The 535,295-nt window shown below is 41.0% G+C and overlaps 15 protein-coding genes across 45 annotated transcripts; 8 read left to right on the plus strand and 7 right to left on the minus strand.

Annotated features, from left to right (window-relative positions):
* Window positions 1-9,202: 9,202 nt before the first annotated feature.
* Window positions 9,203-204,644, minus strand: sorcs2 (sortilin-related VPS10 domain containing receptor 2). Of its 9 annotated transcripts, none has more exons than XM_063900622.1 (28): window positions 204,204-204,644; window positions 146,860-146,927; window positions 113,614-113,713; window positions 51,515-51,679; window positions 48,806-48,879; window positions 42,845-42,909; window positions 39,257-39,375; window positions 35,756-35,845; window positions 28,991-29,170; window positions 27,792-27,938; window positions 25,944-26,046; window positions 22,784-22,860; window positions 22,454-22,545; window positions 20,637-20,744; window positions 17,809-17,929; window positions 17,592-17,725; window positions 17,202-17,321; window positions 16,863-17,034; window positions 16,594-16,780; window positions 16,193-16,326; window positions 15,852-15,975; window positions 15,507-15,619; window positions 14,855-14,977; window positions 13,889-13,988; window positions 13,736-13,777; window positions 13,250-13,352; window positions 11,748-11,896; window positions 9,203-11,117 (listed from the first exon to the last, which is right to left on the minus strand). In XM_063900622.1, the coding sequence occupies exons 1-28, from the start codon at window positions 204,555-204,557 to the stop codon at window positions 11,053-11,055; spliced, it is 3,429 nt and encodes a 1,142-aa protein (XP_063756692.1). In that variant the 5' UTR covers window positions 204,558-204,644; the 3' UTR covers window positions 9,203-11,052. The 9 variants fall into 9 exon arrangements, with proteins under 9 accessions (XP_063756692.1, XP_063756689.1, XP_063756691.1 ...); XM_063900619.1 differs by having other exon boundaries at window positions 11,736-11,896; XM_063900621.1 differs by having other exon boundaries at window positions 11,644-11,896.
* A 6,185-nt stretch (window positions 204,645-210,829) lies between these two features.
* Window positions 210,830-218,424, minus strand: LOC134875894 (mucin-12-like). Of its 2 annotated transcripts, none has more exons than XM_063900625.1 (10): window positions 217,903-218,424; window positions 216,271-216,638; window positions 214,510-214,569; window positions 213,756-214,420; window positions 213,585-213,649; window positions 213,265-213,446; window positions 212,776-212,957; window positions 212,058-212,119; window positions 211,780-211,928; window positions 210,830-211,696 (listed from the first exon to the last, which is right to left on the minus strand). In XM_063900625.1, the coding sequence occupies exons 3-10, from the start codon at window positions 214,550-214,552 to the stop codon at window positions 211,608-211,610; spliced, it is 1,437 nt and encodes a 478-aa protein (XP_063756695.1). In that variant the 5' UTR covers window positions 214,553-214,569; window positions 216,271-216,638; window positions 217,903-218,424; the 3' UTR covers window positions 210,830-211,607. The 2 variants fall into 2 exon arrangements, with proteins under 2 accessions (XP_063756695.1, XP_063756694.1); XM_063900624.1 differs by having other exon boundaries at window positions 216,271-216,674.
* A 2,307-nt stretch (window positions 218,425-220,731) lies between these two features.
* LOC134875895 (mucin-2-like) lies at window positions 220,732-223,551 on the minus strand. The gene has a single exon (XM_063900627.1). It carries the CDS (start codon window positions 223,424-223,426, stop codon window positions 222,272-222,274), a length of 1,155 nt encoding a protein of 384 aa, XP_063756697.1. The 5' UTR covers window positions 223,427-223,551; the 3' UTR covers window positions 220,732-222,271.
* LOC134875891 (mucin-2-like) lies at window positions 223,490-232,859 on the minus strand. 5 transcript variants are annotated; one of them, XM_063900612.1, is made up of 4 exons: window positions 232,784-232,828; window positions 229,073-229,149; window positions 227,913-227,971; window positions 223,490-227,177 (listed from the first exon to the last, which is right to left on the minus strand). In XM_063900612.1, exons 3-4 carry the CDS (start codon window positions 227,944-227,946, stop codon window positions 223,555-223,557), a joined length of 3,657 nt encoding a protein of 1,218 aa, XP_063756682.1. In that variant the 5' UTR covers window positions 227,947-227,971; window positions 229,073-229,149; window positions 232,784-232,828; the 3' UTR covers window positions 223,490-223,554. The 5 variants fall into 5 exon arrangements, 4 of the variants coding, with proteins under 4 accessions (XP_063756682.1, XP_063756680.1, XP_063756683.1 ...); XM_063900610.1 differs by lacking the exon at window positions 232,784-232,828 and adding an exon at window positions 230,135-230,157; XM_063900613.1 differs by lacking the exon at window positions 229,073-229,149 and having other exon boundaries at window positions 232,784-232,859.
* A 3,273-nt stretch (window positions 232,860-236,132) lies between these two features.
* On the plus strand, window positions 236,133-240,317 carry LOC134875721 (uncharacterized). 2 transcript variants are annotated; one of them, XM_063900329.1, is made up of 8 exons: window positions 236,133-236,326; window positions 236,980-237,045; window positions 237,176-237,271; window positions 237,802-237,867; window positions 237,997-238,092; window positions 238,384-238,607; window positions 238,703-238,862; window positions 240,163-240,317. In XM_063900329.1, exons 2-8 carry the CDS (start codon window positions 237,036-237,038, stop codon window positions 240,291-240,293), a joined length of 783 nt encoding a protein of 260 aa, XP_063756399.1. In that variant the 5' UTR covers window positions 236,133-236,326; window positions 236,980-237,035; the 3' UTR covers window positions 240,294-240,317. The 2 variants fall into 2 exon arrangements, with proteins under 2 accessions (XP_063756399.1, XP_063756398.1); XM_063900328.1 differs by lacking the exons at window positions 236,133-236,326; window positions 236,980-237,045 and having other exon boundaries at window positions 237,112-237,271.
* A 4,354-nt stretch (window positions 240,318-244,671) lies between these two features.
* On the plus strand, window positions 244,672-250,461 carry LOC134875953 (uncharacterized). The gene is made up of 8 exons (XM_063900735.1): window positions 244,672-244,816; window positions 245,570-245,679; window positions 245,762-245,846; window positions 245,935-246,130; window positions 246,282-247,279; window positions 247,359-248,146; window positions 248,540-248,737; window positions 249,003-250,461. The coding sequence occupies exons 1-8, from the start codon at window positions 244,728-244,730 to the stop codon at window positions 249,239-249,241; spliced, it is 2,703 nt and encodes a 900-aa protein (XP_063756805.1). The 5' UTR covers window positions 244,672-244,727; the 3' UTR covers window positions 249,242-250,461.
* Window positions 250,462-250,503: 42 nt separating this feature from the next.
* Window positions 250,504-256,461, minus strand: LOC134875954 (butyrophilin subfamily 2 member A2-like). The gene is made up of 9 exons (XM_063900737.1): window positions 256,212-256,461; window positions 254,055-254,117; window positions 252,833-253,189; window positions 252,488-252,763; window positions 252,217-252,306; window positions 252,111-252,137; window positions 251,956-251,979; window positions 251,825-251,869; window positions 250,504-251,663 (listed from the first exon to the last, which is right to left on the minus strand). The coding sequence occupies exons 1-9, from the start codon at window positions 256,213-256,215 to the stop codon at window positions 251,122-251,124; spliced, it is 1,428 nt and encodes a 475-aa protein (XP_063756807.1). The 5' UTR covers window positions 256,216-256,461; the 3' UTR covers window positions 250,504-251,121.
* A 1,024-nt stretch (window positions 256,462-257,485) lies between these two features.
* Window positions 257,486-261,317, plus strand: mfsd8 (major facilitator superfamily domain containing 8). Its single transcript, XM_063901276.1, has 12 exons — window positions 257,486-257,877; window positions 258,112-258,197; window positions 258,333-258,376; window positions 258,488-258,728; window positions 258,803-258,916; window positions 259,163-259,307; window positions 259,397-259,455; window positions 259,543-259,651; window positions 259,730-259,864; window positions 259,991-260,094; window positions 260,388-260,602; window positions 260,795-261,317. Exons 1-12 carry the CDS (start codon window positions 257,819-257,821, stop codon window positions 260,999-261,001), a joined length of 1,518 nt encoding a protein of 505 aa, XP_063757346.1. The 5' UTR covers window positions 257,486-257,818; the 3' UTR covers window positions 261,002-261,317.
* Window positions 261,318-265,984: 4,667 nt separating this feature from the next.
* LOC134876112 (tetratricopeptide repeat protein 31-like) lies at window positions 265,985-272,474 on the plus strand. The gene is made up of 18 exons (XM_063900968.1): window positions 265,985-266,178; window positions 266,409-266,431; window positions 266,741-266,807; window positions 266,889-267,085; window positions 267,177-267,257; window positions 267,334-267,402; window positions 267,490-267,651; window positions 267,743-267,907; window positions 267,988-268,042; window positions 268,132-268,222; window positions 269,281-269,422; window positions 269,533-269,637; window positions 269,729-269,828; window positions 270,315-270,549; window positions 270,775-270,849; window positions 270,964-271,066; window positions 271,231-271,350; window positions 271,721-272,474. The coding sequence occupies exons 1-18, from the start codon at window positions 266,154-266,156 to the stop codon at window positions 271,793-271,795; spliced, it is 1,890 nt and encodes a 629-aa protein (XP_063757038.1). The 5' UTR covers window positions 265,985-266,153; the 3' UTR covers window positions 271,796-272,474.
* Window positions 272,475-272,968: 494 nt separating this feature from the next.
* Window positions 272,969-275,366, plus strand: LOC134875982 (dynactin subunit 6-like). Its single transcript, XM_063900775.1, has 7 exons — window positions 272,969-273,037; window positions 273,350-273,414; window positions 273,538-273,643; window positions 273,722-273,810; window positions 274,076-274,123; window positions 274,618-274,760; window positions 274,863-275,366. The coding sequence occupies exons 1-7, from the start codon at window positions 273,003-273,005 to the stop codon at window positions 274,962-274,964; spliced, it is 588 nt and encodes a 195-aa protein (XP_063756845.1). The 5' UTR covers window positions 272,969-273,002; the 3' UTR covers window positions 274,965-275,366.
* A 5,685-nt stretch (window positions 275,367-281,051) lies between these two features.
* On the plus strand, window positions 281,052-303,730 carry LOC134876027 (RNA-binding protein with multiple splicing-like). 7 transcript variants are annotated; one of them, XM_063900851.1, is made up of 9 exons: window positions 281,055-281,433; window positions 288,575-288,652; window positions 289,824-289,862; window positions 291,411-291,473; window positions 293,789-293,939; window positions 295,062-295,189; window positions 296,389-296,458; window positions 301,382-301,483; window positions 301,945-303,730. In XM_063900851.1, exons 1-7 carry the CDS (start codon window positions 281,371-281,373, stop codon window positions 296,449-296,451), a joined length of 585 nt encoding a protein of 194 aa, XP_063756921.1. In that variant the 5' UTR covers window positions 281,055-281,370; the 3' UTR covers window positions 296,452-296,458; window positions 301,382-301,483; window positions 301,945-303,730. The 7 variants fall into 7 exon arrangements, with proteins under 7 accessions (XP_063756924.1, XP_063756923.1, XP_063756927.1 ...); XM_063900850.1 differs by having other exon boundaries at window positions 301,948-303,730; XM_063900852.1 differs by having other exon boundaries at window positions 296,389-296,452; window positions 301,948-303,730.
* A 13,731-nt stretch (window positions 303,731-317,461) lies between these two features.
* Window positions 317,462-320,006, plus strand: LOC134875985 (doublesex- and mab-3-related transcription factor A1-like). 3 transcript variants are annotated; one of them, XM_063900784.1, is made up of 4 exons: window positions 317,462-317,774; window positions 318,033-318,091; window positions 318,211-318,797; window positions 319,145-320,006. In XM_063900784.1, exons 3-4 carry the CDS (start codon window positions 318,338-318,340, stop codon window positions 319,882-319,884), a joined length of 1,200 nt encoding a protein of 399 aa, XP_063756854.1. In that variant the 5' UTR covers window positions 317,462-317,774; window positions 318,033-318,091; window positions 318,211-318,337; the 3' UTR covers window positions 319,885-320,006. The 3 variants fall into 3 exon arrangements, with proteins under 3 accessions (XP_063756854.1, XP_063756853.1, XP_063756852.1); XM_063900783.1 differs by having other exon boundaries at window positions 317,462-318,091; XM_063900782.1 differs by having other exon boundaries at window positions 317,462-318,797.
* Window positions 320,007-320,277: 271 nt separating this feature from the next.
* LOC134875984 (glucosidase 2 subunit beta-like) lies at window positions 320,278-367,296 on the plus strand. Of its 3 annotated transcripts, XM_063900779.1 has the most exons (15): window positions 320,278-320,465; window positions 321,033-321,149; window positions 321,340-321,435; window positions 322,183-322,240; window positions 322,660-322,777; window positions 322,904-323,021; window positions 324,934-324,997; window positions 326,950-327,028; window positions 333,542-333,628; window positions 337,610-337,661; window positions 349,421-349,490; window positions 350,270-350,359; window positions 354,440-354,511; window positions 362,853-362,952; window positions 365,986-367,296. In XM_063900779.1, the coding sequence occupies exons 1-15, from the start codon at window positions 320,366-320,368 to the stop codon at window positions 366,121-366,123; spliced, it is 1,359 nt and encodes a 452-aa protein (XP_063756849.1). In that variant the 5' UTR covers window positions 320,278-320,365; the 3' UTR covers window positions 366,124-367,296. The 3 variants fall into 3 exon arrangements, with proteins under 3 accessions (XP_063756849.1, XP_063756850.1, XP_063756851.1); XM_063900780.1 differs by lacking the exons at window positions 362,853-362,952; window positions 365,986-367,296 and adding an exon at window positions 356,880-358,138; XM_063900781.1 differs by lacking the exons at window positions 362,853-362,952; window positions 365,986-367,296 and adding an exon at window positions 356,476-356,524.
* Window positions 367,297-397,877: 30,581 nt separating this feature from the next.
* elavl2 (ELAV like neuron-specific RNA binding protein 2) lies at window positions 397,878-424,557 on the minus strand. Of its 6 annotated transcripts, none has more exons than XM_063900192.1 (9): window positions 424,514-424,557; window positions 423,734-423,807; window positions 412,129-412,219; window positions 411,360-411,600; window positions 407,302-407,405; window positions 404,057-404,210; window positions 402,777-403,002; window positions 402,147-402,185; window positions 397,878-399,834 (listed from the first exon to the last, which is right to left on the minus strand). In XM_063900192.1, the coding sequence occupies exons 2-9, from the start codon at window positions 423,778-423,780 to the stop codon at window positions 399,504-399,506; spliced, it is 1,233 nt and encodes a 410-aa protein (XP_063756262.1). In that variant the 5' UTR covers window positions 423,781-423,807; window positions 424,514-424,557; the 3' UTR covers window positions 397,878-399,503. The 6 variants fall into 6 exon arrangements, with proteins under 6 accessions (XP_063756262.1, XP_063756261.1, XP_063756265.1 ...); XM_063900191.1 differs by having other exon boundaries at window positions 411,360-411,603; XM_063900195.1 differs by lacking the exons at window positions 423,734-423,807; window positions 424,514-424,557 and adding an exon at window positions 421,396-421,684.
* A 93,622-nt stretch (window positions 424,558-518,179) lies between these two features.
* Window positions 518,180-523,617, minus strand: LOC134876141 (caspase activity and apoptosis inhibitor 1). 2 transcript variants are annotated; one of them, XM_063901012.1, is made up of 6 exons: window positions 523,367-523,617; window positions 522,043-522,234; window positions 521,262-521,346; window positions 521,115-521,160; window positions 520,969-521,036; window positions 518,180-520,882 (listed from the first exon to the last, which is right to left on the minus strand). In XM_063901012.1, exons 1-6 carry the CDS (start codon window positions 523,460-523,462, stop codon window positions 520,404-520,406), a joined length of 966 nt encoding a protein of 321 aa, XP_063757082.1. In that variant the 5' UTR covers window positions 523,463-523,617; the 3' UTR covers window positions 518,180-520,403. The 2 variants fall into 2 exon arrangements, with proteins under 2 accessions (XP_063757082.1, XP_063757080.1); XM_063901010.1 differs by having other exon boundaries at window positions 522,043-522,237.
* Between the last annotated feature and the right edge of the window lie 11,678 nt (window positions 523,618-535,295).

A 535,295-nucleotide genomic window follows, 5' to 3' on the forward strand; every position in this document is an offset into this window, starting at 1 on the left:
CAACACCTAATGACAAAGGTGTTGGGAAAAGTGATCTACTCTGCACACTGGCACCCTCATGTGGAGACCCTGGCCATGGTGTTTCACTTTTTGCAAGATGCTTCGCTAACATTGAACCTTGCTAAATGTGAGTTTGCTAAGGCGAACATCGCCTATCTGGGAAAGCAAGTTGGTTAGGGTCAAGTGCATCAGTTGATGCTAAGGTTACTGCTATTGTAGATTTCCCTGTGCCTATGACAAGTCGTGAGCTTCGTCGTTTTCTTGGCCTGAGGCAGGTCTGGATATTCTACAGTTAAATCCATTAATATCATGTTGTGAAAAATATTTCCAACTAATAACACATTGTGAATGAATTAAAAGTAAACATGTAAATGATCATGAACACAGTTATGCCTATCAGACAGAGAGCTGATGTGCCTCCTGTAATCAGTTATGGACTTCAAAATGACCAGTCAGAGGAGAGGATTTATCATTTCTTGTCGTAACTCTTGACCATGACGAAATGATTGGCATCTACGAGAGTGCACCCTTACGCAGGCTTTCTCCAGCCCATATCAGCAAAGCATACAGCTGCTTTAGTATGAAATGCTCCTTCAGCTCAGGAAATCTCTGCAGCATCAGAAGGAAGTAGCCTAATGTTAAATCTGCATCCTTGGAAAGTGCGGTACCAGAGCCCAGTGCCGTTTACGCACGGCCGCTCACTTCGTTAAATTCACAAAAAAATGACAGCAGGCTGTAGTATAACCACACAGACATCTACACACACCAGATGCTTGGTAATTATGTATCAATGTATTGTGAACCCCCAAAAATAAATGTAGTATTACGTTTCATTTTTACTAATTGCGGCCATGCGGTGTGCCGCTTACATATCATTTAAATAATATGTAAACTTCTCATAAGTGATAATGTTTAAGAGGAGGGTTTAGACAAGGTGTCTTTACTATAGGAATAGGCATTACACAGCTACCCACAATGATATGCAGAGATTTATTTTGTATTTTATTTCATTTTTATTAACTATAAACATCTATCAGAACAGGCCCAGCCGAAATAACATTGGAACCCAAAATTGAAATCCTGGTGCCACGGCTGCGCATGATGTAAAGTAGCCTACCTATACGATTGCACTCATAGTCTGTTGTAAGGAAAACTGTAGTTTAACACGGCAGGCGCACATAAATAACGTCCTTGTAAATACCATCGCCAATGTTGATGCAGTCAGATTCATTAGCGCAATGGTTGCTATGTGCAAAGTCCTTTCATTGGGGAAAGGTGATTAGGAAAAGACATACGTAGGAGAAAGAGCTGATTTATTTTTGACAATTCGACTGCAACTCCGATAGCAGACACACACACACACACACACACACACACACAGAGAGACAGAGACAGAGACAGAGAAAGAGCAGAGAAGAGACAGAAGCTTTGTTTTCTTGGGAAAACACTGCAGTCCCACGGACACGTTTTTACCGCAACTTGATAAATAGCACATGGAAGAAGATCTGTTGATAGCTTGTTATGTTCGCTGAGCACTGTGAGCTGAAAGCTGCCCCATCTCCGTTACAAAATCAGCACAACAGCTCGACCAATGCTTTCCCGTTTGGGAGGCGGTAACAAAACGCTCATTTATAACCCCTTACTCAAGAAAGCAGCATGTCAAAAAACTGTCGGTTTACTGTTCTTTAAAAAAATTGATTACATTCAAGTCGTTCAAAATACCGGTCTGCAAATTACATTATTCGTGATAGTTACTTAAAGTACTTTAAGTCTGTAAAACTCACATTTGTTTCCTTCTGTTGAAGTATGTTAAATGTGAACAAGTTTTGTTTACTTTATTCAAACGCAATCTTGCATGGACTGAGAAAAGACCTTACATCATTTGTAAAGCAGAAGACCACGGGTTTTGCTGAATAAATAATAAAGTAAGAATGATCACAACATATCATTTGGGTGCAATGACAACTCAATCAAAATGGCTACTGCTTGAACCCTTTTATTATGGCGCTAATTTATATGGATTATAGCTACATCCTAAACTGATTGAAATCAGGCTTTTTACCAGCAACATATAACATTATATACAATTTATGAAATCAACAACACTTGGACCTAAAAAGAACCAAAAATGTAAAACTATGAATTAATTTAAGTTTATTAACGCCTTTTTTTCTTCTTAAATTTGACCATTATGATAAAACAAGCTTTTAGCTACTGCAGCAGCATTATCAAGGATCCTGCTCCAGGTCTAATTATGCTTTCTGAAACTCCACATAAATAATTAAAATACCGAAACAGAAAATCCACTCTCACAACAATTCCAAATTAGATATAAACTTAAACATGTACTTACCCAAAACGAGGTAAAAAAAAAAAAGCCCTCTTTCTGTATGCTTTTAATGTATTAAAATATTCCACTTTCTTTTAATCAACTCAATCCCAAACATATGAAATTGGAAACCTTTCACTCCATGGGACACACCACATCTATTGATGTCTTTATACTGGTATGGAATAAGGGCTGATGACGTGATTCATAGGTCATTCTACTTGCAGAGATGTTGTCACGCCTTAAAATTGAACAAAAAGCTAATTACCTGGTACAGAATATCAACTGCTGTGTTTCTTGTCTGCCTTTGTGTCACAACATACTTCCATCTCTTGTCCTGCCAATCATTGAAGTTGTCACTGTGATTACATGCCTGGCCCATTCTTGTTACCATGATATTGCAGGATTTGACTCATGTGAATTTCTTAAAATTTGGTGCAAGGTCAACTTTGATTCAAGGAAAAACTGTTTCAAATATGCACGTCACATGTCACTGGAATCAAGGACGAAGTGATTATAATAAGCTGAAAGATCAAAGTCACTGACATAGAAAACACGTTTTTGGTCGTACCTGAAGAATTCATTAGGTATTTGACAATTCTAAACAAATATGTATAAGGATTTTGGGTGGAAATTAGTCAACTTGTCTAGTTTGCGGGGGTATACAACCAGTGTCACACCTCACAAAAACAGCAGCCAATATCATCCATCAATCTGTCAGCATCTTAACATAATATGATCTCTAGTCCCTTCTCTTGACTTGCACAAAAGCTGCTATATTCCATTTATGGAAACGGTGAATGACAAATAGTGTTACAGAAGGTTATGAAAAACAGATATGATTCATTGTTAAGAGTTACAGGAGGAGGAAGAAATGCAAGAAATTCAAATTTGAAATATTTTTCTGAAGTATCAACATATTATAAATAAATGGAATATGTATCATTATAACAATTGTAGCATATAGAAACAAGTACATTGCAAGTGCTTGAACAGGGTCCCTGCAGAATTTATCGCATTAAATTTAGCACCACAAACACATTCTTTAATGTCTGTTTTACGATTACATTGGTGAAGGAAGCGGAAGAATAATGGAAACCCAGTAAGAAGAACATGATCTAATTTTGTCATATTGTCATGGAGAGTTGAGCAGATGAACACAAATGCTTTAGCGGGAAACAACTTTAATGCAAAGTTTGGTTCGGGCATGGAAAAACAGAGCTTCATATAGCAAACACACTATGATCCAAAAAGGACTGTACAAAAATCCAGGAGGACATCCCAATTATTTTAAACTTCTTCATCTTTTTCCTCATTTGCACATTTTGGTCTAAGCTCTGCTTTTGAAGAATAAAGAATATACCCTTAATAGTCCCACTGAGGGGAAATTTACATTCTGCATTTGACCCATCCTATTGTTTGGAGCAGTGGGCTGCCATTATGTACGGCGGCAGGGGTGCAGTGCAGGAACCAGTGCCTTGCTCAGGGACACCTTAGTATCACTGGGTCTTTCGTGGACATGAACCGGTGACCTTCCGGTTCCCAAGCCAAGTCCCTATAGACTGGTCCACCACCGTACCAGATGGGAGGCAAGAAATGTGAGGATGAAATTCAAAGACAGAGGAATCCTCACAAACAAATTGGGATATCCTTCTTCACTCACTGTGTGAGGCAGTCACTGGGCTTAAAGAGGCCATATTAAGCTATTTCCTGTAGTGTGTTATTTACGCAAATGGTCTGAAAAGGCAAAAATCCCAACTTTCCCTCCAGAGGGAGTTTCTCTTCCCCTTTTACATGTTTATTGAAGTCAATGATTCCCATATTCATTTATTGAATTCAATGTTGAACATTATCTTTTATTTGCTTTAGGCTACATTTTTCATGGAAAATGTATGTGACGTAATTTATATCAAACCCGAGGATCTTGCTTACAGACCGGCAGACGCTCCTACTCTTTTCTCAATGAACTGTATGAGAGAAATTAAAAAAAGGACATCTCGCTGGAGGGGGCAAGACATGCTGAATCTATAACGATGGGGCTAACCATTTTACCTCCTGCGCTACAGCTGGCCTGGCCCTTCCCTCCTGTGTCAGCATTATGTGATACTCCCTCTTTTGTCGTGCTAAACAGGTTTCTGATGCATTCCTCCTATGTGAATTTTGAAAGAAGTCTAACCAGTGTGAGAGCAGGTTATGACAAGCAAACAAATATGGATTCATATTGACGTGTAAATTGAACGGGAAGAAATGCAAGCCAAGAAAGAAGTTATGTAAATTCAAAACTAATTATTGAAAAATACCAAATTCATGTTTTTACGTTACATCTGTTATTAAAGTACATGTTTAGATGATGCCATACAGTAGGGGTACAAAATAATAAATGTTTATATGACATTTAATTTCATTCATCTTATGCTTCTAAAGTGTCAATATGATCCAGTATGATATTTTAATAACTAAATGGTGAAAGGACTGTATTTTGTTTTGAAACACATGCCGCATTTTGTCCCATATGTGTGTATGAGGACTCTACTACTGCATTTGATGACAGTGATGTATTAAATGTACTTTAATTTCATTAGCTCACTGGCCAAAGTATTGAAGTATGATGCTGATCAGTGAGGACAAAAGGGCCTAATTTTAGTTTGTTGTTCTGTCATGTTTTGTCAGTTCTTCTAAGAAGTTCAGGAGGTGCGGCGGCGCTTGAATGTCCTGTAGTTGTTCTTGCTACAGCCGCATTTGTTGTTGTTACATCTGTTGTGGTTGTTGCTGCAGCAGCCTTCCAAGAAGAATAAAAGGTTACCAAACACAGCTGAACTCTATTAACTTATCTTGATACATGTGATACTATTGTACGGATTACAGGAAATGTGTTTAATATAACTTCATCCTAGAATCAAAGAAATTGAAATGATCTAGCTTTCCTTTTTTCTCTGTGTATTTATAGTACAATCTGCAAATGACACTATAGCGTTACTGTAGGCCTTTTTACCTCCAGGTATGCAATGTAGGAATACTCTTTTACAAGTAAAAGTGCTGTATTCAAAATGTTACTCACGTAAAAGCACAAAAGTATTAGCATCAAAATATGTACCAAAAGTAAAAGTACTCATTCTGCATATAAGCCTATTTGAGAATATTTGTTTATATTATATGTTCTGATTATAATTATTGATGTGGTCATATGATAATCACAGCTGGTAAAGGTGTAACTAGTTTTAACTACTTTATTTACTGCAGGACAGATTGTGAATTCACTCTAGGTGTAACTAAAGTCTGATTTAAGTGATTATATATTTGTTATCATTAATCCAAATCTGCAAAGTAAATTAAGGAGCAAAATAAATGTAGTGGAGTTAAAGTACACTCTTTACCTCTCGAGGTGAAGTAGAAGTGGAGTAGAAGTACAAAGCAGCATAAAATGGAAATACTCAAGTACAAGTATCTCAAACTCGTACTTTACTTTGTTACTTTATGCCCCTGCTAATTTTATTAGTGCTAGAAAACAAGGATAAAGTCTCACATGGAATCCTAAGTTCAAACTGTGCTGCAGAAGCAACGTTTCTATTTTGAATCACGCTTCAACTAACTTCCACAGATGGTAAAAGAGAAAGGAAAAACAAGGAGCTTTCTTAACAGACTTGGACTGAAGCCTGTTATTTGGCATGATGGCACTTGCCCGGGCACTAACCAACAATAATTGCACAGTGAATGTGAATTTGGCCAAGACTTGGTCTACTCTGAAATGCTAACGACTCAAAATGCCAATCACTGGAATCGATAAACTAGCTAAAGCTAGCCGACTTATAGGACCGGTGCCTATAACTTTGTGTACTGTTTTGGAGTAAATTCACTTTGTTGTAAGTTATAAGTGTTGGCTGTCCCCTGACAGAGTACACACAGGTACCCTGTTATATTGCGGTTTCTTGAGTATTTGTTTCACAAGTTTGCAGAGTAACAAATGTTGAACATCACAAGGTTGTGTGTGTCATATACATTCACTTAAATATACAACATATGCAGTCAGCTATAACCCTGAGTTAAGTTTTTTTAAATCACGGCTAAACATCTTTCTACCATACTACTGTAGCTATGTCTTTATGAATTGTTTTCCATTTTTTGTATTTTGACCTTCAAATTGAAGGTTGAACTCAACCTCCAGAGCCACGCCTCTCCATTCTCCTGGCTCAGTATTATGGGTTACTCCCTTCTTTTGACCAGTGAGACAGTCAGCTTTGACATGCAAATAAATACAGATCCACTGTGACGTGCGAAGGGAGCAGTGAGAACTACAAGAAAAGAACGATCCCAAGCTCATTGTTGCAATATTTTAACGCCTTCAGATACATTCTGTTCACAACAGTACACTGAGTTTCAAGTACAAGGTATTTTAAGCCTTTTCGCATTCCCATTATCATAACCCTATCAGGGCGGCAGTAGCTCATTCTTTTGGGACTTGTCTTGGGAGCGGAAGGGTCGGTTCAAGTCCTTATCGGACCAAAATTCAGAGCACGGACTGGTAGTTGGAGAGGGGCCAGTTTGCCTCCTGAGCAGGTGTCCTTGAGCAGGGCACTGAACGCCTAACTGCTCCCAGGGCACTGAAACGCTGCCCCCTCTCCATTAGTGCATTTCTATAGGTCCTGTTTATCCATGTGTGTGTGCTTGTGTGTGTATTGCGGGATACTAAAATCTTGATCTTAATCAACTTCATCCATTCTATTTATTGTTTTGACTCTCTTTAAGTTTGGTTGATCTTAATAGTTTATTACTATCGTATTTTTGCTGCCCCCGTTAAAGCCATGATGGAAAAGAATAAAAAGAGATCACTGCAAGAACAAACACTGTCCACACCTATTTTTGTGGTTCCTTGAAATGTAAGTAAAACTAACTACCTGAGTCATGGCTGATAGAAAAGCAGTTACACCTTCGCAAGGAACAAAACGGTATCAAAGGTTTCATAATTTTAGCTGGTATTCTGTCAGTTGCTCGCTTCAGTATACTGGCATACTCCCTTCTTTTGTCTTGTAAAACCGGTTCCTGTTGCATTCCTCCATTGTGAATATTGAAAGAAGTTTGATCATTGTGAAAGTTAGTTTCGAACAACACTAAAAATAGATTTCTATTGACCTGTTGATTGAGCGGTAACAATTGCAAAAAAGAAAATGCTCTATTTGTACATATTTGTAGTCACCGAGTAAATATGTAAATTAATCTCTCTAACACCTCAGAACAATATTGTGTATAGCTTTTCACTGAATGCTATGAGTAACTGTCAATTTGTGTTGCATAACAGCTGATCACAAAAGCATTTTGTCACTCCCTGCTATGAATTCTCAGGCCTCTTGTGGTTTCTTACTGTTTGTCTTTGAGTATAACAACATATTTATTTGGAGACAAGTGCTAGCAGGTGTCTGGGCACAATCCAAAGTAAAGAGGATATGTCCTGAATGATAAAAAGTATAAAAAGTTACTTTTGGGATGTCAATAGAAAGTAATTGTGATCATACTTTATTTAAAAGTCATGACAAGTACTTTGTATGAAACTGGACCAAATCGAGGAATGATATGCTCTCTACTTTATAGAAAATGACCAAAGTAATAGAAGACACCATACATCCAAATTATGCCGTTATCAGAAACTGCATACATTGCCAAAATACACTTTACAATGCCATATCGAATCCATATGATGCTACAGTGAGATGTTATTTTCTCCTAGAACCAACTTGTACTATAATTATTTATAATCGAACTTGGGAACTGAACGGTCCGCTGTTCAAGTCTCGATTGGACCAACAGATAAGAAGTCTGGACTGGTAGCTGAAGAGGTGCCAGTTAACCTCCTGGGCATTGCCAGAGTTTCTGTGAGCAAGGAATCGAACCCTCGCTGGCACATCTCTGTGAAAACATGCATGTGGATTATCAAAGGGTCACCTCATTTAGCTCAGGTGCTAACTTGCTTTTGATTTCTTTTGTCGCAAAGTCTAGCTGGTTGTTTGGAGCCTCTGCTTGCACTACCAGGAATATGCGGTGGGACTTGTTGCTGCTTCTGCTGTTAAGATTTGGAGAGAAATACACGTTTATTCACACACTGCAAAACTATCTATCTGTGGCCGATCCTAAGCCTATTTTATAAGACAGCAGTGACAAACACCACCCTCAGGAGAGAGGGTGCAAATGCAACAACCAAAGCATGATGAGGTACTTTGGTGCCTGCATGCATTAGGTGCCAATGTTGAGTAACCCAGCGTGCAACACAAAGTCCCTTGTGTTTCTGTACTGCTTTAAACTGTTGCTATCTTCTTGCTATGTCCCAGCATTTCCAGTTCCTCTTTGTTTCATATCGTTACTGATTGTATTAACTTTTTATTTCAACTTGAGATTTGTTGCCAAAGTGTTAAGAGTGCATGACTGTGCTACTTCCCTGACGTAAAAATGTGCCAGGCCAGACCTGATACTATCAAAAACACAGTTAAAAGAAATAGGATGTGTGCAGAAGTTGACCGTATGTGGTAACTTGTTTGATTTAAAGCAGTGAAATTATTTGTTTATTTGAGTACTGACATTAGTTACAGGAGAAATGTTGAAGCGTGTCGTTACCCGATTTACTGAAATCATTCTGTTCAACTTTGAACAGTTTGACAGGAAATGCTTTTAATTTTAAGCGCAACGCAGTTTCCAACTCTGCGTTTTCCAGTTTGTTGATATTGAAAATGAATGCTTCTGTTTCCACTACAACTACCGCTCTTGTTGTAAACTGCTGCATTAATATAAAGTAAAATGTTCAGTTCGAATAGACCCACTTTGTTCATTATTCGAAGATTCCGCTACACAACACTGATGTATACCAATATGATACAGCAAACAGACATGTAAGTTATGGGAGTGATTTATTCCAGGATGCAGGTTCAGTGCATTAGGCTTCCTGATTAGGACACACAGTTGTTTTAATAGCAAAATTAATGGATCAAACAAGCCCATCAGAAAGAGAAAAATAACAAAAGAAAACCAGTGTGGTCAAAATTACATCGTCGTGCCATCAGGTGTGAAACTTTCACTATTATATTGGAATATCATAATTCCTAATTACCCCTTTGTTAAGGTTAAGGGCACCGATACATGACGACACATCACTAGAAAACTAAGAACAAGTTGAACATGAGCAGAATATGTACAAAAGATGAATTAAGGTCTAAATGAGAACAAGTGAATGTTAACTGCTGTTTGTATCGAATACAAGGCGAACCAATGGGTGGTCTTGGTGATAATGGTAGCACTGTAAGCCTGTTGAGGCCTTTTCATTTGAGTCAGTAATCAGATGCGGTGCGGTACATGTCGACAGCGCTCCTTACATCATTAGTGCTATCAAATAAACAAAAAAGCATTCAACAAAAGGCAACCGAAAAAATAACAAGTGTTCACACATATTGAGAAAAACTTAGTGTATCAAAAATATCCATATAGATCGTTGTCACTGTGTAGTCATGAGTATTTTTATAAGACGAGGACATTTTCTCCAGTTATCGATGAAGACCATCAAATTATCCTGCTCATGAGATTATACTGAAAGAGTTGAAAATGGATACATGTGAAGCAGGCAATGGCTAGAGGAAACTGGATACAGTGAGAATTTTTTTGAGGATTTGCTGCAAAAAAGTGTGTATTTTGGTAGAAGTGTAAAACACTCGCACACATGTCAAGGGAATATATACAAAGTGGAGATCATATTTACATATTTACATTTACAACAAACCAAACCTTTAAAGGAGACATGATTGAACATCGGGCTACGCCTAATATAGGCTGATACAGTAAAATACATCAACTACACCTTCCTTCCATGGTGGCGTTTGTCTTCAGGCTGACGCCCGCTTTAATACCCAGGAATTGTGTGAGGGGAAAATAAATAAAACTTGACAATGGGTAATGTCACTGAGCAGATAAATATCTGCCATTTTAGGCACCATGGGACAGACGTTGAGCTCCTAAAAAGGTAGTGCTGATTTTAAACACCACACAACTTAATGTCTGGGTTATGTATTTGGATGAAGTGGGATCAGGAAAAACTGTTAATGCTCTGTGGACATACTCCCCTGTGAGTAGGAATTTTAAAAAGTGCAACACTGCCTTCTTGCGTTTGCATACTTACACTCTTCATATGCAAACTTACAAGGGCTTATCCTATCCTACATTCCGTTGGGAGACCATTATTGCCTGTGAAGAGAGAGAGTGTCTATTATGTGTGGTAAACAAAGAGAGAGAACAACGAGGTGGGAAGAGTATTTTTTTTTTTTGATAGACTTTGCCATCCTAATGCTTGGAAAATCCTTTTAGAAAATCTGTCTCCAGCCACTTTTCCTATACCTGGCTCTTGGTAATGGAACACCAGTGCAGTGAGTCATGCTGCTTGATTAGAGTGTCTATTAAGTGAGAGACAACATACACACAGATTTTTCATTCAAAACACAACTGAGCAAGTGTCCTTTACGATGACCACCACCATCCCCCCCACCACCACTCCCAAACTAAAATAAAACACAAGGAACCCAACAGAATTACATCCAAAGCAGGAGTTGTGCGGCTGAAGAGGCCATGGTGTGGAGGTGCAGTGTCCCAAGAAGAGGCGAAGGGAAAGGAGGAAAAGGAGGAAGGCTGAGTGGAGTCCCTGTGTTCGTTCGCCAGCTAAGCTCTGCTAGCTCGTTAGCATTTTACCATGGCAGCTATCAGCTGGTCAGGTAACTATGCAGTTCTCTGGAGTTGATGCTCAGGACCACACCGGAATGGTTACCTAGCAACACAAGAGGAAGGAAACAGGACACCGAAAAATTAATGAGCAAGGCTGGAGAATGCAAACTGTTTTCACAATGACCAAGTGTGGACTTTTTACAGCAACAGCAAAGAGTTGCTTTCACATGGATCCATCAGTAAAATACCATATAAATAAATACTGAATGTCAATTAAAAAATGTATATACTGGTAAGCATATACCTACTGTATACTTGCAATAAGCTTGTTATGAAATACATTTCAATTTGACAAAGCTGCAGAGCTTTCTGAATGAAAGGAATGACACATATATTTAACCCAAATAAGTGGCAGGTTCTCCTGTTTTGGTTAGTCCACATCGATATGGAACGATCACAGATATCACAGGTTATTACGATATGTATGAATGTGCTTTTTAAAATGCAGATGACCATACAGTGCCTTGTGAGCAACATTGGCAAAACCTAACGAAAAAAATAATTCAATATGAGTTTAAAACCCAAAAGGCATTTAGCTGTACTGATAAAAGGATGAAAAAGTCCTGTACCTTGTTGTGTGTTAGCTGCTGGTGTGAGTGGCTTGGGTTTTAGTAGCAGTGGTTAGTGGTAGTCCTTATAAGCGAACGGAAGGCGGGGCTACCTCCTGCGTTACCTAGAGTCTGCGAGTCCAGGTCGTCGTCGATGAACTCCTCCCCCTGGATGATGTGCTGGGTGTCCTCGCTGTGATTGACGGGACTGGTCATCTCCTGCTCCTTCTCGTTGTGCATCTGCGCGTAGATATTGCGGTTGCCCAGGGGATTCCTGAAAAACAGTGGGGGATAAGCATCCTCAGTCCTAAGCCAAGGACTTTGGAAAATTGTTGATTTCGTAAGATGGGGCTGTAGTTTCGCACTGCATGTTCTAATTCAAGTGACTTTTTGGTGGACGTTTGTGTTTGGGAGGTGATGAGGTGCTGCATCAGCTCAAAAGATGCTCCACAGAGAAAGGTGCACAACTCTGTGAAGATCAGAAAGAGAGAAGAGGCCATGCGGAGCTAGCTTTCAGTGTTATGTGAAAATGTGAGTGGAAATGCAATGATGATCCGCTGGTCTTCTTAGGCATATTACTCCGTCATCCACAATAATCTCCATGATCTCAATCACATTTAGACTGAACTTAATTTAATTCCTACTGTTTTGGAGAAGTATAATCGGATCAGGGAGAAACAAGCCTGCGGTGGAACGACGACACTGATTCTCTCTCTGCCTGTACCTCAGTACGTCCTTCAGTCTATCAGAAGACATCCTCCTTCTCTTATCCCCCCCTTACATCCATGTATCAGTCTTCAACACCAAGTACCTCCAAAAACTCCATTAAACGAGATATTGTTTTGCCGTGGTCGTTCTAGTAAAAGGGGTTTAATGGGTAGATGGTTTTGACACAATGCCACGTTTGTTTGACAGCACTGCTTCACTATCCATCCTTTACAAGTAATTAAACTCACATATCCTACATTTCCAAGAAACATAGTTCAGAGAGTGTGCACAGTGTGACACAGTGGATCTCAAACGCTCCTTCTCAAAGTGTCTCCTTTGTTATGACCTCAAAATGCATGCTCATGCTATGTGTGGTACAGAGGGGGCTGGGGAAAGAAAGACACACACACACAGACACACAAAGTCACGCAGCCATGCACAATCACATGCTTTACTGTTGTTTCCTTCATTTACATGTTTAGTTTGACTCATATTATTTGTTCACCTTTAATAAGTCTTAAATAAATAAATGCCCAACTGCTTAATGTTCTGGTTAGGGTGTCCACCATGCAATGAACTCCAAATCCTTCAACACTTAGCCTGTATGAAGTACCATATTATATATATACCATATTTCAATATCAATAACTTTAATTGGTAATAAGATTCCCTGATTTCGCGGTAGTATCCTTAAGTAATTATACTATATTTTTTTATCAATAACATACTGGTACTTACTAAATAGATTTGATACCCTTATGAATGCTTTTTTAGGATACTGCAACTACCTAATTTTGATTCCCCGTCATTATGGATACCTATTAATGATTGTACCGATATAGATATGTATTAATGATATATATTCATAGCTTATAACCAGAACTGCTCCTTCCAGTTCCCAACACGAAACATGGCTCACCTTTTGAACTTGTAGAGGATGAAGGAGCCGGTGGCGATCAGGCTGATTAGGAAGATGGCTGCTAGAGCCCAAACACCCGGACCTCCAGCAGCTCCACCGTAGCCTGGTGTGATGAATACACAGATACATAGTTAAATAATGCACCATGTTTGCAGTAAGAAATTAATGCTGGTTAATTTTTGCTATGGAAATCCCAGAAGATATGGAAGAAGCTCTTTAGGCAATAACGGCAGGAGCCAAGGGACAGAATTGGTAGGAAGAACACATCAGAATGAAATAGCGTTTTTTATATTTCTTTCGTAGATCCCACGCTAGACCATTCCCAACTCAGTTCAAAGGATGATCAGGTGATTCAAAAAGTACAGGACAGGACAGACAGACTCAAACTGGATATGATTTGGATTTCTTAGGAAACCAGGAAAGGAAAAGGCACAGGAATCAGAGAGCTTTGAGGTAAAGCCGCAGGTGTATAGTTCATGAACGCACCAGTCTTTGCTTCTGTAGATGTTGATTCAATAGCATTTAGACCTTGGACAAAATCAATAACATATAATTACCATTAAAAAAAAATCATAAACAGTAGTGTTATAGAGCAGACTACATAGTGGGTGATGCAAATAGCATTTCAATATACAATACCTGCGTTTGGGTCAGCTAGCATCACCAGCACTTGTAGCCCTCCTCGCACCACGAAGCTGACGTTGTTGCTGTTAAGGGCTTGTATGATGGCGGGAATACGCTAAAGAAAAGATAGGGAAAACATTGTCAAAAGTAGTTTTGATCCGACACATCGCATTTAAAATGAACTACACCCTCAAATTTTCCCAGAGTTTTCAAACGTGCAACAAAGTTACATAGTGTGTGGCCACGGAAGTAACTAACTGTCCAACACTCCTGACATGGACATGGACGCGACACCCACTATAGGCACCTACCATCGGAATCTGTGTCTCTGCTGGTCACTAGCAGCACATTTAAGATGCTAGAGTGTCTGTTTCTGTGAGCGTACCTGTAGAGAAGCTGAGCTATGAGATAGAGGCTTCCTAGTGTCAGTGTGAGTTGAGGTATGGTCAGTGAATGCAGTAGATGGGGTCCTGCTGTTTATCGGTATTCACACTATTAATGGTCATTGGCTGTTCAAATCTTTATGAGGGTAAAGCACATTAAAAAGTGCCCGATGTAATGCGCTTACTGCCAGTGTAAAGAAAGAGATGTTCATGTAGAACATCATTTTTGTTGTGTTTTCATTTCCGCTAATCTAGTTTGTTATTGACAAAGCTACCAGCAGCTACAGTACATGCATCAGAGGCACAAACACAGGCTACGTTTTGGCATTTGTAGCTGTTTGGCTAAAGAGGGACCCCAGAATTGGACTGAACTGAACATCCAAATCCAAGCAGATGAATACAAGTCGAGCTAAAAATACAAAATAACTGTAAGGATTGCACCTATATTCACATCATATCGACTTGAATCTTTGTGATTATTATGAGTGACAAACTAATAATATAGTATGTAAACAAACAATACAATTAGTAAATTAAAAAAGTATTTCCATCTAAAAAAAAAAGCCCGTACGCTGACTTTTCTATGCATGTGAATTACCTTATCTACAAACACGCTCCTCTTGGCAGGTTTGCTGTCCAGTGGGAGGACGTACAGGTCAGCAGTGGTGGGGAGGCCTGGATTCACCACAGTAACCAGGGAGTCCAGAGGGACACCTGTGTTCTGAGGGTCAGATGGTTAAAGGCTGAAATAATCAACATTTTGTTTATATTTACAGTGAATCAAATGATGTGTAATGTTGAAAGGGTTCATTAGTATTGATCAGAACACATAACTCTGTAAATCCTTGGCTCTACAGAGTTCTACAGCTTATTTAAGCTCATCGTTTTGGTTTTGTGGCCACAAAACTGCTTTCATAAACTCATTCTCAAGTGGAAACGCTTTTGATATACACACTGTACACTACCTGCCCAGAACTAAAAAGCAGGTAATGTTAGATAATGCTAACTGGCTAAATTAGGAAAGTATTAAGCAGCTTAAAATCCTGATTGTCAGGAGATTAAGACCAATGCAGAGCCTGAGGATCATGTATTAGAGAATGTGGTCTGACTGGCACTACAGTGACTCACTTTAATTATTATTGCCTAAAGAGGAACAAGCTATATAACAAAACAAGACCTACCAGGTTAGTCAGTTAGCATGCTAATTTCTAAGGAATAACGAAAGCATCAATGTCAATTTATTGTCCTACCTTTGTGATTATTTTGGTGACAACCTGGCCAATGTCCTCTCTCCACTCTGGGATGTTTGGGTTGAAGCGGTCCAGGTTGGTGCTGAATCTCAGAGGGATGACCTGGAAATTATCTGGGAACAGACAGAACAGCAAGGGTAGTTATCAATCACCAGTAATCATTCAAAACTAATCAGGAGCTTACGATGAGCTCATACTGACTGAGGATTAAATAGCAAATACAACAGAAACTACAGATGTGGACATACAGAAAAACAAGTTACGTAAAATCAGTCTGTTCCTATAAACAGTTGATACTTGCTCCTGCATTAACCAAACTGAGGTGATTTAAAATATCATTTTTACCGTAGACTCGAACTGTTCTGGTATCCTGCACCATCGAGCGGCCGTTAGAAGCCTGGACAGTGACTGAAAACTCTCCAGATTCTGGGAAGCGAGTCAGGAGGCTGTTCTGCAGTGTCAGCGTGGACTACAGGAGAAAGACACAACAGCTTGGAGGTCAGTTTGGACAACTGTGTAAACACGGAGAGAAATAATGGCTTCTTTGATGACATGATGGAAGTGACCCAAAAACAACGTACTGTAGGAATGTAGATTTAAAGAAACTAATTTCTAAGAAGAAAATAGTAGTAATTAAATATATTTAGGTGGTAATGAATGTTATACGTTTGTAGTGTGTCTTTTACCTGCAGGTTTTCTCCAATCCACCAGTTGAAGACGGACAGGTTGGCCTCAGTGGGAAGAACTATGGCTGTCAGATTGACCTCATGGTTTCTCCCAGTGATGGGAACCATTTCCAGGTGCACTTTCTGCAGGGGGGCTGTAACAGAAGTAAACATCACTTATCAGAATACAAAGATAAACATATAATGCAAGCACTGAAAAGGGAAGCTTTTTTTCAATTCTCTTACAGAAGCCACAACATCGTTTGAGACTGGATCTGGTCTTGCCTTCTAACCACTTTAGACTTGACTAGGACTTCACCTTAAGACCTGCTTAGACTTGCCCTTTAAGGACTACCTTCTAAAAATAGAAAATCTGCAGAGTTGTCTATTAATATCATTCAGTGAATGTCTGGAAGGCTGACCTGCGACCTGGATGTACATGGTGGCCTCATCGTGCCCTGCCATATTCTCGGCCTTCACTGTGACCTTGTAAACGCCTGGATTTTCATAGCGGTGCTGGATGGGCTCATCTGTCACCGTCAGGTTTTGGTAGATGGCACGGACCCCATCACCGAGGTCCACCTGGTACTTGGTACTGCTGGTGTCTCCCTAGTTGGATCAAACAAGGAAATTCAGTGAACTCAAATGTAAAGACAGAAAAATTACCTAAAGAAAACCACTGTCATCCTACCTGTTCCTGGTGGACAATGAATGTGATGTCATCACCAGGTGCCACGGCCAACATCTGCCCTTTGATACCGACCTGGAGTCCTTTAGGGGGCAGCAGAGGGCAATTGTGCTGTTTGGCGCTCTGCTGCTTGTTTAGCCCCCCTTCACAAATGTTGGAAATGACCTTCCTGTAGCTGAAACACAGCAGGGAAAAGAGCAAATGTAAGAGAAAGGAGTCAATGCCTTTTTCTGTATTGATTTGACATATAACATCATGCATGTGTGTGTGTGTGTGTGTGTGTGTGTGTGTTGTGTGTGTGTCTTTGTGTGTTAGTGAATGTGTTTGTGCAGTTGTACACACCCAGTGCTGGACTCGTAGGTTTGTCCTAAATGGCAGTCCTCTGGTGGTGAATCTGGATTGTGCCAGAAGTCAGCGAAGCAGCGACTGCCTTCCGTTTGGGAGCGTTCAAATCCGTAGTCACTACAAACACACACCAAAGTGACACGGATATGAACAATAATAAAAGTGTATGAGTAAACGCATTGTCCTGCAATATTACCACAGTAGCACTCTTTGCATGTTTGTAATATTTTTGGAAACGTAATTGAGCATAGCACAGATTTGGCATTTGCGACGTACAGTATATGCGGACATGTAATTATTATAACATTTCTTAACAAATAAATGTAAACACATAATACACAAGGAAATTGGTAATGCAAAGTGGTTTGTCCACCCTGAAGTACTCACCAGCTGAAGTCTTTCTCGGTGCATTGACAGGGTTTAGTGTTGAGGGCTGATGTGTAGCTTTTTCCTTTGATACAGAATGCTGTGTCCTTCCTTTTCCTGAAACTCTGCTCCTGGCCCATAATGCACTTCTCTCCCTGATAGGGAAATAAAAATGTGGTTACAAAGAAACCCATTGAAAATTTTGTATGTGGGTCCTGTATTTGTGAGTGTGCATTACCTGCATGTCTGTGAGCTGCCAGGACTCGTAGTCAGACTCAGTGCACTGAAGGGGGAAAGACTGCCTGAAGTCCACTTTTACCAACTCCCAGTCTGACCTGTAGCTGATGTGGCCGAACACACTGCAAACACACACCAGAGAAAAACAACTAAACCCTGAGCACAATAACTTTGGGGTGACAAACACTGAAGTACACAGCGATAAGGGCCAAATTACAGCTTCAGTTCTTAATAGCCACAATGGGTACACAGCCGGTTACCAACAGTCCTTCTGACACACAATAGTAAGAAGATAAGTCCATCTGTTTTAGAGCAGGGCAATCCACAACGAGCATAAATGGCTGCTTCAACAAATCCTTTCTACATCTATTTTTGTTTTTAGTATCTAATTTGTGTTTAGGGTTTTAGCAGTCTCTTTTTGTAGCCTGAATGATGTTTACTTAACAGCTAACTTTCAGCCATTCCAACTACTTATTTCTTCCTTGAACAGGACCAGAAAGACCCCGAAAAACATTCCCGTGCGCACTTATCCGACTAAGCCTCAACTGACTAGCTGACAAACACACACGCCTTCTACGTGGAATCTGAACCAAAGTGAGTAATGAACTATTCAGAAGACTTTGCAAGTCATCGTCCATTTATATGCCGACTTACAAACAGCTGGTTTATATGATGTAGTCAAAAAAAGCCTTAACCTTTAACCTAAACTGGCTGGCTTTATTATATGTGGATTATAAAAACACTTATGAATAGAACTTTCTTACACTAAAGTCCTACAGAAGCAAACAGCTACTCAGCCTCTCCACTAGATGGAAGTGTTTTATAGTATAAAGCAGGTAATGTTGATGTGTCAGTGAAGCATACTGACATAACACAACTCAGTGACATATGACGTATGCAACTGTGCTGCTACTTTGCTACTCACCATTGTCGTTACTTGACTAAGGACTCTCTAAGGCTTGTCACTGTGATCCCTTGACTTATTGTTGTTTCTTCTGATCATCAGGCTATCAGTTTGCCCCTGATCACTAAACATAACCCACTATACAACACCACATCTGGACCACTTTCTAGTTCATCATTTGCAGAGGTCTCCTTGAATGAGTACTGACACTGCTAAATTGGTTATGTTTTGGCTGCTGATTGTATGGACAACGTTTAAAGTTCTTCCTTTCACTCTTCAGGTCAACTTTTGGTGAATGAGACTTTACAACAACAGAGGGAAACGAGGAGCCTTGCACAAATGTTTTGTGAATAACAATGTCAATTCATCTGGTTAAAATGAGCAATCCCTCTGTTAGTTTCAGCGTAAGGTAAAATGTTGAAATCATCTCTCTTGCTGAGTGTGTTAGCACTTTTTTCCAGTTTTGAGTAGCCACTACAGAGACAAATTAGCTCTATTATTGAACAAATACTACTTCAATCAGAGAAGTGTTTCCTTTGTTCCTCTCATTAAAACGCAGAGCTAAGTGTGAGAAAACACAACCAGCTCTTGTCTATTAGAGTAAATGCAGGGATCTCTTTGAGGAAATAATGTCTGTAGCAGTATGTTGAGGGACTTAAGTGAATATTATTTGTCAGTATCAGAATAAGGTTGGCATAATGCTTCCTATAACGGCATGTAAGTATCAGCCCACTGAGAGAGTCTGTTCGTCTTTCATATTTGACCAGGTGTCATTAGTATGAGTGGTGGACATTCTCTGCTTTCCCACCTGTCCTTGGTGCTAAGTCACTGTTCAAAGACATTATTATGGGATGGCAGGCGGTGCAGTCAAAAATCGAAACTCAGTGGCAAGGAAATAGACCCTGGCTAATCTGTCAGACATGACCTGCCCTCAACATCCCTCTTTGGCCGCCGAACCTATCTCGACGGAGCCAGGTGTAGGTGTAGGTGTGTGTGTGTGTGTGTGGCCATCTCTTTGCCCTTCTCAGCAGATTACAGTTGGAAGCCTCCCTTATCTCTCCGCCAAGGTCTGGAGCCTGAGATGATGTGACAAGTCTCACTCCAGCTACCTTACTGATGGAGAGATTGGCGGAAAAAAATGGGAGTGAAATAGAGGGGGGAACAAAATTTTCTACGAGATAGATCTCTTGAAGCCAATACACAAACACTTTCAGAAGCTGCTGATAGTGAATTTTGACTTGTTATATGGCAGGGTGGAGGTTTGTGCTTCACGAGAGCTATGAAAAAAGAATCAGGAAAATCTCTCAATTCAAATGTGACAGCCTCGTAAGGAGGCATGTTTGGTTCACAACAGACATGAAATATACTTCAGCTGTCATTAGATCAGACCCCAATTTCAAAGAGTTAATCTCAAAGGTGATCAACGTGTTTGGCAGGCTTGACTAAGCGCCTCCAAAAAGTTTAGTTGAGTAGGCACCTTTCATACTTTTTTTCTGAGGGATAGAAGGAAGAAATGAGACAGGGAGAGAAGGCAGAGGACATACAGGCCATGCTCTTCCATCAACATCTGCTGTAACAGCAATCAACCCTCCTGGAGGAGAAAGAAAACTGCTTTACAGGAAATGTACGAGTGAGGCCAGCTTATGCTTGCCCTATCTGACCCTCTATACAACTCATTAGAAGCAAACAAAGAGCAGGAGGTGCTGACAGGAGGATGAAAGGGCTTTTGTAATGTGAGGTATTTGGGATAACAGACAATTCTCCATTTATATTTTTTGTTCATATTGAAATGGAAGCTCAGATTTGTGTGTTTCTGTAGGGATTTGAAGCTTTAAGACTATTACGATTAATCAACTAAACCTATTAATTATATAACCCCCAGCAGAAGTCCAGAAATACAGAGTTTTGAGGGTTTTGAGACTCACGTCATAACCAGGGTTTCATCTCCAGGCTCGCTCAGAAGTCCATCAACAAACACAGAGGTGCTGGTGAAGTTATGAACACTCCACGTCTGTCCTTCATCGATGCTGAATCTGTGGAGAAACCAGCAATGTTCACGATCACCACATTGATAAAAGTCTCTGCAGATAAAGACATGATCGTTTCTAAAAGCCTTGAGATTAATAATGACTATAAAAACGATACACGCCTAGTCATGCTGGTTGTCAATAGTTTTTGGAACATGGTGTCTTTATCACACAAATAAAAGGAATGAACTGAACAATGTGATTATCTGTTGTACTATAAGCTGCAACGTTAGCATGTCATAGCAAACAAGCTTCTAACGTAGCGTTAAGAATATAAAGCTAACATTAGCAAATTTAGCCATCTAGCTACGGTGGGTGTAATCTATTAGCAATAGTAGCTGGCAAAAACATGCATTAGTAATGTAGATTGTTCATTACAAATGATCTAAATGACACACTTTTAAATACAGTGCACCACGTGATACTAGTAAAAAAAACGTTGCTACTGTATGTGGAATTTGATCTTTCACAAAAACAAACTCAAAATGATGAGTCTGAGACACATGAAGTCATCTGCACTGCTTTATTCACTGACTCCTGCATCAACAGTGGCAGTAGTGCTGAGTAAATGCTACTGCATGATGGGAATCAATGAGGGATCAATTTGAAATTGAGCAGTGTGTGGCTCGCACTGAAGGCTGTGTGGTGATGATGTGCTAAGGACAATGTGATTATCAGCCGGTTAACATGCAGTCAGAAAGAAGGATTACAAACAAAGCTGCTGAAGATTTTGTTGCCATGGTGAACGCTTCGCAGATCGTATTTGTTATACTGCTGTCAAAGTATTTGTGCATACATTTCAGATTTGTCAACTGCAAGTAAGCTGTTGCGTAAATGAACATATACATATTTCTTTTTTTCTCAACAAAGAAAAGTTGCCAGCTCTGTCAAAATGGGGTATGACAGCAATATGGTTAAAAATCTTAAGAGGTCTGTTGGAGTCCAGGTGGAATAGCACGAGTGACATATCCCTTTAAACAAAAGTATGTGGTCTAACGGCAAACCAGTAAACAATAGAGCTGCAGTTACAATGGGGGAGGGTAAGACAGCTAATTAAATCAGCCGTCTAACTGACTCATGTTCTAAAAATAGAGTTATTCATTGTGCAAATTTCAGGAACAACATTGCTGGTTCCTATTTTTTTGCTTGAAAAGTTTTTTTTCAGGCCAGAGGATAGAAATCTCCCGATGTAGTGACAACTTTACAGTCATTTTGTGAAGTTAAGTGGTAGAAACTGTGCTCAATTCACTTTTAAAGCTTTTTTTACAGAACATTTTCTCAGACTTCGCCAGCTCTTTGCATTATTTCTTTTCCACCACATTGCTAGAGGCTTTGGGCTTATTGATTTAGCCGAGGCAGGAGAGAGAAACACATTTGAAGGACAACACTCTGCGGTCTTTCGTCCATAGACAGGTGAAGGCCAATCTAAAAGGTCATTTGATGTAGGGCTGTGATAAATGTTTTTTTCCCCTTGGTACTCTCTTATCTATGGATTCTCATTATTTCATCCTTATTTATTAAGGTCGATGAGATAGCATCTTGCTGAGCATGACATTGTCTCCATGAGCTGTGGAAGGGATTTGAAATATTTTGAAGGGTAAAGTACTGGACTAGGGAAGTAACTGGTCCTTCCCTGTTCTGCAAAAATGTGGAGTTTGTATCCTACCAATGCTTCATGGACTTTTGATGGGTCATTAAGAGGTACTGTAACTTACTTGAGTATTTTGAGGGGAATGGAGGTGTCCTTGATGGCAACAATGACGCCACCGTGGTCCAGGTACAGGATGTGATGCTCCTCTTCGAAAACCTTAAGAGTAGTAACATAAACAGGTTGGAACCACCTTTTTCTTATCTGATGATGACATTTTATCATACTTTGGTGTATGGTTGAGAAAAAGGGTATTTTTATCCTTTCATTTTGAGTCACTCTTATTATAGCAGAGGGAACATGCAGAGGGGGTCTTTAACAAGTAAAAGGTTAGGAGGGAAGCAGCAAAAGGGAGTGTACAGAGAAAGAAGAAGAGGCAGGAAAAGGAAGAATGTACCTGTCTCCACGTCTTTCCGCAGTCTGAGGTGATGTACATCTCTTCCTTATACTCCACTAGCTTGGAGCCAAGGTTACCTGAAAGAAAGATGAGGAATGGAAATTTACATCCGGAGGTGAATCTCGTTTGAGACAGGACAAAACTCAACAGATACAAATTAGGGAACAAAGAGCTTGAAACCTTTCTTAATTTTAGGAGAATTGCTTATTAATCTGTTTCTGAAATGACGTCACCTTTTTTTAATGAAAAACAATACTTGAAATATGTCCTTATTTGGTGTTTTCACAGTGCTCTATGGTGGACGGTTTGCAGAGCAGACGGAAAGATACGAGGCGTGACCTGAAACACTTATTTCCCCTATGTCATAAACGCACACACAGGCAGCTTTTTTTATCCTTATTCAATTTTCACAACCTGCTATTTTTCGCCTTCTGTCAGGACTGCCTGCAAACAAACACAACAAGGTATTAAATAAGTAAAATTGCTTTTGGTTCAGTGAAACCCTCTTGAGTGCTCAGGCATGACGCAATGTGGTTTAATAGCCCGCCACTGCACAGACAGAAGGGAATACTTGTGTCACAGCTTCTCCCGGGGTAAATGCAGCTTTTTCTGGAGAAGTGGCACTTTCTATAGCTCAGCACAGTGACTGCATGCTTATAATGGAGTGTTGCTGAAGAGGCTGCAGACAAAAACAAACCAGGCAGCCCAACAACACGCACACAGGTATAAAAATACACTGCACTATACATGAGACATTTTTAAACATATTTACATTAAACTTGTATTAACACCTAATCTGTTTGTTTTTTAACCAACTACATGTATTATTAGCATATAAATAATTGACATTGTTTATTATTGATTGTTTCATTTCTCTATAGAGACTCATTTATGGGAGAGTATACATTAGATCACTCAATGGCTTTACTTTAAAGGTCACGTATTATACTGTATTTCAACAATATATCATAGGTATCAGATATATACAAAACATGTCTCTGAAGTTTTTTGGCCAAAACACCAAACAGATCAAGAATGATTGCATGTCATAAACCCCTCTGTTTCAGCCTTTCCCAATTGTGTTGATTATGTGTCTGTAGCTTTAAATGCAAATGAGCTGCTGCTGGCCACGCCCCTTTGCAGACGTGTTTCTGGCTCTTATCCGCAAAACCAGTAACGATGAACACTGCGGAGGAGAAGCGTTTCACAATGTCCACTGGCAGAAACTCTGCGGTGCCGGATTTGTTTTTGGCAGCCTAAAACGGCAGAGCATCTATTCTTCTGAGACATCCTGCTAAAACCATTGGCCAAAAACACAGAGGTGCTGCGGGAAGGGATTCAGGTAAGAGGCTGGGCGGGGGTACAACCCACAAATGACGTCAAAGATGAACTTTTACATCACCCATTTTTGAGCGGCTTTACTTGGATCAGGAGGGAAAGAGAGACAACCCTTTCTGCTGAAACTTTTTGAGTCTCTTAACACACATGCGAGACATATATATGTATTAAAGACATTAAAAAGTGCATTTTCCATAATAGGGGACCTTTAATGCACAGGGTTAGAAAGGTTTTTTATTGCTGCATGATATTATAGAACTCTTCACAGTGTGAGAAGCGTCATACATGGTCTTAGCTGTGGTTTTAGTAACACGTAGCATTATAAATAACTATATTTCAGGGATAAAACGGAATCTAAGATACATCAAAGAGTTTTCAGGTTTAGAGTACCACTGCTTTTGTGAAAGAAATTATACTTTGTTTCTCCAAAGGGAGCTGTTTGAAGTCGGATAATTCCCTCAAGTGATTTGAGTCGGCGTCAGAAAAGAGAGAACAAACAATAAATGTAAAAGCTAAAGAATCTGGGGGTGTGGAGTTTGAAAGAAGTCAGCTTATCAAACATGTACAGCTCCCAATCTCTGCTGCAGGCCAACAGGGTAGGGTGGTGACAAAGAGCCATATACAGTACAGCTCTGGAAAAAATCAAGAGTCCACTTCAGCATTATCAGTTTATCTGGTTTTTACTATGTATAGGTATGTCTTTGAGTTAAATGATTTGTATTGTATTCTATAAACTACCCACAACATTTCTCTGTGTTGGAATTCAACAGACACAGGAATGGCTGCCATACATGTAGAGATAACGATTTAAGAAACCTTTGGAGTGGTCTCTTAATTTTGTATGTGTTCTCCTTTGAATTATGTGTTTGCAGTAAAGTGGTTCACTAGACACAAGGGTGAGTTTGTGAAATGTGCTTCAGTTTGCAATATGCATATGTGGATTTAGTTGGCTAATGCATGTTCTGTATTTTCATGTGTCTGTGTTTATTGGTTTTGCTGACCATTGAAGTTAAACAATGCATGATAATACTGTTGAAACTCCACATTCAGCCCTTTTGTAAAGTGACGTGCTAGCAGTGTCTTTTACATTATTTTTGGCATGTTGCTTTAAGCAGGGTATCAGACATTAACAGTATCTGTGAGGTAATAGTAATTGATCCTGGTAGTAGTTGTAGAAGTATAGTCTGTATTTCCCTGATGACGAAGATAAAGTAAACAGCCATATCTCTCTAACCCTCTGTTTATTGTGTCTCACAATCACAGCTCTTTGCATCTCTCTTTTGTAGTTCCTCCTCCTGATCCATTATTTTATCACAAAGGCTGTTCTGTGCTTGACCATTGGCTGTCCCTCGATCCCTGTCTCGTCTTGCGTTCAGTGCTTCATTCTAGATGTTTTGGATCTGTATCTTGGTCCTCCAGGAGGTTCATCCTCTCGTCTTGTCTTCCCTTGTGTGCATGATGTTCTCTCTCTCTACCTCCAGGTTTTTTTTTTTAAAGTGCTTTTAGTGACACGTAAAGTTGCTTGTGTCATCCTGGATCTGTTGTTAAAAATACACATGTAACCAATCTAACTATAATTGAGTCATAGTGTAATTTTATTTTGTTGGTTACTTTGTGAACAGGACATTTGCATGTATGCCATTTTGTCAAACATATGTTTAAAGACATATGGTGTCAAATGCTGCACAGATTGGTAATCCCCTTGAGGCAAGGGATTGTTTTTGCTCAGTGGATTTCAGTTACACGAGTAAAATTGACAGGAAACAAATTTATAAATGCAAGGTTGAAAGAATATCCCCGTAGAAATGCTCTGGAGACTCACCAGCTCCCATGATGAGACCTGGAGCAGAGTCTTTGGTGTGGACAGTCCCCGACACATACGGGTTGTCCGCCCAGCGTAGGTGGAGGTGGAGGTGACAGTCCGGCTGCGAGAGAGGGAGAATGTGAAGACAATTTAATGTTAGGACAAAAGTATGATTCAACAACAAAAACACCATTCGACCATCTAATTGATTGTTTCAAAGTGTATTTGTACCAATGAATCCTAAAGAAAATAGTATCACTTCAGCAAAATTGTGGGAGAACCTCTCTCGCTGAGTCGTGTTTAAAGAGCCTTACCTGATAATCGCACTGCAAATACAGCTCAGTATCGTGTTCATTGCTCTAAATACTATTTCACTTGGGAAACTGAATGGAACCATATCATTTTAAAAGACTGAAAAAGATTAGACTTTCAGCAATGCAAATATTTGCCAGATCTACTCTAAATCTCGTTGCGTAAGTCATCAGGCATTCCCTTCTGAGAAAGCTAGTTCGATATGTTCTATCACATATTACTGAAATGTGCAATGTCTATTTATAAGTATTGTAAGTGTTATCAGGTCGCCAGGGTTACAATGAAACGTGTTACGATAGGACGGTCACTAACAATGTTAGGACTGCATTTTTTAACCTGACCAACTGTTTGCACCAACAAAATTATAAGCATATTTTGGATTTTCAGATGCACCCAGCCCTAAAATCCCTCCCCCTGCAGTGGGCCAGCCAGCTGCCAGACAACTAACAACTGAACGCCTCATGAATGCCAGACTTGGGTAGTCTGCCTCCTCCTCCTGTTTTGTTACAGGGCGTTTGGAGGGTTTCACCAAGAGAGGGCCCATCTTTACAAATACACATAAACCAGCTAAGGTGTACCGATGAAGCTTTAGGCTTTGTTAGGCCATTTGAATACAAATACAGTAACTTCAATAGTATTTACAGTGCCTCAGTTGTAGGGATATTTGTAGATGAATAATCTGTAAGCCTTGATTTTCAGTGGAGAGATGTGAGAATATTCCTTCCCTATGTCGCTTTGATACAGACCCACATGACACATCTTGTCAAGGGAACCTCCTAAACTATATAAGTTCTGTTTTGATCTCAAATGTGGTATAACCTCCTTATTGAAGTTTGTTGTGGTTTTACAATGTGTGTAGTACTGAGAGAGTGACAGGATAGTTTAGCCAATCCCAGGCTGTGGTGTTTTTTGATTTCCTATGCTGAGACTGCAGCCTAAGCCATTTATAAATGTCACCTTGGCTTTTCTCTTAGACATTTTAAAGGAAAAGAAAGATATAGAAAAACAATTTGTTACACTTGAAAGGTCAAGACCAGCATTTTGAAAAATAGTTGTATTTGCTTATTTTGCAGAGAGATGAGAAGATAAATACCACTTGTGTTTTTTAGTAAGCCCCCATGCCAGCAGCTGTGAAAATCAATATGAAAAATGTATACGAAAACAGATCAATGCTATGTAGACTAGACAAACAAGACGATTAATGGGTGATGCAAACCTCGCTCCTTCACACAACTCAACACAACACAGAATCCAGGAGTTCCTTTAGGGAACAGTTTCACATATTCTGTTTTGGATCTGTACAGGTTATAGGGGTTGTTGTGCTGTGTCTTTTCCTCAGTTTGTTTTCCCTCTGCTTTTTCGGAAGCTGACTTGCTACTGGGATGCGGTCACACAGTAATTGCAAACACATTCACTTTAAAGCTGTAAAGTATGGCGATCGTGTATCACTCTGTGGGTCCATTGAAGATAGTATATTCTGTAATAATTCAACTCTGGTAAGAGACAAAATCAATAAAGAAAGTGAAAGGGACCTTTAGCTGACTCAGCACTTACTGCTTTGCAGGTTATCGGCTTGCCATTCATGTCAGTCATAGGTGGGGCCAAGAGATCCCAACTCTGTCCTTTGTTATAGGTGATGAGGGTTGTCACTTTTCCATCGATCTTCTGATTGGCTAGGAAGACTCCTTTGATCCCACGCACCTTTACAATAGATAGGTGTAATGTTACAAAACAACTGTTTTCATATTAGCCTTTGAGCACTTTCTTATGGTAAATGTTGAAACACGTAGGCATGAGAGAGAGATAAGGTCAAACTGACCAACTTGTGCGAGTAAAACAGAAATATGTACCTTTTGACTTGAACGTTTGACATTAGCACACATTAGCCACCATACCAGAAGTATTCAGCAGCTTGAGTAGTCACACCCCTGTATCTATAAAAGTGATATACTTTCACTTTATTATAAAAACTGGACCCTCAAATTGTAATTTCCTAAAATAAACACATAATATAGGGTGAGGGGAGCAAGTGGTAAACTATGTAGAATTCCTAAAAAGGGTCCAGACATAAAGCAGCAGCAACTGGATTATAACTTTACTTTGAAAGATAGAACTGCATTGAGAATATTAACCAGAACATAAGATAAGGCTCTCTTTAACTTCCAGCAGGCGTTTGAAAATGTTAAGCAACAATGCATGAACACATGAACTGCAGGCCCGTAACAGTTACACTTTCTGTAATTGATACATAGATGTCTTTCTGCAGCTGCTCGGTTGCTAACTCCAGGCTTTGAAGTTAAAACATTACACAGTGAACCGATAAAGGCCATTTGAACAGAGCCGTGTGTCAGACATGTCTCAATTTGCCGAATCCCCCAGCTTCTGTCTCTATCTATAATTCAGAAGTGCTGCATATAAAGCAAAATGTTTGAGTGAAAGTACATGAGCCTGCTTTCATTGCCTTTGGAGTTTAATAGTAATAGAGAACAGAATGATTTTTTCCGTTTAGCATGATGAATTAGTTCTTTTTCATGAGGTGGTTACATCCACTTGAAAGCACTTTCACACCAATTGGCTCTACACTCTCTGAGAGAACACTTGAGATGAAGCTCAGAAGAAAGTTCCCCAGAAGGGACAGAACTTACATAAACAGCCGTGTTTTCTGGGCTACCTTTTATAAAATGTTATGGTATTCTGAAACTGAAGTATTCTATGGCCATCAATAATGTACCCAGTCCTCTACCACATCTTACCTCAAGTATGTCAACAAGGACATTCTCCTCTGGCTGCTTGGTGCTGCGAACATTTTCTAGCACAATGGAGTAATAGATGCCCTGGGGGTCAGACTGGTACAAGTTATATGTGTCTGTCTGGTACCACTCCTGGAGGGCGAGGAAGACCTGGTTCTCATCAGTACTCACTATCTGAACATCCTGGGGGAAAAGATTGAGAGAAAAAGGAGAAACGTGAGTAAAGATGGGAGAATATTTTCTGAATCACTGGTTGGGAACTAAAGACAAATACTGTCCACAGAGCAGCGAATTAATTAAATTGAAGACACAAAAATGAAATTAACTGCGAAAAACAGGTAAGACTATAACAAGCGGTTACAGCTGGGGGGAAATAATGGAAAAGGTAAATTAGAGAAGAAAGGGAAAAGAAGATGAAGAATATTCCCTTAAAAGGAGAGGAAAGGAGAGAATGGATAAAGCAGTAAAAGCAGTACATTTGGACTCACAGAAAAATTGACTAACTCACTTTGAGCCAGAGAACAGAATCTGATTAATGCAGAGCCACAGTTACACAAACAACTGGAGGAGGTAGCGATTTACCCACTGAAAATCTGTCTTTGGCAGCTTAGAAAACTTGTTAGGTGTTCTTGTCAAAACTTGTGAGCTTCCAATGCAAATGGCTCCATCACTCATGGAAGACTGTAACGGCGGCGGAGGGAGCGAGTCAGCACTTTCGCTGAGTTAGTGATTACATTAACATAGCATTTTAAAGCCATAAATAAAATAAAGCCATCAGAGCGCAGAGGGAAAGCGCCCAAGAAAGAGTGTCTATGATCATTGACACTGCCGTCTTGCCCAGAAACAAGAGCTTAAATATCTTTAGATTTATGGTTCTGTCTAAGAGTATTAAGAGTATTGGAAGTTGTGAGATGATCTTCACATACAGTGGGGCAAAAAAGTATTTAGTCAGCCACCAATTGTGCAAGTTCTCCCATTTAAAAAGATGAGAGAGGCCTGTAATTTTTATCATATGTATACCTCAACTATGAGAGACAGAATGAGAAAAGAAAATCCAGGAAATCACATTGTAGGATTTTTAATGAATTAATTGGTAAATTCCTCGGTAAAATAAGTATTTGGTCACCTACAAACAAGCAAGATTTCTGGCTCTCACAGACCTGTAACTTCTTCTTTAAGAGGCTCTCTGTCCTCCACTCGTTACCTGTATTAATGGCACCTTTTTGAACTCGTTATCAGTATAAAAGACACCTGTCCACAACCTCAAACAGTCATACTCTCAACTCCCCTATGGCCAAGACCAAAGAGCTGTCAAAGGAGACCAGAGACAAAATTGTAGACCTGCACCAGGCTGGGAAAACTGAATCTGCAATAGGTAAGCAGCTTAGTGTGAAGAAATCAACTGTGGGAGCAATTATTAGAAAATGGAAGACATACAAGACCACTGCTAATCTCCCTCGATCTGGGGCTCCACGCAAGATCTCACCCCGTGGGGTCAAAATGATCACAAGAACGGTGAGCAAAAATCCCAGAACCACACGGTGGGACCTAGTCAATGACCTGCAGAGAGCTGGGACCAAAGTAACAGAGGCTACCATCAGTAACACACTACGCCGCCAGGGACTTAAATCCTGCAGTTCCAGACGTGTCCCCCTGCTTAAGCCAGTACATGTCCAGGCCCGTCTGAAGTTTGCTAGAGGGCATTTGATGATCCAGAAGAGGATTGGGAGAATGTCATATGGTCAGATGAAACCAAAATATAACTTTTTGGTAAAAACTCAACTCGTCGTGTTTGGAGGAGAAAGAACACCAGGGCAACGAAGGAGTGGCTTCGTAAGAAGCATTTCAAGGTCCTGGAGTGGCCTAGCCAGTCTCCAGATCTCAACTCCATAGAACATCTTTGGAGGGAGTTGAAAGTCTGCGTTGCCCAGCGACAGCCCCAAAACATCACTGCTTTAGAGGAGATTTGCATGGAGGAATGGGCCGAAATACCAGCAACAGTGTGTGAAAACCTTGTGAAGACTTACAGAAAACGTTTGACCTCTGTCATATAACAAAGTATTGAGATGAACTTTTGTTATTGACCAAATACTTATTTTCCACAATAATTTGAAATAAATTCTTTAAAAATCCTACAATGTGATTTTCTGGATTTGTTTCTCATTTTGTCTCTCATAGTTGAGGTATACCTATGATGAAAATGACAGGCCTCTCTCATCTTTTTAAATGGGAGAACTTGCACAATTGGTGGCTGACTAAATACTTTTTGCCCCACTGTATGTACTAACCCTAACCCTCTAATTTGCTCAGGAAGCTGTGTGTTTATTACCACATGACAATTCTGCAACAACTCAATGAAAAGGAAAGTAGCTTTTCTGTTTACTGCTGAAGACCTACAGAACGCGAACAAGCCAAGTATTAGAGGTAAAAGATTCCCTATTGTGTAAAAGATTCCCTATAAATGTAGTTTGAACTCTTGGATACCAGTATTCTCTGGTCCATTTCTGGAGTCAGTGGCATTTATCCAGGGCTTTTACGTTACACAATCGCTAAAGGAGCTACACTTTGTATGATAAGGGCAAGAGAAAGACAAATGGTCATGGGAAATCTCTGCATTTGGCATGCGAAGCTATGTGTTCTGAAGAGGCCACCCAACCGAAAATGCCACCTGTCCTTTACCCTCCAGCTGAAATCATGACTGGAAATCTCTACCAGCATTCCTCTTATCGGTTCTGCATCAATGAATGCCCTCTAAAACAAACATCTTCCATCCATCTCTGTCAGGACCAGCAGGGCCACAGACACCCCAGAGACAGCTGCTGCTGGGAGTGAAATATCAGAGGTCTTGAGATCTACAGGCTGCACAAGCCTAGGAAACTGCCGAAAAACTTCCCTTGACCTAAACTCAGCATGGTGTTCACAACTCTACATTACAAAGGCAGAGAGAGATAAATAATGAGAGGGTAAAACTTTAATTTACATTTGAAAGGGAAACTGTCTCAGTGCAGAGACTCTTAGGGCACATCCTAAAAACTGTCACTAACTTATAAAAAGGCATACATGAAACACAATAATGAATTAAAACAACCAATGTGATTAGTCAGCTGTAAGGTATACACACAGTAGCATGTCTAGTAGGTGTACCATCGAGAATGAAATGAGACACAGGAACTGCTACAGCAGAGCAGATCGTGAAGGTCAATCAAAGAAAGCATGAAGTGAAAGGTTGGAACAGATGTTGCAGCAATCTACTGTGGGCTTAAAACATCTTGTGTTTCTTTTTTCACAAATTGTGTTTATAGATGAAATATGTAAATGTGCTGAAATGTTTTGTCTGACATATGAACACTGTATGTATATCAGTTTTCGTTGTTCATTTGGATTTATTGTGTCTTGTCATTTGCCTTTTTGTTAGACCTACCACCCCCACGAAATTACTTGTTCACATCTACTTACGATTTCCCAAAACTCAGATTTTTTTTAAACTATTCAACATGTAATAGCAGTTATTGCAATTTCATTAAGTCAGCATGATATTCAATTCTTTACTGGTAATGTATGGACAACATCGTAGAGCACTGTTTACAGTGATAGTTCCCAATGGTTGGCATATACCACAACCAGTAACAAAAAAAGTCATCACACATGATTATGTGTTATGACAGACTAACTATTTACCCACAAAATGTACCTAACACTGTATCGAGTGTTTTAGTTTCCTAACTTCAACCACATTGCATTAATCACCCAAAACTATGATTTTTTTTCTGAATATAAACATTTCACATCCACAAATTGGCATATTCCGATTGGAAGGTTAGTGGGGACAACCAAGATGGGAGCTAAGCTAACCCAAATAAACACTAAGGACACTACCACTTCCTGTCTGCTACTGGTCACTCTATTTTTGAAGGAAAACAAGGTTCGGGCTAACCCAGCGACACGACTGTGTGGAACAAACGTGAGGAGTTTCTTGCTCATTTCCTTAGAAAAAGTCCAGATTACCACAGGCAGTGAGCTGTGACATAATAGCCTCTTCAATGTGCTCAAACTCTCTCAGCAGCATCGACTTCATTTCCTTTCACAGCCTAACACATCCCATTAATCATGAAAATCCTCATCATGCCCGTTGGACATTACTCACACAGAATTGTATATATACAGCATAATATAGAGTCGGTTCAAACGTGTTAACTTTCGCTGGCTTCTTGGCTCCGACAAGGTTTGTTTGAAGGAAAGATCAATCACACCAGTTAGTATTGATAAGCATATTTTAAATGTGTCTTCTTGTTAACGCAGACAAATAATATGAAGTTGTTGGTACCAACTGAATTTGACAATGATCAGAAATAGTGCTGAGAACAGAAATCAAACTAATCTTTTTATCGGTTATTTATGGAGGTTGATACATAACGGTTCTCCACTGGCACTTCTCTTACTTGTCCAGAGCACAGCCTTGCTTACATTTTGAAACTGCTAGCCATATGAGATTTCATCTTCTATCTCTACTCCGCTTGGCAATGCAAATCCAGCAAAAGCAATGGGTTTAATACTACAGTATACTCTGTTCTGTGGATGCCATGCCTGTTTTTGTCTAGACTCTCTACAACAGTTTGGGTAACTTAATATTTCATCAGCACCGTCTCATCGCATTCCCCACCTCCCTGAGTGCAGAGGGCAGGGCCAGACTGTTTGCTGAAATCCTAAATAAATAAATGACCTTGCCAAATTAAGCTTCCATGTTCAAATCCTATCCCAGTGGAGATATTACTGACACCCGTAATGCATAGCTGTGAAGTTGCACTGGCACTCTTAAGACTTTGTGATCGGAAGAATAAGGAAGGAAAGAGTGCTCACCACCTCACCCATAAACACATTAAGTGACGCGAGTTAAATTCCTTTTCTTGCTCTCATAAAGGAGGGATAGGAGGATTATCCTTGTGAGAACATCTCCAAGTTTATTTGCGATAGTAAGTTAAAATGTGCTCCGGCAGGCGTACACAAGCTTTTTAAAATTTGAATATTTCTTGGATGCATGTACATTTCTTATATTGTATCCATCCCGGGTGATAGACAGAAGATGATGGCAATAGAGCAAAAAAGGGAAAATACTGGCTGTGATTTCGCAGCTATGCCAACTGTATGCATGTGTCCCTGCATGTGTGTGTGGTTAATCCATAGCTCAGGTCAGGTCTCACAGGACAGAGGCAAACGGCTTTCTCTGATGGCCTCTGCATTTTTCATCCTCAAGCCTTTCAATTATTCACAGTGGAAAAACACGGGTCCCGAAACACACACACACACACACACACACACACACACACACACACACACACACACACACACACACACACACACACACACACACACACACACACACACACACACACACACACACACACACACACACACACACACACACACACACACACACACACACACACACACACACACACACACACACACACACACACACACACACTTCCTCTCCTCTATGCGTCTCTCACTCCATCCCTCTTTTCCTTCTCCATTTCTTTTCCCTGTCGCCCGTCTGTGTTGCTCAACCTAAAAGCTTTGCAACGTGTGACCTATCTGCTCACCCAAGTAAGAGGACACATGTAAGGAGAGGGAGACAAGACACACACATTCACAAGTTCATGCAGAAGCAGATTTTTGTTCACCGGCAACCTGCCAGATCTAATGAAATTGATCGGTATTGTCTCCAGTTGTTGGACAAGAAAATAAAGTGTGGGTGTAATTCAATCCTACTCACCTTCCTCAAGGATCACTGTAGCTGAAGTAGTCAAACAATTGAGGCATAAGATCTCTCGAAGTGGTTGGATTGAGCTAAAGTAATTCTATACATTTCCTGGAGAGTGTGTGGAAAACACCAACCACACAGTCCTCTCTGACAGGGTGTCAATGACAATGATTGTGCTTTTGTAGTTTAACGCTGAAAAATACATTCAATGAGCGCAGCTCAATAGCACTCAGGCAGGTGCCACGCTAAAACGGCCCCCTGAGCCTCGAAGGTTCCTTGAACTGTATCGAAGTGGAGCTCATTTATTGTCTTTGTCTATGTCAGGGAGACGGACTGGACTGGATCGATGCTAGTGGTGAATATTTTATGCGAGCTATCGGGTATCAGGCTAGTACCAGGAATCACTTGGGTACTTACATCTGACACCGACAGCGGAGTGGAACATAATTGATCAAAGAGTTGCTGGTTTCAGTGACAGAAAAATGATTTCACCTTCAACTGCATGTACTGGCAGATTGGGGAACATGTAAAAGTTAGGTGAAGATGTTAAGGTCACACTGAAAACTCTTAATGGGCAAATAGTCAAGCTTTCGAGAGGGTAACTGTTTTGAGAGAGAATATTTTTTGACTCTGCAAGTCAAGATATTTCTCGGTCCACCCCCATTAGACAGTGAAAAGTCAGACGGGAAACAGGAGCTAGAGGGAGGGTTATGACATGCAACAAAGGTCCATGACTTTACTCGAAGCAGGGACAGTGCCATTATGTGGGATGCACTGCGAGATGCTAGTTACTTTTGACTTGCAAGTGAATATATTACTATATGTTGTTTTCGTTCAGTGAAGAGAGTGTCAGTCGTCACAACACACATGCATTGTTAGCAACACCTGTAACTGAAAGGAATGATTGCAACTGGAATTTTTCTTTAAAAAATCTCGTAAAACTGGAAACCTTCTTTGATTTGAGGCAACATAAGCAGCAACAGACATATCATTTGGTTGTGTTTTACCTTTGGCAAGGCGTACTTGGGAAACCTCATCTGGACAAACTCGTTGCGCCGATAGGACACATAGTGCTTTGTGCGATTCCCTGTGGTGACCTGGAAAAAGACATACAGACAGATTCAACAGAGAATTAAAAAACATACAGTATTTGTGTTTAAGTAAGTGATTTTGTACTGTTACAAAAGTTCCAAAGATTTGATCCTAGGCTTTTGTACATGCATTTCAAGTAAAACAATAAGGTAATGTTTTCAGAAAAGAGAAAGAACTTGGAGTCAAGGTGCACAGTTAACCATCTGCTCTTGGTGACTCAAACCGTGCTGAAAAGTAAGACTCCCCCGCTCGGCACAGCCCTTGGCATTCACTACACAAACTGGGATCTATGGGTAAAAGGCTGAGTCACGCAATCGCTTTCCTCTCCCCCGACAGCCACCAAAAACTTCCCTTCCTGAGCCGGCTGATCGGAAAGCTCACCAGGCACCGAAAACTGAATACCCAAACAGCAGAGGCTACGTTACTTTAGCTCGGTGAAAGAGACAGTGAATTAAACAGGAGCTGAACGCATCATATCCCAAGTGATGGGCTCAGACGCATGCATGGCACTTTCTGAAACACACTTCCTGTCGCTGTTTGGCTCTTTGTAAAATGAGCGGAGAGCTACAAGTTTTACTTTCAAAATCTGATGGAGAACTTTGTATTCAGAGCTTCTATTTTCAGCTTTGTGGACTTATTTGTTGTCTCCCGCTTTCAGAATATCATTTTTTCGATCGTCTGTGTTCAGATGTGAGATGTGATAACAGCCATCATTTCTATTTGAAAGAAGCAGTCCTTATAATGCTGAACACTGATGAAAATGTGATGAAACAATGAATGCATTTTTTTTGGGTTTAACTATAAGCCCCTTAAGGAAACGCCATTGACTTGTCTTAAGTAATTATCTTCTACAGAGACCCCGGTGAAGCAGGAGGGGATGGATTGTGCGGGTATCTGTGGAGGTGAAAGAGTGCCAAGGCTGCACTCTTAGCCCTGACTGCTTTTGTTCTGTACTTCCTTAACACCTCAAGGCCCTGGCAAGTGTGTATAAATATACATATGTGCATTTGTGTCAAGGGTGCAGGTTCGGTTGCATAATTTGATGTGGAAACAAGTGTATATTTTTTATGCATAATACATCCATATTCATCATGTACTATCAAGTAATAGCAGATCATGCTGTACATGGTTATTAAAGAGGTCTTTCTAGAGGCTCAAGGCTACATTAGCTGTTATTAGCAAGACAAACACAAATTATTTGACAAGATAAAATAATCTGTCCATTAAAATGGATCATATCTGTTTTGCTGAATCGATCTCCATGCTTTTTAAAAACTCTCCATTATACAACCATGTTAAAAGAAGAGCAATTATAAATTGGTGAGGAGTTCAGAATCAATATTGCAAAACATCTCTAAAAGCAGGTCGTTTTGGGGGGAAAGTATCGCATCCAAGAGGTGATGTAATATTATCTCTGATGTATTTGCATTTTGTCCTGTGAGTTTTATAGGACTGCAATACTAAACCACTGGAGGACTAAAGATGGTTTTCTACTCTCAAACTGTGTTGTCTGGTTTTAAATACAATTTAAAATTTACTTTAAGTGTGCAGAGGTGTGTGTGTGTGTGTGTGTGTGTGTGTGTGTGTGTGTGTGTGTGTGTGTGTGTGTTTGTGTATGTGTGTGTGTGTGTGTGTGTGTGTGTTTGTGTATGTGTGTGTGTGTGTGTGTGTGTGTTAAATCCCCTAGAAGTGCCTGCAGGGCTTTCTCTCAGACAATTGGACTTGTAAAATGATAAGGTCATGCCCCCACCCCACCCTCCCATCCATAAATGTGTCCCTACATCTTATATCAGTTGGTTCGTAACACAGGAAGTACTAAAAGGATTATCCCCGGAGGATAAGAGACCAATCAATCTTCGCCTAATGAGGGTTATATTCCTCATGAATACACATTCATGCATACATACATGCACAAATGCAAAAACATGCCTCCCCAAATGTGACAATTTTTCATCGCATTACATCTTCTCATATATATTCTGCTGATGTAGAATGCAAATGGCATTCAGCTTTCAGCCTCTGGTACTGTACTGCATTTCGAGTCAATTATTGACAAGGAAAGCTTAATTCTGCGCACACTCCTAAATAACGATTATTTTCTATTTTAAACCAACAGTACAGTATGCCGACCCAAAACTGCAGCCTATGTTGTGCATGCAAACAACACACAAAGATATGCACAATTGCTAAGTTATTATAATAACAGCGGAGAAGCAGGTTTCAGGCAGACCCTTTTAAAATGTACAAAACTGTAGTATTAATGTAGTAATGGTTATATTTTGAAACATAAGTGTAACTGTCTAGCCTCCACTCTACAATATGATCTCATGCGGTGCTCGAATGCTTGAAGGCACAAAACAGTAGGCGGGCGCTGTTCCTTTAGTGCATACTTATCCTTTTTTCCATCTATGATTATGGTAAAAAGTGGAAAGTTAGTGAAGAAAAACAATAGTTGAAAATCTTGCTTACACTAATGTTACTTAAGGTTCAGTTTTACCTTAGAGGCTACTGTGGAAATACTGTGAATGTCCTCAATCAGAAGCAAAGCCAGGGAGGAGATCAGTTCTCCACAACTCTCCTATTTTACAGAATCTTTATCCCACTGTTTGGTTGTACTGTCTACATATTTGCAATGTTGTTTTTGGCTCGGTTAACTCATCAACATGTTTTCCAGAAACTGCAGCAGGCGGCTGTTTTAATGATTCACAGCATAGAGAGGCACAGTTGAATGCTAGCTGGTGAACATAAATGAATCATAAAAACATAACCAAAGACTGCAAATTAGCTAGAGCTAAAAGCCCTATATACACTTCATCATATTTTATATAACCCTAATCCTACCAAAGTGTTGACGTACAAGACTTTTTCTGTGATGGTTCGATCTGGCATATAATTTCATTCTCTCTGTCCCCCTTCGGTAGACTTTCAATTGTTCGGCATTAGAAGTTATATGATTATTGTGTATCTATGAGAAAGGTAATATTGATTCAGAAAATAATTAAATATTTAAAATTAACGAATCAAAACAGAAAACATGTTTCATTGATTGGCAAAGAATGCTAAATTGGAAAGACACAATAAATCACCTGTGACTTCAAATGAATAAACCCTCAAGTAAAGCGACAACAAAATAGAACATTTGTGCCAATTTTGTGAACCAGTCTCCGAATAAGCTGTTTCTATTCTGTATCTGCTCTGTGTTTGATTACATTTAAAGAAAGTTGAGAATTTATTATTTTAATAATGATCATGTTTTAAATATTAATTTCCTAAAACCTTTCTAGACAGCAGCTGCTCTAAACTCAAGGTAAGAAAAAACATCCTTGAATACAAATACTGCACTTTTGGAGAAACCTAGAAACATCTCTATCTTTGTGACAAAAAAAAAAGAGCTCCCCTGATGTGGAGATGCTTACCTTGACAAAGATGTAGTCGTCCTGCACCAGAAGAGAGTTGTGGTCGATTTTGCCGAGAAACTGAGCCGTCACCATTTTGTCCGAACAGTTCTGGATGAGACAGGTAACATATAGGTATCCTGCAGAAACAAACAGAAAAAAAGGCTTAGTTTCTGATGATCAATATGTGTTTACAAAAATGGACAATACTTACAAAACACAATGACATTAACAATAAAAATACACATAAATATTGCCATAATAATAGTCAAAGAGTAATATTTAAGTGAAAAAAATAATTTTAAGGTACATTTTGAACAAATACAAAACATGATTAGTTAGTGATCAATTGTGCAAATTATTTGCAATTAATAATGCGCAACTAAGAGACTATTTAACAATAAAATATACAAGGTCGGTGGTTCAATCCCCAGCCTCTTCAGCCAACATGTCGATGTTTCCTTGAGCAAGATACTTAATCCCAAATTGCTCCCGATGGCATCGCCTACAGTGTATGAATGTGTGTGAATGGGGGACTGCCAGCTTGTATGTTGAAGGGTCTCAAAGACTCAGAAGGAGCTTTGTGAATGCAGTCCATCCCTTAAAATATATACACCTAAAGTCATAAAACAATACATACAGACCGACACACCTAGAGGAAGAAAATGTAGGGGAGAAGACTACGTGAATAGAACAAGTAAGGCATCATTTTCCGACTATGACAGCTTCCCAATAGACACATCGCCGCTGTAGCAACCAAATGGCCAGGAGGGATTCTCCTCACAGACACACAGCGAGGTTAGCCCCGGCTGCAATGCTCAGCCGCTACTGAATTTCAACTAGCAGCTGCATCAGCAACACTGCCTCCTGAAATTCAGCTATTACTCTCCTCCCAGAGGTGACAAGCTGGCTATAAAATGTCTGCACAGAAACACACACATGACTTACAGTATCACAGCCCATGTTTTGAATGACATTACCTGTTTTGACCTTGAATTGATGACATACATCACCCTTACCTGCAAACTATAGGGATTCAGCCTCCTTTCCATAGCATAACTAATAAAAGCAGGATTATTGTTGAAGTGACAAAACGATTGCTGAGCAACAATCTTTAGCATTTCCTTGAGACAGCTGGTAAGCATGAAAAGATTAGGTTTGCATTCAATTGGAAAGAGTTAAAAAGGAGTACAACTATGTACAAGGTTTATGTTTAAGTACATGTCCATGTTTTGCAAGAGCTTTGTAACTAACGTGTTTTAAAATCAGTTATGTATGACACAATTAGTGGCCAACAAAATGATACCCTCGTCCCTAATTTCTGTCAGCTAATTATTAATAATTGCTGTTAAAGATGTGCTAGTTGTATTTACTATGTCTCAATAAAAGACATTATGTGTAGAAAGAAGTTAAAAAAAGCACCAAACTATTCAATATCCTCACATTTTTGTATTGATTTATCCGTTTTGGATTTGTTGAACAATATATATTTTTTTCTCATTCTTTATTGAAGCTAAAGGCACAACCACAACCATTTGTTTGTTGTCAGTTTAAGTTCCTTTAATGGAGTATCTTTAACACAGTACACAGGTTAGTATTGAGCTAGCTTTGTGGATTGGACCTTTGCTGCTGCCTAACAAAAACATTACCTTATTTATAGTCTTTGCGACACCTCTTTCTACAAAGTGGATTCTTGTTAAATAAAGTTCTTTGAGCTGCAAGAGAAAGTAACCCACCTCACTCCAGGGGGCCCTACACTCCTTCCATTGGCATCTTTATTATATCTATGTGACAACACAAGTACCAGAAAATAAAAACAGGCTTCCAAGAACTTGACTACCTTTTAGAAAGTCTATTGATCCTTTTCTGTCTTTGCTTTTTCTTTGTTAAAGAGGTGTCTGTTCCAACAAATGGATTTATAATGTATTGAACTGCCAGGACGTTTACTTAAAGAAGAAAACAGCAGAGGGCTCGTAAAAAAAAAAACATATTGGGCTAAAGTGTTCAATTCCAGATTGTGGCACATCTTCTTACTACTTGCTGTCCTCCTCACACACCTGGGAATGCATAAACTAAGCACACGCACATTTATTTACACATGCAAGTCACTGTCCGTCTTTGCAAAGCCAACAAGCTTGTGAGTACCAGCAAATGAACAAAGTACATTCACGCTTTCCTGCACATCAGTCCCCCTTAATAACACACACCCTGTCACCCTCCCTATACTCAAAGCTCATCCATCAATCGACCACTGCCCTTTCTCTTGATTCCCTTTCCTCTCATCAACCAGACCTCGCTTCCTCTTCCCTTGGCGACTCCGTGTTCTTCTTTGAAGATTGACAACGTTTGACCTTGGAGATGCCACATGTGACGGGGGGGACGGGGGGGGGGAGAGGGCACAGGGCGACTGGATTGGTTCAGCATGCCTGATCACTCTCCTCTTGAGTAGCAATGTATATTGGTATGGAAGGAAGGGATAGGGAAAAGGGAAGATAATTTGGAGGAAGAGGAAGAGGAGGAGGGGGGACCAAGTGATGCTCCATTGCCCCAGAAAGAGCACTCGTTCCTGGGCAGCTGGCCCACTCAGACAGCCGTTCACCAGACACAGACACACTGTTGTTCGGGCCGACAGCTCTCACATTGGTGGCAGCTTTCAGCGAGTTGGTGAAATCGCTTTGTCTCCTCGAAGGATTTAGGATATTTGTACATGCTTCTAGAGAAATTTAAGGATGTTTAAATATCCTTTTTTATTATTTTTTATTTCAGCACTAACCTGCCTGTCTGTCACTTAACTGATACCATAATCCAGATTTTCTTTTTTCCCCCTAAGGGCCTGTGAAACCCTTCCTTAATTTAACCCATTAGCTCCCCATTGACCCCCTGTCCACACACACCCCATCCACAGCAAGGTCAACCCTTCCCTTCTATTCGCTGAATTGACACTGCAGGCTATACTAAGATTAGTGCTACCTTGATGCAGGGAGAGAGAAAAAATGTGAAACCGCAAAGAAAAATAACCCCCAAAGAATCAAAACAGGTAGGTGGGATTGCCAAATATATTTTCATAATGGTGACACAACACCTAGCCCTTATGACAGTTGGTGTTTGTAAAATGCCAATTAATGTAGCGATGAGTCAACTCAAAATAAGAATACTGCAAGCTAATAAACACAGATGTTTGTGGAAGATATCTCATCAGCATTTTTTTTCTGAGGAAGAAATGCATCAAACTCATTCATTAGGTATATTTTATTTTGGGCTAACGAGCCAACTAGTTTTGTGGTTTTAATGGTTAACCCTAACCTCTAAAGTTTCCCCGGAAAAAGGCAGTGAAGTGAAACTTGACGACTACTTGTTTGCCTCTCATGGCTCATATGTATTTGCAATTGGTAAGTTACTGTATGATGTTCTGTGACAAAGTTTCCCACATTTATTATAGCTATGTGTAAGTTCCATACATTTACATTTCGTCTGCAAGCAAATCCATCAATTGTTGGAATTCCATAAAAAAAAAATGCCTGAAATATCACAGTGCCAGTGTGGCCGGGCCCTAAAAGGGTAGAGAATAAATATACAAATAATATATGTGCATATGCATAATCACCGTACCTCCACTCGTGTCTTGCATTTCCATGTGTACCAGATCGGGGTCCACATCAACACCTGATACTGACCTGGAATACAGAAGAGATCAACACGAGTTAAAGAAGTGTTCTGGGACAAAATCATTCTTACTGATGATTTCCTTTGTCTTTTATGCCTTTATTAAGTTGATGAAGCAGTTATACTTTAAAAAGCAGAAAGAGAGAGGACAACATGAAGCAAAGGGCTACTGTTTGGATTTGAACCTGGGTCGCTGTGCTAGGAAACAGTACATAAACTCAGACTATAATAGAACTTAAACCACAAAACACCAACTTTAGATTGCATTTAAGGCAGCACAGTAAGAAAAACAAAATGTTGTTTCCATTGGATGAGTAAAAACCTAAGGATTCATGTCTGATGCAAGCACCCACAGCCATTGCCCTTAATGTAGCAAAGTAAACAAGCTAGTGGACGGTTGGTTTGGAAGATACAGTGTATGTTATTGATTTTGTACAAAGAAATCATTTTTCGCCAGCATTGACCTAAGATAGAAAGGTCACAACCTATATTCTGAGCCTTGTCCAATGTCAACTGAAGTGTCATGTCTTAACAGATGGTAGCACTACACAGCTGTGGAACAAGATAAATGCATATCTCAGACTAATGGCAGATTTTATAATGAACCGTGTTTAAATCTTAGATCACATCATACAAGGACAGGTACACTTCCTTTGGTCCGTTTGCGTGTACTTAGCCTAATGTGCTTAAAAACCTCCAGAATTGTATACCCCTTCAACACCATAATGTATACCATAGTAGACTGTGTGGCCTTCAGTGTGCAGTAAACTAAGCAGTTCATCTGATTAGAACTGTGTGGAGCAGTCTGTGAAATTCCCCCAGCCCAGTAAAGATTGAACTGAAATTTAAAACCTCGTTACTTTGCCTATAAAGACTCTTTACGAGCAATTAGCAGGCCATCGAGGGACGAGAGAAGATGAATCACAGGAAGTGCGACAGGATGATGGTCCAGTCTTAAGCTCAGTGGTTTATTTAAATCAAAAAGTGCAAGCAATGCATGTGACTTTAGTCAGTGACCAACAGCAAATCAGGATTTCTTTAGAGCTTCGCAGGTGAAATCACCAATGAAAATGTAGCTGATGTACTCTATATTACACTTTCATTTTATAAATCTAGTTTAAATGGCACATGATCATGACCATCATGAATAAGTATAAATTATTAAGTTATTTAGTCATGAGTTAAGAAATGCCTTCCTCTACTAGAATTAACGCAGTCATACCACAAACTATAAAGGTTATAATTCCTAATAAATTATAAAATGCACATAACCAGAGTGTTTCACAGCTAGTAAACTGTCTTCGCACACCGTACTGCATGTATATGGGACAAAGCTTTTGCTGCAATGTACAGTAGCATCTCAGAGTATTGAGAATGCAACGATCAATTCAATGAATGTGAAAGTCAAGGTTGCTGTGAAAGCCTTACTTGATTCCAAGCATAGGGCCAAATCTTCAAGGATTCTAATAATTGTATTTGATAAGAGGCTTTAATTAATGTGATTTGCGAAATACGAAACTCCTTTAAGGAAAATCTTGTTGCTTAGGTTGTAGGAGTAACAAGGACAGAGAGAGTGTGTTTGTGAAGAATGAATATTAACCTGCTTATTAATGTGAAGGAGGTTAGCCCCTAAGGTTGTGACAACAACTTAAGGCTCACTTAAGACTGGCTGAACTTGAAGGTGGACCATCTTTTATCAATGATAAGCTGCTCCTCTAAAACTTTGCTGGATGTTTTTCCCAAAGAAAAATAAATGATTTGTTTGGCATGTGAACCATTAAAAACCAGAAAGCTGAAGGTGAGCTCTTCCGATGTAGTGGGATGAAGCAGCCTCAACAATTAAGAGGCTGGAACCACAGAGTATGAATATATAATATACGTGCATAATGTTTTTCCTAGCATTTATATTTTATTGCCTATACTATTCAAACTTTTACAGCCCAGAATCACAAAACCAAGGTCCACAGAAAACATTGGGTTTGCTGTAGAAACCAGCAGAGTGGTTTTTCGTTTTATGTGAGCCGGCTGACAGAATCTTGTTGTTTTTATGAGCGTTAGGTCACAGGATAGGCCACGGTTTGGGCCATCCTGTCTGCAGAATTTTGAAGCACATTTATGTACAGGCATGTCTACTTCTCTTCCTTTTTACAGATGTAGCAGGTCACAACCTTCCCGAATGTTGTGAAAGCCTGAATACATGAGTGTGCGTCTGCTGCAGGCTACTTCAACCTGAGCTGAATAAAGAGATTCAAGGATTACATGTACACTATAATGTCATCATTTGATCTTCACATTATTAGCCAGACCATATGAAAAATGTATTTAGTTAAGGCTGTAAAGTTGTGTGCCTATGACACAAAAACGAGGGAGATAACAGGGTAAAAGCCTGGTGAAAATTGAGGGAAATTCACAGTAAATCAAGACATTTGTGTAACATTCCTCCATCAGACTGCAGGGATTCTTAGTGTCATATTTGAATTTCACACTTTCTTGTGATCTGCAAATTAAACTTCACCAATATCAAATTTGAATCTCTGCAAAGTATTTTTTTATTTCATAGCTGGATTGGGAATCCTACCATTTGCTAGAATTAAACATCTTCATACCGATCAGAATGCTACAGATATTCTAATAGTTCAATATTTGACTAGTTTTGGCAAACATTCACTGGCTCCCTCATGGTCAGACTCAGCGCTTCAGATTACTCACAGAATATTAAACGGACATGCCCTTTTGCACCTGTTTGATTAACCTTGTAATCCAGTGAGGACTCTAATGTATCAGGGCAGAGAGAACATGAGTCCTGTTGGTTCCCAGTAAGAAAAATAAGTTGTCTGATTCCCTTGGAATAATGTCCCTGCAGACCTTGGACAGTGGGATTCTATTGAATCCCTTAAAAGCAAACGTTAAATCATTTACATGAACTTTAAGTTAATAACTTGTTCTTTCCTTAGCTAGCTGGGGGGTGATTCTCAGCCTTGATGTATAATTAAAGTGTAGTTGTTATAGACCTTGTTTATCCTGCCAGAGAGAATAATATTAACTTTCTGATACTTACTGAATAATAATCCTATGTTTGTTTGTCTCCCACAAGCACAGCTGTGTACCCTCCCTTCCCTCTGTTTGTTCCAATCTCCTCCATTTATTTTTGCTTCTTCTTGTGAGTTTGTGTCCGTCTCTTTCAATGGCGGGGAGGAGATTGTGTGGGTACGGATCTAGCTATCTGGTTAAACCTGCATTATATGTATAGGTTCTGGTCATTCGTTTGTCTTTACTTTAAAAAAAAAAAATGTATTCCCTCAGTTCTCTCTTTGGGGGTTTAACTTCATATTTTTCTCTTTATAGTTTTTTTTGTTAATGAGTTTTCCTTATCCTGAGTGAGGGTTTTATGATAAAAGGGAGTCATAAACTTTGCAAGCCTCTTAAGGCAAATTTCTGATATGTGATATTGGGCTATATGAATAAAATTGACTTAATTTAAGGAGTGTTTTCCCTAAAAGTTGAACTATACCAAAACAAAATCCTTTTGTTATTGTTTATCTATCTTTTGATAAATGCTAAATATGTGTAAAAAACAACCTCCTCTCATTTACCTCCCTCTGGGAAAAATAAACTCTTTACAGCTAAGTAAAGGTCTGTGTGGAGAGCATATAGGAGGCAGAATGCATTGGCCGAAATGCAAATTCAGAACACATTGGCTATCATTTAATGGTGCTTTTTTTTGTTGCCGGATATTAGTTTGGAAACAGGCTTCTTAAAAACTCAAGTTTAAAACTCCTGTCTCTAGTTGATAATCGCATTTCAAACAATGAATGTTGAGCGAAAAAAAAGGTCTTTGCCGGGGATATCCACCGTCTATAGACCCTAAAAATAGTTTTAGAAGTATTGACGCCAACATTTAGATCCCTTGTGGGATTTTAAGTATATAACTCTCAAGAATGGTGTACTTTGGACTGATGCTATTGTTTGTAGGTATAAATCAGAGGTGTCTCGGCTTGCATTTTAACTAATTTGCCTTTGGCGGGTGAAGATACAAACTAACACAAGTTTGCAATAACTTCTAACCTTCAGAAGACGAGAAAGACCGTTTGTATTTATAGCAGCAAACTCAAATGAGTCATCATGAAATAACGCAGTTTGGAAAAGGAGGAGTATGAAGAAAAAAAGGTCAGAAATGAAAAAGAACTGCACAAAAGTTGAGGAGGAATCAGGATAAAGGACAGGAGTTATAGAGCAAAACCTGAGAGAAAATGAGATGAAGGCGAGAATGAGGATGGGGAGCGCCTTAAGCATTGAAGAATGGGATGTGCAGTGAAAGAATATACAGTGTGGGTCCTTTCACTGCCAGATGAACCACAAAACTAAAAGAGATGAATCTATAAAGAGGTTCTGCTGCATAAACTCCAGCATTTACGCCTAAAATCCAATTCAAATTTCTACTCCAAGACAAATTGGAGCAGAAGTATTTGAATTATGGCAACTATAAAGCTGAGTTATTATTATCTGGGATATAACTGCTGTAGACATAATGTAGTTTTTTTAGTTTCCAGTTTTTAAATTGGAAAAAAAAGGATCAGAATATTGTCTAAAAATGAATCCAATTACTCAGCAGGGGATCAAGTATTTTGACAACGTGGTGATTCAAAGAAACGTTTCAAACACTTGAATTTGCTTCAGTGAGAGGACAGGTTTGACACCACTGTGCAGCGTAGACCAATATTTTGTTAGCCTAGCTTAGCATAAGACTGAAGAGATCGCTTAGCTTTGTCAAAAGATTAAAAGTGCCTATCAACAACAATAAAGTTGCCTTACCCACACAGCATATCTTGTTTTAAATCCCCATTCAGCACCCTACGTGTAAAACAAGACTAACAGCTCTATTTATGCTGTGTTTTCACAATGTGTTACTCAATCATCCAGAGAGCGACATGATTTCCTAAAGCAGGAACAGCTGTTCCAAGGGATTTCACCAAGTGAGAGCCGCTTGTTGCCTGATTAAAATAGAAGATGGGTGCATCGGCAGTAGGCATCAACATGCTGATATGCTTACAATGACATAGCCTCACTGACTTTGGGGTGCTTACCAAAATGAGCCAATTAGCAATAATAAAAAGGAATGGAATGTCATTAGCACTGAAGGTAATTGGTCTTCATCTAGTATTTGCGGAGAACTATGGAAAAGTGAAGGGATTACCAAGGTGATAGCATCGAAGTCATTAGGATGCAGCATTTATAACAGCTTTATCTATTTGTCTAATGCTTCTGTGCAGCAACATCTGCAGTCCTGTTTACCAAACACTCTCTTTTTTTGGTCTCAGTACAGGCACAATAGCATCCAACCCAGCAAACCTCATTATATTCTAAAAGACAGTAGACACAGTGGTCCGCTGTCATTCGCCAAGAATCTGTGAGCATGAAATTCCCCATGTAGTCACAGATTTGATTTTAACATTTAGTGAGCTTTAAAGTTACGTTTTTTTTCCACATTAGGGGGATAGTTGATTCCTCTGTTGGAGTCTAAACAATTCCAGACTCCAGTTTAACACTCATTAGATTGATATTGATCTTTTCATCATTTTTTAAATGCTGAACTATTGACATTAAGACCTCAAGGGCTGATAATTATCCAATGTCTTATCTACTTTATTAAAGATGTTATTAGGGCAGATTAACTGGACATGAGGGAGTTTAACCATACCTTTTATTCAATGTTTAAATTTATTCCTCTTGTTTCTTATTTTATTCTTACAAATCAAAGACTTGTGCCCAGTGACAGTAAGTGCTTTCTACTGAGCCACTTGTTGCTGCTTTGCACATGTATTAGTCAATGAAGAAGTCGCCAGCTGCAAATTAAGCTGACACATGAAGCCCTATTCATCAATAATGAGAGAATACACTTTCACTGACCAGAAGACTTTGTCCTTGGTCACGCGCTCCTGAAGCAAAGTCCACTTACGACCCAGGTCTGTAGAAGCAAAGAGCTGGACACAGAAAACAGAGAAAAGAAGTTAGACATAAAAAAAAACACATATTATAAAGCCTTACCACAAGCCAGCTTTTTCCAGCTGTATCCTTCAAATGGGAGGATAGATCAGGTCTGTTTGGAACAACCCAGTTCATCCAATCAAGCTACCAAATTTCATGGTTCACAAAATAAAGACAGCGCTCAATTAATTATTAATCATAGGAGATGTGTGTGTGTGTGTGTGTGTGTGTGTGTGTGTGTGTGTGTGTGTGTGTGTGTAGCTAATATCTTTTGAGCAATATGTAGGTATTGCTAGAATGTGTTGCCTGAGCTCATGCGCCATTGATCGCACCATTCGCACCCATAATGAATGTCTATTGATCTCTACACACAAGGTATCCTTCATGCTTCAAAAGCGCATTGGAGCTAGGAAAAGTATTTCGCCACACAAAATTCAACTACTATCTCAAAAACAGAAATACTTCAGGGTCAGGGTCAGGATATGCGAGTCATCAATTCCATATGAAAGCACATTTGAACCGTGAATATCTAGATTTGAAGCTGATAGAAAGAAGCCACTGTCATCAAAAACCTTCTTAATTTAAACATGCCGCTGCACGTCCTATCATTCTCGAGCTAAATTATTATTTTGTTCTGTTTGAATGGAGACCCCACTTCTATCTGCCCATATGGAACAGATTAAAACCTTATTGAATTTCTTATTTAATTATGTGTAAATTATTCAACTTGAGGAGTTGAAAAGGCTCAAATTTATGGCATTTTGGATCTCATGTCACTCTTGCCTGTAGCCCAATTTCTGATTTAAATCACAGTTTTCAATAAGGAGGTATGTGAATGTGTTTGAAAAGGCAGATGTGTCAAAGTTGTCAACTGTGGAATCACAAGGAACTTTTTTTTTAACATTTTGTGAGGGAGTGACAGCAAAGAGAGAGAGGGACAACAAAATCTCTCATGGATTTTTTGAACATAGAAATGAAGATCATGTTTCGTTTGTGTCCTTTTTTTGTAACGTGTTACTAGTAATTGTAAAGGAATACATTTTTTAAGTAATCCCCCCAACCCAGGCCAGGTCCAAACCAAATCCAGGGTCAATTTAAACCCTGGTTGTTGTGTGTTTAGCTGGGCGAGGCCTTTATCTTTTTACTCTCTCCATCTCAGCACACAACTTTTCTTTTCATTTCCCCAGGTGATTAGAATTCCTCAGGGAAGGACCAGGCACAGTGTGGCGACAAGTGTCGTGATGACATAAATGATTGGCCCGTCAAGCTGTCTACTCATTCCTATTTGCATTATTGTAGATGCTCATTGTTAACGGCAGGCCAGACCGTCCCACAGAAAAACACTGTCATGGTTAAACAAGCCACTGCGTACTTTTCAAACATCAGTATGTCAGTGTATACGCATCAGCTTGTATCTCTTCAAACTAAGATGACATTTCATCAAAGCCTTATTGCTGACCCTCCTTCTATGATGTATTTGACTTTCCTGAAGCAGAGAACCATTTTGTACGTAATCAATCCAGAGTTTGTCAGTGGCAGAAACAGTGAAACCTGTGCTTGAAACATGGATTAAGCATCACTGGGGTCATCTTGCAGCTCTTTTTCTACAGTGCTGTAAGCTTGAATGTGTCACAGACGGAATTATTTCAAAGGCTCCCCGCAACAAGACGTAAGTAATACATAGGACGGCAGTGTGGTGTTTCAATCGTCATGTTTGCTCGGGACGCACTGACATGTTAGAACTAAGCAAGCAATTAATTCCACCATGTAGCGGAGAGGGATCGGGGAAAACAGCATTGTAGGACACAGAGATCCATGTAGCAGAACTATTACATAATATACAATTGTGCATTAAGCATGGCTCATCAACCAGCAAGTGAGTTTCCACCTTCACAGTATGATTATCTGTTTTAATTAGCCTAAACATCACTATTAAGCCTACAGTTCAAGTTAAAAACACAGCGGGGAGGCATATTCCCCTTAAAAATAAACGGAATATGGCGGCTACGACAAAAAGACGTTTGACAGGAACTTCATTTTGAATTTGACAAATGTGTTTGTATATATTGACTAACATATCTTGATTCCTTTATGTCTTTTGTACAGCACTTTATTACACTATATTTAGTGCTATATGCAGAGTTTTATTGTGCATCGTGCAAACAAATCCCCAGATTAGCAAAACCGAATAAGAAAAGAAAAGTCAGTCTACAGTGAATTGTCCATGCATTTAAGTAATTGAACAAAATTGATATTGGTGATAGGATTATGTGTATTTGTTGCATCCAAATCCAGACTTTTTTTCTGAAAATATTTCAGATTTTTACTACTGAAAGTGAAGTTTGATGGCAACACGCTGTTGTTGAAATGAAATATCAAAGTGCGTGTACTTGGAGTCAAACCGTTTGCTTTCATGTGCATAAGAAGATGTGCCCTACAGCTGTATTTCTGTATGGTAAATCAAACATCAAGTTTCCTCTGATGTTCGTGTTCTGCTAGTGCATTTGAAAATGGGAATTTAATGCATTGCTGCTCTGACAGCTTTGTGTATCATCACTGCTGCTGTTGTTCATTCCTTCAGCCTCAGAAGCAGCTTTTTTATTCATGTTGCCACGGCACTTTGATACCCACCCTGCCCTCCTTGCAGTAGGCCAGGAGCTTGTCCTCTTCCTTAGGGTGGAAAACGACCGTGTCCGGGGTGAAGGAGATGGGCTGTCGCTGGAAGGAGGAACCTTCATCTGTGCTGATGAACAGCATCTGATCCCTTTCATTTATGGATGAACCCACCAGCACTACCTAAAAGATTCACAGAAAGGAAAGAAAACAAGGTCAGAGGTCAAATGGCCAAAGGGTGTTTTCCTCCAGGAGCGAAGGTACAAGAAAGTCATGAATATAAATGCATATTTTGAAACCCGTTCACTGTGCAATAACAACTTTCCATCAAGCTTACATGCTGCTTAGACCGAGGTGACACTGTATTGATTATCAATTTAGTTTTATAGCTCATAAAGTAAAGGTATTACACTGGGGGCACACTAGGACTCTCCAATCCACCCATCATAATTATGTCAAGGGCGCCCAGAAGTAAAGATACCGATAAGCGTGATCAATAGGAACTAATGAAGTAGTCAAATGTATTATGAATGGGGTGAAACTGTCCAATGGTGTCCCTGTTTATACTCCTTAGATCTTTTATTATAGAAATCATTTTGAACAATTGCTTCATTCAACAAAATAATAAAAAACATTTGTTGACAGCTGTGTTTTTTGTAAACACACGTCACCTTGTAGCCAAGGTTGATATAACTTTAAATAAGCATGCATAGAAATGATCAGTTAAGTATTTATGGACGGCTGTTTCTGGAGGTAAAGCAGGTCGGCACAATTTGAAGGGCTTTATCTGGTAAGCTTTTTTAACTGCAGTCCTTTTACCCTATATGCTTGATTATTTTCAACAAGGCATTATCTTTTTGCAACAGTGCATGAAATCAGGGTTTAAGCTTCCCTCTGAGTTATATTTCTCTGTAGAAATGGGGTTGCACGAGAAAATAAATTGATCTGAAAAATGTCAAATAGTTGTGAGTGTTTTTAACAAATTAGAGATTGGTCTGTTTTTTCAACTCTACTCTACGACTATACTCATCTTTGCTCAAGTATACACCACAGAAACTGTATTTAGAATTAATAAATGAATTTGTAGGCATTTACACACAAAAGCTTGTTAGTAAGCACACATACAAATGAACACACACATACACACACACACACACACACCCCTTTCAGTATTCTAATCATGACTGCAGTGAGGCAGCAAGCATAGCATGGCCCACATCTTGCTGGCTGCACTACTTGAAAGCTGTGTGTGTGTGTGTGTGTGTGTGTGTGTGTGTGTGTGTGTGTGTGTGTGTGTGTGTGTGTGTGTGTGTGTGTGTGTGTGTGTGTGTGTGTAAAACTCTTTCTTCTTGTGAACACACTTCCCTGAGCAACATGGTCAATTAAAGGCCTGGCGTTTGTTTGGCTGCCAGAGGGGGACATACAAGGACAAGCAGTGGGGTGGTAAAGGAAGACGAGCAGGAACTTAAGAGGCAGAGAGGAATGTATTATTTCTCTTCACATTTATTTTCATGGTTTAGTGCCTTGCTCAAGAGCACTTGGTTGTTCAGCGAAAGCAGAGCTCTTGCAGCATATTTTGACAGGTATTTAAAAAAATGTTTCCTGTAATATATTAAGAATGTAGGCTAAACTGCTGTTGGACATAACTAAGCTATAAGAAGTAGGAAACAATATGTCTATTATTGTGTGATGTTCCAAAGCCTGGAAAGTACCCTTTTACCACTTCTGGTTCATTCGAAGGCAACATTTATTTTAACGTGTGAAAAAGACTTTAGCCTCGCCGTGGTGCAGCTCAGCCATTCAACAGTTATGTTGTTTATTTATGGCCTCACGTTATCTGGAGCTTCCATTTACGCTTAAAAATAAATAAATCACAAAAGGCATAAATATCATAAATAAGTGTTTGCAATATTCTACAATAGTTTTGTTTTTGTGGAGGGAAGCCTTTCAATGCTAATGTCCGGGTCGGCCTGAAAAAATACGTCATCACTGCACCACTGTATAGAGAGGCTATTTTCTCGTTGCTCATGTCTATCTGTGGCTTCCCTTCATGTCCCTGTGGGGCGGCAGCATCAATCCGCTCAGACTGCCTCTGCCAATATGTCTCTGTTTAAAGGACATCACTCAGTTTAACCTAGTTGAGCTCTGACAGTTTGACATCCTCAGGACATACACACACACAGGCCGACCACCCACATTATATCACCACTGACACAAAATGTAAACACTGCAACCACCTGGAAGATGTCATGTTTATGTAGCATGAATATTTGTATAATGCATGAGTGAATCTTTAAAAGTTCAACCGTTAAGATATTGGGATTTATTTAAAGAAGTATAACCATGTATGTCGCTCTATGCATAATTAAATCAGACCCACTGGCCCATAAGACCCTGAAATAACTGTACTATATCCACACAGTGCACAGGACCTTTTTCCACACAGCGGATGAGACGGTCCCTCATGCGCCACAGACATTTTACAAACGTGAAGATTTATGAAACGCACAGCGGTATTTTTATAAGAAGATTACATTTGGCTACTTTTAAGCTATTAAAATAGTGTAACATAAAGGGTCCCTGAGAGTGTGGAGAAAGCATTTTGACTTCTGTGTTGTTGAAGAGTTTAATAGATACACGTGTGGTTTTCCAGTTAAAAACAAACTTAAAAGAAGCTGATTCAAACGGTTTTGAGTATTATAGGTTACATCTGGATCAGTCCTGCCTGACGCCCATGTTAGTAGATATTTGAGATCTTACTAGCATATTGTCTTTGTTGTTATTATGTTGGGTTTTTTTTCTGTACACACGAGAGTCTGTCGTTTTGGTTGATCTCCCCTAGGTTTGTTCCATTTATTTCTCATTAATATTGGTTTTCTTTGGAGAGAATTTCCTTGTGTGATGTGAGGGTCAAAGGAATGAGATAGTTGTATCCTGTTGAGACTAATGTGTAATTTTTGATATTTGGCTCTATAAATAAATCATTTTGTTTACAGGAGCAAAGCATTGAGAAGATTTAAAATAAACGATTGAAACGTATTGCTCACAAGTGTAGATCCAGCAATGTAAAAAAACACGTCAAAATGAATGACAATGTTAGTTATTCTTCTGCTGGACGGCCACAATTCATGAGATCATTACCACTGAAATAAATGAAACGTGCTGAAAGGATGAAAGCTTTAAAACGTTGCAAAAATGCTCTGTCTTGTGGTGTGCAGACGCAGTAACTTGACTTGCCAACAAGGGGCACTCTTGTCAAACTGTGAGCATGCCTATGAATATTCCTAATAGAAAATGAGCTTGATTTAACAATTTACAGATACAAGTGTGACTTTTCCAACAGGATTGGGGGAGGGTTCACCAGAAAATATAATTTCTCTCCTGGAGCGCAAGTCCTGTTCCTCAGCAATCAAAAGACTCTAAACTATTCTTCCTCTGTAACGATTTCCTCTGAGTAATAACTCAATCTTTGGGAAGCACAGTGATGCGATTGTGCGAGGCAGATAAAAGCAGCCCCTTAACTTCCTGCGTCTGCTCTGGGGACTGTGGGGGTGTGACACATTACGGGGATTTATAGAACCAAATATCAGCTCTTTTTAATCTGCAAAGGGATTAAACACCAGTGCGGCTCTGCAGAGCGCACGCCGAATCTGTGCCCATTTGATAATCTCTTCGATCACAGTCAATCTGACTGAGGGGGCAGATCATGGAAGACACAGAAATCATGCTGTGTTGACACATATCAGAAGGAATCAGCCCTATAATCTATTATAAAACAACAAAATCTATTTAGCAGCTTAACAATTGTTTATGGCGGATTGCTTGCGTGCAGTTGTAGTACGAACGGCATGAAGGTCTTACGGGCCAGAAGAGGATGAGAATGTACATTATCTCTGCATTGCATGTCACAACTTCCAGCAGAATTGATAATGACAAGGCTGACATGATACACACATATGCACAGATGTAGCAGTATATCAGATACACCTGGAGAGTATAAAATATGTACATTCACGTGCACACAGATTATCTAAGTGTGCCTTTTGGACTGATGATGCCTCCTGGTATCATACAACAGAATTTGAAAAGCTCTTAAAGGGTTTTGCTTGCATTTGATGTATTTGTTCAACACCACAAGAAAGCAGAATAGTCCAACATTCTGTGAAGCCACTAACTGATTCAAAAGATGGAAAAAAGAAAAAAAGACGAAAGTTGCAATAGTTCAGGTATAATCCTTTCATTGTCATTACCATCGGAGTCTATACACATAAACACACACACACAGGCAAATGCATACCAGTAGCTACATGCAGCGAGCAGAAGCTGCAAGCACAATCACTTTCCACTCAATTACATATGTAAATTGCTCGGGTTTTGGTTTCCACTGTGAGAGAGGGTCTTGTGTGATAGCAGCGCATCGAGCTGTGGTCTGTGGGGAATTAAAATGTGGAAGCGCAGAGCAGCATGGGAGCCCAGAGGACACCAGCAGGCAGTGTTGGAAGCCGTTTGATGTTGGAATGTCTCAACGTTTCTCTGGAACCGCAATACTTTCTGGTACCAAATAGTGTGTGGAAGAGGGTTAGAGAATAGAAACTTGGCATCTGTATTGTTTTGACCATGGTTCTCTGATTCAAGCCACAATTTTCTCTTGTCTCATGCGTCCAGAAGTTCACAATTAAACAATGATTGACAAATGATCTGACAAACTGACCGCTACAGAACACCATAGGTTCTCCAATCCAATCCGTCAAAGATGGTTTTATTCCAATAAGGATATTGATCTTCCTTGTTGGGTCCAACGTGGGAACTGCTGATGTTGGATAAAAAATGTGTGTATTCATGAGAAGAATTGCCTGTCATCCAGTGCGTCTGACATCGCCATGCTGCAATAGTTTGGACCGACCCGGATATTAGCATCGAAAACTGACACAGGATACTACAATAAAATGGATGAAAGAGAATCTTTGTGGGGAATTTGGACATTGAAACATCTGAGGCCCTTATTAAAGTTTGGCCTCTGCTTTTATCTGCAGCTTTATAACATTGACATATTGTTTTGTTGAATGATGACATGATGACATGTTTAATGAAACATACTTGTTGGAAAAGACCTTGAAATGACCTTGAGTTGAGACAGCTTTGTTAAACTTTGATATTTCACGCCTTTGGAAGGACTTCAATCGCTTCAATAACATGTAAGGTACAGATGGAATTTGAAGGGTATTTGGTCTCGACTTCCTTCATTTATTCCACTTGTGTCCTGTGCAGCCTCCAATTTATCGATATCTTAAAATCGAGTCAGTCTAAGCCTAGCATCTACACAATGTCACTGGATTAAGTTGATCCCTTAAACAAGTGGATTCACAAAAAGAACAAAAGACACGATCTTCACTCTCCTCTGAAGCCTGAACTTGTACAGAACAGTCACTTCACACTCACACCCACTGAAAGCAATGCGAGAAATGACACATTTGGTTGGAACGGAGAATCAGGGAAGGCAAACACGGGCGACACACTGTCCTGCGAGGTGTCGGGTACAGGGAGAGGAGGTCTGAGAGGGTTATTGTCCACCTTGGCTACAGTGCAAATGCATTAGTTGAAGGTGTCCTTGTGCATTATACATTAGCTCCATCCCGGGTTGCTGCACTTGTACTACAGTGGAGGTGACTGGTGAACACGCTTGGCTTTGGCAAAACTCACATCTTGGCTCAGGCTCAGAGGAAACCACTGACACACACGTACATTCACACACCCATCTAAGATTATGACTCTGGAAAAATAGGGAAACTGCACCATTGAAAGGACTATTTTGTCCAGAATTTAAGAAACAGTTGGAATTTCTTGAAGCAATTCCAACATTTTGGGTCTTATTTGATTTCTTTTACCTTTATATATTCGGTGGAGTTTCACTGAGAAGCTTAAAGTCTTCTTATAAATGTTATGTTTTGTGGGGTGTCGTTTAAAAATGTATGATTCACGTAACTGTTAATTACTTATATTTTGTGCATAGAAGTAAATCAATGCTATGAAAATAACTGTTGTGGTTGTAATTGGGTTGTTATTTCATGCCAATTTAACTCATTTGATCATTTTAATTGAATTAAAAGGAAAGAAAGATAAATAGACGAAGAGTATTTGGGGTAATATAAATTCCGACTGATGAGATTAAACCATTGTGTGAGTTATGAGTGTGCTTTTAGGTGTTTGATAGTGACGAAAATGACTTTACTCTCCTCTTTCTTTGTGTCTTAATTCTTCATCCAATGCGCTTCAGCCTTCTGGAGAGTAGTGAGGTGATTTCCCCCTAAAACATTATCTTTCTTGGGTCTTTCTACAAAAACTGAAGAACATTCCCATAGTTTACTCTCCATACTCTTGAACCAATCAGCTCCACTATATAAATTGCTCTTAGAAATAATATCCTTTGTAATTTAAACATAGTAGAACAATTGCAATATGTAAACACATCATAAGAAATGGTGTAAATAGAGCCTTGGTTGAAAGGTAAACAATAAATCCTTACAAACGTCATTTCCATAGCAAACTGTGACCTTCTGTATTTTAATCCACAGCTACTTCCTCCCTCCTTCTCGATGCACTTCCTCACATCTTTACCGTTTCCCTATCTGCTTGCCGTTCTGTTTGCCTCAGCTGTCTCCTGCCTTTCTGTCGCTCTCCATCTCATTGACGGATCTCTGTATCTTCATCGATCTTCGGATATCTCTTCCTGCTCCAAGTGTGTATCCCCCTCTAACTGTCCATGATAGACGTCGGGTCGGAGCTCTCCATTATAGGCTGGAGACAATGATCAAACCTCGCTAAAGCTCTCTCGCCGCCTTTTTTAATTACATTCCTCTGTCAAGTAAAGACGAGGAAAATAGAGTAAGGACAGGAAGAGAGGAACCTCCTAGCAATTATTCCAGACTTAATTACATAAAGTTAAAAAAAAGTGTCCCTCCTCGCCTGAAGCTGGGTGTGTGAGTTGGTGTGTGTGCGAGAGAAAGAGCCTCATTATATAAGAATACACCTGAAAGACTTTGCTGTTACTGGTGGCTGCCAGTCAAGTGTCAATCGCACACACACACAAACACACAAACACAGACATGGAGCATTCACCACCATGACAACTCTATTCAGACATAGACATACAAAATGACATCACTATACAGCACTTGCACTTCTATTGGTTAGCGCTCCAACACATTGTACCTAATAGGCTAAGATGCTGGACACACCTAAGCGGATGACCAATCACAACAGAGCCGGCCAACTAACCAATCAGAGCAGACTTGGCTCTGGTTTCAGACAGAGGTTGAAAAGAGGCGCTGCACAGGCAGTAAGAGAACAATAAAGAACCTTGAATTTCAACATTAAAGCATGGAGACATGTACCATTAGAGGCCCAAAAATGAAGCATTAGAGAGTCTCTTTAAACTGTGTCTAACTTCAGCTTTAAGGTAGTTGTTTGATAAAGGCCTTACAATAATCCGCTCAAAAACGTTTCAAAATTGCTTCCGATTTAAACTGGTGATGCTAATTGATGAGACATTACAGGACAGTGTTAGTAATGATGGATATTGTTTTACACTTTACTTCAACTGGGGGATTGCTGGACTCTTAGTGGTCCAAGTCTGCTTAGCAGGGAAATCATGAAAATGCCTGTTGTCTAAGTCAAGTATATTTATTTTAGCTGGGTTGTCTATTTGAAATGTAAATGTATTTCTCAAGACGCAAGCAGACATTGGTTTGACAATCAATGTTTTTTTAATCAATAAAGGGATGGTGCGTGTGAAAGAGACTGAGCAACATACCACATTTACTGAAGGGTTGCATCAGAAAAGAAAACACACTCGATCCAACAGCTCATAATGGATACTTCATGCAACTGCTTCTTTTCTTATTGAGCATTCGTGATGGTTTCAGCAATACTGTAGTTTAGTCTTATATTGAAAGATCATTTATGTTTTGTTCCACCGCTAAACTGAAACAGTGCTGGCCAAGACATAATACTTCAGTTCTTCAAAGAATGGAACTGCTTTTCTAACTACATGTTATAACTCATGATAGTCAGAAATACAAGCAGGGATAGCAAACCTTGTGTGAGGTCAACCATAGGCAATGAAGAGTCCACTCTCCAAGTCTGATTGGTTTAAGGGTGCTATCCTGTGCACCCTTTTTACATAAATCGACTTGCAATAGTGTGAGGCAGTATTAGAAGGACGAGGGTTGGATTGAGGCGTATTGCACTGCTGAGAAGGCTCTCATTAGGAACACAAATATAAAATGTAATAACTTGTGTATACTGAATAACTCAAAAGTTCAACATGCTTACAAAGTAAAATCTAATATGAATCAAATGCTAAATTATGCATTAAGCTGGCTGACTCTGAATCTAGGCTCTGTGGCTGGGTGGGGGGCGTAGCTTGTGAGCGATCTATTGACCGGCCAGAATGTTCGGTCTTTGCCCGGCTGCCTTTTGCTGTCATCTTTCAAGCAATTATTAAAATCTGAAGTGAAAACTTGTGTTTCTTTGGCCCAAAGTAATATCTTCTGCATGCTTCATCACACTCACAAACCAATGGCAATGAATGGCCAGCTCATTGAAGATGGTGTTCAGTCTCTTGCGAAGGCACTCATTGTTGAAACTAATGCAGCAGTTGTATTAGTTTGCAGACAAACAGTGAAGCAACAACCATTGCAGAACATTGACAACTAAAAATCCACCTCAATATAGCACATTTCGCATATGATATTACAGTCAATGCAACAGTTTGGAATCTCGGGCTGAGCTAACTCGCTGCTTAAGGTTTTTGTTCAACACCCACAGATTGTACCTAAGTCAGGTTATATAGGTGAGGGGCTATGGAAAGAATGATACTAATGTCTTTATAAAGAATCAAAGGGTACAGTGGGGCAAAAAAGTATTTAGTCAGCCACCAATTGTGCAAGTTCTCCCATTTAAAAAGATGAGAGATGCCTGTAATTTTCATCATAGGTATACCTCAACTATGAGAGACAAAATGAGAAAAAAAAATCCAGAAAATCACATTGTAGGATTTTTAAAGAATTTGTTTTCAAATTATTGTGGAAAATAAGTATTTGGTCAATAACAAAAGTTCATCTCAATACTTTGTTATATACCCTTTGTTGGCAATGACAGAGGTCAAACGTTTTCTGTAAGTCTTCACAAGGTTTTCACACACTGTTGCTGGTATTTTGCATTCCTCCATGCAGATCTCCTCTAAAGCAGTGATGTTTTGGGGCTGTCGCTGGGCAACACAGACTTTCAAACTCCCTCCAAAGATTTTCTATGGGTTGAGATCTGGAGACTGGCTAGCCACTCCAGGACCTTGAAATGCTTCTTACGAAGCCACTCCTTCATTGCCCTGGCGGTGTGTTTGGGATCATTGTCATGCTGAAAGACCCAGCCACGCTTCATCTTCAGTGCCCTTGTGATGGAAGGAGGTTTGTCACTCAAAAATCCACGATACATGGCCCATTCATATGTATCTTCAGAACGGGTTCTCTTTCTAATGAGCATTGATGGTTTCCAGAATACTTAGTAGTAGGTGTTTATTGAAATCATTATTTGTTCCACCGCAAACACTGAAACAGTTGATGGCAGACAAATATTCATGTTCTCAAAGAATGGAACTGCTTTTCTACACAATGTTATAACTCATGATAGCTAGAAATACGCAAGCAGGGAACACCCTGGTGAGGTTTCAACCATGGCATGAAGAGTCGACTACTGAAGTTGATTGCGTTAGGTCTTTCCGCACCCTTTTTGACATAAATCGCTTGATAGGTGAGGCAGTTTAGAAGGCAGGTTGGATTGAGGCTTTGCACGTGCTGAGATCTTCTTTGGAGCCCAAATTCAAAATGTGTCTGTGTATCTGATTCCAATTTCAACATTGCTTACCAGTAACAATTGATTCTCACAAAGCCAAGCTTGCTGTACTCAATTCTAGGTTTGCGTGTTCAGCTGTGAGCGATCTATTGCCCACAATATTGTTCGGTCCTTTGACAGCTCCTTTGGTCTTGCCAATGATTTTGAAATATTTTAAAGGTGAAATTCTTTTTTACTTGGCAACAGTTCAATACTTGCACATTAATACACTCAAACAAGGACAAAAATGCCTCTTAAAGATGTAGTTACGGGTTCTTGCGAAGGCCAGAAATATGGCAGTTGTATTAGTTTGACAGACAAACAGTGAAGATACAACCGATGCAAACCATTGCAACTAAAAATCCCTCAATTGCACTTTCGATTGTTTTATCAGTCTCACTCGCATGGGGTCCCTTTTGAAGCGAGGGCCTGAAATGGGAAACTGCAGGTGGTGGCAAACTATGCTGGCTGCGCTTAGATTTGATGGACAGTGGGTGAACCTGGTGGAAGCTGCATAAGAAACCAAGTCCAGGTTTGTGTCTTTGTATGTGGAAGAAATGAATTCCATGCAAAGGAACGTAATCCTTTATGAAGTGGAAATAAAGTACACTTTTAAATGCTTGCTTAACCAATCAACTGCTACAAAAAAATCTGCCTGTTAAAATGTTCGCCAACAAGTCTCTCACAGTGTCTGTCTGCTGTTTAGTGCCGATCAGGTAGTGTACAGTACATGTATTGGAAATTAGCTCAGGGAAGAGTTGATCCTTCAGTCTGGGTTGTTGATTACAAATGCCAGATTTGAACATAACACTTCATCCAATGTAAGAATATCGCTGCCTTAAAAGTTTGAATACTGCTTAGGGGATACTGTATTTGATTAATACAACAGATAAAAATACAAAGAGTGAGAATATGAGGCAGAGAGACAGCAGAGACAAAGAGTGAAATGGCAGTTTACAGTTGACAGACCTCCATGCTGCCCCTGACTGACACAATTAAAAGCATTATGCTTCCAAGACCCTCTCATGCAACACACGCTGCTCTGCCAGTCCTGCCTTGTCAGCTTCGCCTGGCAAATTCAATTACCACTTATCATCAGTGACAGGGAGCACTGCTCTGACTGGCATACATATCTCTGCTGCTGGACACACACACACACTCACACACTCACACAGGCACACACACAAGAGGAAAGCCGGCTAGATATAAGGCAGGGCCAAACACAGATGCAGTAAACCCCAACTACAGCTTTCACAATATCAGATTTTCCCCACAACATTGTGGCCAAGAAAAATTCACCTTGACAATATTATCGCAAAACATAAAGTCAATATTTTCATTTGTTTGTTTCCTTTTTTGCTAATTTATTACACTAATGTGTATGTGGTGTGTTGTGGAAGGGAGAGAAACTGTGAATATTATATGTATTTTCAAGATATCATTATATATTTTTTAATAAAGATGCTTATGTCAATTTCTGGTATATCGCAACAGTGTGTACTACTGTTGGAATTATTATTAGAACTATATTGTAACTAAAGCACACAAAAGGTCTTCCAAAACAGCTCGAACCATTCAAAAGTTGTACAATAATAAACCGTTTAAGGCTAAAAGTAAACAGTAGCATCTTAAAAGACCTTTTGAGGTGGAGACAAGCAAACCTTACAACACTATGAGGCTCTGCAATTCATTCTAAATAATGCAAACTATATCTTAAATACTTCAGGAGCTAATTGCTACCACAAGGTCAGCTCTCTATGTAATGGAGAGTTCTCAGGATGAAATGACCACAGCTCTCAGGAACTCAAGAGCATTACAAGGTTGAAAGTGCACATCATGCTCCGAGCTTCAGATTCAATCATAGTTGAACCTGAAATATAGCAAAGTGGACCTGAAATGGGCCTAAAACAAAAACATGAGGGTGGATAATAATCTGAATTGCTGCAGAGAGGTTTGATACTGTCTGCGTTGGAACAAAACCCCATTAGCTCAATCATTTCACAACAGCGTTGCAGGGCACTTCCACGGTGGAGATAATTGATTTGAACAGATATGGAGTATTTAATTGGCTGGCTGACAATGATGTGATGTGAAAATATGTCCTTGTTGCCTGCCTGTAGGCACTTAAAAAACAAGTGGAAATGTGGATACTGATGTCTAGCAAGTCATGTGTTCGATCAACATTTTCCTTCTCACAGGACATCACTCTTTTCTCTTTTTAACTACGCGTTAGATGTTTCATTTCTGACCACAAATGACTCATTTAACTGTGGCTCGGCAAAAAGAGGATGGGTTGGAAGAAATAAAAAAAAAAACCAGCAGGTGATGAGGGTGTGAGACTAAACAGGTTATGATGGCTGTAGGTTTCAGATCACAGAGGCAGAAGGGGATAAAGTGAGTCTTCAGGAGCAGGAATTTAACCAACCAAGCATTTAGGAAACCATCATTTAAATAGAACAATTATGAGACGTTTCCCACTGACAAGCTGGTGCCTGTAAAGAGATATAATGTGACCTGGGAGTGTGAAGACGTAATGAGACGATATTCCACCCTTCAATTCTCATGATGTGTCTTAAAATAGAACTCCTCCTGACTGTACGGCACAAGAGCAGGATGACTAATATGGCTTTTATTTCTGCTGCACTCTTCTCCCGTTTTCTCGATTCCAGCAGACTGTCTCTGACTCAAAAGACATGCCCTGCAGCTACCAAACTGAGCGATGATGAAATACCTGCTACATGAGCCATACAGGAACACATGTCAAACAAACCTGTTTCGATCACAATGTGAGCTGGAAGCCACAAAACATTCCCTTTCAGTCAGCACGGGATCTGTTACGTTTGGTGACTAATCTGCATTCTTAGATTGAATATTGGAATATAAGAGTCAAGTTTTCTGGGAACTCTGAAAGAAATGTACCCACTTTTGTTAGCACAATCATACTTTTGGGGCTGACTATGTTAGGTGATGATTTAACTAATGCTGTGGTGTCTGGAATGTGGCCAGTCATTACTTAACCCCCTCGGCTGGAATATTAACTGCAACACAAAGAAGCATGATGGGAGGCCTTTACAGTGTCATAGTGTTTAAGCTCCTCTCTCTAAATACGAAACAGCGGGACTATCAGCGCAAAGCCGATTACATGCTAATCATGTTAAGGCAACATAATTCCATTGTGCGTTGTGTGCAATGACAATAAAGGTATTCTATTTTATGAGGGAGGAGGAGCACATGGCAGTAGCTGAAGTGGTGTTTACTCGAATCTCTGAATGACATATATCAGTCTGTGAAGATGGGTTGCAGTTTAGACAGCATACGTCCAGTCCTAAACTCACTTTTTGTGATTATAAAATGAATTTAGCAACTAGAAAAGCAATGAACGAGTTCGAAGACGACGGATATGATACAAGTAGCCATTTTACATTAAGTTAACAGTCCATTTTTCAGCTAGTTTGCTTCAACGGATAGCATGCAAGTAAGAAAATCACGCTCCAACAGGATTGGTCAGTTTCACTGGGACTACAGATTACAACAGTAAACAAAACTTTGCTGGCCAAAAGATTCTGTATTCATAAGCAGATATTTGTTTATAGAGAATACAATTAGTCTTGCTTATTGTTTCGTGATGGCTCTGAATGAATCCTAAAGAGGAATTATTGGAACCCTGCAGCATGGTGAGGTTATTAGAAAGAAGATGGAAGGACAAGGGAAGGAGAAACTCTATAATGAGGCTGTCAGACCTAATGGGATTATCCACACTGACCTATGTTGAACCGACAGACACCGCGACCACATTTACCGCATACAAAAGCACTTAATATTGGCGACCACGATGCACAACTATATTTCTGTGTATATATCGCTTAAATAGATGTTCTGACATATATGAGCACATTTTAATGAGTCCACATTCCCACTAGAGCTAAGGCTGCATAGTGTTCAGCGGGCCTCACATGCTTGCAATGAGAAACCTAACATGCTTAGTTAGCATGCTAGATTGCTAACATCTTTTTTTTGCAGTTGTTGGCTGATATATTCACTAGAAAAAATGACTGAACCACATTTATTGGCAATCCACTTATATATATATTTATAAAAAATGTTTCCGATTTAGAGGAGGTCCAAAATCATGAGGTATCCTTTTCTGGAAACCATCAATGTTCACACTAATTATAAAGGAAATGATTTCACTACAATCAGAGAAATTGCAAAGTTGTTGATCAACTGACCAACCACTGACCTAACAGTTTCTCAACCAACTGGGTTATGTCTTTAGGTGTACGAGCGGAAAGTGCCCAATAGATTAAGGCAGGGGACTTAAAGACTCTCAAGCCATAAAAGTAAGGTGTTATAATCACTTTAAACACTATGTTCATTTGTGTTATTTCTATTGTGTTTAATTCATGTCCTATATAGCAAAGTTTGCAAGTTTTATTTTGAATTGCAGTGTGCTTCACTGAAACGTAACTAGAAAGAGTTACAACATACACGACACATCACTGTATGCTGTGAAATTTCATGTTAAGTTGCTACTACATTTCTGTTGCATTAGCAGTACAACAAGCAGTCGCCCCGGTAGCTCTGCTGTGCTGTACACTGTGTGTGTGTGTGTGTGTGTGTGTGTGTGTGTGTGTGTGTGTGTGTGTGTGTGTGTGTGTGTGTGTGTGTGTGTGTGTGTGTGTGTGTGTGTGCGTGTGTGTGTGTGTGTGTGTGTGTGCGTGCGTGTGGCCTTCTGCTGCTGTTGGCAAGAAAACGGCATTGATATTAATCTTGGAACAGTGTGTCAGGTGTGTTAGCATGTCAAAACTGATAACCTATAAAATACAGGCGATTGCTCTACTACAAAACTATACGACAACTTCTACAAACACCACACGTAGCGTGGTATAAGTTGTACCTTCTTTTTTGTGAAGTCATTTTCCCGTGCAGACAGAATGGATAATGAGTGGTTGTTGTGGGTTCACTTTGTACTGCAGATAGATGAGAGTCTACAGGGTACAAAGTCAGGCCTTGTTAAAGCTTCATGCCTGGCTAAACAAACAGCCATTATTGCAATTGTTAGCACACAAAACGAAAAATAGGATTTTATCATTTCATCAATCTGACTGCAATTGCTATGATTTGTCATGAATCTGCTTTGACAACATCAGTCAGAAGGTGAGAGTGTTTCTGAGAGGAGAGGAATGAAAAACACACACACACACACACACACACACACACACACACACACACACACACACACACACACACACACACACACACACACACACACACACACACACACACACACACACACACACACACACACACACACACAGGGGAAGATAGCGACAGGGAGGGGATGGGAGCTAAAACTGACCTTTCTGCTCTCTGAAATGGAATCTTGCATTGTTTCCCCAGAGCAGGCTTTTCAGCACCATCTGTTTTTTATTGACCCCCTCTCCTTGGGTTTTTATAAATGCTTTATTCCTCTTTTTGTCTTTCTCTATTTCTCCTCCCCTCTGACGGATGGAATAATGAGGTAGCGGCAGCAGTGTGCTGCTTCATGCAGAACCAGAACCACCAGTGTCTATCTTTTAGGTCACCGTTTATCTTGAAAAATGTTAACCAAGCACAGGGAAAATATATTTGAAAGCCAATTTTGTGGCTGATATAAGGCAATAGAAATACAGAGTCCATGGCAATTCAAGTCATACGTCCTTGGAGGAACGAGGAATGGGACCAAGTAGTCATGTTTTGACATTGGGCAACGCACACATGCAATCACCCAGTCACTAAACCAATCTTCACTTTCAAAAGCCTGCGAGCCTCACAATATAAAACCATTGTGTACAATATTTCCTGAATTGTCTGTATATCAAAAAAAAGTCCTGCTCTTCCTGACTCTCTTTGTTATAGGGGAGATAGATGGTTCTGTGTTCAGCACACGACAATGTGAAGCCTCCAGTGCTCCGCTACAGTAAACAGTTGTTAGTAGATTACTTGGAATTAATAGCGACCTGAGGGTTCGGGCAGGAGAGAACCCTGCGGCTTTGTATTCACCTGCATGCATTATCACCGCTTTGGTTCTTATGAGCAGGCCATTTGTTAAGATTTAACCAGGATGTCAGAGATGGGCGCCATTGGTGTTTCCTACAGACTGTTTGGGGCATAGAAGGTATGAAGACTTTTAAAAAGGTGTAATCACATTTTGCAATATGGAATGCATTCCCAAAGGTCAAAAACGTATTTGCAAGAAGACCATTAATTTAAAGATGCTTTACAAACTGCAGATCATTATCAGGGATCAACATTAGTTTTAAAATACAATGGAAGATTTAATTGGCATGTTGGATGTTTAAAGTGAGTCTACATCTAACAATAGTTGATCGAACAAAAGCACAACTTCTTTGGAAAGTCTTGGAGAATGGAAGAAACTTTTTGTACTTCCTGCACATCGTCATCCATCCTTTATTTCTGCACTCTCTGTACTCCAATTATTTAAAGCAGTTCATTTTTTTTTTCAATTGTTTACTTAGATAACAGGCACCTTATTGATATACTCAAAGGTAAAGGGATGTATTGAAAATGTGTTTGTACACTATAAATAGAGATCACACAGTAATGCTGCCATCATTAATGGATTACTATGCTATGTACTTGCTCAGCTATTGTTGCAAGTACGTGCTGTCCTTGTGAGACGGCATTCATGTGGCGTTTGCTGCACAGGTAAGGCATGACGTTAACAGAAAAAGACCGCAGCAGCTTGTCGTCGGAAATGTTTACGACAGGCTGCCAGCTCTCGACCTTATGGCAAGCTTTTCTTTCCTGCATCTGTTCACATGGGTCTGCATTAGTGTGTCTTGGAGAGCTTGTTTGGATGATACTGTTCCAGTTACTTCAAATCACAAAAAGCAATCCTATTTTCTTTAATTTATTTCAAAGTCAACGTGCACCTCACGGCAGGCAGCTCATAAGAGCGATTGCTCTCGACAGTGTTGGACGTGTTTTCTTCTGCGATGCAGGCTCAGATGGTGTTTGTGTCGAATCCAATAAAGACCTAAAGTAGATTGCAAAACTTTTCCTATATCACAATCCGTGTTTGTGTTTCTACTCTGGCCTCAGACAGAATATCTGTAAGATAAACACAAAGGAATAGCATGCTACTCTTCATTTTCCTCTTTAACCAGAGACTCCCAAATAATCTAACAGGAGAGAAAACTAACCTTTTCTAGGATCTGATCTAATTATCTTATATTAATTAATAAAAAAAAACATAACAGGAGCTTTGTTCATTTATGTTTCATAGCACAACTATAATTGCATCTTGTCGATTCAAATAAAAAACCATCTAATCTCATCTTCAACTCTCTTCCGTGACTCCTGACAGCACTTCCTGGGAAATCCTGTTTTATTACCCGAGTGGGAACCATAAGTTTACAGGGAATGTGTGATCAGGCTAATGATGATTAAAAGACTATAAAAACGCATCATCAAACAGTAATTATGTCAGATTGGCCTTCCTGCCCTCAGTCAAAATGGTAGCTGACAACCTGACACCGACTGTCTGGCATTGATTTAAACCAAAGGGGTGGGAAGCTTGCTCTACTCTTGATCTACAATCTTTTGATCAAAAGATTCATGAATTTTGGATGATTACAATGACACCGTCAGGCTCAGATTAGTATTTTGTACCTCTACTCTGACGTGTCTCCATGCTTTAATGTTCAAAAAGCTCTTAATTTGTCTCATTCTGCCTGTGCTGCAGCACCTCTTTTCACCCTCTGTCTGAAACCAGAGCCCAGTTTGGCTCTGATTGGTTAGCTGGTCGGCACTGTCTGAAATGTCCCGCCCCTTGGTCTATTACGTAAAATATGTCGGCACGCCTTTAGATTTAATTAAAAATGTCTGGTAAGTCCCTTTACACATGAATCATCTTAGTCATTTTAGTTGCTAGATAGGAAAATCTGACTCAATTTGAAAAAAAACACTAAATATAAAACGTTATGAAAGGGCTTTTGAAACTTGAACAGCAAATCCCAGGAGGCAAATCAAATAAATCATGTGAAAAATTGCAGTGTTGATGCACGGTCTTTATAAAGTGTGTCCAATTTGGAAACCTCTTTTCATACTATCTGAGTTGTTCAACTAAAATGAAATCTTACATTGTGAGAAATATCAAGCTAATTAAAAAAAAAAAAAAAAAGCATCTGTGCAATGAAGTACATTTTATTAGCTGAAGGAAACACCCTGTTGGATTCCAGGCAGGCAGGTAAATTGAGCATTTTATTTCAGTGTGGGCAAAGCAGGGGAAATTAATTGCAAAATTGTGCACACAGTAATAAAAATGAGGGTACGAAGAATTGAAACAACAATAAATCGTTGTGTAGGTGAATGACTGAAAGTGATTGTGTTCATGTTGGTATAATAGCATCCATTAGCTCAGTGCAGTACACTGTGACCTCATAGTGTTTCCCTCTATCCATTTATATATCTATACATCTGATTTCCATCTTAACTTTTTTTATGTGAGGTGTTCTTTTCAACACCACCCCCGCCTCTCCCTGCTCTTTTCTTTCTCTATAATAGTTCTGGCTCTCGCCATGCCCTCTACTCCTGCTGCTCTTTCTCAGTATGATTTGGACTGCAGATTAATAGACCCCCATGTTTTAATAAAGTCAGATGTGACCTCCCGTGGCCCCCCTCCTGCCAGAACTCGAAGCTTTTCAGAGAGCCGTGGTGGGAAGATGAGAGAAGGTGAGATGAGTTTTGAGATGCGGCAGGTAGGGGGGGTGGGTAGCATTGTCATGCAGAAGAAATCTCGATGGCTGCATAATCCTCGTTGCTACATTTATGAAGGAGTGGGCAGCTGAGTGGCTGGAGGGGGGTGTTTGGAAGAAGGGGGAGAGGGGGGAGAGGGTGAGCAGGCTGTGGCGTACAATATGTGGCTATGTCAGTTAATCTGTGCAAGGGTCAGTTCTCATTACGTGTGTGTGTGTGTGTGTGTGTGTGTGTGTGTGTGTGTGTGTGTGTGTGTGTGTGTGTGTGTGTGTGTGTGTGTGTGTGTGTGTGTGTGTGTGTGTGTGTGTGTGTGTGTGTGTGTGTGTGTGTGTGTGTGTGTGCGCCGGTGAATCAAATTAGAAAAACTCAAAAACAGCCACAATAATAAAATCAGATGAGAATCAAAGAAATGGTGGAAGGATTATGAGAAAGGAGTACAATGAATTATGGGTAATATAAACAATCCTTTGTGAGCGGGCTCACAGCCCACATGAACCCACAATATCAGACTTTGAAAGCCCCCATTCTTTACGGTAATTAGCAAAAAAAACAAACAATTTCCAACGAGGTGATTAGATCACACTCTTTTCATTTCCTCCTTTTTTAACTACTTCTCCCTCCACTTTGTCATAAAATAACAGAAGTCGGGTCACACTAGAAAAGTGGATCCCCACAGAGGCACCCCAAAGGATTATAGGATCATTCCAACACGTCTTCCGTACAAAACAACAGATTGTTTGTCATAATCTTTCAAAACAACACATAAGCAATACTTCAAATTCTACTGCTGACTCTACAGACAAGATTTGGTTAACGTTAGGCAAACTAAAATACACAAACTGCTCCCGTGGTACAAAAGAACATGTCTCCAGAATCATAATTTGCAACAATGAGGCACCAGAGACTCACAAGTCACAAACAATACCAGCATCCCTGTTGCAAGCTAAATATCTGCTATACAAAAACATATCTTTATATATTTTATCTTGTATTTTTAAACCTCTAAACATTTGGATGAAATAATATCAAAGCATATCCAGAAAATAGAAAGCCATGTATTCCAAAGAAAGAAAATGAACATGGAACACTTAACAGGATACTGGGATGATCCTTCTGATGTCAGGACCTTGCAGAAATGTCCTAAAAGCATTATGGTTCCCCTGCATTGCATGAACTTATTATTTTACATTATAGTTACACAATGTAAAATAATAAGATCATGCAATGCAGGGGAACATCATGTCTACGGGTCGAGTCCGTTAATTTAATATGTGTTGTTTCGTCGATGACCAAGACTTTTACCCTTACTGTAAACATGAGTTGATGGCTATTAGCAGTCTTTGAGCTGAGATGCCAGGGCAGTAGGTCAGAGGTCAAATCAACAGCAGCTTAAATATGTCTTTTTAATATCAGGATCGTAAAAAGATTTACCATCTGATTGTCTCGTGTAAATCGACTCGTAATCCTCTCGTGCATCTGAGTTTCACAGCCCTAACGTTGAGTTCTCATCAGGCAAAACTTTAATGCATAAGTGAATGTATGCTAAACGATAAAGTAGTAGATGTTAGTATAGAAAAGGGTGGAAGGGCTTTGATAATACCAGCATTACAATCATTTGTTTCTCGTTGGTCTCAGATTAGAATTTATTTCTTACTTTTTTCCTTCCAGAAAAGTGTAAAAACCTCCGGCCTGCAGAGCCATCTTTATCTGTCCTCTCATCTTTTTATCCATTGCTTCTGCCTGCTCTCCTTCACTCTCCTTCAACCCCGAGATTACAGTCTGTAAATAGGAATTTAAATACACATCTGCAATGATCCCAAAGGCAAGAGAATGCAAGCTTATCATTAAGCCAGACCCATTGCTGACATGATAGTCGCCCCGAACCCCCCACCCATACACCCACACTCGGCTCACAACCTGCTGTTACTGATGCTGCCTGGTTATAAATAAATTGCCAGCAGCAGGGGGTGGAGGGGGGGTCCATGTGGGCTCAAACAAACCCTCGCTCATGTCTGGAAGCTGAAACACAAGTAAACACCTTGACAGTTACTTCAAAACTCGGAGGACAAAAGCACATTAGCATAAACACAAACATTGACTAACACTGGCTGCCAGCGTGGAGCAAAGCTGCACATGCATTCTCGTACACACACACACACACACACACACACACACACACACACACACACACACACACACACACACACACACACACACACACACACACACACACACACACACACACACACACACACACACACACACACACACACACACACACACACACACACACACACACACACACACACACACACACACACACACACACACACACACACACACACAAAATGATAGTGATCAAAGCCTGTGTCCCGCAGAGATGTTCCCAAAATGTGCATCAAGATGGCAGAGAGCTCCTCCCTCCTCTGATTAGCATGAGCGCCCCAATAACAGCCCCTCTCTTTATCATTCCCGTCAATGTTCGGAGTCCCTGTCACCCTTCCCCCTTCTCTCATTACCCTTTTAATGGAAAAACTAACACAGTTGGAGTATTAAACATTTAAACTGAGTTCAAAAAAGCAGTAGTCCGGATGGGAGGGTGCTGGGTGAAGGGCTTGAGGGGGCATCAGTGAGGCAAATCACCCGGGTTGTATTTGAAGGGGTTTCTGCCTGAATAATGTACACGTTGTGGGGGAGATAGGGAGCAACGCATCTTCAGCTAATGAAAAATCCAAAGGGGTGCCGACGGCGGGGGCAGGCACTTGTGTGAGTACTCAGAGGAAGGCTGAGGGAGAGGAGAGATGAAAGGGCCATATTGGAGAAAGCTGTTTATTTATACCGAAAGAGGCTTCATGAATTGAGGAATATATTATGAGTTTTAGGAATAAACAAAGAGAGGGAAGTCAGGGCCTCAACATACCCTGGGAAATCTCAAGGTCCAGGGGCAGCCACTAACAGAATGATATCTTTTTATAGGGGTGAACTGTTGTCCATGAATCGGAGAGAAAAGAATATGTCTTTAGATATATTCATTGTATTTTACTTTTGGCTTTCCTGAACTTAAAAATACAAAAGCGACCAACAGAATTAGGGATAGAAAAAAAAAACGTAAAAGCATTACCGTGGAATTGTAATAAAATCTATACAGAAGACCAGTATGTCTATTTTGTTTTAAAGCATTGTAAACTGTGATCATTGGTTCATCCCAGGTTACTTTAACTTCTCCCTTCTCCTACACTTGAGCCCGAATTTGAATTTGAGATTGGATATCACTCATCTGGTTACATTTGTTCTGATTCTGTGGAAGAAATTGAAGTGCAATATCCCATGCCAAAAAGCATCTGAAAAAATGTAAATGTTATATTGGGAAACACATAATCAATTCATTTTTCTAAAAATATTAGAATGAATTCCAATAGACAATCTGAATTTTACACAATCTAAAGTATTCATTAAAGAGCTAAGCCCAGTGAGAGGTGGTAAAACTGTGCACGCACCATCAGTAAAGGACGTCATTTAAGAAGGTGGTGTTTGAGGACATCCCATTTCATAACGGACTCCGCTGTCCTCGCATCTCATCCGTGCCTTTATTTTTCAGCTCCAGCCTCATAAGACGCAAGAGGGAGACACAAGTGAGGAAAACGAGGCGGTCCAACAAGGTTTTGATATTTAACGTATATCCTAAGGGGGCTAATGAAGATCGTTTGAGCAATACAGGATCACACCGTTTCGTTTCCACCTACAAAATAGTGTTACACGGTGATGCGCTGCTGGCAATGATAAAAGAATGGTAAAAAGTTGGTGGAATTTCATTTTTGTTTTACATTTGGTATAATTATGTTGTGATATAACAAAACAGCAGCAGCAATTATATGCAAACAGAAGCAGGTGATGTAGTTCAATCTCATTTGTGCGGTTAGGATTTTCTGTGTGACTGCAGCTGGGCAGGTGTGTGTGTGTGATTTGTTGAAACGCAGCAGGCAGACTGAGCATAATTTAAATTTGCATATCGTCACACAAACCATGTCATTCACTTCACATCTGCCTTTAAAATGTATAATCATGCTCATCCCATTATGCTATGATTTCTACTTTGATCTCAGTAAATCCCTCTGAATAAAGTGATGCAGAATGGAAAAAGCTGGTGGTGTTTTTTCAAATTCCATCTTAGACTGATAGATATGCTCTGACTTCTGGATGTAGCTCCTTTAAACATCACCAGCTCCACAAAGGCACAATTAAAGGTTGTGTCAAAGAGTATTGCATGGTATTGTATATTAGTCTTTACCAACAGCACAGAATATGTGTAGGCAGTGTTGGCAGTAAATGTGAGTGAATTTGAGGTATTTTAATGTAATTATCCCCAACAGATAGGTCTTCTGATGACATTTGTTATCAGTAAATAAACACTTATTTTGCATCCTGTTGACGTGATACCTTTGCATTGATTCCATTACTCCTCCTGCCTGAGCATAATACTCATACTCATGTGAAGTTTGACTCATTATATAAACCGCTACCATTGCCAAATATATATGTGTATATATAAAGACCACACGCTGCTGGTTTCTTTTCACACTTCTGCTCGCAATGACACGCATCAATTACTCACTGTGTTGTTTTACTAGCTTTGACACACATCAACTTATCACAATAGAAACTGTTTTGCAGATTTTCACATCCAGCCCACTCTATTGTCTTTTTGTTAAAAAATAAAAGATGCAACATGGCCAATGTGTGTTGCATGTTAGCTCCTTCTCCTTCTCCTTCTCCTTCTCCTTCTCCTTCTCCTTCTCCTTCTCCTCCTCCTCCTCCTCCTTCTCCTTCTCCTTCTCCTTCTCCTTCTCATTGGGATATAACCCATTGAATGCAATGTGAGAAGCTCCGAAGATGCTATTGTTATAAAAATATCAAGATAGAAAATCTCTAATTTAATGTAAAATGTATGCGTCCCAATGTTAAAACCAACCACTCATGGAGCAGGCTTCTCATTTCCATCTGACAAAAGCCGCCACTAGCAGTTTCCGAAGCTTTGTGGTTGCTTTTTTTGGTTGTTGTCTACGGCAGATGATTATCATAAATGTCGTAATTAGTCGGTTGGCCAAAGTCTAACTGTTGCCCAGCGCTCTCTGCATATCAGTTTCTGCAGTCAACAGGAAATAAAATGATTTGTCGGAACTGTTCCAGTGGTGTGAAAAAAAAGTCTATGACAAATTGGCGGAGATCTGCCAATTATGAAGCCCTTTTTTCAAATGTTTTTAATTGGCTCAAAGGGCATCTTTTGAAAGACTCCACCTGCTATTTTTTTGTGACCGTGTTCGAGGAAGCAAGAACTGTTGAAGTACAAAAGCCAACATGCTCGGAACATATGAAGAACATTTCTAGGCTTTAACATCCTTGTGCGTGATATCTGTGGGAAAGCAGCCCACCACGGGCTGAACCAAAGCCCACCTAGTGCAAAACAGAATAGCAGTGACCACTAGCAGTGACGAGAACTTGATAGAACAACCCTTCCTTTCTCTCATCTCTTTTGGAGTGTAGCGTGAGTGCTCAAGGACGATGATGATGATTCACCTTCTTGTTCTGCTCTAGTTGGGATGTGGTAAGCACACAGAGGCGTCGGATTAAGGACAGACCAAAGACAGACAGGAGTGGTCGTGCAGGCTTTCTCCTTGACTGACCCGATCCATCTGTGTTTAAGTAAGAACACATGCTGGAGAACTAACTGGCTCCCTTGGAAGCAGAGCCAACCACTGCTACGTTTGAATGCTGCAGGGGACTCCTGCTGCAACCCCCCCTCACAGAACAACACAGAGAAAGAAGGTAAGGAGCACTGAGAGAACCTCTGGATATATGTACACGAGGAATGATGAATACATGGATAAATGCACAACATTTTTGTATAAGTCTAAAAATCAAACTGCCCTTTTGTTTTATTTAATTTATTCAGCATGAGATTTGGTTCAACTTAGCTGATATCCTGTTGGGAAGGGCTATTCTTTCGTTTTGTTTAGACATAAGTAACAGTTGCAAGTGATATATCGGTCACACCTACGCTGTTTTGGCTAGTAGCTCTAACGCTCCAACTTCTCTAAACTTTCGACGCGAGCCATGGAGCCAAAGCGAAGCAATGGAACCACAATGCAGTTCTGCAATGCTTGACGTCCCCCCCATTCAAAGTGAATGGGTCAAGCGTCAACACAACCGTGTGGACGGGCCGTAATAGTGGGTGCTAAGAGCAGATTCAATGTTGTAGAAGAGTTAAGAGTTGGTTCTCTTATTTGACTTGCCACTAACTGTACAATAACTTGCATCCAATTCAACAATTGTGACGATGCGAAAGGCTCTGCTAATTGTGATGTAGGCCTGTAGTGATGATGCACGGCTTTAAAAGGAACACCATAGCTAGTTTAGGTCTTGAAACTTTTCTGTTTTGGTTTATTCTCACTTATAGAGCTGTGTTCAGTTGCAGCAGGACGTTGTTTCTAAAGAGCCACTGAACCCTATATGCAAATCACCAAATTGCTAAACAGCCATGTAATAACCTTGGAGAGGATAGAAAGCACATGCAGAACTACAGAGAGTGAATATTGTCAAAATATAGCTTTCGTATTTATGGTGAGTCAGGTCCATGTGGTTCTGGCATGCATTAGCGATTGCTCTTAAGACCGAACATTTCTAATTACAGTTAACGCAAGAGCAATCAAAAAATAATACTTTGTCTAAGTCATGCCATTAACATGTTATCAGTCCTGAGGCTTTGCTTGCCTTTGAGCTGGTATTATGGAGACTTTTAACTCTATATCTTGGAGAAAACAATGTATTTTGCTCACATTTCCGAGCAAAAGCCATTAAAAGAATGTTTATGCATGCACACATTTGCACGAGCATTTAAAAAAATTAAAAAGATTATAATTTAACTCTGTGGTGAGCATTAATATTCTCTCAAGCACACACCAGTCAACCGACAAATCCCTCCGCACATCCTCGTCTCAGGGGGGCTGGAGTCTAAATAAACATTACAACAGTCTCCATGGGGATTAACTTAATGTGCAGCGGGGTAGCGTCAGTGATATGTCGTTTTAATTGTCCCCCTAAATTAAACACGCAGCGGTTCATTTTCAAATCTCATAAATCTCATAATCCTTTCTCACTCTCCGTTGCGTTTTATCAATCAATGTTGAAAAATCCCCCCCTTAAATAAATCTTCCTGCTCATGGAATTCCGAAAAAACAATTTTCTAATCCATGTACACGCACTTGACTCAAGCTACTTTGTGTGACAAAGTATATCTGATCACAAGTTTCCACACTTGTGCCATTTTTCATCAGGGGAGGTAATTTATTAGCCAATTAGGAATAATGAAAGCACACAGCTCTGGATCCAGTGATTACTGCCTCGTGCAATGATGAAATTTATCATTCTCACCGGGAAGCTGAGAGGATGTGTGTCCTCGCATAAGCAATAGAGAAAATGCTGGAGGCTGGTGAAGGGGAATTGAAACGACAACTATAGCCATTAATTCCTTTCCCTCTACCTTTTAGACGTTATAAATATTCAGTCTACATCACCACAAGGGCTTATAACTTCTATTGTGTCCGTGTGGCAAGACACAGGAGAAGTGATTTAATTGACAGGTTCAGAATTACATTCAGAAATTCAACTTTTTTAATTAAAGACTTCAGCTTTAATTGTATTGTAGGACTGGTAGTTATGGTTTAAATATGCCCACTGCACACTCAACAATTACATCTGAAGTGCTCAAGGTGCAAATAAAGATAATTCCTTCAGTGGACCAAAAGGCCAGACTGAACCTGCATTCCTTCTACAGAAGTCCAACATTTTAAATATATCTGTCACCAAGAAACTGCTAACAAGTTGACACTTACCTGTGATAAACAAATAATGAATATTCAACATATTATGAACACTTTATAACACTGTTTTCTATACATGTATTTTGTATACAGCTAAATTGCAACACAACATATGCTTTTTAGGAAAAACTAATACTGAGTAGATGTGCTTTCTGTTCAAAATAATGAGGAAATGTTGTTTTATTACAATAACTATATGCTAATTTCATCATATTTGTAATTTGTGCCCAAACTATGACATTTTTTCACACAGCCTCTGCTGGAGCACCTCTTTTCACCCTCTGTCTGAAACCAGAGCCAAGTCTGCTCTGATTGGTTAGCTGGCAGGCTCACTTATGATTGATCAACTGCTTAGAGATGTCCCCCTCCTTAGTCTATCACATACAATGTGTTGATGCTAGCCAATAGAAGCATGTTACATAATGTTGTCACTATGTTACGTAAGGATTGAGCAAGGAGTCCAATGCATGGCGTTTCAGAGAGTGGGATGTTAGCCTTTGCAGACCATTTACATACACAAAAACCTATATTACACACTACAGGAAAGGGAAAACCCCAAAAAGCATGATAGGACTTCTTTACCATATCAGGCAAATCACCTATGTTGATACTAAACAAAATGTTCGCTGACAGTGTATTAATAACCACTAAAATATATTTTTTTCGGACTACAGCATGATAAAAAATGTTGATGTTGAAGTTCAGATACAAGCAGCAGATGGTTAAGGTTATAATAACAAAGTAGTTTGGTTTCATACCAACAGTATCCAGCATGTTATTAGCATCAGCAGCTTACAAAATAAAGTTCTTACCTGATGAATGTTGAAGAGGGACAGAGAAAGGGCAGACATGTAAAAAAAGCAGAGATATAAGAGACAAAATGATTAGTCAAAGGTCAAATTGCGTATTAAATTACCCAAACGGTTAAACACAGCACCTGTCCTTTAGTATAATAGAAGAGCATTTAGTAGGCGGAAACACAGATGCTGAAAGGCCTCGCTTGAGCGCAATGAGCCTTGCCTCCGTCATTAACCATTACTCCGATTTGTGAGAGGTCGATGAAGCAGCTATACCTGTCCATCACACTCTACGCCACATGTCCTCCAGGAACAGCCAACTGAAGGGGCCCGTGATTTCATTGTGTATTTAGGCTAATAGCTTAACTGACAGGGAGTGCAAAGGTCCAAGGCACGAGCAAGGATTTTCTGTACATTTTTTAGATCTTTCATTTGTACTCAAGAAGCCAAACAAAGAGGAAATCTCTTCTAATCATCACTGAGAGTGCAGCACACTCATGAGATGAGATGCCAAGTCAATAAAAAACTGGAGCGTCTCTCCGAGAATCACTCACTCTCTCCCTGCAGTCGAGCTATTTGGCGCTTTAGATTCCTCCGTTTTGTCGTGACAGCTTCTTTGCCACAGAGCGATGATATGACAAGGCAGGACTGGGGGGGATAAATTCCTAAAAATGTGTTTCAAACAAAGGCAAGTGGGAGAGATATATTTGCAGACAGCAGGATGTTTCTATGTTTCTATAGAACAAAAGAAAGGAAGGGGGTGGATTTTCTGGGATCTTTAGTTTGGGCAAAATTGTAACATGACATTGTTCTCATTAAACACATACCCACAACACATTACAGAGGTAAACAAGGGAGTCCAATCAAAGCGTTTCAGTAAGGGATTATAGGATTTAAGCCTTTGCAGATCATTTACATGCACAGAAACCTATAGAACACACTACACTAATGGATAACCCCCAAAAGCATAATAGGAGCCTTTTTTATAGATGTTTAAACCTCAGAGAATGAGTTACTATGAGAAAAAAAATGACTCAAACGGATGTTAAATGTTCAAATGTTTTTTTTTAAAAACATTGAGATTTTGAAGCAAAATAATCCTTTTTTGTTAGAATGTTCAAAGATACGTTGAATTGAACACAAACTCAATTTTCAATACATTTTGGAAAGCAGACCTGTTATTTTTAATCCACAAAGTGCTTGTTGTAGATGTGATTTGTGAAAGGGATCAGCCAACTTTTCCCTACTTTAATATTCCGGACAAAGTTCAGCTAAAGTTCACTCTCTGCTTGCAGTCACCTTCCTCCCGATGGCATAGCCAATGGTGAAAGGGCCCAAAAGATAGAAGGCTCTTTAATATAAGGCAATCCATGTTGACCAAAAGTTCGCTGCGGTTAATACTTTTGTTTGGACTACAGCATGTTGTTGCAGTTGAATTCAGACCACCGAGTTGAACAAGTGTTTTTCATACCACAGTATAGCATGTTATTTGATCAGCAGCTTACAAATAAAGTTCTTACTTGATATTTACAAATTAGAGGAAAGAGACATTAAAAAGCAGACATATAATCACCCATGATTTATCAAAGCAGCATAAATTCCTGAAGACGTGTTAAACCAACACTGCCTTACGCATATACATCCACAGCTATTTGTAGTAGCTTTCCATCAGTGTACTCGTAGGATGACTCCTCCAAGGTCATAACATTGGACGAGTTAATGGAGGGTTCGTGAAGCAGCTATTTCACAACTTGAGCTGTCATCCAAAAACTCGGCATCATTCATTGTAAGGGTAATATTAAATTATCAGTTGATAGGCAGTGCACGTTTTTGTCATTTTTGTTTATTTAGCTAAGGCAAAGCTACGGAAGTTCTACTTAGAGTGGTTCACTCTGGATTATTATGCATCTTAGCTTTTGCAGAATCATTCACTCTCTACCTTGCAGTCTAGCTATTTGCTCTTTAATCCTCTCGTTTTGTCTGACCTTCTTTGCAGATGAAGGTATGAAAATGAGGGGATAAATCCTAAAATATCACTTTCTACAAAAAAGAGGATATATTTGCAACAGCAGGGTTTGTTTTAAACCACTGGATCTTTGTTCAAAGTAACTTGCTATGGCATTAACCTGCCCAACACATTGAGAGGTAAAAAGGGACCAATCACACGTTGTCGTAAGGATTATAATTAGCTGCGACTTTCATAAAAACCTATAAAATACTAATTAAACCCAAACAAAACCTTTTTATAGATTGTACTGGATATACTTCACCAAAAAAATGATAAAAGTGTAAATGCAAATGTTTTAAAAAACCTGGGTGGCACAATGTGAGTGCGTGTTAATGTTTTACTCGGCCGTGCCATCAGTGTATAAGTGTGTGAGTGAATTCTGACTTGTGTCGTGAGAGCACTTAAAGTGGCAGCAAAGAATAGAAGAGCGCAATATTAATGCAGTCCATTTGCAGGCATATACCATTTACCTTCCAATCACTCAGTTTCTCCTTGTCACATACCCTCTCTAAAACAGCCTTATTTGCTCTGAAATATTTAACAAAACACAGCCACCACTTGACCTTAATAGTTAAGAAAAGAAAAACTAAAGTTGAACACTTCTTGATACATTGTATGTCACATGGTAACGTTATTTTCTAAGAAGGGCAAAGGACAGAAATGATTATCGAGGAGCTCAAAATGTCATCTTACAAACATTGTTTTGCTGAAAAAATGTAATACAATATATCACAAATTGATCTTCCAATGGGGTGGGTTAATTCAAGACATTTTAGAGATAACTCCAACATAGGAAACACACACAGCTTTGACTTTATTTTTTACTTTCCACAAAACCGAAGGATGTTTGTAAAAGAATGTTTTTACTTTGGAAATTCTCAGTTTTGTTCAAGCGAGTGGTGGCAACTGGGTAGAGCTTCTAGAAGGCATGACATGAATTACAGCGCGCTCAAGTACAGCTTATCATTTGGTCGTAAAAATCATCTCCTGCCCTTAATTGAACTCGCTGTTTTCCGCCTTTCTGGCAGAAATACCTGGAACTCTCTCAAAGAAGACATTTTTGTTGTTTTTTTGGTGTAAATAACCTTTCTTCTTCACCCATGTTGGGTGTCTTTCTGTTATGTTCCAGCCGCTATTGAACAATCATCAACACTCCAACTCTGTTAATGCTATAGGCTTCAAGCAGCTCTATTCAAAGATGGGTTCAATAAGACATCACACAGACTTAGTGTTCCGAAGCTGGCAGGGTAATGTCTATTTGATGTAGTTAATCGGACATTTGCGTAATGTCTAGATCATTTTAGGGTTGAAGTGCATGTGTGAAAGCGTCTCTAGATATTCCTTCTGGTGTGGACACTAAAATGTGTAGCCATTATGACCTACAGTATAAAAGGCATAGCAACAGCTAAAGTATTAGCATCAAGATGAAGTTAAAATATCTCACCTGGATTTGCATTGCTTTTGATTTTTGTACTCACTAAAAAGCTGCAGCTAACAGAGGGGTACACAGGCATGTATAATAAGTGTACCCAACAGCAGCTCATTAATCTCTCGCCTGCCAGGCGTGAGGGCCAATAAATGTCCCTCATACGAGGTATACTTAAGTGTTTGCAAGGACTTTCTGCCTGTCAACGCATGAGGGGTTTGTCAATGGACATTTATCGAACACACATGAGGGTTATGTGGTGTATGTGCATCTGTGCTGTGTATTTAGGGGGGACCACAACAAGAGGGTGAAGAGAGGAGGCTTTTCTTTCACTATGATTCTTCCAGTAATGTTTAAATAGAAATATTAGGACTGTTCTGCACATAGGTAAGAAAGAAAAGGGCCTACAGTGCTCGCAGCTAGAGTGCCAGCTTGTATAAACACACTCCTCATGCACTTAACACTTGGTAATAAAATACATTTGACATATTGACAGGATAAAGATGAAACCATGATCAGAATTTATATGTTTAGCTGACTGCCAAACATGTGATTGCACTTACATGCAATTACATAATCAGCATATTGGAAACCCTCCCAGCATACTCTGGAGCAATACATTATGGAGATAAGTCTAATTTTATGTGTTCCTACATTTTTGACAGTCATAGTTGGCCATATTCCAAAACTTTTAGATGAAATTTGGGAGGGGTGGTTTGGTTTCATCTATGCTTGGGTAAAACTCAAAAGAACCATAAACAAATACTTCAAATGTATTCTTAGAGCGACATTATAAGACAACTCAGATGTTCACTTCTCTCCAGACCAGGACGATGGCTATAAGTTGAATAAATCACAGCTTTTATTCTTTCAGCCGGCCCTATGAAAATTCAGCTAATGAAGACATGTTGATTTAACGAGCCATGCCCCTGTCTCGGATAGAGCTAAGATGAATTTCTCAGATTAATGGGCACCGCGGCTAGCGCTAATGGCTAATAATTCAGCACACAGTAGTTGAGTCCTTTCTCTTATTTGTATCTAATTGCTATTGTTGCTGCATCTGGCTTTGCTTTAAATGTCAGGACATCCATCACAGCACAGCTTGTGAGTATGCAATTACAATAAGCTATCAGATCAGCAGTCAGACCAAAGTTATGTCATGGAGTTTTTTCATTATCAAAAAAGCCTTTTCTTTTGATCGTCCTCTAAGTGAGAGAATTTAATGCTAAAGATGTGGGGACAGCGGGCAAGACCATAATCATGGGGCTTCCATGAGAGCCGGTTTTACTGTTGTTCGAAACTTATTACAATATTAAGTGAAATGGGTTTCTTGGGGCATCATGTCCCCTGACACCTCACCCATGTCTGGATTTGGGGAAACATTTCAGTGATAATTAATAAAAGGGTACATTTTAATGGAATGTCCATAAAGTTCTACTCAAACATCAATCACTATGAACTCCATAACTTAATGTCCCTTCCTGCATCATAACATGTAGGACATATCACTTTCTGATTGGCTCTGAACCCAGGTGTTAGGACTAAACTGAGAGGTGCAGAATCATCTATAAAGATAATGGGCTGGAGTACTTGTTGGTTTCTGGGTGTCGGGGCTAATAACAAAGCTGTGCATTCTGCTGTGTACACTAAAAATGATGGGAACGGGAACGGGATGGGTTCTGAGGCTGGAGGTAGCGGACCCAAAACATATTGATGTTGACTTTTCCAAGCCTCTCTAAACCCATGGTTTATGTTCATAGCAAGCTGCCATTGTACTTCATCCTGCAAATGGAGCTCGCCTATCACCAAAGTAAGTAGTATGCCCTCTTTTCTCAATAACAGTGCAAAATGGTCTGCCTTGTGTTAGCACAGGTTGCATTTAGGGGAAATGTATTTCTTTCACTGCTGAAAGATAGTTACAAACAACAACAAGAATCGGCCCAGGGGGAGAGAAATGAAATCAATGAAATTGATCAAACATTGACTATTATCAACTGCCTCAACTCTGCTTTTCATCCTCCTCTTTAGCTTCGACTCGCATCCACTGAGAAGCAAGGTGCTGTGCAGGTTTACAAACAACTAACAAAAGGCAAAATTGCCATCAACAAATTGCTGATGCGTCTTCTTGATTTACATGACAATGACACAAACTCATAAAGTGTCTGTGGCCTTTGTTTGAAAAAGAGGGAAGAAAAGAAAACCAAAATGATAGAGCTGCGTTCACAATCAGGCTCAGGCTTCTTTCAAATGAAAATTGTTTGAGGACACACACTGAATGAGTGAGAGTAAGTTCAAAGAGAATTGGAAGAAAGTTAACTTCCATGACCTACCATTTCTAAGTAGTCCTATCGAATTAACAAATTTGAGTTTTAAAAGTAGTGTCCCTTCACAAGTCTTTGAGCCTGCTCATTAAGTCCTGGTCGGTTTCAAACAACTTGCATAAAAGGCTTCACGGGTTTATGTAAGGAGAAAGGTAGCGATTAAATGAGACGGGGAAACTTGAACACTTCAGCAGTTGATGATGAGATCATATTTTCTTGGCCGGTAATGAAACACATTGAAAAGAGTGTTTCATTGCATGAGTCAGAATGTGCAAATGAGGCAGAGGGTGTTATGATGACTGTGATCAGCATTACACAACAATAAAGACTGATGTGGGATGAGAGAAATGACTTTCATGTACGTTCTCCAAATGTGGTCTCAACCAAGGATAAAGGAGAAGAAATCTGTTGCTTGTTTATGGCTCAATTTATAGATAACGTCAAGCATGTTTCACTTGAAAAGGTATCAAGGGTTTTTCTACGAAGTGAATGTTCATAGAGACAATGATGCGGAATTGGAAAGCATTTTCATATCAGTTATTCATATATATCAAATGATCTCTCGAGAGCATTAAAAGAGTAGTGTATCAGTCAGTAAACCTCAAAGTGCCTTTATGTGACAAACTTTTTCTTTATGTCTGCATTGTATGTCTTCATGTCTTTTTAACGCCATACATGAAAAGATTCGTGATGAAAATAGAGCCTGCTTTGTTTCTGTATAAGCTCAGGCCAGACATCTAAAAACGACACATCCCAGAGGTACTGAAGACTTTCTAATGGGTAAGCAAAAATTAAGTACTGGTCTCTTATACTGGGGAAGCAGATTTCACATATGGCCACAATCCATTTGTGATGTCATAGCAGATGTTTTGCCTTAACCTTGTTTGGTTTGGACCCAGGTCCGTTTTGTAGGTTTGTACGGCTGTCAATCAAACCCTGGTGTCAAACAACCAAAGGATTTTATTATAACATGATTTCAAAAGCTAAACCACTAATAAATGAATCTGCTGACCGTACTTTCTGTTCAGGATATACTCTTTATTTGATCTGTAAATGGCCATGTAAATAATATGTTTTGTCGTCCATCACACCTCATCTGATTACTGTGTATTTAAGTCCAATTCTGTGTCTCAAACTGTTCTGTAGTCAGTGGGAAGTCAAAACTGCCCTGAGTAGCATGTTAAACCATTTGATTCCCTCTGATCTGGTGCATTTTGATAAGAGCATGTCACCGATAGCAACACCTCTGCCAATCATTTTAAAGCATTTAGCAAATTAGCTTGTCCAAGAGTGTCCGCCAGTCAATCAGTCTCAGCAGTGAAGGCTAACTGGGGAGCATCTGCCCGTCAATTTGCACGAGCAACTAATCAATAAATCAGTCAATTAGTTAGGGGTTCGCTCATCAACTGGGCAGTGGTATTAGAGAACTAATACTTGACTAGACTAAACCTTTATTTCACCTCAAAAGATTATTGGGGGAAAATAATCTCAAATGAAATGAAACACACAAAAAATGGTTGTAAATGACAAAGGATAGTAAATATAATTGTGCGATCCCTTCATTGGGGAGGGACTATATTCAACTGCATCTTGCTTCCCAGAGTGAATGTTTTAGAGATGATCAATTATCAGTATCCATGTGATTATTTATCTGTTAAATTTAAATCCTAATTATTGGATATATCAAAACTAAAGTGGCACAAGGAAACCTCTAGTTTGTTTCAAAAATATTCGTATTTGTGAAACCAAGCCATTTGCTCCAAAGAAAGAGGGGGCCGCACTTTGCTTCTCATAGTTCCATATATTCTTAATTTACAGTAATCACTTATTTAAAAAAGTTGTAAAATTTGGTGTTGTTTTAAGCTGCAATTTTATAGGCATTATAAGGTTTTTGATATTTGTTGTACTGGTACTTTTTACTTCAATAAAGGTTGTGAACAAGCCTTGACCATTGGGTATACCCGTATTCAATTCACAGTGGTGACATCAATACTTATTGCTTGTTGTTTTTCATAGCACAAGCTCTTGTGAGATTATTAAGAACTGCCATGAATTCTTAAGAACAAAGAGAAACATCAGCATTGACACAGTTTCCCACTGCTCAAAGGGGGAGGTGTTATATTTTGGTTCGGATGCTGTTACAAGCCTGGAGGCGGCGGGCGGCTGTGTGTCTGGAGATTGGGTTTAATTGGGAAGTGGTGACCTTTACCACCGGAGAAAACACACACAAGCTGTAAAACGCACATTAAGAGACAGAGCGGGGTTCTATCAAAGCAAGCGCAGTAACTGACTCAGTGTTGTGATTCAGAAGAGAAATTAATTGGGAAGACAGATACGGCTGTTAACACATAGAGGGCAAATCCCAACATTCTCTTATGACTTCATATCTCTGCATTAAGCCAAAACTTTCTTTATGTACGTTTCCATTATGAATCATACCCTTCATTTAGATTTTCAAATATTTTTCAAGGCTTTGAATGAAATACTGGAATTAATCAACTGTACATTTGAAACAATGTCTTTGCTTTTATCATAATATGATCGTCATGGTGTATTTGGGTCACCAGCAATTGGCATAGAAAAAAGCGTTTGGAAACAGGCAGACTTGACCATTTTTATCACACTTTACATTGAGGGCTTGAGTGTTGGATGGGACAGTGTGGTGTGTTCTGTAAAGCAATGTAATGGATCAGGCTGTAATGATCGGCATTCCAAGACCTTTCATGGGCTATAACAACGTGCAGAGCAGGGGTTCCACAAAGTAGTTGATTAGAAAAATAGTCATCTACAAACGGTGCAGTAATATAAGAGGGACATCTTTGCAAGAAAGCAGTCACATCGCTACAGTTTTAGTTCAATCTAATGGCGTTCCACTTGTAAAACAGCCTCTTGAATCCTTTTCTTGTTGTATATTTAGATATTGATATGGCAGAGGGACAGACAGCTTTGAAAACCAGCATGTAGAGACAGCACAATTTTAAAATATTGGTGATTATTGAAAAAAATCTAAAGCTGGGGGTCTGTTCTGTGGAGCTTAAATGGTTCAGCTGTTCAGCGGACCGTGAAAAGTACAGCAGGGAACAAATACATCACAGCTTTTTCACACATCTAATTTGGTGAAATAAAGTTGAAAATCAGTGTTTCTAATCCAATACACAATTGTTAAATTAAGTGAAAATGTCCTTACGGTCCGCTACCTGTCTTTGGCACCAGTTATACCCCCCTGCAGAATCACACACGGATGCAAACACATTTTTCTTTACATATGGCCAACCATAACGCTCCGACTGTAATTGACGTCTTTGAAGGAGTAATCGATGACTTCCTAAAATTCAGCAGTCGTAATGCACTAGTGCAAAGACACATACGGGACTGAAGGGAATTTATACGTCATGCTTTCAAGACACCATTTCCTATGCACAGGAACATAGATATTTTAAAAGACGTTGTTTCCCCATGCAGGGGAGCCTTAAACAAATTCCTCCCTAATAGACCAAAAAGGAGTGAGTCAATTAAAAAAATAGCTTTGAGATTGCTTTGAGAAAGTATTATGGATGCTTTACATCAAATGTAGAGCAGGAGAGATGTTTGTTACTTTTTTTCATATAAATCCTGTTTATTTATAGGAGGCACACACACACACACACACACACACACACACACACACACACACTTTCCATATTCATAATTGGAAAGCAAAGCTTTGTAATCATGCATTGTTTGCAAATGATGTTTACAGGAGAGCAGACAGTCAGACATCATTATGGTCTAAATACTGTGAATTGAATTAAGCAAATGTGGGCGCGCAACAAAATAGATTTTCCAAATGAATGCGAGAGAGCAACTGAAATATATGTATGTACGTTGGTGGAGTACTGAGCTCCTACCGGCATGTTTGGATTATTTGAAACGTACCAATCATGCACTTATATAGAAAACCATACACCATGATGGTTTAGCAACATACTAATCAGGTTTGTTGTTATTAAATCCATACTACCCAACTTCTTTCTAAACAATGGCCGGGATTCAGTAAAGAGTGAAAATGGCTTCTGATCTGACTGATAATATTTAAATACAGGAAATGTTAAAGTGTATATAGTTTTGAATGGACTATGCCATCCTTTGTTTAACTGCAGCACTGAATGGAGGAGAATAACATAAGGCACTTAGTAAAAAACCTTTCATCCCTGATATTTCTGTGCCTTGGCAGCTCATTTATTGGTCTCCTAAACCATCTATCAAACTATTCAGCTGTGCTGATTGGCCAACCATTCTGCAAAAGAGACTAAAAATCAATTTGAGGCCAGGATATTCACTCGCATTTGATTAAGTGTTCGCCTGGGAGAAAAAAGGCTTGCTGTCATTGTCATGAAACTCAACTTCTCTCATCTTCACCCGATACATCCCTTCTCCCTCTCCTTGTCCTCTTTCACCTCATTCTATTTCTTTCTTACAGCATTTTTCTCCAGCTCATCTGTGCTCACCTTCCCCAAGTTATGACATTGACTTGGTGAAATTAATTTGGTTTGACTGGCGCCTGTCAAACCAGCAGAGGATAGATACAGTTTTTTTTTTTAATGCGTCTACTCTGCCCTGATTCCCATGAGTGTGCCTCCTGGCAAAGAGAAGCATCATGACAGCCGCAGCCAGAGGTTAAAGCACCAATTAGCTTCAGTTAATGAAGCCTCATTAGCCTCGGCTAACTTTCTCCTCCTCTTTCTCTCGCTCTTTAACACTTTGCTTCCATTACTGCTCCGATATCAACCCTGGGTGACGAGTTAAAGAAAAAGACATAGAGGTGATTGACAATGTCTGACAATAGGCAGGTCAGTAATATATATATATATATATATATATATCAGTTATATATACAGAGAGCACAAATAGACGAGACCAGTTTTCCAAGCCCTCAGAAAGTAATGCAAGTTATTCAAATACTGTATGTGCTTTAGCGTAGCTAAGCAGGAGCATAACTGAAAAGACGTAACCAAGGTAATCACCCCTCACCCAACACCCAATTGTTTCTAATTCATGAATAATGGACAGCAAAGTAGTAGTTTGGCAAGACAACCCTCAAAACAACATGTTCCACAGTACCTCACACATATCAATGCCTCAGAAAACTGTAATGCTTCATCATTTTGTGTGTTTTTGTTTAGGAAATCCTCATCTGAACCACCAATCCTGCTTGCTTTTTCTGATTAAAATGTTAAATCTAGACAGTGAGACCCTTTATTGACAATTCATTCAGGCATTTTTACAAATGGCAACTTATCAAATGATTAGAGCAACCAGTGACTGGTAGTGAAACTGCATTGAAAACAGTGAATGCAGAACTTTAACACAGACAAGTGAGACTGGACACTAGATTATAATAAAGATGACCATAGGTCGAGCTCATTGGAAAGCCAGGTACGTTTTCTGCAATGTGAGCTTGTTAGTGTCAAAGTGAGGTTAACTCCAGGGCGCAGAGTTCTCCCCAACACGCTGTACAGAAGCTTTGCAGAGACACATAGAAGAGGCAGAGAATTATGGGGGTAAAAAGATGTTAGAATAAACTGTTATATCCAGGATTATTTTTCTGCAAAGCACTGACACACAAGCCCTGCACACACAAACGTCAGCATCATTAAATTGACCCCCTGCTAGTTGTTTTCAAAACCATGCAAGTCAGAGAGCAGCGAGTGGTAAAGAAGCTCACATCAATTAACATAGAGACCCGGCATGTAGGATGAACTGAGGAACACAACGGCACAACTGAAATCAAAGGGCAGTACATTCATGACCTGGGCTGTGTGTGTGATTCAAAGCATTCCGGTAGATCAAAGCAGAATCTAAAGATGAGTGCTTTGCATAGTTTAAAGTTGGCAATACAGTATATCACTGCTTATTTAGGAGGTTATACGTTATATCATATATAAGAATTAGACAAATTGAAATGCTGTGCTGCAAGATGCTTCATTTGTTAACTGGATTAAAGTTAGTAGCTAAAAAGGCTCGAGGATTATCAGGCTGAGTTGTTGTTGGATATCATTTTATCTCTAAAGACCCTTTGGACTGTGCAACAAAAGCATGTGGTTGCATGGCACACTGGGTATATTAGGTTGCAGCGGAGTGTGTTTTATGGAGTATTGTGTTGTAGGACATAGTAGCATTCTATTTAGAAGTTCCAAACAAAGCTTTTACTAGGTCTCTCTCATAACTGTCAACTCTGATCTCAGATTAAGCAGAGGGACTTTTAGTCTGACTCCAACCCAAATGTCTGCACTTTGATCTATAGCATAAAGACAGCTGCTCTCTCAAACACAGCTGATGTTTACATCAACACTGGCACTGATGTACACATGTAGACCTGTGATGAGTGTCTGCTGGGGTCCTAATTGAAAAAGGCCATCTGGGACCTGTTGTAGTCGTCCACGTGTTGTTACACTCCGATTACATGCTGCACTGTTTGGTTTCACCACTTTACTGCCTTTAGTGATCAGACAACAAAAGCAGTAATTAAGTGACTGCAAACATGAATACTGTCTGTTGTTTGCAAAGGCTTACCGACCATGAAATGAGCCCCTGTGCCTCCAGCTTGAAAAACACCCTAAGCATCATTTGGTGTTGCTGATAAAATGCTAATTGATAGCTTCTGCTTTGATGGGTATCAAGAGTCTTTCTCTGTTTCTTCGTGGAATTATGAAGGACAATGTTGTATCACGTGTACAAATCCTCTTCCAAATAAGATTGATATGGTGCCATCACAGGGAAATAAACACAATTTTAAAAACGCATAGCACTCAAGCAGGTCCATCTGCATGAGAAAATCTATGTTCCAGCAAAGCAAATCCTGGAAGGATATCAAAAGGGAACTTGGGGAACGTGGGAGTTGTTGCGGCATTGCATATGGAACCGGGCTGCAGCCCAGCAAGAAATGAAGTCTGCGCAGAGAATGCACCACTTTGTTTTCTTGGTAGCAGCACAAAACTCCCTTTATACTTCCTGTTCTCCATAAATTCTGTTTATCCTGAAGGAGACACTAGAAACCACAAAACACTAAAACTAACAAAACTAAACTAGAAAGTTTACAGAGAGATACAATGTGGTACAATCATTTAAATGTGTGTAACCTTTAATCTTTGTCTGGATCCAGATCACAAAAACATTGCAATGGAGGAATAAAAATAGAAGTCTCATTTCTGCTCAAGAGTTTCTACATTTTTCAGACTATCTATCAAACCATATGTACAAATGTAAGACTCTTTTGGGTTTTCCCTTTCCTGTAGTGTGTTCTTTAGGTTTTTGTGCATGTAAATGGTCTGCAAAGGCCAGAATCCCTGCGTTCCCTCCAGAGGAACGTACATAAAATACGTATATGAACCTGAAAAAGAACAATGAAAGACGAAAAACTGTTAAACTGAAGAGTTCTTGAACAAGCGCTAATGCCAAAGCAGTACATTTAACCTAATCAGCTCTTGACTGAACAAGTTTTCTTAGATCATTTGTCCGCCACAATTGGGGAATTGTTCAAACTATTCATCAGCTTTCTAATAGCATTTAAAATCTACAATGTGAGGCAAAAAAGATGAAATATGTGAGCGCTGATTGCTGTGAATTATTGATTTGTGTGGCTGTCAGGGAGCGGCTCCTGAGCTGTGAGGTGGAGAGGATCAGAGGGCTGTCTTGCTTTGCCCCTTTGTTAACTCTGCCAGTCATCCTCATAGCACATTCATCTCCATTCAATATGCTGTCACTGTTCTATCCTTGTTCACACAGCATATCGCTGAGCTCATTACCCTGCAAGCATACACCCATGCACACAAGGACTACAAGCCCTGATGCAGCAAAGTAAAAACATACTTTTGTTTCATTATTAATTTGCTTATTTATTCATTGCATCATTAAAACATGCCGATGGGTCCCGAGACTGACGGAGCAATACGGAATCAAATGAGGATCAACAAACTTGGTTTGAAGGGGACCAAACTTCAGACAAAGTGCCTGGTGTTTTGTTCACATCCCTTGGGTTAGAATAGCAGGAGATTATGATACGCAAAGGGAATATTTTTCACATGTTGATTCTACTTATTGGTAGCAGAGTCTTTCATGCTGTTATAATTCAGCCTTTCACAGTTTAAGCTAGACTGGTATAGTAAGTGACATGCATGACAAGGAATCCACTGAAATCAATTGGTTTAGCCAAAAAAATGAGAACTCCATGTCAGAGCCAATGAAAAGCAAGCATAATCAGTGTGAGAGATTGATTTATTTAATGGATTAAATCAGACTCTATGAACTCTTCTCTAAAGCAGGGCAGACCAAGAGAGGCCCAAGGGCCAAATTATTCCAGCATCGACCTTTGAATTGACACTTTGAACGATGATTAAAAAAAAGAGTCATGTACATTATCTCAACTTACTCTTCATAATGTTGGCTTGTCACATTTATTTTATGTGAAAGTAGGTATCCTTGTAGAGGGATTCCAAAGTAAATTGTGTCCATCGATAGGAAAATGACACATTTCCCTCCACTCCTGAAGGTATGTTTGATAAATCTCCAAGTCAGTGGAAGTTTGAGACTTTGTGCTGATTAACAGTATATGCCATTTAAACTGATGGCTAATACTACAAATGTGACATACACTGTCAGATCACAAGCATAGACTATTCAACTTCGAATTGTAGATAATTATTAAATGGTATTTCTCATGCATATGAATCGTTTAATTCATAAACAATAAAAACCAACCTATAAGTCAGCTAAGTTTGTACAGAACAGGGGCTTATGTTAGCAGACCTAATGTTATAACTGTAAAAGGGGTAAAATGCCAAGTGTTTTTCAAGTTTTAGGACTGATAACTGCACCACTGTGTGAAGCGCTTATTTAAATCCTGACAAAATGTTTCCAAAAATCGAACAAATGTGATTGTGCCTAAAGTTAACCTTGATTAACATTATACAAAACACCTTATGTTCGTCAACACAGCAGCCAGTAAGACCAGCAGTGGCATCCAGACGCTGCCTATTACGACACACATTTACAGTCACACAGTCAAACACTAAAGGGACACTAACACAGAAGAGAAACAGTATATCATCTTTATCTCCTCCTGCCAACAACCCCCTCCCCCCCCACACACACACACACACACTCCCACTTGCAAATTAACACTCTTCTGCTGTTTATCATCTGATTCAATTAAGAGGCAGAGGCGACGGGATCAGAGCCTGTGGGACGGCATTTTAAATGGCCACAAAACAAATGAGCTGAGGTTCAGCCACTGACATTTAAATGAGATTAATGAGGCTGCTTGTCATCGCCACTCTTTTGCCAGGCACGGAATAGCAGCCACTGATCTTCTTCCTTTTTTTCCCTTCTGCCTGTTGTCTCTTGAACTTTCATTTTCTATCATTTACTCTCCTCCCATCACTCTCTCTCAGAGCAATCTCCTGATGGCAAATGTTACCTTGGTGCAGGAAAAACGGCTCCATCTGCTTCACCTTCCCTCCCCAGCAATGATGTTTAATCCTCTTTCATCACATCGTTCATCATGTCTCAATTCTGGCAGAGGAAATGCAATGTGCTTGGTCTGGTTTGCAGATCTCAGGCGGAGTCTAAGGAGTTTAGCACGACTCCCTAAACACATGCATCACTGGCAGTTTATTTATTCTGCTGTTGGGAAACGCAGACTGTAACGACGGGTTATTCTGCAATACAACACAGATGGGGCCAATAAAGCTGATGGACCAAGAGCACATTTTTGTGAGCGTTGGAGCATAAAACGATGCTTCACAATTAACAACTGTATCCAAAGTTTTTCAGTGATAAAAAGAGACTTTTTTAATGCTAGTTTAACCTTTGAAAAGACAACGTAAATCTTTAACTCACTTTGGAGATTACTCCATTTAGCCCAATTGGTCAATTAACAAATTCAATCCATCGCCAGACTCTTAATTTCATCCCTATGGCTTTCCATATAAGTGTTTCTTTAAAAATGTAAAGATTCACTTTAACTTCTAACTCCTTACAGGCAGAGAATTATTCCGGAGATTCTGGATCCAATGAAAAAATATTATATTGAGCGTCTATAGATCAGCTATGTTAGCTGGGCCAAAAAAAACAAACATGAAACAATCACAACAAATCTCTACTGTAGTCTTTGTTGATTACCTTCTCTATGGGACCCTGTTTACCAAAATCAGTCCAATGTCGCAACGGCACATTCTGAGATATGCATGGGTTTATGTACAAAAACCTGCGTTGTGGTCAACTTGGGGTCATAGTTCATTTTAAACACAAAAAGGCTTGGCTTTAAGAATCTAACATTTGTTTTGCCAACTAAATAAACCTTGTGGAAATATTCTGTGAGGGTTACAACTCCGATCTGTTTCACCACAGATATTTATAATCGAGATACCAGCAGGTGCATTTTCATATCCTGACAGTAAGTGCATATTTCCATACAGCGGTTTTCTTTGGCAGAAAGAGTGGTCAGGGTGGATGGTAACATCCGCAGGGGTTTTGTTCCTATGACAACAATATATTGATCGGCCATTGATTGAAGATGCCACCATCATACAATGTCACCCTTAAAATAAAGTCAACCTTGGATTTGGAGAAGCGTTAGATTGCTATCCTGACTCGCAGGGGTAACTGTAAACGAGGGGTGATATGGAAGGCTTAAAAAAATAATACGGATGAACACAACTTAATTTTACGTTTGGGAATTCCATTGTTTTGTTCTATGTTCATGTGGTGTTTTCAATAGTCCATTTAAGGGTCCCAGTCCCCTTTGAATGATCCTTCTCCTCCTTTTCACCCCGCTCTGCTCACAGGTTATTGATAGCCAGCAAGAAGGGTTACGAGTGTTGAATGCATGCGTTTTCTTAAAACACACAATCAGTTTTCATAAGCCCAGAACTGAGCTGAGCATCATGGGATCTCATTAGTGGTGGTGGGAGGTCGAGGTTGATACTTATGTGGCCTGCATACATTCAGGTTGAAATGCATGCCCTGCAAATAATTGGTGTAACTTCAACAAAACACACAATCAGAGATGAAACTGTATCGCTATATTAGAAAGTAAACATGGTTACACAGAGGGTGAAACAATGATGACCATTGTAGCCTTTGCATTAGGAATCCTTCATCACTCCACCCGTCTCTGGTTAATTAGACTTGTGTGAAGACAGGTGTGAAGTATGTGAATCTCTGTGAGGGCTTCTGGAAGTAGCATTGCGCCTCTGCAGCAGGAGGTGGTTGAGGGATCTCCCTGATCCTCCTCCTCATGTTCCCTTTGAGCTTGTGCAATGACTTGGGAACTCATTTGGAATGTGTTAAAAAGAAAGCCTTGGATTCTCATCATCAGTTCGGTTAACCGATTTTATCAGGGAATGATTAACTCTGTCGGTGTATCAGCTAACATGCAGATTTCATGTGTCTAAATATAAAGTCGAGTCAGATTTGTCCAAAATAAACCAGAGATTAGGTAAAAAAAATGAAGCACAACCTAATACTTTTCTAATAGAGAAAAGACAGAAAGACGAGCAGCAACGAGAAGTGGGAGCTACCAGTCAACCAAGAGCGGACAGATGAAAAAGGCAATGCTGAGATCTAAAATCTGCAGCAGATCAGGAGTTCATAACATTATTCAGATCCTGGCTGGATGTCCCTCAATGCATCCATTTTAAAATCCTCCTCCTCACTCATATAAACCCTCCATTACCAGACCCCATTCTACGTCATTGACAGGCTCCACCACTACACTCCTTACTCATCTGATGCCAACTTCCTGTCTCAACCTCCCAGGACCAAGCATCGATTATTGGGCAACACCAGCTACTCCATCGCTGCCCCTCGCTCTGGCACACCTTCTCCAAACACATCTGATACTGCACAAATCCCTCCATGTTCAAATCACAACTCACCGTCTCAGAACTGCTACTCTGAGAATGTTTTTTGGATTTATTTTGTGTTGTTTGTATCGGTATGTATTTTATCCTCCACATGTAACTGCGAAAGCGCTGTATAAATAAACTGTATTGCCATTATTATTCGTATTATTATTGTGGGTTGATAGGACATTTTTAAAATGCAATAAGAGGATTTTTTGACAGGCACACATGCTACAAAAGAGCTCTGTGTCTAGACGGCGCTACGCTGAAATCAGATCAATCAAAGAGAGGAAAAGTCCAGCCCATCCTGTTCAGCATGGATCATGTATAACGAACTGGAGAACGGAGAGAGAAGTTCACAGTGAGAGAGAGAGGTGTATGGTGGGGGCAGACTAAAGGCATGCCAGTGGGAGAGGCATTGTTATAGCAGCAGAGCCCAACACTTTGGCTGGTCCCATTGATTTCAGCTCAACAACAAATTGGACCATTTTTCACAAACTCCCGCAACGACCCCACTTGCCTTTTTATGTATTTTCCCATTCAGCAGAACCACCTGCGACACGTGCCCAGTCTAAAAAAAAACAATGACACACACACATACACACACAATGTCTGCTAAATGTGAATGTATAAAACATGACAATCGAATAGCTCTCTAGAGAATGTCAGCCCTAAACACAGCGCTGGTGCTTACATTTGTGTTCATTTTTCGAGCTAAATAAGGACATAGTGGCTTCAAGTGGATGGTATCGTCAGTCATTTCCCATTCACTAAGCGTTGTACTTTTAGATACTTTTGGTATGCCTTCTGTTCTTTACCACATTGTATGCATTAACTACATTCTACTCCCACCTGTGGACCTTAATGATGGTTCATGACCAAAAGAACCAGATCAAAGATACAAGCTGCAGAAAAGTGTTTTTCTTCTGAAGGGTGGCTTGCATCCCGCTTAGGGATAAGGTGAGAGGTTCAGGAAGCGACTCGGAGCTGCTTCTTCACCCTGAAAGGAGCCAGTTGAGGTGGTTCAGGCCCCTAGTGAGGATACCACCTAGCTGCCTCCCTAGGGAGTTGTTTCAGGGTTAAGGAATGCCTTGAAATCACCCAGTAAGAGCTGGTTGATGACCAACTGATAGAGCTGGTTCCACGCAACCGGACCACGGATAAGCGATGGGATTATGCATTCATAATGACTACCGTGGAAGATGTAGCACTCAGAGCATTTCCAAAACTGCATTCTTGTTCAGACACAGTTCTTGCCTTGGGGTTTCAGGAGGGTGAGAAAATATGTTTCAGACATGCAAAAACAAGCCTACTGTATACTTCTGGCTAAGTAAGGAATATTTGGGGAACATTCTGCACAACAAATCATGACATGACATGAAGAGAGTAATAAATTCCTCCTCAGTATCATTGTGTGTGTTTCATGTAGTTGGATCAGATGTAGTCTGAACTAGTGTTGAACCCAAGTCATACTTTATTGGGCATTTATGTCTTGCTGTCTAAAATTGTCACCACTCTTTGAAAACTTGCATCATTTCAATTGATTTATGGCAAATGTCACTGATGCATAATCCTCCAAAAGGTTGCAAGTACATTATTAACACAGAGTATTGCTTCTGTTGAAAATCTGAAAGTATCTCAGTGATCTAATGGCCTTTGTTCATGCCTTGATCCTTACAAACACTGGTCTTCTCTTTATTTTAAAGTCACAGTTACTGCTCCTTTCCCAACCCTTCACATGTCTTCTATATCAATCTTCACCCAGACTGACAGGTCACCTCCTCATGACTTCAAACCTCCTCCCACCAGTTCCTCAGCTCTCTCTTGGGAGTTGGCTTCACATCATCACCTCAGCATCACCTTTTATTTTCACCACTCTACATGTCTCTGACTCCAACTCGCCACACCCTGTTGTTTCAACTTAAAAAAGGGAGTGATGTGCAGACTGAACCGAACCCTAAACTAAAGTGACAGTTTGGTGTCACTGCCGGGCGTGAAGTGCGTTTCAGAAATGTCAAACTCTTGGTTGTGAAGGTGGTTACCCGTGGGCTGGGTGTGAACATAATGGATGACTGGCTTCAGGCGCCGTCTGTGAGCTGTCGAGCTGTCCGGCTCAATGCTGCCGTGCATGTTGGACTGAAGTAGGTAGATGGTAGTTCAAGTTTCTCCTTTAATTTGAGCTACCCGCACCGAGGATGAGTCAGTGTGGAATGATTTATCTGCAGAGACATTTAAGAGCAGAGTCCAAATTGTAATAATTTTCGACATTCACTATTCCCGTTTTAAGTTTTGTGAAATGCTTGATGCTCAAAGGTTGAGGTTGTTGGATAAGGTTGATTGTCTGTCTGTTTTGTTCAGTTGTTTTACTTGTTCGTCTAGGGTTGCATGCATAACAATGTGAGCCACGACTTAATTTGGTTGTCACAGTAAATCATCTTTGAATGAATTAAACTGAAGGTGTTTCTGCTTTACTTTCCCTAAAGTTGGTATGAGACTTTTTAGTTACAGTTTATAAACCTTTTATAAAGTCTGCTTTGTTAGACAATCATACTGAAAGGGACAACACAAAGAAACTCTGACTGGCTGTGGACAGGGTGCGAAAGGACAACACTGAGTGGGTGGTTTATTTTTGATAAAAAGTAATTATTGGCCTAATGTGTTGCCAATCCATATATTGATTTGGCCTCAGCCTACCTCAGCAAAAGGTAAATGTTGCTGATGCAGTAAAAAGGACTGCTATTTAAGAGCAGAATGTGCTTTTCTTTCTTTTTGTTATCAACTTTTTACTTTATTACAGGTATATGGATATGAGGCCTGTGAGGTAGTGGCTATTGAGAAATGATGGTGAGAAGGGTTTTGACATCCATCTGAGGGCGAACTGCAAACACACAAACAGTTTATGATAAACATCGCTCAACAAAATCCCTCTGATATTAATACCTTGTTGTAGAGCAAGAAACCTAATCCAAAATGGAAACAGCTATGAAACCAATCTACACTGCCCGGCCCAAAAAAAGGTCACACACTCTAATATTCATTGGACCACCTTTAGCTTTGATTACGGCAAGCATTCACTGTGGCATCGCTTCCACAAGCTTCTGCAATGTCACAACATTTATGTCTGTCTTGCATTAATTTTTCGCCAAAATCTTGTACTGATGACGGGAGATTCGGACCACTGCACAAAGTCTTCTCCAGCACATCCCAAAGATTCTCAATCGGGTTCAGGTCTGGGCTCTGTGGGGGCCAATCCATGTGTGAAAATGATGTCTCATGCTCCCTGAAACACTCTTTCACAATTTGAGCCTGATGGATCCTGGCATTGTCATCTCGCAACATGTCCGTGCCATCAGGGAAGAAAAACTCCATTGATGGAATAACCTGGTCATTCAGTATATTCAGGTAGTCAGCTGACCTCATTCTTTGGGCACATAACGTTGCTGAACCTAGACCAGACCAACTGCAGCAGCCCCAGATCATAGCATGGCCCCACACAGGCTGGTGACCTTTTTTTGGGGCTAAATTGCTACAGTATGCTGTCGTCCCTAAAGGTTCACTGATGTTTTGACAAGAACAATAGGTCAGAAAGCTATAAGGTGAAATGGATTCCTCCATGTATTCTTGTGGTGATTCACACAGAATTATTACCTCACTCTCAGCTCTACAGCGAGTTTAAGCACCTCCAAGCTCATTGATTTAGTTGTATGGCTTGGCTTGATTTAGTCTTTAAAAACTCTCACCTGCCTCGTTTGGAGCTCTAAACTTTAGCAAGACACAGTCACCGACCAAGCTGATGGACATAGTGGAATATTTAGCAGCTAAATTCAGTAACATTTCTGGTGAGAGATTGGTGGGGAGAAAGAGAAAAGAGAACATGTACAGAACTTGACATGATGATTAATGTTTCTCTGTATCTGTTGAGTGACCTAAAGATGCATTAAACTTTGGATCTTGTATTAGTGATCTTGTACCTAGAGAAATTCTCACCTAAATACTTATTTCCTTTTATTCACTTCTTCAGGTCACATGCAGTTGATCCAGCTATGTGACAACGTGAGGAACAGAAAACAAACAAGATTCTTCTAAACTATATTGGACACTACAATCGAACCATAATGCTTTTTGTTTTTATTGCATCCTCCCCGTTCCTATGAGAGCATTTTAGCCAGAGCCACAGAGAAACAAATTGACCCAGCAGAAGTATGGCTGTGTTTCTGTGCGATGCAAAATTGGCAATTTTCAAGGATCCCATTTTAGTAACAATGTGGCACATGTGTTTCGCAGATGTCTTTTTTAAACGGGGATCAGGAGGAATGGGAGGTAACAAGCAAGTAAATCCTTTCCGACTGATGGCGAGTGGCGTGGAACATATATTCTGTTGTCTGAGATGCTATTTCAGGCTATCCTCTTTCATGAAGCCCAACCACTTGAAATGTGTCAAAATAAAATAACATCTATTTGACATTATGCAAGTTAAGAGGCAGGTCTGGAGTCAGATTGACAGGTTGGCAGTTGACTTACAGCTCATGTTTCATGCTGTCAGTTTAACATTTCTATCTAAGGCTTTAATACATGCTGCGTAACCCATCGGGACTGATGAGAGTAAAGGTTGACTTTGAACCTTCCATCCAAAATGTGATCACGCAACAATATGTGGAAATAAAAAGGTGCTAAAGAAGAACATCCTGGGAGTGCAAAACCATATTAATAATGTGGCTTTTGTGTCACTTTTATGAGATGTATTTTTGGAAACATCGTAAAAGTTTTAGGAGAGGAACTGTAAACGTGTGTACTGTGCTGATTGGAGAACATCCCAATTTTTCTACCAACCTTAATTCAATGCAAGTTTTTTTTACAGAGAAAGTTGGTAAGTCTTATTATGACCAAGCAAACAGTGTTTATAAGGTCTATATGAAACTACATTTAATCCCAGATGTTTAGCTCTGACAAAAATTGTTCTGAGTTCTGCTCGGCCTTCTCGGTGTCTAAGCCGGGGAGCCAGATCTTCTTCCCAGCGTGCCTTGGGTGTCATGGTGAGTACAGCCTGGCAAATTTATCAATTTATATTCAGTGCCACTTGCAGTCAAAAGAAGCGTCCCAAAAAAAAAAAAAAGATCAATTTTCCAGTTTTAGATCTTGGCTTTCATCACATCTCCCTCTCTCCCCCTGTTTCTCTTTCAACCCAGCGTTTTGTCCTCCTCCTTTCTTGCCATGGAATTGGAGAAAGATAAGTGAAAAATTGAGAAAAGAGAACCTGGACGATGCGGGTACAGAGAAGACTGTGAATGAGGGAATTGGCTTGAGGGGTGTGTGTGTGTGTGTGTGTGTGTGTGTGTGTGTGTGTGTGTGTGTGTGTGTGTGTGTGTGTGTGTGTGTGTGTGTGTGTAGTAAAACTGAAGGAGACATACGTTAGAAATGTGTTGTAACAGTACCAGTGTGAGGTTCAGTATTGACCAATACCATATATTTTTGTTAAAATCATTTTTGGCAACTTTTCAAATAACTTTACTTCCCCTTGCTGCTCTCGCTAATACAGGAGACAATAATCCAAAGCAAATGTATAAGACATGAGTTGTTGTCAACACAGAATACTCTTTACTAGTATAGCAAGGGATACGTTTTAAAAACAGCAATTTAGTCTAAGGATAAGTTAGAAGTAGACTCTAAAGGAGCCTTTTCAAGTCTCTAAAAATAACCAATGATGTCATGGTGACGTCATCGGGAGACAGTGAGGGTCTGGAGGTCCATGTGCTGGATGGGCGTGTAGTATATTTGGTTAAAGACACCCAGGGTCACATCTTAATTCAAGAGAGCAAGTTTATTTGTCATTATCACAATCTTTCCAATTTGTATGGCAGAATTCGGACTGTAATCTCAGCATTCTGAATTTTACAAAGAATTCTGACTTAAATCTCAGACCTAAAACAAGATTAAAAACTTGTTTTATCAGATCTTCCAATCCTATTCCCCAGTAACATGAATGGTACATTCACTTGTTTAGTAGGTACATGAATAAAGAAACAGCGTCAAAATAAGGTCAGCAGCATAACTAAAAAGTATGTCAAACTTAAGCATGTCTGAAATATTTAAATGCTATCTTTAAATGTGATTTATGTAGAAAAAGCAATAATGCACCTGCCTGGGGATTAGGGATTCATATTAGCTGCAGCTGTATGTCTGCACCTTCTATTTCCCTTTGAAGTAAATGGATTTATTCTACATATTAAACGTAGTTGGAACTAAAGCTCAGAAGATAATCCTTAAAGGCAGGCTGCGAGTCTCGCTGTAGGTAGCCACGCACACGCACACGCACACACACACACACACACTTCTAATCATGTGATGCAATCAAATGATTGGTTGAATTTGAATACCACAATTCTGCTGTGTCAGAATATGACAGCTCATATTCTACACATCTCTGTTACAAACAGACTTGTATATGGAGACACATGAACACGGTTTTGCAGCAGCACCATACATAATGTGTTGACGACGCAAGTCCATTATTGTGCTCCTCTGTTATTATTTAGTTATTTGTCACATACACATGGCATAACACAGGGTTATAATACTCGACACCTCCAGCACAATTCATCCATCTCTCCCTCCTCTTTAACATCATGTGTCTATGAACGCTCTCATTCTTCTCAAACGAGCGTGGTCATCGCTCGCAGTCAATCAATCTCCAGCGGCTGGCTCTCATTTCCAGATAGCGAAGGAGAGATGGTAAAAGATGGAGAATGAAAAGAAATATAAAAAAGGGAGAAGAAGAACAGAGGGCAATTGCATTTAAATAGCACCTATCAGAGTTAATATTTATGATGATTTCAGTGCAGGAGAGACATCACTTCATATTAGAGGAAGAGCAAGATGTAAATTAAATGGAGGAAGGGCGAAATGGCAAGAAAAAGGAATAATTAGAAAAACAGAAATGGGGGGGGAAAAGCATAAGATTGAGTAAAATACGTAAACTAGTCCTAAAACCTTTGAAGTCAAAGTTTTTTTTGAACGCGTTGGCAATTAGAAGCCTGAAATAAGGTCTGTGGTTAACACAAGACTTAGAGATTTATACATTTTGTTCTCCGACATAAAATACGCCAGTAATTAGCTCACTAGGGAATGTTCGAAGACATCACGCCGACACAAGACCGCCTTCCGCTTAGCAGCATGTAGTTCGTTTTAGCGTTGGCTTTTTACACTTCAAACATCACAAAGTGGCTTTAATAAATATCATGAATGTGTGTCCAAGACCTCCTGGTTCAACTAAAACAAATATGTAATCTCTGTACAACTCTATTGAGAAAAAACCTCTTCCTGTCAACAACAACTGCATTACATTAAATTGTCAATTTGTATCCAGTCCGGTTGCGTTTTACAAGTGAGCGATATTCAGAACTCTAAACTTCAAAGCCCGAAGCAGGGAGTTTGGTTTGAGGACAAAGGATGGAAACTAGCTAAAAGATGACAAGGAAATGACATTGAGGAGGTTAAATGGTTGGAACAAGAGAAACACAAAAAATACAGCTGGCTTACGATAGATAAATAGCAGTAGAGATATGGAAAAGAAAATAGTTACTATGAATCGATGAGGGAAGGAATAAGAGAAAACCAGAAAGTGCTGCTCCTTGAACAGATTTTGTGATAACGCAGCGATTTACAAATTTTAATCAGCTGCTGTTTTTGCCTGTGTGACAGTTCTGTGAACGTAGACCTGCTGTGTGCCCTCAAAAATATAATCTGAAGTAGCTAAACTTGGCTCACTTCAATCAGGAAGAGACATTACAAATGGATAAGCAAGCATTCTTTTTATTTTTAGACACGTTTTAACAACTAGGCCATACTACGTCAAAACGTGTCGGTGTTTTCTATGGCAGTGGTTGCCTTTGTGCGGCACACGTGCTGAATCAAATTTAATTTAATGACACGTTTAATAATACATGTCTTGACGCATTGTGTGACACACATAAAATCTGAAAGACAAGTCATTATTCACCGTCCTCCTCCTGTTTTCGCTTCCTTTCTATTCTCCACTGATGTATTCTCTGCTCTGATATTCTCGGTGTGTTTCAGCTGTATTGAAATATTAACCAAGCCCCATTAAACTCTAGACTGCAGCAAACACATACAGTTTTAAAATTCAGAGTCAAGCATTTACATCCCCGCAAACGCTGCATGGAGAATAGTTCAGAGCTTCGTGTCCCTCCAGGGTGTGCCAGCCGATAGAACTGTATTTCAAGGGGCTATGGCTTGCTGCCTATTGATCCGATCTGATGGATACTGGTCGGGTCAATCCATTTAGGCCCGACATGTGAAGGGCTGACAGCAGCGGTGCTCTGATGCACGTGGCACAAAAGGACACAGCTGGACAGGGAATAGAGGTCAATAGCTGCCATCAATGCCGGGTCAAAGATTATCACATCTAGTTTCATGCTATTATCTGAATAGACTGTGGCAATATGATTTACCACGCCCGGCAGGGATCTGCAGTAATAGCATTGTTGATGGATTATGCTAAGAGATGAAATAGCATAGCAACAGAAGAGCTTGGGGGACATAATTAGCATTCGTGCAAATGACACAAGACACGGACTAGGTCAAACCAGCTAGGGGCCCTAGGTCAAACATTTGATGTGGATCCCTGAACTGGAATACTCATGGAGCCATTCGTTAATTAAGTGCTTTTACTATCAAATACTATCCACTCAGTGTTGATATTGTTTGAATATTGATCCTGCACTAGACAATGTTCTCCTATTGCCGGATTTCTACTTGAGAGTGTCACACAGAATTATAACGCCACTTTACAGTTTTCCACAGCGTTATTGAGTTAGAGTGTCTTTTTCAGCTTAATGTTTTTGGTCTTTTTCAAGGCCTGCAACTAGCGGACACCCAGACAGAGGAATGTTATGCCAGACAAGCTTGCAGCTAAACTAACTGATGCAATAGTGACTGAACATAAGTGGGAAAGTGACGGCTTGTGTCCATCACAAAGTACATAGCATTCTGGCAACTTGCTTTCCTGATTGAACTTTTGACTCAGTTGGTTGATTTGGAGTATGGCCATAAATGATGGATTGAATGCGTCTGTTGCGAATTGTTGTAACACAAAGGCAATCCGGGGCAAGTAAGGGAATTCCACCACAGCAGAACCCCTACATTAGTCTTGCTATAGCTTTTTAATAAGTCAACAAGGGTCTGCTTTTGTTCAAAATACTAAGTCTCAATTAACTATCCATATGCAAGTGTTCTCATCAAGACTTAGCATCCGACAGCTTACAGAAACTAGCTGACAACATAATGATAAACCAAGCTGGTAAAGTGCACCACATTTTTATCAGGAGTTGTTAAGAGAGCCAGCAGGGGGTCAGGGGCAGGGGTGCAACTCACAACTTTTCCAACAACTTGATTCAAAAATAAAAATGGCAATGAAATGTTATTTCCTCTTGACTTTTAGGACTTTTATCAGGGGTGTTCTTCTCTGGTCAGTAGTAGAAAGTGAACTATTTTCCTCTGTGTTGTTTTTTGCTCACAGGAAACCAGACAAACAGTAGCATGTGTACCTTCTTACATCTGTATGCTTTTAAATAAAGTCAGAATGGAACTGTGACCTGTGATGATATCGATTATTCTTTCATTTGTTAAATCAGATGCTTCCTTCACACTGTGAGTGAGTACCATGCTTTAGTAACTCTCTCTTCCTGAAGCTTCAAATGATGCCTGTCCACACTGGAGTAGAATGCTGTTTCCATATGACTGTGTGGGCATACCAAACCTCTGTAGTGGAACCAAAAGTCAATAACCCTCCAGCAAGTATTAGTGCTAGCTCCTGTGATCTAACCTCGCTTCCGACTGTCCTTGGTTCACAGCTGCACCATTCACTCCAGCCTTCTTATCAGGCTGTGCCACAGGTCCCAGATCAGAGTCTGGGCAGAGGATAAAGGAAATACAGCTTCTCTGATGACATGGTTGCAGAGATAGGAGGAAGAGGAACCAGCATGGGGAATGACTGGTGCTCATGTGGCTATGGTGTGGCTTAACCAGCATAGCCTTCAGCCCTGGAACACATGCTTCTGCATGTTAAGCTGTACTAAAACGTCCCTTTGCATGTTTTTATTTTAGTTTATATGTTTGGTGATGCCTCACAGCTCAACTTTGCTTGTGAGCAACATTTGTAAAGGAGCCATTTCCACAAGAGACTAGCTTAACTTTCTATTTCTATGTATTAAAGTGTTTTCACGCAGCCTGTTGTTCAAAACATGGATAGACAAACACTTGGTTTAACCCCCCAGAGGCTGAGAGCAGAGTGCTCCATCAAAGTACGCCTGTAAACCTACTAAATTATTGACCATTAATCACACAGAAAGGATCCAGGATGGACACTTTGGCTGTCGTATGTAAAGTCTCAGCAAAGCCAAAAATAGGGAGCGCAGTGTGAATGAAGAAGACTTCAAAATTCAAGAACTTTCTGAGAGCCTGATTTGAAAAGATGGTAGCCTTGTGAGAATGAAGCCAAAAACATGTCATATGTATCACGTACTGGACAAAAGCTTTGGTGATTATTGCCTAGCTTTAGGAAGAACACTTTAAAGAAATATCCTGAATTTAAAATGAGCACAGTGGCTTCTTTAATGTCGAACTGCATCATTGTGCATCATTACTTTCAAAGCCCTCTGAGATGACGTTAGTGCAAAAAGGCACTAGGAGGAAAAATATCTAGTCATCATTATTCTTTTTTTTTTTCATATGAAAAGTAGGGGACAGAGTTGAGAATCAGAAAGAGATCAAAGAGAGAAGCGCAGACAGCTATTTCACTGTCAATCACACATAAGGATAGGAATGTCTGTCTGAAAGTACACAGATTGTCCCATCATAGAGATATCATCTAACCATAATGTGACCACATCTGAATACCTTGCCTTTCTCTTTGAAGCTCTTTAAAGTGCCAATCACTGAAGTGCTGTCAGTAAATCTGCAGTATCATTCAGTCCATTACTCTTTCTTCCATTGTTCATCTTTTCGAAAGCTTCCTATTATTGTCTGTGTTTACTGATTGCCTTCTCCTCACTTTCTTCTTTTAAGGCTTTGTGGTTTTTCTTGCATTCTTCTTTTAGATCTAAGTTTATGAGCTGAGGCATTTAAAAAAAAAATGCTTTCAACTTGTTTTTGGAGCAAGCCAAGGAGTTGTTACCTTGTAGCATTTTGCATTGATTCAGTGATATTCCAGAATGGTGTGTTTGTTGGAAACGAAAGCTGTATTGGAATAGTTTTGGCTGTATTAACAGAACTTTTAAAGAGCCGAAACTTAAACCCAGATGCACAGTGCTTTAAAGACACATACATGTCTTGGCTGTATATCTACGTCTATATTGCAAGTGCTTGTTTCATCCAAAGAAAACACTCGCATGATTTAACAGCATGGTCTCAACTTCTGACCCAATCACTTTTTGCATACTGATGCCATCTCCTGTGGTTAAGACATATTTGCCTACTTTGGTATATTATATTTATATTTTAAATTCTTTTGCACCTCCTGCCTCCTTAGGGCGGTGGTGGCAAAGTCCATAGGGGCTTGGCCTGGGAACTGGAAGGTCACCAGTTCAAGTCCCCGAAGGACCTATGTCCCTGAGCAAGGCACCGTTCCCGACACTGCTCCCCGGGCTCCGTACATAATGGCAGCCCACTGCTCCTAACAATAGGATGGGTCAAATGCAGAGACCCTCAATTTCCCTCGGGATAAATAAAGCTTCTTGAATCTTGAATCTTGAATCTTGAATCTTGAATCTTGAATCTTGAATCTGCCTAAGTTTTTTGTGCTCAAAATGTTGTTTACTTCTTGTTGCGTTCATGCCCTGTGTCTTCAAGACGTGTTTCTCATTTAATAAATCAAATCGATAGGTTTAAGGGATTAACTACAATCAATCATTTTAATTTTACTGTTGCTTATTGATGTGTCAGGATTATACACTGTGTATTAACAATGCTAATATTCTACACTCACCATGGATAATTGAACTGTGATGGTTAATTATTAACTCAATTACATCAAAACTACTTAAACATAGTGTTAGAGAGCTACTAGGTCGACAAAAAAAGTGTTTTCAAGCACTGGAAATGCCACTGGAGCAAAAAGCCACTTTGTGGTTTATCAAAATCAGTTCTTTAGTTCCTACATCAAGCAGGAAGCCTTTAGCAGTACTCCCTGAGGAGATGCAATACTAAGTAGTGGCAGAGGACATTTATTAGGACGCTAGATCAGAAGATGGCATGCCTTTGATGCCCTTTGAGCGTAAAGCACTCGGGGTGATGCCCTGCTGCTAACAGAACTACTGAGGTAGAGATTTTATGGAAGTCTTATAAGCTAGAGATGAGTGCTGTGGCAGTAACTATGTTCATGAGGGGCAATCAATGTGTTTTTGGAGTGCTTGACCTTAAAAAAAATACACTCTCGATGGGGATCAGATTTGGATAAGCCGTTAATGGACCAAGAATTGTCATCAAACTCAAAATACACTCGAGTCCAGTGGATTGTGTTAACTTGGTCTAATAAAGATGCCGAAGATGATTATAAAGTACATAATTACTTTTCTGTACTTGTGTGACACTCATTATTTGTTAGCGGCCTGCATTGCCAAATTGCAAACGTCGAGAAGATAAGGAATTGTGTCGTTCAGGAGGTAAAAAAAACAGAAATGTTGATTGGTAATCGCTTGCAGCTACCCATCAACACCAAAGACAAATGGTAAAAAAATGTCTTGCTGCAGTGAGCATTTTTGTTGGGACTGTGATTGATGATTGATAATCACTTCGCTTATCCTTCGAGTGTTTTTGTCTCAGCGTCACTGTGTGGTTTGCTTACACACCAACATAATTCACGCGACACGGTTGGAATTGCCATATGATTTTAAGAATTACAATTTTCTTCACAATATTTGGACAATAACCACAACCGCTACCACTTGAAGCGACAGACTTCTCGGCATTATTGAAAGGCTGTGGCCACAGAGGCAGCTGTGACTGAGCTGGAATGCTAAGCAGCCAGGTCCAGTGGACTTTAGTTCCTACTTTTTCTTTCTTTAATTGGCTTAGGTTCAGCACACGTTTTTTTCAAGCACCCCTTCAGTTTTGCAGTTACCCTAAGGTACACTTACCCCTGGTTGAGAATCACTAATGGACATGAATGAGCTGACACTGGCTTTTACTGTTAAATAGATCCTTCAAATGCAAAGTGTGTGGCTGACACTAAAATATGCCTTTTCGTAAGGTTGGGGAATAGTCATGGGCATACCTTTAATTACGCAACATTAACTAGCAAGCAGTAGTGGCTCCCATGCTATACTCACTATAGTGATTTGGAAGGACGGACTCAATAAGTCACCATCGAGGAAATCTTAAATAATAATAATAATAATACATTTTATTTGTAAGCGCTTTTCAATCCCTCAAAGACACTTTACAGATGAAAAATAAGTAATTAAAATACATTTAAAAACACAGAAACACAAGAAAACGCAGAAAAGTAGATACATTGTAAATAGAACAGCACAATACAACAGTCAGACAGAACAAAAACAGAATTAGGAAAAGTGGTGGTTAAGAATTATAGGCAGAGTGGAACAGGTGTGTTTTGAGTAGTGATTTGAAAAGTGTGAGGTCATTGCAGTCACGGATGTGGTTGGGGAGGGAATTCCAGAGGGTAGGGGCAGCAACGGAGAAGGCTCTGTCTCCCCAGGTTCTGTGCTTGGTTTTAGGGACAGTGAGGAGGTTGGCATCAGAGGAGCGGAGGTGACGGGGAGGGGTGTAGTGGTGGAGCAGGTCAGTGAGGTAGGAGGGGGCCTGGTTGTGGAGGGCTTTGTGGGTGAGAAGGAGGAGTTTGAATGAATACGCTGAGGGACGGGGAGCCAGTGGGGGTTCTGGAGGACAGGGTGATATGATCGCGTGAACGGGTGTGGGTGAGAAGACGGGCGGCGGAGTTTTGAATGTATTGGAGTTTATGGAGGAGTTTGGAGGTTGTACCATAGAAAATGCTGTTGCAGTAGTCGAGGCGGGATGTAATGAAGGCGTGGATCAGGGTTTCGGCGGCAGTGAAAGATAGTGACGGGCGGAGGCGGGAGATGTTTTGAGGTGAAAGAAGGCTGTTTTGGTGACTTGTTTGATGTGATGGTTGAAGCTGAGGTTATTGTCGAAGATGATACAAGTTGCGGCAGAGGGGGAGGGGACAGTGTGGAGTTTGACAGTGAGTGGAATCTTGAGCTGTGTGGTGAGGAATTTGGACAATGAGGATCATACAGATTTGTCGTAGTTTAGTTGTTAAAAGTTTTCTTGCATCCAGTTTTAATTTCCGAAACAAGGCTTTTGAACGGAAGGTCAGTTGTTCAAGGGTGATGTTTGTTTGAAAGGTTCAACAGTTGGTTCCGTAGCGTACATTGGACATGCTAACCATGGGGCACGGATGATTTGCCGATATGGAAAGCTTCTGAATTTTGAATCGAATGACCTGCCAGAAGCTTTTGGGTGCCTAACATGTGTTACATTTGTTGGGTTCATTGTTACATAATGAACTGTTTTTCTCATTTATAATCAGTCGATAGGTAGGATTAAACAATCAGCAGTTTGATTTTATGTTGCTTAGATGGTTCAGGTATAATGGTATAAAATGCTTATGTTCAGCATCAAGGATATTGAATGTGAGATGGTCAATCGAGATCAATTAATCACTACTTAATTGTTGAGGAGGCTTTGGTGACAAATGTTTTTGCACTGGAATCCAGAGAAAATTGGTTTTCAAAATCATATTTTAGGTGCTATTATGAGAGGAAGCTTTCCAGTACTTGTTGACAGAATTAGTAGTTGGAGACATATTGGCGCTAGTGAAATTGATGCTTGATGCAGTTTAGTAAGCACCGGGGTGATGCTGTGTAACAGCTACTGAGGTAGAGTTATATGGGAACAGTCTATAAGCTAGAGAGAGGTGTGGATAACTATGTTTGGGGGCTCAATGTTTTGGGGCTTGAACCTACAACAAAAACTCCGATGGGTGGGATCTAATGGTAGCGTAAGAAGTTTCATAATCTCAAAATACTGATAGGTCGTGTTCTTGGTTAATAAGTGGAATTTGAAAGTACTAATTACTTTGTACTTTGTACATATATTGTAGGGCTGCATTGCAATTGAAGTCGAGGATAAGGAAGTGGTGGTAGGCGTAGTGAAAAAAAACGAAATGTTGTTGGTAAGCAATGAGTACAACACAATGCATGGTTATAAAAAAGCGCGCAGTTGAGCATTTTGTTCTGATGGGTTAGAAGTTGTTAATCAGTGCTATCCTTCGGTGTTGTTTGACTCAGGCACTGTGAATGGGTTTAATGCTAAAGCTACTTATTTAGTAAGTGACATTGATGATTCAAAACAAACTTGCCATGAATCCAAACCAAACCAACAATTGTAAGTTAATAGGACTCTGCAGATAAGTACAATTAGAAAAAGAAGCTTTAAATCACTTTTAGCAAACCCCTTGAACCTTCATTTAACATACACACACACACATGCCAAGCACTCAACAAAAAGGACACTGGCTTGTGCTAACACTTGCCCAGTTGAAAGCCCTCCAGACACAAGTGTTAAAGAAAATTGCAGAGGGAGAGCGCACCGAGCCTCCAGTCTCAAAGTTTATTTATGACTCCAATACCGTTGAAATGTGTCAAGGGTCCTTGGGAGCCCTCTCCTGCAATGGGTCTTGAGCAAACCTTTAATGGAGCTCTCAAGGAAGCGATTGGAGAGAGGGAAAGGGAGGGGGACATTGTCTCCGTCACAAGACTCGTCTATGTAATTGCCTCAAGTCCTATTGATTACCCAAGGCCCCTCACACCTTTTCCGTGCGATCCCTTCACCATGTGTGTAATCCCCTCACAGAACCTAAAGACCCTGCTGTTTTCGGTTTTCTGATGTTCCTAGCAGTATTGATCAAAATGTGCTCACGTGTGTTTTTGTTTGTATCCCCGCCGGGGAAGCTAATTGCCTCAGATCAGTTGTAATTCGGATACAGAGAATAAAGTAAACACATGGCCGCTGACTGATATTTAATTCAAAGTGTATAATGATCAACTCTGAACAGACACGACACACACACACACACACACACACACACACACACACACACACACACACACACACACACACACACACACACACACACACACACACACACACACACACACACACACACACACACACACACACACACACACACACACACACACACACACACACACACACACACACACACACACACACACACACACACACACACACACACACACACACACACACACACACACACACACACACACACAGCACCAAACCTGAGCCTCCATCAGCCTCTTGCCAGGCCTGGAGGTGTGTTTAAGCTGCAGCATGATCCCCAGCTCATATAACCAGACTCATATATCCTACTGTCGCAACACAAACACACACACACACACAGAGCCTGTGACTCTCTTCACCCATCTCATTTTTTTTCAGTCCCAAAGGAAAATTACTCCATTCCCATGTAATTAAATGCCCTCATGCTGTCTGTCCCTTGCTATTAGTGTGTGTATGTGTGTGAAGAAGATGACATTGCACTCTGGCATAGACGTTTTGGAGTGGTGCCTGAAACAGAATGTGAGAATAGAGACTACATAGAATCTCCCTCTATCTTCCTATCGATTAGAAGAACCCTGGACCACCCCAACGATAACACCTGCCATAAAGAATATCTGACAGGCCACCAAGACTGCAGTCAGTTTAAGTCACATGCTGTACCTCTTGGCTTCCTAAAGCTTTTCTGATGCTGGTTTTATTTGTTTTTTAACTTGTGTGCAGAAGCTGCCTGCAGGTTGGATAACTAAAACGCTACTATGGAGGTGTGCATGTGGACTTTAGGTGTTTTGGAAGTTTATACGCATAACTATAGCAGAAGTTACGGGAAAAAAAGTTTCCCTAGGTCTGATTCGGTCATTTCCTTCAATGGCACATCTTACAATTCCTATCTATCTGCCATTCAGGCCACTAGCTCTTCTGTTTTAACTTATATTGCCAGTTCAAGAGGAGTGAATAAGCAGTTCCATCAGCGAGGTCATGGACAACACAAACATTTTTCATAAGCTAAGCATTCTCCTACCTTTCGTTTGTTTGTTGGGCAGATGTAGAAACTGGTCACCACGATTGTCGTCCCTGGCATCAGGTTGAGTTTGGTGTAGGTGGTCCCATAGTCAGTAGATCTACAAGAAGGCAGACAAAAAACATGAAAAAACAGTTAGTCAAAATTACTTTTAAGAACATTGTTGTGGTCCGCAGTTAAAGAAAATGATGTCACATTTACTGCTGCATGTACAGTACTTTACAACTTTTATTGTTTCACCAAACTGTTTTCATCCTGCACATTAAAACAACAACTACTCCATTAAAAAAACTATATCTTGGCAGAAAGCAGATTTAATCTGCAAAATGCTGGAACAGGGCAGCCTGTTTATTCTTCAAACTGCCCTCAAGGCATTATACCGGCTCTCTGTTAATATATCATATTACCACTTTGTGGTCCGTGTTCTGAGCCCAGTGACAAATGGCCAAAAGACCTGTCACTGCCACCGCGACGAGGGAAAAAAAGCCTTAGGCTTTCAATGAAGTACTAGGCAATCCTCAAATCTGGCAGCTTTAAGAGCAGGTACGAACTGCTGGGTGTGTTTGAGATTGATAGCTAGCTACTGGATTGTTTTCCTCAGTACGCCTCAGTCTAACCCACCAAGCACAATGAAGGTGATTGTTTGTGACAGCTTTTGAAAAACGGCACATGTTTCAGCTCGACCAGGCGGAGGAGAGGTGACCCCTTTTGCATATTTAATGTCTCAAATTCTGGTCAGGTATAAACAGAGAAAAGACTAATCCCGTTACCACCAAATGCAAACAAGGCAGAATAAGGGAGCAAAGACTGACTGACTGACTGACTGACTGACTGTCTGTCTGTAAAGGGGTAAAGAATTCAAATGTAATATCTACTGTATTTGCATTAGCTTGTATTGAGTGTGCAGTGTTTGAGAAGTTCTAGGATTGATTTAAGAAGCAATCCAAAGCACACAGGAAAGGAGATGCTGCAGCATTTAGCCGAGGGTTGAGGGTTCAACAGGAGGGAGCCTGGAAGAAGAGGTCTTGATGAAAGAGAATGATGAGCTAGCACGTAAGCCTGGTTAAGGATGAGAGGATTTACTCTTTCGCACAGTGTGACATCAGCCACTGACAGACACACACACAATGAGACCGATACACACCCAGAGTCCTGCCAAGCTATTCAGCAATCAGCTTTCCCAGAGTGCTTCGATACAGCTGGAGAAAAATGGAGTGGCATAGCGGGTGTGTTTCTATTTCTCTGCGGTGAGTTGGGAACTGTTTTCATCTGGTAGCCTGAGTGTGATGTATAACCTGTGATGAATTGGACAAGCCTGATGGCCATGTCATAATATTAGATTTTGCCTACACGATAACAATGGCCAAACTAATTCATGATAACGGTATGATGCTATCAGTGACTCTAATTTGTTCTCCATAATAAGTATGATTAAAGGCATGTTTTCAGTAATAACAGGCAGTAAGAAAATGCATGTATGTTTTGGACCCAAGTATTCTTTTTTTCATAGATTTAAGAGGATTTAAATATAAAATGTACAATAAACATTTGTTAAATAAACTATAAAGAAAAATTCATTAGCCTACCATTTCAACATAACTACACACGATGCATTTGATCTGTTCTTTTTTAAAACAGATTCACTATACACATTACAGGGATGCAAACTCATCAGGTAGGAACAAGGTGACAATGGGAGAATGTTAAATAATCTCTATAGTTCACCAACATGTATTGGCAAATGAACAACATAGTCTGGTCAGCTATATTGCTGCACATGACATTGTTTAAAGCAAACCGTCAAAGTGTCAAACCGTTATCACAGTGGTCCCAGAATCCTTCTTGCTCCTTATGTATTCATAGTCCTTCATTAGCAGAAGTGTAGCCAGGTAAGGGGCGTGCCCTGTGCACTGAAACAGATCTCAGCATCTGGACGCTGCCTCGTCACACTCCGTCCCCTATCTTTCTGTCCTCATTAGACTTCACTAGCTAGAGTCTGTTTCCATGGAGACTGCTTCTCTACAGCCATCTGGTGTTAAAGACCAGAGGTTTGGGGCACATTTTGTCAAACTATGAAAATGAAACATTGGCGTTTAGATGTTTCAGTGTTTATATATTTTTTTAACCACACAAACCAGATACGTGGTTTCTCTATAGAAGTAGATGTTGAAGTCACTGCATTTAACTCAAAAGCAAGGTCTAAGACACATTTTGCGATCATTTGTGTCATTGACATATAGAGGGCAATTTGAAAAAGTTGGAAAGAACCAGAGAGAAGTCAGGAAAGACATGCCAACACTAATATAGGCTAACTTGGGGGTAAGACAGGGGTCGCTGGGGAAAGTCATCAGCCCCAAAGCCTTATACGGCGTGAATAATGATGTTGAGTTAATAGGAGAGCTCATTTTGCACTGTCTGCCATCAGAACCTTTGAATTAATAGACTGGTTGGGAGCTATTGTGGATTAATAAAGAATAATTAGTTTGGAAGAGAGTGAGGAGCAGACAAAACGGGAGATGGCAGAGCACAGGGAGGATGAGAGGGAGAAATGGTTGGATGAAGGCACTCAATCAACACAAACAAACCTTTTCTATTGGTATTACCCTTCTATTGTGTAGAATATAGTACTTTTTATTAGGATGTGTCAATGCTATTCAGTTCATAATCATGACATGGGTGGAGACATTTGATTCAGATACAAAAAAGGCATAAACAAGTTGCGTAAGTCACAAGGCATTTGGTAGAGGCCAAATAAATGAAATAATAACAATGCAAGGACATAAATCCCTAAAACACTGGGGTAGAAAATAAGATTGGAATAACAGGAGACAGCAAAGGGGAGAGAAAGGTGGACATGGAAGTGTCTGCAAGAGTGGATGTGACAGAGACAGACACGGGGGGTGAAATTGTATTTTCCTTGATGCGCTTGAGAAAACAGAAATGTGGAAGCACTTTAGGGCTGCGACAGGTGCTGAAGCAGATTTAATGTCCTAATATGTCAAGGTTGCACCTGCAACAGACGTTTCGGGGGAGAAAAACCGAGCGTGTCAGGGGACGTTTCATAAGACAGGATATCAAAATATACAGAGGGGGGTATTTAAAAAGCAAATGAGAAAATAGGCTTCTAATAAATCCACGTAGATCCTCGTCATGTTAGAGGGTGAAGATGTGCTTTGTGTTGTGACAGACAGAAGTGGATCCTTCAAGAGGTGTTTCCTCACTGTGCATGCATGTCAAGAGGCATCTGCTGTCAAAATCTAAGCTATGACTCTTAGCGGTGGGATGGCATGTCAAAGTCGAGCCAGGGGACCTTCGTCATACAGTAGCTGGCTGTGTCTTGACGTGCTCATGGTCTTATTTCTGCAGGGAAATGAATGCTAAGCAGACATATGCTGTCAGTCTGAGTCAGGTCTGGACAGCCGGTTGGCAAGACTGTTAAACTTGAGGAGACTCATCAGTGGTTGGGCTATACAGATGTTCCAGCAACAATTAGAAATCGTGGGGGCAGTGTGGAAAAAAAACCAAGAGTCCCAAAAAATGACGGCGGATTGAGTTGTATCTGCCTGCAGAGAATGTGTCAGATCTTTCAGTCATCCCTGCTGCATTGCAACAGAGGATGAGGAAATCTGCAATGCATTACAACGCAGCCTCTCAACTGACAAGAGTGATGAAGAACGAGGCAATTTCGCTGCTCTGCCAGGGTGTTTGTGCCAAATTTTGGTGGTAACGATCTAAGCGTGTCAATCTTTCCCGTTGAAAGAGCAGGTGAAAAGGAGAAGATACGATTTTTTGATTAATCATATCAAAGGTACTTGCCATGACCAGTGTTAAAAAATACTGCTGAACGAGGGCCACCATCAGCAGTAAAGCTGATTAAAGTGGTTAAAAGCCAGGCTTCATAAAAAAAACACCTGATGGATCGAGTTTTCAACAAGTGTGATCCCAGTCATTGCTTTAGAATAGTTCAAAGTTTAGACATAGGTCTGTGACAAAGCTATGCAATATGAAATGCAGGAAGCCAAAAAAGAAAGGGGCTCCCATCTGTTTCCCACATGCACACATCATCAATGAATGACCTACTTTTGGCTTGCAACGTCTTTGACAAATGGCCATTCTGCCTTACTGGAGCTGTTTTTATATATTAGGAAACACCATTTATTTGTATTTTCCATACTATTTTACAGCCGTGGGAAAGTTACGGATGATTAAGCTGAGGGAGTCTCAGGTGTGTCCCGGACAAAAGCTTTATGGCCAGTTTCTCTTGCCTGATTATGTCAAATCTGGATTTATTGACTGCTGTATGGCATGTAGAATAATATATTTTGTCTTCAATTGATGTTCCACGTACATAAATATATAGGGAAGTTGTTACATGTTTTTTTCCGAGTGGCTTATGATGCTTGGCCATCCTTTGATGACATTTCCAGCCCTATGGTGGTCTGACTTTGACAGTCAGGAAATAAGACAAACCCAATTTCACACTCAATCTGTCAGTGTGAAGGCTCCTCAGCTGTTTATGCCTCCAGAAAGTGAACACTTAGCAGTGTTCACAGAAGCAAGCGTGAACCTCTGTCAATAGTGGAATCTAAAACACGACTGCTGAACTTCTCTCGGCCTTGACAGTTACAGAGGTGTCAACCACACTGCTCACAACTCATGAAAGGGCAAACAAGCGGCAGAAAAAGTCTTATTTTTTGGACTCTGACATTGCAGTGTGTTATCATCAGAACTACTTTCCACCACTGAAATATTCCAAATGAACTTGAGAGTATCCAAATTAACCTGCTGCTGCCCAGAGGTAGCCCAGACATCCTTCTTTGTAGCCACATTCTCTATATCTTGCTGGGGGTTCTGAGACATTGAGATAGGATTTTTAGACCCACAAGGCTGTTTTAGGCCTGTCCTCCAATGGGAATGTACCTTCAAAACCTCTATTGGGATGGGCTCAGGGATCAGATACATAAATGACATGAACTTGCAACACAAGAAGCAGTATTTCCGTCTGTCATCTTGTTCTACAACAATGTCTTCAAAGGATGTATGCAGATAGCAAGCGGGCGAGTAAGAGATGATGTGTTTTTGGTCATTTCTGAGAACTGATGCTTTGAATGGACATCCTCGCAACTATTGCAGTGCTTTCATTTGTCCATCTTCCACCACTCGCTTCCTGTACAACTCTGGAGAATACTATGGTTTTTGAATGCCTCTGCTCTTGGCACCACTTTATCAAAGAGCCATTTGCACTGGGAGAAGGCCTTGAAGGTATAAAAATGTACGATTCAGCAGAGAGGACGTTGAAGATAACAAAATGTAATATATGTACAGTACAGTAAAGGAGACAATACTTTTGGAGGGGAAGTTATCGGAGCTGGCGGTCATGGACACTGTTGCATTTAGGTTCATTCTGCAACAGGTTTCCCTACGCCGCAATTGCTCATACTGTGTCATGAGAGTAAATGAGCTCATTTGGATTAGAATACAAGTACCTGGCACCAGGGGGTGAAAAGATGTGGGCCACATTTGTTTCAGCAGCAATTGGCAAATTGCATCTGGAAGTGCCTCCTACACTGCAAGTAGTCTGAGCAGGCAGTTAGCCAGGATACAGTGATTCATGCGCGGTAAGGGCACTTCATGGTAGAGCATGGTCTCTTGAAGTGCAGAAAACCACTGGAGCGTAGTTATCAGGAGCGGAGAGCTGCTGCCATTTGAGAAGCACCTTATGGAAGTCCCCTGACAGTTGTTTTTTGCATCTATTTTTCCCGTCTGTGCAGAGAAATTACATCATATTACACATTAATGAATCAGCAGGAAGAGGACAGTCAGGGTGGTGTAATTCATCACCATCTGATCGTATTTAATGGGGTAGATTTCCGAAAAGGTCATTGCGGAATTCCACCACTGACCTCTTCTCTCTCAGGCTCCACATGGGGTCACTGGCCTCATCCTGTCGGCTTTGATGACAATTTTTTTGGAACGTTTTGACAAGAACCACTGTATAAAGAAATAATAAGAAAGACAGATGGAGGTTGCCATGGCCTCCATGTGTCCCTCTATGGACCGCTGTCAGCCTGCTTTTATCAACACAGGCTTTTTGTTTCACCTGGTGGAAAGGTATGCAACTCTTTAACCTTTGTCCTCAGTTTCTGCTGTGGTACATCTAGGGCTCAAAATCTTCTGGTGCAGGTGTTTCAACCTCAATTTTACTAAAGGCCAAACTGGAAAATGAGGATCACATGAAAGGCTAGACATATGTGCTAAAATGACTGCCAAAACACATTTTAAAAGGCCTCTTCATCTCAAATTCTGGGCTGGATTCCATTCCCAGTACTCCCTTGGTGATGACAAAGCTTTTTTTTCCGGATGTCTTCTTCAGATTGAGTTCAACTGGAAGCCCTTCTTTCACAAAGTTCCAAGTAGTGTAGTGTAGTTTTTTCTTATTTCTTTGCAATGCCCTTCAAGTGATAACCTCCCTTAAATCTTTGTTTCACAGAAACCCCCGACACAACCCCATTAAAGAATATACCGTAGGGTCAAAAACAATCTGGTTCCTCCTGGAGAAATGTTGCTTTGTAACCCGTTATCGCTTTTCTGATTAAGGAAAGGATTACACATTTGAATGATGTTAGGAAATCAAATAAAATCCACATTTAAGAGCAAATTCCACGTGTTTCTTGAGCGTCAAGTCCACTAAGTATTTCAACTTATCTTTCCCCCTCTTGCCCTTCGTTTCTCTGCGGCTTAAAGACTTCTTACAGGCTTCTCATTCCTGCTCCAAGGTGGTTAAGCTCTGACTCATCCACTTCTATCTGCTGAATTTGGCTCAGCTAAGGCACCATAAAACACTGCCACCTCCGCCCATATACTTCTCCACAATAGCACCCACGCTGTGCACTCCGCACACCCATGTCCCAGCTGAATAAAAGGTGGGAAGTTAATGGGGACATTTATCTATATTACATCCCCATCAGAACCCTTAGGGATGTGCACTATGAATACCACATCCTTTCACACAAAATATTACAAGGCTTGTGAACAGTTCCAGCTTTACAGTTTGACTAAGATCTGATGTGTGATGTGAGGAAGAAATGAGCAGACACCGATGAGAAAACTCTCCAACTGATCTTGGCTGGGAATTAATAAACAGATAACGTTGTTCACAGCCAAACAACAGAACCTCTCATTTAGTTTTAGAGAATCTATTCTAAAAATGACCCCATCACCCCATCTACTCATTGTTTTGTTTCCCCATAATCACACTAAGGCACTGAAGCTCAGCAGAGAAATACAAAACAAATCAGCATAACTGCTTTCATTGGAACTCTTAAAAGAAGAGTTTTCCTTTACTTTCCTCAGGCTTTTATTGTCAAATGCTAATCACTGTCACACAAAAAGCCAATTACTGACTTAATCAGGGGTAATTTCAGGAAAACAAAACTCACTTATAATAGGTGATAGCCACACATTTAGAAATGTCTACACTGAATAATGATTATGGTTCCACTGTTTTCAGCAAAAAAATAGTGTAAGTCCGTACTATAGGATGTTTTTGTCGTGTGCCTTCATACCAAAACGCAGATTTTCCCAGTAAAATGTTAAAGTTATGCCAGAAAACCATAATTCTGTTGGACAAAACTGTATAATTACTTAGAAAATATGAAAATTGTATCAAACAGAACGTCAGACGGCATAGTCGGATTTGTTTTTACGGAGCTTCGCGTCGCGTTATCGTTTACGTCTGCGGCGCCATCTTGATTAAGGGTGTCATGTTCTCGCGATAATTTTGATATCTTAGACAAGATCCGCGAACTCATACTATATTTTTATAGAAAAAACACAGAGATACCATTCATCATGATCCCTCAGGAAAGATTGTAGCGTCTGATTACAAAAATGTGACACGGTAAAACCATTAAACTAAGTGTATGGCACATATCAGTCATTCAATTGAAAATACTCTGTACTTTTACTAAGAAGATGAAATATTCAACAGCTATTGTACATTAATCAACGAAAACAACATTTCCTTTCGGTAACAAAACTAAATCCAACAAAAGAAAGCCACAAGTAAACTCATCTGAGATAGTAGACGTGATGTTAAAGTCACAGTACAGTTTATGGAGATCTGCCAACCCAACATCTGCTAACTGTTTTTTAAGAACACTGTCAGTTGGTGCTGTGATTCATGGTTGCCCATCCATCAATTCCATACGTCAAACACGAGCATAGATTAATGAGGATGCTGATTGATAGTTAAGCAACAGACTAATAGGCTGCTGTGGCGTGGAGGAGCACACCAACATTTTATTGAGTCTGCTTTGTATGCTAGTCCCGCAACCAATCCCCATTGTATAAACAGGAAGTCAACCACAACCAAGCAGTGTTTCTAATGCTATGCACAAATTAAGTATTGGGATTTGCTCTTTGGTTACCATGGATAATGTAGCTTTAGGCCTAGAGATGCTAGTTTACAGATTGAAATATCTCTGAACTATTGTATTAAATCTATTATCAAAAAATGTGGTTTGCATTCACTACCATCTGTCATGCTCTCTGTTTCTTCCCAGTCAATTCCTGCTGCATGCTGCTGTTCATCTCACTCAGCTGAGCTTTAAATACTGGGCTTCAACTCCACATAGCCGTCAGATTGTAGACTCTGCTAGTTAGTTGGTCTAGCTCCAGCCTCTTTGTTGCTCTGTTGTTGTAAACCGATGTTTGCTAACCCCTGTGTACTGTGCCTGGAGCCAAACTGCCTGACTCCTGCCTTCGTACCACACTGGATAACTCTCTGGATCAAAGAGTTGCCCCTGCACTCACCTTGCCTGGCTTGCTCTGCTCAAACCCTCTGGCTCTCAACCCAAGTACCTGTTCACTTCTGACCAGTGACTCCCTGGACTTTTTTTTTTCTATCTCTGCATTGTGTGTACCATTACCATGAATTGTAATGATTTTTGCTAATCCCCGACTTTTCAATTATAGCAACATCTGGTCATAATGGGTTTTCTTTATTTCCAAACTTTTAGAAAAACTAATGGCAGTCCCATTAGACTAATTTCTACTTTGTGTTAATATGTAGTAGTACAATTAGCATTCTAACATGCGTAACTAGGATTGTGAACACAGTAAACATCAATCATCAACATGTTAGCATTGTCACTGTAATCATGTTGGGTTGCTAAGCCTTTAGCTCTAAGTCTCACAGAGCTGCTGGCATGTCTGCTGACTATTTGATTTCTGATCATGCATTTGGTTTTTTCAAGAGAGGACTCAATAGTAGATTAATCATTGAAGTTACAAAACTGCCAAACATTTGCCGTTTCAAGTTTTGAAAAGCATTTGCTGCTTTTCTGTTATTTATATTGTTGTAAACTTGAAAGCTTTTGTTTAAGACTGCTGGTAAGACAAAACGATACGAGGATAATCTTGGCCCTGTGAAATTGTGAAATATATTTAAAAAAAACAACGATTATTTTGGCCTTACTGAAAATAACCATAAATTACAATCCTATTACCATATGTTTTGGTATATACTAAAGCACAAATGAAATGATATGTTCCAAGACACTTCAAGTATAACACTGCTATGCCTTTTCACAGAACAGAGGCATTGAAGGAAAGAATTTACACTTGGCTTGTTAAAAAGAGGAAGGAGACTGTTTACCTTAAATAACAACATTTCACTAAAACGATCTGGTGTCTATCTATCAACAGATATCCTGGCAAGACCAAGAAGTTGCTAATTGTAGCTTTGGGAGACATATTCTGCAAAACAAGGATTTCTTTTTTAATGGATTTATAGCGCAACTTTGTCATATGCCATCCCTCATATGTTTTCCCCACTTTGCAACCATTTGCACATTTCTTTTTTAATCTCAGCAGTTTGACCTGTGTGTCAGTGTCAGAGGTTAAGCCTTATGGGAGGGGTTCCCCCATCAATGCAAGGCAACCCAAAGACAAACCAATTTGTCAGAGTAACTGACTCTGACATGGCCCTCAGACTAACCATCCACAGTGATTGCTGCAAGTCGATAATTCCACAGCAATAGATGTGTGGAAAATTAGGGGAAGGTAGGGACCTGACCTGACCAATGCTGGTATTAACCCCACATTTCTAAAAAGCTTCTGATTTTAAGGAGATATAACGCATTAGGAGCATTCCCTCATTCGGCCAACCACTTATAGTTAAGGTTCTTCCATTACAAATGCAGAACATAAGTGCACTGCAAGGAGTTAATGAGTATGCTAACTGGATACATGGCGTAGTTAGCTAACAATTAGCATAAAGACTGGAAGCAAAGACAGCTAGCAACTAAAAGTGACTACTTTAAAGCTCTCTATTTCAACATGATGTGGTATGTGAAGCCTGTACAAACCAAGCTTCAACACCATAGTAAGAGGTGCTGCAAATAACTGTGCAGATGGATTAATAAAATATAGTTCCATCATCCTTCTGACAGGTTTTCATTTTTCTAAATCTGTGGCATAAACAAACCTGACAGAAATGTTGGCTTTAGCGGTGCGTAGCTGGATTTATGCACTTGCTATGCCAGGTAGTTGGCGGTTTATAAAAATACCTGTCTTTATGGTAATCTTGACTACAGCCCAGCATAATGTGACTTTGTTGCCAAAAAGGTCAAAAGAATTATGTGGGATTATTGTTTGATGCTGAAATGTGAAGAGAGGGGAAAACAAATACATATTCACAAATCACGCAATAAAAGATGTTTCTTAGGATTGAGGATTTATTTTTGTATTTAATTATGTTCTTTATATAAGTGGAGCTGGGTCATTCTTACTTTCTAGCATTCGGTTATGCATGTGCTCATTAATGAGAGTATGCCCAAGGACCTCTTGCGGTTGCCATGACACATGTTTTTCAGATAATATTTATTGACTGTTTTCTATGTTTTCATTGACTGCTGATTTATGACTCTTCCTTGACTGCTCTTTAGTGGCCGTCGTGGACAATGAGTATGATTTAAATCTAAAAGGAACTGAACACATAGCTAAGTACATTGCTTGTTTTATCGACAACATTTTGTCTTTTTATGAAGCTAATTAATCAGTTAGCCTCCAAAGAACGCAAGCTGCTCGGACGGTGTGCTCAGTGGGCAGAGAATAGGGATACGCAGCAATTATGCAATAGGTGTTGGGGATTGTTGGAACTGTGAAGACATAATTTAGAGGGTTTCAGTTAGTCTTATCTTGTTTCTGTCCAGTTTGAATGAGGTTTGTTTTGTATTTACCCAATAGGTATAAGGAAAGGCTTTTAAGTTTAAGATAAGGAAAAAGCGAGAGTCCCACACACACTGTGAGTCAGACAGTAGCCTCAGTAAGTGGGCTGATAACACAGAGGCAAGCAATCAGTTTCCCAGGGGGCCAAGCAAGCACAGTGCAGTGCTTTCACATCTTCTTTTCATTTGTCACCCATAAGACATACACCCAGTGACCCACACACAGTAAATCGGCTAGGTTTAGCTGTTTTACGGTCTGTTTGAATAACATATTGTATAGATATCTGGTATAATGTATCATATTTATCAATTAACATACCGAACTGTTCCTAGTGTTGCGATTCCATCATCCCGAGTTTGCATGAATCCAACCCCAACCAGATATGTGTAATAGGTGCTATGCTTGAGCACAGCTATCTGAGGCTGTAAAAGCTAACATTCATCACCATGAAGGACGCCCACCTCTTAATATAAAAAATGCAACTCAGATGGCTCTTAAATGTCAACATGCCACGCTGCAATGAATACACACTGTGTTTACAGGCCTGTAAAGCAATTCTAACTCAGGGGGTAATCTTTATTGTACCAGCCTACCTTCAGCAAGAGCAGATTGTGTGGTTCAGATTGTGCAATCCACTAAAGTTCCCTATAAATATCTCTACTGAGCATGACGGAAGAGGAGACACCATTAAAATGCTGCTGGAAGGATTTGACCCAAAGCTAGGAAAGGGGCTGATGGCGACAGGAGGAAGAAAACAAAGCAACTTACATGTGTGGAAAACGATGTGAAAGAAAGTCACTGTAGCTCAGGGAGATTGGTGAGGCCTGGCCTATCCACATGTCAAGGCTATGATGTGCGGAAGGCAGGAGAAATGTCTTTCATCTTTTTCTTTATGTGACAAATATGGCTCTTACGCAAGAGTTTGACATGTTTTTTTAAAGCCAAGCCTTAAAACATGTTGGAAAGAGTATCAGGTACAATGCAATTCACATTCATTTTTGGATTTCTGCTAAGGACTTTGGCTTAACCCTGGGCACATCTAATTTATCTCCATGTCTTCTGCTCCTCCATCCTCACAAAACCTGCAGATCAAATTCCATCACCTGAAGGAACTAAATAATCATTTATACCAGCACTTTCTTATCTGTTGTAATTGTGTTGTTATGATTAGGCAAATAAAACTACTTGGAAAAGGTTACAGAAAATAATTTGGTCATGGTTAAAAGACATTAATGTTGACTGCTGGTTTGAGAATGCATGCAAACTACACTCTCACATAGCCAAAAAGTCAGCCCCAAATTCCTCTCTAGAAAGGGAAAGCTGCTGTTATAATTGTAAGTGATTGCTTGTCAGGACTACATAAGAAGCAGTGTGAATTCAGCTCCAATACTGATTACAGGACTAGCAGCAAGCTTATAGGCATCGTGAAATATGACTGATAAATAAGACCTTGTTTATTGCTAAAAAGAAAATAACAGAATGGACAAAAAACAGCCACACTTCATCACCACCAGCAGTATGGTGGAGCTGTCCGTAGTGCTGTGATTTTACACTGCTGCCTCTATTCTGATTCGACCTACTCATCGACACCTTCCCGACTCCCATTGCAAAGAAAGCATTTTAAGATGGATGAGCCAGCGCTCCTTTATCACCTTTTTTTGCCCGCTGTTGTGGGAAAGTCTCACAGAAAGCACATTTGGTATCAAACATGCCTACGCCTGCTCGCCCTTGGCTAAATGCTCTGCCGCAATTCACCGGCCACAAATGTAGGTGGTCATCTCATTTGTGTAATTGCATTTAAGAGCCCACTTGCCTGCTGATTGGATGAGTGGAAATATAATGCCTGAATTTGCAGACAGCACGCTTTTGGTTGCGTTAAGTAATAAGATAAGAGAGTTGTTGGCGCAAAATCAAAAGTGACATCACCTGATAGGAGAATCCATTCTGAGAGCAATAAAAAAAAAAAAAAAGAGTCGGACAGAAACAGAAAGAGGCTTAATAGCACTGCTGCTCATCAAACTCTGCAAGAGGAAGATAAGGATCAAAAACTGCAAGGTGCGGAGATAAAAGCAGCACGGCCAAAGATAGACTTTCACAGGACATGATGGGATGCAGAGGCCAAAGAGAAGTGTGTGTGTGTGTGTGTGTGTGTGTGTGTGTGTGTGTGTGTGTGTGTGTGTGTGTGTGTGTGTGTGTGTGTGTGTGTGTGTGTGTGTGTGTGTGTGTGTGTGTGTGTGTGTCAGAGAGACCAATGTAGAAAGAGTAATGTAGAGAGGTTGAGGGGGTAAGGCTTTGCAGGAGGTTAAGTGAATTCCATCAGTGTGTTCTGTCTAGTCCAGTGAAGTATGAATGCACCATATTGTACAGCAAAAGACACACACACACACACACACACACACACACACACACACACACACACACACACACACACACACGAGACGACACAACAATATGCTGTCTAACTGCCAGATAAGATGTCTGTGTGTGCAGATAAAAAGATGGACACCAACGATTGCTTAAAAAACTAAATCATATCATTAAAACACTTCTTAAGAAACATATGAAGAAGCACAACATATATTTACACTTCGTTTCCTTCACTGAAAATCGTGGGCATGGAAGTAAAACATGCTGTATGCTTTACAGTTGTTACTAATGATATTAACAAGGGCTCTCTTCAAGTAAACGATTGCGGCGTGACGTGTGAAACTGAAACGCTAAAAGAGTTTCAGCCATCAATCATTTGCCTCTATGAATGTCAATAAGATCTCACAGCTGATTATTCAAATGATGTGACAGATTAAACACAACCATGTCAGCGATGTTCAGACCCAGCGACACGGGAAGGGCCAGCAGTGAACTAGAATAAAAAAAACTGCTCAACAATTGAACGTGCTTTTGGCCAAAGTAAAAAAAAGAATGTGTAAGACTATCCAAGTACAGGCAATTTAGTTAATGGAACGATACAATTGATGTGTCCCTGTATTCCTCTAAAAGAGACTATGACGCACTTGATTTATATTTAATTCCATTCATTATGGTTAGAGTGCCAGAGGATTTTTTTTTTTCACGGCCAGTACAAAGAAACATACAAAGAGTGACACAGAGATATATAATAATCCACAAATCAACAGATATAGACAGTGAACATAGAAATATTCAAAGACCTGTTCATATATCTAACAACGGTTTCAACTGTTCTCTCATTGGTCAGATTGCTCGAGACACCAATCATTCGCACAGCAATTTAAAACCAATGATGGCCCTGTTAACCCACTCAGTCCAACACAAACACCTGTGACTGCTCCCTGTACAGCTGTCTGGAAATAAACCAATTAATGCAGCTCCGTGTCTCCAGGGAAACGGACAGTCAGGACCACATGTGAATACATGGCCTGTGTGTGTGCTAACAGTGTCAGAAGGCAAATTCCCATTGGAACGAACAGATGTACTTGACGGTGAATTATAAGACCAGCTTATGTTTCACAGTGTGTGTGTGTGTGTGTGTGTGTGTGTGTGTGTGTGTGTGTGTGTGTGTGTGTGTGTGTGTGTGTGTGTGTGTGTGTGTGTGTGTGTGTGTGTGTGTGTGTGTGCTAGGTAAATAATGGTTCACCCTTTGCTGCCCTTCGCTGTAGGAGTCGAAGAGAAGGGGTAATTATCTTCGAATTTCTATCTGTTAGCCTGTCGTGAGTGTGTGTGTTGCTTTGCTTTCACATTCTGCGATAAAAAATTCAAGGTTTTATGTCACATGCGGCTGTTGTTGGCGAAGGTGTGCATGTAAATGTGTCTCTGTGTTTGTGCAAAAGCTTGACAGACCCTTTTTTACGTCTAGTATTTCTAGCACAGTATGAGAAAAGACCCAGTCTAAAATATAATGTATGCAACTGCATAAAGAGCCCTTTTGGCTTGCTGTTACACATAACAATCCCCAGCGTCCATCCTGAATAAAACCACAAATAAGGCGAGAAATGTGACTGCATAGGAGTAACACGAAAAACTCATTTTGCATGTAAATTGGTATTTTATCTCAGACAGAGGTGGGGTTTAGGCAGGTGGTAGTAGGTTGCTCAAGAACTCAAGTCACACTTTGTGGAGTGGACTAGTTAGCTGTTATCTGTGAGACCTGTGCGGCCATTAAGGATTTATCAAGTTGTATCAAGTTTAAAGTAGCTGGAGACCCCCATTCCTCTCGTCATTCACACGCAAATAAGTGGAAGTTTTGCTGCAGTTAGGCCGCGCAGATTTGCTGCTGTGATGCGAGAGCACATTTGTAAAGTTGCAGTGACCGCTTCCAGAGTAATCAAAAACTTGTGGGTTTACTGAACACATAATAAAATAGTTAAGAGAAGATGGTAAATTGCAATTCAACAGCTGCTTTTATAAATTGTATTTATGTAAATTAATGTCCAGCTATGTGCATCTTTGCAACATAATTACCTTCCTACAGCTTGAGTAGGAGTGAGTGCTAGAAATAGCTTGTAATTGCACTCCTCTGTGTTCACCTTTTTCTCACAACCAGACCTCAATTGTTACATTAGCTTAGACCCAGACATCTCAAAACATACAAAGTGATTTGAGTCAATGTATGATCCGAACCCAACACGGTTTTCGTGTAAGTACCCAGTGGATTTTAGCACAAGACTTCCAGCTCTCAAACAACTCTCTTCAATCTGACAAGGGCTTAACGTGTCTTTTTTCCAGCTACTATTAAACGTGTAACTGTTTACTTTAATAAATCTTCAACACAGTTTGAAAAATATTTTACAAGCTACCTGTACAGCTTGTCGACACCGCTCTTATTTTACATGTACAACAATTGATTTTCCATCACTTTTCTTACTTTCCAGACTTCTGGGTTTTATAAATGTGGTCTGTCAAATGTTAAAACACTTTAAATGTTATGATACCTTAAGGAAGATTCGGGTTGCACAACAGCAAGAAAAACACCTATTTATAAAGCGAGAATTCATGTAGGTCTTCGGTCTTTTAGGAGCCAGAACAACAGAACTGATAATACAGCATTAATGAATAATGTACAAGCAATCCAATAGCTGAGATCAATCTGTTAAGTACACACACATACACAAGAAGGCTAATTATGTCGGCAATCAAAGCTGAGAGCAAGGGATCAAAAGCTCACGTAGAGTTCCTCTGATCTGATCATCATTAACTGATTTAGTAGAGATTTCAAATCCTCTGCCTTTTATCCAGTTTGGACTTTGGGTCAGTCAATTCTAAATGTTATGCAGATTGATCGGAGCTGCTTCCCATTTAATCACTGAAACGATTTCAGTCTTTGGAAGACATTTCCATTAGGATTCATCCCATCGAGGCTTGGATAAGCAGCAACCGCCACGTCTGAAAATGTTTTAAAAATTGCAGTCTCTTTAATAAATTTGGTTGTATGTAAGTCAAAGAGAAAAGGATCCTACTTTTCACTTATTTATTACTGCAGTTCATATTTCCCTGACAAGGATATGGTCTCAATAGCTAAGTCTTATTGAATACAGCATGATGTTCGCCTTGGAAATGATAGTCCAATTCAAAGTAATATAGAAAATAAAACAGGGTATATTTTAGGGTGGGACTAGTTACCTACAGTATAACCAGTGTGTTTACACTTCATTAAAAATGTGTATATATTTTTTTTTTCCAGCCTAATAATCACACATGATCAGTTGTACTCTGCTCCACCTTCGAGTCACTTTTGCAACGGTCAAAACGCCGGATTTGATGCTACAAATGGAGTCTACAAACCATTTTTCAATGTTTTACGAAACATGATTTTCATATGAAAAGGTTTTTTGAAAAAGCTACACTGAGCTTTGTTAGAGGACGGAGAATGAACTTTGGTCTCAGGAATTAAAGATCCCCTATGCGTTTCCGTTTATAACCCGTCCTGAAGTGTGAACGGTTTGAAGGTCAAAACCTTCAAAGTACACCCTGTAGCGAGTAAAACTCTAAAGCAGAAAAGACGTGTCTATACTGCTCTCAAACGCCTCGTTGTAGATTTTTCTTTTTCCATTTTTTTCTTCCGGGGGCTATTGACATCACTAAATCTGGAGACAGGTCGGCAAGTTGGCACGCCCATAGCTATATACCGATAGGCACACCCTCTGCCAGTCGACCATTTACTGTTGGAAGGCTGAAATGTCAAGAAAGTACTGTGCCCTGAAATGTGAGGGGAAATGTCATCTGTCAGTATCACGAAAAAGCCAGTGGTTGAAACGTATTTTTAACACTGTTCCTTCAACGGTTCAAAGTACTGTACTGTGTGCCTGGCATTTCACGGACGACAGCTTCAAAAACCAAAGCACAGGTTGATGCTGATATGCAAAGCGTGCAGTACTGAAGGACGACGCTGTTCCTACTTTGTTTCAGTTCTAACATTACATCTGAAATGTGAGAGCGATACAAAATAAAAACGTTCCACTGTGAAACCGCCTGCTCCAGTCTACTTTGGGACGGTGGATCAGGTCCATCACGTTGGTGTGTGTCATTTTCAGGATCGGACTCCGGTTCAAACATATATGGCTGTACCGCTGTTATTGTAACACATAAACTGATGCTCAGCTGTAATGGGAAGGCTGGGAAAGCACACTGTTAGACAGGGGCAGAGCCTCTCTGGTTGTTGACCAATCAGAGCACACTGGGCTCATAGGGAGGGGGGTGCAGGAGCTCCGACAAGGCGTTAGGACAGAGAGTGAATAGAGATACTATACAGAGATGCGGTATGAGAAAACCAATGTGATTATGCTAGTACACCTCAACAATGGAATTATGATCAGTATTAACGGCCACAATATGGGACCTTTAAAGTCAGACAGGAGGCTCAAACATAAGCCCATGTATATCATATGGTGTCACATAATTTGAAGAAGGTCAAAAGACATTCATTGTCTTTTGACATAGCAGATGGTGAGTGGACTAGACCAGCCCAGTGCTGCTCAGGAATAAGTTCATCTAGAGTGTTGGATGGAGAAAGTAATGCACACCTTATCTAAGAAAGTGTGGGGCACTATGAAGTCACACTCCATATTTTTCAATTGCCGGCTTCTAGGAAATGTTCAAAGATAAACGTTATTAATAATACATATAAATAAATCATTAATAAACACTCGACCAACAAATATAGATTGTAGTTGTGTACCAACAAGTAGTAAATAAACCACAACTGGGACTTGTTGATGGTGTAGCAACTCTGAGAGGTCATGTGGGAAAGGTGTCCCTTCCTACTTATTTACTGTCAGTAATGACAGTCTGACTTTGTCCATGAACTCTGCTTCAGCTACCTGGTACAGCTCCCTGTGGACCAGCCGCTTGATTCAAAAGTAACTTTGAACATACCCTGACCCCAGCTCACACAGATACTCACACCTCCTGTACAAAGACACACACTAAATATCTGCACTGATTCCCACACCACAACAAGGCTCAACCCGCTGAGTTACATATGATTGTTTCAACTGAGCTTGTGTTTGGAATTGTTCAATATTTTCCTTTCCAAACCTTAAGGAGTATACAAAAACATGAGCACACGCACATAGACCGCCTCTCCCCCCGTCTGAGTGCTCTCTCCATTGCTCTGCCTCTCTTAGTTAGGGCTGAAGAGGCTTTTTTTTGTAGCCTTGAAATAAGCCTTTCACCGCACGGCTGACAGACAGCACCCACGAGGGAGACTGGATGGGTCGGCGTTGAGTGCAAGGTGAGAGGGCTGTGGGCCGACAGGCTCAGGGTGTCTGATTGGATTAGGTTCTAGTTGGAAGTGTGTTGGAACGGGGTCGCCGAGAGGTGAACACTCTGGGGCTCTGGGGATGATAAAGCGATGCAGGAGAGGCAGGATGTCAGCAGACTGGCCTGGCATGTAGCCAGACTGCTAGCCTGGGGAGGGGTTCAGAGGTGGGTAGTTAAGGTTAAAGTGTTTTAGAAATGTCATGAGTCCTGCTGCTATCAAAGCGTGTTTGGTTCCTCTTCCAATCTCACCAACTGCTGTGATTGCCATGATTGGTGTTCAGTAGCTGCCCGACTTTTTTTGCATCATCACAATATCAAAAATCTTACACAAGAAATTGCCTAATTTATAACATGAATAATATATATGCATACTTGTGTCCTTTTCATTATGGACATTCTTCTTCCACTACCCTTAAGTTTATTGTAAGTTAAAATCTTAAAGGTTTTAATTAATCGGATTTTGCTGATTTTAAAGCCTAAGTGTATTTCGTAAACATGTTTTTATAGCTTTGTTTGGTTTGCTGTTGTTATTATGAACTGTGAAGCTGTTCTTAAGATATCTGGCTTCAGTATCCTCAGACTATGTTTTTCCTAACTTCTACATCTTTAAGTTAAACTCACCTGGTAGAGTGTATTACTGTCATCATCCATTGATTGGTAAGTTTGCATAACAATTCTAGTATTGATTGTACTTAAACAAATTACTGGAACTTCAATTCAATGTGGTTGCTGAGGCTGCACACCAAACAACTATCACCCAGTATCCAGTCTCAGTGTCCTGCTTATTATATCAACAAAAATATTAAGCACCAACAGAAAATATTGAAAAGCATTGCTGAAAGCTTCATTAACACAGAAAACAGAGGTTGGAGTCACAATTATATTGCTTTTGTGTCATTTGGTCCAGAAAACGATTTCACTCGACTCTGGCGATTCAATCTTGGGATTTGTTTAAAGAACAACCAACATAAATTATGGTTTGACGATGGCTGGAGCAGAAAAAAAGAAATGAGCTAGAATTCTATTTAAAAAATAAATACATCCAGTTTGTTCTGGATGTATTTCTGGATTTCTCCTACCAATTGGTACAAACGAACCTCTGAAGGATGGCGCCCATGAGGCATCCAGATCAGATGCAATCACCACCTTAAACGGGTTCCTATCCGATGTGAAAGAGCAGTAGCTCTACTCCAACCCCTAACCTGATGCCTGAGCCCCTTCACTTAAAACTCTACCAATAACATTATTAGATAAACGATATTAGAAAAAAAAAAGATAGCAATAAAGATAAATTGACAAAGAGACCTGCAGGAAATAGCTACGCAATGGATGATTCGTCATCGGCTGTTGGGCAGGATCTGTAATCATACAGGCCAATGGAAAAAGCCCCTTTGGCCAACGATTCACCAGGAACCACTATCCATTTCACAATTGAAATATACTGGAGGGGGAGATGAGCTTGGCTCAGTCGGGGGGTCCGAATTCCTGAGCTCACATACGTCTTCCAGTCAGCAGGAGGAGAGAAAGCATCAGGCTAAGAGGATTAGCCCAAATCCTTGCTGATTTTTCTGTTTCTGCGGGTTAAAGAGGAGCCAAATCGAAGCCAAATGTCCCAGCCGACCGCCAAATGAGCATTATGCAATCTCTGCCTGATTGTCTGGGGTTTTGGGGCTTTTTGTTTCCCTGAAAGGTTTCTTGTTCAGAGATGGAAATGCAAATGATACGGGGGCCGCAATAATGTGTTTCAGATCACCTCAGCCAAGCAGTTGAGTTCTTTCTATGGAGATCCTGAGTCAAGAAAGTCAAATCTTAATAACGTACAACAATCAATCCAGATACGTTTCCCTTTACAATCCACATGGACTGTGTAGCTGCTTCTGGTAAGGAAGCTTCTTTCCACTTGGAAGTGAACAAGCTGCGTTGCTTCTTTTACTCTGCTTTGTAACCCTCACGAAGCATTAAGAATGCTGAGAGGGGAAAGGCACTGACCTTAATGTCTCTGAGTGTTTGTGCTCTATAAATGCCTTGCATAGGCCATCAAAGAGCAGGAGAAATACTCTAAACTAAAAGGACAGGCAGGGAGAAATCTCCCTTGCACTGTGACATCAGTCTCACCAGTAGACCAACATTTTTACATATAAAACTTGACCTCTCTTGTTTTACCTTATAGTGTTGTTGTCGTTCTCACACTCTCTACTGTAGCCAATACAAAACCATAACCTTTCAATAACACAGAGTGACTGTCTTGCTCGCATACATCAGTGCAGCTCAACCCTCCTGTCATGTGGAGAGTATTATCATCATTAGACAGTACATTTCCACTTTTCATTGGTGATATGTGATCGTTGATGCACTCTGTTTAACATCCATCAATGTAATTTGGTTTTTGCTCCCCTCTATTTATATATCTTTGTTACAAATTCTCATTCTGGGCCACGCTTGAATAAGGTAAAGGTAGTAGTTAAACACCTTCCTTTCCATATGTATCCCTTACACATATACAAGCAGTGTTAACACCATGCTTCGCAGACGCAAAGCACAAAAGTTGCAAATCTACATCTGCCTGAACACAACCTTCAGCAACATCAATCCACCCACATGAAGAAGCACTTTGCTATGCGGCAACACAAAAAGTATTTAGTGAGATATTTTTTCTGCAAAACAAGAGGAACCAGCAGAAAAACCAGAGGAATAAATCACAGAGTAAGTATGTAAACCGAGCCAAATGAAAACACCATTAAGAACGTTTCCCGTTGTGTGTCAATGAGACAAGTTGCTAAGAAGCTCTAACTAGATTAAGCCAGGCAAAAGCTCCCTCACATTCTCAAGTTTGAGCTTTAATTTGGCTGTGGAATGGCGGGTGTAGTGAATAAACGTGAACAGCAATAACAAGTTGCTTATGGTCTTGGCAAAGAGAATATCCTGTGGTCCAGCAGTCAAATATAATTAAATCTGCTGTCAGATATAACTTTGATTCCCCCTCTGAATTTACAGAGCTGACAGGACTGAAGTGAATGAAACATATGGGGGCCACCTGGCCTGAGCCGACTAGTGTTGTTGTTTTGATTCCTTTTTACGCACTTTGTAGTCATGGTGACAGCAGCGGACAGACTTCTTCAACTACAGAGACTGTGAAGGTGTTTACTTGAGAGGGTGCAGGTCAGGCATAGCAGCAAGGCCTCCTGGGAGAAGCCGACTGTGTGTAGTCAGAGTTTGGCTCATTTTAGCCTCTGGTCAGCCACCCTCTCTAGGCTTTCCGCCCAGACCTCACAACCAGTGTATGTGTGTGTGTGTGTGTGTGTGTGTGTGTGTGTGTGTGTGTGTGTGTGTGTGTGTGTGTGTGTGTGTGTGTGTGTGTGTGTGTGTGTGTGTGTGTGTGTGTGTGTGTGTGTGTGTGTGTGTGTGTGTGTGTGTGACTAGAGTGGGGGAATGCTGGCAAGTTATAGGCTCTGAGTGGCCATCTTGAAAAGAGGGCATGTCTTTCATCTTTTATTGAGATATCCAGTGGTGACTGAGCCTGGCCTAGTTCCTTTCACCCTCTCGCCTCGGGCAACAGCGAAATCCAACTATACAGTTGCATGTTATTGTGTGTGTGTGTGTGTCAAGGAGAGTGACAAGTGCGCCCCGAGGGGTCAGCAGGCGGTGAGTAGCTCTGATCATGCTGCTCTGCTCCTGCTGCTATCAAAGCAGTCATACAATAGGCCAGTCCCTCCTCCACGCTCTTTTTTTTTTTACTTTATCACTCAATAATTCTTTCTCTCTCCATGCAAATGTCGTGGATTTGTAACTTCAATGTCCCATCTATCCTTCCTCCTGCAGAATCTCAAGTTTCACCAGGTGTAAAGGTTGAAACAACAACTCTGAGCCGCAGACACCGCGGATACTAAGCCGATAAGACTAAACAAATTAATAAAAGACGTAATCACCCAAAATCCAGCACATAAAAAATGACAATGGTCCAAAAGTTAAAAACCACAACTTAGAAACTAAAATCTTATGACCATGTATAATCACAGGTACTGTAGCTAGCTTCAAGCAAACCCAAGACAAGATATAACACATTCTCCAAACTGCTACTTTAATGAAGCATGATGTTTCACACGCCACACAGCACCCGACTGATCATTTCAGCACTCTTACAACTCTCCCAGAGCTCTACAACAGTAGTAACACCCAACATTTGCTGTCACTGACTGCTCGCTCCTTCACTCCTCTTTGGCCAAATGTGAAATTGGCCTCCTATCAGCTCATTCTGCCGCCAGCTGGGATGCTCACTCTTTGGGGCCAGTAGCTCCGAGTGAGCATGAGCTCAGGACAACAACACTCATCTCCATCCTCCACCACTGCTCTGGCCCGTTCCCTGTATAGGACATGTCCATGTACTTCCCTTGCCAGATTCGTAGATCATCTCTCCTTCCTTGGACACGCTCCCCTTCTCTCTTTCATGTGTTGAAGCTCTCTGCATCAGAACCATCAGCAGAGTTTCAGTTTTGTTGCTCCTGTCACTATCTTGCCAAATGCCACTTGTCTGGCACAGAAGAGTGCTGGCTGGAATTATGTAATGATACTCTCCCCCTGAAACACTTTCACGGTGACATGCCCAGCATGGAGGCATGGAGAAAAGAGATGCTGGTCCAGGGACTTCAGAACAGGATATCTAAAACACTCATTTCCTGAAACTGCATGGCCATTTTAAAAACTTGTAAAAACGGGGTACCGTATTTTCCGGACTACAAGGCGCACCTGAATATTAGCCGCACAAGCTAAAATTAGGGGGAAATCCTGTTTTGTTCATACATTAGCCGCACCGGACTAAAAGCTGCAGGTGTTTTAATGTTGAATTACCATATGTAAGAGAATATGTCGTCCGCGCCCTGATGGACAGTCCTTTTCGTTTCATAAATCTGTGACACCAGGATGGTCCACCTCTGAATTTCTATCTTCATTCGGGGGCGACTGTTTTGGCTTTCAGTCGGATCTGCACAGTTGAAACACCTCGCCCGTTTGCTCTCTGTGTGTTCACCCAGTCTTCAATAAAGTCTTCAAGTTTGGGCCATCTGCTTTTATTACCCCTGAAAGCTTTTTTCGTCTTTTTGGACTGAGCCAGTTCTTCACACTGGCGTCTCCAACGTCTCACCATTGATTCGTTTACACCAAGGGTAAGTGCAGCAGCTCTATTTCCCTCGTTGAGAGCCAAATCGCCTGCCTTTAATTTAAAAGCTGCATCATATGCATTTCTTTTGTTTGCCATAATGAGGGTTTGTGGATGAAAGCTTCCTTTGCTCCTGTAATACTCGTCTTGCTCTTGCTAATCTAGTCTCTTTTTCGCGCTAATTCGTACGGCACTACTTTGCCTGGCGGACGGACATGTGACCAACATACCACTCTTTTCCCCCGTGACTGTGTGTCTGATCACATGCCCTTCCGCCAGACAAAGTAGTGCCGTACAACAGCGGAACAAACCAACTTACGGTATCACAAAAATCATGAAAAATCCATAGAAAAGCCGCACCGGACTATAAGCCGCAGGGTTCAAAGCTTGTGCAAAAAGTAGCGGCTTATAGTCCGGAAATTACGGTATAAATTTGCTACTTCTGTCTGGTATCTGCCATATCTTTAACATATATACTTGACAAGGCAAACTTGTTGGCAAACAGTTGCTCATTTAGACATCCTGCAGGCATGGATTAACAATACCAATCATTTGTAGTCATGTTTTGGTCACCTGATGAATGGTACTCCAATATAATCTCTCATTTCCAACATCAACGTAACCTTCGACGTCAGATTATATTTGAAGATATCGCAACCTAGGCCACCTTTTTGCGAAACATGAGGGTCAATTTTATTTTCCAGGTCATCAGAATCAGAGCTTTTGTTTGTTCCCTGCTTTTTTACAGCATGTGATGACCAAGTGTAGGCTTATTCTTTAGGGTCAGGCTAGCAAATTCTGTTGATGGATTTGAATCCAATGCCACATACTATTATCCCCCTAGATACACTGCCCGGCCCAAAAAAAGGTCACAAGCCTGTGGGGGGCAATGCTATGATCTGGGGTTGCTGCAGTTGGTCTGGTCTAGGTTCAGCAACGTTATGTGCCCAAAGAATGAGGTCAGCTGACTACCTGAATATAATGAATGACCAGGTTATTCCATCAATGGATTTGTTCTTCCCTGATGGAACGGGCATGTTCCAAGATGACAATGCCAGGATCCATCGGGCTCAAATTGTGAAAGAGTGTTTCAGGGAGCATGAGTCATCCTTTTCACACATGGATTGGCCCCCACAGAGTCCAGGCCTGAACCTGATTGAGAATCTTTGGGATGTGCGGGACAAGACTTTGCGCAGTGGTCCGAATCTCCCGTCATCAGTACAACATCTTGGCGAAACATTTATGCAAGACGGAAATAAATGTTGTGACATTGCAGAAGCTTGTGGAAACGATGCCACAGTGAATGCTTGCCGTAATCAAAGCTAAAGGCGGTCCAACGAATATTAGAGTGTGTGACCTTTTTTTTGGCCAGGCAGTATGTCCAACCTGGAGTTTTAACATCATTTTAACAAACCAGAACATGATTAGTACCCATCTCTAAGCATCAGTCGCATCACAAGGTGCCGGTGCAGAAACTAAAATATATACAAAATATGATACCCTATCCAGCACGAGCATGTTCAATCTGTTGCTGTCTGGGTAGTGATAAAGGAGAATCTGCTCCTACAGTACAACCAGACTACAGAGCTGCTTCAAGTTTCATCTTGTGTCCATTTCACACCAGCCTCCATTCACCTCAAATCACCCCCTTAATGAATCTTAAACTGTTAGACACGCTGATTAACCCTCCTTCCTGCGCAAACAGCTAATACAATGTTTTAAATCAAGCCAAACCAAAAACTGTTCTCCGAATGATCCGGCCCACAACTTCAGCTCGTTCCATTGCCCCAGCGTGCATATCTTAACGACGTCATTAAAGCGATAATGGCCGTTGTTTTATGGTAATCATCCGTGCCTTGTTATTGAGAGGCTCATTGTTCTGCTAGTTGAGAGTTCATAAATAAAGCAGCAATAAAACTTTTTGAAGTCTCTCTGTGAACACTAAAGTGTTACTGATGATAAATCCATGGAGATAACCAAATCTATTTAGAAAACAGAGTTGGCAGGCTGGGATGTGACTGTGGCGGCAATGACACTCGCTGCTCTGCCTTTGTTCTTTGTTCCCTATTTTCAAAAGTGTTCGGAACTAGTTTAGAATATTATAAATAGCATGGAGATGAGAAGAAACCCACCCTACTGTCTATCTAGCGTTATGAATCATTGCCATAAATTAAAGTAGTATGGAGACAACATATGCAAGTTGTCAACAGATACAAATTATTAAATGCTATTACCTTTCAGAAATATTTATTCTCATTTTTCACATCGAATTGGAGGGATTATACAAAAGAATAATACATGAATATTTCCCCTTCTTTTTTTTAACAGGGATAGGTTTGGGTACTTTTGAGAATGTCCATTTTAAAATATAACCTTGGTTTCAGAAAATAAAGAATAAATGTATCTTGTGGACCATTTTACTTCTTTATTGATAACTTCATTTCACATTTTAGCAGTCTTTTGAAAAATGATCTGAACACATCTTTACATATTTGGAGTTAACACGTGCTTTTTACTTTTATTTTTCTCAATAATAATAATAATAATACATGTTATCTGAATAGCGCTTTTACTACTCCTCCTCTTTCTCAAATGGGAGAAGATAGCTTGTCCTGCCTGGACTTTAAGTCTGTATCAGAATGGAGTAAGTTCCATTCTCAGACACATGTGTATCTGTTTATTTGTTAGCCTAGAACGCCATTTGCTTTTTTTTATTATGTTCATAGAAGAAAAAGTCAAAACACCACTATATGTGCAGCCAAATATAGTCAAGATGTAAGCTTTAGGAGATAATTGCTTTCTTAGAAAAATAGTGCTTTGTCTCGTAATGGCACTTTACTTCTTATAACCGCCACGGGAAAACTAACGTGTGCATGTTTAAACTTGGAAATACACACTAACTTCTCATGCAGTCGTTAACTGTCCAAAACAGGCTTTTTCACATTTGATGCCAGGAAAGTTTGGCTTCACTGACACGGCATGGGCTTTTCTTTAACCACAATACCCAGATTTCCTATTTAATTAAAGGAAACAGTTGTTGCTTGTATTATTTAAGTGGGGGGGGATGAAACAAAGTACAGGAAGAGTAAAAGGTCTTTCATTCTATCAAACTGTGTCATAGGCCATACTTTTGTGTTCTAGTGAATTGGTAACGTTTAACATAAATGTCAGTGAGCTCATGGCTCACACGCCACAAATAATACTAGGTCAACTCATTGAGGATCTGCAGATCACAATAAAACCGTACCAAACAGTATTCAGTTCAACCTGCCGCACTAATTCTGAGCCTTGTTCTAGAGTTCATGTTCCGGGAATCAAATCGCCCTTTTGAAATCATCCAGCAAGGCAATGCATGAAATTGGGATAAAGATTAAAAAGCGGAAACTGGAAAATTGTGTGTCTGTGTGTGTGCGCGAGAGACACTTAGGGAGATAGTGGGACATCCTATAGTGGACGGAACTCTGCCAAGAATCATTTCCTGTGGGTTCATTTTCACAGTTTAGTCAGAAGCAAATCCAGAGAAGCCCTTTATTCCTCTTGGTGTCTTCCAGCTGTGTGCAGTTGTGTACCTGTGTTCCTCTTTGCAGAGAAAATGTCGGAGGAAATTGCAAACATCTTCCATATGTCTGGGCACATGGTTCGGTTCAGCTGCGGTGTGAAAATGATCTGACTCCAATTCACAGAGACTATTCAAAAAATCGCATGTGCACAACATGCAGTAGGTGTATACTGCAGTCTGTGCATTGTACCCACATGCTCTTATGTTCCATTTAATTTCAGGCCCAATCTGATAATAAGCTTAGCTCTCTATCCTCTTCCATCACCTAGGAGATTAATATTGGCAATTTAATTGTATGTGTTTGGCGTATAACATGTTTATCCCTATCCTGCCTTCAAAAACAACCAAGCTATGTTTGAAAATCCTTGTCTTGGTCCAGTGTGTAGGAGTTACCATGACTTTAGTAGCATGGTACATAAAAGAAAACATCCACGGACCATCTTCTGCTCACCCCATCAAGCTTAGCACAAAAAAGAACCTTTGGTAACGTAGAAAGGCAACGTAAAAACAGGTTCCACAAATACAGTCTGGACTAAATGACTCACTGTAAAATAAGTGAGAAATCAGTTTTAATTAAGAGGGGAAAGTAATCATAACCATTCTTTAGAGAAGCCGTCACTTAGAAAGCTAGCTTATTTTTCATATTCATATAACTTTAAAAAAGAAAAGTGAGGGAGACGGGACCAGACTTCTAGCTCTACCCAAAAATTATACATTTTGAATCTTTAAAGCAGCTAATTCATTTCTTTATTCTACCTGTGTTTTGGAAAACTGAAAAATACTGAATTCAACTTTCCTAAGCGTCACTTTACTTAGGATTGAGGTTTCAACATGTAAATATAATCTTTCGAAAAGTTTGATACAGCCTTTAAAATACTTTCTGTAATGTAGGGTCTTGGGTGACTGTTTTCTGTTTATCAAACCACTCTCTCTTTAGGTTGTAAAAAATGCATGGAGGAGGGAAGTAATGAGGTGGTGGAGGTGGGAGGGTGTGGGGATGTTGGGATGTTCTCAGCTCGATTAAGTATTTACACCCCGGACCATCTGGACCACGAGAGATCCACTGAGAGATTGAAGAGATAGAGACAAAGAAGGACAGAAACAACGTGGGAGAGAGAGAAATGAGGAGGGGATGAGGGGAAATGAGACATGCTGTCTTCATTAAGTGTATGATTCTACTGAGTGGTTCTGCTTTAGTTTTGGGAAACGTGAACCGAACCCCAGGGAGGGCTAATCGTGTGTGTGTGTCAAGTCAGGAACAAACTGAAAACTGAAAAAATCAAAGTGAGAAGTCAGATGTAGATGTTTTGCTAACCTCCTGCCAATATGCCTCAAAGTAACAGCTTTAAAACAGTGACAAACTAATATTAACCCTTTGACTACATCTTTCTCGTACTTTTCTGTACTGATTTTAATTCTACAACCATTGTGGGATTCCAAACGCTACTTAAAATTCTAGTTATTGATATTATAATAAAGTGGGCCCCATTACTCCTATTCAACTTAGAGACTACACTACCCTTTTTTGAACTAGCCTTTCAATGTGTATTCATTTTGTTATTTGGAACATACATGACAACTAATTATTATTCAAATGCTTGAAAATAAAGTATAGAAGAGAGGATTGAATTGACTTATATGGAGAATAGAGATATATGGGGATGTAGAAGGGCTGATGTGTCCATCTGAAGTGGGATGCCCCCTACTGTTCAGGCTAAAAAAGCCTTGGAGACAGTTTCGATAAACTCTCCTCCCTCCTTACCTGTCCAGTTCTTCTTTTTTCCTCTTTCATTCAAGTACAACCAGTCCAGAGTAAAGACTTATACAAGGACACTTAGAAAGAAGCACTCGCAGATGCAAATACACCTATTCATGTACATAACATGCACACAAAACTGCACACAGACGTCCATAAATGACAGAAAAAACTCAAATTCCAAAACAAATTGTCAACCATTGCAAGTTTGTTGTGGTTGAGTGCTACCTTACGTAGAAGTGCTGAGCTGTCAGACGATCTTTTCATCCATAATGGAGCAGTAAACCCCCCCCCCTCCCCCCCTCGCATCTTCAAAAGATGTGTGAAGAAAGCATAAATTATAAATACCATTGGAATCTCACAGCAACACCCTGTAAATGTTGGTGTTTGGTTACTGCGGTAGTAGATGGATCACATGGGTTCTTAGGGTTGCATTTTTATAAGCAAAAGTAGGGATATTAATAGTCAAATTTGACCAATATTGGTTTTTAAACGTCCACTTTGTAGGCCCAACCAATAACTATCATTTTTGGGGGAAAGGCTTTTATATTAAAACCAATATCCACTAATATAATTTGTTGCTCCAATACATTATTTTTTTTCACGGAATCAATTTTAGTAATACATTATCTGGTTTAAGAAGACAAAAAAAACGGATCCAGCTCTTTTGGAGACACTAAAACTGAACCATGGATCAGGATATTATCTGCTGATCTGATCTAAATATAACATTAATATCATTCAATCCATCAAATGAAATGGACAGCAGTGACTTCCTGATATTAAAGTTCCTACTTTCATCTGGAAAAAAAGGATTCAAAGCTGGAAAATAAAAGTACAATCTGCTTCTCTCAGTTTGAGGATCAAAGAGGTTTACTGAGTATTTCATAGGTCTACTTAGAGCAACAAAGTCTTAAGAAGAGTTTCTGTCAGCCTGCAGTCATCATGCTGTTTTTGCAAAGCTGTGGCAAATCCTCGCGACTTTGCCTAATCCAAAAGCACCTTTCTGTCTGTTTAGCCTGATGCAGTATAAACATTTGATCTGTATTTAAGACAGGAGTCTGGACTAGAAGAGAAAGAGACCATTTAAGATCTTATTTGAGTGTCCGCTATCAAGAGTCAGTCCCAATTCATTGTGGGTTTAGTGCTTAGCCCTTCACTTTCTCCACCATCTGCCATTGCCAGAAACTCTAAAAGCTTTGAGGTCCAGCATTGAAATAACTCCAGTGCCCATTCAAAACATGCCTGAACCGAACTGGCTGAAACTGCGACCTTTGGTATTTCTGTTTGGTGATTTGTTTAGGAGTACTAATAACTTCACACAATTACCTTACTACTTACTTGATGCAGAGGAAATCTACTACTTTACCTGACAGAGAAATGTTTCTGGTTACATCCCATGTTCAGGTTGAACTCACAATATATAATAAGTTTGAGGTACTTCTACCACTGTCAAAACCAACACGCTATAGAACGGTCAAAAGGAAGGAAAGGCGGTGTTTGCCTGGGGCCCCCAAATCACCAAGCCTGCTCCTGGGGTTTTCATTTCCAAGTCGATTGCTTTAAAAATGTCCATCGCGGTTATGGGGTTTTATGTTTGCCACAGATATTTTGCGGGCGGCAATGTTATTCCTGATATAAGTTAGTATCAAGTCCTACACAGAGGGAAAATGTTACTCAACAGGGAAGAACCACTACGGCCTAAGCTTATTTAGTCTTGGTCGGAACAAGGTGAAATTCACAGATGAACAAATATTTAGTTTGAACTGCTTTGTTGACTCCAGGGAAGTGGATACGTCTCTAAAGCCCTGTTACTGCAGAGCATTGTTTAGCCTTTTTTATACAAAGGTTATTAATATTGAACATGTGTGGGTCCACAGAATCACGCCTGCCAAAACAGGCCAACAGAGAGACAGATGCTTTGCTTTATTGTTAGTTCCTGCTGTTGTCTGCCATAGCACAAAGTCCTTTTGGAAATATTCTATGATACAACTTATCAATGCTCTCATAGATGCTGTAAACACTTCATATTCAAGGTGAATTCATAACACTATGAAGGACGGACATAGGGAGTAACAGGCAGCAATGATAAAAATGATGGGCGCTGAATCTTAACTGAATAAAAGCCTTGAAACACAAATCTCTCAAAAGCACAGTGAAAAAACATCCTGACTTTGACTTTCATTACCAATGCATGTTTTTTAACAAGCTGATAATTTGTCCATATATCAGGAAGACTTTTTATCATTACCTTTAAAGATATTTACATCACCACATTAACTCCTTTCTTTCGTTGTATACCGCAATGACAACGTCACGCTGTTTTCGCATTTGCTGTTTAGAAAACAGTGAAGAAAATGTCTGAAGAAACATTCTGGAGCCTTTAAACTACATCCCACGACTCTCAGTAGCAAAGAGATTTATGAAGTCGTCATCACGTGATTGACTTCTTGGTGTTCTATGGCTGTCCACTAAGATGTTGTGCAGAAACAAATAGAGTCTATGGAGCACTGCTGATCTAAAAGGTCTTTAGTTCATTAACTCTGCTGCCCTGAAAAACTTTCCCCCTTTCTGTGCTGTTAAGTTTCCCCTGTGTGAAACCTGGCTACGCCATCTGACAGGGCAAGAGAGTAAACCTCTTCATCTTCCCCCCTCTTCCTTGTTTGATCCTACAGCCCTGAGACTTCAAAGCCTATAGGCCGGTGGATTGTGGCTGTCTACACACCATGCCAAGCAGACAACTACATGTAACTAAAATACACCCCACACATAATACCCACCAAAACATGGTCGGAGGTCCTCATTGAAACATGCTAATTTCATGCTAATTTAGTTTTTTGGGACAATGATGCCAACCGACAGCCAGAGAGCTTTTTTTGTCTCTGCCAATTTAGGTTCAACTCTGATTAAATTCAACCATTTGCTGTGTTGTTTTTTTCCCCCCATTCTCAAGCTCTAGCATTATTCATACACTGCAACAATTAAAACATCAACAGGCGAAGGAGAAAAATATGTACATTATTCATATCTGTCCTACAGGGAGACAGGCAGTCAGAGCTAATGAGAGGCTGAAGCTTTGAAGTCATGGAGCCCTCAGTGAGGTGAACGGCATGAATTAAGTCCCACCACCAGATGCATTTTGCTATGTGCGAATGCCCGCTAGATGGCTAATTTTGGACAATTTCATGAGCGCTGTGTTGTCTATATGCTACGTTTTTATTAGGATATTTGACTATAATTGAGTCTCCTCAAAACACGTGTTCACGAGGTCAAGCTCAGTTACAAAGCAAGTATCCCAGGAGCTGGTAGGGATTGAATGTAGAACAAAGAGGAAATTAATATTCCATAAGAATATGAGCACAAGATACACTTGTTGTGAAGTGGAGCGGAATGAATGCTTTGCTTTTTCCGCCGCTCAAAGCGGGGGAAGTGTGAAGTGTTTTGCTGAAAGGCAGCTTTGCTAAACAGACGAGGCTCTGCCAGCCAGACATGACCCCTTTTGATGGCACTGCCGGTGCCCGCCATCCTGCCCTGTGCCATGCTGATACGCTATCTGCCCGAACAGATGCCTGCACTGGCCTCACAGCATCACTCTCCGGTCCCCCACTTAACTCCTAGCTGCCTGCTGATGTTTTGTCCGCCATAGTGCTCTATATCAATCTTGTCTCCTTGAGGAAGCGCACCAGAGAGATAACCGAGACCTACACTGACCTCGCTGTTAAAAGGGAAGCCGCTTGCTGATGAAAGGTATGAGGTTAGACATGACATAAAGACATCCGGCAACAGCAAACATGGTGTAAGTGTTTGGCGTACCTCCAGAGTGAGCTCTCCAGCACCTTGGTGGAGTCAGCGTGGTAGTACTTGGTCAGGATCAGGATGACCTGCAAGACAAGGTGGAGATAAGAACATTAGGCTGATGCTGAAGAAAAATAGCAGTTATTGGGGTGGTTTACAGTGCAAGGGAGGGTGTAGAGCCAACGGTGATTGGAATTAAAGTGAACACTGTTTGTGTAGTAATAAACACAGAACGCAAACATTACTCAATGAGCTGTAAGGCTTTGCTTACCTAAATCTACGTCATTGATCTTCTCTTATTTTCCAAGGAGTCCCAAATATGTTTAAAGATGAACACTAAATAAGTTTACAGTCAGGACAAGAGCTGGGCCTGGGGAGCCTGACAGATTTATTTTGGGTGTTTACACTTTAAGCCTCACAGAAACGGCTGTGATCATTTATATTTTACTTTCGGAATCCTTGGAAAGGATGCTAGTCCGTGCAGAAAATCTGAGCAGTCTAGGTGGTCAGGTCCATGAGCAGCACCCAAAGAAAACCTCCAATATACCAAATGCAAGTGATTTGATCTCTAAACGAATATTTTTAGCAAAGTCAACCATGAGGGAACTCCATACACTGCCTTGAGTTATATGCCAATATGGTTTGAGGGTGCTTTGAGAAAATCTTATCCTGAATAAATAATGGCCTTGTTTGCCACTTTGATTCTGGAGATAGCTCACACAGAGCTTTTCCTGCTGTTCTCCATAGCTTCCTGTGTGCTTCCTTTGTGCAAGCTTATATTTTCTTGGGGCGATTTGATTATGAAATCTTTCTTTTACAGTTTATTTTTGTGTGATGAGATAGACAATACCATTACAAAATTTCACAAAGTTAAATAAATAAGATGTAGGCATATATCATTCATATGACCAAAACATCTTGGTCCAGAGCACAAAAACCCCGTGTGAACACTGGATCATAAACCGTTGTATTTCATATTTCTGGGAACCTTTGTTCTTGACAGCTAGGTCTGCTGGGATTTGCGTTGCCATGGCAAGAGTGCCAGTGGGTCAGGCAGCACAGTGGGGCCTAGAGAGGTGATTGACAGGGTGGCTTGCCGTCCTAGGTAGTGGAACAAGAGAAAAACCTAGGCCTGCCTTCAGGAAGAGGGGAGTTCATTGGCCTGAGGGATCCTGCCCAGAGGCAACTGCCAGCAGTAGGCCATGTTGAAGGTTCTGCTCCCAGGGAGTAAAGATGCAAACGCTGTGCAATCGGGACACTTAGGATACATCCTTAAGTAGAAAGCAAGCACATGATTATGTTAGGCTTCACGTTTCCTTACAATTTTAATATGGTTGAAATGTTAAGATTTTGGATGGCAGCTCAAATATTTGCTGGATTGCCTTATCAAATGGGATGGAAATGAGGCTGTCTTGATCAGACTCAAAAACACATGAGGCTGTAGGACCGAATATTATTCTGTTCTATCATCACTGTTCTAGAACAGTTAATGTTATAAAACTTAGTATGAGTTTGTGCCCAAGGCTTTCAGACTACCCTCTAATGTCATGGTGAGGCCGCTGTAGCATCAGATGCAAGTTGTATTCAAAAAGATACCTAAAGCATTTTTTTAAGGCCCTCTGCTGGTTTTTTCTGCTCAAAACTTGGTTAAAGTGTGGCAGCGCAGTTAGGGACTTACAGAATCAGCTTTGAGAGCGCTAGACCAATTTCCACAACACAGACTGCCATCAAAGTGGAGTCTCCAGGCACTTTTCTCAAAGCTGCCCAAAGTAAGGAGTTTCAACCCTAGTCCAGGAAACCAGGAAATAGGATATTTCCCCGAACAGCAGCATGCTTCTCAGGGCTGCTAGCAACACCGTTAACAGCTCTAACAGATGAAGCAACAGCATAAACCTGCTTTTCTCTGCATCCATACAACGTAAAAACTATTTAGTGATGAGGAATTACACTGTATTCAAATCTGAATTTGAAAAAGCTACCGATGAACCATGTAGCAAGTGTTCCCCATTGGTCTCTGGCCTACTATGAGTGATTTCTCTGGTAAAAGGCTATCCACCTCTGCACAGCTGGCCTTGTTCTAATGAGATACCGGTGCAAAGCTTGACATTCATTCCATGCAGCATTGTTCTCCTAATCTTAAGGATTAGATTTACCATGCTGCCGTATGCATTGACTGATTCAATCATAAAAAGCTATTAATTTCTATACCAAGGAACAAATTGCCTATTTATTGATGCAATGGGTACAAAGAAACATCAGCAGTACTAAAGATTTCTTCTCCATTATAAATATCCATTTGTAGTATATCAAAAAAAGCATTGATCAGTGAAGTTTTTAAAACAAAGTGTTTAGACCTTTAGCTAACAATATTTCTTATTATCCATTCATCTCAGAGGTGGGAAGTACCAAAGTACATTAACTCAATTGTTGTACTTAAGAACAATTATGAGGTACTAACTTGAGTACTTCCATTTTATATTACTTTGTACTTCTGCTCCACGACAATTCAGAGGTTAATATTACACTTTAACTCCACTCCATTTATCAATAAATCAAAACATAATATAATCACAGACTGAATATACAATGTAAAAGGGTTCTTTCAATGAGTATAAGAGGAAATAAAAATAGAGGGAACACAATTTCCAGTTAGCATAGCTGGCATTTATTTAACACAACACTTCAAACAAACCCCTTTAACCCACCCCAGTGAAACACAATGTCTTTCAACACAAGTTGAAAATAATATATCCAAAGCATTATACTGGGCTATGTCACAGAGTTTGGTTACAAAAAAGCTGCAACACATACAAAATAAAATTCTCTCTGCAGCCGAGAACAGCTAGCATCCTCTTTTGACACAAAATACATTTGGAACTTCTGGTTAAAAGTAAGCCCTGTCTACCATATAAATCTATGATTATAGCGTCCTAAATGTGTTACACATCAGCTGGCATCCTCTTTCTTCAAAATGAAAGGGAGAAGGGGAAAGAAGATTAAGATTGAAATATGCATCATTCATCCAAATGCCGATGCCAATAAAATATTCTGCCTCTCTATCTCGCAAGGGTGTCTCCCTTCAAGGCCCAAATTTCTGCTCTATTGGAAAATTATTTTTCTCTTGGGATGAAGTGGACAGGGCAAGTAAGCATTCTGCCATAAATCACCATTGGCAGGAGGCAGAGATAGCGTTTATTTGGCAGCATCAAAACTACTCACATTGACAAAACTGCTGAACGCCACAGAAGCCAGATTCCTCTAATGCCTCGTGTACAGAGCAGTGTGTTAAGACTACAACTTGGCAGCTTCCACCTACAGCACAGTGGACTAAAGGGCAAAATTGGCAAAGGCTGAAGATCCAAGCAGAACGTATTTTGTAAAGTGCTACGCCAGTCAGATGTAATTCTGTACAAATAGAACCATACTTAATGTCAACAAGTATCAGAAAATATGTCAAGCTAAAGTTAACAAACCTAATATTATTCCCATGATCAATGGGGAAAAAAAACGCATAAATGTATTGATTTCTATACTAAATTGCAAAGATGTTTTTGTGATGAGCTTGCCCAGCTAATCAAACTATTGTAGATGAAGAATAGTTTTATTGAAGCTTCTTTAAAATACCACAACCAAATAATCAGCCACTGTGGGTTTCTTGTTTGTAAGCTAGCGGACAATTGGCCTAATGGCTTTTATTGAGGAAAACTCAACAGGGTGGTCAGGATCCACGGATGACTTCATACAAGAGCTACAAGAGACCCCATTGAGAGTCAAGCTCTAAGCCAAGCTCCTCATGAACTTCAGCTCGACAACCCCTGTTTGTCCCTGAGACATTCCCATCAACTGGGAGTCAATGGAGTGCTATCAATCAGCTACTGAAGACACAGGGAGGGAGAGCGTAAAAGAAAGAAGGGGCTGGGGGGAAACAGACAGACAGACACCAATGCTCTCGAGAAAGAATGCACTCATTCATTTTTAAAGCGAAAATAACAAAATACAAGGATTTCAGCGAAGTGTGTGACGGCCCCTCCTCATCCCTCTGGGGCACTTCGCTTTCTTCAGAAACAGACCACACACATAAAGTATTCATCACAGTCCGTAAGAAAGGGTAGGAACTCATTTTTGTCTGTTTTCCAAAAAAGCAATTTATATTCTTGGGCCGCAAAGTTAAATTCCATGCAGGCTAAATCTGGTGAATGACACTTGGACGCCATGTGTCTCTGTGAACACGCATGAAGAAAACGGACACACCAAGAGATGGAGACCGAGACATTGCAGTGCATGAAGCATCGTTCTTCTAACCTCTTCACCTTTGTAATGAGTACATAGAGGATGACACAGAAAATCTGACTTCGGAAAGAAAAGCAACAACAAAAAATTAACCTACCCTGTTTCAATCCCACGTGTTGCAGACACATTGTCTCTAATTATTTATTTAGATTTATACACTTGTACCCGTGCTTCATTTATTTTCTTTTTAAATGATGTGTGCACTAAAATAAACTTCCAGTCATCTTCATCATTGCAAGCAGAGGAACCAACATACATTTTAAATGTCTAAACGCAACCTAAAATCAACACATCTTTTGTGAGAGGATTTAAATGAATTATTTTGTAATTCGGGTAAAGTAACTCAATACAGAATTGATGATTATGCAATACAATATGTTCATATTCAAGCTCTCAAAACCCAACTGGTTATCCAAAGGACCTTTTGGGGCCTGTACCTCCCTGTTCTTGGTTGCTCAGGCACACACACACCCGTTGCTGTAAAATAAAGTGCTTCATTCATCCAAATAGTTCCCCATTACCCCATCCTTCCTGTTCAATGGCCGCGCTAATGGTTCAGGACACCATCCGCCACTGAGTAGTCACATCTGGTTAAAGTCATTTTTGTGTTGGACCTTGACCACGCTCTTTATCAAAAGGGCCAGCCAGTGACCTGCACACTCGTTACCATTTTAACAGTAGCTTGAGATTGCCACCATTCATTAAACTGCTCAGGCAGAGCAGAGAGGAGGGCAATTACATGGACCTTTGCTTCTGTTTGACTTTTGTTCTGTCTACACTGAAGGCTTGTGCTGACCTCACTCCCAAATATCGTCCATCTACTCAGGTGGAATGAAAGCACATCCACATACCAGATGAACTGTGGTAGTTTTTTTAAGGAAATTATTTAAACTTCGTTATTCCTATGTGTTAGGGAATATTTGCTTAAGTGTTAAACCTTTGGTCTAGTTCCTCATTTTCTCTTTCCTCTGTCTGTATTGCCATGGCATAGTTCTTCAGCCTTGGAGATGCTGTTATCTTCAAAAAGGAGGGGCAACCTGGGCTTCCTGAGCCTTGTTGTTCCCATGCTGGGTACGAGCTCATGCTGACATAAGATTGGTTTTTATTGTTTTGGGACAGCTGGGCGCCAGTTTATCTGGCACCAGGTGCTCTTGTACGCATACTTTATTGACCTAGATGACAGTTTTAGTTAGACGTAGGGTTCATATTTGTTTAGTCTGGCGACTGAAGAATGTTGATTGTCATTTCTAACTTGATGATAAGTTTCCCGGTTAATTCTAGATATACGTTTTTCCAGCTGCTTCCAGCAAAACACGCTTCTTTTGTATAGAAGTTTGTACTCCGTCAGATTAAAGTAATATAAAAAAAAGGTAGGAGCAACACAGATAAGAGCTTGAATAGCCTACCCTGTTTTAGACTCCAATTTCCCTCAGCAAGTTGACTTGATATTAGATCCGGTGTGCTATATTTACTACTTTTTTTGGTGTTCTTAGACAGACTCAGGGGTGTGCTTTGGTTGTATCAATATTTTGTAGAAATGCTCAAACTGTTTGCCTCTATCAATATTCTTCTTGCCAGATTCCACCAAAAAGCATAATATAAGAGCTCTAATTACCAGGTTGAAAAAGAAAAAAAGATTTCAAAATATTTTTGAACATCTAAAAAATCATTTACACCTTCCCAACCGACTTGTACATTATATATATTCAGCCCATATTTTGTCATTTTCTTTCCCTCTTTCATGTTGAACAGGTCTTATGTTGTTCCGTCTTCTCGTTTTGATCTCCACGCTTCTTTAAGTCCCTGCGGTTTTTCCTTCTCTTTTCTAGCTTCCTCTGTTCTCCCGTGAATTTCTGAGCAATTGCTGTAATTGGGCTTTGATCAAATTGGCGGCCTGTGTTCAAAGGAAGAGAATGAAACAGACAGGACTGGCAATGTTCACACAGATGCATGTGCATCCCCCCGATTATCTTAAATGATGGGGTGTATCCACAACAATAGGCTATCTTTGGTAACACACAACACTGTAATTCCACAGCAATCTAAAAACAGTATGATCAACACCTATTTAATCATAACTGTGGTTAAATGGTGTTGATGACATATATTGAAAACAGATATTCCTGGGAATGGAATTGTGAGGATGATTTTCCCCCTGGAGATTGCCTTAGATTGACAACTAATTGGGCCGACAGGACTGAGAGAGCTGAGTTCCTAAAATGTGTGATAATCCACTCCTGGGAGCCCTAGGCCTTTGGGACTGAGAGAGAGAGAGAGAGAGAGAGAGAGAGAGAGAGAGAGAGAGAGAGAGAGAGAGAGTAGGGCAGAAGCAATCAAGAGAGATATGCGATATAGTGGGAGACAGGGAGATAAAAAGAAGATGGTGAGAGACAAAGACACAAAGAAAAGAGCTGAGAGGAGAAAAGAGTTGCAAATGGATAGTTTGGGTGGAAAGCATTGCTTGAAACAAAGGCAGAAAAAGAATAATTACAGCTGGAGGATGACAGAGAAAGATGAAGAAAAAAAAGGAAGAACTTAAGATTGATAGAGGAGGGAACAAAAGAGTGAGGCATTAGAAATAAAACAGGATGATTGGGGGGTGTGAAAGCTGTAACAGGGAGGGTTAATCGATGAAGGCCAGGGATTAGTCGAGCCTTCTGGCCCCTCAAATGTGTCCATTGATCGGAGCAGCTTACTGGGAACGAGGTGATGAGGTTTGACAGGGCCGCGATCTCAACCCAACCTGGCTCTGAGTAATCAGTGCTGGTCTTCAAGGAGGAACCTAAAGACGTGCATGAGCTTATTGATACGAGCACTGTAATTCTCCGAGGCAAAACTGGAGCCCACACGTGTTAGTCTTTACTCAGGTGGATAAAGACCCTAATATGAAATGTAGGCATTTTTATAATCCCAAATAGAGACCAGTGAATCATTAGTATCTGATCTTTGACCCAAAAATAGCTGAGTATAGCTCTTCAAACAAAACATGAGATAAACATATATATCTCTAAACTACCGGATACTTAAACAAACTCAGGAGCATCTGTAAGTAGAGTCCTTAAAATACAGAAAAAGAGCAATGATGTGTGATGTTTCTATCTCCTTCCTTCAGGCTGTTGCATCATGAAACACTGATGTCTCTTCTGACTAACGGAAACTGGCAGTGTCCCATGTGAAAGTTGGCATCACAAGCAGAAAGATGGACTGAGGAGATGGATAAGAGGCAAAACACGCCTCTCTTCCATCGCTTTAGGTAAAAGGATCTTCCATTGCGTTCATACAGCCCAAATAAAATGTTTCCTGATTCCTCGTGTGTGTGTGTGTGTGTGTGTGTGTGTGTGTGTGTGTGTGTGTGTGTGTGTGTGTGTGTGTGTGTGTGTGTGTGTGTGTGTGTGTGTGTGTGTGTTGTAATCCGAGCTTCTTGGTTCTTGGTTTTGGTAGCAGGGCTGGCATGCAGGTCCCTGTGTGTGTGCGTGTGCGTGTGCGTGTGCGTGTGCGTTTCCTGCAGCTCTCATACGGAGGTAACCCGCTGATAATGAGCGCTTAGCAACATTAGCTGTTAGCCACCGGCCCAGCTGTTGTCATGTTGAGGACCGTATGGAGGCAGTCTCTCAATCGTAGATATGGTCTGAATTAAGTTTTTAAGAATGGTTTTGAGACTCATCACCTGTATACTTTTAAAAGGCATTTGGATGCAGCCCTGCTTTCTTTGTGTGTATCTCCTGGCTACCTTTACTCTAATTATGGCATGGGGCTCCGGTCCTGGTTCAGCTTCATCTCTTTTGGTGGATACAGCTGCTTACCACTGCTGAACAGCTGTCGCCTCGGCATTATCATAATCCCCATCCCTCTCCCTCGGCCCCCTCGCCTCCCTTCTCCTGACATTCCTGTTGCTGTTTCACCATTTCTTTGTTTTCGCTTCGGGCCTAATTTTGGGCTGCTCTAATTACAATTACATCATATTACCAGGACGTGTATTTATCAACCAACATTGTTTTCCTGTTACCAACAACTGAGGTTTAAGGACAGTTTATCCTACGTATTTGACTAAACACTAATGAGTAAATATCATTCTGCTGACTCTCAAGGAGACTGCAGGCAACATTTTTTCCCCCTTGTCATTAGACACCATAAATGTTATTTCATAGAGCAGTGTGTTGCCCCCTGGAAATGAAAAAGGTCATTGCAATATCACCATCAAAGCTAGAGGGAAATATTATGGAAATGACTAAACTGAATAAAAATAGCGTATCAGCGTAAACAGTTGGCTGGATGGGAAAAATAAATCACAATTAACCCTATATTCCTCAACTAAGCCCTCCAACATAGGTTTTCACTGATCATTTGATATGAAGCTAGTTTAATTGATCACATTGATTACCAGTTGTAGATAAGAAGCCCCTAACACAAAGTGCTTCTATTTAGACATTCGTATCTTCTATGTGTTCTACTGTTTGCATTTTTCATGTGATTATGTGTTTAGTTGCTCACAAGATAAACAGAAAAATCAGTCAACTTAATCCATGTCTGAATTAAGGAAATTAAGAAACCCATCTGTAAAGGAAGTTTCAATTTAGTTCGAAAATAAGACTTTAAAATAAAATTATACACATTTGGGAAATAAAATAAAAGCCATATGGTCTGGTTTTACTATTGTTGATTGCCAGGTATATGTTATCCAAAATGGAAAATCCTGAATAAACATGCCAATGGTAGGAGGTCCAGGATGACGTAAAGGTGACCGGGAGTCTCTATGATATAAAGGTTGCTTTTCTTTCTTTATTTGCATACAATTTAAGAAGGTCTCCATTTGGACCCAAACTACACCAATTCAAGTTGTTTCCAATCTACCATCAAAGTGTTCAAAGCAAAGGGCTTGCCAGTTTTTTCACTTTTAACAAACTTTGTGGAATCAATGGAGCATCAACATGGCTAATTGAGTTTAGTGTTTTATGTCCGCGATGATTCATTACTAGTCAGGTGAACCTAGAAACAATGGCCCATGTTGAGCCCATCTCCCCACATGAGTTCCTCTTAATCTGTCTCACCGACGGCGCCTCTATTAACTGGGGTCAGTGAGGTTGTAACAATAACATAATAACTGTGTGTTTGTGCTGTCCTTTATTTTATTTTTAGCTCACGTAAGGTGACCAGCTTGTGTTCATTTAAACTGCTGGTCTTGTTTTATTTTCAAGCTTTAACATAACCTGCTTTTTGATAGAGCAATGGACTGAGGATCTTTCTAAAGTTTGGGTAATTAAATATCACTCCTCAACTGACAGTTAACAAAACCAATAAAAGTAAATTGGGTGTAAGTTGGGCGGCGGCTGTTCTCCTAACGGAAGCACACCTGCTGTGTTGTGGAAGTTTTACATTATGATTACTTTGCCCTAGTGTTGTAAGTCAATAAGGGAACACATGTGCTTTTCCTTAGCAGCCCAAAATGCAGTTGAGGCAAAAAAAAAGAGGTTCATTTTTGTTTTCAGTACCAAGAAAATGCTTTCCTATTTCTGCCCTCTGCTTGGTTTGTTTGTATCCAAGAAGTGTAAGTATAAGAAACCGTCTATCCCCCACAGAAAAGTGTTTTTTGGACTATATCAAAAATAAAGAACTGTAAGGTTTTTCAAAGAACCAAACAGGGTACTGACTAGTCCTGTCCAGTTGCACGCAGAATCAAATCTAGCCAATGTTATTTATGATCCCCAAAATAACTATTTCCCCTTGAAATCTTTTACAATAACTACATTTGAAGACAACCACTTTCCGTAGAGATAAGACTGTTGTTTTTATCATTCAAGTCCCCTGGTGTCTGGGATTTTCTCCAATCCCATTACATGCAGCAGTGTCTTGAAAGAGGTTGTGTTGGGCCATAGACCCACACCCCTGCCACTGACACAAACCATCTTGCTATTAATCTAACTCTGCACACACACAGACATACACAGTTTCCATTCAACCCCTAGCCCTCTTTGTCTCCATCTGCCTCACAGAGAGACCCAGAGCTCTGTTCCTACTTTAATGCCCTGTCACACTTCATTTAGCCTCTAAGGAGGAAGAGGAATGGAGTGTGTTGTGGGTGCAGGCTTTAGCAAATGCATTGCAGCAGGAAGCAAACATACCTGTGCACCTTCAAACGAACACACACACACACACACACACACACACACACACACACACACACTAATTAAGCCAGAAGCTCCTCGGCTACTGTAAACACTCTTAGAAACTCTCAACGTTTTAGCGGTTGGTTTGGTTTTCTTCCCTCTTACTGGCTGTCCCATCTCTTTGTGTCGTCCTTTTTTTAGGCCAAGGACACCGAGCTATAGAATGAGGTCACAGCGAGTGTAAAGTCCAAACAAGTAGAAACATCCTGGCGACGGTGCCCATTGAGAGACGCAAATGTACTGTGACACACGGCCAAGTTGCGGTGTCCATCAAACCCGAATGAAAAAACAAAGCCCTCAGCAGTGACTGAAAGGGCTTTCAAACATTTCAACCTTTGTTCCCTGGGCCAAGTCGGTGAAGTAAGGTGCTGCATCATTAAGCACATCTTATGAAATGTGTTGAAAACCAAGAAGAGTCATAATTAAACCGAGAAGACATGGTTCTCTTGATTTGAATGGGATGCAAACAAGTAATCTGGAACATAATTTTTCGAATAGAAAGTTACAACTTTAAAAAATGAACATATCTTAAATGGGCTTTTCTAGTCTACTGACCACAAAAAGAGCTTTACAACATTCACACACACATTATACACTAACTGAACTGAAGCACCACCTAAGGATCAATAGTTAAATAAAGATACGGTTTGCAAACTGAGAGCTGAGTCCTACCCTCTCATGTACGTAGGATATATTATCAGGAAACCTTATGATTTAATTCAATATTTGGTGGTGTTTCAAGACATAAGAGGCAGGGAAAGGAAAATGGATGTAGGGAACTGTATGTTCAGTAAACTCATCACTAAATATGCATGCGTTCTGGTCTGATCAACAGTTTTTAAAGTTAATTTATGTAGGAAAAGAGGGCTGTAAAGTTTATAGCCTTTGTTCTAATGTGTCGGGCTAATTTTCAAATGTACATATAGGATTTGCACTCACATCCAATGAGCACCAAGAGATGGAACATGGGATTTGTCACATAATGCATCAAAAATAATCAGGTCAGCCTTTGCTATATAGAGGTAAGGTAATAAAAAAAAAAGCTGAGGTACAACTTATCAAGACTGCTGAAAAGAGAAACCGAAGTTCAGCATACACACACACACACACACACACTAACAAGACACTCCAACTGCATTCCACATATCGTGTGGCTCACACTGACAATACGACAACTTCAAATCCTGCAATGAGCAGAGAGGTGAACACCAGATGCTTGCACTCTTTCGCTGGTGTGAGAAATGTCATTGGTGCAGATGGCGGAGGCTTTCTTTTTTTTTTATTACGTGGGGTTCGGTTGCGACCTGTCCCTGTGGTAAGACATCTCATCCATAAACATGGCGGTGGGCGGTGGATGTCGTGGCTTGGCAGTCAAGCTACTGTACAGGCCTTTCATTATTCATGGGTGGGCCGCCCTTTGTTTAGAAGCAACACGGATATGGTACATAGGAAGACAAACAGTAAGTGAATCCATCTGATTATTTAGTGGCAGCTCTTTTAACTGCTCTTCATTGCATGAAATTACCTGTTTTATGAGCATGTCTTGTTACCTAATCAAAAATATTCAAGGACGAATCTGCACACATATACTTTTCATTCACTACTATTTGGTCTCACATACTTAAAGGGAGGTCGACTACCTAGTGCGCATGCATGTACAAGAATACATATAAGCATTGATACAGTACAGCTTCCGTCAGCATGCTATCACTGTCATATCTGGTAATAGGGTTGGATCGCAGGGCATATCCTTCCAGCACATCAAAGCAACAATATGCATGGAAAAACAAAGACTGAACTCTGAACATAAAGATCAACCTAAGTCAGACTGCATTATCCCGTATTTGGTATGGCTGAACATTAAATTCATTTTTGCATGGAATTTTTTTTACTAATGACTAATTCAGACTACTGTCACTTTAAGAATATATCTAGGATTAAAGGACTGATATCACAGCAGGATTTGGATAAACTTGCCTTTATCTATAGTAGACTGGAGTTCTGTAATGGTGTCTGTACATTTCTCACTCAAAAATCTATTGGACGGCTGAGGCTTATTCAGAATGCTGCCGCTCGAGAACTCACTCACCCTACGAAAGTGGATCACACCACTCCGGTTCTGAGGTCTTAGCACTGGCTTCCTGTCCAAAGAACAGATTTCAAAATACTGCAGCTGGTTTATAAAGCATTGAATGGTTTACGGCCAAAATACATTTCTGATCTCCTGCTAAATTATGAACCATCCAGAACTCTCAGGTCCTCTGGGACGGGTCTGCTTTCTGTCCCGAGAGTCAGAACTAAACAAGGAGAAGCAGCATTCAGTTATTATGCTCCAAATATCTGGAACAAACTCCCAGAAACCTGCAGGTCCCCTTCAACTCTTACTACGTTTACATCCAGGTTGAAGACTTTTCTTTTTGCCGCTGCTTTGAATTGAACGGTTCATATCTTACACTGCACTGTAACTATCATTTGTGTATTTTATATATGAGCTCGTTTAGTTTATTCTCTTTGCTTTTTAATGACTGTTTTTAAATGCCATTTCATAATGTGTTTCCGCTGCACTATTTCTAATGTTTTTCATTTTTGCAAAACACTTTGAATTGCTTTGTGAAAGGTGCTATACAAATAAACTTGCCTTGCCTTTTCAGGATACCCCAAGGTACCATAACTTTTGTATTAACAATATGTATCACAATATTTCAACTGATACCAAGCACTTCAGTCCGATAGCACCACAAGCTGCATACATAAAAACATAATGTCGAATCACCACATCTCTGACAGCAAAAACTGATTATTTTTCTGGGTAGATTTTCAGAGATCAGTTGCAATGGCTCATAGCCTTTATCACCATAAGGCTATAAATAATACCTAATTGTCATTCCCTAAAGTTATTCACCAGCAGAAGGTGGGAAACTTCTGTGACAAGGTGTTTATCTATACAGTAAACACCTTTTGTGTGTGAGATCAAATCAAGGACAGTGCAGATTACATATTCATTGTGAATATGATGTTGTCCCTTAAAACCATGTACCTGACAAGAACTCAAGGATGATGCCAACAGGAGAACACAATCACTGCAGGATAGCAAAGAATACATACGCATATGGCCATTTTTGATGAGAGAGACAAAGAAGTTGATGTAAATAAGAAGAAAGAAAGAACGCAGATACAACTTCGCAATGCGGGAAGGGAGAATGTGTGAAAAAAACAAGTTGTTATTGCTGAATGGATTTATGAAATCAATTTGCACCTTTGTTGTTTCTACACAAAAGCTGACTCAAATCCTGTGTGCAAAGCATGATGGTCAAATAAATGTCTCAGAAGCGATTCCACATCAAGCTTTTAATGTAATGCCTTACTAAAAAATGTTCTTTACTTTCATGCCGATAAGGTACAGCAGACGAAGGTGAAATTGAAATGACAGAAGCAGAAACTGTGGTGCATGAAGCAAGTAAATTGGGGAGCAGCCAGAAGAGCAAAGAAAAAGTGACTGTGAAAGTCAGCCAGCGACTAACAAGACTTGACATGAGAGACAGTAGCCAAATTCACCAACTAACAAGTTTAAAACAGGCTTTGATTTTTAATGTAGCCTATCATATGTGTCAATCTGCAGCAGTAAAAGCAACAAGGAGATGTTCTGATTTAACACCCGGACTCCGCCTGAGAGCATCTGGTTCTTAACTCTGTGTCTCGACACCGGCCAGACACTAGCCTGCTGGTTATCTCCTACGACATGCTCTGGTCCTGCTCCAAGTCCGGGTGATGCACTCTGCCTGTTGAGTGCTGCAGCAGCTGCTTAGTTCTCCGGGAGCGTATCTATGTTCCCAGGGTTCTTTGCTCCCAGAGTCCTATGTTCCCCTGCTTAAAACCTTCTTACTATGCCACCTTAAGGAGAACTTTCAAACAGTTGAATCATGTTTTTCCCAGGTCGAATAACCAATGTTTGTTGCCTTTGTCTTTGACGATTTCTTTTTTGGGTTTACCTGTAAAGATTATTTGACTATTATTATTATTTTTTTGTACAAAGAGATGAATTTTATTTGTATTTTTTTTAAACGAGGCGAAAATCACGACCGCTGACTACCAAGAACTGAACTCTGTATGACTTTCGAGGGTGTAGGACTAGAAAAGTTTTTATGCTTCCTTCTTATTGCCCCTTTTGAACATGAAGTTTATTATTTATACTTTGAAAAAAAAAAAGAAAAATCTTTGTTAAAATGTTCAATAAATTGACTTAAAACAAATAAAACTAAATAAAATATGAGTGCCTCAGAAATCCTTGGCTAGCTAAGTGCTGTTCAAGTTCAGGATCAAGTTATAATTTACGATCACAAGTCACAATACTTACTAATAAACTAACCGACACTTACTAAGTATAGGCGGACTGCACTGGCTACATTTTTATTTTTTGATCAAAATGATTGATTGAAGTCAGTAGTTATTGGTAGGGTTAGGAACATTTTTCCTACCTTCCAAATCCGCACCTTTGTGCTGGTTATATCTTAATAGGGCGTAACATTATCCCTCAGCACAGGACTTTTCTGATCTTTACTCATTCTAAATGATTCTCCCATAATCTGGTGTGTTCCTATCTGCAGTTATATGGTCTCTCTGCTTACTCACTGTAACACTTTGTTCTGTGGAAGAATGTAAAACCGATTCAAGGCTCCTGCATCTGAGATTAAATGGTTAATTCAGATTAGCCTGGGCCTGCTTGCAATTACTAATAATTGGCCACAGGAAGATGCAAGAGCTTATTATGGTCTGTCCAACGGTTCCGGCGTCGCAATGACTGCAGCTCATCCAAACCTCGAGCATTCTTTCTCTCCTTTTCCTTTTGGTCTGCAGCCATTCAGCCGTTCATGCTTTGTGCTTTTTTATTTGTGAGGAAGAGCGAGTGGGAGGGTTAGAAGCTGAGAGAAGGGAAAGGGAGGGGAGGTGAAGGAGTAGCAACGCACAGCAGGCGATGAGGAGGAGGAAGACGGAAATATGATGATATATTGAGAAACGGCAACGATGAAGATTAGAAGGATTTGAGATAAACAAATCTCAAAAGAAGAGGGGAAAAAAGAACTCGGAGGCAGTCAGAGACAAAAAAGAGGATGACAGAGAGGTTTAAAGAGGAACGGGGAGGAGGGGTATTCCGGAAGAGAACAGTGCACTCCTGGGACCCTCCAAGACCCCCCCCCTTTCAGCTTCTGTGTTTCTGCTAGTGGAGGCCATCTCCCCTCTAATCCGCTAATCTGACACTTCCAGATACCAGGCACACACACATTAGGCACTATATTGACGTCTCCCCTAAGTGTGAGCTCACACACACACACACACACACACACACACACACACACACACACACGACTGAATGCCAACATTAAATCACATAGACTGAGGGCGCACACGTAATTAGCCGTATAAACAAACACTCACAGAACTACCAAATCAACATCTTCAACGAAACCCACACACACCCACAAAATGCAAATGGTTTCTTCACTGCTGAGTTGTGTGTGTGTGTGTGTGTGTGTGTTTATGTGCGGTTTGCATCGCTGTCTACCTATACTCTGTGGGTTGAATAAGACGAGCTGGTCTGGAGTGTGTAATTTGCCACAAATGGTTCACTACTGAAATTGCAGGTGCCTGTGGAATTGAACGTAAGTGTGAATGGGCTAATTAAGGCAAAAAATGTGACTAATTCAATATGCAGATCTCATTTTTAGACACATTTGTGGAATTCGGTAGGGTTTAGATGAAGCGGAGTTCAGCTCCAAATGAATGTTAACAAAATAGTAGTAGTGAAGTGTGAGGGTACGATGCATGGACCAGGATATTTATCTGCACAAACTGGATGTAGTCATTTTGGTGTTTATTTTATTCTGAATGATAAATATTTTTTTGTATAAAGCATTCTTACTAAGGGGGTGAGTGCTCAGGCTGAGGAGTCACCGAAAGATTATTGATCCTTGTATTAGCACAAAGCTGGTCACTGGGGTCAATGATTAGCTACGACTCATACAGGAGGATAAGATTTAATAAGCACTTGAATGCAAATTAATTGAGTTTTTATCGATTAAGTGAAAGGAAATTGGCATTTTTGTGCGCAATGGAATACATGTTCCAAAATCAGTCAGGTATACATCTGTCCCCAAACAGATGAACTCTCATTGATTGGGATTGGTCAGGTATGTGTAAACCAGGCCCTTCTTTATGATATATGAACCTGTGCATTCACAAGGAGGTATAGGTGTCTCATCCAGTATAGTGGGTGTGTTTGTTTATATTCATATGGGCTGCGTGTGTTTATGTTCGGGTGAATATCTCATATGCATCCATGCATGTCTAAAAAGGTCATCTCTAACCAAGCTGCGGCTGCGACGGCCAGACAGAGCCTGAGAATAGCTGGCTACACATCCTCCCTGCATTAGCATAACAATAAAGAAACCCACACACTCATCTCCTGCTCCCGCTATAATAATCACTTCTTTACCTCCCTCCTCAGGGCTGTTTGGTGACCTTGAACACAGCCAGTGTGTGTGTAAGTGTGCGCAAATTAAAGGCAAAGAGTGTGTTTCTTGAGTGTGTACCAGCCTGTTTTAACACAAAAGCTGCTGTCCTGTCTTTTACAGTCACTGCCAACACACACACACACACACACACACACACAAAAAACAAGTAAAAGCAACAACAAAAAAAACATGCCAGAAATGAGGCAGCCAGCACGTCGAGTCTGTTCCGATTGGCTGGGCAGCAGTTGAAGGTTATCCAGACTAACAAACATATCAGGCCAACCATGGAAACACACACGTATACAAAAAAAGAAGCACACAAACCAATACAGCCTTTTGTGGTCGGACAATAGTCTGTAACCTTCAATTCTGTGGCAGTGAAATACAAGGTGCCACCGACGAAGAGAGTCCCTTACATGGACCGCCTTGCCAAGGTAGCTGTGGGTCTGGAAGAGGTGTAACAACGGTAACAAACACCCAGATAGATTAAAAGAAAATGTACTAAAGCATAAAACGTGATGAGAACACACATTTTAGAGGCAGAAGTGAAAACTACAATACCCACTGTTACAGATCAATTTTGAGGACGTCATTACAGCAAAGACTTTACATGTTTTCAAAGGCTTTATTGCGTTCAGTCTTTTAACCATATCTGGCCTGTGCCATTACCCACCGTATGGGTCATGGCCCTTTGAGTTGAGGTTTATGTCAGGGTGGGATTAACCAGAGCAACCGTAGTTCATGATGAGTCTTATGGCCATGCCAACGTCATCCATGTAATACGAGATAAACTTCAAGTTAAACAGCCCTTTTTTTTTTACGGACCACTGTTGCCAAGAATTGTCAAATAAAACAGGAAAGAATTAATGAGGAAATATGCATTACTTTCCATCCACAGCCACACGGGTGGTCCGGACTACCATTCAAGCACTTGGCAAATGCCGCTGAACCATAGCGGCATACAGTCAGCCATGTCGCTCTGGAAAAAGAGTAAAACATTTGAGATGTGGTTCTTGCAATTAAATCTGATTTTGCAACTAAAAGAGTAACGTGAGCCCAGCTCTGACGCAGTCCGCCATTTTTGTCGGGAGAAAAAGTTCCCGTTGGCATGGATGGGAAAAGCATAAGCGGTGACGTCATGACGTGGCTCCTCTGGGGCTCTGGTCAGTGGAAAAGCAACCAACTGCAAAACTAGCCCCGGCAGGAAACTGGAACTCATTTCGGTGAAAAAAGGGGTATTAAAGCCACAGCCCACACTCCCTCCACACAAAAGGAAAAGTTGGAGACAAATGCATTGATGACAAACAGCTCCACTCTTAAAATCACTTAAATGCTCTTAATTTGAACAATAACTTCCTCAGGATCATTATTTCTGATCCCATCCAAGCACGCCAAAGGAGACGGCCACAAAAGACAATTAAATGTGCTGCCAGTGCCAAACAATAATGCTCTTTTCAGGGAAGGTACAGACCTATAATGGATGAATGAATATGAAAAGACTGCCTCGAGAATAAACACACACTTAAATAGACTGCATCAGTTATTTATCAACTGAACTGATGTGTACACGCATACGAAAACACGCGTCTTGGCTCTCTGATCGATGAGGTTTGTTGGTAGTCAATCTTAAAGTAAGACATTTCTGCATGTGTTTCAGGAGACTGCACATGTAAAATAAAATGGTATGATGCATTTTTGTGTAACTGTGTGTGTAATCAGATGAATTCAAGGCTACACATTACATAACACACCTGTGTCCAAGACCAAACCATCGCTGTTCAATTGGCAATTGGCATTCAATTAGCTTATTTTAAAAAGCAGCTTTCAACAACTAGGCAATTAAAACATTTATTATAATACATAAAAGGCGTTAAGCTGTATATCTTCATACAACAAGAAGGATTGCGTGGAATGACCAATACTTGAGCACCCATTTACAACGTATTTGTTTTAAAAGAAGATGTAAATAATGTGCTCTGGTTAAAAAAAAAATACATATAGAATATTGAAATCATTATGGGATGGACAATAATCTGTTAAATCATAATTGAGTATTTGCTATTGTATGTACGGTTAATGCGGTCAATTGCATTCACACCGTTTTATACTTCAGAAACCACATTCATTAAAAGAATTCTTCCACTTTTACATTTGAGTCTTCCTGTTATCTCCCCTCTCTTTGTCTCTCTGTCTGGTCCCCTCTCTTTCTCTCTTCCTCGTTCTCTCTTCTCTCATCACTGATGTCAAGCTGAGCTATTTCATGTCACACTTGACTGAAGCCGGCAGTCACAGTGAATTAGGGAAAGATGGGCAGGTTTTGGTGTTAGCTGAGGGCAACGTCGGGGCAGCGTCGACCTGTCGGGATTTAACCCGATCTACCGTCCCGGCAACAATGCAGCCATGAATGATTTAGAGCGTTTGAGAGAGAGAGTACAAAGCTTTTGTTTCCCGCTCCCACAGGACTCATCCTCCATTTCACCCTTCTAAAAACAAACGCTGAGGGTAACTGACTGTAAAAAAGGGTGTGGCTCAGTAGATGCATCAGCACATTTTGATCTTTTTCCAAGGAAACAAACAAACAAAGCATCAGCAATGCAAAAAAATGGGACCGCCACGAGGTGATTAATTGAAATGGCTATGATTTGTGATCAATATGTGTTTTTGCCTCAGTAGCACACAACTCAAAGAGGTTGGGAACAAATTGCAAACAACAATAATTCACTCGAGTGTGCGAAGCAAAATTAATTATCTAAGCAATTAGTCAATTAAAGTTGAGAGCAAACATAATGGTTTTACGCCACCCTGCCACCAATCATTGGATTTTAATCATTAGAGGGCATTCTGGGAAAAGCACCAGATTTTGCCTTGTTTGTAGCTTGAAAAGCAGGCTAATTCTTGTTCACACAGATTCTAAAAGAGAGCTCAGTTTGCAAGTCCTGAAAAATACATCCGTCATGATGTCTTTGTTCGATCTGTATCCTGTTTTATTTTTGAAATGATGCACACCTTCTGTCATGTATGCTTTTCACTTCCTGCTGTTTTCTTTTACCGCTTGCTTTGATTGGCTGCCCTGGCCCTAGTGGTTTCACCTGTGCCCCATTAGCCCTGCAGGAACAAGTCCTTTTTACTGTTTAGTCCGTGTTTGATCCCTGCTAGTGTTGAATATCAATTTTCTAATAACACAAAGTCCCATTTTGTCTTGACTGCACAAAACCAGATGACGATGTTGAAGTTCAATCCTTTAGGTCCACCCGCCCCACTCTCCGTGACCACCTCAGCTTCAAAACAGATGTTTAATGAATTATTATTTATTTGGAATTCAAGTAAAGACCATTACCCTGATAATGGGACAAGGTCACAAGTCAAGTACAAGTCCGAATCCGTGTTTCTAGTCCAAAATAAGTCAAAGTTGAAAGATGTATCTATCTGTAGTTTTGAGCCACATTTAGCCTGTTGCCAGTCCATCTCTGTTGATGTTTTACATGTATTAATCAAAGGGCTCGTCTTTTTTCTGTCCACTAGTCTTGAGAGCTGAACACCATGGTGAAAAAAGAATAAAATCTAACACTGATTTCACCCATTTACAAACAAATAATTAATAACCATTTAAGCACCGGTGCATCTACAATCTATATTTATATATCCTTTAGCAAAACTGTCATGCTTTAATGAACCGGGTTAAAAATGTCTTCCCTATTGGCCCGCTGCTCTCTCATTATTCTCGCTCTGATTTCTATTCCTCACATTCGTCCGCCCTCCCCCCCGCCTCTGTTTTCTCTCTTCTCATCTCTTCATCATTAACCTGCCTCCCTCACTGTCTCTCACAGAGCGGGTGAGGAAATCAATCACTGATTTGTCGATTCTCTCTGCAGCAGCTCACACCCTGACGGGAGTTTTTACACATCGACCAGCTCCGCCCTGCCAAGATTCAAAGGTTTGTAGGAAGGCTGTCTGGATGGTGTACGTTTGCAAGTGTTTTGATGTGTGTGTGTGTGTGTGTGTGTGTGTGTGTGTGTGTGTGTGTGTGTGTGTTCCAAAAACAGTTTTTCAAACAAAGGAGAAACACATGCATCTTTCTGCCTATTTTCCCAAGGATAGACTCTTGTCACGTGCTTATTCTTTTTACTCTATCTTTGTTTCCCATGTATCTATCAACCACAAACACACACACACACACACACACACACACACACACACACTTTCTGGTGCACATGTTATTATTTGGTGAGCCCTCGTGTCTATGGAGATTTCTAATGATAGGGCTGGGTTAGCCGTGCTGCTGTTATTAAGATTTTACAGGATGCGAACACACACTGACACAGCCTTGTCATTGTCCTGTCACAGCCGCAAGCTATTTTTGGAAACCTTTCCCACAGCCCCCAGAGCAAATGTCTTCCCCTCCCTCTCTCCCACCCGTCAACCCTCTGTCACCCTTTGTCACTATGCCAGCCAATCAGAGCCTTCCCTGAGAGGCTCTGACAGGAAGTAGAGCTGACAGCCCACCAATCAACTAATAACTACTCTCTGCAGCGAGACATTGACGAGGCTCATCGCGGATATGGATCCAGTATTTATGCTTATTTGTGTTATAATTGCAGTTTGGTGACATGGGAATGCTTTGGTGTTTTATGAGACAGGATAGCTGGTGAGGTTCACACACAGGAGAATAAGGAAATATCTGAAATGCAATGTAATTGTGCTTTATGTATATATTTTTCAATGAGAAGGAGGCAATCTTTACTTCCTGCAAATAATTAAATCCAATAAAGGCTTGTTAAAACCAACCCGAGTCAAATCCCAAAACCTTCATGACAACGACAAGTTCTTTGTCTAGCACACTAAAGGTACCTCATTGGTATTGGATAATGACTCTCTCATTTACATTTTGGGTATCGGGAAGTTGATTTGAAAAAGGAATGAATACAAGTTTTACATGCAAAGATCAAGCAAAGATCAAATATTATTTAATACTATATAGTTAGTTAAATCATATTGTAGGAGCCAAAATGCCATTTAGCCCAAGTTCATTATTTGTGTTGTTATTATTATTTGTTTGCATCACTTTTATTTGTATTTGTTGAGCACTTCCTGTTATTGTCACATGGGTGTGGTTTGTGTATATACAGTAGGTCACCTGTTGCATGCTGGGGCTAAATGACAGTGAGCTAGTGCCGACATTTTTGGTTCTAAAGTTAACTTTGATATATATGAAACACGATCAAACAAACAACACTGCATGGACATTAATAACAAGCCACGTCACAAAACGAGTCCTGGCTTAGCCCTGTTGGCGAGTCAAACAAAAATGGGAATTTGGCCGCCATATATATAAATCGCATAAAATGGAAATAAATGATCACTAGGTATGCCACAAAAACATGATGGTCTAGAGGTCAGAATCCATCTTATTAAAATGCAAAGTCCCCGGTCCTTTCTTCCCACGCTGTGTATCTATAGTGTCTAACTATACAATAAAATGAAGGAAAGAAATGAATGGAAAATGAAGACAAACAATATGGACTTGATCTGTCCGTCGGTCAAATGTTTACTGTAGAGTTGTAGTGAAAAGTTAAAGTTTGCTCCTTGTTCGATTAATGTAGCAAATGTCTCGGCTCATACACTTTCCGTCAATGAAAGGTAGTGCATCATATTATATACTAGGTAAGCATACAACCTATGTAATCTATTTTTATGTAACCATGTAATCGCCAGCCAGAACAGGCAACATACACTTGGATTGAGAGCAGTTAATGTGGTTTCCTAAGGGCACGAAGATTAATGGGGAAAAAAATGAATGTCAGAATGTATCCAAGCATCCCCAGACTAACAGCTTATCATCATCCACTACTTATCCGTATGTTCAGCATGCCGCCAATACTCTAAAAGCTATACATTTTTGCATTTAGCTGTTACCCATTTGACACTTCCCTTTGGAGTAACAGACTCGTCCAACTGGTAGAAGACCCAGGAGACGCTAGAGAGATTATATAACTCATGTGGTTTCGGAACGCCTCGGGATACCCAGGAGCAGCGGGGAAATGTTTTTTGGGGAGAGGAATGTCTGGATAACCTTGCTTAAGCTGCTTCCACTCTGACCTAGCTCCAGATTACTGTATATCTGAAAAGTGGATGGAAGGATGAACTATCCAAGTGTTTTTGCTGAAATTAGAGCCTTCAATTAAGGCAACCTTGTCGCCAGAGAAAAAAATTCCAAATAGGATGATTCTTCAGAAACCTCAGATTAAGTTCAATGTACGCAAGGCAACAGTTAGTTAAGATGGGAAAGGATGGTGGTTACTGCTGTGACTCCAGTCCACCTGTCACTTTCAGTTTGATCTGTTTATGAAACACATTATCATAGAAAGTGATGAAGGCTTAGCATTAAAGGAAAACGTTTTTTATAAAACCTCAAAATCTAACCAACTCTGGGAAACCCTAACCCAAGAATTCAGTTCTCAATAACCATATTGCAATGGGAAATATTATACTCACTCACTTTATTAATATCATTGTGTGATTCTTATTATCTAATGTTTATCTCTATTTACTGGCTTTCAATTCTTTTCTAAGCCTGGGAAAAACCCTTATTAAGAAGAATGTTAGTTGGACTCTCTGTGCACCAACAGCATGACCTTCTACTTCTGTTGAGAACATCCTGATACGGCCTCCCTACCTCCCTAAAACTTACTGAATGCTCCTTTCATTTTCACCAAGCTTGACCCCCCCCTTTCTCCTCTCTGAGTTTAAATATGCAACCCAAACCCTATTCTTGGTCTTTCACTCTGCAGACAGTCTGCTCTCTGTATGACTGACTGAACTTTCTTGCAAGAAAAAAAATACCTAAAAGACAGCTGAATGGTTTGATTCTTATCCACGTTTGATAGGTAAATTGCCACCACAATATATAAACTGAGCTCTCTCTCTTTTCCATTCCTTCTCTACGGAGCTATTCATTACAGATAATGAATTGAGACCATCTCCTTTCTCTTGTAGTGCACGGAAAGAGATAGCTGCACATGTCTACAAATTAAAAGCTGTCCTTCAAGGGTGACCTGAGGATGACCGTTGCCTCAAAAATCAAAACTTTTCTTCAAAGCCTGCTGATATTAGGTTGTGTTGATTGAATGCTTAAATACACAAAATGACACTCACATTTTAAACACATTGGTAAAACCATCCCCTTCCTGTTGATCTTAAATTCCCTGTGCTCCCGAAGAAAGGACACCTGTAATCATTATGGCAGTCACTCCGGTACCAACAACAACAACAACAACAATTCATAAATAGAGTAAATTAATGAATTAATGATAGAAGTTGACGTAAGAGCAGAAGAGAGGACAGATACAGACTGGAAAAACTGGATAAATACAGGAAGAGAACCCGAGAGGAAAATGTTGATAAATTAACTAACGCTTTTTTATTAATCTGCTCAGCTTTAGAGACATATGCTCCCTTCAGGCCACTTTAAAGAGCCCTCCTGCTTCCTGTTCTAAACATGGACGACATCCGCTCCAATGGGGCCTCCTCTTCCTCTGCTGTCTCCACAACAGACAAAGCCACCTGGAGAAAGTGTTTGTAGGTGATGTTGTGTTTTCCGTGTAAATCATTAACTGGCTTTTTGAATCAAAGGGGCTCGGGGGGTGGTGCCTGGCTAAGCAGGCTGTGAAGCAAACTGCGACATGCTGCAGCAACTCGCTTATTGTCTGGCTGGAAAAGACTGCACTTTAAGTATTGATAAAGATAGGCATGTTATGAACATGAGTTTGCAACCTACACATTATGTTTCAGCATGTAGGATGAATAAAACAAAAGTACAAGAGTATCCATGCACAAAAATGAGGTGTTATGGGTAAATTTAGGACAAAAAGGAGTAAGGTTTAAGGTTGATTAATGAAAAAATATGCACTATATATTCCAAAAAAACTGACATTGAAATGATAGCCCAAAAATAGCCAAATGGGTCCAACTCTGGCAAAAAGTATCAGATGAAAGGCCGTATTTGGTTAATGTGGATTCATTTTGGTTTGAAATTAGATGGCAAAGTAGGATGGTGAAAAACTAGTCAATACCCTTTCTAGTTAAAAGGTGCGGCTAATTCAATCCCCTAATCGATTCAAAGAAGACTACATGTCGCTCCCAATTTTCAGTTTCTATGATATCAAAATAACACCAAAAACCAAAGAAGAGATTAGCCTTTGTCATTTCAAAATCACACCCAGTTTCATTCACAGTGATGTCACCTGGAGTATGCCAGATAAAGCTTGTAAGCAGATTGGGTAAAATGTAAAAAAGCAGACACAAAGAGGAATGAATAAAGCAAAAGGGTGAAAGGAAGGGTAGAAATGGAGAGGTAAAGTGAAAAGGCAGGGAAGGAGGAAGAGTGACTTGAAAATATCGAGCCATAATTACAGCGCTGCTTTATTATTAATAGTCCAGATAGGACTAGTATCAAAGATGTATACATAATTAATAACGGGGACTGGAGCATCCTTTGCTTTCTATTCAATCTTGGATCTGTGGATGACAGAGAAAGGATGACGGACGGGAAAAATGCTGAGCCTGAATTACCTCCGCATTTTACTAACCGAGTGTTGACTTTGAATGCTCATTGCTTTTATTAAGTGCTGTTATTCTTGGCTTTGAATTACAGCTGATGAAATGATTGAACCCATCGAAACCCCATTTAGTTTTTAAGTGGTTTTAAAAAAGGGATCCCTGCCGGTACGTAGACACAAAATACAACAGATTAATTGACCACAGTGATATTTCAGTCTACTATTGGATATATTGAAACATGTGCACGCTACCCCGTGTCAAAACAGAATGCATGAATAAAGAGAGTATTATAATTTCATCATCTGAAAAAGAAGTGTATTCATACCGTGTTTTATTCATTTTCTCTGGCTTGCAGCTTGAGATTGCCACTGATGGGCCACCCACATGCACACACTGCTATTGTCTCTTTTGTTAAATCATATGATTGCATTAGCCTGATGTCCCCTGACCTCGTCTCTGCCATCCACATAGAGGTGTAGAGAGGATTAGAGCACAGTGAAAGGCCAGAGGGGAGACACAGCTTACATCCTCACAAACACAACACTGCTGCGTTTCACACAGGACTAGAACTGGCTGATGTATACAGCCTGTCACTCTTGTTGGTATTATTAGGTAACAGGCTAAACAGTATCAGATGTAAATAAAAACACATACTTGCTGTTTAACTGAATATTTTATGGTTAGTCACAGGGGTATTCTCTTTCACTTTAGCTGCCAGTCCTCAAGTCAAACATGGTGTGTGAAACAACAGAATTGCTGGAGCTGGAACCATTGCCATCAAGATATATGAAACAATGATTTGAAGTAAGACGCTTTAAAGAGTGTATTGTCACGGGTTCTGGACACCCTCCGGCTTTCACTAAATGAAAATTGCCGTTTAATTAAATTCTTACATTTGAACTCTATTTTATCCCTCTCTCGGTCTCTTATTCCAAAAACTGTTTCAGTGAAAAATGAAACCCTTGGCAAAAATATAACTCAACTGTAACTTTGACCAAACCTCCCAATATTTTTTAATCAAGGAAATAAAATATTTTTTTTAAATCCAAAATGTCTGGGAGATAATTCCTCTTCTTCTGGTGCCTCAAAAACCAAAAGTATCCACAGAGACACTGACAATGCCGCACGTGGTCTCTGTCGAGGTATACCCAAGCTAACTAGGATAAGTTATTAATGAACACTATATAAATTAGGGCGGAGGTGAAGAGGGCCTCTTTGATGCTACACTTACATTCCTGAATATGTATACATCAAGTAGTAATGCTGAGTTTCGATTTCATCGAAAGGTTTATGTGACCCTCGGGGAGTTCCACTTGATATCTGGGTTGCTAATGCTCTACTTTAGCCTGCAGATAGCAAAGCAATAACTTTTAGCGGTTGTGTTGGGGTGGGGGTGGGAATAGGCTGCCAGTTATGAATGCAGAAGCATGAAAATGTACCCATATAACCACTTCGGGTAAGCACAACCAAGAAGGATTTCTAAAGGAATTCTGTTTTTTCTTGGGTAAGGGGATTTCTGTGGAAAACGCGTCAGTACATAAATGGATCCTTGAGAGCATTTTTCAAATTAACAGCCTTTTGCCCCAACACAAGGATCCATTACATCTACAGCTTCTACATGAAGTCAGTAAGAAACATGTCCTCTCATAATCAATCTCCATCTCCCCTTAATCACACACACACACACACACACACACACACACTCCTCCGCCACCACCTTTCTCCTTTCATGTGGAGCTAATTAAGTAACAGTGATGCTGTTAATTAATTACTAGCCCACACTAAAGGCCCCCTGCTCGTTTGGGCAAATTAACAACGTCCTCATTATTGTTGCTGTCTAAGGAGCGCCCTGGGTTTAGGCAAAGTGTGTGTGGGTTGAATTCTGCCTGTGTGTATGCGGCAGATTTGGCGTGAAAAAGAACAGCAGGATTTGTAGCACGAAGGCTGGGTGACTAAAACTGAGTATAATATGTAAAAAAAACAGGACAGAGAGGAAGGTTGATTTGAAAGGCTGGAGGCTTTTACATTATATTCTTGAATCTTAAAACCGTATCAGCATGGAATCGCTTATATTTTTCAACCCCTAAGCATTCACAACCTCCACCTCCTTCCTTTTCACACATGCTTTTCCATTACTTCATCCAACCTGCTATCCATGTCCAAAAATAAAGGTCTAAAACAAAGCAGAAAGGGACCTCCTGTGCATTTGGCCTGATGGCTGTATTTTTGTGAGCCCTTTTTCCAAGCTGCTCGGGCGGGGAAGTTGGAATAGGGAACAATGGAGCATAGTGAAGCAGGTAATAAAACCTCAAATTCCCCCACATAGAGGTCCTTCTATAAAGAAACAGGGAATGCTTTTAATATTAAAGTGCAGTTGATCTTATAACCTAAAATCACTTTTGTGGTGTTAATTTGTCTCGTCTTGGTCTAAGCTACTACTAAATCTTGACCGGTTTTGTCTTCCTGATCTTAAATCTTTCTGAAGGCGGCCAACAAACGCCAACTATTTGTTCGTACACCTGTATGGTGTGCGTTCAAGTTTTGACCGATGCGCTAGGAGGACAATAGAAAAATGTTTTTGTGACCATGATGATTAGATTCGTAGGTCCAGAAAAGAAGCCAGGGCAACAGAAAATGAAGACTACAGCTAAGCAATCTCAAAATAATTATTGTATTATGGTTTGATATTTGTGATTGTTTATTGCCTCTTAACAGAATCAGAGGTGTGTGTGTGTGTGTGTGTGTGTGTGTTTGTAAGAGAGAAAGACAAAATTATCTCCTCATATTAGTGGATATAGGTCCGGTTGCAGGTTGTTTGCAATATAATTGAAGCAGTTTGGAGGAGACGCGCTGCTCCAGTCTGCTGTTCAAGTGCTCAGCAATCAGTGAAGCAGCGCTGCAGAGAGGAGAGGGAGAGATAGACACAGACTTGCAGCGAGAGAACACAGGGAGTAAGACTTATGAATATCAATTCATTAATATCGGTGTTTTTAATTTGAACACATCATTACAGTTCTATCAGGTCAAATTAAAGCAACTTTAGCCTTTAGGAGTACTCGATAAAACCACCCTCTCCCCATTTAACATCGGTATTAATTGTGGGGTATTTTGGACATTGTCATATGTCAATTCAGTATACATCGCCCAATCCTAACAAGCAAGCTGAGTAAAATGTTAACAGGTGGAGTGAAAAAACTGACCCTCCTCGCTCTCTGAGTTTATGAAGAATAAATGTTTTGCTGGCTCGATTAATTCATTTCTCAGGGTCAGTGCTTTAAAGCCCTTCCATTCCTGTCTTACGTGATTCATTACAGTGGAAAGCATAGTTGCCTGTGACATCCGATTATTCGTCAGCAGCATCATGAAGATCCCATCTTGGATCATAATTCTCTTGCCGTGAATTAACACAGGGTTGCTAACTTTGGGTTCCTGGCTGGAGTGAGATTTTGATATTAAGGGTTTAAAACCAATGCGCACTAAATGACTGCTATCCTGTCCGTAGTGGGACCATATATATAGAAGGACACTGTGGTTTGTGGGAAGCAGTCTGCCGTACAGTCTCACATCCGTGCACGGCACTCTAATACACCCAGACAGTGTTTGCATCAAGGTGTGGCGCTGGCTACATTGTGTTCAGCTGGCTGAACAACAGAGGTGTTGGACGTGTCAGGCTGCGTGCATGTGTGAAGCCAAAGCAAGTGGTGTATCTTGATAGTGTGTGTGTAAACTGGGATATTAAAAGCATTGGCCACTGTATGTTGTATGTGGATGTTGCACAGGGTTGCCAACTTTGGGTTCCTGGCTGGAGTGAGATTTTGATATCATGGGTTTAATGCGCTCTAAATATCCTGTGGGTAGCGGGACCTTAACATATATATATGTTGCTTTTATAGAATAGGTTATCATACTGTAATCATGTTTTCAAACATATTCACCGATATCACTTTGCACTGTGCAAACCCACCTTTCCTTCAGTAGAGTTCGCCGTTGACTGATGAAAAGCCTGGCGTTTAGATGGATTCTGCGCATGCGTAATACGGGTCAGGGATTGACCAACCGGCTCCCACTGTTCTGCTGACTGTTATCGTTGTTAAGAGTGGTGGGGGCGGGAGGGGAGTGGATCGACAGCTTGAGCGGCTGTCAACTCAACACAGTAAATAACCAACGAAAAACCATCGCCAGCTCATCTTGGTTTTGGCATGAGAATAGTTTGGGCAGCGTGTGTCACACATACAAAAGCAAAGAGAGAGTCTTATAATGAATGCGATGGAATGATGACAAAGGAACACCTTTTACAAGGTTATTCTGCTGCTTAATTCAACATCAGGGAAAGGTAGGGAAGAGAAATAGGGGGAATATTAAAATCTCATTAGATGTCTATCAAGTGACATGTTTTACCTTAGCTGTAAACAAACGCTGAAGAATGTTCCCCTGTCACCAGATGCAATTATGACCTCATGCCTTGTTTACACCTCTGTATCCCTGCACTAAATTCAGAAATGAAGAACAAGTGAAAAGGGATGGGTGTCTGACAGCCGGGCAAGCGGCGTATCTATTAAGTTATGTGTGGACTAATGAGTTTTACTGAGCTCTCTCCGCGCTCACTTCCTCAGTAAAATCCTCATGAGCGCAGCGGTAATGTCTGTCCGAATTAATTTTCAAAACGAGGAAGTGGCTCAATCTCTGCTGGGTAAAAATCATTGTTTGGCCTAAGGATTCATGCAAGGGTGAGGGTGCATGCGTGTGCTCTTTAGTGGCAATGTTCCTGAGTGCGTTTGTGTGTTACTTTATGCAGAGCGAACACATTACAGTCAAACCTTGAAGGATGCACAAGGACAGATAAAGGTGTATGACTAAGAGAATGTGAGTGTGTGCTGTTTCCTCTACTGACATACCTGAAAATATGAACACACACATTGGGTACATCTTTTGCCCACCTAGCCAGAAAACCAAGGAAGAAATATAAGAAGGAAGTAAGGGAGCAAAGAAACAGAGGAAGAGAGTTCTTCATTGGCCCTTTTGAAGTCTCACTTCGCATCCTGGGCTTGAGGACAACACTCTGCAACTGGTTTTTGAAATTCCTCAAACAGACCTTTGTTCAGATTGGTGTTGAACATCCGAAGCCCGTAGACTGAGCAGTCAGACCCCTAAGTATGGCCGCGACTGCAATTGCAAGCTTGCCAGAAAATTTCCTTAGGCAGATTACAAAAGAATTGAGATGGAACAGATAAACAGTTTGAAGTTCCTTGGAATCGGCATCGTAAAACAACCTGATGTTAAAACAACATGCCTGCGCAGGCATGCCCAAAGAATGCTAAGACATGAAACCTACAACATCAACAGCTTGTTCACCCTGCTGCCATATTCCACCGAATACAGATGTTTACACGGCTGTACCAACAAAATCAACCTCTGAACTCCACAATAAAAAAAGGTTTCAGTTTTCTTTGGGCCTAATTTAGCTTTAACTCAAGCGTTGTAATCAGGGTTGCCATCTCTCACGCATCTGCCGTGTGACACATGCTTTAACTATAAATCTCACGCTCTCACGCTGCCCAAACTATTCTCACGCCAAAAACAACATGAACAGGCGATAGTTTTCGGTTGGTTATTTACTGTGTTGAGTTGACAGCCGCTGACGCTGTCGATCCACTCACTCCCTTCCCGCCCCAACCACTCTTAACAACGATAACAGTCAGCAGAACAGTCGGAGCCGGTTGCTCAATCCCCGACCCGTATTACGCATGCGCAGAATCCGTCTTAATGCCAGGCTTTTCATCAAGCGAACTCTACGGAACGAAAGGTGGGTTTGCACAGTGCAAAGTGATATCAGTGAATATGTTTGCTACGTACAGGATATTTAGAGCGCATTAAACCCATGATATCAAAATCTCACTCCAGCCAGGAACCCAAAGTCGGCAACCCTGTGCAACATCCACATACAACATACAGTAGCCAATGCTTTTAATATCCCAGTTTACACACACACTATCAAGATACACCACTTGCTTTGGCTTCACATATGCACGCAGCCTGACACGTCCAACACCTCTGTTGTTCAGCCAGATGAACACAATGTAGCCAGCGCCACACCTTGATGCACACACTGTCTGGATGTATTAGAATGCAGTGCACGGATGTGAGACTGTACGGCAGACTGCTTCCCACAAACCACAGTGTCCTTCTGAGCTGCGTAAAGCTGGTAACTGTCAAAGCTTGTTGTGGAATCGGTTCCTCAAAAAACATGATGTTAATTCATTTTGAAATTGGGCCGCCCGACAGTCATACAATTCAGTGTGAGCGTGAAGTGGAAAATCTTGTTTGTGTGACACTGGAGAATGTGTCATTACAAAACTGAACCTGTTGAAGTGTGCAACCTTTTTAATAAATGATCCAGCTAGAAAAACAAATCTAATGTCTAGTATGGTTTCCATCTAAAATGTCAAACTAAATTAATAAAATATTGGATAAATATTCCCAAAATGCTAATATAATCATGAATGTTAGTTTGATTATGCAACTGGAGTATTTGACATTTAAGGTTATATTTAAGTGTTCCAGTGTATCATAGCCTAAAGCAATGTAAATAAGGTTTTGCTAGCTTTAATTTAAAGGTGCCATAGAAAGCATCGATCTTTTAAATTGTTCTCCGACGTCTACAAAGAAGGTATATAACTTTGGTTGATCCAAAAAATGTCCAGATGGGGTTTTACAGGTCCATTGGTCCTAGAATGAAACAAGCTGAATTGCCTTATCTGGGGCTCATTTAAATAATTATGACGAGCTCTGCTCTGATTGACTGGTTTACAAGGAGCAATCCATGGCTGCCTCAGAGCCCAAAGAACTAAGTGAAGTTTACGAAACTGTGAGAGATGAATCATGGAGGCCATCGGCATCCAACCTTACATGTGTGAGCCTTTATCGGAGGGGAAAACCGATGAATTTGAAGAACAGCCAGTTGGTCGGAGATTGGAGAGCAACATTACGGAGTGGTTAGTGTTAAGAGTTAGTGTTTCCAGCAGCTGGTGTATGGAAATGTTGGGGCTGGACTACCGTGTGTGACGTAACACACAGGGATTGTTTTAATTCACCCGTTTTACCGCTGTGATATGCATATTCGTGATTTGCACGTGAAGGAGGAAACAATGGTGTTTGAGGTTCACGGTATGTCAGTTCAATGTACCGAACTCTCCTTGTTCAACTATGCCAAGGTAAATACAGTTTTTCATTCTATGGCAACTTTAATCTATTTCCATCCTGTCTTTATTTTAAAGCATTTATTTTCCAGATTACATTAAGTTCCACATTGTGGCCTTCTCTCCCCTTCAGTTAACTTGCTAGCTAGCACCAAATGGAACTTTTCATCTTATACAGTTTGCAATTGCTCAGCACATTAGAATTTGCAATAGACATTTTCCCTTTTGCAAGATAGTCTGTTTGCGTGTGTGAGAGAAGTGTACAGTACAGCAAGTACAGTAGGCCTATAGGAGTGTGTGCTCAGCTGCTGAGGCTTACGTGCTTAACATTCCTTATCAAAACCATACTGGAAGACAGATGAACAAGATGTGACCATGCTTTTCAGGACTGCATATATAATGCTATTCCATCATCTCATTTTCTTGCTCGGCTTTACTAGATTTGTAAAAAGAAAAAAGGTAACTTTCCCACAACCCCCCTCTCTTCCTGAGTAAGACAACAATTCACCTCCAAGCATGATATCTTTTAACCATCTGCCGCCTTATACGATGGTGAAAACTGAAACTTAAGTAGTGTGTATTTGTGGGCTATATTCATGTAAAGAAAATCTGTCTCTGTTCAACCAATGAAACATCATGGAGAAAGGAGAACATATCCAGAGTCTCACACCCCCTTCAGACCTTTCAGTGCCACATACCCAGCATGCCTTCAGTTTCAGGACTCCCCCAGAACCGGCCAACCATTGACGCGCCTATTGGTATGTGTGGTTTGAATTCACCACAGTAATCCAAGAAAGCAGTGTAACCGCAGAAAGTGGGGGTGTTGTGCGCAGTAAACAGGACAGCTGAGTGGAAATGATCACTTTGATGCCCTTTGCACCCCTATCATCTGACCACTAGCTCACTGTGGGTCTCCTACTGGGGGGTATATGGATGTCATCCATACATGTCCCAATCCCTCCTGAAGTGGAGACATAATAGGCAACAGCTCCCCAAAAGACAGATTGAGGATCACAGATATTCTTTCTCTGGGCAGACTGCATCAAGAAGAGACAACCGGGAAGAAAGAAAGCAACCGAAGCCAAGAAGCCCCAAGCAGGAAGTGAGCTTGTTGGCTCTACAGAAGATTGTCTATGTTTTGGAAGATAAGTGCCTTTGTAGTAGAAGTGGCTTTGTAGTCCCAAAGTGTGGGTTCATTAGTGCTATGTGTTAAGCGTCTGCCAGGCATCAGGCAGGCATACTGTAGTATAAATGTGTTACACAAATTAACAAGAGATATTGGGTTGGTTTAACTCAAACAAATGGAAGATGTCTGAGCTTTTCAAATGTGCTGCTGGACCCAATATAAAGTAGAAACAAAGTATTTCTACAATGTTCTTAAGTAAAAAAAAGACAACTTATTGTTGAATAAGTAGTCATTGCTATCTATGCAAGACCTTGGGAGTCGATACAGGCAGAGTGAGCTGGCAGCTACCTACAGTATACGCAGGATGTGCTGTTCCTTCAGGCTCTGTAGGATTGGACTACTGCCACCTGCCAAGGCTTTCCCAGGAGCATTGATTTTTTTTCAGCAACAAGGATGATGTTGGCAGCTTGCACTTTGATGTTTTTGTACAAATAGCAGCTTTGTATTGTTCAAGAACTACGCCAAAACGCAAAGACAATCAGAGTACTTAATTACCAACAACTCTAGGTTAAGCTATATTATTCTTCACGATTGTAAGCACAGAATGAATAGCATGGGAATCAACAGTATGCTGGCTAGCTGCCCTGATGCATCAAAATGAAATACAAAAACACCTTAGAGGCAAAACTGCAGCCAAAACCAGTACTTTCCAAAGAAGAGTCTGGCCATTTTTATAGTAGGAGGCCCTGAGGGCGATGCAGCTAATGAATAAAGTCATACATTACGTACATTTGACAGTTGTCACAGCTAAACTTGTTCAACAACTAAATTTGAACATGTCTACAGCTGTAGAGGTTGCTTCAAAACACCAGCCTAGACCAAAACCACTTCATGAGCGACTGTTAAAAAAACAAGGGTCACACCAGCTGCAACTCCAAAGTACAAGGCGGGGGTCACCATGGCCCCTACTACTACTTGAAGAGGAATGCTTTTTCTACAGTATTGCAGTTAGTAGATGTGTCTACTGTCAAACAGCTGTGCCTCAGTTTGTTAGCTCTGCTGGTTATCAGCAGTGTTGTACAAACCTGTGTTAGCTGAGGTGGTTATCAGATGTGTGGACCCACTGTTTTCCTCTATATCCTCTTTCATATTGGCCTGGTTAAGACAACACTCCCTGGGCTTATCTCCACACACCTGTTATCTTCCCACAGCAGACAGTGTGTTTGCCAATGCCATGCGTATGTTTGTGAATGACACATTTGTGTATCTCTGATCAAAGAACAATGAAAAAAAGGAAAAAGAGGACCTGTTATGGCGTCAAAGAAAGATTTAGACACAGAAATATAAATGGTAGAAGACTAGAGAGCTGAAAGACTGGAGAAGAGAGTAAGTGTTGAGGTGGAGGAATAAAAAGATCCGAGACAGACCTAAAGAGAGGTCTCAGGATGAAAACACAAAACTAGAAAATATAATTTGAAAGGATATACAGTAGACCGAACAGGGACAGCAGAAATGCGTGGTAGAAAGCTTGGATGTTAAAGGCTGTATGTGAAGCTTGCACTATTATATCTGCTTTATTCTCTGCTTTGCAAACCCATCAATCCTACCTTAGAAAACACTCAAAAATTGTCCTTTCAGTGCCATGTACGGGAATGTGCTATGAATTGCCAATAAAGTGGAGATAACCTTTGACCCTCAGGTCTTCTCTTCATGGTATTTTTAAGAAACAAGGCAGTTAGCGTCAATGCAAATAATGCCCATTTAACTTGGACTTGAATTGAGTCCTAGACAGTGCTGCTTGTATTTTTACAAAACCTGCCGGTTGTGGCGAGATCATTTCATGCTTCAAGTGACTGCAGTGAGGTGTGATTCTCTGAGTATCAGATTCAACAAAATGCATGAAAGTAGTTGCAAAGTCTTGAAGACATATACTGTCTTTCAGGACTGAAAATAATTACTTTTCAAGATGTAAATGCCACAGACTCGAACCACATTTAATATCTGAATTAGGGAAAGAGAACCTTTCGGGGCTGACTGACCAAACTTGGAAAACTCTCAGTCGAAACACATGTGTGTGAATTTAAAGTCGCAGCAGGGAATTCTCACAGTGATGACGCAGAGGATTGGAAGGACTGCAAGGGGTTAAAAGGATTCAGCTGCCGGAAATTTAAAGGCAGCCCTTTACAGTCCAGCACTGCTCCATAGTTCATTCCATCTCCTGTAACAAGTGCTTTTCTAACCTCTGGAGCACCCTTATCCTCTCCCAGCACCTCAGTAAATTAATTACCGTGTGTTAATTACAGCCAGCACACCTGAGCCCCCGGGCTGCCAGGGCAGGGGTTTAATCAAACACTGGTGACAGTCATTAGCGACATTATTAAGCCTTGAAGAGCCAAATGCCACTGGAGAGTCCACGGGAACTGGCAGTTTGTGACAGACAGTATGTGATTCTGTCAAAGTATGGCCCTACTGTATTTATATGCACTTAATATGTGTGTTTAAATGGCCTTTGATGGAACACACTTGAGTAATAAATCATTCCCGAATACCTCAACGTTTGAGTATTGACGGCTTTTAAATCTTTTGCTGCTGACTCGGTGACCTAATGTACATTTGCCGAGGTCTGACACTGTTTGCACATTCTATTGTTTCTCACAACATGCTATATTTAAACATCCACGCAGGAGCTGCATGGTATAATTCCTATTAGCATATTCATTCTGTTGGAGTATCAGCAGGACTGTCTGGGCAGGTACTGTGCCTCTTTGAAATGCAGGTGTATTATTCATGTCAGATTTCTCCACTCTTTTCCTCCTCTCTCAATTTGTTCAATTGTCGAGGTTGACTGGTACTGTATTCAAACGTCCCCCTTCAGGCGAAAACACCGAACAACTAAACAATCCCTCCATTTACATGCATGGCGGGATAGGGTATCATTCACATTTACTCTGACCGTTCATGCTGGCAGATAGTCATAAAGGCCGACACTACGCGAACGAGCTTGGATTCACACTCCTTTGTCCGCAACAACTTGTGATCACTGTCAGGATCAAGCAGAAGAATTTAAAATGCTTCAATGCTCAAAAGGAATGGTGTTCTTACTCCCCGCCTTTGATAAGGGACACTGCTGCGCTTAAAAAATAGGAAATAGAAAGGTAATGATGACCAGCACATTGGCAGGAACTATAGTTTCTACAGTGATATAAAGTATGAATAGGGATACCATTTCTTCAATATACTATAAATAAACATGATATGAGTGAATGTTTCCTAAGTAAGTAACCAGCCAACAAAAGACATGCACAGGTAAAGGTTCACCCACGCACTGAAAAGACAATGAACACACTGCTGTTGGCAGTACCCGTATGCCTTTTCTACGTAAGAGCAAAGAGGAACATTATTTCTGCCAATATTTCAAACAGAAATGTCATTTTACAAAACTTTTTATCCCAGAATTTCTAAGCAAAATAGTTAATAATCTTAACCCATGGAGGAGTCCTCTGTTATCACATTAATCCAACCTTGAAGGGAAGAAAATGGCTTTCAGGATTTTTTCTGGGTCACTCCACAGGTGCTATCATCACAGCTCAGCTCGGTTATAATTACCAATGGCCCGCCACACTAATTACAGGTGCTACTGGACAGGTAGGAAAGGTAGAGCCGTTCCAGTTTCTACAAAGATTCATTGTCTGGAGGGGAGCTTGTCACAGGGGATTGAAGGTGCCTTGGTTTCGGGGATTGCAGCTGCCGTCACCCCCTCCTTCCCTCAACTAACCCCCATGTCATCATTAACAATGCGGCATTGACCTCACCACGAACCGAGGTGCTTCATTTGAACCAAGGAGAAGCAGAGTCTGAATGGTGTCTCCATGTGGCACAAAGAATATCAGGCTGGGTCTCGCCCAGCGGAACAGGAAGTAATGACCTGGTACACAAAGCTTCTCTGTTGGGCAGTTTTAGTCAGCATCTACTTGTGAGTTTGTCAAACTAAACAATGCTGCTCCACAAACCCCGTACTCTTAACTAAGAAAAGTAAACTGAGTATAAAATGTATTTACATAGCAAGTTTCTGTAGAAACAATTAGCAAGCTTTAAATAGGTTGCGGTTAAACAGTCTGTAGTTTTGTATGTGAAATCTTAAATCAAACATTTGTCTGAAGGGCTTAATATATAACGACAGATGAGTTTAGCAAATATTAACAGAACAAAGCATAATGCTAGTTCAGCGAAAGCACTGAAGTTGGGCTTGTGTGGGCTCATTTTGGAATCAGCTGTTCAAATATTCTTCACAAAGACTTACTCAATCATATGTCTAGTGTCCAGCATCCAATAATATATAGTAACATCATTGTATATTTTTGCAACCTAGGTATTGATGGTGCAATTAAAACAAACATTTTATTGGCAGACTCCAATATTTTAGGACCTACAAAAAAAAAAAAGTACAAGCTTACGGTTTACTAAAAAAAAATAAGAGCAAGTTACATTGAAAACGATAGCACAACTGATGTGTTGGTGCGCAGAGAATCAACACTCCTTCCCCCATTTAATGTCTTTACCCTAAGCTCTGAAGCGCAGACTTCTGACAAGTGGATGATGGGTGATGATCAAGAGGGGTTTAGCGGTCTCTTGATGACAATCTGCATTTGTTGTGTTCCCCTGATCACTCAGCCCTGCAGTGAATAATACACCTCCAATGACAAGATGATTATACTCTCAGAAAAGTGAAGATAAAATTGCAGGTTTACACACACAAACACAGTCAACACAGATCCAGGAAAGTGACACACACACACACACACACACACAATATTGTACGGGAAAACCTTCCTCCTCGAGCTGTACAGCGCCACACAGACAGAGTTAAGTTTCCAAGGTACTGTGAAAGAGCTGGCGCGGTCTCAGCCAAAGGTCAAAACTGACCCTTTTACTTCCACTGTCCTTCCCAAAGAGCTGCGCACCAAGGACAGCATGCTTTTCAGTCCAGATCGGACCATGAAGGGCTACAGATGGCTTTGATATACTTCAAATCACAATTTAAAATGAATAAATGGTGTGAGAGCTGCAATGTGCGTGTTTCTGTTGATACTAAAACATTGTATCGTCAAAAAAACAGACAAAATGATTACAGTTGGAAGCAATAGCTCTGCTCTTTGAGGGACCTCTCAATGAATCCAAGCAGCGACAAGGACTCTGCTAAGGCAGCTAATCCCCATTTAATAAACCAGAGATGAATAGGGTGGTTGACGGAGCTGCAGCACTAATGACGTTGTCATGATAGCAGTCAGCAGAGTCAACAGTGATACCTTTATAAACATGAACACACGTAGCTAGCCACACAGTCGACAATGACCAAGTCGTTAAGAATGGAGAGCGGACACCAGTACGTACGGATGAGCAGATGTCGAGTACCAAAATAAGTCAATACTCATACCACAAAAATTCCACAATTCTCGATACCCACAAAACAAATCTCATATTCTGAATGTCTTTTTAGCTGAGATGATTCAACCAGCACACCTGGATGTAGGGGGGGGGGGGGGCGGGGGAAAGATTTCAATCCAGAGCACAATCTGCTTCTCTCTGCAAGGTGACTCACAAAGCCTTTGACATGACATCACATAAACCTCCACAGCTGCTCAGCTACTTTGGAAACACATGCAATTCTTTTGCCGGCTGCAAATAGGCCTATCCTTTTCATTTCAGAACAAAACAAACTGGATGAATTGCTCAAACGTGGGTGTAGATAGTTCCGGCGGAGGTGAATGCCAAAAACAAACTGCCATTTCTTACATAATTACTTTTCTTCAAAGTTTGTCAATCTGATCACAACTTCTGAGGCTTTGTTTGAAACAGACATTACCAGAAGGCTCGTGATTTTGCATTCAAACCAGTCCATTGGCCCTTTTACTTCCAGGGTCACATCCCCCTCAGAGGTGAATAGTCTGAAAAAGACCACATACAACACGCTGCCCCTTCTGCGTCTGGTTTTGCAGCTTGTCAGGGTTGATCTGACCCACATGGACAAGTTCACAAAGGGGATTCAGTGTTCTCCAGGATGTGCACCCATTTGAGGGTCAACACACAAAGCTCTACACAACAGCTCTTTTTGGGAAAAGGCTATGGCTGTTAAGAGGGTGAGCCTTCTGGATTGAGAGAGTTCACATAGGAGGCACCATCAGAACAAAGTGGGCCAGGGCAGATGAAGGTCAGAGCAACTGAGCACATTCTGATGATGACTTTCGTTTTTAGATGACTTCCTCCCAGCCTGGCCTGAGATGCACCGCCGGTCATTGGGCACATGGCCTATGTGCTAAGGGGCTTCTAAGCTTGTTTTTTTTTACTTTCTTGTTCGAAAGGATTTTACACAGAATGCCTGAACCGTAACCCCACATTTTAAAATCGATAAAGTATTTCAGCTGAAAAAAACTATGGTGCCTGTATTTTCAATTTTACCTCAAATAACAGAAGAAAAATCCACATATATTTACCATGATACACACATATTTCACTATATGTCAACAGTTTTTAGTTTTTTATTTGTGTCAGTCATAGTTTAACATGTAAAAAAGTATTTACAAATGTCTGGATCAATGTTATTTGACTTCGGAACATTTGTAGATCACCTCTTGCCGGTTTGTAGGTTTGATGGTTTGTGAGCAAACGACCCCATGATTTCTTTAATATTACTTAACTTTGTAAATTTGAACTGTTGTTTTAATCAGTGAGCTGAAACTCAATATAATGCTATATAAAGCTGCTGATTCAGCAGATGTTTCTCTGTAATTAGATACCTTTTTCATATTTTGTCATATGATCACTATAGAAAGAAAGATAGCCAAAACACAGGAGTCCATTGTCTAGTCACCCACACCAATACACATGTTGTTGTTTACTAAAGCTATAATTCAGTATTTGAGTGTACAAACAGTAAACAGATGGTTAAGACTTCAACTTGCCTCAAGTTCAACATTAACTCTCAAGTTCACCTGAGGTGCTGCCGACAAAGTAAAGGACTCATGAGAAAGTAAATGCATCCAGCTTAACAACAAAAGTAAAAGGGCATCTGAAAGCAGCCTCTGAAATCCTGTCCAGCCTTATCTCAGCGCGGACACAAAAGGCTGGTTAACCACAGTACACTACCTCACCCTCTTTCTCTCTACCTTTATCCTCCATCTCTTCCATATCTCAACGTCTCAAAGCAAAAAAATCCTTCTTTTGATTCTTCTTTTCCAATCATCCCACGCCTCAATGTGCTGACCAGCCCTCTCCGCTTGGCCCGCTCTCCCCAGTTGAATCCACATGAAGAATATGTAATTACAGGAGCGCCGAGGCCTGATAGATGACTGTGTGTGAAGCCACAATGCAGTCCAGGAAGAGTCATTCTGCCCAGGGACAATTATCAGATTAACAACCCCCTCTTTTTCCGTGTTTGGACATCCCCGAAAACTCTTACGAGTGTCTCACTCCCTCTTTCACTGTCTGCCTTTCTGCTTCTCTCTCTTTTTGTCTTTCCCTCTGTTCTCCCAGAAGTGCCAGGTTACAATTCATTGTCTAGCTGGGTAAAAGGAACAAAACCCACTAGAGGAAAAAGAGTGAGAAATCTGAGATGAAAAGGCAGATGAAACTCTAATATGGAATGTCCTGTTTGGAGTTTTTTCCTGCTGTTTTAAAATGCGTGTGGAGGGATAATGATAGGATATTATGTGGGTTTGTGAAGGCAAGTTCATTTTCAATGTAGTAATGGTTTCTGGCACATCCAAACACTGAGTTCCTGAGCTATGGATAGTTTCTTTTGACTCGTGTCTACTGAGCTAATCAAGCACAATCACCCCTGAGCAGTGAACACACAAACGCACTGACAGTACGTTTTTCAACTGGTCTCCCTTTCGAAATATATTAGGTTTCATCCTGGCCGAGGTTTACTTCGCATGACATACAAACGAGTGGGGGAAAACCCCTGCGTTACAACTGTTCCTTACATTTTAAAGAGGCTAGAACATTCAGCAAATACGTTTTAAGACAATAAGAGAACAAAAAGATGGAGACATTCGAAGTCTATATCTTCCTGAAACCGGTTATTCATAAATTCAATACGAAAAACCCCAAAGGATAATGTGAATCAAACTGGAAAGGCGCAAACATCCATTTACAAGGCTACACTAGATATTAATTTTTAAATGCGCAACCAAATGGGATTCATCGCCCTTTAATACTGTTTGATTTTCAGATCTATCAAGTAACACTTGTGTAAACAACAGTGCCACGGGAAAGTGGTCAGTCTACTCCTCCTGCATGATGTTTGGCATTTTAAGCTGCTATGGGTGATGTTGAAGCAGAGATACGAGCTGCAACTCAATATCACGAAACGTATCCAATTGTAATTTGAAATACAGTGAATGAATGACTAGCCAAAGTGTATTTATCAGGCATGTTTATCTGAGTAATAAAATAAACATTGTTTATTGTTTCAGACCAAATGTTGCTTTAAGAAATGTTTAAATGATCAATGTTCATCCCTCTCACTCACACACAGCGAGTCTTCTCTATTATAAACTCGTAATCTCATCATTTAGGTAACCTGGGCCTACACGTTTAGTGTGTAAACAACTCCCATAAATCAATTACTCACCAGACTGACTAACACGTGAAGCTCAATCCAAACCAGCAGCACGCAGTAAGCAGCAGAACCACACCAGAAAACTACAAACATGGCTAACAGGCAGTTCAGTAAACAGGTGCTTCACACAGAGAGAAGGGGGTGTGCACTCACCCTGTTTGTGGAGGAAGGCCATTCTCCTGTCTTATATAGTGGCGAAGTGGTCAATAATCATCTCTTAGAATTTCCCACCAGTCTTCAGGTCCTCCACAACATTAGAGTCAGTGAATATGTTGCTAGCTGCTGTAACTGTGCGCAAAGTTAGCCACTCCACTCCATGCAGACATCTTTTTTCATCATTAAATGTCAGCATCCCTCCTTTGTTCCTCACTGTACAAAGCTCTAGTAGTTTGGGAGATGGTATCTCAATTACTCTACTTGTGAGTGTGGTTACTAGCTAACCTTGCTAATAAAGTGACAGTGGTAATGCAATTTGATTGGTCGGAAGCAGGAGGGCGGCTTGCATGACCCTGACCTATCATAGGGTTGCAGGGGCAGGATGAAGGCCTCTCCTCATTGGCCAAAACCTCCAAAACTCTTCTCCAAGGGTGGCCAATTACTTCTGACTTCCTGTTGGTTTAAAGTCAGTGTAGTACCTGGTTTCACCACATATTCCATTTAGAGAGGCGCTGTTTCACTGTTTGTAAAAAACGTAATGACCAAAAGAGAAGATATGGCAGCACACTAGAATTAACCGTACTGAAATATTGTTTTCATTGAAATTATAACTACGTTCACGTGTTAAACAGAGATCAAGATATGACCAAAGAAACTATCACAGCAAAATATTTGTTTTCAGAAATGTTCTTAGGTTGAACTGATGTGGCTGACACTTATATGCTTATGTTTGTAGTTTCAATTACTTTTGCTCAGCTACATTACTTGTTTCAGTAGCGATGTATATACGCGGAGGGCCTTAAATAATGGGCTTTTCTATATCTGCTATTTACTTTTAAGTTCCAGTTTGTGTGAAACAAGGTGAGTCTCACTATCATTGCCAGTGGGTGATTAGCCCTTTACGTTAATTATTCCAGACTAAATAACTGGTACGTATTTGAATTGTTTCTGTGTCTGCTAAGGTACAGTATGTTTGTGTTTGTAAGATTTGAATGTGGAGTCATATTGTTCTTGTGTACAAGTGAATCATCCAGCAGCCCCTAACTGACATAGGGGACAAACCTAAAGGCATTAGCTCGCCTCTATGTACACTCATTAGAGGAAAATTATATTGGCTCGTTACAAAGGGGGCATCGACTACAAAGGCATGATGGTGTCCATTATGTAAAAGACCGAAGAGTCGGGATTCAAGAGGCTCTTAGCATGAGTGCTGATGACAGGCATTGGTACTGGAGTTTGTTGATACGATGGGGGCCCACAAGTGGTTTGTAAATGTGACAGCAGCGAGAGTAACAGCTATTGGGACAGCAAACAATCAAACAGAAGTGAATACTTAAACACAACACTCATGCATAGAGCAGGTTGTAGTTGCAGCAACATGTGCGTGCAGCAAGCACTGAAGTCACACAAACAGGCAGCTGCAGGAGACATGCTGCGAGCGTGTGATTGTGACTCTCTGGGGTTCCGTTTCTCATAAGCGTGTCATCACATATGTGCGTCTTCCTGTGGGTGTGTGCGTGTATGTGTGTGTGTTGAATGTAATGGCATGTCAGTGCATGCTTGCATTTGCAGCTGTCACGACCCACCCCGCAACAAACACAACCTTGGAGGATTAGCTGCCGCGCATGCTGGGCCCAACATAACAGCCAATCACGTATTCATAGAAAATTCAATTTCTTCCGACATACTGGAATGATCCTGACACAGGGCTCTATCTCACCCTGCGAATTGTGTCTCAAATTGAAAAAGCAAGCGGAGGATGTTTTTTTACAATGGGGCCCCAGCACAGCAAAATGCGGGAATGGAAGTCGGTGGGAAAAAATAGTTAAGGTGTGAATATTTCCAGTCCACAGTGGAGAAAAACAGCCCTGGCTGCTTTGGTATTTGTTATACCCCTCTCTGTGCACTAGGGAAATGTATCTGCATATAAATATTATTGTAGAACTTTGGCAATTCATTATTTCCGTGCAGCTGCTGACAACAAGGCCATTCTCTTCCACTTTCCATTTAAGTCCTATACTACAAATGTTCTCCCAACCCCCACTATTATAAAGTAATATAGGTTTGATGCAGTTGTTCACCCCTATCAGCATTATTTAACATTATGTGTCCTATCCCTATATCTCTCTAATTATTTGTATCTGTTCACCAGAGAGTCTACATAAATCTACATAGTACTTCTCAAGGTGGCACTGCAGGGTCTCACGTGCAGGTGCCAACAGGCTAATTGAAGGCAATCCGCATTTCATACAGCTTGTGTCACTCACATGATAAGGTTGTTTCCTCCACAATTCCCTATCATGCTTTGCAAACTTTCCCTTCCTGTGTTTTTTCTAAACCTGCTGTGTTTAACAATAAAGACTTGGAATAGGCAGGGTCAAAGGTCTGGAGGAAGAGAGCAGGAGTCAGGTCTGCCGCTACTAATCATCTAGATGGATATTTGCCCCAGGTAAGGCTTCTCGTGATGAAGCTTTGAATCTCATATGGATATGGATCAATATGAAGATTCCTCAAGAAAGAAAGACATTTAAATTGAGGAGTCTTAAAATTGCAAAGAGTTTTGAGGGATAATCCCGTCTCCGGGTGTAAGATTTGCGAGATGGGAAACTTTTCATCATTATTTATTATCTTATTTTATCCTCTCTCTAACTAGCAGCAATCCTGGTGATTTTCTCTTTTTATCATGAGTCTTCTAGGACAGAAACACATAAGCAATTAAAATAAAAGGATTTTTTTTGTATAAGACTGTTGGCTAAATTAATACAAATTTTTAAAAATGCAAAAGAAGAAACATAGCATTCAACAAACTTATCAGCCTATAAAGTTGTCGGTCTGCGGTCCTTGACTTAACATCCCTGCGATCAGTCTCAAGCTACCTCTTATTAGTTTGAGTGGGAAATCTGCATTAGCATTCTGCTTGTCTCCAAGGTCCAACACTTCTCAAATTTGGAGAGACCGTCCACAGCTCAGTTTAATTAATTCAAAAGACCTTCAAGGAAGTACAGCTCAAGCTTAAACCAAAGACCCGCTCGTTTTATTATCCACCATGTTTACACATGAGCAGACTTTGTGCACGCTTTGCACTGCGATCAACAATGTCTGATCCTTTTTTCTAATGCAGTGGGCGATGTCCATTCAGGACCGGTGCTCATCGCCAGTGAGCCACAGCCTAGCTCTTTTTAGTAAAAGCAGTGCTAATGAGAATGAGGTCATGGGGATTTTGGCAGCCATTGTGACGGATGTGGAGGGAGACACAAGCAAGAGCCATAACACCTCGTTTCTGCAACACACATACTTCCTACTCAGTGTGTCAAAACATGCTGAGTGTTGGGCAGTATCAGTAGCTGACTTGGAAATAAGGCCAGCTTCTTGGCAACTGGCAGCGATGTTGGACGACGGTTCCAGTTAAGGGATTTATGAGGGAAAAAGGAAAAAAGAAAGAGAAGAAAAACTTCCCATTGTCTTTTTCATTTGACAATCAAAACACCAGCAGAGCAACCAAACCTATATGGAGATAATGTACACAAACAAAATGAGTCAAAACCCTCTAAGAGAATATAAACCAATCAGACATTGTGTTCTTTTTGCATGTGAATCGCAGTGACTGACTGAGTGTCTTTCACTGGCTGAACGGCTGGAGAAGCAGGAAGGGTAGAGAAAGGGACTGTGAGAAAGACGAAGTTTAACAGGGGGAAAAAAGCTGAGGAAAGGGTTTAACAAGGCTGTAACACTGCAGGAAAGAATGTCCTCTTTCCATGGATTACTGGAATGGGACAGATGCATACGTGCATAGGTATCAAAGACGGATACAGTTTCATATTTTACAATTAAATATACAGTTTTCATGAGTTATGTACTAATGAATCTACTTACTCTGACTTCACTGACTGAATTACGTTTTACAATACATAGGACTCATCATAATCAGTAAATAATGAAGGGTCTATTGATAAAGGAAAAGGGTCTTCAGCCTCAAAAAGCCAGCTAAGAAATGGGTCTCACTCATAGAGAGGGCTATAGGAAAACCTGCCTTTTATTAACCATAATCATAAAATACACAAATCTGTATAATAACAGTGTTTAAAGAAGAAAAATCAAATTAGATCAAACAGAAAATGCTCCATTGTAGTTTAATACATACAGGTAAACTCACACAGTCTATTTTATGAACATAACTGAATTCAAAAAAGAATAAATTAATTTTCGGGCAGGTGGAATATCAATTTCAACAGTACAGCTTGTTTTTAGGAACATTTTAATCCTGCTAATAAGTAATCTGACTACAGCAACCTTCTTTTGTATTCCATTCACGTAATCCCGCTACATGTTTTGCATTACTCACAAAGCCTGATTATAACACAAAGACATGACCAACAATAACACATTAGCATCGAACAAAAAACATGGACTCAACAAAATCAGCTTTACAGATATCTAATAGAGGAAGAAAGAAACCTCACAATCCAGAAACCGGCTAGTGTTTTGCGTAGCGTATGGCGCTAAACTGTTTTTCAAAGCCAAGTGAAAAGGGAATGATGATAATGAAAAAGGGGATTAAACACACAAAACATGGAGGAGAGAGCCAGTTTGGCCTGTTGTTGAATACACACAGCAAACAAGCGTTCCTTTGCCGACATCTATTGCCTATCTGGATATGGCCAGTATGAAATTGTGTGTGTATGAAAGACAGCGTTTGGAAAGGGGGGTTTGATTGTCTTCCGAGGGGACATTGTGATGGATTGAGAATCTCATTACCTGAGCGATCCACTGCCTGTGATTACACGCGTTATTCCAAAGAGGTTTTGACGCTCCTTCATTTTCTGCACCACTTTCTCTCTACGTCTTATTCTTTCATTGGAATAAGGGGGAAAAAAGAGAGTTCCATTGTCAATAACAAAGTGTTGGCTCCGTCACAGAGGAGGCTAAAGGATTAAATGCCTCAAATGGCAGAATACTTTAGCAGAATTATGCCATTTAAATTATGTGGGGGGATGTGTTGCCATCACATTTGTCACAGGTGTCCATGGTGCTTGGTCCTGATGCTGTTGATTATCCATTGATCTTCCATCAAGTGCCGCAAACCCTAAAAGTACTTTGAGCATCATTTTAACTGCTGTTAACAAAAACCCTATTTTGATTTCTGTTACATTCCACTCAGTTAATCCTTTTTATCACACCTGCATTTCATATTTTAAATAATTTACGCAGGTATACTCTACCCCAAAGAAAGACTTCCTAATTAAATCTCACCTCATCTTCCTGACTGCTGAAAGCCTCGAGCATTTTCTATATTTAGAGAGGTTTTCTAAAGAAACGCCGGTGCATATCCATACCTGAAAAGTTCTTATTCAAATCATAAACCTGCGCATTAAAACCACATAATCATCCACTTAGTGTGCATTTGAGTCTATTTTAAGACTCAAAACTGTCACCTTGGCTTTGTAAGCCCCTCCGTCTCTCCATTTTGACCGCAGAAGACTGAAATCACCTGATGCGACTGGTTTGACAAGCAGCACTCCAAACAATAATTCAATTTGTCGCTGCTTTGCATCTTTATTCTCGCTCACATGCACACGCCGCCTTTCAATCAAGCAAAAGCAAACCACATGGAGATACACAGAGGGAGACAGAGAGAGGGGATGGAGGTAGCAAACAGTCTGAGAGCCCAGCAGATTATTTTTCATTGTTGTCGGGCTTCAGATCAGAGCGCACAGCCTCGTCATTTTTCATGTAAAACAACTGCTGTTTCTGACAGCACGTTTGTTAAAAAACAAACGAGGAGCATGCAGAGTTTAGATGAAAGAGGCCTCAGTGTGGAGTTATTGTTTTTTCTTTAATTTTCCTTCTTTCCTGTTCTTACCACCTACACACTCAGGCCCGCTGCCACACCCCTCCTGATTCTCCAGCGCTCTTATTGGTTTCAACATGAATCACAAACGTTCACCCTTTTTTTCCCAGGAAGAACAATTATTACTGCCAAGCTCAACATCCGTCAACACATGCTAATTCCAATTTTACTGCTTCGAGTTGCCTTGGGTCTATAGGTGTGTGTGAGATTGGCACAGCAACAAGCACGTCATTCCTGGTAGAACTTGGGTAGCAGGGATGGCTTTGAACTGCAGACAAGGCTGACTTTGACTCAGAGTTCTAAAACAAACTTCAGCCGACTGGACATATATGATTACTAAAGCTTCAAAACCACAGGGCTCCATAAATAAATAAGTATAGTGGGCTTGTATTAAACCAAAGCAGAACCCTTGATTCTTCGATAACTGCTAGAAAACACATATTTTTAGCAGTGAAAAAAAAGTCATATTATAAGAAAGTAATGTTTTAGACAAAGATGGTCACATGTCCATGATGTCTATATAGCATCAATGACACAATACCAACTCTCTTTTGGGTGGTTGCAGACTTCAACATCCATGTACATCAATTTTACACAAAACAAAAATAATTGAAAATAAAAGTTTTCAAATTGACTTATCTTCACAACTTTTATGACATTGATTTTGACTTAAGCAAATGCATAATGCTTACAAAAAACATGTGCAAATATCACAAATATCTCATTAAATCTGGATTAAGCAAAGTGCAAACTAATTATATTAATCAATATTTAGTAGATGGTCACTAATCCAAACCATAGGGTGACTGAACCAGCCTTACCACAGGTACTGCACGTGTAAGTCCTTGACAGGTCACCATTGTGAGACAGCACCTTCCACTGCTAGTGTATTTTTGTATTTGACCCAGCCAATCGTAACCAAGGACACAGACAATCTGTTTTATTTCTTTACTTTTACTGACTTGTCTGGAAGAATCCATACTGTTGTTCCGCAATTGGCTTAAGGTAAAAACTGAAAATACCCCGGTCCCTGGTGAGAGATGGGGTTCAGATGGACAGTTTTGATAGAAAGTGGGGATGGCTTAGCACCGAGGGAAGAAGATCCAATCTCTAAATGTGTTGCTGTGAAGGTAAAATACTGGAGCCCTGCTGGGCCGCTTTTCATAACTCTCAGAGGGGCTATAGGCTGAGCTTTCCCACCGCTCTTCTCCTATAGTAGCTGTAGGCTGGCAGGCAGGCACACACACATCTCACACCACCCCCTCACACACACATTTATCCCCAACAAAAGCTTTTCCAATGGCTAAATACTGCCAGAAATGGAAAGCATCTATGTACTATTTCTATTTATGTAGATATGTTATCATCTGTGTTGTGCATGTTCACACTTCCAAAGAGCTAATTCAAAGTTTCAGATCACACATTAAAATACATTTCATAGTTGACAGAAATAAGATCACAGTTCCTGCAACGACGGGCCACAATACTTTCTTTCTTGAGCAGATCATACTTTTACTGCATTCCAATGAACATAAAAACATTTCCTTTGCAACCACTGTCTACCACAAATTGTATATGTATCTTTATAATGTGGCCCCTTTATTTTAACTTGCACTGTTATGTCATGCTTAGATTCCCATTTAGCATATTTAAAGTATGTAACCCAGGGGTGAGGCAAACAGCTGAAGCCAATCATTTAATTGACTTTTCTCGCACATAACGGTTCATAAACTCACAGGCACCGTCATGGACTGCTCTTGTTGTTTGGGTTCCTTCTACATCATTGTTAGCGGTGAATGTCAAGATTACAGCTCGTGTCCCCAGTCCAGATGTCTTGCTTGAGTTTACAGTTATATTTTCAATGATGTCATTTTAAAATACATATGATAAGCCTAAAAAAAACGGTCTTAGCATATGCATGTGATACAAACCCACACAACAGTATTCCCAAGTGGGAAAGATTCCTTGCAAGGGAACAATGAGTGCACAAATCACGTTAATCCTCAAAACATCCGCTCGCTGATCATAAAGTCGTTTTCTTTTTAAACCGTTGTAAAAATGATAGGATAAATGCAGAAATTCACGATGGACTGCCCATGAGATACATTTCCTTTGTTCCGGAAAAGACTTGAAACAAGGATCTCACCTGGCAATAGGACTGGCAAAGGCAAAGCTATACATTAAATATGCAGAAGTAGAGGGGGCCCTCTGAATTCAGATCAGGAACCAAACCACTGGAAGACCGGACAGTATTCCAGTGTGGGTTGCTAGGGCAACATACAGTCCGTATGAACTTTCAACCATGCCAGCCAAAATGCCAGATGACGGTGAAGAGAATCAAATAAGGTACATGGAAGAAAACGTGTTCTGTTTATAAGGACAAACTACAGAAATAATGAACGTGGAGTGTCTCATACAGCACATCGGGAACAAGCCTCTGAACAACGGGTAGGACAACGCGTATTGCTGCTTTTATTTAGCTGCCAAACAGCAAGAATCCACCTTGCATCACTGAGCACTTAATTAGACAGTAACTCTACAATAGAGCGTGCTTCTTCATGTACCTTCCCAAGGACTCATTAGCAAGGAAACCATGGCTTTCGAAGCAACAAATGCTACCTTCTGCCAAGTTGCGAGTGGCAAGTCAAGTTCTGCAGGGCTGCTGTAAGGCCTATCTCGGGAAATATTGACTAATACATTACATTTAGCTGATGCCGCTATCGGAAGCGACTTACAATAAGTGCAATACACAATGGAGGTACAAACTCAGACCAGCAGATACAGTCTTCCAAATAAGACAAACCATTTCAAGTGCTGGTGCATTAGTTTCAAATTATCAAAGTACTAAAAAAAATGTGTGCTAGGCTTAATGGTCATGGAGTAATCAAAACATGTCAGTTTTCACTGTAGTGTGGACTTTTGGCATTCCTGATATTTAAAGGGAGCTCATTCAACAATTTTGGAACCAAGATAGCTAACACCCATTTTTTGTAGTGGGAGTAGGGAGCCGCGAAGGGCTGGAGTGAATGTCTTGGATGGAGTGGATTCATGCAGCTACTAGTTGCCAGTGAAGGGAGTAGAGGAGTGATGTAGCACTGGTTCCTTCGACAAGAAGCCAATGCGGGACTATTAAAGAAAGTAATCGTTGACGTTTACATCAGAAAGAAAACAATGGTGTTATGCTCTTCATGTCACTCTATGAGCCACTAATTCTCTAAGCATATATTATGTATATTGTTATTTTCTGAACACCAATATCGATTTGACTCAACAGCAAAACAATACACCTTTAAAATCTTCTTCATGGAATAATGAATGGCACGCACCAATCTTCAATGTGAGTATTCCAAGAACCATTTGATGTTGCAAAAAGACTCTCAAATGAGTTTAGATGACATGTTTGCTGTAGTGATACTGTACTTTTTTGAGACCATGCTGGATTTATAAGTAAAAAGTGACAAAGGAGAGCAAACAAACAAGTCTGATGATTTATAGTCTGGGATTTGGAGTGTCTCTTTAAGCAGGATGAATGAGGACAGACATGATGAGTGTCAAAAAAGGCTCTACTCACATGTGCAAACAATTTTCGAACGCAGAACAACCAGGGGCCAAATCAACTGTCAGTTCAGTATGTGAAGCGTGAACAAATGCTTTTCACATAAAGCCAAGACCCTGGAGACCTAGATAGTGTGTGTGTGTGTTCGGATTTGCATGTGCATGTGCATGTGGATGTGGATGTGCATGCATATGTGACTGGAGAAAGAGAGCATGGCTGTTTGGTCTAGCTTATATTTGTGTAAACACCTGCATGAGCCATGCAAATAAAGGGCCTTATTAAAAAACATGATGGTTACCTCGATTTAAATTAAACCAAGGCCACAATATGATTAAATGTATGCTGAAGGCGGGTAATCCTTTGACCTGATTGGCTAAAACAATGCTTGCAATCTGAAGGTGGTGTTGGCAAGGTAACCTGAGGGGATGGTAAGAAGGGGCGGAAAATGAGGGTGAAAGGTGGTATCAGCTTGTTTTTTCTACAGATAGAAAGCAAAATCCCAGTCTGGGATTCATAAAGTCATTCTTATTCTTGTTATTTCTTAACCTGGATGGATTGGCACATTTCAAAAACACATTTGCTTCTCAATCGTCACTTGATTACTTCTTCTGTAAATCACAATGTAAATGGCTCTTGCACTATAGTGTTGTCATTACATCTGAAGTAAATTCTGCATGGTCATTGATCAGATTGTTGTCTCTCAGCAATGTCATTATAACTGAAACCTTCAGTGGATGAGGTAATTATCAATTACTTCTTTACTTGGTTTATATTTAATACTTTTTAGTCCATAAATCCAGTGTTATTCTTTTACTTTCAGATATATAAATACAGGAGGGCTCTTAACCCCGGAAGTGGCATGTATTATCCATAATTTCCCTATGGCATCAAGAGGATGGGACAATCATAACTCATTAAGGCTAATGCGGGACAGCCGAGAAGGGATGAGAGAAACACACACAAATTCGCCCAGTGGCATACGATGCAATTTTTAAAAATGTGAAACAACTTAAATGAAATGTTGAATTTTGCTTCCTTGCTGTAGAAATATACACATCGCAGACATACAGATAGTGATGCTGTTCATCATCACAGGTAGTAGACCTAAAGGGAAGACGGATTCAACTCCCTGGGGCTAATCAACATTTTATAGAAAAAGAGATAGAGAGAGGCACAAAGAGAGTCTTTATTATTTTGGAGGCTCTCTTCATTCAAAATGCTGATATGTTGTGGTATGTCGAAATACAGCCTCATGTCAGGTACCTTTCCCTTGCATTTGTGCATGTTTATGTCTATTTCAGTATATAATAGTTTAAAATAAGATGCTAGTATCCTTAAATAAAAGACACAGGAAGAATATCACTCAAAAAAATAAATGATTCCACCTCAGATTTCTTTTACTGAGTTTGAAATCACATACTTTATCATGGTCTTCATGATAGTTTGTCCAGCAGTGGCTCAGTCAGTAGGGGCTTGGACTGGGAATCGTAGGGTCGCCGGTTCAAGTCCCCGAACGGACTTGAAATATGGAAAGTGGACTGCTACTTGGAGAGGTCCCAGTTCACTTCCTAGGCCCTGCTGTGGTGTCCTTGAGCAAGGCACCGGACACTTCTAATACCCCCTCCCCATTGCTCCCCGGGCGCCGCACGATAGCTGCTCACTGCTCCTAGTACTAGGATGGGTTAAATGCAGAGGACTAATTTCACTGTGTGTGCTCTGTTGTGTGCATGTATGTGACTAATAAAGAAGGTTTCATCCTCCGATTCTGTCTATCTATCTAGTTTGCTGTGGTTGAGGACAAAACAAAAGACACTAAACAGTTGCATTGTAGAAAGTGTGAAATACGTTATGGGATGTAAAATGAGCTTAATGGAGGAGCTGTGACCATTGACCTTCTGAATGTTTGATTATTATGTTCCTGTTGATCTAGACAGTCTAGGAAAGGCACTTACCGTAATTTCCAGACTATAAGCCGCTACTTTTTGCACAAGCTTTGAACCCTGCGGCTTATAGTCCGGTGCGGCTTTTCTATGGATTTTTCATGATTTTTGTGATATCGTAAGAGGTTTTGTTTGGTTTGTTCCGCTGTTGTACAGCACTACTTTGCCTGGCGGAAGGGCATGTGATCAGACACACAGTCACGGGGGAAAAGAGTGGTATGTTGGTCACATGTCCGTCCGCCAGGCAAAGTAGTGCCGTACGAATTAGCGCAAAAAAGAGACTAGATTAGCAAGAGCAAGACGAGTACCGTAATTTCCGGACTATAAGCCGCTACTTTTTGCACAAGCTTTGAACCCTGCGGCTTATAGTGCGGTGCTGCTAATGTATGAACAAAACAGGATTTCCCCTAATTTTAGCTTGTGCGGCTAATATTCAGGTGCGCCTTGTAGTCCGGAAAATACGGTACTTTCGGGCTCCATTTATATTTTGATATAGTTTCTGCAACCCGATTACTATTTGGTTATCCTTGAATATCTACACACACACACACACACACACACAGAGATGCAGAGACACACACTTCACTATGTATCACTGCTCTTCAAGGACAGCTCTGGGGAATGCCTCAGGGAAAGCTCTTTTATGCTCTAAGCCATCAATTGACCAATCCAGGCTTGTGAAGTGACTTGGTGATTGTTGCCACAGGGACGGAGGGAATACATACATAAGAGCTGTTTTCAATAATGGTACTTTTACTATTAAACCAGATGAACAATTCATCCTCTTGTCAAAACAATTTGAGGCCTGGTAAGAAATGGAAGTCGGCCAGAACACAAACATTGCAATGATTATGTAAATAGGTAGAGATTGGTCTAAATCACCATAAACAAACCACAAAAAACTAAGTGAAATATATGTTTTCATGGTGGCCTCTATCACATCCAAGATTACCAATCATCCAGACGGATAGAAGTTATATGTGCTTTTCCCCCCCCACCCCCGCCCCCTCATCATTGACTTACATTTGGAATCTTAGAGACTCAGAAGCAAAATGATAAAACAAGAGAGGAAGAGGAGATATATTTCTCACTCATTAATCTGGGCACCACTCATGAATGTCAGCCTGTGGGAAATTGAATGGCACCATTTGTCTATGTTTATGAGGCTGGGATGAACTCTGTCTCATTGACCTTTCAAAGTACATATCCAGGGCAAGTTAATTGAGGATAAGCCAAATGTATATATGCCTGGAAGAGCCTGAGTGCTGTAGGATCCCTGCAGACTCATTGCCTCAATAAAACATTTTTTCAAAGAAATGTCGATAGGGAAGTTCATCAAAAGAAAGGCCAGAGTCCATTGGAAGACCGACAATTTATTTTATTACTCAAATGGCCAGTCTTAAATGCCAAACTAGAATCTCAAAAGTCATTAAATTGTAGTGCCTTGTCCTTAAAAGTGACTTTGGCGAGTTTGTTTGACGCATTAAGTTATCAAACTGAGATATATATTAACTGTTGCTTAACAAATGTATCCTTGTATTCATTTTTATAAACAAATTACCAATAATAATGACCAAATTATCCCCTCCAAAAAAGTATGTTTTGTCACTTCTGTTAAAGTGTTCTTCAGTTGGCTTGAAATTTTGGTAAGCAGCTTACACTATGGTGGCAGGCACTAAAACATGGTGGACAATATCCATACAATTCCAAGACAGTATGGCAGCAGGGAGGTCATTCGACAGCCTGACTGCAAATCTAGTAGGAATCATTGGAAACATTAGCAAGCTACGCTAACTAGCTTAAGTGTGAAAGTTAGTTAACCATTGCTATGAGAAAACGCCTAGTCAGAGGCTTTTATTTTGAAAACACACACACACACACACACACACACACACACACACACACACACACACACACACACACACACACACACACACACACACACACACACTTTTCCTAAATCAAAAAAGTTGGGAGAATTCCAATTTCAGTTCAACTTTAAAGTGGCTATGTCAAAACCAACAATCCTTGTTTCATTTGGTTTGAAAAAGGCATATGTCAAGCTCTACGAGAGTGTGTAAGGCTGCTGGGGGTCGCTTTAAAAATCTCTCACGCCTCTCTTGATAATGTAATGTTACCTTCAAATGCCCATGTTCGCAAAATTGGAGGGACACTCCAGATTGCAAATATTGCCACACCATTGGTTGTTTCACAATCAGATTATTTTTCCTTTTTATGTTGTTCCTTTTTTTTCCACAGGCACTTTTTTCCTGCTGCAACTGCCAGTAAAACAGCAATGTGTTATTGACAAAAAGGCACTGATTGCAAGTGATGTCCCCACCAGACACTGCAACTGACTTCCCCTGGCGTCTGTCAATATCCTTCACAAAGACTGCTCTTGTTTACATGGTGTAGCTGCTCTCACTTGACCTGGCCCTGAATAAAAATAATTATTATATTCCTACAAGAATATTTCAGTGTCACAGAGAAATGAATAATAAAAATAACTGATAGTAACTTATGAGATGTTGCGGTATTTTTGCCTTAGCTGACATCCCTGTTCAATCCGACTGGAATTGAATGGTCTTAATTTCGATAAGCTTTCCGAAAGCTACTTTGGAGCCGTTTACAGTTAAGCAGAAGTACAAATTGGCACATTAAATGGCATAGTAGCATACTAAATCTAATTGTGTATGAGCCAAGTCTGGTTTCAAATCACAAATAAACAAGACATTGCAAAATTCATGAACGAAAAGCTCCATGAATATTTTATTCATGGCTTCGTGTGACTGAATCAAGCACCAATCTGTCTTACCCCTGCTAACAGTCTAAAAACGTCCTTTACTTTTGAATGTCATCATACAACGTGGGAGTTATTGTGGTTCTCAAAGTGGAGCAGAAATGTAATATATATTTATATTTACATTTACAGTATATAATGGTAAGTTCAAACAAAGGATATGGGTTATACGCTATGCTTGACACCGAAGGCTTTGATTTTCCTGCGCAGCACAATGTAAACAGACAATAACAATGGCTCATGACCCTGGACAACATGTGATGTAATGGAAGTCTGGAGCAAAAGTGCATGTCTATTTATGTGGCCGCTGACATGTAAAACGTTCTAAAAGTCTTGATCTTTCATCAAAGCTCGGTGCCTGACAAATTCCATCGTGCGCAGCTGGACCACCTGGATGCGTAAAAAACACACTGTGGCTCATTCGCTATGCCAGGCAGCGTGTGTCTACATCAGCTTCTGCAAGAACAATAACTTGTTCTGGTGATGTGTGCTGTTGCTGGAGTGATGGGTGGTGGAAGGTGACAAAGAGAGGTGAGATAGGCATGATGCATGCACCAGCAGATCGTGGCGGGACGGGACGATTAAGGGATAGGATACTCACGCTGCTATTCTCTCCTGTCCAGTGGACCATCGCCTGGTTGTGGGTCGCATCCCCTTTAAGCACGAAAGAGCTGCTGAGCAGGGACATTTGTTTTTCCCGGGACAGCGCTCTCCTGAAGCGGAGTGAGCCTTCTCCTCCAACGGCTTCCTCGTCACCTTCCGTCGGTAAGCCCGGCGGGGAGCCTCCGTCTCCGCCGCCCATGTCAAACGTACGGTCCTCCCCGCCGCGCCGGTTTATAGCCCCGCTGTCACAGCGCACGGGTCCCGGCAGTGCCATCCAGGCCGAGGCGATCAACAGAAAGACGCAGAGGTGCGCGGCAGAGGAGAGCGGTTCTTCGGAGCGCAAAGATGCCATGTTTTGCGCAGCAGTCGCGCTCAGTATCGCGGAAACTGATGGAGAGACCTCTGATGCTTGTGGAAGATAGATAGGTGTATACTGTAAGCCGAGAGAGAAAGAGAGTGATGGGGGAGGGAAGGAGGGAGGAGAACTAGAGAGAAGGCAGACAGTGGAACAACGTGGACGCGTCTCTGTGTGTGGGCCACAAAAAGGCACAGCGGTGCCATCTGCTGTCCTATAGCTGCATCACCTAGCCACTAATCTCAATCCACTCTCGTTCAAGTGTCCCCACATAAGGAATTTACACCGTATACTGTATATGACATATGTCCCTTTTCAAGTTGGTTATTGGTTGAAACACATGTTCAAGGTACTGCAAGTGTATTTTATATTTACAAGGAAAAGATACAGGAGAACATTCCTGCCCACTGCAATAACTCTGTACAATAATTCCCCTCTGGCTGGCAGACTACTCACTGCTCCATAGCCTCTCTGTAAACTGGATTTAACATGCACTCCTTAACATTGTACATTTACACTATATTATTATTATTATTATTGCCTTTTTGTACATTTGTATATTTCATTTTCATAAATTTTTAATTTTACTTTATTTTTTAGTTCTAATTATTTGTATTTGTTTTGCTTCTTTTTGTATTCCGCTGCTGCAACGCAAACATGTCCCAGTTTGGGATAAATAAAGTACTTTTGATTCTGATTATATAGGAGGGAATATTAAGAAGTGAGCTTCGGCTTTCTCAGTTGCTTTAGAATAAAGAAAAACACTATTATGAACATGAACTTTTTTTTACCTAAAACATTAATATTCCACAAGTTTCTGTATAGCTGGTGGAAGAACTGATTATCTTATCATAAGGGTCTATAAGTTTCAAGTAACTCAAATGTAACTGTACATTATTTCTATCTTACATTTGCACCTTCCATTGTGTCCTGAAACTATGTTGGAGAATGTGGAGCAGACAGACATCAAAGAGGGTAATATCCCACAGAGTACAGGATAAATTATTCAGCATTGTTGTCTGTGTTTTATCCACCCAAACTGGGATAGTGTTTAAAATGTTCTTACTTGTCTAGATTGAGTCCCCAACACCATTAGGAAACAACGCTGCATACCAAGGACAGTCTGTGAAGAGTCTTGAGTTATTTCTTCTAAGTCCAACTAGTTTTTTTGGGCAGGTGGTACAATGACCTAAGCAATTTGGTTCAAAACATAATTAGTTTGTTCACTAATCAGTTTGATTAGAGACAGTTGGCCTTCAGATCTCCCTGGGTTTGTATTGGTGTTCAACATAATATATAATACAATAGTGTCAGCTATGCGACAGATTAATTACTATCAGATTACATAAAGCAGTTCGAAACATGCCTCAAAAAGAAACTGCCGAATCGTATTTGCCTGATTGCAGTCCACTCTTCTTGCTCACAGCCTTATTGCCTGTGTGTTGGTTGCCAGCTGGCCAAGAGTTCATAGTTCAAATTTGATCCCACTAAGTAATAGGTCTCCTTTGTGTTCACCCTCCTATCCAATTATAGCAAGAGGCTAAATTAATCCATGACTTGTGTCAGTCAGTATAGGCCGGGCTACTAGTCTGATCAGGTCAAACGTTGTGAAAATCGTATTTATTTATTCTATCATGGGGAATTTAACTTTAGCTAAAGATCAATTAAAGTATATATGAATAAGGGATTCTGATAGAAAGGTGGTCAGGCTATTTTATCAGACATAAACAACAAACCCAAATGACTAAAGGGTATGACATGCCACATTTTTTGTTTTCTTTCTTGAACTGCACTTATCACAACATTTTGTATAAAAAAGTATATAAAGTATAAAATGTTCAATATTCATCCCAGTACAATGAATGTGCCCTTTACCCGTGTTGCCAGTTGGGACACTGACAGGTTCTACCCGTAGAGCTTGCTTTGTGTTTGAACTGATGTGATCTTTTCATTGCTACTAGACGACTCCATTCAAGTGTTCAGAATGGCAGAACAGGAGCAGTTTGCGTGGAGCAGAAGGGGTCAATTTTTTAAAAACAGCAATACTGTGCTGTGCGCCCAGCAGACAAAGCTAAAGAACTACAGCTGGGAGGCAGCAAGGATGTGGACCTAAATCAATCATTTTAAGAAAGCTTATTTGTTTTCTTTACTTATTAAGTCACTTGAGAAAATGATTTAACAGACAATCCTGTAAATAATGCATGTGCAATGCAACATGCAATGTTGAATAATTCAGCCAACATCAATAATGTATCAAAATGAAACTTGTACCAACATGTGACGCCTACATAACTCACAGATCAGAACACAGCCTATTTATGTAGTTCAACTGGCAGAATAAAGTTGTTGTGTTCTATTTTCTGTCTTAAATTAAGGCAGAAAAATATATGCGCAAGTAAGAGGCATATGATGGCAGAGCGTGCACCATCCATGACCTCTTGCCAGCATTCTGTCTGTAATTGCACCTTCTGAACTGGAGCTTGCATTTAAATATTTTATACCACAACGGAAGTTTCTGTGTGTGTGTGTGTGTGTGTGTGTGTGTGTGTGTGTGTGTGTGTGTGTGTGTGTGTGTGTGTGTGTGTGTGTGTGTGTGTGTCAAATTGGAGCCGGTAGCAAGTCTGAATTTGATCCGTAGAAAATATATGCGCAAGTAAAATTGGAGTAAAGGTACTCCAATTTAGTTTAGCTAAAAGTGATGAAAGTGAAACATAAATAAGAATGGCTCTTTTAAAGGTCCCCTGTTGTTCTACGTTTCAGGTCCATACATGTATTTTGTTGCTCCACTATGACATGTTTACATGCTTCAATGTTGAAAAAGCGCTTTATTTTCCTCACACTGCCTGTGCATACATGACCACTTCACTCCGTCTGAACACGCTCTGAAGAGCCCATGCCCCCACCTTTGCAAAAGCGCACCCTGCTCTGATTGGTTAGCTGGCGACTCTGCTGTGATTGGTCAACCGCTGAGAGATTTGTCAAATGTCCCGCCCCTGCAAAAACGGTGAAAAAAAGGCATCGCTTGCTGTGCCGTATCAGTATTACAAATAAATAATGATGGATTATCAGTGATAATTTCAAAGTGACACAGAGACATCGGGTTAACCTTCAGGAGCGTTGTTATGCCCTTGAACACAACTTTTGATCACAAACAGCAAAGGTAAGACTGTTTATGGCTCTGTAAAGTGAAGCTGTTTTCTTGCTCTTTCTTGGCTGCTAGTTCAGTGACTTTTGGGCTTACAGTGACGAGACTTATGCCAATGGGATCTGCGGAATCTCAGGTTTCATATGATATGTGCAGATAGCATGAAGCAAAAAAATCGCTGTAGCTCACTCAGTGCTATGTAGCGTTAGCTCGGTTTCATTCAGTGCTGATGTAGACGCTTGGTGTTGGAATTATGTTTCGTTTTGGTAAAAAATGGTTAACATGGTCTGGCAGCTGAGTTTCTTCCCGTTCAGTGGGTATGCCACATTAATAGGTTGTTAAATGTTAACATGCCCTGAGACGCTGTTTCTTATCAGTTGCTGCGTCTGGGTTTAAGAGATTAACGTGTTGTGAATGAAAAACCTTCGCCGTATTTCTGCACAATTTAGGTAAAGTTAGTGTGCATACAGCCTGAAAGCTTGGTAGCGTAGCGTTGATAGCGTTACCTTGCAACTTTGCCGAGGCAAGCAGTGTTCATGCGGCTCAACTCCCACAACAGCTCCACAATTCACTGAAATGTCCAGAACACAACTATAATTTGGGTTTTTGCTCCGGGGGAATAGTGGTAAAAATAAATGCAAGCCACTTCTTCACATCTTCTTCCTTAGGTATGGCAAACAAAGAAAGTTTTGGTTCTCAGCGAAAGTGGCAGCTTCTCCTCGCCATGGCTCCTCCGCTCGGGTCAGCTTTACGGAGCGGCTCGCACTGCTATTGGCTAGAATTCAGTTCCTACCACGGCGAGGTCAGTGTGAACCAGGAAGTAAAGAAAGGAGTCCAATCGAGGCGTTTCAGGCAGGGGGGAGGGATATGGGTTTTGCAGAGCTATTACATGCATAGAAACATAAATAACACACTACAGGAAAGGGGAAACCCCAAAAAGCATAATATGGCCCCTTTAAATTCTGTAATTGCATTCAGTTTGAACAAATGATATTGAAGTTAAACTGTAGATCCTCCCAGGTACATGAAAGAACATTGTACAAATCATAAAGATATAAGTGAATGAACCAAATAAATCAGTTAGTAAGCTGATCAATCAGTTTATCAGGTAAAGCCATCATGGTATGATCTAATAAAATCACAACTGGCACCTGAAGAGGCCAGAGACAGCTGTTCACAGTCAAAGTCTTTTGCAGTTCTCCTGCGGCTCTGTAAAACTAATGCACATTAATCGTCATAACATCCAATTATCCGTGAAAATTTCATGAAGAACAAAGTAGGATCCGCAGTCACTCAGCAGCATGCTAACAAGCTGAACTCCCACAGTCCAAGGATAGCCCCCCCCCACCCCCTACGCTCAGATGGAGCAAGATATGCTTTATTCATCCAAACTTTTCATCTGCGATCACACACACACAAACAGGAATATGCCACCAGCAACCCTCAATGAAATATTTACTGAATTTAGTTTGCTATGAGGTCACGATGTGAAGATGCACTCTGAAATGTTTCCTTTACTTTGTAGCTCTCTCTCAGAAGTTTAGAAATATAATTCTAACATAATATCTCACTCACATACAGCAGTTGGAGTAGACCAAAACAGAAGCATTGTAAATCAAGAGTTAAAGACAACATAGTACTTTAAACTGAACTGCAGGGTCAAGTGATGATTCTACGTAGGCCATGACCATATCTGAGCCCTTAATGGTGAAGCATAAACACACACCTTGATCCACTACAAAGCATACACAGTTTAATGGGATGTTCCACTGTAATAATGAGGCAGCCAATGATCGACCTCACTGAACTCCTCGGGGGTAATTACCTTGGTTTAGAATCCTTAAAACACGTTTAAATGCTAACAGACCAAAAAACACACACACACACACACACACACACACACACACACACACACACACACACACACACACAGATCACGCCCCAAGTATTTAATATCTACTCTTGCATGGTCATAAAGGTGTGACCATCCATTAGAGGCCACACAGGAGCTGCTCCTCTTCCCTCCCCCTTCAGACAAGTCCCCGTGCTACAACAGTCATGCCCTGTCATCTCACATTAACAATGGCAAGGTTGATATCTCACCCTGTCTGCTGGCTACACATTCCGCCTAATACTAACAAGTATCCTTAAATGCCTCGAAGTCATTTGGTGTGCACGAACAAACACTAATGTCGGCACGCTTGCTTGTACAAATGTATTTTTCCGTGCAAATATACCAAAACATACCCATCGAAGCTGAAGAATGTCTTTGTGGCCTGTAGCAATACACTAGAACAGTGAAAAGCACTTTCTTGCATAGATATATCGAATTCCAGGTAAAACCTATTGACTCAGATATTGGTTTACATATGAAGTGGATTTTCAAGTGAAATGTATACAAATTAAATCTTGTATTGAACGATTAAAAGTGACAATGGGAATACCTCTTGGGGAAATGAAGGCTGTATTGATGTGGTAATATATTTGGTCCGTCATTAAATGAGGGCTAACATAATCCTTGAGTTACTTGATATACTTGATTTTGGTTACAGAACTTTTTTTTTGTTACAGAATCTATGTTGCACCTCTCTAACATCCAGCTCATTAAAAGATTGGCCTCCGGCCTCCTCACCCCACTATTCTTCTAACAAAGGACGTCTATAGCGCCATCACCACTGCCCTCTGATGGAGGGTGCTGGCTGCGGTAGGGTGAAAAAGACGATGTGTTGATGAGTGGGTTACACACAGGGCCAGTTCTGGAGGGGTAGCAACGGGAGCAATTGCACCCGGGCCGGTCTGGAGGGGGCCCAAAAAAATAAAATAGAAATTAAGATTTCTCTCTGTTCCTGCATTAAGTGTGTCGCCGAGTGTGCCGGCGATACCCTGGTTATCTGACGGTTCTTTTATTTAATTTATTATATTTAAATCAGTAAAGTGTCAGTCAAAACATCAATCGACAAATATTCACATTCATATGATCCACATTTTTGCTTAAAAAAAGGAAAACGATGAACTGATTATCACAATAGTTGTATCAGTTAGTTGATTGAGTACAAATGAGAATGGCTACTATACTTTAAACTGCAGGTGTTAGCCTACATCAAATCGAAAGAAAATGACATGGTTTGATAATTTGTTAATATCTTTAATTTATTTAACCACATACCTGATATTAAATACATGATTCATCACCCATCACCCTCTTAAGCTAAGTACAATACAACATTTTTTTTTAATATAACAAGGTAATGAAAGGGGAGAAAAAAACAGATGAAAAGCTTTAACATAAATAATAATATAAACACATACAGATAACAACAGTGATGGAAAGTTATTCCACCCTTTTTTTCTGACAGTAGTAATTATTTAACTTTACATAAATCTGAGTTAATGTTACAGAAAACGGCTTTTAAAATGTTATTAAAGAGTTCATGTTTGATGAAATTCATTGATAATTTAGATTCATTCTATAAAAACAATTCTGGCTTGTTGCTGAGTACAAACAATAGTTTGAGATATTTTTTGCCAGGAGATGCAATTTGTCAGACATTAAAAATACTCTTAATGTAAATGTGAATCTAGCGCAGGCTACTGCATTATTTGAATTTTAACACATGCTGAAAGTAGTATGTATAAATAGACATAAAAGGGTTCAAATGTTATTGTCTAAATTGTATGGCGTTAAATGAACATGAATGGTACTCTGTGATCAATAGCTGTTCCTGCCTGTACATAAATTAGGTAGCATAGAGTTTAAATGAATATATGATAGTTCCTCCCCAGACATACAGCAGCTGAAATCCTAACTCGTTTCATTATTTTATGATGAAAAAGTTCTTGTTTTTTCCATTAGAATTATACACATTTTAATCATGGTACTTCACAGAGATATAAGCCCTGCCTTAATGTAAGCGTGGCAGGAGCCATGACAACAGCACGAGGAGGGTTGCGGTGAGGACACTGATCCGGTGTTTTACTCCATGGGAAACTTCTGCAAATGATGAAGAAGAATTACTTTAAAAATGTGTTTTTTATGTTGTGATTTTTGATACAGAAGAATTCGATATAACTTACGTATGCCATCCACAGAAATGGAGGTAGTTTCGATGTTGAAGGCTGTGATGTTTGAAGCTGCACCAATCAACACATCTGCAATCTGAGTGCCATTGGGAACAGATGTGGATGCAAATTGAAGATCCATAGTGTTGATGATAGATCCATTCCTGAAAAAGGAATTAAAGACTAAATTTAAAAATATATATACTCTTGCATAACTTTTAAAAAGTTGTAATTATTCCAATTATAACCAATAATTGGAATGACAGTATATCAATGTAACATTAAGACATTACCTGAACATTATCACGTTCAAGAAGCGGAAAGAGGAAAATGCTTTTTGGTAGTTGGGTTCGAGCTGCAGAAACACAAGCAGGCAAACTGTGAACATTGGTGCTGTGCTTTTCCTCAATTCAGCACTGCCTTTGTATTAAATAAGTAACATTTTTCTTAAATTTATATTTTGACCAACATATTTCCAATGTATGTTCTTCATAATATACGTATATTGACAGTTTCCTTCAGTTAATCCAATTTAGGAGAAAATCAAGCAGAGGCATTTTTGGATTCGATTTCAACTGATTATGGAGAGCTGTTCAGTTGACTGGGGGGAACTGTTCTTAGACATGTACTCTCTTTTTGTTGATTCAACAAAGCTCTTACAGTGGGTGTTGGTCTAGGCTAACTAGAAGTTGATGTCAAAAATGTAAAAGCAAATCAATGTTTGCTAACTTTTGCTTTTGTGTCTGTCCAACAACTGCAATGTAATTAGCAAGCGTGTCCACCAAGCAACAAAAACACAACGCCATTTCTTGATGTTGTCACAGAGAGTTCCTTTCGAAATAATACCTGAAATGTCTTGTTTCTAAAACCACAGTGAAACAACGAACAAGAACCTAGATCTTGTGAAAGTATTTTAAATCCATTTTGTTATGGCTAATGACCTCATTCTTATCAGTCAAAACACTGCATATTGTTGTTAATGCACATATCAATTTTGAAATAAGAAAATACCGTTTGCTTTATCAATGTAGCTCGATTCACAAATGCTGATGAAGATGGATTCAGCAAGTCATTTTTAAATATCTCTCCAGCAGATCTGAAGGTCAGGCGCCGTTTGGTGAGTTTTTCAGCAGCCGTCGTTGCAGGAGTCTTAGCCGTTGTAACTGGAGTTGTAGGAGCTTTAGTTGGGGAACCTGATGTTGTTAAAACAATTATAACACTTAAATAAGTTTGAGCTTAAAAATGTGTCTAACCACCACTTATTTGGGTCTGAGCACTCGTGTTTCTTCAATGCATGAAAGGGCTATTGGTATTGGGTAAAAACAGACCTTGACATCACCTGTGTCTTTAGTGGGTAAAGATTCTCAGAAAACATGTCATAAGCTCAGTCGTTTCATCATATGGTATGTGTCTTAAAAAAAATCGTAATTCTGCCAAACAGTACTGTTCAATGCATGTTTTATAGATAAGAATACATTAACATATCAATTGTTTACTTACCAATTATTTGAATAGAGTTTGGAACGATAGTAAGGTTGAGGGAGTTTGGTGTATTCACAGCTTCTGCTAACGTGGCTATAACAACATCATCCTTTGGGATTTGCGCCGGGGAAACTGTATTGTTGAACACCAGTCCCACCTCTGCTTGAATATTCTCCATTCGCGTTCTTGCCACAACACCCCTGCACAAAAACATACATCCTTTAGTCACATGATTAAACAATTGTTTAAAAGTGTTTTGTCATCCACACTGAAACCCACGATGTACTCTTGATTAAGGTTTACATTCTGAACAATGCCTTTAGGTTTTGAAAACTTACCTGAATCCTCTGATATATGTGCGGATGAAAATAAATCCAAATTTTCTCCTGTAGATTAAATCACACTGTGAAGGAGAGACAGTAAGAATAAATTAGTATATTGAATGGTTTTTCAAAATCTAATAGTATGAAAAGGCAACTTCAGATTTTATCAAAAAAAGTAGTACTCACCACCGATACAATCAGTCTCGCCAGTGTTTTGTATTGTGTACTGTTTGGATTATTAAGTTCTTCCACAAATGGTTTTACCAAGGTTGCGGCAACAACCACAACTTTTGTTGCTGCTGTAGTAACTGCACCACCTGCATCACCAGGACGAGTTGTTGCTTGAGGTGTAACTGAGCCATCAGTTGTAACCAAACCTCCAGTTGACCCTGTTGTTTTTTGAGAACTACCACTTGTTGTAGATTTCTTGAAACGAGTTGACCCACTGGTTGTAGTCATTCCATTTGACCCGGTTGACCTTGATGTTAATGTTGACTCCCTAGTTGTAGTTGATCCTTTGGAATTGGTTGACCTAGTAAATGAACTTGACCCAACAGTTGTAGTTGAAGCATCACCCCCTGTTGACTCAGTACTTGCAGTTGAAGAGGATCCATTAGAAATGGGTGATAGAGTATGTGGGGTTGAGCCAGGAGTTTTAGTTGATTCTTTTGAATTGGTCGACCGAACAATTGAAGTTGAGACTCCAGGTGTAGCTGATCCACTGAAACTGGTTGACCCAGTGGTTACAGTTAAATCACCATTGGTAGTAGATCCAATGGAACTGGGTGAGCTACTGGTTAAAGTTGACCCATCAGCTGTTGTTGTTGATGAACCAGCAAGCTTAATGGCACCTTTTTGTAGACAATATATTAGTTGGTTTGAAATAAACAAACATTAATCACTGTTGTTCTCCTATTTGTTACTCTTGTTTCTAACTTACCCAAAAACATCAGCAAAATGGGCAAGATAGGTGCGGAACCCATCTTGTTCACTTTTGAATCTGTAAAATCAAAAATTACATTTTCTTGCAACAGCAGAATTTCAAAACACACATCAAGATTTAAGTTAATGTTTGTGATTCAGCTTCCACCACAACTTTTCGGGCTGTATAGGACAAAGATAAGTATCTACCCTGGTTAAACAGCCACTGATGAATGTGTTAAAGGCTTGAGGTAATAGTTGAAAAACTGAGAGAAGTTTAATGTTTATGAATTTTGTGAATGAAGAAAAAAGGTGAAAGTACATTGATATAGGAAATGTATTACTTATTAAGGAAGTCATAATCTCTTAAGGATGTTGGACTCTTGGTCGGTCAACCATCTGGGTCCAGACTGAAATATCTGAAGAACTATTGGACAGCTTCCATTTAAGTTTGGTATGCTCCCACAGCACAAATCTTGCTTAACTGCTGTTGATCCTCGGAATGCTACTCTACCACCACCTTGAGGTTGATAGTTGAATTACAACTATTTTAAATTAAGGATTAAATTAGGTTTAAATTAAGAGTAGAATTAGGTTAACCTAAGGATAAAGTTGGTTCAATTAAGAAAGAAAATGTGGTTAAATTACAGGATATAATGATCTTAAACTAAGGTCACATTTTATGACCAATTCATGAATAAAACCAGGCTAAAAGGTACATACTTGTATGCTGACACACCCAGAGAAGAAAGCTTTAAGAAATGTGTTAAAATGAATTATCATTTTCATACTTCATCCATATCTCAACTACTCACAAAAACATCCTAAGCCATTGGTGGAAAGTAACTAAGTACATTTACTTACTTTAAGTACTGTAATAAGTACTATTTTGACTTACTTATACTATGCTTGAGTATTTGTTTTTTATACTACTTTGTACTTCTACTCCACTACCAATTGGTAGCACATTTTGTATTTGTACTCCACTACATTCATAGTTACTAGTTACTTCTGACATAAAAACATATGATATAAAATAAGATGCAGTACCATCTTACAAATATACCCAGTATTTTACAAAGTCAAAGTAAATGGTGAAAAGATTGGCCCTACACTGAAAAACTAAAATGTTATTAATTATAGAAACAACATAATATAATATTCTGGAAATGTTTAATTATGTAAAAAGGGCCATTCTGCATACTGAGTGATTTTACTTTTAATACTATGTTGCTAATAATACTTCTGTACTTCTATTAAAATAATATCTTTGATTCAGGACTTCTACTTGGAACAGAGTACTTTCAGGTCGTAGTACCAGTACTTTTACTTAAATAAATAATCTGAGTACTTCTTCCACCAATGTAGCATGCTATAATCATACATGTTGGGCCTATGGTCTTTGTGATTCTGGCATCATCACAATATGAAATTTGACAACAGATGTACATCTTTAACAGAAACAGTGTATAACTGCAGTCTCACTGTGGTGTGGGTTAACAGAACTAGATTAATATAAAGCCACCTAATTTCATATTGTGGAACTTTGCAACTACGTGTTCAAAAAACTATATTACAATAAATATATTTTATGACTTATGATGAAGCATTTTATAATGAAACATTTATAAATAATGAAACACAAACAGAATTCTGATTCAGACCATTTTGTTTGACACTTCAGTTACAGCTTGTTATTCATTTTCCTTAAGATGTAAATCATTTATATTAATATGCAATGTGTACAGAGGTTCACATTTAAATCTGAATATTTACTTACCCAAATGAGAATAAGAAATAGCTGTCCTCTCTTAGGTGTCCTGCAGCTTTTCTTTAAGGATTTACTTCTCTTGTTCAACTGACATTGCAAACATTGCTGATGTGGCTTTGTTCTTCTAATGCCTTTATATAGTGCTTGTTTTGTGACATGACTCAGGTAATATATCTTCAAATATTTTCGCATCTTTCAATTATATAAACTGACAGTTTGTTGGCTTCATCTCGTTGTTTACTCCCTTCTTTTGTCTCATGAAAAGTCCTCCTGCTGCATTCTTCCATAACAGTCTCAGCAGTGATTGGGCTGCGAGTTACAGAGGACATGTCCGTGGTGTGTGGTCCAAATCCTCCGCTGTTTCTTTAGAACTGCACCTGTTATTTAAACAGGTTAAAATATCCTCTTCTGACCTGGAATACAATGACAATGCAACCCCAATTTAAAATTTTTAGCAAACCCGTTTTCAGAATTCAATAAACAATAAATATTAGTGATGTGTAGCGTTACCTTATCTTTAATAGTAGTGAGGTCACTGGGTTACATTACAGTTTCTCCCATTATAGATTAGAAACAAATATAAACGTTGAGAAATTATAAGAACATTTGAATTTGTAGTCAGTCTTATTTCCTGGACACATTAAATATAATAGCACCAGGACTCAAAACATCCTCAGGCTCCAAGGTCATCTTTCTTTAAAAAAAAAAACCCTCTTGATTACGCCATCTTGACCTATAAATGAACTCCAAAAAAAGGGACATGTGGAATGGGAATATTAATACACGAGTCTCCTTTATATTAATCCTAATATCGTTTTACATATTTTACTGTGACGCAATTTGCTAGAATGCAACTTTATACTTTTTGAATATGTGTTAAACACTTCAGTTGGACTCTCCTTAAATTGTGTTTATATCTACATGAAATTTAGCCCCCGTACCTCATTACTTAGCTTTTTATTTTGTGAAACATTCTACAACTGAATGAAATACCTTTGTACACAATATTGACATGGATGTACTCGCCACAAGTCTGAGTTTTAATATTGGCATAATTTTAAACGCATTTCAGAGGTGATGCCAGCTGTCTGTTCAGGTCTTGTGAAGGTGAAGGAAGTTTTGTGACAGGGACAAATAAAAAATGTTCCTGCACAGATTCAGAGGGAGTTTCATTTCTATCGTTCATGGACAATAATAAGGAGAGGATTAAAACAGAAATATTGTTATTTAACAAGTGATCTGTTGTAACAATCGGCTTGTATTCTAAGCCTATTTACCAAAAAGAAGGTTCGGGAGCTACTGGGGTTATACAACTTCGCAAGGAGTGGGGCTGATGTGTTGAATCTCACTAACTAATAATGTTCCCCCTCAAAATAAACCAGAGACAATGTAGTTTCTGGCTTCTATTAAACAGTTTAATTGGTGAAAACATACCCACAACTCCAACCAAAGTGCAAACTTAGAATAATTCTGGAGTAATTATATGTCCAACTTAAAATGCAGCCTTTACAATAGGCTGAATATGCCCAACGGAAGCAAAAAAAAAAAAAAACAGTCCCAAAGTCACGCCACAAAAATATATTCTAGTAAAGCAAAAATCACAGCAAAAAGAAGAAAAATATCCGCAGACAAAACTCTCACCGGCCGCTGTCCAAGGCAACATAGTGGCATTCACGCTGGGGTTAAGTAGTTGACGATTGCTCAGGCTCCAGGGCTCTCAAGGCTCCTCCGGCTAGCTATAAGTCATCACAGCCTCCTTTTTCAGGTTAACTTTCCCTAAAATTAAACAAACACCGCTACAGCTAAAGGCTAGGTTCCAATTTCCCCTGCTCCTTGCTGGACCACAACCTCTCTTCTTTTTTTTCCTCACCAAACATTTTCCTCTCCCTTTCTTCCCCTGGGGCCCCGCCCCCTTCTCCACACCTGAGTTCAATGCACCCCTGATTAAGGCTTTCAGGGAGTGACAGGGGAAAGCTGAAGGGGAGTGAGGGAATATAGCATATATATACAGATCTATCTGTCATTTGTTTATTTGGTAAGAGATTACAAATATAATCCATAACACAATGACCAGAGAAAGAAACATAAGCACAAATCGTCCGGGTGGAAAAGATAACGGAAATATCAGGAAAGTCAATAAACAATAATAAAAGCAAGTTTGATAACCCAGTGGTGGGCCGTCAGGGCCAGCAAGGCCTTCTCTGCTGGCCTAAACATTATCAGAATATAAATTAAATTTTGATATATTTTTTCCACAAATACGTATTAAATTATTCCCCATAGTCTATTCTCTTCATTTTATAGCGTTCGTCTTGGCTGCGCTGCTTCCAGCCTCAGAACGAGATTTGGAGGGCTGGCCTTTATGTTAGAGCTTTTATCCAATCATATTTCAGCCATAATGTGTTGCTAGGGTCAAAGAAATCTGCCCTTAGGCCTTCAGAATCAACAGTGCGGGCGCCTGTAGCTTAAAGTGAACGCAAACAAAACTGTGGCGTTAACCAATCAGATTTCGAGGTGGCGACAACGGGCCAGCTAGCAGGCTTACGCTAACGTTAGCACGTGCACATCTTCTGATTGGATACGCACTATTGAGAGGCAGAGCTAGGCAGTAGGCAGAGCCATACAGTCTATGGGCAAAGCTAGCAAACAGAACTAGAACTTGAGCGAGCTAATTTGTGTAGATTTCTACAAGCTATTTTTTTCAACCCACAATGGCTGAAGGAGGAGAAGAGATCAATTTGGTCGAAGATATAATTACAACGCCATTTTCAAAACGAACTTTTCAAGTAAAGCTACACACCTTGAAAAGGGAACGACCAACTCCAACGCTAGCGAGCCTAGCACAGCAGGGAAACTACGAGCGGTACCCCTGGCTCACAGCCTCCGAGAGCACTGCAAATTGTCTGCGGGACATGCTGTATTTAAGCAATGACGAAACAGGAAGTTCGAGCTACTGGGTTATACAACCTCGCAAGGAGTGGGCTGATGTGTGAATCACAACTAAAATTCCCTCAAAATAAACAGAGACATGTAGTTTCTGTCTTCTATAAAACAGTTAATTGTGAACATACCCACACTCACCAAAGTGCAAACTTAGAATATTCTGGAGTAATTTATGTCCAACTTACAAATGCACCTTTAGCTACAATTGCTGAAGTGCCCATGGAGCAAAAAAAAAAAAACACCCAAAGTCACCCAATTATTCCAGTAAAGCAAAATCACAGCAAAAGAAAGGAAAAAATATCCGCAGACAAAACTCTCACCGGCTCGCTCTGTCCAAGGCAACATAGTGCATTCACGCTGGGGTAAGTAGTTGACGATTGCTCAGCTCCAGGGCACTCAAGGCTCCACCCGGCTAGCTATAAGTCATCAAGCCCTCCTTTTTCAAGGTTATCGTTCCCTAAAATTAAACAAACACCGCTACAGCTAAAGGCTAGGTTCCAATTTCCCCTGCTCCTTGTGCGACCACAACCTCTCCTTCTTTTTTTTTCCTCACCCAAACATTTTCCTCTCCCTTTCTTCCCCTGTGGCCCGCCCCCTTCTCCACACCTGAGTTCAATGCACCCCTGATTAAGGCCTTCAGGGAGTGACAGGGGAAAGCTGAAGGGGAGTGAGGGAATATAGCATATATATACAGATCTATCTGTCATTTGTTTATTTGGTAAAGATTACAAAATATAATCCATAACACAATGACCAGAGAAAGAAACATAAGCACAAATCGACCGGGTGGAAAAGATAACGGAAATATCGGGAAAGTCAATAAACAATAATATAGGCAAGTTGATAACCCAAACTTAACTGCAAATTGAATGGAAACCAAGAAACAAAGACGGTATACAAACAATTCAAACACAAGCACCACAATTCTCAATTTCAATCATGTGTTTGATTTGTTCCTTACATGTTCAACATTTTTTTACAGTATTATCATTAAATATAAGTGTATCTTTGAAGAGGACAGACATTAGAATAGGAACAGATGATTCCTGCTGTGAGTTTGTATCTCCATGTTTGATTGTTTTTAGCGGGTGTCACTTGGTGGATAAAAACATCATCTAAATGAGTAACGTAATGTCAGAGAAACAGGGATGTACATTTTAAAAACCCTTCAACTGTGGATGCATTGGGCATTTCGGAAGAATGAATGGGATCAGTACCATGTCTCTACTTTAAATATGAAACTTGATGCAGCAACCAGTGAGCTTTGTCACCAGTGGGGTTTTGACTCACGTACTTTCTTCACTTGAGCTTGTGTTAACCTCCTACCCTATTTCAGGCTAACACCCAAAACCATTGACTTTGGTGGAATAGGAATGGGTAAAATGTCAGGTTTTATTCCTGCTCAACTCTATAAATTAAATAGCTAGCCTGCTTCTTTCCAAAGTAATAACATTGGTGTACCACTTAAGCACTTATTACTATCTCTCACTTCCTGCATGTGATAGAGTTTACTAGCCCTTTTTTTAAAATTGTGTATTCATCTTTAATTTGTGCTGTTTTGAGGTGGCTGGTGTTGCTCCTCATAAGTGGCATTGAAGGAATCTGAAACTTGGAATGAGGTCCTAAACACAGTTGGATGATCAAAGGTAAGCGGCCTCACTGCAGCAACTTTAGGGCAATATCTGAAGACCACTGTATTTTTCCATGCTAAGGAAACAGACTTTGAATCAACACTGGCAGGATTGATGGTGGATGCATTTGAGGAAAATGGCAAAGGTTGAGGAAGAGAAGAGTATGTGGCACCGTCCAATGTTGTTGTCGCTGGTTTTTGGGAGTCAAAGGGTGAGGTTAGAGAAACAGGCCCGGGCGATCGAGGATCGTTGGATGGCATAGTTGTAGGAGTAGCAGCTGACATTTTGGTTGGCGTGGCCGAACTACTCCCTGTTTCTTTAACAATATTCATACCTGGACTTTGGGTAGGTGTTCCTTGTGTTGATACAGAGTCCGAGGTTATAGCTACATGTGCAGTACTGTCCGTCTGAGGTGCACGTTCAGATTGAGCTGGTGTTGGGTTTGAAGATGCTCTGGATGGGACAAACGAGACACTTTGTTGTTGTTGTGAAGCCGAGGGGTTGCCCGTTGATTGTGCAGTATGTGATGTTGATATATCAGATGGTAGCTTGGTGAGTGTGTTGAAAGGAACTGATGTTTGTCCGCTAGTTTGTGTATTTATGGAAGTAGTTCCTGACAGACTATGTGTGCTGGGAAAGGTCAAACTCTGTGTTGGGGTGCTTACTGAAGATGACTCAGCAGATGTTGTTCTGGGTAACTTGGGCTCGCTAAAAGGTATCATAGATTGGGTTGCCAGGTATGTTGACAAAGTGGTTGTCTCTGTGCTTGATGGAGAATGTAACCTGTGGGGTGTGGATCCAGCTGTCCAGGGTGTAGCTTTTGTTACTGTTGTGACAGAATTTACAGTGTGTGTTTGTATGGATGGACTTTGCATTGTAGTTGGGTGAATTGTTCTTGACCCACTTGATTCAGATGCTGTTGCTTTTACTTGGGTTGTTGCTGGTGTATTTGTATCTATAGTTTGTGTCGACTTGTGTATGCTTGTTGCTAAGGACGGTGTAGTTTGTGCCGTTGTTCTTGTTGATTCCACAGTTGGCGCAAACAGCTTTGTCTGTGTTTCCACGGCTCCTCCAGTTTGTGTTGTAGGCTCACTGTGAGCTGTGGTTGATCTAGGTGTTGATGAAGTGACTGAACCTACTGATTGTGTATTGGCAGCTGTAGTTGGTGTCATTCCTCTGACTGTAGTTTCGGTCATTCCTCTGACTGTAGTTTCGGTCATTCCTCTGACTGCTGTTTCTCTCCTTCCTCTGACTGTAGTTTGTGGCAGTGTTTGTACAGACGGTGTAGTTTGGGATGGTGTTGTGGTTGATTCCCTTCTGTATGTTGATTTGTTGTCACATACACTACAGTGCCTGTTGGGGTTATGGGTATTGCTTCTGTGACTTGTGTTGGTTGTCTGGTTCTTGTGGTTGTTTCTGTTGTAGATGACATGAAGTTAGTTTGGTCTGCTGAAGAGGATATTGTCATTGGTACTGCCAATTGTGTAGTTTTCAATAGATGGTGTAGTTTGTGTTGTGGTTAGCACTGATTCACTATGTGGGGTTGTGCTGTAACGTGCTGTAGATTCAGCAGTTTGTTCAGCAGGTGTGGGTTGTTGTGTTGTTAATGGTGCTGATGTTTGTGGAATCTCTGATGTGGTTTTTACATTTGATACAGCTTCACCTGAAGTGGCTGATTGTGAGGTTAAGACTGCAGTTTGTGTTGGTCTTTGTGTTTCTGAACCTTCTGATGCTGTACTTTGGGTTAAGGTCATTGCTGATTCTGTTGTGGACACAGATTGTGTTGTGGATGCTGTTGCAACAGATGGTGTAGTTTGTTGTATTGTATTCACTGTTGATGAATGCTCAGATGCTGTACTTTGTGCTGATGTTGTTCCTGATTCTGTTGCAGACAGGGTAGATTGTGTTGGTGTAATTGTAGACACTGTTTGTGTTGTGGATGTTGCTGATTCCATTATGGGCAGAGTAGATTGTGTAGTTGTGGTCACACTTTGTGTTGTCGATGATTTTGCAATAGATGGTGTTGTAGTCACAGTCGGTGAATCCATGGGTGCTGTACTTTGGGTTGATGTTTTTGCTGATTCTGTTGTGGGTACAATAGAATGTGTTGGTGTAGATGTGATCTTACTTTGTGTTGTGGATGCTGTAGCAATAGACGATGTGGGTGGATGTATTGTAGTTACAGTTGACGAATCCTCAGATGCTGTACTTCGTGTTAAGTTAGTTCCTGATTCTGTTGCAGACAGGGTAGATTGTGTTGGTGTAATTGTAGACACTGTTTGTGTTGTGGATGTTGCTGATTCCATTGTGGGCAGAGTAGATTGTGTAGTTGTGGTCACACTTTGTGTTGTCGATGATTTTGCAATAGATGGTGTTGTAGTCACTGTAGGTGAATGCTCAGATGTTGTACTTTGGGTTAAGGTCGTTGCTGATGTGGACACAGATTGTGTTGTGGATGCTGTTGCAACAGATGGTGTAGTTTGTTGTATTGTATTCACTGTTGATGAATGCTCAGATGTTGTACTTTGGGTTGATGTTGATGCAGATTCTGATGTTATTAGAATGGATTGTGTTGGTGTAGATGTGACCATACTTGGTGTTGTAAATGATGTTACAGTTGGTGAATCCTCAGATGCTGTACTATGAGGGGATTTTGAAGTTATCAATGTAGTCTGTGATGGTCTTTGTGTTGATGAATCCTCCGATGCTGTACTTTGGTTTAGGTCGTTGCTGATGTGGACACAGATTGTGTTGTGGATGCTGTTGCAGTAGATAGTGTTGTACTCACTGTCTGTGATTCCATGGGTGCTGTACTTTGGGTTGATGTTTTTGCTGATTCTGTTGTGGGTACAATAGAATGTGTTGGTGTAGATGTGATCTTACTTTGTGTTGTGGATGCTGTAGCAATAGACGATGTGGGTGGATGTATTGTAGTTACAGTTGACGAATCCTCAGATGCTGTACTTCGTGTTAAGTTAGTTCCTGATTCTGTTGCAGACAGGGTAGATTGTGTTGGTGTAATTGTAGACACAGTTTGTGTTGTGGATGTTGCTGATTCCATTGTGGGCAGAGTAGATTGTGTAGTTGTGGTCACACTTTGTGTTGTCGATGATTTTGCAATAGATGGTGTTGTAGTCACTGTAGGTGAATGCTCAGATGTTGTACTTTGGGTTAAGGTTGTTGCTGATGTGGACACAGATTGTGTTGTGGATGCTGTTGCAACAGATGGTGTAGTTTGTTGTATTGTATTCACTGTTGATGAATGCTCAGATGTTGTACTTTGGGTTGATGTTGATGCAGATTCTGTTGTTATTAGAATGGATTGTGTTGGTGTAGATGTGACCATACTTTGTGTTGTAAATGATGTTACAGTTGGTGAATCCTCAGATGCTGTACTATGAGGGGATTTTGAAGTTATCAATGTAGTCTGTGATGGTCTTTGTGTTGATGAATCCTCCGATGCTGTACTTTGGTTTAAGGTCGTTGCTGATGTGGACACAGATTGTGTTGTGGATGCTGTTGCAGTAGATAGTGTTGTACTCACTGTCGGTGATTCCATGGGTGCTGTACTTTGGGTTGATGTTTTTGCTGATTCTGTTGTGGGTACAATAGAATGTGTTGGTGTAGATGTGATCTTACTTTGTGTTGTGGATGCTGTAGCAATAGACGATGTGGGTGGATGTATTGTAGTTACAGTTGACGAATCCTCAGATGCTGTACTTCGTGTTAAGTTATTTCCTGATTCTGTTGCAGACAGGGTAGATTGTGTTGGTGTAATTGTAGACACAGTTTGTGTTGTGGATGTTGCTGATTCCATTATGGGCAGAGTAGATTGTGTAGTTGTGGTCACACTTTGTGTTGTCGATGATTTTGCAATAGATGGTGTTGTAGTCACTGTAGGTGAATGCTCAGATGTTGTACTTTGGGTTAAGGTCGTTGCTGATGTGGACACAGATTGTGTTGTGGATGCTGTTGCAACAGATGGTGTAGTTTGTTGTATTGTATTCACTGTTGATGAATGCTCAGATGTTGTACTTTGGGTTGATGTTGATGCAGATTCTGTTGTTATTAGAATGGATTGTGTTGGTGTAGATGTGACCATACTTTGTGTTGTAAATGATGTTACAGTTGGTGAATCCTCAGATGCTGTACTATGAGGGGATTTTGAAGTTATCAATGTAGTCTGTGATGGTCTTTGTGTTGATGAATCCTCCGATGCTGTACTTTGGTTTAAGGTCGTTGCTGATGTGGACACAGATTGTGTTGTGGATGCTGTTGCAGTAGATAGTGTTGTACTCACTGTCGGTGAATCCATGGGTGCTGTACTTTGGGTTGATGTTTTTGCTGATTCTGTTGTGGGTACAATAGAATGTGTTGGTGTAGATGTGATCTTACTTTGTGTTGTGGATGCTGTAGCAATAGACGATGTGGGTGGATGTATTGTAGTTACAGTTGACGAATCCTCAGATGCTGTACTTCGTGTTAAGTTAGTTCCTGATTCTGTTGCAGACAGGGTAGATTGTGTTGGTGTAATTGTAGACACAGTTTGTGTTGTGGATGTTGCTGATTCCATTATGGGCAGAGTAGATTGTGTAGTTGTGGTCACACTTTGTGTTGTCGATGATTTTGCAATAGATGGTGTTGTAGTCACTGTAGGTGAATGCTCAGATGTTGTACTTTGGGTTAAGGTCGTTGCTGATGTGGACACAGATTGTGTTGTGGATGCTGTTGCAACAGATGGTGTAGTTTGTTGTATTGTATTCACTGTTGATGAATGCTCAGATGTTGTACTTTGGGTTGATGTTGATGCAGATTCTGGTGTTATTAGAATGGATTGTGTTGGTGTAGATGTGACCATACTTTGTGTTGTAAATGATGTTACAGTTGGTGAATCCTCAGATGCTGTACTATGAGGGGATTTTGAAGTTATCAATGTAGTCTGTGATGGTCTTTGTGTTGATGAATCCTCCGATGCTGTACTTTGTGGTGATGTTGTTGCTGATTCTGTTGTTGGCAGAGTAGATTGTTTTACCGTTGTTGTGGACCCAGATTGTGTTGTGGATGCTGTTGAAGTAGATAGTGTTGTACTCACTGTCGGTGAATCCATGGGTGCTGTACTTTGGGTTGATATTTTTGCTGATTCTGTTGTGGGTACAATAGAAGGTGTTGGTGTAGATGTGATCTTACTTTGTGTTGTGAATGTTGTTGCAATGGTTGGTGTAGTTTGTTGTTTTGTAGACACTGTTGGTAAAACCTCAGATGCTGTACCTTGTGCTGATTGTGAGGTGATAGATGTAGTTTGTGTTGGTCTTTGTGTTTCTGAAGCTACAGGTGATGTTCTTTGGAATGATGTTATTGCTGTGGGTTGAATAGATTGTGTTGGTGTAGTTGTAGATACAGTTTGTGTTGTGGATGAATCCTCAAATGCTGATGACACTGTTGACAGTGTTGAAGCTTTGGTTGCTGGTGTGGTGTCGGATTTTGTTGCTATGGATGTGCTTTGCGTTTCAGCCAGTACAATTTGTGATGGTGTTGCTGTTGATAATGCAATCTCAGCTAGCATCATGGTATGGCTTTCGGTTGGCATGAGTTTTGTTGTGAGTGCTTTAGATATTGTGGTCTGAGGTGTGGCCGCAATGGCACTCACAGTTAGCTTTGTGAGTGTGTTAACAAGGTGTGTTTTTTCCAGGGTTGTAAATGAGAGAGTTTGATGCAGGGATGCTGAAGGGGTCTCACTGGTTCCCACTAGATCCACCCCAGTTGAAGTCGTTACAGGTGAGCTGGTGTCTTTGCTGGACTGAGCTGTGGTCAGTGGTGTGGGTGAAAGAGTCTGTGTGGAGTCGGTGTGTATCTGTGAGGCAGTCACACTTCCTGCTGGGGAATTCATCCCATTTGACACATTAAACACCAATGTGGAAGTTCCTGAACCAACAGATGAAGTGTGGGTGTTTACCAGCAATGTAGCTGAATGGCTTTTGGTTGTGTCAGGTGATGGACTGGTTTGGACAGGTTCTCGGAAAACTGTTGCAGGTGTTACCTGAGAAACAGAGGTGCTTTCACTGACAGGGCCTATAATTAAGCCCTGAATTTCCGCTGGTAGAGCTGTAACTATTTCCTCCATCACATCTGATGTTTCTGCTTTGTCTCCAGTTACGGTTGCCCTTATTGAAGATCCTACGGTTTCATGTCTGCTGTTGGAGCTAGATAATGTTACTCCAGTCGAAGTAAATGCAGTGGGTGGAGTTTGAGAGGTGGATGTTTTAGGTGTTGTCGTATCCGCAATGGTCAAAGCATTTGTGTTGATAGCAGGAACCTCGATAGAGACTGTGACCAAGAAGAGAGCTGGGAAGAGAGCCGTATTAGAGGAAAGGGAGATTAAAATCTCACATCAGGCGTCATAGATAGATAGATAGATAGATAGATAGATAGATAGATAGATAGATAGATAGATAGATAGATAGATAGATAGATAGATAGATGGATCCTTTATTGATCCCAATTTTTACATTGCAGCAAAAATAAATTAAAATGTATAAAATATACATACAAAATGAACACAAAATGAAATGAAAAATAAACACAGATCTAAGCAGTACTATAAAGTATGATATTGTACATTAGGTGTTGGAGGAATGGAATATTAAATAGGATCCAAATGTGAAATGAACAGCGTTCAGTAGACATGAACAGCGTTCATTTCACATTTATCATAAACTATAGCAGCAATGTCATCACTTTTTAAGCTTTAAGATATCAGAAACCCAGAGAACCACCCTGCTGTTCGCACAAATATGTAAAAAGCATTCATTGTTCTTTTGAGAAATACCTGAAAACATTTCCGTATAGAAAGAATGAGCCAACCCTTTGAGGTTGCATGGATATTTATGTGCGGAGCTGCATTGAATGCCTTACAGTTTCATGGAGTATTATAATTCATTTTCATTGATTATTGTCTTGAATTTTTGGTTTGGTAAGGATGCCTATCATCAGTATACTACATATAGTAAATGTAGGACATATAATACAGTACATATAGAGTTAGTGATACCTTAGTTGATGCAGTCTAACCTGACTCACCTGCCAGCAGGCTGAGAAAGATCCCACAGTTCATGATGAACTTTTATCCATGAGCATATCTGATTAAAAACAAAAAGGAGCAACACATTATTCCTGATTCTGTGTCCAGAGAGTTAAAACGCAAAGAAACCGGTGCATCTTTTGTCATGATCTTTTTTGTGATTTTAAAAAGTATTTTCTCTCGTCTGGTTTTCTTACAGTCTTTGTTTTTTGCCGCCTTTGCAATTGCCCTGATTCTTTCTACCTGTGTATGATCTCCTCGCTGCCATTGCGTCGTTATCTGCCCTCTCCAGCTGAGTCTTGCTAATGTAATTTGTCCCGTCTCTAAATATGCCTGTCTGTCGAAATGTTCCCCGTCAGTCAGTCTATGTTCCTGTCTGGATTCCCCGAATGTCCTGCCTGTGTTCCTGCTCTTGTCCCTCTGTACCCATTATTTTTAACCTTACTACCCTGTTTTTCATCAGCTTTTTTGTAGTAAAAGCTTGCTTTTTGTTAGGAATACCTGCCATCCTATTATTATTTACTCTTTTTGCCAACATCCTGCCAAAAACCCTGACAGATTTCTCTCACAAATATTTAAAGTAGGGGTTTCTTTGTCAGAACCTATGTCTTGTTTGTTATTGTTATTAAAAACAGATGAGTATGCCATTAACTGTCTCCAATTTCGATCACCTGCAGTGACCGAGAAATCGATGTCGTACATTGTTTGTGCAGTGCATCATAATGTGCTACGCTAAACTTATTCCTTGATGACATCACCCTTGGATATTAGGCTACTTGTGTTTTGTATTTCAACTGCTTTTATTGTAATGCAATGTTTATAGGTGAAAGAAAGCATAACTGGGGCAGCAGTGTATATATTACTCAATAATATACATAACAGGCATAAATTCCACTCTTTATTTGTAGTAAAGTTCTTCTTCTCGACATCTCCGCTCAAATTTCTCGTCGTCTTAGATGCAAACTTTGACTTGGGAATGGCCTATAGTTTTTTGAGATGGGTAAAACAGGCATTGCGGGAATGAGAAGATTCAGCACGAGGTGTCATTAAAGGAGATGCACTTTGACCTTGGAGAAAAAGATGATCAAATCAAAGACGAAGAACAACGACAGCATGATACTGATGAAAATGTATATAATATAATAGCAAAATGTCATACGTTTTTAATCTGTGCACCATCATTTAGAACTCTCAGGTCTTCTGGGAGGGGTCTGCTTTCTGTCCCCAGAGTCAGAACTAAACATGGAGAAGCAGCGTTCAGTTATTATGCTCCAAATATCATTACTGCCAGAAAACTGCAGGTCTGCTGCAACTCTCTGCTGCACATACTTTGTTTGTGCTGTTGCTTTAAAGGAAATCACAAAACCATTTGCAGTATATCTTACACTGCAATGTAACTCTTATTCTTGTATTTTAAACAGGTCTTATGGTATTTTAGCTGGTTTTATCTGTATAATCTTGGACTAATGTTGCATACTCAATGTGTATGTGCTGTATAAATAAATGTGCCTTGCCTTGTCCATTAACCCTAACCTACACACACCTGCTGTCGTAGTGAATGGGCTCGTCTCATTCAGAGTAATGCAGCAGCACTGACAATGACTCGCCGTATTTGAAGCAATATATCTGCATGTTTTTAACTTCATGGCTTATTACACCTTCTTTAAGTAGCCTTGGTTAAAAGTGTCAACTAAATCAAATGTAATAGAGGTGATTAGTGTGACTCTCTGACACAGGGTGTAGTAGGGGTAGTCGTTTTGAATTAGGTAGAGTGTTTTTACAACATAAAGCAGTACATATAAAAAACATAGTCAGAGACAAAGCCAGATTCAAAGCACAAGGGTGGCGCTTGTGAAATTGGGCTATACAAATGAAATGGATGTGACCTCTAAAATGTGTAGTTCACTTTTGTACTGAGATATGATCTTTTATTTCATGTTTTTACTGTTAAAAAACTAACTGAACAACAAACACACATCCTTGAGAAGCCTTCAGGAAGTGCAGGATCCAAACAAGCTCTGTGTGGATATCCACCAAGTTAATTTGCACAAAACCCATTTAATGTACCCATGTAACTAGCAAGCACAACACAAAACATTGAATCAGTGGATACAAATCTGAAAAGCAAGACGTGTGCAGTGCTTCCTGACTGGCCTGCGTCTATCTGACAGAGACGATCGAAACGACTCCAACAGCGTTATAAATCAAAAGCCACACTCACCTATCTGCAGCACTGACCCACAGCCTGGGAAAAATAAAATAAAAGGAGGAACAGTTTTACGCTGTCGTACTAAACAGAACAAGTTCTTCCTGCCTGAACGACGCCTGTCAGTCACCAACCCTGAAAAGGAATCTGCACAGCTTTTATTTTTAGGATTAGAAATGACAAAACTTACATGTGTCTGTAACTGTTCTTTACTCCTGAGAAGAGACATGTTTCTGATGGAGATGGTGATGATTAGCTAACAGTGGTGAACAGCCCCTCACACTCCTCACAGCACCTCAGAAACATGTCATTTCTGGTGAGTGTAGCGGCGGCTGTGATTCAGGGTCGTCTACCAATCAGAGGGTCAGTGTCAGTCAACATGTCAAAGTGCCTTTGAGCAAGATACTGTCACTCAACCAGCTCCCGGAGGCACAACCAACAGAGCTGCTTTAAAGTATTGTAATATAGAGAAACTTATATACTGTAGATGTAAAGTACTGACATGCCTAATGCTGGCGCCTGGTAATGCAGGTTGTTCCAGAAACACATTCCAGCATTCTGACGTACACACACATACATACACACACACACACACACACACACACACACACACACACACACACACACACACACACACACACACAACACTTGTGTAACATAAAGTTGCAATCGAAATGATTTAACCCCATAAATATCTGGATTGGCTAGGGGTTTGTTGAGAGTGACGTTTGATAGCATGTTAGAAATATCGCTACTGCTCAAAAGAATTGTCCAAAAAGTTCAGAGAAGAGATCATTGCCTTGCACAAACAAGGAAAAGTATACGAAAAGATAGCAAAAGCACCGTATGTTCCTTGAGATACAGTTGGACGCCTAGTTTGCAAGTTCGAAGTTAAAGGAACAGTGGCTTCACTACCTGGATGTGGCAGAAAGAGAAAGCTATCAGTGAGCTATCAGCACTGAGGTTTAAGTTTGCACAGTAAGGCACATACTCCAAGACTTACACCACTAGGGACCCAAAGCACAGGAAAAGTCGACTCCAATATGCTCAAAACCATATAAATATACCACAGAAGTTTGGGAATACTGTTCTCTGGAGCGATTAAACAAAACTGGAACTTTTCGGGCCTATGGATCAGCGGTATGTCTGTAGGAAGAAGAATGAAGCATGCTGAAAAGAATACCCTGCCTACAGTGAAGCATGGCGGTGGCTCAGTGATACTTTGGGGCTGCTGTGGTGCATCTAGCGCTGGAAACCTGCAGCATGCGTAGGGCATTATGGATTCAGTCAAGTATCAGGAAATCTTGGGAAAAAACGTCATGCCGTCTGTGAGGAAGCTGAGGCTTGGGCGTCATTGGACCTTCCAACAGCACAATGATTCCAAACATATCTCAAAGTCCACCAAGTCTTCTACCACAAAAGAAGATTCTAGAGTGGCTGTCACAGTCGCCGGACTTAAACCCCATAGAAAATCTCTGGTGGCATTTAAAGAAGGCGATTGCCAGCAGGTCATAACAAAAAAGGGTGCTCTACAAAGTAATGAAGATACTTGTCATGAAGGGGTTGAGTCATTTTGAGGCTGCAGTAATCATTAAAAATAGCATTTTCTGTTGAATTTGGATAAAAACTCTTGTAATATTAGTTTCATTGAAGTACTTCAACAGTTCTTTTGCCATTTGTTTATTACAAACAGCTGAGAAATTGTATATGTTGCCAATAAACCTAATGTGCAATGGCGGTTGAATTAGTTCAATATGCAGCTGTAGTGATGTCATTATATTCTGAAGGTAAACAAAGGATTCCAATTGAGTTATCAGTTTGATGAATTGAGCAACCCACTCAAGCAGAGGTACAAGTTTCGGCACATTTCTGTTTACAAAATGTACATTCAATGGTGCGAGCTCCTTTAATTCTCAGGATTAAATTATTTACAGCTATGGAAACATGACTGACAACAGCTTTCACAATTTTGCTCAGTGCCAACTCTAACCACATCAAGTGAGGTGGAGTTCACTGTCCTGACCGGAATCAGAAAATGTCAGTGTTCCTGTGCAACACACCCATCAACCGCAGCACCAACAGTATTGTGTGCTTTTCTTAGGTGTGGCGCACATTAATGACAGATATAGATGCACGCTAATAACACACCTCACCTTGTTTGTTTCATTGTTATTTTTATTATTATAACCATGAAATATAGGCTAACATTTCAGTTGTCAAAAAATTATAAGAAAAAACTTAGTAAAACTATGGGAATGTATTAATGTGTACTAGAATAAGAACAACAATGCCTTGGTTAAAACGTAACACTACATCATGTCTTAGATTGTAATTTTAATATGAATTTTGGTGTATCCAAGTTTTTAAAAGTGTAGATTACATGTTTTAACAATGCTTCAATAGCTGCTCTTTATAAATGATACAGAAGACCGTGAGAACATTTTCTTAAAGCATGTTGCCGTCGCTGCTTTTAAATGAGCCATATCCTTCACTGCACTGCAGAATTACTCCTGCTGAAGAATAAAATAATTTATCCATGGCATGGGTGAAGATACATAACTCACAGAGTTTCATGAATCGTCCCCGCTTAGAGACGCACACAAACAGCTTTGCTATCAAACTCCTTAAACTTTCTGATCTGCTTACACACACACACTGACTTACCTGAGCTGTAAAACACCTTTGTTTTTATGAACACAATGCTCTTCTGCTTCTGAGAAATTCCGTACTGTTGATTCCATTCAGGATTGTTTTGTGGTTGTATCCTGGCAACATAAATGAAATGAAACAAAAAGTGCGCAGTGTGTGTGTGTGTGTGTGTGTGTGTGTGTGTGTGTGTGTGTGTGTGTGTGTGTGTGTGTGTGTGTGTGTGTGTGTGTGTGTGTGTGTGTGTGTGTGTGCACGCGCATGTACATTCTCCTGTTGGGCTGTCTCTTGCAAGAGCAGCTGGGCTACGCCAAGAAATAGGTGCATCACACCTGGTTTGTGTGAACAGGGAGAAAAATCTGTTTCGAGCAGCTTGAGTTAAATTCCTGTCAAGTATTAAGACGAGGGTTGCCAACTCTGGGTTACTGGCTGGAGTGAGATTTTAATATCATGGGTTTAATTAAACATACGGGGTCAGGGATTGACCAACCTGCTCCCACTGTTCTGCTGTCTGTTATCATTGTTAAGAATGGTGGGGGAGTTTTTTTTTTTTTTTTAAACACTGTAAATAACCAACCAAAAACTATCGCCAGTTCATCTTGCAAAATATATACAGATAAGTAGCGAAAGTATTATTAAAAATACTCACATGTATGTGTGCAGGAAGAAAGTGCAGGTATTGTGCAAAAGTGCAGGCTTGATGTGCAGTCCGGGTTATTGTTGGTGAGTTGGTTAACCCCTGGTTGTGCAGCCTGATGGCTACAGGCACAAAGGAGTTTCCCAGGAGTTTCCCAGGAGCTTCGTGCTGTACCGAAGGTGGGATGAGTCTGTGGCTGAACCTACTCCTCATCTTCACTAGCTCTGCATGAAGCGGGTGGGAGGGGTTATCCAGGATAACTGTCCAGTTTCCTCCTCGTCCTCCCCTCAGCCACCTCCTCCAGATTGTCGAGTTTAACTCCAACAACAGAGCTAGCCTTCCTCACAAGCTCGTTCAGCCTGTCATCATCCCTTTTGTTGGTGTTTCAACCCCAGTACACCACGGCAAAGAAGAGCACACTGGCCCCCACAGACTGATAAAACATTGGCAGCAGCCTCATGCACACGTTGAGGCCCTGAGCCTCTTCAGGAAGAACAGCTTGCTCTGTCCCTTCCTGAAGAGAGCATCAGTGTTGTCACTCGAGTCCAGTTTATTGTTCAAGTGCACTCCCAGGAACGTGTAGCTGTTCACCACCTCCACCTCCTCCCCCCTGATGGTGATGGGGGTTAGAGGCCTCTTTGTGCTCCGCCTGAGCTCCTTAGTCTTGCTGATGTTGAACTGGAGGTGATTGTTGTCACACCAGCCTAGGAAGTTCTCCACCAGGGCCCTGTAATCCTTCTCGTTGTCATCTGTGATGCAGCTGACGATGGAGGAGTCATCGGAGAACTTCTGTAGGTGGCATAAGCCGGACTTTTGCACACTTATATTTTGTTACAGTGTTTGCTGCTAAACACACCATGCTAAATGAGTCTGGCTGCTATAGCCATGTACACTGAGTCACTGCTTAATTGATTGTATTAATATATTAAGAGCATTTAAACACAGTTAAACACCCAACAGTGTAGGCAACATCTGGAATGACAATAATTAAATGCTCCTATAGTGTATGACGCAGCATATTTATATCTCTCACTCCAGAGTTGGCACTTTTAATTTAAACCAAAAGTACATTTATCTGAGCTACTGTAGTAAGATTTTAAACCCATGACTTTTAATTATAAGGCATTATTTTAGACTCAGGTATATTACTTTGTTTACCAAAGTGAAAGGTGTGTTTGCTAAGGAGCTGCTGGTTGTCTTCCCCCTGTGGCAGCTTTGAGATCTGCAGCTGAACAGGCACATGAAGGATCACAACGCCTAGGCATTCTCTTCCAGTTCCTCCACATCCGTCTCCTGCTTCTCCATCTGCAGGAGGTATGAGAGATGAGGGGGTTCGGAGATAATACGCCACCCACAGTCCGTATTGTTTGGTATGATCGGAACTAGAATCAGTGACCCCTCGGTTCCAGAGCCAATTCCATACAGACTGAGCTGCTGCCAGCCATGTTTAAAATGTAGAAAGTTTTATGATTTAAATGTAATTTGTGGATTTGAGTTATGAGCTTAGGTTATTAGAGAAGCCAACATAACAAATATATCTTTATAATAACAGATTACACAACCATAATAACTTATAACAATGCTGTACTTGTATAAAGTATTTCATGTACTGCCCACATCAACCAATATCATGAAACAACATGATAAAAATATTGTGTTCCTGTTCATTTAAACCACATTAATATATATTTAAGTCTGATATCAGCTATGTGCACCGTCTTTACAACTAATCTACACAGAAATAAATCCCCTGCTGTCTTTATACTCATTTTATTTAAGGAAAGGCTTTTTATCACATTAGTTAAAGGCAATGGTGGAAGAAGTACTCACCTTTCTTACATTAATGTCCAAATACTCCATTACAAATAAAGGACCTAGAACCTGAAGTATTAATGAAGAGAAAAATGTACTTAAAGTATAAAAGTAAAAGTACTAAATGACCTCCATATGCGATATATTATTAAATATATGACATTAACTGATTATTAATATTGTTGCATCAAGCAGCATTTTATGTTGCAGACCATATAGGCCTATTGAGACAACATTTTTTTAAACAGTGGTGCATTATGTAAAAAGATATGTTCAGAGATGCATTATGTAAAAATGATTTTGAAATGCAACATTGGGAAAGTCATCGAAGCATAATAAATAATACAACCATTAATGCATGTGCTGGAGTAAAGTTAAATGATTCCCTTTTAAATGGAGTAAAAGTATAAAGTAGCATTAAATGGTAATACTCAAGTACTTCAAAATTATACTTTCCACCACTGGTTGAATACATGTTTTATCAACATGTTGATAAAATGCATTGTATGAACTCAATGACTAATTATCTAACCATGTTTTAAAGTCAGCATCTTTATCAGTTATTAGGGTAGAGAGGATGAACTTAGAAACTACAGAAAATCAAATGTTAAACATACTCCGTATTTTTATTTCATTCATGTTGTGTATGATGGTTTTCAAATGTATGAGAAAACTCTCTTTAACAATTTAACAATAAGGCCATGTATTTTGTATTGTAACACACGTCCTGTATTCGGTAGAGCAGCATTCCTGTGCCTCCCCGTAAAGCGCCCCCGGGTCCGGCGGAACCAAAGAGCTCTGGGGTGGCGGGGCCCACACAGCAGAGGACTCCGATACGGATCCGCTTTCAAGTCATCACATCCGCGTTACTGTCACATTCGTTTTGGTTCCGCTTGGCGGATCAGCGTCGCCACCGCGCGCCGCCGCACATTCTACTGTCAAAACGCGGATCATGATCTGATTCACAAACACGGACGCGCCTCTACCAAAGTCCTTCTGCCTCTACTGTCAAAATGCGGCTCCGCGACACACCCGTATCGGATACGCAGACGCGGACGCGCCATCATTCCAACGGACGCACGGCCAGCACAGCATAATTTTGAGCTCGCAAAGTAAGTATTGATTTTTACATTTATTATATTGTTACATAAAAGTAGATCGTCCCTATATAATTTTCATTATATGGATATTGTCAAACTTGCTTATGACTTGGAATACAATTATAGGAAAACGGTGTAAGTTATGTAAAACAGATTTCCAGATTTCCCTGAATGGGTAAAACAGAACTGTTCGCAATGGTGCGGGTGAATTGCCACTATCATATGGCTAGATAGACTAGTCTGTATTACACAGATGGCCGATAAGTTATAGGGGCTAGATAGTTGTTACACAAATAATTCAAAGCTAGTGTTATAATACCGTTATACATCGGTGCTATACAAGAAGTGACCACCGTCTATCTTGTAGCCGCCTGTGTTTAGCAAGAATGCTAGCTAGCCATGAGCTAGCTAAACCCGCGAACCACTTTGAGTGATGAAATGCTATTACACATATCAGTTAGTAATACATTCTATGTTATCATACTTCATATCCTGTATCCTGATATCTTATAACATAAAATCCGTGAACAATCACACTGATCGTTAGGTCTGAGAACAGAACACGTCCGTGTTGCTACTTTGACAAGCAACACAAGATATGGGAGCAATGCAAATACATTTTCAAATATTAACATGTCAAATTTCTCTCCATTGCCATGGTGCAGGTGTGTCCCAGCTTCAAAGCTCCCCTATCATCCGAGGAACTGCTTCGAAGCAGAGGATGACTCATGGTAAGAACTGATTTCTGAATTATTAAATATGGAAGCACATTTGTTTTATCAGCCACGGTTAGCACAAGAAACACCATTTTAATGGCACTGTATTCTCTTCTTTTACACTGCCATTTTCACCAACGCTCAGGAACAGCACCAGCACCCGCACTCTCACCACCTCCTGAAGCGCCAAGATCCAGCGTAGCAAGGCATGGAGGAATAAACCATGATGCCCCCTGCTCTGGTGAGCAATACCTGATACATTAAAGGGTTACTAGGTCACTCAGGAATTGCAAACTGCAGGCCTATGAGCCAAATCTGGCCCAAGGTGTGTTTCAAATGTGTATTACAGTTGGTCCACATAGTAAGCAGTTTTACTGCATTACGTGGCCTCTTAGTGTAGATGGGCCTGCCAGTGGGCCTGTTCACACTTTGCTGGAAATGCTCAACTACATCATAACAACATTACTATGACATTGCAGGGTGCCTTAAGTAATAGAGTAAGACTTGGTCAATACAATTTTGTGGACAGTCAGGTTTTAGCACCCTACGCGAAGGGGTTAAACAGTATGGGTATTCCATTATTTTAATGGTATGAGTATAGTAAATTCTCATGTCCTTTAGAATATATAACGCAAGAAAACGTCAGGCATTGGTCTTTATGGTGCAGGGGACATGTCCATAGCTTTTTTAATTTTCTTAAATAGGATCACTAATCACTAAACCATTTCCAAATATTAACATGTCAAATTTCTCTCCATTGCCATGGTGCAGGTGTGTCCCAGCTTCAAAGCTCCCCTATCATCCGAGGAACTGCTTCGAAGCAGAGGATGACTCATGGTAGGAACTGATTTCTGAATTATTAAATATGGAAGCACATTTGTTTTATCAGCCACGGTTAGCACAAGAACACCATTTTAATGGCACTGTATTCTCTTCTTTTACACTGCCATTTTCACCAACGCTCAGGAACAGCACCAGCACCCGCACTCTCACCACCTCCTGAAGCGCCAAGATCCAGCGTAGCAAGGCATGGAGGAATGAACCATGATGCCCCCTGCTCTGGTGAGCAATACCTGATACATTAAAGGGTTACTAGGTCACTCAGAAATTGCAAACTCAGGCCTATGAGCCAAATCTGGCCCATGGTGTGTTTTTTGGCTTGCAAGATTGATTTAATTATGTACTGCAGTTGGCCCACATACACAATGAATGCAATAATAATAGTAATGACTTAAACAGTAAAACATGATATGGTATTATATACACTGCATTGAAATTACACCAATATTCCATTCAGTGTTTCGAAGAAGAGAATACAGTGCCATAACAGAAATGTTACATGTTTTTCAATAGCGTTTGAGGTCCAGAAATTGACGCTGCTCCAGAAAATCGTTCACCAGAACGAGCAGATTCTGGCTAAATTGGATTTCCTGGCAAGCCGCCAAAATTGCCCCACGCCAGAGATGACAGGACCTGAGATTTCCAACGTTCAATTTCCCCTGGAGGACCTACAGGCAGTAGATGCCTTTGAAGATCTACTTAAAGACCAGGCCAATGCCTCCACTCGACAGCAAATTGTGAGTTTTTTTTTTTTTTTGCATGGAGCCAATAAGTTCCTATAGATCGTCCATAAGAAAATGTGAATCGTAAGTGTCTACTCTATGCCTTTTAGATATCTTCTTTATCGATAATCGGAGGCCAGGACCTGAAGAGGATAACCTGGAACATCCTTGGTCGAATATTCGGGGTTGCTGTGGCCCACCAGATAAACTGGAAGGGGGTGAATTCAAAGAGGGCTTTCAGCCGGATGGCCATTAGGCCTCTTCTTTTCTGTAAGTAGTTGTTCAAACACAGCCACAAAGTACCTATCCACAATTCACAGCTTTTCTAATTAGTTTGTTTTCCATGCATTTATATCAGGGTTCCCACCCGTCCTGGAATATCAGTAGAGGTCCTGGAAATTCAATAGAGGTTTTTCCAGTCATGGAAAGTCATGGAATTTGAGCATTTTGCATGTGCAGTCAGGGTATATCATTGAATTTGAGCAGTATTGTGCTTTTGTTTTGTCTAGAATGCTGCCCACAACATTATAGAATACTGTAGCGCTGAGCGGTAGCCACTTCAAAAGGATGAAGGAGGCAGCAGACAAAATGAATCGTCTTCGTTTATTTCCTGCCATCTCACAGTCTGAAATGTGGGGGAAAAGGAGGTGTCCCCCAAGAAAATAATAAACACTGCTAATCACTAAACTAAATAAAGTTACACTCTAAAATTCAGCACGGCTTTCCCCTATTCAATCTGCTCAGCTCTGACTAAAAATAAATAACGTCTTGGAACCCTTATCGATAACCCCACCCTTTATCAATAACCGTCCTATCTAGTGGTGGATAGTCTGGCTTCAGAAGTATCAATCCAGCACCTGGCCTACTAGGCACCTGGCTTGTTCCAGCCATTTACTGGACACTGAACACTGTCCTCTACTGACCAAGATATTTAAAAATGTAAACATAGGCCTACTTTTTTCAAGGTCAAAGTTGGAGATTTCAAATTAATTTTCCATTGGGAGACATAGGAGATAGGTGAATAGGATAACATTTTAAACTGTGATCAACTATTCTATTTCTATTCTAACTGTGATTCTTTAACCTTGAAAAAAAACACAGGCCCTACTTTATATCAATCGGAATATTTGTAATATATCATGCATAGGTATTTAATAGTCAGTATGAACCTTTACTATTAGGCCTACATTTTTCTCTGTTTAGCCGTTTTTGCATTAGATTGATTGGACTATTTTCCCCTTGCGAACACGCATAAAAAGCGCTCGTTCTATATGAAGAGAACGTGTTCTATCGCAACAAGGTTTATTTATATTGACTATCCGGTTAAAATGACTGCTTGTTAACTAGGATAGTACTCATAGTTCTACTATCGAGTGGTCTCTGCATATTACTCTACACTGCTCGGAGACTTTCTAGGCTTGGATATATTTGTTATAGCCTATTGTTGTCGAACCCCACCTAGTCAGCCGTAAATATTTTGTTTGCTTGGGTTTTCCAGTGTCGCATCGTCATATAGGCCAATGTGCGATTGAAATGTTCCGTCACAAACATGAATTCTGTCTGATTACAGGTGCCGTGAGGAAAAACCCAATTGCCTGCAAGTCTGCAATGGACGAAGACATCAGCAAGCACGCCATACGTTGGTTTAATTTAGCTGGGGATCGGGCCACCAGGAAGGCGAAAGAGATCAACAATCATTAAATACAATACATTAAATACAACAGTTATCATTTGTCGGGTTATTTTTTTGTAGGCTATTAGCCTAAAATGTGGCTTTTGCAGTTCAAGACAAGTGTGTTTTCTGCCAAATTAGAATGTAATACAAAGCCTGTTTGAAACAAATGCTTAACTGGTTTAGTTTATTAGGATTACCCTTAATAAGAAAGTAAGTTCATTAACACGGATCCAAAACGGTCCCGGCCCGGAACATTTATGAGTCCGGAATGGGTCCGTAGCTGATACAAAATAGTGGGTCCGTGACGGATGCAGTACGCGGACACGAAATGAGTCCGTCTCGGATGTCGCGGGTCCGAACCGTGCCCGTTACGGAGGTGAGCTTTTGAGCGCGGATCCGTTACGGGTGATATACGGGTCCTTTTTGGGTCCGCGCAACGCCTCCGCGGCGGATGATACGCGGCGTGCAAGTGGACGCCGATACGGATCAGTTTGGCGGATCCGTTCCGGAGGAAGACCTCCGGAGGATGAACTCCGGGGCGGATCCACCGCGGAGTATTTTTGCTGTGTGGGGGGGCTCCTGCGGACAGGAGCACCGACATGCAGCCGCTGCACTGACGCTCTGTCACGGCCTCCGCTCCGGGCTACTGCCGCTATACACCGGAAAATAACTCCGTTATCTGGGGGGGTCACTCTCCGGCATAACCTGTGGAGAGAAAATGGCAGACCAGGAGCAGCAGGAGCATGAGGAACAGAGCCCCGCGCTGGACTCACCGGTGCCCGGCCCGACTGAGACCGGGAGAGCGGTCTCTATCGCCCGGCTGCTGCACTATGAGTGCGGGCTTCTGATGCAGCTCTACGTGAGTCCTTTATATATATATACATTCTATATTACACACACACACACACACACACACACACACACACACACACACACACACACACACACACACACACACACACACACACACAGATAGACATATAAATATATATGTATGTATGTTGATATTTAGTGTGTTACTGCACCTCCACAGTACTCTTGTGTTTAAAAGATGTTGCGATGCAGTGTGACCCCCTCCCCCCAATGGATAGAGTGTATTGTATGTTGTTGTTCCTAAGTCCCCTCCTCTCCATTGGTGGGTGTTTCAGTAAGGAGTCTCTGAGCTGCATGTTGGTGCGTCTGTCTGTCTGTCTGTCTGTCTGTCTGTCTGTCTGTCTGGCTGTCTGTCTGTCTGTCTGTCTGTCTGTCTGTCTGTGTAACCAGCTGTTCTTTTTCTCCTCTCAGAAGGAGAAGGAGTCATTCCTGTCAAGCTTCTCCCCTGGTGGAGGACGCATGGTGTCCCCGTCCCCAGTCTCGCTGGAGGAGGCGAGTGGAGAGCAGCGGGTGGAGCGGCTGCACGCCGCCCTGCGGCAGTGCCTGGGCCTCCTTCACTGTGTCCTCCTGAAGGAAGAGGAGGAGTGGGGGGAGCAAGAGGAAGACTATGAGACTCTGAAGAAGAACGTACGCGTCCGTCTGGAGCACCTGCTGCTCTGCACTAGAGGACTGCTAGAGGGCCCAGACACCGCCCTGGAGGTCACCCCAGACCACCAGGGCACTGAGGTCACACAAACACAGACACACACTCAGTCATAATGTACTGTGTGTATATCTTGAAGTAGTTTTTGAAAAGTGTATCCTGACAAAGACAATCATTTTGCCGAGCTTATACTGTTCAGGAACTAAATTCAGGGTAATTTACACTCGTCATGAATTAGTAGAGGGAGGGCGGGATCCAGCAGATCGTTTTAAAGCAGCACTATGATGCTGACCTCTATAAAACAGAAAAAGAAGTATGTAACACATTTAAATCATATTCACTTAGATTGGTAGAGGAGTGTGTGGCATTTGATTCTCTAACAGAGTGTATTCAGGTACGTCTCCTGCAAAACTCCTGCTCTCTCTCTCACAGCCGTGCCAACATTTTCCCTGAAATGTACCCAGCTGTTGAGGTGTGAAGTTGGACGGACATGTTTCCTGAATATCCTTCCCTGCTCACATGAGCCCATGCTGATCTCAGGGACTGATTACAGAGATATGTTTACAAAGAAACATCGCTCATGTTTTTTAGATGAGCGGATCCTTGTTCAGATGTGTGTGTGTGTGTGTTGGATAAGTTCAGATTAAACTGAAGCAGTAACGTTACATTTAGACACAGATAAAATTCAGTCAATGAATTTCATTTCACTTGGATTTAATTTGGCCAAGTGTCTGTCTGTACGCCTCTTCTGTACTGTTCCTTTTACTCTTCCTGTTAAATGGAGTAATGCATGGTCCTTCTCTCCTGCAGGAGCCGGATGGAGCGAGGGGGGTGTTTGGTCTGAAGGTGTGGACGTACCGGGTCCTGCTGGAGCTGCATCACTGGGCGGACTACGCTGCAGAGACTCTGCACATCTTCCACACAGAGAGGGGGGGGACAGCAGACCTCTGAGCTGATGCTACATGAACGACCAACAGCTGTAACTCCTATCGCCTCTTCTAACATGGGGGGGCGCAGACTTCTGAGCTACTGATTCAACAACAATTAGGAGTAACTCCTGTAACCTCCTCTAACCCTGCTCCTCCAGCTTTACTCCACCTCCTTTAACCCTGCTCCTCCAGCTTAACTCCACCTCTTCTAACACTGCTCCTCCAACTTGAACTCCACCTCCTCTAACCCTGCTCCTCCAGCTTAACTCCACCTCCTCTAACCCTGCTCCTCCAGCTTTGACTCCTGTAACCTCCTCTAACCCTGCTCCTCCAACTGTAACTCCTGTAACCTCCTCTAACCCTGCTCCTCCAACTTTAACTCCTGTAACCTCCCTTAACCCTGCTTCTCCAGCTTAACTCCACCTCCTCTAACCCTGCTCCTCCAGCTTAACTCTACCATCTCTAACCCTGCTCCTCCAACTTTGACTCCTGTAACCTCCTCTAACCCTGCTCCTCCAACTTTAACTCCTGTAACCTCCTCTAACCCTGCTCCTCCAACTTTAACTCCTGTAACCTCTAACCCTGCTCCTCCAACTTTAACTCCTGTAACCTCCTCTAACCCTGCTCCTCCAACTTAACTCCACCTCCTCTAACCCTGCTCCTCCAGGTTTAACTCCTGTTACCTCCTCTAACCCTGCTCCTCCAGCTTTAACTCCACCTCCTCTAACCCTGTACCTCCCAGACCAGCTTTAACTCCTGCTCCTCTCACAGATCTCCTCCCCTGGCATCGCCAGTCAGTAAGGAGCTGCAGTCTCTCTGTGTAAAGCTTTATGAGGTGAGACTGAAGTGGTTTTTTTTGTACATGTTGTATTTATCTTATTTAAGTGGACTGATAATCTGAAGCTGGATCTACTAACCTATGAATGTAGCCAAACACTGATACACTGTGACCCTGTAGCCATGTGATGTTTATTAACACCATTAACATTATTAACTCTATCTCTTGTTTTCATACCTTTTATTACCTTTGGAGCTTTATTAACATGTGTAATCTGATGATTCCTCACATTTCTGTTATACTTGAATATGCTGCTACACTGTTTGAACTGTAGGACCCGCTTTCTCCAAAGAAATATGTATATTAGAAGTTCACTGTAGTACTATAAGTGGTGTTCACTGCATGACACAGCAGTGATGATGATGATGATGATGATGATGATGATGATGATGATGATGATGATGTGACTCTTCTGTGCATGAAGTGATTTCCTGGATGTGCCGTGAACATTAAACAGTCTGAGCCACCTGTCTCTCTACTTCTCTGTTTCTCGTCTTTATACACTGCCTACCTGATCAAAAGAAATACAAAATGCAACATTTACTTTTCTCTGCCTAAGGAATATATTCAGTATGGTTAGTAAAATGGCAACACGACATTATTAACATTAGTTTCATTAAATAACTACAATGTTCTAATATGTTCTCTGTTTTAAATTGAGCAATTATATATTTCCTATTATATTTCTTGCATGTTTACACTCCTTGTGAGACTCCTCTAATGGAAACCACAGATACAGAGCAGAGGGAAATATCCATCTATAAAACCAGATTGAACCTATAAAACAAAAATATATTTAATGTGCATCATACAGGTTAAAAACTTCACTTATCCTGTATGTATGTGTGTGTATATTTATGTATATTCGTGTAGTGTGTGTGCGTGTGTCTGTCTGTCTGTCTGTCTGTCTGTCTGTCTGTCTGTCTGTCTGTCTGTCTGTCTGTCTGTCTGTCTGTGTGTGGATGTCTGGATGTTTCTCAGATTTGTGTGCACCCTTGCACTGTATGCACCCCCCGCACCCTCATACTGCATGTTGCCCCCTCCTTTACACTACTGCCCCCCCCCCCCCCCCCCCCCCCCCCGCTGCACCCTCACAATGTATGCCCCCCCTGTCTCCCTGAGCCCGGAGGATGTGTTGCACATGCGCGCTGCAGCTCGGACCGAGTGAAGCGCGCTAATGGCGGAGAATGTTCGGTCGCCGTTTGACTACCGGGAGCCGCCGACCCTGGACAGCGACGGGGACGGGAGCAAGCCTCCGCCGCGAGGGTGAGTGAGCCGGGCCGCAACCTCCGGTGTGCGGTCTTCACCGTGGGTGGGGGGGGGTCGTTGGCGAAATGCAGAAGACGCACGCGCTGCTCCAAGCGTGCACGGTTGTTTGGTTGACGTTTGGAGCCTTTCTTCGCATGCATGGTTTCAGCGGTACACCAGAGAAACGGGGCCGGGGGTCTTGGTTGTCCCCCGGTGGAGGAGCAGCTTCTCCTGCTGCAGCTCTTTGTCCACAGCCGCTCACTTAAAGCCCATCATTAGCTGCCGAGCTAACAGCTAGCTGCGGTTAGCATCACTGTTAGCATGTAGCCAGCTGCAGGAACCAGCAAAACACAGTCCCCTGACCGTTGTCGTGGTCTGACCCAGAGTCTCTGACCCGGTCTGTGATCTGACCCATAGTCTGTGAACCGGCCTTTGGTCTGACCCAGAGTCTGTGACCGGTCTGTGATCTGACCCGCAGTCCACTGACCCGGTTTGTGATCTGATCCAGAGTCTATGGTCTGACCCAGAATCTGTGACCCGGTCTGTGATCTGACCCGGAGTCTGTGGGCTGCTTTTCTTTTATACTCTGTTTCTATACACTACAAAGTAAATCATAGTGTAATCTGAGTGTAACTGTTTTTAAGAGGTTATAATGTTCCCACAGGGAAGTAGCGACCACAGCAGTAGAGGAAATATGTGATTGAAGCCACAGGTTTCTCTGTCTGCTCCGCTGGATTTATTTCTGACTGTGTGTTTCTGTTTCTGTTTCAGGCGAGTGTGTGGGAGGAAGAGGAAAGGGACGCCGGTGAAGGTGTGTGACCGGGCGTATGTGACAGAAGATGAGGAGGAGGAGAGCATGTCAGAGCACAGCTATAGCCCAGGTACATGCACATTCATTTCTATTTACTTATATTTATAAACTTATATATCTATATACACACTCTGACCTGTCTCTCTGTCCAGGTGAGGGTCAGTACCCAGAGGGGGGCGAGAACCGCCTCCCCCCACCTGGCAGCCCTTACTACCTGCCAGACCCTGCCCAGCTCTGGTAAGCAGGATCCCCCCACCCCCCACACATGTCTGATGGGATTCATTATCTATGCTGCATGTTATGTCATGTGACTTCCTGTCTGTAGTGTGCCAGAGCTGGGTGAGGAGGGGGCGAGTGGCGTCCGGGGGCCGGTCCTCTTCCACCCCCCCCCAAACTGCCGCATCAGAGAGGTGCATTGTGGGACGCAGGTGAGACTGGTCGTCATAGCGATCCGAGACATTGCCAAGGGAGAAGAGATCACGGTGGACTACAGCCTGACGGACTGGGGGGAGAACGCCATGGTGGGACAGATTTTATTATTCAAATATATTTATTATTATTTATTACTCTGCAAGGCCAGGGGGGCATATATATATCTGTGTGTAACTGTATAAATATATGCGACTACAGCTACATTTTGACGTACTTTCATTTTGAAATGTGTGTATGCAGGAGGAAGAGGCGGGCCCTCACCCTCTGTCCCTCTCTGTCTCTGATTACCTCACCCCCTCCTGGTCCCTGTCCCCCTCGTCCTCCCCGCTCACCCACTCTGAGCCCAGCGACTCGGATCGCGAGGAGGACGAGGAGGAAGAAGAGGACGACGATGACGACGATGATGAAGATGAGGAAATGGAGGAGATGAGGGGCCGGATGCTTCGCCGGCGTAAGAAACGCAAGCTCACCGAGGAGGTGACGACGAAGAAAAAGAGCGAGCCCCCCTGCTCTTCCTTCAACCACCCTCCGCCCTCCACCCCCACTTCCAGAACCCAGGCCCCCGCCCTGGTCCCCCCCACTACCAACATCAACAACAACATCAACATCAACATTGGCGGCTCTGGAGGGGGGGCTCTGAGCCGGCGGCAACACTGCCCGTATTGCGGCCGCCACTACCGCTCGCTGGCGCGCCACCTGGAGAAGCACCATGCATCGCAGCCCGAGGTGCGTGCGGCCATGGAGCTGGCCCAGCTGCACTCGCAGCGCTCTAACGGTGGAGCAGCACACCCCTCCTCTTCCTCCTCCTCACACTCCTTTGCAGTCCCACAGCCCGCAGCCTCCAGCCCTCCCCCACCTCTCTTCTCCAGGGAGAGGGACTCGCCGGCGACCCGCTCCAACCCCGGCGGCGTCTCCTTCTCTCTCTCGCTGTCCCCATCCCCTTCTGCTACGCCCACAGCCACCAAGAAGCCGCCCAGCGTACTGCGGCCCGGAACCAAGCGCCCCGCCCCCCCTCCGGCAACACGAGTCAAGACCCCATCACCTCCCCCGCCTGCTCCCAGGAGGGGGAGGAGGATGAAGAGGGAAAAGAATGAAGAGCAACCGAAGGTGGAGGTGGAGAGCTCAAAGAGTCAGGAGGAGCTGGCTCCACCTCCGACCCCCGAGCCCAACATAGATCCGGAAGAGGACCTGGATCTGAGTGGAGACGCAGCGGAGGAGAAGAACGGAGCGCTGATGAGGTGAGGGGGGGGGGGAGTCTATGTTGATATGTTCGGTGTCTGATTCTGCTGCTCTTTAATGTGTGTGTGTCCTCTCCAGCCAGCAGAGACACCACATGTCCCCGCTGCTGTCTTCCCTCTCCACCCTGGTGGTGTACCTCCGCCGGCAGCAGCACTCCTCCTTTCTCTCCCTCTCCCGCTCCCCCCACTCCGCGGAGGCCTGGCGCCTCCTCTGCCACTCCAGCCTGTCGCTGCTAATCCTCTACAACCGCCACCGTGAGTGTGAGGTGGCCAAGCTCACCGTGCAGGACTACTGCAGTCGCACCACCCCCCCGCCCGGCCCCACCTCTCCCTCCGGCATGGAGGCCCTGCTTTCTCCCTTTGAGCGCAATGTGCTGTGCCAGCTTCCGCGGGCGGGGGTCCTGGGGAAGCGAGGGCGCCTGCAGCCGCTGATCCTGCCACCGCACTGCGAGTCCTGCCTGGACCTGCTGCTGCAGACCAGCCCCGGGGTGGGGGTGGACCCCGACAGCCCCTACGTCTTCTCCCGGCCGTACCACTCCCCCGCCACCCCGCTGCGGGGCACAGACCTTCTGAGGAACCTGGCCCGGTCCAGCGGGGCCAAGAACGCTGGGACGCTGACGGGCACGCGTGTGAGGCGGCAGGTGGCCATCCTCACCCAGCTGCTGCTGCTGGAGGAGGGTGAGGGGGGGGGTGCCAAGCGACTGGAGGACTTCCTGGAGCGGGAGTACCATGTCACCCAGAACTGCTCCACCCTCCTCCGGGATCCCGCCCTAATGGGCCGGGTGGGCCGGGTTGTGCTGTATGGAGAGAAGGAGGGAGTGCTGTTCCGCGGGATGAGCCTGCAGCACATTTGCCTGGAGCTGGATGGTGAGGGTCTCCGTCTGCTCCGACCGTCTCCTCAACGTGTCTCCATCACCTGTCTCCTCCATCTGTCTGCTCCACCTGTCTCTTTGTCTCCGTATCCTCCACCTTTTACCGTCATCTGTCTGCTCCATCTGTCTGCTCCACCTGTCTCTGTCATCTGTCTGCTCCATCTGTCTACTCCACCTGTATCTGTGTCTCCGTCTCATCAACCTGTCGCCGTCACTTGTCTACTCCACCTGTATCTGTGTCTCCGTCTCCTCCACCTATCTCCATCGTCTGTCTGCTCCGCCTGTGTCCTCCTCTTTGCTCCACTTTTCTCTTTGTCTCCTTCATCTGTCTCCTCCATCTGTAAAGTTCCTCCTCCGTCAGCTTTCCTCTGTTTTGTTTCTCCTGCAGTGATGTCAGGAAACTCTGCAGAGTCCTTTTCAGATTCAGAGGTGGAGGAGGAAAAGGAGGAGGTGAAGGAGAAGGTGGAGGTGATGATGGTGAAGAGGAAAGGACCGGGTAGACCCCGCAAAAAGAGAGCACCACCCCCCTCCGTCAGCCCCTCTGTAGCCAGCAGCCATAAGAAAAGATGTACCCCACCGAAATCAGGTATGCTTTTGACTACTGCTACACCTGCTCCACCTGTTTCCTCTCACTTTGATCCCCCTGTCACTCTGCTCCACCTGTGTTTTCTCACTTTGCTCAATATATTTCCTCTCACTTTGCTCCAACTGTTTCCTCCCACTCTGGTCCACCTTTTTCCTCTCACTTTGCTCCACCTGTTTCCTCTGCTCCACCTGTCACTGTGTTCCACCTGTTTCCTCTGCTTCACTTCTCCCTCTAACCACCTCTCACTCTGCTCCACCTGTCCCAGGTAAGCGTGGGGTGCTGAAGCGGCCATGGTCGGAGGCGGAGCGTGTGGCCGTGGAGACTCACCTGAAAGGGAACCTGGTGGAGCTGCGGGTCCCGGCAAAGGCTGACTGTGAGCGCTGCCTGGAGCTCTGCCCACTGCTGGTCAGCAACCAGCGCGACTGGCGGTCCATCAAGTTCTACGTCCACAACCGCATCCAGCTGCTGAAGAAGCAGGGGCGGAGGGAGAGCGCCGCCCTCTGAGAGCCCCCACCTCATGTACAGACCAGCAGAGGGAGGCGAAGGGGACACATTAACCCCCTCCCTCGTGTACAGACCAGCAGAGGAAGGGGGAGGAGAGACTGACCCGCACCCTCATGTACAAACCAGGAGAGAGAGGGGAGGAGACACTAACCCCCACCCTCATGTACAGACCAGCAGAGGGAGGGGGAGGAGACACTGACCGCCACCCTCATGTACAGACCAGCAGAGGGAGGACTTCCTGTTGGGGGGGCCTCAGTGATGGATCAGCTGTGTGTAACCTGTGAATATGAGTCCAGTGAACGCGTCCTACAGATTTATTTTTGTCCTCCCGCCGGCTTCACACGGTGCGGGGCGGTGCAGCAGCAGGTGGAGGAGCTCCAACCAAAAAAACATTTTGGAGCTTCATCCACCACGTTCAAAACGCATCAATCATCTTACTCGTGCTGCAAGTTTTTAATATTGCATGTGTGTTGACGGTGCATATCTGTGGACAGGGCCGACAGTGGCCGACAGGTGCAAATAAGCTCCAGCGGCCCAAAACATTTCCATCAGGAGAAACGCACTGCAGCTTGAGTAACGCTACGAAAACACAAATGTGCCAGTAAAACTTACATTTGTGTTTTAAAATTAGAATTATTTCGGAAGCTGCAGCGCGTTTCTCCTAATTCCAATGTTTCGAGGTGTTGTTGCGCATTTGGCAGCCACTGTACCAGGTCAGATAAAGATGCGACAATTAATATTATATATAATATTATCATATCGTTATATTCCAGTGGGGGCAGCGCAGGATGTTTTTGCGACATTTCCAGTTCGTTCCAGAGAGAAGTCCAAATTCTAATTGAGGATTTATTATTAGGAGACGATGTTAAAAACAATGGAGGTCATTGGTTCAGCTCTCCGTGCATCAGCCCACACACTGCATACACTCTGTGTGTGTGTGTGTGTGTTTGTGTGTCCACGTGTAAATGTTGTTTTTATATTGACTGATGTTGTTTTATTGCCCACACAGTGTTGTTGGACCATGATGCACCTGTGATGCATTCTGTATGGATGACCGCTGACCTGAGTTCACTGCATATCAGAGTTTAATCTATATTTCAGATGATTTTACCCATAGTGTAAATACTTCATATGAAGAGTATTAGTGACGGCAAAGCAGTGTGTGATGATGGTGTACATACTGTAAATACTACCTCTACTTATTAAAGTGTACCACATTATGACGTGTTTTTTGTCTTAAAGATTGGAACAGATAACAGGAATGAACAGATGATGAGTTTATTGACACAAATATTAAACGGCATTCATAACATAATGTTTTATATGAACACGTACATGCATAGGGTGAACAGAACAGTGGAGAATTAAACGTCTCCGATTATGCACTTTTATGGCATATATTATAGGTCTCAAATATAAAAAAGCAAGTCTCTGATGTGTTTTGCTCAAAGTACCAAACAGATCAAGGATTTTAGCATGTCCACTATCCCTTTGCTTTAGCCCCATTTTCATAAGTGCTGATTCTCTGACTTTCCCTTTCATGCAAATGAGCTGAAGCTGGCCGCACCCCTTTGGATAGCATGCATCTCTCTGTCTGAAGAGAGAAGTTTCTAACAGAGAAACTCAGCTAAACGCTTCCGTGATTAAACGTCATATTATGTACCCAACCACATCAAGCATTACTTTCTCTCCTGCAGACATCCTGCACAGAGACACAGAGTTGCTGCTGAGGGGATTTAACACAACAAGCTGCCTATTTTCTACTTCCTTCAGATCAAACAAAAACACAATATTCATCATCATTATTTAAAAAAAATATGAAAACTAGTATTGTTCTGCAGCACCTCCACACACTCCCTGACCTGTAAAGCTCCATGGTGTCAACGTTCAGCCTCATTCCCCTTCTGTAATAACGCCATGGGAGACTTGTCACGCATCCCCGGGTTGAACAGGGGGTATAGCGGCCCGGTGAAATCTGCGTTGAGGCTGCAGATGAGGCTCTGTTCCTCCACGTTATAGAAGGAGAGTTCCCCGCGCTCAAAGTCCAGAAACACCCCGAGGGTCATGGGCCCGGAGGGGGGCAGCAGCACCGGATGCTGTGTGCTGAGTTGCAGGCTATTGGGGGAGGAGGACAGGAACCAGAACCCGTCGGAGGAGGATGGAATGAGGCGTGAGTCCCCCGGGATGGAGGCTTTACTTGTCACTCCCACCCACCAGGACTGCTTCAGCCCCACCCCCTTATTCCCCAGAGACACCTCCCAGTAGTGTCGTCCAGAGGAGAGGGAGGGTGTCCCGGTGATGGCGGTTAGACAGGTCACTTGAGCTCCATCAGGAAACGTACAATCCAGTTTATCTCTCAGAATATTGTCTTTGATGAAGAGGAATTCATGTTCAGTTCCTTTCTTGTCCAGTGTCACATTAACTGTGGGAAATGGAAAGCAGCGTCAGTACGAGTCTCACTGTGTGCCTTCCGTTTTATTAAAGAGGCTATATTCTATTTTTTCTAGATAACTTAAAAGTGAGGCACAGAGGGTAAGCAGATAATTATTATTATAATGTAATAACAAATTGTGGAGTGGTTACCGTAACTCTTGCAGGCTGTTGATGGCTGTGTTGGCTCGAACTTGTCTGTAACACAATATTATATCATTTTCATCAATACAGCCAAATAATATCTTTCTGTCTGGTATAACTTTATCAATATTTATATCTACCTTTTGGTAGAAGTGTTTGATTCTCTGGGGAAGAAAGCACAAACAAGTGTCATTACTCAATGATACAATTTAACACTATAATTAAATAAACATTTAAGGAAAGAGTAATAAGAGAAATATAAAATAATAATAATAATGTGTTCAAGGCTTCTTACCCTCAACGGGCAATTTGGCTTTCTTCCCTGAAACACAGAATATGTTCAGCATATCTAACATTTATATTTACAACATAACAATGATGTGTTAGAAATAAATAGGTACCTCTCTTTCTATGGAACAGAAATGCAGCTGCCAGCAGCCCTGAGAAGAGGAGTAGACCAAATGCTACCCACCCTGCTGCCCCCCCCGACCCTGAAACACAGGCAATGTTGTTATTTCAATATTGTTTGTAGGTATTAAAAGCTAGTCTAACATGTTGAAATGTAATTAACATTTAAAAATGTCACACACATAATAATAATAACTGGATAATTGCATTTTAATTTGACCTCCCATGCATTTCCCTGCTGCACCCCTTTTCCTGTGTTCTCACCCTCAGGAGGAGCAGGGGGCTCCTGCATCTCCAGCTGGACCTCCTGCTTCTCCACCAAGCAGGACACCCGGGTGGAGGCGGGCAGCAGGATCCAGCTGTGCACCGACACCAGGCCGGAGGGTGCGGTGCTGTACTGTAGACTCTGCGGGGTGAGGGCCTGCAGGGGGTCCTCCCAGTGCAGGCTTGGGAGGGGAAACCAGCCCTCAGACATACAGCTCAGGTTCAAACGGCCATCCGGTCCCCACGTTGCGGACAGCAGGGGAGGGGTCCCAGTCTCTATATGAGGGAGAGCAGAGAATTAGAGGTCTGCACGTACTCCTGTCTCGTCCATCTGCATTGACTCACCCTTCACCACCAGGCTGACGGTGGCTCTGTTGTAGTGTTTGTCGCTGCTGGTGTAGCAGATGTATTCTCCAGCGTCCTGCAGTGTGACGTTTTCCAGCTTCAGGCTCACATCCCCCCCGCGCAGCCCGCTGGACGCTGCGTCCCTCAGGCCAAACGATGCCCTGCCGGCGTACGTGGCGTCCTGCGAGGTGTGGTTCAGCTGGTACAGCAGCACCGGGGAATCGAAGTGATCCGGGAGGAACCAGCGCACCTCCAGCAGCTCTGCGCTCTTGGGGGGGGAATTCCAGCAGGATAGGGTGGCTGTGTGTCCAAGCTGCACAGAGACTGGAGACCCCCCCACCAGCAGGCTTTCGGCCACTGACACACAGGAAACACAGCACACAGGTTCATCATTTGTTGGACTAACACCATGTAATACCTGCATTCAACATGTTTTTTGTTTTGTCTCCTTCTGTGCATGAGTACAGTATTTGAGTAAATGTAATTTATTACGTTCCAACACTGTTAGGGGGTAAAAAATATTTATCTTGCTGCTGACCGATATAAAGTTTTTCACTTGGACTTGCTGATTAACAACCCATTTCGTTTTTTCCCAAGCTAGAGAAGATGTGATATTACTTAAGTGTTTTTTAACATTGTTCTCTTTATACATCCATGATGCAGTCAGCAGAGTTATGCAAAAGGTGTGTTTCAATGGCACACCCTCGTGGAGATGCAATCTTGTTATTGTATTAAAATGAAGCAGACATCTGATGGGGTAAAGCCACTCCCATCTTAAAATAAATGGATTTGTGAATCTAGTGTGCATTTATTTATTTTGAGACTGATCTGATCTTTTACATCTGTGCAACCTCTGAACTCCCCCCAGATATCAATAAAATCTCACCAAAACTTCCCCACCCTTATTTAGAAACTAAAAACAAAAAACAAGGTAGAGCTAAAAATCTTCAATATTTGCAGAAAAAATAAAACACTCTCAGCTAGTTGGCTACTTAGCTGCTTCCAGTGATGATAGGATTTTGAAAATGGGCTGATCTGAATAATGAGTACTTTTACTTTTGGTACTTTAAGTATATTTTGAGAGATATCCTTGTCTACTTTTACTTAAGTAACATTGTGAATGCAGGATTTTTAATTGTAACAGAGTATTCCTACACTCTGGTTCTACTTTAACAGAATCTGAGTACATCTTCCACCTCATTGTTACTTCATATAAACTCACCTGGAGCAGCTCGGCAGCAGAACACACACACCGCTAACACCTCCAGCATCAGCCGCAGAGTACCTGTGAAACACACACGTATCACTTTATACTGTGGTGTATTAAATCTGGAGATATACCAGGGCAGATACTCCCTGAGGTCGGAGGAAGGTTGGGTGGAAGAAGAGTGAAAAACAACATCTGGAATATGTTAAAGATGCCCTAGGTCACCTAGTGGGGCATACAGAGTTATTGCCTAGGTGGTATATTAAATCAGTTCATATACAGTTAGTTACTCCCTGAGGTCATAGAGAGTGCAGAGAGTGATGTGGTACGACAGGAGGTTGTAGAACAAACCTCTGGACTATGTCAGAAGACCTCCAGGGATGAGTAAGACAAAGACTAACGTATATCTCACCTTATTTGGGTACACATCCTCATAGAACATCGCATTTTGACACACACCCACATTTCTCCTATAAAGTGTGTGCACAAAGACTGTTCGGGGGACTTCCACAATTGGCTCTGGGGACCCCGCATCGCCCGTGTTGGTGTATGATACTATGCCAGGGATGGCCAACCAGTCAGGGACGAAGAGACAATTATTTGACTGTGTTACTGCAAAGAGCCACATCATACACACATCGTGGATGTATGTCCGCCCACGTCTCTCTTGCCCTTTCTCTTTTGCTCTCACCCTTTCTGTGTGCTCCAGGGGCATAGCTAGTTTTGAAGTTTGAGTGGGGTGGACTTCACATCCTCTAGGGGGGTCCGGGGGCATGCTTCCCAGGGCAGATTTTAAAAAACACTTTAAAGTGAATTGCATGGTTCTGGTGCACTTTGAGAGCAAAATTAAGAGGCTACACAATATAACTGTGTGGTCTTGGTAAGGGGAGGGGGCACAACTCTCAACACAAATGTGAGACATAAAAAAATATATATATATACATTTTTCTTTTTAATTTCAAAATGTTCATTTGGGTGGGATTTCATTTTTTTTAGGTGGGCTGAAGTTCACCTAAAATAGGTATAGCTACGCCACTGGTGTGCTCCCTCACTCTATTCCTTAGTGCCCCTCTCTGTCTCTCACACATAGAAAATGAAAATCTAAAAATGTACAATAATTGACACAGACACACACTCCAATAGAGACACACTCTGTCACACAGACAGACACACATACCTCTGCTCAGCCAGATTTCGTGTAAATGTCACACACCATGATATTGACAGAAAGTATTAAGACCAGAGGCCAGTTATTTTCAGCCATTAAGATTGTGTGCACTGTCTCACACACACTCTCACTTAATCATGTGAAAACTATTTTTTTTATTACTTACTGCATGTTGCTTCTTTGAACTAAGTTGGCATTCATTGCGTTGCACAATCCTTTACACATCTGGCTTACAATATTTAAATGTTTGTATTTAAAACAAACCCATGACTAAGGTTGGTTCAAATACTGCTTCATGACAGTTATTTAGAAATAAATGAAGTGCATTTAAGTTAATTATCCTCGCATGATAACTATCTCAACGTTTACCCTGTGACTGGCAGAAGATGCACTTTCTCTCTTATTTATGTCGTTATCGCGATTCAGCAACTCCGGAGTCCTTCTGTGTCGGTGGCCAGCTTTCCGTGAGCAGGCACTCTCACACACAACTACAACTGCAAAGTGTTACCGTTTTGATCTGACAACTTTTTATTGAGTTATTACGGTCTTATCTGAGTTTTATTTTCGCCGTTCAGAGATCTCTCTCTTCACTGTCACATCGCGGGTGCAGTAGAACCCGCCTCCTGTACTGCAGGATCTGCATTCTGATTGGCTAAAGCACTTCCGTATCGAAAACTCTGTGTAAGGATTGGCCTGGAACTTGTGTGTCCTTAACCCTTTTTGAACTTGGATACATGTGCGCAAAAAAAAACCACACTTCAAATTCCATATGAACTGAGGAGCTGCATGAGACATAGTACAGGTTGGCCACCCCTGTACTGTGCTGCTGTAATAAACCTTATTATATACAAGCTGGTGTCTCCGGAGACTTCTTCATCATCTTCACAAACATCGCTACAAGATATACTTCTATGCATTTACACAAGAGAACAGACTAACTCATAATAATAAAAATAACAATACATTGCGAATAATATATTATATAGCACTCTCATTGAACCTACCCATCGTTCTGATTCAGAGACAAAAGACCCGTCACACCGCGCAAACTGTTGTCCGTGAAGACTGCAGAGAAGAATACAGATGTATAAAGGGTTTAGAGATAAAGACTTAGATTTTAAAATAGATTAGAGATGAAGCAAAGAGACACAGATTGATGTCAGTTTGACCGTCACTTTTCCATCCGACAAGTTTTACGCTTTTTACTTTCACTTCCACCACTCCCGGAAGATGTCGCCTCCCACACTGATATTTCATTACGACCTTATATAGCCTAGGCTACACACGTCACTCACAGAATGCTGGAGAACTTGTGCTGAGGTCACACCGCCACTATATGACCGTACCTAGATACTCCGCCTTCATTCGGAAAAACACTGCTCACCTGGAAACACTCACTTGTATACAGTCAATAATGACCTGTATAAAGTCTGTTCTCACCTGTAGGCCTATATACTCACCTGTATATGAGCTCTGTATGTATACTCACTCATTTGTATGCTTACCTGTGTATTTACTCAGCTGTACATTTAATCACCTGTGTATATATACTCACCTGTATGGTCACCTGTATTAAACTCAACTGTGCATATATACGTCCAGCAGTGGCTCAGTCATTAGGGGCTTAGACTGGGAATCGTAGGGTTGACGGTCCCCGAACAAACTTGAAATATGGAAAGTGGACTGCTACTTAGAGAGTCCCAGTTCACCTCCTAGGCCCTGCTGTGGTGCCCTTGAGCAAGGCACCGGACACCTCCAATCCCCCCTCCCCATTGCTCCCCGGGCGCTGCACAATAGCTGCCCACTGCTCCTAATACTAGGATGGGTTAAATATGACCCTGAAAAAGTACTCTTAATTCATCTGTCGTTGGTTTTTCCTCTTTATGGTATAATATCGTCCTACTAAAGTGTTGGGAAATAAAATAATAATAATAATAATAATGTGTTTTTGATTAACCTTAAAAGTGTAAAAATGTTATTGGGGCTTTTGTATTTATTGAAATGAATGCAGACTGGTTAAACACCAGTGATAATGAGGAAGGGGACTTCTCACGTGAGTGGGTTACGTTAGCATAAAAAGACTTCAAAATAAATGCGTTCAGTTGAGAAAAAATTAGCAAGTAGATTTTCACATGTTTATTTGGAGCATACAATAAACACATTACAAGCAAAGCAAACGCAATCCAATAATATGGTAAAGCTGGACAGCTCACTAAAAAGAAAACATAACTTTACTTCTGATTTACCTTACTCTGAAATTCTTGACCGGAAATGTCAAGTGTGACTGTGGAGGGGTTGGTTTAGCTCTGTTTATTCTGTTTATATGTTATGTTTATGAGCCTCTGTGTGCTTAGTGCCGTTTATTAACTTCACAGTCGGCTGGATACTGCTCCATTCAGCATGATTAGTTGGACTAACGAGTGGGTTTAACATGTTTATATTAGTTTGAGACGTTAACATTAGCTGCTGGCTCTCAGTTAGCATTAGTTATCAGACCCGTTCAGTGACCCTGGGACATGTGGTAACGTTTTGTTTACGTTTCCAAAGTCCACCGGACAGCAGTAAACTGTAAACAATTATAAATAATTCAGCTCCGCTGCTGCCTCCAGACATGTCCCACCCTGAGGACTGTGATGACTCCACTCCCCTGCTCAGGGAGGAAGCCAACAGGTGAATGAATGTCTACACGTTGAATGTCAGTGTATGAACGGTTGTGTTGTGTATGAATGCCTGCACGTACAGCATGTGTGTGTGTGTGTGTGTGTGTGTGTGTGTGTGTGTGTGTGTGTGTGTGTGTGTGTGTGTGTGTGTGTGTGTGTGTGTGTGTGTGTGTGTGTGTGTGTGTGTGTGTGTGTGTGTGTGTAGCCGTGCCATAACACTGTCCTGTCTCTCCGCTGTGCATAGTTATGATGACTATCAGGATGAAGACTACAAGCCTCGCTGGAGGTCCATCAGAGTCATGTACTTCACCATGTTCCTCAGCAGTGTCGGTGAGGAACCAGCTACATATAATATTACATAATAATAATAATAATAATACAACTATCCCGTTACCATGAATATAACAATATCTGTCCTGTGTTTAGTGTAAGATAATGAATATGTGTGTCTGATGGTGTCCTCAGGTTTCACCATCGTCATCACGTCTCTGTGGCCCTATCTTCAGAAGGTGAGACGATGTTTTTTCTTTATTGTAAACAGGAAGTGAGAGAGGCTGCCTGGCGTGTTTATAGAACTTTATATTTAGGATATATTTAATATTCAATGTTTATTATTTGAGGTGGATGGCAGTACCACAGCCAGCTTCCTGGGCTGGGTAGTGGCGGCCTACAGTCTGGGCCAGATGTTGGCCTCGCCTCTCTTTGGCTTCTGGTCTAATCACCGCTCCCGCAGGGAGCCGCTGGTCTGCTCCATCCTCATCAACGTGCTTGCCAACATCTACTACGCCTACGCCTACCTGCCCCCCTCCCACAACAAGCTGCACGTCCTGGTGTCCCGGGCGCTGGTGGGCTTTGGGGCAGGTGAGTGTGACTCTGTCCTGCAGTGAGTCTTCCTCTGCATTAGTCATGTGACTTCTCTGTTTATCGTGGTGCAGGTAATGTGGCGGTGGCGAGATCCTATGTGGCTGGAGCTACGTCCCTGAAGGAGCGCACATCCGCCATGGCCAACATGAGCGCCTTCCAGGCCCTGGGATTCATATTGGGACCAGGTACTCTTCATCACAGTCTTGAATTTATGTCAACCAGAGAGTATTTACATTTAACCACCTGACTTTAAGGTTCAACACTCCTCAGCGGTGGCTATATTTAACTCATGCATCTCGTGTGTGTGTGTGTGTGTGTGTGTGTGTGTGTGTGTGTGTGTGTGTGTGTGTGTGTGTGTGTGTGTGTGTGTGTGTGTGTGTGTGTGTGTGTGTGTGTGTGTGTGTGTGTGTGTGTGTGTGTGTGTGTGTCAGCCCTGCAGGCAGGTCTTTCCTTCCTAGGGGAGGGTGGGGTGACGGTGCAGCTGCTCTCCCTGCAGATCAACATGTTCACGGTCCCCGCTTTGCTGGCTGCTACGTTCGGCCTTGTCAACGTGCTGCTGGTGCTGCTGCTGCTCAGGTGTGTGTGTGTGTGTGCGCAACTCGTGGTGTGTGTGTGTTTTATCTACACATTGGAGTCTTACTTTTTATGTTTCTCGCTGCACACAGAGAGCACCGGGTTGATGACCACGGGAGACAGATCCGGGCCATCAACTACTCATCAGAAGGTGTTTATGCTCCTTTGAACACAGTTTTATTTTGAAAGGACTGCATGCATGTTACAGGAAACTCAAATATTGTTTTCCTTCCTGTAGATAGAGAGGACCTAAGTGAGGAAAGTGAGGAGAGCCTTGATCAGTTGGCCATCGTGACCTCCAATGTCCTCTTCTTCATCGTCATGTTCATCTTCGCTGTGTTTGAGACGTAAGAAGGATAGAAACATCATATATTATGATCCTGTCAACCTGTGAGTACTTTAAACCTGAGTGTGTATGTGTTCAGTATCGCCACCCCCCTCTCCATGGACATGTTCTCGTGGACCCGGAGAGAAGCTGTGCTGTATAACGGCATCATGATCTGCGGCATCGGCATCGAGTCCATCGTGGTGTTTGTGGCAGTGAAAGCAGCCGCTCGGAGGTACGCCGCCCCCCACACCTGAGTGTTAGACAGAAATATATATATATATATATATATATATACTGTATATATATATATTTATTTGAATTATTTCAGAATAACTCCAGAGAGCGTTTTCTTCCTCAGGGTCGGGGATCGTCCGGTGCTGCTCGCTGGCCTGGCCGTTATCTTCTGTGGTTTCTTCGTCCTGCTGCCCTGGGGGAACCAATACCCCCATATCCAGTGGGCAGGTAAAAATAATAATACAAATAATTAAAAACTTTATTTGTGTAGCACCTTACACCCAGGAAATGCAAGAAAAGTGCATGACAATAAGGGAAAAATAAATAGTAATGGAAAGCTGCATTTAATATGAAATAAGTTAGATTAAATAAGATGAAAAGGAATATATATGTAATGCATAACATAACATGGAAAATTAAATAATAATAATAGTACCTGTAAACATTGTTTGAATAAATAAAATTAGAACTAGACAAGAAAAGACTTCATTTGAGGTTTTGCTTTTATTTTGAAAACCCAGACCTGACAAACAGCACGTTGGGGAGGGCATCTGCAGCCTCCAACAGCTCTATAGAGCCGGGTGGATGCCCCTACCAGCAGACGTGGTGTCAGTACACCCCCGTCATCCACTTGGCTCAGTACATCTCTGCAAACATCCTTATTGGTGTGGGGTACCCTGCCTGCAATGTCATGTCCTACACCCTCTATTCCAAGATCCTGGGCCCCCGCCCTCAGGTGAGTGAAAAGAGGCTCGAAGGTTAAACCTCTTTGAATCACCTCATGATAAAATGACTAAAGTGTGTGTGTGTGTGTGTGTGTGTGTGTGTGTGTGTGTGTGTGTGTGTGTGTGTGTGTGTGTGTGTGTGTGTGTGTGTGTGTGTGTGTGTGTGTGTGTGTGTGTGTGTGTGTGTGTGTGTGTGTCTGCAGGGTGTGTACATGGGCTGGCTGACGGCCTCGGGCAGCGGGGCCCGGACTCTCGGCCCTGTGTTTGTTTCTCAGGTCTACACCCTGCTGGGTCCCCGCTGGACCTTCAGCCTCATCAGCGTCCTGGTGCTGGGGGCTGGCATCCTGCTGGGATCCGTGTACCGGAGACTGATCCCCTTCTCTGTGCGCCATGCAAGGACCCCCCCGTAACAACTGAGACTTCCTACTACAGACACTGCAATCTCTGACTCTGTGCTGCGTTCACTGACTGCAACATGCTGCAGAAAGACTTTAAACCCTGTGGTGCATTTAATGACTATGACATGCTGCCTTAACTGGCTGTAACATGCTGCTGAGACTCTGTGCTGCCTTCACTGACCAAGTTAAACAGGAGCTAGCACTGCAGAAACACATTTTTTTAATAATGGTGTGTGAGGTGGGACCATGATCAGAGATTTCCTGAATGCACATCTTTTATGATAATCATTTTACATGTTTTAGACTACTTAAACAAGCTGGAAAAGATTCTCTGAATGCCTTTACATTTTATTTTTTTTAGTCAATGTATTTTTATTGAGGTTTTAAACCTAGACATAAACAAGCCCTTGAGACAACACATAAGAAATTGAGACAAAAATAACAGCAAATGATCAAATATAGATACAAACAATCGCACAATAGCACAAACACACAACAAAAAAACAAAACAAAATAAAAATAATTAAAAAAAAACATCCACAGTAATTACTCAACTTCACATCTCAGTCAGGGTCAAGTGACACCGTCAGCTGTTCTACATAAGAAATAAATGGACGCCATGCTACATCAAATTTCCCCATTGATCCATTCAGCTAGTATCTCAGTTTTTCAATCTTAAGAAAAAACATAACATCACAGATCCATCTACCAAATGAAGGCGGGCGGTCACTTTTCCAGTGTAAAAGAATGAACCGCCTCGCTAGGAGGGAGGAGTAAGCCATACCATTTAATTGTGTCTTTCGGAGAGGAAGATCCTCCATTGGTACACCAAAAATTCCAATAAAAGGACAAGGGTGAATAGTGAAACCTGAAATTGCTGAATATACCTCAAATATTGAGGACCAAAATGCTGTTAAACTAGAGCAGGACCAGAATGTATGATAAAGTTGCAGGTGCTTGCTTACACCTATCACACGTAGGGCTTACCCCTGGAAAGATTTAGGATAGTTTAACCTTGGACATATGAAGCCTATGTGCAATTTTAAAGTGAATAAGAATATGTCTCGCACAAATGGAGGAAGAGTGAATTCTTTGAATTATGCTATCCCATTGATCCTCAGATATATTTATTCGTATCCTTTTCCCAGTTTTCTTTTATGATGGAAAGGGAAGAACCTTCCATTTCAAATATATTTGAGGTTAGCCTTGATTTCGTCCCCCTCACCTCAGACGGGGTTTCAAGGATCAAATCAAGCGGTGATTTTGGTGGTAGTGAAGGAAATTGAGTAAAGTAATCCCGTACAAAATGCCTGAAAAATGATGAGCTGGCAAAGAAAATTCCTGTCTAACCTGATCAAATGACATGAAGATGCCATCCTTGTATAACATCTTTATACTCGACACTCCATTTTTAAACCACTGAGTAAATATATTATCCAAAAGAGAGGCAGGGAATAAGTGATTGGCTGTGATGGGAGAATGAACTGACATGGAGACTAACCCATAATGTTGAGACCAGATTTTTACGGAGTGACGCACTACTGGATTCCGGCAGGTCTGGGGAAAATGTAAGGGAATAGAGGAACACAAGAGAGCAGAATGTGAGATGGGACAACAGGAACTAGATTCGATTTGCAACCAGCCTGGGAGATCCAGGCAGGCTATATCCCATCGCCATCACAACAAGCTCCTAATATTGGCAGCCCAATAGTAGATTTGAAAGTTAGGTTGAGCCATCCCACCATGTATTTTAGGTCTTTGCGTGAACAACTTCCTGATCCTAGGTGTTTTATTATTCCAAATAAAGGATGAGACGAGGCTGTCAAGTTTTGTAAAGAATGCTTTTGTAAGAAAATATGGGATGCACTGAAACAAAAATAAAAATTTGGGGAGGACATTCATTTAAATGATGCTGATTCGTCCAGCTAAAGATAGGGGCATGGTGGACCAGCGAGTGAGATCCTGCTGGGTATGGTCCAGAAGTGGTGTCAAATTGGCCCTCAAGAGTTGAGAATGGGACTTTGTGATACACACACCAAGATGATAAACTTATTATCAGTCACCTTGAAAGGTAGAGTGTGAAGTGAGAGCTGACATGATGCTGTAGTAATGGGTAGCAGCTTGCTTTTGCCTAGGTTGAGTTTATACCCTGAGAAACTGCCAAAAACCTTAAGTATGCTAAGAAAGCGAGGAATAGATGTGAGAGGGTCAGATATATATAGAAGGACATCATCCGCATGTAAAGAAATGTTGTGTTCCTGGTTTGTTCTGAAGATCCCCTTGATGTCTGTACACTGTCTGGTGGTGGTTGCGAGAGGCTCCATTACTAAGGCAAAAAGCAACGAAGACAAAGGGTACCCCTGTCTAGTCCCACGCTGAAGAGGAAAATATGATGAATAATTGTCATTGGTTCTGACAGAGGCCAAAGGAGAACCATACAACAGTTTGACCCAAGAAATAAAGCTATTCCCAAAACCGGACCGCCCAAGAACGTAGAGCAAATAATTCCATTCACACGATCGAAGGCTTTCTCAGCACCCAAAGCCAGAAGTACTTCTGGACACTGAGATGAGGATGATGAATAAAGGATATTAAACATGCGCCTGATATTAAAAAAAGAAATGCCTATTTTTTATAAATCTAGTTTGGTCAGATGATATAATGGTGGGCAAACCAGATTCAAGGTGGAGAGCCAACACTTCTGCCAGAATCTTTACATCGACATTAAGGAGACTTATTGGGCAGTATGAAGAACAATTGTGGGGATCCCTGCCCTTTTTAAGAAAAAGGGATATTGATGCCTGGCGCAAAGTGGGCGGCAGGCTCTGAGAGTCCAAACTATGTTCAAAAACTTTTTGCAGTAAAGGGCTTAATTGCTCTGAGAATTTCTTATAAAATTCGGTGGGAAAGTCATCTGGACCTGGACACTTCCCACTTTACATGCTTGAAACAGCACGACTGATTTCATCTAAAGAGATAGGGCTATCTAAGGATTCCCCCAATTCCTCCCCCACCGTGGGAACATCCAGACCTTCAAAAAAAGTGTCCATTACCCCCGGATCAGTGGGCGGATCAGATGTATATAAATTGGAATAAAAATCACAAAAACGTTTATTGATATCCATAGGGTCTGATAGCAATCCTGACTCAGATTCAATTTGATCAATGACCTGAGTAGTGGTAGTATGTCTTAGGCTATAAGCAAGACGTCTGCTTGGCTTCTCCCCATACTCATAGGATCTGTGTTTAGATTTCAACATAGCCCGTTCTGCCTGACCAGTTGAAGCATGTCAAATTCAGCCTGGTACATAATTCGCTGTTTATATAGCTCTGGGGTTGGGCTATTAGCATATATTTTGTCTACTTCAGATATGTGTTCTGTGAGCTCTGTTTGTCTCAGCATTCGGGCTTTACGTGTAGAAGCATTGTAGGAGATAATTTGCCCTCTCAAGTAGGCCTTAAGGGTCTCCCAAAGCAGAGAAGGAGAGGTCTCATCGTTTACATTGGTTTGTAAAAAATATGCCGATCTGGGTGCTAACAAAAGCAAAAAAAACAACATCTGACAGGAGAAGTGAATTGAGTCTCCATCTGAATCTAGCAGGATTATTATTAGGGATGGTCAAAGCCAGCGTCACAGGGGCATGGTCAGATATGTTTATACTGTTGTAATTACATGACTTTACCAAGGGCCGTAAGCTTTTATGAACAAAAAAATAGTCTATACGTGAATACGTGTGGTGAACAGGTGAATAAAAAGAGTATTCTTTCTTTGTAGGAATCTCCATGGGTCAGACATTGCACAAGACTGTAAGAAACTTTCTATACATTCTGCTGTTTTGGATTTGGACACATTACGCGTGGAGGATCTATCTAATAAGGGATTAATTACACAAGTACAGTCACCAGCTAGTATTAACTGCTGCGTGTCTAAATATGGTAAGGTTGATAGAAAGCTATTCATGAATTTAGAATCATCCCAATTTGGGGCGTAAACACAGGCTAATGTAAAAGGTAAACCATAGAGTCTACCCACTACAATAACAAAACGTCCAATAGGGTCTGATATAGCTTCAGAAGATATAAATTGAACTGATTTATTAATCAAAATGGCAGCGCCTCTGGCCTTCACCTGAAAAGTAGAGTGATACACCTGTCCTACCCAGCCTCTCTTCAAGCAAATATGTTCAGACCCACGTATATGTGTTTCAGGTAGGAAAGCTATGTCAGTTTTTAAAAACTTAAGATGGGAAAGAACCTTGGTGCGTTTAATGGGAATGGGATCTGGAAAGTAATGAAAGGAATTTCTATCACAGATGCATTGGATTGGAACTCTTTAGAGTGAGCTCAGGTCCTGAGAAGTGACAAGGCTTATATATTTTAAGTGTTATATACAGTAACGTCCGACATTCCAGTTAGTAAATTGAATTGACCGACCACTCCCCCTACAGGGCACATTTGAACTAACCATACTTGGCAACAACAATTATATAGACGCGTTATTTCCTTGCCGACGCTAGATTAAGGTTATCAGACCTTAAAATGGCGTACTCATAGATTTAACGGTATTTTGCACGCTAAAAAAGCAATGAAATTAAAATTTGCAGGCAGAGCTTCAGGACCTCGCAGCCTCACATAACGAATCCTTTACATTTTAACATGAGACTGTGAATCTACAGGCATACGAAGCACTGGACCCTGGAGGACACTGATAACAAGTTATAGCTCCAGATGTGGTATTTTACCTGAAATAATTATAATAAGTTATGTTTGATGAAGGTGTGTGTGCTAATGATGGTGTGATGAATAAAAGTGTTAATAACATATTATTTATTTCATCTTTTGGTGCAAACTGTCAAACACTATGAATTATATATATTATTATAATATGACTTTATAATAATATTTATATTTTGTATATGGCTAAAGCAGTGTGGATGTGCACTGTTTGTGTCGTTGCACCGCTCAGTCCAGCAGGTGGCGGGAGTAGAGCTCTAACTTTAAACACCAAAGAAGAACAAAAGCAGCAGCAGTAGAAGAAAAAGTAGTGGAGCGCGGAAATAACATACACACCGCCACAGTTTGGGCGACAAATGAACACAGTTTTGCGTGTGATTTACTTACCTTTGCGTGTTTATGAGGCTGTGGGAGTGTTTATGTCAGTAACATGGATATATTTAGAGAAGAGACGGGTAAGAACACGTTGAGGATATGTGAAGCTGTCTGTAGCTAATGTGGCTAACAAGCTAACAGGCTAATGCTGATAAGCCTGAGCAACCCCCTCACCTATGTCCTACTAAATGTGCAGTCTTTACGATGATTTACGACATAATGTCCGCTTCACATTTAATTTACTACATGATGTCAGACTAAAATGCAATTTACTACATAATATCACATGTTATTTTTTCTGCTTTTTCAGAGTTTACGGATATCCGGATGGTTGTGAGTAAACTTTTAAAAGTTTTACCGTAGGTTGACAGCGTGTCTAACGGAAGTACTATTATTTATATATATATAAATCAGAGTTTGCAGTACCTTAGGACACAGACATGACTTGTTAACTAAACTGAGATTTATTATAGTTTTTATGTAACGTACTTCCTGAGGCTTGTGTGTTTATTACAGAGATTCTTATCTTGTAATATGCTGGATGCCGGGAGTGAGGTGCATCATGGGTAAAGGAAGTGTGAACACAGCTGTGAACAGTATGATGGTTAATGTTGGTAATAAACTCACTCCTCTCCTGTGCAGCATAGGGTGGTGAATCTGTTTGAGAGCTGTCCTGGAAGCCAGAGGAGATTTAGACTTGGCGTTGTTGGTAAGAATTAACACAAATAATAAAGTGAATAACACATTTATTCAGTTATTTTTTAAAACTTCTTATTGTTTTGTTTCCCAGCTAATATGAGCAGCAATGAAGAGCGGGATGATACAGAGGAGAGTTATGGTGATTGGGGTGTTGGGCGAAGTAGTTTCACTTCGTACCCGAACCTGTCAGATTGGAGCAGTGAGGGTGTGTTAAGGGGGGGCTCTGTTTATCAGCTCCCCAGCCATTATTACCCATCATCCTCTGGAAAGGTTCAGCCTAAAGAAAGTGTGAGTTGGCTGTTTAGTCTTTCTGATATCTTACTCTATGGCGGGACGACTGCATGAAAAATAAAACTATACATATATATATTTTTTTTAGGACGCTGAAAGAAGAGCCAGATTATTAGAAGAAGTTATAAAAAGTAAAGAGAAGGCTGAGAAGAAGCGAATTAAGAAACAGGTAGATATATTTATACTTATAAAGCCTTTATGTCCGATTATATATTACAAACTTAATTTTCTGTATTGCCCTGTAGAAACGTAAAGAAAGAAAACGGCTTGAGAAGCTGGAGAAGGAGAAATTAAACCCTGAAACAAACAAAGAGGTATTATGACCAATGAAGTCAAATTCAATCATAGTCTTTATTATATTAGAACAGATTCAGCAGGTGTTTGTCTCTTCTGGTTTCCAGGCAGGAGAAGCTGCACAGCAGAGTGAATCAGAGGGAAGCAGAGCAAGTAGTGATGAATCCAAAAACAAACTGCCGGCTGCAGCAAAAGACAGTAGCAGCAGCAGTGAGGAAGAGTCCAGCGATGAAGACAGCGACACCAAGAAGGACTCCACAGACTCTGAGGTAGCACATGCTCACCTTTATGGGATGGAATTGGCAGTTTACAAACATATTAAAAAAAAATAGTCTCATGGTGAGGAGTGTGTTTCTGCAGGAGTTGGACATGAGCAGCTCGTTTGTGAGTAAGGCTGCTGTGATCGCCAGGCGAAAGCTGGAGCAGAATCCCCGACCCGAGAGGAGAAGGAGGCCCCCCCCAACCACAAATGAAGCCAAGAGCCCCCCTGAAAAACCAGAAGGGGCCCCAGAGGAAGAGAAACAGGTGAAGAAAGGGTCAAGCCTAACTACCTTATAACTATATTAAAACACCATGTTAACATGTACTCATTTGTGTGTCTGCAGGACTGTGCCCCCCCCACTTTAGAAAATAATGTTAAAATCAGTACTGATCTCGCAGGTGAGTTTAATTTCTCATGCACAAACCGATCATTTGTTCATGTCAATTCTGTTTTAACTGTTCCTGCCCCTTCTCTTTTTTTTCTCCAGTTACTGGCAATAAGTTTGCGAGTGCTGGAGACTTTAATATGGCTGTGAAGTATTTCACCGACGCAATTAAATACAACCCTACAGAGTTTAAGTAAGGACACACACTCTCACCACTCTCTTTTGTTATGCACTGATTTACAGTGCATCATTTAAATTTTCTATTTGAATTGATGAGAAATAAAAGTGTTGATTCTGCCCATCAATTCTTTAAGCACAGGTTAGCCTGTTAGTCCAGATCCTACGTCTCAAACTCAAGGCCCGCGGACCAAATCCGGCCCGCAAACTCATTTTATGTGGCCCGCGAGAGTTTTCAAAGAATATAATACGTTTATTATACAGCTACACGCCGCTTTACAGAAGCTCGTTGCCCATAAACTACATGTCCCACAACTCATCTCGTCTTGTGACATGCAACTTCAGTCACTGTCGAGTGAGGCAGTGGGTGACAGAGTTACAGCGGCACAGCGACACCAAACACGGAGCAAAGTCTGCTTCAGCAACCTTAGACAAGAAACACCGGAACCAGAACCAACTGAAGGCTGCTTCCTCACAGAATGACCCACTCTGTTCGCTACGGCTCATTCTGAGACACCGATCTAAAAATGATGATAAAAAGGCTAACTTAATCTCTTAAATTCATGGGATTGATTTAACAGACAGAGAAATGTAAATGTGCACTCGCATACAGTATTTCTGTGTCTACGTGCCCCATGTGTCAGTGCACAACTATGTGTTAATGCTACCAAACTAATTTTTTTAAGTAATTGTACAAGTGTTGTAGTTGTTGCATATTTTCCCTTGCAATTATTTGCCCTAGACTTCTGCTTTCAGATGTAGTTATTACCAAAACCAATAATTATCTGTGGCAGAGGCAATAATGTAATATAATACATTATTTTATATATATATTTATATTGTCTTAAAGTTACAACCGGCCCTGTGAGTGCCACCATAATGCTAATGTGGCCCGCGATGAAATTGAGTTTGACATCCCTGTCCCAGATACTAAACTCTGTGTTAAAGTCTGCAGGAGAGCTAGGCAACGTTAGCTGTTAGCCTACAGAGGCTGCATTGAGTTACTGTGTGATGCATTCAAGTGTAATCTTGTGATGATGATCAGGAGTTAAAGTCCAGATGTTTGTGTCTCAGGTTGTTTGGGAACCGCTCGTTCTGCTTCGAGAAGTCTCAGCAGTTTGAGAAGGCGCTGGCAGACGCAGAGCTGTGCCTCAGCATGAACCCCGGCTGGGACAAAGCTCACTTCAGGAGGGGGAGAGCGCTCGCTGGACTCAAGGTAATAACAGGGATCAATGCAGACACATGGAGGAAACATTTAAATATATAAAACAAGGGAGACGGTAGCTCAGAATGCTCCTCATGTTGTGCTTCTGGTTTCTCCTGCAGAGGTATGAGGAGGCGGCCGGAGCCTTCAGGGAGGTGCTGTCTCTGGATGGGTCATGTGCAGAAGCAGCTCAGGAGCTAATGAGGGTGCATATCACTCAGCTGATGGTGCGTCACACTCATACCATACCTTTTATTAAAACATGTTTTAGGAGCAGGCGGTGTGGGACGGATGTTAATGTCGTTTGTTGTGTTGCAGGAGTATGGCTTTACTCGGGAGCAGAGCTCAAACGCTTTAATAATCCACGGCACGGTGGAGAAGGCTCTGGAGGTGTTGTCAGCTTTATACCATCATCCAGGTGAGTGTCACCTGAAGGAGGAGGAGGCGGCGGAAACAGAAACTCTCCTCCTTCCAATACAAAGTGAATGTGTTTTAAACGTTGAAGCATGTAACTGTTATCATTGAAACACAAAATATGATCCTAACAATCAGCACGTCTTCCTCTGATCATTCAACCCCCACATTTCCTCGCTCGCCTCTCCGTTCAGGCATCACATTGATCAGCTCAAATCCATTAGCTTTACTCTCAGGCAATAGCATGACTCCTTCATGGGGGGCGGGACATCTAGAGCAGTAGGGCTCTGCCTGATTGGCCAGAGATATTAACATGTGTTGGGAGTGACTGCATGGCACAGGCTACTATTTATTGCAGTTCGAGCAATCTTGCAGTATGCACACCACAACTGTTGATATTGTGATAACGATACATTTTTTTGTGTATTGTTCAGCCCTAATACATATATGTATGTAGGAGTGTTCATTGTGTTTATGTGTGTGTGTACAGGAAATATTCAAAGTGTCCCCTTCAAACCGGCTCAACTAGTGAACATCAGCGGAGTGTCACCAGTCCTCTCTGCCAACATAAGCCCTGCCCCTCTTCCTCATCTCCATCCTGTTCCTCTTCATCCTCCTCATGCTCACAATGCTCTACAATCATTAAAGAACAGACCTTTAGTCCAGAATATGTCCAACATCCAGAGTCAACAGAAGATTGTTCCGATGAAGAGCGGTGCCGAACAGTCAGTTGCTATTATTATTATTATTATTATTATTATTATTATTATTATTATTATTATTATTATTTTTTTTTTTTTTTTTTTTTTTATTACACTAAGTATTTTTATTAGAATTGTTTTTACTTTTTAAAAATGTACTTTTTTTATTTATTATTTTATGATGATTTATAATTATTATTATTGTTGTTTTTATTATTTTTATTAACGTGCTGTATGTGTGTTCCACAGGGAGCTGTTTCCAGTGTGGGTGGGGAACCTGGTGTACCCATTGTCTGAGGAGATCATCAGCAACATGTTTAACAAGTGAGAACATTACTCCTTTTCTCCTCCTGTTCCTCCTTCACTCTATCCTCTGTGGTTGCGCCTCTTGTCTCATATCTCCTATCCCTGACTCCTGTCTCCTTTCTCCTGCTGCAGGGTGGGGCAAGTCCACAGTGTGAAGCTCCTCATTTACAAACGGTGCGCCTTCGTTAACTATACTAAACGAGAACACTGTGATGAAGCAATCCGACGTCTGCATGTGAGTACTACTTCCTGGAATATTAAACTGAACTTTATAGATACTGTGATGTAGACACCGGGTTTCTACGCCTCCTGAGTCCTCCTGCTCTGAAATCAGGAGGTCCCTGTGAGTAATGCTGCTGTTTCTCCTCTTGAACCAATGTGTTGTGTTGGTGTTTTCAGGGCTCTGAGCTGAACGGCATGAAGATCGCTGTGCGCTATCCGGACCGGATCCCCCCAGGAATAGGGATCTCCAGATCTGCGCTGAAGTCTGAAAACCTGCAGGACGAGAACATGAGGCTCGTACTTCCTCTTTTAAGAGTCAGCGCATGTTAGCTTAGCAATAGACTGTTCATTGTGCACAGAGGCCACATTAAACTTTGTACACAGTCAGGCTTACCGTTTCCCTCTGCCTCCACTACCTGTGCTCCTTTTGTTTGTTTGACACTATTTCGATTACCGATATGTCATTACTTTATTAAAAAAACGTATATTTGAGAATATACAGTGATTGGAGCTGTGAGGATCTGCTGGCTGTATGAGAGTGCCTGGTCAGGAAGAACTAAGACATAAGCATTGAAACAGGAAGTGGGAAAAGAAGTGGGGCTACATAAGGTGAATATAAAATATATTATAGTAAATATATATTCCCTTCTCTGTGTTTTACAGGCAGAGTGCGGCGGGCACCCAGAGATCTTTCAGGCCCTCCAGACCGGCCCCCGACTTCAAAGGCAGCCACAAGTTCTGACACAGGAAATGCAACCCACTGCCCTTCACAATAAAACAGAACAATCTCTGGTATCTACAAGGTTTTCAAGCTTTGCCTCTTTTGAAGTGTTTTTAGATGAGTTTTTAAAAAGGAAAGTCTCTGGAAAATACTTCTACTGATGGTGAGATCATTTTATAATTCTGTAAAAAGGAGAATGAGGTATTAGTGAGATGATGGTATCGAGAACGCTTCTTTATGCAAAGATTTACAGATTTATTGGAGGTTTATATTAAATATTATAATGTTAGTGTATGGAGTTTATCCAGCAGGAGAATCAACCAAATAAATATTATGTTCAACAATGTTTTATTCTTAAATGATATTAGCATTAGGCCCCACAATCAGTGTTACACCAGCTCTCAGAGATGTTTCTTATTCTTATAATTATTATTAATTTGACAGTAGTTGACCATAAATAATCATTAATCATTGACTTTACTCAGGTACTGTTTGTTTGACATTCAGAGCCTGGCTATTTTCACCATTATGTTTTATTTACTGTATTTTTTACCCTGCTAAACAAACATGTAATACAGTATATTGCCTTATGGGTATTTCTATTCACAGGATCACTCTGTTATGATCATGTTACTTTCGTTTACTCAGACTCTGTCATTATAAGTTTGTTCTTAATGCAAGAATTAAACATTTTCTCATATTCCGTTTCTTGTCTGTTTATTTAAACGCATATTTAACCACCAATGCTATAGAAAAAATCTGTACCACAATTCATTGAAATGCATTGTGTTTTACAATCCATACTCACTTTAATATGATTTTTAAGACGTACTATGCAATCAGTCGTTCGACTCAGATTTGTTATTTTGGATAGGAACTAAGAACTAGAATGCATCTAGTGAGTCTAGCTATTACTTGGATAATATAATAAAATAATATGAATTTAATCCCTATATCTCTCCTCACAAAGACAGGAGTTTACTATGAGAGACAGGGAAAGAGGATATTTACACGACTATAAAATGCTACTAAATTACTCATGTATTTATTTAGTGACAAGTGACATAGAAAAAGGAAATGTTCATTTATGAGTTTAAGCACTAGCCTCGAGTGAATGTGTTCCTGATGAGTCCATCAGAGGGCAGCAGAGTCAGACCAAGCTAATCGACACTGTGCTCGGAGCCAGGATCGACAATCAACTATCGATAACGCCTTCATCGTTGTGAGGATGTCAGACTGCAAGCAGATCGCCGCTCAGAAGAGGTAAAACACTTTATAAAGATCAGAAAATAATTACCGTGTTCAGTAATTAAATACTGCTAATGCTGCAGACCGTTATTCTGTATATCAGTGTACGTCTATTCTGTAAAAGAATATAATATGTTGGCAGTATTTCTGTATAATAATGTGTTAGCAGGCTGTAATTCTGTATACGCTACTGCCATGTATTTATTCTGTATACTGATTTACTAACATGGCAGCAGACTGACTGGTGATCAGCTCTATTTCTGTTTTTGTTTTTGTATCTATGTATTTATTCTATGTATTTTATTTTAAATGGATTGCCTCCCGCAGCGCTAAGATCGCAGCAGGAGCAGTTGTGTGTGTGGAGAGCGAGATCAGAGGAGATGTGACCATCGGTGAGTTTTAAAAAATGTTTTATTATTATTATTATTATTATTATTATTATTATTATTATTATTATTAATAATAATATTATTAATATACTCAGCATCCTCTAACTCCTGCTGTTCCTCCTGCAGGAGCCCGGACTGTGGTGCACCCCAAAGCCCGGATCATCGCGGAGGCGGGGCCCATCATCATCGGGGAGGGAAACCTGATCGAGGAGCAGGCGCTCATCATCAACAGGCAAGACGAAAACACATCAAATAATGTCTAATAATAAAATACTATTTAACCTAATGTATTATCTCCTCCTGTGTGCAGTTACCCGGAAAACCAGCTGCCGGACTCTGAGGGCGCCGAGCAGAAAACCATGACCATCGGGACCAACAATGTGTTTGAAGTGGGATGTGGTATCCTCTAAACTGTGATATAATATAATCTATAGTCATGTCATCTGAGAAGTAACAGAAAAGATGCATTTCTATTGTCATTAATATTTACTTTGTCCAGCAGAGAGCACTGTTTGTTCAGCTTTACATTATGAATGAAGTCACAAGTTAAAAATAAGATCTGCTGAGAGTGTAAAAACATGTACATATGAAAGACATTTAACACAGTGGTTTTTACTATTTAAAAAACAAACATTCAGTTTAAATCCTTCATGATGACTATCAGTGTCTCAGGCTCTGAACATCGGAGACAACAACGTGATCGAGTCTAAGGGTGAGTACTGAAATCCCTCTCTGTGTACTTTATATGTACATATAAAGCTGTATATAATAAAATCAGAAGTGTAAAGTAACTAAGTAGATTTACTCAACTACTGTACCTAAGTACACTTTTGAGATACTTACTTGAATTGAGTATTTCAATATAATGTTACTTGTACCCCACTACAATTCAGAGGTAGATTATATACTTTTATTCCACTACATTAATGTGATACCTGTAGTTGCTTTACAGATTTGGATTAATGATGTGAAATATAATCAACATTTAAATCAAACTTTAGTTACACCTGGAGTAAATTCAGCATACTTTTAGTACTTTAAGTATATTTTGATGCCAACACCTTTGTACTTTTACATGTTACAGAGTATTCCTACACTCTGGTTCTTCAACTTTTACTGCAGTACAAGATCTAAGTACTTCTTCCACCTCTGTATATAATATAAAGAGGTGTAATCTGTGTATGTGTCTAACTACGTCACCTGCAGCTGACCTGGGCAGGAGGGTGGTGCTGAGCAGCGGCTGCATCGTGGGCGCCTGCTGCCAGCTCAACACCTGCGAGGTGGTGCCAGAGAACACGGTGGTGTACGGCTGTGGCACCAACCGCCGCCTGCAGAGCGAGAAGCCTCAGGTTAGTTCTGCAATTGCACCACCCACACAACTGATGGAGGGTGGAGTTTATATACCTGAGGGTGGGGTTCTTGTCACTGAGGATGGTTTTTCTGTGTTGCAGCCTCAGACTCTGCAGCTGGACTTCCTGATGAAGATCCTGCCAAACTACCACCACATGAAGAAGACTGTGAGAGGGAACAGCACCACCCCTGTGAGGAACTGACTGAACCTTCTTTACCTCCATCTATGAGGAACTGACTCCACCGTCTTTACATCCACCTGTGAGAAACTGACTCCACCTTCTTTACCTCCACCTATGAGGAACTGACTCCACCTTCTTTACATCCACCTGTGAGGAACTGACTCCACCTTCTTTACCTCCACCTGTAAGGAACTGACTCCATCCTCTTTACTACCACCTGATAGGAGCTGTTTCTACCTTCTTTACATCCACATGCGAGGAACTGACTCCTCCCCCTTTAGTTCCAACTGTGACCTCCACCAACTTTACCTCCATCTGTGACGTTCACCCATTAGAGTCATTCTTTTAGACCTGATATAAATCTCCTTATTGATTAATTCAATGTCTTTATAATTGTTCTCATAAAGATTGCAATCAAAATGATCTCCATTTCAGATTTATGTTTGATTTGTTTTAGATATAATAACTTTTAGTTGTTATATATTTTTATAGGTGTAGTTAATATCTTTCATTCTTCTGTCATGCTAAGAAAGAAATGATTAATATTCATTTATATATTTAGTTTTTATAATACCTTAGTTTGACCACCAGGGAGAACTGTTGAGCTGCTTAAAGCACACAAAACAGATGAAATACTCCTATTATAAGTAAGGTGAAATCCATATCATAATCATAAAATGAAGTCCCCCCCCCCCCCCCGGTGTATGCAGGTGGAGCTGGTTGCAGCAGCCCTGCAGCTGGTGCACCCATCTTGACCTGCTGTGGGGTCAGATATGGATGGGGGGGGTCTCATTATTTGAGCAGGAGTGCAGCTGGGGCAACTCCTTTATGTCTTCATATATTCTCCTCCTCCTCCTCCTCCTCCTCCTCCTCCTCCTCCTCCTCCTCCTTCTTGTTTCGGGAGGTGTTTATAGTGACGGAGGACAGATGCTGGGCACAATTGCAGTATGTAGAGTGACGGGGGTCTCATGGGGGGGGGGGGGGGGGGTCTTTTAGTCTGCACCATGACGGTGATGACAGTGGCTCATAGCAGAAATGCTTGTCTATATTTGGACACAGTTATTTACCCCCCCTCCCCCCTTACTGTAGTGTTGTGAAACTCAATCAGTGCTGCGCTGCTTTAATGCTAACAGCATCTCAGCATTCTGCCTTTATTACAGTCAGTTATATCATATGGACACAGATCCTGAGTGAACTGACTTATATAAATATTAATACATGTATATATCTGGGTAGACACACGATCAGCTGGGTTTGGTACTCCGCCCTCTCCACCCCTCCATCCGTTAGGAGCAGTTGTGTAAGGCTTAGTGACAGTTGACCTTTGCCTGCAGGTCCGCTCCATCTTTACAGAGTGAGGAGTGACCTATAGGTACAGTCACCTCCTCTGCAGACCACAGGAACCATTAATCTCATCTCAACAGGGACTCTTTGGTCCCCTCTGAAACAGACCAGCAGCTGGAGACTGACACAGACCCCCACCTCCTCCTTCACGACCACTAGCTCCAATCCACTGTGTTGCTATACATGCTTTTACTTTGTGGTTCCCAGCTAAATGTCCTTAAAGGGGCCCTATTCTGCTTCTTGTGGTTTTCCCACACACTCCCCCCTGCCTGAAACTCCTGCATTGGACTCCTTTGTTTGCTTCCAGAACATAGTGGCATCACTTACGAACACTTATGCTTCTATTGGCTAGCGCTCCAACAACATTGTACGTGATAGGCTAATAGGCGGGACAGCTTTAAGTGGTTGACCAATCACAACAGAGCCAGCCTGCTAACCAATCATAACAGACTGGGCTCTGGTTTCAGACAGAGGGTGGAAAGATGTGCTGCAACACAGGCAGAATGAGAAAAATGAAGACCCTTTTGAACATACAAGCATGGAAATATGTCACAGTATTGTCACTAAATGCTTGTATCAACCTGAAAATCAGCAGAAAAGGGCCCCTTTAAAGCATCGAAAAACAAAACGTGTTACACACTCACAATATGCAGACCAGCATGTGTATCATAAGTCATCTTTTGTTCCTTTACTGCACAGCAGCGCATCATAAACACTAAAAGTTAAGAGTAATAGATTAACCCTTAGAGCACTAAAGGGCAGCTCAGATGAACGGAGGTTTATTGTGTGATAAAAACTGAAGGACTCAGGTTTTCAGTTTTTATTGGATCCACTGCACAACAAAGAGAGGATTTAACTTTAAGACATGTCAGCAGTTTAGAGAAATATTATAGACCTTTACACACACTGAGTCAAGGTTTAAACTCAAGTTAGCACACATGCCATCCACTAGGATCTCCAATAACACACTTATACTGTCACAAAATTCCTCCTCCTTCTCTGAGCTAGCAGCCGCTCCTCATTTCACTCAAACTCACACCTTCTACACACCAGCCTCATCAGTCTTGGCTTTTTTCTCCTCATCGTCCAGCTCATCCAGGTATTCTCTTAAGGGTGTTTCTGTATGCAGGTGTCTCAGGATTGACATGAAAACATGAAGATACAAGGTTAAACAAAGATAATAGCTAACTAGCTTCGATGAATAGGATGCAGGCCAGCCATGTGATCTTGCTCATGTTGATGCTAAGACGCTGCTAGCTAGCTTCCTATTTCGCCTTCAGAAATGAGATACTGTTGAAGTGAGGGCAAAGAAGATGGTTACGTGAGGAGGGTTCATAGATTTTATTAGTGAGTTATTCGTTCAAACTAAAATAACTTCCATTTTATCTGCATGTTTATCTGGTTACTCTGTGATAACACAGAGACGTCTCCTTCATGTGGTTGTGGTGATGGGGGGGGTGGGGGGGGCGTCAGAGCCATGACATGTTACCAGGACAGCGTGACCAGACAGTCTCCTAGCTACCCCCCCCCCCCACACACACACACACACACACACACACACACACACACACACACACACACACACACACACACACACACACACACACACACACACACACCCACACCCACACACCAGCAGAGAGGGGGGCCTCCCTCTCTTAGCATCAGACCACACAGAGACCTGTCAAACACAGCTGGGACATCTCCCCTTCTCCCCTTCTCCCCCCCCCCCCCCCTTCCCCAGACTCCAGCAGCAGCTTTGATTCCTGCTTGTCGAGACGCAAGGGGAGCATTTCCATTTTTATCTCCTTGCATAGCTCCTTCAGATGTATCTGTGATGGATGTAGATGTGATCTGAGGGAGGGGGGGGCATAACTGCTTCTCCTTCTTTTGTTGTGTTGAGGTGCATGCTCAGCAGAAATGACTCTGCCTGGCTGTCACACACTGCGAGTGTGTGTCCGCTGCACTGAGCGTCAGAGAGCTAGCTGCTGGAGTTACCGTCTGGGCTGCAGACCATCAGAGGTGTGGATAGTTTCAGACGGCACTCCCTTTGCTGCACCCCCCCCCCCCTTCCCCCCCAACCCTTACCACCTACAAATGTTGAGCAACGCTCAGGTGTTGTCTTCTGATCCTCTCTGTAAATATACACACACAGTCTTGTTGATAATTGTCCACACACATGATGCATCATGCTGAAACTCTCCTGAGTGTGCACAGTTACACATCACATGATGCAGTGTTCACAGACATTTTCAATAGGTCACTGCTCCAGTCTGTAGTCCCCACATGTTTTAAAGAGTCCATCATTGTCCCTGTCCCCAAAAAGACAAAACCCATCTGCCTCAATGACTACCGCCCAGTTGCACTCACCTCCATCATCATGAAGTGCTTTGAGCGGTTAGTCAAAACTTTTATCACCTCCTCCCTCCCTGACTCACTGGACCCCCTGCAGTTTGCCTACAGAGCAAACAGGTCCACGGATGATGCCATCTCCCTCACCCTCCACACTGCCCTCTCCCACCTGGACCAGAGGAACACTTATGTGAGAATGCTGTTCATTGACTACAGTTCAGCATTCAACACCATTGTGCCCTCCAAGCTCATCATTAAGCTCAGGGACCTTGGGCTCAACAGCGCCCTCTGTGACTGGATCATGAGCTTCCTGACGGGCAGATCCCAGGCAGTGCGGATGGGGAACATCACATCCTCCACCTTGACCCTCAACACCGGAGCCCCTCAGGGTTGTGTGCTCAGCCCTCTCCTCTACTCCCTGTTCACGCACGACTGCGTGGCCACACACAGCTCCAACACCATCATCAAGTTTGCTGACGACACGACCGTCATCGGCCTGATCACAGACGGCGACGAGACGGCGTACAGAGAGGAGGTCAGAGCCCTGACATCTTGGTGCCAGGACAACAACCTCCATCTCAACGTCAGCAAAACAAAGGAGCTGATTGTGGACTACAGGAAGAGGCAGAGAGAGGCACACACACCCATCACCATCGACGGGACTCCTGTGGAGAGAGTCAGCAGCTTCAGGTTCCTCGGGGTAAACATCAGTGAGGACCTGACATGGACACATCACACCAGGGTCATATCCAAGACGGCTCGACAGCGGCTCTTCTTCCTCCGCAGGCTGCGGAAGTTCAACATGGACTCCAGGATACTCTGCAACTTCTACAGGTGCACCATCGAGAGTATCCTGACTGGCTGCATCACCGCCTGGTATGGCAGTTGCACCGCCCTCAACCGTAAGACTCTACAGAGGGTGGTGAAAACTGCTCAGCACATCAGCAGGACGGAGCTGCCATCCATGGAGGACCTCTACACCCAGCGGTGTAGGAAGAAGGCCGGTAGGATATTAAAGGACCCCCATCACCCCAGCAACAATCTGTTCTGTCTGCTGCCGTCTGGCAGACGGTACCGCAGCATCCGGACCAAGACCACCAGACTCAGAGACAGTTTTATACCACAGGCTATAAGACTACTGAACTCCTGAGCTCTGTGAATGTCTACTCACATCTGTTTATAGTACACACATACATATATATTATACACATCTGCCATACATATCTGTTTATAGTACACATATCTATATATTGTACATCTGCCATATACATCTGCTATACATAATATATGCATCTGTCCATACCTCCTCATTCAACAGTGTAAAGTATTTAAATACTTTCAATGTATTCCACATATGTATATATTTCACATCCTCAAATCTGTATTGTTGATATTGTAAATATTCTTCTCTCTTTTTGCACTACTTTATTTATCTTTTGCACCATGTATGTTGAGTTGTTGGAGGAGCACGCGACATAAGATTTTCATTGCCAACATATACGCTGTATCTGCTGTGCATATGACAAATAAAAAACCTTGAACCTTGAGCCGAGGGTCAGACAGCCAGGCAACAGGTTAATAAGCTACAAGAAGATCTAAAATAAGAAGCATTCTTAAGGAAACAAGATAACTGTAAAGTATGTAATTAAAATGTGAAAAAAGGACACAGCTGTGTGGTACTTTTTTTTGGAGCTTTGTAATTACTTAATGTTTCAGTTTTTTATTGTTGATGGTGGTCGACAAGTGCTAACGCGCTGCAAAACCTCCACTAGGAGAAATGGGCGGCAGCTTTAGAACAGATGCAATTAAAAAATAAATAATAATAATAATAAAAACATGAGCAGCATTTACTGAAAGCACTGCTGAATGAAACATTGCAAATACAAAATGCTGCAAGAGGCTCGAAACACAACGGAAACCAGGGAAAGTAAAAGTGACGCACACTGCTGGGACCAGAGTGCTTGTTGACATTCGGAAGTTTCCAACAACCCCGTTAAAGGTCGTCGACCTCCGTAGTTTCACGCACAAAAGCACAGCTATCCTTTAAGTGTGAGGATCAAGTACAATGCAATAATTTTGTCATTGTAACCAGCATGTTTTGTTTAATCCTCCTAAAACATTTCAAAGTTTGTTAAAATGTTTTGCAATCATACCCTTTTTTATTGACATTGAACATACACACGTGTGTGTTATCTCTGTGTCTGTCAATCAGAATACCTGTTTAAATGAACGCATATGTAAAATCAGCTGACGATACACATTAGTATTATATCTGGACTATAAATAGGAATATTAAAGCAGCTGCTGTTAGAAAAATATTGTAGGAATGTTGCAGAGACTAAAATAACACGCAGTGCTATTACAACGTTTATAAAGCTGATAGAGCAGCAGCAGCAGACGGTGCATCTACACCCTAACCCCACCCTAAACCCCTCCCTCCTCCTCCTCCTCCTCCTCCTCTTCTTCCTCCTCAGCTGGGAGAAGTTTGCAGCAGTCTAACAGCAGCGTGTTTCACTGAGAGCAGCAGAGCAAGAGGAGAGGCTTTCTGTCTGATTTTACTCACAGCTTCTGATTTGAATTTGAATCCGAGTCGTCACTGATGTCGCCTAAGTAGCAGCTGCAAACGGACTCAAGTCTGTCGGAGGTGCTGGAAACCTACAGCGGGAGGAAGAGGAGCAGAGGCAAACTGACTGAAGAAGAAGAAGACAGTCCCGTTGATAAAGTCGTCAGGATGAACAACAACAAAAGCGAGAAGGAGACCGAGCCGAGTGAGTTCACCAACCACGAGGAAGAGGTACGATCCGCACGCGACTCCTACATTACTCCATCACTAAAATACTCCTAAATATTCGCTGGTAAACCTGTCAGAGTAATACTTGTATTAATATTTTTTGTAAGGATATGGCTCCTAAAGGCACTCTATCATACTTTAAAAACGGCGCACCTGTCATTCATTTCTTTATCTTTTTAAATATAGGCTTTTCTATTTCGCTTTGTAATCTTTGTTACCTGCCTCATACTGTATCTATGTTCTTTTTTATTCTAAAGAAAGTTGCCAGCAGTCTGAACCCGGAAACACCCTAAAGTGTTATTTTAGAAATGTGAAATTGGTCCCCAGCAATAAGAATCTGCCAGATGCTAACTTAAATATGTTGGTCAATTAACGCAATTAGCATAAATTGCATTAGTCCGATTAATTTGCAATATGTGGCCAATAGTAACATTTTAGAGAGCTTTTGGGGGTTAAAAAGGATGCTGAATCCATTTCTGACATCTTCAGGATAACAAAAATGGCAGTTGAATCCAGAAAGTGGTCATATTTGACTCCTGTTGGGCTGATTTTGGGTCGAATTTGAAGTTTTATGGGACGCTGAATAATTGGTGTTGGACAAAAATCTTATATTTTTGGGAATAGGTTTACTTCAAAGCAGTTAAAAGTTGGAGAATATCTGAAACAGTTATTCTTACAATGCAGAAAATGTGCATTTTAATGTACACACCAATACACTCTTGAGAATTTAATTGAAAATGTGACATTGGGAGTAACAAAGGCAAGTATACTGACTGAATATGTACGCAGGATAAGCACACACACACACACACACGCGCGCACACGCACACTAATAAAGAGTTCAGAGTGAGTTTCACACAGCTGCTGCCCCCCCCCCCATTACAGATCATCTCGGTGAGTGACATCTTCACACAGCCAATGATGTTTGTGCAGAAACACTAATACCTCCAACATGCTTCACAGTTTTTGTTTAGTCTTTGTCTTTTTCTGGGTGTGTTGTAATTTCCCTCTCATGTGCAGCCCGGTGATGTCAGAAAGGTATATGAGATTAAATCTGATATTTCTCTTGGAGAATTAGATTAGACTCAGTGCATGTGGTCACTGTGTAACTGAATACCCAAACACAGCGGCTGATGTAACTGCACATTCGCTGAGTGAGGGCCACGCTGCGCCGTGTTGCAGATTCACACTGACTGTACTCACATCATACCCTCCACTGGACTCTTTAGGGTTTCACAATCTGGATGAATAGTTGTTGTACAGTGTAGATGTTGCCATGTTTTATGCACCTCTGTATTCCGCCCGCCCCTTTTCCCACTCCTTGTCGAAATGCGTATACATGTTTTATACACAACGCTTATTAAAGGTTAATACATTTGGCGACGCTATGCTAAGTAATAGCAATTACACTTTAACCAGAAGAACGAACACATTATACAGCAATGAGGAAGCGCCCTAGAGCCGGTGAAGCATAAGGTGAATAGAATAGAAACCGATGTCCGTAGTTAAATCTCTACAGCATGTTTCTCTGCTTTGTCTCACACTGTCACAGTGATGTGAAAAGTAATCTGGTGAGGGCCAGAATCTCCAAACATGGACCTGCAGCACAGCAGGTATGCAGCTCAAGCAGCTAACCTACTGATAAGCATCATTATCAGATGTTCTGGACCTTTATTATCAGGTGTTCTGGTTCTTATGCAGTGCCACTGACATGCTGCCTCTCACATGCTGAACGTCAGATGTTTCCAGGCCTTTTATGGAGGCGGGCTGCAGGCTCTTCAGAGCACATTTCTGACCTCTTCAGTTCAGTGTTTTCATAATGACGACGAGAGGGGACCTGCTCCTGTTATCAGGAAGGAACAAGCACGGTCCAAATTAAACTAATCACATCAACACTTCATCTTCTAGTGCCGGAGACTTTTTAACATTCCCAGCCTATATAGTCTGAGGACTGTTTTCTAATAAAATACTGACTGCTATCAGTATTAGTGGAAGTTATCCTGTATCAGCAGCAGTGTTATTAGTTTGTGATCACTTCAAGCCTACTTTGTGTTAAGCGGTGCAGGTGGTGAGTTTGTGGTATGCGTCTCGGCTCATCGCACTGTGACCTTTGACCTCCTCTCTGTCAGGCTAACTGCTGTGTGTTTAAGGAGCGCCTGCAGGTCCACCTGAGTTTTGACAAATGACTGAACACAGTGGGTTGACCGTCTCTTGTTCCTCGGCAGGATGAACTCATATCTGAGCAGTGTGTTGACTCCATAAACATGTAAGTGGATCTTTACAAGCGCCCGGAGAGAATCAAGAGTATCACTCGTGCAGAGCTTAGCGAGTCTCCCGCGGTGTATCTGGACTGTGTCTGCAGCAGGTCCTCTCCAAATCGCAGGTCATGTGTCCAGCGTGACCTTCTCCACCCGGGGATGTGGGTGGAGGAGCCGCGGTGCATCGGGCAGTGGGCACGTATCTCTGAAAAGGGCACGCAGAAATATTAACACTGTGTGACAGGAGACGCTATGAGAGGGGAAAGTGGCCATGATGGGAAAACATACAAAGACTGGTGCAGATAGTGTAGACTGTGAGAATATAAAGGCGCATTACACAGTGAATAAAGCAGCGGCTCCGTGTCTGATAGGTAGCAGGTTATTTATAAAAGCGTCTTATCTTGGCCATTTGTCAGCTGCGCGACAAGAGGTATTTGAAAAGGCAACAACAAGGCTTAGCGTCAGGAGCGGCTGCTCGCTGATGTGAGGAGAAAGAAGGAGAATTGAAATATCTACAGCTATATATATAAATATATATTTATTTAAAAGTGTCCAAGTCTCCTTAAAAGGCTTTGTTGTCAGTTTGTTTGTAATAATGTGTCAGCCATCTTGTCTTTATCTTCTGTCCACTCTACTTAATATTGCTTACTCACAGCTATAATTATCCACCTTCTTTTTTCACTTAAAATTTCTATAATTCATCTCGTTGTACACTTTAATCTCCCTCCCCTCCGTTTCCTCCTTCCTCCCCTCTGTCCCACCCTCTCTCTGCCCTCTCTTTATCTGGTTTCCTCCCTCCTTCCTCGACCCGGCTGCTGTTTATAGTCTGCCTCTCTCCTCTCTTTAGTCCCAGTAGACTGACTCCTTCTCCTTATGGTTCATACGTTGACAGCATGATGCCAAGGTCTGTGAACAGAAGGACCTTATATGGTCATAGGAAGAGTGTCAAGACAGGAGATGGGAACAAAGAGAAACTGTTCGTGTCCGACTGTCCAACCGTTTCACCACGGTCAGAGGCATCGCTGTAGATGAGACATTGAACATGGAAACTAAGAGTGTGAGGACAGTCCTGAATCCTAAATATCGAAATATAAAATGTTACCATCTGTAAGTGATTGACAGGATGACATATGACAATGGCCCAAAATCTAATATGAGACAGAGTTTTTAATAACTATGTAGTGTCTTATGATCTGTCTATCTATCTATCAAGCTAGCTAAAGTTCACTTTCTATCCACCTCCCGTTAGCTACCCATCCAACAAACTAGCTTGTGAATGTTAGCTATCTAGCTAGCTATTTCCAAATTGGTGGCTCTCATCATTTAAATGGGAATTATTTTTCAACACGCTATGGTTAAACCCGCAGTGTGGACCTGTGTCTACCGTTCAGGTGGTGAGAGTAATTATTAAAACTATGTTACATGTTTTTTTTCTTTTAAACACCCAGCAACTACTCACAGCTCCCAAATTCTCAAAAGTTTTGGGATTGAGTAATCAGATATTGGTAATTGAAATTGAAAGTTATTTAAAAATATATATTATATCTTAATAACAGTTCACTCAAAAGCTTTAAAAGTGTATTAGGCAAGTAAAGATTGATAAAACTGGAGATTTCATGCTAAGTAATAGCAATTGTGCTCTAACTGGAAGGACAAACACATAATACGGCAATGTAGCATGTCCCCTGTTTGCATTTCAATCTGAATGACATTTTTTGTAAAAATTGTCAGACAGGCAATATATTGTTATAAAGTGCAGTCACTGATGCAGCAGGTCACATGACAGGTTCTTGCACGTCTTCATGCACTCTCTTTCTCGTGTTCTTGTCTCCACTTTACCGCTCTGCTAACCCAACCTGAAGAGCAGACAGTGGAAGGTGTCCACTTGGGCAGGCGCCAACAAAGGCAGTGAAGGCGAGGCTCAGTTAATGAGTGTGTGGAAAATGTGAGTCCTTCATTGAGACGCACCACAGCACACACACAGGAGGAAAAGTTGAACTCTATATCATACATGTGACTCCTAAAGATCACATTTGTGTCAGTAACACACCGTTTGGTTTGCTGTTATTGAGCAGGAGGAAGAAGAAAAAGGCAGTGAAGTGCTCCTTAGAGGTCATTTGTTTTAAATGTCTCTTAAAGGTTAACCTGTTGGAACATTAACTGAGGTGTAACAGTTCAGTCGTGACGTTTGAAGTGTGCTCAGCCCCTCAGGTGACCCCTCACCTGCACAGTAACCTGTGACCCCGCAGGTCTAACATGACCACAGAGATTAACACACACTCCACACCTCTGCAGTGTGTCTCTGAGAGGATGATGGAGAGCCATTTCAGTCCACTGTTTTAATATTGCAGCGCTAACTCAAGCAGGAACACAGAGAAACCAACATTAGTAAAGATTAAGCTCTTAGCTCTGATGCGCAGTGCTGTTTCCCTCTCCAATGCTACAGTAGATTCCTGTACTCTTCAAGGTCAGAGCTGCATCCATCACACACACTCCGGAGGAGGAACCACACAGTAATCATCTCACGGCGCTCCAAGGTCGCGTCCCTCATCCTAGCCCGGACTAGCGGTCAAAATGATGTTCTGTTAAAGCAGCAGTAGATATCTGAGAGAGTCACGCATAGCGGCGCAACATAATGAGGCTTTTCAGTAAATAGGTGTAACACATTTACACATCCTGAATACAAATGACACATGAATAAGGACCAAGGCCATTTCATTTAAGAAGGGACAGACACAGTGCATGCTGTGATGGAGGAAAGCGACATGGACAACTTGGATTTAATTTTCTGTGCTTGGTTCACTTTCAGACAGCAGTCAGACAACCAGACAGGTTCGTTTCAGTTAAAAAAACTCAATTTCAAATCGACTTTTTGAGAGGTGAAAACAAAGGGAACAGTTTAATAATATTTATTGCTGAGGGGTTATTGCTCTCTGGGTAAAAGGGCCACTATTGTGCTCATTTGGTATTAGTAGTTAGTGCCTCTGCTGTGACATGTTTCCATTAATGAATATACAATCGACAGGGAGGCGGAAAACCCTTAAAAGCAGAATAGGGCCTCTTTAGGGTAAACCAGAACGTAAAGACAAAAAAAAAACTGTCTATTTCATTTATGCTATTCTGGGAACAACCATTATTGGTTAGGGTGTGTAATCTGCTAATAAAACATTTTCTACATTATGAGTTAAATTGTTGATTTGGGTTAAGTCGAAATTCTATAGAAACAGAAGAGCATCTGATGGAGCGCTGGTGGAGTAAAGGTGGGTCTGTGGGTGGGGGTGCATTGATCTCCTGGGCATGGCTGCAGCAATGGATCTAATAGGAAGTGATGTCTGTGGCCGGGGGCTCCGTGCCCCGCTGCACCCCGCTCAGGCGTTGCCAGGGAACTGCACGCTGCCTGTTGCTGCTTCTGATCCTGCTGTGTCTGTGTGTGTGTGTGTGAGCGCACGCCATACATGGTCAATGATTCAGTGGGTTTTCAGCACTTTAGAGAAGGAGGTATGTGACTCACGAGGAAGCAGTAAAACAAATATGTCCTAAAAGCCAATAAAACAGAGGCACAGGGTTATCTGTCCATCTGCAGAGCGACCTTCAGGAAATCTCACGACAGTGGGAGTGTGTCGCCTACACATTTAAACACTAGTGTATCACAACAGCTGACGTCAGGAAGTGTCCCATTGTTCAGTCTGCACACTTTAAATCAGAGTTTGGCAGCAACTGAGATGACTTCAGATGTTGTGTGTAAAGAAACACTGCAGCCATGTCATGTAAAAACACTCCACACGTCATTACTGTAATCGGATTTACAGTCGGAGCCAACACACTCTAACACCGCCTGCGTTTCTGCTGTACATTTTGATTTAATATGAAATAGCTTTTCTCTGCTGTAAGTGATTGAGATGAGATGAGATGTGTGTGTGTGTGTGTGTGTGTGTGTGTGTGTGTGTGTGTGTGTGTGTGTGTGTGTGTGTGTGTGTGTGTGTGTGTGTGTGTGTGTGTGTGTGTGTGTGTGTGTGTGTGTGTGTGTGTGTGTGTGTGTGTGTGTGTGTGTGTGTGTGTGTGTGTAGTCAGGTTACCTGACCACAGGGGAATGAGGCGTGCTGTTAGCTCAGCAGATCTGTGTGTCCCGTGTCTAATAAATCTGTAATCATACCTGCTCTTTATTCTATACTCAGCCATAAACACATGTTTACAACACACTGTCTCATTATTGCGAGGATGTCTAACTGCACACAGCCAGCACCGAGAAAATTTCAGTCAGCTGATAACTCCATGTATGAGGTGTGAAGTAATGGCTGTTTATTTGCGCTTATATGGAATGGGAACTGCGGTGCATTCTGGGGCCTCGCAAAAACGTACGCTCCTCTGTTAGCTGTACAGGTTACAGTAAACAGGTTGCCGTCACTGGTGTCGTCCAAAGATGGCTGACCAATAGCCTATTAGAGAAAGTTGATTAAAGAAATAAATATGTGTTAATTAGTGACGTTTTGTTACCTCCACACACTCATGATGGTGTAACTGTCTGACTTTATTTCTTGGTTTTATATTGTAGCTCTCAATGCTGTTTATATTTTAGACTTTATTGGTAGGGTCACTTTCAGGTTGTTGCTAACATTAAAATAAAAATGAAAGTAGTGAAAGCAGGTGTTACTTAGAGTTTACCTGTATTCATCAACACATGATGATAACTTGTACTACTCCCAATGTGGTTTCCTCCTTCAGTCTGTTTAAACACACTCTCAGTGACTCCCTAGCATCACTCCATCTGAGAGTTGAACATTTGAGATGCTGAGTTTAGAGACAGTACTCTCACCTGCTCTGTGTCTGCAGGTAGCTATTAATACCTGAGTAGGTCAATGACTCGCTCTGCTTCTGCTCTTCCTCAGGTCCGGACGCTCTTCGTCAGTGGGCTGCCGCTGGATATCAAGCCTCGTGAGCTCTACCTCCTCTTCAGACCTTTTAAGGTATGTTTGTATGTTTTAGCTATTCTTAGAAGCTCCTCTCTGCATGGACTCCATGAATGGTGAGGAAACATGGCAGAGCTGCAAGTGCTCCTAATGCCCGGCTTCAACGCGTCTTATCCACAGGAAGCGCACCTCTGTGTGTGTGTGTGTGTGTGTGTGTGTGTCATGGAAAAACGCTGCCTGCCACAGAAAAACAAAGCTGTTTGCTTCACCTCAGAAACTTTGTCCCGACACACACACACACACACACACACACACACACACACACACACACACACACACACACACACACACACACACACACACACACACACAACACACACACACACACACAGAATCCAAGGTAACTTCAGGTCACTGCATGTTGGAGGTGTTGTGAGCTTTCTGCAACGTCGCCCAACCATTATGAGCTTTAGTGGCTTAAAGGCAGTAATGGCACAACAGCTATGCATGTAGAAATCTTGATGCTATGTACTGTGGGTAAATGGTTTAATCCAGGTCCAATTAAAGCTGCAATGATAATGATTTTATAAGAATGATTTTATATGCACCTTATGTAGCTCCGCCCCGCTTTCCCCGTTCAAACTCTTATGTGTTAGTTCTTCTGGTTTAGCGCTAGCAGTATTGTAAACAATCCATTTTATCTGACATCATTTACAGCTACACCGCAGTGATCGGATGGGGTTTACAGCATCTATCCTCTGTTAGTGATTGCAGGATTACATGTGTCAATGGCCCCAAATTTAAGCTTTAGCTAGCTGTCGCCAAATTGGTGGCTCCCCTAATTTAAATCTGTATGTCAATGTTTTTACAGTGCTGATCTGTGTCTACCGTTCAGGCAGTGAGAGTAATTCCTTTTTTAAAGCAGACCTAGCATTCTCATACAGCCAGCAGCTCCAAACATTGCTGTGAATTCTCAAACATGTGTTTTTTGGATAAAGTGATCACATATTCCTAATCTAAATAGTTAGTTTCACGCTTGAAAAATGGTTATAGCTTGATAATAGTTCATTTAAAAGCCTAAAAAACGTTTCTTTGGCAAGTAAAGATTGATAAAACTGTAGGCATTATGAAGAATAATAGCAAATAGGCTTTAACTGAATGTACCAACACATCAATAAGACATTGTGGAAGCATACGGTGAATAAAGTCTGTTCTCTCTATGTTGCAGGGATATGAAGGCTCCTTGATAAAACTCACATCCAAACAGGTATGTACAGACTAGAGACACGTCACACCTTCCTCTGTACTTTACACCTCGTCTCCCTCCTCTGTGTTTGTTTCTGCTGGGATGATGACGGATTAGCACCTCTGTCAGGAAGTATCTTAGTGATGGTTTAGCTGTTGCAGTGACTTGCCTGTGGCGGTGGAGAGTCTGCTCGCAGTCACAGATTGGACCCCGGTGAGATGGATTTGGGGGGGTGAAGTGTCAGCAGCAGTGACAGCTCTGCCTCGGGGGTGGGTCGGGGGGGACTGAAAATGAGCCGGGCTGGCAGGTGTCAGTGATCAGGAGCACATTACACTGTTTCCATACAGCTCGTTATGCGGGTTTAGAGCGATTACAGAGTGCTGAGAGCAATACCACTGAATCTAAGAACAAAGGACTACAGCTAAACCCCGCTGCATTATGGGACTTCTTTCCTTGTGCATGCATGCCGTTAAAAAGAGGTTCAGGAGGCAATTAGCACCCATGCTAATTATCAGAGTCAATATATTTCTGCTTAAAATAAGAGGGTATCCCAACTAACACCCCCTGAACGTGTTGATGCTTGCTGCAGTGATGTCACAGTGATGTCACAGTGTACCACAGTGTGCCGTGATGTCACTGTTCTCAGTAAAATCCACTCCCTGAAGCTTACTGAAGCAGCTGACCTATAGGTGATGTACTTAGTGTAGGGATACTTTCAGTTTTTCCTGTTAAGTGAATAAGTGAGACCCTTATTCCTTCATAATGGCCGCCTTCCTCCTGACAGATGTGGTTTTTGTTTTTTCTTTCGAACAAAGTTTCTGTAAATCAATCGATCGTCTCCTGGTCCCTGAGCAGCTGTCTCCATATATAGCCCGATCCCAGACCTTTCTATTTATATTCCTCTTACGATGCCTCCTCCTCCTCCTCCTCCTCCTCACCACGTCTTTTTTCATCTTTCTTCTCCTCTCCTCCTCCTCCTCCTCCTCCTCCTTCTTCTCCAGATCACACGCACCAGCAGCAAAGTCTCATGGGAGCAACATGTTTAGAGATTTCACACACACACACACACACACAGCCTGAATTCTTTGTGAATTTTCAGCAGTTAGAGATGTGACATACGTGTCTTACAGGCTCCACATTTATATTAAATATATATCAATAACACAGATTTTTAATTTTTACCTTCAAACCCTTCTTTATTTTCTTTCTTCGCCCCCCTCTGTTTGCCTCTAAATGCCCGTATTTGGGCATAGTGCAGCTGGATGATGAAGGGTGCTGGACAAAGTGAGCGTCCAGCCCTCCTCTCTTATAAACAGAACAGAGAGAGAGAGAGTGTGTGTGTGTGTGTGTGTGTGTGTGTGTGTGTGTGTGTGTGTGTGTGTGTGTGTGTGTGTGTGTGTGTGTGTGTGTGTGTGTGTGTGTGTGTGTGTGTGTGTGTGTGTGTGTGTGTGTGTGTGTGTGTGTGTGTGTGTGTGTGTGTGAGATACAAATAATAAAACCATGTCTCTGTCACTCAGACAGAAGTGCCGACTCAGTTTTTGCCTAAAGCGTGTTTCTGTCTCTCCCCAGCCGGTGGGCTTTGTCAGCTTTGACAGCCGATCAGAGGCCGAGGCAGCGAAGAACGCCCTGAATGTAAGCCATGCCCTCGCATCTCTCTGTGCACATGCATTAAACAGGAGGAGACACTCACACACCACCTATCACATGCAGAGAGACAGAGAAAGACGTTTCTGTCGGAGTAAACAAAGAAACATGCTGCAAGGTCAACATCAGCTCATTTAACCACCACATATTGATCCAGGGTTTAATGTTAATCTCTCTTATTGCAGAAAGCAGCCTTGATGAGGCAGGCTATGAAATCCTCTCTTGTCTTTCTGTTATTTTCCCATTGTGAGATTTAAGGTGTACAGATATATTCTTAAGTCTGTGAAACAGTTTCTCATCCTGCTAAAGTGTGACTGTGTCAGATCTGCAGATATCAAAGGCAGGACAGAAAGAAAAGATAAATTATGATCCAACAATAGAGCTTCTGTTTCCAGAGTCACTCAGAGGGGCTGGGAGCTGAACGCCTCGTGTTTTTCAGGGAAATCTGCGTCCCCCTGGGTCGTATATATGGAGATAAGCTAGATTCTGCATCTGCATATTGAAATGTGGGAAATAAAACTGAAGAAGAACAAGGGGAGGAGGTGCACCCGAACTCTATGAGGTGGAGACCGGACTCATTATCTCCTCAAAACTTATTACACCTCTGCAGCAGCACTGAGGCGCTGAGCCAGGACAATCCCACTTAATACCCCCCTCCCCACATGAGGAGCTTCAGCTCAGTAAATGCCCCCACACATGAGGAGTTTCAGTGCAGTAAATACGCTCCCAGGTGAGGAGTTTTAGGCTGCAGGGACACCAGAGATCTCCTCAGATCTACCCTTCTTATGTACCGCCAGACGAGCTTCATTAGACGCTGCTAAACTTCCTGCAGACAGACGGCCGCTCTGTTTTTTCACGAGGAAGACTTCTGTTAATGTTCCTTTTCCTCCTTAGGCCACAGGCACTGAGAAAAGAGATGATTTAGATTTTGAAAGTATTGCACACTGTGAAAGAGAAAGAAACCTTTACTCTACTCGTCATGAGCTGCGTGTTTCCGGAGCCTTGTAGTGTCGGCTTCTCAATAATTCAACAACATTTGTTGCTCTTTTTAAGCTTAGATGCTTGCAATGTGTCTCGGCCAGTGGTGGATATGTTAAATAAATGGAAAGTATAACAAGTGTTCCAGATATTAGCCAGGTCCCACTGGGCATCTACCCAATGCAACACAAGTCTTAGCAGCAGCAGGAAGACATGATCACTACATGAATGTGCTTCATCACCTCCTAATATCTACAGAGTCTCCGTCTGCACTGCAGTGATGAACTCAGTGATTCATTGTGCTGCTGCTGCTGCTGTTACTAATGTGTGACGTCTGAAGCTTCATCATGTGCTCAACACTCCTTCTGAAATGGGGAAATTCCGTGAGACATCAGATTCTCTCAAAACAAACTCATCTTATGTTCACTGGGAACCATATGTTGTGATGCCTCACATAAATTAATAAAACATTCAGAAATCTATAAATCTATAAAATGATTTATCCAGTGTTTTAACAATACCAGTACTTGTGGTGTAGATGGCCACTGCTTTGACGAGCTATGAAAAGTACCAAAGCATATCAGCCGGTCGGACAGCAAACTAAAGCTCATGTGGACAGTTTATAATAACTCTCACTGCTAAAACGACAGAAAAAAAAGGTCCAGTGTTGACATTTTCTCGAGAAAATGACAAATATTCTAGAGATCCAACTCAATTAACCTGTCAGTGTGCTATTTAGCTAGCAAACTTTAGCTAGCAAACTTTAGCTAGTGAACTTGAGCTACATATCTTTCTAGTTAGCTCGCTTACATTAGCAACCTATCTAACAAGCTAACTAGCAAATGTTTGCTATCTAGCAAGCTATTGCCAAATTGGTGCAATTATTGTTTAACACCCTATGGTTATAACTTAATAACAGTTCATTTAAAAGCTTGTAAACGCTTTGTTTGGCAAGTAAAGTTTGATAAAACTGGCGTTGCTTTGCAGAGTTAGGTCAATTACGCTTAAACTGGAAGTACCAATACATAATACATCAATGTGGAAGAGCCTTTTATAAAGTACATTATAAAAGAGCGCAGATCTCTCCAAAGGCCAAATATTGCAAAGTTAACAAAAGTGAAAAAAGTTTTTTTCAGATCTCTTCCAATATGTACAACCACCCATGCTTCACTCTCCCACCATGCTCTAAATAAGTCCAACTAATCGTTTTTTCTGTGATCCTGATCTTAAAACATGATGCAATGATCCACAAGTGTTTATTATACTTGAGGTTGTTGTTCTCTGAGGATAAACGGATGTATAAATCTGCCGCTGTGTGTTGACAGGGGGTCCGGTTCGATCCAGAGATCCCTCAGACCCTCCGGCTGGAGTTTGCCAAGGCTAACACCAAGATGGCCAAGAACAAGCTGGTGGGCACCCCCAACCCCCTCCCCTCCCAGCAGAGCCCTGGGCCCCAGTTCATCAGCAGAGACCCCTGTGAGTATACCTGAGTATGTGTGTGTGTGCGTTTGTGTGTGTTCGTCACTGAACACACCGATCTGAAAGCTCTCTGAGAGGATGGTTAACTGGATGATGAATGATTGATCAGCTGTTGACCTCTCATTATTAGAGCTGCATGTCTCTCTATACCAGTGTTTGTCGTGCTCTGCTCTCTTTAGTTAAATATTTCTCCGGGGTCAGGGACTATGTGTTGATAGTTGAATATGCTGAACACAGGCCAGCTGTGGTGGTACATTCCTCCTCCATGACCACCACTCTTATCTGGGAGAAAGGGTGTGTATCAGAGTGAATGGAAGGAAAGGATTAATGAAGCCATGACGTAACCACTGGCAGAGTTTCTGTTGTTCCTGATAAGAGATGTTTAAATATCAGCCAGGTTTCTGACACAGAGAGCAGGAGGGTCTCTTAACTCTGTACCACTCTGCACTGTCACCTCTCTACTCCTTTTTCACCCGGCTCAGTGAGTCAATCATCACATCAGACTATTCCTCTCAGTTTACCCTGAATAACAAAAGCTTCACTGGGTTTAGGGGGAAAATCATTCACTGTCTGATATCCCTACCCCCCCCCAGTCAGTGTTTTCTGCGTCTGCTCACACGAGACACTTGACAATAACAACGGAAACACGTTTACCTCTCCAGACACAGAGGGACAACTGATATTATTTAATGACAGTTCACTCGAAGCTTAAGAATGGCTTCTTTGGCAAGTTAAGGATGATAAAGCTGGTGACGCTCTGCAAAGTAATTGCAATTCAGCTTTAACAGGAAGTACCAACACATAGCACGGGAATGTGAAAGCACCCTAGGGCTAGTGAAGCATAAGGAGAATAAATTGTCGCTGTATTGGAGGAATCAGATTCAGCATTGTGCTGTTTGGTAGCTGAGTTTACAAACTGAAAGCTTTCCCCCTCAGTTACATGATGCTAGCTCACCTTTCTGAGTGTAATCAAATGGAACAGAAACCGCTGAATACCCTGTACCCCCCACTGCACTGAATTCTCTCTGACCTGCTAGGTGTCAGTAGCGAGGGGCAGCTGCTTCACTTGTAGTGCACCTCCACCCTCCCCCTCCTCACCCTCCTCTTCTCTCTCCACAGATGAGCTCACAGTACCCGCTCTCTATCCCAGCAGCCCTGATGTGTGGGCATCATACCCGCTGTACCCGGCGGAGCTGTCTCCTGCACTGCAACCCGCTTTCACCTACCCCTCCTCGCTGCACGCTCAGGTAACCTGCACCACCCCCACCCCTCCTCCACCTCCACCATCCCCTTTTTCACAGCTGCTGCCTCAGACACACCACCCAGAAATCAGCCTGCTCTTCACACAGTAGGAGTTGAAGACCACCGAATGCTGTCTCTGACTCACGGTGTCACAGTATTTATCCAATCACAGCCTCATGCACACATCTGGGTGTTTGCATCATGGTTTACCCCATCCAATTTCTTAATTATCATGGTTTGCCTCCTTCTCTTGGTTAATTAAAGCTCTGTTCTCCGGTTATCAAGGCCTCTAATCTGCAGCGTTCCTCTGTGAGTTCACACCTCAGTTCATTATCGATGGGAGAGTTTCTTCTCATGGAGCCTGACCCTGATGACTTCTTACTTCTGCTTTGTTCCAGAATCTGGGTTACAGTAACGTCTTTGATCTCTGCGGAGAATATCTCCACATATAAAAAATGCAGAGACTCAGATTATCTCAGAGGAACGGCCCAGAGCAGAGAGACTACAGCAGAAGCTCACATGATGTCAGAATATGATATGAAAGAGAGATGAATCTGCTGAGCTGGCATTTTACACACACACTCGCACAAACACACACACACACACACACACACACACACACACACACACACACACACACACACACACACACACACACACAACTCATATTAAGGAAAAACAAGGGCTGAAATGATCAAAATGAGGAAAATTAAGGGAATATTTTTAGGTGAATGCGTGTATTCACTTATTTCTGGAAGTTAGATTACACAACCATTCTGTACCACATATCTGTACAGAAGAATCTGCAACTAGCAGAAGAAGGCAAACCTTAGCACAAAACTGGAAACGGAGGGAAAAGCTAGCCTTGTCAATTGAAGTATCTATTTTTAATTACAGATCTGTACAGGTGCTGTATGTGGATTTTTGTGGTTGTTCTAAGCTAAGCTATCAGCAACATTTCATTTTTTGATCAAAAGAGCAGTTTTTATAATGTTAATGTAAAATATGCAACTAGCAGCAATTCGCTTAGCTTAGCATAAAGACTGGAAATGGGGAAAAGAGCTAACCCCTTCATTGAGTGCTGTCAAATGAGAAAGCTAAGCTAACAGCAGATTTTCCTTGTGGATTAAAAAAGAAAGTTTTGCAATGTTGCGTTAAAGTGTTAACAAAAACTGCATGTAACAAAATATATCTCTGTGTTTAGATCCGCTGGCTCCCTCCTGCAGATGGAAGTCCTCAGGGATGGAAGTCCAGGCAGTTCTGCTGAAGTACGTGTGAGTAACACACACACACACACACACACACACACACACACACACACACACACACACACACACACACACACACACACACACACACACACACACACACATACACACACACACACACACACACACACACACTCCAGGCAGTTCTGCTGAAGTACGTGTGAGTAACACACACACACACACACCCACACACACACACACACCCACACACACACACACACACACACACGACACACACACACACACACACACACACACACACACACACACACACACACACACACACACACACACACACACACACACACACACACACACACACAGAGTACAGTGTGGTTTAAACAGTTGCAGAGATGTATGGATAGGTGAGGATTATCTGGGGGAGTTACTGAGGCTCCTCTCCCCCCTCTCATGAGAAACTCATTGCAGCTGCCTTCAGTCTCTGCTGCTAATCAGTCACGTTTCTGCTGCTGTACTTCAAACACACACTCGCTTTGAGATGAGGACGTGCGAGTGTAAAGCCACATCATCATGAGACATGAAAGATGCGATTTAGAGGTGACTCAGGTACAGAGGCCTCCCCACCCATCAAAGAGCAGTCAAACAGAATATATATTGTGGTTATAAGGGCTCAGCTACCGTGGTTCAAATGCTTATATCAGGCGTTTTTACATGTTGGTGCTGCTGTGTGTCATCATGCAAGAACTCCACATAATATCACCTTCTGATAATCGGCAGACATCAAACTGAGATCTAACTCACTCTTCCCTCCACATACTCTAAACTCTGTAAAACATATTCTGCTCACAGGCTATAACATGCGTGATAAAAAAACAAATAAGGAGCTGAAAGAGGCTAAAATGCTGCCTAGAGCTGAGGGTGATGGTAAGATATTTATTTGTTATTTCACTAACAGGGACCACACCACAACAATATATTGGTTATACTGTAGATTTGTGTTAGTATTGGACGCAGGAAGGGAGGAATGAAGGGTCCAAGCTTACATGTAGTTCATCAGGTGGTACTGCACTTCTGAATGACATTGCCATGTAATTGCTGTCATTTACACACAGATCCAGCTCTTCAGGGTCTGAGCGTTTATTAAAATATATTTTTTAATGTGATTATAATACACTGACATAGCCATAACAACCCTGAATATGGTCCTGGGTTGCTGTTGGCGCTGTGCAGCTGATATTAGGGTGTGTTTGTCACTTTGTCAACCGCTGTCAGGATGAAATACTTTTTTTAATTTAAAGGCACGTTATGACACACAGGAGAAGTGTAAATGGAAGAGAAGGAGGAGGAGGAGGAGATCGTAAATGTGAAACCATGTGCAGCCCGAGGGCCGCTCTGATTCATCTTTATTAAAAAATGATTAGCACAGGTTTATTTGAGATAAATTACACGAGTTAATGTTACTGCAGACTCACGGTGATCAGATAATAAGAGGAGACGAACGTGCGCACACTGAACTGTGTGTGTGTGTGTGTGTGTGTGTGTGTGTGTGTGTGTGTGTGTGTGTGTGTGCGTGTGTGTGTGTGTGTGTGTGTGTGTGTGTGTGTGTTGGCGCCAGTCACCCTGTCCCCAGCCCTCCCCCCTCTGCTCTCGGGAGTCAGGACAGGAAGCAACATGTTGTGCCCCCCCCCTCAGGGAGGCTAACACACTCAGGCTGCTGCTTCAGACTGATTACATGAACACACACACACACACACACACACACACACACACACACACACGCTCATAGTGATCTGCTGTTTGGGGGGTTTCCTCTGCCTGTCTGTCTGTCTGTCTGTCCTGGGGGGGGTACAACAGGAAGGGAGGGGCTTTGGGGAAATAATTACTCCTATCTAAGCAGGAGGAAGTCATTTGTCTGGTCAGTCCTACAACAGCAACATTCCCACTTTATAATAACATATAACTACAACGCACACTCATGATGATGTGCAATGTGCACACACACTGACAGGTTTATGTTCACAAACCTCTCCTGGTTTCTCTTCATGATGATCGTTTTAGTTTCCAGGAATTAGACACATCCATTAATCATTAGAACATCACTCATGGATCAGTCATCAACTTCATGTTACTGAAGAAAATGGATCTCTGTATAAATAAATATTTGCACAGTTGTGCATACGTTTGAAATAAATGACATCTACTTTGTAAATGACAAGTGAGGCCTCTACTTCTTCGCTGTTACACCTTTAGGACCCCTGAGCCGCCCTCTGTGCCTCTGTCAGCTTTACTCACTGTAACCATAACTTCACACACTAAATATTACAGTTGGGATAGCACATGAACATATATCAGAAAATTACAGATTAATTAAATACAAAAAATAAAACAACATATAAAGTGCTTTTGCAATATAGTGCAATTTCCTGTCTATTTCCACGCCCATTAGTACTGGGGGTCCAACATTAAGGATGGTTAATATCTAGTGTGTGTGTGTGTGTGTGTGTGTGTGTGTGTGTGTGTGTGTGTGTGTGTGTGTGTGTGTGTGTGTGTGTGTGTGTGTGTGTGTGTGTGTGTGTGTGTGTGTGTGTGTGTGTGTGGCTCGATCAAACCTGACATTCATGCTCTGTCCACACACTACCTCACAGTGGACATTAAAGCAGTGACCTGCAGGAGAGTAATCCGGATTTTCCATCTGACAACACATGTGTTTCTGTGTGTGCATCTGTGTCTGTGTGTGTGTTTGCATCTGTGTGTGTGGCTTCCTGCCCTGAGGTGTTTGCTTCGGCCAATAGCCTGACAAACCAGTGGTTCCTGTGTAGCTTTGGACTAACTCCCACTGGAGAGCCGAAGGCCAGCTGGGGCCCATCTAATAAGGAAGAGGGACTTTATCCTACAAACAAGCACACACACACACACAAACACACACAGATGCAGCGTGGCCGTGATGCTGTCACTGCTCTGTGTAATATGTGAGGAACAGGGCGGATTAAAGCGCTTCACATTCGGGGAAGCTCTGCAGAGGCCACACTGTTTAACGTTCTCTATTATTGAAACAGTACTTTTTATATTTAATCTATATTTTTAATATCAGCTATCTGTTCTTCCCACAGTTATTAGTTTAAAGAGAGAGTTTCTCTCCCACACACTCCCCCCTCCATTGGACTCCTTTGTTTACTTTCGAAACATAGGGAAGTAAACATAGGAGTTTTACTTGCTAGCGCTACAACAAATTGTACTTAATATGCTAAGGGGCAGTACATGCTGTTGACAAATCAAAACCGGCCAGCTAACCAATCAGAGCAGACTGGGCTCTGGTTTCAGACAGAGGGTAAAAAGAGATGCTTTAGCACAGGCAGTATGAGAAAAATTAAAGCAGATGTCACAGTAGAGACACAAAATACTATTATCAACCTGAGCATGTTTTCCATTATGACATGAACATGCACATCTGTCTTAAATAGGATTTAACTATAATATACTGTCAGGCAAATGAACATTATGAGTGTGCAACAAGTAAATGTTTGACAAGGATCCCTTGAGTTAATGATTAAAGGATTACAACAAGCGTGACAAACTATGTCATATAACTGAGTCTAAATACATCTTTATATATATATTTTGGATTTACTTCCTTATTAGCCACCGAAGATTCAGTATATGAGAGGAGACTGTGATGAATGAACAGACTTGATGTTAACTGTGGTGTATTTTCATATCACAGAAATAATTGGTTGGAAAATATATGCTTACTTTACAAGCCCTGCAGACTATAGTCATTGTGTAGTGTGATGCTGAATATGACTCCCTTCTGTGAGTTCATGTGCAGCCCTGGTAACATTAGTGTGAGAATAATACACACTTCCTGAGAACACTCCGCTGCTCAGTGTTTACCTCTCCCACACCGCTCTGGTTTCTGGAGGTAACTCATTAACCCTGCCATCAGTGATGTGCACGGACGTGTTCAATGATCAACCCGCTGCACTGTGCGTCTCAGGCAGAACAAACAGCGCTCTGCAGGCTGCGGCTCACTGATCGGCTCAGTGACGCTCCGATTCCCTCGCCCCCTGAACGCACCACGTATCAGACCAGCCCCCTCCTACTGAGTGAGCTTTACTTTCTTGTTTATTGTTCCACACAGTCCCCTAGACGTTTCTATTCCTGCCTCACATCTGGGGGGTGAAGAGGGGGGAGGTTGATCTGATCTGCTCATGGGAGACATGGCTGTTAGTTCATGAGTTCAACACGGGTCTTAGAGACTGTCAGCTGACATCCTGTTTTCCACAGTGTGTGTGTGTGTGTGTGTGTGTGTGTGTGTGTGTGTGTGTGTGTGTGTGTGTGTGTGTGTGTGTGTGTGTGTGTGTGTGTGTGTGTGTGTGTGTGTGTGTGTGTGTGTGTGTGTGTCAGGTCTTTGTCTAAACTTTAAGACTCAAGCAGCATCACTTGAGTCTTCATGGTTTGCAGGCTACACTTTAACATACAGCTTCTTCACAGTTCAGCGTGTGAAGTTCTCACGTTGTCAGAAAACTGTCCAGTCATTAATGTAAAGACTTTCATTAATGACATTACTAAAATCCTAGAGTGGGTCACCTTTTTAGTAATTTTTTTGTATCGATCCTTGGGGCGTTATACCTTGCCATCACTACCCGCTGCTTTACTAGCGCCATGTTGCTTGTAGCATGTGTACAAACAACGATTGCTTCAATACGGAAGTGTGGCACTAAATTAGCAGGTGTAGTGCAGTGTTTAGATTATTTGTGCATTTAAATCAATAAAACAAAAGAGGATGAATAAACAATACCAGAAGAACATGAAAGACCACCTAACAATCAAGTTAAATAACATTTAATCATATTTTTCTGCACAGATTTCATGCACTGTATCGTAAATCATTGTCCATAGTGCTGTACTCCAGGAGAGGCTGTTAAAGATCCTCACTCTGTATAACTGGACCTCCTTGTGTGTGTGCAGGCTCCTGATGTGTGATGGTGTGCGGCTGTGATGGTGTTGCTGCCTCTCGTGTCCCGTTAAAGGAGGAGGACTGCCCCCCCCCCCCTCGAAGCAGCACCGTCGGTGAGTCTCAGCAGGAGAGAGGGAGGTGTAAATCTCACCTCCTCCCTCCTCAGGCTCTCTGTCGCTCTGATGGAGAGGAGCTGAGGAAGAAGCTGTGAAAGATTTTCTTTTTTTTTCTTTTAGGGGGGTACATACTGTAGCAGCGTTGTGTTCATGTAGTCAGAAGTTATTTTAATCTGAGAGAAGAAAGACCAAACGATTTTAACTCAAGCCACTGAAATAATGTGTTTATATAATCATTTTAATTTGTGCTTATTTTGTCATAACTTTATTTAAGTCAGAAAGTCTCCCTAAAAATCTCTTGTGATGTTTACCGCAGAGGCAGTGTTAGATTAGACATTATGTTTGATGCATGTGAAGTTAGGGTGTGTGTGTTTTGAGGTGTGTGTGTGTCCCTTGTGTTGTCATTAGTGTACAGTGCTGCTGTCTGGTCTCCATGGTAACCTCTGTCTCTCTCCCAGCAGCCTCCTGGGCCTCAGGACAGACCGCCCCCCCCCCCCTGCCTCCATCACACATCGAGCCCCCCCCCCCCTTCCCCCAACTGTTTTTTATACTGTTACACACTCCTCTTCGCAGTGACAGTGCTCCCTCCTGGTGAAGGTACCCCCCCATGTTAGCACTGCTCGCTAATGTTATTACTATAATTATTACTACTCTGTATATCATTAATATTAATGTTATTATTATGATTATTACATACATGTTAAGCATGACTTTGCAAAAAAAGGAAAAAACCCAATGCTGTACATTTTTAGATATTTTAAAGAAATACAAAAAAGTATTTTTGTAATCGAAACTGTTTGAAATGTTTGATCCTGTGTGTGAGGAACAATATGTGTGATATCATAAAATAATGAGTCATCATAAAGACAATGAGTCATCATAAAATAATCAAGTCATAAAATGAGTGGCCGTGATGCACCAAAGCAGAGTGTGTCTGCTTTTCTACTTCCTGTTTCTACGTGTGGGTACCCGATGGAGCCAACATGTAGTCCCGATGGGGCCAACATGTAGTCCTGATGGAGCCAACATGTAGTCCTGATGGAGCCAACATGTAGTCCTGATGGAGCCAACATGTAGTTCTGATGGAGCCAACATGTAGTCCTGATGGAGCCAACATGTAGTCCTGATGGAGCCAACATGTAGTTCTGATGGAGCCAACATGTAGTCCTGATGTAATTTTAATGGAGACCACATGTAGTAGTAAAGCCAACATGTAGTCCTAATACAGCCAACTTGTGATCCTGACATAGTCCTGATGGAGCCAACATGTAGTCCTGAGGGAGCCAACATGTAGTCCTTCTTTTTCTTCTTCTTCTTGTTCTCCTTGTTCTCCTTGTTTTCCTACCGGGGACAGTTGTAGACGGGTGTATTTGGGTGGAGTTGTTCTCCTCCTGACGGCTGTGGTCCTCGCTGAGATGTCTTGTGAAGTTTGACGTTATTTGAGCTTCCTGTCTCCTTTGGTGTGACAGCAGGGAGCCGCTCAGCGTCTGAAAGGAAGCATTTAGTCTCTTTCATCTATTTTTAGTGATTTGCTCGTTGATGATTGGATAAAATACTCTTTGTGTGTATTCTGGGCCTGCAATAATCTTTGCTGTCTGACACATCACTGATCACACTCCTGTGACACTGTGACGCCCCCTTGATGTGGCGTTCTTAGAAAACTTCGTGAAGAGGCCGGGTCACGCTGAGAAACAGTCCTCCCTGTGATGTTAAATCATATAGCCAGTGTTTGTAATGAATAATAATATTAATATGCACATCATGATTCTGTTTCTACAAACATTTTTTAAGCCAAGTGTGGCAGCAGATTTACTAGAACAAGTATTTATAAGGTGTGTGTGTGTGTGTGTTTTTTTTGGGTATGATGTTTTTAAAGTAAGATGCCCATCATATAACTCTCTGTAAGTATTCCTGTAAGTCTAACTGTATATTCCTTTGGTAATTTTGTAGAGCTTTGTGTGTTTGTATATGAACAATGATAATCACTGTGAGCTGCAGAAGTCAGCAGTGTGTACTGTGTGTGTTCCTGCTCCTCGTGTACAGTGTGTGTGTGTGTGTGTGTGTGTGCGTGTGCGTGTGCGTGTGCGTGTGTGTGTGTGTGCGTGTGCGTGTGCGTGTGCGTGTGTGTGTGTGTGTGTGTGTGTGTGTGTGTGTGTGTGTGTGTGAAGCAACAAAAAAAGTGATCAAAATGAGTTTTTATGAAAATGTAAAGACATTAAAGATTGACGTCATGTCAAGATTACATTTCGTCTTCTCTGAGTTTTTGTGCTTTACACCAGCAGGTGACTTACCAGGTAGCTTTTTTACCCACAATGCATTTCCACCTGCTCAATTTCCTCCTTCACCCACCTCAGGAGGCCACGGACACCATATGGGATCCTTTAAAGAGCTGCAGACCTCTCTCTGCCCTCTGCAAAAATAACCAGCTCCTCCTGAGACACACACACACACACACACACACACACACACACACACACACACACACACACACACACACACACACACACACACACACACACACACACACACACACACACACACACACACACACAGAAGAGGACAGGCCCTGTGTGTGCATACATACACCCCACTGACAGCTCTTAGTAAAATGGTATGACTCTCTGACTGTCCATTAGAGAGTGTCTCTGCAGCTGGGTGAGTCTCTAAAGCATCACTGCTACAGCTAGCTTCGAAAGCTAACGGCTGTGTGATGTTAACCATCTTATGCTTCTGGGTTGCTAACTGCATCAAACACACAGTCCAGCTGAGGCTGAAGAGCTTTACTCTCCTCCAGGTGTATTCAACATTGACCCAGTTGTTCTGTAAGGTTCAACCCCTGATCTCAGGTCAGTACTGCTTTCAGGCACAGTAGGAATTAACTTCACATGTCTCAGTGCTCATATGTATTACATGCAGTCACCCTGCACAACACTACAGTAAACACAAACATCCCACACAGCTGCTGACAGTCACAGTTGTGTGGGCATGGGCAAATCTCCAGCAATGACTAACAGTGACTCAGCAGCCTGCATGTTTTCTGCACAGTCACTGTCTGATCTGTCTCCTGTACAGAGTCTCCGAGAAACAGACCCCCTCACAGCAGGGGACTCCTCCTCCTCCTCCCCTGGATGGGCCTCTGCTCCTTTCTCCTCCACTTCCTGTTTCTCACACAATTCATGTTGCTTCAGTTTGCTTCATGTTATCTTAATCAGTTGAGCCAGTAATATTGTAAAGGATAATGTCGTTCCATTGTGTGTGTGTGTGTGTGTGTGTGTGTGTGTGTGTGTGTGTGTGTGTGTGTGTGTGTGTGTGTGTGTGTGTGTGTGTGTGTGTGTGTGTGTGTGTGTGTGTGTGTGTGTGTGTGTGTGAGATATGATAACCTGGTTGATGACATCATTTTAAATATTATAAAAAGAGCTCCACAGCGCTCCCTGGTGGTTATAAAACACAGTACAGCGTGCAGTAGAGTAAAAATACTCTCATTTTCATATTGTCTGGTGTTAATCGTCATTATTTAAATGATCTTTTTAAAGTAATGTCATTGAAGGGTTTTTATTTGCAGTAGTTTTAAACTGGTTCCTGCTGAGCTGCATTCTCCAGTATATTGGTGTCAGGGCGCCCCCCTGCGGCCATAGAGGCTCAGTGCATCTCATCTCTGTTCCTGTCAGTACTGCAGGATTTCAACACTGTGAATGGATCCTTTCTGCAGACATCATGTGAGCAGTCAGTTCCTATCAGCTGACTGCAGCGGCCTGCAGGCAGCAACACAAGATCCAGATTGTACAGCAGCTGTTTATTTATTCAAACTTTAAAAAAAAAAAACATTACATGTACACACTCTGGTTTGTTCTGAGGACTCCTCACTGACAACTTTGGAGCATGTTTGAGCAACTAGAACAGATGTAGTAACTGTCTATATCTAGACAAATCTAAATAATAATAATAATCAGAACTTTATTCTCCGGTAACTGCTTCTTGAAGAGGCCCTATTCTGCTTTTTCAGGTTGTCCCTTTCCACCCAGATGCTCAGTAATTGGATGGATGTTCACCAGCCAATCACAGTGTTCCACATCATCAGAAGTGGACGAATGTCCTTTGGGAATCGTAAAGGTAACTATAAATACTTTCAATGGTTTTGAACCCTAAACGCAATCTTTCATAAACCTGACCAACTAGATTTGTTTAAATTCACCACGTTAACCATGTGAAAAAGATTTAAACATCTGTTTGCTAAGCTGAGAATGAGAAAAGGAATGAACATGAAAAGTAACACGTGTTTTAATCATTTCTGTTATGGATTTATTGTACTTAAAAAGCGATTAAACTCACCTGTAAGAAGACATGAATATTTTTAGTTTTCAAAACATGAGAAAGGGCTTCAGCCTCTTGTGACCAAAGTCTATATGGATTATGTATTTTCTGAATATAATACACAAACCAACTATAAGTAACTTTGTGCCGCAGTCTCCACCTGGTGGAGTTGCAGGGAAATGATCAGCCTACAGCAGTGAGAGGGTTTAAAGCATGTTGAATCCACAAATTTAAAAGTGTCATCTGAGCACAGCTGTTTTAAAATATATATATTTTACAACCATCAAATGTATCTCACATGTCTATCCGGCTGGCTTGAGATGGAAGTGATTCACAAAAGTTTGGCCTGCAGAGTTTAAGATTAATATTGACACACACGCACATGGTACACTGTACACACCTATATACACACACGGACACGTCACATGTAGGGATGTGTGCGGCACAATAGTAAACGTTTTAAATTAGATTTAATGCAGCTCCTCTTATTGAAAAGCCTTACCGTCAGTATGTTCTGTGTGAATCAATAACATATGTACAGTGGAGGAAATAAGTATTTGATCCCCTGCCAATTTAGTTAATTTACCCACTTACAAAGAACTGAACAGTCTGTCATTTTTACAGGTAGGTTTATTTTCACAGTGAGAGACAGAATATCAACAAAATACAGAAATGTACATAAATTAAAAAAATTAAAATAAAATGAATATGCATTTAATTGGGGGAAATACGTTTTTGATCCCCTTGCAAAACATGCCTTAGGGGAAGGAAATTATCAGCCTATATTCTACGATACATCGCCCCCTCCATCATCCCCCTCGATGCAGTGAACCGCCCTGTCCCCTTAGCAGAGAAACACCCGCAAAGCATCATGTTTCCACCTCCGTGCTTGACGCTGGGGATGGTGTTCTTGGGTTAATAGTCAGCCTTTCTCTTGAAGATCTTGGTTTTGGTCTCATCTGACCACATCACCTTCTCATAAGCCTTCTCTGAATCATTCACAGGTTCATTGGCAGACTTCAGACGGCCTGTACATGTGCCTTCTTGAGCAGGGGCGCTGCAGGATTTTAATCCATTACGGCGCAGTGTGTTACCAATAGTTTTCTTGGTGACTGTGGTCACAGCTGACTTGAGATCATCAACCAGTCCCTCCTGTGTAGTTTTTGGCTGACTCCTCACCTTTTTCATGATCATTGATGCCCCAAGAGGCGAGATCTTAGATGGTGGAGCCCCAGACCGAGGGCGATTGATGCTCATTTTGTGCTTCTTCCATCTTCTAATAATCAAATCAGTTGTCTCTTTCTCACCAAGCTGCTTGATGGTGGTCTTGTAGCCTATTCCAGCCTTGTGCAGGTCTGATTTATTGTCTGTGGACAGGTGTCTTTTATCCAGGTAAAGAGTGTGCATCAGGAATACTTTCTTAAAGCAGGAGGACTAATTTAACCGGTCCTTGGGAGCCAGCATTTTTGTTGGTTGCAAGGGGATCAAATACTTATTTCCCACAATTAAATGCAAATCAATTAATATATATTTTTTAATGTACATTTCTGGATTTTTTTTTTGATATTTTGTCATTCACTGTTAAAATAAACCTACTGTAAAAATGACAGACAGTTAATTTCTTTGCAAGTGAGTAAACTAACTAAATTGGCAGGGGATCAAACACTTATTTCCTCCATTGTATATATATAATATCAGATTCTGGTTGCTCAGCGCTTACATATTTATGTTGCTGCATCTACACGTCCTCCTGGGACAGCGCACCCCCTTCAGCCGCCACCTGCATGTCTCCATGGGGGTTTCTAAATGATCCGGGACCTGGCGCCACACAGAGAAATTACTGTGAGAGTTAGAGAATACCACAGAGATCCTGTAGCTGCAGCTCGGTGTCACTGCACAGTGTTGACTGAGAAAGTTTCCAATATCCAGCATCAGTACAACACTTACAGAACATACACTTTTTAGCAGATTTTTTATTATAATCTGCAGGTACGAAGCTGAGAGTCTGGAGGACTGGTGTGTGTGTGTGTGTGTGTGAACATGATGAAGAACCGAGAAGTTCAAATAAAACAAACAAGTACAATCATAAGACATAATGGAGGGATGTAAAATGGGACGCCTATAGATAAGCTATACGAAGCTTGAGATTTTTATAAAGGTTACATATCATTCCTACTTTTAGTCCGGCCATATTTTCATAAATAATTTCATCAAAATCAAAGAATCGATATGAAGTAAACATAATCCTGTCTGCGCTGACATGTTCTGATTAATTATTATTATTAATTATTATTAATAATAATAATTGTCTGTCAGAAATAAGTGCAGAAGGTCCTGCCATAAATAAAAACAATAATCCATGACTCTTACATTCCTTATTGATTTAAGAGACATCATTATAATCCCCATTAACGTCCTGATGAACTTCCTGCTTCACATCACACACACAGTTTTTAGTTACTGTATATTATAGGAGTGTGTGTTTCTCATGACTGCCACCTCCTCTCCCTCAGCAGATGTGTTCATGACTCAGCATATGGCGACACACACAGAGGCCTGTTCATGAGGTCATTAAAGAGCCTCATTGTGATCACAGTTATCAGATGACTGTATACTCTGAGAGGAACACCTCGCTCTGCTTCCCTCGTTGCGCCGCGCTAATCTGGACGTTTCCTTAGAGCGAGGTGCTAAGCTCTTAATTGCAGGTGGTGTGTTCGCTGCTCCCAATCCCTCCTTTTGTTGCAGACTGTGGACAAACAAAGGCTCTTTTCCTTGACTCTCAGCGGCAGAAAGGATTAAGTCAACATTTCTCATGACCTCTGAGGCCTAGGGAGGGGGGCGGCACCCAATAGGAAACCTGCCGGAGGTGTGTGTGAGAATTCAACTTTATTTACTGCAGCCCAACAACAAAGTGCATGTCTGCAAATCATGTTCAGTGCACAGTAATCAGTGCTGGAATAACTCTGTCCCACTGAGAGTGAAGGAGGAGTGAAGCACTGATCTGCTGTTCATTTGTTTCCCATTACACAAGCTTCAATTGGGCTAATTAGTGCTGACAGTTACTCTTCATGTGCTACTGAATTAATGACTGCATCACTAAAGGAACTAAGGACAAAACTGTTCTGCTTTATTTGTGTTGTTTTAATCAACATTATGTCAATAATCGACAGCTATTATAATAATGCAGAGGAGGGCTCTGACTTCTCTGGCTGCATGTTTGGCTGTGCTCGGGATGTTTCGTACCCTCAGGATTTTTGAAAGCGTGCCAACCCCGGGCAAGTACACTGAAAAAAGTTGACTTCAGATTTCACATAACTGTATTAGGTTAGTTGAAAGCAATAATATTAAGTTTATATGTCAAATATTAGGTTCAACTTAACATTATTGCTTTCAACTAACCTAATACAGTTATGGGAAAGTTGTTGACATATTACATTTAATGAAACCCAAGGTTTCGTTTTTTTCAAGTGTAGGCATTAATGAGAAAGATAAGAAAATGGCAGGATCCTCTCCCTGCTCGAATGGTTTTTATTTTTTGCTGTGTTTGGGATACTTCCTTTTTTCAGACTTTATGAAAACATGCTGACCTGGGGCCAGTACTCAGTGAAATGGAAGATAGCTGAATGGAAGGACTTTCTATCTGCCAGGATGTTTTTTATATTCTGCTGTTGTCGGGGTGTTTCTCAACCTCAGACATTATAAAAAAAAGTGCTGACCGTGGTCATTAAAAACGAAAATAGGACAATGAAGAACAAAGCTCAAATACAGTGTGAATCTGGGTCGCAGGATGTCTGCAAACCACAGATGTTAGTCATTGTGCCTTTAAATGCATCTTTAATTCATGAATATAATCAGGCTGCACCGTCTCTGGGTTAATCCTGTTTCAACAAAGAGGGAAGCTAGAAGGTTATCAAGGTACATTTCCTTTTCCTCCCATCGATGCTGTTGGTCCATTAGAGAGCACTTTACTCCCATGCTGGTGCAGTAAAGCCCCCCCACCTTCATGCGCAGAGTGTAACAGCATTTTGTGCAGAGGTATGGGGCTCCCAGTGGGCGTAGCAAGGGCTGGTGTGCGATGTTTATCTGTAGATGCCCCGGAGTCTGATCTCCGCTTCCATCACCACCTGCAGAAATCCAAATAATGACCTGCTACTAATGTGGGTGGTGGTCCTTATCTGCATCCAATCACAATGAAGCATGACGGAGCTCATTGCTCATTTCCTCCAACACGGAGAAGGAGTCATGGTTCAGCAATCATGCTCCCCAGAGGATGTACTGTAGTAACTTTTTCTCCACGAGATGCAGACTCTCCGTCCTGTAGTGAATCTGATTCTGGACTCCCAGGGTTTCTACAATGCTCCTTAGGGATTACGCCCTCAGTGTTTCAGAGTCACTCACCTGGAAAAGGAGGCCTGAATGGAGGCTCACACCAATATGTGAGACACAGTGAGGTGGAAGAAATAAGGCATGCTGGGAGATAAAAATAACGGGGAACAAACCTGCTCACGTTTCCAAAATTGCTGTCACAGTTTCACATTAGTACTGGAATTGTCGTTGCACATGTTGAGCAGGAAGCGCAGAGGGCACTGAGGTCATGAAGGATTTCACTGCACAGCGAGTATTCCTCTGCAGTAAACTCTCCTCATGACTGAGTGTTAAGTATGTTGAAGTGCATGTGGGTTTGTATTAGATTAGAGATTAGCATTGTTTTATAGTTGTTATCACTGCGCTGACAATCGCTGGTTAAAGCGGGGAATGTGCTGCATTCTGCCTCCACACACCTCACTGCAGCCGTTTAATAAACACACTGTGCATGGCACAATCTGATTACACACACATCTGTGGTTACACAACGAGCAGCACCGGGCATGTTGGAGCCCCTCTTCTTAATCTGCACAAGAACGTATGAGTATTACGCTTAAATTAGCAAAAACAGAGGGGGATTCAGTGCAATCAAAAGCAAGGTTAATCGTGTTTTAAGCTGCATTTACAGTATGTGCAAGCAGGAATATCTTATATGCTATGATTTTGTGTTTAACTTTATATTGATATTGATTGATATTGATTATACAGTACATCTTACCTGGAACATGGAGACACATCTCCTCTTTAATTTAAACATTGGACACTTTAAAGGCACTTTAAATTGTAATGGATAAATTATCCTGATGTTCACTGACTTCTTTTGGGCCTTCTGTTCACTCTTACCCCTTTTCCACCAAAGTGGTTTGGTCAAACCGCGAATTGGTTACGTCGGGTTGCAGAGGCTGAGGTGAGATTAACCACACGTTCGCTATTATCCACACAGTGGCTATGCTAACATCATCCATGTAATACAGAGAAACCTTTTGCAGTGCTTTGATGCCAAACATTATAAATTAAAACTAAACAAATATGTGTGGATGAATATGCTGGAGGGGACATTGCTTGTAAAAGAGTCAAACCGTGGCTTTAACTTTCCAGCGGCCCCTAATGTTAGCAAACTGTAGGCTAAATGCTGGTGGAGGAAATATGTAGCGGTTGGCAAAGAATTATCCATGTCAGCCCAGGGAACAGTATGGAGCTGGAGAAGTTGTTATTAAATTAAATGTGTCTTTTTAAGATTAAGAGCAACATGAGCGCAAAAAGCTTTTGTTTAAAGACGTTCACACCTTATTAAGCTCAACCAGTTCCTGTGCTTTCACTGGGTCAGAGAGCGATCGTGTTGCAGGTAAATCCACCTGAAACAGAGGACAAAACCTTTTTCTTCACATTCAAATCAAGACGAAGCTCATCAGTTAAATCAGTCTCTAGTTTATTCCATCGCATGAACTGGTCCTCATGTAATAATGGAGCAGGAGTGTGAGAAGTGGTCTGAGTCAACAGATTGTAAGGGGTGAAAGTGTGTGCAGACTCTAATGAAAGGTATCGTGGTTTTGAAACACAGATGTGTTGTTACCTGAACATCCACCATGTATTTTTCTCAGTGCACCCCCCCCCCCCCCAAAAGAAACACACTTTGATGTTATATGCAGCTTTTGTTGGTCCATCTTTACTCTGTGCTGCACTGTGTTTGTCCTTTCATCTCATGAGCTGCAGGAGGAAGTGTCCTGCTGCTGGGGAGTAGGGTTGTTTTGTTGGAGGGGCGGGCAGCTTCAGCTTGGCTCGGACGAGGGGGGGCCTGTAGGAAACCAGGCCGGCCTTAACAAGAAAAGTCTATGCATTGATTTGACAGAGTGGTATTTGGGATTAGATGTAGCAGCACAAGTGAATCACAGCTGGGGTTAAAACAATTCTCCCGTCGGGAGGGCCGTCATACCTGAGGGGGGGCTCCTGGACCCCCTGCCTGCCTGAGAAGATCAAACATATGCTTAAAGAAAGGGACACACATTTGTCAAATTTCAGGATGAAATACTAAAACCTGCTATTCAGAGAGGAAGAGGAAACATGCATTAGCTTATTAGTTTAACAGGCTAAAGGCTAATTACCAATTACAGGAGTTCCACCCAGTGGTGTTAGATTAATTGCTGTTTGGTCATTAAAACTATAAAATGGAGGAGGAAGGTGCATTCATGCCGATTTAGGTAAATTCATATATTTTGCAGAGGCTGAGGGTGGACGCAATATTTTGAGAAAAACTTGCTCATGTCCTCCACTGACGCTTAGATCAATTCCAGAGTAAAGCTGAGAAGGTTTAGATTTTAATGTGTTTAAGATGAGTTTTTACATTATAATAAAGTGGTCCTGTTAAAAATGTATCCGCCCTCAGGTGCTAGCAGAAAAGCTACTTAAAGGTGACGACCATTAAAACAAACTCTTGTAAGGAAACAAATGAATGAATCCCTCGTCATTATTATAGATAGAGACGAGAGTCGGACAAAAGCAACATGATGAGGCACTTTACTCTGAATGAGCCTCTCTGCTGGAGCTGGAACATCAGAGTCCTCTAAGCTCTCCTTTGTGTCCTCTCCTCTACGCCTCCTCGTCCCCTCTCTGCAGCAGCTTGCTCTCTGTCCTCTCATTAAGCCTGAAATGAATGCCCTAAAACAGCACTGTGTCCGCGCTGTGACCCTGTGGCATCTTTACTGACAGGTAGGCAACGCTGTCGCCTAGAAAGGTGTTCATGAGCTAATAAATGGTTCAAACAGAATGCAAGATGGAGGACATATATAATATAATAATATATGATCACCTTATCCCAAAAACTTATATCTGAGAACTTTCAGCGATGTTTAGAGCTGCTGGCTGTATAAGACTAGTGTTTTTTGCACGCTCATTTCCAATGTATTCAATGGAGACTGTGGACCTTTTCACCCGTCTGGCAGTGAGAGTTATTATAAACTGTCCTCATAAGTTTGAGTTTGCCTTAAGTTTTATTCTTTCAAAATACAAGTGACAAAGTTGCTACTATGAGTCAAGTTAAGCTACCTTTAGTCAATACATGCACTTAATGAAAATTAGGTAAATAAATTCAGTCTTTTTGACATAATATATCACATTTAGCCGCGCAGGTCAAACAACAAACCAGCGATCATGTCAGTGTAAAAAGATGTATTACATGTTGTAAGGCTGACTGTTTAATTCCCCCTAAATGACTTGTGAATCTGACTGGTCTATCCATCATCCATTTGTAGATAACCGGCCTTTAGTAAGAGATGTTGTCAAGTGTGTAAACATTTGTAAAACTTCAGTAGGGACTACTTTCTCACACTCTCTGAAGCTTCACGAGGAGGATCGTCACATCTCAACGATGGCAGTGATAAGCTGTGTTTGAGATTCAGTGAGGATCAGATAATTCCTTGCAGCCTGTGAACTAAAGGCAGCTCTCCTCAGAATCAAACGCCCGCATCAGGACTGCAAAAGTACAGTTATACAACATCCAACCTGATAACAGATCCCGGTTATCTCCAGTTTGGAGATGCAAAGAGCTTCAAAAAGTTCCTGAGAGATCCACACAGTCCCACATTTGTAAATGTTTTTGGAAAAGGTGCTTTGTTCACACCTGTGGTCACCACTTTATCTGCAGGTAATCTACAGTGTGTGACTGTGAACAGACTGCAGTGAGCATTGTTATCAGTCCTCTGTCCCTGCACAGGATGAGCTTTGAACCGTGTCCAGGTGTTGCTCCGTGCACATGCATGCTGTGGTCCTCTGTTTCGGTGCCAGCACAGCTCAGCCCAAGCAGTTCCGGGGCCGGAGCCCATGACCAATTGGGAACCAGGTTTAAGGTTTCCACTTCAGCGGTGAAGGAAACAAATTGACTTAAAATCCAAATATTCAACTTAAACGATGCCAGGTCATCAACGCTTATTCAGTTGGCATAATATTAATAATATCCAGTTCATATATTTATTTTAAAGGGTAACACGTTTTGTGGCGCATCAGTTCAGATCCATACATGCATACTATAAATTAAACTACAGCATTGTTATTGAAATACAAAGTCTGACGCTTTTCCGCATTTCTGTTTGACTGATGCCAAGGTCAGTTCAGGATCTGCAAGAACTATTCACAGACAGATAACATGAGATAAAAATAACGAATGTGTTTCTATTCAACTGTAGCTCATCAGGTCTCACTGGTTCCTGTGTGAGGTGAGACCTGGTGAGTGAGGTGAGTGTGCTAGGGCAGGATTTAAACCAGTAAAACATGCCTGAAAAATTACATATATTCTCACAGAACATGGTGCACATGTACTCAGCAAAACTTATCTTCTCTAAGGTTTTAATCTTTGATGATCTGTTAAAAGTCCTATCAGACACAGAGACCGAATTTAACACTGTCAGCTTTTTATCAGATACACCGAATACTTTCCGAGTAGTTTCCCACAACCCTCTGCCAGAGATGAGGAGCACTGATGTCTTTCTGCCTCCATCTGATAAACTCACACCTCCTCCTGCTTTCACGTCCTCCTGTTCAGCAGTGAGGAGCTGGTGGAGATATTGGAGGAGAGGGTAAAGTTTCAAAAAGAGATTTAATGTTTCACTGCTTGATGTGTGATGATATGGTGAGACATAAGTACTGAAAGACATAGGAACGATGCAATACGAAGTTTTGACATGAACATTTGATGTATATGTTATATTTATTTCTCACTCGCTGCACCTCCTCTTACAGCGGAGTCAGTTAGAAGATGATCCTCACACATCAGACACAGAGTCAATGAGGACAGATCCTCTAAACAGGAGCTCAGGTCAGAGTGTTTTATCTGAAACAATCAATACAGAAGCACTTTTTTAACAACCTAATCGCAAACTATTTAGACAAAAACGTGTCGCATTGCTCTCTATTCTTCTCCTCAGTCATATTGACTCATGCCAGGATAAAGTGCTTCTTCATATTTGCAGAAAGAGTGTGTTCTCGTGTCTGTCATTAACTTCCTGTCAGAGGATCATCTCTCTGAAACAAACAGAAACGCCACTCCAGTCTTTTAATCCTCATGTGACACACACACACAAACACACACACACACACACACACACACACACACACACACACACACACACACACACACACACACACACACACACACACACACACACACACACACACACACACACACACACACACATACACACACAGTGAGGCAGTATTCAGAGGTAAACCTGCATCTCTGCAAAGATGCACTTTGTTGATGCAGATGTAAAATGCATGATTTAAACAGGCACAAATGGGGCACACACCCCCCTCACGTATACACATCTCTCTCTCTCACACACACACACACACACACACACACACACACACACACACACACACACACACACACACACACACACACACACACACACACACACACACACACACACACACACACTGTGAGCTGGTGAGTAAACTTGGCTGTTTGGCTCATTGTCCCCTGTCAGTGAGGCGCTGCAGGTTAAGTGAGGGGCCCTGATGGACTGAGACCACCAGAGGAGCTGTGGGGGGGCGGTCTGATAGGGGAGAGAAAGATGGCACCAGATAGAAAGGCAGGGAAATGTATTGTCCAGGTATTCAGATGCACAGGTGTGTGTATAAGTGTGTGGATGCATGGCCTTTAATAATGCATCTTTATCCAATTATTCACTTCCACCAATATGTAATAGAAACATCAGTTTTGCATTATGAATACTGGGGCAAGATTAACCTGAGCACTTACAGTTCACATCGGGCAGGGCGCAGTTGCACCGAGCAAAGTGACTGTATCGCGACCACACATGCAAACACACATATAAAGTCATGCAACACTAACCAGGAATACATGTGATGCTGTTTATTTTTACCATATTTACAATGACCACCTGTTGCTGTTTTCTGTTTCTGTTATTCATAAATCATAAATAGGAAGCACAGGTTGCCAGGTCAGACTGTCAGAAGTAGAACCAGTTGAAAAAAAGGGCTTAACTGTCAATGTTCTCAGTTCAAAGCTCCTGGTCTGGGTTATGAGGATTGTGTTGTATAACTTCTGCTCCTTCATAAACAGCGTCACCAAAAGAAGGATCTTGAAAGCCGAACTGATGCTGCTATTTGAACTTTGTTGAGGCGGAGTTGCTTTCTCTGTGGTTTTTAATATAAAAGTGTGGCCACTTGAACATAAACAGAAATAAGGGGATTAACAATCCTGATAGCTGAACTCAGGGTCTTGTAGTTGATCCGTGCTAATGTGTGCGGCCACTTGCGTTCATACAAAGAGAATAGGCGACCCTGTGCATGGTTGGAGTTCATTGACCCGTCAGCAGAATGGTGAAGGCTTCCCTGACTGACAGATAAGAGCATCAACATCTGAAGAGGAGACACCCCCCCCCCCCCGCCCCCCACACACCTGAAGGATCTGTTTACCCTACATGTTTTATAGAAGAGCGTCAGAGTTAGCAACAATAACAGAAAATGTAGACCATACACAGTGTGACAGTTACAGATAGGGGAATACTGATTTACTGATTCTGTCTGCAGCGTTAGTCAGGTTTGGTAAGATGTGTTGCAGATTAGCCGCCACCTTCTCCAGATAAAGCCCTGTCCTCTGATTTAGTGATGTGGAGAACAATTAACTCACTGTCTACTACAACTGCACGTTTATCTGATAGCCCTGAAACACTGAAGTGTGCAAACTCTGGAACTGGATGAAATGAAACTAAAGCAATCTGATCAAAGGGGTAAATCTAACACTGCATTTTTTTAACCATAATCCAAATAAGACACCTCTTACTAGATCATTCTACGCTGGTGCAAATGTGCTACAACGGCCCACCACATTTCCATTTAAAGAAATGCGCTGCAGTTTCAGAATCAATTTAAATATAAAAACACAAATATCCCAACCCACTTGCAGATGAAGAACTGTCACAGCCTTTATGACACTTGGAGTCAGTGTGCTTGTTTATGGATCTCCTGTTTTTGTTTGGTAAAAGGCAACTTATCTGCTTATTTATATGTGATTGCATGATTCTTTCCGACATTACTTACAGCATTTTGTATTTGCACCAGACCTTTCTCCTCCTCAACAACCAATAGAAGTATGACTGTGACACACACATTTACCCACTAACACACTGCTCACCAGGGTAGGGTAGCTTCATGTGCCAACTTTGAATTCCTGTGCATAGTGATGACATGATAACGCTGCATTTGTTTATAATCCTGCGACGAATGATATGAATGCCCATCAGCACAACCCTCTCTATATCTGCATGCTCAGATCACACACTCTGCATTGCATGGTTGTAATGTAGTGAGGTGGGAAGTCTTTCTTAAGGTAATACAACACTTTACTGTCTTTTTGCACACTCTATTGGAGTATAAATAGGAGACAGTGATTGTTTATATAACCCCCCTCCTCCCGGTTACTCTGTGTTTCTGCTCCCGTAGTTGTTCTGGGTAATGACAGTAAGACAATCTGCTGCATGTAACTGGATAACTGTGAATGCACAGCAGTGAATGAAACATGTGACAAGCTGTGATTAGTGTGTGTTGACAGATGGGTCCTTTGTGGAGCTAATTTGTAGAGCAGCATAACCAGGTAGGTAATTACCTGTTGCTCTGCTGCTGTCAGGGCCATTGTTGTGTTAACACATTACTAACAGAGGATATTCTCGGCTCAGCAGGAGAGCGCATTGTAGGAAGCTGACCTGAGGCCACATGCATACAAACTAGATTTATACTTTCAAATTGATAATAAAAAACATAATGTGTTTAATCATAAATTCATTGCAAAGCAGGGAAGATGCAATAAATGTATGATTTATGTGAATAATCTTAGTCTTCCTTCTTCCTAAAGCAACAGGTTCCTGCAGATTAAACATGTAAAACATATCTTAAAGCATCAAACACTTTAATGTAAGTCTGAGTGTTTTTTCCTTACATATCACTTTAAGTGTTGTTCTGAATGGCAGCTGTGTGTATGCTCAGATTAAAGCACCATTCAACCGCATACAAATAAACATGCTGATGTTCAGAGGCTGGAGAAAGGGGAGTGTCGGTGTTGAGTTCCATGGAGGAGCACCACCTATAAGGAGCTGCTGTAGGGCCTCCTGGCATCAGTCCCTCAGAGGAGCATAACAGGACTTTACCTCTCAGTGCGTAATGGAAGGCAGGATCACCCAACTCGGCCTGGCCGGGCACAGCGCCTCCCCTCTCGGAGGAATGCAGGTTCCCCCAGCCCTTCTGCGGCCCCCTCCTCTCTTCCTGCGGGCCTGTAACCCCGTTCTTGAGAGGGGCTACCCCCGCACCCCGAAGTGTGCCAGGTGCAGGAACCACGGCGTGGTGTCTGCACTGAAGGGCCACAAGCGCTTCTGCCGCTGGAGGGACTGCGTGTGCGCAAAGTGCACGCTGATAGCGGAGCGGCAGCGCGTGATGGCCGCGCAGGTGGCCCTGAGAAGGCAGCAGGCCCAGGAGGAGAGCGAGGCGCGGGAGCTCCGGATCATGTTCCCCGGGGGCCCCGGGATCTCTGCCGGGGAGAGTGGGTGCCCTCCGCCGACCCCAGAAGCCTCTAGCAGCGCTCTGCACAGGTTCAGTGTGTTTGGAGAAGAGAGCCACAAAGATGGTGAGTGAAAAGTGTGACCATGTTCTTAATATAAACGTAATTCACAGTTATATTGTGTACCATATCAGGTTTATTAGTAGCTTTAAGATTCAAGTTACCCTAAAATATAAGCATGTCGTGTAGTCTGACCTTTGCGCACAGAACTTTGGACAATTGATTTGATTTGGAATAACATTATGCACACGTAATTTTGGCACACATTATTTGAATGTTAAAGTACTTGACGTACAGATAACTTTAGGCAGTCGGTTTTACTTTGAAACAGCTATTCGCACAAATAACCTTGCATTTGGTTTCACGCACAGATCGTTGGACATGTGATTCTTAATCGGCTCCTCTCCTTTCAGATGATGCACTGAGCCGGTTCAGCCTGTACAGCGGGTTCCTGGCTCGGCCCCTGTTTGCCCCTCACTGCACGAGGCTGCCCTCCCCAACTGAGAGGACAGCGGTGTGTCCAAACAGGGACAGCAGCACCTCAGTGACCGGAGAGAGCAGCAGCCCCTCCCCTGTGTGTGAGCAACGCTCAGAGCGTGCGGACAGTCCGCAAAGCACCCCCTCCTCCTCGGATCCGGAGTCAGGAAGTGAATCGGAGAAGCCCAGGGACTTCCAGGGTCTGGAGCGAGACCCCACTGACATCATGGCCAAGATCTTCCCCCAGCAGCGGCGCGACACCCTTGAGTCCATGGTACGTACCTGTAAAGGAGACCTGGTCCGGTCCATAGAGCTGGTGCTGAGCTCCAAGGACAACCATCTGGACTCCGAGGGCTCCTCTGTTGGTAAGCTCCCCTGCGGAGCTCTGGGGAGCCGATCTGCTTTCTCCCCGCTGCACATGCACCCCACGGCCGCAGGAGGGGAGGGTGTGTTCGGGATCAGCCCTCGCTTCGGGGTCAGCCCCCTCCGGCTGGCCTACTCCTCCGCAAGCGGCTTTATGTCCCCGTATATGAGCTCTGGACTGATGCCTATGTTCCCCCTGCGGCCCCCCCTGGACTCCTACTCCTTTCCGGGCATGATCCGGGACCTGTCTTCCCTTCAGAAGGAGTCTCGGTGCAGCCCGGGGCTCTACAGCAGACTCAGCTCCGACAAATGATTGTTTTGTTCATTTTAGAACATTTGATTAATGTCGACTGATTTCACATTAAAGTGCCTCAAACAAAAGCCATACTTTTATGCTGTAAATATTGTTTATTTTTAATAAAGCTTTCAAACATGTTTCTGCTTTTCTTCATTATTTTCTGACAATAACATTAAAAAAATCCCGTTGAACCTGTTCAAATGTTAGCGTTTTAACTTGACTTATTAGTCAAATACACAATGTGATCAGTAAAATAAAGTTCTCAGTTCTTAAACACACACACATCATTACATCGTTTGTCTTTACAAGGTCGAAAAAGTCTGAAACAGTCAGGTGATCATCATACTGCCCTGTGATTGGTCAATGGAGTCACATGCAGCTCGAATGAGAGCTAATAGGAACGTTAAGAGGCGTCACATGACCGCATGTTTGAGGAAGTGCAAACATGTCCTCTCTGGTGTGTTTGAATGTGCATTGAGCGGGTCAGTCTCCGGACATGAAGCTGCTCTTCAGCTGCTCCCTCCTCCTCTTCATCACCGCCGCGTGCCTCAGCGGCTCTGCATCCTCCCGGAAACTCAGAGGCATCTCCTCCTCCTGTGAGTTACCTGAGTGTTACCTGACAGTTAACCCAGAGTGATACCAGAGGCTGTCCTCCTGTTTCTAGCTCACCTGTTCCCGGGTCACCTGAGAGCATGAAGAACATCATTTATTATTATTATATTGGCCCTGTTTTATTGCACCATTTTCCTTGAATATGTCTTTATGTCTTCAGTATATATGACAATTAAACCTTTGCATCTGGAAGAACATGTCATTGTTGCACATAGCTTTTTTGGTATCAATCATTATAGACTTGTGTTTTTATACAGGAGAAGAACATTCTGCTCATGTTCAGGCAAATATTAGTGTTTAATGTACATTTAGTAATAGAAGCGCGATTGTTCCATAGTGATGTCACTAGGTAGTTCAGGAACAATACAAAGGAGGCCAATGTAAGCGTTTCAGGCAGGGAGTGTGGCAGAGAAACTCACTCTGGAGGGAACACAGGGATTCTAGCCTTTACAAAAACCTATAGAACACACTCCAGAAAGGGAACAAGCAGAATATGGACACTTACATTTCCAGCTGCAGCTCATGTATTTTGTCTTGTGATTGTGTGAAAGATAAGCGTTTCTACAGGGAGCGAAGGTCCTTCCTGTGCATCGATGGCTCCCGAGTGATCCCGTTCGAGCAGGTCAACGACGACTACTGCGACTGTGAGGACGGCTCCGACGAGCCAGGTCACAACACACACACACACACACACACACACACACACACACACACACACACACACACACACACACACACACACACACACACACATACACACATACACAGTTGTATTGTTTCGCACTGTCAATGCAGCGGCCACTAATGCATCTGTTCTGATGGTGTGTTAGTGACGCAGTGATCCTCTGCTCCCTGCAGGAACTTCTGCCTGTCCGCGGGGACGCTTTTACTGCACCAACCTGGGTTTCCGCCCGCACTACATCCCATCATCACGAGTCAACGATGGCATCTGTGGTGAGGCTTCTATTGTCTGACGAAATTATAACAAACTTCACTCAGGCTTAAGGGAGGCCGTCAGTGTTCCTGCTGCAGTGTTTTGAGAGGAACACAACAGATTAATACTTAAACAAATCAATCTTATTCATGCAGAACAGCTGTTGTAAAGGGCTGATGTCCTCCATCCTGCAGCTGCTCTGTCTGTCTGCAGCACCTTCAGCAGACTTTATGCAACCTGTGGAGGAAACAAAGAGCAGCCATACAATATTTCTCCCTCCCTCCTGTATTCTTCTGCAACCAATACTCATGTTCATCATCCATTAATCTGCTGATTGTTGTCTAGATTAATCTACTTACTATTTGTTCTATAAATTGTCAGAATATGGTGAAGATGTGCATCCCAGTGTCTGAGTCAAAGGTGATGTGTTTGAATGTCTAAAGATAATCACTTTACTGAAAGACAAAGAAAAGCAACACATCTCCAATTTAGAGAGAACCACGCTTTACATTTCTATTTGTAAAATAATGCAGAATGTCTATCCCAGTTTTTCACTTTAATATAAAACAGAGAATCTCCAGGTTAGAGGGAATAGAAACTGACTTTTCTGATGTTGTTGCATGATTATTAAAATAGTCATCAATCATTTTTCTGTAGATTGACTAGTTGATGCAGCTCTACATTAACCTGAGAGGACAGTAATCACTGCAGATAATAATGTGTTGATATTAAACGATATTAAATGCCCTGTGTGTGTGTCTGTGCAGACTGCTGTGATGCTTCAGATGAATACAACAGCCACGCTCGCTGCCAGAACTCCTGCTGGTCAGTGGATCACAACCACCACCTCCACACAGGATATACACAATTAATAAAAAAACAATAATTCGTTTTGTTTTTACTGGAAATCTATCATTACTCTTCATGCATGCACTTTATTCTAAGTCACTTTGGAGACAAGCATGATCTAAACAAAAATGTAATGTATTGTAATCATTGACTTTAGTTCACTTGTAATTATGTTTCATCGCCACCAGAAGGCGTACTGTCCCCATGATTTATACCATGTAATGTAATGCGTCACAATATCCAGAGTATTCCCTGCAGACAGACCTCATTACACCCTTCAATACATGGGTATAATATATATGCATTATGTAGGACACACTGCATACATGTGTGAATAAATACAGGAGTGATGGGCTGTGTGTCTCAGTTATTATGTCTTAACTTCCCTCCTGCAGGAATCTGGGTCAGAAGGAGCGGGCGTACGTGGAGGGCCAGATGAGGACGCTGGACGAGGGACTGCAGCTGAAGCAGCAGCTCATCGAGGAGGGGGTCCTGCTGTGGAGGGAGAAACAGGTACCCTGAGGCTGCTGCAGGAAACAGCACGGCCATCTTGAATCACCTGTCTTACCCCACTTTCATTTAATTAATTAATTTATAATGTGTGTGTGTGTGTGTGTGTGTGTGTGTGTGCGTGCGCAGGCGCAGCTGAGGGAGCTGCAGCAGGTGGCGGAAGACCTGCAGATCAAACTGGAGGAGCACAGGAGGAGGAAGCAGGAGGCGGAGCAGAACCTGAAGGCTCTGGAGGCAGGACACACCAGTAAGTCCCCCCCGCCCTCAGCCATTAAAGCTCCGCCCCCCTGGAGATTAAACCCTGAAACGCATGCAGACAGAGAGGAGTCCTCCTTCCTCTCCTCTCACCTCCTCGCCTATCACTCCATCACCTCCTCCACTCCCACTGAAAGATGTTAGTGTTCGGACAGATGTGAGTTCAGTAGGCCAGCAGCGCCATCTTTATCAGGATTTAAAATCATAGCCTGAATAACAGACTCTGATCATGTGACTTTACCCTTCTTTAAACCCTCAGTCAGCGTTGGGTTCAGATGGAGGTCTGTGCCTCCTCATGATGTTTATCTGACATGATGGTATTATTTCACATTTGTCCCTCTCCCGTTCAATCTTCAGAGCTGCTCATGTTTGTCTGTCTCTTGATTTCCTGACGTTCCTATGAAATCAGGTGACCTGGTTCTCCTGCTTCTGCTCATTATCCCTCCTTGAGAGCAGCTGGGTTAAATGCACCATTACTGAAGACCTCTACTATCTAAATAGCTAAACACATTTCTAGTGGGTGATCAAAACAAATCATTTAAAAGTTATGACATATATGGGCATACTTCCTCAAAATGACTTCCATATTTGGTCTGTTTTCCAACCCTCATTATTGAAGACATGATTTGTCATATACTCATTATTAGCATTGTTAGCAATAGCATGTACTTGGTAGAGAAGATCACTTCTCTCAGAAAAACAGAAGCTATAACATCTATTCTTCCATCTTTTTTTCCTTTCATTAAGGATTTTTATTTGTTGTAAGTTCTAAAATGCAGGAGAGATGCGCAGGGCATGTTAAAGTACCCGGCCTCGGCCACCAGGGGCCCTGCATCCCGTTGTTAAATTGTCCATGCTGCAGTTTAAAGACCGTTCTGATTCTGAACTATAAAACCCGAAACAACAGACGCTTACACTGATTAAGTAAGAAGAATTGTATCCGCTTTAGCTGAGGTTAAAACACTTTGTGGAGTGTCTGATCTACACATGCTGAGAGAGGTAACTTCCTGTCTCCATGTAACTCCTCTCCTCTAAAGTGTTTCCTGTTAGCCTCGCAGTGACACAGGGGCTCTTTCTTTCTCTCTCCTCTTTATGTTACTGTGTGCTGCAGCATGGTGCATGAGTGATGGAGTCCATTAGAAAACATGGCCTCCTTTCTGTCTCCTCGGTTATCCTACACACCCCCACTTCATGCAGTTGTGCGAAGGAGGAGGAAGATGGATGCAGAATGTGGAGCGTTAGTCTGGGAATAGATGCGACGCAGCAGAGCCACCAGTGTGTGCGGACATGTGCATCTTCTTAAAGTCAATATAAACCAGCACAGCTTTATAAATATGGATTCCCGGCTGCACACACTCAGCACATGCGCAGTGCTGTACCACGGGAAGGAGAAATGCTAATTCCACAATTAGCTTTTCTGTAATTAGCACAGAGAGCTAATTGCGGCGGATGTGCAATTAGCATTATGTAGAGTGCTTTTCCCCAGACTGCAGGGCCAATCAGTTTGCCCCTTCATACAGTGAGGGAGGGGGGGGCACACACAAGAGAACTTCATCTCCATTCACAGAGTCAATCAGCCGGGTCACATGTTCTTTAGGTAAGGGCGGGGCGGGGGGGGGGGATCACTGTGTGAGCAGCCACTGCAGCACAAAGCCTCCTGATTGCATATTGGACTCTGAAGGGATTTTACTCCTGCAAGGGCGAAATGCTGCTCAGCAGGACCAACTCACTGCTGATTACACAGACCCCCCCCCCCCCCCCCCACCCACCATTAGATACTTCCTAAATCCATCTGCAGCCCTGTCCTTTGCTCCATCCCTCCTTTCAGTGAGCATTCAGAGACAGATCTTTGTGCAGGAGTTATAACTGCTGCTAACACTAACTCAGATGTGTTCCTGTTGCAGGGGTCCGACGTCAGAACAGCTCAGAAAGCACCTTCAGGTTGCTGGACAGCAACAACGATGGCAGGTAAAGACATGCAGGTGTTAAACTGTTAATAAACATGGAGACTTTTAGTGTTTTAGATGAGTCACTATGAAAGACTTGTGCTCCTATTGGCTTGCCCTCAACCACATTGTGTGTAATAGGCTAAAGGGCAGGACATCTCTTAGCGCTTAACTCATCGCAACAGATCCGGCCAGCTAACCAATCAGAGCAGACTGGGCTCTGGTTTCAGACAAAGGGTGAAAAGTGGTGCTGCAGCACAGGCAGTGTGAGGAAAAATACTAATATGAACCTGAACATGAGACACAGATATGCTAACTTATGTGTAAGACACCTCGGAGAGATTGTTTTTTATCGTTAATACACAACGTAAAAGAAACGGAGACGATCTAAGTTTGCTAATCATTTTTACAGTATATACTGTACGTTTATGGGAGGCTGCAGAGCGATGGGAAAACAGTACACAGATCATGGAGCAGTAATGCACACCTACAGTGGCTCTGACTGCATCTCCATTAGGACACACACACACACACACACACACACACACACACACACACACACCCCCCTCATTTGGGCCTTTGGGAGGAATCATCATGCTTAATGTGTGTGTGTGTGTGTGTGTGTGTGTGTGTGTGACCAGACTGATGGTACAGACTGACTTATTGCCTGATAACACACACTATCAGGAGCAGGTTGTAAAATACAATAATACTTTCATTTGTTTAAAAATAATATTCTGCAGCATGTTAGCTCCTGACTTTCCTTTTTGTGGATTAAAAATGTTATGTCGTGAAGCAGTTATCATTAGCTAAACAGCCACAAAATTAGATGATTTCCCTGAATAAACGACAGAACAATTATCTGTGAATCTGCTTTAACGATAATTAGCATTTCAGTGGAGTGGATGAAGGGGGTGGGGGTGTTTAGGTGAGAGTCATTAGAGACAGATCCAGGAGATAAAGAGTCAGCGATCTGATACAAAGTGTGCAGCTCCTGCAGCGTGCATGCTAAGTCAAAGGGGGACTCTTCATCATGGAGGCAACCAATGATACACATAACAAGCTTTATTTAAACACGCTCTCTGACGATGAAACAATGGCTTTGCATACAGCACAGATACTCATGAGTTTGTTTAGGAGCACAGAGAGAGGAGGGATGGAGCACAGCTTGGGCAACGGACTTTCTGTCCTGATTTTAGATGTGTCTTTATAGTTTCCTGTTTTATTTGAAATGTTTTTTCTTACTCCTTAATATTTACACCTTCCTGCCTAAGCTTGACAGTTTCCCTCATGTGATAAGATAATATTTCCCTCGCACTGAGAAATTATTCTGTATATGAATATACCTTTATGGTAATGCACTGTTGTCTATTATTAGCTGCCCTGAAGGAGGTTTTATGGAATTAGCTGTGGCTTATTAAATAAAATCTGCATATTTGCCATTAAAACACCTCAAAGAACTACATTAACCATCCATCAGGATCCTTGGGTGGAAATAATGTGACTTTTTTTACTGAGAGAACATATAATGCTCATGTTCTGGTCGATGTTAGTATCTTCTGCCTCTACTGTGACATGTTTACATGCTTTAATGTTCAAAAAGCTCTTTATTTTTTGTCATGCTGTCTGTGCTGCAGCACCTCTGTTCACCCTCCGTCTGAAACCAGAGCCCAGTCTGCTCTGATTGGTTAGCTGGCTGGCTCTGTTGTGATTGGTCAACCGCTTAGAGATGTCCCGCCCCTTAGCCTATTACGTATATTGTGTTGTAGTATTTTATAGACCAATTAGAGTGTTTTACCTCGAGCCTGTTTCACAATGTGCTTTAAACTGTGAGGATGCTAATATGCAATCAACATTTCATTCAGCTCATCTCAACTCGTATGTTTTCAGATGGCTTTCATTAGACTAAAGTCATTACTGTTTGTGGAAAAACACATTCCTCTTCATGAACTAACCTGCTGTTGTGCGTGTCAGTCTGTCGGTGGAGGAGCTACAGGAGAAGCTGGTCCTCGTGCAGGAAGAGGAGCTGCTCCTCTCTGAGGAAGAGGCTGTGGTGAGTTTTTCACTTTACACTGCTCTCCTGGGGGATAGTGAAGGTCCTGTCTGACCTCCTGAGCAAGGTTTAAATCCCATGCAGTAAATCAGATAAACCTTTATTCTTCTAAATGCCTCGGTTTGCTGCATGACCTCTTTTGGAGAAGATGTCCTCTCAAGGAATGAGACTGTGTTAATTATTATCTCATTATTGTCAATAAAGGTTGTTTTTTCTTTTTAGTCAATTGTAAAAATACAAGATATGGTGTAGGAGCCAACATGCTAATGATACCTGAGTTTATTATTGTTATTGTTATTATTGTTATTATTATTATTAATAATAATTGTTTGGATTGCATCGGTGTATTCAATTATCAGTTCTAGTAATTGCCCCCATGGGTGTGGTTTATCGCTATATAGTCCACCTGTTGTTTGCCGGACTAGTATGAGAGGCTCTGTTGACTGTGTTGTCCTGCTTAGGTTTGTTTTGTTTATTAAACATAGTTTAAAAAAAAAAGAAGCTAGATTATGAAATAATAATTAGATTTTATACTGTATCACATTTTCCAGAATGTCTCCCATATTTATTGGACTCTTTCATAACATCAACAACATTTTGCAAGATAAAAAAAACCCCTTTTAAAATGTACGAATATCTGTCCACCTTTTATCCCTTTTTGTTGTGTTTATGATGCCCTCAAATGTGGCAGTTTCAACATATGAACATGGATGGGTGCTTTGTTCTCAAGTTCTTATTTAAAAAAAATCGTGCCCTGATATCATGGATTTCTATTTGTGTGTGTTTTATCTTAAATACACATATTAGTTGGGGAAAGATGAATTGAAATCCCTTTAATTTAGTCAAACCAAAGATAGCATTATTTTATTGAAATCCTGCCCATCACTTTCACATACTTCAGACAACATCATGGGAAGTAGCTGAATTTTTCGAACATGCGCAGGACAAATCAGGTTTCTGGTAGGGTTTCGGCAGTGACCATGGATGTATTCGCCATCAAGCGGGGAAATTAGACAGGAAGTCCCAGGAAGAAGGAACAGGGAGTTGCGTCATCAGGACGGAGGGCATTTTGAGCACACAGGAAGGAAAAAGTTATTTCCTCATCAGTTCTAATGTCTGCAGACTTTGATTGCACACTCAGGGATGCATTTTTGCATGCTTCTTCACTTTGTGTCATTTTCAGTCCCTCCTTTCTGTTTCCGTCCTCTTCAGAAGCTTCTGCCTCCGCTCTGAGGGTGGTTTCCTCTTCAGTGGTGCAGATAATTCAGGAACAGAGAGGATTTGATGATGAAAGGAGGAATTGCTCTCTCAGGCTTATCGTGTGTTCTGTCATTATGGGATACTCCTGCAGGAAGCACATCATTGTAATACTCACACTAAATCTGCACAGATCTGTACTTTCTATGCAGCTCTGGTGTGTGACCCAGTGGACTCTGGCTATGGAGGTTCCCTGATTGCACTGAGTATGGAATATGTTATTATTGCAGGATGAATCATTTTTTTCTTTAAAAGTATGGATAAAAAAACATCAGGTTCATTAAGAAATCTTGCACTGTAATACTATTGTGTATTCCATGGAGCTTTAGGTATAGAAGAGCAGCTTTTTGTTGGTAACACGAGACGGAGACGGTATATTAGAGGAAGTGCTGCACGGACAAAAGAACACAGACCTTACCTTATAATAGCATCTTTTGTATCGCGGATGTTTCTGCTTTTATTCAGACTGCTGTACCTCTACACACTGCTGTTTTATTCCCTGCTGTAAACTGTGTGTGTGATGTGCAACTAGGGCCTATTCCAGAGTTTGATTTATTGCTGAGTGGTTTATAAAGCCGCCTCATTCCAACTGTGATACAGCAGCTGTTCTGCAGCTTCGACCACAGAACCTGACGTGAACTTCTCCATGTTTGCATGTTCCACTTATTTCTTTGTGCTCTTTAAACTGATTGAAATTACAGTAAACAGCTCTGGAACGATGAGCCAGTTAGTTATAGTTATATTGAATCAGGGTGCATGCTTTAAATGCTTATCCTGCAACACCGCACATAAACGTACCCCAGAGATTGCTACTGTAAAGAAATGAAGGGATCATGATGATGTGTGCAGCCTCCAGCAGGGGGCAGCAGGCCTACTCACAGAGCTCATGGAAAACAGAAAGTCACATTCACAGGTCATTACTCTCTGTTTCCCAGGGCTGGGCTGACAGATTCCTCCTGCAGAAATTAGAGTACCCTCTCCCTGCGTTTGTCTTGCAGTGCTCCTCGAACAATGTGTGTGTTCTGAGCAAAGTTTAGGGTCCTCTCTGAGTATTTGGAGCAGTGCATGCTCTGACATCACCGAGAGTAACCCAGGGGTTTGCTATGTGCGGAGCTCGTCTGATTCTCACTGAAGCTAAGACGGTGTGGATGTAGGCCATTGTGTTGCATGCTCAGCGCACACTGTAACATCTCATTTGGATGGAACAATATCCCTCTCTGTATTCCAACACCATCATAGTAGTGGCTGCACCTATCTCCCCCAGCAGCATGCATCCCCTTCCTCTCAAAAGCATAATTGTTCTGCCGGCAGCAGGAGGTGGAGGACGGAGGTGTAGGTGAAGGTAGACGGATTGGAGGTATGAGGTGGAGACTCTTATGAGAATCTCTTCAGTGTGTCATGGTTCTTTAATAGGGGAGGCAGAGCCAATGATTCGAACGACTTCATTTCTTTCAGGCTGCACACCTGACCCTCCTCTCCTCCCCTCTCCTCTCCTCTACTCTACTCTACTCTTCTCTCCTCTCCTCTCCCCTCCGCTCTCCTCTCTCCTTGGTAGCTGTGATTGGACAAGCTGTAATGGAGGCAGTGGGAGGTCAGAGGAGGAGAAGTGAAGAGGCTTCATCTGATCTACTGCAGCCACAGCTGACAGAGGTCTGATCTGAAGAGCAGTCTGTCACTCTGTAATATAAAGTATAAAACAGAGATGTGTGAAAACAGAATGTTTGTAGCTCTGACTGCAGCGCTGCTGTTCGACAAGCCGCTCTGACAATCATCCTTAAAGCAGCTCCAGACTGTGTGTGTGTGTTCTTATCAGCTGTAACCACTGCACAAATACTCTTGATGTTCTAAAGCAGCTTTAAGAACAGGAACACTGCAAGGAGAGTAACCTCCTCTGAGACTGATCACAGATCTGCTGCTGCAGCAAGGCAGCCTCTACACGCACCCGGATGACTCTGGAACATTTTAAGGGATTATTATTTTGACAGAAAGTGAATAATCGGCTTATTTCGTGTACATGCGTTTCTTGAGTTGGTGCGGGTGCTAGTTAAAGTTAGAGTTGCAGTATTAAAGTTGTAATCCTGTAGATTCAGGCTGCTTCATTTGGAGACATCAGTGGTTACTGGTGGGAGCAACTAGTGTGTTTTATACAAAAACAAAACTCTGTAATGTGATTATTTACTGCCTCTGTCTGCAGATGCATGTCAGAGTTCAGGTGTATTTCAGAGTATCAGCTACCCAGTGCTCTCCTGACCTGACATGTTATGCAGAAAACCTCATGTCCTCTGCTGCCACGGTATGTGTTTCCATGGTGATGGTGGCCTTCAATAAAAAAGCTCTCAGAGGCCTCAGAAAGGCCCCCTCCTCATCATCATCATCTCGGCCACTGACAGTGCCACAGATCGGTCTGCGAGCGGGGCAACAGGAAAACAGAAAGCTCCTCCTGTCCGTCGGCTTCACTTTATCCCGCCGACATTCACTGGCTCAGACTCATCCTGAGAGAGGAGGAGAGGATGAGGCTCGCAGATGGCTTCCTGCTTCCTGTCTAGCACCAGATTCAGAGGGGAGAGACGGTTTCCAAATCTGAAATATAACTGCCTCTGTGGAAGAATGACAATCCCTGGATGTTTCCTTGCTTCCTCCTTTCTGTCTGTGCTGACCTGTGGGTGATTAAAGCTTGTGATAGGCAGGTTACTACAGCAGACATTTCAAATCAACCATGCAGGAAAGCCTTGTGCCATTTCCAAACGTTGCAAAGCTTAGTGTCCTCAGCAGCACGCCTTCTCTAGTCTCCTCCCTTCTGTCCTCAGAAGACAGGGATGGATACATGCAGAGACGTCTCCCCCTGCAGTACATTATTTGGTTCCTCGGTCAGAAAAGTTCTCCAGAGGTACAGAGAACAGAGCTCTGCAGCTGATGCAGAGACCCTACAGGGAGATGTTCTATATGCATATTTCTTACATTTTGTTGAGTCTTTTCTTGGTTTTTATTGTTCTCATACACAAATACAGCTTGTTTATCAGCAGAGTAACATGAACCTTAGCCATGCTAATGCTACTCCCCATTAGCAGGCTTTGTTTCCGTTCCAAAATGTAATTTTTCCTAACTTGAGGTCAATGTGTGGTGTAGAGGTTACCCTCACACTGAGTCCTGATCACTTCCTGCATATAATAAATAGTGTTTGTTGGATATAATTATATATAGTTATTATATAGTTCTGTATAACATCTCTCTGTTCAGTAGTATCGGTGTTGTTGTCGCCGTCTGGGCGCTCTGCAGAGTGACATTTATTAATGAAATATGTGTTGTGCTGCAGGATGTGCTCCCCTCACTATCTACAGACGCTCATAATTACATTGACATTTAGCTGCGTGATAAGCCCCCCGACCCCCCCATCCCTGCGCGGTGGCCTTTCTGAAATGTTCCTCTGCTGAGGAGAATATAGACTGACGCACCGCTGCATATCGATCTGTCTCTGCTTTATCTTAAATAAGAACGGTGTTCATTAGCAGCTCCAAACATCATTAAAGCAGACAGAGCTGATAATGGGGACAGGATAGATACATATACTGTAGATCTGAAGGGTAAAGGGTTGTTTCTGATATTCTCATGCTGATGTCTCAAGAAAAAGTCCGGGGACAGGAGAGTTTGATTTCAAGTGCAAGAAAATCCCCAATAAAATCTCTTTATATTGTCACAGAAATGACACAACACTATATCATGCCCTTTTTACTTTTACACTTTTTTGACAGCTGGGTCATCTTGTTCTGGGGATGTCACAGTGTTTTTTAGGCCTTGGAAATCCAGCAGTGGTTCCAAAGCACACAAACATCACAAGGTATAAGACTACAATCATGTACTAGATTGCTAATAATACCGAAATACAAATTCTGAACAGGATAAATGAAGTGACTCTACTTTGAAATGCTTTTAAACTGTTCTGTTAGGTCTGTATTCATCATTTAGTTAGGAGAATGTATTAGTCTTATAATCAGTCTTTAGGGGCTGTGGGCAGACTCAGTTGCTAGTAGGTAGTAAATGTTACTTACTGTACAGGAACTATTTTACCGGTAGAGGTTATTGTGTGTGACAAGCTGCTGGGAATATAAAATACGATAACACAGAATTTAGATGTGTAATTTAATATGTACTCTCTCTGTGAGGAATTACTCTTTCTATCATCCTCCAGAATAATTACTGCACTGAAGTGATGGATGCTATATTTACCTACAAGACGACATTCATATAACGTCTGTTTAAAGTTGGAGGTGGAGCGGGTACCATTGATAAATGATAAAGTCTGAGTGCTGTGTCACCCAAACACACTTCCTGTGGCAGTGAAGTGCTGAGTCAGCTAAGAGGATCTGATTCTCCTCCTGCAGAGCAGCGTGTGTCTGTTAGCTTAGCAGCATGTGTCTGTTAGCTTAGCTTCACTGTGCATAGAGTTTAAAGGTCAGCCTGCTGAGATACAGCGCTGACTAAATGGCTTCCAGCGGACTCTGTTTCACATGAATACACTCCGAGCTGCACCACCTTCCCCTCCACAGAGCAGCAGGACCACACTGACTGCTCCCTCCACCCACTTCACATCACTCACACACTCACTGTCAGGTTCCCTTCTATTTCGACAGGGGTTTTTCAGATGAGCTTATCATCAGTTATGTAAGGCAGTTTTTATGAGGCTGTACCTGCATTACATGTACGTGAAGAAGAAGATGAGTGTGTTTCAGGCTGATGAAGAGAAGCTTCAGGCGTTCATGTAAACACACACAGTGATTCATTCATCGCAGCATTACAGAAAAACTAAAGATGGAGTCAAACCTATTTTCTGTGTTCAGATGATACGAAAAAAGTACATGTTAACAAAAACATGTCAAATGATATGAATACTTTTGGGATACTTCGCACATTTAGATTTCCACAAATATTTACAGTGCAAGTTAACAGTTGGTCAAATGAAAGACAGCCTGCAGGTTCAACATGTGGAGTTTAAAAGCTTTCTGGTTACTAACATAAGGTGAGAGCAGTGGTGTCATCAGGCCTGAGCCTCCGAGGCAACAGCTCCGGATGTTTTATGAAAATATTTTCCGTCAACCGGATCGTGCATTTCACCCCTCGACTTAAAAATGTCATACATCTAACATTAAGTTTTAAATGAATTATTTTTGGAATTTTGTTAAGTCCCACTACTGTGTTGCATGCTGTAACTTCACCTGTTGCTTTATCACATATTCACTAAACTTCCTCCTCTTCCCCCAGGCTCTGATGGGAGGGGGCCGTCAGATGGACCTGCCCATGTTCCAGCAGTCTCTGTGGGATGTCCTTAATACAGAGGAAAGGGTGAAGGTGAGCTACATTCCTTCTTTGTTGAAACACACTCTTCTCTCTCCAGTTGAATGAATCAGCTCTGGATGTACTGAGGAAATCTGACTGATTTTATTGGAGGGAGTTGGGCTGTCATTTAGGGTTGCAGAGAGTTTTACCAAGTTTAAATGACCTGTTGACCAAAGATTGGTTGGTTGGGTCATAATTTCATTGGTTCTTTAGTCCTTCCCTCTCATATCTTTGTGCAGGATCATGGTAATATCCGTTCCCTCAGTGCAAAAGCATCACTACAGCTGTGGTTCAGTTTTCAGGACAGCTTGCAGTTGTTGTTGCCCAAAGTGTCCTACAGTATCTGATGATTGCAACTATTTTGTTAATTGACTTTAAAAGCTGTGTGGCTCGACCCTTAACTCCCATTAATTCTTACCTTATCACCTAGAGTACATTCACACCTTCCCTCTCATTTATTTTCGAACACCTCGGATGTTTTCTTCCCTGTGTGAAGGATCAATGTCAGATGAGAGAAACCCTCCTTAATAGATAAGGATGAATAACTGAGATGTACTGCAGCTGGTCCTCGATCCTCGCTGTGTACAGATTTATTCTGAGACAGATCAGCTCTCTCTGTAGAGTGTTTTAATTCAGAGTCAAATAAAATATGCCTGAGGTTCATAAAGCTCCTGTTTTCATCTGGAGCCTGAAGAAGAAAAAGTCTGCTTAGCCGAGGAGAGCGGCAGATAGCATCCTCTCATTTCCTCTGTCCAGATAAAGAGGAGGAGGACGGAGTTCCTTCATCAGCTCATATAAACCGCTGTGAGATAAGAACATTTCCATAGACAGACACAGATTAGATTTCACCGTCCTGCTTATCTTACTGCTGCTGCATCACTGAAATATAAAGCAAGAATGGAAAACAAACATTAGTGCGTTATTGTTTGCTGTCAGAATAGATGCCCTCTTTTAGAGATTACACCAAAACTGTCACTTTTTAGGGAATATTTCAATTATTTGGCATGATTCCAGGCACATGATAACTGTTATATGACTCCATTGGACTCCTTTGTTTACATCCGGAGCGTAGTGACATCTCTATGTAACGCTTATGACAACAGAGCCGGCCAGCTAACCAATCAGAGCAGACTGGGCTCTGGTTTCAGACAGAGGGTGAAAAGAGGTGCTGCAGCACAGGCAGTTTGAGGAAAGAAAAGACGTCTTTGAACATTAAAGCATGGACACAGTAGAGACAAGAAACACTACTATCGACTTGAACACGAGCATCATAGAGCCCCTTTTTTTTTGTAATTCAAGTTTTTCTTTCTTTCTTTGGTGTTTGACAGTACAACATTTTACATTGTGAGACATTTCTTATCATATGCATTACATGTAGTATCAGTGTCATAGCAAAACCAAAATAAAATAAAAGTACAGTATGAACGATACTGTTCATAAAGAGGACATATTGATGGTCACATAGCTGGAGAGCATATCCATACAATAGATTATAGTGCTGGATACAGGATACAATCAGAGGGAGGTATTCATACTGTAGGCTCGTGTGATGTAAGCCCAGAACAAGCCCCAGGCTGGCGCCTTGGTCTTGTTTGTATTGTTCAACCTGTTGAGCTTCATATGAACCGGTTCATATGAAGCTGTCTTTATCATAATGTTTATCCACTCTTTCAGCTCAGGGGGTTTGGGTGTTTTCCACAGTTTAAGTATTGTCCTAGCAGCCGTTGTAGTCCCTACCATGATTACAGAGAATTCTCCGCTTGTTACGTTGTGTATTTGGCTTCTATCCGCTAATAGGCATAATCTGGGAGATAATGGTATGTCACTTCCCAGCCAGTTGCTCAGGTTGTCCACTACTGTTTTCCAGAAAGGCAGAATGACAGGGCAATCCCAGATACAGTGTAGCAGAGTACCTATGCGTTTTTGACATTTCCAACACAAGTTATTATTTATTATACCTGCTCTGTTGAGCCTTTGTGGAGTCCAGTAATACCTGTGTGTTATTTTGTATTGTGTAAATTTCCCTTTAGCTTCCCTAATGTATTTCCCATTGTTAGATATGACTCTCATTCACTCCTCTTCATCCATCAAACATCCCAGGTCTCTCTCCCATATTATTTTCAGGTTCATAGGGCCCCTTTAAAAAAAACAAAAACATTAAAGCATAAAACAATTAAAGCAGTTATTAAAATGGTTATAAAAACAATAATGTCCCACTTTTTCACTTCCTGTTCCTGGATGCTATTACTCATCAGGATTCAGATGAAAAGTGCATGCATGGTGTTTGAAATGAAGGCCTCGGTGTGAGAGATATTAGGCTCTACATATCCCTGGATCTGTCTGATAAGATGAGCATTTTGAGCTGAGCTAGCATCACTGAAACTCTCACACTCTATATCTACAGTTGAAGTTTAATCATCTCTGTGAGAGAGGAGGAATGTGGAGCAGGACACACAGACACACACACACACACACACACACTGATCATGTGAAGATGTGACACATTAAATATTAAGAATAAATAAGCTGCAGAGGGAGGGAGCTTTCATGAATATAAGTCTGTAAGTGTTACATAAGTTAACATCAGCTCCTGTGATGTGATGTGCAGAGCGTCATTTATTCTGATTAGCGCTGCGTTTAAAGACCCATCTCTGCAGAGAGGAGGCTGCTGCTGGGGAGCAGAAAGCAGTCTGTTTGATGATTAAACTCCGAAATATCTGCTTGTCAATTAATTAGAAGCTTCCTGGGCTCTCGGTGGACAAATACCCATGATGCACCATTGTGTGTGGAAGTCGTCAGAGTACTCCCTTCAAAGACAGACGCTGTTTCCTGTGCTGCTTTCTACTGTAAACTGCTGCTGGAGGCTTTCCTTTTCAGAAACATCACAGGGAGTAATGCCTCTGTTACTCCTGCCTCTCTCCGTCCGTCAGTACAGAGGAGGCACTTCCTGTTCACTTCCTGTCGCCTGTTGTTTAGATGCTGAGGGTTTTTCCTGTATTAAAAACAAATCTGACATACCTGCACAACTTCTTCAGCTTTCCATTGTTCTAGAGGTGTTGTTTCCTATGAAACCGTGTCGTGTCCTGTCTTATCGAATGTTGTCCTGTTGTGACATATTATACCGTGCGATACTGGATACTTTATGGTATTGTATGGAAACGTATCGTACTGTATATCATATTGTATCTTATCTTTTTGTACCGTCTTGTCTTGACCATTTCCTATGGATCACATCTGATCTTGTAACGACCTCTTGTGTTTTGTAAAACTGTGGGACTGTTCCAAAAAAGACTAAATCCTGAAAGACTCCCGAGAGTAAAGCACACAGAGCGGCACCAGTCAAGCAGTTTGAGGATCGATAGTTTTCTTAAAGTTTTACATTTCTCTCACTTGTGAAGCCTCATTCACTTGTGGAAACACCGCTCACTTCCTGTGGTTTCAAAATGTTTGAATCATATATCCTCCTCGTGTGTGTGAACCTCAGCCACAGGAACCCTTGTGGGAAAGATGTTCTCATTTTACATTTTATAACAGAAAATGCCTACGAGCGTCAACAACAGAATAAAGCACACTCAGCTGCAGATACATGTCAATATTTAGATTTCCAGCAAATCAGTATTGTACCATATGCCACATATTTACTACTGAAGGTGTGTGTGTGTGCTGCCTGTTTCCCCCTGTGACTGAAAATGAAGCTTGTATTCTTCATCAGGCGTTTAGTCTTCATCATTACATGTGTGTAAAGCTCCTGAGAGCCTCATAAGTCACTGAGGAAGCTATCCTGATCCAACATCAAGAGAGTGTGCTGGGAGCTGCTTACTATCACTCTGTCACACACACACACACACACACACACACACACACACACACACACACACACACACACACACACACACACACACACACACACACACACACACACACACACACACACACACACACGCTCTGTACTCCTGCAGGTGATCATTGTATATGTGTTTCCTCTCTCTGCAGATCAGAGGCAGTGTGGATGCTGAGGATCCTCACCTGAAGGCTGCAGACACAGGTCAGTTACACACATACACATAATGCAATACACAGACACACACACACACACACACACACACACACACACACACACACACACACACACGAACATAAAGCAGTAGTGATGCATAAGCTACTTCATGAGGCAGGTGCTCCGATGTGCCGATGTAAACCTGATCGTTTGAAATGCACATGCAGCATTTTCCATATATATATTGTGAATACCTAGAAGCTGTGTGTGAATAACAAAACAGATTGTCTGTGTATGAGAGAATGTGTGTGTTTTCCTGTGTCCATGGTTCTGTGTGTGTGTTTGTTTGAAGGTGATGCAGCTAGTTTAGTCCCCTTCACACACAGCAAGCACATTATCCAGCTGCTACAGGAGACAGGCTAGGTATTTATGGCGACGTAAAGTGTGTGTTTGTGTGTTCCCTGTCACCCAGCAGCTCCACATCTACATATGCCACACACATACACACTGAATTAAAAAGAGTGTGTTCAATTTGTACTGAAGTTTAGAGCCTGTCTGTTAGCACGCTCCCAACAGAGAGGTGTGTGTGTGTGTGTGTGTGTGTGTGTGTGTGTGTGTGTGTGTGTGTGTGTGTGTGTGTGTGTGTGTGTGTGTGTGTGTGTGTGTGTGTGTGTGTGTGTGTGTGTGTGTGTGTGTGTGTGTGTGTGTGTGTGTGTGTGTGTGTGTGTGTGTGTGTGTGTGTGTGTGTGTGTGTGTGTGTGTGTGTGTGTGTGTGTGTGTGTGTGTGTGTGTGTGTTTTAACAGATGGTCCCCTGCATCAGAAGTGTTTTATTTCCCAGTGGAAGCAGATATGTCAGAAATAAGTGTGTGCAGCATTAGTCATTTGGAATATTCATGCCCCCCCGACCAGCGCTTCCTCTGCAGCCAAAACACACCAGCCCTGCTCTCTCGGGTGGGGGTGTGGGGCCTACATGCTGCGTTAATGGAGGCATCTTCTCTAGTGCCAGGATGTAATTAAAGAGTGCTCATATTAAGACCCATGACACTGTTCACATTGCGTGCATTCAGGAAGGAAGATTCCCCACATGTTGAAACCCGCTTACAGCACAGCTGTTTCACATTACATTAACCAGAGAAGATTCCTCGATCCGTCAGACTACTTGCTTTAATCTCCAACCTCGGGTCGCATTTATCAGTATCAGTATTCACCTTATGTAGCCCTGCCTGTAAAGCACTAGCACTGTTGTAAACAATTATTTTATTTGAGATCATTTACAGCTACACTGTGTATAAAACAGTTATAAAAACAACTACATCTAGGGACTCAACTTAATTAGGATGTCTCTGTCAGTGTACAAATCTTTCAATCTGTAGATCAAGCTAGCTAACATTTGCTATCTATCTACTTAGCTTACCTTAGCTACCCATCTAACAAGCTAGCAAATGTTAGTTATCTAGCTAGCTGTTGCCAAATTGGTGGCTCTCTAATTTAAACTGATTTATTATTTAACCCCTATGGATAGACTTGCAGTGTGGACCTGTGTCTACTGTTCAGGCAGTGAGAGTAATTATAAAAACGTTGGTGACGTGTTTTTGTAAGCAGACCGGGCACTCTTGTAAAGCTATCCGCTCCTCACAGCTCCAAACAATCAATTCTGAAATATATTTGATATTATATATATAGTGGTTTGGACAATGTTATCACATATTGATAATTGAAAGTGTTATTTTCTTGCCTGGAAAAGCCAATATAACTTGATAACAGGTGATTAAGAAACTTTAAAACTGTTTAGTTTAGTTTAGTAACAACACATAATATGGCAATGTGGAAGTGCCGTAGAGCCGGCCAAGGATAAGGTGAATAGAGTGGTGCAGGGAACCGTGGAGATGCTGCCTTCAGGGTCCAACACAGAAATACCACATTCGGCAGCTCCGCATTTGGAAGTGGGGCCCTTAAGGGGCCTCTGGCGGGGTCCTCCTCTTGCTGAAACTTTAATTGTGAGCAGCAGTTTCTCCTCTCTTGGTCCCTCATGATTGGGGTTAATTCGTGGAAGCTTGTGTGAATGTGTTGAAGAAGGGAAAAAGAAGAGAAGCAAACAGCAGAGCGCTGCTTATCGCTCAAATGCAAAATGATTTATTCAGAAATATGTAAATCCAACAATCACTGTGGCTTGTTGACTGAGGGGAGCTGCTGATTCAAAGTCTGGGAGAAAACCACCCACAGACAGCAGCAGATATAAGCTGCAGGAATAGAAGAAGACTTATAGTTTAAATACATATTCTGAGGAGTCTGATGTGGAGAGTGTACTGACCAAAATATTGAAGTCTCCAAAACAGACTTGTAATATTGTTTAGGATAGCCCTTCCTTTCACAGCTGCTTGTGTTTGGGACAGCTTTTCTTCTTCTTCTTTAGTTTTAAACATGATTTTGACAGTCTGCATTAGTAGGTGCAGAGCAGATAAAAGGCAAAAGTAAAAAAAAAGGTTTGTTTAATTATCAACTTTGAACCAGAAATACTGTCTCTGCTTATGTCTCAGCAGACAGTGTGTGTGTGTGTGTGTGTTCGTGTGTGATGTTAATCTGCAGCAGCACGATGCAGGTGGCCAGCAGCATCAGGCTGTGAAGGAGATTATTTCCTGCCCTCACAGGTAAATGACCTCGCTGCTCGCTGGCGCAACAAACACTTTGCAGAAGACACGGTGGGAATATCTATCATATAAACACTGCGGTCTGCTGCTGAATATTTAAAATGTTTGGTGAGCGTAAGCAGCGGGAAGGAGTGTGGGGATGAAGCTGGTCTGTGAGGTTGGAGGTGGCCGAGTGATGGAGGGCTTTGTACTGTAAGTGAGGAGGAGGAGGATTTTGAAATGGATGCGTTGGGCGACGGGGAGCCAGTGCAGGTTCTGCAGCAAAGCGGTGCTGAAGTCCAAAGAGCGGATGTGGGTGAGGAGATGGGCGGCAGAGTTGTGAATATACTGGAGTTTATTGAAGAGTTTGGATAGTGTACATGTCAGGATGCTGCTCCAGTTGTCCACTCTGGATGAGGGCCTTAAACAGGGCCCAGGAGCACACTTGAGCCCCGACTGCTCCTAATGCTAAACCTATCCAGACTGATACATAGCATAGCAGAGAAGAGAGGAAATGTAGTTTTGATTTTAGGATGAAGGCTAGTCTACTCCCATGATTAGTGAATGATGCACCTTTAAGATTTCTGCATATATTTGGCTGTAGCGGTATACATTCCCCCAAAAAACAGCAATGCAATGGCATTCAACTTCCTGTGAACCTGAGGCATTCAGGGCCCTGGGGTCTGAGTGTAACTTCCTACTTTGTGGAAATCTCTTCTAAACTGTAGATGTAAGATAGTAATCCTCCAAGAGTTGTTGCACTGTTGTGAGAGACGTTATCTAAGCAGAAAAATTCAATTAATGTAATAGTTTTATTAATTTAAAATAATTATAACATGACTCTGTTTGTGTAAAGTTATGCGAATGAGATTTGCAGACACATTTAGAAAGTGTTGTTCATTGAGGATGATTATTAAGCTCTATATTTAAACAGTGTTTAGTGATGATCTGCTGAGTGTGTATCTGCAGTGTGAGTGTGTGTACAGTGACGTGTGTGTGTGTATTTACCACTCCTGACATTTACAGTGATTTCCTCTCCGCCGTGCATCAGTGTACCGTGCAGCCATGACTCTGTAATCCCGTTTTAATTAGAGCGACGCGGCCCGGCTCCCCGCGGCGATGCCACTCTGGCAACGAATCAATCACCAAGGCAGCAGTTACCGCGGCAACCGGGCGACCGACCGTCTGAGCGGTGAATGATTGCCGGTGTGTGTGTGTGTGTGTGTGTGTGTGTGTGTGAGGAGTTTTTATCTCCCCTCACACATATCCACAGAGTTAATTAAAAGACATGAAATAAATCTGAATGTGAGCAGAAATGAAACATGAAGGACAAATTGAATCACACGTTACCTAGTGATGGGTGGGTGTCTGTGTGTGTGTGTGTGGACCGTGAGATGAAGACAAACACACACACACTTGTCGTTCGCACACTCCTGTCTTTAGCTCTAGAAAGGCCGGATATTTAAAGATCCCCTCCTGTTATACATTGACTCTCTAACAATTCCCCTTTGTTTATCCTAATACCATATTTACAATAAATCCCATCATGCCTCAGGTGTTGCTCTGCATCATTCAGGATGTGTGTATCTATGAATTTGCAAATAAAACGTAGAAACTAAGGAACATATCGGATATCACTGTGTCCCTGGAATTATTACCGTAGCAGTGTCAGGCCTTAAGTTTTTGGATAAAATTATAAAAACATTTCTCTGGAAAATATATACTGTGAGTTTGGCGGGGGACAATACGAGGTTTTCTCTTCCTTTTGTTAGTGCTGTTTCTGCAGTAGCATTATACTAACGCTAAGCTAAGGAACGTCCTGTTAGCTGACCGTGTTCCTTAGGTTTAAAATCGTGTCGGTCTGTTTTTTACATAAACTCATGACTAAGCTGCAAACACAAACAAAGGTCAACACACCGATGTGAAATTGCCTGAATTAATTGTCCAGCATCAGCGTGCCCTGAAGGCCCCTTTTACAGTGCTGGATCAGAAAACACACTCTGTGCATGCTAATGCTCACACACACTGTTAGTGAAACTCTGAGGGACCAGCAGATACAAGACAACTCCCAGGGTTTATTAGAGCAGACATTGATTCAAATTCAGTCCCTCACAACGAGGAGATCTATGTGGAGGACACCTGTAGCTCACCATTCTGTCTATTGGCTAATATTAGATATACGTCTCTGCAGGGCCTTATTATGTTCACTTTCAGGTTCATATTCGTTTTTTGAGCCTCTACTGTTTCCATGCTTTAATATTCAAAAAGGTCTTTATTTTTCTCATGGCCGACTCTGTTGTGACTGGTCAACAGCATACAGATGTCCCACCCGTTAGCCTTTCACATACTGTGTTGGAGCACTAGCCAATAGAAGCGCAACTGTTACATATTTATTTCACGTGCGGAGGTGAACAAAGGAGTCCAATGGTTTCAGGCAGGGGGGGAGTGTTTGGGAGAGAAACTCCCTCTGGAGGGAACTTTGGAATTTAAGCCTGTGCAGACCATTTACATACACAAACACCTATACCACAGTACAGTAAAGGCAAAACCCAAAGAGTTTAAATTGTTTTCCTTTCATTCAAACATCAGTTCCCTTGAGAATATCTTGTGAGCCTGAGAGAAACTCCCTCTGGAGGGACTTTTGGATTTGATCCAGAAACTAACAGCAGCTTTTCCTTTTTTTTAACTGTTTCTTTGAAAGCATGTTCCGACAAGCTAAGTACAATAAGCTTTTCCTCTGTATCCCTGCTCTGGCCTGAGATGAGGCTCAGGTTGTCCGTCTGGCAGCAGCTCTGTGAGGATCCACTTGGATCACTGCTTCCTCCTCTGCTGCCTTCACTGTCTCTCCAATTAAAAGTTTCACAGCCTGCAGAGGAGCAGATTGAGGCTGATGGAAGCAGCTTTTTCTTGCTGCACTGTCAGCGCAGAAACCACTACCTGTGTGTGTTGGTGTCCTGAAGCGCTGTTCAGTTGTAGATACTTTGGGAATAGAGCTCTTAGACTAATCCCCAAACTCTGCTCCGCACCTACTTGTCTGCGCGCTTCTAATGTTAACATGAAAGCGGCGACACTGGAAGACATGCTTCCTGTTTCACTATGCAGGAAAGGTGTTATGCTGCATCTGTTGGTTATGTTGTCCAGAGTTAACAGAACCATGCAAACTGAAATATCATTGCACTCCTTCCATCTATTAAAATATGAAGCAAGTAAAGAAACACTGTCTTACATATGAAGTATTTGTGATAAGCTGACATGAGAAATTATTGTGCAGACACACACACCCTTGAGCATGTCCTGATATAGTTTATTTTCAGAGCAGCTGACATAGTGAGAGGGATCAGAGGAAAGGCATGTCAGCTTTACTCCTCGCCGAAGCATAGAGCGCATGTTAGCCCGCATGCTAAGTGCAGCTGACAGGTAAATCCCAGTGCGGAGTTTCTGCTGCTCTCACGCTTCCTGCTGAAAGTCTTTCTGTGTACGTACAGCCGTCACTTCCCCTGAGACCAAAAGACTGCAGCTCAGGCAAAATATAGAAACCAACTTAAAGGAGGCAGAGCTAATCTTAGCAAACAGACAGCAGGGAGAAGAAGAGAGCATGGTTTTGCTGCAGATTCACAGCCTGCAGAGCAGCATCAGCAGACTTTATTCCTCTGCAGACAGGAGAGAGTAAACCCTGCTTTAGCCTAAAAGCTGTCAGTGTTCAGTTGGAAATGCTCCTTAAAACTGACCCAACACAACAGAAAGGAAGAACAAACCTCCATCACCAATCACTTAAGCATGTGCGGATGAGAAACGAGGCTGCAGATATCAGATATTAATCCCCACAGTGCAGCTACAGGTCATGACAGAAAGTGACTGCTGGTTGTAAGTATTAAACGCCTGTTAGATATATTACAGTCAGTGAGACGTATATTAAAGCGCTGTACCTGCTTTCACAGTGGGGAACACCGCAATGTGTGTGGCAAATGACCAATGTCATATGTCATCCTGCAGTCACTAACAGAGGATGGATGCTGTAAAACCATCTGTTTACAATGCTGCTAGTGCTAAATCAAAAGAACTAACACAGTGTCCGTCAGTCAGTCCATCAATTACCGGATTCATTTATTAGCATTATTTGTTTGTCTGTTTTCACAACTCTTCTCAGGAATATCAGTAAAGTGATTTCTCTCGTCTCCTTTGAAGGAAAATGACAGAAAACCGTGTTTTTGCTCTTTCCTTTTGGGGTGTGTGTTATAAATCACACATGCGTGTGTGTGACTATGGAGAAGGAAACCATCTGGGATTGTGTTTGTGTTAAGCAAAGTGCCACGGCTCCTCTCACAGCACCTCTTGGCATCCTGTGGACTAATGTGGAGCTAAATGTGGAGCTGAGGAGAGGAAATGGCATGTGACGCTCACAGAGCAGCTCATGGTGCTAATAGATATCAACACACACACAGACACACAGACACACACTCAGATTGTTAGGGCACCTGTCAGCCTCTGTTATAATTACCCTGTGGACGTCTGAATAACCTCTATCAGGAGCAGGGCGTTAGTTCCAGCTTTATATACAGTATTATTTAGAGCAAAAAACACTTTAACACACAACACACACACTCCTGAAGGGATCCAGGTGGTTGTGAAGATTGGTGTGTGTGTCCTGCAGTAGTGTGACAACTTGTCTCTCACTCTCGGTTCTCCTCTCCTTCTTTCCTCCCGATTACACTGATGCACTGCCAAGATGTAGGCCAACACACAGGCATGTATATAGCATATTCAGAGCTGCGCCCTGTGTGTGTGTGTGTGTGTGTGTGTGTGTGTGTGGGGGGGGGGGGGGGGTCAGGCCAGAGGTCAGCAGACTCACTACCAGCCCCTCCCTTCGGGAGCTGGTGGAGGTCACAGCTGATCACCCCACCCCCCAACTGAGCTGACATCAGACAGTCAATGACAATCAGTTTAGCTGACACTCACTCACACACAGCCTCTGTTGGTATCCCGCTGCACGTTATGTGTGTCAGCATGTGTGTAGGATGGTGCAGTGTGTCTCCAGAGTTAACTCATCACACATGATGATATAGATGTTCAGACACATGTGGTGTAAGAGGAAACACTGCATGTAGAGAAGAGTCTGAATGTGTTCGGTTGGTGCTGTCCATGGTGCTGAAGGAGGCTGTCCGTGGTGCTGAAGAAAGCTGTCCATGGTGCTGAAGGAGGCTGTCCGTGGTGCTGATGAAGGCATGAAACACATTTAAACAAGATAAAAGTCCATATAATCAAAGAGAAGTTGATCCTTAAATACAGAGTAATGTGGGTATCTGAGTGATAGTAAAGCTGTTGTGTCCTCCATGTAAACACAGTCACAGTCCAGCCACCTATGTCTGTCTGTGTGGGTTTTCGGGTTTAAGCAGCGCTAAACAAATTATCCCTGTACATATGGGCTGTGTGAAGCCTCGTCACTTTGATCTGATGCACAGAGATTTGCATCTAAACATATGAGGGTGAGGCTAAGAATACAAAACTTTTACAAGCCATGTGAGAGTCAGAGATATCTGCAGACAAGAGCGCAATTACATCTACTTTATTTCAGCATTATTGAAGCAGTTTTTGTTGAAGGCCAAACGGTGGTTGTACAACTTCCTCTCAGTATGCGCTATCCACTGGGAAAGAGATGTCTGTAAATAAGTAGATTTGTGTTTTTGCGAGCCTTCTGTTTGTTAATTGTAAGCTCCACAGGAGAGCTGAGGAGTCGCCTTCTGTCCAATGATGTTTCTCTGTTTCTTATTCAGAGGTTGAAACCATAACCCCCCCTCACTTGTGTGTCTGTGTGTTTGTACAACCACAGGAGGAGTTGCATCGCAAGCATTTTGTGAGCTCCATCAGATTAACCCGTTTCCCTTCTCAAATAATGTAAGTGTGTTTGAGCATCTGCCAGCCCTGTGTTTCTGGTGATTTCTGAAATTGATCTGTGTCTCCTGAAGTTAACGCAGGCTGGCAGCGCTCCAACCATCCTAATGAAGACGCTTCAGGAGGAGATGCTCTCCAGCGTGCAGCTCCAGATATGTCGAACTCTTTTGTTTGCAAGCGCTTATCCATCAAACGTCTTTAAACAGGTCTCCCTGAATTTAGCAGAAAGTAGTCAGTGCGTGCACAGTTACCCGTCGTCTCTGACTCTCAGCCCCGTCAGAGGGGAGCGTGTTGATTTGAACACGAGTCTCTTCCTTCCTGCTCTTACAGCGTGTTGCAGGATGATCGAGATCCCTGAAGGGGACGCGCGGAGTCATGAGGAGGAGTCATGAGGAGAAGTAGGTCAACTGCTGACGGTGTTACATCATACATATTCATACACAGAGTACACACACACTGCTCACTCATTCTGTTTATTCTGCTGCTTTCACATGGTAAGCACTCATCACACATCAGCATAGTAGAGTAGCAGCTGACACACTCTCACACCTCTACCCCTCAACACACACGCAGCTACAGCAGCAAACACACAATCAGACAGTACAGATTAAAGAAAAGAGAGGACGTGTTGATCAGCTGTGAGGTGCTGACAGGAGGATTCAGACGTTAAGCTACAAACAGGCTTTGTTTGTAGCTTAATATTAATATATTAAGCTACAAACAAAGCCTGTGTGTGTTAATCTCCGTACTAACTCTACATTTATTATTCTTTTGTTATTTTTTGGGGAAGAAATTAAACTTTGTAACTCTAATATCTTGTCTTAAACTTGACAATAAAACACATGTTTAAATGTTCAAACATGTGAAACTATTCCTTTTTAGCTGCTATGACTGCAACAATTGCTATTATTATTTTACTATATTTTTTAATTACATAATTTAATTATAATTTAGTCTGTAAGATGTCAGAAAATATTGAAAAGGGCCATCACAGATCACCGGTCTTTAAGTACGAGTCCAGAACCAATGTAACTATAACAGCTACATAAAATGGTTTAAGGAAGTAAAGTAACAAATCTAAAAGTTTGAGAAGCTGAAATGTTTGACAGTCTTTTGGTTAATGTACATCACATACAGCAGCATGTACATCACTGTTGTCTTCCTTTAATGATATATGTAGGTTAATATCAGTTGTCTGATGGCAGCTGTACAGAGGAAAAGTCTCGAGTCCTCTGCTCAACACATGATGCTCCTCCTGCCAGACACTGTTACTCACTCAGAGCTAACACCATCAGACACTCCAACTCAGCATCATGCAGGGGGCGAGGTGACCTCCGTCAACTCCCACAGCCTCTGCTTTCACAGACCAGCACAAACACCTCGATGTTTATCCTGAGTGTTTGGAATCTGTGTATTCAACAGAGTGGTTTCTTTAAAGGACAGATATTTTGCTGCAGGTTACTAATGCACCTTTTCTGCAAAGCTTCTGGTCTGGTTAAAAAGAAAAGGGACGGGTTGATAGTGTAATAAAATGGGGAGCTAGATGTTGCAGACAGAGACTCCTGTATATGTCTGAGCTGACGTAGCTGAAGGATTGTGAGGTTGGAGGTTGCTTCTTTTCTCGGAGCTGCAGAGAGATTGCATCTCTTATTGATTGGCTGCTGTGCACAGAGCACAGACAGGTGTGTGTGTGTGTGTTTCCTACTACTCGGTGTGTTCATCTCCTCTGTGATTTTAAAAATACTCTCCATGCCATATAAGGCTGAAAGTGAAGGACAGAACCCAAGGAAGTAGTAGTAGTAGTAGCAGCATGAAAATACATAAAGCTGCAATGATAGATGATGACCCACTGATAGATTAGTGAATTATAAGGAAAATGTATTACTCTGTCTATTTTTCATGCAAAAACCTCCAATTTTCTCTCTTTTATATCATATTAAAGTGACAGTATTAAAACACATCACCTTGGACGCTGAGAAACTGGGATATTTCTGACTTTTTTTTTTACAATTAAGCATTCATCTAAATAAAAAAATAGCATATTGAAGATTCAACTTTATTGTCATTGCACAGAGTACAAGTACTAGGACAACGAAATGCGGTCTCTGCATTTGACCCATCCTAGTGTTAGGAACAGTGGGCTGCCATTATGTACGGCGCCCGGGGAGCAGTGTAGGTAACCAGTGTCTTGCTCAGGGACACCACGGTGGCACTTGGTCTTTCGGGGACTTGAACTGGTGACCTTCCAGTTCCCAGGCCAAGCCCCTATGGACTTCGCCACCACCGCCTCATATTATTTGATATAAAAATAATGGTTGGTTGCAGCTGTTTTATTAAATCTGACAGTTGAGCCAAGATGTTGATAAGTACATAAGGAGCACACAAGTGCTCGCTGAGACTGTAAAGGCCTGACCATTACAGTCATCAGAGCATGATATGGATCTCCTTCTGTTTATGGTGCATACCCTCCCTTTTTCCTCCCTTTTGTCCTGCTGGAGGAGCTGCTGTACGCCTGGCTGCTCCTCTTCACTCTCTGTATATACGACCCGGCTGCTGCAGGGGTCAGAGTTCAGCCTCTGTGGATTCTGATCTCCTTTTGTCGGATGCTTGTGTCTGAGAGGGAATTAGTGTGTGTGTGTGATTTTTCTAAAGGTTGCTATAAAAAGATCCATTACAGCCTCTGGACACAGCACATCTGCAGGAGGAAGGTGCAGGGGATGGGGGGCTTTTTGTGCAGCCAGCTGACACCACATGCACTAACATGCTAATATTCAGACCTCTGTGACAGCTCACACACACTTGACACTTCCACTTTACTCCGTCAGACCTCTGCAGCAAGAGCTGTGTTTCTGCAGAGGGACCTGAGGAATATTCTGCTCACTGTCAGCACAAAATGTAGTACGAATTACCTAAACATTTTATAATATTTCCTTCTTTATCTGATGCAAAATGGAATTAAACACAACTTAATCGTTTGACTATCTAAAATGTCTCTTGGAGGGTGCAGCCTGTCCTTTCCTCCTCTTTATAGCTCAGCACTGATGTATGGATGTTGTCCTCAGAAATGTATGATGGTATAACAGTGCTACATGCTAGCTGCAGGAGATGTTATGAGCTAAGAGAGGTAATAACATGCTAATAGGGCGGTGCATGTTCACGGTGCACTGCAGGCGGACATGTTGTCACAACGAGGAACATGAGAGACAAGCCTTTCCTCCAGACATGATGTTTCTGTGCCTGTGTTTATAGCAGCTGAGATGCTTATACCGTGACCTTCTGTGTGTGTGCAGCTGCAGAGCGGGAGGCATCCAGCCTGAAGAAGGTGGAGGAGGCATATGACACCATCAGCATGGAGATCAGGTATGAAGGGAGGAGACGCGTGCTTAGCTTTCTGTTGCAAATCCCTGAATGCTGATATTGTTCATAGAGCTGGTCAGTAGCCACTGTGCCCTGAAGGCCTGCAGACTGTTCATTACAGATCAGCTAGCTAAAGGTCAAGATACCACCCCTCCAGGATGAATCCAACCGCTGTGTTTCCTATCTTTCCTTAGGCTTTTTATCACTCATCTCTCCTCTGCAGCCCTCTGTCAGTCTCCAGAGCGACTTTAAAACTAGCATGAAGCTAATGTATTTATTGCTCCACTTCATTTCCACAAATACATGCACTTTGTGGCTGTGTGTTTTGAGAATTGCAAGCACATCGCAATACCTTCCTGACCCAGAATCCTCCCCCCCACCTTATTAACCTGGAACCAACATCCACCACTTTAAACATGTGTTAACCCCATTAGCACCTCTGAGTTATGAATATGGAAATAAAGGCCTGTGCAACGCCGCTGTTACCACAAAGGGCTCACTTCCTGTATTAGCCATTAGTGGAGTAAAGCAGATAATTGGACTGAAGGGGACACAGGGGTTATACAGCAGCTGTCACATGACACACATCTAGAGAACACTAGATTCTCTCACAAAGAACAGTTAGCAGATTCCTTTATAACACCTGAAGTGATACGTGTCTGAGTCATTTCCATATGTGTTTCAGTGCCTAGATAGCAGATGTAATTCTCTAAATGTTAGCATGGAGTCAGCTATTTGCTTAAGTTTCTCGGCCGGTCTAAATACAGTTGTTTTTATTTCAGTGATCTGCGGACGAAGCTGGCCATAGACTACGGTCCGGACTGGGAGTTCCTGTTTCTGAACAGCCAGTGTTACAAGCTCAGTGTTTATGAGTGAGTACTAATTCTTTATTCATTTTTGCCTCTGAAACTAACCCTTAACCTGCCATAATGATGATTTCTGTCTAAGAGGACATGTTATGGCCATTTTCAGGTTGATATTAGTATTTTGTGCCTCTTCTGTGTTCTTTATTTTTATCATACTACCTGTGCTGCAGCACCTCTTTTCACCCTGTCTGTTGTGATTGGTCAACCGCTAAGGGATGTCCCGCCCCTTAGCCTATAACGTGAAATGTGTTGGAGCGCTAGCCAATAGAAGAGCTAGTGTTCCATTGTGATGTCAATATGTTCCGGAAGTAACAAATGAGCCAAATGGAGGCGTTTCAAGCCGGGGGGCGGAGTGTTTGGGAGATTCAGAGGAGATTCACAAAGTCTGCAGAGGATCTTATTGTGGAAACTAAATCAAACATCATCATAGTAAAGACCCAGCATCTTAGGCTGATAATGTGATGGAGGTTTAATCACCACAGAGAACTCCTCCTCCTCTGCGTGTCCTCTGTGTCCCTGCTGGGGAGAAGCTGCTCTCCTCAGGAGCGCTGCCAGCTGGAGCTCCACAGGCTGTGGGCGGCTGCAGACTGAAGGAAGTTATCTGCAAACACATCTCAGAGAGTTTCCCCGACCCTCACACACCAGGGTTTGCTTAGTTTGCCTTTTAGGAGGCAAAATGTGGAGAAGGGAAAATGTTAAACCAGATACATGGTCCGCAGACTGTCAGATAGCACACATTGTGTTCATGTAGGAATGATATTTACCTTCCTTTACTTTGGAAATGAAAAGTTGAAGAAAGCTCAGAGCTACTGCTACAGTCACACACGTTAAGAGTAATAGAAAGTCGGAGAGCTCCTGAATAATCAAAGGAAATCATGTTAACTACGCATAGCTAAGACTTTTGTTTCCCTCAGTAAATGATGGTCATTGTTCTGAAGAGCATCAGCCATGTCTGTTTCTCGACAGTTCAAACTAATTATGAAAGAAGGAACCAGGCTAACAGCTGCAGACAGATACGTGCACAGAGGACGTGAGAGCTTGTTTGTACATGAGTTTAAATACATTTGCAGAGTGTTTGCACAAAATGTGTGTGTAAGCAGCTCCATGTCTCAATGTCTCAGAGCAGGTTATCAGACACTGTCGATAAATGAATACATGAGCATTAGCCTTAACAAGCTGCTTTAGGACGTCCAGGAACATCTGAGGATGTTCTATATTTGTATTATTATCAGCTGGCTACTTAATGTGTTGGTCTATCTCGTCATACGACATAGCAGATGTGTCTCAGCCTCTGATTGTTCTTTCTCTATGTGGTGAATCTAATTATCACCTTAGGATATGATGAAGTAGATCCTCCAACACTTTTACTGTTGGAGCCTCTTTTAACACCTCAGAGGAGGAGAAGTGTAAAATATTATTCTGAGCCCGCGTGCTTCACGCTGATGTGGGATCCTTTGCATTAAATATAGATGTTACTTATTAGAATATTTCTCTCGTTGTATTATAAAACATATCCCTTTGAAATCTTCACATTCAGGCATCTGAACTCAGGACACGTTTGATGCAGGATTAACTGGAAAATGACAGGTTTGATGATAGTTTTCTGTGCATGTAAATGGCCTGCAAAGGATAAAATCCCACACACTCAAAACTCACAATATACGCAGATAAATATCAGTGTGGTATTTTAATACTTTTCAAGGACATTTATTATCATTTTGGGTTTTACGTAATACATATTTTGTATTTATTTTTTATAATATGTTCATATTCAACGGGACTATTTTTTGCTCTGTTTCTTCACATTATTCCTCCTACTTTCCTTTATGTATGTGTAGAGGAGAAAATCTTCCGTAATAATGTTTGGTCTACTTTATGCCTCACTGCTCTCTGATGCTCTGGATCTAAATTGGCTTCAAGTTTTCTGTTTTGCTTCCAATATAAATTGATTCTTTGGAGAGGCTGCATTATTTTCTTCTTGTGTAATTTATGAGCATCCCCCGTCCCTCTGTTTGTTGTTTCACGGAGGTAATAAGAAATATATATATAAATCTCATACTCTGCATAAAGCATCTCCAGGCTGAAATATGATTATCGGTCAGAAACTTCAATCAGACTCTGAGCACTGTTTACTGTGCTTCTCCATGTGGAAAATGAAGGTGAATTGGAGAATGGCCCACTGTAAATATGTCTTCTTTAAACTGGGTGGACTGGAGTATCAGGAGAGGTACTGAACACCCCTTACATTAAGATAAAGATCTGCTAAAGTAAATGTCATCATGGCTGCAGTTTATACTCTTACTGTAGGAGGTCTTTTTCACCTTTAAGATATAAATCATAGTCCCCGACTGCTCTTATATCAGAGGCTATTATCACTAAATAAGAATTAAACTCTTCTTATTTTTTTATAAAGTACAGTTACAACAACGGTGGTTGCAAGTTGCACTTATGTGTGATGTATAACAAAAATGAAGCCGTGCATGTTTGAGTGTTTCATAGTGATGTCACTATTCTGGAAGTAAACAAAGGAGTCTAATGGAGTCAGGGGAAATTGAAAAAACAAAACATGTAAAAAGAGTTTAAAACTACAGGTGAAATGGTCTTTTAAAAGTCCACTAATATCAGTTTTCCTTAGTTTAACCGCACTCTAGAAAACAAGGACTTTACTGGCTTGGTATTAACTTTCCAGAAGTTGATGCTTTAGAACAGCTCAAACGACACTTTACGTTTCTTTTGTAGATCTGATTTTAGTCTAAGTCTTGCTCTTTTCTCAGTTTAGTTGTTCTGGCCTCTTTTTGTCTTGTCACTTTCAAAAGACAAAGTGTTGCGTTCAGGAGCGATGGGAGGATCCCAGCTGTCACTGTCTGATCACAGCCTTCTGTAGTTATTATAAAATTTGATTGGTGACCTTTGCATGGTCCGCCCTCCCTGCACGTCATCATCTGTCACATACTATATATAAATAAATATATGCAGGGCTGTGATTCATGCAGCCCACTCCCTGCTGCACTCTTTATCCTCCGTCTGTCTTTGTTCCTCTGGATGTTCCTCAGCTCTACATCCCGTCTGTCCGTCTGCAGATATATCTTCTCCTCCTGTCGGTCTGCTCACTCTCTAATCAGTGTGTGTTTGTGACCTCTCTGCTGGGTCAGGTTGCTTTGACGCAGAGTGTGAAAGACGGACATCTGATCAGCTTCCATCACATGTTTGCATATATATTCTGTCCTCACCGCTTATAACCCAGAGACTCACTTCCTGTTTCCAGCAGCCAAGGTCACATGACCCTCACTTATTATAGAGATGCCGTGACCATCAGTCCATGCTTTTGAGATCCAGAAATGTGTTGCTGAAATACTTTTATAAACTTTTGTTGTTGTTGTATGGATAGTATGGCTGTACCCAAGACAACATGGAACTTTAAGAGGTCCTTCTTTTAAATGTTAATGTTGTCCTTTAAAGACATACTTCATAACATTTCTGTATCAAAATGTGCTTGAGCCGGTTTTATATATTTAGTTTGAGTTATTTCAATTATCCCAAATATTTTTTAGCAAATTACAGGTTAACGCTGCATTTCTTTTGTGCGGAAGAGGATTGACGCACATGTGAAACTTTTTTCGTCATCTGACCAAAAGTGATTATTTTTTTATTCCGAGAAGAAAATCCGAATTCTGAGAAAAACATATTTCAAATTTTTCTCTGAAAATCGCAGAATAATGAGATTTAGAGTTGGACTTCTGAGTAAAAACATTGCCATTCTGACTTGTTTCTCAAGATTAATCCTGCTGCAGGTTGAACAGAACCGGATGGGAGCTTTTAGAGGAATAAAACATTAAAATCACTAACGGTGGTCTTGGTTTTGGCACTAATATAAATAATATTGTGTGGAGCAAGATATATACAGTGTGTGCCGTTTGAAGACACTCTGCGATGTTTCCTCATATCTTTTCATTTCTGTGCAGTTTCTTCCTAAAATCGTCCAACAGTTTGCTGATGTTTATCGTCAAAGCCTGGTTGAAAGATCCGGAAGCAGCGTGAACAGTAAAGCTACCTGTATTAAAGCTCATGTGCTCCTCTCCTCTCCAGGTACACCTACACTCTGTGCCCGTTCAATCAGGTCACTCAGGAGAGCGCTGCGGGGACCGAGGTCTCGTTAGGGTGAGTACCAATCAGCTGCTCCTCACACTCTTCAGATCACACACACAACCAGTACAGGGAGGCTTTTTTCCAAACAGCTCCAGGAACTCACTATGCAATCATTTTCTTATTGATATTAATCAGTTAAATTCACTTGCACCACTGGAGCAAATCCTCTGACAGCTGTTGAATCATTGTTACAGCGCTCGTATGAAGATAATTTGCGCCATAGATTTTTGTTAAATTGTAATTCAATCTGCTTCATGTGACCTTTAATCAATCCCTAAGAAATATGTGTTAGCGTTTTAATAGCTTCTGATCAATAACAGTTTCATTTATGGCTGGCTGGGATTATTTGTATATATTCTGAGTGAAACCGCGGCTTTCACTTAGCCTTCCGTTTGATTAATGTCTCTCATCGTGTTAACCTCTCTGTCAGACAGGTCCGGATAAACATGGCGCATTTTTATACATTTTCCGTCTTTCATCTTTATATTTGATGTTATAATTAAGGGGATGTCACCTCTGTGTCCATTTCCATTCATTTATTATAGGCTGCAATTACAGAAACTATTCACATCGAGACCTTTCAGGAACAATTTCTTTATGCAGAGCGGGGACAGAGGCTATAAACAGACAATGTCAACGCATAAAGACGACAGAAAAGGTGTCAAAACATTTATTCTCCTGTGAGACGTGAAGCCATTTGGCCTGACTTGTGTCCTGCTGGCAGCTGAAGTGACACGTGAAAGATAATTCATCAGCAATTATCTCCTCCTGCTCTCAGATGGTAAATTAATTGGAGTCTAAAGTTGTTTTTTTGCGTCGCCACCTCCCACACCACCCACTCAGTGGAGGAGCAGGAGGAGCAGCAACATGTTTTTAGCGCATAAAGAGGAGAACAGCACGCTAGCTGTGAGTCATGTGACCCCACGCTTTGCTGCCTGTCACTCACCGTGTATGGCAAGCCGTGAGGACCAAACAGAACCAGCGTCACACATGTCCCCATCTGAGAGCTCAGGTCACTCTGTCTCCAGCTAAAAACAGAAAGGGAGGGAAGGATTTCAATCTTTACTCTCCCAGCTCATAAATATATAGATCTATACACTTATTTTGTCAGTAGCAGGCTTACACTGAAACTGTGATTTCTGAATTAGATTGTTTCTTTAACTGTCCTTTTTTCTGTAGAGGAAGTAAAGAAACCGTAACATAGAATTTATATTTAGTTTGATGTGCGATATATGACTGGGCAGCTTCATGACACGAAGAAACTATTATTTTCCGCTTCGCTCTAATGCATTCTTTATGCAGGAAAGTGGGCGGTGCCGTACTTTTGGCCGGAAGGGATGTTAGCGCCCTCATCCCCGATGTATATACTGTATATAATGCAGTGTCTTGTGGTGTAAAAGTCAGACTGCATGCTAAGCTCATGTGGATAGTTCATAATAACTCACTGCTGGAAGGGTAGGCAGAGGTTCACAGGGTTGAAATTTATAACAAGTTAACATTGAGACCCAACTCAATTAACCTTAGTGTGCTGTTTAGCTAGCAAAGGTTAGCTGTTTAGGTTAGCTATTTAGTATTGCGCGCCTGAAAAACTGTAATAACCAAATAACAGTTAATTCAAAAGCTTAAAAACTGATGTTTTGCAAGTAAAGGTTGAGAAGTCTGGCGACACTATGCAAAGTAATAGCTATAAGGCTTTAACCAAAAGTAACAAAACATGATACTGCAATGTGGAAGCATCCTAGAGCCGGCAAAGCATAAGGTGAATAACATGTGTATGTTTTACCCATGAAGTGTTAGATACAGGACTGAACACAACAGAAAATATTGTCGACGTGCCTGCGCTCAGAGATGATTTAATGTAAAGTGAATCACATGCAGACACCTCGTTGGTATGTTGTGGGGGTAGCAGGCGGAGCGGCACTGTGTCTATGGAGGTCTATATGGAGGGGACTAAAGTTCATTTTTTATCCTGACAGACCATCAGTCAGCAGGATGCAGCCAGCCTCCTGATATCAATCTGCATGGAGGGAGGTTGGGGGGGATTTAAACGGCTGCATTTATCACACCTGCTCCTCCTGCCAAAGTGCACAACATGTGAGGAGAGGAGCAGAAACATCCTTAATACTGCTTGGTGGGGAGGGTGTTGCTGAATTTTGATTACATTGTCAGTTTTTCAAACTGTTCCCTCAGTGCTTCCTGCATGCGTGGTTCTGCAGCACGAACGATCATATGGAACAATACATCACTTCCTATTGTAGCCACACACAGAGCCATAAAGCTTTCATAAGGCCCAGCAGCCATGCTCCCAATTATGTGTAAATTTAGATATTATACGCTTCACATTCACCTCCTGATTCCAGCATCTCCGTTTCCCATCTAGCTCTCCGCTCGCGCCGCTTCCTGAAATGGCCTCTGCAACAATAGCACGTGCCGCCGTAATGATAATGGAGTGGAGGAAAACGCTTGCATAGCGACAAACACCGTGGCACCATGACAGCGTCGTCCATCTTCATAATGTCCTCCACACACACTCCCAGAGCTGCACAAACACACACATGTAAATCAGTTCCTGTGCTTGTGTTTATATATATATAACACAGCATTGACTTTACAGTTGGTTGGAGAAGGAAACGGCACTTACAGAGCAAGCATTGATTTCTTTGTCACATGCATTTCCAACGCCTTACTTCAAAATGTGTTCTTATAAATCAATGCTGTAGTGTTTGTGAGCTTATTGTGAACAAGAAGCCAGTAGAGTGCATCGGCAGTCATTTCTGAGGTGAGTTTGATGTGTGTTGAGCAAATATTCCATTGACGTTCTTCTTTTTCTTGTGGTTCAAGGATTGTATAATATGGCAGGCAGGTGGTGTTTTCAGGGAGAGGGGGAGTGTCTGGGAAAATGTACATGCACAAACAGGGAAGGGAACACCACAGACAGCAGAATAGGAATTCTTTAAGACTGAAATCACCCTGGCTCACTTATTAATTTCATCTTGTTTTTAGAAATGTCACTTTGTGTTTTAATGAGAACTAGGAGCAGTGGCTTCCAGTCTTTATGCTAATCTAATCTCAGATAAACCTCCTGACCTTATCTCCTCTCTCCTCTGTGTATCACCATGTTTCCCCAAAATGTTAAAATATTCCTCTAAAGCCTCTTAGAACTGACACTGCTAATTTCCTTTCTGTTAATATGACTTTTCTTTATCCCGACTCTCAGTAATTCAATTTTAAGGGTAAAAAGATACACTGAAGCCTTATGCATGACTGCAGCCTCTAAACAATATTTAACTAAGAGACGTTTTATTTTACGAACACCAGTATCCAGGACGTACACTGTCAGTAATTAGCTTAGCGCTCTGGCCATTTCCTGCTAACAACCACAACATGTATAAAAACAGATCTGTACCAGAAGCCTTCAGCAGTAATAACCTCTCCCCAGCAGCAGAGCATGGAACATATTAATGTAAACAGCTGCAAACAGAGGGAGCAGGCAGCTAGGTTAAATTAAATCTGCTTTACTGTCAAGCCGGTGTATTACAAATGAGAGGAGATAAATAACTAATAAATGAAATTATGTATCAACAAATGGTTTCACATGTGCACATTATTCCAAAAATCATCCCCGAGGATTAAAACAAACAAACATGATAAGAAAATTACAACAAATATTATTTTCCGATTGGCAGTGCCAGTTTTTGCAGAGAAATAAATCTTGATTTTTAAATGTAATTTTTAAAACAAATATATTTAAAGTTTATTAGAGCCAAAAACACTATCTTTACTTCTTTAACCAGCAACTTAAATATGTAATAATAATAATTGTATTTATTTAGTCCTACTGAATGGGTTTGATTTCCAACAGCAGTGGGGCATTGATAGTCATTTATTAAAGTTACAGTGTAATGTAACAGTGTCAGGTAGGTGTTCATGTAGATAAGAAAGAAACTCAAACATCATTAATAATCTGTACAATGCTGGAAGTAATGTCTTTCTGTCCATAGGTCTATAAATACAACCTGATTGTAGACATGGCTTCAATGTTTCCGTGTTTTTTATTATAGCTGTCTTGATTATAACCTTAGAGGAGTCTGAGGAAGAGGAGGAGGGAGGTTCAGGTGAAGGGGTCGTCTAATAGCTTTTATTTTTGTGACTCCTGGGAAATCAGGCAGTCCCACGCTGGGGGTCAGGGATCCACATTTGTCTCCTCGTGAAGTTCAAGGAGGCCGACCTCCTGCTGTGCAGGGTCAAACTGTTTGTCATCGTCCCTCCCCCCCACAGAGAGGAGGAGGAGGCGGAACCGAAGGAGGCAGTGTGAGCAGAAACATATCCAGGGATAAATCTGGGATAATAACTTCTGCAGACAAGAAATGTAATGAAGGAGGTAGAGGAGGAAGAAGAGTACGAAGGGAAGGAGTCTGAGTGTTTTGAATTCCTCCACAGCTTCATATAGTCAGTATTCAAACACACCATCTCCATTTAACTGCTTCATTCATCAGAGGTAGCCTAGCAACAACACACACAACACACACACACACACACACACACACACACACACACACACACACACACACACACACACACACACACACACACACACACACACACTAAAATGTACACTAGCTATTATTTATGAGACTTTTTTTATTTTGTATTGTATATAAACAGTATTGTCCCCAGTCGTCTTCCCAGAATGCACTGCTGTAGAGAGCAACAGTGATGGCTGCAGGCTGTCACTCCTCAGAGAGTTTTCTCCAACATCACACACACTCTGTGCTCTTATGGAAATATGTTCATTTGATCAATAACAGTCCATTTCTCATGAGAGACAGCATAAAGAGAGCAAGAGCTTCTGATGGTTCCCCTCCCTCCTCCTTCTGAAGATTAATCACTGTTTCAGCTTTCGACAGGAGGAAAGTGCAGTGGCTAATTATCTCGATGGGACACCATTTTATTGCACATCAGTCGCTCAGGGGTCTGTGAGATTAATACTGTAAAAATACTAATATGAGCAGATTACAAATGAGACGCAACAACTACTGAAAAATACTTTCAAAAATACTATCAGGATATAAGCTACATGTTCACCAACTATGTGATGGGCACGTTTGAGTATAATATATATATTAATATGTTCATATTTATATATATGACACCCTCACTGACGGGGAGTGTGGGTAGCCATTAGACAGTAGGGGAGAGGGGCTTTAACTCCTCCTCTTTTATATTACACTGAAGGCAGGGCGGTGATAATGACTCTAGTAAGTGTGTCTACAGGGTTAAAGTGTCTGTGTGTGTGTGTGGGGGGGGGGGGGGTGTAGACACTGTGAACCCCTGATGGCCTTTCTGCTAGGTTGCTGTGGTAACATGTGGTTGTTAATAAGGCAGTGAGCTTTTAGCAGAATACAGATGTGTTGCAGTGAAATATTAAGTGTTCACCTGCAGTTTGTCTTAGCGACATGTTAAAAGGCCTCACTGTCGTCATTGATTCACACTAATTATGTGCCTATGCAAATGAAAAAGGTCCAAAAACATTTGTGTTTGAAATCTAAAACAAACATAGTCATGTATACGAAAACATTGCCCTCCCCCACACTTATATTTAAATAAAAGTAAAATAATAATCATAAAATAAATGATATAGAATGTATCCCTTAACATTTGATACTCGGGGAAAGCTATAATTATATAATAATGATAAGAATAATGATAATACAAATAAATACATTATATTTTATTGTTTCTACGATAAGAATAATTAGATGAATATATTATCCCTGATAAAAATACACTAGAATTTAAATGAAAAGGCAGTCATTTTCTACATATATTTTATATGCCTGTCGATGTGTATTATCTCAATCCAAAAAACTGTTAGTATTATAATATATTTTAACATTTAATAAGAGGCCCGCACATGGTTCCTTAACAATACTTATACAAGAAGGCCAGAGTTATGACAAGAGCAACAAGGAAGTGTTTGAGTGATAAAAGAGATGATGGGTGGGTCAAACATTCACAGGTCTCTCATCCAGATCCAGAAAGAAGTGACGTAGCCTCTGTGACAAAGTCATTTAATATTTGTAGTCAAAGTATCAGTACGTGTCCAACACAGGATTTGTTATTCTAACCTTTTTTTGGGGTTTTGCTTAACCTACTGTAGCTGCAGCGTTTGGCTTTTGAGTCTTTCACAGATGCTACACACCATGGAAGCATTTCTTCCATGTGTCATTAGGTGTAGAACTTGAGTTCTCTTTTTATATTAAGTGCAGATTTATCCAAAAATGTTTTAACACATGAGTGAATGCAGGCAGCTTCCTCCTGTGCATGTGAAGTGGAGTCAGCTGTCTGATGTCAGCAGAGAAAAACACTGAAGGCAGATTCATACTCCGTTTTCTGACGGCCATGCCTGTCAGAAAACGTTCCCCCCCTCCAGTACCTGCAGGAGTTTAAGAAGCAGACAATCATGTATAGTGATAATAGCTTCTGAGAGGTTGATTTTGGCTATATGAGAGGGGGGTGGGTGAGATTATCCGTGGATCGTGGGGATTTATTACTCGGATTAATGCTGCGATAGAGTTTAAAACAGAATCACTGGCATCGCTTTAAAGAAATAAAAGGGGCTTAAATTAGTTGCAGCCTTCATCAGGAGAAACTAATCTGCGTTATAAAGCTAATTACTCACAATAAGCATCAGATCATAGAAAGCAGTCCAACAATTCAAAAGATAATTCATCATAACACTCTCAAAAAGTATTTGATGTGCTATGGTCTGCAGCTAATTCAATCACAACTCTATTTCTGTGTCAATAGAAACCTAACCTAGTGATTCAGGAAAGAGATAACACTGACACTGACTCGGTCTTATTTTGAGACTGACTCTGTAATGTGTGAAGTCAGAGGTGTCTAGCCTACTATTTCACCCATAATGCAAAGCAAATGCGTGGATAACAGCAGGTCTATCTTTGAAGGAAGGAGGAGGCGGGACACAGATTAGATTATGAGTGAGATATCTGCAAGTGTAAAGCCTTTAAAAGGAGCATCCCTATCGTCCATAATTAGTCATTACAGGAAATGGATGACTAATGAGGTGCGTATGTCAGAGCATTAAGGTTGGATGGGCTGCCTTTCAGAGTTGTAAATAAGGACCTGTGCACGAGTCTGGTGAGGATTGTATGATATATTTAGTGCAGGAATGTGTTATTATTACCGTGCATGAAGGTGATCAATTGTCAACTCCTGCAGCTCTGACAGGAATCCATCGAAGGCCTCTGTCACCAACAGAGTGCTAAAACCCAATCACAGCAGCAGGTAGAAGGAGCAGGGACACCTTTCTGAAATCAGAGTGGACTTTAAAAGAATGGGGGAAAAAATGTGATGTTTGTTGGACACAAATGTATGTTCCCAATTTTGTATTTTTCTTAGTTCCTCCTTTATTCCCCTTTGTTTTGCACCTTTCATCTTATTTTTAAATCCACAATATCAGCAGCAATATCAAATATACAAAAAAGGGTAATATACTGCTGCCATTTATTAAAGTCCCAATAAAAATATCATATAAGCCTCCCTGATACTGAAAGCAAAGATCTGTAATCTCGCAACGAAAGGTACATTTATCAAGCATAGGCACCAGAGACAGCTCTTAGACAGATTGAAGAACAATACTATCAATTATTAGCATTTTGAAAAGTATTGCCAGACCACTTGGAAAAGGCTTCAGGTCCTGTGCTTCCCTTTAAGTGAAAATATTGATTGAATTATTTCTCCCTCCGTGCAGACAGTTGCGAGTCTATGTAGGGCAGGACATCAGTAAAATCTCCAATCGACCATGCACCATGTGCAGAACAATTTTCCTTCCAACAGGATTACTCTGTTTTACTGAATCAGTCGTCAGCAGCAGCACGTCTGAGAAACTGCTAAAGTTCAACTGAAGAACAGAGGAAGTTATGTGGAGAAAGCTTAATCACATGGCATCTGTCAGACCATAGACTGCAGATATATAACTGTAGAGGAGCTGACAGAAGACTGACTGCAGATATGGCGTCCGGACACAGTGCTGGCACTCTGCTCTGTCTCTCTGGGAAATGTTTGGTGAGAGCGTAATGAGCTGCAGGCTCGGCCTCTGTGGATACGGCTTCACTTCCCTTCCCTCGTGTGGTGCTGCACACACATTTACTCTGACTAATTAATATTTCCCCTCCATTGTTGAGCATGGTGCCAGGCTGGTCACGCTGCCAGGTCTATGTGTTTTTAATAACCAGACAAACTTTTCTGGGCTCAGCTGCTGATAAAAGACTTTGTTTCCACTTCATGAAAATATGAACCTGACTCTGTGTTCCTGCTGTGTGTCTCTCAGGAGGTGGGGGATGTGGGCGGGGACTCCGAAGAACCCGTACAGTCAGATGGTGTATGAGAATGGAGAACCCTGCTGGCAAGGAGGCTCCCGCAGTACTACAGTAAGTGCTGCACACACACTCGGGGATATACAAAGTAATAGATACACAAGTGGAACATACACACTGACTGGCAGATGGAAACAAAGTCCTTCATCAGAGCTCAATAAATATGTGATACAGACCTCATTAGGATTTAAACTCATTATGGATAATATGAGAACATTTTCTGGAGGAAACACTGCTGTTATATTGACAATATTTTAAAAACAGAATAAAAAAAAACACCTAAAGTATTCAGATGGTTATGATCGCTTAGCAAATGTACAAAATGCTTGACTGACACGCCTTGAGTTTTTAATGCTGCGTTATAAACGCTGCATGTGCTGAACCTTACACACTTCTTGATTGTGTTTGGTGTTTTTATTAACAGGAGGAAAGGCCTGTATGTAACATGGATCCAGTTTGACCATTATCAGTGACATGGTGTGTACTTTTCAACTATACGTCGCGTAACTCTTCTGCAGGGTTTCAAATGATCACTCATGTCCTAAAAATGCATCTTGGGATATTCCCCTAGCCTTGGATCAACATGACATTGTTTCAGTTTTGACAGATACGAGTCTAATTTCTGATAGATGGTTACCAATCACTATCTATCGCTATGCTTCAGGGAAAACATAAAGTGGCCTCAGCGGCCTTCTCAGTTTTTGTGGTGTTCCCTTCCCTGGAGTGTGTTGAATAGGTTTGTGTGAAGGCTAAGGCTGGAATCCCATATTTCCATCAAGAGGGATTGTTTCTCCCCCCTCGCCTCCCTTGAACTCCTTTGTGTTTACTCCCATAACATAGTGACATCTATGCGACACTCGCGCCAACACATTGGATGTGATGGGCGGGAAATTTCAAGTTGTTGACCAATCACATCAGCGCTGGCCAGCTAACCAATCAGAGCTGACTGGGTTATTGTTTCAGACGGAGGGTGAATAGAGGCACAGGCAGTATGAGAAAAATAAAGAGCTTTTTGAACATTAAAGCATAGATATGATATGCTTTATATATAAAGCATAAGGGCCTGGACAAAACATCCTCACTGGGTATAAATCCCATGACACTCCTCCCTTTTCAGATAGATGCTGGGTGCATAGAGACAGATCAGCTGTGTGTTTTCCACATGTGGAGTTTTTCCCACTTGGCATCCTGGCAGGGAGATGTTGTGTTCAGGGCCCGGTGATGGGAGCTGACATGCCCCCCCCACCCCTTGTCAGTCCTCATTGGTTTAATGCTGCTCTGCTTCTCTTCTTTATCTCTCCGGTATCGCCTCCTCCTCTTACAGACACTTTTATGAGAGCCATTTACATTTTGTGTCAGAATGTTCTAAATTTAATCATCTTATTTCCTGTGCCTGGCCCCCTCTGCACAAATCACAGTCTAATAAATGTAGTTTGCAAATATATGTACTCATGCCATCCAGGGCCCCCTTTAAAAAGACTCAAATTAATTCCTTTGATACGACCTCCTCACCGAGAGCAGGCGGCATAAATGAAGTCTCGTCAGAAGTCGGCGCTCATTATATTTGAAAAGCCAAACTCGTCTCTGGGTAATGAGAACTCTCCTCTCTTCACTCTTTGGTTTCTGAGACCACTGAGGTACTGTTTCACTGAGGGATGTTGAGGTATTCCAAATTAAAGCAGCATGCAACAGAAGAGTCTGTAGGGAGGGGGAACTGAACTGCTTCACTTATTAATTAAATTCAAAGTGCTGGGCTATGAGCTGCACTTACTGTAGCTACAGATATAAACTGACTCAGTTTCCACAATATACAGTAGGTCTGATTTTTCGTTTGCCAAAACAAACTTAGACAGGGCAAGAATCGCCATGCCAGTGATCATTATCCTACTTATTAGTAGAATGACGACTTGTTCTAGTTTTTACTTCCTGTCTGTTGATTTCTCTGACGTCCACAGCTCTGTATTTTAACCTCTTTCCTTCTCTTGCGCTCTTTTTCTCTCTTGTTCTGAACCAGCTGCAGTATGATCTGAAACTCAGCTAGAGAGCTAGAGCTAGGTTGCGGTCGAATTGTCAGTTTAGCTTAGGTAGGTTCCTAACAGAGCGAAATGATCCGGAAGAACCTCAGCGGCAGCCGTGATAAGAGCTGTTCAAATTATCTATATGATAGGAAAGGAGCTTTGAAACTCCGTTTATAACTTTCTTTAGCTTAGGAAACACTGGACCTTCCTTTACGAAGGAGAAAAATGCTGGCTCACAATGCCATGCGGCCGCAACTTTCTCCGAGGCAAAACATTTGGCTGTTCACGGAAACAACCGATCGTGGCAACACGTAACTTGCTAAAGTGCTTTATTTGGAACATGCAACACTAATTAATGAAAAGGAGAAATATGAACGTTACTTTTTTACTGAAATGATCAAATAAAGTCATAATTCCTCAGTGTAGGGTTTCAGACATGTTTTAATGGTGAAATACACAGTGATAGAGGTTGACAAGGTTATAACATATATAGTTGTATTTATTTTAAAATATTTTCATATTATCAAATGTATTGGGATTCATGTGGGTTAATACGTGTGGACCGAAGGGTTAGATTGACAAACATGAGGTTCACTTTCCTTTTTTATTTCAATTCCAACCTTGGTACTGAAGAATATATGTCTCACTGTTGTCCACATTCATAAAGCATAAAACAACACCATAAGAGAGCATGTTGCAAAGTCTCTAAGTGCACTTTCAGTAGTCCGCTTTACAGCGAACTGTGGTTTCTCCACAGCAGACGCACAATAATAACGTCCGCTGGCACATTATAAATACGTTGAATAGTGTAAGTGCAGTTGGATTCTCAAAGCACCGCAGTCTCTTTTCCTAAGTCCTTTTGAGTTCTCCTATCCACTATTCCTTCACCCTGTGATGTTTCACGCAAAGGTCAAGGATAGGAGTAGACGATAGGAGCTGATTTTTTGACAATTCGTCATACCCCTAGTCTCTCTGAACAGATTTAAAAAGCTTCTTAATGGCCTCTATCTGCAGATGAACTCGGCTCCTCTCCTGCACCTCCTCACCGTTCCTCCTCTCTGCTTTCTAGGTCACACTGACATGCGGCACAGAGACAGCGCTACGCAGGGTGAAGGAGCCCAGCAAATGCCAGTACATCATGGACTTCCAGACTCCTGTGGCCTGTCAGACGGTGCTGAAGCAGCGGGGCATCCACAGTGAACTGTGACCCTCGACATGCATGGAGGTAGCCCCCCGGCTAGCCCATGGTGACAGTCCGGGATCCTGAGGGAACCATCAGTGCTGTCAGACATAGTATTCTTCCAACAAGCTCTCTGTAGTTAGAATATGATGATCAGGTTTAATTCATTGATACAGCTTTACATTGTTTTGGAATAGAGCATTTGTTAAATAAAAACAATAAAATCCTCCTGTGGGATTTACACTGACAAGATTACAATGTAAACATTTACATAAATGATGTGAAGAAGAAGAAGAAGAACTTTGTTGACGTGTTCCTTTCAAGAACCAAACAGCTCCAAACATTGCTGTAAATTCTCAAATATACTTTTTTTGCATAAATTATCACATATTGCTAATATACAGTTAGTTTCTTGCCTGAAAACTGTTATAACTCAAGAACAGTTGACAAATAGTTAAATATTAAGTTAATTAAAAGCTTAAAAGCAATAGCGATAGCAATTACGCTTTAACTGGAAGTGGCAAGACATTATACAGCAATGTCTTGCCCTAAAGCCGGCAAAACACAAGGTGAATAACTGCTGTATCATATAACTGCTTTCACTTCTGTTAAGTTAAAAGGGCAAGTTAAAAGAAAACCAGCAATAATCTTAGGGACTTATTCCGACCATCGGGAAAAAAGCAATAAATATGTTCACCTTCCCATTATGCAACTAAAATGTTCTTGATAATGATACAAAAACCAAAACCCCTGAAATGGAGAAAGTGTGTGTGATGTTACATATTTGTCCAATTATCCCATGAAAAATCAAACCCGTAATGATTAGATGCTCTCTTTAGCTCTTTAGCTTAGCATAGACCCATGCTGTTGCACATGGCCTTTTTCATGATTACCAGTTTGTTTTAGCAGCTGAAAATATTCACCAGATATGTTTTCAACAAATGCACTACTATTGCTGTTTGTGTTACTAAAAACTGCTGCTGTGACTTAAAATGTAACTTCTTATTTGTGACTTGTTTTTCACAGGTTAACATCATCACCAATAAAAAATAATAACTCTTAGAGAAGTGAAATAGTATAGAGAGAACTGTAACACTTTGTAAGTGTACCAGGCCTGATCCATTCACAGCACCACTGTTACTCTGTATTAAATAACTGCTCATCATAAGCACAAATAAAGTACTTCATATTTTGGTGTAACCACACTTCATTCTTTTCCTAATCCAACAGATTGTGTAGGGAAAGGCTCATTTAGAATCAGACTGCTTACTATATACCTTTATTCCCAGCTGCATGACTGTTCGCCTGCTAGCTATGCTTTAGTCTGAGCTAATTCTCCTGATTTTATGATTTATTTTATGAAAAAATGAAAAAAAACCGACTGTGTAGGGGTAAGGAACGGTGTATTCTGTCCAAATAAAGCATAATACAGCATGTCAAAAAAATGAAAAAAACGACATTCCGAGAACCAGCACCTTATCGTGGTGGAGAGGTTTGTGTGCCCCAATGAACCTGGGGGCTGTGTTGTCTGGAACTTTGTGTTCCTGGTAGGGTCTCCCATAGTAAATTGGTCCCAAGTAAGGGGCCAGACTAAGATTGGTTCAAAAGACCTCATGAAAAACACTAGGACTGACCTCCAATATTCGACTATTCGACGATTCGATTCGGAGAGGTCTGATTCGACTATGAACCTCGTAGTCGAATCTTCGTAAAATGTTGTTATACAACAAAGACCATACCATTCTGACTATATGGGGTGCCCGCGGCTGCCGAGCATTAATTGTTACATAGAATGTCTTTTTTTGTTATATAAAAGCCTATTTTAATGCAAAGTCTGTCTATTTATGTTAATAAAGAGTTCCAATGATTTGTTGGTTTAAATGGTAGTCTTAGTTTATTACGGTATTAATAAATCACACCCACTGCAGTTGCGCAATCCAAATGAGCGCAGGTGAGCAGCACACAGGACCGTTAGTGTTTACGGGTTTATTGGCTCACAATGGCTACTAAAAAGACATCAAAAGTGTGGAACTATTTTGAAAAGGTTAAAGATGACCCGAAGAAAGTGAAGTGTAAGTTGTGTGAGCAGGTTCTTGCATATCACACGACGACAACCAACATGGCATATCATTTGAAGCGGGTAAGGCTTGTTAACTTTACAAACAAACAAACAGTTCTACCACTCTTTTATCAATGCAGGCATTAAAATATTGTTATATTATTCTATCATTTACAGTTACACTCAGAGAAGAGAAAAAGGGGAATTACTGAACAGATTGCGGAGTTTGTGGCACTTGATATGAGGCCTGTGCGCATTGTTGAGGGTGGGGGATTTAAAGAACTCTTGCGCATACTTGAGCCAGGCTACACCGTCCCTACAAGAGCTACGGTGATGGATATCATGCACACAAAATATCTATCGACACGGTCAGAGATATACAGGGCAATACAGGACTGTGAAGCTGTCAGTTTCACAACTGATATCTGGACCTCGCTTCAGATGGAGGCTTATCTCACAGTCACATCACATTTCATCACTGGAGGCTGGCGACTGGAGAGTTTTGTTTTAGAAACAAAAAAAATGGAGGACAGTCACACAGCCGATCACATTGCACGAGAACTGACGGAGATAATTTGCGAGTGGGACATTCCAAGTACCAAGATCGTTTCTGTGGTGCATGACAACGCAGCAAACATGGTTGCGTGCACCAACCAGTTGGTCCAGCAGCCCTCCTGGGGAAATATGAAAGGGGTGCGCTGCGCGGGCCACACATTACAACTCTGCATAAACAGCGCTCTGAAGCAGGACCCCATTTGCCGCACTGTTGCTGCTGCAAGGCGCTTGGTTTCTCATTTCAAAACAGCACTTCAAGATAAACAGAAACAACAGAATGTTCCTCAGCATAAACTGATGCAGGATGTTGTCACCCGTTGGACTGTTTATTTGATGCTCGATCGCTTGATCGAACAGAAGGGGCCAGTTTCAGCCGTGCTCACAGATGACAGTGTGAGCAAACGGTCCGATCGTGACCTGGAGCTATCCACATCACAGTGGCGCACAGCAGAGGACATTGTCGCTGTTCTTAAACCAATGATCACTCTGACAGAGCTTTTGTCCCAAGAAAATAATGCATCCCTGTCTGCCACTGTCCCCATGCTTATGAATATTTAAAAAAAGACATTTGGTGGTGCATGCGGACGACAGTCGAACCACAAAGATCATCAAGACTACGCTGTCCGAGCAGATGGACAGGCAATGGGAGCTTAAAGGGCCAGGGCTGGAAAGAAGTGTTATGTCATTTTGCACTAGTTCCAGGCTGTTGCGATAAGTTTAATTATGTATTTATTTTATCCCGATTCCCGAGTGTAAACTGTGAATTGAAAGCCAAGAAATAGGTTCTTAACTGAGCGATAAAGGCATGTTTTGGCACGTTGTTGTTTTTGAAGCCATTTTGTTCCGATTTTATGTGAACTGTTCTGATGTTTAATATGCCCAGTTTCGTTCATCTGGCTTTAAAGGACTCATGAAACGAATTTTAATTGTTGGAATTTCACAGTTTTGGGTGCTGATTCTAAAGGTTCTAAGCCTTGCGATTAAAATGAGATATTGTCTGGATAATAATTTATCCGGGAAGTCATGTTAAAACGGGCTCAAAAGGAGCCACATTTTGTCTTTTTGTGCGAATTCATTTTTTATGCGTGACGTCATAGGGTTGACACAGAAGTTCTGGTAGTCTAACTGTAATGGCGGCGTCTATGGCTAAGACATCAAAGCACGGTGGAAAATATTGTGTTGCTGGAGGGCCAAATGGTGTTAGTTGCAAAAATAGCAGCTTCACTGAAGGCATCTCTCTGCACATGTTTCCGAAACAAAAAAATACTGGAACTGAGGCTGACAAGGAGAAGGCAAAGACAAGAGCACGGTGGATACAGTTTGTACGGAGGCATCGTCGTGATTTTGAAGTGTCCTCAACATCTGTGTTGTGCTCCGTACATTTCCATCACAACTGTTTCACAAAAAATGTGGAGATCGCGGGATTGGTTGGGAATAGGAGACGTCTTTTAGCTGAAGCTGTTCCAACTATAGACATCGCTGGACCTGGTGTGCCGACTGAGACTGTCCCTGCTAGTACTGCTCGGGCGCGAAGACAGGTGAGTCTGACCACATTACCAGATGCCATCCTCGTCGACCTCTTGTTGTCGACGCTCGTTTTCGCCCGGTAGGGCTAACGGCTCATCCTGGTAGGCACCAACATAGTCCGACTCCACAGACTCACCATCTGTATCTGTAGGCCTACTAGAACTATCTGTCTCGCTCCTTTCACTTATTTCGGAAATTTCCAGATCTGACATTACTGGACTTGTTTTTTTAATATACATATAATAGTGTTCGCTTACTGTTCGCTTCTGAGAAAATACTCTTGAGCCTGCGTCAAAGCAAAGCATCTTCCTTGTCAACCGTTGCCATAAACAAAATGAACTAAGGTAGATGTAGCTGGTTGATCGATACATTTCGGCATAATAATGGGGATAACGCCATTGTTTATTAAGCTTACATTAAAACCATGTTATTATCACACAAGTTTTTCTTAAGTGGCTGGATTTCAAAGTGCCACTTCGTTAGGTTTCAACGTGTCAAAGACAGCGCAGCAGAATGCCATACCTGCGAAACCGGCATGTTCAAATCTTTTCCAGTTTACCACAGCAAACATACACTATTGTGTCATTTGATTGATAACATCTTAATAATAATAAGCGTGTAGTAGAAGCGATGGCTGTTTTGTGCCCGCCGATCCTGTGCCGAAAATGGTAACTTTCTTTCATTTCCATTAGCCTACCCATAGCCTACGGGAGGTGCAGAGAGCCTCTACAATATAGATATTAAATCGATTTGTGTGGCTTAAATTCAACGAAAGTTTTTCCACATAATGTTAGAGGTGTGTTCTTTCGACCTGCTGATGTTTGTATCAGAATTTTGGTTCCTTGATGAGATATAGGTCCATCAAATGTATGTTGTTTTCGCAGCCAGCCATACCAGCAAATAAGGGAGTCAACCCTATGACATCACGGTCACATGGCCAATTTCGCACCCAAGGCCACATAATTCACACTTTTAAATGGCCGTTTTAACAAGTTATGCCCGGAAAATTTAGTTCAAGTTGGATTGATGGTTTAAGAAAAAGTCAAAATTTCATTTGAATGATAGATGAAAATTCATTTCAGTTGCACTTTAAATAAATAAAGGTATTTGTTTCACACCTACCATGTTTTTTGAGCTCTTTTGTTTGAAACGGAAAAATATAAAGATCTAGCTGCTATCTGAAAAAAAAAAAGGTTCGACTATCAGTCGACTATGGCAAAATCTGACGAATCAGATTCGACTATGAAAATCCTTAGTCGAAAACAGCCCTAAAAAACACACGTGAAAGCGAGGATACCCGGCCCGGAGGAAGCCCGGGGTCCCCTTCTGGAGCCAGGGCCAGAAGGAGGACTCGTCAGCGAGCGTCTCGTGGCCGGGCTTGCCATAGAGCCCAGCCGGGCACAGCCCGTAAAAGCAACGTGGGCAACACCTCCGCTTTCCCGTCCCGCGGGCCCACCACCTACGGGAAACAGCGATGAGGTCGGGTGCACTGCCAGAAGGGTGGCAGTGAAAGCAGAGGGTCTTGACGGACCAGACTCGGGCGACAGAAGCTGACTTTGGGGACGTGGAATGTCACCTCTCTGGGGGGAAGGAGCCGGAGCTTGTTCGGGAGGTGGAGCGTTACCAGTTGGATCTGATGGGGCTCACCTCTGCGCACCGCGTCGGCTCTAGAACTCTGTGCTAGTCATGGAATGGCCATAACAAACACCATGTTCGAACATAAGGATGCTCATAAGTGTACGTGGTACCAGAGCACCCTAGGCAGAAGGTCCATGATCGATTTTGTTATTGTATCATCGGACCTGAGGCTGCATGATTTGGACACTCGGGTGAAGAGAGGGGCGGAGTTGTCAACTGATCACCATCTGGTGGTGAGTTGGGTCGAGTGGCAGGGGAAGCCTCTGGACAGACCTGGTAAGCCCAAACGTGTAGTGCGGGTGAACTGGGAACGTCTGGAGGAGTACCAAGTCCAGGAGGCCTTCAACTCACACCTCCGGCGGAGCTTTTCAAGCATCCCTGTGGAGGCTGGGGACATTGAACCAGAGTAGGCGGTGTTCAAAGCCGAAGCTGCGGCGGGGAGCTGTGGTCTCAAGGTTTTAGGTGCCTCAACGGGCGGTAACCCTCGAACCTCCTGGTGGACACCGGTGGTCAGGGAAGCCATCCGACTGAAAAAGGAGGCCTTCCGGGATATGTTGCAAGGTATCGATGGGCCCGAAGGGCAGCAACCTCAGCCGTGGCCGAGGCAAAGCAGCGGATGTGGGAGAAGTTCGGAGAAGCCATGGAGAAGGACTTTCGGTCGGCACCAAAGTTGTTCTGGAAAACTGTCCGACACCTCAGGAGGGGGAAGCAGGGAACCATCCAAGCTGTGTATAGTAAGGATGGGACACTGTTGACCTCAACTGATAGTGTGTTAGGGCGGTGGAAGGAACACTTTGAGGAACTCCTGAATCCGACAACTGAGGTAGTTAAACAGCTCCACAGTGGTAAAGCCCCGGGGTGGATGAGATGAGATCCGCCCAGAAATGCTGAAGGCTCTGGGTGTTGAGGGACTGTCATGGTTGACACGTCTCATCAACATTGCGTGGAAGTCGGAAACAGTACCGAAGGAGTGGCAGACCGGGGTGGTGGTTCCCCTTTTTAAAAAGGGGGATCAGAGAGTGTGTGCCAATTACAGAGGCATCACATTACTCAGCCTCCCCGGGAAAGTTTACTCTAAGGTGCTGGAAAGGAGGGTCCGGCCGATTGTCGAACCTCAGATTGAGGAGGAACAATGCGGTTTCAGTCCTGGTCGTGGAAGGATGGATCAGCTTTTCACTCTCGCAAGGATCCTGGAGGGGGCCTGGGAATACGCTCATCCGGTCTACATGTGCTTTGTGGATTTGGAGAAGGCGTATGACCGGGTACCCAGGGAGATACTGTGGGAGGTGCTGCGGGAGTAAGGGGTGAGGGGGTCTCTACTCAGGGCCATCCAATCTCTGTACTCTCAAAGCGAGAGCTGTGTCCGGGTCCTCGGCAGCATGTCGGACCGATTTCCGGTGAGGGTTGGCCTCCGCCAGGGCTGCGCTTTGTCACCAATCCTGTTTGTGATATTCATGGATGGGATTTCGAGGCGTAGTCGTGGGGGAGGGGGTCTGCAGTTCGGTGGGCTAAGGATTGCACCACTGCTTTTTGCAGATAATGTGGTCCTAATGGCTTCATCGGTCTGTGACCTTCAGCACTCACTGGATTGGTTCGCGGCCGAGTGTGAAGCGGCCGGGATGAGGATCAGCACCTCCAAATCTGAGGCCATGGTTCTCAGCAGGAAACCGTGGACTGTCCACACCAGGTAGGGAATGAAGCCTTACCCCCAGTGAAGGAGTTCAAGTATCTCGGGGTCTTGCTCTCGAGTGAGGGAACAATGGAGCGTGAGATGGGCCGGAGAATCGGAGCAGCGGGAGCGGTACTGCAGTCGCTTTACCGCACCGTTGTGACGAAAAGAGAGCTGAGCCAGAAGGCAAAGCTCTCTGTCTACCGGGCCATCTTCGTTCCTACCCTCACCTATGGTCATGAAGGATGGGTCATGACCGAAAGAACGAGATCGCGGATACAAGCGGCCAAAATGGGATTTCTCCGCAGGGTGGCTGGCATCTCCCTTAGGGATAAGGTGAGAAGTTCAGTCATCCGGAGGGACTCCGAGTAGAACCGCTGCTCCTTCGCGTTGAAAGGAGCCAGTTCAGGTGGTTCAGGCACCTAGTGAGGATGCCACCTGGGCGCCTCCCTAAGGAGGTGTTCCAGGCACGTCCAACTGGGAAGAGACCGAGGGGTAGACCTAGGACCAGGTGGAGGGAATATATATCTTCGCTGGCCTGGGAGCGCCTTGGAATCCCCAAGTCAGAGCTGGTTGATGTGGCCAGGGAAAGGAAAGTTTGGGGCTCTCTGCTGGAGCTTTTACCTCCGCGACCCTGACGGATAAGCGGAAGAAGATGTATGGATGGATGGAAAACCGAAAGGGGTTAGTATGTCATTTTTTTCAATTTCTCATAAAAAATAAACATGCTGTATTATGCTTATTTGGACATAATACACCGTTCCGTACCCCTAAATAGTATTCTCAGTCTTTTTTGAGAATTTTTTGGACATGATATGCCTTTTCAAATAAATGTAGAAAAAACAAAAAAAAGGGGTTAGTATGTCATTTTTTCTATTTTTCGTAAAAAATAAACATGCTGTATTATGCCTTATATGGACATAATACACCGTTCCGTACCCCTAAACAGTATTCGCAGTCTTTTTTGAGACTTTTTTGGACATGATATGCCTTTTCGAAAAAATGTGGTTGTGGTTTTTTTCAATTTCTCGTAAAAAATAAACATGCTGTATTATGCTTATTTGGACATAATACACCGTTCCGTACCCCTAAACAGTATTTGCAGTCTTTTTTGAGACTTTCTTGGACATGATATGCCTTTTCAAAAAAATTTAGAAAAAAAAAACCAAAGGGGTTAGTATGTCGTTTTTTCAATATTTCGTAAAAAATAAACATGCTGTATTATGCCTTATTCGGACATAATACACCGTTCCGTACCCCTAAACAGTATTCGCAGTCTTTTTTGAGACTTTTTGGACATGATATGCCTTTTCAAAAAAATGAAGAAAAAAAAAACCGAAAGGGGTTAGTATGTCGTTTTTTCTATTTTTCGTAAAAAATAAACATGCTGTATTATGCCTTATTCGGACATAATACACCGTTCCGTACCCCTAAACAGTATTCGCAGTCTTTTTTGAGACTTTTTTGGACATGATATGCCTTTTCAAAAAAATGTAGAAAAAAAAAAACAAAGGGGTTAGTATGTCGTTTTTTCAATTTCTCGTAAAAAATAAACATGCTGTATTATGCTTATTTGGACATAATACACCGTTCCGTACCCCTTAACAGTATTCGCAGTCTTTTTTGAGACTTTTTTGGACATGATATGCCTTTTCGAAATGATTTAGAAAAAAAAAAAACCAAAGGGGTTAGTATGTCGTTTTTTCAACTTCTCGTAAAAAATAAACATGCTGTATTATGCCTTATTCGGACATAATACACCGTTCCGTACCCTAAACAGTATTCTCAGTCTTTTTTGAGACTTTTTTGGACATGATATGCCTTTTCAAAAAGTTTAGAAAAAAAAAAAACCAAAGGGTTAGTATGTCGTTTTTTTCAATTTCTCGTAAAAAATAAACATGCTGTATTATGCCTTATATGGACATAATACACCGTTCCGTACCCTAAACAGTATTCTCAGTCTTTTTTGAGACTTTTTTGGACATGATATGCCTTTTCGAAAAAATGTAGAAAAAAAAAAAACCAAAGGGGTTAGTATGTCGTTTTTTCAATTTTTCGTAAAAAATAAACATGCTGTATTATGCCTTATATGGACATAATACACCGTTCCGTACCCCTAAACAGTATTCCAGTCTTTTTTGAGACTTTTTTGGACATGATATGCCTTTTCAAAAAATGTAGAAAAAAAAAAACCAAAGGGGTTAGTATGTCGTTTTTTCAATTTCTCGTAAAAAATAAACATGCTGTATTATGCCTTATATGGACATAATACACCGTTCCGTACCCCTAAACAGTATTCGCAGTCTTTTTTGAGACTTTTTTGGACATGATATGCCTTTTCAAAAAAATGTAGAAAAAAAAAAACCGAAAGGGGTTAGTATGTCGTTTTTTTCAATTTCTCGTAAAAAATAAACATGCTGTATTATGCCTTATTTGGACATAATACACCGTTCCGTACCCCTAAACAGTATTCGCAGTCTTTTTTGAGACTTTTTTGGACATGATATGCCTTTTCAAAAAATGTAGAAAAAAAAAAACCAAAGGGGTTAGTATGTCGTTTTTTTCAATTTTCTCGTAAAAAATAAACATGCTGTATTATGCCTTATATGGACATAATACACCGTTCCGTACCCCTAAACAGTATTCGCAGTCTTTTTTGAGACTTTTTTGGACATGATATGCCTTTTCGAAAAAATGTAGAAAAAAAAAAACCGAAAGGGGTTAGTATGTCGTTTATTCAATTTTTCGTAAAAATAAACATGCTGTATTATGCCTTATATGGACATAATACACCGTTCCGTACCCCTAAACAGTATTCGCAGTCTTTTTTGAGACTTTTTTGGACATGATATGCCTTTTCAAAAAATGTAGAAAAAAAAAACCCAAAGGGGTTAGTATGTCGTTTTTTCAATTTCTCGTAAAAAATAAACATGCTGTATTATGCCTTATATGGAAATAATACACCGTTCCGTACCCCTAAATAGTATTTCAGTCTTTTTTGAGACTTTTTTGGACATGATATGCCTTTTCAAAAAAATGTAGGAAAAAAAAAACCAAAGGGGTTAGTATGTCGTTTTTTTCAATTTCTCGTAAAAAAATAAACATGATGTATTATGCTTTATATCGGACATAATACACCGTTCCGTAACCCTAAACAGTATTCTCAGTCTTTTTTGAGGACTTTTTTGGAATGATATGCCTTTTCAAAAAAATGTAGAAAAAAAAAACCAAAGGGGGTTTGTAAAAGTCGTTTTTTTATTTTGTAAAAAAAAAAATCGTATTATGCCTTATTTGGAAAATCACCGTTTCCCTCCCAAAAAAAGGATTCAAGTCTTTTTTGTGACTTTTGGACATTTAGCCCTTTTTAAAAAAATTTTGAAAAAAAAAACCAAAAGGGGGTTGTCGTTTTTTTTCAATTTCCGTAAAAAAAAACTGCTGTATTTGCCTTTATGGACATAATACACCTTCCGTAAACCCCCAAACGTTTCACATCTTTTTTGAGACTTTTTTGGGCATGATAGCCTTTTTTAAAAAAATTTAAAAAAAAAACCAAAGGGGTTATTATGTCGTTTTTTTTTAATTTCCTAATAAAAAAACTGCTGTATTTGCCTTTAGGACAAATAACCGTTCCGTACCCTAAATAGATTTTCATCTTTTTTTTAGACTTTCGGACATTTAAACCTTTTTAAAAAAATGTATTTAAAAAAAAAAAAAAAGGTTAGTAGTTTTTTTCAATTTTTTAAAAAAAAAACACGTATATGTTATATGGATATAAAAAAAACCGTTCCCCACCCCAAACAGTATTCCCGTCTTTTTGAGACTTTTTGGAATGATAAGCTTTTCGAAGATTTAAAAAAAAAACAAAAAAAAGGGGTTAGTATTCGTTTTTTTCAATTTCCCGTAAAAAAAAACATGCAAATTTTCCTTATTTGGGAAAAATCACCGTTCCGTACCCCCAAACTATTCGCATCTTTTTTGGAATTTCTTGGAATGAAAAGCCTTTTCAAAAAAAAGAGAAAAAAAAAACCAAAGGGGGTTAGTAGTCTTTTTTCAATTTCTGAAAAAAAATAACAGTGTATTTTTGCCTTTTCGGGCATAAACACCGTTTTGACCCCTTAACAGTATTCGTAGTGTTTTTTGAGACTTTTTTTGGACATGATAACCCCTTTTTGAAAAATTGGTTTTGGTTTTTTTCAATTTCTCGTAAAAAATTTAAAAATGCTGTTTATGCCTTTTTGGATAAAACACGTTCCCTACCCCCAAACAGTATTTCCCTCTTTTTTGAACTTTTTTGGACATGATAGCCTTTCGAAATGATTTAGAAAAAAAAAAAACCCGGGGTTAGTATGCGTTTTTTTTAATTTTTGTAAAAAAAAAACAGCTGTATTGCCTTATTGGACATAAACCACCGTTCCCTACCCCCAACAGTATTCGTGTGTTTTTTGGACTTTTTTGGAATGATATGCCTTTTCGAAAAATTTAGAAAAAAAAAAACAATTTCTCGTAAAAAAAAAACAGCTGTTTATGCCTTTTTCGGACAAATACACCGTTCCGTACCCCAACTATTTGCAGTCTTTTTTGAATTTTTTGGCTGAATGCCTTTTCGAAAAAAAAGTAGAAAAAAAAAAAAATTTCTGTAAAAATAAAAAAAGCTGTATTTTCCTTTTATGGACATTACACCGTTCCGTACCCCCAAACAGAACCGCTTTTTTGAGACTTTTTTGGACATATATCCTTTTTGGAAAAAAATAAAAAAAAAAAAAAAAACCAAAGGGTTTTTTTTGAATTTCTCGTAAAAAAATAAAAAATGTGTTTATGCCTTATTTTGGGCATAAACACCCTTCCGTACCCCTAAAACGTATTTGCATCTTTTTTTAGACTTTTTTTGGGCATGATATGCCTTTTCAAAAAAAAGTAGGAAAAAAAAAAAACAAGGGGTTTTTTAGTCGTTTTTTTTTAATTTTTTGTAAAAAATAAACAGCGATTTTGCCTTTTATGGACATAATAACCGTTTCCTACCCTAAACATATTTGCCTTTTTGAGCTTTTTTTGGGCAATATACTTTTCAAAAAATGTAGGGAAAAAAAAAAAAAAAGGGGTTAGTATGTCGTTTTTCAATTTTTTGTAAAAAAAAACATGTGTATTAGCCTTTTATGGGTTAATACACCGTTCCGAACCCGAAAAGATTTGAGTCTTTTTTTGGGCTTTTTGGGCTGATAAGTTTTTTGAATTTTTTTTGGACATGATAGCCTTTTCAAAAAAATGTGGGGTTTTTGGTTTTTTAAAAATTTTTCCGTAAAAAAAAAAAAATGCTGAAATTATCCCTTAAAATGGAAAAATTTACACCGTTCCGTACCCAAAACCAGTTTTTCCCCGTCTTTTTTGAGATTTTTTTGGACATGAATCCCTTTTTCAAAAAAAAAGAAAAAAAAAAAAAGGGGTTAGTATGCGTTTTTTAAATTTTTTTCTTTTAAAAAATAAACATCCCTGTTTTTATCTTTATTTGGACTAAACACCTTTCCCCGTCCCCCAAACCCCGTTTTCGAGTTTTTTTAAACCCTTTTTGGGAATGATATCCCTTTTTTGAAAAAATTTAAAAAAAAAAAAAAAATTTTTTTTCTCGAAAAAAATAAACAGCTGTATTACCCTTATTCGGACAAAAATACCCCGGGTTCCGAACCCCTAAACATATTTGCAGTTTTTTTTTGAGTTTTTTTTTTTTGGGGAAAATGATACCCTTTTTGGAAAAAAAATGTAAAAAAAAAAAAAACAATTTTTCCTTTTTTTAAAAAAAAAAACATGCGTATTATCCCTAAAAGGAATTTTTCCCCGTTCCCCCCCCTAAACAGTTTTTGCAGTTTTTTTTGAGATTTTTTTGGACATGAAATCCCTTTTTCAAAAAATGTAAAAAAAAAAAACCAAAAGGGGGTTTAGTTTGTCTTTTTTTTTTTTTTTTAAAAAAAATAAACATGCTTTATTATCCTTATTTGGGCCAAAAAACCCCGTTCCGTACCCCAAAACCCCAATTTTTATTTTTTGAGATTTTTTTAACATGAAAGCCTTTCTAAAAAAGGGAAAAAAAAAAAAAAAAAAAAAAGGGGGTTAAAGTAGTCTTTTTTTTAAATTTTTTGTAAAAAAAACATGCTGTATTTTGCCTTTATGGACATAATACAAGTTCCTACCCCTAAAAAATTTTCCCGCATTTTTTTTTTGGATTTTTTTGGGCATGTTTATGTTTTTTCCCAAAAAATTTTAGAAAAAAAAAAAACAAAGGGGGTTAGAATTTTGTTTTTTTTAAATTTTTTTCGTAAAAAAAAAAACTGTTTGTTTTTATCCCTTTATTTGGAATAATAAAACCGTTCCTTTCCCCCAAAAACATTTTTCCCCCGTCTTTTTTGGGGACTTTTTTGGGGCTTGATATCCCCTTTTCAAAAAAAATTTAAAAAAAAAAAAACCAAAAGGGGTTAGTTGTCTTTTTTTTAAATTTTTTCGTAAAAAAAAAAAAACCCTTGCGGGATTATCCCTTATAGGAAAAATTTACCCCGGTTTGGTCCCCCTAAAAAGTATTCCATTCTTTTTTGAGACTTTTTGGCTGATATCCCCTTTTCCCAAAAAAATTTTTAGAAAAAAAAAAAAGAAAGGGGTTAGAAAGTCTTTTTTTCTTTTTTTCGTAAAAAAAAACATGCTGTTTATCCCTTATATGGACATAATACCCCTTTTTCCTCCCCTTTAAAAGTATTCCAGTTTTTTTGAGACTTTTTTGGAAATGAAATGCCTTTTTTTAAAAATGGGGAAAAAAAAAAACCCCAAAGGGGGTTAGTAGGGTCTTTTTTTTTTAAATTTTTTGTAAAAAATAAAAACCCCAATATTATCCCTTAATGGACTTAATACCCCCTTTTCCGTCCCCTAAATTTATTCTTTTTTTTGGTTTTTTTTTGGCTTAAATTGCCTTTTCAAAAAATTGGAAAAAAAAAAAAAAAAACAATTTCTCTTTAAAAAAAACAGGGGCTGTAATGCCTTATTGGCAAATACAGGCCTTTCCCCCCTAAACAGTTTTTCATTTTTTGGGTTAGGGGGAATGTATCCCCTTTTAAAAAAAATGTAAAAAAAAAAAAAACCTTTGGGGGGTTTTGGGGGGGCGAAAAAAAATTAAACCAGCTGTTTTTAATCCCTTAAGGGAAACATAAACACCGTTCCTCCCCTTTTAAACCCAGTTTTTTGAGTGTTTTTTGGGGGGGAGCCCCTTTTTTTTGGACTTAAACCCCTTTTTTAAAAAAAAAATGTAAAAAAAAAAAAAAACCAAAAAGGGGTTAGTAGGGTCTTTTTTTAAAATTTTCCTCGTAAAAAAAACATGCTGTATTGGGCCTTATATGGACAAAATTTCCCCTTTTCCCGTACCCCAAAAAGTATTCCCTTTTTTTTTTGGGAAATTTTTTTGGACATGAAAACCCCTTTTAAAAAAAAAGGGTAAAAAAAAAAAAAAAAGGGGAAAAAATTTTTGTCGTTTTTTTTCAATTTTTTGGGTAAAAAAAAAAAACATGCTGTATTATCCCTTATTGGACATAATTCCCGTTCCGTCCCCCTAAACAGAAATTCGCAGTTTTTTTTGGGGGTTTTTTGGACATGATATGCCTTTTTTAAAAAAAAGGGTAGAAAAAAAAAACCTCGGGGTTAGTTTGTGTTTTTCAATTTTTCGAAAAAAAATAAACTGCTGTTTTTATCCCTTATATGGACAAAATCCCCGTTCCGTCCCCCAAAACAGTATTCCCTTTTTTTTGAGACTTTTTTGGGACATGATATCCCTTTTTAAAAAAAAATGTAGAAAAAAAAAAAACCCAAAGGGGGTTAAAACGTTTTTTAATTCTCGTAAAAAAAAAAAAACATGCTGTATTATCCCCCTTTATAAAACATAAAACACCGTTTTTTTACCCCTAAACAGTATTCTCAGTCTTTTTTGAGACTTTTTTGGACATGATATGCCTTTTCAAAAAAATGTAGAAAAAAAAAAACTAAAGGGGTTAGTATGTCGTTTTTTCAATTTTTCGTAAAAAATAAACTTTTTTGTTTTGGTTTTCCCCTTGCCCCTTAAACATTTTTTCACCGTCCGGTAATTTTTTAAAAATGTTTTTCCAAAAGGGCTTTTTTTTTTTGAATTTTCGAAAAAAATTAAAAATTTTAAAAAAAATTTCCCCTTCGTAAAAATAAATTTTTTTTTGGTTTTTGAAATTATGCCTTTTCGGAAAAAAAAAACCAAAGGGCCCCCCAAATTCGTTTTTTAAAATTTTTTTGAAACTTTTTTAAACAGGGTTTTTATCCTTTTTCAAAAAAATCAGAAAAAAAAAAAAAGGGGGTTTTTGGTTTGGTCGTTTTTTAAAAAATTTTTTAAAAAAAAAAAACATGCGTTTTAAATCCCTTTTTTGGGACATAATCACCTTTCCCGTCCCCCTTTAAACAGAAATTCGCGCCCTTTTTGAGTTTTTTTGGGAATGATATCCCTTTTTCCCAAAAAAATGTAAAAAAAAAAAAAAACCCAAAGGGGGTTAGAAATGTCTTTTTTTTCAATTTTTGGAAAAAAAATTTTAAAACATGCTGTATTATCCCTTATTTGGCCATAAAACATTTTTCCCCGTACCCCAAAAACAGTATTGGGCAGTTTTTTTTGGGAACTTTTTTGGACAGGGATATCCTTTAAAAAAATGTAAAAAAAAAAAAACCAAAAGGGTTTGTTTTTTGAATTTCTCGAAAAAAAAATAAAAAAGTTTGTATTATGCTTTTGGGGACTAATACCCCCTTTCCCCCCCTTACCCCAAAAAGTTTTTCTCAGTTTTTTTTGGACTGAAATCCTTTTTCAAAAAAAAATGTAAAAAAAAAAAAATTTTTCGTAAAAAAAAAAACATGCTGTTTTATGCCTTTTTGGAAATTAATACACCGTTCCGGCCCCCAAAAAAGGGTTTTCCAGCCCTTTTTTGGGGTTTTTTTTGGACATGAATGCCTTTTAAAAAAAATTTAAAAAAAAAAAAAAACCAAAGGGGGTTAGTATTTTTTTTAAATTTTCCCGTAAAAAAAAACATGCTGTTTTAAACCCTTATAGGACAAAAATAAAACCTTTTCCGTCCCCCTTTAAAAGTTTCCAGTTTTTTTTGAGATTTTTTTGGGGCCCAGAAAACCCTTTTTTCAAAAAAATGTAAAAAAAAAACCAAAAAGGGTTGTTTTTTTTTCTTTTCTCGAAAAAAAAAAACATGCGAAATTATGCCTTAAAGGGAACATAAACCCCGTTTTCCCCCCCTAAAATTTTATCTCAGTCTTTTTTTTTTTGGAAACATGATTGCCTTTTCAAAAAAGTAAAAAAAAAGAAAACAATTTTTTTTCTTTCCGAAAAAAATTTAAACAGCTGTATTACCTTATAGGGAACATAAACCCCCTTCCGTCCCCCCTTAAAAGAATTCGATTTTTTTTGAATTTTTTGGGCGGGGAAATGCCTTTCAAAAAAATGTAAAAAAAAAAAAACCAAAAAATGTTTTTTCGTAAAAAAAAAACATGCTGTATTATGCCTTTTTTGGGACAAAATACCCCGTTCCGTACCCCAAAACCCAGTTTTTGCAGCCCTTTTTTGGATTTTTTTTGGACATGATAGGGCCTTTTAAAAAAATTTTAAAAAAAAAAACCCAAAGGGGAAGTTTGCGTTTTTTTCAATTTTTTTAAAAAATAAACATGCTGTATTACCCTTATTTGGAAAAATACCCCCTTTTCCGTACCAAAAATTAGTATTCCAGTTTTTTTTGGGGTTTTTTTGGACATGAAAATTTTTTTAAAAAAAAAAAATGTAGAAAAAAAAAAACCAAAGGGGTTAGTATGTCGTTTTTTTAAATTTTTCGTAAAAAATAAAAAATGCGGGTATTATGTTATTTTGGACATAAACCCTTTCCGAAAACCCCAAAAACAGTTTTTGCAGCCCTTTTTTTGAGACTTTTTTGGGACATATATGCCTTTTGAAAAATGTAAAAAAAAAAAAAAACCAAAAGGTTTTGTTTTTTAATTTTTCAAAAAAAAATAAAACTGCGTTTTAAACCCTTATTTTACATAAAAAAACCTTTCCCGTCCCCCTTAAAAGAAATTCCAGTTTTTTTTGGTTTTTTTTAATTTTCCCTTTTAAAAAAAAATGTAGAAAAAAAAAACCCCAAATTTTTTCTTTTTAAAAAAAAAAAATTTGCTTTTATATGCCTTATAGGCCCTTAATACCCCTTTTCCGTACCCCTAAATTTTTTTTTTGAAAAGTTTTTTTGGGGCCCTTTTTTGGGACATGAAATCCCTTTTTTTAAAAAATGTGGGAAAAAAAAAAACCAAAGGGGGTTTATTTATGTCGTTTTTTCTTTTTTTTAAAAAAAAATTTAAAAATTGTGTATTATCCCTTTATTGGGACAAAAATAAAACCGTTCCGTCCCCCTAAAATATTAAATTTTTTTTGGGGATTTTTTTGGACATGATATGCCTTTTCAAAAAATTTAGAAAAAAAAAAAAAAAAGGGGGTTTAGTTTCTTTTTTTTCAATTTTTTTAAAAAAAAACATGCTGTTTTATCCCTTTAATATGGACATAATCCCCCCCCGTTCCGAAAACCCCAAAAACGTTTTTCCAGTCTTTTTGAATTTTTTTGGGACTTGAATCCCTTTTTAAAAAAAATGAAAAAAAAAAAAACCCAAAAGGGGGTTTAGTATGTCTTTTTTTTCAATTTCTCGTAAAAATAACATGTTTGTTTTTGCCTTTATGGAATAATACCCCGGGCCGTCCCCCTAAAAAATTTTTGCAGTTTTTTTTGAGTTTTTTTTTCCCCCTTTGATACCCCTTTTAAAAAAAATTTAAAAAAAAAAAAAACAAAGGGGGTTTTCGTTTTTTGAAATTTCCCCAAAAAAAAAAAACCATCGTTTTTATGCCTTTTAAGGACAAAAATAAACCTTTCCCCGTACCCCTAAATTTTATTCGCAGTCTTTTGGACAATGATATGCCTTTTCGAAAAAATTTAGAAAAAAAAAAAAAAAATTAAACTTTCCGTAAAAAAAAAAACAGGTTTGTATTTTGCCTTATTCGGACAAAATTCACCGTTCCGTACCCTAAACAGTTTCCAGTTTTTTTGAGATTTTTTGGGGAAATGTTTGGCCTTTTCAAAAAAGGGTGAAAAAAAAAAAAAGGGGTTTGTTGTCGTTTTTTCAATTTTTTAAAAAAAATTTAAAACATGCTGTATTATCCCTTTAAAAAGGACATAAACATTTTTTCCCTACCCCTTAACATTTATTGATTTTTTTTTGATTTTTTTTGGGGACATAAAATTCCCTTTCAAAAAAATTTGGGGGGTTTTTTTCTTTCTCGTAAAAAAAAAAACATCTGAAATTATCCCTTATTGGACTAAACACCTTTCCGTCCCCCCAAAAACAGTTTTTCCAGTTTTTTTAAAGGACTTTTTTGGACTTGAAAATGCCTTTTCAAAAAATTTAGAAAAAAAAAAAAAAAAAGGGTTTTTAGTATGTCTTTTTTTTTAAAATTTTTCGAAAAAAAATAAACTGCGTTTAATGTTTTAAAAAAAAAAAGGGGGACATAATACCCCCTTTTTCCGTCCCCTAAACAGTATTCCAGCTTTTTTGAGATTTTTTTGGACATGATTCCCTTTTCGAAATGATTTAAAAAAAAAAAAAAACCAAAGGGGTTAGTATGTCTTTTTTTTCCAATTTTCGTAAAAAAAAAACCCTTTGGAATTTTGCCTTATTGGGACAAAAAACACCTTTTCCTTTTCCCCCTTAAAGTTTTTCGGGTTTTTTTTGAGATTTTTTTGGACAGGAATCCCCTTTTAAAAAAAAAGTTAAGGAAAAAAAAAAAACAAAGGGGTTAGTATGTCTTTTTTTTCAATTTTTGGGTAAAAAAACCCATCTTTTTAAATCCCCTTTTTGGGACATAATCCACCTTTTCCCAAAACCCCAAAAACCAGTTTTGCAGTTTTTTTTTGAGATTTTTTTTTGGACATGATATGCCTTTTCAAAAAATTTTTAAAAAAAAAAAACCAAAAGGGGTTTAGTTTTCCCGTTTTTTAAAATTTTTTCGTAAAAAAAAAAATCCCTGTATTATCCCCTTAAATTTTGGGAAAAAAATTTTACCCCCTTCCGAAACCCTAAACAGTATTTCCAGTTTTTTTTTGAGATTTTTTTGGAAAATTAAAAATGCCTTTTCAAAAAAATTAAAAAAAAAAAAACCCCGAAAAAATGGCCCCCTTTTTCTTTTTAAAAATTTTATTTTCGACTTAGGGCCATTAGGTTTAATTGAGGGTCCGAACCCCCAAAGATAAAATCACATGATGCTAATTTTCCAAATTTTGTAGCGTTTTTCAATTTTTCGTAAAAAAAAAACATGCTTATTATGCCTATTTGGAATAATACACCGGCCCCCCCTTTTAAAAGTATTTCAGTCTTTTTTGAGACTTTTTTGGACATGATATGCCTTTTCAAAAAAATGTGGTTGTGGTTTTTTTCAATTTCTCGTAAAAAATAAACATGCTGTATTATGCCTTATATGGACATAATACACCGTTCCGTACCCCTAAACAGTATTTGCAGTCTTTTTTGAGACTTTTTGGGACATGATATGCCTTTTCGAAGAAATGTGGTTGTGAGTTTTTTTCAATTTCTCGTAAAAAATAAACATGCTGTATTATGCTTTTTTGGACATAATACACCGTTCCGTACCCCTAAACAGTATTTGCAGTCTTTTTTGAGACTTTTTTGGACATGATATGCCTTTTCGAAGAAATGTAGGAAAAGAAAAACCAAAGTCGTTTTTTTTCAATTTTTCGTAAAAAATAAACATGCTGTATTATGCCTTATATGGACATAATACACCGTTCCGTACCCCTAAACAGTATTCGCAGTCTTTTTTGAGACTTTTTTGGACATGATATGCCTTTTCGAAAAAATGTGGTTGTGGTTTTTTTCAATTTCTCGTAAAAAATAAACATGCTGTATTATGCTTATTTGGACATAATACACCGTTCCGTACCCCTTAACAGTATTCGCAGTCTTTTTTGAGACTTTTTTGTACAAAAAAAGCACATCATGACTGCGAATGCTGCATAAGGGTAGGGAACGGCCAATTATGTTCTATAAGTCACAATAGCCACATTTTCAAAAAATGACCTATTTCAGGTTTTTTATCTCCACTTTTTCGTAACTTCATATCATTTTTACCCCTACGCAGTAATCAAAGTTGTTGATTTTGCATTTTTCGACACGATATTCTGTGTCGAAAAAATCAACAAAAGAAAAACCGACCTGAAAAAAAAAAGCTAGCATATTTTGGCTAAAAAACGCTTAAGAACGACTGAGAACACTGCATAGGGGTAATGTACGGTGTACTGTGTCCAAATAAGGCATAATACAGTATGTCGAAAAAAATGCAAAAAAACGACATACTATGTAGTTTTTTCAATTTTGGCGACATACTTTATTTGGATGGATTAGACCATGCTTTATCAGGACATAGTATTCTTTGTTGTTTTTAAACATTTTTGATGTTCAATAATATGTCCAAAAAATGAAAAAAAACTTTTATAATGACAAAAAGAAAAGAACAATTCCATTTGTTACCTCATCAGTAATCTCGTACACATTGTTTTTCTCAGACAGATATTGAGGTGACACCATTTAAGCATGAAGGAGATAGTTAGAAGTGCAGATGAACAAATACATTTACCTTCAGGAGGAGGGGAGAGTTTTATAGATAAACAGAAACAGAAATGTCAGTCTGGTAAGAAGCTTGAGGGAAAATCTTTGAGAGAAGGAGAGTCTGGGCAGAATACAGCAGTAGGAGGAGCAGACAGGGAGATGTGAAGCTGAGAGGAGGAGGGAGGGTAGAGGGAGGTTTACTGTCAGCAGTGGAGGGTAAATGTTTCTGTTTGTGCTCTCACTTCCCCTGTGGAGTGCATGAGTTTAAGCGTGTCGCGGTTGGAGGCTGGGAGTCCGAGCTGTGAAAGCATGTGGTTACCAGAGGCCTCCCGCAGTCCGCTCTCCCACTTACAGACCGGAGGCTGCAGAGAGGAGGTAACACACAGTCACCACAGCACACAGGCTGTTTTCAGCTAAGAAGAATGAAACCCTCTTTATTTCCACATACGGTGGGGCAAAAAAGTATTTAGTCAGCCACCAATTGTGCAAGTTCTCCCATTTAAAAAAGATGAGAGAGGCCTGCAATTTTTATCATAGGTATACCTCAACTATGAGAGACAAAATGAGAAAAAGAAATCCAGGAAATCACATTGTCTGATTTTTAATGAATTAATTGGTAAATTCCTCAGTAAAATAAGTATTTGGTCACCTACAAACAAGCAAGATTTCTGGCTCTCACAGACCTGTAACTTCTTCTTTAAGAGGCTCCTCTGTCCTCCACTCGTTACCTGTATTAATGGCACCTTTTTGAACTCGTTATCAGTATAAAAGACACCTGTCCACAACCTCAAACAGTCATACTCCAAACTCCACTATGGCCAAGACCAAAGAGCTGTCAAATGAGACCAGAGACAAAATTGTAGACCTGCACCAGGCTGGGAAAACTGAATCTGCAATAGGTAAGCAGCTTGGTGTGAAGAAATCAACTGTGGGAGCAATTATTAGAAAATGGAAGACATACAAGACCACTGCTAATCTCCCTCGATCTGGGGCTCCACGCAAGATCTCACCCCGTGGGGTCAAAATGATCACAAGAACGGTGAGCAAAAATCCCAGAACCACACGGGGGGACCTAGTGAATGACCTGCAGAGAGCTGGGACCAAAGTAACAGAGGCTACCATCAGTAACACACTGCGCCGCCAGGGACTTAAATCCTGCAGTTCCAGACGTGTCCCCCTGCTTAAGCCAGTACACGTCCAGGCCCGTCTGAAGTTTGCTAGAGGGCATTTGGACGATCCAGCAGAGGATTGGGAGAATGTCATATGGTCAGATGAAACCAAAATAGAACTTTTTGGTAAAAACTCAACTCGTCGTGTTTGGAGTAGAAAGAATGCAGAGTTGCATCCAAAGAACACCATACCTACTGTGGAGCATGGGGGTGGAAACATCATGCTTTGGGGCTGTTTTTCTGCAAAGGGACCAGGACGACTGATCCGTGTAAAGGAAAGAATGAATGGGGCCATGTATCGTGAGATTTTGAGTGAAAACCTCCTTCCATCAGCAAGGGCACTGAAGATGAAGCGTGGCTGGGTCTTTCAGCATGACAGTGATCCCAAACACACCACCAGGGCAATGAAGGAGTGGCTTCGTAAGAAGCATTTCAAGGTCCTGGAGTGGCCTAGCCAGTCTCCAGATCTCAACCCCATAGAAAATCTTTGGAGGGAGTTGAAAGTCCGTGTTGCCCAGCGACAGCCCCAAAACATCACTGCTTTAGAGGAGATCTGCATGGAGGAATGGGCCAAAATACCAGCAACAGTGTGTGAAAACCTTGTGAAGACTTACAGAAAACGTTTGACCTCTGTCATTGCCAACAAAGGGTATATAACAAAGTATTGAGATGAACTTTTGTTATTGACCAAATACTTATTTTCCACAATCATTTGAAATAAATTCTTTAAAAATCCAACAATGTGATTTTCTGGATTTTTTTCCTCATTCTGTCTCTCATAGTTGAGGTATACCTATGATAAAAATACAGGCCTCTCTCATCTTTTTAAATGGGAGAACTTGCACAATTGGTGGCTGACTAAATACTTTTTTGCCCCACTGTACATGCACACAGCAGAGCACACACAGTGAAATTGGTCCTCTGCATTTAACCCATCCTAGTACTCGGAGTAGTGGGCAGCTTCCGTGCAGCGCCCGGGGAGCAATGGGGAGGAGGGATTGGAGATGTCCGGTGCCTTGCTCAAGGGCACCACAGCAGGGCCCAGGAGGTGAACTGGGACCTCTCCAAGTAGCAGTCCACTTTCCATATTTCAAGTCTGTTTTGGGACTTGAACCGGCGACCCTACGATTCTGAGTCCAAGCCACTGCTGGACAAGTGGAGGAGTGCAGTTAAGGAGACTTGCTGCCAAAACAGGTAATTCATATCAGATTTAGTGTCAGTCTGTAGCCGCTAATCAACACTTTGATATTCAAGCCAAAAAGCTTCAAGGAAGCAGAATCACCTTAAAACACACACTGGTTTCAATACACAAAAGGAGAAATCACACAGCACATATCAAAAAACACAGAGACCCACTAAGGTGAAGAAGTGTTAGCAGCTGCGGCAAAAAAAGCGTATAAAAACATATATTTCTAACAGTTTGTTGACAGTCAAAGAAAAGCAGAAATACTAATCACATAAAGACCGGTCCAAGCTCACAGTTTACTGTATTGATAACAGAAATGTTCAGGTTATAATGAATTTCAACTTCTTGATTACTTCCCCCACCTACATTGGATTCATGTGTTTGTGGCACAAAATACTAATATGAACCTGAAAATGGGCATAATATATCGTCTTTAGTCCTATCTATCCTTCTTTTTTTGTTTGTAAAGAGTGTGTTTGTGTGTACCGTGCTGAGAGGGATTTGATCATGCTACGCTCACGAGAAACAATCCAAACACTGTCCCGGCCCCTCTGCGGCTGTTTCCACGTCTGTAAATTGTTGTTTTTCCTATGTGCGGCCCCTGTTAGGATTATAGATGAGATGAGATGCAGAGGGGAGGTTTCATCTTTCAGCAACATGCAGCGGGAACATAACTAAACAGGAAGTTGCGATTTAGCAGGGAAATGTGTGCAAGGAAGAAAGATCACATCGAGAGAACAGAAGGCCAGGAAAGAAGAAAAAAGTGGAGAGATGGAAGAAGATCGGGAAACAGATGGAATGAAAAGCAGAGGGATGTGAGGTGAGCAGCGGGGGGCCTGTGGGGGAGGCACGGGGAGGGGATTGTGGAGGGCTATATGGAGCTCAGAGTCTCTGCAGGAGCTCCTTAATGAGCACAGACTTTGTAAGTAATTATTGGTTAACAACCTGATAATAGTCATTGCTCCATTTTGTGGAGCAGTTTCCACATACTTATACAATTATGGCAATTATTAATGAAGTGCCGTATCACAATAATTCCTGAACAGCATGGCCTTTAATTTATTTAGCACAATGCATGATGACCCGGGAAAACATCTGGAAAACAATGACGGGTCAGATTAAAAACTAAAAAGGCTGCGTTTTATTAAGGGCAACGAGGAAACAATATTGCGCAGATCTGTGAACACAGCCTCAGGATTCAAGGCCCCTACAATGCCCACAGTTTATTCTGAATGAAAAGTGTCTCTTTGGGAAAATATTGGATTTAAATTACAGTTCAGCGCTGAGAGGGAGAGGAGACACGATTGCTGAAAAAGCAGGAAGAAGTCCACTCTGCGTTTGATTCACTCGTCGGTTACAGCAGTCGGGAGGAATAAGAGTCAACGAGTGAGCTGGCTCTCTCCCAGCATGCACTGCAACACTGTAAACACACACATCATTGATCTCAACGAGTTCTTCTTCAAAGTCTAGTAGTGTGACGGATCAAAAGTACCTGTTGCAGTAAATCAATATTTCATCACAGTAGAGCGAACAGAAGCATGCAGCTATGAGGCGATGCTTTGAAACAACATGCTGTATTATTGAATACACAATACCATATTGGACACATTGAAACTAAATTGATGACGTTATTCAGCTGACCATTCACCGGCTCCAGGGAGCTTCCACTTAGCTGGAGTATGAATTGATACATCTGGTTGAAGGGTGATTGCTTCGCTACATTATCCTTTACTGACAAAATAAACTGCTTGTACGCTTTTAAATGAACTGTTGTTCAGTAGTAACTGTTTTTCAATTGAGAAACTAACTAACAATAATCAATATGTTTGACTTTATCCAAAAAAACATATATTTGTGAATGTATAGCAATGTTTGGAGCTGCGAGAAGCTGCTGGCTGTAGCTATGAGAATTACCGGTCTGCTTAAAATAATTACTCTCACTGCTTGAACAGTAGATCCAACCAATCACAATCTAACCAAAGTGTGTTAAATAATTATTCAATTTAAATTGCAAAAGCCACCAGTTTGGCGATGGCTCACATGCTAACCTTCGCTATTTAAATAGTTCGCTAGCTAAATAGACCTCTAAATGTTCTCGTGGTGAACTTGTTTTTAAAAGCGTCAGCACTATGGACCATTCGTCCACACTTCTTGTAGTGAGAGTTATTATAAACTGTCCACATGAGCTTTAGTTTGCAGTCTGACTGGATGATATGTTTTGGTACTTTAGCTCCTCATAGCAGTGGCCATCTAAGGTACTTAAGGTGAATAAACCACAAATATCAACCTCAAGATGGCGCTACAGGAAACAAAATCTAGATCTGGAAGCTTTTGAGAATTCCTCAACTGTTCATACTGTCAAAACATCCATAAAAGGGGCTTTGATTACCACACATTTCTTAATCTACCTTTAAATATCTCCAGAGGTATTTAGTTCTATTTAGTGTTTGAATATTTAACAAAATTAAAACTTATGAGAAATCTTTGCAGATAAAACTGTGAAGTTAAGAGGAACTCAGCCAGACAGTACGTGTTCTTCATGAACACAACCCCAATGTGTCACACTCTTCTTCTTCTCTCCCACAACAGGCAGCAGTAACCCCCCGCTGTGCAGGAAGTAGGCTACACCGTGTTAACATGCACAACAGACACTAGAGCAGGAGGGGGAGGGGGGAATGAGACTTTGCATTATTCTTCGAGGGAAATGATGTCTGTGCATCTCAATAATTATACAGCAATTCAGGAAGTGACTGATAGGTCACACTCTGTTCTCCTTATCTGCTCCCAGCACAGCTGCACACACTCCTGCATGCATTTCAATATGCTAATCACCATCCAGTGAGTTGTAAACATTCAACAAAAGAAAAAGCTGGTGAGAGCATTTCAGATTCAGCCAGAGCTTCCTACTGATCAAGACTTATTCAGGATATTTATAGCTTCCATTTCCGTCGTCCGCTGCAGACTCATTTACAGACGCTGCTGCGTATTGCTAAAACATGATGAAGTCAGTCGGTGAATGAGGTATTGTTATTGAGCTTAAGGTATTCTTCAAGACTTGCATCCACCATATTGTTATCTATCACAAAAATACAACTTTTGTAGAGCTGAGGTTGCAGATTCTTATTTGCTTGTTCCTCAACTGCACCTCGCCGGCAGACAGAACAAAAGAAAACTCTTGTTTGACAACCTCGGTCTCAAAGGAGTTTTTTGCCAGCAGACTTAATGGATAGAAAGAGTGAGATGGGAAGAAAAGGCAGGAGAGGGGGAGGAAAGGAACTCCCTACAGACTCCCCTCTTTTTGCAGGAAACTTTGAGGGAGTTCTGCAGACGAAAGGGAGGCAAAGTTAGGGTAACAGAGGTGACATGATGGTGACAGTCGCAAAACCCAAGTGTGTTGTTTTAAGAGGTTTCAAAGGCCAATGCATGCATTAGATTAATGCAGCAGTGGGTCTTCAGTTTTTGGAAAGCTCCTCTGACTGGAGCAAACGCCTTCTGTCAGTCTCACTCCAGATTCACTTATTCCTGCAGGAGGAAGCTACAGCGGGTTTGTAGCGGATGCATTTTTAATAAAGTCTAAAGCATCCTACACACGGAGCTTGTAGTGTTTACATCTAAAATCTGGATGTGAAACAGCTGCTGCTTCAGCCAGGGTTCAGGTCTGCCATGGCTTTATGCAAATTCACAGAAATGATGCAGAAGTCTACAGTTGCCTCATTTGAAATAGTGTCTGTGTTGGAGGAGCAACAATCCTCTGAAGCATCCTATCAGTTGCAGCCTTCCTCTCCTCCTTGCAGAATATATAGCTTTAATTCTTCTCTGCCTGCTACTCTTCCTCCCTCCTGTGCAGCCTCTGGGCTCAGAGATGTTGTATTAATTAAGTCGCCTCGCTGCTCTCTCATCACGCTGCCGGTAAATGGCCCCGCTCCAGGTTTCCCTTCCCGGAGCGCTCCAAGATGGCAGCCTCCGTAAAACGGCTCCAGATTTACAGTACTGCAGACAGAGCTGCTGCTCCTCTCCCTGCACATGCTGAGAGCTTTAATATGGAAATGCAGTTTGGGTTCACTCAATTACAGTCATCTATGTTCCTGCTCTGACTCTGATTTACCGGTCGCACAGCCATAAACAATTCTGTTTCTGTGCACCTTTATTTACTTGGCCTGATTAAAAGGGGTGTCAGTAGGGTTTTACAAGCAGCCATGCAAATGAGTGAGCTCCTTAGAGGTGTGCAGGCAGTAAGGAGCAGATGCTACACTGGAGCTGCTGAGGGAAATTCAACAGGCTTTAGCTTTCAATAGCCACCACACAAGCAGAATTAATAAATTGGTTTGTTAGTAAAGATTTAATTTCAGAAGTATTTGTTTATTTCAGATTTAGGCCAAAGATTATGCTTTTCTGAGATGAGAAAAGATCAGAAAGACCTGAAAGAAAACGCAAAAGGCTGCAAAAGGAGTACTGAGAGATACAATACCATTACAAAACTAAATGAAAGGGGTTCAAAAAGATCCAACAGAACCAAAAGCACATGCACAATTCCAGAAAAAGAAACACACAATGGCTAGAGAGACACAAAACATACACAAAGCCAAATAAATGCATATTGGACGGAAACCCTGCAAACAGATTCAACATGACAACTAAGGGATGCTAAATGACCACAAAGCTGTTTCTCCTGTCAGTGCGCATGCTGCCTTTAATATCAGGTCTGGAAGCAGCGTCCCCACTCTGACTGCAGCCGGAGTGGGTCATGCAATAATCTGTTTGTGAGTGTGAGTCACGCAGAGACACGCAGCAGCTCTCCACTCTGAAGGCCATGCTCAGAAACACACAGAGCCGGCATCATCCATAAACAATGATCTGAAGCTGTCTCTCCCTGTGGACACCGCTTTTGTCTGAGGAGAAAACAGCCCCCACAGAGAGACTTCAAACATCATCACTCCCAGGGTAAATACTGTGAGGAGATCTCATCTCCACCGGCTGCACGGGAGATAAGGGACAAGGCTGTGGTCAAACCCAGCGATGCAAACCTCACATAGCATGACTGTCAGGACGCATCTTACACATGCAACACACGGACACGCAGAGCTTTCCACTTCAGCAATAAAGCTGCGTGCTGCGCGTTCTGCTGACCCCCAGCCTGGAGACATAAACAGATTTTCTGAAAGAGTTGACTGCCTTCAGAAATCCTGGTTAGCCATCACTGAAGAGATCAAATTCCTCTCTGATTTCCATAGTCAACAGTCAGAGGCATTGACTTCCTCTCCTCTCCAAACAGAAAGAAGTACCGAGGAAGGAGCTGATCGCCCGCCTCGTATCGCGTGGGGGGTAGACTGATTTCTCCGTGGCTCTGTAGAATGAGTAATGACACGGTTTCCCAAGAACCTCATCGGCCCGTTCTGGATTAGTGCAGGCTGTTATTCTAATCTGCACCCTTTTTCTTCAGCAACTCATTATGAAGCGGAGGTGCCAAGGCCTCATGTGGGGGAGAGTCACATGCAGCGTGCTCAGAGGGAGGAAGTCAGCGCTGTTATGACGCTGCAAACACTGTGATCTAAGGACTTGAACAGGAAGTGTTTGATGTTTTTGGGATATGATGCAATGTGTGTGAGCTGCATGGCGCCGCTGAGACGTGTGCAGAATCTGAAACGGAACCATTTCCTCTGACCTTCAGCGTTTCATTAATTTCAGACGGGTCAAAAATGCTACTCTAATTCCATTCCACTGTTTTCCACTCATCTGAATTAGTTCACTGATCACTTCTCATACAGGCAGGTGCAGCGAATGGCGGAGGCTCACACACACACTCACACACAGAGAAGTGAATTATCTGTGACACCGGATCATATACGTGTCACATCAAGAGGCACTCCTCATCCTCTCCACCACAATCAGCCTAAAGGATTTCTCATTTCAGACGCTAAGAGCCTTTTATCAGGGGACACACACACTTAGTGATCAGCTGAGTTACAGCATGCTCCCTGACCTGCAGAGTTAAGCAAGGAGTGTGCTCGTAATGTCATGCCCCCCCCCCCCCCTACATTTGTATGATTCAATGCAACTCATTCCTGTCTCATATTAAAGCTGCTGTGTTGTGGTTTATCTGCAGCGGGGGAAATGATGCCTCTCTACATGTTTAATTGTTCCAGAATTACCGAACTAGACTCCTGTGGAGCGCCACACGCCATGCACATGAGAAATCTGCATCAAAATGATACAGATTCAAATTTAAAAAAGATTAAAGAAGAGAAAAGGACACCTGCATCTTTGGAGACATATCGTTATTCCTCTATCTCAAATCACTATAATCCTGAACCTTTTTAATAGTACACACACACAGCAACTGCACAAAGAATTTCAAACCACATGACAAATGCCTTTCAGACTCGCACTGGAAATCAACAATTACTTTGTCACTAAATTTCACCAGAAGCATCATTTAAAAGAAGAGTAAAACAGTTCTGCATGGTCATCATCATCTTGTTGATCTAATTAGCTACTTCCAAGAAAAATGTAATTGAATATAGAAAAGGAAAAACTCAATAATCATTAGATCTTGAGTGCTCTTCATTAAAGGTTAGTCCAGACTTTTGTGAAAGTTAAAAGGCTTCAGTATTAAACCTGGTTAGATATGTACAGTGTTCGACAGGAGCAAACGCGTTACAACGGCCCAAAACACAAATGTGCCAAACGCATGCTCATTAAATATCTTCACCAACTTCACAACACGTGCAGCATTTAGAAAACATTCAGAAACTGTATGAAACATGAGCAGCATTGACTAGAAGAGCTGCATAAACAAAAGAACTGCTGCAAGAAGCTCAAAACACAAAACCGGGGGACACTAACAAGTGATGCCCAGCTGGGACCGGAGCGCTCGTTGACGTTCGGGGATTATAAAATTGGCAATAATATCGTAATGAATCATGTGGTCACCTTCTAAAATAAGCCAGTAAACTTAATTTTAGGAAATACTCAAACAACATTTATAACCCCTGAACGTCAATAGGCGCTCCATCTCTGGCGCTTTTCTAAACGCTGCGAATGTGTTGTGAAGTCATTTGCAGGTGTTTCGGCACATTCATGTTTTATATTTGCATCGTTTCTGAAGCTGCAGTGCATTTCTCCTAATACAACTGTTTTGGGTCGTTGTGGCGCGTTTGCAACTCTCAGCCACCGTAGGCATGCAAATCGCTGATGTTCCAACTTCCAAAGAATGTAGCTTTGCTCAATCATGAACATTAAGTTATTACTAATCTGTGCATGAATACTGTCTCTGAACACACATGAGAGCTGCAGAGGCTCTGGGTATGCACAGGAAATTATAAATGAGAGTAATAGAAAATCAGGGTGGCCATAAATCACCGGAGCGTCTGCAGACATGTTTACGTGCGACTGCTGACATCAGCAGCTGTGGACAGAGTGTACTGCTATGTTTTATTCAGCGTGTCCCAGAACATGCTGCTGCAGGAGGGGGGCAGACAGGATAAGCATGGGGGGCATCATAATGGAGGAGGAGAAGAGACATTACTTCACAGATACCCCTCAAATTCAAACCAGTTCAGAAAGGTGAAAAAAAAGCATCGACTACACCGACAAGTAATTCAGACACTGGTCATGTCTAAGCATCAAAATAATATCCATTTTCAGTTGGGACACTTTAGCACTGTTGGAAAGTATAAAGTATTAAAGTATTAAAAGGGTGTGAACTAGTTAGCTAGCAAAGACAAGTCTAAACCAGTGAAATGACAGTTAGCTAGCTCAAGTTGCAATTAATGGATTAGTTGAAATGAATAAACAAAATAATTCAAAGAGTGTAACAAGAAGAAAGCTAAATAGTTGGCAAAAACAGTTGCTAAATGTAAAATAAATGATACCAAAAGAAATATTAAACTGTAGCGTCTGCCTGGCAGCAGCAGTCAGGAGTCGGAGAGATTTTACAGCACCAGTCAGAGAAACCTTATCCTGTTTTCCTGCAGCATGTAAGGAGCAATGTGTGTGCAAGATGAGAGCAGCTGCAACATGCACGATAAGATCTGTAATCAATATGGCTTTCCGTGGGGTCACTTCAAAAGCATAACGTTTGCAGTTTGTATAGTATCGCATTCAAATACAAGTTGAGAAATCAGGAAAGATCACATTTAAAAAAAAGAAAAACAAAAAATAAGAAATGCAGTTCAAAGGGACAGTCGGAGCTTGCATATTCTTTCAGGGTGCAACTAAACACAGGACGGAAACATGTTCTGCGTGCAGAGGAAAACATCATCCGTTCACAAAGCTGCGTTTGCCCTTCAACTTATTTATTGATGTACTGAACATGGAAAAACTCCAAAGTATCCAAACACAAAGTAAAGAACACGTACATCCCCTTAAATACTCAACAAAAAGTTTCTATTCCAGAAAAAAATGCTGTGAACCAAATAAGACTATACAACTCCAAATAAATAATCATTATTATAGAAAGAATTGAGATAAGGTGGGGTGGGGGGGAAACGAGAGTCCGGCATGACTCCGCAGATGTGTCCCCACAGCAGCAGGTATCACAACTCGTTTACAGAAACACAAAGAGGAATAGAAAAGCAGCTGCAGATAATCAGAATAATGCATAGCACACTGCTCAGTTAGGGGGGCACGTGGTGTTCAGACTCCCCCAGTGAATAAAGCAATATACACCATTTAAAGACAGGTTATATGCATATATATGAGTATGAAAAAAAGTGGTTTATAATCATTCTTTACCACATAAATATATATCTATAATGTTTATATATAAAAAACAAAAACAAGTCTATAGTCTTTAATTTTTTTTTACCATCTACAGACCAAACAACAGATTTGAAATCAGGAGTCCAACTGAGAGGAAGTTAATATCCCAAATTAAAATACCTCACATACTCCATAAAAGAAAAGAAAAAAAGATATTTATAATATCACACTTTCCAATGAAGTCCAAACTAAAATAATACTGATAAACATAAAAAGGACTTATTTACAAATTATTCCTCCACTATCTCCAGACCGGCTGCTGCCTTCACTGGCTTCATGTAAAAACCCCTCTTAGTGGTGATGTTTTTAGAGGAAGAAGCTGCATCTGAAGGGATCCGTTAGGAAGAACTGATTTTACCTTTAAGATACCTCCACGTTATAATTTAGCATGCACTTTTTCCTCAGTATTTTTGTCCAAATGGATTCAGAGGGGCCAGTCGTGTAAGATTTTACAAACCAGCACAGTTATTGATCCTATAATCTAAAGATAATACAAAGATCTCAAAAGTGGTTTTTTTTACATCATAAATCTCCCCAGAAATTTCAACCTCTGCAAACTTTCCTGTAAAGTTCAAAAGCTCACAATATGAAGATATTTCTCAAAGTCAAAATATTTTGTTCCAGGTCCAGTAAAAAGTGTCTCCAAATTGTTCTTGTTATAAAAATAGATGCATTTCAAACCCACATCAAAGAGGTTCTTAGCTCTTTGGCAAGGTACTGCTTTAAGAAGTTTTTTTTTGTCTTTTTATCTGTTAATTTTACAACATTATGCAGCCAACCAATAACAACTCATATTACAATGAACAGAATACTTACAAAAATAGTTCAACAGAAGAACTGCTAAACACTGAAGGCAAAACGTACCTGAAGGCAACTCAGGACACAAATACAAAATAAATCACAACGCAGAACTTTACAAGACTTAATGTGCAACAAAAACACAAACCCGTCGTCCTCCTGCGAGTCTCAGCTCACACCTCAGGTTTTTTTTTAAATACTAAGATTCAAAGCGTAGCGAAAAAAAAAAATTAAAGTAAATCACATTGTTGGACGATACATTTTCCTTCGTAACACTGATTCACAAAGCTGTGTTTACTAATGTAGGAAGTTACTCTTCCTGTGTCCACGGAAACACACAAGGGTTTAGGCTTTGTGTGATTTGTTGGTTTTGAACGAGACTTGCAGCACTCGGTCCCCGAGGCGGTATCCGTTCAGGCTGGCGATGGCTACGGCGGCCTCGTCGTAGTTAGTCATGGTGACAAAACCAAATCCTTTGCACTTGTTTGTGTTGAAGTCACGGATCACCTTCACGTTGGTGACCGCTCCGAACGGGCCGAACATCTGCCACAGGATGCTCTCGTCTGCGTCTGGCGCCAGGTTGTAAACAAAGATGCACCACCCGGTTCCAGCGTGGCCAGGGAGGTTGATGCCCGCCAGGCTGCTGACGCCGTCGATAGCCATCGGGGAGAACCGGCTGTGAGTCAGAAAGACACACAGAGACACAAACTCTGAAGAGGGAGAGGGCACCGCTGCTAAACGGACAGCTCTAAAAGCTCACTTTCATATCTGCAGAAAAGGTGATATGCATTTGTTTGAGCCTTTAGAAGTTAAGGTACATAGAAAAAAATAACAACAAACAATAACTTCTTTAGAAGTTAAGGTACATAGAAAAAAATAACAACAAACAATAACTTCTATCCTCCGCAAAAAAAGTGCATTTTCACTTCTTAGTGAATTCCCCCTTAGTATTAACACATTTCTTCTCATAAATCATGGGACGTGCAAGTGATTCTTTTATAAGTAAATCAGACTCTGCAGAAGACGCTAAGCTTACAGCACTGACTGCGGTAACAGCTAAGAGCATCTGTCATATCTGTACGTGTTACATAATAAGGTAATGTGCATTTTGAGAAAGGATTTTCTGATATAGCCTCATTGCGAAAAAAGTTTCAGTGAAAGTAATCAAAATAAATGAATTAGGCACCAATATCCTAATAACTTTTAAAAAACTAGACAAATAACACTTTACAAAACTTTACTACCATGTGCCACATAAGTGAATCAGTGCAGTGATCTCATATTACACAGACAGCAGAACACACTGCTGCAACAGAGGCATTTACTCAGAACCAGACTCAGGAAGAATGTGGCATGTGCCAGTCGTTGTGCCAACAGTGGGATGAAAAGCTTTTGGGGAATGTGGTTTCTGCAGTCAGGAGAAAGTGAGTGCATGGAGCCTATAAATTATTGCAGCAGGTGTCGGAGGAGATTAACTGCTCCAGTCGGCCTCTGCGGGAACATGCAGCCTGACAGGTGTGCTGCAGCAGCGAGGACGCGCGCGCGCGCGCGCACACACACACACACACACACACACACACACACACACACACACACACACACACACACACACACACACACACACACACACACACACACACACACACACACACACACACACACACACACACACACACACACACACACACACACACACACACACACACACACACACACACACACACACACACACACACACACACACACACACACACACACACACACACACACACACACACACACACACACACACACACACACACACACACACACACACACACACACACACACACACACACACACACGAGAAATCACCGAGCATTGTCGCGCTTTGAGCTCTCAGCGGATTGGACTTCAATCACACTTGCTCTCACTGAGTGAGCTGAGACAAACTGGCATCCTGGAGAATCCTGCAGACATCTGATGCAACAAAGTTTAAAACAGGACGGCGCTGTCCATATTAGATCAATGCCTTCAGCCGAGCTAGAAATACAAGAGTGCAATTTTGTGCAATAGCAAGAAAGACACAGTGAAAGTCTGTCTGTTGTTGTGTCGACACAGAGCACACTTTAATTCTGACATGTTGCGACATCGTGTCTGGATTTAAACACCTTCACTGCTCTCTCCTCAGACAGCGACGTAAAATCGTTCTCTAAACTCTTCTTAAAACTCACAACTTGGTTCAATGACCTCTGATCAGATCAACAGGATCAGTATGTTTGCAGGTGAGCTTTACAAGTAGCATTCACCTGTATGCAGCTTGTCCGTTCCTGTGGACATATGTAGGCCTCCGCCTGAGTACATTTAGCAGGCACTTTTGAATTTATTAACATTTAATTGTTTCCTGCACTTAACTTAATTCTTCCACCTACAACCTCTCCGTAATCAGGCATTTGTCATTATGGAGATGTTCACTCGACAAGACTTCACAACTGCAATCCAATAAGGGTTATTGCACAAATTAAAACCTCAACAGCAGTATTTCCTGCAGGAAACTGCTCCCAACCACATGGTGGTTTAGCTCGAGTGAGGGGGCTTAAACCTGGAAAGGAACATTGCTATATATATATTTTATTTACATTGATTTATTTACACTTTATTAACCACAAGTAAAGCGTAAACAGCAGCACAGGTAGGAGGAATCGATTACCGTATGTATTGGGGTGTTCCTTTAAGAAGGCCCGATCCTGCTCAGTTCAATGACATTGTGACTTCCTCTTCTAACATGCACTCATGTTCCTCTGTATAATATTTAATATTAACATTGTAAAGACAAACAGCCACACACACGTCATGTGTTCATGTGTGTACACGCTGCAGTGTTTGCTTTGATCATATTGAATCAGAGCTACCTGCTGCCGTGCTGCTTGCTGCACACACACAGAGAGAGTTATCCCCTCACACTGTCTCTGAACCTCCCTAAGGATCAATTAAAGAAAATCTATTTACCTCTTCACTCCGTACGCCATATTCAGCAGATTGTCCAACCTGGGGAAAACACACACATTCCTTTATATATTAGGAAAGATTGTCTTTGATTATTACAGGATGACAGATGAGTAAAAGGTTTGATATAAGGAATTCATATCTCCATTAACCTTTTTACTGAACATTCATACCAGCTAAAAAATGCTGCTACCCATTTCATTATTTTTTTAAATAAAGCTGCACTCTACTTCTGCTGCTGTTATGCTGTAAATGTCCCAGCAGCAGGACAAATAATCTGACTAATACATTCAAATATACAATTTTCACCACCGATTCCCGAAACACATTTTGAGATAAATGCATTGTTGGAAGGGGAGACAGATTTCTTATCATGATTATTTTGTAAATACTCAGCAGAACATGTCACATAACATGATGACTGATCAACCACACCCTGAGTTTTTCACAAAAATCCAGGATTATTTCAGAATGAACGTTGCAACATCTGACTGATTTCAAACGGGCTGGTCACATTTACGGTCACTAACTTTTCCACCCTTTCAGACCATCTACTGCTCAGCTCGCTTTCATATTCGTCAAAAATATACAGCAGGAGAAATGCAGCGACGACTTGTATGTTATTGTCCTTACCTGAAGCGCTGTGCCTGCTGGGCCAGGGGTCCGGGGTACCTGCGGTTGGGGGACTGGTACAGCTGGCTCAGCAGCGCCTGGCTCGTCTTCTGGCTTGGGTTGTTGGCGAACTTCACCGTGATGGGCTCTGCAGCCCCGGGGGGCTTCTGACAGTTCAGACCCTTGATGGCCTCCTCGGCCTCTACACGCCGATCAAAACGGATAAAGCCCACCCCCCTGGACACACCTGAGGAGAAAAACATCCACACAACTTCATTCCCATCAGCCATGAAGACAGGCTGAAGGGGACATTTACAAAAACATTTCTTTCACCCTGATCTGGAGTGTTGCCCCAAACGTTCTGAAAACATGTGAAATGCTGCACAAGGTGACAGAGTTGTATAGTTAGCTTTAACAGCTAAAACACATTACTACAATTATTGTTGCTGTATCAGAAGTGTTGCTGAATGTGAGGAACAGGGCTACATGATGTGCTGAAACTCTTAATCCTGAACAACATTAGCGATGTTGTCTGTTGTAATTCCTGGATTTCTTAAAAAAAAGGCTATTTTCCAATGTATTTAATTATGAACTCCTACTCTCCAATAATAGGAATCCGACTGCATCGACTAATTGTGACTGTTTTAACCATAATCCAAAAGGCCTATCCCTAAATGCTGTGTCAAGTTGACATTACTTCTTACACATAGTATTTAGTTAACTTCGTTAGCTCTTTGGAGTTTATACACCTTTAGTTACGTTACAAGTTAATTGCCACATGTTTCCTGGGTCTTATTTACCTCTTGCAGCCCTGCAAGACTGTTCTCTCAGTCAACCAGCCTTAGCCAAGACACAGAGGACCATCTCTCCAGACTGCGCCTAGCTGCACATTTAGCTGTTTAACAATCTGCTCGTAGTTTAAATTGCATTGCTCTTATGGAGTACATTCATATGATGTTTGTGCAGAGTTTCAGAGTTTTCTCTTACCGACTGATCACAGATTGTTGCATTAACAGAATCCTCCATAATGGGAGAAAAGAGAAGCAATCCCATCATGTCTGAGGGAGGGACATGGCCCCCAGGGAGGATGATGTGTTTATTAGTGTTTCAGTTCTGAATTCATTTCATTAGGCTCACCTCAGGGAGTGCAGGGGAAGAGGAATGATTAGGTCCTGCTGCTTTACACACACATTTATGAACACCTCGTGTGGAAAATTGCACTTTTGGGGCACTCACAACCCCAAGGCCAGGCTGTGACAGGGTGTGTGGGGGAGAGAAGAGAGGGGATTGGGGGTTCTCACCGGTCACCTGGTCCACCAGGATGCGTGAGGTAATGATGCGTCCATACTGAGAGAACAGCTGCTCCAGCTCCTTCTGAGTCATCGTCTTCGGCAGCCCACTGACGTACAGGTTAGCGTCTCTGATTGAGGCTGAGCTTGGGCGTGCGTACGACACCTGCAGAGAAGAATAATGCACGTTACAGAGCGCACATTAAACACATGCATCAAAATCTCCGTTTCATGTGCTGAGACTCAAGAGCAGACGCTGTGACCCATTTCTAACCGACAGCCTGCAAACACTGGCTGCTAATTATTCTATCGTGTGTGTGTGTGTGTGTGTGTGTGTGTGTGTGTGTGTGTGTGTGTGTGTATACAGTGGGGAGAACAAGTATTTGATACACTGCCGATTTTGCAGGTTTTCCCACTTACAAAGCATGTAGAGGTCTGTAATTGTTATCATAGGTACTCTTCAACTGTGAGTGACGGAATCTAAAACAAAAATCCAGAAAATCACATTGTATGATTTTTAAGTAATTAATTTGCATTTTATTGCATGACATAAATATTTGATCACCGACCAACCAGTAAGAATTCCGGCTCTCACAGACCTGTTAGTTTTTCTTTAAGAAGCCCCCTGTATTAAAGAGACCTGTCCACACACTCAATCAAACAGACTCCAACCTCTCCACAATGGCCAAGACCAGAGAACTGTGTAAGGACATCAGGGATAAAATTGTAGACCTGCAGAAGGCTGGGATGGGCTACAGGACAATAGGCAAGCAGCTTGGTGAGAAGGCAACAACTGTTGGTGCAATTATTAGAAAATGGAAGAAGTTCAAGATGACGGTCAATCTCCCTCGGTCTGGGGCTCCATGCAAGATCTCACTTTGTGGGGCATCAATGATCATGAGGAAGGTGAGGGATCAGCCTAAAACTACACGGCAGGACCTGGTCAATGACCTGAAGAGAGCTGGGACCACAGTCTCAAAGAAAACCATTAGTAACACACTACGCCGTCATGGATTAAAATCCTGCAGCGCACGCAAGGTCCCCCTGCTCAAGCCAGCGCATGTCCTGGCCCGTCTGAAGTTTGCCAATGACTCTGATGATCCAGAGGAGGAATGGGAGAAGGTCATGTGGTCTGATGAGACAAAATAGAGATTTTTGCTGTAAACTCCACTCGCCGTGTTTGGAGGACGAAGAAGGATGAGTACAACCCCAAGAACACCATCCTAACCGTGAAGCATGGAGGTGGAAACTTTTCTGCAAAGGGGACAGGACGACTGCACCGTATTGAGGGGAGGATGGATGGGGCCATGTATTGCGAGATCTTGGCCAACAACCTCCTTCCCTCAGTAAGAGCATTGAAGATGGCTCGTGGCTGGGTCTTCCAGCATGACAAGAACCAAAACACACCGCCAGGGCAACTAAGGAGTGGCTCCGTAAGAAGCATCTCAAGGTCCTGGAGTGGCCTAGCCAGTCTCCAGACCTGAACCCAATAGAAAATCTTTGGAGGGAGCTGAAAGTCCGTATTGCCCAGTGACAGCCCCGAAACCTGAAGGATCTGGAAAAGATCTGTATGGAGGAGTGGGCCAAAATCCCTGCTGCAGTGTGTGCAAACCTGGTCAAGAACTACAGGAAACGTCTGCTCTCTGTAATTGCAAACAAAGGTTTCTGTACCAAATATTAAGTTCTGTTTTTCTGATGTATCAAATACTTATGTCATGCAGTAAAATACAAATTAATTACTTAAAAATCATACAATGTGTTTTTCTGGATTTTTGTTTTAGATTCCGTCCCTCGCAGTTGAAGAGTACCTATGATAAAAATTACAGACCTCTACATGCTTTGTAAGTGGGAAAACCTGCAAAATCGGCAGTGTATCAAATACTTGTTCTCCCCACTGTGTGTGTATATATGCAACCATTGTTTTTAAAATACACTATCATCTTTATATACCCCACTGGTGATTTTAAAAACAACGGTTGCAACAAGTGTCTAAATGAGACATCTTAACATTGGTGGCGCCAAGTCCTGTGGCCGTGCCTCCGTTCATTAATAGCCTAACGTTAGCTTTTTACTCCAAAAACAAAAAAACACCACTTCACTGCAGCTCTGTATTGATAGGTCATGTAAATGGACAGTGAGGAATTAGTGTCTCCATGTGAATCTGACAGAGATGGATGCAGTATCAGCGCGGTGCAGACAGCTCTAATTTAGAAATAAATTCATCATCTCTACAGACAACAGAACGACAAGGCGGCTTATTAAAAATCATCAAGCTCTGAAGGCAGGAGATGTGTGCAGAGCTGCAGAAATATGCAGCATAAATCAACATCTGTCAATAAAGCCAGAGCCATCCTCCAGATCAATACATCATCACACTCTGATGAATCAGACTGCCACCAAATGTATACAACAGATACACTGCTTAGAATGCATGTTTATACACCTTACTAAATCAAATAACCCCCTGCAGTATTTATTAAAATTAACTTTGGGATTTTAGCCTCTTCAGACCATTTACACGCACAAGCACCTATAGAACACATTACAGGAAAGGGAACACCACAGAAAGCTGAACTGGGCTCCTTTAATCATTTTAAAAGGACTAACCTTTTGTGATCTCAGATCAATTTAATTCTGACAGTGGAGGCACTCAGCCTCACCTTTATCTGATGCTAATATTTGCTAACGCTTCTCCTCCTCAACTCTGACAGTGCAGGAGGAGAATTAAGGATGAGTGAAATGTTTCCATGCTCGGCTTTCAGAGTGATGAAGAGATGAGCAGCGGAAGATGTGTTCGGTATGGTTCATAACACGCCTCATCTTTAGCTGCCAGTACCATATTCAAGGGTCAGATTCAGGAATAATCAGGCGTGCAGCTCACAGATCTGCTGCTATTCAAACATGAACTCTCCATTACAGACATTGCCGTGGCTGTGTGGAGAAGGGATATGACTAACTCCTGGTAAAAGATATCACATGGTATGAATCCTGCAGCTCTGTATGAAGCAGACGATTCTCCACACCGCCTGATGAATGCTAATGGCAGCCACCTCCCTGCACAGCACATGCTACCATAGAAACAGTTCTGCTCTACTTGAGGTGAGGCAGCGCAGAGTGTGCCCAGATTAACAATAGGTACCCCCCCACACATTCCTCCAGCCTCATTATGCTTGACTCCTAACAGAGTGAGCGGCATGTCTTGGATTGTGCAGAACAGATTTCAGAGAGGAATAAATAAGTTATGCACTACATCTCACCTTGATGGTTTTGGTCTGGAGTCTCAAACCGTTTAAGGTGTTGATGGCTTTCTCTGCGTCCTTCGGGTCCACGTAGTTCACAAACCCGTAGCCAAGGCTCTGCCCTGCAACACAAAGTAACACAGGAAGCGTCACTGACGAACAAAAGTACCCCACAAAAATAATAAGAATAAAATATATATATAGAACAAATGAATATGAACACAACTGTCTTTATCGAATCATGGTGCAGTGCATCAATCCTCCACCTGAAGGAACAACAGCCATCAAGGTGTATTTTTTGAAGATTTTCTATTGGACGGACTACAATGTTCAGGCCCAGAGTTAGACATGCTAGTCAGGTTTCAGAAAAACATACCAGCATCCAACGAAAGGAACACAGCTGCAGGAAAGAGTCCTAAAACCCTGACATGAGTAAGCATTTTTATCACTTCCTCGTCACGCTCAACTTTAGCTGCCTTTAGCTTAGCTGTGGTGACATGACGTCATGTGACCTTTCTGTAGTGCCTTTATAGCCTAATATCAGCTTCTTACTTCAAAACTCATGAAGTGGTGTTAATATGGAGATAATCCTGCAGAACAAAACCTGGAAGTAAATTAAACGTTTTTTTTGCCACAGAGTATTTTCTGCAATAATCCAAAGGAAAATTCCCATTGAAGCAGGAAGATGTTGCCTTCAGGGTCCAACACAGAAATCCCTGCAGCTCTGTATTGATAACCCTACAGGCATCATGTAAATCAGTGGATTTTAATAATTTGGCAGCATGTGACAAGACAGCAGGTCCTCTAAACAACTCTTTCTCAAACATGTCTTAAATAAATAATGACAGGCAATTGCTCTGCTTCTCACAGTGTGTTCCCCTCCCTCTGCAGATTATCTCTAAATGTACAATAGATTGACACCCACTCTCTATGTGCAAAGAGACAATTCAATTTCCTCCGCCCACTCTCTGGGTCTCTCTGCAATTCCAGCGCGGTCAAGTTCAGCGGCTTGAGCTGCTTCAGCATATTAATGCAGCGCAGAGGAAACTTGTGATAAACTTAATAGCTTAATACGAGAGGAAATCTGGGTCAGATTCACATCAAGGCATTTCCAGAGACCAGATCAGGGAGCAAACATGTCAATCACTTACATAAATCCCAAACATTTGTACTAGTTTCTCTTTTTACCAAAAAGAGAAAAGGGAAAAATGTGCATCTTGTCAAAGGTGATGGGTTCAAATTTCCAAAGATGTTACATTTAATATGATGTAAAACAGAGAAAGCAGCAGATCAGGGAGAAAATTAATAGAGTTCTTCCTATGGTTATTACCGTGACCGTTAGTCCAGAATACTTCCATTAGGAGAAACATGCTGCCGCTTCAGAAACATTGCAAATATAAAAACACAATGCGCCAGAACACATGCAAATGAAGAAACGTCTCTACCAACTTGAACTCTGCAAGAAGCTTTAAAGAAAAAGGAACCCAGAGGAAACTAAGAAGTGAAGCCCACTGCTGGGACCGGAGCGCTTGTGTATTTCAAGGATTATAAATTTAGCCAACCTTCACTGTTTGAAACTTACCTTAAATGTAAGTTTTTAAATTGGCTTAGTTGAACAATGTGATCACATGATTACTTCTGATATTATTGCAAAGCTACTGTAAGCTAGCTGGCAAACGTCGCTAACCTAGTCATTTCAAATCAACTGACCAAACACACTTCTCTATGCAGTGCTTTTAGCAAACGCTGGAGGAGGAAGACAACAGAGATGCTGCACCGTGCATCTCTCTGTGATTACTCACCATCTGATGCAGTGCACAGATGTAGGCTGAGTTAAATCCACGGCATTGAAAGCAGAGACAGAGCAAGCGTCTGCAGGGAGAGTGTTTCATGTGAAGTCAGAGCAGCCAGCCTCAGGAAGACCTTGCAGCCTCTGAATTACATTAACAGAGTCTTTTTTACCCAACTCAGTTTTTCACGCCCCAATTCTGCTGGTGACTGCGATCATCTACCCATTATTTAACCATGTCAATACCTTTCAGATGGAAGCTCTTTAAATGTCTGCATTAAGATCCATTAGTTTAATGCACAGGAATCTTCTACAGTCAGGGAGCAGCATTTCTATTTCTTTATTAAAACAGACTTTGTATTACTCCTGATCAGATCAGCTGGTGCTGAGAGCCACAAACACACCATCTACATTCAGACATTCTGTTATCCACTCAGAAGCTAAAAAAACAACTTGTTTCTCTCTGTAAAAAAGGTGCAATCTAGAAACAGGTTATAACAAACTTCCCAGCACTGTAAAACAGGAAGAACATGTAGCAGACATGAAACAGTTTTATTAAACTCAGTGGTGATTTGCAGGTTTTCCGGACAGAGCTAAAGTCTGACACACAAGATAGCATGGGAACATCCATAATGCATGTGTAAAACTGCTTCCAAGCTGTGATTACTGTTGATTCACGATTAAAGGGTTACAAGTCACCTAAAAGACCAAACCTGTTATTCTCAGGAATACTGTCTTCTAAGAAAAAATGAAAAACTAGAATAATTTGTGCATTTGAACTGAGTGCATCCCATCATACATGTATAATCATTTTAAACCATCACCACCTGCCAATTCAGCCCATCTTACACACCAGCAATTGCAATTGTGTAGGAGCATAGCCACATAAACTCCATGTAAGGCCACACACTTTTATCCTCGTCTGAATTCAGTAAGTCCATAATGAGACCCACAAACAGGCACACTGCCGTCTGCCATTTCTTTGCAGTTTCCTGTCCTGCTTCTTTTAAAGTGATTTACTAAAAATGCACCTTTAATATAAATGCTTCTCAGAAAGTGCACTGGTTAGGGAAGCAAGCAGAAAAACAAGACAATGAACTGTTGGCCATGCGGCCTCTGTTCGATGAGAAGACCCTTACATTCTTAATGCTGATGTTTCGGGGTTAGGGTTCAGTTCCGTCTGTAGGGACTTGACTTGGGAATTGAAGGGTTGCTGGTTGAAGATTCCATCAGACACAATACAAATCAGACCAAAAATACAGAGTGTGGACTGGTAGTTTGAGAGGTGCCAGTTCACTGCCAAGGTGTCCTTAAAGGGAGAATGTTTATCAAGCCCTCCAACAGTGAGACTGCACTAGTCCTGACTCAATCCTCACCCTGCACTACCTGACCGGACTCAGCTCTGTTTGTGTCTGATATGGAGCAGGCAGTTTGGTGCAAACATTACGTGGTAAACTGCAAAATAAAGAAGACATTTAATTTCATCATCCAGATGCGACTGAAAGGTTGCTACGTTTTTATTTTATTTGTTTACTTAGGATCAAATACCCAGGTGTAGTTGATTATTTAGATTTATTTTTAAAGCCAAGGTCAACTTTATTTTTAGTTTCTCTGTGGGATATAGAAAGGGGTCGGTATATCTCTATACACATGTACAGACTTGTTTATTTAATTGTAGTTTTACTCTCCAACAAACCTTCCCACCTTCCACCAGAAGAAAGGGATGCGCGCAGCTCGGCGTGTGACCAGTGTCTGTTTGGAATTGGGCTACCATCTACCTGCTCACTGACTAGCTGCACTCCCCCCATCAAATAACCCTAAAATGATGTTCTACTCTTCCAATATGCAAATTAAATTCCAGCAGTCAAGAACCAATGAAATACCCTCCGAGTAGTAACCACTTCAATTTTCCTGGCCTAGAGCCTCCTTTTTTTCATTTTGCTTAGGGCACTAGCATAATCCCACATATTAAGGCATGTATTTAGCATTCAATAACAGTCGTTATGATGCTGCAATGTAAAGGAAGTGTATAATATTCTCCATAAAGAGATGCAAAGTGATGGTGTAAGAAAAAAGGTCCATATTGCAAAATATCAAATGCTGCATCAATGCAACATCTAAAACTCCCACTGAGATGATTAATTGAGGAAATGTCCTTTTGACTGATTAATCAAAGCTCTACCTTCAATTTGCATGCCACATATTTTATAAAAACATTCAAACATGGTGAAAACGATGCAGCCAACACATTCATAGCCCACAGGATCTGAGAACACGTGTGTGTTACCTGTGATTTTGTCTCGAACTAGCTTGCAGGACTCGATTTCTCCAATGCTGCCAAACAGGCTCTTGAGTTCCTCCTGCGTCATGTTCTGAGGAAGGTAGTTCACGATAAGATTTGTTTTACTATCCTCCATGCTGCCCGACTCCACCGGGGAGGAGCAGTTGTTGGAGATGGTGCTCGGCCCGTTGCTCGTGTTGTTGCACGTCGGCCCGTTGGAAAGCTGTGTCTCCATGGCAGCAATAACCTGCTGCAGAGACAGGAAGTAAGAACATTTCCATTAGGAGAAACCCACTGCAGCTTCAGAAACCTTGGAAATATTAAAACACAATATAAATATTTAGGGCCGTTGCAGCTTGTTTGCACTTGTTGGCCGCCTGTGTTAACATCCATTTGGTGTAGCATAACAAGCTGTTCAATTTTCAAAAGTAGTCAGGTAGGCTCTTCAATATCTAAATGTGTGTTTGTAGCATGAATACCCTCAGGATATGTTCCATGCTTTGACATTATGTGGTGCCACCACAGCTGAATTCTTAAACATTAACATGTTAGCATAGGCTTAAAATAATGAACCAGCAACTACTGAATGCACGAAGACCCTTTGTTAACAGAGCAGACAATCACACCACACTGTGCATATCTTAAGAAGCAATAAAGCCCTCACTTCTAGACACAAACACCCAGAAATTAGAATCATTCACCAACCCCCGAAGTGCTTTGAAAATGAATGAATTCAGATTTTTGGTGTAGAATGATAAAAGAGAATGCAACAGACCCCAGTCCAAGGCTCCGGCGCCCACGAACCACTTCTCAGAAGAGAAGCCACATCGCACAGTCTCACTGCCATGATAGTTGGGAGAGGCCTTCTGCAGACATGGACACAGAGAGGACTTCTTGTTAGAGCAGTCAGAGAGACATCGCAGAGCAGACAGTGGTTCAATCAGCGGGCGGAGAGGGGAATGGATCATAACTGGAAGGACAAATCAATCTGCTTATATTTCTCTCATCAAGAAGACGATAATGTTTGGGATTAATAATTAACACTGCACAACTTTCCAATAAGTCTATGAAACACTCATACTTAAGCAATAAACTAGGGACAAATAATCTGAGATGAGTCAAAGTGCGTCGAACAGAAGTTTAACTGGGAATTCAAATTAAACTTCAGTCACCACAAAGATGAAACTAACATATTATTGCACTACGACTAAGGCGATAAAAGCTACTGCTGCACCATGTTAAAACTACCAGTCAAATATGAGGACATTCGAGATACAGCTGCAGGGATATATTGCATTTCTGATCATAAGATAAGCTAACACAAATCATTGAATCTCTTCTTCTGGCGTTTTGAAATAATTCATAAAGATTCATTTAATATGCACCAAATGTGCAGCCTTAAGCACATAAGCATGAAGACCCTGTTAGAGAGCAAATAACTCTTTGATTATGGGTTGCAATCTCAATAGCAAAAAGAAATAGAAACCTGATGTATTGTGCAGCTGTACTGTGTAAAATCTTCAAATTGGGAACATATAAGACTGAGTTGACTCTGCTGCACATTCACATGATGTCTGTTCTTCATCTAAATTAAGAATCATAGAGCCACACAGGTTGCAGCAGTAAAATCTGAGCATTTAGTTTCCTTTTTATGAATTAGTTTCACCTTGTTTGACGCATCTCTTGGAAATGTCAACCTTCCATAACTTAGATGAATTTTCTCCATGAAAATAGAAACGCATTTGTACGGTGAACAGGAATGAAGATGATCCATAAATCTCCAGAGAGAATCTCAAAAATGTATCTAACAGAGTTTTTATATTCATATATAGACATTTATCTGCTGCAGTCAGGAGGGAGTGTGTGTATTCAATAGAGTCTTTCGACTCATCCATGAGAGGATTTATTCAACAGATCTTTAAAAAGGATTTCTCTATAATATCAATAACCGAAAAGGTAAAAGTGACTTCCTGCATAGTAAAAAAGGATCAATCGGGCTAACATGCAGCAGTTTGGGCATATATTTGTGTGTTTTTCATGAAATCTATATCCTTCCTCATCATCAGCTTCCTGCCTCTCATGACTCATGTGAATCTCTGTCATCATGTCCCCAAACCAAGGTCAAAGCAGACTACATAACGGGCCCTGATGACCCAATAACACAGAAATTTCTCTTCACTAGAACAAACAATAACCTCAGATGAGTAGCTCATCGTCCACATGACCAGCATGCACTGCAGCGAGGATCACAGAGACTCTGAACCAGGACAGTTAGCAGGACATGCAGAGAGATATAATAAACAACTTTCATTAAAAAGACAGCGGCAGAATAAAGAGCCAACTGAATCAATCCATAGAGGTAAAAATAGATCGACCTGTATCAACATTATAGACATATACACAACACTGGATATTTCCCTACCTCAAACAAACGTAATCACCACTCTGAAACCTGTGTGGTATTCTTAACTATTCTGCTCATTTTAATGTTGATAGTATTTAGTTTTGTGACAAATGTGGACATCTCAAAGTGGTTTCACACTTCCAAGATGTAATAACAATGCAGCTTATTGTGTTCACTGCTTTAGATCAGCATAAATCAGTTGACAAAATCCTGAATCATAACAAAACTGGAGTTTTGCTGCACCCAAAGACTGAAACAAGGATATTTGTCAATGCAACAGGATGTTTTCTGTTTATGCTCCATTCAGCACAAATAGACAACAAAGCTGCATATCATCCTCTGAATGTCAGCTGATAATGGTAATTAAAGGTAAGAGACTCAGGCGAGGTGCAGCTCAGCTCTGCCTCCTGCTGCTCTTTCCATCTGCCTTCTCCAAATATAAACCCAGTCAGAGCCTGAAAATATGCTTATACAGTGCAACGTTTCTGCAGGACAGACATTTTTAAAAACAATATTCAGCCACAAAAATCCTCACAAGAACATACTGTGTTAGAGAATCTGTCTGCCTTCAATCTCCATGTGTTTAACCTTTTTATTCACAAACACTGGCTGCTGTCCCGCCGGAGTAGGAGCCACGAGGCAGGAACATTTTCTCAGATAAACACTTGGAAGAGAGCGCTTGGCAGGACGCCTCTCCCAAAAAAAAATATAAAAGCAGCAGCCGAGGCTTTCAGCGTGCAGCCAGCGCAGCATCCAGATCCCCCTGAGGCCTCAAACGCACCACAGAAACACCAGCTCCTCTTACTGCTTCCAGCATGCAAAGTGTAAACATACTCTGTTACAAGTAAAATCCTGAATGATACATTTTACTAGTGTACTAAAATTACTCATTATTTAATGTGTACAAGTGACCTGTTCCTTCATTTTAAAAGGATTTATTTAGGGGTGAAAGGTAATATAAATACTCCTCAGCACTGATATGTTCTTTGAATGATACTGCATCTATTCCCGGACAACAATTATCATTTTTGAAATAATTCATTATTTAGATCTCTTTCCTGCATTGAGTCGGATCCCGGTGATCCACATTCAAATTAAACATTTTCTCTGACTTTCCGCTCAACTCAGATTCTATGCATATGGTGTCTGTTTTCCTACAATTAGATATTCAAGTAAATCTAAGTCTAGTTAGAAACATTATATGATAGACACACTTGCTAAAATAGCTATTAATTATTATATTTTTATGAAATAAACTCTGCTCTACAATGAGCACACACTGCTTTATATCATTTCAGTTATATTGCTTTCTATTTGATTGTACAGGGTATTTGACAAGGCCTTCAGCTTCCTCTCCCTTAGGCAACTGTCAATTAAAAAAAAAAAAAAATGTGTATAAAACCTTCTGTTTGATCAGTAGATGATGAAGAGGAAATGTGATGAACTTGTTTAACCCGAGTGAGATCAGCGAGCACTCAGGGAGAGGAGGAAGAGGAGGCTCTGCTGCAGCTCCGGAGAGGATTACACTGAGCAAGTGTGCGTGACAGATAGGAGAACGAGAACACCCACACGCACGCACGCACGCGTCCTTGAAAAGTAAAATGCATGCAAGAAGGTTCAACATGTCCTCGCTGCAAACAGATGTGATGCTCCAATAGGAAGAAAATGCTATTAAAAATGGAGATATGTATTTATACATGTGCACCTGGAAAGATTTTCATGTAGTTGTCTTTTGGAACATTTAAGCATGGAAACCTGTCCGAGTGGAGCACTAAATACAACAATGAACTTGTAAATGAGCAGAGTAGGGCCACTGGAACAACATGCAACACCTCAAAACTAGCTTTGCTTTTTACCTTCCCTGCATGCAAAGTAGCATTACCGATTGACATTTAAAGAAGAGCATAGATGTCTCCACACAGAGGTTTTTCTTCAAATGCTATGCTGACTTACACTATAGAAAATAAATACAGTAAAAAGGGATGGAACCCTCAATATAACTGGCAGTCTGCCTGCAAACTAAAGTGCATTATAACCCAACAACACTTGGGGAAAAAGGAATAATTAGAATAAACCAGATAGCACAGTCAGTGTGGAAAAACATCCAGCTGCAACACATGTGCATCTATATGAAATAAATATAATCTGTATGGACCTTATGGAGAAAAAAAAATCAACTTGAGCCGGTATCTTCCTGCTCTCTTATCAAACTTTTTAGAATCAAAATCAGGTTTATTACCAAGTTTGTTTTTACACAAATGGGGAAATTTCCTTTGGTTTAAATGGTGCATACGAATATGTTTTGATGATGATGATTTTAAATGATTAAAATTAGAAAAGCTCAGTATAGGATCAAATGACCTGCCTGTTCTTGCATCCGTTTAACATGCAAACACTGTAAGACAGAATGACTTTGAGGAAGTATTTCTGACCATTTTTGAGTTCTTAAATAAATAGAAAAAACTAACATAGAATTGCATAAAGAGTGTAATGTACTGTGACACGCAGTAAACAATTTCCACACTAGCGCATAGGTGCACAGGATATAGTGGGGGATATATATATATATTAGTGTTGCACGGTGCACCGCTACTAGAAAGGTATCGCGATACCCTGCCGTTAAAACAACACCATTCCCCCATTTCATTAGTACCGGTACTTTTAGAACGACATTGTTTTAATAAGCGCCGTATTTCCTGTGTGTGTTCAGCGCTCTGCTTCCACTCCCTGCAGCCGTGACTGCAGTGCCTCCCCTCTCTCATGCACGCTCTAGCTGTCATATCATGTGACAAAACGAGAGCATGGCTGCAAGTCTGAGTGCTATTGCCGATGCACCTCGGATTGTTGACAAAAAAGATGAAAGAAACAAAATCTGGAAGTACTTTAGCTACATCTCTGTTGACGGAGAACACGCAGCTCTACATGATCACCACCGCAGCTCCGCCCCTTGTGACGGGACCCGTGCAGAGCAAAACACGTACTTCAAGTTAAAGACCTAACACATTTAACTATCTTATCTACATGTGGAACTAGCTAAACTAGATATAAATATGTTTATTCTTCACTGTCGGGTCTCTCATTACTGGATCATTGAGCTGCATGAGACCGATGCGACTGGCTGTCAGGAGAGGGAGCGAGGGGAAAAGAGAGCACTTTTATTTCTCCTGTGTTATCATCCAAAGTTAATGTACACTTTTGAATAACGTAGTTCATCTACTATAAGTAGTTTGTTTGACTGATTTTTCCCCCTCCAGGTTTAAAATAAAGCACAATAAAGACATTCAGGACGGTTTCCCCTTTTTTAAGAAAAGTACCGGAAAAGTATCGAAATCGCAATTCTTGACTTGGTATCGGTATCGAAACGAAAATGTTGGTATCGTGACAACACTAATATATATATAAAAAAGGCCAAATGTGCTGCCTACGCGTTACCATCACAATGCTAAAAACAGTCAGTGCACTACTGTTATACAACTTTATTGATATCAGAACTTACACTAATTATCCTTTTCTAAACAACACTTGAAATTACAATATTGGAATTTTTCGATATTCAAATAAACAAGATACAACAGTCAGTGTGAAATAAAATTCACACATGTCCATCTATAGCAAATATATATTATCTGCCTGGAACTAAGGTAAAAATATCAACATCCTCCTGCTCTCCGCCCTTTATTTTTATACAATAGCCTATATGTAAAAAAAAAGGTCCAACAAGAGTAAACATCACAATCAATCAATTTACTGAAAAACTAAAACTGGCCCGCTGTCATCTAGAAACATCTGAGGCCTGCAGAAAGATTCAATTGCAAAAAGAAACTGAAGAGTTGTCTTCTCGTTAAAAGTCCATTATCTCATCACATTGCAATACATAAGACATAATGCGGGAAACACAATATGGCACTTTCAGTTACTTACAACATCATGAATCTGTATTTTCAAGCTCAAGAAACCAATTCGATCAACCGCGTGTGGATTAATTCTCAGCTAAAGAAATGTTCTGCTAATTTAGCCTGACTTTCTCCATTCGTTAAGTCCATCTTAGTGAGAAATAAATAACAAGGGAATAACAGATATAATCATTGCATGGGATAACAAATATCTTCACTAAAACTGCAGAAGGAGGCAATTAAGTATTATTTAAGAATAGTTTTCTGCAGAAAAGCTGTAACTTAAACACAGAAAGTCAGTTTATTAATAAATGACCTGTCTGGTTTTGCATCTGTTTAATATGCAAACACTGGGAGTTAAGAATGACTGAGGAATAAATGACAAATGTTTGTGGCAATTTAAGAATTTTACTAATAAATAATAACTAAGAAATATATTAACATGAGGGCATGTCCTGTCTACAGGACAAACATTTGTGCACGAGCCGCCACATATTATGAAAACACATGAATTAGTTTGAGTTGTTTTATCCAAAAATGACTCAAACAAAGAGATGTCTCCCGAGATGGATGTCATTTTGAGGTTAAATAATAATTGGTAAACTTTTTATTTTTCTAACCATTTTAAAGACGAAACAACTCCTCAAAAAAATAAAGAGCTGATCTCAAGTCTCCGGAGGAGCTGCTGCAGACGCACAGAAGACAACGCCTCAAACTATAAGCACAGAAATATAGAAACATGAGGGCTTGTTGCCATTTTATTAAAGTAAAAGCCAACTATTTAGATAAAATATTCATTAGTTTGAGTAATTTTATGAGAGAAAAGTTTGAAGGTTTTGAGATACTACAGGATGTATGTTGAGTTTAGGGAATAACTGATGGACATTTTTCACAATTTTCAGACATTCTATGGACTAAGAACTTGGTTAAATATTCAGCATATTGATAAACCTTGACAATCTTCTATCATACTTCAACTCACTTCTCACGTAGCCTTAAATCAATACAAAAGGAAAATGTAACCATGTTAACTCGGTAGCAAGAGAGAGCTCAAATGCACAAAATATACTAGTAGATAACTTAAATACCAGAAATCTACTCTAATATAGTGAAATGTGCATGCACCCCCCCTGCAGGATGCACACAGGTAGATAATATGCTTCGCCTTACTACAGTGTAAATATATAGACATGCTCCTGACCCTCAGACTGCAGATGACTCAGTGCCAGTGGCCTCAGACATCAGCTGCTCTGTATTCAGAGCCACCCTCTGCACACCGTCAGAAGCAGGAAAAGGTGCAACACAGAGACAAAGATCACGCCTGTGTTTATATTCAGCACATTACTGTACAACACTCTGCAACGCCTGCAGCTCAAACTCTACTGGAGGACCAACTCTGATCTGTCAGGAGGAAACGTGCCAAAAAACATCCTCTGAACATGTGGACAGCATCACCTGCATGATTTAATTTAGTGTCGGCATCCTCATCACACTGTGTGCGTGCATCACCTCGCACAACAAACCATCTCCAGTAAGGAAAATAAATCAAACGCAGCGTGCCACAACCTATTTTCTGCTCAGTAAAAAGCAACGCCTTTTCCATGACTAATCTCTCACAGTTTATTGCTACTGAGTGACATCCAACCATCACAATTAGTCAGTTACTGAAAAGCCAAACAGGCCTAACTGTAGAAACTCCCGAGGCCTGCAGATTCAAGATTTAGTTGCCAAACAAAATGACTTTGTCGACATCAGGTAAAAACCTCTAGTTTTTCACATTGCAAGATATGATATATAATGCCGGCAACATAATACGGTAATGTCAGTTATATACAATGTCATGCAATCATTTTTTTTGTTTGTTATGTACAATACAGCTATAATATATACACAACAAGGCTAAATATCCTGCTAATGAAGTCTTTCTTGACCTCAGACTCATAGGTCGATATAAGTGTTAAATAATAACAGGAGATATGATTATTTCATGGATTAAAAAAAACAAAGAATGAAAAGCATAATGAGAAATTACTAATATATGACATACACCTGTCCATCTCTGGACCCTGAATGCATCACCACATGAAACTTTATCTTCACTACAACTGCAGAGAGGCTGACAATTTAGTTTTAATTCAGGAAATATCTGCGTTGCAAATGATTGTACACAGCAAAAGTATAAAGTTATATTATTAAATATAGAAATAGAACTACAATGCTCAATGCATACATATTTGTATTTCACTAAAACGGTCTGACAAAAAGTGGTTTGAAGAGGTTTGAAATTGGAGTATTGTTAATGGCAAAGCTCTTATTTTAAATCTTTAAATCAATGTGTAACATTTATATATCTGGTGTAAGTGATATAGACATTTATTGATTAAAAAAAACATTTATGTTGTTCTAATTGTAGTCTAAAATCTATTTATTCGTTTTATTTAATGTGAAGCCCGTTGAGCTGCATGTTACAGCCGCAAAGCTGCAGGTAAACGCAGCTCTGATTGATTAATGAGGCACACCTGTGCACTGCAGCACAAATGCACGGACTACCAGGCCGCATGCTAACTCTGAAACACCTTCGAAATCCTCCACAGCACGGGAAACCCAAACACCGATCATTAATATTTTCAAGTACATTTTTGTTAAATGTTAAGTGCATGCTGGTCCTGAAGAGAGCAGCAGGCGGCGGTGTGTTACACACTGCGGCTTAAACACACACCGCTACAGGTTAGCTAGCACGCACTCATGCAATATTTAATTAAGCTAGCTCTACGCAAATAAGTGTCGCAAAAGCTCCAGAGCCACGTTCCTTCCTGCTGCACGGCGCTGTGTGAGACTAGCCGCCGCCACCGATAAATGCATTCCCTCTGCCTACATTTGATGCACGGCTGATATATTTGATACATTTCACATTGAAAATTGATTACAGTAACCCTAGGGGTCTCTTACCTGCTCGGCGTTGTGAGTATTTAGGGAGATACAGTGTGCACTCAAACTTTTGGTTGCAATGTTGGCGCAGCGGAAAAGGGGCGGACGCGGGAACACGGCCAACCTATGTAAACTAATCTGAGCGTGCAGCCCGGAAATACATCATAAAGCACTGATTAACTACAGGTGCACTGTGAGATTTACAGGTAGGCCTACAGAAAAATGATTCTACCTTTGTCGTTATAAATATAAAAAGCTAAAACAACGAATGCTGATAAGTAGCATTAGCATTTAAAATACATAGCTACTGTCTTATCTCTTTCAGGATAGGAACTGTAGGCTTGTTACACCTTACAATTACACCAGAAATCCTATTTCAACATGCAGAAATGAACTCCAAGTGCAACACTTTAACCTATAAATCATAAGCCTTATTGTGCATTTAAACCATTCCAATCGCCTTAGTTTAAATCACGTGTTTTAAATGAATATTCTCAATAAAATCCAGGTTGAATATCGTTAGGATGGTTTGTTTTCTGCAGCCATATTTCTCCAAATAGTCCTGATATTCCCAACGTGCCGTGAGTTTAACTCCGGGTGCGGACTCCGTGCCTCGGCCTATGGACACAGATACACTCCGGAGCATGTCTGACACCTTTGAGATGAGGAGGAGAGGAGACGAGGAGATGTGGAGAGAAGCACATGTGCAGCATCTCTCCGTCAGAGCACCATGAAGCATCAACAGCGTCACTCAGTGTCGCATGCACACAGCATCCATCACAGCGCTGCAGGGTAATGAGTGTAAAAGAGATCTTACCGTTTCTACAAATGAAAGTTACGGACGTCCTGAGGAAACAATCTCTTAGTGAACCCTGGCCAATAGTCACAATGACGGCTCCGCTCTTTAACTCGGAAACATAAAAGCCAACACAAACAGGATAAAATGAGGAAATGAAATATTTATTAAATCAAAACACAGAAACAATGAGCTCCTCTCAGCAGAAGCATGAAACAAAAGGAAAAGGAAACAGAAGAAATAAAAGGAATCAAATCATTAAAAAAGCCGGCAGTGCCTGTCTCTCTTCACAGGGGTACCACACACGCGCGCGACATTACTGAGTGGAGGCGCAGCGCGAGGAGCAGCTCTTTAAAGGAAGTAGTCCTGACCTGCGATATACAAGCCACCTCACTCAGTCTGTGACCTTCCGCCGAAGCATCCAACATGCACATACACACACAGCGCGGAGGCATACCACACACTCATTCGCTATACGAGCTGTGCGAGGGGATTGGCTGCAGCAATCTCGGCAGACATCCGCGTGCCATTCGTCCTCCGCACCGTCACTCACTGCACTGTTAGACATCAGACATCCATATAACATCCATCCTGCTCCTTCTACCCTATAGGCTACTATGCATCCATCCTATATCAACCGTACATCCAACTTGAATATATTCAGCTCATGTTCATGTTGCTATTTGAATTTGTTCGTCTACTGTGACATGTAACAATGCCAAAGGAGTCCAAGGTAGGCATTTCAGGCAGGGGGGAGAGAGTGGGAGAGAAACTCCTGGAGGGAACACAGGGATTTTAGCCTTTGCAGACCATTTACATGCACAAAAACCTTTAGAACACTACAGGGAAGAGAAAACCACTAAAAGCCAAATAAGGCCTCTTTAAAAATACACCCTTACTATCATCCTAAATATTATACATCCATTCTTAGAAGGGTTTCAGAATGTGCACCTTGCATAATAACAACAAATGATACTCGTTTTTTCATTAATATGTTTTATTCCACATGTTCATTCTGTCACCATCATCGTGGAAACAATAAACTGACCTGATGCATTTGTGTTAGGGATGGGTGAGTATTACAATAAAACTATAAAGGTACGGGTCTCTCTGTGTCCCGATTCAGCACCACGGACAGCTCTCAGTGTCACACACAGTATCACACACACACACACACACACACACACACACACACACACACACACACACACACACACACACACACACACACACACACACACACACACACACACACACACACACACACACACACACACACACACACACACACACACACACACAAACGACAATCTTACTAATAGCTATTGCTGCAAACGGACACAATAAACAGGAAGCATGACCTTCTTAGGATGCATATCAATCTATATGTGATGTTTTCTGATATAACCTGGTGTTAGCATTGTTAAGTAGCAGCATTAAGAATGTGCACTATGCATCATTTCCTGTTATTGTAATGCAGAAACCATAGACTTTGAATATGAGAATGCAATCCAGCAGGACATGAAGCATGATTAGAAACAGAAGCATGATTAGAAACAGAGCCATATCTGGTATGTTTAAAGTTTGTGTTATGAACTTTTGGGAAGTTATTATCCTCGCTAAAAATATCAATTAGCGGATTAGCATTTAGATAGCATGTAGGAAGTGTTAAAGCGAGCAGCACATGGACCTGTTGGCCTTGTTTTAATGGTGATTTGTTAAAGCTTGTAGGGGGTAGATTATATTTTAAAGATCATACAGAGAAGGTCATCAGGAGGAATCAGTAACTCTGCAGAAATGTGCAGGCAGTTAATCATCAAGAGTCACCTGAACAAAAGGACTGATCGGCTCTGTCCCTCAAATCCCCTTCACATTTAAGTCCTACACTCTGTGAACACCGCATATAAAATATCATGCAACTGTGAGTGAGTTTCTTAGCATAACAATCAAGGCATCAAACATCAGAGAACCCCCTCACCAGACTCCCAGAGCGCTGGACTTCATGTCAGACCCTCATGGGCTGCACACATGAAAACACAAGAAAAATATGAAAAACAAATAGCATCCTGATTCAAGCAAAAACACAGGCAGGATGAGAGCAGCAGCCTCTGAGTATTAACATTCAAAATGTGTTAGTTAATAAATACTTTGTCGGGTTTAACATCAAAAATAACTTGTCTTCATCGTGTGCAAATGGCAAATGCTAACATTGCTTACACATTAACATAATGCTAACATGTAAACACATTGCTATACCTCTCTGGATAATCAATATTAAAGCAGCAGGTTAACTTTCTGATAATCCTACCTGCACAATGTTTTCATTGCCTCATTTCCTGTTTTATTTTGAAGTCCTCACCTCCTCTGGTTCCAGATTTCTTTACTTCCTGTCCTGTGTGTTTCCATGGTGTGATTCTTCTCACCCGTCCCTCTCTGTTGGGAAACGAAGCCTCTGTTGGTACAGTAATAATATGCAAGATGAAGAACTGTTCCAGGTTAAGCATGTCGTCCTTATGTCCTTAAGTGATATTAACGTTAGCTTAGCATGCTAACTTAGTGGTTATTTCTTTGTTATGAGTCATACAACAAATGCATTCCTTACAGATGTTTGATTGTTTTCCGTGCATTAGATTAAATCAGAATTGTTTGATTTTGTACTCAGTGGTATGTTCCTTCTGTCCACTTCTGACACACAGCCCTCTTATGAGAGATTTCCCAATAGAGGCCATGATGTCATTAAATGTAGACTGTCAAATATGAGTTTCTGCCAGGAAGGCCCCACTGACGCTGTGATACGTAATGCAGGCTAACCAAAACCATGACAGTAGGCTACAGCTTAATCTAGGAACATGGGAGAAATGGCCTTTATTCAACAAAAACTGAAGCTTACAGCTGAACTAATTAAATATTTGTTTGTTGTATTGTGATTTGATCTTTAAGGCAACAGGGACTTTTCTGTCCACATATTTAACTCCATTTAATCAGTATTGACAAACTCCCATCTTTTAAATAGTGTTGCTTAGTCTTTAAACTAATGCAACTTGAGAATTGTGCAATCTTTGTTTTATTTCTGACTATTGATATCTAAAAAAGGAGGCTTCTGTATAACCTCTGATATATTTTCCAATTACTTACGTACGTTGTAACTGATTTCTTTGGATCAAATACTCAAGGTGAAGTTTTTACAGTACGTCCGCTTTTTTACATTTGGAGAGCAGCTGTGCATGCAGGGAAATGAAACCTGATGTAAGAAGAAACAGAGCGTTTATTGGAATTGATCTTTTAGCACTTTACAGACAAACCAAATGAAGCACAGTCAGTAAGTGTAGAGAGAACAGTATTTTACTGGAGAGATAAACAAAAAGCTCTTTAAGCTCAGAAAAGCAAATAAAAAGGAGAAAACATTTTCTCTCGGCTTGTCCTCCGGGAAATACTGTGTGCCAGGAGGACCAAGAAGAAGAAGAAGTTGTAAAAAAAGAAGTGTGAGAAGAAGGAGAAGGAGAAGAAGAAGCAGAAAAAGAGAAGGAGAAGGAGAAGAAGCGGAGGGTGACTGAGTAGTGTGCTCTATGTTTATCTCCTCTCTCTGCAGCGTGCTCGTTAGCAGCACTTTAGCACATTGTGTGTTAATTGATGACACAGCTGGTGTTACACAACAGAGCAGACCCAGAGTCAAACTGAAACCAGAAGAAACTCACTCAGGAGCTCATTTATCTCCAATTACTGTCTTACCTTCAGCGCATGCAACTCTTCGTTCTCAACAGCCCTTTGACAGATGCTTTGCTGCACATCGGGATAAAAACACACAGAGTGCCTCACAAATAAAAATATGCTTTACATATTGATCTACAACTTTTAAATCTAATCTAATTCAAACTTTTTTTGATAAATGATTAAGTAATTTTCCATGCAGAAAATCCATTTTTCACAAGACACGTATTTATAAAAAATTGCATTCATATTTCACTCACTTTTCTCATGATTCATAGTTTTAGGGACACCTTTTATATATCATACCGAACTACCAATCTTAACGTTACCAAACTTGTTTTATTGCACTTCCTTGCACCTGTTGAACATAGGTGCAATAATTCCTATTTTTTGCATGTCTTTATCTTTTAGCTGCTAAATGCTACACTATCAGTGTGTGTCTGCTATTTAGAGACTTTTTAAAGTGTTTTTTTCAGTCAACAGCTGCCAAATATTGCCGAAAAGACTGCTAAGAGAGCGCAGCTACTGGAGAAACTGGTAAACAATTACAATTACACTTACTATAAAACTAGTAAAGGCATTGTTAACTACCTTAAAAACATACACAACTCCTAAAGGGATCATCATGTTGTCATATCTTTTAAAACTAAAAGGTCGCCTGATACGTCTCAAGGTGTTTCTGTCCTTGAAATGTCCATATAATTCATTTTAATATGCATGAAGCAAAGAGGATTCAGGTGTGTATTCTCTGAAATTAAAGGACGGTTGTCTGAGGAGGAAAGTGTTGTAGAGTCAAACAAACAGCTGATGAGGTGATTAATTATTGAGCCGTGTTAGATTGCAGAGATAATGGCCTCTCCGCCCTGATGGATCTAACTACAGAGGTCTCCATCACATCAGAGGATCCCTACCCATCATCTCTAATTCCCCCTCCGAAATATTTGTACAAATCAGACAGCCAGGGTTTACAGGGAAGATGAATGGAGCCTGCAGCTCGTTCATTACTGCACAGTGATTTATTGTGATGTGAGGAGGACAAAGAGGACTCCTCTCTCACTCAGAGATACTTTAATCCAAGGACTAAAGGTTTACAATATTTCATTCAGTTTGTACAGATACAGGAGTTAGTTCAGAGAGAGGAGGACAAAGCCTTTTTCAATATTCATATTCAGTCATAAATACAGTAGAAATAAAACACAAAAAATGTGTGCAGGTGTATCAATTTCATGCAAGCGAACACACAGTGATTCATTTAAAAATGTCTGCTAAAGGGCAACAAATAAAGCAAAGGCCGTTGAAATCTTTAAATATAACTTTACAGAGACAAGAGGATAAATTAAAATAAAGGGGAAATGATGTCGTCAAAAAAACAAAGGTTAAGGCTGAAAACAACTTGAGTTGTATTTAGGATTGGGTACGAAAATAAGTTTCCATAATAGCTTCTTTACAGTTTTCACTAACAACATGACAGGAGCCACACTGCTGTCAAATGTGTGAATATTAGCTAGTTATCTAACAAGCTGGCAAATATTGTCTGTCTGTCTGTCTGTAAATCAAGCTAGCTAATGTTTACCATCTATCTATTTAGTAAGCTAACTTACATTAGCTACTCCTCTAACAAGCTAGCTAGTGAATGTCGCTAAATCAGTGGCTCTTGTAATTCAAATCAGAATCATTTTCTTACATCCAATGGTTAGAGTCCTAACAGCTGTAAATTCTGTAAAGTTCACCTTAGAACTCCCTACAAAACTTTGTTGACAATCCTTTCAATTGTCAATATATTTCACCTAAAACAAAAAGGTAGTGCCAGAGAGATACATGTTGCTAGCATACATACAGTACAAAGCATCTCTTGGGGATCTGTCACACACTACATGTTTGTGCAGAGATTAAGGAGTATGTCAGAAAGTAAAAGACTAAATCCATTTTTATTATAGGCTGAACACAGAAGATCCAGCGGCAGGATAATCCTGATCATACGAGCACGCTCCATTAACCTGCAGCCACGGGACGATTCAATCAGAGAGACAAACACTCCTCAGATTGACTACGTGACCTGCGACAACCGGACAGCCTTAGCTACACCGACTGAGCTCACACAAACATGAAAAGTTAAGTACCGATAGAGGGAGGGTAAAAAAAATAGGAAGTGGAATATGAAAAAGTATTTTTTTTAGATTTTTAGACTTAGATTCAACTTTATTGTCATTGTGCAAAGTACAGGTACAAGCCAATGAAATGCAGTTAGCATCCAACAAGAAGTGCAAAGATGTACTTTAATATATACAGAGAGAAAATAAATTACTATATATGTTATACCAGTAAGTATTTAGAGATTGTATATTTCAGGTTAGAGAGAACCAGTCTCTCGAAGCACTTGGCGATGATTGGGGTGAGCGCGACAGGACGGAAGTCATTATGGGCCGTAGCGGTGGAGTGCTTCGGCACTGGCACGATGGTGGCGGTCTTGAAAGTTGTGGGAACAACTGCCTGGGCCAGGGATAGGTTGAACATGTCCGTAAAGACCCCGGCCAGCTGCTCTGCACAGGCTTTGAGCACGCATCCAGGTATTCCATCAGGCCCGGCTGCCTTCCGCGCGTTCACCTTTCTCAAGGTGGAGCAGACATCTGAGGTGGAGAGTGTGAGAGGCAGTTCATTTTGAGGTAGAACTGCTTTGAGGATGACCTCTTTGTTTTCCCGGTCGAAGCAAGCATAGAAGTGATTGAGCTCGTCGGGAAGGGAAGAGGAGTTGGTGGGGCACAGTGCTGGATGGTTTGTAGTTGGTGATTGTCTGTATGTAGTGCTCTTCAATCCTCTGTTTGTAACCGTGTTTGTCCTGTGCGATTCCCCTCCTCAGGTTGGCTTTGGCAGAGCTATAGGCCTCTCGGTCACCAGACCTGAAGGCCACATCTCTTGCTTTGACCAGAAGGCGAACCTCTCTGTTGATCCAGGGCTTCTGGTAATGGGGGCAGAAGGGAAGATTTGCTTTCATATCTCTCCTCCATGCTCATGCAGAGCTCGCAGTGAGGATAAATCCACAGAGACAGATCACACACAGGTCTCGTGCATTACTCCCTTTACATTTTATAACACCATGATTCCAAGGAGATGTCTCATTTAAGACAGAGCTGTAATTGAATGTGAGATCACGGCTCGCAGACACACTGTTCCCCTGACACCGGTGTATCAGAGGATCCTGTTTCAAAGTGGCTTTCATGGTATTTCATGAGAAAACGGTTAATACGCTGCGCTTAGGAACATCACAATGGACGTTAATCCTCGTGTTTAGAGGCCTGCCTCCCTGTGCAGCACATAAAAACCACAGTAAAATTTGTTATGAAGAGGATTTTCTCCTGCATGTGCATGGCAGGAGGAGAACAGAGTGGAGCAACAGAAAGAAAATGTTGTCATGCCATTAAACAGTCTAGGTTTGGATTCTTTCCCAGCGTAAATTTGCATCTATCATCGTCTTTTCATTGACTTTACATTTAATGTCGGTGGGCGAAAAATGTGCTTATGACATAACTCGCCAAAGTGCTTATGTTTTAAACTACCAACACTATATTGAATCAAAAAATCTAAATACGAACATTACATTTATGACATGATCAAATAAAGTTTCGCTGTGTTTACTGAGCTGTGTGGGGTTTCTTACACTAAGTAAAACATGGTAAATGGTGATGTGCTCAGTTATGGATGGGATTTTTCACTGTGGTCCACGTTTATAAACTACGATGGCCGACGCAATCATTCAGAATATGATGGCAGCAACATGTTGACCAAATTTTTGTCATAACTCATGTTCCCATAATATTATTTGCGTGCACATTTTGAAGCATTGCATTGCAAAACTGCTAAGAAAGAGCAACATTAAATAGAACTTGCAAAATTGCGTTAAAAATCATTTTTGATGAGGTTTTTGTCTTTGCATTCAATGAAAGAATGGTCTTAATGTGTAATGGAATAGTTCTCCTGCTTCTTCACCATTTCTTTATGATTATTTGCTCATTAAGAGTAAAAGGAGACATGCTTAATTCACATAAAGAGACTCAGCTCAATCTAAAAGCTTCTAATTACACAAATAGAAATGCCATTATATTTATTTAGACTGATAAAAAGGGAATTGTATTCAAGCTGAAACATCCTTTATTTATCCTGCTGCAGCATGTTGTGATTTGAAAAGACATGGAAATAAGAAGACGGACAGTGGGACTGTCAGTCCCGATCACTGGTTTAGTTCCCTCTCTCATGGTGCGTTCACCTGTCTGATGAAACTTGCATGATGCAGAGTGGCCTGTGTGTGAGTGTGTGTGTCTGTGTGTGTGTATGAGTAAACCTGTGTCACCAACAGGAGTTCATGTGCAGTTCATCACATACCAGGGGACACGTGCTGCTCTTTAAGCTCTGCTGCTTTTTAAACCGTCTCCAAAGGAACCAGCCGAACCTTCCTCTTCCACACAGCCTTGTATTTCACCCTCCTCTTCCTGCACACTTATAATAGAGCTCATTAGTTTGGTATTGAATAATCTCTGTCTGTGTGCTCCATTAGAGAATTAAAGATTAATTGCCAAATTTCTCCGGATAAAGCATCGATTAATTACAGTGAGAATCACAGCGGAGCCACAAGATTAATGCTGCGAGTGTCTCCCCTTTAGATAGATATTGATTTTGATTTTCTCAAAAAGTCTCCTCTTCCCAGCCAGCGGGGTGGGGGGGGTGTGGGCGAGGCTGTAAAAAGCTGCAGCTCAGATTCACAAACTGTTTTACATTCACAAAATCCATTCAAATCATCATCATATGTAAAAAGTATACAAATCCTAGTGTTACTGATAGCTAGTGAGTTTTAAATAAATGTAGTGGAGTAAATTTAAGCTGAGCTGCTTGAGTCACATTTCAAATAATAAATATGAACTGACTTCAAATTAATATTAGAAATACCCAGAAGGACATTCTTGCTCATCTCTCACTCTTCATATGGCTGCTATGGATACTGTAGTTGAGGATTGCATAAAAAAAACCACATTAAATACCATCCAAACACATGAAGAAGAAACCCTGGACACTGTAAAGGGTGTGTGTGTAATTCTGCTCAGTGGTGTGTGAGAGGAGTGGGAAGTAAATCTACATCGTTTGTGTGTTTCATGCTGGTTCAGGACTTCTCACTGCACTGAATTTCACACAATCCACACACGATGTACACAAAACACCAAAGTTAGTTCTGCAAAAGAGTTCTTCTCAATCTGTTCTCAACAATGTTACTGAAATGCATTTGCCTGCTATGGAAATATATTATATTTTACCTAGGAGTGAGAGAAAAAAAAATCTATACGAGTCTAATGCATCGTACAGAACATGTTGAAGCTAGCAGTTGGAGCGGCCCTATTCTGCTTCTGGAGGTTTTCCCTTCCCTGTAGTAAAGTGAGAACCATTTTTGACGGTCTACATCTGGCAACATCTGCAGGATCCTGAAAGGCTGAACAGTATCAAGCTAACCGAGTTTAATTTAGCCCCTGCAACTCTTTTTATTTAACAATAAAGGAAATTAATCCTGATGTTTCTTTATAGAAAACAGTATTTGTACGTCCAAAAGCATCACATGAAGGACCCAGAAGTTATCACCATGTCTTTACAAATGTTGTCAACTCCTCTCAGTCCTACTGCTATGCCACACTAACCTGGACTGGTTTAGATCTTCTCTAGCTCCTGGAAGGAATTAAAAAAAGAGTGTTGAACTTTTTCTTTCACAGAGGATCCCTGGCAGACTGGATACAAACACTGTGTCCCTCCACACTGTGTGCAGAGAGGAAGCTGTCTTCTCATTGTTCTCGGGAAACTCTACATGTCTCTGCTTTTATACTCTGTCACGGCAGCGAGTCCCTGCACGGGGGGAGAGTTTAGAGTCAGTCGCCCTTCTGTCGTCGACAGCTTGGCTGTTTAGGGAGATAGACAGCGAGCGGTGAACACAACAGGTAGCTGTGTCAGACTGCAGGGGGCTGCTGCTCATCCTCATTAAACATAGAAGAAGAAGAAGGCTCCTAAAAGCTCCTCCACTGACAGGAGAGGGTGAGACAGAGCTTCAGGAGAGCTGTAATTGGGAGCGCTGCTATTACAGGCTGACCCACTGACTCACTGCTGCAGGAAGAGGGTCTGCAGAGAGTCTGGAGGAGACGGCGCCCCCGCAGACTGAAACAAAACGTCTCTGTGGGAGGAGAGACAATACAGGAATCCTCCTCCTACTAATATACATACAGAGACACAGACAAGCACCAAATAATCCTGAGGATGTGGGAGTGAGCAAGTCTCATCTGAATAAAAAAAAAACTCCATGTTTGACAGGAGGGGGTCTGCAGAGGGGCTGTCAGCACAGGTAACAGCAGATCAAGTCACAGGAAACATGAAGCAGCACCACAAGGAACCTGACACAGGAAGTAATCTGAGTACTCTTCATGCACAACATGAGCGTGAGTCACTGTGTTTCTAACCTGAAGATTACACACACACACTGCTCTAAAGCAGGGAGGAAAATGGAAAACCATATATTTATATATTTTTATTCATATATTATTGAACATCTGACCACCCAAAACCCCCCTCCTAAAAAACAAACACAGGCAGAGATCCTAAATGCTGCGTCTAGACACAACCCTGAGTTACCAACGCTTGACTTGTTGCTGCAGCAGCACTCAGGTAGCATACTGCACGAGATTCATTAAAGTGCTTTTACTTACATGCAAAAAACATAGTTTCTGCAGTTTCTTTATTATAGTAAATACAAAGGACTTTGTAAAATTGGTCACCTCTCACTGTTGTTGGAAAACTACCTAAAATGGAAGGTTTAGTCGGCTAATTTAAGAATAGTATCACATGCTAGCTAGCGTAGCTTACCTAGTCATTTCAAATATACTGATAAAACACAATGATAAAACAGAGCAAATCTGCCAACAGTGGAAAATGGTTAAATCAAACTCTACAGTGCTGATGCTTTTTTGAAAGATCTGCAGACAGGAGGCAGGGGGAAGTTAATGTCAAGCCATAACGTTTGTAATGCCCCCCATACCTATACTTTTTAGTAACACTCTTCATTGTTAATACAATGATGGTCCAATGAGAAACCTCACCTGTGTAAGAATAATCAATATTGAAACAGAACATCAAACGGTGGGATGGGGAAGGACCACAGCTGTGTTTTCTTTGTAGACTCATCATATGATTGTATTAATAAACGCTGTTAAACTTGATGAGAACACCTGTCAACTACCCAAATGAGCAGGAGGCAGCGTCACACACTATACACACTATATACACACACACACACACACACACACACACACACACACACACACACACTGTGGAGGAAGCAATAACATTTGAATGTCAGTATTTTATATTTTTAATACTTTGATACTGCAAAGGCCGTGAATGGCTGTGGGGACAAAGGAAATGACTTCCTGCTTCCGTTAGTGACGGTTCATAATTCACAATTCATAATAATTAAAGTCTCTCTGTCTTTTTAAATTAAGTTCTGCTTTTTTTTGCATTTTTCAGCAAGATCACAGCTAAAGTGAACCTGCTTTAATATCCTGAAATAACACATCTCCTGTAAAGGGTGTTTTCTCATGCATAATGGTGACACTACACTGAATCAAACTGCAGATTCTCTACGGACGGAGGCAGGAACATCGATGCGAGTCCTTGTCAGAAAACTGCTTCCCCTCACAGCGAGCAAACACAGGAGCTCCCAGAGGGGTTCTGCTCTGTAGGAAGGGATTCCCTCTACAGCTACAACATGTTCCAGGGGAAGCATCTACAGTGGCCAACAGGTGCAAACACTCTCCGATGGCTCAAAACCTTTCCATTAGGAGAAACGCACTGCAGTTACACAAACGATGCAAATATAAAAACACACATGTGACAAAACACATGAAAATTAAGAAACATCTTCAACACATGCGGAGCTTTTAGGAAACATTCATACTGATATTGTCGAATCATGCGCAGTGACTAAAAGAGTTGCATTAAAAAATTGCTGAAAATACAAAACGCTGCAAGGAGCACAAAACACAACGGAAACCAGGGGACAATAAAAAGTGACGCACAAAGCTGGGATTGGACTGCTTGTTGACATTCAGGGATAACAAAGTTGGCCATCTGTCACTGTTGGTAGGGGTTTTGTAACTGTAAGTGTTAACTTACTATGTTAGTAGCAGCTACGTTACCTAGCTAGCTTAGAGGAGATCTGCAATAATATTGGAAGGAATCATGTGATCACATATTTAAAATAACTCATTACATTTTAGGGTAAGCTTACATGCGCATTTGCACTGTACGCAACCCCAAATAGTTTTCAGTAAAGGAAAAAAAAAAGAGTCAATTTCCCTCTCATGTCTCACTGCTCTCTGCTGCAGGACTCTAATTGGAAACAGAGCTGTCACTGGGTGTGCCACTTGTAACACAGCAATACTCGTAATATGTGGCCTCCTACCCCCTTACTGCCAGATCAGACCAGGCTCAATGTTTTCCCACAATGCACCACCTCACTGGAGGACCAATTTGCAGCTACAAGTTAAACAACTGCCGGGCATTTTCCTCATGTAATAAGCTTGGGTAACACTTGCATTATAGACTTGCGTTACCGACGCTTGCAGGTTTATCTGGATTATCATGTCATGCATTTTAGAGGAATATCCAGCGTTTGCAGAGAAACATGAATGGATTCAGACTGACGCCCTGAGGACGAAGATCTCTCTCTGACACTTGCCAATAGCCTCCTTGCACGGTAACCGTAAATTCTACTTCCGCTGTTACTTGTATGCGCGTCTAAACTTCCGGTCGAACACTTCCGTGTTATGATAGCGTTTGACAGCTGGATACCGGTAACCGGCTTTTACTATTTAGAAGTGTACAATGAGTGTGTTCACAATAAAAGAAAGACGACTGACCTTTCAAAGGGTGGGGACATCGGCACTGCACTGTTGTGTACCTCAGTGTACGAATTCTTCGAGGTACAATAAGCTACTTTCCTTTCATTCATTTCCCGTTGACCCGGCGGTACGGGCCGAGTGGCTGAGGAGAATCCGAAGGGATAATTTCAGTCCGACGAAACATTCAAAGGTCTGCAGTAGGCACTTTAAAAGCACAGATTTTGTCGTGACAGCCGGGGGACTAAGAAAACTCCAAAAGGGATCAGTCCCTGTTCTGTTTTCTTGGAACGGGTTTGAGCTATCGGCACCTAGACCGAGTGTTTGGGAGAGGCGCCCGCGGCCAGATGTGGAGAGTCCCGATGTCTCTGACAACGAGATGGAAATCGCGGCTGTAGCTACTGACCACGACTACTCGGTGTTGCCACAAACGGTGATACGAGCAAGTGACTTGGTTGAGGACAACGAAGCCTTGCGTCGGAGGATTTTGGACATTGAACATTGAAAAGTCGAGCAAAGACCACGTTAAATTATAAAAGTAAGTAAAGCTATTACCACAGTAATATCACTATGTAAGCGCTAATGTTAGCTATGTAGCTACAATAATATTGTGCCATAGTTACAACTTACCTTCATAATTGTCGATATAACTGGATAGGTACATTTTGTATCCCTTATCACGTTTGCTCTTCGGTGTAGAACTGCCCATCCGAACAAGTCGGTGGACATCTGAGATGGAAATGTTTGGGAGATCCTGCAGGCATCTAGTGTAGAAACTCGCCATGTTTGACGTTCACCGATATCACACCGGAAGTTTAGAAGCGCATACAGTAACAGCGGAAGTAGAATTTACGGTTACCGTGCAACGAGGCTATTACAAGCCTCCCACGTCCCTCTTATTTTGAAGAGTGATTAGTGAGGCACAGTGTGCTAAGGGGGGGGGGGGGGAGAGTTTGCAGGGGTCAGTGCAGAGACCCTCTCCATTCAGCTCTGCTCTGAATGTGTGGGCTGCGTTCAAGAGGAGGAAGGTCTGGGGTCGCAGCGATCATCATCAGAGAGGAAACACACAGAGGGATTCCCTTCACATGCTGCCTCAGAGAGAGGGGAAGGCGGAAATAACTTTTCATCATGCTGCGTAAAAGATCTGAAATATGTTGACACGTTTTAATAGGTGGGAACACCGAGCAGTGTAGCGTATGTCTCTCTGCTGATGAGAGGAGAAGTGGAGGTGTGACACAGACAGGTGACAATGAGGGGTGGGGAAGTCTGACGCTGTTTATAAAACCACTTCCACTGACAGGAGTCGAGCTAGGAGATTTTAACCAAGATGAATCTTGCACAAAAACTATTTCATGTAGCTGCTGCTTTTCAAACAAAACATCCTTTCTTCGCAAAAAGTAAACATGAATGGCCGTCTGAGAATTAATGTTAGCTAGCTCAGGTAACTTCTCGTTGAGGAGCAGAGGCAATGGTTCCTTTTGTAAATAGAAAGAAAATAGTTCTTAAATTAAAGTGTTCACAATCAAATATATGGATTAGAAGAAGAAGAGGGTCATGATCTCTTTAAAGAGGCAGAACTTTTATGTTATTATAAAGAATGTTTTTAGCCAGAGCAAATTTTTCGCATTTGATGGAAGGCAGAGATCTCTACAGCTGGTACTCTAACCCTAACTACCCAGATTGATGAATAGCACAAAAGTCAAAATGTTAAATATGTATTTTTAGGGGTACTGTCCCTTTAAGGTCAGAAAAGGGAACTATAAGCACAATAGGACCTCTTTAAAGCAGCAAGTCTGCTTTTGGAAAAAAAGTGCAGAAAGACGAGATGACACTGAACAAAATGAAAATTGAACGTGTTTTATAATATAAAAGCATGCTTGGTGTGTAATTGAGGATTACTTAATGGGTTGTAAAAGAGCTATTTAATATCTTTTGAGCTTGATGTGATCTTTTGAACGAAGAGGACAGGGTCTTTAAAGGCTGTGTGTGTCTGCAGTTGGAGGAAAAGTGCAGTAAAAAGAGATAATGTAGGTTCTCCTCACATTACAGGCGGAGAGAGAGTCGCCCTCTGCTCAAGGCCACGGCAACAGTATGAGCATGCATCAAATCAGAAGCGGCTATCACACTGCGAGTCTCTCCCCCTCTTCCTCTCTTTATCTCCCACTACCCCCACCCCCCCCCCCCCCGCTTTATGGAGGCAGAGACCCCCCTGGGAGGCTGTGATCTCCAGAGCACATCCTGAAGAATTAATGACTTCTAATGTACCAGTTAATGCAGAAAAGGCGGAACATCCATCATAAGTGACAATTTAATGGCGCTTTCATAGACGGGACACTCACATCTCTCCCTCTCTCCTCCAACAACACACACACATCCCTCACACACATGGCAAAATTATCCTTCACACTGACTTAAATGTTTCTGAAGATACATGAAACAGTGAGGAGGTACTGGTGCATGGACAGGAAATAATCAGGATCTAACTGGTAATTAATGAGTAGTAAACTACTGATCTGCACTTCAGGAATTGTTGTACACGTTACTTTATGCAATATATTAATGGACCACAGTCTGGTGATTAGTTCCTACATGTATGAATCATATTGCAGCTGCTAAATGGCCCGTAACCAATAATTAATCCTAGTTATTGTTCGCATATCCCATTACAACTCACAGATGCTGCTGGGAAATGCATTAACTAATGAATAACAAGCAAAACAAACAATAGGTGGAGATACAACATAAAACACTTCTAAGTTTTACTTGAATTTGAATCAATAATTGTGGTTAGGGATGTCCGGAACTAGCTTTTTAGTAAAGGGTCCCCTTTTGTCCGGAACTAACTTTTTCTATAACCATAGCTGCAGTTCATACACAAGCACGTCTGTACGTAACTTCTTAGATAAGCATTTGGCCTTTTTTCTACCTGTATCCTTAATAATACAAACCTGTTGGATTACCTTAAGTCCTTCGCTCCAACTTTGTCAGTGCTCAGGTCCTAATAAGAACCAAGTGTCTATTTCTGCACAAATCTCAACATAAAATAACAAACATTAAAGGTGACGTATTATACTGGATTTCAACAATATATTGAAGGTCTCAAATACAGTGGGGCAAAAAAGTATTTAGTCAGCCACCAATTGTGCAAGTTCTCCCATTTAAAAAGATGAGAGATGCCTGTAATTTTTATCATAGGTATACCTCAACTATGAGAGACAGAATGAGAAAAAAAAATTCAGGAAATCACATTGTAGGATTTTTAAAGAATTAATTGGTAAATTCCTCGGTAAAATAAGTATTTGGTCACCTACAAACAAGCAAGATTTCTGGCTCTCACAGACCTGTAACTTCTTCTTTAAGAGGCTCCTCTGTCCTCCACTCGTTACCTGTATTAATGGCACCTTTTTGAACTCGTTATCAGTATAAAAGACACCTGTCCACAACCTCAAACAGTCATACTCAAACTCCACTATGGCCAAGACCAAAGAGCTGTCAAAGGAGACCAGAGACAAAATTGTAGACCTGCATCAGGCTGGGAAAACTGAATCTGCAATAGGTAAGCAGCTTGGTGTGAAGAAATCAACTGTGGGAGCAATTATTAGAAAATGGAAGACATACAAGACCACTGCTAATCTCCCTCGATCTGGGGCTCCACGCAAGATCTCACCCCGTGGGGTCAAAATGATCACAAGAACGGTGAGCAAAAATCCCAGAACCACACGGGGGGACCTAGTGAATGACCTGCAGAGAGCTGGGACCAAAGTAACAGAGGCTACCATCAGTAACACACTACGCCGCCAGGGACTTAAATCCTGCAGTTCCAGACGTGTCCCCCTGCTTAAGCCAGTACATGTCCCGGCCCGTCTGAAGTTTGCCAGAGGGCATTTGGATGATCCAGAAGAGGATTGGGAGAATGTCATATGGTCAGAAGAAACCAAAATAGAACTTTTTGGTAAAAACTCAACTCGTCGTGTTTGGAGGAGAAAGAATGCAGAGTTGCATCCAAAGAACACCATACCTACTGTGAAGCATGGGGGTGGAAACATCATGCTTTGGGGCTGTTTTTCTGCAAAGGGACCAGGACGACTGATCCGTGTAAAGGAAAGAATGAATGGGGCCATGTATCGTGAGATTTTGTGTGAAAACCTCCTTCCATCAGCAAGGGCACTGAAGATGAAGCGTGGCTGGGTCTTTCAGCATGACAATGATCCCAAACACACCGCCAGGGCAATGAAGGAGTGGCTTCGTAAGAAGCATTTCAAGGTCCTGGAGTGGCCTAGCCAGTCTCCAGATCTCAACCCCATAGAAAATCTTTGGAGGGAGTTGAAAGTCCGTGTTGCCCAGCGACAGCCCCAAAACATCACTGCTTTAGAGGAGATCTGCATGGAGGAATGGGCCAAAATACCAGCAACAGTGTGTGAAAACCTTGTGAAGACTTACAGAAAACGTTTGACCTCTGTCATTGCCAACAAAGGGTATAAAACAAAGTATTGAGATGAACTTTTGTTATTGACCAAATACTTATTTTCCACAATAATTTGAAATAAATTCTTTAAAAATCCTACAATGTGATTTCCTGGATTTCTTTTTCTCATTCTGTCTCTCATAGTTGAGGTATACCTATGATAAGAATTACAGGCCTCTCTCATCTTTTTAAATGGGAGAACTTGCACAATTGGTGGCTGACTAAATACTTTTTTGCCCCACTGTATATACAAAACATGTCTCTGATTTTTTTACTCAAAATACCAAACAGATTAAGAATAATAGCAGGCCATAAACCCCTCTGTTTCAGCCCTTTTTTCCCAAAGTGCTGATAATGTGTCTGTAGCATTAAATGCAAACGAGCTGCTGCTGGCCACGTCCCTTTGTGGAAGTGTTTCTGTCTATCTACGTAACCCCGCCCCCCGGGCGAGATGCCCCAAAATTTCAGAGTCCCCTCGTTTCACAATGTCCACCGGCAGAAACTCAGCGGTGCAACAGTTCATTTGTGATCCTGAATCCGACCTTGAAGTTGAACTTTGCGCATGCAGCTGGATGTTTCCGACAACTCTTCTTAGCCGTCCTGCTGAAACCGGTGGCCAAAAATACACAGAAGTGCTGCGGGAGGGGATTCAGGTAAGAGGCTGGGTTGGAGCGTACCGTGGTTGTTTTGTTGCTAATGCTGTACAACCCACACATGATGTCAAATATACATTTTACGCCACGTATGAAACCGAAAACCATATTTGGAGCAGTTTTCACATACTTTAATCTGAAGGGAATAAGTGACAACCTTTTTTTGCTGAACATTTCCGACTCTTAACACAAATGGGAGCCATATACTGTTTTGTTTTGTTTTTTTGCATCATATGGGACCTACTGTCTGTAATGCGGAGGGAGAGTTTCTGTTGGATGTGATGAAGAGGAGCAATATTCCCCTTACAGCTCGCACAGGCAGCTAATGTCCCTGCGACACATCTGAAATGATCTTCAGAGGACCATCCAATCATCGAGGTTGTCCAGCAATGGAGACTGAGCCACATTCAGCCAAACGAGTCGGCGTTTCATAATGAGAGCTAAATTTATCTCAGCCCTGTGCAGAGCTCAGTCTGACAGCAGGAGAAAGTCTTTACTCTGCTGTTTCCAGATAACACTGACATAATTGAAAAGTGCTGGAGAAAAAACCCTGTGCAGACTCTCAGTGTAGAGGCTGGAAATTAAATTACTGGAAAAAGTGTGAACAAACAGATAAGTAGTTAATGAAAAAGGTGTGTTATCTTTCTCTGTACCTTGCTAATATTAACTGAATGTAAATATATATTTTAGCCGCGGTGACATGAAGTCATATGATTGGCTGTGGTTCCTTTATATACTTACATTAGTTCTTTACATCAATCCTAAAGTTGTGTTAAGGTGTTGAGATTACCGCTGAACAAAACGTGATAGTATCATACATTTTTGAGACAGAGATTATTTCCTGCAGCAATCCAAAATCCCATTGAACCACGGAGATGCTGCCTTCAAGGTCCAAGACAAAAATCCCTGCCGCTCTGTTTTAGGAAACAACTTTAACTCATGTGCTTCATTGAACCTACATGTTATTGTTAACCTCCAATACAGTGATCCACTAATTGTGTTTCTCACCTGGGTTTACTTTGTTTATTTTGTGAAAAGACCAAGCAACCGTGCAAAAAGGGAGCTCTCCCTGCAACAACCAACTGCAGCCTGACGGGTGGAGACAGATACGCTGCTATGCTCTGAAGCACAAACACTGAAAGCATTTACAAAGGTATCTCCAAACTGAACCTCCAGCCAGACACAGACAGGAGATTCAGTATCACTCCCAGCTTTCAGTTCCTATACGTTATGCTTTGAGAGCTTTAATAGAAAGTGCACACAACTGAATTTTCTTCCATGGAGGATTCAATCTGTGTTCCTGAGGACACCACACAGCCGGGCAGGTCACAGCTGCAAGATAAGCATGTTAGTATCGAGCAGGAGGAGAATCATTGGCATTGACCTGCAACACGATACAAACACAGCAGCTAACGCTAAGACCTGCTGTGTGTTAGATAGGAACACTATCAGTCACAGATCTCTGCATTAACACCATGTTGTTGTGTTGGAGGAAAAACAAGCAGATGCTCATGAGGTAAAACGCAGGAATCACAGAGAATAAAGCCTTTTCCTAACGTAGCTGGTGGACTGGGTTTAGAGCAGCTCATTTAACTCCTTTAATATTCCTCCCTCTGCCTCAGAAATCAGAGGAAATTGATGCCACTATCACTTCTCCTCCGTGCAGATGAACCTGCATGTGAAAATCTCACACACACACACACACACACACACACACACACACACACACACACACACACACACACACACACACACACACACACACACACACACACACACACACACACACACACACACACACACACACACACACACACACACACACACACACACACACACACACACACACACACACACACACACACACACACACACACATACATTAACATCCCTGCCATTGAAGTGACATTACTATTGTCATGGCAACAAACCCTCTCCCACACAGAGAGCCTGCAGCCTCCTGCTCCTGGAGTAAGGTAGTCTCACATCAGGAGAGCTCCTTCGGCACCAACGCCGCGGTTAGCATGTAGCACGGAGGAAATGCACCGTGCGTATAATAAATAGGAAGAACTTAATCTAAGCTAACAAGTTCCAGGTGATTATGCACATATGCAAACATGAAAATGAAAATTATACTTTAACATGTTACACACTGCTCCTTAAAGCAAGCATGCATGTTGTATTGCAGGTGCTGAAAATGCACTCAATATAAGCAAATCATTTCAGCTTCATAGCATCAAAAAAATCTACTCACAGTTTTCTTATCTTTACATTTTCTGCAAACTGTTTCGTTTGAATCAGATTTAAATGGTCTGGTTTATCAGACATCTATAGACATCCAAGTGTAATCTTTTTAAAGTTCACGTTGATGAGGTGTTAAAGTCATGGCAATTACTTTAAACAGAAATTAAAAAATGAAAGCAATCATATAAATGAATGCAGCAGTTAGGTCCTCGAACGCCTCTCCATTTTGCTGGTCATTGCAGATTTCTGTGGGTTCCTCAAAGAGTTTCAAATGCTGTGTCTCTACTCAAGGACATTCTCACAGCCCCGTACTCAATTTCATTTCCGAAGTGTGAAATTCCCTCTTTCTCTCCCGTGATAGCTTCATTTCATAGTGAAAGATAATCATGGCCGCTGTAATTTCTTCCAGCAGTCGAGTCATGCTGGTCAAAGACAGAGAGTGGCTCGCCAAATGACACAGCATTTTTCATACAGAAACAATAAGAGTTGATTCACCTCACGCTTCTTCGGCTCTAAGGTGATACCAGATTGCCGTATAATGTGTTGATACTTCCAGTTAAAGCATAATTGCTATTTCTTTATAGCGTTGGCAGCTTTATCAACCTTCACTTGCCATGAAACAGTGTTAAAGCTTTTAAATGAGCTGTGATAACAGCTAAGCATTTGGATTAGCAATATGTGATCACTTTATCCAAAAAGCGTATATTTGAGAATTTAAAGCAATGTTTGGCGCTGGCTGTATGAGAACACCCGGTCGGCTAACAAAAACACGCCAACAATGTTTTTATAATGATTCTCACTGCCTGACCTTAGACACAGGTCCACACTGCAAGCCTTACCATAGGGTATTCAATAAATTCTCAAATTTAAATCACAAGAGCCACCAATTCGGCCATAGCTAGATTAATAGCTAACACTTGCTAGCTAGCTTGTTGGATGGTAGATAGTTTGTGTGGGTATCATGTGAAAACGTTCTGTTTCCCCTTGCTGAGCCTCTCCACTGGAGCAACTGTCTCTCTTTCCAAACTGAAACGGCAGAACAACATTTGTACAAACAGAACAAACAGCCTCTGACTTTGTCTTGTTAAAAAAAAGGCCCAGGCAGATTTAAGATGCACCCGGTGCCAATCTGCATGCTAAGGCCCATCAAAGTTTCATGGCCCTCACACTATGAGCATTCGCAGCCAGAGGGGGGTAATGCAAAATTGATTTGTGTATTAAAACTGCTTAGCCAAGCAGGCAGCAGTGGGAAGTGTTGTGATTACCCCCCCGGGACTGGAGAAGGCCACCAACACTTCAAACACTGTGTCACAGCAACAGAAATTGTCTAACAAACATTGTTTTACAAACCTGATCATGTTTAGGCTCCATACTGAGACTGCCAGAAGAAAATGTAATGTGTCCTTTTTAAAACAGTAACAGTTGATAGAAGAAAGAAAGATGACATGGTTCTCACATTACAAATCTACACATCAACAATGTCAAGACACACACACAGCCTCACGAATTCTTTGTCTAGATACTGCCTTAACGCCTCCATTTGACTCCTTAGTTTACTTCCGTAACAGTGACATCCCTTTGGAGTGCTAGCCTAGTGTGTAAAGGTCTTGACAAGGGTAGAGTCTCTGACAATTTGAAATATGAATGCAAAGTTCCGTACCACTAAAATACGTTTAATATGTTGTAACTTACCTAATGCCTTTGGGCTGTTTTGGTTTTAAAAAATGATTTTGCCCTCTCAGAGGTCTTTGCATTCAGCCTCATCGCCTCACATTATCACATGACCTGTGTTTGCGCTGTTTTCACAGCACTCACCTTTGTGCAGAAAAGTCACATGGCTGCACAAACATCACCAACACATGCATATTCATCACACTCTCTCCAGGACTCTCTGCTTTCAATGAATGCATCCTTGAGTGTCTCAGAGGAGAACATCTGCATTTATATTATTCGGTCAGATGAGATAACACGCTCTGTGCAAAGGAAGAATACCCCCTTTTTATTATTTTATCTCACTTAATCCCGGATTGTTCTACAGAGACATAACGTTTGTGTACTAATGCTCTGAAAAAAATCCATTATTTAAGAGGAAAATCTATCATTAAGTTAAGAATTTACAGACTTTTGGGCTGGCTCCAGTGTGAAAAACGATGTCATGGCGTTCCCATAAATTACATACCCATCATCTCAGCCTCCCACATTTTGTTTGACAACTCTTAAAAGCACTTAAAGGTCATTTCTGCTCTCCGCTTGAAAAGCTAACTCCAATAAAACTTGTCTAATCGTTATTTTCAAAAGTTGGCAGACGTCACTGCTGCAGACGTCCAGGAAAACAGGCGGTGAGTCACAGAGCGGTGATGGTCAGAGTTTACGGCTAAAAAAATGACATACCCTCATTGTTGCTGGTTGCGTGCACGCTGCCTTTAGTGCTGATGCATGTCACAACATGTCCTTCAGTGAAGGGGGTATGGCTGACAGAGAGTCCATTAGGTGGGCTGCTGCCAACCACAGGAGAACATGACCAGAAATATTCAAGATAATGCTGCACACACACGTTTCAATTATCCAGGCCTAAAAAACATGTCCTTATTGCAATGGCAAGTCCTACCAAGTAGAAACAAAGAACATATGCAAAACAGCTGTAAAGAGACATAAAGAAACCATAGTGTTGCCTATTAGGGGCAACACAACCATAACATGACCACAAAGAGATGAAAAATGACTACAAAGGGCCTCAAAAGGACAGCAAAGAGACAAAAAAGTACCACAAACACATTTAAAAGGAGACTCAAGATGACTAAAAGAGACAAAAAAAACATCACAGAGACAAAAAATGACCACAAAGAGTCTCAAAATGATCACAAATAGACAAATAACTACCCCAGAAACACAAAATGATGACAAAGACTCTACTCAAAACCACTTCAAAGAATCAGAACTACTTCAAAGAGACTTGAAACTAACACAAATAGACTCAAAACTACATAAAAGAGACTTCAAAATACTACAAAGTGACTTAAAACTACCAGAAAGAGACACAAAATGAGAGGGTGAGGCCTCAACCAAGTCTCCCAATCTAATTGAATGAATAAAAGCTTTGCGAGGTTAAAACAGATCCATAGACTGCTGTCGGTGTGTCTCCTGAGTGTATCTGTGTTTTCTGCGGAAATAAGAGGTTGACAGGAAATGGCAGCGTGTTTTGTGACGTTTAGCACTAAGAGCTCTGAAATGTTGTGCTCATTCAGTGTGCTGGTTATGGAAATATTTAGAGATGAATGTGTCTGTAGAGCATTTACCAGGCCACCCATCATACAGTATCCCCACCCCCCACAGTCCTGATCCCCGTGTTGAGGTTTTTGTTTCTCAAAAATCTACAGTGAACAGAAGCTTAATGAGAAAGATGAATCACAGTTATCCTGCCACCTCACATCAAACACCCTCATATACAATCAGAAGGTAAACTAATTAAATCAGAAAATCTTTGGAATGCATACACACATTTTTTAGCTTAAGTCAAAAGTAAACCTAATGTAAACAATGGCAGTACTCGCACAATCAGATTCATTTCTTTTGTGTAATTTTATATGTATTTCCCTAATTGCAAATGAAAAATTATAATAACAAACCATCAGAACAATTCTCCTCTAAGTGGCTTTTGTGAGATCTTTAAACTGATTTCCTTTATGTTTTACAATGATTTGATTTGTCAAGAAAACTTTTGTAATCTGTGGGTGAGGAAGGGAAAGTTTAAAGTTTATTTAGATTTCAAAAATTATAAAATCTTTGTATTATGATTGTGGAGCTGCGGGGGCCGACAGGTGCCAACATACAAAACATTTCCTTTGGGAGAAACGCCCTGCAGCTTCAGAAACGATGCAAATAAAAGACAGAAGTTTGCCAAAACACATTCAAATTAAGAAACGTCTTCACCAACTTGACAGCACCTGCACAGCGTTAAGAAAAACATTCGCCAACTTGACGAAACATGCGCTACGTTTACCAAAAGGGTCTCTGTTGTTGGAAACGTACCTAAAATGTATGTTTTATCTGCTTATTTTAACAATGTGAACACACAATTCCATAAGATATTATTTCAGATCTACTGCAAGCTCGGTTACTAACGTAGCTAACCTAGTAATATCTTTTGTTTTGTATTTTCAGTGTTTTATTTTTGCAGTGCTTTAAGTAAGCACGACACATGTTATATCAAGTTGGTAAATGTTTTCTAAATGCTGCGTGTGTTTTGTCTAGTTGGTGAAGGTCTTTCTTACTTTGCATGTGTTTTTTATTTGCATCCTTTCTGAAGCTGCAGTGTGTTTCTATGGAAGTGTTTTGGGCCATCGTTTGCACCTGTCAGCCACCTCATTTTAATGCCAGCTCAGAGATTTCTCTCCTCAGAGGTCACATAGGATGTATTTTCTCCGTGGCGATGGGTAAAATCTCTGTCTCCAACACGTGGAGGGTCTTATCTAACCTTTCCTGCCTCATGAAATATTCAGCATCCTGGCCACCAATCTCCTCAGGAAGCTGCGTCCGATACAGGCGAGAGGAGAGAGGAGGAAATAGCTCTGGACACCTGCACTGTATGATCAGTATTATCACCTCATTCATCAGACAGTCTATGTGGAGCTCTGCCATCAGAGCTCATGGTGAGTGACACAGGTGTCAGGATAAAGAGAAATGCCCTCTATACAAACCTTCTTCTTCCAAAAATAACACAGGACAGGTGAAGCGGCTCAATATAAGACAAGACAAACATCTGCTTTGTAGAGAGACTCAACATTTTGTCTCTGCTCCCCCACGAACACCATCAGTTGCTACACCTCTGTGCAATGCTCGGCACATCACATGAGATTCACACTGATATATACCCCTCCCCCCCCACCACCACCTCACCCTGAGGACTCAGAGCAGGGTGCAGACTCTGCTGCTCTCTGATATCTCAAAATGGATTTAAAACCCAACAACAATGATGGTCACAAAGAAAAAGAAATGTGGACATGCTGTTGTGTTTCCTAATTTTCCCCAGTAAATCCACTTCCTGCTGGTATTAGATGGCACTAGCCTGTGAATATGATCAGTGATGATTCAGAATAAGATCTCCTCCCTTCATCTCTGAGCAGCCCTGCACGATGAGAAGAAACACAAAAAACACTGTCAATAACTATGGAGGAAATAAGGTAATTTAATTGTTAATAAATATATTTATTACAATATACGAGTCTTGTAGGAGTATAATGAGTCCTAAACTCCTGATATGAGTCTTAAAACCCTGACATGACTTAATATTATGAGTCCTAAAACCCTTAACATGACTCAGATAGTACTAACACATGTTCTGGTCTGGGGTTCAATGGTTTTCTGAATGTGTTTTTGGTTATCAGCCTGAAATAAAGTTGGTGGTTACCAAAAGCTGCGGAGATTCTTACATTTTGTTCTACGACATAACATACGTCAGCAAAGACCCCAGTATGAATAAAAACAAGGCTAACTACAAAACGTCATCACACCCAACATTAACCACCTTTAGCTTAGCGGTGGTGACGTGAAGTCATTTGATCGGGCTGTAGTTCCTTTATAGTCTCACGTGTAAGTATCATACATACGTTTGCCACAGAGATTAGTTTCTTCATTAATACAAAATACAATGGGAGATGCTGCCTTCAGGGTCCAGCACAGTAATACCACAACACTGCGCTCTATTAGGACTATGTTATTGTGTCACTATTTCTAAATGTATATATTTCTGGTTAAGTTAAAGCTGCAAGCTCTTTATCAACTGGCATTGCATGCAGGCAGTGGGATGTATGTTGTTGCCATGGTTTCTGATGAGTATGACTGACACACACACACACACACACACACACACACACACACACACACACACACACACACACACACACACACACACACACACACACACACACACACACACACACACACACACACACACACACACACACACACACACACACACACACACACACACACACACACACACACACACACACACACACACACACACACACACACACACACACACACACACACACACACACACACACACCTTGACCTTGCTGCAGATTACATAAAAAGTGTGACAGCGTATATCAGGAGTGTAATCGATACCTGCCGAGGGAAAGTGAAGCGAGGCGCAGACTGATGAATGATCTGAAGGAAATCAACATAATGACTTTCATTTACTCAATAAGCAGATATTAATTATCTGTGCGACAGATTAGAGGCCTGCAGATAGATAGCTTTCTGATGGAGGAGTCATGAAATACATATTAATCCTGCTCCTGTTGTGTCCACACCCTCACACCAGCAGCAGCATCACACACTCTGTTTTCTTTAGAGTCCGGTGCCTTCACAAACACAGACGCCACCCCCCCCCCCCACATCCCTGCAGCCCTCTGAGAAAACTAATGAAATGATGAATTTGTGAGGGCCGCAGGCTGACGTTGATGAATTTGGTGGTGTCTCTCACTAATAGCTGTGTCAACAGGAGGACTCTCCACAGACCAGGCAGTCATGCTATCTGAGGTTTAATGCACAAAACACCAGGCTGCAGATATCACAGAGGCTAATCCAGCATTTATTTTGGATTAACCATATACTGCAGGTTACGGAGTCTTTTTAAAAAAAACTAAAAGTCAAATTTTTCCTTCAAGCCTGCACTCTGGATGCCTCCCAGCCCATCTGAATGTGCAGTAAAACAAATCCACCCATTCCATGTCCATATTCACCTTATGTAGCCCCCAACTCTTCCCAGTTTGTCTGGTTTAGCACTAGCAAAAGTGTACACACATTGTTTCCCAGTTCATTTACAAATGACACATGACATGTGTATCTATCTATCTATCTATCTATCTATCTATCTATCTATCTATCTATCTATCTACCTACCTATCTATCTATCTATCATCTTTAAATCAAGCTAGCTAGCATTCACTAGCTAGCTTGCTAGCTATCATTCATTCACTAGCTAGCTTGCTAGCTAGCATTCACTAGCTAGCTTGCTAGCTATCATTCATTCACTAGCTAGCTTGCTAGCTATCACCAAAACTGGTTAACCAGGAGCACATACAAATTTGAATTATTATTTCACACCGCATGTTAGACCTGCAGTGAGGTCTTGTGTCTACCGTTGTTTTTATTAAAGCTGACCAGGCGCTCTCATACAGCCAGCAGCTCCCCACAGCTCCATACAGTAGCTGTAAATTCAACATTTCGATTGATGAACTTTTCTTAATTTTAGACATAAGCAACAGGCTAAAAAAATATGAAAGTCACAATAAAAAATCAGTCAGCAAACCCATTTATAAAGAATCAAATAAGAAATCTATTGAATTGATGTGTATTTTACGCATTATTTTTGACGTGATAATTACTCCAACTTTTTTTGAATCACTCAATATCTAATATAAATGAAAATAAATACTAATTTTAGCCCACACACACAGTTTTGCCTCTGAGACACAACAAAACATACAGTAGGAACCTCTTTAAGATGGTTTAAAAGCTAATTAACCTGCTGCATCATCCTGTGCATTGCTGCTGTTTGCACACATGTAAGAAAAGCTGCTGAACTTCTGTGCATGTGTGCACACATACTGTGTGTGTGTGTGTGTGTGTGTGTGTGTGTGTGTGTGTGTGTGTGTGTGTGTGTGTGTGTGTGTGTGTGTGTGTGTGTGTCTGTGTGTGTCTGTGCACATACAATCAGATGCAGGATAATGAGTGTAATTGATTGGAGCCTCATTCACATTCAGTGGATCGGAGCATGCAAATTGTCCTTGCAGTCTTAATGAGGGCTTCTTTTAATGGCACAATCAAAAAAATCCTCCTCTAATTCTGCAGTTCGTGTGTGTGTGTGTGTGTGTGTGTGTGTGTGTGTGTGTGTGTGTGTGTGTGTGTGTGTGTGTGTGTGTGTGTGTGTGTGTGTGTGTGTGTGTGTGGCGAGCACTCTCTGATTGCATGCTCATGTGCTGGCAGCACGTAAACAGGTTGCTGCTTTGTCTCATTTACGCAGGAAGTATGTCATATTTGTTCACACACACGGACGCAAACTGCAGACAGAGACCTCATCCCCATATTTTATTATTGATTGTTTGTGGGGAGCTTCCATCATGCAGAGTCAATATAAGCTGAGACATCTTGAAGGAAACCTGACAGATTAATATCAAGCACTTTGATTCCCAGTGTTTGCATTTCAAATGAAATGTATCCAATATCCATAACGCCTCGTCGGTATGGTTTTAGTATCACATCCCCTCTTAGCTGGTGTAAACTAAATTAAGCTATCAGTTTTCTGTTAAACTGAGGAACATTAGTTATTTAGCTAGTGAATGTAAGCTAACTAACCAACGTTAGCCCTTTAGCTAGCAAATATTAGCCCTTTAGCTAGCGAACAGCAATGTGAAAGCATCCTAGAGCCGGGGAATCATATTCTATTCGCTGAATAGAAATCATTTCATAAACTTTCACAAAAGTGTGTTTAGCAGCCTTATCATCTGTGGACTGATAATGAATTAGTGGATGAAGAGGATGATTTGTGTTGGGGAGATTAATTTCCTTTCGATATGCTAACCTGCTGCACAGAAACACAGCCTGTCTTGCGACCCCGTTGGCCATCTTTAATCCTACAGCTTCATGCGGTCAATACCTGAGGATTGATTCAATGCTGTGGTCAAACAAACGTTTACATCCATTAGTGAGACAGCTAAGGCATACTTTACATTTTGATCACAATCAATTATCTCCTGTCGTCTCTGGATAATGTGGAAGCCCTGATGAAGCCACCATGTTGGGGCTCAGATGCAGAGCTGCAACGCAAACGACTGAACACCACCATAAAACATAAAAAGGGAAAGGGTGATCACGTAAAAACTGAATTAATAAAGATATAGTAGGAGTAAATAGTTTGTCAGGATATCTGGTGGGGACTGTTTTAGAGATTGTGATGAATCAATATAAACACAGAGTAATAGATCAAGAGGCCCTCACTTCTTTTTGTGTTGTTCCCTACACTGTAGTCTGTTCAAGATGTTTTTGTGCATGTAAATGTAAACTACATTATACATGATTACAATTGACTGCATCCTGACAACGTTATTACTTATCTTTATCATTATGTGTACTACTTGTGTGAGAAAAACACATGGTGTAATTTGTTGACGTTTTCCTTTAGGAAATGTCTTGACTCTAGCTGGACTTTAGTATTATATGATTCAGTTCCCAAGAAAGATTCTTGACTGAAATCCAATCAAAAGTATAAACTATAAACAGTAAGTCACAGTAGAGCTATTTGTCTCTCTGTATGTTCTCCTCTGCTTCTTAATTTCTACATTTCTGCTGCGAACAGCTCCATAAGCTCTGACTGTGTGTCTGTCTTCTGTATATTTTGGGTGAGAGACTTTTTGGTAATCCTTCTGGATTAAAAACACTTCCTCTAATATCTGCGGATGCAAGTCAACCACACTGAGCAGGTAGTGCATGTTAGGGAGGCACACACTGAGCGGTGATGAAGAGAGAGGAAGAGCTTTATAGAATCCCTTTTAGACATGCTTTTAATTCCTCTGCAGGAATACCAGCAATATTTCACTGGAAATGTCACAGAATGTCAGGTTGGGAAATGTCAGCAGGGAGGGGCTGCAGGGTGACCTCACAGCCCCCCTTTAAGATGAAATAAATATGCCTGGAGATATTTTTTTAGGCCATGGTTTCTACTTTTTACAAAGGCTATTCTTTTTCACAGCAGCAGAGATAAATGAAGTCATGAACCGTGGGGCTGGGTCACAAAGGAAGTGTCATTTCCTCAATGCACACGATAAATGTTGACTCCTTTACATGATGCAAAAAGTGAGAAAAGAGGAGTGGTAAGCGCATTCTGAAACATTTACATGTGAAAGCATAAGGAGGTGAGTCAGTTGAGATGATTTACACATACACTCCAGTGATTGGATCCATTCTTTGTTAGTGACATATGGCAATGGGCCAAATTCTCATATGAGGACAATTTGAATAATTCTGAAATGTCATGCTATAAGGAGCTACGAAAAGTATCGAAGCATATCAGCCGGTAGGACTGCTATACTTAAACTGATGTGGACAGTTTATAATAACTCTGACTGCCAGAAGAGTAGACGAAGGTCCACAGTGGAGACATTTATAAAAACATGTTAACCAGAGACCCAACTCACTCCTTTCAGTGTGCTAGCTAGCTTGCTAGCAAATGCTAGCTATCTAGCAAGCCATCTCTAAATTTGTGGCTCTCAAACTTAAATTGGAATTATTATTTAACACCCTAGGCGCTGTGGCAGTGAGATTAATTATAAAAACATTGTTGACATGTTTTTTTTTAAGCAGCGGGCACTCTCATACAGCCAGCAGCTCCTCACAGCTTGAAACTTCGGTATAAATTCACAAATGTATGTTTTTGGGATAAACTATTCTCGTATCGGAAATATAAATAGTTAGTTTCTCGACCGAAAAAAATACATTAGTACACAAGTAGCAACACATTATACGGCAATGCAGAAGCGCCCTAAAGTGGACAAAGCACAAGGTGAAGAGAGGAACATTTTTACAAAGCAGAGAGCTCCACCCAGACAAAGCAAAACACTGATGGTCTACTCCTCCTCCTCGACAAGCATCCTTCATTAAACACACTCCCTGTACACTGCTGGACACTGGAGCCATGCAACAGAGGACTAAAAAAAACCTCATGAGCTGGAAATCTGTAGCAAAGCAACAGGAAACTTAAGGCGATGGTAATCCAAAATCAATAGAGCTGGAGACAGGAACAGTGGCACAGTTTAGAGCTTTCTGAGAGTCTTTCTCTCCCACTGCACCATGCAGGGAACATGTTATCAGGGCAGAAAATATTCACTCACGCCCTGCCACCACATTAGCCTGAGTGCTAGCTGTCAGTTTAGATTTGCTTTAGCTGCTCTGCAGTGCATCAGGACATCTCTCTGCTCAAACTCCTTGCAGACATCCACCTCTAACACCGAGGACATTCCCATCAACAAGTCTGCAGAGTGTTATGGTTTCCAATAATGCAGCTAATGCAGATCATTATTAGCGCAGTAATCAACCTACAATCTGTCTGAGAAACCTACAAGAAGAGCAGAATTGTACATGATTTCGGAGAACTAGCTGGGTCTAGACATGTATTTCTAGGGCTAAGGGCTACAGATCAAATATCGACCCTTTTTCTTGAATTACATGCAGGCACTTACATTGTTCGCCTTAAATAGTGACTGCTGGGAAAACAATTACATTTCAGTATTTAAAAAGAAAAGGCTTTGATAGGTGTGTGGGTGCGCACACCAAACAAAGTCATGTTGAGCCAAAGATCCAATATCATCCACTTTACTTTAAATATGCATGCACTTACGTTGCATTGCACATAGATTTGTTTTACTTACATCGCTATCGTTGGGAAGAGGCAACATTTCACAGAATGGCTATTGCTGAAAATCGACCACCAATATCGATATACCCAAAATCTTTAGGATTATAACTTTACAAAGCAACTCCATACAAGCTAAGAAATGTTAAGAGGACACATCCGGCTCATGTTCAGGTTCATATTAATATTTTGTGCATCTACTGTGACATGTTTCCATGCTTTAAGGGTGGTGGAGGCAAAGCCCATAGGGACTTGGCCTGGGAACTGGAAGGTCACCAGTTCAAGTCCCTGAAAAACCAGGTGCTACCGTGGTGTCCCTGAGCAAGGCACCATTCCCCACACTGCTCCACGGATGCTGTGCATACTGGCAGCCCACTGCTCGTAAGATTAGGATGGGTCACATGTAGAGACCTAGGGCAATGGTGGCAAAGTGGTTAGGGGCATGGCCTGGGAACTGGAAGGTCACCAGTTCAAGTCCCCGAAAGCCCAAGTGCTACCTTAGCAAGGCATACCTCTTTTCACCCTCTGTCTGAAACCAGAGCCCAGTGTGATCTGGCAGGCTGTTGTGATCAAGTGCTTAGAGATGTCTCGCCTATCACGTACAATTTGTTAGAGCGCTAGCCAATAGGAGCGCAAAAGCAAATAATCTCTCCTAAATCACCTTTCAAATGAGCTTGAACACTATGTCAAGCTAACACAATGCCTTATCACAATACAGCTAGTGTTGTAAGGGAAATAACTACAGGTCTGACTGATTTCTCCATACCCGGTTCAATAACTTTCTACAAACCTTATTCAAAGCCCTGATAAAGACATACTAAATTCATATTTTGCTGTTTGGATTAAAAGCCTTCTCCTCAGGTCCCTGAGTCAAAGGAAAATCAAGTTTGTGAGGACAAAAGATTTGATGCCAGCAGAAATTCAGAGTGGCTCAGCACGGGTCAGCCAGATATGAGGTGACACTTAAGGCTGTGTGTGTGTGTGTGTGTGTGTGTGTGTGTGTGTGTGTGTGTGTGTGTGTGTTTTCCCTCCCTGCACTATTGGCGGGTAATCATATTAAAGGTGCATTATTTCAAGGTCCCTGCCCTTTAAATGTGATAAAGTGTAATCTGCTGTCTGAGGCAGCGAGCGCCGTCCTTCCTGAGGTCAGACTGCAGGAATAGTGCAGCGTAAAGTAAAACTAAAATATGTGGGTGTTTTTGATTAACAACTGCTGTTAAACACATCATACCTGGAGCATTTTTCACAGAAGCAGCAATAGTACAGCGTGGGATGCAAACACACGTTTGTTTTTGTATGTGATGTTTGCTTCTGATGAAGTTAGCGTGGAAACGAAGGCGTGCAGGGACTGCAACCTTGAACTAAGAAGAGATACCTGATCGTTGAGATGCACTGCGTTTAAATCCTCCCACATGAAGTGGCCATAGCATACTTTAAAGGAATAATATCCATTCAGATTATATCTATATTACTGCAACCTCGCACGCCATGCTGCTTGCAGGAAAGCTTTCAAGTCGAAGCCAAGAAAAGATTTATATTCTGTGAGCTTTCCATTATCGCGGTGCACTGCTGCTTATTTCAAGGCTATAGATACAGGACGTTTCTTTTTATTTTTTGGAACAGATAAAAAAATCAGCAATGCACTTTATCAGGACTGGATTTCCTACGGCCAGTGTTGGATTTTCAAATTGTATTGCATTGTTAATGATTACCTCAGGTGAGCACACATACTTTGGATGCGCACACATATTTTCTTCTATAAATGGCATGCACAGAGATAGTTCTGGGGGACTTCCACAATTGGCTCTGGGAACCTCGTATTGCCCGTGTTGGAGTATGATACTATGCTGTTGTAATAAGCCTTATTATATACAAGCTGGTGTCTCCGGAGACTTCTTCATCATCTTCACAAACATCGCTACAAGATATACATCACCTTCTTCTGAATTAGAATTTTACCGTGGTCGACAGGTGCAAACAGTCTACAAGGGACTGACATACTAAACGCCCTGCTGCTTCAGAAACGATGCAGATATAAAAACACAAATGTGCCAAAACACATGATCACTCGCCACTGTACTTGTGTACCTAATCTAATTTATTAGCATGATGTTAAAGCAGCGAGTCTGCAGCTGATTCATCTTCTTCATCCTCCTGACCATGTGTCCATCACTCCCTGTTTCTCTGGCTCATTGCTCCGACATTAGTATAGAGAACAGGCGTCAACCTCCCAGCAGAGGGATTTATATATATATATATATATGTTTTCAAGACGAACAGAAAATAGGGCATCTGCTGCTATTGATTTTTCCTGTCTGCTGTGAGTCAGTGTGGCTATAAGTTTTGTAAGTTTCATATTTTCTGGCTCTCTCTAAAGACCTGAGTTTCTGGTCTTTCCATTTTGTTCTGAATTGCACATAAGGTTCTCTAATTATGCACATTTGAGTGACACAGCAGTAATTTTCTGTTTAATGACCGCATTGTTCTCCTCTCTGCATGCACATTAAGTTTTATTGTATAATAGCTCGGCTTTGAAGCCACACTACGTTTGCCTTTATGGTTGTTCATAAACATTGACCACAGCTGCACATTACAGCGGACGTTTTTAAAGTGTTCAGTAAAACAAAAGCCCTTTATGTCGGAGTTGTTGGATCTAAATGAACCAGTTGGAGATATTGAACAAAAACAGCACATGTTAAATTAAGATTCTGGTGAAAAGTATGTGCAAGGTTTAAAAATAATAACAAAAAGAATATATATATATATAAAATGATTTACTATCATTATAATTATTTTACATTATCCTTATTCTTATATTTTATACATTAGCATCATCAATATTACTGAAAAAGTGTTCTAATCTTCTTCCTTTTTTATTATTAACTTCACCTTAACCTGCTGCAGAATTAAAACCTTATCCACATTAATGCCTCACTAATAATAATAGTTTGATATAGCATAAAATATATGTATATATTTTTTTAAATGTCATAAAGAGCATGTCATTTTGGAAGTATATTTTGATGTTAACCCGAACCCAGTTTGCTCTGATTGGTTGAGATGTCCAGCCCCATAGCCTATCACGTACAAAGTGGTGAAGCGCTAGCCAGTAGAAGCGCCATGTGGAACCTGAACCCCAAGAAATACTCCCTTCTCCCTGTCCCAGATTAATAGGTTTTATGATGATACAGAAGAGGGCATTTGTTGTATTGCAGTTTGACTGAACATGTTGTCATGCAGCATGTGCACTTTATGTTGAGCAAATCAAAACAACAGGATGGCTCTCCTCACCACCATGTTGAATTTGCGTGTGTGTACGCTGCCACTTCTCTCAAACAGATCTGTCACTCAGCCCGTCAGCCCAAAGAGAGACGGACAGAAAGCCTGAATGAGGAAGCAACCTCTGGCTTCACGGAGCCAGAGTGCACAGGAAGTGATCACCTGCATTTCTGCTACCTGTCATACCCCCCCCCCCCCCGCCCAAAATAAATAGATTGATGTCAGGCTGACATGACGGCGGATTCAGCTCACACATGACAAGCGTGTCAGGAACTCATCTCCCACCTTTCCTTAAACAACGCCGCGGGGGCCAACTTGTTTTCCCCTAATATAGCCCAACCCCCCATGTCTCGTCCTCTTCTAGGCTAGCAGAGAGGACTCCCTGCCATGACACATTGTCAGGAAAAAGTAGTCCAGGTATCAGCAATCCAAATTTTAAATACAAGCGAGACCTGAAGCCGCTAAATTTAGATCAAATCCTTTTAAGCTGGCAAACATCACTGACTCACTGACAGGGGGCACTCTAAAGTGTTTATGCACTGCAGATACTTTTTATTTCCTGCATTACCTTTGACACTGAATTATAACTACAGGATGCACAATTAAAACTAAGAAAATAAGTATTTTCAAACACAACAAAGGAAGTATTATCTGCAATGTGTAATCATTTTACAGCTTGTGTTTCGCTGGCTCTAAGGCGCTTCCATCTTGCCGTAAATTGTCTTGGCCCTTCCGGTTAAAGCGTTATTGCTATTAGTCAGCATAGCTAATAACTTTTACTTGCCAAAGAAACAGTTTTTAAGATGTTGTATGAACTTGCATAAAGTTATAACAGTTTTTCTAGGATACAAACATACTATTTTGATTAGTTTATCCAAATAATGTATGTCTGAGAATTTACAGCGATGTTGAAAACTCATAGTCCACAGTAAAATACAGGTCAATAGGGTTTTTATAATTTCTCTCACTTCCCGAATGGTAGACACAGGTCTGCATTGCACCATAGGGTGTTATATAATAATTCCAACTTATATTACGAGAGCCACCAATTTGGCCATAGCTAGCAGCTAGCTAAGTGTTAGCTAGCTAACTAGGTAGATAGATAGCAAACATTAGATTGATAGATAGATAATCCTGCAGTCACTTATGGAAGATAGATGCTGTAAAACAATCCGATTATCACAGTGTAGCTTTAAATGGTCTCCAATAAAAGGAATTGTTTGCAATCCTGCTAGGGTTTAACCGGAAGAACTGAGACAATATGGTTTAAACCAGACGTGGGGAAAGGTGAATAGGGTAACACTAGATTTCTTGGATGTGGCTAAGCTTCATTTTTCATTAAAGAGTGTGCAGAGTGGAGCACATCAGCCTGACAGCAGCTTTATCTGACCTATAGGAAGCTTTTCACACCTGCTCTGAAATTTTCACAGTGCACCTTAACAGCTCCTGATAAAGGGTGTTACTGTCACGCCGCTGGGGCATAGAAACAAGCTGTTAAAAAGCACTAGGAACACCAATATCAGAGGCATGCTGCAGGAACAGGGAAGCATGTCCATTACTGCAGCAGCACTTTTTTTTATTCTCCTACTGTGGTGATATCCTGTTTTCACTCTAATGTAAAGCCCATAAAACCAGCAGCATGAACCGGGTAACCGCAGTGTTGATTAAAAAGAGTAGATTAAGAGTCAGCGCGGCCACAAGTCATGCCGCTGTGTGTGGGTGCACACCCTCCTTACATGTAACACGGCACAAAGCATCGCTGCCCTCTGCAGTTCTGCTCTCATTTGCTTCTGAATCAAGAAACGACTTGAGGTATGTCACAGTGATAAACAGGACATGCTTTTGCGGAAAGCATAGGTGATATTTAAAGGCATAACACCCCAAGTCGGTTAGTAAACTCCTAAAAAGTCTGCACATCTGCAACTGGCAAATGACCAGATCTTAACTTCAAAGTGTTTCTAGGACAATTCCTGCACCCTATTTCATCATCTCCTCACCTGTGCTGAGATGTGTCAAAGGCTAAACTCCCCCCACTGGCGAGCCCAGAACAAGAGGAGGAAATTAATGACAGATGGCCAGGCGATGACCACGTCCTTGAGCCGCTAGCCTTATTGGCACCACCGCTAATTATATCACACACACAGAACGCAACTAAAAGCATAATAAATCTGCGCGGGAGTGAAAGGTTTTATGCAAGCCCTCTCCTCTTTCTTCAAGTGCTAAATTCTCTGCTCTTGAAATATCTACAACCCTGCGACACCACGCTGCATTAGCTTAATTGCCTTTTTCTGTGTTCGATTCCTGCAGAAACTCGAGCGAAGGGGGAACAAAAAGGCAGGAACTGTCAGGATCTTTTTCGCTGATTAACAACAATTGCAGCCTGATACGAGGCAAGGGGCCGGAAATGATGATGTGCTGTGGCTAAATTTTCAAACTCTATTAAAGATTTATTAAGTACACATGTGTGTTGTTACTGTGAATGAGCTCATCAGTACAGTATATTTATTTGCATGGGATTCAGTTATTAAGCTCCAAATGTCTGGAATAAACTCCCAGAACTACCTTTAAATCAATAATAAAGACATAACTTTTTTGTATCTTAAACAAGGCTGCAATTCCTGTTGGATTTTGCACCTGTCTTATTTTATTTTAGCTTGTTTTGTATTTTCTTTATACAAGTATATTATGTGGTGGCCAACAGGTGCAAGGGCTGCATATACCAAATGCTGCAAGAAGTTCAAAAAACAACAGAAACCAGGAGACTTTAAAAAGTGACGCACACAGCTGGGATCAGCGTGCTTAGTGATGTGGATTATAAAGTTTTCTGACTGTCGCTGTTGTTGGAAACTTGCCCAAGTTACTTATTTTAACAATTTGAACACACGATTCCCTCAGATATTATTGCAGAGCTGCTGTAAGCTAGCTAGCTAACCTAGCTATTTTGATTGTATTCCCTGATGGTGTATGTGCAGTAAAACACAAAGCTCTGCTTTTTTTCCTCACCTTTTTCAGAATTTCTCAGAATTATGACTTTTTTCAGAAATTCTCAGAATTTTGACTAATAGGGGATTCCCACCCCTAGTAGCTAACACAGTCAGTTCAAATATACTGACACAATCATGAAACAGGCTAACTCTGCAAACAGTGACAGTTAGCCAACTTTATAATCCCTGAACATTATCATCGCTTTTGAGTGTCCCCTAGTGTCCGTTTTGTTTTGAGCTTCTTGCAGCATTTTTTTTTCTCCTGCATTTTGTTTACGCAGCACTTTTAGTAAATGTGTGTTTCATTAAGTTGGAGAAGATGTCTCCTAATTTGCATGTGTTTTGGCACATTTGTTTTATATTTGCATCTTTTCTGAAGCTGCAGCACATTTCTCCTAATGTAAATGTTGTGGGCCCTTGTAGCACAACCTGTCGGCCTTGTAATATTACCAAACGTTTGCAGGGCATTTACTAGGTGTATGAAAAGTTTATAATATCAAGAGACAATAACTTTATGAAACTCATTAATGAGGACACCTGAGGAGTCCCACATACATGTCCATGCAGAAATCTGGTGTCTCTGCAGGGTTCATCCCCAACATGAGCCCCTCCCCCCCTAACCCTAGCTCGTTATGGGCAGAATGATGACGGTGTCTTGGAGCAGCTGCTGCAGGGACGCTCCTCGACGAGCTGAGAGAATCCAATACTCTTAGATGGTGAACAAAACCTCCTGCATCATCACCAATGAACAAGTGAAAATGCATTCACTGACCGACACACCCTCTAAAGCCCATTTCAAACAAAGGTTCATGCTCCTCACATGTTCAATCAATGACTGCTATTGACTGTGACAGGAACAACAGGCGCTGGCACGTGTACACACACACACACACGCACACACACACACACACACACACACACACACACACACAGCCTTACTGAGCTATTCTTTGGGAATTCATTCTGTTAATGCAAACTTAACAATAAGAAATGTCCAAACTGCCTCTTTTTTATTCACTCTGCATCATCTGTAATTCTCGCTGCGATACATTCGTCCCCCATGATGAATTCACCCTTAACCTAACGACCGAGCAAATGAGTGTGAGGCTCCACCCCGCTCTAGATTATGCTGCAACATGGGCCCGGTAATAAGCCGTCAGACAGAGTAAATGCCCACCGTGTAGGGCACAAATCAAATTTGGCTGCAGCCAAAGTCCACACAGAGAGCTGAGTATGCAGCGCGGCTGCTTACTCTGGAGGAAAGGGAGAGGAATTAGCATATTTCATTAAATATATCGAGCAACCAGGGAGCATGGGGTTCAAATATTTAGATGTAGGAGCTCACTTAAGGGGATTTTGTTTATTAGAGAATTTGGACCATCATTAAGCCTATAAGTGGGATTTACCCCTTGAATAAAAGATGTGAATGTAAAAATAAGGAAGTGTACTTTTAATGCATCCATAGTCAGGAAGTTAAAATACAATTTGCCGATTGCTGTGCTACTGGTCCCGGAGCATTGCCTCGACATGAAGCAAAAAACGTGCGGAATGATGGGTGGTAGGGTGCTATGTCTTTTCTAAGAGATTTGCCTAGCTGTTTTCATCCATAGAAATGAATGGGAAACAATGTGATCAGAGCTCAAAATCATCAGAGCACTTTAACGGAGAGAAAATACTCAAAGTTTAAACAGCTCTCCAGGCTCTCAAATGTATTGGACGCAAACTATTTTCTGACGGATGGCACAGTTTTCCTAAAATCTCAGTTGAACTTTTTTACATTTTTGGACCAATTCAGATTTTATAATGGGTGTATGATTGGATGGAATGTTCCGAGCTGGAGTTGCTTACATTATGAGTTAGGGTGGAAGAAGCTCTTAAGTAAGTGCATTGAACAAATCAATGACTAGATGAGTCAGAACTTTCTCCAATTAAACAAAGACAAAACCGAGGTAATTATTTTTGGAGCGAAGGAGGAACAACAAAAAGTCAGTGCTGAACTTCTTTCAGCAATGTTCAAAACAACAACAAACAACAGAAACCTAGGTGTAGTCATGGACTGTGACCTGAATTTCAACAGTCACATTTAAACAATCACTAAGTCGGCCTACTGTCACCTGAAGAACATATCTAGGATTAAAGGACTAATGTCACAGCAGGATCTAGAAAAACTCTTCAGTAGACTGGACTACTGTAACGGTGTCTTTACAGGTCTCACTAAGAAATCCATTAGAAAGCTGCAGCTGATTCAGAACGCTGCGGCTCGAGTCCTCACTAACACTAAGAGAGTGGATCACATCAGTCCAGTTCTGAGGTCTTTACACTGGCTTCCTGTCTGCCAAAGAATTGATTGAAAAGTGCTGCTGCTGGTTTATAAAGCATTGAATGGTTTAGGCCCTAAACACATGTGTGATCTCCTGCTACATTATGAACCATCCAGAACTCTCAGGTCTTCTGGAACGGGTCAACTTTCTGTCCCCAGACTTAGATCTAAACAAGGTGAAGCAGCGTTCAGTTATTGTGCTCCAAATATCTGGAACAAACTCCCAGAACCCTGCAGGGCCGCTGCTACTCTTACTGCTGCTTTTAATTGAACTGTTATCTTATCTAACATTGCACTGTGACTTGTATTCTGCACTGTAACTTTTATTCATGTATTTTATAACTGTTGGGTTTATTTTATTATCTTTGCTCTTAAATGACTATTTTTAAATGCCCTTTTATAATGTGTTTTCATGTTTGTAAAGCACTTTGAATTGTCTTGTGTTGAAAGGTGCTATATAAATAAACTTGCCTTGCCTTGCCTTAAACCTGATGTAAATACATACCTAAATGCACATGACTACAGTTGCTAAATTTGTCAGCGTCGTGTCGATGTCCTCATGTACCAAGGTTATAATCATATCTGGCCCAATAGTGCCATTAAGTGACAAAAACGCAAATAGAGACCCATGTTAAATTCGACCAACATTTTCTGTAGGCGGGAGAGCCCTGAAAACTTTAGGAAAACTGCTGCCATCGACATAATTTACACACTAAACACACAACAATTCAGGGCACTCGGTTGATCCAGCCACGACATTTTATCGATACTAGTTACGTTTCTTGAAATGGTCAGAGATAAACCTCAATACATTCTGAATGAGACTCACTGCTGCAGTAGGTCATCACGGTAACCTAAATCCACAGAAAGCATCAAGACAGTCATTGCTTCAGGCACCCAGTCAACATTTATCGCCAGGGAATTTTGTAGGTTGATCTATTCCCCCACAGGTGCAATCACGTCTGTTTGCATCCTTATTTTCTTAAATGCTCTCACTATTGTTGTAATTTAAGCTGCATACTCCCCAAAGAAGAAATGTCTAGGTGAACTGCAGTGATGGCTGCTCAGCTGAGTAAGCACAGCGAGATTGTCCGAAGAGGGGGGGGCGGGGGGAGTGAACTGGCAAAACTAACCTTTTAATGCAGGGAGGCATGCACTCACAACTACATGTGCAGTAAACTCACAGCTCCACATGTGCTGCACACAAAGAAGATAGAGGGGGGGGGGGGGGGGGGCAGTGCACACAGATGGGGAAATCAATAAGGGTGTGTGAGAAAGCCTCAGCATTTCCTCGCTGGTCATCAAAAGGTTATTTTACACCCAAAAGCACAGATCGATTGCACGCACTCTCAATGTCTCTGAGAGGAGAAATATCCACCGGGGGAATTTACTCCGTATTTATTTTTTGCATTAGGATTAGAGGGGGGGGATCGATGTGTGTTTAATGTAGCTGCAGGGATCAAGACATGAATCATACGCTCTCAGGCTATTACTTTTTATTTGGCGTTATCATTGGTTGGCTTAAAGGCCTTCAGTTCAGTCAACATGTGGAAATAAAGCTCCTCGTCTGCTCTCAGGATGCTGCAAACATCCACGTCATTATGTGCACAAATAACATTAAAAATCAGGCACCACTTTCTTTATTATTCCAAAACATTAACTAGCTTTACAGAAAAAACATTTAAAATCATTAAGAAAACAAATAATAATTCTCAATATTGCCATTATGGAACTTTTCGGACGGTTCACAAATCAACAGAGTAATGATTCCAGCCCACCATTACCTCTGTTTTCTATAAGATACATCTTGAAGTTATTTCATAAGGTACTGTTTTCCTTCTAAAATGTTGCCAAATTATGGGGAAAAAAAAGAACAGATGCTTCTTCTTATGATTTTATGTGAGACGTCCTGATTTGACTAGTTTCACAAACTTAATTCCAATTATAGTTTTAATTAAAGGCTTTAAACTGATATTGTGATTTCATATGCCTCTGCTATCGAGCACAAGTCTCAGTTTACACAACTCGTAAATACAGCCAATTGAGTTTAAAGGGGCCATATTCTGCTTATTTTCAGGCTGATATTAGTATTTAGTGCCTATTCTGTGACATCCCCATGCTTCAATGTTCAGAAAGGTCTCTATTTTTCGCATACTGCACTGATTGGTTTGCTGGCTGGCTCTGTTGTGATGGTCAACCACTTAGAATTGACCCACCCCTTAGCCTATCACATACAAAGTGTTGCAGCGCTAGCCAATAGAAGCACAAGTGTTCAGAAGTGATGTCACTATATTCCCCAAGTAAACTAAGGAGTCCAATGGAGGCTTAATAACTTAACAGAGTGTTCCAAATATTATAAGGATGAAAAAGCAGCTTAAGATTGATAAAAAAGACAATTTACCATTTTAATCCCAAGACACCATATTAGCATATTGGCTGTCAGAAGTGAGAGTGTATGAAAAGGAAGGATCCGAGTTTCCTCTCACACCCGGCGACAGTTTCCCCTCGTCAGGAGCTTTTACACCTTTCGATACATGCTAGTGTGGAGCATAAATTGCCTCAGCCTGCACAGTATGAGATGATCAATTTCACCTTAACATGCATCATGATGACACAGGGATGTGTTTCTGCAGCGTTGAGACCAATTCATCAGCAGATATGTGTAATATTTAGAAATACAGAGCTGGATCACGGCCAAGATCCATGGAGCCGCAGGAAAACAAGGAGGAGAGTTTGTGCTGATGAAGAGGAGTTAGTGTGGATCAGTCATTGACATGGACCTCAGAGCTCCAGATGAATTATTCAACCATAACCAATAAGCAATGTTCCAGCACTCAGCCCGCTGACACAAAGGCGATAGCCTCCCCCTCTCACGTCTGCAAAAATTACCAAGATTAATAAAAGAACACACGCTGACAAACAACAAGCGCCATGTTTGATTTGCATGGATTTGGAGGAGGAATCTATCTGCTGCAGCTTTGAAGAGGAGGGGCGGAGAAAGCTCAAACTGTGATCTGATCCAGCTAACTGAGGACTCAATACAGCCTGTAACAGCCGGCATCAATCACCGCACAAACACCGGAGCCAGGGGAAACGTTAGCGATATTATATTAAAGCGTTACGTCAGATTTGAGTAAATTACTCAGGTTATTTATGAGAGGCCGGAGTAGAATAACTACATAACAACGTTTCAGAAATGTCACTAGTGTTTTATTTAGGTCGTCAAACTTTTTTTCAATCTAGTTTTTTCGACTTCTGGTTGTAACTTTTTCTGTTTGTAAGTTACTGCAAGTCTTTAATAAGATGTATTTTTTCCTCACTAATTGCAATATAATATAGTCACCATTGCCTCATCTCGGGAGAAAGTCTACAAACCAGTCTGTCTTTGACTTTAAAGGTTGCACAAATTCTCCATCCTACATGAACTTATGTTTTGAAAGTTACTTAATTGAGAGTTATTCAACAATCCTCAAGTCTTTTACTAAGCAACAGGATGACAACACTATCAATTTCTCAAACCAGGGATTTCATCATTTTCTTTCATAAAGATTTTAACCATCCTTGAGCTGTTTTTCAGTCGAGCAAGCTCTGAGAAACATAATTTTTCTAACATTTTACAGATAAAACAATCCATACATCAGTGGAAGACATCATGGACAGTAGAGTCAGTAATGAACAAAATAAATCATAACATCTATGTTGTCTCTCTCACTATCTTCACACACATGTACACATAGATCTGATTAATGTCAGCTGTGATGACACCATACGCCCACAGCAGACTCCTTGTGTGTGTGTGTGTGTGTGTGTTAGTGTGTGTGAGTGTGAGTGTGAGGCCATGGCATGTTCTTCGTGTGTCCATGGTTTTCTTTCCCCCCTGAGGTGGTGCAAGTTAAGCCTCTGCCCTTGACCCAGCCTCGGCCCCAGAGGTGGAGTGTGTTCCGCGGCGCTGCTCTACATACTCGGGAAATTAAGTGTCAAATGCAAAAGACACATTTTCCCAAAGGGGCTGCTGATAGTATCATTTAAAACCTGGAACATGAGCATTAACTCACACACAGAGCGGCTGCAGACAAACAGACAGTATTCACCTTATGTGGCCCTGCCCCTTTCCCCACTTCCTGTTCAAACATTTATGTCTTAGATCTTCCAGTTAAGCACTAGCAGCATTGCAAACAACGCAAATGTTAGCTATTAAGCTATTGCATGTTAGCGATTGAACTGGCCAATATTAGCTATTTAGCTGACCAATGTAAGCCTTTTAGTTAAGGAACATTAGCTATTTAGCTAAATAGTTAGTTCCTCACCTGAAAAAAATGTTATTTCAGATCATTACAATGCTTGGAAAATAGTTTATTTGGCAAGTAAAGGTTGATAAAGCTGGCGAAACTATGCAAAGATATAGCAATTACACATTATACTGCAATGCGGGCCCTAGAGTGGGTGAAGCATTAGGGGAATAACTGCAAACCAAAACCTAAATAAATCTGCAGAAAAGTTTTCTGAAGGTACACTTGAGAAACAGGTTTGGGTAATTGTGTCTATCTTAGGATTTAAAGCTCAGGCTGAAGAGGACCACATAGTCAAGATGAAGGCGTGAACAGTAATGGTAGCTGACAGTGTGATTAGCCACTGACAGCACCATTAGCTGCCACCATTCTAAGAGCGCCATACTTTCTTTCTTTTTCTTTCGGCACTCCCTGAAATCAAACATTTTCTCTCTCGGTCCACAGGATTCAGAGAGAATAAGCTGCTGGTGTGTCGAGGGCAGTACTGAAGGTCTCCCTAAGCATGAACATTTCTGTTTTTGATTGAAAGAGGAACGCCACATGCAAACTGGAGTACTGTAGGCTGCACCAACACACAGATCTGGATCAATACTGCTTCTCCTGACAGGCAGTGATTGATCACAGCCGACATGAGGCTGAGAGATGAAAACAGCAGGTGTCTTCTCTGGAGGAGGAAGCAGCCGCTGATGAAGCCGACAGGCCAGCACAGCCTCAGAAAGCAGAGCCTGGCTCGCCCACGCTCCTTACGTGACAAGAGCCTCGCTGAAGAGAGTCTGAGGATCTGCTCCTGCAGCTCCCGCTGTGTGGAAATGATTTCTAATTGAGCTTTCTGCTTTTGTGTCTGCTGCAGCGCGACGTGCACTGACCAGCGGTACAGAGAGACTGTTGTCAATGCTGTGTCTAAAGGTTTGCATACTGAAGGACTTCTGAGCTTTTTAAATAAGAACATTGTGGACACAGAGAACAAGGACACTGTGAGATCTCTCATTCAACTAACCTCAAATTATTCTTCACAAATCAACTGGTTCTTTTGCCTTCTTCTATGCTCATTTTGCATCCATTTCTTCATGTATTTGGTCAAAACTAAATACCTTCTCTGCCACTTTACGTGAAAGAAGTTCTAACATCTTATACTCAAGTAAAAGTAGTAAAAGTCCTGCATTCAAAGTCTTACTACATTTACTGAAAGTAGACAAGTACATCAATATAAAGAACAAAAAGCTTTACCACAGCGCTAGGAAGCTTTCACAACAAAGCACATGTTCAACAATTGACATGTATTCCACATGCAGCACATTTATCTCCCTTTATACTGCTTTCTGTAATAAATGTGCAGAAATTACAATGCACGCAGCGTTGGAGCGCCAGGGATTGATTACATGGACATCACATCCCATCAAGGACATCACAAGTCCTGCAGTCATTCAGTCGCATGTTCAGACATGTTGAGGCAGGCTTTGATGCTCAGAGAGTTCCAGCTGTGTGTGATAACATCTCTGCACATCTATTCATGGGGAGGAACGGGAGGGAATGTGTTGAGCTTTCTAAAGGGCAGTGGCGAGTCTAATTCATGACATTTGAGACGACAAAAGAGACGACTTCAGTAGATGTGTGTGCTGGATTTTCCCTCCTACTGTCATGTAAAGAGCTTTTGCGGTAATAACACTTTGTTTATTTAGAATAATCCGTGTCAAACCGTAGACAAATGTGTAATTTATTCCCTTGTAATGTCATCGTACCTATGCATCAGCGTTATCTGTCATACATTGACTTTTTAAGTGTACCAAGACTTCAATAAAATTATTTTTTCACAACCGGAAGAACTAAGACATAAGTGGTTGATCTGGAAGTGGGGAAAGGAGCGGCTCAAAGCTTCAGGAAATGCCGAAGAGCTTAAAGCTTCGATTCATCCTTATTATTTAAGATGGACTCGCCTACTATCAACGGATAATACTCTCTGGTGATTAAATATGTCCATAGCTCTCATTCTCAGGTTTTTTCACATCCATTACCTCAACTTATCCTGATCAGAGGTCAACATAAACAACCCCGCGGAAAATGTGTGAGGATCTAATGCATTACTGGTTAGCGTGGGGTTGGAGAGGGTCAAGGCTGCGAGGTAATCCAATAAAGCTGATTCACTGCCTCGCTGTAATATGGGGTCACCGTGTTCTCAGACCAAGGAGAACTGGTAATCGTCCTTGAAAAGCATCACTGGGAGGAGTAATCAGGGGTTACACCGAGTGGCATTAGGGTTAGGGTCACTACATCTCAAACTCTGCTGACTCCAGGACATTTTGGCTTGTTGATGACGTAAAATAAGAAGAACAAAGCTAAGATGCATGGCTGCTTCCTCACCGATGGCCTTCAGGGCGCACATCACCCTGCTATGGAAATAACATTGACTTCTTGTGAATAGTGAAGTCTCTGGAGGCAGGGCAGCCTAATTGGTTTAAAAAGTATTCTGCCATTGGTGAGAGCATTTCAATTCTTTATGATTGACCTAACGGGAGGATTTAGAGACCCATGAGAGGAGAACCAGGAGCATAACAGAATGTGCAACTTGCTTAAAAGATAGGAAATACATTGTTAAGAAGAGAATACACTTAGATATAAAGAATAAAAGGCTTTGTGCACATTTCCCTCACTGATAATGATCCCTGCAGAGTGCACAGCTCTAAAAGCGGCAACACTTTCTCAAAGTAAAAAGGTTACGTGTCTTTGTCTCGTTTTTTGCCTTTAAATCTTGGTAATTGTTTTCTGTGTTGTGCTGCTGCCTCTCTTCCCAGAAGATACAGTCACAACTAAGCTAAAAAGAAATTGATTCGGCTGCCCTTTCTGCAGATAATTTACATGTTATACTTGGCTAATCTGCGCTAAATTGCGGTCCAAACTTGTAAAGGTCACGGATCACGGTACTGCGCAGTCTGTCGGTGCTCATCAGTGGATGTGGGGGGTGGGGGTGTGTGTGTGTGTGTGTGTGGGGGGGGGGGGGTACAGGGGAGGTGACAGACAGCTCGGGGGAGATCAATGTGCTGACAGCTATTAGGTGGGGAGGCTGAAAGGGCAAGTGTGTGTAAGTGAGTCGCCAGGGAGAGCCTGATTCCCGTCGCTATAATGAAACATCAGCTTTAAGATGCGTTTACCAGAAAAACTTCCAATCAAACATCAGATGCGTCACCACCGTCAGGTTTTACGAAATTACAATGCAAGTCTGAAATGTTTGTTGCATCACATCAGCGTCATACGGTGGCCGACAGGCGCAATCACGCTACAACGGTCGATATTAAATGTTGATGACGATGCAGATATAGAAACACAAATGTACCAAAAACAGATTTCAGTCTAACTTTACCAAGTCGTGGGAAAATTCAAATTCACTGTTTAGGACATGGTTGAAGTCGGAGACAGTGTTATTGGTCAACCTCAAAATGGTATTAAGGTTTTGACATGGAGAGTAGTTGGTTCCTTATTGTAAAAAATATCATATTTTGGGTTAGGGCTGCCCCAAAAGAGTCAACCAAGCGTTAGTTGGCTACACAAAGTCTTAGTCGAGCAATTTTACATTGGTGTCTAATAAAGAACTCAATCTGGGCGCTGTGCATTGTCGGTATCCATCAGTTGGGTAATTGAATTAGGTCACCTTTATAGAAGGAGAACATTTCAAAAGGTGTATCCTTTCCTGGGCCAGAAGCAGGAGCTATTAAAGAGCTATACAGGTTTCATTTCTCACCAGTGGTCCATCTTTGGTGTTTGAGGCCCGGAGCACTATTTCCAAAAAGGTCACAAAGATGTTGAGGAAAGGGCAGGGCTGTCACTGCTGTCCGTCCACGGGAAGTGAAGGATGTCAGAGCCTTAACTAATGCAAGACTAAAAGCAAATTAATCTGCCTTTTTATTTTATTTTTTTACCTAGAACACAGAGGGATTTACAAATTGGTGGCAATAATTGTTTGGTGACTCCGGTCGATTGATTCCCATTATGCACGAGTCAGGTCGCACGGGGCGTGTTGCTAAATGGAAACAGATGAGATGTACACAGGATTAGTAATTGGGAGATGTTGGGGGGTGGAATAAATAGTCTTGCCGAGTAAGACAAAAACTGGGACCCATCCCAAGGTCTCTGTGTGTTGTCAAGAGAGTTTGTTTGCCTTTCTGAAGAGAAACTCAAATTAACGTTACAATATGATAAAAGAAGAAACGACCTTACAAACTGAACATGGAACATGCTTTCATTTGAAAACAGCACAAACACACAGCTGCTTTCTAAAAACTCTTGCAAAAACACAGAAGAAGTAAAGCTCTCTCCTCTTCCTGAAACTTTTCCACACTTCTGTCAAAGGTGGACGCAGTAATCCACCCCGTACAATGATCATTTGAACGGTTATTAAAGGAGACAGAGAGAAATGAGCTGTTGAAATGATCATGTGTTTATCCTGCACTGTTTATGCTGAATGTGATCTAATCTGAATGTGGTGGCATTCACGCGGTTAGCGGTGTCGGATATTTCCCAAACACGAGGCAGCGTGCTGCCAGCGTCTCCTCAGTCTCATAATTAGCCTGCCCCGAAGATCTGCAATTACTGCACATCATAATTAATGGCCTGTTTCCGGAAATGATTCAACTTTTGTCCTCTTGCAGGTCTGCAATTACAGCTGCCACCTGAGGAAATGTGAGCCCACAATTACAAGAGACGTGAAGGACCGGTCACCATGGGTCAGAGACATTCCACACACCTCACAGGTGAAGGGAAAGATGTCCTGCAGAGTTAAGCTGCTTTCAAGACATAAGACCTCTTTATCTTCGTTATGGTAGACACCAGAAACACACAACGGGTTACTCAGAACTTAGAGTTTATTTTTGTAAAAACAAAGGATATCATGATGCAAATATTCCTATTTAAACAGATGAAAAGGCAAGTAGTTGCTCATTTCATTAATGTCAACCTGCCAGAGACTGGAATTGTTAAATGGTAGCAACAAAAACACTTTAGCTGTCATCTCAAATGAACTGCAGGCAATGTTTCAAACAGCAGTTTCTCGTGTTCTCACTTACTGGAAGTAATTTGTTTGGTTTAGGAAAGATCGGTAGGAGGCACAGCATGACGCAGATTACACTGCGGCAAAGTATCAGCTCGTACATTTTATAAAACTATGTTTCTTTCTGTTATTTAAATTCTTCTGACCTGTCATGAATTATCCAGACTCACTAGTCAAACAAGGACTCAATCATAAATTATGACCTTGTGCATCATAGCTAATTCAAATATGTTTATTGTCCCATTCTTATGATTCAGAAATGTGTGTTCTCAAGTAATGTAAGATAACTTCAGGGTGGCAGTGAATGAGTACAAAGAGGCTCTAGTTAAGGTAAATTCTCTGGCATGATAGTCGCAATACACACTACCAATAGTGCTCACTTCTTTCTGCAATTGAATCAAATATCGGCATTGTAAGTAAATAGAGGAATCATCAAAAGTAGACTTAATAAATGAATTCATTTAGATTAATCAAGTGTGATAATGTAATGCCTCGACTGAGCTACAACACACAAGTAGGTACAGTAAGTAAAATAGGCAATGTGCATCTCTTTGAGAGCAGCACAGAATCAAAGAGCACTGAGTTAGAAAGATGAACACATTTAGACCCAGCTCATGTCTCATGTGAAACACACTCGTGCACTAGCATGAATCACTCTGCTGTAGCTGTTTATGCAGCACAAACACTCAGAGGACATTAGGTAACCGCCATCTATCTGCTCTATAGAGGCATCATGGCAGCGGTAAACAAAACAAACAACTAAAGGCACAAAATCTGAAACAGTAATGGTTTCTACTTCAATCAAACACAAATTAGTATCAAGTCAAGGAAGTAATTGCGAACACAAGCGGCTCCAGCTGCTGGAGTGATTTCACATACAGGCGGTAACGTTGGATTTTAGCGCTGCGTTATGCTAGGTAATTCAGCACATTCTTCCTTTACGTCCACAGTTTGCTTTCTGCCATAAAACTGTGTCATCTCAGTAGTATTTCAAAAACAAAGCCATGTGAAAAAATCTAGTTTTGGGTGCAGTTTTGAAAGGTTTAAATTCCAAATGAAAACAAAGAATAATTGCTATGTTCAGGGCCTTTTCTCTCAGCAGGGAAAACAGGGTATCACACAAGACAAGTGTTGTCTGAAGAATAAATGAAGACTAAATATATATTCGATATAATAACCGGCAGTGTGAAGATTTGCTGAAGAGCTATAACCATTGAATCTATGAGTTATTAGCCAAAGCTTTCATAATTCATGAATAAATGTCAAAAAGCTCAGTATCAGTATAGTAGAATGACGAGACAAAAAGGATTCAACTTTTTGTTCCACAGAATTCTAACTTTTTTCTCGGATCAATTCTTTTAAAACTTTTGATAAGGTAAGCAGATAAACACTAAAAAACTCTTTAATTGAAGCCAATGAAGCTAATTATCTGTGTTTTTAAGGAATTGTTCATTGGAAATGAATGAATCAGTGTTGTTGGTTCTTCTGTGTGTTGTGCAGGCCAGTCTCAGCTCAGTGTGATAATATTCATACAATGTAAAGTTTGGGCTGGTGACCACACCCAGTTTACAGCTGCAGAGGAAGGATTATGAGGGAAATTAAGATTATAACTGTATGCAGGCTCTGTTTAAAAGCTGCATGTGTAGTTTTCTAAATGCACACACTGTTTAAAACCATATTGGTGAAGATAATTTCCTCTGCAGCTCCGCCAGGCTTCAGTTGTGACCTCAATCTCTGCCCAGCTCTTGTTGATCTAATCCTCCCCCAGTGAACAGTTTCTCCTCAAATTCATGCCACTTATAAAACCTGTGTTGAAAGTCTGTCTGGCCTAGAATCAGGTGAAGGGGAGAGTATAAATAGCATTAAGGTTGGGTCTTCCCAGGTGAGGTTCGGTCGGAGCAGACGTCACACTTCAGAGAGTACTTCCTGCAAAGACTGAAAGGGCACACACTACTCTAAAACACAGAGGAGTCCCTGCATCACCTTGTTTCAACTTGTATGGCCTAAATAAAGGGCTGCATATCACTCAATCTATAGCATGCTCTGTTTCTTAACTGCAATGTTTTTAAATCCAGCAAGAAATCTGTGCAAACAAAGGATTTCTTCTCCTCCTCGCTGGCGCAGAGTAGCCCTTACATCGGATTATCATCGACAGGAAGTAGGTCTGCTGAGAGCGGCACTTTCCTCCTGATTCCTGATCTGACATTGGGATGGACAACAAACAAGTCTTTTCCACAGGGAGCGCTGCGCCCCATAATCCATACTGACCTTCCCTGGCTGCTGTTCAGCTGGGTTTTTATCCAGGCTGGAAGATGCAGAGAGCCTCCACCTCATTCGCGTTTTTATTTTCAAAAACAGCTGCAAATTACTGGAAGGATAAACATAAATCTCATCGTCTTTATGACTCATATGAAACCAATATGAAAAAGGATTTCATTGTTTACCTACAAAGCTGAGTCATGTTAGCTTGGAGGCTAATCAGCAATGCACCTACTTTTCTATTCCTGTAGGACAAAATCAAATAAATAGATTTTAAAAAAACACAAAAAGTAAGCCTGATTGAGCCACACTACCGCGACTACTCACTAGAGCAGCAAATGCAGATTATCTGCTGTTGAAAATAGTCTCAAACAAACAATATTTAAATCTGTTTTAGCAATTTAAGCTAAAGTCTGAAGCTTCATAGTCACAAATCATGCAAAAAAGGCAGACAGTAGTAAATCAAACACAAAAAGACAAGTCAAGGTCAAAGAAATGCAAGATATGAGTAAATCCGATACGGCCATGAAGCTGTATTTCTTATTGATTTGTACTGTAACTAACGCTGTAATACCACCAGAGCTATTACAGGAAATGTGTTTTTTATACCAAAACATGCTACAAAAGGGTGCTGCGTTAATGGATATGACAAGTTTTGCTCCAGTTTTTAAATGTTTTAATTATTTCCGAGACTCCCACGATGTTCGCACACTTTGGTTGAGCATCAGAGCGCCTGGAGCTAATTGAATGAAGCCAGAGATAATTTGGTGATTAATATTTTGAATGTTAATATCAGAATAAGTAGGTAAGGAGAAAAAGAGGCGACTTTTCTTAAATAGAGAAATTATTCTGCAGTGTGTGTGTGTGTGTGTGTGTGTGTGTGTGTGTGTGTGTGTGTGTGTGTGTGTGTGTGTGTGTGTGTCCAAGTCTAAAAGTACAGAGGCAAGAAACGGAGAACAGGGGGAGTAAATGTTAAAATTACCATATTGATGGATGTTAGAAAATAGGGGCTTCATCTTTTTCATCTGAATTTCAATGCTGCATAATCATAATGGTCACTTGCTTGGTCTATTTGCATACTTCCTAAAATTATTCAATTTTTAGGTCATTTTTCCCAACAAAGAGCAATGAAGCTCTGTTTTCATGTGGGTCATGATTACCTGTCACTAACCACCACTTTCTGCAGGGCACCTCGAACACAATACATACATTTGAAAGAAGAAGGAGAAGGAAAATGAGGAGGAGTGTGATGGAAAATTCTGCAGCAATGTAGTCGAAACACAATGAGAACACGGGAGAGCTGGAACTTGATGGCAAAAGCTGTAGTTTATTATGAAGTTACGGCTGGATAATTGTGCTGCATCCACGAATTGACACAGCAGTTGCCCACCAATTCTGAAGAATGTATAATCCACATTCTTCATTAACAAGACCAAACAAACAGGGCACTAAATCTACCTAAAATGTCGTCCGTGGCCAAAGACTGTACGCCAGGGGGACCTACACACCAGATAAGAAGGACTCACAGATTTCCAAAACAGTAAATGATTTCATGAACTGGCAACAACAAGGAGCCAGAGCAGGCCCTCCTTAATAGAGATAGCAGCAAACCCATGCCTGGGTTAGCGGTTAGATACCTAAGCAAAATATTCCCCAACAAGGAGGAGGCAGAGGAGGAGGGGGAGAAGAAGACCAAGAACAAAAAGAAGAACAAAAAGAACAAGAAAATCAAGAACACAAACATGAAGAACAAATACAAGAACAAGAAGATGAACAAGAGATAAGAACAAGAAGAACAAGAGCAACAAGAAGAAGGACAAGAACAACAAGAACAAGAAGAGGAACAAGAGGAGGAGCAAGAAGAACAAGAAGAACAAGAGCAACAAGAAGAAGGACAAGAACAACAAGAACAAGAAGAACAAGAAGTCATTCGATGCCAAGGTACAAATATAACCAAATGGCAAAAGACTTGGACTAATCTACGATCCGTCAACATGTCTTGGGATATATCAATGTCAAGTCGCGCCTCCTGCACACTGGAAATATTTACTGCAAGTATTTCCAAAACTTGAGAACGCTGCTGACGTTGCTCAGTGTGTTTCATGTGAGGAACAAACACAATATCTATAGAATCAGGTATGGTCATCATTTGCTCATTGGGTTTGATACACACACACACCGTGCTCTCTGTGTTTGCATCAAGCGTCCATGCATCGGCTGCTGCAGTTTTCCCGGCTGAGGTCTCCATGGCAACACCTTGTCATGTGTGTTTAAGTGTGTGTGTGAGTCATGGGGGAAACACAGCCTCAGTGCCTATCACAAAGTGACAGCACAATTTACTTCACTCCCTAATCCTGTTTTCCCCTCAGAGAAGCATGGACACCTGCATCACTCAGAGGAGGAAGTGTTCGCAGTCACTTTAAAAGCTTTCAGTGCTCATATTCTGCTTTAAGACTGGAAATTAAAGTCTATATCTATATCTTTCATATACAACTCCAGTGATGTGAACAGGCCATGGTCTTATATCAGTGCAGACAGATCCTCCAAACACTGCAGAGTGAATCTCCATAACCTATCAATACGCTATGAGGCTCCGGGCTTCAAGAAGACTCTGCGGATCGATTCCTCGCTGCGGGTATTGACAGGACTTTAAATGGTGGCTTAACACAATGTGCACTCTGGAAACATTTTTCACAGTTCCCCCATTATCCTGTTGCACATTTGTTTCAAAGACAAAGCCTGTTCATGCAGGAGACTGAAACTCTCTGCCTCAGAGTGCTTTCACAACTGACCTGTTCGGGGAAAACCAGCGCTGAATGCCAACTGAGACCGCCACAGGGCTAATGAGAGCAGATAAGTTATTTTAGCATGATTCTAAAGCTAAAATCGTACCTGTAAACATGGAAACGTGATAGATAGTAAACACAACGTGAATGTCTCTAGGACACACTTCCTCACAGCTAATGATGCTAATGAGGCTAAAGCTAAATGTCAAAGTAAACATTTACAATGTTAAAAGTCGAGAAAGAGACTGTGGATTCTGCATTAAAATATAAAAGCAAAGCCAAGGGAATACAATTTTAAGTATTTCCCTGCAGGACATCGATCACCCTTTTGCTTTTAAATGTACTATACATCAACGCCGATCATTGAGCTCCAACATCATTGTGTAATTGTCGGCTTGACTGTAACGCCATCCCTACGTGTTGCATGCTACATCATGTACGAGTGTCTAGTGAGGAGCAGCAAGCATGTTACGAGACAGCTTTCTGGACAGAAATGCTCAGAGGTGAGGATGCATCCCCCACAGTCACCACCTAATTATTATTCATCTCCTGACAAGTGATGCACATTAGCATAAGTGCTGTTTGTTTACCCCAAAAGGTCTAATTATCTGCAGCAGCAAACAATTAAACTACAGCTCTCTGTAATGTTGTGTGTCCTGGCATGATGCAGAATAAGCATAGCAAGATGTTAGAGCCAGATGAAAGCAGGAACGTCTGGACGAGCAGACAGCTCACACGGTGAGAGCCCGAGGTATTCTTCTCGGCACTTTAAAGGCTGAAAATGATGGGGACTCTTCCTCTCTCTGCTGCTGCCATGTGCATGCTTCCAGCTCCTGAGTGAGGCAGTTTAGGAGGAGTCAAGAGAGGCCGACGGATGGCTGTTGAACCGGTAACAGCAGAGGAGATGGAGAGCCGGGGGAATCAGGGCTAAGTGGGCTGAGAGGGCTGAACACTTGAAGTCTGGCAGGCTGACGCTGCTATTTACATCTCTGGGTGTTTCGCACAGCCGCTCTCATCAAACTGCATATCTGATCAAAGATCATCAGAGGCTCCGTTTATGAGTAACAGCTCAATTTATAGACACATATACTGTAGGCACACTGAAACAGCTCAAATATCCCTGAGAATAAATAGGCTTCGAGGACTAAAAGTGCCAGATGTAACAAAACAATATGTTTCTAATCAATTCTTCTGTAAATATGCTAATATTTAGGCTAAAACAGTAGTACGAGTTAAAAGGTCATCTGAAATTGCTTGTTTTCTGAGCATGGGTACAAAAGCAAAATACATTGAATTAAAACCAAGTTTAGACCTTTGGTTTTGCATCAACAAATAGTTTCCAGACTTTGCTGGCAGTTTTATTAATTACAGCAGCTCTGATAACAGACAGTGTGCTACAAAGTTAGCAACTAGCCAGAGAACATAAAGTAACACATACAGTTTATCCACTAAAGTCAAAATTACACAGAATATTTGCAAATAACTTATTATGGTTTTATTTAGATTAAACTATCAAGAATTATATTTTAGTATCTCAAGAAATTGACAAATATATATTGGCACCGATTTTTATAAATTTCTTCGGAAAACATTTAAAAGTTCCAGCAAATGGGAAGGTTTGCTGCTCTTGAGATATTTTGGTAAATATTTATTAACTTCTTTTCCTGATACTAATACAGCAGTGGACAGCTATTGTGCAGTGGTGAGCAATGGGGAAGGGAGATTGGAGGTGTCTGGTGCCTTGATCAAGGGCACCACAGCAGGGCCCAGGAGGTGAACTGGGACCTCTCCAAGTAGCAGTCCACTTTCCATATTTTAAGTATTTTCGGGGACTTGAACCGGCGATTGATGTTGACTGAGCCACTGCTGGACTGCTGTATATGTACTTTTACTTAAGGAAAGGATCCGAGTACTTGTTCACTCACTGGTCTCGAGTCTTGTTCCGCAATGAGTTATTTTATTGCTAATACTTTAAATAAATGTTTTTGATACTTACACACTTTACTTAATTCTAAATGGAGTACTTTCAGTTGCAACGCAATATCTCTAAAGTGTACTTTTAATACTTTTACTAAAGTAAATGATCTGAATGCTTTTACCACCATGTGATGGACAGTCCCTGCTGGCTCACATGCCTGCAGCACTGCTGTGGTTATGGCCCCCATACAGGAGTAACAGTGGGGCCCCCAACCCCCCCTCTGTGCAACAGTCATCACAAAGTATGCCCTTATTCTGCCACATCCATCTCCCTCCTCCTGGAAACCTGCTAATTGATGGATGAGGGCGTTATGGGGAATGGCAGGAGTCGTTATGCCGGTGATTTTCCTTCAAACGCCTCGGCTGCTGCCGCGGGAGGAGAGGAAGAGGAGTGACGACTTCCTGCTCCCTGAGCGGGCGGAGAGACTCGTGGGGTTGGGGTAAAAAGCAAAGGGTGGGTGATTGATAGAGAGTTGAAATGTAACGGGGACCTCTCCTCATCACGCCTATAGCCACATGTGTCCGTGTCCGTAATTTCCAGCGCAATCAGGAAGTGTCTAATGAAAAAGGACTGTCCTCTCCTTCATATCCTCCTCCTCTCCCTGCAGACCACTTCAGTATTGACACAATGTGCTAATGGAATGTCAACTCACGACTGATGTGCTGCAACTTTCTGCTGCAAAAATATAATTTGAACTAACTGGTATTTAGTTACTGCAACTTCATGTTATTAGACTTTTTGAACATTAAAGCATGTCACAGTAATGACAGAAAACCCTTATTATGATCTACATTTGAGAACCAAAAATGAAAAGAATGAGTTTGAGGGAAAGGCAGCCCAGCATCTTGTCTGACAGGCAGTTGAGTAAGAAACCACACATGAATTGTCCATATAGAATAAAATATATTAAGAATATTCCTTAAGATTTATTTACTTTAGGAGATATTTTATCTTGATCTTATATTCCAAAAGTGAAAGCTTCGGGACGAATATGATTTATGCTGCTCTGCATGGACTGATGCATTGGGAGGATATTCTGAACCACGTAAAAAAAATATGTAACCCTCAAGTGAGGAGGTCCCAGCTACTGAACAGCTACTCTAAAAACAAAATGCAAACTTTCTTTCATTGCTTGGCATCTCAAAATTCCTAAACCGGTGAATAAGGGACAAATGGGCAAATCCATAATTCAAGAAGCCTCCTTTGGCAGCCCCCAGTTCCCCCAAATCCCCCCCCCACCCACCCACTTTGTTTTGCATTGCATTCTGAGTTAAAGGCAAACACTAAATCCAAGTAAAGACGGCAGTGAATGTGTGCACAGATTGGGATTCAGTAATTAGAACATTCCTAACACAGCTAAAATGAACAGAGTAGGTACAATAGAGGTCAGGCTTTGTCTCTGCATGTTTTGACAGAGCTCACATTTATCTGCAGATTGTATATATCTTGTGCGGTTCATTGAGTCCCAATCTGAATTGCAAATGGGGTTGGGTTTAAGGGATATAACAAAGTGTGGAGATTTAAAGTCAATCAGCTCTCAGTTAATAATTGTTCTATTGTGGTGCAAACATTCGTGACTCATTTACAGCGTTAGCATTTTCAATTATCAACACCCAGTAATAGCTGGCTCTTTTAATTAGAAATCACTTCTCATATTAACATAACAACAAACATGCACTGCCCTTTTCTATAAAATGCTCTTTAAATATTATAAGCTGCACAATTGCTTGAGTTGTGTGTCCTGTTCTCCTTAAAGAAATACTCTGAAAGGTGAAGCTTCTGCAGAAGTCTAAACTTTTTCTCATCACGCTCCGACCATATCTGACAGCTGATGGAGAACAGATGCTCAAATTACAGGTGATTAACCCTTAAAACTCCTCATAGGAAACATCAGAAGATAAGGTTTTGTATGGTCATTCAGATTTAACTTGCATTAAATGTTGACATACTGGGGCCCTAAATGCTGAGGTTGCTGGTGACGACACGTACTAGATTGTGGGCAAAGCACAGGTCAACAACAATACTGTTTAAAAATGTTCGGTATGCAAGCAAATTCAAGATTATCACCATAATCATAGAGTAGTCTGGTTGTGTAGTATGGTAAACACATAGACAATACAGGAGTAGCAGACTATCATTACACAGATATCTTCATAGCATGTTAGCAATATCAAGCCTGGAGACGCACAAAAAGGTAATTACTGCTCTGTTTAACTGACCTTAGCAGTTTAGATAACATACACCCCACTGTACTGCTGTTATTCCCTCCAACTGTATGTTTATTACTGACTTTAACTAACCACAAACACTCGTCCCATTCATGTGCTGAAGGCAATGCTACGCTGCAGTTAGCAGCGGTGCTCCAAAGATTAATAAACAGTAGGGAAAACACTGAAATATAAAACATTTGACTTCAATTTGGCTTATATATGTTTTTCCCAGGGGTTCCTGTTAGCCTGGTGGGTGTACAGTTACATGAGAAATAACCTTAATCAGTGCTGCTAAGTTATTAGCTAACTAACGCTGCCAGAAACCTGTCCAATCATCTATGTAAGCATTCGCCTTAATTACATTATTCAAATCAAGGCACGGACATCTTCCTTAGAGATGGTCGGTTACCTTTATAGTTGATTTTCGAATCGTTCTGTGGGGTATTATAACTCGCCATCACCACCCACTGCTTTGCTAGTGCTGTATTTACTGTGATTAGTATGTGACATGTGATTAGCAACAAACACAGATTGATCGTATTAGTGCACCTTGAAGGTGCTGCTAAACAAAGGATCAGTGAATTATCCCTTAAGTTGCTGCAACACCAACTCATATTTTCAAATCAATATAAATAGTAAGAGTTTCTCATGGCTAGACTTTATGTCTTGCAGCTGTGAAACCTGTAGGAATAAAGGAATAAATACATCTATCTCTGCTGCTGAAACGTCTCTTCTTTAATAATATAGACAGACATGTTTTCATGCACTTCATGTCAGAGCTTACAGATGTACATGGAGGGCAGACTTCATTACGCAGAGGTGCGAAGCTCATGTCAGAATGAAATCATGCTGTCAGATGGATTGAGATATTTACACAGGTCCTTCCTGCCAGGCAGGCAGCGTAGTGTAGTCATCTCTGTGACCTTTTTCTCACACACACACACACACACACACACACACACACACACACACACACACACACACACACACACACACACACACACACACACACACACACACACACACACACACACACACACACACACACACACACACACACACACACACACACACACACACACACACACACACACACACACACACACACACACACACACACACACACACACACACACACACACACACAAAGTGAACAAACATATCACGATTGAATAGAAATGTGTCATCTGTAAGAAACGAGAGGAAGGGCTCTGTCTCTTCTGTTTCAGCTCGTTAGTTTTATTATTGACTCTAACCCTATGATAACGTGACACACCTATTACACAATTCCACAAAATGTCGAAACCTATTGATAATTTGCTATCAGTAAAAACAACACTTATTCAAACTAAACTGCTTTGTCCATGGTTTCCAGAAAAACACAAAATGTCTACATCTAACGCCATGAATCTGTTGACACCTCAATAGTTCAATTCCAATAAAACGGCTAGCATTCAAGTCTGAATATGACCATGACAGATTTTGCTGAAGCACTGTATTAATGTATATGTTTACTTCCCCCGAATATAGTGATATCACTATGGAACAATCACGGTTGGATTGAGTAGCACTCAGGTATGTATAATAAGAACTGGGTGAGAGCTGCTCATTGGTGAACGAATACAAAATGGCCTGACATTCTCCCATTTTTTCCCTTAAGCCCCGCCCCAGATTTCCAGAAAATAAATCTGGATTAAGCTTAAACTGCATTTTACAACTTTTAAAACCTCATTTAAACAAGGGCTATACAAGTGTTAATACTGTGTTGTTTATTTAGTTATCCACCGATTTACAGACATCTCTTTCCCAATGTAAGTCAACGGGAAAAAGTATTTCTAGGCCCAGTGACGTCACAAACTGATATGGGAGTTATAGTACCGCCGTTTGGCCACTACGAATATTTTCCTCAGCATCCGGAGCACTTCCTGGGGGCTTGCTAGCGCTCCAAGTGTACATGATAGGCGGCGGGACATCTCAAAACTATTGACCAATCACAAAAGAGCTGGCCAGCTAAGCAATCATAGCAGTCTCGGTTATGGTTTCACACAGAGGGTGAAAAGAGGTGCTGCATTGGAAATACATTGAATTAAATGTATTAATCGATAAAGGATATAACCATGGGTTGCATGTAAAATCGTGCAGAATTTTTACCTCATAGCCAGTTTTACAACTGGAAGCCCCTGTTATTCTATTATGACCTGTTTTCAGTTTAACCCAGATGATAACAGGAGGGTCAATGTGAGATATTACTGAATACTTCTGCACTGCCGAGATTATATAGGAGAACAAATAAACACAATGGTCTAAGCATGATAAAACAGAATAAAAACTGAGCCCTGCCTGTATTGTGAAGAGCAGCCTCCAGCTACATTTGAATTGCATGAAATATTTTTCATTTCAAAGTGATGAAATATTTAAGGGGCAGTTGGAAGTCTGTGCGACATCCTTGACCTTCAACATGGAAAGACTGCCCTGTTATTACAGTATTTATATTCCCAGAGCAGGGGGATGAAAATATTTAATTACTCAATTAACTGAGGAGGGGATACAACCCAAAGGAAAAACGTGCAAGGCACACGCTCCGCAATGAAGAGAGCAAAGGTGCAGAGGACTGTTGTGTTCATTTATATAGGTGATTCCTAAGAGGTTCAGAATGCAGTTTTTTTTTTGCCCTAAAATAATCTCAGTACACTGAGAGCGTATTCTCTCATTAGCGGTGTCACTGCGTTTTGATGTTATGGATTTGTGGAGGGCAGAGAGCATTCATACCCCAGACGGGGGCTGTAATGTGCCCAGATTCAGTTCATTATCGATTGTTCCTCTTTTAACTGCAGCGGGAGCGTTCAGAGGACTGATGAGAAAGGGATTACCGTCAGAAGGTCGGAATAAAACTTTCATAGCAGCCGTTTGCTATTCCTGAACGCTCCAAGCTGCTTTGAAAGTAAAATTCTGAATTTGCATTTCACGCCGTTCCACCACTAACCACTCTGAAAGTACCCGGTCCAGAGCCAGAGCTACACATTTACTGATGAAACGGTTTTGTTTTATTTTATAGACATTGCACTTGCAGTATATCAACTGGAAATAATCCCACAAAATGAACGATCATTTGTCAATATACTGTCAAATCATAGAAAAACTGCAAATCAAATAAGAATGAAGATAATCCCACCTGATCTGCTTTGAAATCTGAAGACATACCCTGGATGATCTAATTTATTTAGTTTTTTAGTCATTGCATTTCTGCAGGGGAACTCATCAGCTGACAGAAGTCATATGGTTTCCTTTCCCTCTGTGTGCAGCAGACATTGATAAATCGTCTCTGGAGGAGTTTGAAGGTCCATTCATAAAAAAGGAGGCTCCACTCCTCAAGTTTTATGGGAGAGATTAATCATGTTTGGATTTCTGTGAAGACTGCAGACTTCAAGTTGTCAGAGAAAACCCATTTGATCTGTTTCTTTTTTCAATCTGTTAACAGTTTTCAGCACAGATTCAGCCACACAATAAAACCCTTCCTTTATTATTACCTTGAGTTAGGATAATTCAGCACAGGAAAACGTACCATAAATACGTTTACACCTTATCTGGCTTCTTTGACATATAAGACACTTTGCTCATTAGTTCTACTAATCTTGGCGAAAAAAAGGACTATATATTTCCTGTTCCTAGGCCTCTTCTACTGTGTGCAGATTTTCTTTTCTGGTTTGCATCATTGTACAAACGACTACAAATATCCACAGCATTCAGGTTGTAATTTGTTAAGTTTTAAAGCAATTCTATGAAGATTTTCCTTCGTAGCAGCAGCAGCAGTATGTACCATACGATAAAGCAAACAGAAAAACAACACCACCTCAACCGGCTCTTTTCTACATAAAGGAGTATCAGCTCTCCTCGAGTCCCTCCCCATGACTGACTGACAGCTCAAAATTGCACATCAAAAAATCACTCTTCCACTTTAATTTCTGGTGTACAGCATATATGCAGTGGTAAATATGTGCCATTAGTCATAACTGACAGAAGATAGCATCAGAGTAAAAGCAAATTCAGTGTGCACGGCCTCCCTGCCACATTTTTTTCTTTGAGGCCTAGAGCCAGACAGCTGCGCAATAACACCTCAGTACAGCTGAAGCTAAGCCAGATTGCTGCAGACAGTAAAGGCCAGCATTGATAAGCCTCTGTGTGTGTGTGTTTCTGCACAGTATAGTTTGTGTGTCTGCACACTACACACACACACACACACACTGATTGTCAACACAATGTCACACTCACAGCTCAGCTGCTGCCATGTTTTTTTTTGTATTCTTTCTGCAGCGCTTGTTACTTGATAATGAAAGAGAAATGATGGCAGCAAAATGCACTCATATTAATCGCTCAGCATTTTCTACCATGACAGGACCATTTTCAGAGGCTCAGTTTGTATGTCTCCTCAACATCCAATATAATGTTTAAGGTCTGACATTCTGAAAGGGGAGAGTCTGGAGATATGAAACTGATTTTAGAGAACATTTCAGAATTGTTATTAAAGTCATATCGCACAGTTTTTATGATTATACGTATTGCTTATTTCGAAGTGACTACATATGAACAAGACATTCCCTGCTCCTTTTCCCCGATTGCTTTCCTCTACAAAATTGAATGCAGAGCAACATATTGCTGTGCCGTTCATCTCTTCTCTTCTCAGGCTTTCTGTAGATGCAATTCTTGCAGGCTGGCTCGGTGCGCACTGATCTAGGAAACTAAATTAAAGACTCTTGCCTTCTTTTTAAAGTGCAGTATCATTTCCAGGGTGAAAAAGTTAAACAATTCTGACAACAAGACAACAACAGGGCAACAGCTTATTTTGCCGAGCAGGAAAATACCCTGACAACTAAACAAACAACTAAAATGAGCAATGAATGGATATAACATTTTTATTTTTTGACAGTCCAACATGAGGACAGGGAACTTGTTGTATTGCACATTTGTAAATGGTCCCCAATGATACATTTGTCAGACTGCATGCTAGAGCTCTTGTGGACATTTTATAATAAACCAGAAGGGTAGAAAGGTCCGCAGAGTTAACATTTATAAAACCAAGTTAACCTAGAGACCTAAATCAATTAGCATTCAGCGTGCTATTTAGCTAGCAAACATTAGCTATTAGCTAGGAAAGTCCTCACAGCTCCATTATCGCTGTAAACTCTCAAATATATATTTTTTGGGATCTAAATAGTTTGTTTCTTGCTTGAAAAACTGTCATAACTTAACAACAGTTCATTTAAAACAAAACAAAAAAACATGTTTCCATGGCAAGTAATGGTTGACAAAGCGGGCAACGCTATGCTAACTAATAGCAATTACGCTTTAACTGGAAGTACCAACACATCACACAGCAATGTGGCAGACGTTTGCAGCCACACAAAGAAGTCTGTGTGCTTTCTGAGGAAGTTTCTTTCCATTATTAGGATTGTTCTACTTTTCTACTTTTTACATTTGTCCGCCTGCTGTGGATTAATTTCTCCTCCAATTGTTGCCTTTGTGACAAGTGTTGAATGGACTGCGTGCAGAATTTCCACAGCGAGCAAACCTAATTACAGAAAGCTTCCCACTACATAGGTAGCTGAATGCAACGCGGAGAGAAGTGTTTGACAGGCGCGAAAGTAATTATGTAACAGCAAACGCAGATTTAACATTGCACAACATAATGCTGTGTTAGTAAGCAAACAGTTTAGGGAATACTAAATCTAGAGATGGAAATAAAAAAACAGGCTCTGGAATTTTTCACTTCAAACTTCTGGCCATGTGAGAACACTTTTTGCACATTTCTCTAATGTGGCATTGGATTTCTGTCAACTAGAAATGATGATTCAAATCAAGAAAATAGCGACAGGTTAAGGAGGCACTTTACAGCTTTGTGAGGTTGGAGTGACAGGAAGTGTTTTCAGAGTAATAGCTGTCTTGTTGAGAGAAACACATGTAAGCAGAAGAACCATAATGCCTTTTGGTTGGCTCTTGCTATCCCCTAGAATCAATAGGATTTTGGACTAACAGCGTCTGAAATGATGCTGCTTTGCTCCACTGTGATTGGCTTTCTGCCACAGGAAAACGGGGATACAGATATAAGAGAAGACTGGCCTGTGATATTTCCCAGAAAGGTTGCCTCTTATCTCCTCTTCCTCTCACTTTAGCTTTCTCCCACGCCATATTCTCCGTTTTCTGACAGGAAACATTACCGCCATTACAGATCACTAGATACTGCTCGCTGGATGTCAAAAACACCGGATTGATCACATGGCCTGACAGAAGTGTTGCTCTGTGGCGCAGGGACAGTCAAATGGCAGAAAATAATAGGCTGCCTCCCTGGCTGACAGATAACTGCAGGCAGACGAACAATAGCAGCAACATTGCTGAGCTACACAAAGAGAGAGCAGGAAATGGCTTTGCATTTTATTCGACATGTAGAAAAAATGTCTATGCATTACAGCTCCACAGAAACACTCAACAGTTATTTCCCGCTGCCTCCAACACCGTCTCCTGATTTATGCTCAATTAGCTTTTAATTAGGAATCAATCTCATTTGTATAAAAACATCAATCCTCATTCAAAATAAGCAATTTATCCGCAATTACACAAGCCATTAAAGCATAATTAGACTTAAAAATCACATGACTATCAAACAGAGAGGTGTGTGGTGAAGGAGGCCCGGTGGTTAATCTTCATCACAATTAAAATCATTAGTCTGTTGATGATTGGCTTATTAATTGATTGTTTAACTGACAGGGTATTTTGATTAGTCCAAGTTTTTATTTTCATGGCTTTAAAGAGATTTAGCATGCAAAACAACCACACATGATAATAAACTGAATATCTTAAAAGGTTTTCGGAGTAATAGTCATCTTTTTTTTAAACATTTAACAACACAAATTTTCAAAAGAGAGAGAGTTAAGCAGAATAATCAATAATAAATAGTTGCAGCACATCAGGCAGCGTCAACGACAATGCTATTTAAAAATGGTTGGTAGCGTACACAAGCAAATACAAGATTAGCACCATAACCACATGTTGTAATTTGGTGGTTAAATGGTAGATTTCATCACCAAATCCGTTAGCATGTTAGCATTAGAGAGCCTGTTTGTAACCTGTAGGCTATCAACAACATTATTCCCAATTCACTTGTTTTGTTTAACTGATCGCAACAGTTCAGATAACAGTCCCTCCACTGTCTTGCTGGTATTACTTGAGACAGTATGGATATTACTGACTTTAATTAATGACTTTTTTATTTATTTTTTATCAAGATGTGGGGCATTATAGCGCTGCGTCACCACCCGCCACTTTGCTAGCACTATGAATAGCATGTTGCTTTTGCCCAAAGGTGCTCTGCGGTGAAACATTTGCTTCCAAACGCAGATTGCCCATATCATATGATTTACAGCACGACTGTAAATGAGGACATCACCGGATAAACAGTTGCCAAACGAAGCAGAAAATAAAGAAAACAATGTTAGCTGCTAAAAAGCAATGACCATTGATTTCCACTGAGAGTGTGATGCTGAGATGAATGAAGGGAGTGTCCATTGATCACACTGTACTGTAAATCTCAGTGTGTGTGTGTAGCAGCAGAGCATCCTGCAGTAAAACCGGCTACAGGGCGTTGCCCCCCCCCCCCCCCCTCCCTCGTCATAAAGCACGCACTGTTTAACCTTGAGCTGCTCGACACCCCTCGGCTACTGACATCAATCAAAACGTCCATGACGGTTTTTTTTAGCATGATTCAGCAGTTTTAAGGGGATTGATTGAATTTTATCTTGATTTCATAAAACATTTAGACAAACCAATTAAAGCAAGGAGCCAGCAGCACTTAATAAATCATGCTGTCAGGGGGGGAAATCAGACTGACAGTAATGTAGTCAATATTTTGGTGCATGTGCAAGACAATAAAGTTAATTAGAATAACTTCAGTAAAGAGCATTACATGAAAATGGGAAAAAAAGACTGGATTATTTTAACATTTCACTTCATGCATTTCATTTCAATGTATTCCCACTCGCAGTGCAGCAGTCTAGCTCCCGGCCAATGGCTTCACTGCAGTGCGGTCAAGACATTATAATTAGACGGATGTCTGATGCAAATTTTCCTGCAGGACCTACAGTGGCTGATGGGTTCAAATGTGTTACAATGGCCCAACACATTTCGATTAGGAGAAATGCACTGCAGCTTCAGAAACGACACAATTATAAAAAACACAAATGTGCCAACACACACCAAATGAAGAAACAATTTCCTCAGCTTGACAGGTGAAAAACGGCATCAACTTGCACAGCTTCTCCTGCAGTTAGCTCCAGCCTTTGTTTTAAGGCTGGCTTCTTAATTACCAGCTGTCATGGCTTCTTATTGCCACTCTGCAATCAGAATAAATCCCCAGGCCTATTCACTGCCTCCATTGATTTACAAATGTATTATTTATTCATTGGGTTACCTCATTTTAGGCCCTATCTGAAGCAAAGGGCAGCTCATGATCCAGCGCTATCACTCATGATGTATTTCTGCAGAGTACAACGCCTCTACTTACAGTTAATATTGAGCGTATCGCTTTCATCTGCAATGTTTCTTTCTCCTTTTCCCTAATCTTTATAGAAAACACAAAGAAAAGCATTATAATAGGCAGGAAATTAAAGCTCAGATCAATCTATGGCCAAACAAACAGAAAAAGACTTGGTGAATCTTATCGACTCAACATTTCTTGATAATACCTATACATCTAACAAAGTAGTAGACTTTTATAGTGTTTTATACAGAATCTGTCGATGATATATGATCCCGGAGAGGACAATCAAAATGACAGGAACATGGAGATTTCCTATCATGTTGTGCAAAGGGAGATGTCATCTGAAACTAAGCAAACATCTGTGTTGCAGCCCATGGGGGAAAATGAAACCGAAGATGTTTATCGAAGGGACGCACATCTTCTGTTGCTCGATCCACTGAAGCGGCCCGATGTGGGAATTAAATAAGACGCCTTTATTGACCCTTTGGTTTCACATTACAGTCCGAGATGAGATCATAGCAGTGACAGAAGCTGCGATCAATGCCTCTGCGGAGCTCCGAGATTAATAAAAGTCATGGCTGTATTGATAAAGCCATTGGCGGATAAAGGGAGGGGATCACGGTGAATATCATCCATACAGGCAGGGTTTTATTTTTCTATTAGCCTATACAACATATCTGTAGCAACATGTACTGTTTGCAAGGACACTTTCAATCAAGCTAATTTAAATTGGAAGATTTTCCTCAGACAAACATAAGGATATTGTTTAATATGTAACACTGAGGGAATATATACTGTAAAATAGTATTGAATCTGAACATTTAGGAGCACAAACACTTTTTTTACCGTCATCATAAATCCTTATCAGCATGCTGCCTCGAGTCCTTTGTGTTCCCTCTTTCATCTCCTTCAATTACCACAGCAAATTGGCTCTGAAGCCTGAGAGACAACTGAATCAGTTAATGTGTAATGAGCATTATGAAAGAGGGTGCGGCATGCATCGGTCACATTAAGTGATTACCTTTCAAAATGTTGCTGTGTTTTAATATTACCTGCAGGAGAGTCTGTGCATTTAAGAGGAAAAGTGTTTGTTCACGTCTGAATAACAAAGAGCGCTCGAGGAATCTCAGCAAAGAGAGCAGAGATGCTTTGCATATCTGTCAGAGAAATAAATAAATTAACCCCGCGCTGCCTCCAAAACAAACAGCTGTCAAAAAGTCAGCACCTCAGAAATCTCACCCAGCCTCTTTTATTATTCTCCTCTGTTTTATTGCTTTGTGTGTTTCCATGTAAGAAAAATCCTGAGGTGCGATTTAATGAGTAATCCTTCTTCAGCCCGGGGAAGTTCCTGTGATCTTCTCTCAGCTATAAACATGTTGTTATTATCATGGAGCTCCTCTCAGGAAATGCAAATAACATAAATGATTCATTGTGAAAAAATGAGAGATGAAAGCAGACAAATGTTTCTGAACAGTGATGCATGTCCCCCGTCTCTGAAACAGGAGGAGTTAACTCTGTTGGTTTCCTGGTGAGATAAACATGCTGCTTCTGAATTAGTACACAGTTTTTTTACATAGTATGCATGTTGTTACACCTTAGAGTCAACTCTACTCTTATTGTGATGACACCTGTCTGTTAATGCAGTTACTAGACGTGTTAATGGAACTTTGGGATTTTAGCCTTTGCAGATCATTGACAGAGCCAAAAATCTATGGAACATAGTACAGGGAAGGGAAAATAGCATATTAGGGCCTCTTTAAGAAACTCAGGAATAGCAAACAGCTGAATAAATAGAGTCATTGTAGTAAATCAAATTTGGACCAGAGGATGGCTGCTAGATTAAAGGTCAGAGGATCACAGAAGATAACAGGAACAACAAAGGTCTGCATCAAATATAGTATAATCCAACCAACAGCTGAACAAGTCCTAGTGGTAAATGAAAGGCGACCACCAAAGTCATTAGGATTCATCGTCTGAGCATCATAGCTTTATAACTATAACCAAGAGTTGTGTGTAGAAGCGTACTGTGAAAGGTGTATGAACTATGTCACACCTTGTTGCATTTCCTTGTTTTATTTTGTATTAAAGTGAATATCTTTGGGTTTTTGTCTCACAAAATAAAACATTTAGAGAAACCCAATTGAAAGTGGAGAAACTGGGATGGATATTTTTCATCATTTTCTACTGACTGAGTCTTGGATTCATTATCATCAACATAAAACTCTCCTTCCTTCTGCCACTGATTCAATAAGTTATAACAAATTAATCAAGAGAAAATTAAACACCAGGTCCAACTACAGACACAAACCCTTCCTAGCTAAGGTAAACTTACTAACATTGATCAAGCTAAGGCGAACCGGGGCTAACGCTATCGTTGTCCACTCTCTAGCACCTGATCCACCTCGGAGCCATTCGATCCTCTGCAGGGTAAAGACCCGATGTTAAACATTAACTATTCCACAGGCCGCCTCTGATTTGAGTAATCAGCAGTTAGGAGACTCAAGGGCATGGCAGCCTGAGTGGCAAATGTCAATAATCCCCTCTGCAAAGAATGGGGGATGGGGCTATGGATCAACAAGCCAATGGGGAAGAACTGATCCATCATTTTGTCAGCCATTGTCCAGAGTCAGAGCTACGCCTCCCTGGTGAATGTGTGACCATGCTAACAGCCACTTACAGCTTTTAATTACAGAGAAGGGGGGCGGGGGCAGAGGTGAAGGAGCTGCATGTGTCAGTAATGGTGACTTTTTAATAATTTGTTTGAAAATGCGGCAGAGGCCACATGTCGCCATCATCATATCATAGTCCTGTTAGAGCGTTGCTATCCAAACAGTGTGAATGACGGCTATTAAACACACCGGAGCGAAGGTCTGCGAACGCCTCTTCAAACACATTGTGCACATGTTGAACCTTGTTGAATCCGAGCGGCCATATTTCAATTGTGCATAAATTATAACCCTCTCTCCCCCCAAAAAAAGGAAAATGCACTCCAGCTTCCCACGCCTTCACAGAGAGCTTTTAACCGATTGCATTATTTAAAAAGCCACCCCGACGCACAAAAGCAATTTGGTAGAAAAGCAGCCGTAAAATATAGCTTTCAGTGTTCAGCCGTGGGCACAAATGGTTTGTCTTTCATCAGCGCTCTCTCCTGAGACTGCCTCTGTCCTCTTGTCAAACATGGCCCCCGCTTCCCCACACGGCAAAGAGCATCCTAAGTGTTACTGCCGCTCTCCAACACTATTGATCTCACATCAGGTGCACTTGAACCCCCCAGAATTGAAAGGGCCCTATCTGAATCCTCTCTTTTGATTTAAAGCACACTCTCAAAAGGTCAGTATATGTTGTGTTTCAAAATACTTTTTTCCACAAGATATCTGAAAAGTAGAAAACGGGGTGAGTGATGTCGAGAAGGAGGATACCTGATTAAAATGCTGAAATGGTGTAACCTTCAGAGTTTTCTGTGTTTAAGCGTGGCATGCGCTCCAGCAGAAACAGGCAAATTAAATCAGGTCTGAGCAGTGACACGCCTGAGAGATGCGTTCAATATCTATGATTTATCTACTTAGACAAATGAAATCACTGTCAGCTCATTCAGGCGAGAAGGTTTCAATGTCTCCTCCGTGGGAGCAAATGCAATTTGGATCAAATTTCATTTTGTCAAAACTTTTTTAACCCTGCAGTGGCTCATGGGAAAGGGCGTTTCTCATGCAGGACGACAGGAAGGCGGCATCCATCCATTTTTATTCTCACAGTACAGTTAGAGAGCAGCTTGACTAGAAATTTCAATGAATTGCATTATTTCCTGTTATAAGTGTTACAGTTTTTACCGTAGCTAATCAAAAGCCGTGCATGCATTCTATCAGTGTACAAAAACATAATTAAATGTCTTTCAGTGTGTCAAATTAGTCTTTCACTGTAATAATCTGCCTTGTCTGTCGGGAGATTGTTATTACAGAGCGTGCAGGAGGAATTTTTGATTTGTTAAAAGTGTTTTCGTGGGATGACCCTGAAGGCAGCCTCTCCCTGATTCAATGGGATTTTCGATTATTGCAGAAAATAATCTCTGTTGAAAGCAAACGTTTATGATACTTCCACGATTTGTTTTTTTAAGGGGATAATTTCAACATATTAACGCCACTTGATTCTGAAGTTAAAAAAGAACGTTAGGCTATTGGAACTGCAGCACACTTACATGACTTCACGTCAACACCGATAAACAAAAGACGGCTAATGTTGGGCGAGATGATGTTTGGTAGAGTCATTTAGACATTAAAGACTAAAGATTTTAAATTCAACATTGGGGTAAATACTGACATATTTTATGTCGTTGAACAAAATGTTGAAATTTCTTCAGCTTCAGACCTTATTCCAGGCTCACAACCAAAACACATTCAAAAAACCCTCGACCTCCTTACCACGGTTCAGGAAGTTATGAAATGTCAGGGTTTAGGACTCATAATGCTAAGTCATGTCAAGGGTTTTAAGATTCAGAATACCGAGCCAGTGATGAAAGCCAAAGGACTTGGTCCTGAAGGTGAGAATCTGATCAGAATGACAAGCGTCATTTACAAATGTTTACCAGTTTCTGATGAAATCATGCCGCGTCCTCTAGACGGTTAATGGAGCTGCATCACTCTGATAGCTTAGTAAACTCTGCATTACCATCAAAAGAGATTCCAAAGCACGGACAGTGCAGACTTTGATTAGCAGACCCTTTCTAGTTTCTGAATGATAAATGTCAACACATTGGATCTGTTAGTGAAGCCACGGCTCTGTGAAATAATCTCAGGATGTTGTTGGTGAATACAATTATTTACTGACCTTTTTCTGCCATTAAATAACCATTTATTCAGGACCCCAAAAGAAGCTAATGGCTGGATTTAAGTGCATTTATCCTCTGCACCTATTAATGTCCCGGTGTCATCGTTTCCTGAAAAGCATCCTGAGTCTGAATGATAACAATGACTAATGTGCTTGCTCCCATTCTGCAATCACTGTCACCTCACAATCCATACTCATTTTCTCCAAAGAGGAAATACACATTAGCTCTGTGAGTGATTTATGGACTTGTCCATGCAGCTTTAAATACAGAAACCACAAAGAGAGGGGGTGGGATTATCCTCATTTATGTATTAGGGGACGTTATGTGTGCATGCACTTTTTATTGCATGATGCACAAGATGATCGGAATAGTACAGTGGCCGAAAGGTGCAAATGCAAAACATTTTCATTGGGATAAACGCGTTGCAGCTTCAGAAACGATGCCAATGAAAAAACACATGCACATTAAGAAACATCTTCACCAACTTGACAACAAGTGTGCAGCTTTAACTAAAAGGTGCTGCATAAACGCAACGCTGCAAGAAGCTCAAAACAAAACGGAAACCAAGGGACACTAAAAAGTAACGCACACAGCTGGGATCGGAGTGCTTGTTGATGTTCGGGGATTATAAAGTACCCAATTGTCAGTGTTGTTGGAAACGTACCTAAAATGTAGGTTTTATTTGTTCATTTAAAAATGTTATCGCATGATCCCTTCTGATATTATTGCATATATGTTGTAAGCTACCTAGCTAATATGTCTAACAGTCATTTGACATATACTGAAAAAACACTTACTATTATGAAACATACTAACCTCTGCCAAAAGACAGAGTTGGCAAACTTTATAATCCCCGATCGTCATCAAGCGCTCCGGCCCCAGCTGTGTTCAAGGCATGAGGTGGTCTTCCTTTACTTGATACGCATACTTTTTGTAAGAGGGGAGAAATGTATTTTGTATAACATTGAAGGACAATATGTATTGTCTTGGAGCTATTACTGTAACAGCTCAATTGTATTCTCTAAACAACTGTGCATCTGCTGACCATGATCAGAGTGAAATTCTTTGCGGAAACGTTTTTTATATTAGCAGGAGACCATGTGAATAAAATACTTATTTATGAAGAGTGCAAACACACACAGAGAAAACTGTCAGCACCAGCAAGACACCAGACAAAGAAAGAAACATCAGAAATACAAACGAAACATCTGAGGCTCTGCACAAAAGCTGCAACACCTGTTCACACCTTTATATAAATACTGAATATATCTACGGTTCATACAGGAGTCACACACTAAGGGTAAATTCCTCAGAGGAGACAGTATGGTAGAAACGACACAGCAAAGTAGCCTGAAGTATAAATTCCTCTCATGACTAAGGCAGGGATTTATAAATACCTGTTATTAATAGCTATAGCAGCTGAAGTGGGAGGCATATACTGTAGTCGCTTACACATCTAAACAGGGTTTATTATATGCTTTAGGTAAAGAAAGCATCTCCTTTATTTTCAAAGCATCATGAAAACATAAATTGGCTGGTCAATGCTCACCAACTGAGGATATGTTTTCCAGTTATCTGAAGGAGATAAATATGGTTTGCTGTTGTCACTTGATGTTTTTCGAAGGTTTTTTTGTTGTGGCTAGAAGATACATTTGCCTCAAGGACACTCCCATCAAACTAGAAGTTGCTACAGATAAAAATGTTAATAAAGCAAATATAATACAACTTCATGCATGTCAAAGAAAATCTAACAGGCCATCTCCTGCACCAACTTCCTCCATTACAGATAAAACACACAAGCAAAAAAGAAAGATAATACAAAGATATTTTACATACTGAGCCAAGTAAATTGCTCCATTCTACAGATATATTTGGAAAAACAGATGCCAGAGCTCAAATAAATATTACAGATCAATGCAGAGTCCATCCGGTGACATGTTCACTGTAACTCTGTTGATCATAAATCAGAGAAAAAAAAATGGCAATGAATTTGGATAACAATATGCAGGAGATCTCATTTGCATTTCTCTTTCCCTCCCTTTCATGTCATCTTGCCATTATGAATTAATTTAGGAATATCTTAAATTCTGAAGTCTTATCCTCTATTGTCTCAAAAACTTGGAAATTGCATCACCTCAGTGTTAAATGAAAGTTTGCAGGAAGCTAGTCCCCCTTGTTTTACACAATACCTTGCTCTTTTGGTTACTCCTACTGCTTTAATTTGCATTAATGGCATGGGAAATTAATTGTGCATTGTGTAAAATGCCGATGTAATTATCTAGTACATGCGAAGCTGTTTATGAAAAGCTTGTTATATGTTTAATAATGCATATCTTAAACGTGGATCCAAAAGCAAGAGTTCATGATATAGCCTCCATGCAAAGCTGCCAAAAAGGAAACACTGAAGAGACCTGTAACTACTTTCACAATGTTTCCCATCAATACTTGGTAATTAAATGATTTAAATATATAGATATAGCAAGTATGTCTATTGAGTGGCTTTGTATTCTGTTAGGAATAGGATCAGAAGAGTCGGGATGCAAAGTGTCAGAGGCAGTAAGGTCCAGATTTCCTCTGTAAGGAGCAGCTGCTACACCAATATCAACGGAGAGACCCTAATCCTCCACATGGAGCTTTCTGTGGCCTTAGGGGGACGAAGCTGCTGCAGGAAAACCACTACCTCTCCCTACTGCAGCTTAAGTCTGATCCACTGTACATGGAAAACGGCTGACATTTAAAATGCATGGAGAGAGCTCCAGCTTTAAGCACAATTAGAGTTATGATGGCTTACTGGGGACTGTTTTCAAAAGAGTGAAATGTGTGTATTTCCAATGTGTCTTAAAACATTCCCTCGAGAGGGAGTTTCATTCCCACTACTCCTGCCAGAAACGCCTCCTTTGGACTCCTTTGTTTACTTCCTGAACACAGTGACATCACTATGGAACACTCTGGCTTTTATTGGCTAGCTCTCCAACACATTGTACTTGATAGGCTACTTTACCATCTTAAAAAATTACAGATCTTAGCACCATAATCCTTTCTTGAATGAACATGAGATAAACGAGGCAACAGGTAAATAAAAGTTGCAGTTGTTTAAAGATTCTGAACAAAGACTGAAGATCTTTCTTTTCACCCTGGATAAAACAGTACGTGCCAGTTGTCCATTAAGTAAATCTGTAGAAGAAAGAAAGTAGTGTAAATGTCCTATTGTACTTTAAAATCTGACAGTGTAAATTTAAAAAAGTTTAAATCTGATTGTTACACACACAAAGTCTCCTACGGGGTTGCAGCTTAACGTGTGCACTGGCTTTTTTGCAGATAATTAAAATGACTCGACAACAATTAAGAAGAAAGCAATCTGTGCTGAGCAGGTGAGTTATCTCTACTCAATACTCAGTCTATAATTATGATTATGTTAGATTAATAATTGCTTCCAGTAAATGCATCGCCAGACACTGAGCTAATACTTCATTATCTATTCATTACTCATCATTAAGCATTAGAGTATCTCACTTAAAACACTGTGTGCGCCTGTTAGTCAGCAGAAATCACGAGGAAGTATTGCAGCATCCCTCCTGGGTTTAACTCTTTCATGCAGCAGACTGTGAAACACTCAGGGACTTGCAAACAAGACTTGTTCACCCTCAGGGAGAGCTTACATTAACTATTTACAATGACAGGTGTGCATTTCCATCAAATCCTCCTGGGAGCCCAGTGTACCCGAGTCATGTGTAAGTAAATAATTCTCAATAGAAAGGAATACAAACATGCAGAAAGAGGAGGAAGTAATCATTTACTTAAATCCAAGTATGACATATGGTCCGATTATACTACAATCGCCCTAAACAATGCAGACAGATTTAACGGTCTCCCTCGGAAACTAACCGCTGGGTCATTTTAACCTGGGCAAGTGCTTTTAAAATATTAGCTTGTTAATGCCAGTTTTATACAGCAGGTAATGTTAGCTTATAATTGTCACTTAAAATACGTTTAGCTTGTGACTTTCACCAAACTAAAGTAGCTTTTACTCAATTTGAGTCACTAAAGGAGCTAATGATAGCTTGAGGCTTTCCCTAACATAAAGTAGCTAACTTAGCATGTGACTGTTACTAACATAAAGTAGCTAACTTAGCATGTGACTGTCACTAACATAAAGTAGCTAACTTAGCATGTGACTGTCACTAACATAAAGTAGCTAACTTAGCATGTGACTGTCACTAACATAAAGTAGCTAACTTAGCATGTGACTGTCACTAACATAAAGTAGCTAACTTAGCATGTGACTGTCACTAACATAAAGTAGCTAACTTAGCATGTGACTGTCACTAACATAAAGTAGCTAACTTAGCATGTGACTGTCACTAACAAAGTAGCTAACTTAGCATGTGACTGTCACTAACATAAAGTAGCTAACTTAGCATGTGACTGTCACTAACATAAAGTAGCTAATTTAGCATGTGACTGTCACTAACATAAAGTAGCTAACTTAGCATGTGACGGTCATGGGGTGCACCCTCTATTACGACATACCCCTATCACGACATGCCTCTATTCCGGCATGCCCCTATTATGACACAATTGTAGTACCGCCATCCCGACAGTCTGCACAGGCGCGTCGGGGCATCGTCTTTCTTTCATTTCTGTTCGTGTCTTTTTAACATATACTTTTTTAACATATTCAGTTTATTTTGTATACTATAATGTAGCTTATTGCTGTAATTGATGCACTGACTGGTTGGCACTCAATTTCGTTGTTGTCCGATCGGCCTGCGTCCGATCTGCAAGGGATTCGCTCACAGAAAGTTAAAGCTATGTAAGCCATCGAGGCTGCTCCCAATTCTGCGGAGCTGTAGACCGGAGCTGATGGGATGACGATAGAGAGACTTGGAGGAGCAGTGGCGGTGGATTCGGGAGGGCTATCAAAAGCGTCCATGAGGGAGGAGGGGGTCCCTGCATGTCTGACAGTGTGAACTACCGCTCCGAATGCTTCCACTTAAGCGGAGCTATGCAGACCCAACGCGCCATGTCGGAATGGCGGAATGTTTGAAAAAAAAAATGGAAATGCTGCTACTCCGATAATTAGACGTCAATGTCGGAGTAGAGGTATGTCGGAATAACAGCATGTAACCGACTGTCACTTATATACAGTAGCTAATGTTAGCTAATTGTATTTATAAATAAGTAGTACATTTCTCCATCTTATCTCTACGACGGATTATTAGGGCCACATATGAAGAAAAAAAATATTTTTGCCGTGACGAGATTAAAGTCGACACGGCGACTTTAAAGTCAACATGTCGACATTAAACTCGAAATGTCGAGAATAAAGTTGAAATATTATGTCGAGTTTAATCTCGACATGTCGAGAATAATCTCGACTTTATGTCAATTGACACTGAAAACTATTCAGAGAGAAAGCAACCGCTCCACAGGTGCAGTTTGAGTCACGCATGGTTCTTACACTAATCACCACACTGTGGTTCTGCGCTAAAACAGCGAGGATCTCTTTATTGTTAAATCCAATTCGGAAGTATAATTTGACCAAATGATCTACACAAGCCATTTCGGATTCAGTGCAGGGCCTGTGGGAGTGGTTGCTATGTCTCCCAACTAATTTCAACTATAATCTCGACATTTCGAGTTTAATGTCGACATGTTGACTTTAAAGTCGCCGTGTCGACTTTAAAGTCGCCGTGTCGACTTTAAAGTCGCCGTGTCGAGATTAAAGTCGCCATGTCGACAAAAATATTTTTTTTCTTCATATGTGGCCCTAATACTCCGTCGTATATATCTCATATAGTTTGAGTGTTAAATAAATGTTGATAAATTAAGTTATCCCAAAAATGTAGTATAGGAGTATAAACAAGCACAACATTTAAATACTCAAGTAAAGTACAATTATGTCAAAAGAGTACTTAAAAACAAGAAACATCATGTCTTCGGAATATTTGTAGTATTTCTATACTTAATCCTTCAACGTTACCTATTAAAACAGCAGTTTGAGCACAATAGTATCATAAAAGATAACAGTGTCTCAAAGCACAAAATGGTCCTAATAAATTAGCTTCATACTTCATCATAAACTCCTTAACACGCACAGAAAGGATATTAAAACATTTTGAGTGGATCTCATCTTGAGTTAGCTATAGCTTCTTTGTTCCACTGTTGTCAATCCATCACTTTTATATTAGCGTCCATCTTTAACCCACATAAAGCCGTGCCAGAGGCATGTCAATATCGCTGGCAATTCCTCGGCTGCCAGCAGAGGTTGATGAAAGTTATAAATTACTCAATGCACTCTGTAAATACTGTATACTGCCGGGAAGGTGGAGCACGGGAAAGTAAAAGATCTGTGGTGCTCCTCCTGCATGAGCTACCCCAGACAATATCGTGGATAAAAACTGAAATGATTGCAACAACATGTATATAACGTTCCCTCAATATTGCCCCATGTTCTTACATTCATTTCAGAAGACGCTACCTGATATCCAAAGAGCAACGTGCTTCATATTAGCATTAGCAATCAACACAGAGCATGTTTCATTTTGCAGTCAATAAAATAAAAGTATGCTTATCAGTAGCCAATGTTAGCTTGTGACTGTCATTAACACAAAGTAGCCAATGTTAGCTTGTGACTGTCATTAACACAAAGTAGCTAATGTTAACTTGTGACTATCTTAATCTAGCTGATTAGCTTTTGACGCTGTAATATGTTAATGTGCAGTCAATTCAATACATTTTTTAGGTTGTATTTATAAATGAGTAGTACAGTAATCCATATTATCTTCTATAATTTTGAGTGTTAAATATATTTTGACAGTAATTAGTACAATAATTGTTTCAAACACACACTGCCTCAAGGCAAACTGCAGACATTCGATCTGAAAATGGATGGCTGTAAGAGCATAAAAAAAGCATTATAGAAACGTTTTTTTTCCAACCATTTTCTCCTTATAGTATATTAAGATTAATAGCGGTTTAGCAGCATGTTTTAAATACCATTTGAAGGTAATTTTCTCCGCATTACAACAGGTATATGCAGACAAGCCAACTGAAGATAAATCACACAGAGTCAAACGCAGACAAAGGGACAGTTATATCAAGAGTATTTTAAAGACTGATGCATGTAAATGGACGCCTCTTTTCTCCTTTGTGTGTCAGATAGAAAGAAAAAGGACTTGAGAAGTGGTTATAAACTCCTGTACTGCCCCCAGTTGGTGACTTAAAGACGTGCACAATGTTGCACAGACAAAAGACTCAACTGGTTATAGAAAATGGCTGGCTGTTTGAGGATTATGTAAAAGAAATATTGTAAATACTGCACCATTGGGCCTTTAATATTTTTTGGGCATACATAAAGATATGGGGGTATGTTAAAATATGCATCATTAAACAAATGAAAAACAAGTTTGTTCCATGGTTCTGTATGTGCTCAATCATTAAGACCGTCTTTTATCCAATGCACAATTGAGGCAATTTGGAGACTTTTTGAGCCATTATCAATAAATCTTTAAAAATAATCTATTTTGTACCTTTTTTTTTTTACTCCAAGAAAGAAAACGCCCCCGAATCTTAGAGAGGATTTCATTACATGTGGTGCATTGTTGCCCAGTGCCTGAGCTGAGTGGATAAATCAAAGCAATGGCCTGGTCAGCCGCTGTGTGTGTGAATGTATGCGTGTGTGTATGTGTGTGTGTGTGTGTGTGTGTGTGTGTGTGTGTGTGTGTGTGTGTGTGTGTGTGTGTGTGTGTGCGTGCGTGTGTAGGAGCAAAAGCCCACATATTGGAAAATGAACTGCTGTCTTTCAAACTAAGAATCCCAAATGATGATGGGGAGGCAGCGAAGTGGCACTGCACTGTGACAGCAGCTTGTTAGCGTCTTTAGCTTAAGAACTGCTGCTGCTGCTGGAAACTTGAATACAGAGGAAAATGGTGAGTGGGAGCAGGAGGGGAGTTAGAGACACAGCCATGGATCAGCGGCCTCTCTAATTCAGGGAAGGTTCACAGGAAGTCTTCTTGTCATGCGTTTAGCCTCTCACTCCCTGGAGGGGGGGGTTTAACCTGACAAAACGGGTGGCGGGTGTATCACATCTCCAGCAGCCAGGAACAGTTCTCAGCCAACTTACATATTTCAAATTAAATTCACAATATCACTAGTAAGAGCCGTTTCAGTGTCCCGTTGTTAAATAAAGGCATATGGAGCGTCTGAAGGAACAACAAGCAGTAATTTGGCAGACAGGAAGAGTATTCTCATTACAAACACAGAGTAAGTGGGCATGCTTCTAACAATGGCTCGTTCTGTCTGTGTCCAGATGACTGGAAAGCAATGGAATTAAAGAGGAGAGTCATATGTAATTGGTACAACAAATGCCAGAGAGACAATTAGCTGCTGTGAGTTGAGACAGTTTTTAATATGGAAACAGTAGAACTAGATTCAACTCTCTGCTGAAATATCGATTCATATGTTTCACAGTCATTACAAGTTGAGCTTATACACGAACATGCATCTGCTTTTACATGTAGCACACCAATAATTCAAATTAAACCAGTATTATTATTAATAAGGCATCCATCTGACTCCTTAGTTTACTTCTGGAATAGTGACATTACTTTGTAACACTTGTATTTTTATTGGCTAGCGCTAGGCTAAGGGGTGTGATCTCTCACAGCGGTTGACCAATCGCAACAGAGCCGGCCAGCTAAACAATCAGAGCAGACTGGGCGGACAGAGACAGAGACAGAGGGTGGGAAGAGGTGCTGCAGGTAGTATGAGAAAAATAAAGAACTTTTTGAACATTAAAGCATGGAAACATGTCACAGTAGAGACACAAAATGCTTAAATGACCTAAAACCTAAAATGAGTAGTTTAAGTAGCAGTTTGAAGCATCTATTATCAATACTATATGGAAATGGATTAAAACACTAATGTTAAAGGAATCACTTTTCATGAGACTTCAAGGTTTTAGCCCAGCGATCTCACTAGTGTAGTTTTCTGTTGTAGAAGTCAACCATTATCAGTGAAAAAGCTAAAGTCACTCTGTACTCTACCTGCCAAGCACCCAAAAACAACAACAACAAACATAGTTAGCAGCTAGCTGGAGAACACATTGCATCATGGATGTGGATCTTAGCTAGTGCAGAGCTAAAACTAGCATTCATCGGGTGCAAATAAACCCTGAACACACCTGCATATCTGACAGATGTCAAAACAGTTGCTGTATGCTAACCACATATCAACATACAGTTTATAAAAGCTTCTTTATGCGGCCCTAATGCGGCAGAACACTGATAAGAAGCATTAGTTAATTCAAGTACTGCTAGGCATGGCCTAACATTCCCCCCTTAAATAATACTAGAAGTACATTACATTTATTTGTCAAGCGCTTTATCGGGTGCTTTTTTGTTCAAATTATTAGCAACATAAAAAAGACTTTGGCACAGTTAAAAATGCTAGAAACTCGATTACTGCAAGTTTGTTTTGATTTGCGGTATGAAGTGCATCCTTATTGATAATTGACAAACAGCTGTTGATATTTTTACGGTTTGAACGATTAGTTTGACCACTCCACTTAATCCACCACATGCTCAGTGTGACCAACTTCCTTGTTCTTAAACTCTCTGCACGTAGCTCTTTCCTCTTACAACAAACATAGTTAGCAGCTAGCTGGAGAACACATTGCATCATGGATGTTGATCTTAGCTAGTGCAGAGCTAAAACTAGCATTCATCGGGTGCAAACAAACCCTGAACACACCGGCATATCTCAGATGTCAAAACAGTTGCTGTATGCTAACCACATATCAACATACAGTTTATAAAAGCTTCTTTATGCTGCCCTAATGCGGCAGAACACTGATAAGAAGCATTAGTTAATTCAAGTACTGCTAGGCATGGCCTAACATTCCCCCCTTAAACAATACTAGAAGTACATTTTATTTGTCAAGCGCTTTATCGGGTGCTTTTTTGTTCAAATTTGTTGGAGGATTAGCAACATAAAAACGACTTTGGCACAGTTAAAAATGCTAGAAACTCGATTACTGCAAGTTTGTTTTGATTTGCGGTATGAAGTGCATCCTTATTGATAATTGACAAACAGCTGTGGATATTTTTACGGTTTGACCGATTAGTTTGACCACTCCACTTAATCCACCACATGCTCAGTGTGACCAACTTCCTTGTTCTTAAACTCTCTGCACGTAGCTCTTTCCTCTGCAGTTCACCATGCATTTAAAACAAAAAGTCCAGCTTAAGTCTATAAATGCAATATTACTGACATGCTGTGTAGTGTACTCTCCTTTACACATGATGCCTCACGGCTAGGCTTGCCCTACTTTGTCTTGTAAGGGTCATTGGTTAGGAGCAAGAGGAGGAAAAGAGGAGCTTATCTGTCCCTGCAGCAGTAACAAATCATTGAATGCATATTAAAATGTGAGATATAATGTATGTGGAAGATGAGATAAAGAAAAGGAGGGTTTTATTTTCTCCAGGGATGGCAGATTTGAAGAATATATTATATTGTTTGAGTGCTTTGCCGTTTTTTGGGGGGGGATTTTCTGTGCAAATGCAATGGTCTTACTGAAAAAAAAGGGATCGGTCAGATAACTACTCCACCTATTTGAACATATCAGTTTTAAAGATAAAAAACTAAATCATCTAATGTAAATTCACAGGATGAAAACACAGTGAGTTTAAAACCAGAGCTTTCAGACTGATATTTAGGTTTTCATCTCCAGAATTAAGCTAAATTTAAGTTTCATGAAGAAACTGGCTTCTCTGTCCAGGAAGCAAAAATTGATGAAAAGTGTTTACTTCTACAGTGGCCAACATGTGCAAACAATTGTCCAAATCACTAGCGCTTGTTGGCATTTGGGGATTATAAGAGTTGGCCAACTGTCACCGGTGGCACAGTAGGATCCTTCATAATTGTATGTGTTTTGTCAGTACATTGGCTAGCTAGGTTAGCTAACTTGCTTACAGCAGATCTGCAATAATGCCCGAAGGAATCATGTGATCACATTGTTAAAATAAGAAATGTTTCCATTTTTGGTTCTAGTTTCCAACAATAATGACTGTTTGCCAACTTTATAATCCCCTAACATCAACGACTGTTCTGGTCCAAGCTATGTGCGTCCCTTTTTAGTATTACCTGGTTTCTGTTGTGTTTTGAGCTTCTTGAAGCGTTTCATTATGCAGTGCTTTTAGTAAACGCTGCACATGTTTCGCCAAGTTGGTGAATGTTTTCTAAATGCTGCATGTGTTGTTAAATTGGTGAAGATGTTTCTTCATTTGGATGTGTTTTGGCACATTTGGGTTTTTGGATTTATATTGTTTCTGAAGCTGCAGCGTGTTTCTCCTAATGGAAGTGTTTTGGGCTGTTGTAGCACATTTGCACCTGTTGGCCACTGTACTATTTCCCTTTCAAAGTCAAGCTTTTATCAGCTCAAATTACAGCTGATAAAACATGATACAAGTTGGTTGAATACAGAGAAGCAAACCAGTTAAAGCAGACATGGAAATAAGCTCAGGAATAATCCCTTGTGCAGATTTCGCCTCCCTCAGAAAACTGGTTTTCCTTCCTGAGGGATGCTTTAGCTTCCCATTACACACTGTTCAACACAACCAGAATAAAGCTACTCTGAACGCTTCATTTCTTACTGGGTAAATAATATTCAAAATTATTGCTCTGTGTTTCACCTGCTGTATCACAATATCTCATTATGAAATATAACCTGCAGCTGTGAGAGTATACACAGTGTGACGGTTAAAGACAGATTATATTTCTCTTCCATCACTTCTATAGCATAAGCCTCGAGTGTTTCCACGCATTCAAAAGCATAATATTCAGTGTGCATTTGAAATACAAACAGCCCTCGAATGCAGCTCCTGGTGAGGCAAATGGAAAATGAAAGCTGTTAAAATTAGCCTCCCCTTTCCTTTTATTATTCTGCTTAAACCATGCTTCAATGTGATTAAAATAACAGCGTTTGCAGAAAAGGCACAGTGCATGTATCGTAATGCTTCATTTAGGCACTAATTCAAATTGAAAAACAATACAGGCTCAGCACGGTGTCATGATTTGCTCATGCTTGTTTTCAACGCTGGCTTTGCTTGGAGCTGGAACGTCTTAATTCAAGGAGCAAGGCATAATATATTTCAACAAAAACAATATTACATTTCCCACAAAAAGCTAAAGAGAAAGAGAATTAAAAAAGCTGTACTGCCTGAAATTATGTACGCATGTATGTAATGATGTCAGGAGAAATCAAGAGGAAACAGCTAGAGAAAAGAGATTAAAAAGAATAATATATATTAAAATATCTGGCTCTTCCACTCCTGCAGCCCATTACAGAGCAGTTTAAAGTGACATGTGAACACGGCGGGAGGAGGCTATTATCAGCGTCTCAGGTCCAGCTGCTCCCCCCTCACTCCCATGGAGAGTTTGGAGAGTAACACAGGGGTCTCTCCACCGTCCTGAATACCTCCCCATGTCATCAAGATTTAATGAGGGGACAGAGCATTGTATAAAAGCGGGTGGGGGGTCTCATTAAAAGCCTTTTAGCTGGCTCTGAAGAGGCATACCTCCTCTGACGCTTGTTCAGGTTGTCAGAGAAAATTATTTTTGTTTAAGGGGCAACTGAGCACTGAAATATTGATTGGCTTAAAGTTCAGGGGAGCTGCAAACTGTAACTCAGATAATGGAGGTGTCACATGAGCTGATGGCTTTTGAAGAAACGTGTGGACAGTTAATAATAACTCTCACTGCCAGAAGGATAGACAAAGGTCCACAGTGTTAACCTAGAGATTGAACTCAGTTAGCCTGTCAGTCTGCTATTTAGCTAGCGAACTTTAGCCATTTAGCTTGCAAACTTTAGCCATTTAGCTAACAAACATTCGCCATTTAGCTAGAGAAGGTTAGCTACCCTTAGCTGCCCACCTATCAAGCTCACTGGTTACATGCCGTTATTCCGACATACCTCTACTCTTACATTGACGTATAATTGGCGGCATTTCAATTTATTTTTTTTAAATGTGCCACTACTCCGACAACGTTTTTTCCATTGTCGGAGTAGCGGCACTTTACTTTTTTTTTCAAACATTTTCAAACGCTATATTATCTTATACAAAATAAACTGAATATGTTAAATAGACACAAACAAAAATAAAACGTGCCTCGGTAGACTGTCGAAATGGCGGTACTAAAATTGGCGGAATAGAGGCATGTCGTAGTAGGGGGATGTCGGAATAGGGGGATGTCGTAATAAGGGCATGTCGGAATAGAGGCATATCGTAATAGGGGATGTCGGAATAGGGGGATGTCGGAATAGAGGCATGTCGTAATAAGGGCATGTCGTAATAAGGGCATGTCGTAATAAGGGCATGTCGGAATAGAGGGATGTCGGAATAGAGGGTGCACCCCAAGCTCACTAGCGAATGTTAGCTAGGACCAAACTGGTGGCTCTCGTAAATTAAATGGGAATTATTATTAATTAAGACCCTATAGTCAGACTTACAGTGTTTACCTGTGTTGACCATTCAGGCAGAGAGAGTAATTATAAAATTGTCGACGTGATTTTTTTTAAAAAGCAGACCGAGCTACAGTCAGCAGCTCCAAACAGTTCCAAAGATTTCTGTAAATTCTCAAATATGTGTTTTTTGGGTAAAGTAATCACAGATTGTTAATCTAAATAGATAGTTCCCGCCTGAATAATGTTATAAATGTCATTCAAAATCTTAAAAGCGTTTTGTTGGTAGGTAAAGGTTGATAGAGTTGGCAACGCTGTGCAAAGTAATTGCGATTTGCTTTAACTGGAAATACCAAAGCTTAATATGGCAATGTAGAACTGCGTAGAGCTGGGAAGCATAACGTGAATTGAAGCTACTCCATCACAACTCTTTAACTGAAAGAAGCTAATACTGCATTTAAAAGTGAACGCATCTTCTTAGCAGAGCATGAGACTCATGAGAGTATATAATATGTTTAAAGAACATCCCCAGCAGCAGCTCTATGTTTGCACTCATTATGTGCTTTGCTCTTTTCAAGTTCACACCTCAGAAACACGCCTGCAGCCAGTCAGGATGAATTTTTCCTGCACTCGGTGTGACAGCTTATGGAAATCAGAGCGGAGCAGACGTTAGAGCCCAACAACAACTAATTATATCATTAACATGTTTAAAGGACTGAGCATTGCAGAAAAGGGCAAACGACAACTATAGTATAAAAGGCAATCCGTTTGGTAATAGGAGATCAGAATTAAAGCAGGGCTAACTGACACGTAGATTGGTGTGACAGGATTTACTCAATGAGGGCAGATGCTTTAAGAGTAGAGAATGACAATATCTCCTGAAGGTGTTTACATAAATGAGATTTCTCTGCAGCCAGGCATGTTATAACTCTTATCGAGTTGTTTGGCTCAAAGCTGATCTAAAGCATTGAGTTTAATAATACATTTAAATGTATGTCGAGTGAGGCAAAATAATGGAAAACTGTAGCTGCGGTTTTTACACAAATACGGATGTTAAAAAATGCATTAATTAAAGATAAATTAAGGTTAAAATTTAGGATAAAATGATGGCAAAATAAAGGGTAAAATAAAGTTTAAATAAAAGGATACAATTAAGTTAAATACAATAATATAATTAGGTCAAAATAAGTATTAAATATGGTTAAAATAAGGATACAATTTGGTTAAAATGTAGGATAAAATCAGGTTAGGTATGCTTTGTTATTGCTTTGAGATCAAGAAGAAATTGGAGTAAAGATCCTTACATGTGTACTCCATCCATGTTTAATATCTACATGATGCTGTAATTTCTTCATGTGTAAATTAAATGCTTGAGTGTTGATTGTTGACATTATCAGCAGATTAAGCATTTATTATTATACGTTTTATTTGCTCACTGTGTGGTGCACAATGAATCCTCCTGATTGACGGTTTAAATAACTGCAAACCTGCAAAGTAATGGTCAAACAAATGCAACAAATACTCGCCTAATACTCGCTGTGCATGCAAAATAATTACCTGCCGTTGTATTTCTTACAAGTTTTAATGAAATTACAAGAGTGTGAAAGGTATGAAGATAGAGTTGACCTCTGACAGTAATGCTGAGGATGCATACACACGTTCAACTGATTTATATCCATACTGCAGACTCAGTGACAGGGAAGGACATTTCAACCATTGCTAATCTTTAAAACTAAAACTTGACTGACATTCACACAGCGTTGTCAGAAAGTCTGGGAACAAACTTTCTTTTCTTTCAACAAAAGCACATTCATCATGTGTCACTGAAATGGAGAGACAAAGCTGAAATCCCTGAATGATTTTCTTACAGTGGCACTTTCTGTTAGCTATAACTCTTCAAAACAGCAAGTTATCCGCGGCAATCTGCACACATACATCATCCGCTAACAACACATCCATCACACACAGCCAGGAAGGACGGGCTGCGTAATACCGCTGATTAAATCTGGGCACAAAAGTTACAGGCAAAATCATTTGTTCTGTGCAAATTAGTCCGGGCAGGTGCTATTATTATTCTCACATGAACTCTGTGGCTCTGGGAAAAGAAATTAATCACTGTGAAGTTATTCAATCACTGACTCCAGATAAATTACCTTTCTGCTTTGTGTGCAGCCGCAGTCTGCAAGGCATTAGAGGCAAAGACTGTTAGAGAGGAATAGAGAAAAAACTAAAAGCTGCATTTAGACCTCGCATGAATAAATAATGAATAAAATTATGTTAAATTAAAGTTCAAATTGAAATCAAATTAAGGATAGAATTAGGTCAAAATTAATGAAAATTAACGATAAAATTGGGATAAGATTATGGATAAATTTGGTTAAAATTAAGGATAAAATTAGGTAAAAAATAATAATGTAATTAAGTTAAATGAAGGTAAAAATTGGTTAAAATAAAAGATATGAAAATAATCACATATACATTTAAAAGGATAACCATGATGATATGTGTTGTTGTATTTAATATTGTGCTATTTGTAGGAAACAAATGTACAACTACATAAATAGCATGTAGATACCACACAATATTCCCAGAAAAATATTACATTTAGGTACAATTTATGGAAAAATACCATAATGTTACAAAACTGTAACAACATTAACAATAATATTCTTAATTAAATTTTACATTTGAAAAAGATAATCACCTTAATAACATTGCAGGGAAACCGCAAACCCTTTCGCAAATTGTGTCAAATTTCCACCAACAGCCTTTGAATCTGTTTAACTGACCCTCTGTGCAATATGAATAAATAAAATGTAAAAGCTAACCCACACTCCTTCCGCGCCCTCACACAGTCCTGAACTCAATTTCACACACCGCTGCCTGCACACACTCCAGACAGGCTGATGCCAGAAGCACAAAGTGGAGAGACAATGCATTTATTTATCCACTCTCTTGCAGGACGGGGATTTGTCAGTGTGTGTGTGTGTGTGTGTGTGTGTGTGTGTGTGTGTGTGTGTGTGTGTGTGTGTGTGTGTGTGTGTGTGTGTGTGTGTGTGTGTGTGTGTGTGTCTATATATGAGAGAGAAACATCAGAGGGAGGCAGAGGAATGTGATTCAGCCCTGAAGAGAGAGGAAAAGAGAGAGGAAGAAAGCAGGGAAAGGTTTTCTGTTTTGTCAGAAATGCTGCACATCCACAGAGACGCATTGACAAATAAAAACCACCGGAGTTTTAATACAAGTAGGCCAGCTGTCACACAAATATTCAGCAAATATGTATGTTCCTTATATCTCCAACGCAAAGGTAGATAAAGTACAGAAATTCTGTACATAAAAGTACAAATATGGTCTTTAGTTTAAATATTCTATCATGAGTAAATGTAGTCAAGGATTTAAACAGGAACAGGAACAGCAGAAGAACACAGACAAGAAGAAAACACTAAAGGGAACAACAGCAGAAGACAGACAGGAAGTAAACACTAGTGAGAATAGCAGCAGAAGACAGACAGGAAGTAAACACTAAAGGGAACAACAGCAGAAGACAGACTGGAAGTAAACACTAGTGAGAATAGCAGCAGAAGACAGCAGCAGAAGACAGACAGGAAGTAAACACTAGTGAGAATAGCAGCAGAAGACAGACAGGAAGTAAACACTAAAGAATACAGCAGCAGAAGACAGACAGACAGGAAGTAAACACTAAGGGGACCAGCAGAAGAAGAAGACAGGAAGTAAACACTAACAGGGAACAGCTGAAGAAGACAGACAAGAACAAACACTAAAGGGAACAACAGAAGAAGACAGGAAGTATCACTAAGGGGAACAGCAGAAGAAGAAGAGAGGAAGTAAACACGAACAGCAGAAGAAGAAGACAGGAAGTAAACACTAACAGCGAACAGCAGAAGAAGAAGACAGGAAGTAAACACTAACAGGGAACAGCAGAAGAAGAAGAAGACAGGAAGTAAACACTAACAGGGAACAGCAGAAGAAGACAGGCAAGAAGTACATAAGACTTTTGAGTACTTTTTCACTTTTAAACCAGGCGTTGTTTTTTATTTGAGAATGTGTTCTAAACACAACTACTTCTATTCATAGTTTAAAAGTCAGGATATGATGATCTCCGCTGCATCAATTTAAAACATTATTCTTCTCTCGATTATCGCAATGTAATAATGAAAAAAAGAAAGCTTATTAGATAATAATCTTTTTAATCATGCTTAATTAAGTCATGCAACAAGCAGTCAGCCCTATCCGTCTCTTTACACTCAGACTGTAGAAAAAGCCCAAACATATATTTAAGTTGTTTCTCGTTTGCAAAGTGACGACGAAGACAAACCCATGAAGCTGCAGGAGAAAAATAAAAAGACTTTCGTTTGGAAATGATTCACAGCCATGTTTCAGGTTCACTGAGCAGCTCCTTATCACAAACACTCGGGGTAATTGACTCAGACATTTCAAATAAACTTTCTGCACATAAGCAGGTATGACATTCTAATGGATTCTTCATTAAGTCCTGCGGCGGGGGGTAATGTGTTTGAAATTAATGTGACATTTTCAACTCCAATGAGTTTCAGTCTTCAGTCATTTTCTGCAAGCCTTGTACTGGCTCTGCATGTAATTTATGCACCGTAGTGATCTAATACAAAGCTGTGTTTGCTAAGCTGCTGGAATCCGACATCTTACAGTGAATAACACGAACATTAGCATATCAGTGTAGGGAAAGAGCACAGTGCTGCTGGGTATAAACAGGTATCTGATGCAGCAGAGGAGGCATCGGGTCAAATACCGTTGCAGGATAAAACACTGTGAGCTACCATGCATGGATATGATTGATACACATGAGGATTACCAACTATTTGACAAAATCTGCAGAAAATGCAATCAAGAAGATGTTAAACTGAGTATTTTTAGAAATGTGAAGCTACAAAAGGGCACGACAAGTTATCAAAGAGCACAACTCACAAGTGAAAACTGTCAGAAACAATATACAACAGCAGAGGTCTGACCAGCAGCTCTGTGCCTCTCTGTTTTCTTTACGCTCCAGCAGTTACTCTCTCTGTCTGTCAGAGCGCGATACATGAAATCACCCAAAAAAAGAAAGCACTGCATATTGAACACACTGTAGGATGGATTTTAAAATGCCAGTGTGCAGAAGAAGCAGCAATATGAGGGGGTAAGCCTTCCCCAGTTGAGTTTTATCTAACACTCGGCACTATTATCATCACTCCCCGCTAAGCAGGAGCTCAGAAACTCCCCCGAGAGCGCTATCCAGCCACGTTACCATGGAAACACTCCCTTGGCATAGCCCGTAAAAGGAACTCACACATACACACCATAACATCACCGCTTTCGGGGAAGATTTCGACCTTCATCTTCTACAACTTTAGACTTGAATCCTGCGTCACCCGTGCAGATTTTGAGTCTCACTGTGGAGATTATTTTAACGTGCAAAATGTAATGCTGTATTCAAATCAAAGAAGATGAAGCAGAAGGTATTAGCCAGGCACCCCATACCGTTAAAAATGAATTACACAATACGAGACAAGATGAAATGAGAATGCCACTGTACCGTCAAGAAACGATACAGTACGATTCAATACCGTCTGAAACATTACGATAAGTTATGATACGATAATGTACATTACAGTATGATAGGATACACCAGTGGTTCATCCTTTTTTGAGTCATGTGCCCCTTGAGCTGGTCGCCATTCTTTAATATTATTATATTTAATAAGTACTCTATCACTCTTCTGTGGTGATTCACCTTCCTTTGTTTGTTGTATTAAACCCTTTGTAATTGTATTCAACCCATTCAAAAATCACTTGTATAACTCAGCCTTAATACAAATGCATTTAAACTTGACATTTACACTTATTGCCGGTGGAAAAAACCAATATTAAGACTCACTTAATATTAGCAGTAATAACACTCAGCAGTTTCACATCTTTTGTTAAGGCTTCAGCTTTTAATAAGACACTTGGGCTTGCTTGTCTTTCATGAGTTGATAGTTCTGGGGGCGGGACACCAGGCTTATGAAAATTGATTTTAAAATGTTCCTTTGTGTGGAAATAAATTGCAATCCTTAATCTCTCTATGTACCCCCTGGATGGGAACCACTGGGATACGGTACCATTTGGTAAGATACCATACGATACAATATGGTGTGATGCGAGATCTATTTCACAACCCTCATGGTTAACTTTTCCTGTTCCACACACCTCCTCCTGCAGCACAGAATAAAAAAAGCACCGTGTAATAAAATGTACTTCTGTAATCACTTCTAAACTGCTGAGTCATTTCATCAGGCGTAAATTAAAAATAAGAAACACCCTGTGCGTCTTCCATCAGCTGGTGATGAGGTTAAGAACAACAGCAGCTTCACACAAGCACACTCCGCTGCGGGGAGACATTACCCTGCTCACTTTCATTAAGTCACATTCTATTATGCAGTCCAAGCCCCAGTGATAAAACTCTGATAAAACATCAGCCGTTATGACTCCACAGTGCTGTACAATAATACAGGAGGAGGTGTTACACTCAGTGGCAGGAAGCTGTTGCATGTCTTCACACACAAATCACGCACACTATTATGACAGATCATTACTGGGGTGACTGATGAGTCCTCGGAGCAGTTAGAGGTGAGGTTATCAAAATTAAGGACCTTTGCTGTGACTCATGATGGATCATTTTGAAATGACTCAACACTTCTGTATGACCTTTAATTGCCCAAAGTGACAGTCCCTGCAGGAGGAATGGTGCAAATGCTGAATAAGTGAAGTGCTGTGGGGTCTGCTGCTGATTAGTTTGGGCTGGTTAAAGTGAATGCAGAGGGACTGTTGATTAATGTGGGACTTTCACACTCACCTTGATTAATCCCACAGAAATCGTTATTAAAGTGCCCGACTTTTTCAGCCTCTGACAAACAAATAGTTCATTTCCTGAGCTCGTAGCGGCGCATTCATTTCACAATGACATTCCTGTGTTCTGCTGTGTAATGGATGAATATGCCAGCATTGATTTCCTCTGAGTTATTTGCAGAGGGAGTCGGTAAATGAAAGACGATGTGCAGCCTCGCTGTGTGCAGACATACCTCTTCATGCAGGCCGTGCAGGTCCGAGGAGTTGTGCAGAAGCTTCAGGCACTCTGACATGGAGATGAACAGCCTCCTCTTCTTCTCCTCCCAGCATGCAACACCTCCTCCTGCAGAGGAAGGACATGTTAAAATCTGTCCCTAATGTTTTCATTAAATCTGCGCTCACTTTAACATTACAGGTACAAAGAGTTCCCTTTCAAAGGCAAAACTGATCAGACTTTTTAAACAGCTTTAGAAAAAAAAACACAACAATGGAGGGAATACTTGTTATAAAGACACACACAACCACTCAATGTAAAACAAAATAAAGCACATATTTGTCCAATGAAAGATGTAAGTTACTTTTCACTGTACTGTATATGAAGAAACATTTTATTTCTCAAGATTCAAGGTTTATTATCGAACATACAAACAGCTTATTAGTGGATATATTCTTGCGTTGTCTGTATATTAAATACTCTAAGACACATGCTAATTTCCAGGTTCATATTAGTATTTGGTGACTCTAATTTCCATGCTTTAATGTTCAAAAAGCTCTTTATTTTTCTCATACTGCCTGTGCTGCAGCACCTCTTTTCACCCTCTGTCTGAAACCAGAGCCCAGTCTGCTCTAATTGGTTAACCGGCTCTGTTGTGATTGGTCAACCGCTTAGTGATGTCCACCCCTTAGCCTATCATGTTAAATGTGTTGGCGCACTAGCCAATATAAGTGAAAGTGTTCCATATTGATGTCACTATGTTCTGGAAGTAAATAAAGGACTTCAATGGAGGGGATTTTGCCAATGGAGGGAACACAGATATTTTAACTTTTGCAGACCATTTACATGCACTAAAACCTATAGAAAACACTACAGAAAAGGGAACACCAAAAAGGGCAAAATAGGACTGCTTTATGGGACTGCTAAAAGTGAAACTCAAAGATATGATGGGTTGATGTTTCAACTTTAATTTGTAGTGCCTCACCTCAAGCATCAGTCTGAAGTTTCTATTATTAATAATGACTTGTAGCATGTTGCTTTAGGATCATATTTCTGACTTACTGTCTTAAATCCACTCTAAAACTAAAGGAATATTACGCTTGTTCTGCAAAGAACCAGAAGAGAAATGAGCTAATAACTAAAGGTGATGATTTGTTGTTGTTCACCATTAAATGAAGGTGTCTCAGGAACAAAAATCAAAAGAGACATCTGAACGTTTAAATGAAAACACATATACCATCATGTTCTTGTATCTCTTGTACCCACAGTATGCGTTTACCCAGGAGAGCGGTTACCCAGGAGAGCTACATGCTGCAGTAGTTAAAACAGACGACAGAACCATTAAAACAGGCGAGGAACGTGACTTCTTCATAAAGACGGACAGAAACTCGCCCGGATATAAACTGCTCTCCTGACATCACTCATGTCACACACCAGCTGCTGCACAGAAGATATCTGATGGCTTTATCACAACTCTGACAAAAGTAATTTACTCTGCTCGGGCCGTTTGTGCTTCTGCAGGATATAAATCATCAAAATAAAAAATAAATAAATGGCACTGCGCCAGGATATGACAGTTCAATGTCTTCCAACAAATGGGGAGTGTGAAGCTGCATTGTAAAGAGTAGGTGTGTATTTCACAGAAACTGGGTGTGATGAGAATGAATTCTAGCTCTTTAAAACCAAAGTGGTTCCAGGGCCAATTTCGAAGTGGGTGCTCGATTTTGAACCATTTTTTCGGGTTTCCACCAAAGCCGGCCCCGTTAACTGCTTTGCATTTGAAGTCAACAAACTGATGGACAAGAACCATGAACCAAATATGTCACAGGGTTAAGTCCGGCATAAGAGTAGTAATGTTTATTTTCATCATACTTTTATTGAACACTCGTTCGCTGCTAATGACCATTTTGAAGGGCAGCACATTGCTTCAGCGTCATAAGCTTTCCTTCAGTTTTTTCTTATTATAGCAGCTATCAGCTGTAATCAGTACATGGGCTACACAGGTTGCCATTGCAGACTATCAAAAGTAAAATCATAATGAAAAATATGCTGTAAAATATGCTAGTAGAAAGTAGCTTCACCCACATATGATGGCAACAACTAGTCAGACTACCTAACTTCGAGAATCAGAATCAGTTTCATTACCAAGTTGGTTCACACATACAAGGAAGTAAAATATATATAAAACAATTATAAAACTAACACTATTTCATAGAATGGAAAAAATAGATGATTTAATGACGGTGTTATGATGACAAACAGTAAAAAAACACATTCACTTATGGGGATGGGAAATATGAGTTGCTTGTGTGACGTTGAATCACTTAAAAGGCTGCTCCTGTTAATAAACCTTAGGCTAAATGCTGGTGGATGAGCAGCATATCACTCCACCGTTCAACAAATGCTGCTGAACCACAATCAACAAAGTCAGTCTCGAAAAGAGTATAAAGCCGGAGAAGTGATTCTTCAAATTAAATCTGGATTTGTACGATTAAAACATGAGCATCGAACGGTGACGCCATGACGCAGCACCATTTGGGCTCTGGTTGATGGAAAACCGTACATTGAACCAACTGCGAACCAAAAAGGCACCAGAAGTGAGCTAGAACCAATACTTCAGTACAAAAAGGGGTATCATAATCCATCCACAAGGCAAAACCTTCTTTAATCAATGGCTGCATAAGTAGGTCATGACGACAGTCCTTTAATATTGAAGTCCACTGGTATTTAAAAAAAATAATCTGCATTTTATTCCCCCTTTTAGAGTTGTTGAACAAAAAGAGTGTTTATTGATGTAGAAAGAAACATAATCCGTTGCTCTCATAATTATCTGGGGTGCTAAAAGAGTTAATCCTCAGTTTGCATATAGATCATTTCAGAGGGAGGGCAGTCATGTTTACTGATTGAAGATTAACCGTAGATTAGTCTATTAGTGGTGAATAAATTCCCATGAGGCCACAGTGTTTTGGAGGATGTTGCTTGAGAGTATTGCTCTGATGTAATTTGGTGATATTTCATTTGATTATGCCGATATGATAGTCACTCTGATATCCTTCAGAAGCATTTTATTGGGTTGCTGCTCCCCCCTCCGACAGGCTGCCAATGGTTGTTTGATGGTTTTAATGCTCCATTTAAATGCAGCGAAGTCAAAGCCATGCAGAGAGAGAAACAGAGAGCATGCACTGAATCTGGGAGTCAGATGTCAGCGGAGGCAGTGGAGGAGGGAGCTCTCAAAATGCTGATGCTATACAGGAGAGGAATATCAAACCTCTCTCAGGGAGTGTGGAGTGTGACCGAAAATAAAAAGGAGCTCTTATTTTTCAATTGCATTTTTCTGAAAGCCTGCAAAGCTTTTACCCGTCTGTGAGAAAGACGCATCTACAAATGAAGTGAAAACACAGCTGGGATAAAACCACCACAACTGTCATGTTTCTCCATTTAGAGACACCATTCAAGGCCAGAGAGAACAAATAAAAAGTCACTATTAGTAGAGTCTCTTTCAGATGAATATAATGCTTTTTTCCAATGCAGTAGCAATTACAAAATGAAATACAACGAGTCATGCTTTAGGGAAATCTCATCATTAAGTCCTACAGAAGAGCTTTTAAATTTAATCTCCTGAGATGTCGTTATAAAAACAAGACAGCAATATCCATTATCTAGAGTTTTACATACATCATGCTATTAGCTCTGCAATTATCTGCAGCCATAAAGAACCAAACAAATAAAAAAGGATACAAATAAATAAGAAAAAAGCACAAATAAATCATGAAAATGTGCAAAACAAGAGACAGAGACATCTAGAATGTTACAAACGTGCAGGCTACTAGTTTAGAAGTTCTCTGTGGCCACTAACAACAAAGGACACATTTAACAAAAGGACACATTTAAGACAGCACTAGGACAAAGAATTATGATTTAGTGCTCCAAAACCAACATAAGGACCTGCCATTTTTTATTTAAAGAAGACTCAAGGCTGCAACCCTTGCTGCACACAGGAAAAACAAACCTAAACATCACTAGGACAGCTTTGTTATTTAATCTATCTTTTGCACAGAACGTTTTTGAACAGCCTTGCGTCAGCCAGACCTTTTAAATGTAAACACTTAATTGGGCGTTGGTGGCAAAGTGGTTAGGGCCTTGGCCAGAGAACTGGAAGGTCCCCAGTTCAAGTTCCGAAAGACCAAGTGCTACCGTGGTGTCCCTGAGCAATGCACCATTCCCTACACTGCTCCCCGGGCGCCGTACATATGGCAGCCCACTGCTCCAAAGACTAGGATGGGTCAAATCCAGAATTCTCGAATTTCCCCACGGGGAAAAATATAAAAGTACATCTTTCTTTTTTAATACAGAAAAGAACAGTGTCTTAGACAAGATATTTGAAAAAGATCACTTTATTTATGCAAACACGATGTGCCCTTTAAAAAAAGACAGTAACACCTGGAGTTTTAAAAACATGCAAGCTGCTAGTTTTTCAAATCTCTGTAGCCAAAGACTTTGAAAGCATAAATATCAAGAGTGAAAGCACAAAGAAAAATGAAAATGTGCTCCAAAACCAACATGAGCAAGTAAAAATAGTTGGCCATTTTTTAAATTTGCAACAGCAACGACTCAAGGCTGCAACCCTCGCTGCACACACAAAAATAAACAAAAAGAACACAAAGGTCAGCTCTGTTGATAAACCTCTGTTTTGGCAAAGAATAGAACATTGTGGAGCCCAGTTTTGCTCCAAAAGCTTGATGGAAAGTTAAACATAAAGCAGGATAAAACTAAACCATCCTGAAATAATTCTCGAGGACACTCGTTCGTTCACCCCGAAGTAAAATGACACGCGGAAACTTTTTTGCACAGCCTTATTATTGACTTTCATAATCGCACCATTCAATATTTTTAACACAGATCACAGAGTTCATGTGAAAAAGAACTCGCTGAACAAAACAGCATCACTCCGCCCTGCAGACCGCTCATTTAAGCGACTGCTCCAAAAGCCTTTTATCTGCTCCTATCAAATCATAATTGGCCTTCTAATAGCGGGGAAATGACAGCGATGAATACTCAGCAATCATTCACACTACCAGCACTTTCCTATTGTTATAACCTTTTTTTTTTTCTAAAGCAGACATTCTCCGCTTCTAAAGATACCTGCACACATTTAACCCCCTTTTAAATGCAAATACCCAGGCACCTGGCTTCTTATCAAACGTGTCATTGTGTTTTCTTTGCATCTGCATGTAATTGCACACACAGCAAAGCCCTACAGGAACAAAGAAATAAATTACAGCCACAATATAGGAAGCGAGGAAGAGCAGGACAACATTTTAAAAGTTCCTCTGCTGGATTAAAGATCAACAGGTACAGCTGAGGTCAGCTGCTCTAAAATAATCAGAACTATTTCACTTTATACATAGTTTATACTACTCTATGGGAACTGTTTCTGTTGTCTTTGCCTCAGCTACGGTGGCCAACGGGTGCAAAAGTGCTCCAATGGTCCAAAACATTTACAGTAGGAGAAACGTGCTGCAGCTTCAGAAACTATGAACATATAAAAACACAAATGTTCCGAAACACACGCAAACGAAGCAACATCTTCACCAACTTGACAACACCTGCATCATTTACAAAATATTACCAGCTAGAGGAATCATGGGTTTCCTCTAGTTTATGCACCTCATAACGAAAACATTGCAAATACAAAACACCACAAATGTCAACAAGCAGAGCGCTTCGTCTTATGGAAATGTTTTGTCCCGTTGTAGCATTTTTGCACCCATCAACCACCTTACTAACCTGTTGTTTGAAAGTAGCCTACAAGGAGTACCTCACTTCCAAAAATGATCATTTCATCAATGATTCACAATGTATTACCAAGAAACAACCTAGTTTTTCTGCCATGCCTCAAAAATGAAAAAAAGTAAAAGTGGTGATGAACAGAAGCAAATGCATGCCACCTTTAGCAACGTCAAACTGTATGAAAAAAATCCTTTTGAAACTCTCCTACAACTCATGAACAATAATCCAAAATCTCAATTCATTTAAGTTGCGCATCCATTAAAACTGCACTACGTTTAAACACTTTCTATTAATTTGTTGCAAGTATCATAATCAAATTATTATTTTTGAGGGTTAAGCATCCCTTTAATATTTAGAATATAAAAACGAGAAACAGATTACTACTTTTACTTGTGCATGAATAGTAAGTTCGATCAAAGACACGGCAGGTAAATGACCTCACAACACTGCTGCTACTAAAGCTGTCTTTTTATGAGTTAACATATCCGTCTGATATGCTCAGAAACTCAAACAACGACGAACTGCATATCTAAATAACATAATGATGAAAAGAACTTGAGCATTTGGCTGGAATGTGAGTAGATAACGCCTCTTGCTTTTCATACACAGCACCTAAACTGAACCGCAGGTTAACACTGCCATCTAGTGGCCACACACCAATACATGTCCAGCCCCTATAATGTTAATCTTTTATTCAGCCGCACAGGTCTTAATGTGTTATATTCTTCATAAAACACTCTGCTAGAACATTCCAATATGGAGTAATAACACAGGTCCTTAAATGTGTAAACCAAGGACACATAAAACATACTAAACATTTTTTGCCACGCACAGCTTTTTTCCATCACTGGCTTTCATCAGGGCCTTGATGGCTCTGGCCCTCATCTCCAGCTCCAAGAGTTCCAGCTGCTGCAGGGAGGGGGGGCCTCCTGCAGGGGCCCGGCCTAACACGGGTGGAGCAACAGGTGAGCTAACATCAGTGCACTGAGGAGGGGCCACACTCTGCTCTTTGGCCTCCTCTGTGCCCGCAGAGAGGGCTAGGATCTCACTGACACTCCGGTCTATGTCGCTCTGCAGGTCTTTCTTTGCTTCTGCAGGTGGGGGGGCGGTAGGGGGGGCGGTAGTGGGGGTAGGGTTAACAGTAGCTGGGTTTACAGCAGCTGGGTTTACAGGAGTCGCCTTTACCTCCCCGTCAACAGCTTTACCCTGCTCCTCTTTATGCCCCTCTATGTCACTGTCGTAAGTGTCTGCGTTTATACTGAGGACGTCACTCTCCTCACCTGAGCCCTCTGTGGAGAGAATTGCACATTATTATTTGAAATGCTCCTTTTAAAATCTTTTTCCTGTAGTCGAGTGTACTTTGCATTTGAATTACCTTGTTTAGGGTCATCAGGTTTTGACGTTTCTTTTAAGCTAGATGTAGAGTCCACATTATTGTCTTGCCTATAAAGAAATTAACATATTAAAGTATGGGAAATGTAAGATTGCCACTGTACTTTCTTTTAAAATAATTTCACTCACTGGCTTTCTAGAGTCTCTTCTGTGTTCCCAGATGTCAGGTCTTCCCCTAAAGAACAACCAACAGCTTTAGGGATTGAAAATGTAGCATTTCAAATATTGTTTCAAGATAGTTTGTAGGAAAAACTTGCACACGACTTGAATTCTTACCTGCTAGAATCTGAAGGAGATTGTTATCTGAGATGGGCTCCAGTTGCTCCCAGCACATCTTTTGGATTTCCTCTAAATTACAATCCTGTGAATGATAATGTGTTTAATACTTTCTTTAATGATGGGATGCTTTAACAGCCTCCGAGCATACAGCAGAATCGTACATTCTTATAGCTATAGGTTATTAGTGTTAGTTTAGCCGAGTATTTCATAGCTGATACATTTCATTAAAACATGTTTATACAATTTCTGCAGTTGACCCACACCTCACATATGGATTAAAAAAGGTACAGTATGTTAAATAACTAACATACATAGCAGCAATTCTCTATCTGACTTATGTGATCTGGAAAACTAAAAAGGTGACATAAAACAAGCAAGATGGAAGTCATGGAACAAACCTTTACCTGCAATGATCCCTACCTGAAGGTGGTGTTGCTTTTCAGATGAATGGTGGTGTGTCCAACAGTACAAAAAAATGCCACAAATGTCGATTTACAACACAAAATGTGGTCCTTAAAACCAAAGACTGAAGTCAGCAAATACTGCGTCAACGCGAAAGACATCTCATTAAGTTTGTGGTGCGCAGACCTTTTGAGAGGTCCAAAGTTAAAATTAAACAGTTGAGAAAATGAGGCAGATTTCTCCACAAATACCCTTTACACCCTTTATTCAGCAATTTAAAGTTTCAAAATGTCAAACAATGGTAGATTTTACATCCTGCCGGTCTTATTCCAAGCATGCAAAGATCATGAGTTAGTATTCCATACACAACCCTCACCTTGAGCTCCTCGGGCAGCATCTTGCGGAGCTTCTTCTCCCCGAGCACGTGCAGACATTGCTGCAGCATCTCCTTCTTGTCGGAGACGTAGGCGGTGATGGGTTGGAAGGGCAGGGTGAGGTCCAACCCGCCTTCCTCGATGTCGCTGCCGATCCGGTCCAGCTCAGCGTCCGCCAGATCATCCTTAGAGCCCTGCTGCAAGAAACCAAATGTTACTCTGGAGGTAGATACTTAGACAATGAAGATGTTAACAGTGTGTGAGTAACTCAACGGTATGCAGACTATTTAGACTTTTTGTGAAAGTTATATTGTAAGAGCTTTTCAATGTTATTTAAACAACCTACAACCCATGGCATTGAACAACTCAGTTTTACTTCCTGGAATTTCACAACTTAACCAAATGAAAATTGAAATAAGCTGATTGTCAGTTTATTTTATATATTTATTCAAATGTTTTCTTACTTAAGGTTCAAGGCGAGGAGATTTATTATATATCAATTTTAGATTATGGACTTTTGGACTAAGAAGACTAGACATTTAAAGACTTCACGTTCGGCTCTGAAGTTTTATTGGCAGTTATACATCACTTAAATGTAATGGGAACATTTCAACCCGGGGTCAAAAAAAGTTAAATTAAGGCTTTGACGTAAAAGATATCAAAAACGTCAATTAACTGTAAGGCATATCTTGGTTGCCATTGATGGACACAGCTTAATACTATCAACAATTAAAACAGCATGCTTTTAATTTTGTGTATTTTGCAATTGTGTGCTCCGTGTGTGTGTGTGTGTGTGTGTGTGTGTGTGTGTGTGTGTGTATATATTAGTATCTTGGCTGTAACATTAAGCTGTCTTTGGCTCTTTCTGCTGTAACAATGCAAATGTCCCCTCTGTGGGACTATTAAAGGTATTCTGATTTATTTAAAGAAAAACCAGTACCAGCCTGATAAATGTTTCATGTTCGGCATATCCAAAGATGACGCGGACAACAGACTACCAGGGTTCTAACGTTTATAGAAAGGTTTATATATATCTTAGTTTAATTTGATCACCTCTCAGAACCGTAGCTAAGAATTCTGATAGTATCAGAACCAGATAGTCTAAAGCTAATACAAATGGCACCTGAGAACACTAGGAACGTTGAACATTGGTATGTCAGTGTTGGAACTTCTTAATGGATTTCAACAAATATACATCTATCTTAAAAGGTAAACACGCCATTAATTGAATTATGTATCTTAGCATCAGCTTACAGGAACATGTATAAAATATTCCAATTCTTAAACACAGCATGAACTTAGCATGACAATAGCTTAAACTGTTACCTCTGCCTCCGCACATCTGCGTTTGTTTTCGGATCGCTCTTCAGTCTGAGACGGTTTCCGCCTCTTCTCTGCGCTGCTGGCCTTCTTCTTCAGCATTATTAGGGTAAACACACCGGAAGCACACCGAAAGAAAGCTGAAACACACCTGTGCTTCTACAGAGAGCTGGAAAACAATGCCACTGTAACAGAGAGCTATTTTATCCCGAGCTATACCTCCATGTTGAATGTCGCGGCAAAAGATGTCATCAGAAGGCGACCACTTCCTCTTTTGAAACAGTTTGGCTGAGTCGACGCCACCTACCGGCAGGGCGGTGCTGCGTCTTTCTGTATCTCAGTCCTTGGCCATTATTTAACCAGAAAACGGTGGTACATTTCTTCCGCAGCACCCTACTAAAAACATTTATCCAAAGAGGTTTGTGTTGTTGTATCCCAGTCAGTTCACACCGTTTAGGCCTTTAAGCATTGTTTATTTACATGATGTTTTTTTTTACTGCATTTACAAAACACAAATGAGCTTTGCAGTGCTAGAATATACCCATATGTCCATAATTAGTGAGTATAGCTCACATGTTCTCACATCATGTGTCTGCAACAACAGAGCTGCTCACTTCCTTTTCCTCCAACATCTGCACAGTCGGCTGTATTCTGCTGCACCTTGATGTGCGGTCCCTGTGACCTCTCAAGCTGCTGATGGAAGTGTAAACACATTCAAACTGTGTCCCATCATCAACATTTCACACTTCAAAGCTCCCCCAGATTACTTCCCACAGTCAATCATAAATGCTCTTCCTGTCTTTCACAACGTCTCTCCCTCTCCCAGGTCCCATCTGCCTCATCAAATACTGTGCATCGAATTCATTACTGAGAATGCCTTCGAACCCTCTGCCGCGGCTCATTTACATCATTCAGCCGCCACAGTTAAACCAGCAGCTTCTTCCTTATGTTTGTTACAAAGGAATTTGGGGTCATATGATAATAACACATGTTTGCAGGCAACAATAAGTACTGTCTATCGTGGATATAGTACTATGCATGACCTATGAACAATTATGTAAAACTGTGATACGGAACGCACATAAAATTATCATTTCACATAAAATGTGATGTTTGGATGTTATTCTGGAGGAGGAAAAGTATGCATAGCACATTTTCAAATTTTCTGACATGATCACAAAAACCTGAGATCAAGGAAAATGCATATAGCCTTAGGCAAATACACTATAAACCCAATATTCATGCAGTTTATTATAATGTTTGACAGCTTTTCGTCAAGGGAAAAACTCAGGCTAATTATGCAAGACAAAGAGATTTCAATATTGTCTATCATGGATAAAAAAATGCATTATGCATGACTCTTGGAAATTATGTGAAACATAGCATACATAACATCATTTCAGGTAAAATGTGATGCATATGTTCAAAATCACATTTTCAGACATGTTCACAAAACACTCTTTAGGGTAGATGCACTTATCCTCAAGCAAATACACTATAAACTATACACTTAATATTTATCAGTATATTATAATGTTTTACACGTTTGCAGAACTCAATAATTATGCAAAACAAAGAAACTTAAAGGTCACCTATTATGCAAAATCCACCTGTTCATGTCTTTTAAAAATAAATAACCACCCACCTTATCACCTGGATCGACTCCTAGAGTACCATTGTGTTTTTTTAAACCAAACATATGGCAGGGGGACGTGACCAGCAGCAGCTCATTTGCATTTAAAGCTACAGACACAGAATCAGCACTTCTGGAACAGGGGCTGAAATGGAGGGGTTTATGGCATTGGTATTTACAGGAACATGTTCTGTATATATCTCAGAACTAAATTATACTGTTAAAAATAGCACAATAGGGGACCTTTAAATACTGTTAATCATGGATAGTGACATGGGATATATGTAAAATTAGGTAATATGTTATCTGTAAAAGTATGCACGTGTTCAAAATCACATTTTGTGACATGATCAGAGTAGATGCATATATTCTCAACAAATACACATACGTCATATTTATACAGTATATTGTAATGTTTCACAACTTTTCGATAAATGATAAGCGAATAGTATAAACTCTGGAGCAGAAATACATTTGGGTAATAATGCTGTCTTCAGTTAGCCCTGCTTGTTGCTTATCCGGGCCGAGGTGCAGGTTTGAAGATGGTGACGACGCGCAGCAGGCAGTAAATCACTTTAATTGGCTTCCCCGCCTCGGCCTCCGTACGGCAGGAGCCAATGCAATGGCTGCCCAGGCGCCATGGCGACAGCTGTCTCCACATAATGCAGGTTGTTATCCTGATGCCATCCACCAAATTATGCAGTGGGTACGGTAGGAGGTGTGCATCGATCACAATCACGTCACAATGTGTTTTCTTAGCAACAGCTGCTCCCTGTGTCTGGGTTCATCTCGTTAAAGGCTCTGCAGAGGGGGACATGGCTTTTTAGAAACAGCAGCTCATGTGGGAGTGCAGCCATAGCAATTGTAAAAGTATGTTGCAGAGATTTGTGATTAGGTTATTAGAAAGTGTCTTTAGAGGAGAAATACACATGCAGAGGCTTTGTTGTCCAATCAGAAGATTTGGCTAATCAAGAGATGTACAGGTTTTTGTTCTCATTTAATTTAGTTAAGTTGGACATTAAAAGAAAAAGTATGAATCACACAGAGGATTTAATGACTGAAAGTGAGATTAAAAAGCTAAAGAAGCTCACTATAAAAGGACAAAAAGAATAAAACATTGTACTAAACACAAAACTCAATAAGTACAGAACAATCTTGTACAGGAAGCACAATGCAGTTGCACGTTTTGTATATAGTTTTATCTACATTGTTTTTAAGACATGGAATTCATTGTCGTTTAGCTGAAAGGGAGCATGCACTTTATATTCTTTGCTTACATTTGTCTATAAAATGTGCACTTTACATCTAAATATATAGATTTGGTCGTGTGCATCATCATTACAGAATGTTTAAGCAGCAGAAAACAGTGGTGATTAAAAGTTGAGCACACAAATTAACTTTATTCTAGTGCCAATCTGAACCAGCTTATCCCAGCACTTCTGAATCTTTCTACGAAACTATAAATATGTCGTATGCATAAATAAATAACTCCCTAATCAACACCTGCCATCCTTAAATCAACACGTATAGACAATGGGATTGTTTAGTGTGAATTAACATCTTCCCTGCCAGCTGAGAGTGTATATTTGTACCTTCATTAACTTCCCAACTTGAAAAATCACACATTTATTGACTGTAATTAGCTTTTCACCGCCTGCATGAAACAAGATCAAAATAACATGAATGCATAGGGTGCTTAATAATTAGGATGGATACACATAGAATGGACCTAAAGCAGGGACACAAATCAAATCAAATATAATATAAAAGAATGTGATGTCACCATGTTCGGGAAGGAAACAAAAGGAGTCCAATGGAGGCCTTTGGGGCATGGGGGAGGGGGAGTGTGTGTGAGAGAAACACAGGGATTTTAGCCTTTGAATCCCATTTACATGCACACATGTACAGGAAAGGGAGCACCCCAAAAAGCAGAACAGGGCCCCTTTAAACAGTTTCCAGTCTTCTCCTACACCAACATCAGCAGTAAATAATAACAATAAAGAAATAATCAGTGTCTCTGTGGCTCAGGATCACAGCAGCTCCCTCGTTTAGCATGTTGTTAACTTAAATATCAATTGCTCTCTCTTCAGCAGCCTCTTTTCCCCATGGTGCTGTGAGAGGACTGCCAAAACAAAGCTGTGTGTGTGTGTGTGTGTGTGTGTGTGTGTGTGTGTGTGTGTGTGTGTGTGTGTGTGTGTGTGTGTGTGTGTGTGTGTGTGTGTGTGTGTGTGTGTGTGTTTACAGCATGCATTGCCTGGAGTTAAGAAAGCCAAAGATGTCTATTAAAAATCTATTCACTACCTCGCACTGAGAGCTGTAGCTCAGAGAGCAGCGTCCGATGCTGAGTCAAGGTTTTCTGAATCAGGTGGAATTCAACACAGAGAAACTCTCATGGCTTAAAGCATATTTAAAATACCACAAGCACATTGAGGTTTGTAGCCATGTTACAATGCATGACACAAAGACTTTCCAAGAAATATTTATATAAACCTAAATTAAATGTTCAAACTCTGCAGAAAAATGCAGGTTTCTTGATTCTGCTTTCCACACTGTTCTTGCTTTGCTCTCTTAAAATGTCCCTAAGTCGAACTGTCTTTGACTATTTATCCTGAGAGATGGAGCAAATGCACGCCTCGTTCCTGCATCCCAAGCAGAAATCATCTGAAGAACCGCCGACTTAAATCTGCTCTGCAACCGAGGATAAATAAAAAGAGTCTTTTTGCGCCGTGGCGGCGTGTGTTTCACATAAAGCAGAGGAGTGATGTCAGTCAGACTCATATTCCTGCTGTCACTGCAGCGGGGATAAGCTCCTCACTACTTACACTCTCAGTCTGAAATTGTGTACTAAATAATAAGATAAAAAGTGCATTTCCTCCCAGGACAGGCAGGGAGATGACTCTGTGGGAGCAACATGTGAAGTGTGTGAAAAAGGGGAACAGATATATGGAACTAACTGTCGACGACGAGCGATGGAGTTTGAATCTTCTCTGGAGCTCTAGCAGCAGCTCCTCCCAGGAGAAGTACTCCGTGTGCAGCCGGGTTATAGAGCCTGTCCTCTCCTCTTTCATGCAGTAATTGAGGGCTAAGATTGGGAGGGAAACTGACAGAGTCCTGGCCCTCAGAGGCTGACGCCGAGCCTCCCTCAATCCTCGGACTCTGCTTCTTTTCTTGCAAAGGCTGGACCAAACATTTTTCATTTAATAGAGAGCAGACACAGAGCGGGAGAGATGTAGTTATCTGAGGCTGTATAACCACCTGCTGCAGACTGAACACTGAAACTCAGCGGGAACAAAGCAAGGTCAGAATCTGAATCAAGGTCACCTGAAGAGAGCATGCACGGACAGCTTATTTACTGTGAAACGGATCATACAAGGTTACATCAGACGGACAGTTACACAAACAGAGCAGATTGCAAATGCAACATATTTACAGTAGTTTAATCCTTATGCTAATGCATTAGATCACATGCTAACTTAAAGTATGCTAATGTTTAGCAGCTCATTTTGCAAGGGAGATATATGTTGCTATAACCAGAAAAGTACTTGCATTTCATAGATATTTCCTAAAAGATGCACCAATAAATTATCCAAAGAAAATTTCCCATCACGAGATCCAAAAATATCTACTGTAGAACGTGGCATGGTTGTGTTTCTCTTTATTTATCTTCAAATATTAAGCTCAAAGATTCAATAAAACTCTAATACAATGCAATTAGATTGCTTTTGGTACTGGTTTAAGGAAAAAATGTTGAAAAACTGAAACATTTCCCTAAAAATGGGTTGCATCTGCTCTAAAAGCAACAACTGAGAAGATTCAACTTTAGAATCATCAGTATAAATCATATACAGACCCTGAAAAATTTAAGAGACCACTCCAAATGTTTCTTAAATCAATCTCTACATGTATGGCAGCCATTCCAGTTTCTGTTGAATTCCAACACAAAGAAAAGTTGTCAGTAGTTTATAGAATACAATAAAATAACATTAAATAAATCATTTAACTCAAAGACATAGGCCTACTAAATAGAAAAAAAACGGATAAATGCAGTGGTCTCTTCATTTTTTCCAGAGCTGTATATGTGAATCTGCTTGTAAAATGTTGAAAACAACGTTATAATGTGTGCTTGGTAATTATAGTAAGTTAAAACAGGCAGATTATCACATGCAATAGCTAAACTGTTTTTAAGTCTTTACTGCAGCTGTGTAGCGTTCGCAGCAGCAGGTGTGTTATCGCGGCCGGTGAAAACATCAAAAAGTTTGACGTTAGCTTTGAAGGCTTTGCAGGAACCATTAAGTAAGACTGACAGCAGCCAGGCCAGCCATATTAGTTTCATTTCCAACTGTCAGGAGGATATTTACCGTCACATAAGCCCCAGCTTTATCCATGACTAACGTTTGGAGAAATTTCTCCTCTCATTCATTCTGAAGGGTTCCTGTGAGGAAATCTGAATCAGGTCAGACTAAAAATATATGGAAAGCACAATTCTTTCTGAAAAATAGAGCTTTTCTTTCAGTAATTCTTTAAGGTAGGATTAAAATTGTATTAAAGCTGTATTGTAATACAGCCAGGTCTTCCACTCAGTATTACTATAGATGGCACTGTTTCCTCGCAGGAGAAGAGGCTGTCTCTGCCCAGAAACAAAGATGCACTTCAACATGATGTCATGCTGTGACGAGCAGCAACATCTCCTGAGCTGTGAAGTTCAAAAATGGAACATGAAATAAATATATTTTAGTTGATATTTAGTGGTTGTATAGTGTTTCTTTTCATCCTCACATTGGACCATGTATAGATCATGTCATTCCTGTTAGATATGTGGTGGAAGAGACTCCCATGAGGCTTTGCAGTGGGAAAGAATGCTCATGTCTGAACAGTGTCTGCACAGAAACGTCTTCTTTGTCAACTTCATTTTGAATAGAGATGTATACAGAACCTTTTACTCAGGATTTGATTTACTTAATTATGTGTTGATTGTGGCTAAGGACAGTTTGTCGTGAACACATAGGAAAATAATATTATTTATACATACTTATACAGACTGATCATCACATGTGAGCATTGTCATTAACTCAGAGCCTCAGAAAGGCTGTCTGCAGACCTGATATTAACATTAACTAAATGATTGTAAAATGAGGTTGGTTGACATTTACACAAAATAAATACAAGTTAAACTGATGTCACACTTTCTGTTGTATATTCTGAGACAATTTAAAACAAGCTTCAGTTAAATAAGGCTTTTGTTGTTTCTTTGCCTTATTTTACGGAGTATTTTACTTGTTTTTTACTATGTGTAGACAGAGACACATTGCAGCTCCTGTCAACATTTTTTGCAAAAGTGCATCTGACGCGAGAATATCTATATTGAAATGCATGAAAAAAACAAAAATCAATGCACAAATAGATGTATTGAGGAGATTCTGTCAGGGAACAAGTTTATAAAACTTGGATTGCATGCTCTGTCAGTCTCGCCCTTCAGCTCCGGTTGGAGGTCTCCGGTGAGCTTCTGATGACTGATAGTGCCTGACAATAACGTTTGAAAGCATCACGCCTCCTGAATATGACAGAGGAGAGCAAAGCGCCGGGTGTGGGCCACAGCAATCCCCAAACCACTTTCAACTTCAACTGCAAAACTACAAAATGCAATACATCACTGAAGCTTTAACTATTGATGTCCTCCTGTCACCGGTCCACTGTGTACCCCAGTCATCCATCGCACGTTCATACCTGTCTCCTCTGCTTCTCCTTACACCTGTACGCTTTACAAATGAGCTCCCAGGATGCCGCCTGTCTCTGCCTCTTCACACCGTGCTTAAGTGTTGGCTCAGATAAAACAGCTCCAGCGTCAGATCGATAACTGATGCAGATCATGATCTCCTGGAAAATGAGAGGCAGCACAAATGAGAGCAAACAAAGATCGTGTTAGCTCCGGCAGGACCTGAAATAACCCACCTTAATTTCTCTCCCAATCAGAATTGTAGATGAGGAATTCGCACATCTATCTGAGTGAAAAACATATGAATATTACCAATTATAAATAACAAATATTGGAAGAATACCAGAGTCAAAGATAAGGTTATTTAAACATGATAAATCTCTCTGGATGTGTTTCAACGCCTCCATGGGGCCAATGAAGTCTCAGCCTGACCCATCGAAGGTGTGAACATGTTACTCCCCCTGCAGTTTACAAACTTTCTCACACAGACATCCCCTTTATATCCAAATGATGGAAAGGTAAAGTTATGTGGTCTGGATTTTTGTTAAACTCCTAACCTTCTCTAGTTTTCTTCTTAGCTTTTCTCAAAGAAAACGTGTTCTATAAGTCACCAGTACTCACATGCTAAATGTTTATTACAGAGTATTCGTGATCCTCCTGTCCAAACTGCGTATATAGAGATGCAGTGACTACAGTGAAAAGAAAGGGAAGAAAGTCTGCATTTAAACTTGAATCAAGATTATGTTAAAGTTCTTAATGAATTCTTTGAGAGTTTCCCTAATTGTAAATGACTCATTAAGCAAGCTTGAAATTTTGAGAAAGTCTACATTTCACCCCCTTTTAATATTACGTAAAGATCTAGTCTAGACTAGTTGCCTCTACACCAAAACGCATAGCTTTATAAAGTAGAGCCATTCCTCCTGTCGTTAGGTCCTGCTATAAGCATGTTAGCATGATAAGCAGACGGGCGTGGCGTCACCCTGATGTCTAGCTCAGTAGTCTGACCTTTGTCCCTGTGTCCTACACCGCTTGGCACGACCCGCTCATTAACAGGTCCAAGGGTCCACACCTGCCATCTGTCCCTGGGCCAAGTTCACAGGGGCCCCGCTGAGCCCCTCTGCCCTCTCTGTGGCCCTCCATGTCAGGGTTCCAACATCCGAAGGTGACTCCAACTTTCTGTCTCCGACAAACTCTGGTTTACTCTGCCTGCACAGGAAGAGGAGAAGTGTACGGTGGCCAACAGGTGCAAATGCATTACAACGGCCCCAAACATTTTCATAAATAATGCATATATAAAAACACCAATGGGACAAAACATACGCAAATGAAGAAACACCCTGGATAAGCTAACAACATGTGCTGCATTTTAGTTTTTGGACATTGTAGCGTCTTTGCATTTGTCGGCCACCGTATCAGAGGGACAGTGTTTGTTTACTTTGTGCAGAAAGAATCAACAGCGCATTTTATATTGAGAGGTTGCAGAGGAAGAGGAGGATGCACACACTTTTACGGAGGGCAGTGATGGCTGATAGAGATGTGAGCTCTGCATGACAACACTACCTCCTCTCAGGATGAAGAGGGAGAGTCTGCAGCCTGACGTCCATCTCCTGAAACAAAGACGTGCTCTGGGTCATAAATCACAGCAGAGCCTTCACATTTATAAATTAATTTCATCATTTAATCACTTTTAATCTCCCCTCTCTGCAGGTTCATCTTACAGGTAATGGATTTGTGTAAAGAATGTCTTTAAAGGGTGGATCCATTTGTTTTCAATCACTCTAATTTAAAAGAAGAACAATCTGTCCTTATGGGAAGATCTTTTTTTTGCGCTTTGTTGGCAGTGGGTACAGCTCTATCATCAGCAATATAAACTCCATTACAGATCTCCACGTAAACCTTTTAATAAGCATTAAATAAAAGTTTACACTCCCTCAACCGGACAGGTGAAATCACTCTGATATATTCTGTGCACACTGTGAGCCTGAGCCACCAGGGGCCAGCAACACAACATCCGATCAATATGACACAGCATTTCTGCAGAAACACATCATTTAATGTCCAATTCTCTCCATAATGTCATAACTAATACCTTACTGCAGAGGAAGGTAGAGATGCATCCTGCAGCGGGAAGTGATTGCAGAGAAAATACAACCTGGCATTACCTGTGTGTTTTGCTCACTGCTGTTTCCTGTGAAGAGTAGCTGCAGTCCGATCTCATAATATGTGATGTTTCTACAGCAACCAGCCTGATCTCATCAGTTAATTTCCCCACAGGCCGTCTGACTGGCCCAGAAAAACAAAAGACGTCGGGCAGCAGGTTCACTTCGCGGGGGTGAGGGTCTGCTTTTGCAACTCCTCTCCTGCTCAGTGTTTAATCAGCTAATAAACTGAAACCAGGGGCAACCAATCAGAGCGAGATAACTGTTTCACAGCCATGCAACCACGAGCAGGTGCCTGGTGCAACAGGTGGAAGGGAAAAAGTAACTTTAACTTGTATAAACACATTTTCTGATCTGATTTAGCTTTTTGATAATTACTCATAATATAATGTATTCTTATAATTCGATATCAATCCAGACAATTGATGCAGACAAGGTACCAGAAAACCAAATTAGTAGAGGCAGCAGGGCAGAAATTATAGCTATATTTGGATATATTTAGCTTAAAAAACATAAAAAGAAATGTATGTATACACACATTATTTCAAGGGGGAGGAGTTTTTAACAAGGTCATTTCCATGGATTAAACTAATTGGACTAAACTCGTTATTGCCTAGTTATTTTTTGTATATAATCATTTAATAGAAAACTGAAAAACCTCCATGTCTTACAACAAGCATTTTAAAGAAGGAGTAAGTGCTATTAAAGTTTACCTCTGCTGCAATGAAATAAACTTAAAAACTTATAAACCAGAGAAAAGTGGTCGCTCGGTAGAAATGGTCCTAGAATCTAAATCCAAATGCAGGGAAATATTTGTTCTTATTGATTTACCTGCGGTTTATTTTTTATGCCATACATTTCTCTTTCTATAATCACCTCTATGAATCCAGCTCGATTATTTAACCTGCATCTTTAAACATTTTCTGCTGCTCGTCAGAAGAGATGCAGACACATTGATTTCACTTCTAATAAACAGCCGGGCTAACTGTTCTGCAAAAGTTATTACTTAAAGCATGAATTACAAGGACCCAATACAAGAAGTGCATTTTTAATATTGCAGGTTAAAATGGTGAAATGTTCTACAGGTAATACAATAATGACCAAGGACTAGAGTCAGCTCCCAAAGCAAAATGTTACACTTTCCGCTGATTTAGATTTACACCACCATGTTAAACATTTCTCTGAGAGGATAAAGATATTTGATGAATTGCTGTTGCTCTTTAGTCCTGAGTGTCAGAAAGAGAGAAACTGCCTCCTCTTCTATTCACAAATGAATGAATTACAGTTTGAATAGTTATGCAACATTATTTTAATTAAACTCAAAGCCAAAGATTACATAGTTTTAAAGTTGATTTTACATATAGCTGCACCTCTCAAGGCTGCAGAGAGTTGACTCGGTGCTGGAGCAGAAGAAGACAGCCGGAAAGTAAACACTAAAGGTAACAGCAGTAGAAGACACAGGAAGTAAACACTAATGTGACTAACTGATTTGCATTTCTGCCCAATTTGCACTGCGCAAGTGTGAGTTGGTCCACCATATTGGACAGCAACGTACAGCAGTAGGAGATTTGACACAGCAGCGCTTCGCAAAGCAGAACAGAAAAGACAAAAAAACCCAAAACATGAATCTAAATGAGAGAGATGAGTTATTGTGATTACGACGTCATTTCCCGAGTGCTTAAGAACTTCTTTTAGTGGGTTAGGTACATTCTTAGAATAAGTGAGAAATGGATTTAACTTCTGTTTGACATATGTACTGTAAATGTATGCAAAAATGTATTGCATTAATAATTTATTTCTAATTCTTTCAGACAGGAAGTAAACCCTAAATGGAAGAGCAGAAGAAGAAAGATGGGAAGTAAACACTAACGGGAACAGTAGAAGAAGACAGAAAAGAAGTTAACAACAGAAGCACACTGACAGGAAGTAAACAACGGAAGAGGACTGACAGGAAGTAAACAACAGAAGCAGACACACAGGAAGTAAACAACAGAAGAAGACTGACAGGAAATAAACTCAGCAGAAGAAGACACACAGGATACAAATATTCCAGAATAGCCTTGTACCGTTTTTAAAAATCCTGCAAAGAGTCATGTCACTCTAAACTAACCTCTAGTCTCTCAGTGTGGATGCACCTGCCACTCAGCCCCCCTGCCACCTGTCAATCACACAGCCCACCGACACATTAATGACCCTCATTAAGCCATTTGGACGCCGCGTCGTTTGTGTGTATGTGTGAAAGCAGATTGCAGTGGATGGGAGGCTAGGCTCGTGGTCAACCCCCCCTACTCTCTCGCTGGGTACGCTGACAGAGGAAATATGGCTCAGAGCGGGGGGCAGAGTAGTGCATCTGCTAGAGAAATCATCCAGATGTCCAACAAGAGGAGGAGAAAGAGCAGCATGATGATGAAGGTGCAACTCAGAGTGAAC

The sequence above is a fragment of the Eleginops maclovinus genome, chromosome 14, assembly GCF_036324505.1.
Source record: "Eleginops maclovinus isolate JMC-PN-2008 ecotype Puerto Natales chromosome 14, JC_Emac_rtc_rv5, whole genome shotgun sequence".
In the NCBI taxonomy this organism is placed as follows: domain Eukaryota; kingdom Metazoa; phylum Chordata; class Actinopteri; order Perciformes; family Eleginopidae; genus Eleginops; species Eleginops maclovinus.

What these genes read in the sequence shown, in the direction of transcription:
- sorcs2 (XM_063900615.1), bottom strand. Translation starts at nt 204,557, where the DNA reads ATGGCATCTTTGCGCTCCGAAGAACCGCTCTCCTCTGCCGCGCACCTC. An exon ending in GGACAGGAGAGAATAGCAGC is followed by an intron (nt 146,928 to 204,203) that starts GTGAGTATCCTA and finishes CTTGTCTTGCAG; the next exon opens with GTCATCCTGATCCTGACCAA. An exon ending in GGATTGGAGAAAACCTGCAG is followed by an intron (nt 15,976 to 16,192) that starts GTAAAAGACACA and finishes TTTCTCCTGTAG; the next exon opens with TCCACGCTGACACTGCAGAA.
- LOC134875894 (XM_063900625.1), bottom strand. Translation starts at nt 214,552, where the DNA reads ATGGGTTCCGCACCTATCTTGCCCATTTTGCTGATGTTTTTGG. An exon ending in TTGAACGTGATAATGTTCAG is followed by an intron (nt 211,929 to 212,057) that starts GTAATGTCTTAA and finishes TTCCTTTTTCAG; the next exon opens with GAATGGATCTATCATCAACA. An exon ending in CATTTCTGTGGATGGCATAC is followed by an intron (nt 211,697 to 211,779) that starts GTAAGTTATATC and finishes CATCATTTGCAG; the next exon opens with AAGTTTCCCATGGAGTAAAA.
- LOC134875895 (XM_063900627.1), bottom strand. Translation starts at nt 223,426, where the DNA reads ATGGTCACATCTACACCAACACAATCCATTCTAATAACATCAGAATCT.
- LOC134875891 (XM_063900613.1), bottom strand. Translation starts at nt 227,946, where the DNA reads ATGAACTGTGGGATCTTTCTCAGCCTGCTGGCAG. An exon ending in CTTTCTCAGCCTGCTGGCAG is followed by an intron (nt 227,178 to 227,912) that starts GTGAGTCAGGTT and finishes CTCTCTTCCCAG; the next exon opens with CTCTCTTCTTGGTCACAGTC.
- LOC134875721 (XM_063900328.1), top strand. Translation starts at nt 237,127, where the DNA reads ATGGCACTGTATTCTCTTCTTTTACACTGCCATTTTCACCAACGCTCA. An exon ending in GAAGCAGAGGATGACTCATG is followed by an intron (nt 237,868 to 237,996) that starts GTAGGAACTGAT and finishes ACCAACGCTCAG; the next exon opens with GAACAGCACCAGCACCCGCA. An exon ending in CCTCCACTCGACAGCAAATT is followed by an intron (nt 238,608 to 238,702) that starts GTGAGTTTTTTT and finishes TATGCCTTTTAG; the next exon opens with ATATCTTCTTTATCGATAAT.
- LOC134875953 (XM_063900735.1), top strand. Translation starts at nt 244,728, where the DNA reads ATGGCGGAGAATGTTCGGTCGCCGTTTGACTACCGGGAGCCGCCGACC. An exon ending in CATTTGCCTGGAGCTGGATG is followed by an intron (nt 248,147 to 248,539) that starts GTGAGGGTCTCC and finishes TTTCTCCTGCAG; the next exon opens with TGATGTCAGGAAACTCTGCA. An exon ending in ATGTACCCCACCGAAATCAG is followed by an intron (nt 248,738 to 249,002) that starts GTATGCTTTTGA and finishes CACCTGTCCCAG; the next exon opens with GTAAGCGTGGGGTGCTGAAG.
- LOC134875954 (XM_063900737.1), bottom strand. An exon ending in CTGCTGCCGAGCTGCTCCAG is followed by an intron (nt 253,190 to 254,054) that starts GTGAGTTTATAT and finishes CCTGTGTGTCAG; the next exon opens with TGGCCGAAAGCCTGCTGGTG. An exon ending in TCAAACACTTCTACCAAAAG is followed by an intron (nt 251,870 to 251,955) that starts GTAGATATAAAT and finishes ATTGTGTTACAG; the next exon opens with ACAAGTTCGAGCCAACACAG.
- mfsd8 (XM_063901276.1), top strand. Translation starts at nt 257,819, where the DNA reads ATGTCCCACCCTGAGGACTGTGATGACTCCACTCCCCTGCTCAGGGAG. An exon ending in TGTGGCCCTATCTTCAGAAG is followed by an intron (nt 258,377 to 258,487) that starts GTGAGACGATGT and finishes TTATTATTTGAG; the next exon opens with GTGGATGGCAGTACCACAGC. An exon ending in GGGATTCATATTGGGACCAG is followed by an intron (nt 258,917 to 259,162) that starts GTACTCTTCATC and finishes TGTGTGTGTCAG; the next exon opens with CCCTGCAGGCAGGTCTTTCC.
- LOC134876112 (XM_063900968.1), top strand. Translation starts at nt 266,154, where the DNA reads ATGGATATATTTAGAGAAGAGACGG. An exon ending in TGCATATCACTCAGCTGATG is followed by an intron (nt 269,638 to 269,728) that starts GTGCGTCACACT and finishes GTTGTGTTGCAG; the next exon opens with GAGTATGGCTTTACTCGGGA. An exon ending in AAGCAATCCGACGTCTGCAT is followed by an intron (nt 271,067 to 271,230) that starts GTGAGTACTACT and finishes TGGTGTTTTCAG; the next exon opens with GGCTCTGAGCTGAACGGCAT.
- LOC134875982 (XM_063900775.1), top strand. Translation starts at nt 273,003, where the DNA reads ATGTCAGACTGCAAGCAGATCGCCGCTCAGAAGAG. An exon ending in CAGATCGCCGCTCAGAAGAG is followed by an intron (nt 273,038 to 273,349) that starts GTAAAACACTTT and finishes TGCCTCCCGCAG; the next exon opens with CGCTAAGATCGCAGCAGGAG. An exon ending in TGCAGAGCGAGAAGCCTCAG is followed by an intron (nt 274,761 to 274,862) that starts GTTAGTTCTGCA and finishes TCTGTGTTGCAG; the next exon opens with CCTCAGACTCTGCAGCTGGA.
- LOC134876027 (XM_063900851.1), top strand. Translation starts at nt 281,371, where the DNA reads ATGAACAACAACAAAAGCGAGAAGGAGACCGAGCCGAGTGAGTTCACC. An exon ending in TCCTCTTCAGACCTTTTAAG is followed by an intron (nt 288,653 to 289,823) that starts GTATGTTTGTAT and finishes TCTATGTTGCAG; the next exon opens with GGATATGAAGGCTCCTTGAT. An exon ending in GTTCATCAGCAGAGACCCCT is followed by an intron (nt 293,940 to 295,061) that starts GTGAGTATACCT and finishes CTCTCTCCACAG; the next exon opens with ATGAGCTCACAGTACCCGCT.
- LOC134875985 (XM_063900782.1), top strand. Translation starts at nt 318,338, where the DNA reads ATGGAAGGCAGGATCACCCAACTCGGCCTGGCCGGGCACAGCGCCTCC. An exon ending in AGAAGAGAGCCACAAAGATG is followed by an intron (nt 318,798 to 319,144) that starts GTGAGTGAAAAG and finishes CTCTCCTTTCAG; the next exon opens with ATGATGCACTGAGCCGGTTC.
- LOC134875984 (XM_063900779.1), top strand. Translation starts at nt 320,366, where the DNA reads ATGAAGCTGCTCTTCAGCTGCTCCCTCCTCCTCTTCATCACCGCCGCG. An exon ending in GGACGGCTCCGACGAGCCAG is followed by an intron (nt 321,150 to 321,339) that starts GTCACAACACAC and finishes TGCTCCCTGCAG; the next exon opens with GAACTTCTGCCTGTCCGCGG. An exon ending in GGGACCGAGGTCTCGTTAGG is followed by an intron (nt 354,512 to 362,852) that starts GTGAGTACCAAT and finishes TGTGTCTCTCAG; the next exon opens with GAGGTGGGGGATGTGGGCGG.
- elavl2 (XM_063900191.1), bottom strand. Translation starts at nt 423,780, where the DNA reads ATGGAAACACACAGGACAGGAAGTAAAGAAATCTGGAACCAGAGGAG. An exon ending in AGTTCGAGACAAAATCACAG is followed by an intron (nt 407,406 to 411,359) that starts GTAACACACACG and finishes TTTGTGTTGCAG; the next exon opens with GGCAGAGCCTTGGCTACGGG. An exon ending in ATGGCGTACGGAGTGAAGAG is followed by an intron (nt 399,835 to 402,146) that starts GTAAATAGATTT and finishes TCTGACTCACAG; the next exon opens with CCGGTTCTCCCCGATGGCTA.
- LOC134876141 (XM_063901010.1), bottom strand. Translation starts at nt 523,462, where the DNA reads ATGCTGAAGAAGAAGGCCAGCAGCGCAGAGAAGAGGCGGAAACCGTCT. An exon ending in TCTCCTTCAGATTCTAGCAG is followed by an intron (nt 521,161 to 521,261) that starts GTAAGAATTCAA and finishes GTTGTTCTTTAG; the next exon opens with GGGAAGACCTGACATCTGGG. An exon ending in GAAGAGACTCTAGAAAGCCA is followed by an intron (nt 521,037 to 521,114) that starts GTGAGTGAAATT and finishes ATTTCTTTATAG; the next exon opens with GCAAGACAATAATGTGGACT.